General features: G+C 39.9%; 1 protein-coding gene across 1 annotated transcript; it reads right to left on the reverse strand.

Moving 5' to 3' along the window:
* Positions 1 to 26,998: 26,998 nt before the first annotated feature.
* Positions 26,999 to 378,000, reverse strand: nrg3a (neuregulin 3a). The gene is made up of 10 exons (XM_030747487.1): positions 375,688 to 378,000; positions 166,291 to 166,420; positions 94,683 to 94,756; positions 91,623 to 91,625; positions 67,207 to 67,230; positions 58,294 to 58,396; positions 50,594 to 50,720; positions 38,350 to 38,465; positions 35,683 to 35,868; positions 26,999 to 28,860 (listed from the first exon to the last, which is right to left on the reverse strand). Exons 1-10 carry the CDS (start codon positions 376,409 to 376,411, stop codon positions 28,200 to 28,202), a joined length of 2,148 nt encoding a protein of 715 aa, XP_030603347.1. The 5' UTR covers positions 376,412 to 378,000; the 3' UTR covers positions 26,999 to 28,199.
* Between the last annotated feature and the right edge of the window lie 198,716 nt (positions 378,001 to 576,716).

Below are 576,716 nucleotides of genomic sequence, written 5' to 3' on the forward strand. Positions count from 1 at the left end.
CAAACACAACTCATTTCATTATGTATTTTTATACTTTTCTCTCTGTGTTAAAAATCATAAATGATGTGTTAACTTCAGGAATAAGTGCCTTGAGCACTGATTAAAATTCATGCTGCATGCAAGCTGTTTACTCTTGTTAATGAATTGTGTTTCAAACGAAGGATTTAAACACCATCAGTCTGCAAACATGTTCAACTGATCCCGGGGTTTTAAAGTTCATGGTTTTGTCCTGATGCCAAGGCTTAAAGTTTCATTGTGGAGCTTTAAATAAGCAGCAATATCTTTGTGTCACTTCCTCAAAGTACTGTAGTGAAATTTCGGCTACTTCACGGCTGCGTCATTAGCCGACACCGTGAGAGTCAGGTAAGAAGAAATCCAGGTGAGACGCTTCTGTCGCAACTTTCTAAGCTTGAGCTGGAGATTCTTAAAGTGCCATCATTGGGGGATTACCCAGAAAGAGCTGCTAATATGGATTTATTCTAAAGCCTTTTCTGTGAATGATATTGGAATAGCAATTGGTTACTTGATTGTTTGCACAAAAAAACTCTATTATAGGTCCATGTATATGAGAAAACCTTCAGGAAAGTTGATTAAGTCATTTTCTTTGTGGTAGCACACAACAGTGCTGGCTGCCTGAAGGTGTCTGGTAGGTGATGGGATTTACTCGCCCAAGAATATTATTATTGATTTTGATTTTGAGCTACGGCCTACTGAATGCACCGACTTGTTTTTTCAACAGCAAACAGCAGTAGTGGGAGCTATCGTTCAGCTCTAATGACATCATTTGGCAGGGATGCCTTCTCTCCCCTGAACGGGTGGTGTAAATATATTTATTTATCTCTTTCACGGGCAAGTTCGAGAGGGGAGAGGAGATTACCTGTCGAGATTATGCCCGATGATTAATGTTTGTTTGGGCATTGCAAGATAATGCGCATTTGATTTAATGACTAAAATGAATCGCTTCTTTGCAACTTGCAACTTCAAATAGCTGTTTTGGAAGCAAGGGAGTTTATGGAGGAATAAAACATCTTATTTTCTAAACAGCAGAAAGATTAAAAGACAGAAATTCACTAAATGGCCGTATGCTTCATGTATTATTGACAGTAATGCCTTCTTCATGGTCATGAAAAAAATAAATGATTAATGAAAACGAGGGAAATATGTTTGAATAATGTATGTCATTAAGCGTACAATTAGAAGGCTTTTGAAATGTTACGTCCATTTTCATGCAGATGTCTGTGGTGAGCTTAACTTCATGCATTTCTTGGCCAGTGATGACAGCAAAGTTGTCGTGGTTGGGAAAATAAAATTAAATCTCCCTAAAGGCAAAGCGAGGCAAGTTATTGATTGCAGGTTCCAAACACATAAGCAGTTCAAAAAAAATCCTACTGTAAAACAACAGTATCCACTTCATGCTCCAAACAGTCAGCAGTGCACCAGGTATTAAAAGAAAAACCATTAACTGTGCACGATTGTTCCCTTTTTTTTGCCACTTGTGTGAACTAAAAAGTTCATGAAGGAGCCAACAGATTTAAATTTAGCTCAACAAATAGATCTGCACTACAGGGAAGATCTGCTGCTTAAAATGTGCATCACACCTTAAGAAGGGTGCCATAAAATGAAAAGGAAGGTAGGTGGTAAGTTTTCATATAAATATGAAACACATCAGCTCGTGTTAGTTCCTGCAGCAGAGCCTGAAGCTAATTCCCATCAGTGCCCCCATGTTCTTACAACTATTCCCTCTGTGGTGTATTTGTGCCACATTAGTGGCATTTATATTAAGTGAGCCAAGAGGCTCCAGTTAGTGCAGACAACCAGAAGTGATGGCCCACAGCCCTGCATCAGGCCTCCAGTTATCCCCCCTCCTCCTCTCATGAGAGGCAAACTACTAATAAATGAATCACGCCAGCTGTTTTATTTCATGGTGGCTCTGCAGCAGGAAGCTGAAAAGCTTTCACCATAGCAACACAAGCAAATCTGGTGTCATTACTGTGCAATCACTTTCAACAATCAATGACGTGTTCAGCATCTCTGTTTTCAGAAAAACATTTCACCACTCGGGTTAATGTTTTCCCACCAAGATGAGCATTCATAGAATTTTGTGTGCATCTTATTTATAAAAATAAATCATCAAGGTCAGCCACCTCACTGTGTCAGGTAATCTTTGGTTGGGCGCTCTAACCAGCACAGTTACGTACCATTGGAAGCTGTTGCACTGGGCCCTGTTCCAGAAAATAGATTTAGTGAACACCCCTGAGATGAGGGAAACTGAGCTTTCAGTTCCAGAAAGAGCACCGAGCTAAACTCAGGTACCACAATAACAGACTGAACCTCACCTGAGGCTCGCACTGGCAGGACTTTTTCTTATCCATCTTAGTAATGTCCAGTGTTTTTGTGCTTCCATGACGAGCATCAGTATTAAATTTAGATTTGTACACACACACACAAAAAAGATTTGTATACACAATTTATTCTTTGATTTTTTTTTTTTCCCCTATTCAATTCAATTTTATTTATATAGCGCCAAATCACAACAAACAGTCGCCTCAAGGCACTTTGTATTGCAGGTAAAGACCCAACAATAATACAGAGAAATTGGCTGCAGAGAATTTTACAACACTTTTCTTGTTCTATAAGCATTGATATATGATCCTAAAACAGGAGACCTATTTGTCCCGGTCTTACTCGCCAGAACACTTAAAGCACACACCTTTAATACTGTATTAGTATACAGTGCTTTTCAGTTCACACACACACACACACACACACACACACACACACACACACACACACACACACACATATGTACACACACCTCTGCACTGTCTGCAGCAGCTGTGTTGCTTCCATCCTGTGTTATGTGTTTAACCTGTTCTTTTTTTTTCTGATAGTATGGTTTCATTTTTCTTTGAAAACTCAGCCACTGTTGCCAGGACATTTTTCAATAATTGTGATTGGTCAGATGTGAATGTGCAGGGGAAACCAGTTTGACTTAGCAAGCTGACAACCAGCTTTGTGTGACTGCTTATCCTGATTGCTGATGTTAGGGTTAAGTGAATCCAGATAATGGAAAGGTACCCTGGGTATGTTGAACTGACTTTGGACTACAGGGGTGGGGTTGCTGGCAGGTTTTCTTCCTCCCGCAGCAGCTGGAGTAGCTGTCTGACACTCACTTCATTCCTCACTTCCTCAACGCATATATTAGGCAAATTATTCTGCAGAAGATTACATCTTTATGAATGAATCAACATTTATCATGCTGTGATTGTCACATTGATGGAAAAAATGACTATCACAGTTGGCATGGAGATGATGTGAATATCTGAGTAAAGACGAAACTCAAATGACTAAGATTCTAAAACTGGACTACATGAAGTTTAAAGTGAGGTTTTAAATCCAGGCTGCAGATTTATTTCACGTTCACACACTAAATTTCAGTCATTAAATGTTGTTACGCCCCTCTACAACCCCTACTCTCTTTGCCGTGGGAGTGAGAGAGTTTTCAGGTGCTGCCTTGGTTAATTGCTGATTGACTACACCTGATGGTGTGGATAAAGGCATGCCTGAGGTCAGCTTGGAGACTTGCCACTTGCTCTTCTTCTCTCTGGGTTGTAACTGTTTCAGCAGTGCTTATCAAGTAGTTTAAACTAAAAACCATGTTTCTTAAAACTCTGGTGTCAGTCTCCACCTTATCTTGTGGCTTTTGAGCTGGGTTGCAACAATGTCAAAAAATATTTTCATGCTTAGTTTTTTATGACTCTCTTGTATACGTTTCCTAGCCTTCCCCAGTGTTTCCCTTGTATTTCAGCATAAAGTTGCTGTGTGTATAGGTGTCTAACCTCTATTTGTTATTTCCTCTTTTATTTTGGTAGTCATTTTTTCCTGTGTCTTGTATTTAGTTTTACTTCTCTTGTGTCTTTCTTCTTATTGGGTTCACCTGTGTCTTGTTACCACTCTGTGTCCAATCTCCCTAATTACCTTCATGTTTATATATAGTGCCAGCTTACCCTGTCTGTGTGTATCTCCCCTGTGTGCTATTTTACTGTTTGTCACTGAGAAGAAAACAGGAACTACCCTAGCTTCCACTGTAACCAGCCTGACATGGAGTCAGAACTCTACTGAGCCGAGTATTCCTATAACTTTAACCAGTACTGACTTTATAAATTTCTTTACAAATTAAATTTTAACCATTAGAAATGGAATTATTCATACTGTAGCTACCCAAAGATGTGCCATTAAACACAGCAACTATAATAATTTATTACTTAGGCTCTCCCTAATTTCTTCCTCTAAATCATCATGTCTTTCAGACCATTCCTACAAGACTGTTCAAAGACACGCCTTACCATTAATACAACTATTTTAAATGATTTTCATCACTATTAATAGGATACACATCACAGGCTTTCAAGTTGGCTGTAATTAAATCACTACTTAAAAAAAAACAAAAAAAAAACCTTTACTTGATTCAGTTGTCCTAGCTAAGTATAGACCAATTTCTGACCTTCCTTGTATTTAAAGCAATTATTGAAAGAGTTGTGAAACAACTGGGTGGTCATCTGCAGAGGAATGGTTTATTCTAAGAGTTTCAGTCAGGATTGAGAGCGCATCATAGCAAAGAATCAGAACGAGTGAAGGTCTTCTTATGACTCCTGACAATGGACGTATCTCTGTGCTTGTCCTGTTAGACCTCAGTGCAGCATTTGTTACTATTGATCACAATATTTTACTAAGTGATTAGAAGACAACGTTTGTAATAAAGGAAATGCTGCACTGGTATGAATCATATCTGACACGTTTCAATTTATGTAAGCAAATGAGGAGTCACACACACACAAGTCAGCTGTGGAGTTCCACAGGGTTCTGTGCTGGGACCAATACTTTTTGCATTATATATGCCTCCCTTAGGCAATATTGTTAGAAATTAGTGCATCAATTTTCACAATCCCTAACTATTTAGACAGTGTTTTATATATTTATATACTATATATTCATGAAGAAAGATGACACAAATGAAATAAACTACAGTTTCTAAGTCTTTAAGACAAACTACAGTTTGTCTTAAAGACAAACCCTGGGTGATCTGTAATTTTTTTTTTTGCTTAGAATTCAAACAAAACTTATGTGGTTATTTTTGGCCTTGAAAATCACAAAAAAACATTGCCTAACCAGTTACTTACTCTGAATGCTGTTACTTTGGCTTCCAAGGTAACTGTGCTGTGAGAAATCTTGAAGCCATGCGCTTCAGTCCATGTAGGACTGCTTTCTAGCTCTAAAATGATAAATATCCCGTCTCAGAGTGCAGTCTTTACTTCTGGACTACTGTAGTTCATTATTATCAGGTTGTTCTGAAAGTTCCCTGAAAAACCTCCAGTTAACCCAAAATGCTGCAGCAAGAGTGTTAATGAGGAAGAGAGGCCATATTTATCCTATATTAGCTTCTTCATTGGCTCCCTGTTAAATCAAGAATTGAATTTAAAATCCCTGTAATCACATACAAAATCTTAAATAATCAGGACCCATCATATCTTATTAAAGACCTTTTATAATACCATATTATCGCAATAGAGCACTTTGCTCCCAGACTGGAAGCTTACTTGTGGATTGTAGAGTTTCTAGAAGTAGAAAATGAGGCAGAGCCTATCAGGCTGCTCTCCTGTGGAACCAGCTTTACTTTTAAGATTAGACCCCAAACTTTCCTTTTTGGTAAAGCTTATAGTTAGGGCTGGATCAGGTGACCTAAACCCTGCTTTAGTTATGCTGCTATAGGGTCAGACTGCTTCAAGACATCATGTTATACAATGAACACTTCTTCTCCACTCACCGCTTTTCATTCCCCACGTTTATACACTACTCCTTTGTCTCTCCCATTGTTCTCCTTTTCTTTCCCCCCTCACCTACCAACTAGTCTTGTCAGATTGCTGCCCATCTCTGAGCCTGGTTCTAATGTAGGCTTCTTCCTGTTAAAAGAGAGTTTTTCCTTACCACTCACTCAAAGTACTTGCTCCTAGGGAGGCATTTAATCATTGAGGTGTTCTCTTGAATGCTGTAGATTCTTTACCATATAGTATAAATAGGAGTGAGGGGAGTGCTGTGATTTGGCTCTATATACAGTAAATAAACCTGAATTGAACTCCAGCCGTGTTTAGACAGAAGGTAAAAGACACTTCACTTGTGCATCCTAGATCATAGGTCCTTTTCCGTCCTCTCACAAGCCTCCTCCCTGATCCAAAAGCATTTTAGGAGATTGGAATACTGAGATTGATTTCTGGGTCACAGGCAGGCAGATGGGGCACAGAAAGAGATGAGGAGACACAAATTAGTGAAATGAGAAAAGCCTTTGGTCTCAGAGATTCATTGATGCCTTTCTTTCATTACGTGCACACTTGACTAACTCAAGCATTAAACTAACTCGGGTAAGCTTTTCTGGAATAGAAGTCAATCAGCAGAGGGTTAGACAGAGTTTGTTAAACTGCTTTCTGGAATACGGCCCTAGTCCAGCAGCTTGAAATGCTTTGCAAAGCTCTAAGTGGCATCAGTTGAATAAAATATCCCAGACCTTATAATACTTTTTGCGTCATGCACTGTGTGGGGCTTGGAGTTAATCATGTGTGACACATGTGACTCATGACACGTGAAGTGAGTCAGGACCAGAAAAGATACACTATACTGCCAAAAGTATTTGCTCATCTGCCTTCATACGCACAAGAAGAGTTCCTTTCATTGGAACTAAGGGGCCGAGCCCAACTCTTGAAAAACAAGCCCACACTGTAATCCTCCCCTCCACCAAACTTCACACTTGGAACAATGCACTCTACAAGCACCATTCTCCTGGCAGAACCCAGACTCGTCCATTGGATTGTCAGATGTAGAAATGTGATTTGTCACTCCAGAGAAAATGTCTCCACTGCTCTAGAATCCAGTGGCAACATGCTTCATGAGGTTTTTAAGATAAAGTAAGGACTGATTATTCAAGATCTTGTATGTGAGGAGAAGGATTTTAAAATAAATTCTGGATTTAACAGGGAGCCAATGAAGAGAAGCCAATATGGGAGAAATCTGCTCTCTTTTAGGACAGCCTGATAATAATGAATTACAATAGTCCACCCTAGAAGTAATAAATGCACAAACTAGTTTTTCAGCATCAGTCTGAGAGAGGATGTTTCTAATTTTAAAGATATTGCACAAGTGCAAACAGGCAGTCCTACATATTTGCTTAATATGTGTATTGAAGGACATATCCTGGTCAAAAATGACTCCAAGAGTTCTCAGTGTTACTGGAGGCCAAAGTAATGCCATCCAGAGTAAGAATCTTGTTCAACACTATGTTTCTAAGATTTGTGGGACTGAGCACAAGAACTTCAGTTTTATCTGAATTTAGAAGCAGGAAATTAGAGGTCATCCAGGCCTTAATATCTTTAAGACATTCCTGCAGTTTAACTAATTGATGTCATCTGGCTTCATGGATAGATAAAACTGAGTATCATCTGCATAAATATAAATAGAATTGGTCCTAGCACAGAACCCTGTGGAACTCCATAATTAGCCGTAGTGTGTGTGTGTGTGTGTGTGTGTGTGTGTGTGTGTGTGTGTGTGTGTGAAGAAAACTCCCCATTTACATGAACAAATTGGAGTCTATTAGATAAATATAATTCAAACCACTCCAGCACAGTACCTTTTAATACCTATAGTATGCTCTAATCTCTGTAATAAAATGTTATGGTCAACAGTATCAAAGCTGCACGGAGGTCCAACAGGACAAGAACAGAGATGAGTCCACTGTCAGAGGCTGTAAGAAGATCATTTGTGACCTTCACTAATGCTGTTTCTGTACTGTGATGAATTCTGAAACCTGACTGAAACTCTTCAAATAAACCGTTCCTCTGCAGATGATCAGTTAGCTGTTTTACAACTACTCTTTCAAGAATCCTTGAGAGAAAAGGAAGGTTGGAGATTGGCCTATAATTAGCTAAGACAGCTGGGTCAGTGATGGGTTTTTAAGGAGCGGTTTAATTACAACTGAATCTAAGAATAGATTAAATGCAGTGTTGAGGCTGTCATTTTCAGCATCTACATGGATGTTAAAATCACCCACTGTAGTTATTTTATCTGAACGAAGCACTAAATCAGATAAAAACTCTGAGAAATCAGACAGAAACTCTGAGTAAGGACCAGGTGGACGATATATAATAACTAAAACAGGCTTTTATTTTTTCCAGTTAGGGTGGACAAGACTAAGAGTCATGCTTTAAAAAGAATTAAAAATTTATCTGGGTCTTTGATTAATTAATAAGCTGGAATTGAAGATTGCTGCTACTCCTCCTCCTCGACCTGTGCTTCGAGCATTCTGACAGTTACTGTGACTCGGGGGTGTTGATTCATTTAAACCAACATATTCATCCTGCTGTAACCAGGTTTCTGTAAGGTGGAATAAATCAATACGTTGATCAATTATTAAATCATTTACTAACAGGGACTTATAGGAGAGAGAGACCTAATGTTTAATAATCCACATTTAACTGTTATTCTTTGGTGCAGTTGAGAATGCTATTATTTATTTATTTATTTTTGAATTTTTATGCTTAAATAGTTTTTTGCTGATTTTAGCTTTGGTTTTGGTGGTCTGGGAGCAGGCACCGACTCTATGGGGATGGGGTTTTGGGGGGATGGCAGGAGGAGAGAAGCTGCAGAGAGGCGTGTAAGACTGCAACTCTGCTTCCTGGTCTCAACCCTGGGTAGTCAGTTTTTAGGAGGGTTAATAAATTTGGCCAGATTTCTAGAAATGAGAGCTGCTCCATCCAAAGTGGGACGGATGCCGTCTCTCCTAACAAGACCAGGTTTTCCCCAGAAACTTTGCCAATTATCTATGAAGCCCACGTCGTTTTTTGGACACCACTCAGACAGCCAGCGATTCAAGGAAGACATGCGGCTAAACATGTCGCTCCTGGTCTGATTGGAGAGGGGCCCACAGAAAACTACCGACATTGTTTTTGCAAAGTTACACACCGAGTCAATATTAATTTTAGTGACCTCCGATTGGCGTAACCGGGTGTCATTACTGCCGACGTGAATAACAATCTTACCAAATCTACGATTAGCCTTAGCCAGCAGTTTCAAATTTCCATGAATGTCGCCTGCTCTGGCCCCTGGAAGACATTTGACTATGGTCGCCGGTGTCTCTAGCTTCACGTTTCTCAAAACAGAGTCGCCAATAACCAGAGTTTGTTCCTCGGCGGGTGTGTCGCCGAGTGGAGAAAAACGGTTAGAGACGTGAACAGGTTGGTGGTGTACCCGGGGCTTCTGCTTAGGACTACGCTTCCTCCTCACCGTCACCCAGCCGGCCTGTTTTCCCTGCTGCTCGATGGGAATAAATGGCCCCACATTTCCCACAAAACCATTTTCTCACAGGGGGAAGGTTCAGCCAGCGTGCCGCTGTATCCACATGTGCATCACATCTTTTCATATGTTGCACACCATTGTTGTAAAAATTTATTTTTATACAGAAAGTCTTAAGTACAGAATGTTTTGTTACTGCAAATGAATATATAATTAATGAAAAGTGGTGACACTGAGCAAGCAACAGAGATACACAGAAGGCAGAAGTAACTTGAAACACAATAAAACTCCAACATATAACACAACAAATACCTAAAAAAAAAAAAAAAAAAAAAAAAAAAAAAACCCTGGGACCATCACATGAAGATTCACAGACAGAGTGTGAGAGACAGAGGGAAGTAAGCCTTAAAATCACAGGAGAAATGATCTGACACAAGTTACATAAGATGTTTCTGTCATTTCCACTTCTGCGTCGGTTTGAGCAAAATAAGGCCCATGTTTTTATTAGCTTTTGCTTTTTCCCATCAGTAGGGATTTGTGTGTCATCTTCAATCAATACTTGACACCTGCTACACTAATATTTTACCTGAAGAAGTCTGTGAACTTCATTTCCACTACCTCACACTGCACTTCACAAATCCTGAAAGCCACACTGTCTGAAAAAACGCTTTTGTGCAGGTGGAGTGATAGCACACGCTGAGCCTGCACTGTACAAACTTTCCAGTCCTTCCTCTACACTGCATTTGAAAGACACTATCAGCCTAATTACGAAGTTTAATAGCCAATCCTGCCCATGTGAATTAGCAAAATTTGTTAAATGAGATCATTTGCTGCTCTTGGGGAGCCATTGGTCTATTTTATTGTCATACAGAAGTTGGCAGAATTTGGAGAAATCATGAGAATCTGAGTGCACCCAAGAGCACACAAGCTCATTATGTCAGCTGTATTAGGGCTGTTCTTTAAAATGACTTTAAAAATGTATACTTTCTGCCATTTGGAGTTTTATACATCCTCTTAATAACAGAGGATATGAACCTAAGGTGCCAGGTTATCTTTCTAAAATCACCAGATATATATAAACCTAACCCTTTTTTTTTTTTTTTTTTTACATTCCCTGGTTTTTGTTTGTAACCAGGATTTTTGATTTTTATAATTTCAGCATTAAAATCCTAATATCCAGAACATTTGACATATAAACTGAAGAAAAAAGGATGTTGTCATTAAGTCAGTCCCACCACAAACCAACAGCTGTACAGACATTAGTTTTTCAGTACCCCTTATGGAATAATTTTGTGGCATTATTCTGCATTTCTAATCCCTGTGCAGCGACTAATCATATGTATCTGGAGCATGTGAGGCTTTCAACGCTGCATTGTAGACCCAGAGTCCTAACTCCAGTTCTTCTCTCCAACCTCTCCTCATCCACAGAACGGTTTGTTTTTCCAGCAAAGCACAACGCTGCTCGCTGCTCAATACATTTACACGAGATCACCTGGGAACAAAAGAGTACAATCCAAGGTCTTTTACTGCTGGCCTCTAAAAAGCTGCTGAAGGATAAATGCAATTTCCCCTTTGCACTTTCAGATTTTCAAGGTGTTTTGAAGCTCAGCTTGAGTTTTATTTAGTAGCAAAAGTTCAAAACACAAACCTTATCAGAATAATAAAGAATAAGGAGTCCATGGACAAGAAAATTTCCAGGAAAGGCTCATTTATCACCTGTGCCTAAGAAACAATATCAAAGAAAGGAAGATGCATGGACTGTTTTGCTGCACGGTGCTAACTGACATCAAACAAATCTTTATTTTACAACCACAATCTGAAGAAAAATTTAAAAAGATTCACTTTAGATACAGCGACATGCTTCTCTATTCTCTTTGGTTGTCCCTCACTCCAACCTGATGAGACAGATGGCTTCCTTACCTAAACCAGGTTCTCCAAGAGGTTTAAAAGGAAAGTTTCTCCTCTCAGCTTTCACTAAGTTATGTGTTTATAGTGAATCATTGGGTTTCTCTCTATAATATTGTAAGATTTTTGGCAAGTTGCAATTTCTGGAAAGTCCAGATCCTCTAAGGGTCAAAGGTGGCTGGCTCCAAAAATGAGTCAGTCTCCATAGAACCCCATATTAAAATACCTGATGACATGAGAAAAACATCACCATCACCACTGATAGCCTGGTAAAAACAGTTTTGGACTCTGCACCCTTCATAACTGTACAGTGCAGCATCTTTTAAAACTCACCATTTACATGTTATCCAGGCAGCTGTAGCTGCTAGCTGTCTGCGTTGTTGGTTGCTACTGGAGCGTTTCTAATGCAAATAATATGTCGTGTTCTGTGGTTATTAGAACATACAGCCTGAAGCTTTTTTGAAATTCTAGTTTTTGATTTGCATGTTAATTAGTACTAATTGGTAAGCATCTGTTTATGTGATAGAAACATACAGTGTAGGGGTGCAGCTTGCTAAACAAGCTACTTTTAGCTGATAACTTGAAAACTCTCACTCTGAAGATGACCTGTGCCTTCATCCATCTCTTATGTACAGTCTCTGGGCTTGACCTTAAAAACTGTACTGATTTAGGTTAATACAGTAATTCATTCAGAAATGTTCAATTAATGCCTGCAAAACTGGGATGCATAGTTAGCACTTTCACCTTAGAGCAAGAAGGTTCCTGGCTTGGACCCTGACTGGAGCCTTTCTGTGTGGAGTCTGCATGTTCACCCTGTGCCTGCATAGGTTTCCTCTGGCTTCCTCCCAAAGTCCAAAGTGGTACACGTTAGTTTGTTTTAGTGATTCTAAACTGGACGTAAATGAGAGGTAGATAAAGAGCTTAAAGTGTGTAGAATAGTGTATTATTGCAGCATATTTACCTTACAAAAGTGCTTTGAGGCGCCTGTTGTTTGTGATTTAGCAAAACTGAAATTGAACTGAATTAAAACACTGTCTGAATGTATGGTTAAATGAGGCCTGTAGTCTAAAGTGCTTAGAGTGGTCAGTATGACTGCTACTGTATATTAATTTTGTTTGGGCTCGTAGCGCTAATAAATCATAACAAGTAAGTTTGTCATTGATGCAAAATATGTGCAGAAATGAAAAGCAGCTAATGCTTGTCAAGTACAGATTGCAAAATAATTACTTAATCATTATAGGAAAGAAATATTAGAAGGAAAACATAAACTGACTTGTGGCCACACACACACTGATAAGTAATAAAAAAAAGTGGCAACACACTGAGTTCTTTTATATTTGATTAGAAAAGCAGAAAAGAGTAAAGTGGAGTCATAAGTCCAGACTTGTGGTTGTTTAGTTACTGCAGACTTTAATTGGCTTCAATCAAACCTTTCAGTCTTTAGGGTGGATTGGCAAACTCGTGTATCACTGCAGCTCCTCAGCTCTGCGCATATTAAAAATCTAAAGTCTGTCAGCCCCAATTTATTTATTCTGCTGATCTGTAAAAAATGGAAAAAGTCTTTGAATTATTGAACCAAAAAGGTGGTGAATCTCATCATTTACCATATATTTCCGCTACCAGCTGTCATGCTTTGCTGAGCCGTTTTAAAGCATCTACTCTTCTGAAAGAAAAGCGAATCTCCGATGGAAATCTTGCCTTGCCCTCTGGATGTTATTCCAATTAAACACCAAAAACAGCTCACTGGAGCAGATGGTCAAAATGTATGCAATCAATCATTAATCATCACTTGGCTTCTGATTTGTCTCATTTTGAATATGCTGTTCATAAAACTCTCAAAAAGAAAATAAAAAGATTTATTAAAAAAAAGGTTTTGCCCCCAGCAGTCACAAGTCTATCTCCAAATTTCTTATTTATCTCAAGTTTTTCCTGTCAGCAGCTATGTTTTATTAATAAAAAGCACAACTTTCAGAAATGTGAGTCAGGTTTAGGAGCACTGCAGAAGGACTGAGACATTTTTCTCCTCCTTACTGCTGCTCTAATACTTTTAGTCTCAGGGCGCCATTCTACACCATAGACTGTGGAATTCGACTTAATATCCTGAACAGTGATTTGTTACCACAGACTCTGGTCTCAAATGGTCCAGATCACACCTCGCTGTTAGGCAACTTCTTGTTGTTACAGGGACTCAATCATCTTCTGCAGTCGGTGTGTGTGTGGTTTCCCCCCCGTGGGTTCTTTTCCACATTCATCGGAGAAACACAACAAAACGTTACAGTGCTTTACAGTCTGTTACACCTTGGAAGATTAAATAACTGTAGGCAATTTTGCTTTGTAATTATAAATCATGAATTTTTGCAATAAAATATATAGAAAAAGAAAAAGGTACCAGTTCACAGTTGCATGATAACTCTGTGGTTTCTCAGACAGGTATTATGCCAAATCCTAGACTAAAATGGCCATCTAAACCAGATTAACAGAAATCTGCTTTCCCAGTCATGGTTTGACTTAGCCTACTCCTGACTTACACCAGCATATTTCCTAAAGGAAGATTAGCGGTACTCCAAGACTAAACTGAAGCTCAATTCAAACCTCTCAGGGGGCACGTTTAACAACTTTGTCATTTGTCAAAGCAAACACATGGATCAACAAGTCCCACCAGCTAGACAAAGTATTCCTGACAGAAGTGACCCATTTCAGCAATTTGATTAATTTATTTTTCATTCGTTCTAGATGCTACTCACTCAGAGGCATGCAGTGACTTACAGAAAGGCGAGCAGAGATACTTTCCTTCCTGTTCTGAAGATACTTAAACTTACGGCCATGAAAAAAAAATCCATCCTTTCATGGATAGTGAGTACTTTTTTCTGGTGATCAGAACTGACAGACATTGACACTCTTGCTTCTGAGGATGTGGAGCGTAAAATGCAAGTCTTAAGTTCCTTCAATATGACTTTCTCCTTGAAAGAAGAAAAGCTCAAATACAACAAAATGCATCAGATTTATGTCGTTTAAATGAAAAGATGTTTCACATGATGACACAAGATGATACAAAAGCAACAAAAGTTTTAAAATAGGAAAAGGCAAAATTCAATTTTCAGATAAAGTGTGTGTGTGTGTGTGTGTGTGTGTGTGTGTGTGTGTGTGTGTGTGTGTGTGTGAGAGAGAGACCTCATATGAACTGATTTGTAATAATCTGGTATTGTCATGTTTCTAGTGTTGATTTCTGAACCAAAATCCAGACTTGGATTATGGAGTAAATAAACAAAAACAAAAATTTATTTTTGTGAAGCAGAAATCCAGCAGGGGGAAAAAGCCAAGTTCATAAATAGAAGTCCTGAACCACAGTAAAAGGCAACAGCCAAAAAGTCTGAAGCAGTCTATGAAAGGATGCCAGGGTGAAGCATTGGTGAAGGTGACAGGACACCTCAGGACTGCAGTGAAGACCCTCTGGTGGCATGACTGGAGGTCAGCATCTGTGGAAGCGATGGGACCCCTCTGGTAGCTTGGCCATAGTTGGCAGAGGTGACCCTCAGGAGGATGGTTTCGGTGGAGGAGACAGTAGGATACCTCAGATGGCTTGGCTTGATGCTGACAACTGTGATGATGACCCTCAGGAGGCCAGCAAAATTGAGTGAAGTGGGACCCGCTCAGGTCGCTTGGCAGGGGAACGGCATCAATGAGGCAAGGCAGGAGACCAACACCGAAGCCAGAGGGGGCCAAGCTTGCATTGTATCCACTGGGTCAGGAAGATCGCGTGGGACTCACTGAAGATCCTGGTGGCTGGGACTGCTCAGCAGGGCACATGGTCTCCTCGGCTGGGGCTGTGACCCTCAAAAGGATAAGCGGAAGAGAATGGATGGATGGAAAAGAGGACAGGTAGGTGATGAGACACAGCTAAAACGAATCAGCAGGACAAGGACGTAAAAAGAAAAAACTCAATATGGCACAAAAGGCACAAGAGACAGAGGCTACCAAAAAACAAAACAAACCAGGAAGTAACTGAAAGATGAGAACACCTGACAGAGAAGGTGACATAACAAGACATGGGAAAACACACGGGAGGCAGAACAAACTGAAACAGTTTGTTCTTATAGGCATATGTTTTTCCTATAGGCAAACTATAACCATGAAACTATAACCATGAACTACTGTAAGAGATAGCAAAACTGAGAATAGCCTGAGGATGTAAATACAGAAACCAACCATGAATATCTGCTCTATATGAAAATAGAACATTCAAAACTATGACCATCTGGAACTAATAACTCAGAAAACATTTGGATTTATGTCCTTATTTGCAGATGCTTCACCATTTTTAAACCTCTTTGGGTTGCAGCAGCAGCAGTTGTTTTGTTTTTTCTTGCTATGTTCTTCCACAACAATTAGTATTGTAATATTACCTCTGTGATTTCAGACGAGTGTAAGGAATTCAAGACAATGAGTTTTACCTGAAGTTTTTGCAGTGTTCTTGTAGCTGCAAGAATTCCTTACAAATAGAAGTAATCCAAGTAATCCTTTTCTTTGTTTCCACACCTGATGTGTGCTGTTGACCTTTTCATGATCAGGTGTCTTGAAACCTTTTGTTTTAAGAGATTTTTCTCATGCTCTATAAAGTTTTTCTGATCAGTCTTTTGTCTGTTGCCAGACAAGTTTCAAGCAGTTTTAGGCTGTTCTCGGTCCATTCTGTTTATTATAGACAACCTCAGTCCAGCTCAATCAGATTAGTACAGGTGAATTTAAATTAATCTTATTCATATAGTCCAGAACACCATAGTCCAGATGTTAGAAGTCAACAATTCCTCTATATTTCATGAAGCCACTTTTTAGGTCAGAATGAACTATTCTAGGCCTAATTCTGGCTTTATATATATATATATATATATATATATATATATATTCCTCAAAGTTTAAGCCTGCATCAACTGTTCTAAAGCAAACATAATTGAAAACTATGAGAATTGGGTTACAATAAGGATAGAGATAGAAGTATAAATTCCAAGGGAAAAAAGAATTTTAAAGCCTTACTTCACCCCAGATTTTACTGGTGATACAGCAGATTTTACGTTACTTTGACCAATAAAATTTAGGCAGTGCTTTTAAATACGTGCCTGGTATAGTTTATAAATGTCAAATGCCTGAAGCTTGCTTCTAGAATCACAATGATAGAACTCTGTGTTAACAGTCCCATTAAGGTGGACGAATTTGTGGACACAACCCTTTAATGTAGAACAACAAAGAAACCAAACATGTTCCTCGTGGCACTCCTGACCTGTGAGATCTTCCACTTTCAGGTGTTTGATCTCTGGGTTGTTGCTGGAGGCTCTGCTTGACATGGAAATTAGATCAGTTTGACTTGGATGTTTGCCACCTGTACAAGTTTGAGATTCAGAGTGAATCTGCAGATATGCACTTTAAAGGGGTCAGCATAGGACTTCCTGTTGAGGTTAGTTTAAAGTGGGTTCCAAATGCAATTAAAAAAGATTTGGTTTTACACCAGAAGCCCTTCCTGATGGGACCTTAGTGATTTGTGTCCTCCTGGGTCTGAATCAGGGAGCTTTTGCTTGTTAGTCAAATGTGTAAATTATTACACTATGAAGCCACTCTATAAAAAAAAATAAAAACCAGACTATAAAATTGGGAAACAAGACACAGGATACAAGAACTTAAGGTGTGGCGGATGATCAAGAATGGAGAAAAAGGAACAAACAACCAGTACATTTTCAAAATAAAACAGGAACAAGCAAAAGACACACAATTAACACTGAAACATGAAAAAGGCAGGAGGAATCAGAGAAACTAGAAACTCAAAGAGCGACAAACTTCCGTGAAACTTCCAAGGAACAAGTCATCCATAGCTTCTGGACTGATTTGAGCACTCCTGCTAAGGAGAGAAGTTTGAAGGAAGACAGCTCAAATTTAAACTAGGTATGGTTTTTGTTTGTTATAGGCAGAAACACTGAACCTCATGCTTTAATATATTGAGAGCACCCTTTACCAATGGGAACCTTAGCTTCTTGTGTCTGCCAGTCATTACTAATGTGTTAAGATCAAGCTGAATTAAAGTTTTCCAAGCTCATCTGGGAAAACAGAGAATAGAGGGTTCAGTGTCTGTGTGGTTCATTATAATTATTGTACATTTGCAGATGAATTACTGATGAAGCTGTTGCTGCAGAAGGTGGTAATTGGATGTCAGTATCTGTACCAGAGGTAGAAGTAAGCAGGGTAGTGTTGCAGCTAGCTGGACTGATAAATGGTCGGGATTATGAATTTAATCTCATTTGGATGAGGGAGAACTTTTAGAACCACTTGATTGGATGTTGTGAACCAGACAAGGAATGTCTCCTGGATTTTAAATTTAAAGGTTAACAGAGAGAAGCAGGAAAATAAATGAACAGACAGGAGCAAAGGGGTGTGGCATCGAGGGCATAATGAATGAAGAAATAGAGGGCCAATAATAAAGTGGTCCTCCTGATTAAACTCTGGCCAAGCACCATTAATTTGTAAGATTGTAGACACAGAATATATATGATCATAAAAACAGCAGAGCTGGTGGCTGAATTGATTAGAATGTTTTACATCTACAGGAAGACAGATGAAGCTTAAAGCAGAGAAGTGTAACTTATCCTTCTACATTTTCTTCAGACTAACAAAACACAATTACTGCATGAGTGCACAATTACACCGACTTCTTTAAAATTACCACCGGAGTCAGGCTTCTATCCCTACTGCTCGTCCTTGTTGCCCTTGATTTCATCATGAGTCGTGCTGCCATGCGCACTGGGGCTGGCATCAACTGGGCTGATCAGTACTGTCATGGTCACTCCCGACAACATCGTTGCACAAAAGAAGACTCAATTAGCCGGCCACATCCTCCATATCGACAACATCCGGATACCAAAGATGGCGATGTACCGGATGCATCCTGGTGGACTTGAAAGTCCTGAACACTTCACGGGACGGGATTCTTGCACAAAATCATGATTGCTGGAAGGTGCTTGTTGCCCAGTATGCTACACAACATGGGCGGCACTAAGTCTAAGTAAATAATTGTGACCAGTGTTGAGAGCAGACACCATGTCTGCTAGGCACTGACTAGAAAAAGATAAAAATGGTTTTATGGTTTATTTTTTAACTGTTTTTAGTATTCAATAACCGCTGAATGCTGCATGATTTTTATATCCCAGCAGAATTTTTTAAAAATTCTTTTTTGCATTGAAGCCTGGTGTGTTGGTCTGTCACTGACACACACACACATACATTTTGGCCACTACAAACAAGCTGCCCTTCTCATACACACAAATTCACATTACATTTTAAGAGGGCAGTGACAAAATTGGGTTTGTCTAACAAGTTATGTAACCCAGTGATCCAGCAATAACACAGATAGCTAAACAATATCACTTTAATGCAGTGTTACACTGTCATTAGTTTCTGGAACTCTTAATTTTTTTTTGGACATAGAAAACCTTAAATTAAGAGCTGAACTCTGGATTAACTTTGCTGCTTTGAAAATAATGTTTAACGTGCAGCACTAAAAGAAGATGAAACCCATCCATCCTGTTCAGGGTGGCGGGAGCCTATCCCAGCTGACATGGGGCGAGAGGCAAGGTACACACTGTACAGGTCGCCAGCCTGTCGCAGGGCCAACACAGAGAGACAGACAACATCCACACTCACATTCACACCTATGGGCAATTTAGAGTTTCCAATTAACCTAATCCCAGGAACTGCATGTCTTTGGGAGGAAACCGGAGTACCCAGAGACAACCCACACAGACACGGGGAGAACATGCAAACCCCACAGAGAGAGAGAGAGAGGGGCCTGAGCCAAGGTGGAATCAAACCCAGGCCTTCCAGATGGTATTCTAACTGTGAGGCAGCAGTGCTAACCACCGTGCTGCCCAAGATGAAACCTCAACTTCAATATATTCAGAGGGCATCTAGAGGCTTTCTGGATTCCAAATTGCACACTTTAAAAGTGCAAATGATTATCTGGCTAAACATGTACTGCCATAACACATGACAAAGTGCAGTAAAACATACACCTAAATGTGTACTTCTGATGTTTTCTTTCTACTTTATAGTCTAAACTCTTTAAATAGATCCGTGCATAAAAAAGTGCTAAACGGGGCTTAGATTTGACATAATCTGTAAAAAAGATGAATAAATAACATATCACCTTAAAACAATTCTCACAGTAAAAGCTGAGGTTGATTTATAAGTTTGTTGTTGTTCATAAATCTTAAAATGGAATTACACTGTATTTTGTTCTTTTGTTAAAATATGTTTTTCCCTTCTCATCTGCTGAGCAGCATAATTTGTTACTTGAATGAATATTTTGGAGAAGAGTTTGTTTGATCTTGATGTTTGTGTAAATGCTTTTCAAGAACAACTGATCATAATTGATCTTACTCATGTGACGTCAGACTGTATTTTTAATAATATATGGAACTGCGTTCCTGTAATAAAGCAGATCTTTAAGCAGAGTTTACAGCACCGGCATAAGCTTCACAAACTTTCCCGTCTAACCAGGAGGAATTGAGTGCTCACCTCTTGAGAGCTTTATCTGAGATGTGCAGGGCTTTTCTTTTCATTTCAAAAGTTTTTCAAATGATGAATTAAAAAAATATTTTAAAGTAAAAAGAAAAACTTTTAAAAGTTGAAAGTATTTTGCTCAAATAAATGAACTGGCATGATGGCACTGAAAGTGTAATTTATATGAAATGTTGAAAGTGAATACTCTGAAGCACTTAACATGTTGCCTCGCACTACATATGAGATCTCATAATTGCAGTACCACACACACACACACACACACTCATTTAAGCATTATGCAAGCATGTTTTACTGTATCTGCCCTGTAACCACTCATTATAGGCTGCTGTGTTCCTGAAACCATGTGAAGATTAGTTGATCTGCACATGCAAATGGATTTGCTCCTGGCTGGTCCTAACACCAGAAAATGCAGCTGGCAAATGAAAGCAAAATTCAATGCAGTCTGTCTTGAATGACAAGCTAATCTTAGCTCTCTGTGCGCATTTGTGGGTTTTGGAATCTGCTTTTTTTTTTCTTTCTAGATATGCTTTGATGATTTTTTTCTTTTTTGCATATCTTACAACAACATTTCCACCACAGCAACTCAAAATCAGTTTAATTTTTAAAACTGAAAATGGGGAAAAAAGAGCACAGATTATTAGTGGGGTTCACTCACCCATCCAGATCATTGAATTCAGGTGTTCCAATCAATTCCATGGCCACAGGTGTATAAACCAAGCACCTAGGCATGCAGACTGCTTCCACAAACATTAGTGAGAGAATGGGTCGCTTTCAGGAGCTCAATGAATTCCAGTGTGGTACCATGATAGGATGATACCTGTGGAACAAGTCCAGTTGTGTCAACTGTTAGTGGTATTATAAGAAAGAGGAAGCAGCTGGGAAGAACAGCAACTCAGCCATGAAGTGGTAGGCCATGTAAAATGACAACCCAGCAGCACACCTTTGGGATGGATTAGAGTGGAGACTGTGAACCAGGCCTTTTCCAACATCAGTGTCTGACCTCATGAAAGCAGTTCTGGAAGAATGGTCAAAAATTCCCATAAACACTCCTAAGCCTTGTGGAAAGCCTTCCCAGAAAAGTTGAAGCTGTTATAGCTGCAAAGGCTGACATCATATTAAACCCTATGGATTAAGAATGGGATATCACTCAAGTTTTTATATATATATATATATATATATATATATATATAAAGTGTGTGTGTGTGTGTGTGTGTGTGTGTGTGTGTGTGTGTGTGTGTGAAGGTAGATAAGCAAATACTTTTGGCAATATAGTGTATGTTATGAAATGCATATTAGGGATAATGGACTCTGGATTTCAAAGGTAAGAAAAGCAATGAGTACAAAGAACTGCAACAACTGGGGCTGAAAAATTTAGGCAAAGTGCCAGAAACTGCAGTTCCTGGAGGTCGGCTCCAAAAGTGAACAATCCCCACAGACTCTCATATTAAAATATTAAAATCTGAACTTTTAACTCAGTAAAGTGTTTTGGTAATTTCCTCCATTGTGATCATTGCACAGAGGGTCAATTATTTTATAATTCACCAGCTTGTGTTAAAATGTAAGGTTTGCATTATTAGGGGCATGGCTGCTTTGAGGAATAGGTGGGTGCAACGTAGGGTTCCACCTGTCTGCCAGTCCACCACAGCTGATCCGAATCACTGAACCGTTCTGATGTTGGTGTTTGTTGGAGGCAATTATCTGACAGACAGCATGGCTTGCTTGGTGCTTAATTGTACTAATAGATCATCCAAAAAGTCTGTGTTTACTTATGCTACTTAGGACTAATTAGCAGGCACTTGAGTCTCTGCAGTGCATTCTTACAGTGCACAGGTACAGATTACTAACCATCCTTGCTAGCATACTCTCTGGTGCAAACATGGTCACTTGTATCAGTACAACCCCGATTCCCAAAAAGTTGGGCTGCTGTGTAAAATTAAATTTAAAAAAAATAATGCAATGATTTGCAAACCTCAAACTCATTTTATTCACAATTAAACATAGAAAACATCATGTACCATTTTAAGAAAAAAAATTTGCTCATTTTGAATTTGATGCCAGCAACACATCTCCAAAAAAAAGTTGGGGCAGGGCAATTTTTCCCAGTGTGTAGCATTCCCTATTTTTTTTAACAGTCCATAAACATCTGGGACCTGAGGAGAGCAGCTGCTGGAGCTTTAGGAGAAGAATTTTGTCCTCCTCTTGTCAGTACTGGGTCATCTTTGTCGTATTTTTCACTTCATGATGTGCCAAATGTTTTCTTTTGGTGAAATGTCTGGACTGTAGGCAGACCAATTCAGCACCAGGACTCTTCTACTAAGAAGCTCGAAGCTGTTGGAACAGATGCAGCACGCAGTTCAGCATTGTCTTGCTGAATATGCAAGGCCTTCCCTGAAATGGGAGCGCGTGCCGACCTAAAACCTGTAAATACCTTCCAGCACTGATGGTGCCAGATTTGTAAGCTACCAGTTCCATAGGCACTGGTGCACCCCCATACTATCAGAGACACAGGCTTTAGAAGTGAGTGCTGATAACAAGCTGGATGGTCCCTTCTTTAGCCCAGAGGATGTTGCATTTGTGTTTTCCAAGAAAAATTTCAACTTATGATTTGTTTTTCCACAGAACAGCTTTCCCTCTTCGCCTAAGTCCATTTTAAATGAGCTTTCGCTCAGAAAATACGGCAGCATTTCAGGTCCGTGTTCACAAAGGGCTTCTTCTTTGCATGAAAGAGCTTTAATTTGCATTTGTGGATGAAATGGTGAACTTTGTTCACAGACTGTGATTCCTGGAAGTGTTCCTGAGCCCGTGCAGTGATGTCCCCGACAGAATCATGCCCGTCTTTAATCCAGTGCCACCCGAGGGCCTGAAGATCACGGGTATCCATTATAGATTTTTGGCCTTGTCCCATGCACACAGAGGATTCTCCAGATTCTCAGAATCTTTTGATGCAATTATGTGCTGTAGATGAGATATTCAAAGTTGCAATTTTATGTTGAAGAAGATTATACTGCAATTGTTCCACAATCTGTAGATGCAGTTTTTTGTAGACTGGTGAACCCCAGCCCATATTTACTTCTGCTTCTCTAACACACTCTTTACTGATCCGTCTCCAGTTAACATAATTATAATTATAAATACACCGTACTTTTCCAGCTTTTTGTTGAGACATTTTTGAGATGTACTTTTGCCATCAAATTCAAAATACAATATACAGTATTCAAGGTACAATACCCCAGTTCTATTATGGATAGAATATGGGTGTATGAGATTAGCAAATCATTGCATTCTGCTTTTATTTACAGTTTACACAGCAGCCCAACGTCTATGGAATTGGGGTTGTACATACTAGTACGTACACACACACACACACACACACACACACACTCTTTTGCATAATGACTCCCCACATGCTGTCCGATCCAGGATGCTGCTTCTTAAAGAGGGAAACAGCCTGAATTACAGGCATGCTGATGGTATTTCATCGCCCCTATTTCTCCATCTCAGGCGCTCTCTACATATCTCCTGATATGATTTGATCCAGTTCAAACCACCTTGGGGAGCAAAGTCTCATCGTGCTACATTTAAGTTTGCTTGTTATCTAGGTGAGTAGCTGTCCATGCTGCAGGGAGTTGTTGAAGGATAGGAGGGCATATGGCTGGAACAGTAAAGAAAGAGATGTTGACATGCAAGCATTTAAAACACAGACACATGCACAAAAATGCACACAAATGCTTATAGTATCCCGGCTCACTGACACTGAACTGGCATGCAGTTCAGATGAGGTCTGACGGGCTTGACTGGGCTGGCAGTCCAGTGCTTTGGGAGGATCAGACTTTAGCTCTTATCTCTCTGGCCTGATGGTCTAACCTCTGTTCCCTGCCATCAGTTGCCCACACACAAATATACAGGCACTGTACTGATGGTCTTAACTACCTCACTTTTTGCCATCTGACTGACTACAGCTGAAGTAGCTAAACTGCAGCGGAGACCATAAATCTGTGCATCTGTTTAGGGAAAAGAGATGTGCAAGCAGCCATAGGTCCTGTTTGTATTAGAAACAACAGAACTGCATGCTTGCACACACACTCGCTCAGCTCCTGGCATACAGAGAAATTATATTCCAGTAAATCCTACCCTTAAACTCAGACTTTTAATTTTGTATTATTAGGGATTTTTCAAAAGTTTTACTCACACTCAGACTGTATATAAAAGATGAATATAGACATAGTGCATGAGCCATTGGTTTGTGAAGTCTGGTTTTGAAGCCTTAGCATTAGTGACCTACTTGGCCTGGAATGTGGAGAGCTAAAATTGTCAGCTTGCAAGCTTGATTAGCAAGTTGGCTGCTAATTAGTGTCAAGGAACATATTATTTCAAAGTTTGTTTGCACAACTAAACACACAATAACACTATTAATGCTAAATTGTTAGATAATGGCATTAAAAATGACCCAAAAGTCATGCAAAATTTAAGACTTAATAGAATTTAATTAGGGTGAGTTTATACACTCTACAATTACTGTGAAGGGGAGATTTAACTATAGGGACTAAAATCACATTTTGTACCTGGCTGTAAAACTTTATTTTTGCTGTAAAGTTGGGCATTTTAACAAAGGAGTCTATGCAGGTCTGGGTGACACGGTGGTGCTGTGGTTAGCACCGTCACCTAACAGCAGTCAGGTCCTGGGTTTGAATCCACCAGCTGGTTGGGATCATTGTGTGCAGTTTGTATGTGTTGGCCATGTACTCTGGCTTCATCCCACATGTAGACCTGCATGCAGTTAGGTAAGTTGGTGATTCTAAATTGCCTGTGGGTGTGAAGGGTTGTCTGTCTCTATATTAGCCCTGCAGCAGAGTACCATCCTGTCTGTACCCTATAGCAGCTGGAATCAGCTCCAGCCCTGCTGTGACTGAAATTGATAAGTACAAGAAAATAGATGGATGGATGTTGACTCACTCACAGTCTTGGGGTATGACATCATTCTTCCTGCTTGGTTTTACTTTTCTAAATAATTTTTTTTTTTTTTTTTTTTTTTTGTGGAGACAAAAAAATACTGAGATTCATTATGAAAAAGTTTAAGATTTATTTGCACCCAAATTAGTTGCTACCATATAAAAGTAGCATGGTTTTCATTGGTATAGAGTCAACAAGGCCTCACTGCCAGGATGGCAGTTTTAGACAGAGAAAAAAATAAAGAGGCAATTAAGCTGCTGAGTATAAATCCTTAAATAACAGGAAATGGTTAAATGCAGTGTTTGCTCTTTTTTTATGGTCATAATACCTTCATTTGCACACATACACCTCACACATGCACCTAATAAAACCTTTTGACTAATGAAGAGAGGCAGATATGCTCTCTGAATCTTTGAGTAATAAAAAGAGAAGTCAATCAAGTTTTCCTAACCAAATGCACATCCTCATTTCTCTTACTTTGCTGCTTCCTGTGACTGGCACAATGTGAAGTTATGCAGTGAGCAACCTTCAATTGGTGGGAAAACCATTTAAAGATGTTCAGAGAGGAACGCAGAGACGCCTCCATTAAATTAGTTTTCCCCTCTCTTCTGTTGTATAATTGCTTATGCTCAAATGTACATTGTGCTGAAGTACCTGCATGCCAAAAGTAATTACAGTTTTCTCAAGGTGCAGTAATAACTCTTACAGAAGTGTCAGTTAAATGGAAACGCCTGTTTGTCATCAGGACTTGACTTACTGCTCTGTGAGCCTCCAAAGGTTTGACTCTCGGTGACATTTTGTAAATGTCGTAAAAAAGAAAAATGGATTTGATGAAGAGTCCAGTTGCACGTCTCAGATAAGAACTCAAATTCACACAATGCCTTCAGACCTTAACCTGATAACCTAATTCACTTTTCTTCTGCCTCCAGGTTCCAAGCCACCAGCACTTCCTGTGGGTGAAGAAATTATGCTTGGACATTAATGTCAAAAAGCCAAAATTTCAGAGATTCAGCAATTAGAAAAAAAAAGAAGCTATTTTAGGATTTACTTGGAACACGAGCTTTCAAATAAAGACAGAAGCAAAGAAATAAAGGAAGCGAGCAATAAAGCAAGGCTGTTTTTCTTTTTTTTTTTTGTGTGTGTGTGTGAATTAGATTCAGCCATGAGGATGCCCATTGTGAGAAGTCTGAAAAGTGCAGGTTCAGATTTACAGAATCAGCCCTCTCTGAAACATCGGTCACATGCGTGGGGAAAGTGCCACAGAGGGACTCCAACACATGCAGAGTGCTTTAATGTGTGTTATCTGCACCTACTGCAGTGTCATAGTAAAACATATGTCAGCAGCACATATGTTGCCAGGGCAAAGCAGGGATGCATCACCATGGGAACCAAGAAACAGATTCAAAGAATTGATAAATGTTGTATTTTTAACTCCGAACATGTTTTTGTAGACCTAACCCAGTAGTTTTTAATACCTAAACCTAACCAGGTGAAATACTGTGAATTAATAAGATATTTAAAAAAAAAGTATATAAATGATGTGAAAGTCTTTGAACTTCAGTTGGTGTGAACGATAAAATGATTTGCAGCACACCGACTCACCCAATGTGGGAAATATTCCAGTGTGCGCAGACATGAATCAGTACACATGAGACCAGACGGATGGAAATGATGTTAGGAAGTTTGTGTCCAGAAGCCCAAAGCTGTAGATTACAGGCTGTGACTAGTTTTACGGAGAGCAAAACTCTAAAAGCAGCCTCATGATTTCCCCGTTTTAGAGACGATGGCCTTTAAAGCAATGCCGAAGAAAGAGCGTCTCACTTGTTGTCAGGAATGAATGCCAACACCTCAGCATTCACATGCTGCTTTTCTCTGCCTGAAAAACAAATTCCTTGGAATTTGGAAATTACATCACATCTGAAAACATTTCAGTATCGAGTGCACATGAAACCAGGAGCCCAACAGGACAAACATACATAAATGCCTCATCAATGCTGATCCCAGACTTCCTGAAGATGTTGGAGAAGTTGTGTAAAGGCCAAAGTATGAATCCTGTCAGTGCAAACCGTCAGACTGATGTTATCCAGCATGCATGTTTGGATAGTTTGCTGTCTTTCAAGCAATCAATCAAAACAACTGTTATTTTGGAAAACTCTTTACCAGAATTGCAACCATTTTTTTTTTTATACTTTGTGACACCAGAGACATTTGGCTGTAACTTCTTACAGATTCAAAAGCTTCCAATTCATAGGATACAACATAGAGACATTTATTTCTTGTTTCAATACCAAAACCATGTGGTCGTCCCTCCCATCAGCCCCAGAAAGCAGCATTGTTCATTAATAACCAAAAAATGGAAAACAAACTAAACATTCGCTCCTGCGGTGCCCCGTAGCCCACTGTCCTTCTTAGTCCTTCTGTTTATTTATGCAACCAACCAAATAATAATTCACAGGTGAGCATGTGTGCATATGAGTGTGAAAATATAATTTGTAATAAAAACAAAAATAATCTAGACTGGTTTCAAACAAACTGGCCAAACTGGAGTCAGCATCTGCCCTCCCAAATCCGAGCGGCTCCGGGAGAACTCGGTTCTTAGTTTTTCTTTGTCTCTTCCTTCACGATTTCCCAGCACAGACACAGACACACACGCGTGCACACACACACACACACACAGCACGCACACACACACACATAGCTGGGGAGTTTTTGTTTTGCGTCATAAATCCTCAGTGTTTTTGATTACCACAGAGGGCTGTGCTGTAATTCTTGGCTGGGTAACAGTTTATTTTAAAGGCAAAGGGGGGTGAAATTGGCGTGGACGCTCCTTTTTTTTTCTCGTTGGCCATTTTTGATTCCGTGCAGGCTCACAGAATCCGATTCAGGCTCGCGGACGTGCGGCAGAACATTAATGGAGTTCTTCATTGAGCCAGAACCGAAATGTGAGTTAATACAAAACCAAGAAAGTAAAAACAAACAAACAAAAACAAAAAAAAAACAAACAAACAAAAATAGTTACATCATTCCTGTGTTCTTCAACTTTTACTTGGTCACTTTTGAATTCCATATATTTATATCCATATATATTTATATATATATATATATATATTTATATTTTTTTTACAATTAAAAACACCATGGATTTGACAGACTATTTGGTTTCTTTTTGTCTAAGTAGAAGTGTTTCTCTTGTTTCGTAAATAAATGCATGTAAATACTTTTTTTCTTTTTCTATACTGTCAGTCGGTGTAAAGGCGGCCACTCGAGAAGTGTTTGTATGCTCGTATACATACAGTATGCATATCATCAGCACATTTTCAGATTACCCATGATATTACATTTTTTACCCCCCATCCAATTCAGCATTTCCATTCTCATCCCACAGATGCAGAACACCAGAGTCTGTCAAACAGTGTAAAACAGCAGGTGAATGTCCTAAATCTTTCCTCTCATTGGCCGGTTTGGCCCAGGTCTCTGTGTGGTAGGCTGGGGCTGAGTAGCTGGGTCTGCGTGGGTCCGTTACAACTCAGCGCCCCGGCATTTCCTCCGTTAACGTTCAGGAAGCAAACCGTTTCTCTGGCTTCCACCAGCACAACAGCTGAGGTGCTGCAGATGACTCCGCTGCCCTCCTGCTTCCTGTGAGCCAGCGCCAACGCCCTGAGTTGCTCCTGTGCCTCTTCGAGCAGTAGCGCCACCTCATCCCGCTGCTGTCCAATGGTGGACGAGCAGGAAGATGAAAACAACGCGGCGTGCGCTGCCTTCTCTTTCTTCTCCTCCTTGGAAGGCGTAGCTCCGCAGGTGACTGACATCGTTGTGGTTGCTGGGGTGGTTTGCATGCAAGACACCTCACTGTCATGGTGAGACTGCACGGATGGAATTATGGGGATAGAGCAGGAGCGAAATGGGGGAGGCGGGGAGTGGCTTCGACGGTGTCCCGGTCTTCTCAGGCTGCGGGTGGTGTGATTGGGTTCGTTGTGCTCAGATGGAGGACACAGGTGTGCACGCACCTCCACGCAGCCGCTCCAAGGCGATGGCGACAAGGCCTCCATCACAGGCGCTTGCATATGTAGGAAGGCGTCATCACACTGGCTCTCTCCCTGCACTTGGACACTAGAGAAGGAGGAAAAGGGGGAATGAAGAAAAAGACAAAGAGGAAAAGAAGGGAGTGAAGGTTATTCAGCTGGATAAAAACTTCCACACTTCACTTGGAGAAGTCATTGTGTCTCGGGTGTGTTTTCAACTCAATTGCTTTTTCAAACTCCCACGCTGAAGCCCTGACAGAATACACAGAGGCACAGCTCTCCGCCCTCTGCCATCTTACAAGCTAACCACGGATGCGGAGGGGGAAGAAGATGAGTCTGACATTTTTCTTTCATCTCTTTATATCTAAGTCTGCGTGCTCACACACACACACACACACACACACACACACACACACAAACTCGAAAAACCTCAACTCCTTCACATAAGTAAGGAGGTAACAGAGAGTTCATTTTTTAATTATTGATTTTAATGACCGCGTACGTGTTGGAGAGTGTGTGTTTAAGGGGCTGAGCTTTGCTCAAGGACGACTGAGGCAGTCATCGCATCACGTGTGTGTGTTTTATTCTCAAAAAAAAAAAAAAGAAAAGAAAAAGCAGTTTCAGGTCAAGATCATTCACTCTGAAAAGCTTTTGAGTCACGCTTGCACAGAAAGTGTATCACAGCACTCAGATCAGCATCCACATGCTCTGTTATAACAGTGCATTCATCTTCTTCCTCACGCTTCAGATTTTCTCCCACTTCTATTTTAATGTTTTCACAAATCACACTTGAGCTACTTTACCTGTCAACAACATGTGTATAGTAGGTTCAAATGGCGCTTCTGGGAAAATCAATATTTCAATCCATCTCCATTTCTGTACTCCTCCTGTTAGTCCTGTTAGTCTTGGCCTGTTTGTCCTCGTGCTCAGCCTAGCTAAATTATACCTTTCACTGTGTGTCCGTAACTCATTCATGATCAGTGACAGCATTTACATGAACACAAGGAACCAGGTTACAGGGAGAGATCAGCTCCCGGAGTGGAAAACACTGCTATCGTGAGTGTTATTTATTTATTTGCTGTCAGAACGTTTAGACTAAAAAGTGCAACGAGACAGCAAAGTAATAGGAGACGCTGCTTTTAGTTCCCTCACAGTGGGAATATATAACAGTTTTAACTTTCTGGTGAGAGCTGACTGCTCAGAGACACAGAAGTTATCATTATTTGTGCGTCATTTGCATTTTTAGTCTGACTCTGGCTTATGTTTGATGCAAAGATGCACTGCTGTCTGTAATCCTGTTGCATCACTCCCACAGCAGTACTGTGGAACATTTGCTAATACACATGGAGTCTGTAAAAAAAAAAATGTCACAGCCTTTTTACATGCTGCACATTGCATGTTTATATTCATAGGAGGATATCAGTTATGGTTAAATGTGTGAGAAAATTTAGGAAGAGAGGAAAAAGGGACCGATATCCAACAAAGATCCAGAGCCAAACCTAAAACTGTGACAATGAAATTTGGTTGGTGTAAGGACAAAGCTGAGAGGCTACTGAAACTCCTGGGAATGGTCAGGAGAAGAGGTTGTGGTTGCAGATAATAAAATAAAAATAAATTCAGTATCTGGAAGGTCTGGAGCAGAACTCAAAGAGGTCACAGTCCACAAACATGACTTATACACACCCTTATATTTCATACACACCCTTAAATCTATATATTTGTGCCTGAGGGACTGAATGCTGGTACTGGATGGAAATCATGAGCTGTCAAGTGCAAATTGATCACTAAGCTGCTGAGTTACATGGTGAACAAACGGAACTGAAGGAAGGGTTTAGTCAGCAATGAGCTGTAAATAAAAGATGGATGTAAGCGCCACTGAACTGAATTGTGGGCTTTTTTTGAAGGTTTAAGTTTGCCAAGTTTGGCCAGCACCACAGGACACTGCAGGTCCACACAGTAATGCACATACCCTCCATTACTGAGTCTGGTAGTAAACACATCACGAACAAAGTTAGATTTGGGGTCTTTATCTCAGACTTTTGTCTTGCTTGTGCAGAAAGTGGCTGCTAACCTGACTCAGCTCATCTCAAAGGCACTCATCTCAAACCACTGCTGTTACTCCACACTTTTATCTCTCTATTGTGATTTTCTGTGTGTCAATTATGGCACAGATATGCATAAAAAAATGAATATGAGAAGCCTGAAATTTTTGCATGTGTAGGGTTATCGGCGCTTGGGTCTCGTTAAGCAAAAAATTTTCAAGTCTCTGTTCTGCCTGTCTTGATCTGGCTTCACTGAGAACAGACAATCGCTTTCTTCCGCTTTCTAGGACTGACCATTCCCTTCAGCATTATCAGTGTCTAAATCCAGCTCTAATCTAGAGCAGAACTTCATTATCTTTGTGTAATAATTCATAATCCTCTGCAAAGGCTACGTTTTTCTGCCATGTCCAAATCCAACTTGGAGTCCCTCTTCCTTATGATACCCTCATCACATACACTTACGCTCTCCATCAAAGCGTGCAAAAATAGCGGTGGGTGGAGAAGGTGCTTTTTCAGACTCAAAGGAAATCACATCCCCGTTTTATCTCCGCAGTGTTTTTCCGAGACATGAAAACCTCTCTGAAAACCACAGCGGAGGTTTAGCAGGCCCACAGAGAGGATCCTGCAAGCGATAAGACAGGATGATGCGAGGGTGCTAATTCCCAAGATAACATTCACAGACAAATCTCCCTTTTGATGGGTTGAAACACAATCAGATTGCAAAAGTCTATGAAGCACAGTTCAAATATAGAACCCGGAGCGAAGCGGAAGCAGCTACAGGGGAATTACAGAGAGATTGTGTAAGTGAGGTGAGATAAGTGACCGGCCTTTTATCTTTAATGGGAGCTCATTACATGTACAAGTGTTAACAGTCATTTTCATTAATCCATTGCCCTACAGATAATTTCTTAATATGTGCCTTCTTTTTTGTTGATAAATTCAGAGTAAAACCCCTTTTGTATAACGATGCAGTCATCTTGTAGCACTAAGAAATGTACCAAAGAAGCAGCGTGCGTGCGTTTGTATATGCAGGTGTGTGCGCACGCCTGCACGTCGGCAGAGTTGCGTCTAATTGAAGGCTGCGCATGTTCCTATACTGTAAAGAGGGGAAGAGGAGGGAAAGCCCAGCTTGTTCCACAAAAGCAAACAAACACAAAAATAGAAAAATGCATGCAACTTCTCTGTCAGCAATTTTGGGGACAACTTTATCTTAAAGTAGCAGTCATAACGCAGCGCAGTCTGGCTCCATGTCGGCCATTTTGCTGCAGTAACACCAGGTTTGTCAAAGCGATGTGGAGAAGAAATGAGCAACCCTTCTCAGGAGCGTTTTCAAACTGTCGTGTTATCTGTCCTCACGACTTTTTAGTTCTTTGCTGCTTTTTTTTTTTTTTTTTTAAAGGTTACTGCATTTTTTAAAAAACTATTTGTATCATGGTGCTTATGTCTCCGCATCTCACTCAGCCTCTATGCAGCAGTACTCAAATGTCTCCATGGCAACCCAGACAACCGTGTTATAGGAGAGTGATGCTGCTGTCTGTCAGTCCACCTGATCTTATGTGAAATCTTACATTAGCTGGTGAAAAAGTGAGTAGGTGAGTGAGTGTGTGTAGGTCAGTGACTCAGTCTGAATACATGTGTTTGAGCATGTGAGTACCTACGTGTGAGACTGAGTAAGCGTATGCGTGAGTAAGTAAGCAAGCGAGTAAGCATGACCTCCTGTGTATTTTGCACAACCTGTTCACGCGTTCGTACCCAAACTGTGTGTGATTTTCATGCAGCATCCGTGGATGCATGCATGAGTGTGTGTTTTCACGACAGGGAATTTGAATGCTGTGCAGTGGAGCGCATGGATACTCTATGGACAGGGGCAAGAAAAAAAAAAATACTGGCTAAAGCAGAGCCAGAACTGAGCACCAAAGGGAACTTTAGCTGTTTTTCCTCAGATGAACATTGGACTATTTTGAGAGAATCAAGTCAGGATATTTTCCACAGTTGTTCTTTCTCACACGTAGCACACATCACGAAACTGCAGGAACTCCTTTGTGTGACTGAGGTGAGGGGAACAGAGCATGCAGGATTTTGGCTAATGTCAGTGGACATCATGTGGACTTTACATAAGGGAACTGATGGGTTAAAGACAGACTAATGTAGATATGAAAGGAGGAGCTGGGGTGCAGATGGGTCACAAAGCATCCTGCAGATGTGCAGCAACTGTGGGCACTCAGATCCTTCTTCTTTTGGCAGGTTACTTTATGGGTTACCACGGTGGATCACCAGCCTCCATCTCACCCTGTCCCTTGCGTCCTCTTCTGTCACACCAACACCTTGCATGTCTTCCTCCAAACAGAATGTGCCACACGAGAGAGTTAATTGGATGTGCAGATCATCTGATGTGGGCCTGATGTGGCCAGCCTAAATTAATGTTTTGCTCAATTTAAGCAGAATCCACATGTCAACCAAGGGAGAGCCCTTTGATAACCAAGATAAATCTTTGTTGAAGCAGATAACAAAGATTGGACCAAACCAAGTCTGGGTTGGCCAGAATCTGTTTACCACAGGCTACTTGGGCTAATCAGAGGAATTACTTGGTCCAAAAAGAGAGAGCGCTCAAGTTGATCAGAGGATCATTTCAGCTTCCAGAGAAGCTAACGCATGAGCTGACTTGTTTGTGATCAGAGAACACTATTTTGGTTCCTGGGCAGCATTTATTCTGACCAGACAGTTACTTTATCATAAAGCCTGGAAGCCACTGGTTAATCTGCTGACTGAGCATCGGGGGGAGCAAAGGCCAATTTTCCAGTGTAGCCATATCCAGGCTGAGAGCTCCTGCTCTGTTATGTTATTATTGAAGCATATACAGAATTTGAAACCACTTTTCATTAGCTTTTTTAAAGATTCCACTTCAGTGCAATGCCTCTCTAAGCATGCATCCAGTCTGCTTGGTTAATAGGACTTGGACTACAAATCTTATTGTGTATAGACATTGTGTATTCATATGCAAATACGGTACCTGTTTATAGAGATGACTTTTCTGTGAAATCTCTTGTTACAAGTTGTCCTTTACACAATATATCTGCACAATTTGTTCAAAATCATCTTATGAGTTCTGTAAAAGAAATGCAATAAACTTAAATGTCAATTCCACACTGTAATGGGGGATACAAAAATAACAACCGCTTACAAAATGTTCTGAGAAAATGAAGACTTGATAGCTAAAAGAAGGGAGCTGTCCTCCTTCATGTTTGGTTGGGCTATCAGTACAGCAATCCCCAGGCAGAAATGGTGGGGGGGGGGGGAGTTGCATTTTTCCGCTTTAATTTAGTGAGATGACTGGATTGTGTAACTTTATTGACAGAGAATTCACTGATTCTGCTAAATTCACGTGTGAAGTTTGCAGTTCTGGTGGTGGACTTCAGGCTGTGCAGGAAACACTTGAATTGACCCGAGGGCCATTAGAGTGGGACATTTGATTAAGGACACACTTATGGGGCTCAAGAGTCCCTCTTTAGTGATGTTCATGCAAATGATGTGTAAATAAAGCTCATGAGCAGGGGGAGCTCACCTCCAATGCACATCGCTGAATTTTTATACGCTGTTATGCGAGTCAGAGCTTTTTTTTAGTCCAGCTGTGTCCATCTCCTCTGCCTCAATTTTTAGTATGCATGTGGGTCATGTGGAGATTAATCCTGAGCTGGGACTGTTGGGACCTGAATGCCTGAAGTGAAGCTTGCCAGTCCAGGTGGGTAAAGCAGTGACTCACGATCCACCAAAAAATGGGTCAAAGCACAACGCTTTTCATCCTAAATTCATTTCTGCTAATCATTGACCCTGCCTGCTAAAACACATACAGTTTTGTCTGAGACATATAACCCTCGTGTGGTACATTTGAATACTGAGAGTTTAACTGATAATCAGGACAGGAGAAGCAGACAGACGGAGAGTGAGAAAGATGCAGATGTGCTGTGGGAATCTTGTCCTTAAAGCTTGAGCACCAGGCAAAATGTTTCCTTTGAACGTGTGCCAGTGTACTGCAGACCACAACATAATATGACCTCTTTTTTTATCTTTGCTCAGCAGACTGGAAAACAAAATGGATGAAGGGAAGAAAAGGAAGAAAAAAAAAAAAAGAAAAGGGGAAAAAAAATGCTGGCTTTTAAAAATAAATAAGAGAATTGACTTTGAAATATCCACTCTTGAAAACCCAGAGATTTGTCCATGGCAGGCCTGTATTCTTCAGTTAGTGGTTTTTATTGAAATGACTCAGCATTTGGAAGAGAAAGAAAAGAAGAAAATGAAGAATGAGGTGTGAATAAAATCTCCAACCACTCTCAATCTTGAGGTAGTTCAGGTTCATGACAGTACAATTAGAAGACGACTAAACACATTTGGCTTGTTTGGAAGGACTGCTGAGAGGAAGCCTCTTCCCTCTAAAACGAGCACAGCAGCACACATGCAGCTGAACAAACCAGAAGACTTCTGGAACAGTGTTCATTGGACAGAAGAGACCAAAGTGGAGGTCTCTGGCCATAATGCACTGCGCCACATTTGGAGAAACCCAAACACAGCATATCAGCACACACACCTCATACCAGCCGTCAGGCACAGTGGTGGAGGGGTGATGGTTTGGTCATGCTGTAGTCTGAATCTTGTCCTTAAAGCAAAATGTTTCCTTTGAACTTGTGCCGTGTACTGCAGACAGCAACATAATGACCTCTGTCTTTGCTCAACAGTGTGGAAAAAACCCCAAAAGCTTTTTTTTTTTGGTGACGGTGCAGAGGACATACTGTAAGGTCTCAGACAGAGAGAGAAAGCTTGACGGTTGTTAAACATTTAATGTTTGCAACTAACTGCCTTCAGTAAATTCTCACCCTCTTTGTGCTTCGGCCTCTTTCTCAGATGAGTCCACTTCCTGAAGGTGCTGGTAGGCGGGGCCAGAATACTTGGAACCTCCAATTGGGTTTAATCTTCTACTGGGTATGGGTGGAGTCCGGCGAGGAGCTGACCAATGGGCTGCACGCATTCTCTGGTCGGGGCTGTGAGACAGGGAACTGCTTCTGAGAAAGATAAAAGAAGAAAAATAAAAATAAATGAATAACTTCTGTTTTGTTTAGTGTTTGCAGGTACATGTGCTGTTTTAACATCATCAAAAACTGCTTGTGTAGCTGCTCTGTTTGGGTCAGATGATCTATTTCCTTATCTGTTCTCCCACCATTGTTGGAGTGCTCACTCCCTCCCTCTCTGTTTAAAACTGAAGCAGCGTTCACACAGGACACGACTCCCTTGTTGCCTGATGCTTTGTCTGATGGCTTGTTGCTAATGTACATTTCAGGTTCTGGTTGCTCAGCAAATCTTCAAATATATTTACCAGCCTCTCATGTACCAATCAGCAGTACTCTGCTCTCTCATTGGTCACTCGCTTTGAACTTGAGAAAAGGTGAATTTGGGTTACTAACAGTTGTTTCATCCATTGGTGCTTCAGGTGCTAAATGATGTGGCTGCATCATCACTGCTGCGTGCTTCCTGTGTGGATGCTCCTTTACTCAGGTTTACGCAGCTTTTCTGTGTGTGTGTGCTTTTACTATTTTAATCCATCTGATCTGTTTGTCTTTCTTTTTTAAATGACATTTCTGGATTTGCTCAGAACATTTTTTGGTGCATATGAGCGCCATCTTTTTCAACTCATGTTAATTGGATATTTGGCCAAGCAAAACATCTACGGACAGTATCATTTTGCAACAAGCTCTGGCTCTCCTGGTCTCTCTCTCTCCGTCTTTACTCTCGGCTCTGTTCTGGTGACAGAGAGCAGAGATGCACCTCGTAAGTGACAAAACCAAGACACGTTCTCCTGCTTCTGAGCACATTCATTATCTTTAATTTAATGTGTGTGGCGATTATGTCATGTTGTAAAAATCAGACACAAGTGGTTCCACCCCCACTCACTGGCTGAACCTTTTAATATTCACTGTTGAGCACTTCCTAAGCCCAGAACTGGGATACTGATATTTGTGTGAAGTTGGCATGAAAGTGTGAAAAGTGAGAATTAAAAATAGACAAAAGCTCATCTTGCTGAAGATGATTACTTGAGAAGGTCATGCAGAAGAAAAAGCAGAAAAGGGTATATGTTCAGAGTTTCATCAGTAGGACCACTGAAAAAAAAACCGACTTTACTCAAGAAGCAAATTCCCTCTTCATGCTGCTCTTATATTTTGATTTTAGCTTAATTTTTTTTCTGAGCTTTCATTCATAAAACCCTGCAGCTCTAAAAGCTAGATTTTCCTCTAAAAATGGGCTTCTTAGCTGTAACAACTGAAGCTTACAGTCAGACACTTAATAGTGCCGGCAGAGTTTTCTATAAAGGACTTTATATGAGATAAATCCCACAACACTGAATTAGTCTCGGGCAGTTTTTTTTCTGGCTATTTTAGACTGCGGTGTCCCAGAACACTCTGGGATCCTGACAGCAGCGTCTAACTCTCTCCCTGAGCTGATGAGATTGAAAACAAATAAACTCTGATTGGTTGCTAATAAAATCATTTGTGGTAAGAGCAACATAGTGATGTTTCTCTTCACAGAGGCAACTGCATACAGAGAAAACAGGAATAAGGAAAGTCTTGCAGGAGTTTAGCCAAACGGTTAGGTAGGTGGACTTTGTGGTTGGAAGGTTGTCTGATCCTATTTCTGGTTCGTCTTGTCTCATCTACTGCTCGAATCCACTTGAAAAAAGAAGATTAACCTCTAGCTGCTCCAGGAGTTGCTAAGCAGTAACAGGCAGAAAACCAGGGCTGCACTGACAGGCAGACGTGATGGAGGGGAGAAGGCCAAAATAGGCGTTACATGTGAAGTTTGATCATTGCGCTTTGGGTCAGTGTTTTAAAAAGGCTTTCAATTTATTGTTAAATCTAAACTCAAAGTATTTTTCACATATACAGACACTGAATTTGAGATTAAATCCGTGATCATTTTACTGAAATTCCTTTAAAATGATGAACTCAAAAGACGAGGAAATGGTCTAATATATGAGCCGGATCTGCAGGAGCTGAATGTGTTTGCTCATGTGTGCTGGTACAGAAAAACCAGCTTTGGCGAGGAGTCGAATCTGAACTCTCGGGAACAGGCGTGTATGTTTGAGTGTATTTCTGATCGTGCCAAAGCCCAGGCAGCTCTGACACACCACTGAGCAACGTGAGAAAAAAACTGACTGGGATATACACGTCTGCTCATGCTGGCTCATGTTCCTCTGATTTTATCTCTGTCTGATCTCCGTGTTCATGACTGTTATGGATATGCTTATTAATGTGTTTATAGCTTTAATTATAATTACTATCATTCTTCCATAAATCAGCAATTAGCTTTGTCTGCACTGTAATGTGGATAATTCAATTTCTCTCTTCACTGAGTCTATGCTGATTACAAGAAAGGACACTGAAGTTGCCCATTGTTGCTCTATTCTGCATTATTACTGTTTCCTGTGGTGGACAGAGGGGCAGTGTAACACAAAGGCTGCATGTTTCTGCACGTGCAATTAAGCGTCACACCTGTGATGTTTGGCTGTGCCTCTGGAGCTGCTGGGTGGTGTGGTTGTGACGTTGCAGTGTGAAAAGCTGGACTCACAGACGTTTCCCTGGCGAGTCTGGGACGGCCGTTTGCAGTACTGCAGAAACAGTAAAACAACAACAAAAAGCGAATTTTTATTACAGTTAATATGTTAAGAGGAATCCTTCACATCCAGTTTTAAATATGAACTTAAAGTCTGCTCAGACTGAATCTTTTCCTTTCTCAGCAGAATATATTTAGATTTTTGTTTCCTAGCTCGATGTGGGGCGTGTCTGTGATTGTGGGATCTGATTGTGAAATGCACTCAATTTGCAGCTATTTCTGTCTTCTCCCACCTTTCACAACACAATTCTTATCTGACTGAAGTATATTTTCCTGTGTGGAGAAAAGAGGGAGGTTGCTGAAATCATGATGAATTCAAGAGCACAAAGGCAAAGGCACAAATTTGGTTGTGTCACAACTCTTCAAGCAACAGTGAACTATGTCACAAATACCCCTGATGTCTGAATATATTATGTTGCAACTGGGCAAAGAAAAAAAAAAAAGGCAGGACAGATTGCTGCATTGTGATGGTGCTGTAGGCTCAGACTGCTGCAGGACTGATGCGATGCAGTGAACAGTTTGTTCAAATGCCACACTGGCTCCAATCCGAAGAGGACGTTTGATTGTAGGACCTTGTTGAGATGAGACCACAGCGCTAACCGCTGTAGCACCATGTGACAATTTTATGTCTCAAGTCATTCAAAACAAACACAACTCTGACAACAGCCGGCACTTTCAGACAATAATCTGATAGACAATCGGCTGCTCATATATTGCCCATAAACTTAGGATATTATATAAACTATTGCTTTGTGGCGATATATCTTATATAGTTGGAAAGCCTGTTTATTTCCCCTTAAATGGAGCAACATTTGTTAGTAAAATGCATTTGTGGGTTGAGCAGCAGTGTTGAGTGGGCTGCACCAAATCTTCTCTGTTGGCTCTCGTTTTAAGCTTCTGGTACCCCAGAACCTCCAAATAAATAAATAAATAAATGAATGAACGGGCTTGTCATCATTGGAGGTAATCTCAATGCAGAGATATATCAAAATGAGATTCTGCGACCAGTGACAATCCCATATCTCCACAGTCTGGGACCGAACTCTATCCTCCGAGATGACCACACTCGCCCTCATAAATGGGGTTTATTGAGGACTCCCTCCAGAATTCGGGAGCGGGCCGGAGAGGATGGGATGGCCTGCCTGCAGTCCTGACCTCAAACCAACTGAACACTTGTGGGATCAGCTTGCTGTGCTGTTGCAACAAAAGCTGGTTGAAGAATGGGATACCATCCCACAGCAGTGTGTGACCAAGCCGGTGACCAGCATGAGGAGGAGGTGCCAGGCTGTTGTGAATGTGTATGGTTCTTCCACATGCTGCTGTGGCCCCTGTCTGTTAAATGAATACATTGTTACATTTCCAGTGTGTCTTGCTTCTTCAGACTTCAATCCTCTAATTCAATAAATGACACCAAACACGAGTCAATAGCATAATAAGCTGTTTGGCATCGGCAGCAAAGATTTGGCAAGTACTCAACTCTGCTGCTCAACCCACAAAAGCATTTTTCTCACAAATCTGGCACTGTTTAAGGTGAAATAAGCAGGCTTTCCAGTGGTATAAGAATCATTGCCAAGAAGCATTGTTGCAACAAAGAAATAACTGACCAAACACAAATTTCCTTACCTTTTGTGCTAAGTTTATAATCAACATGCACAAGCTACTGTAATTGTCAAGAGGTGTTTTTAGTGAGCTGTACTCTGAGTTACCTTTCTCAGTGGGTAACACTGCAACATTGCTTTTTAAAATAATATTCAAGACTGGCTTCAGTGAACACACTACACATGTATGTAGTTACACTTGTATAGATGGAGAGTGGGCCACACACTGCACAATGTGACCAACATGCTAAAGTACCCTAATATATTATTTTTCTCAGTAACATTGTAGCAAATTATTTTTTAATAGCATTAATCGTTTAATATAAAACGTTTTTTTTTAAAGTAACACTGTTTTTTGCTCTTTTTTGTCATTTTTTGTTGACCTACTGAACACGTTGTCTGGTGGTATCTGACCAGATTTATCAAGTCCTTCATTCTGTCCACTGTTCTTCCTACATTACACCCGTATATCTTTCTTAATTTACTGCCTCATCTTGCTTTCTCACCCACATCGATCCTTTCTTTGTCCCATCTTTCAGTCTTGCAGACATCATGGCAGGATATCTAAATTAGCTCTAGTGTTGTCTCATGTTGGTCTCAGGTTCTTTCTCTTAGTTCTCCTTATGCTCATCCCACCTCCGGAGCGACAGATATGCAATAAAACAAAGCACTTCTTTGATTTTTGCACTTCACGATGCGCTTGACAAGGCAAACTCAGTCAGCTACATAGCAGCTGTGAACTCCTCAAAAGAACACAGGATAACACAAGAAAGTATTTTGAGCTTTAAACTTTAAAAGCCTTAAAGATGTAAGAGGACTGCTGATTTCTCATCTATAACACATACGTATCAGTGGTTTGCATCTATCTGCTGGTGACAGTTTTCTCTCCTCAGCATTATCTTACCATCGTCTGGACAGTAACTTTTGTAACTTAAAGTAAGAGAGACCTACTTTTGTGCAATTCTTTACTCCAACATACTTTTATGCTTTGATGTCTGACTAACAAGACTGTCACAGACACGCTCCCTTTAGTGGACCCCCTTCAGGACAGCAGACTCATTAGCATCACAGATGCTGCCATGGTGATGTGACCGTGCAGACAGTGGCAACCTAATTTGTACCTCGAGAAACATGGCATACTTTCTATAGTTATAGAAATCATATCATACTTTATATGGACCATTCAGAGTTAGAATTTGACAAAAGAAATGTAGTTTTTCAAAACGTTTACCACATATCTGTTGCTCTATATATTAGGGGAACATTTTTAGTAATGGAACACTCACTGTTCATTTTGTATTTTCAAACTAAATTTGTCACCATCAAAACATGGAATTCAATTCAGAGAAAAAGTTATTGTTAAGAGGTAAAACAATTTATAAATTTTACGAAAAAAAAAAAAAAGCTGATATCAATGAATGTTAAAAATTCAATCTTAAAAATTTGTGAAATCTTAAAATCTATTTTGCTGTGAACACTGTATGAATTCATTTAAGAAGAAACAGAAGAAACAGCCTTTATTGTCCCGCAAGGTGAAATTCAGATTTTCAGAAATAATGGTCTTTATGCAAAGTTGCATATTTTGTTTCAGCTCCAGCGTTACTGTAAAGAAACAGACGGCTCTGGCCTAGAAATCTGGGATTCCCCAGTTTCACACCATCAGCTCCTGCCAGCTGTTCAGTTGCTCAATAATGATCAAGTAGGTATAGCCAATCACACCACACAATATGATCACATGATTTGGCTAAGCCAATTAGGCATCAAAAAGAGGCTGCATATCATTAGCATATACTATCATAGCATTAACAGCCTGAAATCCTCCAGTTGTTTACGCTCTGCTTCAGATAAATACAGCCAAAGTACAAACGGTAAAAAACATCTTGGGTCATTTCTTAGTCATTACCTGTACTCCCTCGATCGCTCTGTCCCGCTTTTTCTTTCCTTTTTAAAGGCATTTTTATATTTTATCTGTCTCTAGGAAAATACATGATTAAAATAGAAACAAGAATTATTTGCTTTTTTTAAATAAAAAATTTAGTATTTTTAAAAAAATTAAACATCTTCTTAAAAAATAATTGACATCCACTTTTGTCACTACTACTGTGACCAAACAATCATGGTAGTGACAATAACCTCTGTCACTAAACACTAAAACAATTATTTAGTTGCAGAAATTATGTATTTAGTAGTGACAGCCCTAAAAAATATTTAGATTTGCAGACTTTGCAACAAAATAACTCAGAAATGGTCATAATTCTTTACTCGCTATGTGGCCATTAGAGAGAAGTCTGTCGTTATTGTTGGTGAAAATTTGGGACGTGGCTGATAAAAGGCTCCCCCTATGGACCATAACTTCCTGTTTCGGTAGTGACGTGAAAACATGGCACAGCTTTTTTAACAAAACCACCCGAGACCCTGCGTCCACATATGGGGACATTACATTTCGGCTTTGCTGCACCTTATACTTCATTCTGCTCAATAGTGTTTTATAATTCGTTAAGTCATGCTATAAAATAATGCCATTATCCACATCTGAGGACATTTTTTTTTTTCTCACAAAAGTATGCAACAACCATGTAACAAAATACAACTTCCTGTTCCAAGAGGAAGCTTAGTTTATATACATATCAGGCCCATCTAATCACAAATATCTAGGAGAAATTAAAAATTCATCGCAAACAGGTCTCAGGAGGTTATAATATATCAAAAGATACCGAAAATACAATCAAATTAAAGATGTTAAAATGACAGCTGCCTCCCAACAGAAAGTCACATAAAAAGGAGGATATTATATATTTTTTATTTTAGTACTATCTGAACTATTGCCATAAGCTAATGACAATGTATTCCCCAGATAGCCTCCTGAATCCAGAATCCTGGCTTCTGAGGTTTGGTTTCAAAAAGCTCCACAAAGCAGCAGGTAATGTAATGGGAGCAAAGTCTACCTTTTATATGTGCCAGGGTTTGTCACGCTTCATGAAGTCATGTTTTGGCCTCTGTTACTTTGATTGGTATGCTGTAAATCTGCAATACTAAATGACTTCCCTTATTTTTGCTCACTGGGTTCAACATTAAAGAAAGAAAATTAGATCATTTCTAAGGAATGATGAGATAAATCCAATATCGTCATAACTGACTGACTGACAAAGGTCAGTCATGTGAAACGCTTTACTTTTACAGTAACACACAAAGAAAATTTTGTGTTAAAACTAATTGACCCATTCTACACTCATAAAGAGCACTGCAAAGCAGCTCAAAGGGGGAAAAGTGGCTTCAATCTGTTAATGCCGACATTGTGTGGCTCAGCAGCCATTTTGTTTCAGTCTGAAAATAGATTTAAGCTTAAGAAAGATTGCCTGAGGAAAAACTGGAAACTGTGTGCATGCGTCATCCAGCAATACTGACTGTTTATAGAGGTCATCAATATAAATGTAATATTTTCTTGCACCGCTGCAGGCAAAGAAACTCTTTAGCTCCATAAACGTAAGCAGATACAACCAGCAAAAGTAATCATCGCTTTGACAGTGACTCCATGCCGAGTCTGGATGTTCGCGGCGCGAGGAGTGTGTGTAACAGCTGTGTGTGCGTGTGCGTACATGTACTTTAATAGATGTTTTAATCTCTGAAATGGGAACCATATGCCTCTGGAAATATTTTTTTAAACATTGACAAACTATGTGGATTGAAGCAAAGATGGTTTTATGATTTGTGCAGAGATGGTGGCATCATTAACAGTCTTACAGCTAAACACACTCACTCCAGTCCCAGAAATACGCGCAGGATCGCCGGCTCAGTACAGTGCTGCTCACCAAGTCGGGGCAGTTTTAATTATGTGGAAATGGCAGACGGACTCTGTGGGACACCTCAAGAATTCATGATAGGGTGGTAAAACCTGATTGATAGAGAAAGACTGACTCACTCAGAGCTGCTCTTTAGTTCACTGCTTAATCAAATACTTCCAACAAAGGGCCCTGCGGTGCTAATCAGAAGTGTTCATTTTCTATCACTGGCCACTGCAGGAATGTTCTGCTAACTTTGTCATGACCCACATGATCACAGGGGCATATCTCTATTGTACCTATTCCTAAATGAAATGAAAGGTAGTTATGCTAAAATAAAAACGGGTCTGTATAGTGGAGAAACGCCACTGAAATGTAAAAACACCCGGCCTATTGCAGCCTGCTGAGTATGGTTCTTGTGTGCATGTAAGCTCCTAATACACCATTGACCCCATGCTTGTTGCTCTGCTTTCAGAAATTTTGGTAATTGATTGCCTGCAGACAGAAATCAATGTGATTCTGGGTGCGTAGGCACAAAATAAACAAACGCTGCTCATTTGCATGCAAGTTCCCCAAAGACGGCTGCAGAAATTAAATAAATAAAAGACGATTTCAAAGCAGCATTTATACACTAAAGATCCGCCTTGTTTTTCTACCACAAAACATTTTGTGGAGTCAGTAAACAACAATCTGTAATTCAGGAGACAAAGTTAATAAAGCAGTTAGGAAACTAAAAGCTGACGGACTTATTTTAAATAGTTTTTAGAACAAATTTATGCAGTGGTTTAGTCTACCTTTTTCAATTCTTGGTACAGATAATTAAATATATATAACAGTTAAATATTCTACCTCTCAGAAGTGTGTGTGTGTGTGTGGGGGGCAACAAAGGGTCATTTACTCTTCCAATCAATATTCATTAAATGACAAAGACAACTTTAAAAATTTAGGCCATTGTGAACAACACAAAGCTTTTTGTGTTGTTCACAATGAAAAAGTAAAAAGAGCTTTGCTACTCATCTATTGTGGCCTCTCATTAACAAGATGACAAAGTGTGGTCTCGTTAAGTGGAAGCAGAAAAGTTTTTCTCTCAGTATAACACGAAGTGTATGAAGGTGTCAGAGGCAGCTCAGTGACAATCAATGCTGTCCAGGAACCAGGCTGCAGTCAGACCATCGGCTGATTAAACTCCTGGAAACTTTGGCTGTGAAGAGTCATGTGACACATGAGCCCCAGCCCCCCCACCACCACCACCAAAAAAAGAAACTTTTAATTAGGTGTTTCAATGGCTGGTTTCAGTGTGGGGTTGACTGTTAGTTAATGTGATAATGTGTCATTAATATTTAAAGTATATACGTATTGGACCATTTCTATAATAATGTATCAGAATGTTGGTGACAAAACTAACAACCCCCCCCAAAACAAAACAAACCAGGAATCAGGAAGCATGAAAACGATGCAGCAAAATTGAAATTCTTTGATAAAAAACATCGACCCACTTAAAGTTTGACGGAAGCTTCTAGAAACGAGAAGAAAAGGAACACATCCTCCCATTGACTTCCATAAGAAGAAATGATATAAGATAAGTGAAAAGACACCAAAAAAAGTCCTTTAATAGCTACAAAGCTGAAAATCTGAAAGTCGTAAGTATGCAGACAAAATAGTGACGTTTCCGAGACTGGTTTCTGATCTATATAACCGATGTGTTTCCTGTGCTTTCTCCCTCATCAGGTCGATAAACACAGAAATCTATTTGCATTTGTTTTCAGTCGCTCTGACATTTAGGTTGGAAGTGAAATGAAATGTGATGTACTTCTAATGGCTGCACAATTTCCAACAATGCCTCAGTTATTTGTTTGAAATATAAATGTTGCTCTTTGAGATCAAAATAATATTGACTGTTTTCTGCACATATTCAGTGCAGCGCAGGAATGCTGGAGGCTGGACCTCCGCTATTCCTCCCTTAATTTGGGAAGCCAGTATGTTTGTCCTCGACAGACCCTTTACCTTGAAGGTAATTTGAGGAGACACACCTGACACACCATCTTCACAAACTCCAGATTTTTCAGATTACTTTCAAATCCTGGTTATCTCTGTCTCCAAGCCACATCTTAGACATCTGAATCCTCTGCAAACTGAAACTGAAGGTAGAGGCCTCGGGCAAGAGTGTCACTGTGTTTTAAATCCTTTGAGCCTCGTATTAAAATTGAAATGAGACAATGAAGATGTGATTGATGTGGAGAGTGTTAGCTTTCAAGGTCAAAAAATATTGCATTAACCATTTAGGATTTACAGCCCCCCCTTCCCCTGCCCGCCCCCATCTTCACAGTCTAGGAGATCAAAGGTCCGGAGTTGAAGAGTTGAATCTGAATTTGGTGGACGTTCATGGAAAGTGTAAGTTAAGAAGGCTGAACAAAAGAAACTTAGGAGTGACCAAATCAACAAGTTGCCACAATCTTGAATGCACTGGCAACACCAAAAGATCTGGGAGACCACGGAAGACAAGTGGATGATCAGAAAGCAAAACCCCTCAATGACGTTGAGACAATTTTACAACCAGTTTGAAGAGAAGTCCATAACACTGTCATAGCCTACAATCAAGAGACACTTGCATGATTGTAGAAGTGAAGGGTTTACCCTAAGATGAAAACCAGTGGTGCTTAACCCTCTAACATCGGGCAATCGCCACGATACATCTGTGACCTGCCCGAGCGTATCACCGCTGAGACGTTAGATCAAAGGTATTTTAAATTACCGTAATTACGCGACCATTTGTCCTGTTGGAAAAATTCAAATAGTTTCTGAAAGCTGAGAAATTGTGCTTCCCAACCAACACAGGCTTATTATGGTAATTATTGCTGGAAGTCCGAGAATGGCGAGATATTTGAAGTACGGTCTGTCGCCGATGACAGGTTCGGTATCATCAACAGTAAGGACAAAAATGAAAAAAGATTACTCAGACAGATTAAATCAAAATGAACTCACTAGAATGACTGAAAGAAGAGGATGGAGCATGAGGTACACACTATCCAAAACACACCACAGCATTAAACATGCTGGAGACTGTGTTAAGGTGGTGGAGTGTATGGGTGCCAGCAGAATCTGCTTACTGACGATGTGACTGCTATACTTTCTGTGACCAGTGATGAAAAATGATCATAAGTCTCTTCGGGAAACAGATGGATAATGACCCAACGTAAAAGCAACAAAAAAGCAAATAAAAGAGCTTCTTAAGGCACAGACGTGGAATGTTTTTAATGGTCCAAACACCTGAAATCAACCCAAGTAAGCAGGCATTTAATCTGCTGAAGACAGAACTGAGGGCAGAAACACCTGCATACAATCAGCATTGATTATAAAAGATTTGTAATTATAATTATTATAATGGCTGTTTGTTCAGTTGTCTTTGAGCTAATAAAATAAAATAAACTGAATCTTAATTTCAAATCTTTTGGTACAGAAGTTTGTTTAATGGCTTGATCTCGGAATTTAAATATGCCACAGTAGACAACAAGTCCAAAAATATAAGTATTACTTTAGGTCTGTTTTAAAAGATAGGATCAAATATTGCCTTCTTGGTGTAAGAAACTAGTGCTGACTGGCAACTGCGGCTTCTGGAGTCAAAACCATACCTGTATTTCAGACACAGTCAGTACGCCTAACCATCCAATGTCTGGCATTTTTTTTTTCAACCCACTTCACACAACTTCTTACTTTGGCATTACAGGTAAGGATATTTAATTTAAACTGTTTAATCAAATAGCAACTGCTGATGTATTTTCTTCAGAGGACAGTCTCTGCAATGATGACAAATCAGGATAAATCTGTCAGCTGTATCATGAACTGCCAGCATGAAATGTAATTATCTCCACTGCTTTTCCCACACAGTGATTTTCTTCTGCATATTAATGTGCTGATGATCGAGTCCTTTGCGTATAGACTAACAGTGCATTTAAAAATGTTTCTAATACTTTAACCCTTAGTGTAATAATTTCAGTGAAGTGGACAAAACTTTACTGACATATTAGGAATATTTTAAACTGGACTACTACCAGCACCCACTATAGGCTGGTATGGTTATTATAATAAAGATATAAGAAAATCACCATCTGAAAACATCAACAGGAAAGCAGAACTTACACTATAACTGTTGTATTGGATTGTGTTAGATCTGATAGGTGTACCTGATGAAGTATGAAGTATTAAAGGTACTGCACTGCAGTGGTTTGAATCAAATTTATCTCATAGACTCCAATTTGTTCATGTAAATGGGGAGTCTTCTTCAGACAGTAAGGTTAATTATGGAGTTCCACAGGGTTCTGTGCTAGGACCAATTTTATTTACATTATACATTATACTTAGACAGTATTATTAGAAAGCATTGCATCAATTTTCATTGTTATGCAGATGATACTCAGCTTTACCTATCAATGAAGCCAGATGACACACATCAATTAGTTAAACTGCAGGAATGTCTTAAAGATATTAAGGCCTGGATGACCTCTAATTTCCTGCTTCTAAATTCAGACAAAACTGAAATTCTTGTTCTCGGCCCCACAAATCTTAGAAACATGGTGTCTAACCAGATACTTACTCTGGATGGCATTACTTTGGCCTCCAGTAACACTGTGAGAAATCTTGGAGTCATTTTTGACCAGGATATGTCCTTCAATGCACACCTTAAACAAAGATGCAGGACCGCTTTTTTGCATTTGCGCAATATTTCTAAAATTAGAAACATCCTTTCTCAGAGTGATGCTGAAAAGCTCATTCATGCATTTATTACTTCTAGGGTGGATTATTGTAATTCATTATTATCAGGCTGTCCTAAAAGCTCCCTGAAAAGCCTTCAGCTGATCCAAAATGCTGCAGCTAGAGTACTGACAGGGACTAGAAAGAGAGAGCAGATTTCTCCCATATTGGCTTCTCTTCATTGGCTCCCTGTTAAATCTAGAATAGAATTTAAAATTCTTCTCCTCACATACAAGGTCTTGAATAATCAGGCACCATCTTATCTCAAAGACCTCATAGTACCATATCACCCCAACAGAGCACTTCGCTCTCAGACTGCTGGCTTACTTGTGGTTCCTAGGATACTTAAGAGTAGAATGGGAGGCAGAGCCTTCAGCTTTCAGGCCCCTCTTCTGTGGAACCAGCTCCCAGCTTGGATTCAGGAGACAGACACCCTCTCTATTTTTAAGATTAGGCTTAAAACTTTCCTTTATGATAAAGGTTATAGTTAGGGCTGGATCAGGTGACCCTGAACCATCCCTTAGTTATGCTGCTATAGGCCTAGTCTGCTGGGGGGTTCACATAATGCACTGTTTCTTCTCATTCACCTTATTTACTTTGTTTATACTCCACTCTGCATTTAATCATTAATTGATATTAATCTCTGGCTCTCTTCCACAGCATGTCTTTCTCTCCCCTCAGCCCAACCGGTCGCGGCAGATGACCCCCCCTCCCTGAGCCTGGTTCTGCTGGAGGTTTCTTCCTGTTAAAAGGGAGTTTTTCCTTCTTACTGTCGCCAAGTGCTGCTCATAGGGGGTCGTTTTGACTGTTGGGTTTTCTCTGTATTATTGTAGGGTCTTTACCCACAATACAAAGCGCCTTGAGGCGACAGTTTGTTGTGATTTGGCGCTATATAAATAAATTGAATTGAAGTGAATGATTGATTTGCATGATTAAAATGTAAAAATGCTTGAGTTTAATATATGCAGATTGGTGTACAAATACACACAAGTGCATTCTCCCAGGAGTGACATTCAGGTTAAGGTAATGTTCACGTCCACGGCAGCTACTCCAGGACACACAACTGGGAGCGTGATGACACAGAGCACCGAGGAGATGATGAATGACATTGGCAGCCAGCAGTTTGCTCCCAAACCGCTGAACGATTGCTCTCAAGACCTGTAAGCCTCATGCAAGTGGCCAGGTGGAGACAGCAATACATACTCATTCATATGCATCTAGAAACTGCAGGCAGCCATAAATCTAATGCTAATCCTCTGCGGTGTTGTGCATGAAGTGTGTGTCTGCTCAGTGATAATAACTTTAGGGACCAAACTTCTCATTTTGAATATTTGTTGGTTTTCAGATTAAGATTTATGTTTTAATGCTTGTTGACTTCTGCTAATGCCAACTAATTTACTGAAAAATAAGAACCAACCCCTCAAGCCCTGGGCTATTTTTTTTATTTTCACCCAAAAAAAAAAAAAAAAAAAGATCCAGAAATTCAGCCCGGGACAGCTTCACAACTGCTGTTACTAAAAACGAACAACTCTGGTCTCTATTGGTGAGATTTAAAAAAACCCAAAAAACACCACAATAATCATAAACTAATGATTTATATTAAAAATAGATTCAGATTTTGAATTTCCAGCTGCAGTTTTACCCAATTTGATGGAACAGAAATGGATGTTGATACATTTATTGTAAGCAGTGACGTCTTCATTAAATGTGGAACACAGTCTGGTCCTGCACGCGGCCTTAAGATTTGTTTTATCTTTATGCATTTGTCTTTGACCTGCTGACATTTAAATACTCAGTGTCATCTGCGTCATCGTTTCTTGTAAACATAAGCCTTTGCACATTTATTGCTCCTACAGAAAAGTTCCAGGCTGCAGTGCATATGTGAAAATGGCCTTATAATCTCCAGGAGATAGCAACATGGTGAGCTCCACTGTTTCCCGTGGGTTTACACGCACACAAACAAAGTTAAGATGAATAAAGAAAACATTCGCAGTCACCTCATGAATTTGCAGGTTGGTGTTAGAGGCCCTCATCTTGGCTTCTTGGGCATTGTGGGAACTAGTGGTGTAGTTTTTCAAGCTGCGACTCTCCTTCAGGTGGGCCTGGAGTTTTTCTCTGCGCCTCCTAAACAGAAAGAAAAAAGAAATGATGTCACATAAGTTTGATTACAAGGGAGCATGCACTGCTGTTAGCTAAATTAATGAGAATCACGTGTAGACTTTCAGATTTTCATCCCAACCAATCAGCATCTAATATTAACAATTACTCTTACACAGTTTAACGCATGTAACTATAGATGGTTACATTACACAGATATAAATACATAAGACAACACACTGACACTTCAGCCTGGCTCCAATTCATTCAGGTGGTATTCAGATTTAATTTAGCTTCTATTTGACAATCTGTTATAACATATGCATGTTGACAGGAACTGTTAACAGGTTTTATTTCCAGCAGCAAAAATAAAATGCCCAACAATAAGCGTCTTTAAAACACGAGCACACACGGTGCATTCATGCACAGTATAACCTTTGTCAGTCACCAGGGGAAATGATATATTCCATCATATATTCTATACTGTATATTCAGTGCTGACATTTCCTTATTAAAGGTCAAACAAACAAAAGTGATCGCTAACTGACAGTTTTCAGCTTATTTCTGTTATAGCGTCTGATTTGAATCGGTGGCTCTAAACCGATTCGGCTCCATCTCTGACTCGTGTATTGATTGTTAAAAAAAAAATGTATTGATTAATTTTTACATCAGTTGAGATGAGTGAATCCTGAAATGCTTTTCGGTTAACACTGTTTTGACTGTAGAGAAATAAAATGCATACCTGCTGGCTAAAAAGCCTTTGACCTCCCATAGTTGCTCCCACTTAAAAATCCTCATCGGTTCATCCTTAGCTCTAAAGTTTTGTTCCAGTACAACCTGTACTGAGTTCCTCAGTGTCATAATTATGTTTCGCAGTCATTATCTTGAGATTAGCAAGTCTCACTTGTAACCAGTCTATAATTTTGCTCTAATTAATTCAAAACAGGAGCTTTGGCACAAACAGCTAATTATAACAAGTTTGAAAAATGATGTCTGCTGCCTCGCCTTTGTTTCAGATATGCAGATCTCACAGAGTGGTGTGCTACAGGTCTCTTCTCAGACAACAAACTAAACATGTGTAGCTCCTAATTGCAGCCAGAGATGTGAGAATTTTTTTTAGGTCTCTTTTCCAACAGTGATCTCAAGAGTTTACAGAAACATTATGTGCAGCAGCATTTTCAATATTGTATTTTAGACAGACAGAAAGAAGGACAGATTACAAACCAAAGCATTTATGCACACCAAGTTCATACAGAAGGAAATCCAGGAACTTAATTTGTGGGACTTGCTTTACTTTTCTAAATATTTGTTCTTAAAAGAATCTATTTTCATCCCTTCCAACCAAAATGCTTAGAGAGCAGCTCTCCTGTTATCGTGTCCCTGTGGGAGGAAGAGCAGAGGAAGGTGAGATTCCCTTTTCCAAATTTATCTCTGAGGAATGATTAAAAATGAATATTGAAGTTTATATAATGTAATTATTTATATGATGCAACTGTATTCAATAATTCCTGCCTAGATGTGTTGAGCTGGGCGTATTCATTTCTGAGATGTGTTCTCCTTAAATCAGTCACCAAAAGAAAAAAAAAAAACCTGAATATCACCAATAATCTGAATTCTTTGTAATATTCAGTGCAAATACACTGGAGGACCAAAGCCATTGACAGGGAAACTAATTAATTTGACCCTAATCTTGCACAGACAGAGTTGACTTAATGGCTAAAGGTTTAGAGATAATCAAGTTAGAGAAAGTGGAATAATTAGAACTGGAGGAGCTGAAGGATGTGAGCTGATTTTGTCCATTCATCTGAAAGAAGCTCTTCAGGTTTGCCATTCTGACATTACAGCTACTTGATTTTTTTTTACACCACTTACCCAAGCATGTGCAATTAGACTGACCTGGAGCACAAAAGCTCCGTATCACAACTTCATTGTATTGTGCCAGGGGTATGCTCATTACCAGATGCAGCTGATGAAGCCTTTACTTGTCCTTTTGTCAGAGACTCTCTGCCGAATGACAGCGACGTAATGAAGTGTTTACAAACTGCTGCATGCTAAGCTTCCATCCTCTCCACCTCCGAGGCCCTTTAATTATATTTTCTTAGAAGAAGGCTGTGACATTTGGTACACACTAGTTTTGGGAAAGTGTTTACTTAATAAGAACGGTCCATTATCTCTTCTAAAGCCCTCTCACAAGCTGCTCGATTGGTGTCCATGCTCTCTGTGATAGAAGCTTTGGCTGCAATCAAAAGCAAACATCCAACTCTGTGCGTTTGTTGATGAGATGTGTCATATATCATCCTGCACCCCCCACTGTTTGTATGACACAGAAAGTTCAGCTTTGTTATCATGGGGGGGGGGGGGGGGGGGGTGATTTAAAAAAAAAAAAGACAGCACACGTGTAACAAAATGAAAAATAAAAATCAAAGTTAATGATATCATCCACCAATATCACCACAGTTTTGTAACAAGCCTGCAGCAACAGATCAGGAAACAAGTGATTAGGGGAATTTGTATATTATGGGTTAGCATTACCTGTGACACAGCTAATGCTGATTTGCATTTAGCAGGGAGCGTGATTTCATACTTAATGCTGCTCGAAAACTCAGTCATCAGCTATCGCTTTTACCTTCTTCAGGAAGCTTTAGATGAGCTTTAAATGATTTGATGGATGGGGTGTCTGTTCATGCCTTTATTGCAGAGCACAAGTAGAGAGCAAGAAGGAGAGGCACAGCACAGAGTTAACTCCTAAACAACACGCTAGCCTCGTGTAGTAATTTTCCAAAGAAGGAAAATTATGTCTGCATTAGAGGAATTCTTTGCCATCACACACAGAAGCAGGAGTCTCTTGATGCAAGGCAACTGTGCTGACCACTGATAAATCATGCTGCCTATTTAGTGCCAAAGCAAGCAGTAATTTAGAGAGAGAACTTAAAAACCTAAAGAGATAATCAGTTTGATAAAAGAAGTTGCTTCTGATGGGGTTATTTAAAGAAAAAGTTAGTCACCTTGTTAAAAATTCTTACTCCAACTCCACTGTCAGTGCACAGTATGGATTAGTTCACTCTCAGCATATGTGCACCAGGGAATGACTCAGCGTTGTGTAAGTGGCATACAAGACTACGACTGGGTTCATGACTCGTCGCAATGTAACAAAATCTTGCTCCTATGCAGACACATCAGATTCAAGGTTAGCGCCGAGAAAACGACTTCAGCAGAAATGAGAAAGTCTGCTGGTGTCAGACTGCACGTCATATTCAGTACGTGAATTTTAAGACCAGAGAAGGTCAAACATCCGAGTTCAGCAACGTTGAGCAAAACACATTTTGAATGAGGCACGACTTGAAGGGTAGAAAGCTTAAGGCAATCTATCCCAAAGTTTCTGTGTCCAACTTTCAGCAGCGAGACTGAAGCTCGCCTCCATTTACAGACCACGAGTTCATGTTTTAATGGTTTATTCTATAACTTATTACACGTTTGCCATAAACATGATTTTACTTTAACCATGTTACATGCAATTAAGAAAAGAGAAAAAATCACTGTGTCTAATCTACGGCAGAATGGTTAAATATTGATCTTCTCATATCATTACTGATTGGAAATAAGTTATTTTTTGCCTTCACTCTGTTTTGTCAGAATACCATAAAAAACAAACAAACTCGTGAAGTTAGAGGAACTAAAAAAAACTGTGGACCTTAATTCATGATGAGCTTGTTAAAATTAAAGTACGAATTGTCACTAATTGTTAGAAAAAGTATATTGGAGTAATTATATTATGAGAATATCACAGTCAGTATTTAATGGCATCTGAAGTACAATATATTGATTTTGAGGTTAAACACTGATTATGAAGTTATTTTCATGTTTGTTTATTGTTTAACCCTTCAGAACACTCACTGTACGTGGATGTTACAATATGAAACACATAATGTCTCATTGTCATTGTTTTAGCATTTTTTTGTTTTAAGATTTCATTTTCCAAATACATCCACACTGCAGTGCATGTTCCACTTCAAAAGACATGAAGCAGGGAATCATTTGTCTTTCACTTTTGTCAGGATCTTTTTCTCAGAGTGATAAAACCTTTGACTCTATCTTTATTCAGGTCACTCAGATTCACTCCCCTGCTTCTTCATCCCAATCTGTATGCATCTTCTCCATTGAACAAGCAAGTTCCCTGACTCAATTATGGATTCGCTGAAAGCGCCTGTCCATCATAGCTTGATCCGATTATCTTGTTGTCAGGCTGCTCACTCACTCACATCATTATATTACTGAGGAAAGCCTATGGAATTATAGTGCCATCTATCATAGCCTGCTCCATGGTCCACATACTCTGAAATACTGACATACTGCCATTACAACCAGATGTTTAACCCGTACTGTTGAGATGCTCTCAGCAAGAGCTATACGCAAGACCATTCATACACCAATTACTATGCACACATATTAACTTCTACCCTGCAGAAATATGAAAACCGGGAGAGAGCAGAGAAAGGGCCGGAGCCACATGAGCTGACCTTTGGGTGATAATAGCCTATGAATATGTGTACGTGTATAATGAGCTTTACAAATTGTTGCAAATACCCAGCCTGGGATTTGGCCCAAGATGCAGGATGCCTCAACATGTTGCAAAATGTCTTTGTGGACATGTGGTCTGCCCACACCCAGTAGGGTTTATTACCAAATACAGTAATATTTTACTTCAGGAAGCAGTGGCAGAATTCATCATCAGTTTTACTGGTTAAAAGAAGTTTAAAAGCATTAAAATCACTGTAGAAACTTTCAATTCAAAGGAAAATTAAGAGAATTGCTGGCGTGATGAAACTGCATGATGCTACAGCTAATTTACCTGTCAATATATTAAGGGGAAAATTCTATGCCACACAAGCAGGGAAGGGAAAATGCTGACAATCTAACAGCTGAGTAACAATTCAGCTGCAGTCTTTGTAATCTGAGTCTCTCCAGTGTTGAACTGAAACTGGTTTATACGTTAATTTGTGTATCCTAATAACTTGAGCTGAATTAGCTCTAACCTAAGTTAGACACAAACACCTGAACTCTCTACTCTCTGCAGTCCAGCTTCACGGAGGAGAGCACGTCAAAAGCCGACTTTGGTTCTACGTTGTGTCATTTTGAAGATCATTTATATTGTTTGCAGCAACTTTGTGCACACTCAAGAAATTTGATAATGTATTGAACTAGTAATATTTTTGAGTGGTAGCAGCCAGTATATCTAATCTGCTTAATCAAATGCAAGCTCACTTGAAATGTCAGCAGTCATTGCTTATTATTGCTCAGGAAACCTGAAGGTGCATACAATGTTTCTATTTGGGTATCTGTCAGTGAACATGTTTGAATACTTTAAGTAGCAACTTATTCACAGCTTGCCAAATACTTTGAAAGTTCTGTGCTTAAAGAAAACCAGTGTGATTAATGACATGCACAGTTAATAAAGAGAGCTGCAGCTGCACCCTGGTGCGCGCATGTGCAGCCTGCGCCAGCTAGCATCAGCCAAAATGCTAATGAGTCATTATAGACAGTATAAAAGACGGATGTGGCCTCCAGGTCTGAAAGTGAAACAGAAGTGCAGCAGTGCCTAAAATGTGCATGCTTTAATGGCCAGCAGGGTTGCATTAAGACTTCCAGTTGCCTAGAAGTCTATGGGAAATGGATTCATGAGCTTAATCTCTAATTTCATGTCATACTGAAAGAAAAATGAAGTTACTTTTGAAAGTTATGGTCATCCACGCCGTCCATACTAGAATGTACTCATTGTGTATGTGAGACTCATTCCTCACAAATCATATCTGGCTTCAAGACACTGAACTGGTGGTGGTGAAAACTCACAGCTTAAGGTTTCGTTACAGGACTTCACTGGCAACGTATGATTCAACTTCACTTTTATATTGAGACCAGAAAAAAAAGAAAATGGAGAAAAGGGTAAAATTGTGGGATTTCATGGCAAGTTCTAAAAATATATTATTTTGCTTGATTTCAGCGATTGGTTGCACTCCTCCTCGTGCTGTTGGCAGTTAGGGGTGAAAAGTCACAGCTTTCCAACACGACTGATTTAAAGTGAGTAAAGGCCAGTTATACCCACCACTGTCACCCATGCAAACAGTGGCACACACCAAAACTCACTTCACAACTGCTGGTGCGAGCAGTGTTTTGCGTCATTTCAGCCTGGGGGTTGGGTGCGACCGGAGTCGATGGAAGATGACACGAGTGTACGACCGCCCCGGTTTTTAAATGCCATTTCAATGGTATAGAAGTGCAGTCAGACATGTACAGATTATACAGAGCGAGATGTTGCAACACCTTGAAAAGATGAGACTTTCTGCAGAAAACTCTGAAGGAAAAAAAAAAACTCTTCAACTTCTACTTCTACACCACTGCTGATGTTTTGTGGTGACACCCAACTTTCAAGAGATTACTGTAGTAAGTCTGACACGCCCTCAACACCAGTATAAATGATGATGGCGCTGTGGTGACATCATAGACGACACAAACAGCGCATAACGAGAGGCGAATCTTTGCTTCGTGTTTGAAAGTCTGCATCAATTCATCAGTTCAGCTATTTTTTTAAGCTCTCCTAAACTAAATGAAAATCCCTTCATGAATTGAATGCCCTGCTGATGTTCACCCATATTTTCCTCCTCAATGACTGTCAAGCCAATTTGTCCATTTCGGCCTGGCAGGCTTCAAAAGATAATGGCTCGCTTCCTCGCTAATGTGATTGCTAGAAAAATATTATTTGAATCCAAATCAGATTTTGATTTTACTTCTGTGGAGTTTGTGTTAGAGTCCGTTTGCAATGGAACCAGTCATTTGGTTGGCATTAGAGATAAGTGGACTCCATTTCTAAAGTAGTGTTGGCTAGTCTTGTTGTTGCTGTAAAAAGTCAAAGAGAAGCATTGAGCCAAGGCATCATGGGACCTTGGCTGCATAAATGTCACATTTTTCTTTGGAATTTTTGGGGCAAATTTGACTCAAATCTTTCACAGAAATTTTATCAAGTCTGAGGGCTGTTAGATGCAACAAAAAGAGTTGAGGAAAGTGACATTACAAACCATTCACACATTGGCAATAAAGAGGGCTTGAATATATGAAAAATAAAACCTTAGACACACTAAAATGTAATCTGTTTGTAGTCTGTACAGAAACATAATTCCTATTTGTAGAGACACAGATTCACACATTGGCAAAACTGCCAACTGAATTTCATTTGCACAATTATGAAATAACCCGTGGCCTGTAGTTTGAAGGCAGCAGAGTTTAATGTTGATCGGCTGGAATCGGTTCAGAGTTGACATAGTGGCAGTTCAGCTACAACAAACAGTTTCAGACGAGTGTCTTTCTCACAGAAAGATGAGGTGTGTAAAGTGGTGGGATTATCTGATCTGCACTGTTGTGGAACTGTTGCTGCCTCCTCAGATCTTAGCATTTAACCTGGTGAGTGCAAATGTTAATATTACCTACAGGAAGTAAGTGATAATGTAATAAGTACAGTGAATTTAAAAATGTTGATGCTGAAATTGAGCTGTAGCTTTAATAGATATTTCTAGACTTTATGTATGTGTTTGTGAGTTTATTTCCTCACTTGTTGCGGCAGTAGAGGGCCATGCACAGTGTTCCCAGGAGACTAATTGCCATCGCGATGGATGTGATCGACAGCACCTGTCTCTTGTACACCTCTTTGCTCTCTGTGGAGAAATAAACAGAGGAAGAAGTCACATTAATGTTTGAACAACAGACCCTTGGGAAATAAAGCCATAGATCATGTACATGTTGGCTGGTAAGTGTGTGTGAGAGAGACGGAGGAAAGGAAAGAAAACAGCAGGATGGTGTGAATGTGTGTATGTGCAGATACCCCACAGTCAATATTCACACTCTCCTCACCATAACACAGAATTAAACATGGTTTTGAGATTTGTACTTACCCATTTTTAATTTCTAACGGTGTTGTTTACAGCACCCAAACAGCCATTTTAAATCATCGAACAACCAGTTGTGGTACAACAGCTCTCTCAGGCTCTTTTTTATCTGTCTTGCAGATTCTTACAAGTGTAATTACTTTTGTGTAAACCAAATAAAATTGAAATAAAACGGCAATAAACAAACACCCTTTTACAGCTCCCCAGCAACACTTGCTATTCTTAGTTACCACACAGCCTTTCAGCTCATTTTATCAGCTCTCCCACATAGAGTAATGGTCCGATAGACACAAGACACTGCTTTTGAAATGGATGCCACATGTAATGGAGCCTGAATACATGGAGACAAGAAGAGTTATGGCGCGGAGGAACACCATTAGTGGAGAAAAATGGAAGCTGTCTTGTTTGTTCCGAACAAGTAAATCATAGTTGCCTTCGGATACATTAATAGGCGATCAATCAAGTTTTATTTAGCGAGGCTCAGACCTTGGAAAACAATGACGATGACAGGTGTTGAGGTTTTACATTGAGGTGATTGAGACAAATTTTCACTGCGGATGGGTCTGAATGGCCACTTCAGTACAAAAAAATATAATCACTGCTCATAAAATCACAGCCGGGAGCTGCAGAATAGAACCGCAACCTCTTTAGCGACAGTGCAACAGCGCTGCAGCCGGTATGTTTTTGCTCAAGGGCACCCTGACGGTAGTCGGTGTTGCTAATTCACAACCACATCGATATTTTTAAGCCTGTCGGGGAATTTAAAACAGGGATCTCTCAGTCCTAGCATTCCACAGTAGCCTTTAAGCTACTGCATACCACACGTTGCATAACTGGTTGTTCATGCAATATATCATTTATAATCCCTAAAAATAACAGATGTTGCAGAGCCTATTAGTGTGTTTTCAGTGCATCTTTTCTTCTCCTCTGTGTCATTATTTCTCTCCCTCCATCTATGTCTAAGTTATGTCTGGGGCCACTGTTGTTTAGATGCTGCTAATCAGACTGCAACAGATTTGCTCATCGGCTATAATTATGTCAGCAGAGGGAGCTGGGGCACACTGAAGACGGCTGCAGGGAAGGCAGAGCAATAGTGATAGTGGCAGGAGACTAAAAAAAAAAGAGAGAGGTGAGAAGAGGTGGAACGCAAAGAGGAGGAGAACTCAAACAGCCAGGTGCTCGTAGGGAAGCAGGATGATGCAGTGATGGCGCTTTTGTCCTCATGTGATACAGATTTTTTATTGTATTGGCTGATTTGGCTGCCTCTGTTCAGCCTTTGACGAAATTTTGCAGGTAATTAATGTCTGTGGGTGCACAAATAATTTTATACACGAATACTAGCTGACTAGTGGGCAAAACCTCACTATATCACACACAGTCAGGCATACATTTACATATGTATACAGCATTCCTGGTATTAGGTTAATCATAAATATGCTGCCAAGGTCATGCAATACCTTAGACCCCCCCCCCCCCCCCCCCCCCACACACACACACACACACTTAGACACACATGCTTATTTGGCCACAGTAGCTGTATGCACACCCACTCCTGATGTGAATTAATCATAGGGCTCAAGAGAGGGAAAGCATGTTCATGTTCCATCTGTGGAGCCGTGAGGTCACATCTTCTATTACTTCCCACTTCAAACCTCCACTTTTGCACTGCAGAGGCCTGCTGGTCGCTTATTCACAGCCACATTATAGAGATATATGATCAATAATTTATACTAAAAGTGGCAGCAGCAGTAATATAGAAGGGCTGCCGTGACCTTTTTTGTATGTAGTCATATTCATTCACAGCATGTTTACAGCTGCTACACACTCCACACAGTTGGCTGTGCCCGGAAAGATAAGTCAGTAAGTAATGGAAGAATTGGAGAAATATAATTTAAGTAGGTTTATGTGACATAACTGAAAAAATGTGCGTGTTTACTACTAAAGAAAACTGAGAATATGTCTCAGTTTCTTAAATGTCCCGTCCAATATTCTGCCAGTGTTTTGGAGATGGTTGAGCTGTGCTTTAATGTGAGAAACACAGGAATTACCATCTCTCTGTTATTATGTAAAATGCACACCTATGTCCTGCAGAATACAAATACCCAAAATAAGCACAAACAATTACAGTGCAATCAAATAGCTGGTGACAGCACAGTCACAGATACTCTCACGCAGACATAAACAGAGGAGACTAAAGTCTGGCAGCAGAGAGAGGTGGCATTTTGACAGCATATCTCTGAGGCATGCTGACTCTGAGCCCTGATGAGATGGCTGAAGTCTGCCTGGTGGAGTTCATGACATATAAACAGAAACGGTGGACAGTAAAATGCACTTGGCAGTTCTCCAGCACACACATTTCCATCGCTAGTGGCCCTCTCCTTTGGAGTGCTTTTGAAGCAAGTCCATTAGGCTCGACTCAGTTTTCCCCTTCAAAAAAATAAAAAATCACTGAAGGAAGAAGAAAAAAAACTCTTGTGCATTAAGAAATCTCAAATTATTGTTCATTTACCATCCAGGCAATGTTAGTATATTAAATCTTACCCTTATTTTGCTGACAAGTGCCAGGTTTGTGAGTCATTCAAGGATTCTGATCTAATATTTTGAACATATGGAGAAGTCAGGCAGCTGGCAGGCACTGACTCTGTCAAGGTCTGTTACAGATATTAGGTGAAAGATTATTCCACTGTATTTCATTTGTACAATTATGGAATAAACTGTGGCCTGTAGTTTGAAGGCAGTAGAGTTTAATACTCATTGACAGCACATTGGAATCAGTTCAAAGTTGACACAGTGGCAGAATTTGGATGATTGCTTGGACTCAAACATGGGTGACAGGTTATCACACTAGCATAGAAGCTACTGATGAACCAGGTTTCGAGCCTAACAGACGTAAAGTAAATAGAAAAAAGATGGACTTCATGTGACTCACTGGTTTGTAGACTCTTGTTGTGAAGCCTCAAATTTACCATTATGAGGTTACAGTGTTGTTATTTGGACAGTGCTAAGCTATCAGCTAAGGCTAACAAACTTGACAGAGAAGGTGCATCCAGAGATCGTATGGTGGCATCGCACACGCTGATACCAGCTAATAGCGCTAAGCAAGCCCTGTTTATAATACTAGAATTTCCCCCATCAGAACTGCAGCACTGATGTCTTGGATGAACTGTAAGGACATTTAACTGTGCAAGAAAACATGATGTCTGTCAGATAATGCTCCAAAAAGACACCACAATCCTGCATAATGAAAAAATACAAACTAAAACAATTAAAACCCATAAAGTTTAGATATAGTCATCAAAACTCCTGGACTGTAAACGGGTTTAATTCTGCTGTAAAACTGGTCATTTAAGTCTACGGGGACTGATTGAAGTGTCGATTCAAGCGATCGTTTTTGGCACTCGGTGCTGGCTTCAGTTTTCAGCCCCACAGACTGCTGCTTTGTCTAAACAGGTAAAATGTCACTGACCTTAAGACAAAGCTTGAAAATAAAATCAGGACAAACAAAGAAAAGCCATTTTGCAGGACCTTTATTCCATTTTGATAAACTAGAAAATATACTTTAAATACCCAGAAATTAATATTTTTCTCTCTCAGTTTAAACTTATCTCTTTGGGTGTCATGGGTAGAGATGGTTGAGTAAGCTGCACAATAAGTTGAACATTCTGAAACCAACTATGCTCTGCTTATCATATCCTGCCAATCTAGGCCACGATAAATGTCGCGATCACTGGAGATTGACATGAATGCATGAATGACATAAGTAAAAGATCAAAGGACGCAGACAGAGGGTGGGATTATCTTGGCATTTCTTCGCAGCTCTGAGTATTAGAATTTTCATGTGCTGCAGCACAGACTGCTGATGGTGGATAAAACCTTTATTATGCAGGTCCGCCGTGCTAGAGTAAACATGCTCTCTTGGCTGGTCACGGTTCTTTCCTCTATTACTTGGATAGCTTTATTCACCCATTTACAGACTGAATCTATTTAGGTGACTGGAGATATTGTTATCGCTGGCAATTTTCTTTCTAGCATTCTTACTTTTTTTCCCTCATAATATTCTCTCGTGTCCCACAGCCTAGAAGATGTTCCTGCAGCTCGGTGTGTGCTGGTAGGAGTGATGCTTCTGCGTCCTGCCTGCTGTTTGGCTTCTCACTGGCACTAAAAGAAGAGATCTCATCACCCCACCTTTTCCTGGCTTGTCCTCTCTCAATAGCATAAAATTGATTTTAACAAGCAGTTTGTTTGGATTCAACATCAGGCACCACAGTCTAACCCCTTCATGCCCCAGCACCTACATCTTTTTGATTGTTTGTTGGATTACTCAAAAATTACAGACGGATTTGCATGAGAATTTTAATAAAGTTTGGGTTGGATCCAATTTAAGGATGATTAAACTTTGGAGTCAAAATGGATCCAGATGCAGGAATTTTTGGAAGGATTATTCACCAGTGTCAGATAAATTAGAGGGACTGGATTTTCTACCCGAAATATTAATTTTTTTTTATTACCAAAATTTGTCTATTCCTGGAAAGTAGATATGTTTGTAGGAGCAGCACCAATTTATTCAAAAAGAACAAAGCTGCACCACCAGGAATTTAAAACCCTTCACAGAAAATCTCAGTATAATAAAAACAAATGAAATGGTGACGATGCTTGATTGAAAAGGGATCTGTGGGAAGGCATCAGAGTGATTGCTGCTTCTTTCTTCCCCTGTGTTACTTATCCCCCATCTCTTCTGTCATACTAAACAACTCAGGCCTAATATTTTATATTCTCAATGCATTTTAGTTCTTGAGTTGCCAAAGTTGAGCAAGTGATTTAAAAACTTTCTCCCTCACCTCCACGTTTAAAGACAAAGTGACAAATGCAACAGTGTTATTTACTTCACAATGTGAAGTAAATAACAGGCAGACACAGATGTGTCCTGCTAGCTCTGTTTGTCTTTGCTAACCGGCCTCCCTCCAGCACAATCACATGATGAACCCTCGAGATGGAAATTGAAAACCAACATGACTTAAAATACATTTGCTCCTTTTCTAAACTTGTACTTCTAACACTGATTTACAACCCGGTGCAAAGTCCTCCAGTCAGAGCTCAGTCATCTCTGATAGAATTATTGATGACCACATGAATGACTGACTGGACGCTATGAATTTTTTCCTGTTCTGTCAAGTACTACAGAAAATGTATTAGAGCAAAAGGATCAAATGATTCTTGAATATTTCCTGTGTTTAAACCTCCGGGTTGTGATGAGAGATCTCAGCCTTCAGACGCTTCTAATTTTAACCTCAGAAACCGACTCTCTCAGAGGGGAGCAATTCATTCTCTATAAATTAAGCGAAGAGCTTCAAGTTATCTGTAAAACTAAGCATAACTGGATTATACTAAGCATTTAGTTTAAACCCAGTATGTTAGTGTTTACTTACTTGAACTGCAAAGGATATCAAGTTTGACAAACACATTCTCATCTTAGGGAGTTGAGTGCTGCCGCTCTGTCAGATGCTGCTGGCATCACAGAGACATGCTGGCAAAGGCAATAGTGGACACAAAGAGATAAAGGTCCTCTCTTAAAGGGTGACACAGTCTGCCTGAGGGGTGGCACTTTCAAAGTCATGTAGTTGTGAGCCAGCTCTTGTCATGTTCTGGGTGATTTTCACTCACTGATTAGTTTCATTTGTTTTCAGTCGCTGGTCAGGTTTAAGTACCAAAACTACTTGGTTACATTTATGATAGGTTTGGAATAAATGTGCTGCTTCACCACGAAGTTATGAAATGATGCTTAGGGCTACCCTTTGTGTTTAAATGTGATGCAGATCTGAGCGTGAAAGCCGGGTGGTTAAAACTTAGAACTTAATTTCATGATGGAGTTTTTCACCTAAATAAGCTAAATACGTTTTTTTTTTTTTCTGTTGAGGTGTTTGGTTGCCAGGAAACATGTCCTTTTTCAGTTTATTTTGAATGTGATATTTGCTGTTAATTTGTGGTCGTAAGGCACACTTCAAATGTTCTTCCAGAGGATCACATAATGTTACAAACTTCCATCACAACGTGGCAGCTTTGTGAAGAACAGTAGTTACTCCTTCAAGGTTTTGCCGAGTGCATCTTGGTGTCATGTTTGTTTTACGTTGGGGTTGCGTTTGGTCTGCACCAAGCTGGAGATGCACGGAGGACGGTGATGCAGAACTGCTTTCTGAAGCACTTGTAAATATGTTGTGACCACCACAGAGACTAAAGACTGCCATATCCTCACATCTGTAGCAAGATGAGTTTGCAGTCTCCAGAATGTCCAAATGTGAAAATTCAGACCCACTGTCATATTTTTCTGGTGTATTTTTTCTCTATTTCTTTTTGTATATTACTCTTTGTATATTTGTGTGCCATTAAAGCGCTGCAAGAACCCGTTATTGTTTCCAGTGTAGCAATTAATTTCCTAGGTCGCCAAACAATGTGCAAAAGTTTATGTTCAATTCAATTCAGTTTTATTTATATAGCACCAAATCACAACAAACAGTTTCCTCAAGGAGCTTTATATTGTAAGGTAAAGACCCCACAATAATACAGAGAAAACCCAACAGTCAGAATGACCCCCTATGAGCAGCACTTGGTGACAGTAGGAAGGAAAAACTCCCTTTAACAGGAAGAAACCTCCATCAGAACCAGGCTCAGGGAGGGGGGGTCATCTGCTGGGACTGGTTGATGGTGAGGGGAGAGAGAGAGACAGGACAAAAGACACACAAACCACCATCTTCTGCCTGAGAAATGTACCACTTTAGGACTTTATTACTACATAATACTATTTTACAAGTTTGTCGCTCTTTATTGTGATGTCGCTGGCACTGGTACAGGCTGAGGTCCAATATTATCTCTGTTTGACCTTGGCTACCGGCTCACTAGTAGCATTCAATTCTATTCATACATTAGACTTTGCTTCTTTTTTGAGCTGCCACAGCTCCCTGTGACTCCCTCAAACCTTTTACTTAAATTTTAAATTTACAATATACAAAAATTAAGCATAATCTACATTTATTGACGAGGATGCATTTTCTCAACGGTGTCATTAATGTTTTGCTCCTTTTCTTCAGATTATAACTTTTCTGGTCAAATCTAGTTGCTGTAAATCATCCTGTTAATGTAAAATCTCTCAGATTGAAATAACTCTTATGGCATCACTTACTGTTGAAAGAAATGATACGTGTTTGGAAGAGGCAGTTTCAGGCATTCAAAGTGAAAGTTTGTGGTTTAACCCATATTGTGTAAAGTACATTTGCTCACTTGTATTAATAACAAAAAAAGTTACAGTAGGTCTGTGTGTTTCTTCCATCAAAGAGCCTCCAAAGGCACAGACAGTGACATACCAGGATTGAGTGTGGGAGGTTCTTATCTAGCCACTGCTTAACACAATGCCGGGGGAAGACGTTGGCAGGACTAGAGACGTCAGCTCAGCAATGAAAATGTGGCAGCCTGAACAATGTTGCAGAGGCATAAAACCTCTCGCTGAATTTAAATGGGGAAACCTGCAAGATAGCTCTGTAGAAAATATCATCTGTCACTGCCAAGTTTGCATAGTCTAAGCAGGTTTTCAAAAAAAAAAAAAATGCTTTACTTTGTTTGACTGCTGAGGCAGTGGTTGGGAGGCAGAAAGAAGCAGCAGTGCTTGTTCTTGTGAAATTTTACTTTGAGCACGTAGAAGTTATGTCAGACAAGAGGAAGGGCATTTTCCCTTTTTTGACCTGAAGGGGCCACATTTTGAGAGAGTGACGAGCTCCAGTTAACAAGTTTTCACGTCGTTAACTAGCGCTTCTCAGCTGTGATACCCGACTCGGAGCCCACGAGAGCCAAAACCAGGAGCGAGCAGCTTGGCAAAGAAGAGGTGGAGCCACTGGCATCCAGCCTTCATAGCCTCACAGTGTGTGCATGGGGAACGCACACCAACATTCAACACACAATCGTTGGAAGGATCTCATCTAACTCACATTAGGGCTTCAGACACACACTTTGAACATGTGCCATGCATGTGCACGCATACCCACACATACTAATGAGGAGTGCGACTGGTAACAGTGCCAACATCACAAAAACTCCCTCACTGCACCCTGCCCGCCTCTCTGTTCTCACTGTTTCCAAGGAGACTGCAGCACATTGGTATTCTGGAGGGACACTTCATAAGCAATTGTGAGAGAAAGAGAGATAGTGCAAGAGGGAGAAAGAAAGCATAAAGATAGAAATGGTGCAGAGAGTAAAGATACATAAGTACATATGTGTAGGGAGAATTAAAATGGATAAAAGGCAGTGCATAAAAATATAATGCAACATGCACAGTTGATGGCTGTGAAGATGTTAATGTAAAAATGTAGTATTTTGTATATATTGTATTCACCACAGCTTTCCTGATTACATTTCAAATGATGTAACAATGCAATATGTAATTAGACACGTCCAAGTTATGCTGTTTGCTGACTGTTATGAACAATGGCCGTTCTGTATCAAAGGCCTCGCAGTGTGCTGTTTATCCAGTGTGAAAAGATGTGATGTTTACAGTTATGACTCAGACAGATGCAAGACAAGAAAAGCTTCCTTACCCATAAACTCAATGCCCAAGTGATCTGTTGTTTCACGCAGCAGGACGGAAAGCGGGGAGAGAGAGAGAGAGAGAGACACAGATTTTTTATTCAGAATAGCGAATATTAGCATTGCATCACAGTATACAGCCAGCTAATCTGACTGGCTTATTTATGCACATTGGTGTGTGTGTGTGTGTGTAAGTGTGTGCACATTTGATCTGTTGTCACACGGGGTCAGAAGACACATGTTAGTAAAATGACACATGCGTGAGGACCCTCAGCGATAATGTTGCTAACTTTGTGCTAAAAGGCCCTGAACAATCATCAGTGGAGCTGCTGTTATAAACTCCCATCAAATCAAAAATTACTAACATGTGACCTGAAATCTGATGAAGTATTGGGGGCTTCGCTTGTGTTTTCGGCACACTGTCAATCACATCAGATCAAACCACAGACCAGATGAATCGCAGTAGCTGAGATCCTAAGTGATAAACCCGGCTCAGAGATTTAAGCCTGTCAGGCTTGTTTTATTCTTATTTTTGGGGGAAAGAACAGGTTTCCTCAGTGGAGAAAGAACACTTCAGTAGACTCAGATATAAGTTGTGTCATTTACCGTCGCTTGGTACCAACGAGATCTAACTCAGCCACACATCCTTACAGATCGTAGGACTGCTGCAGTTCTGAGGCTTTCCCTCTGAATATTTTCTTCATCCTTTATTTAAAAACCTTCATCAATGTTCATCCAAAGCTGCATCCTATAACCAAAGTTTGTTTACAATCACAAATCTGGAAACATGTGGCTAATTCTCTTTTTTTTCTTTCTATAATCTACATAATAATGATTAAGAATCATTAATGAGTGAGGCAAAATGCATGACTTCACTCCTTCACTCAAAGAACAACAGTTCTGTCCCCAGTTAACCGGCAATTCAGTTGCACTTTCGCATAAACTGGAGAAAAAAATTAGTTGCATCAGAGTACAATTTAGTGAAAAAAAAAAAATGCACAGTGATGTAAATCTAAAAACAATGCACAAGCAGATGCACAGCAAACACGTGCACACCTGTGAACTCTCTGAACAGGAATTCAGGCTCAAACACGGTCACTGCAGATCAGCTGATCTCACTGCAAACTCCCATCAGCTAATGCTCCTGCTAACAGTTGCTGCACATTTGTAAGCTGCTTTTTAACCCACCTCCACCCGAGCTCCTCCTGCCATGCTGTGCTTGACTTTATCATCAACTCCTTCTTGCATTCACCAAATATATTCAGTGCAGATGGAATTAAATATCTTCTTTTAACTGTAGCAGTCTGGGTGATGATCTGTGAGAATTGGTCTACATTTTGTTGTCTGTCATTTGAATTATAAATGGCTCCAATTTTTCCACATTAAACCCTCAAATTGTATTTTTACAGCAGTTTCGCAGCATGCATAAGGCAGGTTAGCTGGTAGGTTTGTCTCATGATCTTGCCATCTTCTCTCCATCTCTTCGTCCTCCATCATGTTTCCTGTTCTTCCTCAGTTTGTCGCTCACCTCTTTTTACATCCTCAGTTCTTTTCTTCATCTCCTTTCTTTGCATTTTAGTTCCAGAAATCAAAGCAGAGGGATGAGGAGAGAGAATCTGAGGCAACAGGCATTAAATAAATGAGACCCCCTTGTTTCTGAGCTGTCATTTTAAGACAATGTCAATTTAAAATGAGGAGTGGCACAGCGTCCAAATCGGTTCATTGTTTTCTTTCAGACTACTACTGGTATTTATGATCTCCAGCAGATGAGCACGACAGTGTTCATGAACACAAACATTTAATTTAAATTCAAATCCCAACGTGTCACAATGTGACAGGAATGCACAGATATATTTTTCTCTCTTTATTCATCACACACACAAATGTTGAAGGGTAGAAACTGATCGTGGAGATGGTTATCTTTATTAACTAACACAACCGGTGAATAAACACCCCCCTCAAAAACTTATGTGTAAAGGTCTCCTACCTCCATGCTTTAAATATCGGAGCTGTTTGTCACACCTGTTTTGTATGACACGGGTAAAGAGACTTTAAGATGCACCTGTGCATCCTTGATATCCTCCTCTTACATCTCTCCTCTCTCTTCAGTGCTCTCTTCTCCAGATGCATTTTAGAGCCCAATCCTGATATCAACCTACGGCCTAAGTATAAGACCATTACACAGGGTCACTGACGTCCCACAGCTGAAGTGCCTGAGTGTGTGTGCAACAGCGCTTTGGCACATATTGCACAGCATTACACTACCTTTTTTAAAAAAAAAAAAAACATATTTCAGGCTCTTTTCTTACAGAGAGGACTAGAGTTATGGAAGCATTTCTTTAACTTAAACTGCTTTAAGTAAAACATTAAAAATGATGATGCACAAACATGGTTTGTAATAAGACATGCTGCATTCCTGTAATTTTATGTTAATTTTCATCCTGTAAGCCTCAAACAGTCTTCTCTATTCATGCTTCTTTGTATACCGTTTTCTTCTAATACTTGTGTGGAACCCCTGGTAGCCTAACAATGCTATGAACTGTGGGCAAATTCCTCTGGTAAAGTCCGCAGAAATGCAGACTTATGAAAGTGTGCATAAAGGGCTCAAAAAATGTCTGGTGGAGCCCTCATGCACTTTGACAGTGGGACAGCTGTAAGGCTTCACCAACTTAACGGTGACTGAGTGTGGACACTGAGACTGGGCCAAGGATCTAAGACATCCTTCAAGGTTATTCACAGAGTTATGTTTCACAAGACTGAGGGCAAAGGATAGAGGAGACAGGAAAGTACAAATCAGAGAAATGAGAAAGGACTCTCTCCATGCACGTCTGTCTGGGTGATGTTCCTGCAACTCTGAGCATTCAACTGGCACATCTGAAACTCATCCCCTCATTAGGATCCTGCAGTATTTGAACCTTAAATTTGAGCCTGTTCAGTCCTTCTACACGGCACTAATACTGTGGTTGAACTAGCCGTAGGCTGCAGTCACAGTCTGCAGTCACGTTCTCCTCATGATATTCGGTATCCCCAAGTTATGCCTTGTTTCTGTGTCAGAGGTTACTCTCCACTTCTCATCAGTGTGCCAATTGCCTCACACAGCTTTCCACCATCATCTCCTTCTGGATAAAGCCTGCCTGTCTGGCTCTGTGCTCCAATCAACACCCACCAGCCATCCTTACTCTAAGCTCTACCCACTGGTTCTGCTGCCAGCTCTAACCAGCCATGTACCAAGCCTCACCCACTTCCAGTCCCCCAGGGCTCAGCCCCAAACTACGGCTGCTAATGCAGCCTCTCACCAAAGCTGTCCAGCACAGTGTGATTCAATTAGGAGTAAAATAATAACAATAATGAAAATACCTGCTGTTATTTCTAACTTTTTATGTTTCCATGCTTGTTTAACCTTGTGCTAAAATTCAGACTCTGATTAGCTATAACTTGAAACAATTATCGCTACAATGCCATGTATTACAGAAGCTTCTTGGACTGGACACTGACTGGTAAGACATAATCTGAAGGAAGTGCAGACGTCTACGGTGTTACTGATGGCTTTTCCAGCACTGGCAGTGACTTTATCTCCTGAGTGGTCCTGCCCTATATCTCAGAGTGGGTGAGCTGGTCTTTCTAATGCGAAAATCTCTGTCCAATCTGCCCCCAGCCTTATCGGGCAATGTTAGCACAGATGTAAGCGGATCATTTTTCACTTTGCCAGTGACCCAGAGACCTCTCTCCAATGCCTTCTTGATTTCTCCGTTCAAAAATGCCTGTGATGCAGGACATGAGGACGTGAACAAGATAAAGAGTGCAATGAAAGCTTTTGGAATAAGCTACATTTTACCAAATATTTGTCAACTGTTTTTAATTCCTAATTGAATGTCAGTTTTTTGTTTTTTATGAAATGCCCAAAGTTTATCTTCATTTGTCATTTTACTGGAGAGTTTTATTAAAAAAAGGAATAGTGACACAAGTGCATATATATATTGTTAGCACCAGTGACCTCACTGAGATCTGCAGAGCTACAAGTAAATGACAGTGATCTGAAATTCTGCAGTTTTCAGCCCTTTGGGTACAGCTATAAGCACTACTGCTGGGTTGGAAACTCAATTTCCCATGGAGCTCAAGGAAAAGGAGACTAACACTAAAGCTGCCAAGGTTTGGGATTTCATTTTCTGTATAGCTTGGTTGGTAGAGTATATATCAACACCAGCACTGTCAGGATATAAGACTTAGTTCCCACTGAGGCTGGTCATACTCAAGATGTATGCACTTCTGCTGCTGTAAACCATGTTAGCTGGAAGAACCCACAAGGTGTCATATGTTAAATACTATGTTCTCCAGAAACATAATCATTGGATGACTGTCAGGTACCACTGCTGATGCCATATCTGATCTGAATGAGACATCTTTTCATAAAAAAAAAGATCTGTTATCACCAAAAAGCTTTGACACAACGAGAGGAGCTCAAAAAAATATTGAGTATTTTCAGTGGAGACAAGCAGTGAAACCAAGGCTGCATCTGCTGCAGACTCACGTTCAAATATTTCCACTAAAAGAAATTTTTAACTTTCAGCACATGTTTAAGAAGTATTCAGATTTTAGTCTAAAGCACGGTAGACACAATCAATAAATATAAAAAAGTGAAAGAATTGTGAGGCCCCAAAACATCAGCCCCACGTTGCAATGTGAGACAGTCAGCTGTTGTTACAAAATTTCATATAAAGATAATTGTATAAAACTTTATCTTTCAATGTGGTGGCTCCTTCAGCCTGCACCTACTGACCAAACAGCAGAAATGAAGAAGCTGATTTGTGTCTTCCAGCTGGACTTGCTCTTATATAGCACTTTTCTTCTCTAGTTGAGCACTCAAAGCACTTTATAGAACACGTTTGCATTCATCCATTCAAACACACACACACACACACACACACACACACACACACACACACACACACACACACACACACACACACACACACACACACACACACACACACACACACACACACACATTTGGGAGCAATTCAGGATATGCCCGAGGATACTTTGGCACACAGGCTGGAGCAGTCAGGAATCAAACCAGTACTGACCTGCTCTACCTCCTGAGCCACAACATAAATACAAAAAAAAAAAACAGAATAGGGCATCCAGCTGTAGCAGCCCAAGATTAGGTTGGTATTATCATCTTATAGTCCACTCAAGTTTATTAAATGCATGTCACAAAATGTGGATAATGTAGAGGCACACTGAAATACAATCCCTGTGGTTCAGGACAGGAAATGAATATAGAAATAAGATGTTATAGTTTGTAATTTTATCCCTGCTCATAACATTGCAGGCAAGCAGTGTTTAGCTGAAGTTTGAGCAAAGTTGAACTGTTTATGATTTAAAGTAAACAGTTCTTCATAAAGATGCTAAACTGCCATGCTGGTTCAACAGTATTATTTAAACCCAGCTAAAGCTGTTGCCAAACCATAATTGCCCAGCCATAATTAACAGGAGTAATTTTTTTTATTAATAATTGAGAAAACAATGTGTTCATTTAATTCCACTTGAGTGCTGTTGAAAAAAATAAATATTGCAACAATGTCCTTCAAATTTTTAATCCTTTTCAGTTATTGTTTTCTGGTAAAAATAAAACACATGAAACACATACAAAAACTAAACCGAAGAAAGAAAGTGGAAACTCCTCTGTGTGTGTGTGTGTGTGTGTGTGTGTGTGTGTGTGTATTTGCATTTGCAGCCTGAAGAGTAGGCAGGTGTGGGAAGCAGGGAGTCTGCAGCATGTCGTCCTACTTCCCCTCCCTGTGGGCCCTCATATGCTGACAGGGATAAGCTGGATATCTGTTTGTGTGTGTGTGTGTGTGTGTGTGTGTGTGTGTGTGTGTGTGTGTGTGTGTGTGTGTGTGTGTGTGTGTGTGTGTGTGTGTGCGTGCGTGTGTGTGTGTGTGTACTTCCACCTCTGGAGTGAGCTTCACAATGGAAGACAGATTAGCTGACCTCTACACACACACACAGACTCAATCTAGACTCAATCCAACTGAATACACTACCATATGCATCATATTATAACATGAATATGATTTTTAGTATGATGACATACCTCATAACATAAGATTTAAGCTTGCTGATTAATTAAGCACACAACAAGCCGGGGCATGAACTCTACCTACACATAAAGAAAGGCGTCTAATCAAAGCGCATCTTTCATTCCTGACTGAAACATGATGAGCAGAGGTCGGGTGTCTCCTCCTGTAAAGGCCGTGGTCATCGTCGGGCCTTTGCTGTTTGGAAAAAAAAAAATCCAAATGCAGCTTTAATCAAAGTATTGAAAGTAAAAGTGAGTTAAAGGGAAAAAAGATAATAGATTTTTAATCAAAAGAAAAAAAGTCAAAATGAACTCTTCCATAGTTTCTAATCATTTTCTGATGGATGCAGATAAAAGCTGTAATACTGTCTGACTGAACATAGTTCATTAGGAAATTTTAATTGACAGTTTTAGGATGTATCTGTGGGACTACCTTGAATTTTTCACATCTTATCCACTGATGAGGAGAATGTCTATTCCCAGTCATGTTTGCTTATCACGATTCAGCCTCAATAAACTCAATAGAGTGCTTAAGCTCGTGAAAGCTTTTGGCTCACTTTACTTTTATGTGCACAGAGAAAATTCTGGGACTCTGCTGATATGATTTAAATTTGGCTTCTCGCCTCCTTAAGGTCACGTTGAGCAGAGCTGTGCCACTTCCAGAGCAGCTGCTATTTTAAGATCTGACCACTTGCACTTGTGTGTCTGTGATGTCCGCTGGAGCTCTTTCAGTGTGTCAAAGTGGGGACCCCGCAATCTGAAATTCATTCTGTGAAAAAGAACGGAGTCGCAGCGAGCCAAATCTGGTAACGACACAGGACGGTGAGAATTCTGTTGGTGTGAACAGAACAAACAAACCAAAAAAAGCTCTGAGCAGCACGGCACACACCACCAATGTGTGCGCTGCAAATGTTTTGTCTCGGACACTTCAGAAAATAACGGTGGAACATTAACAGTCTGCCACGGGGGGGGTGAATCAAGCATGCCCCTGGTCATGCTCCTCAGCTGAGTGCTACCTTTGGGGTTGGACACCGGAAACTCACTCTCACTGAAAACTGCTGTTTAGTATCTGGGTCATGACTGGAGACCACGCTCTTATCACAAGTGATAATCCTCGGCATGAAAATTGATGTTGACGTCTGCTCTCTGCAAGCGCCAGCTGTCAAGTTAGAAGTCAATGATGAAACTGCAAAAGCAGAAGTGGACAGTTGAGGTTGGTGGTGCACAAGCGCACCAGCTATAAAAGTGAGATCGGCCATATTTACTGTATGTCAGCTTCGTGTCAGACTTTATTTTTTCCCCCTCACCTTTTAGTGTTAGAAGATTCAGCAGTCGAGGTAATACAGCGTTACTCCAAAATAAGTTCTGTGATGATTGCCTTTGCGTAACAGAGACAATGCTTGTGCTGCAGTTGTCCATCTCCGACACACACAGTCACACAGTCTTCATCGTTCTTATTTCCCTCTGTCAGATGAAAAATGAATTGTTCCACAGATGGGCATGAGGGAGCGACTGCATCATATTCATATCTCAGTTGACTGATAGCTTCACTCTCCATGTGTGCAGAACAGAGAATCCGCTACATGCTATTTCCAATTAGGACTCAGCACTCTTTAGAGAGCAGGAAGTAAATTGATATTTGACAGATGGCGGATCTGTAGGAGTGGAGGGAAACTAAATGATGACACTGCCTTGTCCACTATTCAGCTTTGATGAAATTCAGTATGGATAAGTCACACCATCATCTGATGCAACAGAAAGTCTGGAGTCCTCTCTTTCTTGAGCTGCATTACGCAAATTTTTGTTGTTTACAATATTTTGCAGGTGTGTATACTCAGTGGGATCACAGAGAAGTAAATGAAAATGTATTCTTTAATGTATTAATGGAAATGAAAAGTCGGGTGTGGATGCTAGCTTGCGCATTAGCAAGCTGCATCCATGGGCTGTATGGGTGCAGCTCACAGACAGAGATACCTGCTAATTCATGGCATACTAAACATACATATTCTCCCCCATACAGTTGGCATCAAAGGGAAAAAATTAACTATAGACACTGAAGCAGTTTTGGCTGTAAGCATGTTAACTTCACCTCTAAAACTGGACATTTTACCATGAGAGCCGAGTAGCTCTTGCTCTTTAACACAACACTGTCAGCGACTGGGAAAATAATAGCATTCAATCTACAAACAGTTCACTTGCTTTTCAAACAGCTTTCACACGTTATTTCAGATCACAGGTCTGTCCCAGGCTGATGGGAAGTGTCCTGCTGCTCACTGCAGCCTGACAGATTAATGGCCACGAGTGGAGGGCGTTAAAACAAACTATTTGCTGAATTCCACTCTTTCTTGAATTTAAATGCAATCTTTCACTGACCCGTTTTATCATTTCATCATTTGTTCTCTCCCCCTTGCAACCCCCCACCCCCCCTCTTTTATTTTTTTGTTTTTGCCCAAAGCAGTTGCTATAGTGATGAGGTATGTGCATCTTCAGGACTGACAGAAAGTCTTTCATGTGGGCTGTCTGCTCAGCATCCACAAACAAGAACGGTCCAAACAGGCTCAGGGAAGATGATCTGCTCGTGGCTTACTTTACAGCTTAAAAGCCGCTCAGTGTCAACACCACAGAACTGAGCAATAAAACTAAAAGAGTCATTTTCATTCGACCAAAGTGCTTTACCTGAATTATCACAGAAGCTACCGTGACGCTCAACTATTCAACAACATTTAGCTCACTGGTTGATTTAACAATACATTTAGTTCAGACTCAGCACTCGCATGAAGCCCTCTTCCAGCAGTAACCCAACAGCTGTTTCACTCAGCAGGAGCTGAGGTTTAACTAACAGACTGTACATAAAAGATGTAAAACACCGCAAGGCCACCAAAGTCACATCTCTAATGTCACAGATTTAGCATTCTTAGCCCCTGCCATATTAAAATTAATAATAATAACGTTAAGCCTTATTAAAATGTAAACTGTATATATTATGTTTATATACACAAATATAAAATTCACCCCTGCGCACTTATGTGCCGTAGAAAGCAAAGCTTACTTATGCACCAGGCTGTAAACATGCTTATTTCTGCAGTTATGGCCATTTAAAGTCAGTGAGTATTGAGTCACTTTTGGGGACAGTCTTAAGTGGCCACTCGGGGAACTGTAGTTTTTGGAGTTCCTGCACTGGCTTCATTTTTCAGCCCCAGCCTCACTTTGCTTTGCCTTTAAGCCTCACTTCAGTGTATTAAAGAAAAATAATACCTAAAGTTCAAGAATACGGTAGCTTTAGATTGTGTCGTGTCAGCTGCAAATTCTTCACTATTCCAACAGTCACACTCATCCAAACTGCGATTTGTGGTCGTGAACCATCAGAAAAACATAAATAACACAAAATTATAAAGCTTGAAGCTTCCTGCTGAGCTGATTAATCTTTGAATACATACAGTTTATCTTCTGAAAAACTTTAAAAACAAACAAACAGATGAGGTTAAATAACTACCATTAAATGATTTCATTCTCTGTAAGCAGCACGTTGTTACCCAGTCTAAACGCAGTAGTGCAGCGTTCCTTGTATTTCTGTGTTTAGCTCAAGTAATTGCAGCCTTAACTTTTATTTTTACAGTGACCTCCTTCAAATTTGTACTCTGTGCACAGCATTAAAGCAAAGTGGCACAAAACAAGACACAGAGGTCCAACCATAGGAGACAAGTACTTTTAACTGACTTTGTTTTTGTTCAGAGGTTTTGGGTTGAAATCTTTTCCACTCTCAAATTGGTCGTCTGAGCCCTTTTGAGTTGCAGAAGGACAAATTGTACACCGGGGATGCTTTTTGAAAACCCTGAAGTTAAATGGACCTGAAGTGTATTCATAAAGAACTGTTTCTGAAAGCTGGATATGCTTCGCTACAGGCTGAATTCTAAATGTCGAATAATGCTGCTTAATCCAACGTTTTCACATTCGGATTGCGGTGGGACTCTGTACTATTTAGACACACAGTAATTGGTCCAATCTGTTAAGGCCGCTGTGCATCATCTGTGCTGTTCAACTCTTCAAGATGAAGACATAAATAGTCAGTAAAACTTCTGAGTCACCGCGGGAACGCCTACAGGGGGCTGTCAGTCATCATCAGGGTCGCATCACTGAAATCGCATCTTCCTCTCCAGCCCTTAGATTACAATGTACAAATGCAAGCGATTATTATATGTTTGAAAACTTGGTGTTCACCTTTTTAACATTTCATAACACAATATAGCCTTTATATTATTGTTTACTGTGGTTCATCATCAACATCCCCTGTTATTTTGTCATTTTTTTGTGATTTTTCTTTCAAAGCTTTCACTTTTCTTCCACATGCATACTTGTCCATTTTTCTTTAGCTTCTGCTTTTCATCAAAGCAGAAAGGCTCGGAAAATAACCTCCTGCATTCAGCTACAGGGTGAAAGTGTAGGTGGAAGGAGTGACACCCCAGGTTATGGAAGTGGAACATTAAAAGCAAGAGAATTTAAGATTTAGAAAGAGTATGATTTGGGTCTGTTATTCAAAAAAGCATGTTGTAATGTGAATGCGTTGCATTCTCTTTTTTACTGAGGTTTATGATGGTATAAAAAAAAAAAGTTGATCCCTCTGCCTCCTTGAGATTGGATTTCGTTTTGCGTGACTGTGAAAGTGGAATGTATGCTTTCACAGACTTTTCCTTTCCAATTTTATCTGACTCGGGCCGTCTGCCTCAGTGGGTGAAGCATTTCATGAGTGAGGCAAAGAAGCATGAGTAGAGTTGCAATTATAGATTTACATTATTACCACCCAGATTAAAAGCAGTACAATGTAAATAAAAGTGGAGTGCAAGGATTTGCAAATCTCATAAACCCACAGAGACAGAGATTTTAAATATTAGCTCATTTTGAATTTGATGGCATGTGGTTTAGTAGGGTCTTGCTGAAATGTGCAAAGCCTTTCCCCCAACCAACCAACAACCAAGCAACCAACCAAGCAACCAACCAAGCATATAGATACCTGTCAGCACTGATGGTGCCTTTGTACATGTGCAGCTGTCATTCCATAGGCACTAATGCACCTGTGTATCAGAGATGCAGACTTTTGCACTGAGTGCTGATAACAAGCTGGATGGTCCCTCTCCTCTTTATTCCAGAGGATGCAGCATCCATGTTTTCCAAAAGAAATTTCAAATTCAGATGAATCTGACCACAGAACAGTTTTCCACTTTGCATCAGCCCATTTGAAATCAACTTTGAACCAGAGAAGAAGGCAGTGTTTCTTGATCATATATGAGTACGTCTTTGCATGTAAGAGCTTAAACCTGTATTAGTGGATGACACGGTGAACTGTGAGCACAGGCAGTGATTTTCAGGAGAGCATCACGATTGTTTGTAATGCCTGAGGGCCTGAAGAGCACGGACCCTGCACACAGAGATTTCTCAAAATCTTTAAATGATATTATGTACTGCCGATGAGATATTCTTCACAATTCTACAATCGGGAAAAGTATTCTGAAATTGTTTCACAATTTGTAGACATTTATTTTTGGAGATTGGCAAACATCTGTTCATCTTTTCTAAGAATTTCGTAGTTAAAAAAAAATAAAAAAACTCTCTAAGATGCTTTTTTTTTTTTATACCCAAGCATGTTACTGATCTGTTGATAGTTAATCTAATTAACTTCCAGGATTTTGTTGTTCCATGTCCCAACTTTTTTAGATGTGTTGCTGCCATCAATTTCAAGCTGAGCTAATATTTGCCATTAAATGGCAAAATGTCTCAATTTTAACATTTCATTTGTTTATGTTCTATTATGAATAAAATATGGGTTTATGAAATCTGCAAATCATTAATTAATTAATTACAGCATCCCAACTTTTGTATGGAATTGTGTGTTCAAACTAATTCCTTCAAAGATAAATATCTCCAAACGACCTCTCCTCAGACTCTTAACGAGAGGATTTCATAACTCAAAAAAACTCAAAAACTGTAGAGAAACTCAAATTTTGCTCGTATTGCATCATCATCCACAGTAATGAAAACGATCTATCAAAGAGATTAATTTATTTTGATATGATATTTTATGCCCATTAGTTACCATGTAAATTGATGCTTCTTAATTAGTCTGTAATTTATCATTATTACACATCACAAAATTTTACATGACAGAAATGTGAGCCATATTTTTCTCTAAACTGAATTTACAAGCTTATACTGTTGGCTTAAATAAGCTTTTATTCTGGAAGTCTCATGATGATGTATAAGGGTGGTTAAAAAGCATACAATTTTTAAAGGCTCTGTCTGTAGTATAAAATGCAACATATCCAGATATTAAAATAAAATTACCATTGCAGAAATCCAAAGGAGAAAGGGAGTTATCCATGCAGTCTTTAGATGTAGCAATGCAAGGTTGGTAAGTGTTTTTTTTTTTTTTGGAAACTATAATAAGGAAGAAAAAGACAGAAGAGGGTGGCTCACTGGCAGGCTTTATAGGGATGAATGAGTAAGAGAGGAGGAGGTAGGGAAGAGTAAGTGGTTCCCACAAGCAATGAAATAAAGGAGGAGGCGGGGTGAGGAGGATGAGAGAGGCAGGCAGGACATGTCAAAAGTGAGTTTTGGTAGTTCTAGTAAGTGATAAGGAGAGTTTAAGTTTTAAGGGCATAGTGAGAGAGTTCGAGAAAGAGAAGGGAAAGAAGAGGAGAGAGTGGAAAGAGTGGGATGGAGACAGACAGAGGGCAAGCCATGATTCAGCAGAGCAAGGCACATGTCATGTACTTAAGTCACATACAGTTTCGTGACTGTCATCCTCCCTCTCTCTCTCTGTCTATCTTCTCTTTCACTCTCCATTTCATTACCCAGGAATAAGTTGAAATGGCAGATAAATAACCAATTCCACTACTCTCCACTTGGGCATTTTAAGATATGCTGATCCAAACTATATGAGAAGCAGCTTATATGGAGGATAGATGGTGTAGACTTTCAAGGAGCTGGAGACGCCGCTGCCTTCACGAGGCACTTTTGTCCATGGCAAATTTTCCATTTGGGAGTAAATAAAAGTCTTACAGTATTCAGGCTTTCACACAGATGGTAAATCGACTGACCTTTATCTGGTACTTTCTTAGGTCTCACTGACTTCAGCACGAAGCCACATCCAACCATTCATACGCAAAAATGGCTGCAGGGTTCAGTTTTCTGGTAAGCTAAACTTGTACACACAGACTGGAGAAGCCAGGGATTGATCCGGCAATCTTCTGATTAGAGTCACAGCTGCTGCTCAAGGAAACCAGCATGTGAAGGGTCTGAGGATCAAACCTGGAAAACTTCCTTTACCACCTATCAAACTGAGCTGGTTCGTTTGACTCTATCCAGTTATTTAAATTATTGGCAAACCTCACATTTACTGCTCCCAGTAATTAATATCCCAATTAATTTACCAATTAGAAATGACATAGATATGATATATACAGTATGTCATTTTCTTTAGAGGTAATACAACTGCCAAACAGCTATCAAGAATATAAGCTCATGCAAGTTAAACATGAAAAAACTTGAAAGTCAATTCAATAATATTCCAGGTTTATTACTAAATACAAATAAACTGAAACATATGAAATGAAACTGAAACAAGCCAAAAGTCAAAGGACTCCCAAACTAAGTAATTATCACCCATCAATGGTACAATACTGCAAACATGCTCTGTACAGAAAATGACCACAACTTTTACTCCTGAGAAAGTCTGAATCCAACCTCTCGTTTTAACCTTAGGAGCTATGATTTTATGATGGTATGTTTTAAAGTTGTGCGTTCATGGATTAACAGATTTGTATTTTTAAAAAAATGATACAAGGATACATGCATATTATTATTTCCACCTGCCGTACAGCATCGGTGTTCCTTTTTGGTCATATGACCCGTGCACTGATCCCTGATCAGTCCTCGAGTTCTTGGTGATTTAATGACTGCAAGAGCTTCATCCAGGAGAAGCAACCACCAGAAAGCACATCGTAAGGTACTCAGAGGCTAATCTTCATTCATGCTAAGCAGGTGGGATGGAACACACACACACACACACACACACACACACACACACACACACACACACACACACACACACACACACACACACACACACACACACACACACACGGGGAATGGATTCAGTCTAATAATGAGAAACAAAGTAGTGGCAAAGTAGAACTGATAACTTTTGATGAGTAGCCCATTATTCGTCCATAGGAGCGATCCGCATCTCTAATGATACTTCTGCAGGTTTTTATTAGGGTTTATTATTCAGTTCCTCAGTTTCTGTGTTACTGTTCTGATAAAACTGAGCAGTTTTGTCGTAGGGATGCAGAAATGAAGCAAACAAAAGCAACTAAGCATCACACTGGAAAACCAGTCATAAATATTCAGCATATTTAACTGGCTGAATGGATATCGTGGCAAATATCATACATAAAAAAATACATAATTTAAACTGTGTAAAGACATCGTTCTTAAGTCTCATCATTGAAATATTTAATTTAAATTAATTAAATTGAATTAATAAAAAATTTAAGGGAAAACACTCAAACCCGGGCACTACTTAAAATGCCATACTGCCGAACTTACTGCATTCAAAACCAGCTTTGAACAGTTTAGTTATAACTTTAAACATACATTTGAAAAAGTAGAAGCATCATCATTAAACACATATAATAGAAGCTGAACTGCATAAACTTTTGTTTTTAAATTCTTTTAGTTAATGTTTATTTAATTCTTTTATTTTCCTAATAAATAACCAAAGGAAAGTGAAGCAGTTGAGCATGGCCTTAATCATTCTTTGGTGCATTTTGTGCACGTATTATTTAATAAAAATACGAGCTCCTGTTGATGAATCACAGGCAGTGAGAAGCATTAAAGGATTCTGTGTATGCGACGGCAAAAAAAGTGAGATCAAACTGTTGAAACAAACAGAATCCCATTGACAGAAAACGACACCGACCTCGGCTGTCAAGCGGTAAAGCTTTAGAAAAGGAGCATTAAAAAGCCATTTGGAGAGGCCAATTTCAAGTAATTTTGTTCTACTATCTCCCTCATCCAACTGTTCCATCACAGAGGTCTACTGGCCATTAGCACATTCTCCACCTGCATTTGTGGCAAGTTGTCATAATCGTTTAAATCACTGCAGCTGGTAGGAAGGTGGCTTTAGATGAGACAGTTTTTAAAAAAAAATAAAAATCACCAATGCAGTCTAATTACACACGTCTACACCACTATCTGTCTTCACATTCATAGGAAAGCCACTTTTTTTTTTGCCATTATCACATTCATACACATTGTATATGGGGAATATTAACATTATTAGAAATTAGACACTTGTTTTGTTTAAAAACACAAACAATCCCACAGGTCATTTTTTATAAGCAGCTTATCTTACATTTATTGTTCACCTCTGTTGGTTGTGTCAGTCATTTCAATTCACGTTCTAAAAACAAACCCCTCAAATACCTGCAGTAATTATGACAAACACGACAAAGCACTCCATCCAGTCTAACAGCATAGCGCCATTGGTTGTATTACCTGTATGGTTGTTAGGTTAGAGGGCCTGCTGGCATAAATAGAGCCAGTTAATGATAACTCTAGAGTTTGATACAGTATCTTCTTCTAGTTTCTGTAGCCGAGGTGCCAATATAGCCTTAAGCACCTGCCAGAGGATTTGGTCCATACCGCTGGATGGCTTTCCAAAAAGTAAAAATTAAGAGATAGTAATATGAAGATTTGCATATACATTGTGCTGCTCTTGTCTTACCGGCCTCTCGAGCACTTAAAACTGCTGTTTGCCATCAGGAAGAAATGTTTTCAAAGTCATTAAGAATGGATCTCATCACGAATGTGGGTGTCCAAATTAATAATTTCATCTGAGCCAGAGGTCTGACTCATCATCAGTTTTAAGAGCCTTCTCACTCACAAAGACATTACCGACGTGCTGCCACGGCACACTGAAGCGAGGTGATTAAGCCAAGAAACCGTGCCAGCGTGTTTCTTTAATTGTTGTGACAGTCGTATTTCTCTGTAATGATGGCAGACTGAAAATCGGATCTGCTTTGTAAATAGATGGTTCATTAAATGTGAACTCTTTCTGCATATGTTCTACAGTGAAAGAAAGGAAATAACTTGGAGGTTTGTTAAATAGGTTATTATGTGCTGGATTTCCTGGTCGAGGATGCTGGCCTCCATGTGGACAGATTATAATCCACAGAGGTGACTCAGCTGAAATGAATAAATTGGAGCTAAACTATCAGGAACTCGTTTGACTCATAAGGTGACTTGAAAGTTTTGCAGTACAAATACTCAGTCTCCTTTTGACAGCCCAAACAAATTAAGTGAACATTCAAGCATGTGCCTCCCTTATTGCCTTTGCACATAAGAGGCTGAAATGTGAGATGTGGATTATTGGATGATGACTTTATAAACCAGAACACTGAATGCAGTTGCAGTAATTTGAGTGCCTGCCCCCCCCCCCCCCCCCCCTGCATTCATTCACATAAACACTGAGTGGGACAGAGATTCAAGAAGACAATGCACGTGAGAGAAGGCTGGATGTGATTAAACTGCCTTTCACAGAGGCAGGGAATCAACTGGGGGCGCTACTGAGCCAGTTTAGCACAGAACCTCGAGCTCCTACACCCAAGACTATACTTTGGCTGATGCATAGGCAAGCTTAGAGCAGCGCTTTATGAATTAAGAACAGTTTCTAGCAGGAGAAAGGACTGACATAAAGAGAAACCTGAACACAGTTCGCCCTCTCTGCCAGCTGCGCCTGAACATTGATGACCTGTGACTTGGGGACGGATCCAAGAAGCGAAAACAGACTGCTCTGCTCTCCATCCCGCTGCCATCACTAAGCACCAGCTGACAAAACCTATAACTGATTATAAATGGGACCTGCCAGATCAATCAGGAACTGAATGTGCCAAAAGTTTTGATCAGATACTGAGTGGGAAACAAGAAACTTAATAAAAGAAAACAATGCAGATTTTGATTTTAGTATTCAGAGCAATTTGTTATCTTTTCACTGATTTAATATTTTAATAAAGCGTCCTGTTCTTATCTCTCCCTCTCGCTTCCTTCCACTTTTCTGACTGCTTGCATTGCCTGTCCATAGCAATAGACCAGCGGAAGGCAAATTGGCCTCGGCAACAATCAGTATCCATTAAGCTTCACTGCAGTAGTCAATTTTGCATTTGCCACAGAGTTCACCCACAGGGGGAGGAATATAAAGTTAGAGGACAATAAAGCTTCATGTGTTTTCTGTCCATTTAAAAAGAGACGAATGCAGAAAGGATTCTGTCACTGTGAGCAGAGGGAAATAAAAGGAGAGATTCAGCTATTACTGTTGACTCTAATGTTAGATACGAAGTGTAATGCGTGCGATTAACTGATCAGCCCATCACTCACGTGCAAATCAATACTTTCAGGGCAATGCTTCTTTTCTAAATTCATTCCCCGCCGCATATCAGTTAATTGTGTCTAATGATATGGCCCAGGAATGTGAGCTCATATAAACCCAGCAGCATGCTGTGTCTTAGTGTATAATTCATTCATTACCGTCACCAGCTGCAGCCCACAGGAGCGGCAGCCACGTTAATCCTGTTCTGTGACGTTTCCGTGGTTTTTGAAAGCACTTTAACAGGCATGTGTTCCAGTGTCCAGGTGGAGCCCGAGAAATGGATGAGATTCAAGTGAGCCACGATTGGCTAAAGACACACAAGCAGCTGATTAACCTCCACCTACAGTATACGTGCGTGTTTCACTAGAAGCTGACAGTAGCGGGCTATTAGCAGGAAACTGCCAACACCCTGCTGAGCACCTGGACCCAAACAGGCAGACTATGAGTGACGCCTCCACTTTGGGCTCCAAAAAAAATAGAAACTTCATTTCGTCTGTGTGCAGGTGAACTCCTCCAAAAAACATCCGCTGAAAAACTGATTCTAGCAGCCTCAAAATAATGTGCAGGCTGGATTTTCAATGAGGAAGTGAAACTGATAAACTTGGCTATGTCCTACATCACCTTGTCTCTCTGCAAGGAGGTTATTTTGTCATGCAGAAAGCAACACCATCAGACAGTTTGTGAAACTTGGCGAGCTCATGCAGAGGACAGAGCTTTCCTGAGAATTTACTGTCTCCATATATTTTGCCCATTTTGTCTTCTTAGCAGCAGAGAAGCACAGTGTGGACAGAGCAACCAAATTGTGAGGAATGTGATCTTTGATCAGTAAAAGATCATTTGTACGATAACTCACAAATGTTCAACAATTTCTGTGATTAAGGACCACTATTTTTACAGTCAATGACCAACCACTGCTGTCTCTGGTAAAGATGCTTGTAGACTTGCAGCTGAACTATGGGACGTTTGAAAAAAGGTTCAGAAAAGAGTGAGGTGCAGATTTATTTCTCTTAATATGTCATATTTAAGTTTTGGATTTGATTTTAATTTTTGAAAACTGTAAAAGGACTTTATTTTTCACAAAACCCCATCGGAGGCATTGTACAGCAGGCCATACCTCGGAAGGACTGTCTCAGTGATTCATGCTAATTTTTACTGACTTGTTTAAAAATAATACCAAGGTCAGGACCTCGGTGACCTCTTAGCTGATCGTGGCTGCGCTAAATCTCTGCACAAATTATGCCTGTTACATTTCTGTCTGACTTAATGCCATCTTCCTCTGGTGATGTGCAAATGGGAAATAAAATGAGTTCAAAGCATTGCCTCTAATCGTGATGATGCCGGATCCTCCCCTGGCCTAAAAGATGGAGTTATTACAATTTATTGATACATTTCATTTTTTCCAAAATTTAAGAGATTTTGAGTCTATGTCTGACGCATAAGGAATATTCTGATACCAGTATAAATAGTTTGGTTGATGTTGAAGTTTATTCTTAATATTATAGTCTACTCTGTCATAACTGCAACATTTGACCACTGGGTACAAACTGACACATGGGCTCTGATAACATTTTATATAAATAAGAGCGAAGGGAACAGGAGATCGACAGATGGATCAGGGCTGCATCTGCACTGATGCGAACGCTGCTCCGGTCTGTCGTGGTAAAGAGGGAGCTGAGCGTGAAAGCGAAGCTGTCGATTTACCAGTCGATCTGCATCCCTACCCTCATCTGTGGTCACGAGCTTTGAGTAGTGACTGAAAGAATAAGATCGAGAATACAAGCGGCAGAAATTAGCTTTGAAGGGTGGCTGGTCTCTCCCTTAGAGATAGGGTGAGGAGTGCGGCCATTAGGGAGTGGCTCAAAGTAGAGCTGCTGCTCCTCCACACCAAAAGGAGGCAGTTGAGGTGGTTCGAGCATCTGACTAGGATGCCTCCTGGGTTCCTCTTGGGTGAGGTGTTCCGGGCATGTCCTACCGGGCGGAGGCCTCGGGGCAGACCCAGGACACGCTGGAGAGATTATATCTCTCGGCTGGCCTGGGAATGCCTTGGGGTCCCTCCGGATGAGCTGGTGGAGGTGGCTGGGGAGAGGGAGGGCTGTGCTTCTCTGCTTTGGCTGCTGCCCCCGCAACCTGGCCCCGGATAAGCGGAAGAAAATGGATGGATGGATGGATCCTGATGTTAATATTTCAGCCTGTTAGAAACTGTCTGACTCGTCTGCAGGTTTCATGCTCATGCTGCTTCCACCTGCTCTCATTTGCTTTTTAGGCAAAGTTCATTTTGAATGTGCTTAGAATCGCACAAGGACACCTCAGATTCCAGATCAGCCATTTCACTCTTTAAGTGATAAACATTATTTGCTGTATACAGTTTTTCATTTTCTTCCTGATCTCCCTCCTTTTCTCTGCAGTGTACTGCAAGCATGCATCTGCTGCGTTGCTTCCAGCAGGGACTGAGTCTCTGAAGAGAGTGAGGGTGAAGGTGTGGAGCCCTGCTGAGGAGAAACACTATCGCCTCCTGTTCCCTCTTTATGTTTGAGTCATGATATTGTGAACTCCTGCAGACTGGTGACTCATTTAATCAAGAAAAACACAGGTGGAACTAATTATAATAATGACAACATGTCAGTGTGACAGCAAGTTATTCCAGGGAGCTGACACTGTGCGTGGAGCTGTTGGCTGCAGTCAGCTCAGCCGTTTCTGCCACTTTTTAAGAAAGTTTCATTTTTTTGAAACTAACCACATGACTCTCACAATATTTGTCTATTAACATGATAATTACGCCACACAGCAGTTTTCACAAACAATCATTAATTGTGCTATAACACTGACTACAGTAAACTAATTACATTAATAATCAACAAACTTAGTTAGCCCTATATTTACTCTGGTACCTGTTTTTTTTGGTACATGCACTGCACATTTTATTTAATTTTTCACTTTCAATTTGTGTGTAATTGCTGCCTGATTATTGTAGTATAACAGAAGCTCATAGATTATTTCACTAATTGTAATCCCATGCAGCTTCTTGCATGTATGCACAAACAAATACACAGTGAGAGGGGAGATACTGAACTCTACAACTGTGCAAGATGGATTCTTTTCATCTGCTTTCAAAGACACCTGCTGTCACAGAGAGGCTTCTTTTGTTGTTTTAATGGGTAGTCTACATGTGAATGCGGACGTTTCCTTCACCCCAGACAAACGCCAATTAAAAGCTGTCTGTGCCTCAGAAGCAGAGCTCCATACAAAGTACGCAATATCTTTAAATAAATACATTTTCAAGGAAAATATAGAAAATGTTTGGTCCAGGATTCAAAGGGGTTTAATCTGCTCCTGCTCCTCTACACAAATGCATAATTTTCTCATCTTAAGAGGCAGAGTAGATCAGACCCCCTTTGGCTTTGGTATTGTGAAGCTGTCGCTCACACAGACTTGACATTTGTGTCCCTGTTGTGGTAGGTTGGATTTGGCTTGCCAGAATGAGTCAGTGTAAGAAGGAGGGCTGATACCAGAGCTATTGCTAGAATTGTCAAGTACTTTTTGAGCATTATGTCAGCTCTTTTCCTCCTTGTCTTTCACAAGGTGTAAATTCAACCAGATGCTTCCCGGGAATCCGCTCTGCACGTTCCAAAACTGCGTGACGAAGCCAGGGCAGGGACTCCAGCATGCAGAAGCATGAATGCAAAAATGTAGGGCACAGCTCACCCTTTAACAAACACAAACTTTGACGTAAAGAAATGTGCCAGCTTCACTTGAGAATACTAAACCCAGGACACCTGTAGGAGCTTTGGATCTGCTAACTGTTCATCTTTCTTACACATTTAATGCTCTACGTGCAGAGCTACTGATCTATACTGCCTATTGTAACACTGTATCATGTAACCCCTCCACAAATCAAATTTATAAGTGGAATACATATTAATGATGTCTTTACACACTGGTGAAAATACACATCACACTGATTTTTTTACTTTAAGAACTATCGGTGGGTTTGAAGACCGTCCTCATAAACCCACACCGGCCTTTTTGGTTCTTTTTGAATGGTACTGATCTGAGAAGAGCCAAACTAGGAGGGAAGACTTCTTCCTGAATCCCAGCAGGAGCTGAAGATGACAGATTATAATCTTTGTGATTGCTTGTATATAAAAACATGCCTAGTGTTATTTTAAATGAACACAGCACACTGGGATCACACGGGTCAGAACACTGGGTCAGTCACTGTGGGGTATCACGCCTTAGAATGAAGCACTGTTTATGCCCACTTCCTGTATAAAATACTGTAAATCTATGTTTGATATGCAATTTTAGGTTTGGGGTCTTACTGACTTTTTTGTTCTCAGACACTCACAGAATATATTTGAGCCTTCATTTTGTCTTTTCATAAAGAAATATCTAATGCCAGATTTTCTCCAGTTCACGGACAGCTACAAAGCGTCACCTTTGACCCTCGCAGGTGCACCTCATTTCGCCCGAGAACACTGAATTCATTCGGTCTCATATCTTTGTGCTCGCATGAATAATACTCGTTAGCAACCATCCCTACAAAGCTCATGAAGAAATGTGTATGTATTTAAATAAACACCATTCATCACATGCTCAGTAAACCGTTATTGTAACCATAACTATACAAGGTGACTCATATTTTTGTTGGCCAGTGATAAAAGCATGAAGCTCAAAGCAGTCGCACATTTTATGCTTTCTTTATATGTTACAGATTGAAACATGCAGTATGATGTGAAATACAGGGTTGTATTCTTTTGGAAATTGGACTTGCATGATTACTGTAATGTTATTGTCTGTGGTGCACACAAACCTGCAGAGCATGAAATCAGATCTCATAAAGATAGTGTGAAGTAAATTTGTTCTCCGCTTTAAATCTGTAAATCTTTCTCTCTGCGTCTATGGGGTGTGATATGATGCATGTGCTATAGATGAAAAATATGCTGATTCTGAGTCTCCCTTACAGCGCTGTAAAAATAGAGTGTCTTGGCTCCCAGGCCTTCAGTTCAGGAGGTTTGAATATGTTTTCCAATGTGGCCAAGACGACGACTGAAGGGGCGTGTCGATCAGGAAGGCAGTAAAAGAAGAGATTAATGCAAGGAATAAAACTAATCAAAGAAAATATGCTCAGGGTCTCATCTATGCTCGTTCCTGAATACTGCACCATACTGTAAAAGTTCGTCAGGATACGTAGTGCCAAAAAGCAACCCTCCAGTTTGAACAACAAAAGCTTTATTGACAATGAAAGGAATTTGAACTCAATTTCTCGAGCAATGAAAAGATTTGACATAATGCATGTAAGGATGGCAACAAAAAGCCTTTGTTGCTCTTTGACAGATTTGGGGGGAAACCTAAATACATCTCTGATCTCAAAGACATCCCATCAAACACGTTGGGTGACAAGCACAATGTTAAGCCGCGCCAGCATTTACAGAAATAAATGTGCATCAGTGAGTCAGTGAGCTGTGCTCAGCCTCTGTATACTTCAGACGTTTATTTTTTAGACTTTTTAACCCAGACTTTTTCGAGTTCCCCAAATATTTTTAAGAACTCACACCTGCCAGACGTCATTGTGTCTCTGACACCATCTCACATTCCTTTGGGGCCGTTTCCTGTTTTTCCTTCCTGAACTGGGAATGTGTGCGCACAACATCCACCTTCTTTATGATATGTCTTTATGAAAAAGTTATGCTGTTGCTCTTCATTTTATATCTTTTAACTTTTATATCTGTGGCTGCTGTTACAGCTGAATTTCCCCCTTTGTGGGACAATAAAGGCTGTTCCTCCTTCTTCTTCTTCTTCTTCTTTTCATAGGGCCACACTTGTCTGGTGTAGCCAAACAAGTGTTGTGCTTTTCTCTGGAGCTTTAAAAAGGGCGACTGGATTCTTTTTGTTTCTTGAAGATGTTTCACCTCTCATGCAAAAGGCTTCTTCCGTTCTCAAAGCAAACGGTGGAGAGACCCAGGTAATTAAACCCCAGAGATTACTAGATGACTGTTTTGTATTTTGCTTGTTTTGCCATTAAACCCATCCAATCATTTACAGACAATCTTTTACATCATTTGTTTGATTTTTGCCCATCTCCACATTGTCTCCAGAATGACCTGAAAAGCTGATATACTAATAAATATCAGGGCAAGCTGCTGTCCTGTTGGACAGGATGTTTTTACCTCCTCCATCTTCAGTTTATCTGTTAAATACTTCATGCAACCCTGGTCGACACCATTTCTTATCTTCCATTTGATTATTCATCTCATTCTTTTTATTCTTTTTGTGGTTTTTCAACCCAGGTGAGCTTATGATGCAACAAAATTTGTTCTGCTCTGCCTCAGGATTTTGTTTGTGTAGTCACTGGAGTCATGACACTCCCTTCCATCCTCGGAGACCCTGAGACAGTGTGATAGCCCTCCTCCCAAGACTGGCACTTTCTTCCGGCCTCTCTCCTCCTCGTTCGTGCCCGTCTTTCCTTCCCACCGAGACCTCGGCTTGCCAGAGGTCTTTGGCAGCATTTGTTTGCCCTGCTGGTGAACCTTTTTAGCTGGCGCAATTCAAACCTCAGTCCATCTGAGGCCCTGCCACTTAGTGTTAGGAGATGAGTTGGACAGAAAACTGTGGGCAGGGGAGAAGGGATGAGGTCTGATGCTTGGACAAGATGCGTGGTGAGCAAAAGATGGCACGGAGGAGGTTAGCAAGAGACAGATGGGGGCAAGAGGGCTGTCTGGAGGGAAATTTGGAAGAGGGAACAGGGATGTCAACACTGAGGCAAGCTCGAGCACGAGACACAGAGGTAACCTGACAAATTAGGATTTGATTAACTACAAGCAAAGGAGTCAAGGAGAGTGATGCTGTGACAAGATTATCTGAGGGTTGAGGAAAGAAGAGAAAGGCCACAGTCTGCCACTCTTCTTTTCCAACTTTGCACTTACCAACTTTTTGAAGCAGAACGTAGTTGAATAAAACAGGGAAAAGAAAGAAAAAAGAGGTTGTTACTGAAAAAAGAAATCATTGCCTCTACAACACGGTGTTTCCCAGTAGAGAACATAAAACAGGGTTGTGTCTAGCTGAAAAAAAAAGGAATAGAAACCACTGAGAATGACCTGAAAGCAGGACAATAACATTTTTCCTATTAGAAAATGATTTAAGGATACAGAATTGGCACAGAGTTGGAGAAAGTGGTGAGAATAGATGAAAGAGATCAGAAGTGAATGAGGAAGGAGCTCAAGTTAAAGCACACAGAAAGGTGTAGGGGATTTTTTTTTGAAGCCAGAATATACAAAAAACAAACGAGGCAGAAGATTATGCTTTTCTTTTTCACTGTTCTGGATTCCTTTGGTTCACAAGTCCTTCATTGCACAGTAATGTCTTAGTAACTCCTAAACAATTTGTATGGAAATTCACCTCGAAGGATCCAGCTATTAGCAGAGAAAGAAATGTTAAGTTAGATGATAAAGCCAGTTTGAGGCTGTGGTTACCTCGTGGTTCTTGCTTAGGTAAAAGTTTGTTTTTTCACCTAAATGCTAATCCCTCATCTCTGGAGTTACATGTTCTCTGTGTGACACTATGTCCTACAACAGATACAAAAAGGGCATGCACAGAACAGATGCACTTACATATGTGTTTCTATATATATATATATTTTTAACCTTTAGCCCAGTGCCAAGACACAATTACAGCTATATGATGAACTATTTTTGTACAGTACACCGTCCCCTATTTCACTCATGGACAGGTGTAAGTCAATCACCTGATTTCACCCTGATGGAGCATAAATTTCACTAGCAGAAGAAAAAGAAAAAAAGTAAAAAAAAAAAATTCATGAACATACAGCTACAGTAAAAACCTGGCAAAAAAAAAATAACCGTCATTTAACTGACTGATTCATCTATGCTATCAAACTTTATATTTTGTATATGTAAGCTTCTTATTTTTGTACAGCGACTAGTAAAAGGTGTAACATAAATGCAGCAAGGTAGAGAAAAGTTCAATATTTCCCTCTGCGATGTAATGGAATAAAAGTAGAAAGTGACACGAGGAGAAGAGACTTAAGTACAAATACCTCACATTTACTTGCACTGCACCTGAACTCGTATCCTGACACCGTGTCACTTTATTTCACAGCTTGTAATTTGTCAGGATATTTCTAGGAGAAAACTGAGTTCTAAAAGTTCTGGTTGAGTTTCACAGCGGTTGTTAACTTTCCTAAATTGTATGCAGATTTTTGCATGCTCAACTGCAGATTGTTTTTTTGTATATTCATCGTTCACTGTGTACTTAACAGACTTTTTAGGGTACACTAATATTTGTATTTTGTATCAAACTACACTACTTTTCAAGAGCCTTCTATTAAATTTACAGTTACAGATCCAAAAAGTTATAAAGGTAGTAATAAACGTTTAACGTGCCTTCGGGTTGATCCAGGAAGCAGCCTGGCAACCAAGAGCCGTTTCTGTCTGACATTTAACAAATTGCTTAGATAAGTGACGGGGGTGGTAACATTTCTTAGCTACCAATACATTCAGGTCAGTAGGCTGGTGTACAAACAAAGCGACGGGTGTCACTTCAGTGCACACTGCTGTTGTTCTAACAAGGACAATTACCCTAATACTCATTTGGAATTAAAAACCTCATTACAGAGACTTAATTAATGATCTGGAAAGTAAAGGATATTAACAAATAGCGAGCAATAACACTGCATTTGCCACATCTAATCTACATGTCTCATTCTCCTTTGCAATCAAGTATAACATTTCATACCCATAACAGGGAACTTAGATTTTAATAATACTTTTTTTCTCTTTTTTTTGGGGACATTTGCTCATCGGATGTCTATGAGGTAAAAAATTCCCGAGGCACATCTCTGTCCATTTATGGTAAATAGTGCTATTACAGCATGCTGCTTGTTAGGAGAAAAGTCACCGATAAGCTATTGTACTGCCACAGTATTAGTGGGCGCGTGACAAGGTTGCATATATTTTTTTTGGAATGAGCTAAGGGGACCTGGGAAATTAATATGGAATAGATAGTGAGCAGTAAGGACATAAGTTAGGGCAATTTGTGTTTTTCCCTCAACTCTGTGACATTGAGAGCACCGTGTGTTTGGGAGATAAAGAAATGGGAGAAGTGACATTAGTCTGAGTCAGAGAGGATATTTGAGAAGGCACTGAAGAGAGGGGAAAATGAAAAGGTAATAGGAGGACAGATTATGAGTTTGTGTGAAGAAAGGACAGAGAATATTAGAAGTAAGGACGGCCAAGACTTGAATGCTGAAAATTCTGCACATTACTGTTACCTGAACAGTAAAAGCATGAACATTGCTGAAATACTGGGGATTTTTGTCAAGAAGGTGAAATATTGTGATATCTTGCTTTCATGTGTTGTCCTCAGTGTTTTCATCTAGAGACAAGGAATCATCTGTATCATGTTTTAGGCTCACAGCACGGCTGGATTTCTAAGCAGGAAGTAAAACTCACCTGGACACAAGCTAAAAACAATCAGTGTGAGGAGGATGAAGCTTCCAAGTCTGCATTAACCACCACTGATTGATCTATTTTATACTGTGCATGTGCATTTCAGAGTAAATGTAATATCCAGATGTGTGGTGGTGGTGGTGGGGGGGGACTGTCCATCACTGCTTTGCTGTTGCAGTAATTAATAGCACCTCTGAAGGAATATTTTATATGTATGAAAAATGTTAACTATAAACTGTCAAACACACAGAGCAGATTTCTATTTTTACTCTGTGTGAAACCATGATTACACAGTCTGTCTGGGTTGCATAGCAGACCCAGGAGTTGGTAGCAAGGACATAAATGCCAATATAAGCCAGTGAACACTTCGTTTTTCCTTTTGGGTTATTCATGTAGATCAATAGTCTGAAAAATACATTATTTGAGTTTAGGGTTTTATAATAGATTTAGACACACTGAATTCACTGGGAGTATGTGTGTGTGTGTGTGTGTGTGTGTGTGTGTGTGTGGTGCTCTTACTTGGGTCTGACAGGATGGAGTCAGTCTTGGGAAGAAACTGGTCACAGCGGATTCCTTGGTAGCCTTCTCGACACCTGATGGAGAAAGAAAAAAAAATCCAATAGGTTATCTGGGAAACCTTCAGCACTACAAATGACCTTTATACATTCAATTCATTTAAAAGGGTTAATACACTTGTCCTTATTTTTATATATAGTTTCATTTAATAAGGTCAACACATGTAAAAGTAATGCCAGCAGCTTATTCTTTGGATATTCTTAATATGGTTAATTTGGCAGCTCCAGCTCTGGCTGTAAGCACAGACAAACAAAGGCAGCCTATCAGAAAAAAAAGTCAAAGGTAGGAGGAAGGGTGCTCAAATGGTTTGTTTCAGACATGGATGAACTCAGGGGTAGCACCAGCTTTCAGTATAACCCAAAAAAGGATTATTTTAAACCATGAATCCTGAATCGTGAATACTCTCATAGAGTAGAAAGAAATTACTTTGAAATGAGCATAACAGCGTCCCGATGTCACAGGTTCATTCCCTGTTTTATTTATGGTGATGTGGATGTGAGCTTTTCTTGCTGCTCTATTTTTTTTCCATCAGCCACACTGTCAAAGTCTCATTCACAACTTCAGCATCACTACTTTTGCCCAGGGCTTCTTACCCAGAGTCTCCATCTGCTTACTCCGCCCTACCACCACCACCGGTGTCTGGACTACAGGAGGTCTGGTATGCATCTCCTTCCTTCATCTGGGACCAAAAATAATTCTGCAGGCTCGTTTTTTTTCCCCAGTAAATCCTTTTGACTCTCGCAGTTCTCTTCTTATTTAAAACGATGTAAATACCAGAACTGTACGTGTACAGCCTCCTCATCAAAGGAAGGCAAACTGGCAGGAAGAAATGACTGGTGAGGTGATCTTTGAGGAAAAAGAGCCCCTTACCAGGAAAAAAATGTGTCCTAGCCAAAATCACAATGGGTGCTGCAGAGGAAGAGGAGGCTCCAGCGTGCATTAACCTTTCTCACAGCTAATGAGCTTTAGTTTCCCTGTTTGGTCAGAGGAGCATCATTATATGCACTACGCAATGAATAAAATGCAAAATTTCACCTAAAAACATGCTGCAAGAACATTGTTCAAATATGAACTTTCCAATGACACTGAATGTGCTGTGATTTTTCTTTTCCTTCTCATGTGCTAAATTAACTGAAGACACATTCCATGGTTTCTGGATAGCCCTCAGACTTTTAAAGAAATTTAAAATGTTGAATTTGATTGGCACATTAGTGAGAGCACCAGTCTGGCAATGATCATTAAGCAGCTAATGAATTCTGAAATGTGCTTGGGCTGCCCTTCAGAAAATGTCCCAAGAAAAGGCAGGATGTATTTTTAATTAATTTTAGCTCAATAACTATCTCCTTATCAACACATGGAAGTGTAACTTTGTCTTACAGAACAGAGAGAAAGCGCAGAGACTTAAATGAGGGTTTGAGGTCTAACTGGGTGTCACACTTGGTTGGCATATCAATTTTGCCTCTGGCCAAATGTTCTGTTCTTTCCTGTCCTTCCTGAGGAAAATACATGTCTAATGCATGCAAAATATCAACCTAAGCAAGAGAAATAGTGATGCTGCTTTAAATTCAAATACATTATTACTTAAAAAAAATTGTCAGTTTCCCCATTATTCTGTTTCATTAGGTTGAAATTTTCATTTTTACTCAACCTGCATCCTTATGGCTCCCCAGATTACCCCTGTGGCTTTGTTTCACAGAATCAATCTGTATGTGCTCTGACAGGCTGACAGCAGAGCAAAAGTACTGATCCTCGCTGCTGAGAACTCAGAGAACATCTTTGTCCACCCAGACAAAACACTGTAGCCTTCTGAAGAGATCAAGCTTACAAGAACTAGAATTTGGCCTATTAAAGATTTTTGCTGTGTGCAGAATGATGATAGCAGTGCACTTTCCTGATTTTCAGTTCTGAAATCAACTGCAGCAGGAAAAAAAAAAGATGCACGTGACTGTTGGTATATCTTTACTTTTGGAAAAATGTAGAGCTATACCATGTGATGTGGCTGAATACGCTGAATGAAACTATGAAATATATCGAGTAAACTAAAGATGTTTAAGCTTGAACTGGTTTCAAAATGGAGTTAAAGCACTCTGGGTGGAGCTGTGACTCACTGCAATAGAGCTCACTCATGCAGCTTTTGAGTGTGTAGTCAAGTGACAATCTCACCTCTGCAAACTAAAAATGCTTGATTTTTTTTGAGGAGCTTCTCACAGCTGTAAGGCATTATAAGAAATTGTGGTGGTGGTGAGACAGATCCTGACACTTTTTAGCAATCACTTGACATACTGTCAATATGCCTTGTTCAGGTTCACAGTAGGAAAAAGCACAGGTGTGGTGTGAAGGCTCTAAGTACACTACAGGGCTCACAGCAGACACTGTGTGATGAAATGAAACAATGGATTCATTTTGAGGAATTTGATATAATTCTGTTTAGACTGCAGGAAATGAAATGCTTATTTATTCTATAATTTATTAATAATTGGTTGATGTGAATTAGTTACCCAAAGTTCTAGCTTATTATTTACAAGGACGGCAAAATATAGCAAAGTGTTATAGTCCAGTAACAGATGCTCAACTGCCATCTGGTTCAGCCACTTCCTTGTAATAGGGATGATGGAAGGTTTGGGGGAGGGAAGCCTGAAAAAAGCACCTGTCCATGTTGCTATTGCTAGCACGGTAGAAGCATCGCTCGTTCCTGTTCATTTTTGGAAATCTACACAAGTGCAGCTGTACTTGCGGAATGACCATCATCATCATCATCATCAGTTGAAGCTTGGTTAGTGAACTGCTGCCAAACTGCAAACGTTCAGCAGGGAAGTCCATACTTAAACAAAGTTAGCCAAGTGCTAGTTAAAGTGAAGTCCTAAGGAAAACAAACAAAACTCTGGAGATTTTCCCATTGTTAAGATTTATATGCCCTAATATTATGAACTCAATATATAAATGTTGTAAGCTATCCTCTAATGCTATGATTACATTAAGAAAACAGTCTGGAGACTGTGGCATCACCAAAATGATAGCAACCATATGCAATGAAGTTGGGATCACAGTCTGTGACCGCTAACAGGCAGTTGCCATCTTCAAAGCAACTTTGGTGCATTAAGACACTAATAAAATGGCAATAAGACAGAGTCAGCCTGTTTCAGTTTACAGTTGAATGGGGTCAAGTTGGCAATTAAATGCAATCTGTTTGTGATAAATCAGCACAAACTGCAAATCTGTTTACATACACAGAAATTTACATTAGCTATTTTATTGAGAGTGTAGCCAGAACCTCATAGATATGAAACAGAAATGAAAATAATATAGGTGCTTGGTAACCTCTCCTTTACATAGAACATGCATAACATTATAACCACCTGCCTAATACTGTGTTGCTTCCCCTTTTGCTGCCAAAACAGTCCTGGCCTCCACTAGATCCCTGAAGGTGTGCTGTGGCATCTGCACCAAGACATTAGCAACAGATCCTTCAAGTCCTGTAGGTTGAAAGCTGGGGCCTCCATGGATCAGGCTTGTTTGTTCAGCACATCCCACAGGCGCTCAATCAGCTCAAGATCTGGGGAATTTGGAGACCTAGCCAACCTCAAACTCACTGTTGTGCTCCTCAAACCATTTTTGCTTTGTGGCACGGAGCATTATCCTGTTGAAAGAGGCCTCAGCCATCAGAGAATAGGCTTTCCTTGAAAGGGTGTACAAGGTCTGCAACAATGCTTAGGTAGGTGGTACATGTCGCAGTAACAGCCACATGAATGGCAGAACTGAAGGTTTCCCAGGAGAACACTGCCGAAAACATCACACTGCCTCCATTGGCTTGCCTTCTTCCCATAGATGCCAGGTGGTCCCCAGGTCAGTGACACACATGCAGCCCACCAGCCACTTGATGTAATTTGAGCCACAGTAGTTGGATCGGACTGCATGGGCCAGCCTTCGCTCCGCGTGTGCATCAGTGTACTTTGGTCACTCATGCTCCTGTTGCCGGTTCACCACTGCTCCATCCTTGGAGATTTACTGACCACTGCAGCCTGGGAACAACTCACAAGAGCTGCAGTTTGGGAGATGCTCTGACCCAGTCGTCAAGCCATCACAATTTGGCCCTCAATCAAATCTTTATGCTTGCCCATTTTTCCTGCTACTAACACTTTAACTCTGAGGACAAAATGTTCACTTGCTCCCTAATATATCCCACTCAGTAGCAGGTGCCATGATGAAGAGACAATCAGTATTATTCACTTGACCAGTCAGCAATCATAATGTTAGACTTGATTGGTGCATATAAGAACATAACTACAGTAATATAACCAGCTGGCAACCAGCTGAGTTGAGTCTTAATACAAAGAGATGTGTTAGGCTCATTGGTACAGACTGGCTCAGGCTGCAGCGTATTGGCAGTCTGTGTTTATACATTAGACAGTGATTCTTTGGAAAACTTTGCCAATCTGTGTGAGGGTGACTGCAGTCAGTCTGAGATGGACCTCAATTGCTTAGAGACAGGTTGCCTCCCACAGGTGACCTGTGCAATCTTCTGGTTGAAAATGGTCATCCAGCCTCTGGGTGACCAGTTGGTTGCTGCAACTATTTGCAATCGAATGCCAAATGCAAAAAAAAAAAAAAAAAATCAATTTAGTCACAGAGCAAAGATAACTGCTGACATTGTATTCACTACTGTAAAGAGCAAGACTGAGTTTTGTAAGACTGGCAAATACTAGTTGCAGTATTAAGGATACATTTTTTGTCAAGGACGTGTTTAAATAAATGTTTTCATCAGTGTGTTCTCTATAAGGGGCTTCTTCAGTCACATTTAATCACATCACGCCACCTTGCTAGCAGATGGTAATGATATCGTCCATGCTGCTCATGAGGCCTCAAAAATCTCATAATTTGTCAAGGCAACAGTTTTACCACCTCTCCTCCAAGTTTTGTTGTTCTCAGCTTTCAGCATCTCAGTGTGTGATGCCAAATATGTGTTGTGTGGGAGCAGGAGAACCAAACAAACAAACAAATGCATTTGCTTTGTTTTAAAGATGTGATTCAAATCAGATTTCAAAAGTTTTGTCAAAATCTATTTTAAATGGGGACTGTTTCCACAGCCTTTTACATATGAGCTGGATTTCTCTGTCTGTCTCATTCACAGGGGTCAAACGCTGCTGCTTTGTCAAAGATGCTGATATGCTTAAGGTGTCTTTTGGTGGAGCCCTGATGCCCTGGGTAATGGCAATGACAAAAAGGGTCTCCCTCACAAATTGTCACATGTGGATGGTTGTTCAGGACCCCTTTAAGCGCACAGGTCTCTGGTTAAGTGTCAAATACTTAAACACAACCCATGACCTTTTCCTAAACCTAATCAAGTATTCTGGTGCCTAAAGCTCAGCAAGCAGTGAGTGGAAGCAAAACTAATCAGCGAATGAAAGTGCAATAAAAAGAACCATGAGCTCCCAGTGTCCAACAGTGATGCTTTCTGTGCATTGCGGCACAGCCCAACATCTTATTAACTTGCATTTTGAGTGACACCTGCAGCTTGTAACAAATGTCAGCATTTGATGCCCAAAGAGAAAAACGTGTTGGCATATGAGACTCCTGCAAGAAGAAGCCTATCCAGGCTTCACCTTTCAAATCAAATGCTTCAAATTACATCATATCAACAGGTCAATTAAAACACAGATGGACATTTTCTCTTTACCAAAACCATCTCTCCATGACACTGTGACCTAAACTGACTAAACTTTGACAGGAGGCAACCTTTGTCACCCCAACTGAAGGGGAGGAAGATAATTAAAAGAATAGAGGCTTAACATGGTGACAGTGCCTGTGTTTCATGCTCATTAGGTGGAACTAGGAAATTGAGAGCGAACACTAGTCATTGTTCAAAATACTTAAAAGGCAAGAGAGAAGACACTGCACACAATTATGCATAGTTGTGCAGACAAACCTTCCACGTTGAGTGGCCAGGAGCACCATAAAACAGCTGTAATATCCTTCTTTATCATGTTTAGCTCTCTGCAGTCTATGAAGTCCTTGCATCCCACAAACTCTGCTTTTTGTTTGCCCGTGTTGTTCGCTGCTGAGATCAAAACACTTCAAAGTGTTGCCTTATGAAGCTCAGAGGAGTGAATTTGAGAATGGATGAGAGACTGTTGGAGGGTATTGAAGAGTTCCATGGCTTCTAATTAACACCACAGTCATTAATTAAAAGAAAACAGGAAGCAAGTACATGCATGTGTGTGTAAGCACACGTGTGAATCTTTCACAAATGTACAAAGCAGCACAAAGCCTGGGATATATAAATATAAATATGCTGCCTAGAGGATGATGAATTTCTGCAAAGGCAAGTGTGAAATCACATGCATTTGTGCCTAATGACACACACACATACAGTATGCATGTATCCAGTGTGAAAGGGAAATACAGATCTCTTTTAAGCCGCTCAGACATTCAGCATTTGTGGGGAAATATAATTTAAAGATCTCTTTATAAAAGTGTTATTACCAGCATGCCTGTATTGTTTTCACTTTGTGAGTCTGTCTCTGTGTGTGTGTGTAATCATGGCAAAATGTGGTCCTGAAGACAACTATTGTACCAGGAGCTAGCCCAGTTGAAGCTTTGAGTACTTTTGGCAGGTATTATGTTTGACTTTCTGGATGCCTGTGGACAGATTTTGTCAATGCTACAGCAATGAAAGTACGCATGATCCTGTCATAATGCTTCAGTGGTGTGCAGCTGAAATCACAGATAAGATTAGGTTTCAACATGGCTTTAGTCTGACCCTTCAATACTGAGTACAAGGAAGGGAATTAGGGGGCAAGCAGCCACAGAGCTGGGCTTGTCAGTGGTCATGATCTCAGGACTCTTTGGTGTTGTGGGCCAGTCCACAACACCAGCAGTGTTTTTTTTTTCACAGTGACCTCAATGTTAGAGTCAACTGAGCACCGCTCCAAATATAAAAGATGTCATTAAAAAATAAAATGCGCTTCAGACATCTAAAGACAAATTTGAGATCCAAACAAATGCTTCCATTTCCTTGGCAGGTAAGTCATTCACACTGTAGCTCATTTAGACTAATTTAATATAGTCCAGCCACACAGCAGCAGGAGGCTCAACGGCCCTTAAAATAAAATATGCTAGTGAATTTGTCGGACTGTGGCAGGTTGTTTCACTGATCTTCACACTGTGTGGGCCATTTTCTGTGCGCCATTATGCTTCCAGTAACCTGTCCAACAATAATAAAGGAGATAAAGGGTGATGGTCAGAGAATTTCAGAAGGTAAAAATAAAATCAAATATACAGCAACATATTTTAAATTTAAAAGATTCCTGCATCTGCTTCCTAATCTTAGTGGAACTCGTGGACCAGTGATGTATAATTATAAAAATAAAACCACATTACTCACTTTACATGTGGAAACTGAGTATTTATTCTGATGTAATGTGCTGATTAAGGTGAAATGTCTTTTACTTACACAAATCCCTCAGCAGAGGCTCTTAATACATTTAAGAAAGTTAGCTTTTCTTATTTTAAAGTTTTTTTCATAAAAGGGCTGAGAAAATTCAGTAGCACTTCTGTCCTCAGCAATATGATCACGATTTCTTGTAGGTTTTCTGTATTTTTGTTTTGAGCTTGTGTAAGCTACCAAAGCTGCTCACTCAGCACATCGGTCCACACTTTCATGTGGCTGAGCTCATCTTTTACTCTGGAAGAAAGAAAATGTTAATAAAGTGTTTTTTGTTAGAAATGAAGCATGTATAAGTTCAAACAGGCTGAAATTCAATGAGTTAAATCAATATTTCACATCATGTCTGGATTATTTTGTTGTCATTCTGTTTTATTAGTTCATTTTACAGTAAGTTGAATAAATTTCCCAATAGCCCTTCACCAAAGATCATCATCAATAAGTTAATTAAAGCAGTATTGAACACTGAATGATACTATTATTATTAACACTAATTCATTTTCAAATAAATAGTTTTATTAGTAAAAGGTAAGTAAGCTGAACTAAAAATGGTCAGAATTTTAAAGTTTGGTAATTTATTGTTTTTGTTTCTTATGGTGTGATCAGAATGTGTGCATCTTTTATTTGCACATCAGTTATTTGGATTTAGACCATCATTCAGTCTGCATAGCTATATGTAAATTGCATTTTAATAAAAAAAAAAAAAAAGCCGTAACACGTGTGTTTGCATTGTGCTGTGTTGTGTCTCATGGTGATAACGTTTACATTTAGCAGTTTCTCTGGTCATAGGTTTTCAATTGTAGGAAATATTACTATGAAGTTAGTAGAAACGTATAGTTTTGCAGTTATTATTATTATACATAAACTACTACACATTTCCAGGTAACCATCGCAGTTCTTGAAGTTTAATAGATTACTAATATGATATTAGATAGAAATGTGCAGTTTGGCTTTTTGCAGACTTAATTCCTGGTTATTACATAGACACACACGTTTCCAGGCAACACAACATTAAACATATTTACACTGTTGTCTTCAAACAACGAATAATGCAGGAGACATAAGGTAGGATTAATCCCAGCATTATAATATAGTATCCCAATATGTTAAAGCATATTATTTATTATTAACAGTATTATTATTATAATGTTGTGTGATGATGAGGTTGCTACCACAAGCCAGTACATGCAGATATTACCATTTTATTGTTAGCAGGTTATTTTAATATTACCAAAATATTAATATTACTATTATGCCTCGTATGTTTGTTTTCACATTATTAGCCCCAGATTCTGGCCTGGTATTACCCAATCACATATTTTCATTGTAATATTACTCAGTTATAACCACAGTTGATAATTAAAGCAATTAATTAGCTATTTCCATATTATTACTGTCCTGTTTCTGCCTTATTACCGAGTTATTACTGAGCTGTACTAGAACAAAGCAATAACATGTTAATCCACTGCTGGTAATTATGTTTCAACCTTGTATAATGAACTTTTAAGAATTGTTTGTTACTGTGGAAATCAAAGAAGGTGTAACATTTGATTGATCTAATCCTACATCAAATGCAATATGTCTTCTGGGCTTTAATAGCAACTTTCAGCTCGGCTTGTTTAATCAGACCTGCAGACAACCAAATACAATTGACAGCCTACACTTCAAAGGAGGCCTGAGATGATTACTTTTCTACTTTAATGCCATTACGTATCGTTCACTGTATGCATTCCTATTCATTCCTCCCTTTGTTGATGGGACAGAAAATTGAAATGAAGACTGGCTTTGCTTGGTATCAAGGGAAGTCTCTTCTCTCATTTTTCCAGACAGGTTGATTGAAATGCATCTGGGGCAGTATGTCTCAGCCCGGTAGTTTCAGACAAGCAGGCAGGGCACGAAACGGTGTGCATTGTACTTGTTGCTGTGCATGTATATCTACGTACGTATGTGTTGACATGCTTGTATTTTACCCATACCCCAAATGCTGTCTTGGAGGTTTTTCCCAATATGCTTATCCATATGTGTTTTGTATGTATGAGAGTAAAGTCCTATAGGACCTCTAGCATTACTATCTCCATGTAATCTCAGTATTCACCACTACTTCTCTGGAACTGGGTCACAGAGGCAGTGATCTAAGCAATGTAGCCTCGGTGTCCTGATCCTCACGACTGAGGAATTGAGGAATAACCATTCAGTGTAAAATAGGAGACTCGTCTAAGGTCTCCTGTTCAGAGTTGCCTGGAATACCTCCGTCCCTGTTTGAATGGTTTACAAAGTTTTTTTGTTTGTTTACTTTTAGTAAGTTGTATTATTGTGAAGTTCTTCCCAAGCTAAGAACTGCTGTTTTTATTATTTTGTCACCTTCAGACAATATTGCTGCAGAATATGAAAAAAAGGGTTTATTGATGTACACAAAGGCAAAAGAAAGAAAAAAAAAAGACTGAATTATAAATATTATGTGCCAGTTTTGAAATGATTAAAACATTGTTCATTAATGAGACAGGATTTTCAGTAATTAAAGCAGTGTATGGCCTGATTAGATCCTTAAAAGCAGGGAGATAACGTGAAGTCTAGAGAAGGAATGGAGAAAGGCATGCAGCTAAGTCTTCACTGCAGTTACACATCTTCTACATATTCGGTTTAACAATGCTCAGAATAGATGAGAACTGTCTACTGAGCCTGCTGGTTCACAGAGAAACAGCACCTACTGGGACTCATTACAACTAATACCAGACAACTAATGAAATAACATCCAACTCAATTGCTGTGGTTGATGAGGGACAAACAATTACCTTTTATTTCAAAGTATATTTAAAGGCATTTTGAAAAGGCGGCATCATTTAGAGATCAGACTGAGCTCCACTTGATTGACTAAAGTAAGATTGCACACTTAGTACACAATAATGATTTTTAAATATATGTAAACAAGGTCTGTGACAAAAGGTCAGTTATTTGGTCACCATCAACCCAAAATTACATTCCAGAAGTGTGCTGTCTAACAAATATGATACACACAACACATTTTTCTGCTCAAGACACTCCTGTGTGATGGTGTAATTGTGGTCTAATTCAATTTGAGTTTAATTTCTGAAAATTGCCTTTACAGGTATATAATTACTAAATGAGCTTTTTAAGCAAGCCTGGAATTTCTTAGGTGAAGGGGCGCGTGTTCCTATTGCAGGCATTTTAAAAGCTACTGGATGGCTTCTGTTAACAGCTGAGGGAAGCTTGGAAACCCTGAGCATGACGGTTAGGACAACAACAATCCAGTCAGGAAATATAAACCACTCAAACCTTCCAGATGTAATTCTTTCCTAAAAATTTAACCCAACTCCTTATTTCAGTGCAACATTCAACCGTTCAGGTGTAAATTTGCAGCTTCCGGTTGTTCGGTGCTTCCAGTTGCCGAGCTTTTCTGGTATTTAAATAAAACATGTCTCACACTGAATGTTGCATGCAGGACGTGGCACAAACCTTTCCTTCCATCTAACCGTCAGCCCTCTGAAGCCTCACTTGCATCTCGCAACTCATTCACCAGAGACAAGAGGTTACTCAATAATTCAAAGCTCTGACTGATCGCTGACCCTCAAATTAAAACAAAAACTCATCAAGGTCGCTGATGATGAACTCGGTCCCCCTTTGTTTTCTCTGTTCCTGCACATCGTCTTTACACTTTTCTCTAATACACACAAACCAGCACGGACGATTTTTAATCACATAGTAAATAAAAAAATTCTCTTGGGAATTTAATTAACGTCTTATATGAATTAATCACACACACACACACACACACACACACACACACACACACACTATATCCATGCAGTGAATACAATTTGGCATTGAACTTTACATCAAGAGGTTTTGATGTAAACACTGAAGGCATGAAGGCTGCTGCCAAAGAATAAAGTTAATTAAGAGTGTATTTATGTATTTATGTAGAAAACAGCTAAATACATAACACATGTGTTGCTGGCACAGACAGGTTTCTGCCTTTGCTGCAAGAAGCTACATTTTCCTGAACCAAGGAAACCGAGTCAGAAGTAGCCTCTGTGATTCCAAACTGACAGCGGCGGCCATATTCCACAAAGCAAAAATAAAAATACAATTTTTTTTTTTTTTTTGGCTAACTTCATCTAAACGTGATCTTTGAGGTATTTATTTCATCATAAGCATAATCTTTTACTATCCAGACTTGATCATGGTCATCTGCCGTATTGCAAGAACATAAAGACAGAGATAATATGTAGATTTGCTCAAATAATAGCAGGAACACCACACCTTGCTAGGTGAAGTCCTCCCTGTTCACTTCAGCTCTTCTGGAAACAGCATTAACACTGAGATAAGGCTTCAATCCAAACCCTTATCTCTTCTTTCATTCTACTCGCTCTCTTTTACACTCCCTCTCTTTGACTTTCTCCCTTTATAAATATGAACACTTTATCACTTAGACTACTTATCTCTGTGCATAATAATTCCCTCTGAGTCACTTTGATTGGATGTTAGATCACCCCCCACCCCACCCCACCCCCATACAATTGACAGATTCAGGGATTATCTCTTTTACGCATCTTGATATTAGATTCAGCATCAACAACCTATACTCTATGCACAGACATTCATACACCTTACATTTAAAATCTCAGGAAGCTGGTGTATGTGCTGTAGTCTTTCTAAACTTTGATGCGGAAGTACATCGAGCTCAGTCTCATCATCACCATCAGCATGGCGGGAATGAAATGAAATGCTGATTACAAGCTGTTATTTAGGTGGAGCAGAGCTTACTAATGGTTCTGTGGCTCAAAGGGAGAATTTAGACCAAGGACAAGAGAGATGAGCACATACGTTACAGGCGATGTGGTCATCCAGTTCAGAAGTTTATCCTTCCACTGAGAGCTTTCTTTATACTCCAGTCCAGATAAGGGGACTGAGTACACCCTGCACTATCAGCAAGCAGCAAACACAAATCAAAAGTCTCTAATCAGACGACTGTGCTCTAAAAAAGTCCTAGCCTGACTCTTTGACCTCCACCAAAGCAGCAACCTCTGGGGATGAAAAATTAAGCCAACAAGGAATGAACCAACTAAAGCTATTGAGCTGGATTGCTTGTTTCATGTGTTTATGGTGTTGGTGCCTTTCAGAGCATTTTAACTGGAGTGATGAGATAAAATTAAGGTCTACTGGAAGTTTGAACCCATTCAAAAAAAAGTGTTTTCTGGTTTTGGTAAAAAAGAAAAGCTGCCAAATCTAACATTAAAACGTGGAGACCAAAACATGTTTTTAGACAGTCTTTACCTCCTAAAAATCGTGATCTTCCTTAAAACATGGGGGTCAGCTCCAAAAGCCATTTTCTGTATGAAGAAAAGAAACCTTGCCTATTATGTAACCACATTACTTGTTACACACAGGACTCACAGCCCGACATACGTTTACTATGACGTTTTTCTTGCCGTTTCCTCTTTATTCTACATAATCATTTCTCTCTCTCGTCTTCTTTGTCTTCTGCCTGAGATTCTGGAGAGCCCTTTGGAAAATTAACACAAGGGAAACAATGCACTTAGCTAATAAGGTACCACAGGAGTGACAGTTTTATCACATCCTAATTTCAGAAAAAATAGCAAAAACATGCCAGAGGAGGATTTATGCAGGCGAGCATGCAGTTTGTGTTGAAGAACAATGGTGTCATGAAAGCTCTGACCTTTGGACAAAATTAAGCAGCAGAAAAGTCAGTCAGGGTAATCATATAATTAGGCTTACCCCCTTTTGCCTTCTGTTTCCGATTAGTTTTTTTTTTTTTTTGTGTCCCTTTAGAAATATTTGCTCACTAAAGAGTCCCTCCCCTGTGCTGATCCTGCTAGAGGGCACATCTAAGAAGGCATTTGCCAAGGATAATATGACACAAAGGAATTTAAAGTTATAACCTTCTGGAAACTGGCAGCCACTTCATCTCCCAAATGTTGATGGTGGGATTTAAATTCTTATGCATGTAAAATGTAATTTCACTGCTTGAACAATGCATCATTCCTTATTGGAACACACAAAACGGGCTCTGAGGCTGATTAGAAACATCAACACTGTGACTGAAAGCAGGTTCAGAGGCAGCTGGAAATGGTTTCGAAATAACTGCAGTGACAAAACATCTATGCGTATTTAGAGGTTGTTTTTAATATATAGATAAAGTATAAACCCTTTGTAGTTTTTATGTTAAAGTTTTCTTGAACTTTCACTGCAAAGTAAAATTTACAAACTCTCTGAAGCACCGTGTGAGATTCAAACTGAAATGTTCATGATTCAACATGAGAAATTATAAACTAGCAACTGATGAACATTTGAAATTTCTTATTTGTAATTAATTTTTTTATGATTATTGACATTTGGTTGCCACTACTCAAGCTGTTTCAGCTGTACTTATTCCAATATTCCTTTGTTACCATCTTTCCTTCAGTTTTCAAATAATAATACGTGAAAAGCAAAAACAATCTGTGTCATTATTCCTGACCCGACTTCACTCTGGTGCAAGACTAGCTGAATTTAAATGTAAGAAAACGATGGGGCACTTAGAAGCAGCATCACACTTCCTGCAAACCAATTATTTTTGGAGGGAAGCAGTCTGTGTGGAACACGGGAAATGGCAAAACAAATGCTGCCAAGACAAAACAGATGCTGTAATGTTTCACCTAGAAAACAAGGCCTCCTGTCAGAGTGCATTTTGGAAACAGTCCTTAATTCAAACCTGTGCCCGCATGTTCTTAAATGCTGTAAAACTGCATTTCTGAAAAACAACCAACCAACCAAAAAAACAACAAAACCCCCCAAAAAGGATCATCTCTAAAATAGAATTAAAATTTGTCTTCTGATGAATTTCTGCTCTCTAATTTGTGGCTGCATCATTTTCAGTATTATGTAACCCAACCTTAGAAAGCACCACAATGACTGTTGCAAATTAGTAGTCATAAAATCTGAAATGTTTTTATAATTTATAGATATGAAGAGTCCATATAAAGCTCTCTCAGCCCCAGGTTCTGTGAAAGAATTTAATCAAAACACAACCGAAGGCAGGGAGGGATTATCTTACAGGGTATTACCAATTTTTAGAGGATTATTTACCCCCCACTGATGATGAAGGACTTTGAAGTAAACATTTAACTAAGAGAAAAATGTTGAAATCCTATCAAAAGTCCACCTGTTTTCTCAGTTGTCGTGCTTCCTTCCATCCATTTTCTTCCACAAAGTTGCGTTGCACTGGCACCACACTAAGCAGGGCATACCACATGTCCTTTTGCACAGCAAGATATTCCAGCTCCTCCAGCAGAACCCTGGTGCATGAGGAGGCCACATGAAGTTTATAATCTCTCCAGGAAGTTCTGGGTCTCTTCTCTTTTAGGACAAGCCTAGCTGGGGAGGCACCCAGCAGGCATCCTGATGCCCAACAATCACAGCTGGGTTCCTCACCCTATCTCTAATCCTGAGCCCAACCACCCAACCAAGATGCCTTATTTCAGCCAGTGGTATCCATGAAATCATTCTTACAGTCGTTCAGCTACATAACTGAGGGTTCATAAAATAAAAATAATTAATGATAATATATATCTATTGGGCAGCAAGGTGGTGCAGTGGTTAGCACTGCTGCCTCACAGTTAGAATAACATCTGAAAGGTCTGGGTTCGATTCCACCTTGGCATGGAGTTTGCATGCTTGTGTGGGTTTCCTCTGGGTACTCTGGTTTCCTCCCACATTCCAAAGATGTGCACTTACTGGGGTTAGGTTAAGTGGCTATTCTAAATTGCCCATAGGTGTGAGTGTGAAAGGTTGTTTGTCTCTCTATGTTGGCCCTGTAACAGGCTGGTGACGTGTTCAGGGTGTACCACAGGAGTGGTACCACAGGATAATAAATGATTAAGTCCTCAACAGTTTAACCAGTGGAGCGCTCCGGGGCTTAACTACACCCTGACTACACCTGTGTGAGTGACTCGATTTGTTGTGCACCTCTACCAGTTAGAGAAAGAAGTGGCTTCAGCAACAGAAAAGCATACCATTAGGGGTAGTTACTTTCAGCCATAAATCTGCAGGCTGCAGCGCAGTGATAACTGAAGGTCTGCTCCTGAAAGGGAGGACAGCCACAGTAAACTGAAAAATGAGCTTCTAACGATACTGCTGCTGATCCTGGATCATTTATGAGATCATCGTTTGTGTGTTTTTGACATGATTTTAATTTTTAATTCTTTAATATCACAGTTATCTTCAAAAGTGGTATATCAACTCATCCCTACTCGGAGTGTAGACGGGCTTGTGAATCAAAAGCTGTGCCTACGAGCTCGGATATCTCTTCACATCTCCACCAATGCAGCACCAATCTTCCTGTCAATCTCGGGCCCCACCTTCCCATCACTCGTGAACAAGATCCCCAGATACTTAGAGTACTTAGTGTGGGGCAGCAGCCCTCCCAGAGAGCGCGATCCAGTCCTTTTCTAGTGTCACACTTGACAGGTGATTATTTTCAGCTGATTGGTGTGGTTCTGTTGTTTGTGGAAATATACAAGAATATGCATATCTGACGGCTAAAATCGTTGTTTTCTCAAACTAAACAAAAACAAATTAAATGTAAATCGGCATCAGGCAAAAGTTGATAAGGACTGACGCAAAGCAAATGTGCCAGTTTGAAGATAGATTAGGATAATATGAAGAAGAAAGATGCTTATTCTGCCTATTGTGATATCAGATAATGGATGATCACAAAAGGAAAGTTGGCATTCACAGCAGGGGAGAGTGGAATGTGATTTGCATTCATTCAAACCTAAAGTGATGACCTCTGCTGTTCTCTTTTGTTACCCTCTGTGTGAACTCTCAAGCAAAAGCCGGATTGCTTTCATGGACAGAGACATGAAGCGTTGAGTATATCCTCAACAGGAAGAAGAGAATCAAAGGTATTCAACAAAAACGAGCCGCTAAGTTCAGATTTGGGGCACCGTCTGAAATGAATCCTGATGACACAATTGTGCTACAGAAAACTACGGGATACGGGCTGGAAAAATGTAATATTTTAGAGTCGTCCCACCCCACCCCCGACGCCTGACCGAGTCTTTGACCTCATATATTGAAACTGCTGCTAGTTGAGATAAAATGAGTGAAAAAAGAAGCTCCCATGTATTTAAAGGTTATAGCATATATGAGTCTATATCACTGGTGCCCTGAAATGGAGCCTTGCTATGTGTGGTGTCCACAGAAAAGACCGTTTTTCTATCAAATTTTGTATCATCATCATTTTGTGTATGAAATTGACATGTCTAGAAATAGAAACCTGTTGCATTCTGGGATTTTTTTTTTTTAAACTGGTCTATACAACACTTGAAGTCCACTGTAGGTTGTTCATGAATTTAATATTTTGAAATGTGAACGTCAGTTTTTTTCTCATAAGGTTAATATTAATATTGAATATATATATGTATATAAAACATTGGATGCTAAAAACATTGTTTTGGACCAAAGCATACAGCACCGTCTAAAGGGTATCACAGCAATTCATTACTAGATATCCTGAGAAGAAATTAACTTACCTTATACAAAAGCTCTCATGTCAAGAAGCAGCGGCGCTCTTGAGCACAACATAAGAACTGACAGTACAGTGCTCTGAACCAACTCCTTCAGACTGTATATACTGCAATACACATGGATTTCCAGTTATGCTTGTACCATAACAAGGGTTACTTTGTGTAATTGGAAAAAGACTAAGAAAATGATCAGAACCGAACAGATGAACACAAACATGAGGTCAGTTTATGAACTGAGTGAGCTTGGATCCTCTTTCATGTGAAGCATATATCCTCCACTCTCACAATGAATGAAAGAGAACTGACTGGAATAAAAGAAGACATTCTGTGTAATTTGAACAAGCCCTTTTATCCTCATTGTTTTTTATTTCTGAACAGCAATACATTATACTTTACAAAAAGATTGCAGCCAATAATGAAAAGAGTAAGTAAAAGAAAATAGCTGCAACAACAAAAGCAAAAGTGAACCTCGTGAAAATTTGTCGTCAACAGCATTCTTTAATGTAACGAGGACAAGAAAAAGGCAGAAGGAAATAATTACTATATTACTTGAGCAGACGTTTACACAAGACTTCCGCTGTGCCGCAGGACCGGCATCACGTAGTGCCTTTGGTGACCCAAAAAGGCCTGAGAAAAACACTGCCTACATTTTCATCAGGAAAATGCAACTCACAGCAAATGCACTACTGCTTCCACTAAAGATGGTTATAAGTGCTGCCCAGTAGTTGTATTGCTAGTGCTGGGTTTTGATTTTAGGGGTCCCCGTGTGAGCGAAGAAAAGGAAAGGGAAGAGAGAAACAAAGAGACAGAGAAAGATGCAGAGACAGGAAGAGAAGAAGAAGAGCAGAGCAAGAGGACAGGAAGAGGAAGAGCAAAGTAAGAGAGAGACAAAGAGTGAGCGCATCATTTTATAACCTCAAAGATGGTAACTGCCTACGTGCCTTTGACTCCTCTCACTTTACATAAAGTCTCAGTTGATCCCCAACCAATCACCTTTTGGGGCTCTGTTAACTTTCGTCCCACATGTACTAAAGAAACACACCTCACCAGAGTAACCAATGGTTTACAACAGCTCTGGCAGGTGTCGTAATGATGGATCTTCTTCCAACCTCTGCTATGAAAACACCTCTTAGACCTTCCCCACTTAGCTAAATTTTATCCCCTCACTAATTCATGTTACACAAACACAGGTGGGTCTGCAGAACTCAACTTTTGGGGCCCAGTTGTCCTAAAGTTACCTAAAATACAACATGACGTGACAAAGTCATGTGAACCGAAGATGTACCTGAATCTCACTAAGGCCTTAAGCATAAATGAGAAATAGATATAATAGGCCTCAGCTTTATCCTACATTTACATTATAAAAACTCCTCAAAAAAAATTGAAAACAGCAGATCTCAATGGGGAAAAAAAACATACTGGATACCTATACTGATATGGACTGGGTAATGTGTTAGAAACTAAAGGATTCCACATCTTTCGATGGAAATGAAAATGGCCCACAAAACAGAGGGCTGAGACCTCAAACATCAAAGTGATCACTGGGCTCCTGGACAGTCTGAGGTGCAACCTGGTTGCATTCGATGGATTGAAACATGATGTCCCAGAGGTGTTTTATTGGATTTAGGTCAGGCGAGCGTCGGGGTCAATCAATGGTATCAATTCTCCATGGAGTCTCCAGACCCTTTCACGTCTGTCACATGTGCAAGACCTTGTATGTGAGGAGAAGGATTTTAAATTTGTAGATTTAACAGGGAGCCAATGAAGAGAAGCCAATATGGGAGAAATCTGCTCTCTCTTTCTAGTTCCTGTCAGTACTCTAGCTGCAGCATTTTGGATAAGCTGAAGGCTTTTCAGGGAGCTTTTAGGACAGCCTGATAATTATGAATTATTATCAGCCTAGAAGTTACAAATGCATGAATGAGCTTTTCAGCATCACTCTGAGAAAAGGATGTTTCTAATTTTAGAAATATTGCACAAATGCAAAAAAGCGGTCCTACATATTTGTTTAATATGTGCATTGAAGGACATATCCTGGACAAAAGGACTCCAAGACTTCTCACAGTGTTACTGGAGGCCAAAGTAATGCCATCCAAAGTATCTGCTTCGATACCATGTTTCTAAGATCTGTGGGGCCGAGAACAATAACTTCAGTTTTATCTGAATTTAGAAGCAGAAAATTAGAGGTCATCAAGGCCTTAATGTCTTTAAGACATTCCTGCAGTTTAACTAATTGGTGAGTGTGATCTGTGATGAATGGCAAGACGTCCTAGTTTTTATGGCTTTTTAAAGAGCAAAAAAACTTATTTTCTAAGCTAAATAAAGATCTTCTAAATTATGCCACTTCCTTCCCAACTTATAGGGTTTCTGCTTTAAGGTGCAGGTTTGTGAGTTATACCAGGAAGTCAAGCACTGATATGAAGTTTTCTTTTTCAGAGGAGCCTGTCACGGTCCTGGGCCTTATGCCCAGCGTTTTGTGTTTTTACCTATATGGTTCTGTTTCATTGTGTTTCTTAGTTTATTTATTTAGATTCTTAGTTTGTTTAATGTTCTGTATTTGTTAGTTATAGTTATTTATATTGAATCCCTGTTCCCTGTGTGGTACCCTCATATCTGTCCTGTCTCTCTGTCCTGTCCCTAGTCTCATGTGTCTTGTTGTGCTGTTATTTTCCTGTGCGGTGTCTAGTCTGCGTTCCTGTCTCCTGTTTTACTTTGTAAGTTCTTGTCTCTTGTGCTCTGTGTTTAGCTTTACTTCCTTGTCTCATTTTGTGATTGTGTTCAGCTGTGCTCCCCACCTGTTCCCTACTTATCCCTCTGTGTATATTGTCTCAGTCTTCCCCTTGTCTCTTATCGGATTGTTGTTGTCTCTGTGGCTGTGTCCTGCTCCCTGGTTCTGTGTATTCTCAGTGTTTCTAGCTACACCTCCCAGTTTAGGTTATTTTCTAGTTTGTTCTTTTACCTTGATTGTTAACAACCTTTGTGGGAGCAGAGTTTAGGTAGCTGCTCTGCACTGTGGTGGCACTGAAGATAACAGTAGAGAAATTATGTCCTCAAACTTAGTTACAGTACTGTCAAAAGACTACTACTGTTATGAAATTTATCCTCCCTGCAGTGTAATCCAATATTCTAAATGGCATTAAGAAATGATCAGACAAAAGAGGTTTTTCAGTGAATACTGTAAATGTTCAGTTTCTATGCCATATGTCGAAACAAGAGCCAGAGTGTGATTAAAGTGGTGGGTGGGCTCATTTACATTTTGAGAGAAACCAGCTGAGTCTAATAATAGATTAAATGCATCATTGTATGCATCTACTTAGATATTAAAATCATCAACTATAATTATTTTGTCTGACCTGAGAACTAAATCAGATGAAAAGTAAGTAAGGGTCAGGTGAACCATAAATAACAAAAGTTATTTTTTTGAGTTTTCCAATTAGGGTGTCCAAGGCTAACAGCCAGGTTTTCAAATTAATTAAAACTCTGTCTGGGTCTCTTGTTGATTAATAAGCTGGAGTGGAAGATTGCTGCTAATCCTCCTCCTTGGCCTGTGCTTTGAGGATTCTGACAGTAAGTTAATGATAGTTAATGTCATTTAACTAACATATTCATCCTGCTGTAGCCACTTACTCTAGACGGCATTCACTTGGCCTCCAGTAGCACTGTGCAGAGTTTTTAACCAGGATATGTCCTTCAATGCACATATTAAACTAATAGCTAGGACGGCTTTCTTGCATTGCGCAATATATCTAAAGTTAGAAACATCCTGTCTCAGAGTGATGCTTAAAAGCTAGTACATGCATTTATTACTTCTAAGCTGGACTACTGTTTATCAAGCAGTACTGTAAGCTTCATGAAAAGCCTTCAGAAAGCTACAGTGAAAGTTCTGTCAGGCACTAGAAAAAGAGCATATTTCTCCAATATTTGCTTCTCTTCATTGACTCTCTGTTAAATCTAGAATTTAATTTAAAATCCTGCTCCTCATATAAAAGGTCTTAAATAATCAAGGCCCATTCTGAAGACCTCATTGTACCATATTATCCTAACAGAGCACTTTGTTCTCAGAGTTTCTAAAAGTAGAATGGGAGGCAGAGCCTTCAGCGGTCAGGCCTCTCTACCTGATCCATCCCTTAGTTTAGTGGCTTAGGCTGCTCTGGGACTTCCCATGATGCACTCAGAGTTTCTTCTTCACTCAATTCTTTTCGCTCTCCACATGTTTATACACCACCCTTATACATAGCAATTATTAATCTCTGCCTCTCTCTGTCAAATTTACCTTTTGCCCCAACTCTCTTTGCTCTCTTCTCTTTCCCTTCACCCTCAGCCCAGCACAGCAGATGGCCCCCTCTTCCTGATCCTGGTGCTGTTTGAGGGTTCTTCCTATTAAATCTGAGTTTCTTTCCTCGCTGTCACCAAGTGCTTTCTCAAAAGGGGCCTATGAGGAAACACTTTATAATATTTCTAATATTACTCTATAATATGAAACACCTTGAGGTGACTGTTGTGAATTGGTGCTAAATAAATAAAAATGGATTGAACTGAACTGAATGAAGACTTAGCAGAGAGATTCACATTATTATTAAACAAACTTGAGAGAACCAGACAATGTATTAACTGCAGGTATATTATGTGGTGATTACAAATGTACTTCTTTGCCCTCAACAGTCGTAAATCCACATCCTCATGAGGATTTCACTTATTTTGCAGTATTACCTTGAAAAAGAGAAAATATGAAAAAGAGTACCATGAGCCAAATCACATCTTTGGTTGTGCATGAAAAGGTTTTTAGTTATTTTTCCAGTTTCTCCCTTTACAGCTTCTTATTCAGAAATTAAAACATGTTTGTATTATATATTAATTCATCTATAACTAGCTTTCGACAATGGGTGATTTTTCATTAACACAAACTCGGTTGATGGTTGTAGGATTCTTTAGAACTCAAATGAGCTTTGTGTTTTTGCAAGGCCAGTGATAAATGGTTCGGCAGCCCCCGGCACGCGGTTAGGCATGAAGGTACCTGGAGTAACTGCAGTTTTTACTCATAGTTCATCCTTATACTACGTAGTATGGCACACCAACCGTTGTTTTTGTTATTCGTAATTTCTCCATTGTTCATGTATAACCTCCATTAATCTCAGTATAGCATTTAAAATTTTAATTAAACTTATGCGTAATTAATGCCTATTTGGCAATGTATAAAAACATCATAGTTTTTAATTCAGAAAAAAATGTTACACAACTAGCATAGAAATGACAAAATAATTGTACTATGACTCATTGACTGTTTATTTGGACATTAATTTCTTAAACCCTGGATTCCTTTGTGGAATAACCACTGGAAAAATCAACTTATTATTCATGAAGTAATGGCTCCACAACTCCAAGGCATATCAAAGACTAGTGGGAAAATGTTGGATACAATAAGTCTGCTTGTCCTCCTCAGCAGGCCAGATGAGATTTGATTGATTGACGCGTCCACCAAGAATGGACCTCAGTATGACAACATTTTAAATTAGAGTAAGTCGTTGCTGTATAATACTCATATCACTGAAAGTATTTTAAGTATTCTCAGCGGTGTGTCTAACAAATCTGTCACAACAGAAATTAAGGACAACAATAAGAATCCATTCAAGTCATAGCGGGGCTAGATTTTAAAACAGAAGCAGCACAAATGCAGATTAGTCCTGATACAGCAAACGTAACTTATTTACATGCCTAGGCAGTATTTCAAATTCATCAAAATTCTTTAACATGTTACAGTATATACTTGTACTTTGTTTTAAAATTCTTGCATGGTGATAATTTGTTACAGGTTCTGAGACATATTTCTCTCCATAGATACTTGAGCTACTGGAGCAGTAGTCTTACATCTTGATGTTATTTCAGATTGACAGGTCAATGTTTTACAGTGGAAAAGAAAGAATATTCTGAAAAACCATGAGAGAAGACAGAAAAAAGAAGGCTTAGCATATATATGCAGACAATATGTGATCTGAAATCATAAGAAAGTGACACCTGTAATTATTAGTATGTGCAGATTTGTGAGTATGAAAGAGAAAAGAGCGCAGGGGTGGCAGCTGTAGTATTAATTAGGCAGGTGAGATGAGTGGACTGCATCATTACACTGGCAATTAGAGTGCAGTCTATTTTTCTAGCATGCCTCCGGGTCTGAGAAAGAAAGAAGTGGGAATGGAGAAGTAGTTGGGAGACAGAGTGATGTATCAAGGAATAGATTGAGAAAAGCTGCCGGGAGAGAGATTTAAAGGCAGAAGAGGATGTTATGTGCTTGCAAGTCATGAAACAGATTTATCGCTAATCCCTCCAGTGATAGTCAGCTTCCATGATCTCCACCACCTTACCAGTCAGTCACAGAACAATGTGATATGGTAATATAATGCAGCCGATGTGACACATTTCCTAGATATGCCTTTCCTTTCTGTGTATTGATGTCGTCTTACAGTTGGGTGATGGATGACTTAAACTACTATAGAAATGGAAAGATGCATTTGGATGCAACACCCCATTGTAATGTGCACAATACACTGTAAAAGTGTCATATACAAGATGTTGAGAAGTTCCTGATAATTGCTGAAAATAAGCAATGAGACCAAAGATGCTAAATAATAAACAATGCTAATGTTTTACATTGATCAGGTTTGACTTTTCCTTGTTTCAGCCATCTTTGTGCAATAGATGTCATAAAACCACCTCATCGATTTAAAAAAAAAAAAAACATTATTATTCTTTCCTTGTTTGAACTCCATTTTCAGTATCAAAGGATTTAAAGAAAGCAGACATCCGACCACAGCGGGCATTCCTATGGGAAAACTGTTGGACAAGAAATTAGCTTTTTGTCAAGCATTTAGATGCATTTCAATCACTCGGGAATGTGTTGCTAGGGTCTGAACAAGCTCTTCTCCTTGGGGGATCCATGGTTTGGATGAACAGACCTGTGGCGTGATGTCTGTGCTGGTCAGGCACTACCGAGTGGGAAAGAAAGCTGGAGGGAGTTGGCCGCAGTGACTTTGGTTCTGTCACACCAAGGTCTCCACTCTAACTCCACTATAATGAGCCTGTCAGCACGGTGTGAGCCATAGGAGATAGGCTGCCCCCCATCAACCCAGTTTCACAGTCAAGGATGAGTAGCTCTCTCTGTGTGCGTGTGCGTGTGTGTGTGTGTGTGTGTGCGTGTGTGCGAGTGTGTATACACTAGAATTGTTTATGGTCCGATTGTTTTTCTGAGCTTTCCCAGTAAACCTGTTGTCATCTTTGCAGGTGATGAGTGCTTTTATCTTGGAAAAAGGGTGCTCACTTGACCTTTATCAGGCTCCAGACCTGTCACACAAATATTCAGCTCACTGATACCAGAGGCACGCTTTCAAGTGAAGCATTGCTGCTAAAACGATGTTATTACCTGATCAGTTAAACAAAACTAACTGCCAGCTTTAATAAATCTAAACTCAGATCTTTAGTTCTCTAAATCAGTTCATGTCAAAGAGAGCTGTTGGGAACAATAGCCACATTTGTATTATTATAATTCATTGTTCACCTGTTTACCAAAACCTCCCTGGAACATCTGGTTGTTCAGAATGCTGCTGCGAGTCCACTTTAAGATTCTGGTTTTGACTTTTAGAGTTCTGCATGACCAAGCATCAACCTACTTTTAGATCCATACGTCCCCAGCAGGTTCCTGAGGTTGCGATCTGGGCCTGGACTGAGGAGGGGGAGGAGACCGAACTTTTGCAACGAGCTCTGGAACGCTCTCCCTCTGAGCTTCAGATCTGTGGACTCGTTGGTCAAAAAGCAGCTAAAAACTCCTCTTTTTAAACTGGCTTTTAGGGAACTTTTTCTTTTAATGTTTTAGCATTTTTGTTGTGAAGTACTTGGTGATATTTATCTTGAAAGGTGCTATATAAATAAAAGTTTACTTATTTACTTTTTTACTTATGAATTACATGTTGCTGTATCATTAAAAGGTACTTATATACAGATGAGGGACTGCTGTAAGACACAATGTCAATCAGTCATGAAAACACTCCCTTTTCTCAGGGTGCAACAAACTGTTTTGGCTCTGAGTACCTTTGCTTGTTAGCCAGCTAGCAAGCTGGTGAGCATGAAGAAATCTGAGTGTAGGTCCACATCGTTCAGGGACACAACAAACAAACCAGTAAAATCAGTGTGGATTATGTGGCACGTTTTCTCTTCTGTATGGTGAAACTGAACATATTTGTCTTAAATAAACTTTTGTTTATTTTACTGCTGAGTTAAAACACAAACTGGTAACAAAATAGTTTCTATTTTAGCTGGACTCAAAAGTCATTTTGAGTCTGATAATTTCTACAAATTCCTTATGAGAGTGTGGGGCCAAAATCTGGAAAGGACAAACAACTCCCTATATTATGCTTGCTGGTGTTGTGTTGGTGTGTGTGTGTGCGTATGTCTGTATGTGTGTGTGTCTACTGTTTGTCTGAGCTCAAGCCTGTCTGTGTGTGTATGTGTTTTGCTATAAAGCCTCCCTGATCCAGTGTTAACTGCTCTCATAAACAAGCACCTGCCAGATGTGAGCCTCTGCCACAGAGGACTGCTAGTGTCTGGCTGTGAGTGGAATCCATAACTAGAAGTGTCCTCTGCTCACTGCATCCTTTTGTCTCGGACTGAAAAGGCAAAATCTAAAGCTAAATACAGCTGACCTTCTGCTAAAGCTCAAGCTTTACTTTCCTTACTAGAAATATTTCACCGCCTGTGGAAAGACAGATATAAAGATGGACAGATACATCGGCAGACAGGATAAAAAGAAAAAGTCCTCCACCAGCCCTCCACCAGTAGAAATTTAAAAAATGGTGGCAAAGCCTGTTCATGTAAAAAGGCCAGTATATGCTTTCAAGAGTGAAAGTTTGAAAGCTGTAAAAACCACCTTTAAAATGGCTGCACAGCCAGAGTGTGCACTGCCAGGGCATATTTCTAAAAATGGACAAATTCAACAACCACTCCCACCTTCTGCAGCAAAGTGTTCACAGGTGTGAAAATGGACAGATCTTAAATTTCCCTGGCAAATCCTGTTGTCTACATTTATCACATTGTCACCTCTGGCTCTGTCCACATACAGGGCTGACTACATAGGCTTCATCTGTGTTGGCAGTGATGGAAGTGGGCTGAATACATAAGGGGGGGCTGGACCAAACTTTGGATTCCCCTCTGAATAAAAGCCAGGGCAAATCTGCACCAGTAGACATTTCCCCTACCCTTGACATCAAGTTTGTCATTGGCCCACATGCTATTCAAAACATTTGTTTTCCCCTGCAGCCTGTTGCATGTTCTAAAATCTACTTTAACTTGATAGTTTGCTCACTGACCACATCCAAAGGGGGTCATCATTCCAAACGAGCATATACAAACTTGGGTTTTTGTGCTTGTTCTACATTATTTTTGTATATTCGGGTCATGTATCGGAGAGGTTTGCCTGCTGGCTTTTACATTTCAGCAACAATGTGACTTGGATTTTGTTACGATCATGATTTGGATTAAAACACATTTCAGAAAACATTAACCATATTATTCAGAGCTTTTGGCTCTTGTACTATTTTTTTTTTTTGCCACAAATATATCAGATTGTACTCCCCAGGGAACAACCCTATAGGTGATTTGTGCAAGCTGCTAATAATTCTAACTGCTGTAAATATTGTTACATTTTAAAGTGAAGTGACCTGATTGACTAAGTTCAGGGAAGTGTTGGTGTTGTCACCTTTAGAACGGGCAGAACTCTTAACCTAAAAACGAAACCTTCCAGCATTGTTCACCTTTGTAAAAGTGTGGAATCAAACTCTAACCAAGATCCTGCTCTACAAGCTAACCAAATTATTTTGGTGCCTAAATTTGACCAAGCAACTAAAGTAAACTGCAAGTGAAATCCTACCATATCTGACTCTCTGGGAAGTTATTTGCTAGCCTGCTTACTGAGCAGGGCCAATGGTCATTTTTTCTGGCATAACCAGGACGTCTGTATAGTTGTATAGAATCATCTATACACATTTTATTGTTTACAAATGAAAAGAAATGCATTTGAACAAATGTAGAACCTACTTTGTGTTTCTCTGTTACTTATATGTAACCAAAACTTGCTCAAACTTCAGTTTAAGAATGGGATTGGTTCAGAACTGCAAGCAAACTTCACAACCAGAAAGTTTCAGGGACCAAAAATCTTGTCACTTGCACATATGTATATATATGCATATATAAATGCGTATGTTCAAATAACTACATAGAGATGACTAGCTTATAAAGCATATATATATATATATATATAGCAAAAACCACACATATCTGGATTTGATGGCCTATTTTTCTTAAGGACAGAAAAAAAAAAAACAGGGTTTCTGTGGTGTTTTTTTTTTTTTTTTATCTAAAAATACAGATTTGACACAGAGGCTTTCAGAGACACACAGTTTAACAAGACAGCTTAACAAGAAATAACATGAGATTCATTTTGTCTCCTTCAGTAATCTCAAAATGTTGTTTTTATAACCGAGGTACCACTTACAACATTAAAGTCTCTCTCATATCACTTCCTGCACATGTTCCCTCCAACTAATAACCACTCTCTAAACACTATGAGTCTGACTTATATTGTGCAGTGAATTGGCACCTGGGACACATGAAAATTCCTAAATACTCTTCAGTTTCAGTATGCTATGATAATTCTCTCTGAGCTGCATGGGGGAAAAGACTGCCAGTGTTTCTGTGTGACACTGTGTTTCGCTGTTGGAAAGACACATCATTTCAACAGTGAGAGTATGAGGTGCATGGGGAATGACACAACTGTTATTACACTGAATATCTCACCCACATGTGAATACACACCCCTCCACGCATGAATAGCTGTCACACGTGGAGAGTAGAACATACATGCGCACACCTACACTAAAATGATCCAGTATGGTATGTGTCAGAGGATCTACTGGACTGATGCTAGATGCAACCTGACCAAAGTTACCATGACAATGAAGGTGCGTTAGTTTGGTAATTCAGTTTGGTAAAGTCTCCCAAGTGCTACATGCTGTCATGACAACATATCCGGTTAAACAGTATCCTTGTTTTGTTATGCAGCCTCTGTGGGTTGTTTATGAATCATTCACAGCTATTTATGACCCTTTGAAAAGCAAGTCACGGCTAATTTAGGGCAGAACACCCCACACTCATTGGCTGTAAATGTGTTATTGTGGCATGCATGGAGAGATATTCTAATATAATAGGCTGGTTAGTGGAAGTGTGCCAGAGTTGTGCGGTAAAGTATTCTGGCAGTGAAAATGGGCTTCTCTGTCACATAACAGTTAGACAGGTTGCCTTTGAAAAGGCCCAGTGTTAGGGTTTCCTGCTGCGTGAAACACATTTAAACAGATACACTGTACAGTGGAACACATTAGTGCTACAGGGGGGAGCAAGAGAGAGAGCATCCTTGATCACTGCATTCTTGTGAGTTGGATAGAGAAATATAAATGAGAGAAGGAAGTTAGAAAAATGGAACAAGAACAACATTCACGGCTTTCTTAGATGATTAGAATTAAATGGTGCTCCTTGGTGAAGCCAGTAAAATGGTCTTCATCATCCAGGCTACAGGACCTATATGACACAGTGTGCTCCACGTCAATAACCCATTTCCAGCCAGAGTTGCCCCTCACTTCACAGGTTCAACCCACGGGAAAACCAAACAGGAGATGGATGGAGCGAGGATCTAGTTTGGTTTCGTATAATCTTCAGGTTTAATTATCCCTTTGGCATGAGCACTGCAGTCATTATTTCTGTGGATGCAAGCACAGACTCAGGGAAGCTATTCTCTTTTAAATTTAAAAAAGTTTGAGTCAACTTTTGACCCAGTCTCTTGGTAATTGGGCTGCTTATCAACACGACTATCATATTTAGGTGTTTCCCAGTTCAAAAGGATGCTAACAGTCATTAGCCGTGTGGAGAGGGAAAAGGAAAAAGCTATAAAGAGTGTGTGACTGTAGTCATTCATTTTAATTAAAAAATAAACATCCATATTTGCGACTGTGGAAGATTTCAATAGATTTCTCTGTACTGTAAAGAAAAATATTTGATACTCTGATGTTGTGCATGAGAAATTCTCTTTGATTTGACATGCAAACAATATGAGAAGATCCACAAACAGAATATGTGCACAGTATTATCATGCCTGACACAAACATGACGATTAGCATTCAAGTGAGTCCACAGAGACTTTGCAGTGCTAAGTGGCATGTTGACTGCAATCAAAAATGTAATTATAAATTTTCACACCAATCTGTCACATTCTTGAAGGTTAGAACAGCGATGGTTGGCCAGACAATGATGGTTCGAAGCACACCTCCAACCCACTCAAACGCAGCGTCCTTCTCGCTCCGTCTCTTTTTTTTCCTTGACTGTAACCTCAACAGGCACATAATTACACACAACTCCTCCACTCACAACCTTGGTGCTATTTCTGATTCATCTGTCTGTAACACATATCAAGGCCACCGCCAACACAGCTTTTTAATTTCCCACCTGGGCAGTGTCCAAAGTCTGTGGTATCTTTGGAAACAATATCCTAATACACACATTTATGTCATCCCAAATTGTTTTTCTTTTACAGCAGACTGCCTAAATCAGCTAGCAAAGAGCGGTGAATAAGACAGATGGCATGAGCAAATGATTTCATTTTTAATTTCTGCGCTGGCTGCAGATTCTTATTTTAACTTACATATTGTTAACTCAGCCTTCATACACAAGCAACATTATTAGTACAGAGACACAGTGTGTTGGTATGTGCCTTTTAATTAGCCAATTCTGGCTCCAAATGCTGTTTCAGTTCCCAAAGGCAAACATAAACAGAAGTACCATGGAGGTTTAAAAAAATCATTTAAGCTGTTCTCAAGCAAAGCATCCAGGCATCCATGACAGAGAGGATTTATGAGGTTGAGCAGAGTTAGAAGTTAGCGGTGTGCTGGGTAGTTAGTTGACATCTAATGCTTTTGTATATCATATTCTGGCTGAGCTTCAGGAAAAAAAAAATACAATGTTTTGTATAAGTTTAAGGGTCGGGGTCATTGAGGGTCAGTCAGTTGGCAGAGAAAGATGGAAGTACCCATTGTGAAGTCACCCATTGTTACTGAAGACCTAAATGTACTCACCATTAGCATCTTGGTGTTTTGAAACCAGGTGGGACAAGCAAGGGGTTTGGATTTGATTGTTACATGGAGCAAAGCTGCATGCTTATTGGCTAAAAATCTAGAAATGAACTTCAAACTAGTGATTGCCCCCCCCCCCCCCACCAGGAAAGTGTTGAGGTCACGGATCAAGGATGCCACGGTGACATTTCCAAATCAACTTTCTGACAACTGGACTTTCTTTCTTTTTTGCAGCTGCAGGACTTACCCCCTTGCTTGCTTGCTAACAGATGAAGGTGAGTACAAGGCATTTTTGCATTGGGTTAACTTTTGAACCCTCATTTATGTCCATCATTTATTTACATTCTATGCCAATCATATACAGCACCTGCCATTACCAGTTTGACAGAGACAGCTGCCATGATGTAGCGGGAAGAAGACATTGAAAAAGAGCCAGACCTGCAGCCAAGTCAGCCAGGAGAGATGATGCCATCAATAATGAGATTTCTAATTAATATAGCTCTGTAAAACTTAATATCCACACAAAAATCTTGGGTCTCCTTCCTGAAGCGTTAAATCTTGGGAGTTTTTGCAAGTTTGGCTTAAAGGGTTGCAACACATGAACAGTGCAAATATAAAGCTGGACATGGAAAGGCAAATGAAAAGCTATTTAGGACGTGTCTTCAAAAAAACAGCACTGCAGCAGAGACTTGGATTTAAAAACAGTATTATTCATCCTTAATGTGTCACTGCTTAATGAGACTGGCACCTTCTCGTCTCCAGAGTAATTTGGCTGCAACGTTTTTTTGGGTTTTTTTTAATTTTTCTCTCCTGGAATGTCCCATCATGCATTTCTTGGAAAAGGTTCCTTTCATCACCTAGTTTAATTCCAGGATTAAAACATATGAGTTCATTATAACCGCTCTGGTGGTTAAACGTGAACCAAGGAGATGCAGTTATGAGCTGCTACTGATGAGCAGTTTAGAGGTAATACTACAAAATGGAACTATCAGCACTCTGCTTCATCTTAATCTCTTTTTTCACACAAATACTTCTAATAAATGGATATATTTAAAAAATAAAAATACTCATAGATTCTTACCAACAGCAGATTAAAAAGGAATGCTTCTTACCAAAATATCAGAACAGAAAACGAGAGTTTCTAACCCATCTCAAATATAAACCTGGCTCCTCCTGTCAAATGAAATGAATACCCCAGCTTCTATTTAAGGATTTACAGTTATGTCATTTTTATTGAAAAGATATTGCATTTTTAAAAGCATCATTATAACTTGTCACTTCAGGAAGCACAGTTCTTCTTGCCTGAGGGCTTTAAACTCACCAATGGTCTTGTAAGAAATGACAGACATATGTTTCCACAGCTTATTATAGAAGATACTATGAGTGTTTCCACGGCAACTAAAGTGAGACCTCACCCCCTTCCTGTCCATTCAGTAAAGGCACGTCTACAATACACTGTGTGTGTACAGCATTTCTTACTTATCTCTATCCATGCTCAACGTTTGATGGGCCAAAATAGTGTATAAGTCTGTTAAAGTTGTATAAGTTGTTGTTTAAGTTTTTATTGCTGCTGCTATCGAAAAGGCTGTAACTCCAGAAATTCTCCTAATTGCATTGTATGCTGGAGGTGCAGCAAAGAGAATTGTGTGTTTGAGGTGTTAGTGCTGTTGAGCCGAGGTTATTTTTGTCTTGAACAGCTCTTTCCCCTTCGTTCACAGAGCATAGATCACTTAAGCCCGCTTTAGAATTTGCATTGCAGACCCCCCCACCCCCACCCCGATACATTTCCAATATATCTCATCTTCAGTTTAATGAAAAGAAGCCATCAGCAAAGCCAATCCGGATATTTTATCCACAGAGACACAGCAAAATTTATTAAATAGGAAATGTGGTTCCAAATAACCCAGAGAAAATAATGAAACAAAAAAATCAATCAATTAATCAATACTTTTTCTGGCTTTCTAAGTCTTTTGATCTCCGTCTGTTCTTGAGTCTCTACCCTGCTCTGTTTGTCCATTTGTCCCTCGGTTTTATTTGTGTCTCCCTTCTTTGAAATAACCTCCGTGGCTAATGATCTGCCATGACCTCAGCGATCTTTAATTGAATAATAAATGAGCAGATCTTATCCAAGGCTCATCTGCAGCAGACTGAACACACACACACACACACACACACAAACACACACACACACACACCTAAATACTCACACAATGCATATGCCAAGGTCATACATGAACAACAAAATCTGACTTGGAGTCACACAAGTGCACAAGCATAAATCTTTGCAAGTGAATCAGGCTACTCCAGGCTAACTTGGATCCCTGTTCTTAAAACTGTAAATTCTGTGTACAAAGTGCAAAGGGTGGCTGAGCACATGGTGGTCCTTGGTGGGCGAATTTCTGTTGCAACTTGATTACACAAATCTCTCAGTAAGTAAGATGGAAGCTGCACAATTAACTTGAACAACTGAGGAGCAAATAATTCCCACAAAAAGTGATCTCACTTAGCATCAAGGTCAGGAAAAAAGCTGGAAATTGTGTGTAGGTTCTGAATATGGAAAGTTGTTAGAGGGAGAAAGAGAGAAGAAGAAAACCCCACAAGAGCAAGAGAGAGAAACTGTGGCCAGTCCAGCACAACGATCCAAGGACTGGGGGAGGAAGCTGTTTTATCAGAGCTGTTCAGAGTCCAAATTACAGCCCCATAACCATGCTCCCACTCCCTGATCAACTTAATAGGCAGACTGGGGCTCTAGGCCCTCTGCCATCCTCATGCGCATCCACACATGCATGATCACACATGCACACACGGTCTCACACACAGTATGTACACATATAACTGAATCAAGCAACTGGAAGCCAAAGATACACTATCAAGGAGGGATGGTGGTGGTGGTACTGGGGGTAGGATGACAGGGACAGAGAGGAAAAGAGCGTGCGCGTGTGTGTGTGTGTGTGTGTGTGTGTGTGTGTGTGTGTGTGTGTGTGTGTGTGTGTGTGTGTGTGTGTGTGTGATTTGGACGAAGAGGATGAGCTGCCAGCTGCTGGGAGGTTGGCATGGATATGACAGAGCAAGGCTAGCCACAGGGCGTGACAGCATCTACACTAAGTCCCCATACAAACAAGAACACACACACACACACACACACACACACACACACACACACACACACACACACACACACACACACACACACACACACACAGTACATGCTCAGAGACGCACATTAACTCAACACATCAATCCATGACTGCCAAGCAGTAGGGACGCTCCTTCGCTTGTTACCCTGTGAGCGCTAAGTGACCTGCATGTTTAACGTGTATGTGTGAGAGGGCGCTTGTTGGTGTTTGGGCCAGTGTTTACTCCCAGATGGTTTACTTATAAGCGATAACAAAGACAACAAAAAGGTTAAGCTAAGCTAAGCTAGTTAGAATATTTATAATTTAATATTTAGCAGGCTATCAAAACACTGCAAAACATTTATTTTACACAAATTTAGACCAGAATTGGCAACCAAAAGTAACTAAAACCTAGAGTCCATTTAGAACATTTTCATACCTTTTAAATACATTTCCAACTATCAAGTTTAAACAGTCCTGTACTCAAACCCTCCTTTTTTTCTGTCCTTATGAATTTTATCCTGAAATCAAACTAACAGCCTGAAATTTCAAAACACAACAACCAACCCTAGTCTGTACTATGGCCTAATGTTTAAACTTCCTTTGTTAGTTGACCCTAACAACAATGGTAGGGATGTGGCACAACAAAAGCAGTTGGGGCTTAAACTACTGTCATCCTCTTACCAATAAACACTTGTGTGTTAAGAGAATTTCCCAGGTACTGTCAGTGCCTTCTTATCCTGCATGTGACAGGTTGGTACTGGACATTGTGAGGTAATGGTCACACTTTGAGAGAATTGCTTGCGTTAGGAGTTTAGAGGGTTTGTGGTCTGCAGTTCTTGCTTTATTTTAACTTTATTTTTTGCATTACTCCTTTTTCTTTCTTTTTTCACTTTTGTTTTCATTTGCTGGTTCGGGTTCGGCAGTAGAAATACTTGCCTGGACACTCAAAATAGATCGAGGCAGAATTGTTTGGGTTAAATTGTGCTACTGCAACACACTCGTCCTGCATGTTAAAAGAAGACTCTTTATGCTACCTAATGCATTTAAATGCGACTCAAATGTGACAAGAATTGAATGAGACCCATCTTACCGTAATCTGCTGCGGCATTGCACAGATGCCTTCTGAGTATCTCTAAGATGCGAGCGGCTTTAATAAAACAGAAGTATCTGATGGCCTGGCAATGAGAGTGGGCTGGCATCGTAGTATTGCTATAAAGAGCATGAAACATAATGTATCTCTTCAGTGTTGCGTTGAATGCAGATGTGGCAAAGGTTTCAAAGTCTTATGTTTAGTTTTCACTAGAAATATCATACCAGTGCTCGATTGGCATCTGACACAGCACCAGGAATCAAGCAAACTGTATGCTTTCATTGAACTGGATCCAACTAATTATGTATCAAGGTTACAGTATATTAAATGGCGGTGAGTGGTAAACCCCCAAAGTAATTGGTCCATTCAACCTATCCTTGGTGTTTTTTTAAATTTTATTATTTTTTTTTTTCTCTAATGGCTTTTCAATTCACCACTTTCTACCATCAAGCATTGGGCCTTGAAATAAATGGCTTCCCATATAATCACACCCCCACCCCACCCCATCAGCACTGTAGATTGGATTGATTTATTGGTGCCTTTGCTTCATTCGTGCCTTCACTCTGTTGTTTTGCTTTCTCGGTTTCTATGTGGCTGTTTGCAACTCAAGCCAAGAAACACAAGGTCTCTGGGGAACTGTATATATTTTTTTCATACTCTCTCATATTTCTTCCCTCTCTGTCTCTGCCTGTCTCTACAGTGCTGTTAAACTCCCCAGCAACCTTCGCATGGTTGCCATAGCAACCGCATATCCACCCTCATTTTGTGCATGGATGTGTGTTTGTGTATGCAGCGTCTAGATGTGGAATATAAGCATGTGAACGTAAGTGCGTGTGTGCTGAGAGATGTGATATGTGGGAAAAGTAGCACTTGTGTTTGGGAATTACACAAACACACACAGACACACACGCTCGAAAGGCGTATCCACTAAAGGAGAAAGTTTCGACTTATCTGGATTGTTAGTTCATATCTTCCTCTGGTTTTATACATTATGTGACACCCTTACTGCTTCCATAGGAATTAAGAGGTACGTAACACCCAGGTGCTGCTAATCAAATGCAAGCTGGTCTGCAGCATTCAGGTGACCACAGTGCAGGGAGGAAAGACCTCAGCAATGACCCGAGAGGATTACTTCTCTTCTCTTTAATCTGTGATGGTCTATAAGGCTATTTCCCCCCAAAATCTGAAGTCATTCAACAGAGAGAAAGATTTAAATGTTGCAAACACTGAAGACAGTTGCCAGTGTTCCCGGGAGTGGACGTCCCAGCAAATTCACCGCAAGATCAGATCGTGCAATACTCAGAGAAACTGCAAAAACACAAAAACTATATATAAAGATTCTACAGGCCTCAGTTAGCATGTTAACACAAGTCAGCACAAAGAGCTCATACCAACTATAAAGCATGGTGGTGGATGGGTGATGATTTGAGCTCGTTTTGCAGCCACAGGACTCGGGCACCTTGCAGTCACTGAGTTGACCGTGAACTCCTCTGTGTATTCTAAAGTCAGATGTTGAAATTGGGTCACACAGTTGGACAATGATCCCAAGCACAGCAGCAAATCTAAAACACACTGAAAAAGGAAAGAATTGAGGTGCTGCAATGACCCAGCTGAAGTCCAGACCAGAGGGTCCCGAGGTGCTTCCAGGCCAGATGAGAAATATAATGTCTCCATTGTTGAGACATAAAACTTTTATTCAAAGACTGTGTCCTTTTTTTAAAAAAATGGTAATGGCCACAATGTTCAAACTGAAGCTTCAGAACGGGAAATAATTTTTATATATAGACCAGATATATTATATTTTTTCTTGTTTATCCTTTAACACCCAGATCCCTGCCTGAAAAAAGAAAAGAAAAAGGAAAAATAACACAGACTAGGATAAAATGTCCCAACTGCTATCTGAAGTTGTAAATACATTTCAGATACTAGTCTCAGAAACGCCGTAAATCAGAAGCCAAATGATATACAGTGATTTATGTGCTTAGACTGCCGTACTATTTCAAATGTCACAAATATAATTCATCCACTGTTTGTTGCATACTTCTGCTACCTGATGTCTTATAGTGGTATCAATAACATCACTGAACAATAAAGATATGATATGCCAGAGAATAATATTTGCTTTGTGAACTATAGTAAAAATTGAATATTTTCAGGTGCAATACTGACAAAGACAGAAGGAGTCATGAATTATTCAAACACATACACTGTTTACATTTACCTCGACACTATGAGATTCTGATGTAAGAGCTCTTAATACACCGACACTTAATTCAGATGTAGCCTAAAGTGTAATTAAAGAACCATGCCTATAAAAATGAAGGAAGACACAATTTGAACTTAAATATGTCCAAATCATTTATTAAACGGGAAAAATTACCCACTTCTTGTGGCACTGATTAAATCACTGCAGTGTATTTTATATATTTTTAGGACTGCATCATTGACTAAAAGATAAAAGTTTGAGGACGTTTTTTCTTATCTTTCACTGCACGGTAAGGTTTAGGAAATATCCTGTTCCTCGGTTAACAAGCTGAGAAAACTCAAAATATCGAGGCATCAATAGATCAATAGATATTAGTTTATTTTTCAGCTCATGACTATTGTTGACTTTATTTTGCAAAAGTTCTGTCAACTTGAATTTTCTTGTCCACCTAATTACAATATTTCTGTGAGGTTAACAATAAAATTTTTGTTTTGGCACAGATTTTTGCACCAGACCCCCTTCCTGATGTAACCCTACCATTTATCCAGCCTAGTGCTGGCAACGTGAGTATACTACCAAGTTATTCTTATTTTTTTGCTTCATAAATAATGTGTTAAGGAGTTGTGGCCTTAAATCTGGTTGACAGTTTAAGAGCATGTTATTCAGAAACACTGAGCATGAAGTACATTATATTCTCCAAGAAAAAGTTCTGAGGGCTCCCTGCTTGTTTCCCCAAAAGCCTCATATTTCTCAAATCTCCACTTCTCCATTGATGAACTATGCTGATCCCTAAGCTGAATGCCACTGGGCACCCTGGCTCAGAAAGGAGGCGTGCTGTATTATTTATATGGACAAATGTTCAGGCCTCTCTGAGTATTATGCTGAAATTGTGCTCTCTAGCTATCAGGCTAAGGGCTACAAAAATCAAACGGAGGCTTTGACGCCTTTGACTTGCAGATGAAAGCCATTTGCAAAGCAAAAGCCCTCCTTGTTTTAGCAGTTAGTGTAGAGCAACAGTATTCTAAGACAATTTTGCACTTCTTTTTCACTAATGTCTGCTTCATGCAGGTAGGCTGTAGCTCCTATGTTGCTCCATTAGCCTGGAGGAAACAAACTGATAACAATAACTGCCCTTGAGGAAGAGCTAATACTCTTTTTAGTAGATATATATATTCAAAATTGAATCGTTTTGGCTATGCAGATGGAATATTTAGTACTTTAGCTGCATATGTGGAAGTTTAACTGGTAAAATTAAAAGTACACCATAAAGATTTTATATGAATGCAAATTTGGGGATTCATTTCACTATTACACTGAAATCCAGATGCAACAGACAAGCAACCAAAAAAAAAAAGTGTAAAGCAGGCAATTTTTACTAGAAGATGTTTCAGAACTGATCATGTAGCCACTCAATATAAGTTATGTTGCTATATGATATTGTTTTCATGATTTAAAGGCACATCTGGCATTATTTTTATAGTCCTCTCAGGCCTCCCTGCTTACATGTTATTTGTTGAGTGATCCATGTTTGCAGCTACAGAGAGAAATTATATATCATATGTATGTACAGTATTGATGAATGAGAATATTTGACCTGTCTTAGTGAAATAAACCACATCAAAACCAGTCAGTACATATAATGTAAGTACTGCAATCACAGGCCTTATCATATCATGCAGTGATACCTGCACTACCTAAGGCAAATATGATCTGCTTCATCCCATTATCATATCATATACACAGAATGCATTCATACCACGAACATACTGTATCACACATGCTTGCATCACTGGCTCAAACCCATATCACCAACACAGAAGAGCATGATTGCCGGTGGCATCTTCTCTTATCCTGTTGCACAGATGTGGAACATTAAAGGAGTTCGCTGATCAGGCCCCGGGATGCAAAACATGCTGAGCCAATGGGATGATCAGGCGGCATCAAGTGATGGCAGCAGACAGATCTTATTACAGAGATGTAAATCATGAAAATCCATAGTGTGTTTCTGTGTGTGTGTTCCTTGATGTGCACTTGATGTGTGCAGAAGGTTATTAAATCACACAACCGGGGGGCTCGTGCCCGAGTGTCAGATTGTTATTTGCATGCAAATGGCAGCAAGAAAAGCCACAAACTTTTTCCTGTTTTCTTCTCCTATCGTGGGATTCGAGTGGCTTGTCTAAATCTTTTACATTTTTGTGTGTGGACACGAAATGACAAACAAAAATATTATAGTTAAGGTCTAGATTAGGGTGTTTTGGATACATAGATATATGTGTGTGTGTGTGTGTGTGTGTGTGATTGCACTTGTAATCTCCTACTGCATAAATTCGGACAACAGTTGCCCAAGTGGATTCAATTATATTGATATGTGAAGTTTGTGTTTGCGTACAGGCTTCTGTCACAGAATATGTGCCATGTTTACCGCACCGCACATGAGCTCGTACTTTCCCTCCCTTCAGTTAGTGTGTCAATCCTGTATTGCATAACTATCTGGAATGTGCCAGCTCTAATTAAGCAGGTCAAATTCCTGCATCTGCTGTATCCTACTCAGCATATTAAAGGCCCTGTCTTCCTGCCACACAGGGATAAAATCCAGTGCATTTCTCTTTCCCATTAGATTAGTATGCCTCCTGCTGCTAATGTTAATGTTCCATGCTATATTTTTATGTTTTCTGATGTATTTTATAAGTGTGTCCTACAAGACAGGCTTTGAAAGTCGGTTTTGTCTTTGAAAAATGGGTTTCATGGTTTCAGGAACAAAACTGGGCAGCACGACGGTACAGTAGTGAGCATTGTTCCCTCACAGCAAGAAGGTCCCGGGTTCAAATCCAGGCCGGGGCCTTTCATGTTATCTCCATGCTCATGTGGGTTACCTCTCACCTCTTCCCACAATCCAAAAACATGTTTGGGTTTAACTTAACTATTGATTCTAAATTGGTTGTCGGTGTGCCAAAGCAAGACAACAAAATTACTAAATTATATTTAAAAAATGACCGTTTCAAAGGACAGTTATCCACACGTCTGCGGACCTGCCACATCAACGTTGCTGTGTTTCACTTCAACTCATAATCTACTGTATATGTGCCAGAGAATTTGAAGCTTTTTCTATTAGAAAATCTGAAACTTTGTATCTATCTATCTCGATCTATAGATATCTGTATACAAAGAGAGAGAAATATTTAATATAGGTGTGTGATAAACATTTAGATACTCTGCACACTTTGAACACCAGCGATTACTGTGAAATACAAGATTATGTAATCGTTTGATTAAAAATTGTTACATGGTTCTTACTAACCTGATTTCCCAAATTTTACATGATGTGTGTGATAATCTGGTTAGTGTGCAGAAAGATGTGAGGAAGCCCGCAGGAAGCTCATTTAGATCACAAAATAAGAGAAGTGAAATTGGGAGGGGGGGCATTGTTTTTTGTCATTTTATGTAACTGATAAATCTTCTTTAAAGAAGTTACTTCAGGCTCTATTCCAAGTACCACACTCCTATTAATATATGGAGTACTTCCAATACATTTTAGTCAAATACTGTAAGTGTGTCACTGTAATTCAGAACAGTGACGCGTGCTCCAAGTCGACTCCTCAGATTTTATTGCCTCTAATTTCCAGCTTCATATAAGATAACTTGCTCAGTTCAGATTAGGTGCTAATCAAATTATTAGTCTTTCTGTAAGCATACTGAATATTAAGCTAATCAACATGTTGATTACAATCATTTGCACGGTTTCTGTTCAAAAGGTTGGCACCACAAATAGTAACCAGGCAACTGGGGAAGCCAAAAAGAAGGCTAAACAATAAGGAGGTAAAAGCCTGTTGATGACAGATGCCCAGTTTTTCCTTTGTTTTGCTTTTTCTTGCAGTTAAACAGAGAGGACCAAGAGGACTACAAATAGGCGGTAATTACTGTGACTGATTGATAGCATGTCTTATAGCTGGGAATATGCAACTCATCAGAGAATGGTGCTTTGTGCAGCTTAAACAAATTCAGAAATAGTCAACATAAATTGGAAAGAGGTCTGTAAGGAAGCCAGAATTAAGTGCCACTGAATTCACAGCTATATAAACTTTTTTTGCCCCCTGAGTCTTCTGTGAAACAATTAGTTGCCTGTGAAGAAGGATTTTACAGTAAGTAAAAAACTATGAGGTGAAAACCAGATATTCTGTGCATAATTTTATTATAAAGCATTAAAATGTTTCTGGGATGGCTTCTATTGACTGTGTGCACTGACAGTATGTTACTGAATTTTATTAAAAGTTCATGATATGTTAATTAAAGACGCTAGGCTAACTGTGTGGGCTCAGTGCTTTAATTCTTTGTCTTTTAAATAGTGTTTTTATTAGTTTGTCCAGAGTTACAGTAAACTGTTCATTAATGGAGACTTATTTTGTTGGACAACCTGTTTTTTTATGATGAATACTGATATTTTAGCTTTTCTTGGGAACTTACTGTTGAAGATACAAATAGATCAAAAAGCCATCAACACGTTTAATCTTAAGAACCACAGCGACTTCACAAATGAACCAATAAAAGTCACTAGGCAATGCAGGAACATGTGTACACGACGTGCTGGGTAAACTCACACACAAGGAGATATAGAAGAGCTGGAGGTAAAAGGTGCTCGTAGCTCATGATAAAACACCACTTTAGAGCACATACAGTTTTTAATCTGAATGGCTGTGTGGATTTTCTGACACAGGAGAGAAGAATTTGCATACAGACTCCATGAATCATTAATAAGGAGATTAATTGATGTTGCTATTCATTAATGAAGCAGGGACGTCGAACATGGTTTGACACGTCAGAATGTCATGGCATGAAAGTGGATTAGTGTTGTCTAAGAAGCCAGGATACCATTATTTTGTGTACTAAGTCCCATTTAATACTGGGGGAAACACACAGGCTTAACCGTGTGCATATGCACATTTGACTTTGTGGTATTATCAGCTGTATGCGTGTGGCCACGTGTGAGCGTGGGATGGGGGCATAAAGGCGGTTTTCTCTCTGTATCGGCAGCGGCTGGAAGCCAGGCTGAGAAATGAGTCATTTAATGTTCAGTTGATTTTATCTTGTGATTTCAGATAAGTATACGTTCGAATGTGACAGCATTTTGTAAAAATGACTCAGTGTCAACATTTTCTTCTGAGCAGCCATTCTGCCATGCATGCTCGCCTCACCTGCATGGCAGTAGGTAAGGTAGATTTCTACATGCACTGATCCAATATTTAGATCAAAAATTCGATTCGATTGGGCGCACGCACTGATCTGTTCTACCCCAGCAGCAGCAGCACAGCTAGCATAGCATACAGGACCACTACAAAGAAGCAACTTTTCATTGTAGGTTTGCAACTAACTTGACCACAACTGCAAACTGTGTTCAAGGTGCTCTCGCTTTCATTATGTTCAGTTAAACATATGCTAACATAATGTGATGTCATCAGTTCAATTAATATCATCGTCACTTCATGTGTCCATGTGACTAACGATGTCAGAATGAGGTTAAATTCCTTAATCACCAACATTACAGGTAATTATAAATCATGAGCCATTTCTGTTTGTCAAGATACAAAGAAGACAACGGTATTGCTGGTTACCCCAATCACCATTGGCCAGCAGGCCCACAGAAAAAGCACAGGTGCATCCTGCGTTCTCGCATTCTTGCAGTATTTCCAGGTTCCGAGTAGAGGATGGAGAGCAGAGGATATGAACACTGAGGTCATGCTTGTCACGTTTTCCTGGATGACTTCTGCCTCTAACCTCTATCTGCCTTGCCTCTACCCCTCTATTCTTCACCACCTTTTTTCTCCTCATTCTTCTCTCCTTTCAGACTTCCTCAAATGCATAATTCAAGGCAAAGAGCAACCTCTGATCAGACAAAAGAAGAGAAGAATTTTATTTCTGAGACATGATAAATATTTAACGGGGAAAGGACATTTTCTTAAGCTCAAGCTCAGTTTTTTTCTGAGTGACGGTTATCGTTGTTGAAATCTGAGCATGAGTATTTTCAAATATACTGTTAAATGGGTCTCTCTCTCTCTCCTCTCCTCACTTCCCCTGGTCATTGTTTAGAACGTTGTATCAGCAGAAATCTTGTGTATTGGGCTTAATCAACACTCAGTTATGTTTATAAGCTGAATCTCAAGTGCTGAATCAGTTTCATAATTTTGACCTTTGTTAGTGACTGAAAGTGGAATGCAGGCAAAGTGTGATAAACAAAATGGATAATCAATTAAAAAAAAACATTTAACAGTATATTCACAGGTCTCAGCCTCCAACATGTTATTTCCATATGGGTGCTTCATTAATTTGGCATATCTATTACCATTAATACAAATCAATTTCAATCAAAGAGTGTTTTGATGATAATATTTCTTACAGCCAATTTCATATTTGTTGAAAACTCATATTCCACGGTCCAGACAACCTAAAATGTTTTCAGATTATACTTTATGCACAACATCATCATTTTAAGACAAATATAGGAAAAAAATATTATTATTATATTCTATATTAAGAAGAATGTTAGGTTAAAACTTTTTGTTCTACAGCATATACTATCCACAGTGAATTATCACATTTATACATCAAGCTGTATAAACTCTAAGTTGTCTGGTATGTACGGCTGAAAACGCCATCCATAATCCATTTTGATTTATTAACTCTGCCAATCAGGAAGCTCCGTGAAGGATGTCTTGATACCTGGAAGCAGATGGCACAGACGCATGCACACTTAAACTTTGGTAGTGACAGCATAGCAAACGTGAACAAATTTGCACCAGGTTCTTCAGGTTTGAGCACTTTCTAAAGAAGGATAACTCCATAAAACGTATAGAAGCTTCTTGGAGCTTCCTGATTGACTGTATGTATTTATGCTCTGTCACGACATCCTTCAAGACGAACTCTTGTCACATTGCTAAAACTTTGCTGTGAATAAAGTTTTAGAGTAGATTGTATTGTGAGCACCTATTTTCATTAAACCTATTTAAGTGAAGAGGTCACATGTTTTTTTTTTCTCTTCTCCACATGCCCTTGAATTTCAAATTCATCCATTCACTTCCACTCATCCTGTTCAGGGTCGCTGGAGCCTATCCTAGCCGTCATAGGGCGAGAGGCAGGGTACACCCTGAACAGGTCACCAGCCTGTCGCAGGGCCACATAGAGAGACAGACAACCTTTCACACTCACATTCATACCTATGGGCAATTTAGTGTAGCCAATTAACCTAACCCCAGTACGTGCATGTCTTTGGAATGTGGGAGGAAACCGGAGTACCCAAAGGAAACCCACGCAAGCACAGGGAGAACATGCAAACTCCATGCCAAGGTGAAATCGAACCCAGACCTTCCAGATGTTATTCTAACTGTGAGGCAGCAGTGCTAACCACTGTGCCACCGTGCTGCCGTGAATTTCAAACTGTGGCCCCGGTTTCCTGTGCCACTAGACTAAAATGCCCTGACAGTGAGCTGTCGGGGCAGACATGGTCACAGCTCAAATATTTCTGAGATGCTATTTTGCAAACATCAGCTGCAGCCAGAATCTTCATCAATTAACTCATATGAATATTCAGAGGTACTTTGCATATCTTTACATAAATACATAACAACTGCTCTCCTCCCAGAGCATCTTTATGACTGTCGCTCAACTTTGTAACCAATTACGAAGCATTTCCACGCTGAACATTTCCACAGCAGACATCAAGCTCACTGACAGCATCAAACTGTTCTGCTCCTCAGCACAGAGACAGCATCAGCAATCTTTACCCGTGACTTGATGTCAATCTGAATAAAACTGATTTGTGATTGTTGCATTCATTATCTTTAAAAAAAAAAAAAAAAAAAAAAAAGGCACGACGTGTCAGGTGGTGCAGTGTTTTCACGCTGGTGCAAAAATCCTTAGGGAGGTTTGGATGAGAGGCAGCAGAGTAGTTGAGCTAGACCAATCTCCTTCGCAGCAGGAGTCCCATTACATGGCCTTTTGCTTCTTTCTCTTTATGTGTGCGTGTGTGTGTGTGTGTGTGTGTGTGTGAGAGATTGCAAGTGTATAACAGCTTTTACGTATGTGTATAAAAACTGAGACACATCACCCCCATTCCCTTTTGCATAAATTGAGCTCAGTTCACTACACATAGAGAATTATAGATTATTGCATTGCTTGCAGTGAGAAGCTGTAGTGGGGGAAAAAAAAGAGTAAATGCCACCATATAAATAGAATTATTATGTCTGGGTCATGGTTTTATTGGACTTTAGATTTCCAAGTCTGTCTTAGCCAGACCACCTAAACCATCTGACTTTAATACTCCAACTAATATCTCATACAGCATGTAAGTTGTTCCAACTTCCTGTTAAGGACCTTTGGTGGCTTTGACATTATTACTGGTCAACACCAAGGTTGTGTTGCAGAGTGTTCTCATCCCAGGCTCATATACAGTTCCTTTACTCACTGGCTACAACAATGATGGTTGATGGTGAAAGACAAATGTTGCTAAAAATGACTTGTTTGAATTTTATCCCATATTTACCATGTGGTATGGGGCCAGTCTCTTATCAACCCAATTTACAGAATCAGAAGACACATTTTCTTGTTTAGTGTTATCCAGAAATCTATGTAGTGACAGGAAAGAAAACTAATATTGAATGGTTCTGATCTTAGGGGACTTTGCATTAAAAACAAACGAGACTTTATTGGAAATCAGTGGATGGGCTCAGGACTACTTCCAAAACACATTGTTAGTGAACACAGTTTGCTGCTGCAAAGCTAAATCTCTACCATATATAAGCAGGGTCCACAAACGCCACTGTCCTTGAAGCAGAAACCTGTTCTGATCTTGAAATCCTGTTTTTTGGAAATCATAGAATCCTTCAGGTTCCATGATTTCCCTTTCATATTTACTATGAAAATCAATAATCATCAGATGACACATCACTGTAAAAAGCATCTTTTTTAAAATCATGTTGGACCCGTACTGTAGAGATGTGACGGGCGATGGGCTAACAGATTTTCACAGTAATGAATCCTATTGACTGGCAGTACTGGCATGACGCGCATGCTCCCCACCCTCACAAAACCCCTCCAGCATGCTGTCTGTGCTTTTGTATGGCATGTCCACGAACCATTCCCTTCCCATGAAGGGTCTCATTACCGTAGGTCAGTCAGATGAGATTTGATTTATTGACCTCTTGTAAGGTATCAAATTCTGCATCTGCCTCAAAGCTGGGGGTCAACTTAATCAGCTGGCTGGTGGGACTGTGCTTATCAGAGAGGCCAGTCCTACCAGTGGGTTACCTCACAAAACGTTTTCCTATCTTCTATAAAGTGATAGACAGATAGACAAATGGCTTATAAAAAAGTTACAGGCAATCACAATAACAACATGCAAACAAATGATGATCTCATAAAATGCTGCAGTGACAGGCATATGTGGATCAGATTAGGATTTTTCAGAACAGCTAAGATTTATTTTCAAGGAATTTATTGGGGGGGGGGCATTATTTTGACAAGCACCATAAATGGAACAGTGAATCTGTGGTGAGCTGCAGGTCAGCCATAGCAGTTATCATTTCAGGGCTATGATCACCTTGTCTGAATTCTTATAACTGGGATGTAAGTCTCATATTTCATATAGGCTGTTCTGCCACCAGCTTTCAATCTCATAAAAATGGCAGAAATCAAGCTCCATCTCTGCCTCTGCTGCTCCCCTCCTTGCATTATCTTGTATTGAGTTACTTTGTTGTGCTGTATGGCAAAATTAAAGTTTGGTTACATGTTTCAATTCAAAGCCCTGTCTTCTGCAGTCAGAGGGGAATCCGTTTGTCCAGCTGATTCTCGTTTCTGTAACGGTGATCAGCTGGGGGAATAATTAGCGACAACAGCTGATAAACAAAAACATAATCAGTAAGAACCTGAAATATCAAAAGCCTGCCACACACATTGTTTTTCAATTAGATGTCTAATACCTTGCAAAATTATCCTGTCGGATGGATGGATGGATGGAAGGATGGAAGGAAGTTCAGTCCTTGATCTTTTAACTTGACCAGGAAAAGCAAAAATCCAGCACTTAGAATCAGTGAAATAAAATTCCTGACAGAAAAGGTGTTGTGATGGGATCTGTTGGATCCATTGTACTAAAGGCAGCATGATCCTCAGAGGATTTACATCCACTTGTATCATTAGAGGTAAAGGTCACTGCAGACCAATATAAAAGTGCTCTGAATTTTAAACTTCACCCTCAGATGAAACATTCTGGTTGAAGGGCTCCCCCATCCATAAAGCACTGAAAGGCTCGATGAGTATGAAAATGATCTGAATCATATGCGATGGCCTTAACATTCTTAAACCAGCTGAGGTAGAGATTTTGGATGAACTTGTCAGGCTGTACTCTCACACCATCATCAAATCACTACATGAGAGAATATCTTTTTCAGAATAAGAGCTTTTATCCTCTCGCCGGAGACTTTGAGAACTAATGCCAAGCTGCACTAAAGACGGGAGCATGCGGCTACCTAACTCCTTATTCAAACCTCATAAACCAAGTTCAGTATAGTAAAAAATGTGAATATAAAAACAAGCAAAAGGAGCCATTACCAAGAAATACAAGTAACAAAGTGTGGTAGAAAGGTGTACAGCCTCCGTGTACTTGTACATCATCTGTACATCATGCCTCTTTTATAATTCACGGGCAATACAAAATTTCCACTAGGATACTCCTCCTGAAAAGGGCCCTTTCTCTTTCCTCCTTCAGCCACACTGTGGGGATTGAGACATCCTTAAAGATGGCACAGAAAGATTGATTTCCATGTCACAGGCAGGAGGATGGAAGACAGAGGAGGCACAAGAAAGAGAAACGAGAAAAGCCCACAGAGAAGCAAGCAGGCGACAAGGAAACGATGAACACTTAGAACCACAAAAAATATCTTCAAAACAAATAAAAAGAAACCAGAAAAATCTGACCCCATGCAGCACATGGTGACGGTTCACCTAATAGGACACTGGTTTTCCTTTACTTTGTCACAGATCTGTTGGTTTTCTTAGTAATGGAATGAGTCATGGAAATGACGTTCACTCCTCAGAAAGCCTTTCATTGGGCACTATGCTGGAAACAGGCAGAATAATGAAAACTGAAGTGACACAAGATAGGTATGCACACATAAACTGGAACAGGAGCCCATCGGAAAAATAAACTGCAATATTTCTCAGATTTGGTTACAGTGTGGATCTTAAACTAATACAGTGACTTTGGAGTAGACTGGGTGAGAAACATGGAGTATACAAGGAGGGCAAAAGAGATGAAATAGTGCATTGATAAAATGCAGTAAATGTCTTGTTCCCACTGTGGCAATATAAAATATTTGAATTTAAAAGCAGGATAAAAAGGCGCTGGGGGAAGAGAATGGTTTAGGTTTATACCATTCACTATTTTTGTATCCTTGCAAGCTTTAGGGATACAAATAATATGGGCTGGGGGTGGTGCAAGCAATAGGCATAAAGCTATAGGCATGATGCAAAGACACCCATAGCAAGATAGGCATTTGGGGCTCAGTTCATATGACTGAACAAGAAAAGAGTGACAGTGCAGAGACTGTATAATCGTGGACAAAGATAAAGTGTTTCATGAGCAGGGTGATAAAGTGCATATTAAATTAGCCTTAGCTCTATCGATCGCTGCACTGCACCAGAAATGGATGCCTTGCATATTGGAGAGATTCAATTGTACTCATATAATCAGCTTCAATTCCTAACGGAGTGCAAGTCGGACGGGAGCAACGAGTAAAAGGAGGGGAGGAAACGGAGGACATGCATGGAATATTTTACGATGGCAAAATAAATCTTAGGCGTGAAAATGAAAAATCTGTCAGTTTCAAAGTAAATTACCAAACAGTAGAAGAACACTTTCTTCCTGCTTCTCTTTCTTACCTTCATACTTGCTTTTTTGCCAGCTTGCTCCTTTAGCTTCCCCTCCCTTTATTCCTTCTTTCAAAGCTTATTTCCTCTCATTATTAATTCATTAGTCATATTTATTGAAGGGGTTCACACTAAGGGGGGATCAATGTCTTATTTACACATTTAGACAATCTATGGACTGAGCTGCGATTAACTGGCCTATAATACCTTTACCAATCCCTCCATAAATCTGCCATCAGGGACATTTGCCTCCTGATAATATGCATCTCAATGAAAACCAAGAAATAAAATGTCTTATTGGTACGAGAAAAATTGAGTCTTTGCCAGCCATATATATGCAACAAGGGTACTCTATATGAGGCAATTACCATACAAAACCACTGTACCATTTATCACTTTAAAGACATTGTGGTAATATTGTACTTATACTGTACTAGGAAATATTATTGAACTAGATACTGTGTTATATCAGAGGGAAACTAGACCTCATTTTGTGTGACAAAGGGTTAAACGACTAGTAGCTAAGAAATAATTTACTTTGCATTAGATATAAAATGTTTTAAAAGATGATTTTTGGATTGCAACTGTGAAATAACGTTTAGCTGGTGTGTATTTTATATTTGATAAAAAATGTAGTCTTAAATATAATGAACTGAAGTATGAGAGCTGTCATCAATGAAAGGTTTGTGCAAACATCAATTAAGCTGAAAGTTTCAAATGTTTAAAATGCAAATTGGCAAAAAAAAAAAAAATTTTGGACCAAATTCACAATTTGACGTTTTGGTAGTCATAACCCTTTTTTTCAGAATATAAATAGGCCAAGAGTTAATTGGTAGGCTGATGATTCAGCGCAGAGATTTTTCACACTCGGGGAAACTCCAAAGCCTCTCCTGTCCGTGGCTGTGAGCTCATCTATAAAGGTGAGGTCGCCGGATTAAAAGTGGTGGAGCTCGATGTTCGGCCCCACAGAGGTCAAAATATGCTGGATCGGAAACTGAAGCTATGAACGCCTGCTCTTCCCCACCTCAATTTAAAGTGCAAAATTCAAATGCATTTATTTAATGCAGACCTGACTGGATTTTTTTTTTAAAAACATGACGCTGTCTGTTTATTTGCTTGCTCTTAATTTCCCTGATTGAATCTCTGTCATGACAAATTAGTGTTAATATGTTCTGACTCTGTGCCACTCTTATATCATTTTTGCATCCATTAAATGTGTCACACAAAACATATTATCCAAGACAAACTGAGCACGCTCTAGCACACACATCTGTCCACTTATTTGCATGCAGCTCGTATACGGGAGTGAAACAAATCCATAATACTCTCACTGAGTAAAGAGACTGTAAGTGAACAAAATGGTCGGGAATAATTGGCGAGATGTGTCTGTTGGAATTTTGTTGAACACATGGCGGGAAACAATAAAATCACATATGTTCATTTTCTCCTGCTTTGCTATAGGGTTGTGTTTCAAAATAATCAAAAGGCAAGTTTAGTTAAATCATATTCATGCTTTTTTCCTTGCTCGAACTCCAATCCTTTCTTTTGGCTCTGCAACAGAATTCAATTACTCTCATACTCCCATATAATCACTTTTCATCCCTAAGGCTTGACAGTTTCCCTGGTCTAACAGAAAAAGTCCTAATTACTCTCTGACCTTGACACTCGTTCTCATTTTCTCTCTCTCTCTCTCTCTCTCGGTCCTCCTCCGTGACTGGTCTTTCACTCACCTCTGTTCCACAGCAGGCAAACACCTGTTCACAGGTGTGAACTCCGGACATACTGACAGCATGGTCACATTTGTACCTTTGGCTTTCAAGCCTACTTCAGCGGTTGCACATGAACATGGACTGACACGCGTGCACACACACACACACACACACACACACACTGATTTTGCCCCATAGTACAGAAAAGCTATCTTTGCCAACCCAGCCGAACCATATAGGCTTTTAACTTCAGGTCTTAATTTTCTGAAATTTCATACTACAGATATAGATGCTCTTATAGTAATTTAAGCCTTTCATGGTCTCAGGCAGCAAAAAGAGGCTCATCTTTTTCAAGAAAGAGTGAGAGGGGCAGACCAGACACTCTACCTTGTTTCTGTATTTCTTTAGCTTTGCTGTTGAACATGATGGGGGATAATGGGGCAAGTCGAGAAAGAATTCAAACAGTGCTGTAACTGCAGCCGTGCCTCCTGCTCCCTGTAATCTTCTTTTCTGTGTCATATTTAATGCAGAGCAGAAAGCCTGGTAGATGGCTGATTAGTCGTGGAAAGGAAGGCACACCTTTCGTCTCGGTGTTGTTGACTTTGCGATGCTCATTGCAGCATCATACAAACTTTTATGAAAGGAAAGACAACCTGAGTGTTTGCAGTTCAGTTTGGAAATATTTCAAATAAATTTATGTGTCATGAATAGTAATAAGAAAACCAACAAGAACTATAAGAACAAGATATGATTAAAACAATTACGAATGAGTAAGAATTATTACAGTAACTCTTTTTTTCCCCTTTCTGGAAATGTTCACTGGGCACCGAGCGCCTTCGCAATTAATGCTGCGCAACAGTTTGCTTTGCAGAATTTCTCGGACATCAAATGACTCTTTATCTCCCTTCACTTATTGGACATACTATTAAATGACCCTTAATGTTTCAAAATGTCTCTCGACTGTGGATAATTGTCTTCATAGCTGAACTGGATATGAAGCATAACAGTTCTGTTTCAAACCAAAGCCTCACCCTTTTCCTCATTAGGCACGACTCACATTCTTGCAGGCATTTTTATGCAAAGGCATGCATTTATGCAGGCAGAGGAGCAGAAAGGTGCATTATTCTGCAAAGGCAAAGAAGTGACCTCCTCACCGACCAATACGCTGTAAATATCACTGCACAGCCAAACACCGCTTAGGAGGTCTATGCATAATGTATACAACCGCACTTCTTTTTTTTTTGTCAATTGAGAGGACATTGCTCTATTGTTAACGTATTCACTGGAGACTTCACCACAACATATTCTTGTGTTATTATTAAACACTGTCAGTTATGTCATTTGGCCTGTGGTGCGTATAATTTGCCTATAAATATAAGAAATACTGAAGTTATCCTGGTATTATAGTATGCTGATATTTGGAGTAATTTTTTTCTAACTGCTTCCTTTTTCCCCCTCTGACCCCATCATGGCAGATGGCTGCCCCTCCCAGGGACTCTCTGTAATAGCGCGCAGTCTTTACCTTATAATACACAGAACCTTGTGCCAACTAATGATATAGAAATAAAACAGATTTAAAATGAAAGGAAATGAAATGCAATATGTGAAAATTGGCAGTTGGGAAACAGGTAAGTGGAATTTTCCCAGTGTGTGAAAGCACAGCAACATGCATCAGTTGATTAGCAATAGAATCTAAACCTTAAAATCTATTGTTGACTTTTGCAGACCAAGATTTTTTTTTTTGTCATAGTAACTACCCGACTGTCAATCATCACCGTCAGTTTAACAATCAGTTCTTGCTTATGTATTTGTGGAGGTGTGTGTATGCAGTGCGGCACACATAAGCAGGCAGCCCAATAAACCACCAAAATAAAATGACTAGAATCAAGAAAAAGAAAATAACACCTGAGAAGCACAGGGGACAAATGGCAACAGGCAGTTTGTCCAGTTGCCCAAACCTCTTGTCCACATCATCAACTTAAGCCCATAATTTTAACCTTAATCCAAAAATTGACTGCTTACTTTAATATGATTGTGTGAATCACAAGTCTGTCCCCAAAAAGTAGGTGAATCCATCTAAAGCCCATACATATAGCACTAGAGAGTACCACACTTTTATGTGGAACTCAAAAATAAAAGCAAACAACCTGAAAATGTATTTTAAAACATTTGCAAATAAACAAGATCTGCAATAACACAAGTCACTGGTCATGCACCTTCAGACCCTGAGGGGTTGTTATTTGCACTGACTGGATGAAAGCTTTGCTTGCTTCTTAGCATTGATACAAAAAGCAGTTTGAATCCACTCAGACATGTACTGTAAGGAGTCTGCTTCACAGTGATAATTTTATTCACTAAGTTGATTTAAGGGAGGGCAATTATTTTCCAGAGAGACATTTTCATTCCCTAGTTTGACTTTACTCTAAAAATTCAGCGTGTCAGTATGCACACTATTTTCTACAGGCAGAGTAGGATCACAAATATTTCACTGTATCACACTCTCTGGAGAGCATGAATAAAGGCAAAAAATAGCCTTCAGACTCAGAGGAGCCTTACTCTCATACAGGTCTGTGTCAATATTTTCAAAAAAGGGGCAGAGAAGTCAGTTGTGCCTCTGATCTTGCTTCAGGCGTTTTGCTTCGAGTCATGTAAACTTGCTTTGCTGTTTGTTTTGCATAATTTTGGAAACAGCTCCTCAAAGTTAGCAAAGCAGTTACTAAGCATACTAATCACTGATGGTGGTAGCACAGAAAAGGTGCCCTTTACAGGCCGTAGGTGCTTCGTTACTGGACAGACAGTTTTGCTTCATATCATGGTCTGATTAAGACGATATGATGAGAAAAATAAATTAATCTCTGCAATATAAACATCTACTCTTTATACATCAGTGATTTCCACACTGGCAGGGCTCAGCAAACTGGCATTTTCTCACTGGAAACATTTGTGTTCTCCCTCTTGTAAAATAACTTGAAAAGTTATAAAATATGTATCTAAAACTTAGTGCACTTAGTGTAATCTTGGTTACAAGATTAAAAAAATATTTTGTCTACACATTTTGTTCTTTCCACTGAGCTGAACACACACACACACACACACACACACACACACACACACACACACACACACACACACAGGGTCTGCTGCCCATTCCAGATTCTGTGAATATTTACCCACAAAAATAATTATTCCCAGGTCTGATCCTGTGGTCAGATATTGTAAGTTTATATCAAAGAAAACTAAGACCCTCTAGATCTCACTACTCTAGCTACAGTTTTGTTTGTTTTATTTAGAAAACTTATTTTACAATGAAAATACTTGTACAATAAAATGACAATATTGAAAATGTCACATTGAGTTACATTTTCAAGCCCATCCCGGGAAATATCTGTGTGACAGATGATAACAGAAAATCATTTCCAAAGGGCAAAACTGTGAGCAAACAGCTACAAAAGTTACTGTAGAGCTTAATAACAAACTGTTTTGAATCGCCCTGCTTTATGAAACATTGTTTAAAAGGATACAAAACATTTCATTTGCATTTAAAAGCAAGCTGTCATTCTAAAGTAGAATATGGTTATTTATTTAGAAATTATTCAGGGCTGCATTGATGGTAGAAGGAGGATGAATAAATATACAAATAAATTTCTACAAACCTGAGCTAGTTCACTTTAATCCCTGTGAACTTCGACTTGGTTTTTGCTTGGTGTGAACTCGCACACAGTGAATTATTCACAATCTACAGTTTTTGTCTAGAATTAGGCAACTGAAAAATATAAAACAGACTTCATCCATCCATCCATCCATCCATTCATCCATTCATCCATCCATCCATCCATCCATTTTCTTCCAATTCTGTTTGGCAGGTTGTGAGGGCACAGCCTAAGCAGAGAACTCTGCACCTCCTCTCCCCAGCCACCTCCTCCAGCTTATCCAGAAGAACACAGACATTCCCAGGCCAGCCAAGAGATATAATCTCTCCAGCATATCCTGGGTCTATCCCAGGTTCTCCTCCTGGTGGGACATAACCAGAATACCTCATCCAGGAGGTGGCCAAGAGGCATCTTAGTCAGATGCCTGAACCACCTCAACTGGCTCCTTTCAATGTGGAGGAGTAGCAGCTCTACTCTGAGCCCTTCTTGAATGACTGCACTCTTCACCCTATCTCTAAGGGAGAAGCCAGCCACCCTTTGGAGGAAGCCCTTTTCCACTGCTTGTATCTGTGATCTTCTTCATTTCAGTCACACTACCCAAAGCTCGTGACCTTAGGTGAGGGAAGGGACATAGATTGACCAGTAAATCAACAGCTTTGTGGACATTTGTTTAGCAATAAGATAATGCTGTGCCCCCCAGAGATGGGAGAGGCGTCCCCCTTGTCCCCAGACTATGCTTCCTCAACAGAATCATGTCAGTGTGATTTAGGAGGTCTTTCATGTGGTCCTTCCACCGCCTGACCATATCCTCAGTTGAAGCCAGCAGCGCCCCACCTGCACTATACACCGTGTGTGAGTAGAGCACCGCTTTCTCTTCCTGAATCACCAGATGATTTGTCAGAATCCTTCCAAGGAAGTCTGAAAGTCTTTTTCCATGGCCTCACCAAACTCTTCCCACACCTGAGATTTTGCTTCAGTCACCACCCAGGCCTCCTTCCACTTGTCCTCTTGGTACCCGCCAGCTGCCTCTGAAGTCCCACAGGCTACTCAAGCCCGATAGGACTCCTGCTGCTTAATGGCTGCCTTCACCTCCAGTGTCCACCATCTGGTTTGGGGTTTACCATCACAACAGGTGCCAACCACCTTGCAGCCACAGCTCCGTGCAGCAGCCTCAACAATGGAAGTGCGGAACATGAGCCGTTTGGACTCAGTGTCCTCAGCCTTCCTCAGATGGCTGTTGAAGTTCTGCTGGAGGTGGGAATTGAAGATCTGGGGCCTCTGACAGGCGTTCCCAGCGCACTCTCACTGTACATTTAGGTATGCTAGATCTGTCCAACCTCCTCCCCCTCCAGCTGATCCAACTCACCACCAGGACGTGATCAGCTGACAGCTCAGCTCCTTTCCTCACCTGAGTGTCCAAAACATACGGCTGCAGATCTGATGATATGATTAAAATCAGTCGTTGACCTGTGACCTAGGGTGTCCTGGTGCCAAATGCTCTTATTAAAGCTCATGTATATTGTGCTATTTATAGCATAATTAAAAACAGAGGACTATTTCCACCTATTTCTCTGTGAATTTATAAGAAGATGGAATCCTATGATGAAAGATTGCTAATGGGAATTATCCTTTCCTCAATGACAGGGGCCCTATACATAGGTCACAAGTTGTCACCGGATGCTTGATGAGTTTTAAAATGGTTAGAATCATACTCTATATATGAATTATTATGAGATTCAAGGGATGTGGAAAGAGCTTCTAAAAGAAGCTGAAAGATGAGTCAAAAATAACAAACTAGTCTTCAGTAACTCTTAGATCAAACAGTTCTAATGAGGATCAAAACAGTATGCAAAAGAATGATTTTGTATGTCACTGTAATATTATTTTAGCAAACAGATGTTTATATTATCACGCTGGGAGCCATTAGCTGCCATCCATGTGAGCTCCCCTGTCTCCATAAGCTGATTTATAACACATATCAAAGCAAATTCTGCTCAGTGCTGCTCCATCTGCAATGCTCATTGATCTGCCCTTTGTATCTCCATCAGCCAGTGTGCTGTACACTAATAGAGGAAGTATAAAGTTACTTTGCGACCTTAATAAAACCTTCACTTTTTCCTATAGTCTGCTACTGACTCTTGTATCAAGCGGCTCAGCTGCACATTGACATACCATAAAAGCAAACATTCAAACCTGCTCTAGACACTAAATCTGTCCAACACCCACATCTACCCCCTTCTTTCACATTTTGTTCACTCTGCATGATACTGTGACACTAGTTCTCACATGAAAATGGCAGTCCTTTTCTATCTCAGAAGCATGACAGAGAAGGGTTAGGAAGTACACAAGTGAAAGGAGAAAGAATTCATGCAGTGTGTAAAAAAACAAAAAAAAAAGAAAAGAAAAGGCAGGTAAGGTCATGTTGGAGCTTCAGGAAAGGTTTGGTTTGAGGATTTTTCAACTGATCTGTTGAAAATGTCACCAAAAAGTTTCCACTGGAAGGAAAGCTGCCTCCACAAAACGCTGAAGGTCATTTTGTTTTAACAATAGAATTTCTCGGCAAGACATACCACAGGGAAGCCAGGACGGACTTGAAAAAAGCTTAATGAAGTGTTGCGAGGTCTTAATATTTTGTAACTTTATGGAAAATTTGGTAATTAGCAAGTCCCACCACTGGCCCCTTCAACAAAGCAATAACACTAAAACTTATTTCTTTGGCACATTCCTCATTCCCTAAGCATAGCAAAGCCTTTAGCTTGTATTCACAGCTGACTTTTCCGGAGGGCTTTGTTCTTGCTGTTTCACAATGCAAAGGCCGTGCTACTGTTCCACTGGAGAATGAAAGTATGATGAAGCACTCTCTTCTTTTACAAATTCTTCCCCCAACGCAGAAATACAGTAATTTACAACTAGGATGGGGTATGTGAGTGCAACTAACAACATCCGGAGAGTGCCTCCCACGTGTGTTCAGTGGGAGCCAGGTGGACATTTGTTTAGCAAAAAGATAATGCTCTCTAGAGCTGAATTGCTGAAAGATGATTTACCAAAATATTAAATATATAAATTTAACTCGTATTCTTCTCCATGTAGGGCTGCAACGATTCCTCAAATAACTTGAATAATTCAATTTTAAAAACAACACAACACAAATTTGTTGCTTCGATGCTTCGTTTAAACTCTGCAGCTCAGGTGTCTCCGTGTTAGTGGAGCGTTTCATCCACATTAGCAGCATTAAAGTTTTCCGTCAATGTGACGGATTTCCGTCATTTGGAAAAAACGACCTTTTAACACCGAGTGGATCATCGCTGACACGTTTTCCATGCCTCCGCTGCTCTCTGCTCCTGTGTGTGTGTGTGTGTGTGTGTGTTGTGCTCGCTTTGCTGAGAATTGAAAGCTGTAGCTACCGGTACTGATCGCTATCACCACAGTTTGCTAGTGGGCGCTGCCATTAGCACTAGCAATCATTCAGGACCAGCAGGAAACTTCCCCGGTCACCCGTTTGGTACCGAGGGGCTCCGTCAAAATATTTTTTATGCTTTAATCCCTGATTAGTAACTAAAAATAGACCTGCAGTAGAAACGTATTTAGAAGGATGCTGGTGAATACAAAGCATTACAACATTAAACTCATGCAGGCCCCAGTTTTACAACAAAAACATCAATAACACAACAGCAGCAGCTGTTTTACATGCAGTCTGTCTGCACACACGTGGTAAGTGCAAAGAGGCGGAGCCTTTACTGAGACGGTGAGCTCAGGTGGAGTGAAAAGGAAACTTTTTCAAGCGTCCAAAGCAGCAGCGCTTGTTCCTGTAACCACAATTAAAACCTTTACTGGGACACAGCTGGAGGTCCTTCATCAACCACCCGATCAGCAAGTGAAGGAAAGAACTTTGTAGCTGCTCCACACACCGCTGTTTGTTTCACACAGAGAAAAACTGCAACGACGCTACGAAAGTTAAAATATGCAGAACTGTTAATTAGACAAAAGTATTTCTTATCTGATTACTTGATTAATTGATGGAATAATAGATAGAATACTTGATTACTAAAATAATCAATAGGTGCAGCCCTATCTCAGTGTTATGTTTAGTCTAGCAAGAAAAGTAGCAGGAAAAAAATGAAAAATACTCCAATCATGAGCCAACAAAGTTTTTAGAAGCATACTGTGGACGCACAATAATGCCACAGTGTGCACTTTTTGAGAGACAATTAATCTTGTAGCGTGTCAGTATGCGATAATATTTTTAACAAGGGCTAGCCACTGGAGTCACAGCATGAGGAAAGCAGAGAAACACCATGCATGTGAAGAAACACTGTGTGTAGCAAAAACCTAACAGGCCTCTGGTTTTTGGCCCAAAATAGCTTATAAAACACACAGTGAGGCTCATAAGGGAACACAGACTTGTTAAATGTCCCAGCAGGATGTTTTTGGCAACTGTGCCCCAATTTCATACGACATACTAATTTAATATATATATATATATTTTTTTTAAATTAAAGCACATTCAGGCTGAAGAAATAACAGTAACATTAAACAACTCTAAGATAAGACCAGAATTGGCAGGTCCACCACTGGTACCCTGTGCTGTTCACTCTGAGCACATGTGACAGATGTGAAAAGGTCTGAAGAAGCCGTGGAGAACGTTATGCTGCCTGTACTGATGTTCAGCATGACCGCTTAGGTGGCAGGTCAGCGATGGAGTGGGGAGCTACATCCATGGAGTGACGCACAGACCTCTACAGGCTAGGCAATGACACCCTGACTGCCATTAGGTATTGTGTTGAAATCCTTTGTCAGAGCCTATGCTGGTGCAGTGGGTCCTGGGTTCCTCCTGGTGCACGACAATGCAATGAAATTTCATTAAATAGACTAGCCTGCAGCATCATCATATTTACAGTTTGATTTTTGTGGTATCTTTGAATTCAGGCCTTGGTAAGTTGATCATTTTCATCACCATCAAAAGATCCGGCATCCTTTCATTCCTAACATATTACCTAGTCCATTTCAGTGTAGATATCAGCATGTTTTTTCCCCCATTGAGATCTGATGTGTTTTCAGAGTGTTCATTTATTTATTATTTTTTCTGAGCAGTGTTTATATATGAGGTGTGTGTCTGTGGGTGAGAAAGCGACAGGTTGAGCTCCAGTGACATGAGAAGCACTAGACTTAGACACGGAAGATTGTCAGCATCCATTAGGATCACTGCCATTATCTCCTCATAGCCTCTCCTCTCCTCTCGTCTCCTCCCCTATCTCTGCTCTCCTCACCTCTCCTCTGTTATCTGTGGCTTTTGTGCTAAATCTCTTTGGAAATGCTATCTTTTTCCTTCTTCTACTTACACTATGTTGCCAAAATTATTCACTCACCCATCCAAATCACTGAATCACTTCCACAGCCACAGGTGTATAAAATCAAGCACCTAGGCATGCAGACTGCTTCTACAAACAAAGAATGGGTCGCTCTCAGGAGCTCAGTGAACTCAGCGTGGTACCGTGATCGGATGCCGCCTGTGCAACAAGTCCAGCCATGAAATTTCCTCACTACTAAATACTCCACAGTCAGCTGTGGGATTATAACAAAGTGGAAGTGATTGGGAATGACAGCAACTCAGCCATGAAGTCGTAGGCCATGTAAAAATCACAGAGTGAGGTCAGTGGATGCTGAGGGTTATAGTGCAACTTTCTGCAGAGTCAATCACTACAGACCTCCAGACTTCATGTGGCCTTCAGATTAGCTCAAGAACAGTGTGCAGAGAGCTTCATGGAATGGGTTTCCATGGCTGAGCAGCTGCATCCAAGCCTTACATCACCAAGCTCAATGAAAAGCGTTGTAAAGCACACCACCACTGGACTCTAGAGCAGTGGAGACGTGTTCTCTGGAGGGATGAATCACACTTTCAGGAGTTGGGCTCGGCCCCTTAGTTCCGGTGAAAGGAACTCTTAATGCTTCAGCATACCAAGATATTTGGGACAATTTCATGCTCCCAACTTTGTGGGAACAGTTTGGGGATGGCCCCTTCCTGTTCCAACATGACTGCACACCAGTGCACAAAGCAGCTCCATAAAGACATGGATGAGCCAGTTTGGTGTGGAAGAACTTGACTGGCCTGATGGAACACCTTTGGGATGAATTAGAGCAGAGACTGTGAGCCAGGCCTTCTCTCCAACATCAGTGTCTGACCTCACAAATTCCCATAAACACTCCTAAACCAGTGGAAAGCCTTCCCAGAAGAGCTGAAACTATTATAGCTGCAAAAGGTGGGCCAACATCATATTAAACCCTTTGGATTAAGAATGGGATATTACTCAGGTTCATATGCATGTGAAGGCAGACGGTTATTTAGTGTATATACCTCTATCCCGAACAAGCTGACAACAAGCAAACGGATGTCAGGTACAGGACAGCATGCCATGTCCTGACAGATGCTGTGTTCTACCTATGGCCTTCATGGCCACAGCTTGAAAAGAGAAACACTCCTTTCTGCCCCGTCTCAGCCCGAAGCAAAGAATTGTGGGGCTGCAACCCTGAAATAGCTTCTTCACTCTTGGTCAGACACAAACAGCCCTGCAGTAAACCAAAAAAGAAAAATAATGGCTCCACTATTAGCTACGTCTCTGCAGCTCATGATTATCTTTTTATAGCCAAAAGTGTTTATACACACACACACACACACACACACACACACACACACACACACACACACACACACACACACACACACACACACACACACACACACACACTCACTCTCTCACACCTACATTCATATTCATGTGCACATTTTAATAAAATCGAAAACGAATGTGAAACATATTAAATGCAGATTAGGATACACTGATTAGAAATCATATGGAATGACTGTTTAATTTATTGATTAAAACGAATCTAATTATTTCAGCATTTTTCATCATTTTCAGCTGGTGATATTACTCTATGAAGCCCAAGGGTTTCAGTGTTCCCTCAGCTGACTCAGATTTCATGACTCAAATTCAATACAAAACAATTTATGCGTAAGCAGACTGATTCATCTTTCAGATTTATCTGGACTAATTCAGTAATAGCAATAATATAATGTTACATGACTGCTGTTTTTACCTAAAAATGGTGCTGCTGTGATTACTCTGTGTTGGAATCTAAGTAATTTAGTCCAATTTTTACAATGCATTGTGAGTGGGTTAGACGGATTTTCTTCTTGCTGAATCAAAACATCACCCACAGGATGAATTTGTACAATTCTGGAAATGTAGTCAGTTCAAACTATCTAATTAATCCCTGACGCATATTTAAAATTTTATTGTTACACGTCAGAAAGGAAAGTAATGTAAGCATGTTCTGATTTTTGCCTGATTTTTGATACTCTTAATTGGGGGTATAAAGACGTGCTTCTGCTTCATCCCACCTTTAAACATAATGTGGCTCATTCTCCACACGTCACACGCCAAACACAGACACCCAATATGGCGGTCCATTTAAGCCTGTAAGAGTTTCACATCTTCCCCTCTGATATGCCAGTGCCACTGCTGCTGCTTTGCATCACTGTCTGCTGATTCAGCCACTTCACCACCCCAGCACCCACCTCTAGGCTCAAGAGGAATATTTTTTCCCCTTCAGCCTTATTTATTACTCCCCACATGTATATGTAACCATCTGCAGATGACAGATGAGTTTGGGGCACAGATCATTTCAAATGTGAATTGCCTAACTGAACTAAAATAACATTTTACTATTTAAACTTACTGTATCATTGGTGTTAGTAGAGCAGGTCATGCTCTCAGTGCTCCTTTGGCCTTAACATGAATGGGTGTAAATACAGTAAAGACTCAAAGCAAAGTGCTGATCAGAGACCATGAAATCACAAACTTCAATGAAAAATAACTGTCAGAGATGGTACTGTGGAGTGGGAAATACATTAAGGCCTTACTTGCACAAAACCAAAACCTGGAATGCCTCCTTGTGACCAACTGTCAGCTCCACGAAAATCACACTGCCTTATTTAAGCCAAACAACAGACAGGTGCAGCTGGAAGAAGTTCAGCCCCACTCTAACATGAACAAGCTCCACCATTTGGCTCTGCATCGGGCATCACTTCCAAAGAGGGTCTAAACTAAATGCTGCTTGCCATTGCTGCACAGCCATATCTCACACCTGAGTTCTCCCACTCCTACTTCAATCATCCCTCCTTTGAACAGGCGCTATTTATTGAATTTTATATAGAATCCTGAGATACAGTGACTGAATATAGGAAATCTCTTTTATACTATGACTGGACTAAAAACGTGATGCTTTTTTATTTACTGAGACATGAAAATCAGCTAATTAACATTTTAAATGGAATATTTTAAACTTGACTGAAAATTATGTCTGTGAACTTTCCCTTCCATGCGCTGTTTACCCCGCAGAGTTTCATCAGGTCCAAGAACCTATGAGCAGAACCTCTGAGCTGCAGGATTTCAAACATGACAAACATCTGTACTTCACTTTGACTTGTGCCATCCCTGCAAAAAAAAAAAAAAAGCCCTAGACGTGACTTTAAGCAAGCAAATCACACGGTCCAAGTGCCACACTACCCCGCCAGGTCAGAACACAGGTTTACCTGATTGTTGTTCCCATAATTCACTCTCAAGGGGAGACAGGTGCTATTGTGGGCCCCTTGCAGCCACACAAACCTTAAGCAGGTGCTTAGTTAACTTATGCATCGGATCAAGTCTAATAACACTGCTTCACAGGTGACTTCTGACTTTTCAGAAAAAGACTTAATTGCCTGTAATTGGAAAAAAAGGCATCTTTTAAAGACAATTATATTGAGTCTGGTTGAATGTCAAATTGGCCATTAGATCTGTGTCAGTGTGACATTGACCTTGACCAGATTTTGCTCTCAGTAGGATGGGAAAACATAAAATATCCATGAACACATAACGAGGTGCATGAGGGAGCTGCTGTATGCAGGGACTATGTATGAGCCCTCTCCTTGTTAAAGGTTTGTAAAGCATCTGAGTATGGGTGTTTTGCCATAGGGTTCATACATTGCATGTGATTACATGTGTAATCAAGCCTCGCTATTCTGAAAATATCCTGACTGAGGGCTGCTTCTTGTTAGTCAGAGAAGGAGACAGACATGTCTGGGCTTGGGGCGCTGCTGCCATTTCAAAGTGAAGTGCACTACAGCGAAAACACACATCAGCAGGCTGGTATAGCTCCCAGGTAGCACTGGGACTCCAGACCTGCTTAACATTGCAGGCACAGCTTGTCTTCAGTTATTCTCTTTTTTCTATTCTCCCCCTCTGTCGCTTTCAATCTCCGTCTCCATGTTCCATATTCCTCTCTCTCTCCTTTTCTCAGCAATTCTTTATGTAAATATATATTTTACTCTTTTGCTTTATACTTTCATAATAAACGCTCTTCTTCGATGTCACATGTTAATATTTACTGCTATGCCAGAGTTCAGTTATAGGCATGGGAAACTGTTGCCAACTTAAAACCTTACCAATAATAATAATAACAATATTAATAATAATAAAATATCAATAGTTCTATGCCTTTATCTCTTATTTATTGAGAGCTCTCCCATCCTGCATGAAGGGGCAAAGTTAATTCAGAGTTTTTGAGGGAAAAAAACGAGGTTCATTTGCATACATTTACATCCTATTACCACATCAAACCTGCTGACTTGAAAGGGATCCCTTGATTAGGAACACCACCAAATTATTGTATGTCTACATGCTTCTCCGCTCCCCCACCCCCACCTCTTACTATCTCCTTTCACTCTCCTCTGCTTCACTTCTGAGTTTTGTTACTGTACACTACACATCTTGCGAGTTTTTGTGGATCATTAGAGGATAACACCGTGATATTCTTCAAGCCTGGATGTGCCAAACACTTCCTGTAACCCCATCTCTGTCTCTCGCCTTTATTTTTCTGCCTCTTGCGTTTGTCTCTCACCATAAGGTCATGACTCCCCTTCCCTGCTTCCTCAGTGTATTACTGACAGCCCTGACAGAGCTGTCAGACGTGTGATAGCTGGGTGTATGTGTGTGTTGTCTCTCTGAACATACCTTTGAAATGCTTATAAACTTTTCCTGCATATGCATCACAGTATGTTATTAGCCTCTGTGTGGGTGCTGGAACAAAAGTGTGGGCCTATTGCAGCTCACTGATTCTCATAATGAAAAACTTCCTGTCACTCACATCAAAACATGAAGTTACCTGCGCTTCATTTCATACCATTCATGAAGATCCTGTTTAAACCATGAAATACATAAGATGATGAAGACCTCGTGACATTACCACACATGTAATGAGTTCAAATTATATCCAGGGACCACAGAAACAGTGCAAACCACTAGAAGGAAAGTTTGTTAGGCTTCACGCCAACCAACAAATGATCTTTGCCTTCTATTGTTTGCATGACTACTTTAACTATAAAGCTGTGTTTGAGGTTTAGGTACCAAATCTACATGGTTACGGTCATGCCAGTTGTATTCAAGCTTTTTTTTAAGTGGGTTTAAACAGTGGTGATGCAGTACTTTGAAAAAAATGGAAAAGAAAAAAAAAGTAGTGTTATCCAAGAATTAAAATACACCATTTTACTTAACTGCTTTAGGATATTCTTCATCAAACTACCTTTTTAAAAAAAACTGCCAGTGGCACAGGCTTTGAGAGCTATTCACAGGGAAATGTCTTTTTGATTAATGATCATAATTTGTGTAAGTGCCATTACTCACAACAGTGCTGAATTTGACAATTATTTCAAGCTTTCAATTGTTACGGCACTCTCACAGTGCAGATCCCAGCTCCTGATTCCCCATCACTGTCATAACAGATTCATCAGGCCCATAAACAAACAGCATATAGCATCTTTTTTTTTCTAAAGTAGCAAATTTACAACTTTGTTTGTGAGACTGCATATTCTTACACACACACACACACACACACACACACACACACACACACACACACACACACACACACACACAGTGTACAGTACGTTTGCAAAGAACCTTAATTGGACACTCTGTGCTGTTTACTAAAGTGAGAGAGCTAATGCAATTGTGCAATTAAAGTTGGTGAATCTTTCTAATTAAGACAAACAAAGCCATCAATACAAATCAATAGGATGTTCAGAAGCTGCTGAGCCTGAGAAATGGCACTGAGAAGACAGCTTGAGAAAACTCACAACCGCTGAAAATAACACTAATCAGACATAATTCAATAATTTATATCTAAATTTGCAGAGCTGGTGCACAGCGATGGTGTGCTGCTCAGCCGAAGGTTCAAATGGACAATTGCAAAATGAGCATCAGAGTCCCAGTGATCTGGATTTAGATCTATATAAGCTGAACACAGCAAGGTTAATGTGTCTGCATCATATAAATACATATCTGAGTTTCCATCAGCACTTGAATATTATTATTGACTTTGGTTGCTCAGTGAGATGCTGAGCAACCGAAGTAACACAAAGGCTCGCGAAAATCCTCTCCAGGTCATTTCATTCATAGCTAAACACATAAGTAAATAAATACTGATTTGAGGTTTTACAGCAGTGAACACAGGCTAGTTTTTCACTTTTATTCACAATATGAAGCTTGGTGGGAGCTGATTGAGCTGCCAAGTGATAATCAAGCCTTCATTGTACGCTAATTTAATCAGCAAGCAGTGACACACTAACATTTGGCCACCACTGCTCATACTCATCTCCTCCCAGTCACCATGTCACCCAAAACACATTTTTATTGCTTGTTTCCGGGTCCAGAATTTCTTCCCAGCTTCTGCCTTTCATTCCCAGGCACGTCGAGTGCTCCTCTTTGCATCTTGGAGGATTCGTTTACCAAAAGTGGTGCCTTCTAGCCACAATATGCAGTCTCTTATCTGTTTAATTTTCTCCCACCTCGAAAGCATGCCATGGCATCAGCCTTGTTTATTACTGTCAGAAAGACACCAGTCGAACTCCCACTGGTGTGCCATTATTATCGCACAGATGGCGAAGAGGGTTTAGAGAAATCGACAAAGCAAAAGAGAAGGAGAGAGAGAACGGGGGGGGGCTGTCTGGAGAAGGAAAAAGGAAGAAAGATGGGGAATAAATGACTCAGGAAAAAACAGTAGTATTTTCCTTTTTATCAGCATCTTGTGAATTTAGTCAGCAGTACTGATTTTTTTTCCTGTAATGACAGCACACCTCGACATTGCTTTGTTTACAGACATGCACATTCACACACACACACACACACACACACACACACACACACACACACACACACACACACACACAAGCACAAACATGCAGTATTCTCTGTAGTGAGCATCAGACACACCTTTATCCAAGAGGCTGTCTCCAGCGGAGGTAAATCCCTGCTGACAGAGATAATATTTCATAGAATCCACTGACCCCTATATGTACTCCTCGACTCCTGACAGACTCACAGCTGGAATGTGATGTTGGTGGTATCTTGGGATGACTTTCGCATGTGTCTGTTTCTGTGTGAGTGATTGCATTAAATGCTTTTCCAAAAGCTTGGAGCAAAGAGTTCAGGCACGGAGAGAGTGACACTGACTACAGTCTCATCAGTTCTGAGTATGAAATGTATTCTGGAGCTACTGAGCACTTATTGAAAAAAAAAATGCAGAGGATTATAAAGCATTATTTATAACTGTTGCCTCAAAAGCATTTAAATACCACTTGATGCCAAAGCCATGCTCGCTAACACTGGAAATGACACAAACTTTGATTTGAAGTAGCCACACGTGGTTTTACGCTGTGCTGTTGATGATTAAGCAGCATCATATTTGAATGAAAACTTGTTAATGCGCATCTTTTCCGAACATGTTCCCATCCTGAAGCGTCACTGCTGTTCTGTCACATGCTCCCACAGATGTAGAGGCGCACACACGGCGTCCCTGGGGTTGCTGCCATAACACACCAGGCACAGCTACACTGAATGCAGCCAGATAATGATCCCCTTTTAAAGAATAATGCGGTCCACATTTAAAGGCTGCAATTATCAAATAATAACACTCACCTCTTAATTTGGCTTTTACTCGCTGGTTAGTTAGCTGGTTAGGTTGAGGAAAACATCTCGGTTTGGTTTAAAATATTCCCCTTCCCAAAATTATTCCTCAATATGAAAAAAAAAAACGTGTTTGTGTGTGAGCACGTGGTCTTTTACAAGTGATGAGCTGGGAGCAAGAGACCCATTTCACTATGGCTGTAACCCAGTGCACCATGACAGCAACCAAAGCACATCCATGAGATACCAGTGGCTTTCACAAACAGCAATATCTGACACCTTGAAAACAGTTTGTTTCCAATTTATGTTACATTTTAAAATAACATGTCATTACATTCTATGTAGTGATTATTAATGAGTTGTTATTAATGAGTAATATAGTACTGGAATTCTTCAGAGTCTGTCAGAAATGTGTCAGGTGCCTGTTTTTTTTTTTAATATACATTTTAATCATCTTGTTTACTGGCAGCTTAAATGCGTGTTATTGCTGCTATGTTTTCAATTTCACGCATGCTTCTTGTTAATTGGCTTGTAAGTGTGTGTATGTGTGAATGAGGAGGGAAAGTAAAGTCATCTATTCCTCCGAGCAGCCACTCTTTCCACCTGTGAGGCCCAAGTCAATCTGGTGGGGCTGATCCACGGCTGAATGCTTTGGAAAAGCCTGAGGTCACCCACGAAAGGACGAGGCTGGAGTCCACAGAGACAGGAGGGAGGATGAGGAGGATTGTCAGTAAGGGAAGGGGGATTACGCCCCAGAAAGCAGTGGAACCTTACTGAGTGAGGTGAAATGTTGTATTATTCTGATCTGATGTGGTCTCAGCTTGGCTTTTGTGAATATCTCATTTTTACAGCAGTTGTATTCATCTTTTTGATAATATTTGATCAAAATTTAAAAACTGGCCTCCATGTCAGGTTTTTGACTGTAAAACATATCAGCGGAAGGGTCATTTAATTATGAAATGTTACAGGTTCAACTATGCAGAGGTTCTTCTGTGGCCTTTTGCTCTCAATCATGAAGCAAAAAAAAAAATGATTAGCGAACGACAGAAAAATATCAAAAGAATAAAATCCTAAACGTCAATAAAAACTCTGCCCTTTAACTTGAATAATGTTTTTCTATCCACAGTGCTCTCGAGCATACTCTTGAGCAATGCGCTCCACATCAATTCAAAAAAGACGTCTGAGCAAAAAGAAAGTAAATTAAAAACCAGCAACCAGCCTTCCATCATAATTCCTGTTTTATAAAGTGTAGCACGAGTCCGGCGGTAAGATTTTAATGCTTCTTGCTCAAAAAAGACCCTCAGTCGATGAGGTCAACCACGTGACCTGCAGCACGCGCTGAACCAGGACGTACGAGCAGTACGTAAGCAGCACCAGGGTCTGTGTGTGACATATCTGCTTCCACCCTCCAGAGACGATCTGTGTCACTGTCCTGTCTCATTGGCTCGGGCTTTAGAAGGATCTCTTCCAAACCCACACCGTCTCTACTTGCCAGGTGAGATTGCCTTTCTGATGCTTTGGAATAGCCTCTCAACAGAGGGCAATGAGACAGGCTTAGCTAACTAGGCAGAAGGGCACAATTTTTGCCTGGTCACTCTGGCAGATGGAAATAAATACTAAACTGTCCAGAAACCAAATTTACTGCCTGCAGCTCCAAAGACAGAATAAATAAACGGGGGCCAAGCAAGAAGCAAGGAAGCAAAATTTCCTTGATCTCTGGCTCACCGGGGTGAATGCAACAATCAGCATATAGCAGATCTGTTACTCAGGGCCACCAATTTCCTCTGAAATCAGAGGATAACAATAAAAAGATGAAGGACTGTAAAAGTATAAAGGAAAAAAGGGTAGGAATGATATTTTAAAAGACATTGTTTGAAGCAGTAATTACACAAACTATTCCCAAAGAGAACCAAAGGTTCTCTTTGGGAAAATCATACTAAGCTGAAAACGTAATTAATCAAATTCAGTATCGCATATTTTTAAAACTCAATGCTTTGGCCTCTTGCCATGTTCTTAAAATATTATCTTAGCCCTGTGACTAATTTCTTGGTTAGCTGAGCGCTAATGATTGAATGCCTGACTATGTTGCTCGAAGCAGCGAGCACTGGCATGTATGCATGGTGGGTCTCTGTGTGCGCGAGAGGACGAGCAGTCCTCATGACTCACATCTCCTTGTGACTCTGCAGCCACCCCGTAAGGATGGCAAACACAACCGTCGCACACACTGTCAGCGCTGAACAATGCTCTGGGGGGCAATCCTGCGCCTGCTTTACAGCTGGCAAGGAATGCCACTTGATACTTGAAATATGACTCTTTGGAGGAAATCGCAGCAAAAAGGGTCAGGTTTCATCTTACTAATAAAGATGATTAATTCGGTGACAAATAATGCCACAAAACCAGCTCAACTTATCCCCATTTAATGTCTGAATTGATCACACTTTTATAACTGGATTCATCTCAATTTGTTGTAAACACAAATTGAATCAGATTATGCATTGATCTCACGCCTGCAGTGGAATTCATCATTCTTTTGTTGATGACAATGAATTAATGTCTAACAGCGAGTCGACTGTTGCACAATGCAACCTTCCTTTTTATATCAGTGTTTTTAATATCTAAGGGCCTCACTCAATAAGCAGATCAATTTATGAAGCACTCCTATAAAAGGGTTTGGACTGAAGCATTATCTTAGTTTAATCATCAGTTCCAAAATATTAAAGATGATCCCTTCTGAACTCTAAATGTTATCTTTTAAGCAACACACTTTATAGTTTTACTGCTTCATCATACCAGCTGTTATTCAGATTTGGAGCAAATGCCATATTGCTTGATGGTCCATGTTATTCCTTTAGAAAGCTCATTGCCACACGATTAAGCAGTGGAGATCAGCCCTGTGCAGGGTTCTTCTCTCCTCTCACATTAACATTCACAGACAGCCCGATCGAGGCGGTCCCGGCATACATCGCAGCCCTCCACTCTGAGCTTGTCCACAGATTAGGTTGTCACGGCAACAGAAACAACAGTCCTCCCCCATCTCCAACTCCTCGTCCACCTACACTTTGGTCTTTCTCACCCATTTTCTCTGTTCTCTGCTTGTCTTATCCTACCTCATGTTACAACACTGCTCCTGAAATACAAAAAACAACTAAATAAATCTGAGTTTTGTGTGCTTGGTTGACTTTTTTTCTTAACAAAAGCTCGCAGTGCATAATCAATTTAAAGCTGCAGAAGCTTTAAAGTCGTGACCCTCAGTCTGCTTAACCACTATCAGCAACTAAGAGATATTAGTAGACTTCTGATGCCTGAAACATATTTCATGGGGCAAAAAAACCTATTCTCACTCTTCCAGCAGTGCAGTTGCTCCAAAAAAATAACAATAAAAAAACATATTTTATCTGTGAAATTAAAACGTGAAGTCCAAATCCTGCCTTCTAAATCTCCATAGCTCTGTAGATCCCATAAGCATGATGGAAGTCCGAAATCTGAGTCTAAACTGCTGAAGTGCCTGCAGATGTTCAGCTCGGGACTGGGTGCTGATTACTGGCCGGCAGCATGTAAGTGGACTTGTAAACAGAAAATAACAAATTTCCCATGTGACTGGACTTCTCACAGTACTGTTATTTGGTGTTTTTGTGTGAAAGACCGAGTGCATGTGTGGCGTTTAAATGGACAGTGACCACTGCATCTCATATTCATTTTGATCATTTTCTTTTACAGTTTAGTGAGTCTCACACTGCTTTTACTAAAATCCCTCCTCATTTGTGCATGCTCACACACACACACACACACATTCACATGTGTATGGATGTATACTCATAGCTCAGGGGAGGCAAAACACACTCTTTGAAAAAGAGGTCGGGTGGAAGTCCTGAGGTTAGATTTTGGAAGAAGTTGTTCTGGGACTTAATTAGTAAAAGGCGCCACATTTGAAGGGGCTAAGTGCCCATGAGCTCTACTCTCAAATCTGGGACAAATACGGTGCATGTACATATTACAATAATGGTGATACTCATATGTATACACCCACACACACACACACACACACGCAAAGATGCAAAAATCTTTCTATAAAGTAAGTCAAATAAAGAAGCAGTCCCCACAGATGCTGCCAACACAGCTCTCTTTTCAACATAAAATACTCTATTGGTTTGATTTTTTTCTTTTGCAGTGGACGGCAGCTTGGATTCACAACATTTGTAGTCACCGATGTGCATGCTCAGTATCTCACAAACCCTGCTTGACCAGTAAATCATTCAATATGTGACTGCCTGCAGAGCTTTTGGCAGGAAGAGGTGAAATGAGGAAGTGTGCTGCCTTTTTGCCCTTAGCTTTAGGACCCTTTTCTATTCATAAAAGCTTCTGTCTCCCGAGTATGACATAGAAGCATCTCCAACACCTCCAGAGGGTGAGTGTTTGACAGGGAGATTCCTTCATTGATCAGCTGATTATTTCACTATATTTACAGCAGATTTACACCACTTAACACAACCCAACACATCCATGCCCCAGTAAGAAGACAGGTTTGGTATACAATTTGTTCACAAACTTCTAAATTGCATACATTCTTTAACAAATTATCATTTTTTAATGCTCATATATCTGGCATCTAATCCAAAGTGTACAGCTAAATCTCCATTCATATACCAAGCAGACACAACAGCAGGAAAAAGAACACAAGAAAGGAAAGAAGCAGAGGTATTTAAATAATACTATCACTTACTTGCAGTGCTTGTGAGGCCCGCTGAGTGTCTCGATGACAAAGCATTCACCACCATTCAGGCAGTAGGCCAAGTCCTTCTCATGACAGGGTTTGAAATGCTCCGAGTGTAGCGGAGGGACAGTTGGAGATGCTGCAGGACAAACAAAGAAAATCTTGTCAGTCACAAGCAACTCACACACACACACACACGCACACACACAGGCTCACAGTCCTTCCTTCAGCCTGGACGGAGTTCTTCCAAAGCTCTGGTTTCAGAAGCCTAAAATGCCGTTTGCGTGAACATGTGGAGGAAAACTCTTGTCATGGCTGCAAATAAATCGTGCAGTAGAAAAATAAATAAACTACCACAAGTCAGTTTTCTGGCAAGTGTGGCTCCAGCCAAGGATCCATAAGAATGGTTTGTCTGTGCCTCACGACACACCACACGTTGTGGATAATACCAACATGCGATTGTTTGTTTAGACTCTGTAGTGTCACAAGCAAAAGATGGATGGAGGATGGATAATAATCTGTCCTTTTATGATTAATACTCTATGGTCACACTAATGCTGTTAGAGAACTTGAGTTCTCCCAGTGATTTATCACAACTTGCATGGCTGATTGTGGATAGTACACACGTCTAAGGGAATCTGCTCAAAGCACATTAATGGATGATCTTATAATTGAAATTAGTAAGTGAAACACTCGTTGCTCAAGAGAAAGAAAAAAATAAGGCATGATTAATAAATTAATGATGTTATGGGCATGTTATTGCTGGTTGAGGATAAGCTATAGAACAAGAAAATGTATATTTTCATTTATATTTATATTTCATGGCAGTCATCCATCAGCATTGATTAGAAAGTCTGCGATGCAGCTGATCAAGTCATAGCCTTCAGACACAGGGAGAAATCTGATCTGCACCACAGATAATGTTCTTATTAATACCAGACTGGACTGCTGACTGTTTCCTTTGTGCTTCCAAATGAAAAATGAGTCTGCTAAGGGCTCTCATTAGCAGAATCCCAGCTATGTTTGTCTGAAAGTAGCTAGGCGAACAGTGATGAACCAGAACCCTACGCTGTGATTAAAATCAGTTTTACTTAGAGGATGTTGTTACTTCCTCAGGAGTACTGATTACTGTATTCGGTTGTTCTTTAATGATGTGTGGAAGATACATCCAAATGAACTGAAGATTTTTCAATCAAGAAAGGAGGTGAGGGGAAGACTGTGGAGGTGAGTTAGAGGTGAGTTATTTCGGTATGGGCTCAGATCCCTTAATCAGCAGTATGAGGCAGGCACATGATTGAGCGGTGGGTTGAATTATGAGACACGAGGTGCTGATCGATCTTCAGGGATATTCCATAACCGTTTGTAATTAGCAGATGAGGTGCTGGTTTTAAGTTAGAAATGAAATCAGGAACCAAGTAAGGGGTAAGCTGAGGTTTCCAGCAGCTGGACAGCACAACAGTACGCTCAACACGGGACACAAGCATGACGTGGAAAAGCACGTACAGACTCATTAGTTCTGGCTAGAATCCTGAAGATATACTACCTATTGCAGATTTCTCCAATAGATTACATGTATCTCTATAACTGTATACAGCACTCTTAGGCAGTAGGACACTGGCATTAATATTTTGGTTAGTTTAACAATATCTTGTGACATAAATCTTATCAAAACTTAGTTACAATGTTAATTTAAAATACATTTGTGAGCTGAGTTGCTGCGTCTTTTGTAGGACGTGGGACATTTGGGAGTATATGACAGGGTTTGGTCAGATTTGTTTATTCTGCGTTTCGCTAGCAGTTGTGAACAAACTCATTGACTAGTTTGTAGTGCATCCAATTTAACCACCCAACATAAAAACTAACCATCACTGGGTTTTCTCCCGTAAAGTCATCTTAACTCTGGCAACAAAGCCCTCACTTCCCCTAAACCCACAAGACAATGTTTATGCCCAGTGACACGACCACAAGCTTAGCCACTGAACAGCTGCCACGAAAAGACCCAATTCCATTTGAATTAACAGGGCAGCATAATAAATAAATTTACATTCAGATTTCTATGACTTACTCTGCAGGATAACACTACCTGAACACATGCAGAAAAAGAGGCCGCTTTACTTTGCTGTTCACATGCTGTGGATTCACAAGGACACGACGAGAATAAATTCATTTTTGAAGAAGGCATTTCAACTAGACAAGGACAAATGGAGATTAAGAGAAGTCACGATGGTGAAAGAATTCATAATAACTATCTCCTTTGGTATGTCCAGACATAGATCCGCATTCTGCCCACAGAGATATTAAAACAAAGGTCTGAAGCACAAAGCAGCGCTGAATCTTCCCTTCACTCGAGCTCCAGCACTCGATCTTTTTGAAACAAAGGATTTCCTTCCACACATGATTTCATGCTTGGACTGGGCTGCGCCGTTTTGTTAGTCTTTGCAATAAGTGACAGAAGCACCATTTGTCATCCTCTCCCTTTGTTGTTTTGTTGACAGAGTTGTCACAATGCACTGTAGGTTTTTTAGCTTAACACTCGTCACCTGTCATCCCAGACACTGTACGCACTCAAAGAATTGTATCATTCTAAGGAATGCCAGAGTAGACTGAAAACAATAATTTCAGTCTGCTGGAAATATCAATGCAAGTTTAAAAACATAGCCCACAGACAGCAGGCGTCAATCACTACAGAAGAAAACAGTCCAATTTACTCCACTATGATGTGAAAAGAAAGATGGCAGAGGGCCTGCAAGGATCAATAAACCATCGGATGCTGGATAACACAACCCTCCACTTCAACCCCTCTTTTACTTCTTTTGTCTCCTTCTCTCCTTCTCACTGATTACAAGCAAGAAAATGGGGAAAGAATGAGAAATCTGCTGATTTTCACCCTGGCATCAGGGCGCTGCTTAATTGTGGAAGAGAGGAGGCTGGAGCCATTTATGTAATAGTTACAGAATTAATGATTAAAAAAGGAAAAATCAGGGTCCTTTCTGAACTTCTAACAATGACACAGATGTCTTCAGAAGACACTCAAAGAGGTGGATAAGCTAATTAGATTAGCCAGAGATAAATCAAATCATCAGTAAGTGCAGGTGATGCAATATTCATGATTCAATTATTGTTCTACAACTTTGGAAATCCTGATCAACAGGGGGATATGTATATGGAATGAATTTCAATGGTTCAACCTGACAGTGCAACCCGTCTACTTTTAATAAACTATAACGATCTTAACGTATGCATTTATGTTCCCTCTCGCCTCCTCGACCAATCTTGATGAAACTTTGCATAAACATTGCCAGGGGCACTGAGAAAGCCAAAACATACTGCATGCTGTATGGGGTACACAAGTATTTTATATAAATCCGACAATCAATCTGTGTGTGTGTGTGTGTGTGTGTGTGTGTGTGTGTGTGTGTGTGTGTGTGTGTGTGTGTGTGTGTGTGTGTGTGTGTGTGCTTAATCATGATTAATTGCAGATTTTTTGTTGTAAATGTACCTTCACAGGAAGCTGAACTCAACCCTTTTTGTGTCTTTGTTTACTTCCTGTTTTAGTTTGATAGTCTAGGACCCCTGTGTGTCATGTCTAGTTTCGCTTCCCCTGTTTAATTAGTTAGATTCTGTTCACCTGTGCCCAGTGTTCCCCAGCTGTTTCTTGTTACCCACCATTACCTCCTGTATGTATTTAAGTCCCTGGGTTTGCTCTGTTCCTCGTCGTGTCATCAGTGTTCTTTGGTTTTTCTCAGCTGTGTGCTTCATGCCACGTTCATGTCCACGTTTATGCTATGTAATGTTTATGCCACGTTTCGGTGTTGATTAAAGAGTTAAGTTATTGTTAAACTCCTCCTGTGAGTCCTGCATTGGGGTCCTCTGCCACGTTGGCCACAGCTCGAACCCTGACATTTTTACATTTACCATCCACAGCTTTACTGTTCCGTCGCTTCCTGACGTCCCAAACGACAGGGGCGGGCCAGAGGTCACAGGTTAAAAAAGAAAGACGTTAAAGGAAATAGCGTTGCTCGTTATCAGCATGTTAACTTTGGCAGCCATATTTATCTACACACACACACACACACACACTTGACAGCTCTACTGCGCACAGCATGGAATGTCAAATTATAATAAAGTTATGATGATCACAGTGCATGTATGTAGCATATGCTAGTACTACTACTAATACAAATACTAATACTACTACTTTGCATCACCGCATATGTTTTGAGCAAAGCAGGGCACTGCTGCTACAGAGGTCTGGGGTCATGTTCATAAAGATGCTCCCAGTAATGTAACAAAGAAATTTTTTAGAATTATGTAGCCTTAAAAAAATGTCCCCTTATGCCCAGTGCTAGATTTTGTTAACAGTAGGAGGCCAGCGTATGGAAGAAAAGGAAAAAAAAAACTTCTCCATCAATGTCTTTGTGTAACGATGAGTCGCAATCAAATCTCATGGCATCTATTTCAAATGCTGGGGTCTGACATACTTTAATATACGTTTCTAAGACAACCCTGCACATCAAAATTTACACTAAAGGGAAATCCAGCGCATTAAAATGTGATGCAAAGAGCTCGGTCATCAGTGCAGAGTAATCTCTCTCTCTCTCCAAAGTCACACAAGGTTAAAGGTGAAAGGTTCATTTCATTTGTGTGTGTGTGTGTGTGTTTGTTGTGTATTCCATATATGACTGGCACAGGTCGTGCCATTTCTCATACTTTCACCATCATTCCCCTTGTCTTTTTCCAGCAAGTGCTGAAGTAGGCTAAAAATAGGCCCGTGGGTATCTGGTCAGCAGGCCCTTATTAAGCAGTTCAAATATTTCCCTTCAAAATGAGAAATGATGAGAGGGCACTTTCAGGACATAAGCACCACTATTAGCTGCCAAATCCCTTCAATATTGGATGTACTGGCCTCTGATCCAAATTAAATTCCTTCTTTATGTTTATATTCATAATGTAATGGTTACAGGACGGCATGTTTACAGACTTCATTTATAGCACTTTTTACCACCAGTGTTATAGAAAATAACCAAAACAAACAAAAAATTAAATAAAATAAATAAATTAAAAAAAAATCTCTCCCCGTGCTCACAATAAATTTGAATAAATTAATGCATAATATTGGTTAGTGCAGACATTTCAGTTGGTCTGTTAAACTGTCTGCAGGTTTGCAGTCTGGACGAGCAGAGCATCTCCAAAGTGATGATTTCTTTGCTGGTGCTGCAAAACTTTTCTGAATGCATTATCTTAAAAAAAAAGCCAGTTAAACAAAAATATGCCTAAGCTATATTCAAGCACTAATAATATCAACAAAGCACAGTTTAGGCAGTAATCTCTTATCGTTGTAGCACGATGTGGTGAACATACATCGATACTGAAGACGCTGCACTGAGGACAATCTTTCTGGTTCTATATTATAGTTACCAGATTATTCACATCCTTTGTCATTATCTAATCACTTTCTACACTTTCTGCTCTCATCTTCTCACCACTGCATGCATCTATCAATACTTAGATGTGACTGAAGCGCAAAGGTCCCACAAGCAGGCCTGTAATAGCGTCCTTCATGGCTGATATTTCTCCCAAGTGGCAGTCTAACAGCTTGCCAGCAAGGCAGTCATGCTAACTGATAGCAAAGGTCTCTGGCAAGCTGCTTCTACCCTGCCTGATTATCGATTTGCACTGGGAGTGAGAATAAAGACTCAGAAACAGGGACTACACAAAAAAGACTAACAAAAATGGAAACATGGGGTTTTCTGTTGTATAAAGGAGGGTTGTTGGATGTAGTAGCAATACATGCAGGCAGCAGTGCAGGGGTTTACAGACAGAAAACAGTTGTTTCACCCAGTTAAAAGGGATCTTTAGGCAAATTGGTCAGTCAGAACCAAGAGGTGTTCTATTTCTACTGGATGCTCAGTCTGGAGGACTGATACTGTTGTTTGGATTGGAGGAGCCGTCAGTCTAAAGAGTTATTGCTGAAGGCATGACAAGTCAGTGTGTCCTGTAATATATCTTCTCTATAAAACAAACCAAAAACAAAACCCATCAGAATTTCTAAAAAATGAACATATAATTGTGAAGAAGATGAAGTGGGAAAATAAACTAACTTAAATCCTACTTTTAAAACTGGTTCCAGCGTAACTTGGAGTCGGTGCCTGTGGTGTAATAATTGAATCAGTGAAGCTGATATTTAGATTATGTTCACACTCCCCGTTTAAAACAGATGAGATAATTTATTCATTCAATGCCTGGGCGGTGTCTTTAATTGATAACACACAGCGTACGCCATCTGATTGCTCATACAGAGCACAGTTATGAAGAAACGATCTGAAAGGTGTTAGAAAAAGAATCATGCATGAACACTCAGATGGTTCTGTTCCTCGAACAGATGTTGATTTACGAAGGGAGTCATTTACGTCTTTCTCTTGAGAGATCGTACAAATATGACTTTTGTCATACACTATTTTGCCAAAAATATTCACTCGACTGCCGTCTCACGCGTATAAACTTGAGTGACATCCCACTCTTTCATATGGTGTCGGCCCACCCTTTGGTGCTATAACAGCTTCAGCTTTTCTGGGAAGGTTTTCCACAAGGTTTAACACAACTGTTCCCACAAAGTTGGGAGCATGAAATTGTCCCAAATGTGTTGGTATGCTGCAGCATTAATAAGAGCTCCTTTCACTGGAACTAAGGGGCCAAGCCCAACTCCTAAAAAAAACACCATAATCCCCCCTCCACCAAACTTTACACTTGGCACAGTGCAGTCAGGTGAGTACCGTTCCCCTAGCAACCACCAATCCCAGACTCCTCCATCTGATTGGCAGATGGAGAAGTGTGATTCGTCACTCCAGAGAACACATCTCCACTGCCCTGAAGTCCATTGGTGGCGCGCTTCACACCACTCTCATAAGAGAGAGTGATAAGATATCACATATAATTATTTTGTCCCACCCTTAAACATGTCATAAAGAGTAAAAATATTACAGTAACATTTGGGGAAACTGCACAGTTAGATCTAATCTGCTCCCCATGGAAGATGATCCTGTGTTTCCTTCATAAACAGAGAAAGGGATGCGAACTTTCATTTGCATTTACAGATTTGTACAAGCTTTTATCATCGTTGTCAGAAACATTTGGGTCAGTTCAGTCAGTCTGGAGCCTTCCTAATCACAAGACCTTTCAAACCCAGTCCAGGCATGCTCAGCAAACAATCCCCCAAATAAATAATGGTCAAGAGAAGACATATTTCTTCTTTGCTCCCATCTTTTTTTCCCCCATTTCATTCAGCTGTTCTTTTCTTCCTCTGCTTACTGCTCCAGCATATTTTTATGCCTATGTGGCCATCTGTAGCCCATCATTCCATCATTTCAACAGCAGGGACACTAGAAATGCTCTTCTTCTTTTTTTTTTTTTTTGGTGGGAGGGGCACCAACAGCAGGTCTTCACTTCTTTTCTCTTTTTTTCCTTCTTCTATTGAGGAAGAGTAAAAAACTGAGTTACATGTTTGTATTTAAAACCAACATGTAACAACTTTTATTTCTAGTAAGTCTTAAAAGATGTGCACACATCTGGGATAGACACTGATGTTTAAACTGTGTGTAAATACACAATAATGCAGTTTAATTAGGGTTTTTTTTCTTTTGGTTTTGGCTTTGACAATTCATTGATAATCACTGGTTTTGTGTACCAAGTTAATTTGTCTAAATCAAAAACACCCACAATGACAGCATGCTGGGCCTGGCTACATTCTAAAATACCAACAGCGGACCTTCCAGCTGTGTTAGAGTACTCACTGTGTTTGACTTTTCCCTCTTTTGTGTAATTGTTCCAAGCACTTTTAAAATGGTACCATTCCAAAAATGCTTCACATTTACTGATTGTACATTTTCACTCCCTTAGGTTTTGTTTTATTTTGTGTGTGTGTGTGTGTATTTCTCTTATGTGCCTATACTTTGTGCACAAATACACACCCACTGTTTCTAAATTAGCAGTGCGTGTGTGTTTCTGTCAGAAAAGTTAAGCCAAGCAGCTGTAATGAAGGGGATGATGTCTGAGTTAATGTTGCACTTGATTAATGCATTATCCACCCACTGTAATGCTAACTGTATGACAGAGCACACACACTGGTTTAGAGGAAGCAAGGAGACAGAAGGAGAGACATTTCCAGCATGAAGAGAAGGTAATGTAAGCTGGATCACATTAAGATCCTTTGCATGTTGTGATTAATGATTTAGTGCAATTATCTAGTGAACATAAGTAAACAGATCACCGATAGAAGGGGTGGAAATGAGCTTCCTTCAGAGGGTGGCTGCGCTCTCCCTTAGTGAGGAGCTCAGTCATTTGGGAGGGCGTTGGAGTAGAGCTGCTACTCCACATCAAAAGGAGCTGGCTGAGATGGTTTGTGCATCTGACCAGGATGCCTCCTGGGCACCTCCTAGGTGAGGTGTTTTGGGCATGTGAAGGAGGCCCCAGGGCAGACCCGGCTGGTTTGGGAACCCCTCAGTGCCCCCCTGGATAAGCTGGAGGAGGTGGCCCTTGTAGTTGGAGGGAGAGGGAGGTCCCCGTGACCCAGACTCTGATAAACAAGCAGCAGAAACGTACAGATGGATCTCAGCTAAACAGGTAATATAATATGAACTCCTAACATCTGCCTGTTTTTTTGCCCAGGTTTGTAAATCTTTCTACAACAACATGCTAACAAGATATATTGGCTAATTTGACAGTTGGAGTTTGTCTACAAAAATCCCGATGCTCAGGCCCAGCAGGCACCGATGGTAAGGCTTCCAATACATTGGCAGAAACTCTGCTTATTATCAGACTTGCTGTGACATTGACTTTCAACACATTTCTCAAATTCAATTTCTTGATACTGTTCTCATAGCTTCACTATAGCTGTGGTGGTGTTAAGATATCATTATTGCACAGCATGATCCAATAAAGATAACAGCACACCTCACTTCTCTCCCACTCATTCCTGCTCTTATGGAGCAGCTGTCCAAAAAAATATCCACCAAGTCATCTTCACTGATAGCAAAGCTCTTTTGAGATAAGAGCACCAGTCTGTGATGTGATGCGTCTCTTTAAAATTGCTTTGAATAGCTCCATTGCAGATGCTTTGGATTGAATTTAATAGCTTTTGTATGGCAGGTAAACAAATCGGATGAAAATCTCAAGTTAAGATGAAAGTCAAGTTAAGCTTTTCAACACACACACACGCACGCACGCACATGCTCACAAACACACACACACACACACATGCACACACTTTGTGTGTTGACTCATCAGTCATAGGCTGTAGCATATGTAACAGTACTTCCTGCTAGTAATTTGAATAAAATATATAGTACATGCCACTTGGAATTTACAGTCATGATCTCTGATATTAAGCAAATGTGCAGCAGCCGTCTCATTCCATCCAGCATTTGTGCATATCGGCCTGTGCATGTTAATTGGTATATGTGCGTTTGTGCATCAGGATGTGTGTGCACTCCAAGCTGTCTATGTGGAGTCTTGAGTGTTGCACAGAGACAGCAGAGCAAAGCCACAGCACTCACTGCATTGCAGATATTTGGCCCTGTGTGGCATGGCACAGATAGATGTGTGTGAACAGGCCTCCGTGCTCTGACTGTACAGCCAAACAAAAACAAAATGGCAGCGTGTCAAGATAGCTCTGCGGTCAACAACAGGCTAATCATGGAAATCTGATACTACCTGTTCTCTCCTGCTCGCCCTCGGTCTTTCCTCACACACGGGCACGCACATTCACATAAACACACACTCCAGTGGCTCATTTTAAGCACACCTGCTCTGTGCTGATAGGCCCACTACCACTGCTAATCTGCCTGTGTGTCAGTCAGGCCTGCCTGGCCAATAAAGCCCCCCCCCCCCCCCCCCCCCCCCCAATCCTTCATGTTCTCTGTTCAGATCGTATTCACAGGACACCTCCAGGCTTTGCCAAATAAATAGCGCTAAGTATCAGGCCTCATCCCGTCCCCTGGCCATCTGGCTCAATAGCAGAGAAATTCATTACTCTCCAGGTGATAGCTGCAGCACACTCTCTCTGGATTGGCTTTGTATCCCTGCAGGCTTCATTCTGACACTGGAGATTATAATCACAACCTGGCTGCTAATGTGAACGCTGAAGCCACTGCTGCTGCTCATACCATTAGTTCACATCCGTCTGACATTATCATCCCCCCAAAGATTCTGCTAGCACTGCAACAAAAAGTACTGCTATATTTATATAGTGCAGTACAGTGCTGATGAAAGTATCACCTAGTAGGGTTAGAGTGAAGGGATTATATCGCATCTGAATCCTCCCTAATCCCTTATCCAATCAATTCAGCTTTACCTTTCAACAATTTTAGTAAAAATACATAAATTATATACATGTGTATACACACACACACACACACACACACACACACACACACACACACACACACACACAAAATTAAATCCAATTATTTGTCAAAACAGTTCCCTTTAATGACTGCTCCTTACATTCCTCTTTGCAGACAGAGATGAGGAATACTTAGTTTCTTCTTTTTATTTTTATGTATTTTTTGGATTCATAATAACACCAGTAACAAAGAGATTCTTAGATGCAAACAATTTTATTGTTCTCAAAACATGATTCTAAAATGGCATCTATTTGTACTCGCTGACTTTATCTCGAGTTTGCATGTAGACTAAGCTTATGTAATTTCAATTTTATTTCTGTATTTATTCTCGACTTGCTCTCAGATGGTTAATCATCACATCACATGGTCCAAAAACTGCACATTTAAACATTAATGTAAAGAAATACTCAATTATAATCCATCAGTTTCTCCCGTGTTTTAATAACAGAGTGGTGATGTTGATCAATATCAGAATAACTTCCACAGTGGGCATTTTTTGCTAACTTTCTTTCCTTGGCTTCAAATCGACTAAACTTTATTAATGCAGAAGCTCTTCTCTAGTCTCAAAAAATGTTTAAAGTGCACACACACTCACAGAGTGTGTTTCTTGCTAAACTCCAGCGCGCCTCGTCTCTCACAGACTCACACTGGACAAAGCTACCCTGGGTATGCTGAGCTTGCTTCCTGTTATGAGAAACTACATCTGCTTGGGGGGATACCCACATCTATAAAGGGATAAAAGCACTTATAAGTGAATTATGGTATGGGCTCTGCAGGCATAGGCTACTCCTAAAGCTATCCATTTCTAAGTGACCCCTGAGCACTATCATGCAGTTTGCTAATTTGCTAATTTCCTGTGCATCGTTCAGAAGAGTGTTTCCTATGGTGGGGTCCCTCATGAAGACCACGGTCATTACAGCAGTTAGTTTGTTGCTTTACATGTAGGCAAAGAAGTCAGGGTAACTGTTCTAATATGCATCTATAATAATGATAATAATAATAATATGTATCTTTAAATATGAGAATCTTAGAGAATTTTATAGCAAATGCTTTACGTGACTATGCAAAAACCAAAAAGACCAAATGTTCTCGTACTGCATGTACCACCCTGTCTTTAGATGCAAAACTGAAAACATAATTTAATCCTATTATCAGTAGCTGCAACGCATGCTGGCAGAACTATTTTTTATCACCTCAATCACATTTTAGAAATAGCTCTTTATCATGTCACTGGGGAGTATACAGTGGTGTGCAAGTACCCATAATAAGACTATTTATATGCTGGCAAAGCCCACGGCTCTGCTGCATCAGGCATCCCAATAATGTTTACATTTATTTAGTAAAGTCTTCAGATCCAGGATGCAGCCACTTCATGTACCATTGGACCATGGTGCCAGGTGGTGAAATATGGCAGTTAAAAGGAGTATAAATCCCGCCATGTGCCAATTAGCATTAATATTTTAAACCCTATTAATACAAAATATGTTCTGTCGATTCCATCTCACAGGAATTTAAAATTCTCTTTATATGTATATAATTGTGTATTTTATACTGTGCATTTCAGCCTATATATAGCTAATGACAATGGATTTTTTTTTAAATGAAGTCATCAAGAGTTCAAAATGGCGCCGGTGAGGTCAGCAGCCGTCGTACCTGCTCCTACGCTTTGTTTGTATATATTAGGTTTAGCTCTAATTTTGGACTTTATAATTCCGCCTGCTCTGTGTCATATCACGTATGACAGACAGACTCTTTTTAAAATCAGAATACAGCACTCTGGCTGTATTCTGACACCTTTTTCTCCCGACCCGACTTGGCCTCGGGAGATACTGCGTTTCCAGTGGGCCAGCTCAAACAAAGGACGGCGCGGAGCACCCAGGTCACGGACAAGGCCCCGAGGGAAAAGAGCCAGCGTAAGAGAGAGGCTGAGGCGCAGAGCGCACCAAACGCCACTGCCGAGCATCCTGTTGGCTAATGTCCAGTCACTGGATAACAAGCTGGATGAACTCAGGGCCAGGATACAGTTTCAGAGGGACATAAGGGACTGCAACATCATCTGTCTCACGGAGACATGGCTGACCCCCCTCATACCGGACCACGCCGTACAGCCGTCGGAGTTCTTCAGTGTTCATCGCACGGACAGAACGAGTGAGTCTGGAAAATCAAGAGGAGGAGGTGTGTGCCTAATGATTAATAACAACTGGTGTGACAGTAGGAATGTTGTCCCTCTGAAACAATCATGTTCACCTAACCTGGAGCTCCTAACCCTGAAATGCCGTCCCCACTACCTGCCCCGTGAGTTCACTTCGGTCATCTTCAGCGCCGTCTATATTCCACCTCAGGCGGACACAAACACTGCACTATCCGAGCTACATGAGGCTATTTCCACCTATCAGGCTAACCAGCGTGATGCGGCTCTCATCGTAGCCGGGGACTTTAACAGTGCAAACTTGAAAAAGCTGATACCGGAATTGATTCAACACATCGACTGCCCCACCAGAGGAGAGAGGACCCTAGACCACTGCTACTCTGCATTCAAAGAGGGCTACAAAGCAATGCCTCTTCCGCCTTTTGGGAAGTCTGACCACACCTCTGTACTTCTCATGCCGAAATACAAACAACGGCTCAGGCAGGAACCCCCTGCTGTGAGAGAAGTGACACGGTGGTCTGATCAAACAGAGGCCGCTCTGCAGGGTGCGTTGGATTCAACCGACTGGGACATGTTTCGCAGCAGCGCGGGCGGAGACATCGAGGAGTTTACGGAAACTGTTGTGGGATTTATTGGGAAAGTTGTTGATGACACTTCACTTAGGAGGACCATCAGGACTTTTCCCAACCAGAAGCCGTGGGTGGATAAATCTGTCCGCGACGCCCTGAGGTCCCGCACCGTTGCCTACAACTCCGGCCTCGCCTCTGGGAACATGGAGGACTACAAGGTTGCATCATACAACGTCCGCAGAGCGGTGAAAGAGGCAAAACATCGCTATGGCCGCAGACTGGAACAGCAACTACAACAGTCTGACTCCAGGGGACTGTGGCAGGGACTACGCACCATCACGGACTACAAAGCACCACACACACACCCGGTGAGTGCCGACGCTTCTCTGGCTGATGAACTCAACATCTTCTTTGCGCGCTTTGAGTCGGGAAGCCGACAGCCCGCTGCGCTCCCGGCCGGAGGGGCGGAGACACTCACTGTGACGGAGCGCGACGTGAGGAGGGCGTTTAGACGTGTAAACACCAGGAAAGCGGCTGGACCAGACGGTATTAGTGGACGTGTCCTTAAGACCTGCGCTGACCAGCTGGCACCTGTGTTTACACTGATATTCAACCTCTCACTGAAACTGTGTGTGATTCCCACCTGCTTTAAAAAGTCCATCATAGTCCCTGTCCCAAAGAAACCACACCCCAGCAGCCCCAATGACTTCAGGCCCATAGCGCTCACCTCTGTGGTGATGAAGTGTTTTGAGAGACTCATCAAGACATTCATCACCTCCTCACTGCCCACCACCCTCGACCCACTACAGTTTGCATACCGGCCAGACAGATCCACAGATGACGCCATATCCTTCCTCCTCCACAAGACCCTTTCACACATAGACACTGGTAAGGGGAACTATGTGAGAGTGCTGTTTGTAGATTACAGCTCAGCATTCAACACCATAGTTCCCTCCAGGCTGGTCTCTAAGCTGCTGGACCTGGGCCTGGGCCCATCCCTGTGCAGGTGGGTTCACAGCTTCCTGACCAGCAGACCACAGGTGGTACGAGTGGGTCACCTCACCTCATCCTCCCTCACCCTCAACACTGGATCCCCCCAAGGCTGTGTGCTCAGCCCTCTGCTGTACTCACTGTACACCCATGACTGCGAGGCCACGTCAGAGTCCAACGTCATCATCAAGTTTGCTGACGACACTGCTGTTGTGGGACTAATCTCCCACAATGAGGAGACAGCCTACAGGAGAGAGGTCTCCCGCCTGGAGAACTGGTGCCAGGAGAACCACCTCCTGCTCAACATCAGCAAAACGAAGGAACTGATCGTGGACTTCAGCAGGAAGCAGCAGAGGGACTACCATCCACTTGTCATCAGTGGTGCTGAGGTGGAAAGAGTGGACACTTTCAAATACCTGGGAGTGACCATCTCACAGGACCTGTCCTGGACTCATCACATAAACATCACTGTGAAGAAGGCCAGACAGCGTCTCTACCTCCTCAGGCGGCTGAGAGACTTCAAGCTCCCACTCAAGGTGCTCCGGAACTTTTACACCTGCACCATCGAGAGCATCATGCGTGGGAGCATCACCACCTGGATGGGAAACTGCACCAAGCAGGACTTCATGGCCCTAAAAAGGGTGGTTCGTTCAGCTGAACGGACCATCAGAACCACCCTCCTCAACCTGCAGGACATTTACACCAAGCAGTGCAGGCTGAGGGTCATGAAGATCCTAAAACAGCCCAGCCACCCCGGACACTCTCTCTTCTCCCTGCTCCCATCAGGCCGGCGTTACCGCTGCCTGAGGACTAAGACTGAAAGGTTGAAGAAGAGTTTTTACCCACAAGCCATCCGTCTGCTCAACTCTGAGCCCTAACTGGACCATTATTGCACAATGTAAATATTATAATTTATAAAAGTGTGCACAGTGTATAGTATATAGAGTATAGTGTATAGTGTGAATTACTTTTTTTAATTTTTATTCTTCTTATTTATATGTGTCTGTATATATGGTTGCAGGTACAAAATACATTTCACTGTGCATTGTACTGTGTATAACTGTGCATGTGACAAATAAACACTATCTTAATCTTAATCTTAAAATCAATACATAAATGCAACCTGACTTTGGTTTCATGGCAACATCGCACAAAAAATTTGTCCTATTTCTAATTTTCTCCACTAATCAAACTGGAAACTCCTAAAGGATCATTTAGAATCATTTCACTGTATTGCAAAAGCCAACACAATTGTGTGACATCTTAGGAAAAGTGATACAAAGCTGAATAACATTCATCTCGTTAGTGAACTTAGAGTGAGCCAATAGGGCCCTTTATCAAGTTATATTTTAGAACAACATTGTTGGAACTTCTTATTCAGTGGAAGTTCAAATTAAGTTGATAACATGAATAGATTACTGCTCCTTAGAGACTCTTAGTGAGGATTTACAGAAAATTAAATTACTGATCTTCTAATGATATCTGAATATATACCAGTGAGCTGTGGGAATGCATACTTTTAGCAATATGCATATAAAGGAGGAGAGAGTACATGTAGAGAGCTAAATCACTGTAACTTAATGTTTTCCACTGCATTAGCAGATATAATGCCTATAATGTCTCTGAGTAAAGTGATCTGCAAGTGTAGAAGTAGAGCCAACTTTACTGGGCAGCTTGAGGCTGTCAGTATGCCTGATGCTGAATATGAGCAGCTTTGCTATGCAGATGCTCTCAGTTTAGGTTCATCTCTCTCAACAACAAACTTTGTACTGTTAAAAGTTTCTTTCTTCAATTTTTTGTAGCTTCTTGAGTGTTCAATTTATACTTAACTTTACTTATAATTAAGTAATAATATCAGTAATTTTTCTCCCGTCTGACAGAATTCATGTAAGTACACCTGAAATGACATGAGGACGTCTCTACTTTAACGACCTGAGATAACCCACAGGGGGAACTGGTGCAAACATTCCCAACTTTAGACTTGGAAAAACAAGTTCAACTCTGCTCTGGGAGCATTTTTAAGCGTTACTTTCAGTTGCTGTTTGGTGACGTTAAGGCATCAAAAAAAATCATGGTTTGGATTAAACCTGCAAAATGTAATTTAGAATGTTGAATCCAAATTGGAAAGGTCCATTTTCTAAGTGGTGAGTTATTCCTCATCTAAAAAGGGATGACACCATTGTGTGCAGCTATTCACATGCCTGTTGCAGGGCACTTGCTTTAAAATGTAACATTACATCATAAAAAAGGTGGATTAATGAAAGTCTTGGAAAGTCATTCCTCAGCAAATTCAGCTATAGATGTGAGAATTTCATATTCCTTGAATTTTGTTTTCTATATCAGGTTTTTCCTCACTTGCTTCATGGATAATGTAGACAAACTCAGAGAAATCAGAGAAAAACTTTAACTAGTCACACACCATCAAACATCTGCAGTTAACACAGACTAACAATGGTAACAAGGATACGTACACTATAATTGTATTTACTCGTCTGCCTTCACACACATATGAACCTGAGTGACATCCCATTCTTACTCCATACAGTTTAATATAGTGTTGGCCCACCTTTTGCAGCTATAACAGCTTCAACTCTTCCAGGAAGCCTTTCCACAGGTTTAGGAGTGTTTATGGGAATTTCTGACCATTCTTCCAGAAGCACATCTATGAGGTCCGACACTGATGTTAGATGAGAAGGCCTGGCTCACAGTCTCCGCTCTAATTCATCCCAAAGGTGTTCTATCAGGCTGAGGTCAGGAAGTCAGTTCTTCCACAGCAAACTGGCTCATCCATGTCTTTATGGAGCTGCTTTGTGCAGTGGTGTGCAGCCATGTTGGAACAGGAAGGGGCCATCCCCAAACTGTTCCCACAGAGTTGGGAGCATGAAATTGTCCCAAATATCTTGGTATGCTGAAGCATTAAGAGTTCCTTTCACTGGAACTAAGGGGCCGAGCCCAACTCCTGAAAAACACCCCCGCACCATAACCCCCCCTCCACCAAACTTTACACTTGGCACAATGCAGTCAGACGAGTACCGTTCTCTTGGCAACTGCCAAACCTAGACTCATCCATCGGATTACCAGACGAAGAAGTGTGATTCATCCCTCCAGAGATCACGTCTCCACTGCTCTAGAGTCCAGTGGCGGTGTGCTTTACACCACTGCATCTGACACTTTGCATTGAGCTTGGTGATGTAAGGCTTGGATGCAGCTGCTCAGCCATGAAAACCCATCCATGAAGCTCTCTGCACACTGTTCTTGAGCTAATCTGAAGGTCACATGAAGTTTGGAGGTCTGTAGGGATTGATTCTGCAGAAAGCTGGTGACCTCTGTGCTCTATGCACCTCAGCATCCGCTGACCTCACTCTGTGATTTTACGTAGCCTACCACTTCATATTCATATTTACTTTTGGAAATATAGTGGCTCTCAAAGACAAACTGCAAAATTAAAAAAAAAAAAAAAGTTAAAGCAGAAACAGGACATGATTCATGTTGGGAACGTGTACGCACACAAACTGACACACACAGATGGTATGATCAGTTTGTTAGCCCCCACCACTACCCTTACATGGAATGCAGACTGAGTTTCCTTAATTGAGTTGAGAAGAAGCTATTACTTTTGGGACAGACTCAATTGTCCTCGCTCTGTGGCACCAGTGGCTGTGGGCTTCTAATCACATCATACAAAAAAGAGAGAGTGAGATAGAGAGAGAAAGCGTGACTGCTTGTCTGCCAACAATTAACCCTTCATCTAAGACTTCCTACTGCTAATATGGTCTTTGAGGAGCACAATTTTCAGTTTAATTCCGTTTGAAGAGAGTCTTTAAAATGTTCTGTAATCTGTCCATGCAGTTGCTGTAGCATCACATGCTGCACTGGAGACTTGGATTGTTTAAGGCCAATTCACTTTATGGGCTTAAAACTCTGTATATTTTTTGCCTCTTATTCTTGCTATTATGATCTGTCATGGTCCTGGGCCGCCTGCCCAGCGTTTTGTGTTTAGTTTTATTTTCCCTGAGTTTTTATTTTCTTAGTCTGTTTTGATGTTCTTGTCCCCTTCGTCCCTGTCTCCCCTGCATCTATGGTCTTGTGTCTGTTTTGTCATTTTGTCTTGACCCTGACCTCCTGTGTTTTCATATTGAGTTTTATTCCTAGTGTTGTGACTAGTCTGCATTTCTGCCCCGTGTCTGCGTGTACGTTGTTTAGTCACTTCCTGTTTTATTTTGCCAGTCTTGTGTTCCCTGTGCTTTGTGTTTAGTTTTGCTTCCCCTGTGTTATTAGTCTCATTTGCTACACCTGCTGTGCCCTGCAGTTTCCTCTTGCCCTGATTACCTATTGTGTATTTAAGCCCTCAGTTTTCATCTGTTCTTTGTCAAGTTGTTTTCAGTGTTTAAGACTCCCGCTGCTGTGTGTGTTCCTGTGTTTGCGGCCACATATTTAGTTTTGGCACCAGTGTAGCTCTCTTATTTTTGTCATTATTCAATAAACACCCTTTCAGTTCAGTTTTGCTCATGAGTCCTGCATTTTTGGGGTCTACCTGCTCCAGCCACACAGCACAATGACAATTATCATTATAATAAAACTTTTGTGCAGAAAAATCTTGCAAAAATGTATATTTTATATTTTAGTGGCTACTGCAAAATATAAGTATTCCACTGACAAATGTATTTCTGTATGTTGCATGAATCTTAGTGTAGTCTTGACTCCTTTAATGGCTCAGCTTTCATCTCCACCAGCTCCTGAAGATAATCTATATTTGATGTTTAAATTCCTCCAGCAGATGAGTTTAGTTTCTCTGTCGGCTGCCTGTTGCTGCTGCTGGTCTGGGGATCTCATGTAATCCTCAGCATAGCTCATCCAACCTTTACTCTAATCAGCTGGAATAAGTGGAAACACCTGTGTAGGTTGGTAAGCTGGTACAACATTATGATTAATCAGGCCTAGTTAGGCTCTCTGGGATACTGTTGACCTGATAGAAAATATTGGCTTTGCTATCACTCTCATTTTTGCCAGAAGTGTTAACAAACTTGACATTTTCAGTCCGCAGACAAGACCAGAAGGAAATTTTGCACCATGTGATGGAGTGCTGATATAAGGTGTGGGCAAAGCTGAAGAGTAAAAATGAACTGAAATATCAAAGACAAGCCTTAGGAAGGAACCAGAAGCAAACACACTGCTCCTGCTATGGTGCTGTTTTCATATAATCTATGCAATCGAATGCTGTTTGTGGAAATGCACAATTAAAAACATATTTTAATCCACCAGAAACCACATTTTGAAAACAAAAACAAGCGCAACTTGAGTACGGAGCGATTCAGCAAAACCCAATGTGGCAATTATAGCAACTGTATGGAAACAGAGAATAGTAAATTGCCCATGTCTTTGAATAGGTTTTCATTTGTTGCTTAGCAACAACTAGACACATGACCAGCATTTCCCTGTACATTTGGCGAGTGCCGCAAGACTTTTGAACGCTGAGGCTTCCCACAGGACACGGGGGCTCCGCTGTGTGTCGCTTAGTGCAGAATAGGGTCACCGAGAGGCCGCACAGGTTTATTAAGTGTTGGTCTTAAAGCAGAATGTGGCAGTCCCCTGATGACTTTCTGTTCTGTGATTGCAATAATGTATCTGGTGTGGTGACAAAAGCAGCACTACCAGTGGAAGCAGCACACAACTCTGTGGCTGTTTTTTTTTGTTTGTTTGTGCCTGTTTGTTTGTGCCACATCTGCATGGATATTAACTTGATTTGGACTCAATCAACAGTAAATAAGCACTATTCATAACATCTGTTAACCATGACTGTAGTTTGCTCCCAGGTTGGCCTCAGCGCAATGCAAGGCGAGTGGAAAAACCAACATGACAGCGAGTTAATCTGTTTTTCACGGAGTCCAAATTCTACAAAACACACCACAGCGAGTCTCAAACACGGGAGCTTAATATGTGCAGCCTGAGGGCCTGAAAAAGATAGTTAAACCCAGTAAACTAAATATCTACCGCCTGCTCTTCTTTTCTCATCGCGTCCCACCAGCTGGAATCTCAATCGTATCTCAGAAAAGAGAAAAAGAAGATCTCAAATTTTATTTTATTTTTTTAATTTCTTCATTTTTTTTGCATCTCGGTCTCTGTTTCTGTGTCTAATCCTTGATCTTTCTCTCTGGCAGTATATCATATTTTCATGTAATTATTTTTTTCTTCTTTTCATGAATCCCTCTCTCTCTCTCTCTCTCTCTCTCTGAGAACTGAATTAGGATTCAAAAAGAATAGGTGAGCACGTACTATCTCACACACTCTCAAACTAAACACACAACTTCAAAAACTGCTGCATGATACAAAACAAACGGGAACATCTGCTTTCATACTTGGACATGTGAGAATCACCAATCTGGCAGAGGGTGAGTGCTTTCTTTGAGGTGTAATGGATGAAGGGGTTTGGAGGAAGTGAGACGGTGAGCAGATAGAAACCAGATTCACTCTGAATTTTAACACATATGATCGTTTACAAATCAAAGGTGTTTCTATCTCCAAAGAGAAGTTAATTAACCTGAAGCAGTTACCATATACAATGTTTTCTCTGGGATTTCATGGATGTCAAATCATGTATCAGTTTGTCAAAGAAACATCACAGCCCACATTTTAGAGCCCACAGCAGACTTATTTGCATCAGACACGATCCAGAAGTCACGAGCTGGGCTTCACATCAGCTATTGCAAGTGTTGAGCGAGCCAGATGTGGCCCAGATGTCTCAACACACTTGACATCTGGCTCAGGTAAGGGCGACCTGATAATGCTGTCAGTCAAGGCCGGCTGTGGCCCATAGAAAGCTGCAGATGTGGGCCACCTTGTTTACTAAACAGGAAACATTCAGCTCTGGACTCCACATAGTGCTTTATAGTCTGCATCAGGAAACACCCCATAATGAATTCATCTTTTTATTTTGATTATATTTGATTACATTTTTATTTACTTGCATTTTACTGAATTAAAATTTGAATCCCATTACATGTTTTTGTTGTGTTGAATAGTGTACAGCAAATGCAAACTGACTGTTTGACAATTAAAACAAACAAATAAAAACCTGCGTGGCCCAGAAAAAACACGTCTTTCTGTCTATAATCTTGGGCAGCTCAGTGTACATCAGCTCAGCCAAAACCCATTTTAGTTTCCGGATGTATTTTCCATTTACTAAATTCGCTACCAGCTTTCAGAGTGGGGAACAGATGCATTATCTTAATATGGCCTATAAAATTCAATGAAGCAATGACTTGGTACACCAATCACTCAGTGTGGTCAGACAACAGGCAGATGTCATTTTAAGTGCCCTGTACAGGAAGTAGGTCACACTGTGGTGGACTAATGCTTTGTTTTATGCAGCTTTTTAAAATTGTTGTTAATGAGGTATGCCAGTTTGGAGAATTGCTGAGTCCTGTTATCATCCACGCTGTTACTCGGTGGTTATGCATGGTAAAGCTGCGTAATAAAGGCAATGCAGAGTATTGAAAATCTGGTAATTAATTAATCTTGATTTTGTGACGGCTCTTAACCACAAATTTTCTGATTCCTGCTGCGAAACAAAGCGCAGTGACCGAGTCTCATTTTTTCCGACAGCCTCCTGATTTCTCAGTGTTTGTCACACTCGCCCATTCTCATTCCAGGAGCATCAAGAGCTGCCAGTCTGTCAGAGCTGCTGGCATCTCTGAGACACCAAAGGACACAAGGTGTCCTGGACAGAGTCGTGAAACACTGGCCATGACGAGAGACACCTATAGACAGTTTCTGCTTTAAAATAACGATAAAGTCCATCAGGAGTCAGTTCTGGTGGCGCTGAATCAGAGTTGTTTTCACTACCAGTCTAGTTCAGTTTATATTTCCTGTTTAGATTAGAATTTAGCTCGAATGAAGCTACTTGGTTGTGATTAGAGCATTGATTATGGATTAAAATACCCCGTTTCTCAATATTAATGCTGCAGAAATTAAAAAGAAAAAAAAAAATGATGCCCAAGGGCACCCAGAGGGCTGTGATGGCTCGACTCCCCTGACCGCTGTATCCTTCCACCTCCTGTCCCTCTGTGCAGCCGTTCAGGTTCCTGGTAGGCAGAGTTCATCAGTGCAGCTGGGAGCACCTGGCCAGGCTGCCTGCAGCTTTTAGTTGGTTTTATCTGTTTTTATTCTTTCTGCATTCACCTACTATCATCCTGGCTGTTTGGTTGGCTTCTGGCTTATTTTAAGTTTTACACCACACCACACCACACCACACCATACACTTACATTGAAGGGCTCATCCAGTTGCTGGCAGACTGGTAACACTAACACACCTCATAACGTTAACAGTTTTTCTGTTTTGGCTAATATATTTATTTTGGGTTAAATTGTGACTCACATTATTTGCTGTGGCTCCTGAGCTGGACAGGCTTAACATCTGATCCAAAAGGAGTTTGTCAGTTTTTCTCCTTTCACCTGCCATCCTGAGAAAATTGTTCTCTGTACTCCTGTTTTCCTTCCCTTCTCCTTTCCGTGTCATTTCCCAGGCTGCAAATACTGTGAATGAAACGTCCACACAATCCACAACTTCCTCTTTTTATCACCGAAATTGTCACACACAAAATAACTAAATAATGATGTATGCAGAAGTACAAGTGTACACAAATAGCTGTCCCAAACTCCCTCTCTTGCACCTCTTTCATGCCTTTATTGCTGTCCTTATACTCCCACACACACACTAAGAAACACACAGCTTATCTTTGCTCCTAGCCAGGAAAGGGAGGCACCGAGTGGAGGAGATCCATCACGGTGACAGAGGCGGAGGGCTGAAGCAGTAGCAGAACAGTCATGTGTGGCTCTGTCTTTGCCTTTTGAAGCAACCTTGTCAATCATTTGTACGGGAGGCACGCAAGACCTGTGAAGCACTGTGTGATTTTTATTCACGTGCATTTTTTTTTTTTCCTTTTTATCTTTTGTTAAAACACATCAGTGTTTCAGAAAACGGACCAAAGGAAATGTATTCCTTTGGCAGCCTTGTATAACAGCAACGCATTCATGCTTTGCTAATATAAACCCTACTGACCCACAAGAGGTCCCTTATTTTTGAATGGTGCAATGATAATTAGTTTTTCTTTAACCTTAAGCTGTGACCATAACCAGAGCTCATGCTGACAATTCCAGTATTTCACCTTCATTCTCCTGCTCTCACACCACCCAAACAAATCCTCCTATGTTAAAGCTTCAAAGCCCCCCCCATTATCACCAAACCGGTTATGTTAAGCAGCTTCTTTTTTTTTTTTTTTTTCTCCAAGCAGGCCAAAGTCTGAACTTCAGGCCTTTTTCACATTTAAAGGCTGAGACCATAAACATCATGGATGTATGCTTGCTTACATGCTTGGGTTGCCAGAGGTGCACACAGACCTGGCTGTTTAAGAAGTTATTAAGAGGCTTATCAGTGAATGTAGACCAATATTGGTTTGATGAAAACCTTAGCAGGAGCTGAAGTTGTCTGTTGCTTCCAGCTGTTTGAGGTTATTAAATGTCTGCACAGACACTCACTCTTAAGTGAGTGAACTGTGTGCTTTCATGCAGGTGGCAAAATAGTAACTTCATTAATTATTCATAACTATCAGTTTTTCCTGACACACAGAGAGAAGATCAGTCAAGGACCTAGTGCTACTAAGAAAAGCAGGTACATTTTTTACACAGCAGCCATCCCGACTTAATACTGAATCAAAAGCCCCACAGCTGCTGGGACATTATTAAAATGAAGATTTTTCTGCTTAAATTCAGTCAGTTTTTGTATTGGGGGTTATTGTGTCATTAATATGTTCATGAATATATCCCATAACTGTTTTGACCTCTCTAATCATAAGTATTTATATTCAACAATCCTTATTGGCACAATAACAACCCTGATCCTACCGACATATTCAGAATACATGGACTGCCACCCGGGGTCCCTGGGGACCCCACGTATCAGATTTGGCTACACACGGTGTGGTGGAAGATTGAGGACCCAAATGCAGGATGTGGTAGATGAAAGGTTGAACATAGATTTGAGCATTAATTGCTTGAAATGAGCAAGTAATCAAGATGAAGAAACAGGAAACAAAATCCAAAGGCACGAAGAGACACAGGGAAAAACACAAGGAAGAGTCCGGCTAAGTGGGACGAGTCGACAAAGGGCAAGAGGAGACAACGACAATAAATACAAGAGGTAATAATTAGGGAACAGGAAAGTAATAAAATACCAAACACACAAGACCCAGGTTACCAAAATAAAAGAGGAAGTAACCAAAAAGAAATCACTGATGGAGGCCTGACACAAAAGCACATGAACACAAACTCAAAGAAAACCCACAGATTTAAATAAGGAGAACTAAAAGCTCACAAAATCAGCAGGTAAACAGACCAAGGACCATAACACCAATAATAATAATGGATGTATGGATAATAATAATAATCATCATCATCATAGCCAACCTTATATCTATTTAAAACATTGATAGTTACATAAATAACATCTGAAAAAATAGATTCTTATTTTTGCAAGGTTACAATTACTCAACTTTTCCATGCAACTTGCAGCAAACCCAGAGACATAATCTCTCCAGCGTGTCCTCCTTCTGCCTGGGGCCTCTTTCACATGCCCAAAACACCTCACCTAGGAGATGCCCGAACCACGTCAGTTTGGCTCCTTTTGATGTGGAGGAGTAGCAGCTCTACTCTGAGCCCCTCCCAAATGACTGAGCTCCCCACCCTAGCTCTAAAGCTGAACACGGACACCCTTCAGGGGAAACACATTTCTGCCACTTGCATCCATGAGCTTATTCTTTCAGTCCTTACACAGAACTCCTGGCCACGGGGGAGGGTAAGAACTCCGATCAGCTGTAAAATCGACAAATTCTCTTTCATGCTGAGATCTCTCATTACCACAACAGGGTGGTGCTGCATCCACATCACTGCCAAGACTGCACCAATCTCTCTGTCAATGTCCTGCTCCACTCCTCGTTCACTCATGAACACATACCAAGATACTTAGACTCCTCCACTTGGGGTAGGAACTCATTCTGAACCCAGAATGGGCACTCCACCCTTTTCCGGCTGAGAACCATAGCCTCAGCCTTGGAGGTGCTAATTCTCATCCCAACCAATTTGCACTAAGCTGTAAACCACCCCAGTGCAAGCTGGAGGTCATGGCTCAATGGAGCCAAGAGAACCACTGAGAAGAAAAAAAAAAGAATCTAGAAATTCCACTGGAATAAGTCTGACTTATTGCAGGCAACATGAACCAACTCTAGCACATAATTTGCCCATGCTTTGCTCAGAGCATGCTGGCATGTGACAGGAGCAGACAATTGTTCCCTTCCTGTCTGTGTTTCAGTAGAAACCTTTCGGCAGAGGTGGCAAAAGTACTGACATTCTGTACTTAAGTAGAAGTACAAGTACTTATGTTAAAAAATACTTTAGTAAAAGTCGAAGTACTGGTTCAACTTCTCTACTTAAGTAAAAGTAAAAAAGTACAGGCTCTGAAATGTACTCAAAGTAAGAAAGTAAAAGTAGTTCTTTGGAGGATGTTTCTACCTGCTATTTTTGTGTAAAATTAACCGAACCTCGTTATATATTATTGTAATAATATAAAATAATATTACATGAGAATAGAAACATTATTCCAATCTAAATTTTAATCCTAATGAATGCACTCAGCTTGAATCTGTTACGTAGGACACAAACTGTTAAAGGGAATTTAAACCCAGCTCTATTCTCTGTGTCCTCCATAGTAGAGGGTGGTTGTGTCTCCACCTAAACACCAACATGAGGATACTCAGGGGTTACAGTGGGATTCAGAAGGTGGAGGAACCCTAAGATCAGCTGTAGTGGCTCTGCATGGGGAGAAGAATCACAACTTTCTATTGTAGCTGCAGTAAATGATGTTGGTGTGCAGGCTGTGATCAGCTGACCTGCTGCTGCTGCTGCTCTGAGGTTTACTGCTCTGTGTGGATCAGGGTTATAATAGTTTTGGATTTTACATTATAGTTTAGTTTTAGTTAGTTTTTACTTTTTTTTTCTTTAATTCAGTTAGTTTTAATTAGTTTTCAGTGTGGATTTTCTCGTTTTTATTAGTTTTTATTTTTGGTTTCATGCTTAGTTTTAGTTAGTTTCAGTATTAGTTTTAGTATTTTCATACCTAATCAGGTGCAAGATTCAAGGCGCAAAAGTGACTATTGTGTAATGAAAACTTGACAAACGATACAGTTTAAAGAAATATATTCAACAACCAACTGTTCACAAGACATGCTAAATTTGTGTAATATTAAGGACACACATGAACATCAACAGGGAGAAACAAAGAAAAACATGAACTCCCAAACTCAATAAATTCTACAATAAACTCCACAATAAAGTTCAGCATCAGTGCAGTAGATTAAGAACACCTACATGTGGTGTTAAACAAAAACAAACTCTTTGAAGGAGTCAAAGCTCAAATCCATCTGCATCCTGATGTTCTCACCACCTGAAGCTGCTTCTGTTTTGGAGCTAGCTTGGTTAGATGCTCGCTAATTAAACCTGCAGGGTCTTTGCGGCCTCTGTACACAACCTACGGAAGTGTCCGACCTCATGTCCACATTTATGCTTGTGTAGCTGGATTGTGAGTGTTAATTACCTTGTGGTCGTGTGCAGGTGTTTGTACTCAAAGAACCTCCATACGGGACTCTGCCGCTTTCTCTGCAGACCGCAGCCATTACTTTGCGGACCAGCGCGGTGAGCGCACGCACATGCGCACTCACACAGTTGTCCTGTGGCGCTCCCAGCTTAAACTCGGAGAGCGGAAACAATGATTTCATATCAATCCACAAGGCTTAAAAAAAAAACAAGTAAATGAAAGTCAGCTTATCGATAATTTCAGTTAGTTTTAGTTAGTTTTGTAAACTCACAATTCAGTTTTATTAGTTATCGTTTTTTCCTTTTAATTATAGTTTTTATTTATTTCAGTTAACGACAATGTTTTTTCAATTTCAGTTTTCGTTATTTCGTTCGTTTTCGTTAACTATAATAACCCTGGTGTGGATGTACTGAACTCACAAAGATGTAACCCAGTATTTCACAGCTATCTGAGCTGATCTCCATCCCCTACACTGACAGCATACAGGCTGTAGAAATGTTGGATTCAGTGAATGAATCTCAGCATCAGCAGCTTTGATTCAAACTCATCTCTGCTGCACTGATGTAACTCTGACCATGAACACAAACACTGTGCTCCAGTCCAACACAGAGCTTTACTGTAAATACAGTACAACAAGCTAACCTGTTTGTTACACACTAAACTGCAGTATTTCCATACAATCTTTGAATCAACGTCAGCATACTTCAGTTTATTTTCCAGTCCTTACCTTTAATTCTAACCTCTTCTTCCTCTCCTGTCCTCTTTCTCCATCTCTGAGTGAACTTCTCTCTCTTTGCTCTCCCTGAAATGCAGCAGCTCTTCTTTTAGCTAGCAGACACACTGTGTGACAAACTGCACACACTTTGTGTGTTTGCTGATATTTGTTGAGCATTTAGAAACGTTGCATTACCTGCCACACGTTACTCCCTTCATGCTCGCTCCTCTTCAGTAGCGCTAGCTAAGCTGTTTATGTGCCGCAGCGCAACTTACGGACTCGGTCCGGCCCGATTATAGCGCTATAAATGATACATTAATTATACGGGTTTGTGTATTTAATCCCTTTGTATGAGATAAGCCCCGATGATGAAGGATACGCCAGTACGATTGTCTCTTATGTTATTATTCCTCCGTTTAGGCTCAGATCGTTTGATGACTGACGGCGCACTGACCGGAAATGCAAACTTCTTCTGACGTGTTAAAAAGTAACGAGTCTGTTTGAAAATGTAAGAAGTAGAAAGTACCGATACTTGTGTAAAAATGTAGGGAGTAAAAGTAAAAAGTACTCAGAAAAATAAATACTTAAGTAAAGTACAGATACCTGAAAAATCTACTTAAGTACAGTAACGAAGTATTTGTACTTCGTTACTTCCCACCTCTGCCTTTCGGTAACACCTTTTTCAAGTAGAGTTTCCAGCCAAGCATTGGACAGTCACACCAGCAGATGGAGTTTTCACTCACTCCCAGGAGGGTCATTGCTACTTGGATTGAAGCTTGCAATGGCGCAGCATCAGTTCTCATTTTTATGCCTGGCACAACCGGGGCATCTATCTGTAGATCCAGCAACATCTCTAATCTTCTGATAACTCTCGGTCTAGAAGGATCCCCATACAGATGATTAATACAGTTTTTCTTCTTTCGAATAACCCCTACTGTCCTTAATAGTGTGTGAAACTTTAATTTAGGACTCATGGCAAACAATAACTGACTGAAATGCCTTCATTTGTTAAACATGCTTATTCTATTCTATTCAGCACGGTGGCACAGTGGTTAGCCTCTCTGTGTGGAGTTTGCATGTTCTCCCTGTGTCTGTGTGGGTTTCCTCCCACAGTCCAAAGACATGCAGTTACTGGGGTTAGGTTAACTGGTCACTCTTAAATGCCCATGAGTGTGAATGGTTGTCTGTGTCTCTGTGTTAGCCCTGAAACAGGCTGGCGACCTGTACAGGGTGCACCCTGCCTCTCGCCCCATGTCAGCTGGGATAGGCTCACGACCACCATGATATTAATGTAGTCAGTTTTGCTAATTTATGGTTTTCTCTTGAGCATTCATACACATGCACTTTTCATACTTGCATGAGGGAAAACGTGACATGGACACAGTATCCTACAGTGGACCAGCGGGCCTATTACACCATTTAATCCAGGATGACGAGGCATTACGTGGAGCCAGTGGAGCGTTTTAAATTATAACACCTGTAAATAATTCACATGCCCCGGCTCTGAAAAGGTTAATGAGGTGATTCAACATGCACACGGACAGAACTGAAGCACATCAACACTGTGCAGATCGAGGGACCTCCTTATCCTAAGGCAGTGGATGTCCGACAGATCTGTCATTCCCACAGATGGAAAGAAGAATACACTTATCTGCTTGGTGACGGGGAACGTGGAAGATGGATTTGATTCATGTTACATTTGATTCAGCCACAGAGCATTTCCAGCCGTCCGCTGGGCATTTCCTGCTATTGGCTGATTGCACCTGTTCCTCTTTTTTCATTCCATGCCAGTGGAGGTGGCTAAAGTGACATTAGCTTTTCCCTCTTCCACCCACACATGCTAAGAACACAAACAAAATCATTATGAAGTCCTAGCTGAAAAACCACACGGAGCTCTTGACATAATACGTTGACACAGGGACAGTCCAAGGACCATGAAGCAGAGAAGACAGAGCACAGAGAAAAAACCCTGGAGTTATTTTCTTTACACTGGCTGAAGTCCTATGATTCAATCTACGTTCTGTATAATTTGTAATCTCCAAATTTTGTTCAATCTATTCTTTATCCCTTATTGATTATTCTTAGCTGACATAAGTAGAGGTTGCAGAGTAAATACATTTATTATGGTGGAAGTTTACTCAAGGGGGCAAAGAGTTAAGGATTTAAAGGACATGCAGTTTATGGATTGCTCAAGAAATCTAATCACACATGAAAAATTTAGCCTATGTGAATGTCAAGTCTCTTCATATCAAAATCCCTAGATATAAGATTGTCCAGATTTGATGAGAGCTTCTGCAGCAGCTATCCATAATAATATCCATTCAGGTGTGTTTAATTTGCATTCCATGAAAGAAGCTTCACTGTCTGAAGATTATGTATTTGCTGACTGTGAGGAGGAGATCATTGCAGAGGCCACTGCTTGCTGGTGTGGAAAATCACTGTTAAAAATTCCGCATCGAGAAGCAAAATAAACACGCAGACATCAATCCATTACCTTTTCTTTGGGGACCCCCCCCCCCCCCCCCCCCCCCCCCCTTTCCCGCTCAGTGGTGAAATGGAGGTATCATTTTTCATAGCATGAGCGAATGCCTCATATTTTTTTATTTTTTTTCGTATTCCGTGGCTTTGGAACGCATCTGATTTCTGAGGAGCATTTGTGATCATCCGTTTCCATCTGTGTCTCACAATCGCTCTCTCTCCTATCTTTCCAAATAAATAAAAGATGAAGACGATGATTGATATATTTTTTTTGAGAAGAAGACACACTGATGGATGGATCACAGATAAATGAAATGGTAACTTGACAGTGGCACGACAAGCCTAACAAGAAAAGTATCAGCTTCAAGTGCAAAAAAGAAACACTTAAAATCAAATTAATGAGTTTGCTGTTACTTTTCTGAGGAAATCACAACATTTAATTTAGTTGCCAGAATATCGAAATGCATTTGCCTTAAATCATATCGTTTCAGACTTGTCTATATTCATTCATATGTTAGTGTTAAGAGTGATAAAAATTCTGCAAATATAGAGTTTTCTCACTTATTTTATTATTTATTACTTATTTTCTTACTTAATGTACTTTCACAACTTTCACTGGAGGCCAAGCAGCAAAGCTGCAGGCACACATGATTTAGGTTTTTTTCTTATCTTCTTCTTCTTTCTTATCATCATCAAGTTTTTCTTCTCCAATGGGGGAGTCTACAGCAGCCCCTAGAACTGTTTGGTCAAAAGTTGTGAAATTTGGCACACTTCCTCAGTACAGTCTCATTTACATTTTCACCAAGTCATGTGCCACTACCTCGAGCACTCTAGCGCCCCCATTGGGATAAACTTGGACTTGCATTTGCAACCATAGCTTTTGACCCGTGAGTCCGATTTTGGAAATCGAGGTACGGCTGGAATCCTGGGATCAGACTGAGTTCAGTGCACCCTGTGATATAATTTTAGACTTGTGACCCCTTCAAAATGAAGTGCAAGAATTTTGGTGACATGTGAGCTTTAGGGGGCGCTATAATTAGTTAAAATGTGTTTTGCCCAATAACGACTCATATTCAGATTTGCAATGAAATCTGAGCACCCTTTTATCCTGTCAGAGGACCCGAGTCTGATGTCTTTTGATGTGGTCTGAACCGACCCACCATACTGGATTTTGCACAAAGTGAAACATTTTTTTCAATTTTATCAGATTTTCATGAAACTTGGTATATATGATCTTCAGTGCAAACCTCATAAAAGTTATATTTCATTTTGCAGAAGCATTTGTCCACAATTTATCAAATTTAATGTCAAAGCAGTGAGCTTATATCTCGGCAGTGCTTTGGCCTATCAAGACCAAATTTCCCAGTTTTCTTTTGGATGCCTCCCTGAGGACGCACAGGAAATTTGGTGTCATTACACCTTAGGGGGGGCGCTGTAATCAAAAGTGTTTTTCGCTGTATAAGTTGTTGACAGATCATAACACCTCGTCCTTGCTGTTCTCGCAACTTGTTTCCTAGCAACTGTCGCATCTCACTGCTTGTCTCTTATCAGAGGTTTTTAAACTTTTTTCCATAATATATGTTTTCCAGTTATATTGCATCACACCAGTGCACACTTTTCCCCACATCTACTTTTTGTATGGGGCCTGGACACCCTAAAGCTGACTCTGATCCAAAATACATTCAGTCAAGGCAGCTGTATAAACTAAGTACACAAAAATGGGTGGAACAGCGATGCAGTGTTTAGCAGATCACCTCACAACAAAAAGGTCCTGGGTTCAAATCCACCAGCTGGCTGCAGCCTTTCTGTGCAGAGTTCTCATGTATATAAGGTTAATTGGTTAGTGATGATTCAGTACGCTGCCACTTGTCCCATTACAGCTGGGACAGCCCCCCCCCACCACCATGACCCAGATTTGGATAAGCAGTTAAAGAAATGGATGGTATCTAAAAATACATAGAATATAAAGTTCAAACATGGATTAGGTTGTTCGTATGAGTGCAGCAGATTACATCAGCCAGCGACCTACCTGTAAACTTACCTTCACATTTTAAAGTAAACTAAAAACAAAGATAATATATATATATATATATATATATATATATATATATATATATATATATATATATATAAAATGTTTATTATGTAACATGGAAAATCTCTGCACGCACAGGCTGCTGTCATAATTATGTGCTATCAAGGTTCCCAAATTACGTGGCATAACTGGAGAGCTCCAGTTTGATTATGCAACATAATCTGTTTTATTGCATCTAATCTTTTCTTTACATCCATACTACAAACAAACCTCATTAGAATTTGCTTGGCTCTTAATAGGATTCATATGACAACAGCCTTACAGTGTGAAGGCTTGTGTACATTATTATTGTTAAGCTATCCATGAATAAGATAAGAAAGAAGAACAGTCATATATACAGAACTCACTTGTTCACTCTAGGGAACTGAGGATAGTGTGATACAATGAAACCACAGCTTTAGCATGTGGTGCTTCTATAGGTGCAGCTCCTGCAGGCTGAAGATAATAGCTTTTTTTTTGCAGGCATCTGAAAGGGCAATTATGCTGAGATGTTATCAGTCAAAGTCTCTTACAGAACAATGGCTTGTGTCAGATATTCACGTGTGTGCAATAAACCCTGACACATATAAACTCATGTATGGAGGTATGTGGCCACACACACACAAACTACACACACAAGGATACATATCTGATAGGATTTAATTGAATATTCCCCACCATTCTGTCTCATGCTGAACATGAGAAGCTCTGTATCTATGCCTACTATCTCCCAGTTCCCATCTTTCTCACCAGTGGTGCCACAGCACACACACACACACACACACACACACACACACACACACACACACACACACACACACACACACACACACACACACACACACACACACACAGCTTTGTGCGTCTGCACTTGTGAGCATTTCTACAGATGTAACACATTCCCCTTTTCCCAAACCAAAACTTTAATTTAAGATTGCAATGAAACAGCTGCTGTGATTGACATGTCTTTCACCTGAAGAGCTTAGTTAATAAAATATTTGAATTTCCAAGAGCACAAGACACTATTTAAAATGACCTGTTCAACCAACCAATAACTACACTCCATGAAGCATTAGTGAGGCATTAGTACATACTTAATTCATCACTATGTCTACAGTAAACCACTTTAGTCTGTAATTCATATACATGTTTTTTTATTCCTGATTAATATCTTCATATATCTTCATTTCTAAATAAACTACAGCAAGTGCAAACACATACCATCAGTTCATACCATCAGTATTTTAAAACTCTAGATAATAATGTGTCCTAATGTAGCAGTAATGCTTCATAAAGCAAGCATGAAACACTTTGAGTGCTCAAGTAGAAAGGTGCTATACAGTATAAGAACCGGTCCAAATAGTCCAAATATTCAATACTAAACCCTCAAACAGGCTTTTAAAGAAGTGGTGCCCGACTTTCTTTATTAACAAGCTGTTCTTTACAAAACAGGTAGTCCATAAACACACACCCGCAGTGATGCCTCTGTCTCATTTGCAGCATGAAAGCTGCCTCCAACATGCATGCAACATAATACAGACATCTGCAAGCTTACACACAGAATAATGGTCACCTTTCACGTGCAAAGCTGTTCAAAAAACTGCTACATTTGGAAGTGCCTCTGTTGTATTTAGAGTTGAAGAGCTCGTTTGATGTTTTGTTTATTCTGTTTAATTTGTCATAATGAAAGGTTACCAGCTGATTCAACAGAGAACAGAGCTTTTTTTTTTCCTAAACAGCCATGATTGATTTCCTCTATCTGTCGTCCTCTCGCTGTGACAAAAATTACTTTTCACTTGGATAGAAGAACGGATACTAGAGCAGAAAAGAGCAACAGAAGACATTATAAAGAGATAAGAGAAGCGTTCATCCATGGATAATATATAACCAAAAAAAAAAAAAAAAATCAGCTCCTCTGACAGACCCTGAAAGTCACATACGTGTGTGATGAAGCTGACATGTGCAGGCTTGCGGAAGAAAGGATTGAGGGGGGAAAATAGAGGTGTGGGAGTGAATCATGCTGTGCTTTTCTCAGTAGTCACAGGCCCCTGGACAGGCAGGAATGGGCAGTCAGTGGTCACTAGCAGCATGTTGATGTGGATCTAAAATAAAACGTGTCTTTCTGCAGTTTCTCCAACTATCTGGGCTGACTGTGGAAAGCAGTGCATGCAAGCGTGTCGCTTTCCTGAGTCTGTATCAGAACCCTGAATGTTGTTGCCGTATTTTGGTGTTCAGTTTGCCACTCGGCCATTTGAGAAACCTGTCAGTCGCTAAAAATGCAGATATATAGGAGCACTAAATCTTTGTCCGATAAAATGTATTTGTGACACACCATTAGCCCAATTGTAGCAGGAGGAGGGGTTTATGGATGTTTCAGAGAAAAAAAAAAAAAAAAACAACTCTTTGTTGCAACTGAGTTGACAGGCACAAGATTTTTAGCTTGCTGGAGTCGGCGCCATTCCACTCTAACTGACTTCCTTCTCAGCCAATAATGGCATTCATTTCTTCCGAGCTAGCTTAAAGCTAATAGGACATTTTGCTGAAGAGAAGAGAAGAAAATGGATCATGCCAGAAAAAAATAGAACAGAGTCAGAGAAACTAGAGCAGGAAATAAAAGTTCCTCTGCACAAAGAGAAAAACTCAAGAACTCTGTTTACCTTTGCAAATTCATACTGATGATGACATGAGAAAAAAGGATTCCTATATATTATTTACCTGTACACAACCATTTGTAGAGCATGATTTGTTGTACACCTCCAGGTGAACATGAAGTTTATATGTCTTTAGGCTGAGGCATGTAGGCATGGCTTTTACCACACAGGGAGGGACAACAAAGACCTTCTTGGGTTGCATTATGGAAAACATCTGAATGTGTGAATAGCATAACTTTTTATATCGACTGTTCTTTGTTTCAATTTTTTTTCTCCCAGAATCCTGTGTGGGCACAAAAAGCAATGCCTGCCATCTTTTTAAATCATTTTCTCCCCCCGCCGCCGCCCCCTTTCTTCTTTTTCAGCGGGTGGCATAAATGCTTTTAGGTTTCAAATTATCTTCATGTGCACGTCAGGCCTTTTTTTTTTAATGATCAGAGAATCTCACTCTGTTGGCAAAAGAAGTGCTGTCACAGAACTTTTCTGTTTCCTAATGACAAACTTTCCACTGAGGAAGACAGAAAAATGCAACAGTTCGACATGACATATGACCTGAAATCAAATTTAAATAAACAGTGAAAAAATGGCTATTTTCACGCTCCGGTATAGGTTTCCTTTTCCTCACTCTGGTGGAATTGCACATGAAAACAAAGATTTCGCTCCACTGATAAAAAAAAAACCAACCAAAAAGAAACAAAGAAAATAAAGAACACACCTTTGGTAGATTCATGAACTGCTCATAGGATAGAAGCTTTGGGCATCTGCTGCTGACTCAGGTCTGTATATTGAAAAAGGGATCTTTAAAGCTCCAAATCCCCGGAGGTAGAACAGATACATTATTTATCCGCCGTGTTCTCCTACAAAGGATGGATTTTAAGAACACAAAACATGTTGTGTCTTGCTTTGTTTAAAAGAATATTTTGTATAGGATGCAATTTAATATTCTGTGTTTGAGGTAGGAATCCTGATCCTGCTGTTCCAGTAAATATTTACAGTTTTCTTGGCTGGCTGGGCCCCTGTGGCAGGTCTGTGTGCTGTTTCACATCATTGTCGCATCATTGTGAGTCTTCCCAGTGGCTGTTCTGATGGACACGAGGAGAATTAATTTGTTAGAAAGTGCAATATTGCTTTGATTAGTATTTGTGAGTTTAGGGATAATGACTTACTGCTGATCTATTTTACTGCGTGACATCAGCCCAGGTTCCTGTTTGAAAATGCAGTTACTTGCCAGTTAATAAACTGACATGTTAAATCAGTGTAAGTGACAAACAATGATGGACAACAGCAAACGCAACCAGAGTTTGTATTTCAGTGGTTGGTTTCTGCCATTCATCATGTGGGTTTAATGCGCTCTCAGCCTTTTCATCTACTATAAAAACTAAACTTCTTCCCAGGTTACTGTAAATACTCAATTCTTGGATCAAAAAATATTCTTCATGAAAACACTGCTTTTTCAAAAAGAGAGAGCAGGCTGTCCAACACTTGTACAAATATTTGATGGGGCAGAGTACTAAAGTGTGCTGAGCAGAGAGAAAAGCCAAACACACACACACACACACATCACAGCGGGAGGCAGGATTTGAACCCGCACAAATGATGATGCAGCGCTGCAAACTTAGTCCAGTGACAGCTGAGCCCACAGGGGGAAGACCATGAAAGCAGCTGCAGATGCTTGTGATGCTTGGTTTGAACATGAAAAGCTTTGATACCCCAAATCCTTACAAAATAACATTTCTGTTATAAACAGGCATTTATGTTTACTGTAACCCTGAAAAAAATTAATGATACAATATTCCCAGAGAGAAAAAGGCTGTGTTTACTTTGTTATTAAATCTACAAAGAAGTGCTAAAGATGCCCAAACACAGCAACCACTCTTCCTCAATTACATTATTGTGGTGAAATCTTGCTCACTTTCTTGATTCAGAGGCGCATGGGGCAGTCATTATTTTTGAAACAATTGTTTCCAATAGTAGCACACAGCTCTTCATTAAAAATAATAAATCAATAAATAAAGTTCAGACAAACCCATTATAACACTTTGTTCACAGGTGGTCAGGGGACTCTGTGGTGGCGTGGGAAGCCAAGAGGGTAAGAAGTAACCAGGTTAATCAAATGCACTTGATTCATCATCAGCAAGTGTGATCACCTCTATAAAAGCAGAGGTTTTGGCAGTTTTCCAGTTTAGAGCATTCAGGTGTGAGTTAATGCAATGCAGCTATCATCCCTGCAGTGGACTTCTCAGAAATTTCACCCCAAGGTTGCAAAAAGCCAAAAGCTGCATCTAAGACTCTCTAAGCCTCAGTTAGCAAGTTCTTGACAGTACAATTAGAAAAAGACTGAACAAGTATTGTTTGTTTGGAAAGGTTGCCAGGAGAAAATGTCTTCTCTCTAAAAAGAACATGGCAGCACAGTTTAGGAGCTTAGGTTTCCAGACTTACATCTGAATAAAGCATAAGAGTTTTGGAACAATGCCCTCTGGACAGATGAAAACAAAGTGGAGATGTGTGGCTGTAAAGCTCACGGCGCCGTGCTCGGTGAAAAGCAACGACAGCATGTCAGCATCAACACGTCACACCACAGAACCAGAGCACCTAGCAGTCAATTAGCCATGAACTTCTCTGCATACCAAAGTACTGTAGTGTGTGTGTGTGTGTTAAAACAGTCTGTAATCAAAGTTTTACTATATTCTACTCTACTCCACTCATGGATAAGTAAAAGTTATGAATATATTTGTCCAACCAGTGACTCGGAAAGCCCTTTTTGTGTCAGTGTGTGACATGTAAAACAAACTCCATCAGGAATCAGCTGACTGATGACTTCTTTTCTGTTTGGCTCATAGTTTATGGTTTAGGGTTTGATGTTCATGTTTCCTGAGTATTGTGAGTTTGAGGTTCTGGTTGTTCAGTCCTCTCCCTCTGTGGCTTCCTCCTCGGTTTTTCCTCCACGTTAAATTTATTCATGCGTCTGTTTCTCAGTTTCCAGTTGTTGTTACTGACTTCCTGTTTCATTTTTGTAGTCATTTGTTTCTTGTGTCTTGCCTCACTTCCACTTCTGTCTCATTGTCATTATATTCACCTGTGTGATTACCCTCACCTGTGTCTCATTCCTCCAGTTTCCATTTCCTGATTAATTTGTGTATAAATAGCCCTGTCTCCCTTTCTCTTAGTGACTGTTGTGCTCTCATGTTTACCTCACTGTGTGCTTCCTGCTAGCGTTAGTTTCAGTTTCCCTTTTGGCCCCTGTTGGCTTTTCTGTTTGTTTTTGCTGGACTTTCCATCATCCATAATAAACAGCTTGTTTTTTCTTCCCCTGTCTGTCTTGGACTCTGCATGTGGTCCTCATTCTACAGCTCGTGATAGCTTTAAGCAGCTTACCTAAGTAAAAGTTAATATTATCATCAGCAAAATTTAATTGTAAAGCATTTATGAAACACTGAATCAGCTTTCTGTATGTTAAAGGAAAAAAAACAATAGGCTAGAAAAATCATTCCTAATGTGGAAAATGAAATCCACATTTATCAATGCAGCATAGCAGTGAGGCACTCCCGACTGGACAGGCTGAGCAGAAGTTAGTTATTCTATGAAAGATAGATCAACTCTGACAACACAAAAGTTGTGACCTAAGTTGAAATAGTTGTTGGACTTTAGAAACTAGCACATCACACTGAAGAAGTTGTCCTGCAAAACTGGCAAGAAAGCCGATTTCTCCTTTGTCGTGCTGCACGAGTTTTACTGTGTGTGTCGGCCACAAGGTGGTTCATCTGAAACCAATTCATTCATTTGGTTTTGTGAATGTTTGAGTCTAAAGAGTGACATAATTCATACTTTCATCTGCTGTTTGAGAATAAAAAAATATTCTACTGTGGATTTGTTGCACATCTAGAGGCGTGTTTAGCAGTATTTTAATGAGAAATTCAATTTACAGGCTTATGTTTACTTATGTTTTAAAGTTTGGTCTTTGAAAGTGTAATATGTAATATTGCCCATTTTTACACATTAAAATTTAACTAAAGACGATAAAATCATGTTAAGAAAAAAAGGTAACTATGTCAAAGAATGAAATGTCTAGCTGTTATCGGCAGCTTACTATAGTTACCCACCATAGTTATCAGCAGCTTACAACCACTTGTTAGTGGATGATGCAGCCTGTAATATGCTCACAGTGCAGAATGAGATGAATAAGCAGAGTGTATACTAATGCACATTTGACATGGACAAACAAACAGAAAATGAAGGCAGTATCAGCACTCACAGATAAGTGTTCTTCTACATATTTAATGCTGCTATTTGTCGAGGCCGAGCAATCAAAACAGGATGCAGGATTTTTAAAATCACACCAACACTTTGTATCATATTGTTGAACAACAGCGATAATTTATGTGGGGATACTATGCATTCTCAACGTGATGCATTCAATATTAAGACACATACAAACATCATAGCGTTAGCACATCAATATAAAAGACACATCAGTACCTCAGAGCTAATTAGCGCGCACACAACAACTTCACATTGCACTTTTAACACATTCAATATTTAGCTTCACGATCTGGTGAAGCTAAATTTTTGGTATCTGCAGTGTTTCTTTTTTTGTTAATTCCTCCTCGTGTAATTCTTCCTCTTGCCTCAAACATTTTGTGCGCGTTGTTTGAGTCTTAATGTCTTCTAGGTTTTATGTGGTCAAATTAATGTTATTATCTCAGTAATGACGATAATTTTTTCTCCTAAGTATACAAGTATGAAGCAATGTGCTACAGTGATGCACAGCACACAACAATGAAAATAATGCCACTATCTCCACACTCAAAGCAGGGTGAGATCAAGAAAACATTTTAGACAGAAAATTATGCAAATATGAAGACTATTAATTATATAAAACAGAACCTTTTTTATTTATAAATTAAATGGTATTTTTTCTGTTATCCTCTGAACCTAGTTATCTTCATTTATTTTTATTTGTGTCTTTCATTTCTATAAATCTCATCTGCTGCTCGTTTCAGGCTCTGTGCAAATTAGAATTTATTTGTGTGCTCTGTTCTCTTTATCTATTCCTGCCTCTACAAATCTCTATTTATGTTTGCTCATGTGTCTTTCTCTGCTTAAAATATATATCATTCTTTTATTTGGTAACTATCAAGTCATCCATAAAGTTATCTATGCACATCCTTTGTCTCATATCATGAGCATCTTTTCTTCTTGTTTTGTTTTTATAAGTCTATATCACTGTGGGGCACCGCGTTTATGTCCTCTCTTCTCTTTACTGCACATCCATCCAAACTTTCCTTCTTGTCCTGAGATCTGATACATATCTGTATTTTTTTCTTTGGCTGTTTTTGTATCATTTTTCTTGTTCCTGTCCCTTCCAGTATAATTTAAATGCACTGAAAACCATTCACATATAACTGAAGTGTCATGTTTTTCTTTTCTCATATTAAATGCTTGATTTTTTTTAAATTTTTTTTCAGATAATTGTAACTAATATAGTTTTAGGTTAAAAACATGCAAACAATGCCTCTATGTAAAAAAATAACCAGACGTGCTGTTGCACGGAAGCATAAGTCATGTATGAGTCTCCGAGATTCTTACTATCGATGGAATTCCAGTGGAGTTGAGTGGGATTTAATTTCTAGCTTATTAGCTGGATGAATGAAGGGATCAATGCATTTGTGGCTTCACTCTCCACGGTGTTGGTAAATGAAAGCTAACCTTTAGCTGGGAGACAATAAAGGAAATGATTTTCAAAACTCCTCTGTCATGGCCATCAAAGCAAATGTAATTTCACAATGCTTCATTTGTGTACATGAAGCTATGCTTGACTCCAGTGTGGATGCATGTAATGCTGTTTGCTGCTACAGCTGCTACTTGCCGCTTCCAGTCAATATGAATTTGAACTAGCGCGCATGTATCAATACACAAGTGACCAAAACATTTGTTGATATTGATTTGTAATTGAAAAAATGTCGAAAAGCTCTCAGGGAGCTGCACACTCCTCCTGCGCAGCTTTTACCATCAGCTCAGTGTCTTCTGAATATCGCCTCTAAAACAGTAAAAGCCTCAAAAAAAAAAAAGTCCAACATTTTCTTGTCATGTGACCCTCAATTTACTTTGCATTTTCCTTTTCCTCTAGAAATGAAGAGCTGTGTGGATTAAGCAGTCTGTCAAAGCTTTTTTTTGGCGTATCATTGATCAAATTAAAAAAAAGTCAGATATCTGGTGTTTACATTTACTTTACATTCTAAAGAATAACTGGCATTATAGTTCATGTATCAGACGTACCATTAAGGCTGTGATGGCATGTAATTATGGAAGAAAACAATGCCCTCATTCTTTTTTCCCCCAAATTAGCTCCCTGCATACAGTTCTTCAGTAGTCATATGCTTGTATTTCCATCCATGCAGTCACACATATATTCATAGCATTTTGTGTCATATGTGTTAGTTTTATTTTTGTCTCATATTCCCTCAGCTGTAGGTCAGCTTAAGTAAAACCTGGATCATCTCCACTAAGGCAAACTATCACCGTCTCTGCTCATGTTCTCATCTCATCTTATTCCAGTTTCCAATTACAGCCTGGATGTTGACATGAAAGCGGCTAATGAGGTGGACACAGAATTAGTCATTCACTACCTTATTCACCAGTCACTCCCTCCCTCGACCCCTCATTAAGCATTGTATTTGCTAAATCCCTCACTCATTCAATCACAGATTCATTTTCCCTCTTGTTCATCAACTTCCCAGCCCTGTTTCTCTTCACCAGTTGTGCTGCAGTCCTACGATCTAAAATCTCATGAGTAATAGTCAGTTCAGCCATTCAGCTCCTCTTTTCATTCCTTCCATTCAGTGCCTAAATGTGTCATCCTTCCTTTTTCTCCCTATTACATTGTCTTTGTCTCTTTTTCAAGTGTGACATTTCATTCCTATCCTTGTAATTCAGTCTATGTCTCCATTTACCTGTGCTTTGGATCATCTCCATCTGCTCCTCTGATTTCCCCTCGTGATACTTTTTCTCTGTTTAACTCTTCTCCACATTTATTTGAGTCATTATTTTTTAACCACACAAAATTTTCAGTCCAATTTATTTCGTAATCGATGTACTTCACATTGCATCCTTTGGTCTCTCCGCAGTTACTCAATATTTAAACATTAGAATATGAATTCTGGTCTCAGTCAGAACAATACAGGGAAAAATGGAGTTGAAGCAAATTGAGGACAATTGGCAAAGTACACCGTGTAATATTTTGAGAACAGCGATGGCGCTGAATTGTTTATTTGTTCATGTAGGTGAGCAGATCTGTTTGCATATTTGTGCCAAATTAATCGCCTGTCAGAAGCATTAATTTAAAGACAGGCAAAGCTGTAAAGGAGGGAAATGAATGGGTTGTTGTTGCTACTGGAAAAACCTCAAAGCAATTTAAACAGGGTGCTCTCTGTGGTTATTTTACAGTCTTCAGGAAGTACATGTTTTAATTGGTTAAACTTGAATAATCCTGGAGGTTTAAGTCGGCCCTAAGTTTCCTCTCCTCTCTGCCTTTTCCTGTTTTTTTTCTGTCTTTTGCCATCTTCTCCTGTGGTCCGTTTCCCTTGTTGAGTACCTTCTTTCCTCTCAGACTGTATCCCGGTATAAGCAGGGTGATGCCTACTGCCCTACAGCCTCTCTCAGCTCCCCCTCACTGTGTGTGTGTGTGTGTGTCTGTATGTGTGTACATGTGGGGGTGTATTTTTGTCAATTTGTATGCATGACACAGACTATTATCTGGCTTCTGCTATCAAGCTTGGTTAGCTCCAATCTCCCACCATCACAACAGGACCTACACACATACATTTGCACACTGAATAGGTCAACAACTACCTGTAACAATTTCATTGCTGGTAGGAAAGATGGCCTGCTTGGCCCACAGGTAAAAGTGATAATTTATCATTCATTCCAAATTACACTATTATACTAATTTCCTAACCCCGACCAACCAGTGCTTTTGTTATCACAGTGAAGTACTATGCACAGTATGTCCACCATCGCTCTCAACCACCTACTGACTCCAGAACAATTCAGATATGTGGCTTCATGTATTTAAAATAAAATGTTACCTCTAAATGTAATCTAGTCAGTAGGCTTAGGCTTAAAAACTTCCTTTTATAGTTCGGGCTGGATCGGGTGACCCTGAACCCTCCCTTTGTTATGCTGCAATAGGCCTAGGCTGCTGGGGGGTTTCCCATGATGCACTGTTTCTTTTACATTCTCCACTTTTCACTATGTGTGTTTATACCCCCACTCTATTATTAATCTCTGTCTCTCTTCCACAGCGTGTCTTTTGTCCTGTCTCTCTCCCCTCAGCCCCAACCGGTCTCAGCAGATGACTGCCCCTCCCTGAGCCTAGTTGCTCATAGGGGTCATTTTGACTGTTGGGTTTCCTCTGTAATTATTGTAGGGTCTTTACCTAAAATATAAAGCACCTTGAGATGACTGTTTGTTGTGATTTGGTGTTATATAAATAAAATAAAATTGAACTGATTACTGTGCACCTACAGTACCAGTGAAAAGTCTGGACACTCACTGGGTGAGTATCCAAACATCTAACTGAGAAAACAAGAGAGTTGCATTGAATTAAATTTACACTAATGGCAATTTTATTTATATAGCATATTTCTTCAATGTGCTTAACACAGAGGATAAAAACATAAACACCTCTGTAGGTTTGCATTCTCTTAAGTGATAAAATACAATAAAACTTTACAAAGTAAAACACGTGCGCGCGCACACACACACACACACACACACACACACACACACACACACACACACACACACACACACACACACACACACACACACACACACACACACACACCTATTGAGCATAGGCCTGTGAGAGCAAAAATGTTTTGAGTCTGTTTTTGAATTTATGCACAAATGTAACTGACCTTGGGTCAAGCAGGCAGCGTGTTCCAAAGAACAACAGTAACTGAAAGCACCCTCAGTCCACTTGGATCTAACTCTGCGAACAGTTAAAACATCTGCATCTGATGATGTGAGAGGTGTAGGTGAGTTATAGGCAGTCAGAGATGTACTGGAGGGCCAAAGCACTGAAAGCGTTATGAACTAATGGAGGGATTCTGAAGATTATTCTGCACTGAGAGCCAATGAAGTGAATTCAGTACTGGGGTAATATGGGCAAATTTCTGTGTAAGGATTCTGGCTGCTGCATACTGAATGAGTTGATGTCAACTTACTGATGATTTGGATAATCCTGCAAATAGAGCATTACAGTAGTCTAATCTGCTCAATATGAATGCATAGACCTATTGCAGAAACTCAATTTGTATTGATAATCCCAGCGCAAAGTCTAAAGCACTTATTTTTTCAGCAAGCAGCAAACTGTATATGGCATCATTTGAAAAGCTGCTGCAGCTCTGATTACAGCTACAAACTTTAATTTTTTGGCAGACACAGGTCTTTCTGTATTCTTTTCAACCTTGTGAAGTCTCGCAATCAGATTTTTTTTTTTTTTTTTTAATTTTGTCTGGCAATTAATTTCCATGTGGCACAATAATCCAGATATGCAGTCGCACAGCTCATCGGTCCAAAGCTGCGAACATTCTGGTGATCACAAGTCATTTTGTAACCACGTTCATGCAATCAGGCTATTACCAGGATATTTGGAAAGAACAGGTGTACTCGATTTTGGAGGAATGATCACAGATTTACTAGTGTGTGTTTTGGTGATTACGAGCTTGTTCGCTTCTGTTGCACTGATGTCCTGTTTTCAGGCCTGTGTTTTCATGGACGTCCCATTTGTCTTTGATTGTTCATCAGAGCAGATGTGGTCCACTTAGAAATAATGCCACAGCTGAGATGTCACAGAACTTTGAATATTTATGTATTTAAGCAATAAAGACATAAATCACTGATTTACTCTGATGTATAATGTACATGTTTTCTTCTTTTCCCACTATATTTTATTCATTTCCATTTAGATACCAATACTCATCTTTCTGCAGAGGACAGTGGGCCCGGGGGGAGTGCAAAAGAGTACAGATGAGAGAAGGTGAGATTACAGGTCGGACACTGCCCACCAAGACTGTTAATCGCATTTTTCACACTGCTGCAAGACAGCAGGGAGCGTACATCATGGCCATTGAAAAAAGTGAGGAATTTAGTCTTTGGCCCCAGCGACCAAAGCATATTTATCTTCATGTATCTTGTGCAGACCGACCACAACAGTTTCCATACAAATACTAAATTTCCCAGTGCCAAATTATTTTTGAATAACAAGCTCATCAATCAAGGTCAATCTATAAGCTCAAAAGAAAGTGAAAAGGTATGGGAGGAAAAAAGAGTAAAATTAAAGAAATGTAATGAGTTTAGAATTAATGGTACTGTTAAAATCTAATGGAGCTGATTATTTTTCTGCACTACAGTCTTTGCCTTCTGATTTGGATACCTGTCATGTATATGAGGTTAAAAATAAATAAACTATATATATATATAATATGTGTGTGTAAACACTTGTTTGGACATTTATATAATTTGTTGACTATTGCATTAGAATGATAAGAGTACAGGTACTGTTGATTTATTATATCTATGTCTCAAAATCTGGTTATTTTCAGCCATCCTTGATTTTTATTTAGGTTCTTTAAATCTTTGTATCACTTGCATTCATCAGTAGAAAAACCAACAAATTCTCACTCCTTAAGTATTGTGGCTATTTCCAACTAAGAGAAAACCCTGAGTCAGACCCACAATGAGCCAGAAGGACTGCACACCCCACCTGCCCTGTGAATGCCTCAGGATCCCCCAGGAAGAGCTGCAGGAAATGAATGTCAGGTTTGCTTAATCTGGTGCAAAATGACCCAGATACGCAGTGGGAAAAAGGGTGGATGGGATGGGGAATGTACCACTTACAGGTAAATGTGGAAAAATAAAGTTTAAAATATGAATATTGTTGCTTGTCTGCTAAAATGAATAAATAAAATAACATCACAAATGAATCTGAATGCTATTCTTGCACTCCCCAGTTTACTTATAGCTCCACACTACCTGAAACGACTCCTGCAGAGGATGAACTGTCTGCCTGGGTTACTCATAAAACTCAGTTAATTTGTAATCTAAAGCACAAGCTAAGAGGCTGAAATGCTTTTCATAATGTACTGTTTCATCCGGTGAAGCAGAGCCAGAGACGCTCTGTTCTGCTTTACAACTGTAGCTCAGTGTGATGTTGTAACTCTCTTGTTTCCTGAATCTTCTTTGTTATGCTATGTTGCTATGTAATTAAGATCAATGTTTAATGGATGTCATGTTGCTTTGTAATTAGAGTCCCTGTATTATAAATGTCCATATGAGCAGGTGGAAGTAAAATTTGATGCAAGCTATGCACTTCTGTTTTAGGGACAAAATGGAGGACATGCCTGAACAGTAGTGGGAGCCTGGGCTTGCTCTAGTTAGGCCTGCAGCTATGCATTATTGAGTGTGGTCCTCTGCAGGTGGTACAGTACAACACACACATCCTTCCACACAAAGCCTAAGAGTTTGGGAGTGAGACCTTGCCAGCCAGCGATGCGTCTCGTCTGATGTACTGCTGCCGCTTCATAAATTAGTCTGACATCAGTGGAAGGAGTGAAGAGAGAAGAAATGAAGTAGAAACAGAGAGACAAGGATGTCTCTTGTGCTGTCACACATCTGCAAATCAGCAGCGGAAAAACAGCTTTGAAATTTTGTTATACAGATTTCAACCACATTATATTTCAAATGGAAATGTCTCATATATATCTGCTTCTTTTTTTTCACAATCTGCTGCTTGCCACACATCCCTCATCATCTCCTCCTTTTTTCAATTATTTTCCACTTGTGTGTGTTCCCTCCTCCCTCCATTTATTCTGTCTCTCATCCTCAGCCTTATTTCCCACCATCACTTCTCCAATTAATCTTCCTCCAATCGGAACAGATGAAGTTACAGTATGAAGATGAAGACGTGCCAAACCCCTGTCCAGACTAAACTCACTGTCATGAATGAAGTAAGTAGCACCCAACAGCCTCTGTTCTTCTGCCTCTGCAGTGCTCTTTGTCATGCCTCTGGCAGACTGTGGTGCTGCACAGACACAAACATGCTGTACACAGACAGTCCCAATCATTCTGACCCAATTAGACCTAAGCATGTATTAAATGCACTTGCTCAAGGAATCAAAGGGCAAAAGAGAAAAAGATGAGCTTCCTTTGGAAATAGATATGATTGCAGCCATTAGGAAAGATGAGACGGTGGGCAAATAGCCCTCACCACATGTGGCTGCTGTCTGACATTATGGCCAATATGGAGTGGCTTTTTGTCTTAGTAACACTGATCGATATTACTGTGTCTTAAATGCAACAATTACACCTTAACTTTTAAAAAGCTCGGTTGGCTATTCTACAGTGAGGGGGGAAAAAATCAGTGTGTGACGAGGGGGCAAGAGTTTCTAGTTTGCTGTGAAGCCTTGTTTCATTTATTAATACAGGCTTTCCCTTCAGTCCTTGCCATGCATAGACCTGTGTGTTAAACAAGGGCCCCAGCTGCTCAATGACACTCTATTCAAACAACTTTTCCCATCATTTGTACCGCTGGCCTAATTTAAACAGTTGACTATGCTACACTGCAACATTACAAATTCCTGCTGATCACTGCAGGCTGGTAACATAAATCTGGGTTTCTTTGGCTATGCCTGTAATATGTTTTTACTTTATTCTTCTATGAACTGAAAAAAGTCAGCACATGAGTCCTCAACATCCCCATTACATATCGTCATGTGAAGCCTTGTAGAGAGTAGGGAAATTAAAGGGCTCATAGATTAAAGTGGTTTATATTTTACTGGATGGAGGCACCTTAACTTACCTGTAATGATTACCAACTGACATCCCATTTGATTTCTCTCCAAACTTTATTGTATGATTGTATTTTGGTTATTAAACTGTCTACTAGAACCCCCCCCCCCCCCAGTGGAAAATGAATAAATAAATTACTTCCCAGCTTTACCAACAATGTTCAGTGCTCAGTGTTAGTTTCACTAAATACACAGTTTATGTAAATGTCATGAAGTTTGCTTTTTGTCAGTAGTGGTTACAGCTTCAACAAAAACAATGACAATATTTTTCTGGTATGGTATGACAGACATAATGTATACTGAGTGAGCATGAATGAGAGCTTAAAAAAGAGCAAATACGAGAGACACTGGGCTGTGAGCCTGTTACACAACATAGAGTTAAATAAAAGTCTAATGGGACATCACTAAACTTTGGCTAGAAGAGTGAGCAGATCTGACAGCATGTGGACCCCCACCCCACACACACACATGCATTACTCTATATATGCACATGTACATGTGTAGATACGTAGCTCAGTCATGTGACTTAAGTCCTCCTACACAGCAGGTTCAAACCCGGCTCAGAAGATCTGAATTGATTTGCTGAAATCAATTTTCTTCTTGCTGATGTACTGGACACATGCAGCCATTAATCCATATAATGGTCAGGAAAGGTCAGGACGGGGTTAATAGATATAAGATGTAGCCAGCAGCCAGAAATAGACAAGTAAAATGAGCAAAGTCATTCACAATAATGTGAATAATAAATGCTATGCACTAAATTCTTCACTTCTTCTTATTTAAATTGAGAAATGTCTACTTTGAAAAACTGGTGTAGCCCCACAAGGAGGCTGCTACAGCTCATTAGCCACAATATCCTAATCATTAACAATGTTAGTGTTGTGATAACCTTTGTTGGCAAAGGAGTTTGGTGTGTGTGTGTGTGTGTGTGTGTGTGTGTGTGTGTGTGTGTGTGTGTGTGTGTGTGTGTGTGTGTGTGTGTGTGTGTGTGTGTGTGTACATGTTTGTGGATGTGTGTCTTTAATTGTGTCCACTGGGAGTTCCAGTTTGGCTCCATGACAGAATTCCTCAATAATGGAGCTCCGAGAAGCAACAGTATCTCAGACTAATGGGCCACAGGCCATGTCTGACACATGCCTGCCTTCCCTCACTTTCCCTGTTGCATGCACACACATGCACCCTAACATATTCACATTTCTTTAGAGCTTGCCTTCCCCAAAACTGCATTTCTTTGTTTATCCAGCCCGGCCCTCCATATTCTGTAAACTCTTTTCAGCACCACCCTTTGTACAGATGGTTTCATGGTTTTTCACATTCCCACCCAAAGTGCACTTGAGCCCCATTTCAAGCTGATTAATTCAAAAAATATTTTTAAAAAGGCGTGCTTTTTTCTTTTCTTTCTTTCTTTTTTTTTTTTTGAAAGCAACATGGGACGTCAAAATGAAACAGCAAAGTTTGTGTTCAGTTCTGCAACAAGCTTGAAGGGATGCTGAACATTTTTGCACCAAGGACGCTGCTACTGCAATGAGTTATTAAAATGCATTTCTTGTTTTTTTGGTGTTTGGAAAATAGTAATAGAAGTAGCCGTTGTATGGCACAACTCTTATTTTCTCTCTTTCTTTTTAAAAAAAAAAAAAAAATGAATAACTACAATATGTACTGTGGGTGTAAGAAAGTTTGAAAAGTGCTGGAGATGATAACAGTTAAAAAAAAAACCATTATAAAACAAACAAACAACAATAAACAAGTATTTTCTCACTGACCTGCAGTGATATTTAGCTGCACTGATGGCTTAATGTACCCTGGCTTTAAAATATTTACCTTTGGCTCTTTTTTGGGAACTTCTATGACAATAACACTCTTGTGCTGAAGTGTTCATACAACTGGAAACATTACATAAAAACATCAGGAAACACTGTGTGCATCACTAAATCCAAAGTCCCCATTTTCAGCACCGAAAATGGGGACTTTGGATTTAACCCTAACCCCCTAACCCTAACCCTAACCTTCAGCAGCAGTTATTATTAATATAGTCCTCGTGTATGAGAGGTATGTGAGATAAATTTGCAACAATCTTTATGCCAAATTTACTTGTGTCAACAAGTGCAAGTGTCACAAACAGAGTTAAAACGGCAACAACTCTCAGTTACCTTTAGAAATACAGAATAAAGAAAATAGGAACATGTATTCAATTTGGTCTTTCAAACCAGCAGTACAGTCATAAAAACACATTCTTCTCTTCACTTGTGAGATTCCAAAAAGGTAGCGCTGACCTCTCTTCTCCCTGATTTCTCAGTTCTAAACCCCTTCATCTTCTCTCCCCCTCAGACTATTGCTTTTTCTCACCCTTCATCTACCTCTTGCTCCTTCCCTTTCAATAATTTTCCTCCCCTCAACCCTTCCGCCTCGCTCTAGGTTGGATGGAATTTCAAACAGGAGCTGTGATCTTCGTCAGTGATTGTTTGCTGCATTTTCTCAAACAGAGGAGCTTTTATGTCAAGCACTTACCCAGAAGAGGAATTTCACAGGGCCACACTGTACATCCCAGGGCTTTGGCTGCCTTTGTCCCTTGCTGTAATTACTGCATACTTTTGGACCACGATGTAGTTAACCCCATGCAACTCCCTAGAGATTCTGTCAATCTCATTAGTTACAGTCAACCGTTGGAAGTGCAGCCATAAATCGTAAGTGGCTTCAGCTGGTTCGCCCACAACTAAATGCAGCACAACCACAAACAGAAAGCCTCTCTGTGCTTTTCTGCAAGTTTCCCGTTACACTATATTAATGCATATATAAATAATTTGCTTTACAATAACATCACATTCTAAATGATCATCCTCTTGGTTTATTTTGCACCTCTTTTGAAAAATAGACCTTATAATACAAGTTCCTGTATGAGTAATTATTTGTGTGGGAATAAAGAATAAACTATTTTTTATATTTCACACTTGTCATGTGGTTCCCAGTGGGATACAGAGAAGACAGATGTTCATTCTCATTAAAAAAGTCTTAGCCTCTTGGGTAGAACAAATTTAGCCATGAGTCTATCATTTGGAACACTTGTTTATTAATACAGCCCAAGTTCTTAAAGTTTAGTTGTCTTTGTTCCCTTGTAGTTGACATTTCTGCCTGCAAAGTTTGGTAAAATCTTTCCTTGTGCTCTGTGCATGTGTGGGTAGTGTGAAGCATTAAAAATTAATGGCTGTATTTTACTTTCATTTGCTTGAATCTTGTGAATCAGCCATCACACTGAATCAAACTGTAAAAGGGTGTGTGCATGCTTAGAAAAGTGTCCGTGTGTGCGCTGTGAAAGTTGTCTGTTATGAACAAGCGAAAGCACAACTTTCATATAGTAGAAGTTGGAGAGCCAAGTTGGAGAATTTAAGAACTGACCTTGCCAAACAATTTAAATCACAAAAATATACAAATGTAAAGTATTGACATTTCAACTATAAATTCGTCTCTTAAGCCAAATAATTTGGCTTGAATATTTATTTAAGTATTAAATATTAATTTATTTAAAACATGACCAGGTTTACAAGGACTCAGTGGGACTAGCTTCGACATTTTTCAATACTGATAGCAGCAAAAAATAATCAAAGGAGTTTCAAAATAGCTAAAAAATTAATTTGCCCATTTTCAAAAGCCGCATTAGGTGTCATATGCAAAATGTGGCTCCCAAAATGAACAAAACCTCCAATATGCAAGTTCAGTATGTAACAATGATTTACTTAAAACCTTTCAACATGCCAGAGAATCAAGTTCAGTGGTTAAGACTTTAACAATATGTCCAAACTTCACTTCTAGCCCCTTGTTTTTGTATTCGATGAATTTCTTCCATCCCCATTTTTAGGTTCAACAAGTCACTGCAAGTTTTTAATGGTTCACGAGTCCTGCTTCAACCAGTTCTCTGGAAGGCTAAACATGTATGTGTATACATAGCGGATGTAACATTACAGTCTTTGGAACAATAGGTTAGGGGTTCGAATCCTGGCCAGGGCACCCAGCAAGGGTCCTCAGGCTAGCCCCCCCCCCCCCCCCCCAATGCTACCCAAGCCTACCCCAGACTATGAGCGAGAGATATAATTGAAGCCATACAGGCTCGGACATTGCCCAGATTAACGAGGTGTTAATCAGGTGTTGAGGAACCAGGGCATAGTGATGATAAATGGGCTATTGGAACAAAGATACGGCATAAATGGACATGAGATAATTATCTGGAACTGTTGGAATGCTACTACACATGCAATCCCAGTGAAAGGAGTTACATGAAGAGGACACCCAACATCTAGACTGACATCGAAACAACTAGTAGCTCAGTGTTCCAGCATCCACAAGAAGCAACTGCTATGGCAGCTAGAGATTGACGAGGTACAACACAAATGCAAAGGGGAGCCAGGACGACAGGTCAGGGGGAATATTATCATCCCCAAACTCCGAGGTTGGGTATCACGCCCCGAGAACAACCTGTGCGCTGAATGGCAGAGCAGCTGACCCGAAAGATAAGATCGTGGCTAAGCTGGAAACTCGGACCCAGCAATGTTCTTAAAGCTAAAAAAAAAAAAAAGAGAGGAAGGGCAAATGACAAAGATGAAGGTTGCACGAGTAATATAACTGCACGTTATATCATATGGTGTAATTAATTTTGCTAAAGCCCTTTTATGTGGCACTACTTATTTTAATTGCCAGGCTGTTATTAATGCTGACATTTGCATAAACGCTGGAACTGTTGGTTATATATCTTTGCGGATGAAAGCTTTCATGTCCACGCGGATACAAGGACCGAAGCAGATTATTTTGTTTTCCTGATTTTGTACGTATACAGTAGTTGTGCCATAACAATCTGCCTACAGCTGGTTTCATAAGGTCGAACTCTCTGGCATCTACAGAAGTAAGTATTACAGAAGCAGGAGAAGCTATCGTAGCTCTAGCCCTAAAACATATTCTGGAGCAATGAAACTTTATAGATAACTTTGCTAGTACAAGACTTTGATTTGGTGCAAAGCCAGTCGTCCAGAGACGTAATTACTGACAGAGAGGAAGTAGGAGTAAAAGATGGAGAGAAGAAAAATCCCGTACTGGTTATTATGGTGCATGTAACCAGTAGGGGAGTGCCCATCCATGCACCCATCCAGTGTGATGATGAAATGATTGGCTGGTGTTACACTTTAAGGGTTGAATGGAGGACAAATGCACTGAGCTGTTATTTACTGCCAGCCACCATCATGATGCATTTTAACAGTTTCAGCAATAACACATCACACAGAGCACTTAGTTTCACATTTATATTGACTACACCCACTTACTATACTTTTAAAAATTATATATAGTTCTATTTTCTATACATCTGTATCTCTTTTTTCCTATAATCTAGCTATCCTGCATGTTGTCCCATACTTGAGCTGCTGTAACACCTGAATTTCCCCCTGGGGCTCAATAAAGCAATATCTTATTTTATCTTATAGGCAACTGCTATAAAAACACAAGAGGTTTTGCACAGTTATTTGAATACTGTACAGTCATTGTTGATGCCTTTGAGGGGAAAAAAAATTCAGCAGTTCTTTACAAACATCGCTAATGTTCATCCTCAAGGTAGTTGTTAAAATTGTTAAATACAACCTGTGAACTGAGAATTGGGAGAGTTGCAACAATATTGATGCCCTGTTATAGTTAGAGAAAGACAGGGAAATGATTTCAAACTATGATGAGAACATGTCATTATATTTTACTCTCTTCCCCTCACCCCCAGCTGGTTGGAGCAGATGGCTGCCCCTCCCTGAGCCTTGAGGTGACTGTTGTGATTTGGCGCTCTATAAATAAATAAATACATAAATAAATAGTTCTGCTGGAGGTTTCTTCCTGTTAAACGGGTGTTTTTTCTTTCCACTGTCGTCAAGTGCTTGTTCATAGGAGGGTCGAATGATTGTTGAGGTTTCTTTGGTACACTGTAGGTTCTTCACAATATAAAATAAAGCACAGTGAGGTGACGGCTATTGTGAATTGGCAATTGAATTGAATTAAAAAAAAAATGGAGATCTGTGTAATACCAAAGTCTTGGCAATATTATACTATAAATCATATTTTCTATAAAGCACAGCCCTGGAAAACCTTTTACATTAATAAATTATTTTTGTAAATTACAGTAGATGCACCAGAAAAGAAAAAAAAAAGAAAATAAATCTAGGTATCAGTGCTTTACTATAATTTAACAGATTTTCTTATAACACAGTTTAATTCCATTAAAGTTTATGAATAAAAAGTATTCCCTTCAAATCACCAATTTCTAGCTTAGCTAAACCTGCTGCAGGATATTAATTTATATTTAAAAAAAGTAAAATTCAAATAATACTGCAGGTTTATACCAACTGTGTTTGGTTCCATGCATTTGAGCCATAATTCTTCACTTCATTTCCTAAATGTCACTCTGACCTTCTCGATTCATTTATATCTTTCTGCTTTTTGTCATGTTTGAATGATATGGCACCATAAAATACAAATTTATATTCAAAATACCATCTTCTCTTCCTGTACACCGTATTTTTTAAAATACTGCCTGCAAAAGAATATGGGTAATGTGTGACCACACTACTTATTAAATTCCCATGTGTATTTCAAGTTGTGATACTCTGGGGAAAACATGGGAGCAGACACCACAGAAAGGGATGAAAACAATCTCAGCCACCCAGTTCTTTATTACAAGTGCAGTTTCAAGTTTCTTAGCATCAAGCAATGTTATATAGTTTTTGTTATATAGTGTTTGTTACATTGTGTGATCTGAGCTGGTGAAATGGTCCAAGCACCTCACACACACACACCAGGATTTATTAGAGACCTTCGCACTTTGTTCAGAGAGCAGCTGACAGTGGAGAAAATCTGCTTAATTTACTTTATGTCTGAATCATCCAAATGGAGATGGTATAAAACACCACAAGTGTGACAGATTATCCTGTGTATTGAGGTGTGTGCACGCATGGATTATTTGTGAAGCACTGTCTTCAAGACACAGTGCGTCCATATGCGGCTTAAATGACACTTTAATGCAGGTCTTCAGCGAGTGCTGCGTTCTTCAACTGAGAGAATGTTGAGCCATCTTGGATAAAGTACCTTGAAGCTGGCTTTAAAAAAAAAAAAAAGGATGATTCACAAAGTATTTTTAGCACTAAAAAGTGGATCCTGACTGAGAAATTACTAAAATGTGGTTATAGTCAGTCTAATCCTGCAGGTAATTTGCCTGTTCATGTAAGTAGCTGAGAAAGATGGAGCAATCATTAACTTCCACAGATCTTAAAAGAAGCTTTTTCCCACTCCATTTAGGAACACTCATTGCAGTATGATGGGATCATCTTAGAACATGGGGCCCAATTACGCTACTGTACACTATCCATCCATCCATCCATCCATTTTCTACCACTTATTCATATTTGGAAAGTGGGGGCAGCAGTCTAAGCAGAGAACCCCAGACTTCCCTCACCCTCACTACTTCTTCCAGCTCATCCAGGGAGACACAGAGTTGTTCCCAAGCCAACTGAGAGATATAATCTCTCCATTCTGCCCCAAGCCCTCCTCCCCGTGGAACATGCCCAAAAAACCTCACCCAGGAGAGTCCCTCTCGAATGGCCAAGTTCCTCACCCTATCTGAACTCAGCTCTTACTCTTCACCACAACCAATTAGTACAGCGTCTGCATCACTGCAGATGGCGCCTCAATCCACCTGTCAGTCTCACACTTCACTCTCCCCTCACTAGTGAACAAGACCCTGAGATACAGAAATTCCTCCTCTTGGAGTAGTATCTTGTCCTGGACTGGAAGTGGGCACTCCAACCTTTTCTGGCTGAGAACCATGGTCTCGGACTTGGAGGTGCAGATTCTCATTCCTGCTGCTTTACACTCAGCTGCAAACTGCTCCAGTGCAAGCTGGAAGTCACCACCTAATGAAGGCCACCAAAATGGAGACCTTCCAGCACCTGGCTACACCTCGATACTCTGCCAGGTCTGCCCTTTGTCACTGATTCTGTTCATAGTTTTTACTGACAGAGTCCAACACTCACGAAATGAGTCCAACTTACTGCCAGTAATATGAACCAAGCTTTTGCTACAGTTGCACAGGGACCAAATGGCTCGTAACAATGTGTCAGACACCCCAAATTCCCGAAACATCCCCACAGGATGCCCAGAGGAACGTAGACGAATGCCTTCTCCAAGTCCATGAAACACATGTAGACTGGTCAGGAAAACTCCCATTTACCCTTGAATAACCTTGAGAGGATAAAGAGCTGTTCCAGTGTTCTGTGACCTCGTCCAGAGGCCCTGCCGCCGAGCAGTAGTTTAACTACATCCGTGACCTCATCGCCAGTATTAGGTGAGCAGTCCCACTCATTCCCAGATTCTGCTTCATTACAGAAGCCGTTACAGTGGGATTGAGGAGATCCTCAAAGTGTTCCTTCCACCGCCTCACAATAACCTCAGTTGAGGACAGCAGTGTCCCACCACCACTGTATACAGTGTAAGTAGAGCACTGCTTTCTCCTCCTGAGTCGTCTGACAGCTTGCCAGAATTGCTTTGAGCCTGACTGAAAGTCTTGTTCCATGGTCTCACCAAACTCCGCACACACTCGAGTTTTTGCATCAGCACTCCGCTTGGCCTGTCAGTACTTGTCAGATCACTGTCCCCAGCCTCCCTCAGAGTACAGTCAAAGCTCTGTCAGAGGTGGGAATTGAAGATCTCATGGACCGGGGTCTCAGCCTCCCGGCACACCCTCACAATACGTTTGAGTACACCAGGTCTGTCCAGAATCTCCCCACCACCACCTGATCAGCTGACAGCTCAGCACCTCTCTTTACCTTAGTGCCCAAGACATTTGGCTTCAAATCTGATGATACGATTACAAAATTAATCATTGACCTGCGACCTTGGGTGTCCTCCTGCCATATGCATTTATGAACACCTATATGCTTGAACATGGTGTTCCCCCAGGCGAACAACGGAGTCCCTAGATGGAGTACATTCCAGCACCCCACCCCACCCCATGACTCCAAGACGGCTGGGTACTCTGAACAGTCACAGTACACTTAAAACCTAAAGTTTATCTTTATTCACACAGACTTTTGCTATAAGGCTTTGTGGCTCTACATGAGTGGTCTTATCTTTTTTGGTTTGACATAGTCTGCAAACTCTATTAATGTTTCTGTGTGACTGTAATGCTTTTATTTATTGTCAGTGATCTGTAAAGTCCATTTAACTTTACTGACCAGTTGTGGAAGTTGCTGTTTCAGCAATAAATAAGGAAAGTGCACTGTAGTTGTGCCCGTCTGTTTGTTGATTACTTTTCTAGACAATTGTTTATCCAATATCCTTGACACACTTGATAAGGGTATTGGTTGTTGCTCTCAAATTTTGGTTAAAAACTGTTTCCTGTTAGTCACAAACACCTGTTCCCTTTCAGCTGCCTGCCTGTGAGGCGCTCCGTGTTTTTTAAGTTGTAGGATTAGAAAATAACTTGGGTTTGACTCCCTCTCTGAATTTCATGACTCTCTGCATGCACATCTGTCACAGGTTGTGCTACCCATCATTACAGACATTTCAAATGAGCTGCACTTGTAGAAATACAATTCATTTAATACAATTTTACATATAAAAGATTTCCAAAAAGCTCATTATGAAAGTGTTTAAATTATAAGCAATCTAATACAAATCTAATACAAAATCTTGGTATATATTTTTTCATTTATAGCACACACAGCTTATCAATAATGTAAATATGATCATTTACTATTGAAGAGAACGAGCAATTCTAATATCCCACATGGGTAAGACACGTAGATACACACAGTATGTAAATACTGACTCATGAAAGTAGAGGTTTTTATGCTTCATAGAGGCATATCAATATTGCAGTCTTCACACACTCCTGACTATAAAACCTAACAATTATAACTGTCAGTGGACGTGAACCAGAAAATGTCTTATCTCCAGAAAACCTCATTCATTCTGGATGCAGTCACAGTTCTTCCATCAGTTCTCCATGACTGCACAGCTAAATTTGCTGCACCATGTTTAGCATGTGGACCACACATCAACACCAATTTCTCAAAGCTGCCTGCTCAATAATGCTAACAATAACAATGACAGCAACAACTATACTACTACTGCTACTGCTACTAGTACTGCTACTACTACTACTGCTACTACTACTGCTACTACTACTACTAATAATAATAATAATAATAATGTTCAACAGTGAGCTTCAGTTTAATTCACTAGCTCTCTAAATTGTCTCTATGATTAATTTTAAACATGTATTTATTTTTCATATTGCATATAGGTAAATACATTTTTTCTAGATTGAGCAGGTCCATCCCTGTGCCCTTGCTGGTTTAAGTATTTCAAGTCACTACACGGGTTTGCTTCTTGAAGAAGAAGCTAAACAAACGGGGAAAAGCTTGTGACTGACTGCTCTCCCTGTCTGAACTGAAGAAAAAATAAAAGGACAAAGAAGAGGCACCATCATTAACAGTGAATAATAAGTGTCATATTGAACAATTTTATTTTAAAAAGGCGGAAAGTCTAAGGGGAGACTATCTTTGTCTGTAGCTGGAATTATTATCTTTCCTTTAACTGTACTCAAAAAGCAACAAAGCCATCTGCTTAAAGCAGACAATAAAGCATTTTTATTTCCAGTTAGTTTCAGGCTTTTGGAGGGCACATCAGACTTTCAAGTCCAAGAGTCTCAATGTCTTCATTTGTAAGAAGAAACCTGTCTTTTCACAGTAATAGTTATATTAAATCAGCTGGTTGAAAGCAGTAAAGTCAAACTATTAAAATAACGAAAAAGTCACCTTTACTTCACACTCATCTCTTCAGAGATCAGGACCAGGACAAGTTAGTCCTCACATTGAAAATACCATCTTTCCCATCAATGACAGCATTTATATGAATTTCCTGCTAGTGTGTGAAAAGTAATAATTAATCATTTTCTTAGAGCATTCAAATTAATGGCTGAAAAAATGATGACTAGAAGTAATGAAGCTAATTAGAGACGTATTTTGGAATTCAAGCATGGCTGTCGGTGTTTTTCCACAAGCCTGTTAGTCCGCCCAAGCCTACAGGGCATCATCTGTATCAGTTTAAAAAAAACTGTGCTTTTAGCTATTCTGCATGGAGTCGATTACAGCAGATCTTCATGTGTGAGCTCATTATCGCCGCTAATAATTTCAGTTTTACATTTAGTAATAGTCATGTTTTTGAAATAGACACCGATGCTTTGGAGTAATACTTGTGTTAGCTTGTATTGGTCATTTGGTCCGACTGGTTAAAAAAAAAAGAGTTGGTATTGCTCAATATTCAGTATTCTAAGTACAAGTTGAATGACAGGGTGAATTTATTGTTCTTACAGCAGGGGAATAATTATTTGATCCCCTGTTGAATTTTTATGGTAGTTTAATTTTAATGGAGAACGAATATCAACCAAAAATCCATCTGTCCCTCCGGGAACACAGACGGACTGAGAGAGGAGTTAAGGAGGAGTTAATGAACTCCACTGCGAATGACCATCACTGAACTGAGGTGGTGGATTATGACACCAACTGCCCCCCCCCATTTACAGTGCCGCCCTGAGCTCCCTTCCAGGTGCCTCAATCCCCACTGAGACCTTTCTTCAGGTGACCTCAATAGGCCAGTTGATACAGTGGGGCCAAGTCTCACAGTGGTGAACTGACTGCAATACCTACCTTTTTTCACACCTGTGATTATGCTCATGAACAATAGTGGGTCCGCAAACACCTCCGGGGACAACGCCCACTGGGCTTTAAATATGTGGGTCTCTCCATCGGGAGCCTTTCAGATGAGCGGTGAAATTTAAAGAAGTTCAGTCGCCTTTTTTCAAGCTCCGGAGACTCAATGACATTCAAATCAGTTTACAACTTTTATGTAATGTGTTTTTGTTTTGTTTTGTCTGGATTTCTTGGTTCATATTCTGTCTCTCTTCATTAAAATGAAGCTAACATAAAAATTAGAGACTGTTTCATGTCTTTGGAAGAGAGCAAACTTACAAATTCAGCAGAGCATCAGATAATTATTTCCTCAAATATATTAGCTCATCAATCCAGTTTAATAGGATCAATGAACATGCTACCAACTTATTTATTTTTATAGGAAGTTGGTCAGTGTCGAGTCCGACAAATTAGTTTGGGACACGTCATAATTAAGGTGGATGGATGGACGGAATTAGGAATTCTTTACCTGGAAAAACAAGTAAAATTAATTAAAATCTGAGTGTTTGTTTTTCTTGTCGCAGCCTTTGTTGTGTTAAATCAATCAGGAACGAGCAAAATATTCAGTCCATTACAATGTGCAGAAAACAATAGTCGGTAACTGTACTTGAAGCTGTGGCCAGCATGCACAGCCAAATGGCTTTTACTGTGTACATACATACAGCACTGGTGGTACCAACATTATTTTAGCTTTCTACACATTCCTATGTCGGACCACAGAGGCAGCAGTTTTCTACAACGAAAGGAATTTTCCAGATGAATACAATGTTTGCAAACTGCTGCACACACTTCAACTCAAACCTCATAACAAAGGCAATACAAGAGCATCCCTATCCATCGGCACCCTAATAGAAAAGCATCAATAACAACATGGCAGGAGGGAAGCCTTTTATGAACTGATCGATTGCAGAGCCTTTTACTGCCACAAAGAGGAAACACAACTGAAAACACTGGAGAAAAGAAATGGAAATCTGCTTACTCCTTGGACAAATGAAAGAACAAGACGGTATGGACAGGTGAATGAAAAAATAAATAGGCTGACAAACATGATAAAACAGGAAGCCACCTAAGAAGGTTTTGTCTAATGTAGGATTCAGAGAGGTTGCCGGTTTGTAATCAGCAGATTCCCGATGAGGTCGTCTGACAGCTGAGAACTTGGCAGAGACAGCGTGTGCTGTGTTGGATGACCTTAACCAAGTCCAAAAAAGGACACCTACAGTGCTGCCTTTTTGCATCTTCTAGCCATTCCCATGCTGTTCCAGTTGTCCAGCACAGCGAGTTACAGCATATTTGAACCTATAACTTATAAGTCATAGCATCTGACTGAGCCTTCTAACAGCTGCAGCAGCGCTAATGCACTTGCAGACTTTCTGCTGGTGTTAACTGGACTTTTTAAACCTGCAACTATGTCACAAAATGAAAAAGCTATGAAGACACAGTCTGCACTGGGTGAAGAATTATTAAAAATAATAGGCTGTTTTTCTTGATATTAACAGGAATGATTTCTTTTTTAATTTCTACTGTTAGTACGTGCATGGTTAAAGCAACCTTTGTGTTATATATGCTTGCATCCTGGGGCTTACCAATGAGTTCTGATTCCTTTTTAATTCTTTTAAATTGACTATCCATTGTGTCAAAGCTTTGTGCCTCTCGGTGGTCACTCTTTCCCTGAAGCAAGATACTGGCTTAATTTGTTGGCACAGTAATATATTTTTTCCTGATTTATGTGTCTTGGTCTTGGCATGTTGCAACTATTCAAACAGAATAATACGAGTTTCAGTTATTATAATGAATTAGTAAAAACACTTTGGTCATTACTTGGATAATTAAAGAGACAAACTCAATTTTATAATTGTTCTGTAAAGATTACACAAAGCTCATTAGTTCTTTAAGTACCACAGTGTACGTATATTTTTCCTTTGTTTCGCTCCACACTGTCCTCCATTCCCACTGTGATGTCAAGCATGCCATTCAGAGATGGGTTCAGACATGATCCATCTCTGAAGGGGACTCAGATTTTGGGCGTTTGGAGGGAGGAGCGGATTAGAGAGCCAAAGCATTGCGATTTAAACTAAAGGGCCAAATAGCCAAGCACATTGGCACTTTTCAACCATGAGCAAAGGACTCAGCCTGAGATTTTAAAAGTTTCATTTGTTTCTTTATCCCCCACAGTGATTGTTCTCCATCTCTGGAAAAGATCTTCTATTCCCCCGATGCTGACAGTCCCAAAAAGAAATATGTGTTTTCCTCTTGAATGGAGCTCTGAGGGTTTCTCACCATCACCACACCGTCAGAACAAAGACCCCATCCGAGACATAAATAAATGCACGCATAGCCCATATGCAGCATAAAATACTGTGTTCAAATGTGTACTGTATACCACGCATGCACTAAAGAGCTCACGTGGAAACACACACACACACACACTGTATGCTGCCAAAGAGCCACAGAGCTGTTCTATTATTCACAACCAGATGTGCTGGAGGCAGAGATGGAAGGAAGTGAAGAGAAAATGACAATGGGTGAGAGATATGCGCAAAATAACATCGCTGTCAGAATATATACGGTTAAAACCAATATTTGAAAGGATAGGGGGATCTCATTCTGTAACAGTAATGGTGAGAACTTGTCAGTCAAATCCAAAGTCTTTCAGAGACAGCACACATTTTCACTTCCTTTCTTTGGTCTGGAGATATGGGAACACTGTGGGTTTAAAAGATCTCATTTCAAGTGGCTTTAACAAGCGCTCTCCTAAACTGAATTTCTTCTGCTTCCTTCCAGTTTTTGAAATGGACAAAAATAATTTCAGGTCAGTTGCAGTATAAAGAAAAAAAGTGTAAACTAGGCCACATGGTTGCCTTCAATACTTTATTTGTTTCTGCAGAGTTTAGCTGGATGTAAAGCTACTTTTGGCTGCTCTCTTGCCACAAGGGGTCACTTCACATGTTTGATTTGGCAGAGTTTCATACCGGACGCCCTTCCTGATGCTGCTGCAAAGGGGATTTGTGTCTCTGGCTCGGCTTTAACCAGCGACGCTTTGCTCGCCAAACAAACGAGTTAACCACTTTACCGTTGGAGGTGTTTTCATTGAGTACAGTTCTTGCAGTTTGTCCGCTGAAGGTGTAAACTCAGATAAAGAAAATGTAAACGCAGAAGAGTTTAATGCTGATGCTCTTCCCCCCTAGATGCTTCCTGCCTGTTGAATGTCCACTTCTTTCTAAAATTGACTTTTCGTGTAATTAAAGTCAATTTAATCAGTGTGAAAACTTTGCACTTCTGACTGAAACACAGTAGACGATATTCAGCTGCACAGGCTGTGCAGTATCTCTTATACTGAACTGAATCTGGGTAAAAAAAAAAAATGTAAAATTTGTGCAACAAACCTGGATTATCCCTGCTTTCACAGGCAGTGCAATATCCCATAGCTTCATGTGTAAAATCTGCTGCTTTAAAGTTTCATCCCTGTTACAGTGATGTAGTGAATTCATTCACAATCTATTTTAATTTTCATTTGGTGAAACTATCCTCCGCAGAAAGAGCGAGAGGGGGCGAGAGATGAAAAGAGGAAGAGGTGGTGCTGGCAAGGGACTTTGATCATGGTTGAAGAGTGAAAATTAATCTTGTTGTCAGGGAAGGGTGGCAATGTGAGGCACAGTGTGATTTCATCTAGCTCTGCTCCAACTGCTGTGGTCCTGATCCCCTCTGTACCGGGGGGTGGGGTGGGGGTGGGGGGTGGGGGGGGGGGGGGGGGGGGGGGGGGTAGCTCTCCAGTCTCTGATGCCCACCTGCAGAATTTCATCTGAATGAGACATTTTTAGCAAAGGAGGTAAATGGACATTACAACAGGAAAAAAAATAAGAGGGATTTCATGAATTGCAAACAGTGAACTCCACCACCTTTCTTCCCATTTACCCAGTGTGTGTGTGTGTGTGTGTGTGTGTGTGTGTGTGTGTGTGTGTTTGTCTTTCCTTCTTCTCTCCTCAAATTTCATCCTATTTGAGATTTTTACAGCTTATAAAGATTCTCTTGCTCTGTCTCCCATCTCTACCTCTCTCTGCTGTTATATCTATTCAAAGAGTGTGCTGTATGAAGAGAGTCATTGGAAGGAAATAAGTGCTAAGAGCAGTAAACAACAGCTGTTTACAAATTACAATTATGGCACAGAGAGAGGAGGATAATAAACTCTATAAAGTGGAAAATCATGCAGTATACATTAGATTCAATGGCCACGGGATTACCACTTTTATGCATTTAAGTTGCATTGCTTAAGAATAAGAAAAAGTCAGCAGTGTGCTACTTTAATGCGCCATAGCTGCTTTACTGTTACAAAATTCATATTAAAATCTCTAATTTGCTGAATTCATAAGCTCAGCAAATAGCATCCAGCCCACACACACACGCATGCAGGAACGCACGCACACACACATGCACACACACTCCCACCCACCCTTCATTCTCCCCTTGTGGCCATCTTCACAAATCCTCAGTGGATCTCCTACAGTAAGGAAATGGAAAATGCCATTAGGCTGCTCCTCTGACCGCAGTGGAGGTTTAGGCTTGGGCTGCACACAACGCATGCTCACAGCACTACATACAGGAGCTTGCAGCCATTACACACACACACACACTTGCAGCATGCCACTAGTAGAATCTCTGGACTCAGACAGTACTATGCATTCGCAGGTACTCCAGAATCAATTTAAGCTGAATATGGAGATGAAAGTTAGTGCTTGAGACCCAGAAGTTCTTCAGGGATTTGGAAATGTACAGAAATATGGTCTGCAGCCGTTATACCTTCAAATCCATTTATCACAGACGATGTCTGGCTCTTAATTTAATCGTTAAATGTGTGTTTGCCTATTTGCATTCTGGCTGGTGTCAGTGTCATGCTCACATGTAATTTGGTTAGTTGACAGAAACGCATCATATAAACACTGTGCTGCAATGTCAGGGTGCAGTTTAGAGCTCATCAAAGCTCAGTGATGCTTTGCTCTGAGATTCTGTATTTTTACTTGTCTATATGCAAACAAGTGTTTTATAAATGTGGAAATGATTAAAAAGAAAAGCACAAAAAGCAGTCGTGGTCAGAGATCACATGTGTAGATGTTATTTCAGTTCTGGGGCCGTTGGTACCGTGCCTCATCTGAGACTGAGAGGGCGTCACTGCATTCTTTTTGGGGAACTGCTGTGATCTCGACTTTTGAAACAGATTGCAGAGAACTCTGCTGCCACTGTCCATCTGGCTTGCAGCTTACAGCTCACTGGACTATATTTTTACCAGCAACGTATTTATTTATTTGCAAGTATTCAGTTAACTTAAGCCATCACAGCAATGTAACAAAAATAAACTAAAACAGGCTTGCTGCTCAAGCTCTAAAAGAGTAAAATCATAAGTACATAAAATCAACTCCTAGAAACTGGAAGCACCTGCATGTCTTTGTGTGGTAGACACTAGCATCTTACCAGACTGTCCATCTTACATTATTCTAGTATTATTTATTATCATTGTGCTTGTTTTATTGTTTTTTGTGGGTTTTTTTGTTTGCATGATTTTATGATTTTGCATGGATTTTATCCATTTTAAATTCCTTATTTATATTCATTTTGTAATGAATGTCATGCACGATAGGGAGACAGCAACACTCATATCCACATCATACTGCATACTGTACAGTGTGTAGCCATCACAGCAATGTAACAAAAATAATTTACACGAGAACGGCGTGAAAAGGATTTCTGTTTCTGTGTAAACGGGCGAAAACGCTACTTTTTGAAAATGGGGCACTCGCACATGCGCACTATGGTTGCGGCTCCTGTATCCACACCAACCTGTGGCCCGTTAACAGGAACTGCAGCGCTCTGAACGTCTTGCATTTCCGTGTAAACGGAGCTCGTTTTTGAAACGTTACTTTTTGAAAACGGTAAAACGACACAGTTTCCACTGAAAATGTTCTCATGTAAACGGACCTCAGTAACAGAATTGATGGTTTGTCATTGCCTAGTTTCTCATTAACCCATATTGTTGTCCAAAGATGATTTTCTCTGCCCGTCACCTTTATGACTAAGGCCTTAACACCTTTTCTGGATGCGTGACAGCGCTGCTACTCACAGCACATACAATAACTGTGAAACTGAATTGAATGCACTGTAGGAGTGTAGCTCAGTATGTTTTTTGGACCCAAAATATTTTGCATTGTTCTGTTGCTTTCAGTGTGCCGTATTGTTGTTCTCAAACAATGTGGTTTGAGCCGCCGCCAGTGACACACGCTCACGTTGAGTGTTACTCATCCTGACTCTGCAAAAAGTCAAGTAGTACTTCATATCAATCCAAATTGTATTTGAGTGTTCATTGTCCTGCAGCTCATGCTGTGCCTTCAGTGAACAACAACAACAAAAAAAAACATTCAGAATCTTAAACTTAAGTCTTCTGTTTCCATTCATCCCTTCAGAAATGTGATACTACACTGCTGTCACAGAAAATGTTACACCGTTCAAAAGTCTTCTCTTGATATGTCTGTATACCCTGGAAACTTCTTTTGTGCTCTGTCATCATTTCTGTGCTCTCTGACACAGTTTGATTTCCTACAGCGATAAGTGTGAGACATCATTCTTCATCCAGACAAATGCACTGATCCTCTCTCGTTTCTGTGGTTTGATCTTTTCTCTGTTTGTCACAAATTTTTTTTCGTTTTTCATCCTCAGTCGAGCGTGTTTGTGACAGCATGTTTTAGGCCTATATATTAAGATCCTGTTATGTACATGGAAAAAAAAAAAAAGACTTTTGAATGTCACATCACTCAGGATAAAAGTGTGCTTCCCTTCAAAGATTCCAGGCTTGATTTCACTGTCACACATGGTTTAGTCTGAGTTTCAAATGGCCCCACTTTATCAAATAACCCCAGGAACTAAGGAGCCCCATAAACTAAATCATCAACCATATTTGTGCTTCATTCACATCAAATGAGCCATGAGGATTAGGGCAGTTCAGCGCCATAAGGCATCAGCTTCATATAATGTGAGAAGAATATGAGAATTGTAGTATGTCAGGTGGTTGGTGGAACTGCAACTCTCCTTTCCATATAATACATCAGGACTGTTTGTGTCAGTTCAGTGATGATAATTACTATATTACATGTATTTTGTCCTTGTATTCTTAAACTCTACAGGCAGATATAAAAAGAATGAGTGAGTAATTTAAGCTTTATCTTTTTTACCTGAGACCTCATGAATCTGTTTTCTAATACCTCTTAATGTGACATTAGGAACACCCCTAAAAATTTGACATCAGCTTATGACTCATGTGATTTCTCATTAGTCATGCATTTTTTACTCTTGAGATCCCTCTGACATCATATCTGTCATTTAAGGCAACAGCATTCTTTGCAAAACCAACACCATGCTTCAGATTTAGGTGTAAAAAAAAGGGGGGGGGGTCTCTTTCTGCTTCATTTAAAGCTTAGTGTAAAGGATTAGGCGTTTAAATCTGTAACCACAACTGTGCTGAAATATTTTGGATGCGTCTCTCCTCACAGATCCGACTCTCATCAGCCAAATAAGGTCACAACATCCCTAAAGCCACCTTAGCAAAGCTGTGAAAATAAATGCCATTAAACCACAGATTTTCTGTTCCACATCAGTGACCACAGTCACTGTTCAGCAGGAAGTACAAGAGATACATGACCCGTCCCACTGTCGGGTAACAACAGGTGGCACAGCACTAAATAATACAGTGCGAGGTGAGCCTATTGCATGACTCTATGAATACGATGTGATCAAACATACTTACCTGTTGGATGGCCGGGAGAAACGGGGAGCGGGGAGAAAGAGAGACCGTTCGACCGAGGCCCAGTGGAGCAGAAAGGAGACGGATTGGAAAAAAGAAAAACAGGAAAAAAAATAGTCAGACAGAGCAAAAACCTTTGGAAATAAATAATTAAAGACATTCTTTTCACATTTGAGCTCAACACGATGGCTCTTAAAATGCCATTTGGTCAGGAATATTGAAATGAAAGAAACACCTCTCAGTGTGAATTATTGAAGGGGTGGGTGATTGTCTTGTCAGTGGAGAGGCCAAGAGATGAGGCGAGGCTATCCCACCTCACCCAAGCAGAATCTCTAAGCAGGGACTGTCAACCGTAGTATTGGAAATTGAGGTGTGGATTTCAGACACTTTATAGCTTGAACACATGCAAAATCTGTCAGAAGTATTGCTTCATTATGACCTGCACAAAACCAAAGAGGGACCACCAGCATGCAAAGCAGCTTGCTACAGTGGCACACATCAAGTTAAACAACCATTCATTATGTATGCTGGTTCCTGGAGAGCTGGAATTACCTTTCTGTGCAAGGCTCTCTCCTGTGCAAATGAGAAACAGGCCAGTTGTATAAAAGTGATGACTTGGTTTGATGTTATTATTCTTTCATGAGCTAAACTTAATCACATTTTTTCTCATCCCACCAGTTTTCATTTCCAGTGCAAACACCAACATGCACCCTCGCCAATTGTGGAAAAGCTTTGGAGGGTAAGATGAGATAAAGTGGCTGAACTGGATCACACGCAATTATCAGATGCAGTCCTGCAGCTCAGGCCACCGGGAATGTGGGCGTGTCTGGGTGTCCATCAAGAGGAAACACTGATGTTACTAATCAGTTTACTTATCAGCTGTTTAGTGTTTTACACACCTGATATTTTAAAAGTTTTCAGAAAGTTAACTTCTCTATAAACATATGAGATGTAAATAAATTGATACAGTAGAAAACACATTTTAGCAGCCTGGAAAATGCAGTTTTTGTCACATATTCATGAATCTAGTTTCATTTCTTGCTGGTGAGGTTTAGGAAAGAAACTTTGCTTTGGGTTATAATATGCCATCTCACCAATATGATTACCCAGTGCTTACCAGCACTGCTGTCAAAGTTCTCCTCAATAACAACGGACTGGAAGGAAACAGCTGTGCTCAAAAGAGTCAGACATAAACAGAAGAAATAGGAACAAAAAAAAAACCATGTGTAATAGTTTCATGGTTTCCTGTAGAGACTGAAATTAACTGTCTCAGGTGTTAAACTTATACTTGACCAGAAATGCAGTGCAGTGAGAATGAATGATGAAAATCTGAGATCGAACGTGTCGCTTGTTCAAAGCTAAACGGGACCAAGGCTCACTGTACCATCTGACAAACTCCCACATGCAAGACACACGACGCAACTAAACAGCACAGCCACAGAACAGGCCGTGCAAAGACACACCATACAAGTTTAACACAACACACCCAGCACGACCTCATGAGGTCTGACACATCTGAAGAAAAAAAAAATCCCACTTCTGACGGAGCACCTTGTTGAACAGCGCTCCGGGCCCCTGATCAATGAAAGCATGTTCAGGGATGCCTTTTAGGAAAGTTAAAGCACAGTTGGTGATAGAAATCTAGGCCTCATTCTCTCTCAACGACTATAATTTATAAAGCCCTGGAGCCCATGGCCAGTCAAATAATCTGAAGAGACAGAATGTATATCTCTGTAAGTTATCTGATTTTCTGTCTGCATCAGCGTGCCAAAAGGTTTGTTTTTGGCAGGACAAAAAAATAGATTTGACAGCGGAGCAACGGACACATTTTCTCTAACGTTACAAAGTTACCATCTCCCTGATGGCAGAGTAAAATGTAAAACCCAATCCTCGCCACCGAGTTGTGAGTTTTCAAAAGATCTGCCATATATGCTTTGGAAAATTCATAAATTCATAAACTGCCTGTGAGTGGATGTCTTGTGACTGTTGGTAGTTTACTGTGCTTGGGAGTAATAATAGTTGGTTCTGTGTGCTTGTGTGTGTGTGGGTGGGTGTGTGTGCGTGTGTGTTATGTGTCTGTGTATGAAAAGACAAAGGGACTTGTTTACACCATTTCATTACCGCCGTCCCGCCCACACTGATGGCCTCTCTGAATCGCTCATCAGCACTTCCAGCTCCTTTGCCATTAGGGCAAACTTTGAGAGACCATCACGTAAGGCGCGATTGGAATGGACAATGTCCAGTTATGATACTCGTGTGGGTGTATACATATCAAACACATTTTTACTGCTGCGATGGCCCATGTTATTTTTTTAGCTTCTCAGGTATTCAGTCAGTCCGTCACTCAGCCATTCAATCAAGCAAACATCCAGCCAGTTAGAAAGAGTCTCCACCAATCAGTCAGTCAGTCAGTCTGTCTGCTGGATGCTGTTTCTGCCAGTCAGCCACCAAATTGTACACTTAAACTGTCTTGTTTCTCCTTGCCTGGTGAGATATACACACTTCAAGATGTGTCCCTAATGCCTGTCACAATACATCTAAATCTTGAAGAAGATTGGATGAAACCAAAAATTTTGATTTCTTTCGAAAGAAATCAAAATTATTTCTCACATACTTCCTTTCCCAAAGATTTTGGACAGTTTGAACACCACATTATAAAATTCTATTTTTGCTTTCAAAGGTCTGCCAGGATACATATAAATAATGAAAACACATCAGCATCAGGGCCAGTGGGGACAGTACTCTGATGTGTTTTGCCCAGCTCACTCACGCCTGCACTGTGTGGACTTAAAACTGAAAAACAATGTGTGAATGTGAAGATTATCTGAGTGCAGCTGTGAAAGGTTCTAACTTATTAATATTATTATTTTTAATTACTGCTACACCGGGAAAGCTGGGAATATTTTTCTTTGGAAAGGTACACAAACATAACCCCCAAAACAGGCGCTGCTTGCAGCTTTAAGGTGATTAAAAAAGTTTGTGCTTGTGTCTTTTCTTTTTTTTCTTTATAGCTGATTGTTTGGTGTAAGGTGCAGGGCTCTGGATGTGAAGCTTTAATATTTGTTTGTATTTGTCCTGTGTACCCCTTACCCCCAACCCCATCCACAATGGCATTTTTGCAATTTTTATGCACATGCTTTACAAAATATTAATAAAACCAGCCAAAACTAGCACATAGAAGCTAGAAGTAGGAGTCGTTATATCAACATTTTTTAAAATCCTTGCTGCAGCCTTTCTCTCAGCTGCTGAAGAAAAACAAAAAAAAAAAAAGCACACTAAAAATGACATGGCTGGTTTTTTTTTTCTTCTCCATCTGGCCAGACTTCCTGTTCCTCTCATCTCTTCTCTTCTTTCTCATCCATCTTGTCATGGCCCAGTAATGGCCTATAAAACATTAATTTCATTATTCCAGCAATATGGCTGTTAGCTAGACACTGAGTGCGCGGTGAGCAGGGAGGGACGGTGTAACAGATTAGTTGGACAGACAAATCAAACAGGCAGAAAAGACTTGCACATCATCAGCTTTTCCACACAAGGGTTTCTTCTAAGCAAACTAAAACAAATCCAGCTTTGCAGAGCTAGCTGCTGTTCTCAGATCAGAATAATTGAACTCAAATAACTGTATCTTTCCATTTTTCTGGATACGCTCAGAAAAACAAAGAACCCTCATCCCACTGAGACGTATGAGCTTCTGGAGGCTTAATGGAAAACTGAAATGATGACATAGCAATGAAAGTGAATATTAAATGTAATTCTTGTGATTTTTTTTTCCCTTTAAGCCTTTTTTGATGAAACTTGATAAGAAACAAAAGTGCTTATGTTATAGTTTCAATGAGGGCACACGAGTTGTTTTTGGATTTTTAGGCTTTGCTCTGAAAGTAGACTTCAAAGCTTTATGTTTAGTGTAGCACAGAACAGAAAGATTGTGCCTCGGAGAGAAGAAAAGGCAGAGAGGTTTCTCACATGTAGAGTACAAACAGTGACTGCTAATTAGAGCTTACCTTACTATATAGGGTCGCCTGCTATCGCACACTCACGTGCACATATGGAGAGGAATGCAGAAATGCAAACACTGATCCACCAGTATTTCTTTTTGAAGGATTTAGGGTCTTATTAATGCATTAATGGCTGCTATGAGCAAACTTCACATGTGTTATTACATAATTATGCAACCCTCATGACAAGGTATACATATCAAAGCAAAGTGTGTCACCGTAATGCTTCAGATTTTCTTTTTTGTATATCTTGTGTAGCTGTCTTGTGGTTAATTAGGTCTGTTTGTTGTGACACCGTGTTAAAGTGTTAATTAGGTTTCAGATATGAAAAGTGATGCTAAATTCAGAACTCTTTGATGAAAAATACACATGTGATAAACCCACTGGCCTACCTGACATAACCTAGCTCCTTCTTTTTATCCTTTACTCTCAACACTGGCACAAGATAAAGCAGCGTCGTTGTTCGTGATTATAGGTTTAACTGGGTTTCTAATTGGTTTTCTCTGTAGCTACGCTTTACCACCTTAAATGGAGAGATCCATTCCCTTCTTCGAGAGCCGGTGAATTAGCACGTCAGTCTCTGACAGCCTCTACAGCTCATCACCGCCATGCAAAACAATCGGCATTACGTGAAACATCAACATTGCGCGTGCCAAGTCACTGGTGCTAACAACAAATCACACAAATCAATGACAGGCCCCACACACGCATTCGGTGACCTCAACATGCACAATAAAAGACACTATGCAAGAAAAGAAGGAAAAGCACCAGTGCTATTGCAAAATAAATAAAACAAGAATATTTGGAAGCATGTTAAAATAGCCTTTAGGGATGCAGTGTTGATTATGGCATTAAGAAGATGCCTGACTGGCTGCAGATAAAATAGGCTGGACAGCCCAGGGCCAAAAACATGTACTTACCCACACTGAAAGTATATTTTTAGCACATGGTGTACACTGTACCCTTTTCATTGTTAAATTATATTTAACTTTTTTAGTACTTCATGTATAAAGTAAAAGGACTCAGTATGTTACCGATAGCCTCAAGTGACACAAAGAAAGTATAGATTTAAATGTTTAACTGACCTGGCATTTAAGTATATACACTGTATTTACATTAAAGGAACACTTTTAATCAGAGTTTAGCATCTAGTCAGCTAAACTTCTGGGATATTGATCTGGTCAGGTAAATATCAGAGGGGGTTGTTGATCAGTTTCAGCTGCTTTGGTGTTAATGAAATTAACAACAGGTGCACTAGAGGGCCAACAATGAGACAACCCCCTAAAACAGGAGTGGTTTTACAGCTGGACGTTACTGACATTTTTCCCTCTTCATTGTTTCTGACTGCTGATTCACTAGTTTTGGATTTGGCTAGGGTCAGAGTCACTACTAGTAACATGAGGTCATATCTGGACCCTACAGAGGTTGCACAGTTAGTCCAACTCCTCCAGGATGGGACATCAATATGTAGTTTGCTGTGTCTCCCAGCACAGTCTCAGAGCATGGAGGAGGTTCCAGGAGACAGGCAGTTACTCTAGGAGAGCTGGACAGGAGAAGGTCCTTAACCCATCAGCAGGACCGGTATCTGCTCCTTTGTTCAGGAGAAAGCACTGCCAGAGCTACAAAATGACCTCCAGCAGCCACTGGTGTGAATGTCTCTGACCAAACAATCAGAAACTGACTTAATGAGGGTGGCCCGAGGGCACTGTGCTCACTGTTTGGCACTGTGGAAGCTGATTGGCATTTGCCATAGAATACCAGAACTGGCAGGTCCACTGGAGCCCTGTGCTTTTCACAGATGAGAGCAGGTGCACCCTGAGCACATGTGAATGACGTGAAATGGTCTGGAGAAGCCGTGGAGAACGTTTTGCTGCCTGTAACATCATTTGGCGTGACCGGGTTGGTGGTGGGTCAGTGACGGTCTGGGGAGGTAAATGCATGGCATATCCATGGAGGGACACACAGACCTCTACAGGCTAGGCAACAGCCCCCGTGACCTCCATCAGGTATCAGGATGAAATCCTTGGACTGTCAGATCCTACACTGGTGCAGTGGGTCCTGGGTTCCTGCTGATGCATCACAATGCCTGTCTTCATGTGATGAGAGTATGCAGGCAGTTCCTGGAGGATGAAGGAATTGATAGCACTGATTGCCCCCCATGCTTGTCTGACCTAAATCCAACAGAACACCTCTGGGAAATTATGCTTCCATCCATCCGACAGGTTGCACCTCAGACTGTCCTGGACCTCAGTGATGCCCTGGTCCAGATCTGGGAGAAGATCCCCCAGGACACCATCCGTCGTCTCAGTAGCAGCCCTGATGTTGTCAGGCATGCATTCAAGCATTTGGGGACAATACAAACTGCTGAGTACCATTTTGAGTTACTGCAATGAAATTTTGGCAAAATGGACGAGCCTGCTGCATCATTTTTTCCCTTTAACTTTTAGGATGTCTTTGAATTCAGCCTCTGTAGGCTGATGATTTTCGTTTCCATTAAACGATGTGGCATGCTTTTGTTCCATTACCCAGTCCATAACAGTATAGATATCCAGCATCATTTTTGGTTTTCCCATTGAGATCTGATGCATTTTCAAAGTGTTCCTTAAATTTTTATGAGCAGTGAATATTACAGCCATTCTCTTCCACTGCAATATAAATACAATATTTATATGAAAAGGTCCAAAATGAAACTGGAAGGTGAGCAAATTTTTTGTATTCTTACTGTATTTTTAATGAATTTTTTAAATAATTAATCACATCTAGTTTTTGTCTGCACTCTTTACAAATATTAATACCAATGGAGAAAGAGCATAAGACTAAGAAGAAGGAGATTTTCTAAAATTTGAAATTCAAATTCTTAATAGAACTAAAATTAAATTTAAAAAACCTAAAAATAATTTTTTTCAAAAAAATGAGATGTCCAATAAGGGCATTTCACCTATTTTTAGTCTTTCACTGATTGCCAAGAATACAGTGCAGAGGGTAGGAGACATTATTCATGATGCAGAGCAGTTTTGACAACATCATCTTCCTCAGCACTGCATTTAGATTGTCCAGCTCAGCCCTCAGGACCGAGCATGCCTTCTTAACAAGCTCATTGAGTCTTTTGGTGCTATCCATTCTCAGGTTTTTGTTTTTCTCTAGCAGACCGCAGATTTGAAAACTGCCAAAACACAATTTCATAACAGTCTCTGCATGCTGCCACTTACTTTACACATCATTGCACTTGCATACTATCCCTAATATAAAAAGCTAAGGTATATTTGTTGTGCTCGATTGCTTTTAGATCTAGTGACTAGCAAATGACCAAAACAAAGTGACTGTGTGTGCAGTTTGTAGCTCTTTTGAAAGAACTCCAACTGTGTGTCTGTTATAATTGCAGGAGAAAATGTTTCAGATCACTTGGATTAGTTGTGTGACCGTGGTGAGCCACGTGGTCAAACAGGCAGCAAGGCTCACGCAACTTGGTAACACTAGACAAGGTCTACAATGAAACGCAACAGACCGCACAGGATTACAGCACACCAGAGTCAACATGAGTCCGTTTAAGATTACACCACATTATATTTACCTTTCGATTAATCTGCAGCTCTAACATGAGAAGCCTCTCGTTCATGTTACTTACCAAGGTTTCCATCCCTTCTGTCTTTATTTAGCTTGTTATATTTTTCCCTTCCCATTTTGTTGTATTACTATGTGCATAACATTCCAATAACACACCGGTGAACGCACTGTGGCCTTGGTTGTGGCTCTGGATGCCCTTTCGCTCGTTTCTCTGATCATATATCACAGTCAGCCAGGCCATGCAACAAGCCAGAACCCTGCATTTGAAAACACATTACTTTTTAAGACCCCCTGAGAAATTGTGAGAGGAGGAAGAGTAATAGAGCTTTCCCACTCTCTCTTGTAAAGCACCCGCTGTGCACATATGAGATGGTGTGTCACTGTGTGTTTGCGTGTGTGTCTAAATGCATTTATGTGCCCATCTACGTTTGTGTGTTAGAGGATATTTGGATTTCAGGCTGGGGCGGACAACAAGAAGGAACGGAGTCAGAAAGATGTGTTTTGTTTTCCTTTCCTTTTTCTTGACATGTGAATTTAATACTACATAATCCTAGTTTTGTGAATTTAGCTCGTTAAGTATGTAATTCTAAACAGAAAGCCGTTCAGTTGTGGATTGACTGGCAGAGTTATTTTCAATTTGATCAGCTCTAGATCATTAAATTAAAAGATCTTCCATAAGTAGACTTAAGACTTAAAGCTTAAAGTGATGAACTGAAGTCAATGTACTACTGAGTATTGACATAACTAATCACATTAGGCCAATCTGCATGATTAAATCACGTGCAGGATTCGGTTCAAAAATTCTTTGTTATAACATTTGTGTATTGTAGTGTAAATTTTACATGCTTTGAAGTGGGCTGCACAGTAGTTGCCTCACATCAAGAAGGTCCCAGGTTCAAATCCACTAACTGACTGGGGCCTTTCAGTGTGAAGTTTGCATGTTCCCCCTGTGCCTGTGTGGGTTCTCTATGGGTACTCCAGGTTCCTTCCACGGTGCAAAAACACGCGTGGGCCACACCCACTGGTGACGAATGTTTGTCTGGGTACGGAGACCCGTCCAGGATGTACTTTGCCTCTTGCTCTCTGACAGCTGGGATGAGCTCCCACTCCATCATTGTTCACTAAAATATGAGGTTCAGTCAGTTTAGGAAAGTTTCAGAACTTTAGAAAGTTTCCTCAAGAGTAGTTACAACCCCCACCCCACCCTGACCACCATCACCACCACCACCAAATCCCATGAAACTACTCAGCTTCCATCTGGACCATGCTGAGAGAGCAACACTAAGAGTTACCTCTACTGTAGAGGATAAGTTCAGCCTCAGAGAATGACAATTAGTGGCACGCCAGATTACGGTCCACACGAGTGGTTCCAGGAGTTTCAGCAGCAGGTACCTCTGACAACATCTACTGCTCAGGTGAGACTTTCATGGCCAAGTTGCTGCAAGGGAACTATTACTGAGTGAGACCAATCCGAGTGGGAATATGGTCTTATGAGTGTCCAAAGATGTTATTGAAGGTCAAGGTGACCACTCTGAAGAGACTCAAATTATGATAAATACATAATATTAAATAGAACAGCAAATCAATGGAGCATGTGTTCCTTCGTGTGTTATTCCACAGCATTTTTGTTTGTTTGTTTGTTTTTGAAATCAAATTACTTCTATTATCAAATCTTCGTTTAATCAAGCAGACTTGTTGAGATTAAAATGTATTTTTTACAGGTGAGACCTGAGAAAAAGCAACGTTAATACTAACACAGTCATGAGATGGGAACAATGCCACAAACAAGGACTGATTAAAAATAATTACAAGGATAATAAGAATAACTACAATTTATGTAAAGAAAAAGAAATCTAAGCTCACCAGGGTGGAAAAAAGAAAACACATATTACCCCAAAACTGCTTCTGTTGAGTTTAGTACACACAGAGGGGACAAGTAAATATTGGATTTGAATTTTAGCCACAAAATTTAAAAGAGAAGATATGTTAGGTAGTTTGGAGGCTTAAGCAAAATAACTTTGTCAGGGGACATTTTTTGGGTTCTATTAAGCATTTGGAAAACGTGACTTTACAGGCCACTAAACTTTTAATTACTCACTGGAAAGGGAGTAACTCTTAAGAAGAATATTGCTTCCCCAATGATCTATGAAATACACGTTAACACTTGTAAAAAGTTGCAGGTCTACACCACATACCCTAGCTCAGTAGGGGATCTCTTCACTTCAGGTTTAATATGTACGACTGAGCTAATATTCTGCAAATATAAAACTACATGCACACTTTTGACCTCACCATACAGGCCAAAAGATAATCCCCGGATCCCCCAGTGGAAAGGCTGTTATGATAAAACTGAATGTATTTGACAGACAAAGGTGATTTTTATTCTCCCTGAGTTTTACACTCAGAAGGAAAAGCACTGATCTTCAAATGAAGCACCTCTGCTGCACCAGCAGTTCTTTCTACCACAGATCTAAGACACTCTACAGGGTATAGCTGTCTCTGGAGTACATTCTTACACACACACACACACACACACACACACACACACACACACACACACACACACACACACACACACACACACACACACACATAAAATATTCCCCCTACTCCCTGTATCCCTCGCTTCTTCCCTTACATTATTTCTGGAGAGGACATTAGATAAAAATCCTTTCTGTGGCTGGAGGAAACACAGAGGGTCTGAAGAGACAGGCTACAGCAGAGAAATTAAGATGTCTGGAGGGATGATTTGATGAATTGAAAGGCAGAGAGGGAAGACAGACAGCAGATACATTGTTGTCCATTGATCATATCTTAGCTTTAAATGCTTTCTTTCATCTGCTGGAGAAATGCAACACATCCAGCTGTGTCTGCAAACAGTAAAAACAACAAAGAACGATCCACAGTAAATAAATATTTCAGTCACTGTTTTTTAAACATTAAACATGAATAATTTTGAGGATTGAAAAACGTTATTTTATTCAACCAAATATTTGTCAGGGCCTTTAAAGTTAAGTGGATCAATTTTTGAAAAAAAGTCACACAGACCGATGGAGGAACTCAAACAGACAATAACAGGGCCGAGAAGAGAGGAAGCAGTAATGCAGCAAGCCACCCCAGGAAATGACCTTCAAAATAAAACCGAGACAGAGAATAAGCTCAGACATACAAACAGGAAGGTGCAGAAGGAGTAGACAGGGAAATACTTATTGCAGCACATCAAGCAAACAGGAAACTAACAATTTAAAAAAATCAGATCACCATACTGCTGCTTTTGTTTAGGTGAAGCTACACTATTTCCCCAAACCCTGTCTCCCCGGGTTTTCCAGTGGACTGTTCCACTATATTCCACCAAATCTCAGCCTCAACTGTCATCACAAAAACAGTTGAGAGAAAAAGCCAATCTGTGGCAGCACACAGTCTGGAAAGGGTGAGGTTTCCAGGCAACACATCTTTTCAAGTCTTATTGCAATGAAGAGCAAGGCAGCGACTGAGTGATTAAGCAGAGCATCAGGTAAAGAAAAGAAGCATGCCTGCACTAGCATGCAGGATTTTTCATTAATCACTTGAACTTTTATAGCCAAACAGTTATATTTTTTTCAGAAATTAAACTAGTATTAAATATCAACTGAAATAAAAAGCCTGTACTAATTATCTGACATGAGCCCTTTGTGCGGTCCTGTTGAATAAAAATGGGACATGGGGCCAGCAGAAGTAAGTAAATTCCAATGTGGGTCATTATAACAAAGCAAAGAGCTAATGGCTTGTAACTTATTAATACTCATGCAGTGTTAATAAGTTAATATACTCACCTACAGCGAGGCTTAAGTAAATAGATCCATCAGCTATGGTTATGTACATAATGAGTTTTCTGAAGGCTGCTTTAGACTTAAGAGACAGCAGAGCAGACACTGCTGCTGGAGGACTTTAAGAAAGGACAGTGGAAGGCAAAGGGGATGGAAGTCCAGAGGAAATGTCAGCAGCCCCTGTGGAGGCGTACGTATGGTGCCAGTATGATCCCTCACACATGCACAGACTCGCACTCACTTTAGTACGGCAGTGATGATGGGGACCTGAAAGGTTAATTAGTCACCATGGGGAGAAACTCAAAGGATGTCAGCTCAGCTCCTCTCCCTCATCAGTCTCTTGCTGTCTGCAGGTCTCAGCGCCCTGCTGGGTTTTTTGATTTCAGGCTGAAGGAAAAGACCACTTGAAATCTAAATTAAGAAGATGAATTAAAATAATGGGTTTAGCTCATTATTGGAGACAGAAGCAAAACTGATAGAATCCTGAAATTATTTATAGAGAGGTTGAAATCTGTCCTTGATATGATAATTCCATCAAGTGTTGGACGCGCTCACAGGATGGGAGCAGGACTGATGCTTACGTATTTATCTGCATTTCAGATTGTGAATTATTTCACATTTTATTAATGATGTATATTTGTAGTCACTGAGCCCGATCCATTAGTCACTACTGAAGTAGAACAAAAGTGTCTCATTAATCTCTGAGGTTGTTTTCTCTGGTTTGATTGAACATGTATGGGCTGTTCTCCAGAAAGGACTTAAAGCCAGGACCAGGCTTAAAGAACTTGTCTAGCTTGTGGTAATTAATGCGTCCACCACATAATTCATGTGTTCACTGACAAACAGCATTCACCTGAAGTTAAAGCTGCCTCCTTATAGGTTTAATTTAATCTTAAATTTATTCCTGGAGTAGTTGCGATCATCAGAAAATCAATTTTTTTAATTCAGGACTAAGTTTAGTCCAGGAAGATTTCAAACCATAATTGAGAAAGCTGGCTTATATTAATCTGGTTTATATGCTCATTTTAGTCTAGAGTTATACACCTAATCAAGACTTTGAAATAAATGCACCTTTGGATGACTATTCAGTGTGAAGCAAACTGTGATTACTGACCACGTTAGAGCTACAAATAATTTTCCTTCAAAAGTTTTTTTTTTTGTTTTTTCCAGAAAGAACTGGACTTGCTAAATTGTTCATCTTGACACTATCTTACCATTTAAAATTGAACTGATCAGCTTCATAGGAACAGTATGATTAAAGGTCAAATGTAAAGAGAAACTTCTAAGGTATGAACCTGGAGTTTCAATGAAACCTGAAGACATTTTGGACCTACATTGTTTATGGAGCGATGGCTTTGTCCCAGAGACAAAGGGTACAAAGTATCAGTGATGCAGTTGTTTCCAAAATAAGAGATGAAAAGCATCATAATATTGTAAATTCCTACAAGACAAAAAAAGAACCAAGTTGAAGAATTCATAGAGAAATTGAACATGACTGTGAAAAATGTCAGATCAGGATGAAGACCAACCTTTGAGTTTTCGAGCTGATTGATGCAAACATTCACGAGATGGTGAGGCATGCATCAAATAGATGGATGTTATAATTTTCCCGGACACACACCGCTGGATATTTCCACAGTTCTTAAAACCAACACAGACGGTAACATAGCAAAGATCTGCATAGGCACACATATTTAAGTTTTTGTTAATATTGATCCATGACCAGTAAAGGCTTCTGGGTGTTTGAACATTTGAAAATTGTTGTTTGTATGCTAATATGGTGAAAAATAATTTGAAAGGCAACCAACCTCATAATGCAAACTCATGCAAGAAAAGCATGTGTCTTAAATATTTTAAGGCAACATAATGGAAAATAACAGTATTAACAGAATGAAATAGTGAAATAATATTTCATTAATAGTCACTGTTAACTTTACAACAGCCATTCAAATACTCATTGTGAATACATCATCATCATCATTATTAATAGTATTTTGACTATGACCCTTCCACTCACATTGAATTCTATGTCTATTAAAGTAAAGCTGTAGCTTCAGTTGTGACTTGCACTGGAAACTAAATGACTGACAGAGTTCTGGGATCCAATGTTAATGAAAATGTGGGATCTTTTGACTCTTTTGCACATTGGCTGAAGGAAACTTAATATGAATCATTATTTTTTTGACTAAAACATGGAAAATGCCACCAACTGTCCCAATGATTCATCCCGGCAGCTAAAGAAGTATTAGTCAACATTACAAGAGTTCCCAGAAATCCCTTCAAAACCAAAATCAGCCGTGATTCCAAACAGCCTGCCCTCAGCGAGCCACGTGCCAGGAGCTATCCCAGGTCATCTGTCGGTTTGTCGCGGTCACGTTGGGCTAAACTGTGTCGAGCTCTGACCCCGTTTTGTGTCTCATTAAACACTGACGTGTGAAAAGTTGAACTTGTGTGGTGATGACGAACAAAACGTGCCTGATGCACTGCGACATTTGTGCTCACGTTCATGATGTCACTTAGTTAAGGCTGCTGCTGCAGTGCCAACACATGGTGACGCTGACGTGATGTGTCTACCACGACAATTAGATACTTATTGATTATCTGTTGGCAATGTTTGCACAATATCGTCATGCAATTTTAGCACATTACAATAGTCTTAGAATTTGTAGTCATTTCACAGATCATTTTTTTTTTTTTTTTTCCGTTCATATTGTCTCTTTCTTCTAAAAGAAAAAACAGTGGCTCCTACTCAAGTGCATTGCCCCTAAGGATTAGTACAGGGATGCAGGGCCTCCCATTTGTCTTAGCTTGCACTTCTCAGGGCTGGTTTCAGTGAAATGAAACGCTGAGACAAATCACCCAAACTGAATCAGGAAACCTTTACTCATACTGTGTATGCAGAGAAGCTTCAGTGAGAGCTTTTTCTTTACTCCGACGCTAGCCTAAGCCAACAGTGGCGCTCTCACTGTGTGGTGCTGAAAATAGCACCACAGTAATGGAATACATTTCTCAGTCTCACTCTCAGTCTCTCACCCTTCTGGAGAATCGCTGCACTGTCAGAACGAGGATCACATGTTCCTCAGTGGACACGCGGGCAGATAAACAGGACAGGGCCCAGGCTGCAACAATTTAATTTTTTTAATGAATCAGAGCAGTTTATTTTGGGATTAAGCCCAAGGAAACTAAACAACATCACACTTCTGTCACACATCTTAAAATGTTCCGTGAATGCTGTTACTGGTTTACAAATGCAAACATCCCTCCTCTCTGCTCTGCTTTTCTTTACTTTTTTCTCCTTTATGTTTAAACAAACTCAGCTAATAGTGCTCAGCTCTGCCTGTGATTATCACAGAAGACAGAGCATCTGAATTCAGCCACAAGGCCGTTAATCTGTGACTGAGTCTGAGAGATGAAGGAGTCTTCAGCAGCAACCCACAGGGAATTATCTGCCACAGAGACCCACTGCTGGGCTCAGACTAATGCATGAGATACGCTCTCATCACTGACCACGCAGGGCAGTAACTGTGGACACTGGAGAGAAACTCAGCTAATGCAACACACAACAGTGTTGAACTCCTTTTACTCTGGGTTCTAAAACAATAATGAAAAGAACATGATATTAATAATTTAATAATAAGTCTCATCCCTTTTTTTTTTTTTACTGAAGCAAGAATCATTTTGCTGTATGAATTTAAAATTGAGTTGATCTCAGAGCCAATGCTGTCGAGACCACAGTTCTTTGAGATTATAGGTTTGACTTTCTACTTTTCTTGAAGCCACCTAGTGGTGCTCAGAGAAACTGAACTGGAGGAAAATCATTTGCTGTACAGGTTAAATAAGCATGTGTTCCTTAACCCTTCTCTTTTTTTAACCTTTATTTTCTCAGTGGCAACCCAATGAATTACACTGTTTGACTGTGGTAAAATGCAAAACACAAAGTTTTCTTGACTTTCTTTACAATATTCCCAACATTTATTACTTTAATAGTGTCTGATTTGAGGATTAATAAACAGAAAACTCTAGTTTAACATTTGATGTTTAAACTGTCGGGTGAGGTGGTTTAATTTGGTCGAGAGTTTTTGGATAAGAAGAAAGATGAAATACGTGACCCATTAAACTTTAATGATAAATGTGTTTGTCCTTTTATGCCGGGGCTGAGTGAGGTATCTCCCCTGCTTAGCTGTTCCTACTGAACCATTAGACATCTCTCATTTGAAGGCACACATCATTTTTCTTGATGATGATCTTTTTTTTTCTGTTTTCTCGTCCTCCAAACTGAGCTGACATTGTTTAAGGAATGTTCACGTTTGATGGATGCAGTCATCACTGTCTCTGCAAGCACACACAAAGCTGGGTTATTGGGAATTATCAAGTCAAGGCAGAAAATATTGGCATAATATATTAATTCACTGAAACCAAACCGTTTACATGCAGCCTGCTCTGTAATCAGATTGCTCGACTACCTCTTTCATATTTTGGAAGCAGACTTGGCATGTATTTTAAGGAAATTACTGCAGGACAGTACAGCTTGAGCACAGTTCTTCCATACTGTGCAAGCATGTGTCAGAATTTATAAACAGCCTACGGTTCAGCTGTTGTAACTGACTTACGAAGACTTATTTATTTCAGTTTTAGTCAGACACTGGGCTGGATTGAATTGGGCACAGCTGGGAGTGCTGCTTTTTTTTTTTCTCTGATTCATCTGCACTGCTGCTGTGATGAAACTTTAAATGGTGCTTATTATGCACAAGTGCCAGGATGTTAAATAGTGTCGTTCTGTCATGCGTGACATCTGAATTATCCACAAAGTGTCCTTTCACGTTTGTGCCTGTGCTGTTGCAGTGATGCACTCCTCAAGATATTAGTCATATTTTGAAGAGCGTCAAAGTCTAGATGAGGAATTTATCGATGTTTACCATCAAAGAAACTGCGGTTTGTGTACCGTTCAGGAGTTTAGTGTTTTGAACTCTGTTTCAGTTTGTTTTCAGTTGCTGATTTGTTTCATTTTCACCATTTCTTCTTCTTCTTCCTCTTCTTCACTCACTGTTTAGGTTTAGGCACCAAAAGCTATTTGGTCAGGTTTAGAAGAAGACTAGTTTGTGTTAAAATATGCCCATTCAAAGCATTTATCCTGCAACTAAAAATATGCTAACATTGTGCTTACCCACTGTGTTTAACTGTGATATCAAGGGCTCCTTGACAAACACAACATGTGACCAGTTGGAAGTGAGAGCCCATTCTTACTATCACTCCACATGTATATAAGCAAACCCCATGTGGTTAAAATGCAAACAAAGCAGCCCTCAAAACCCAGTCCTGCAGTCTGAATTTTGGCCTTCTAGAGAAGAGAAGCTTTTGCTTTCATTACACTGAAATGGTTTTTAAACTAAAGCTATTAAAGAGCGATACTAAAGAGCTACGAGATCTTCTCAAACAGCAGCTAATTTGCCATCAACCAAGACAGGCTCAAAGGGCAGAACAGCACAAGTATGAAGTATAGACTGGTCGTCTCTTTCTCTGTTTTACACAGGATTGTCTGCTGGCTTTGCTCCCCATCTCCCTTCTATATTTCACCCAGTCTGCTTCTATCTGGGTCTTCGTTCTCCTGGAGAGTCAGCCAGTGTTTGCTGAGCCTTTGTTCACGACTGTTTTAGCACTGTGTGTTTTCGATGACTAACCACAGCATCCGCTAAGATCACCTCTGGTCTCTCTCTTCCGTCTCTGTCTGAATGATAGGCGAGAGTTTCTGTGTGGCTGTGCATTTGCAGTTGTATCTTATTTTCACTGGACAGAGTTTGGCTTCTGGTCACAGCTCCAAAAACTCTGGAAGAGCAAATCTGGAAACTGCTTCACATCTTCTTTATTGTTTCTTTATTATTACACTTGCAGCTTTTGAGTTTAATACACTTAGCATAACAATTTTTATCACATTTTTATTCCTTTAATAAGAATTAAAATAATATATTATTATAATTTTGTAGTTTCTGGCTGTGTATTTTATGCACTCGTATCTATTTTTTGTAGACTGTGACTTTTCTGTCTTTGTTTTCAGAGTTTGTTGCAGTCAAAATCAAATGTCATTGATTAGATATGCTGTAAATTTGGTGCAGAAATGCAATTTAAACCTAACTCTGCTAATAACAACAAAGCATTGCAGGAGTAGTTGTGTCACCTGTAGCTCATATTAGTAATACCAAACTATAACATCCCACAACTTATCAATATGTGCATGCACCACATTAGCATGTACAATGCCTCAAACTGTGTATAAAACACAGGAAAACTGTCAAATCCTTCAAATAATCTTAATGTTGCATATTAAGTGGATTTGGTTTCTGTCTATAACTTCCACTCCAGTCCTTCAGAACGCTGTCAGAGGCTCATATGAGGACTCTTCTTTTGGGATATGATGGATGAAGCTGAGTTAAAAAAAAAAATAAAAAAAAATGAGGCATGATAAAACATCACCAACACCGAGGCCATTCTTTTACTTCAATTTTGCATTTCAATGATTTGAAATTGTTTCCCTTCCCAGTGTGTCGATCTCTGGTACCTATCCACCCAACGAGTGAACACTATCTAAGGAGAGAATTTCTGTCTGCATCATTTGGCCGTTTGTCTTTGTGATGGCAAAAATATGAAAAATGTGTTGCTATGAGGAAGCAATTTATAATTGTTTTTCCAGTAGGGTTCACAGAGAAATACTCTGATGGAGGAGACGAGAAAATGACAATTGGAGCAACAGAAAGCAGCGACACACTCAACACTCCCCATCTTTTTACTGCAGGAACACACACAATGCTCCGGGTCTGTGCTGCTTGCACAGATTTTGTTAGGAATCCAGTGCATTGTGGTCTCATGCACAATTCACCTGTATTTTTGACAGCCTTAATGAGCCATGCCAACCTCATGGTCAGCATACCTTCCTACGTGTTTTTCTTTTCTCTGCTGCACCTCTCTACATCGCACTCAGCTTAATTAGAGGTTTTTCTCTTCGTGTGACTGGCACGTAAACATCTGCTTTTTGTCACTGAGGTCGATGTGCAGAAATGATCTTTTTTTTTTAAGCCATGTGAGAGTTCAAAATCAAGCAGAAGGACACATAACAATGAAGGAGTGGCTTGTGCAATTTAAAGTATTGTAAACTCCATTATTTCTTTCCTAGTGGTGGTGCTGATTGTCCCTCTCCTTGGCCTTGCATGCAGCCCTTCATGGCAGGAGTGAGACCCCGCTGTCCATGTAATATATCCCGTCCTCTCTGTCAGCAGTCACCAAGCAGAATGTTATAGAAAGAGAAGAACTGGAATTAATACAATCCAATATGAATAGTGACCTGTGCTGAATTTAGAAACATATTTTGGGTACCAGTGGTGTGCATGTGTGTGTCAAATTTAAACTATTGCTGTAAACACTGACTCTGTTTTATAGGTAAATATAATACATATCGTTAGCCTCATAGCATAATGGCCTAAGTCATATTTTGGCCAATTTGATATATCTATCTAAATGAATCTACAGTGTTAGCAAAGTAGAATTAGGCAGGTATCTCAATTTGGCCAAACTATGACTTAGGCAATTATGCTGTGAGGCTAACGATATGATAAAAAATAAATCATGAAATGAGCATTATGTGTCAGATTGCATGCTCTGTTGAGCTGCATCAATGAATTGCAATGAAGTTGCTGAAAGCATTTATGCAGATTATTAAATTTTTAGTCTACTTGGCATGCCAAACTCATGTTTTATGAAACGCAGCCATGAAAACAAAACCATGTTTAGCTGCTCAAATATTTTAACCCATATTCAAAATCTATTTTATTTGCAGATTTACTTAAGAAGTAATAAATGAATTAGTCATAAAGTAGGTTGACTTTGAAAACTGAACTATAATTTTTCTTATTTACTGCCTTTTACTAGATTCATGTTTGTCACCTGTGTTGAGTACTATAATGGGTGAGACAAAAAAAAATATCACTATTTCTAATTAGCATTTGTTGCCTCTAACGTGTTCTGTCACTGTCAGAACTTTGAACATAACATGAATGCAGAATAAGGCCTCAGTTGGAGAGAATGATACTTTGTAGCATTTGATATATTTTTATATTTGGTGATTGTGCGTGGTCATTCTTTGTGAGTAAGAACTGTTATTTATTTATTTTTTTTAAATCTGAATTTCATGGCGACACTGTGGCATACAGAGGTCCTTGTCTGGAATATAAAACAACCTTCCACCTTGACTTGCCTGACTCTGGCCTCTGGACTCTCCACAGCTAATTAGGCTAAATATTTGAATATGTTGCAGCTGTGGAAAAGCATTAGCTAGATACCCCATAGTAAATGAAGTTAGTGCATTTGTGTGGAATTTTTTGTTGGCATGTTGGGTGGATGTACCAAACTCAGCCTCACTGCCTGAGTCCTGTTCACTTTATATCTGGGCTGAACACAAAAGGCAGACAGTAACCCAACAGGCAGCATGAGCATTAGCACACTGATCCCCATCCCACGCGCTCACACGCACACATATAATCACACACATGCTAGCATTGGAGCCACGGTGTCGCGATTGTGCCTGAGATAAGGAGAGATGGAAGGAGGAAAAGAGGGAGAAAAAACTGAAAGAGAAGTGAGGATGGCAGCTGGTGATTTCCACCAAATGTCAGCTTTCTGTCTCCTCTTTATCTCAGTCTCTTACAGCATTATTACCCTTCCACACTTACTTTCTTTATTCAGCTAATTTCAGTATCTGTTTGTCCATCCATTCATTCATCCATGTACGTATTGGCAAAATGAAAGTGAAGCTGTCATATTTATGTCAAACCCAACACTAAATTTAGCTCCCAAGTGACAACACACACACACACACACACACACACACTAGTCACCAGCAGAGTGAAAAGAAAGCATTCTAGTTCTATGTAGCAAAATAAAAAAGGCACTTTAATCTGCCTGCCTCCTCCACTCTGCTGGCTATCTCACCTCTTTTCTCTCCTCTTCTCTGAAAAAGGTTACAGATGCCACAGAACTTGAGAGGAGCCATCAAGCTTAATTTATTTTCAGACTTATCTCTCTTACTGCTTGCTCCATGTTGTTTTCCCTGAATGCCTTTATCTTTAATAAATATCTCTAATATTGGGTCCCATCAAATATTTGGAAAAATTGCATTTGATGCTTTGGAAACATCGTTTTGTGAAACTTTGTTGCCAGCTATGCCCCGTTTAATTGAGCATTTTTGCATAACTCACTGCAGGAATACTTTGGAAACACTCATTTCTCTTCCTCTCTGTCTCTGCATCGCTCCCTATTGCTTTTTGAGTCTGTCACTGTGCCAGATTAGTGACTGAAAAAGTACAAATTTCTGTGTGCCCACAAAAAGGAGGAGGTAAGAGGATCTGATTAATGCACATTTCCTCTTTATATATTCATGACTATTTCCTGGAGTCTATTAGATAGACATGACTTATTCAAGTGGAGGTTTTGATTGAAGTTCTCTCTGTCTGTGCAGTTGACTTTCCATCTTTCATTTTCTAATAGTCCCCCACTTCTCTGCCTTTTCTGTGGGTCTGATCTCTGTCTTCCTTATTTTCCTCACTCTGTTCTTTAACCCCACCTCACTCTCCTATCATTCTTGAGGGCTTCCGCCGATTGGATGTGACAGATTATATCCCTTCAATGCCACTTAGCTCTGCCTAGTTGCATCAGACTGAGGGTTTTGACCCTCTATGAACTAGTCGATGAGACATGGTTTGGTTGTGCATGTCATCTATTATGGATCCAAAGGGAAATGGTGTTGTGATGATTTTCGTCCAGTGGCTGCTCGCCTGCGAGTGAGGTTCTGATTATATATTCACAGCAATGCAGAAATATTTGAGGGAGCCGAAAAGTTCTGCATAGTTTGACAAATTATGATTCTGTGGAGCTAAATAAGTTTCTAATGTTATATATCATTCAAGTTCCAGCTCTTCTCCTTTCTTCAATGCACTGCTCCAAGCAGGAGATTAGACTGCAAATGCTGAGATGCAAAAAGCATCTTCGAATGGACTCCGTGATTTCTGATTCTTTTGATTTCTTAAGCAGACTTTTTTTTCAGGTTACATGAAAAGAAAATCATTTAACACGTGTAAAGATGTCACATCCAACTCAAGACTCGGCCTGTCGTCGTAAGGAAAGTGTAAGAACGGGTCCCTCCTGTACGCTGAGCAGCTAACTGCAGGATTGGTCACTTCGCTGATCGTGGACTTGAGGGAACTATTAGCATACCAAGATGAAAAATTCTGTTGTCTGAGCTGCTAATGGTGAATGAAATGTAGCAGTTACACATGCTGTCACACAGCAGACGGCTGACTGACCTGGGCAGGGTGCACTTTCATGGCCCTACTTGCTGCATTTAGTAGAACTGCTGTGTGTGTAAGAGTGTGCAAGACATGTTTAAAAAGAAAACTCATATCTTTGCATTGTTTTCTCTATAAGGCCTCGTGGTGGATCCATAAACAGTGAAACATTTTCAACTCTATATATAGTTTGTGATACAGAGGATGTCAGCTTTACATTAAATCAGAAGTCCTCTTAAAAACTAAGAGTTCATAAATGGGCTTCATACCTGAAAATGAAACAGCAAATTAATTGTTAATTTGATTTTATATCAGGAGCTGGCTTAAATAATTTAAATTAAATAAGTTTGTAGATGTTGTCAATAAATCTGAGAACGACTGTTTTGTACCCATGTGTGCTGTGAATATTACACGTATAAACACGTAAATGTTTATATGCAATCAATTATACCCCCCCCCCCCCCAGTTATTTTAAGAAGGTAATGCGATCACCGGCTGAGAAATGATCAGAGGCAATATTCTAATCATTTTACAGAATGTAAACTAGACAAGAAAGACTTCCTAAGCTCGTTTCCTCAGCTTCAGACAGATGACCCTGCCACCTTTGTTAAGGAATTTCTGGGAAATGTATTACCCACAATACCCAGGGCCAGGAAAATGATGACACTTGTTTTTTTTTTTGTTTTTTTTTTTTTTGTTAGACTGAAATAATCTCTCTTTTTTTTAAATATCAGATACGTTTAATTTGCATGTATCTTGGCAACAGAGGCTCTGTTCTCTGTACGTACGATGATTCTCACTCATTCATGAATCCACAGCATTCCTCTGGAAATAATTTTTCACAAACTGACAGCAGTGGGTCACTTCTAGGTCTCATGACAGTAATTTCCACATGCGTGTTCTCACCAACTGATCTATATGATCCTCCATGACCAAAATGCTTCGTCTGAATTCAACACTTTTTCTTGAGACATGAAAGTATACTGTACAGCAAAATATAGTTACATTTAAATGAAATGACTAAGTACCTACTTTCAGTCAGCTTTTTCTAAGAACCCAAAGTTAGCGCTATCGTTTCCTGGCTGTCAGTGTTGCTGGGAGCCTTCGGGGACAGAAGACAGTTTGTGGGCAGCACAGGGAGGCAGATGGCCCCAAATCCTACATAGCTCCTTACCCAAGCTTTTTATTACACGCGTTCTCACTTGCATGTGTATATTATATATATATTATAGTGTTTACCAAATTTATTAGATCACCATCCAATGTAAGGTTTATTCCACAGCAGCCCTAAATTAATTACCAAAATTTGGTTTTTGTTTTTGTAGTCATTAATCCACCAGTATGTGGAAGCCCTTTAATCAAAATGATAATGCTAAAATATAATTATTGTTGATGTCTATGAATTTTCAAATTTACTGCTTTTGAAACAAGCAGAAAAAATGGTTAACAGAACAGAAAACATTGTTTTAGTGGTTGAATGTTATGCTTTCTCAATTTCTGACTCATAGAAGTCCGTACTATTATTGGGGATTTATGGTTTATGATTTATGGTTCAGCAGGAAATCTATGCTGTAACCCACGATGTGATTGGCCTGTTCAGCATTGTCGATTCCTCCTGTTTATTTCTACTACTACTAATTTTTCACCGCAGTTCTTGAGTTTATCAGAGAGAGAATAAAAACCTTCATTTCAGTATGAGGATTAATAATCATAGAATCAATGTAAGGATTCACAAATGTCAGTAAATTCCTGGAGGGAGACTGCTGAAACTATCAGAATGACATGAGGGAATGAAGAAAGAAGTAGAAAAACCAGAGGGACAAATATGTTTACACCTGTAAAAGCTGACCACAGCAAAGAGCGAAGATCCAGGAGGGAAAACAATCCCAGCAAACACCGGGACATGACCACACAGTTTAACACATAATGCACCAGCACAAGCATAAATGCAGGCATTTATGTAGGTTACATCGCAGCTGTCCAAAGATTCAGAGCAGATGTAGTAGTAATTTTGAACCATCATCCTGGGTGATAATATAATATCAAACACTCTTAATGTGAGAACTGATGACCACCAGTCTTACTTTTATACCAGTTGAGTATAGATGAGTGTAGGCTCAGCACAATAACACCAATAATGAGTCCTGTAGAGAGGGACTCTGGTTCTCACTAATTGAGGAGGCACATGCAGTTTATTCAATGCAAAACTGTTTGACTCTGAAACAAGTGTTGCCCATCAATTTGAGAAGAGGTGATGTGTGTACACAGCTGTGCTCATATGATAGCCTCTTATGTCTCTGAGCCTAGAAGCAAGAGGACTTAAACACCCCCTCAACATATATCATTCCCAGGGAAGTAAACATGAAAATGCTTTTAAATGCAGCCAAAATGCTGTTATTGAATAAATGACATCTGAAAAAATAGTGGTTATACTTGCAGAAGCTGTTACTTCAATTTTTTTTTTTCTCGATTGGAATGAATGATACAAGTTCACATCAAAACCACAGGAAGCGCCTGCTCTGTGCATCACTCAGCTCTTAACACCGTTACCTCTAAGAACAGGAAACAGCGCATGCCTGTCTGTCACTGTCCTCAGTGTGAACAGAAGAAACACTGCTTACAGGTAAATGGACATATCCATGTTTTTCTTGCCCTCACTGAGGAAGAAGCTGGTACTAAATGGGAATTATTAGGAATTGCTGTTAATCCATACCATTCCAACTACACCACAAGGCTTAACTGTTGGACATGGTGTTCAGAACAGCATTTATTAGTAAGCAAATGGGAGGTGACTCGACTGCAGTCACGGAAGTTCTAACGGCTCGATTCCGGTGAAGCACAGAGGCTGTAAGGCTTTATTTTCCATTAAAATCCATCAATGTTGCTTCAAACCTTGTAAAGGTATAGAATTTTCCCGTCATGACAAGGAAACTGATAAATGATTCATACTCTACTTAGAAAGGTTAACTTCCTTCCAATATAGGCACTGGGAAGTGTTATCCCTCCTGGATCTGTGCCACCACTGATCCGGAGAGCACCGCTGCTGATTAGTAAAAAAAAGACACACTGTTTTGTGGCATTAATGCAAACCACAGAGAGATAGTAAATCAGCTGTAACATGATTGATGCAAACCTCACAAGAATGAAAAGGTTGCATTAATAATTGTCCTAATGATGGAACTGTCTGTTTCACTGCCTTGGGTATTCATGATTTCATCCAGGGCAAAGGCGTGTGGCGCAGCATCCACAGGACACGCAATGCACACTTTCACCTACATTATGAACCAGCAGCTAATCACATGCAGGTATCCACACAAAAAAGCCGGCACACCTGTCAAACTCATGATTCTCACCAGTTTCTCACATTTACATGCATCTAACAACACTCACAACCTTGAGGGAATCTATGAAAATCTATCAGAAAGCAGTTAAAAATGCAAGGCGAGTATACTTATACACATCATATTCAGAAATAGTCACAATCCCAGGAAAATATTCAGTGTCATACATTCTGCTCTCAACGATCCTCCACGTACAGATCTCACACGTGAATCTGACTGTCCTGAGAAGTTTGCAGCCCACTTTTTTGGGCAAATTAAATCCATTTGTTCACAAATTGCACCCGATTCATGTAATCTGCTGACTTTTAGCACTCTCACAGTTTCAAACCACTGACCACTCATCTCTAAACAAAATCATTTCTCAAATGAAGCCCTCCACCTGTAGTTTAGACATCATTCCCACAGCTCTTTAACATTTCTCATTTCATTCTTTTAATTACAAACAGCTCTTTGATTTTTGCCAATTTGTTTGACTTGTTTTAAACACAATATCATTCAGGACTTACTCAAAAAGTCTAATCTGGATCCACAATTACCGAATAATTATAGACATATTTCTAAACTGTCATTTTAAATTAGTTGTTTAGTTATTTTAGAGATGGCAATTTCAACCAGTTAATATCTGTTATGAATAGTAGTAATTTTTAAAACAATTTTCAGTCAGGTTTTAGAGCTTACCATAGCAGAGAACTGTCCTTGTGAAGGTTACTGATAGAGGTAAGTGCGCAGTATTATTTACGTGCAACCTTTGACCCCGCCGATCACTCTGTTGTCCTGCACCATCGGTAAACCTGGGATCAAAAAATCTGCTTTACAGCTTTTACAATCTCATACAGAGAACCGTCTCTGTGGCTATAGCAAGTGCTTCCTACTCTGTTGCCCATTTAATTGTGGTGTTCCCCAAGAATGTATCCTTGGCCCACTTTCGTTCTCGTATACATGTTTCCTCTCAGTCAAACCATTCATAGCCATAATATCTCTCACCACAGCTATGCAGATGACACATAGCTCCTTCTTTCAAACAACCCCAAAAGCCTTGACAGTCTATTCACTTAGCCAAGTGATGTTTTAGTGACTGGTTAAAAAATAAAGAAAGAAATATCTCCACTATTCTGGCCTACAAGAAAGATTAGGTCTTTGTCCAAAAATGTCAAGCAGTCTACTCATAACCTGGAAGTGATTTTTCAGCCCTGTGCTCTTGCAAACCTTTTTATACCAGCACCAGTCAAAGCTCACTTCACTGACTCCAGCTAACGTCGAACACTGCTGCCCAGAAGAAATATGAACATATTACTCCAGTATTAGCAAATCTACACTGGCTCCTTGCTATATTTTGCAGTGATAACTTTTAAAGCATTCAGTGGCTTTGCTCTGACTTATAACAAACATTTGTTAGTCCCCTATGTGCCTGGGTGGTTATTTGGACCACTGAGGGCTCTGCTGGTTACTGAGAGGTCTCAGCTAGTAAACTAGGGCTAAACAAAGACTATTAGAGGTCCCAAACTGTGGAACAGCAGAATGTCAGCTTCCCGTGCCTTTTAAATTTCTTCTTTAAACATTTTTATATCAAAAAACCTTAATAAATTTTTGATACAGTACGTAGGTGGCAATGTTGATTTTATTGCTCTTGGATAGTCTTATTATATTTGTCTTTTTTGGGGGGGTTATTTTATTTTTGTGTTTTTAACCATGCCTTTTTTTTCTTTCAGTGAAACAAAAGTGCTATATAAATAAAGTTTATTATTATTATTATTATTAGTAGTAGTAGTAGTAGTAGTATATCTCCAGGTTTACAAGATATACATTTAGAAGCAAAAGCCTGTATACTTAGCTGCAGGTTACACTACAATTTAAAATCAATACTATTCAGCGTTGGAATTTTAAGCTGAATTATATATAATATATTCCTGGGCAGCAGGGTGCAGAGGGGAGGCAGGGGTCATGCCTCTCTTAAAGATGCAGCAACCCTGCTGGCAAAGGTTCAGAGCCAGGTCACGAGGACAGCCAACGAGTCTAGCAGCCTGCGTGTCTCAATGCTAGTCCTCTCTGACCTCCATGCAAACAAATTATCAATATATGTTTTATAAATTATGTTTTACACCTGTGTTTTAGCAACAAATGTTTGTCCTTTGGAGGACTGCAGAACAGCACGTGCTACAGCCACATGTTGATTAAGATGTCCTGATCAACATGTAATAGCAACCAGTTTCATTCATTTAAGAGGTTATGAATAATATTGGACTGCTTAATTGGAGGAATCATTAAAAAAATTATACAGAAGAGATTTGGGTTCACTGATGAAGACAGATCAAAGCCTGATAAATCAATATCCCCAAAATCACACCTGAACAATATCAGACAGCTAGAGGGATGAAGCATCACCTCTAGACAGAGCTGCTGCTGCACCACCCAGAGCAGTTCATCTCAGACTGAAAATGCCAGCAGCGTTTTAAAATCCTGTACAGAATCCATTCATGTTGGTCACTTGCAGTTAAAATAATAATTTGTGCTGGGCACAGAGTTAAACCAAAAGCAGTGAAAATAATAAGCTTGACAACATGTAACAGAGCTGAATCAGTAACAAAATGTCTACAGCTGGCTCAACCCTTAGATTTCACTGTATCAAAATATCATGTTTGCATCCTATAGAGCAATTCTCCAAGCTACTGTAGGTAGCTAAAGCACAAATGCATGTTCCTCATAGCTTTCTGAATTATCCACATTCCACTGAGTTAGAAGTTGCACACTCTAAAAACACTTTAGCTCAGTTTACAGAAATAAAGTGGCCTAAAGCTGACATTTAAATATGACTTTTTTTTTTTTTATTTACCACATTTCAGTAAAAGTCGTCTTCTCTCTCCCACATTCTATGTTTTTGTTCTTGTCTCTTTATATTTTCCTTTATTCATTCCTCTTTCACCCCCAGTTATGGCAGATCCGACTCTCCCGGCGCCCGGTGCTGTCGCAGGACTCTTCCTCTTAAAAGCGAGTTCTTCCTTCCTACTGTCACCGTGTGTTTTGCTCATAGGGGATCGTTGGGGTTTTGTCTTTATTGTTGTTTCTATATAAATAAAACTGAACTGCTATTTATTCCTAAACACAAAACAAAATTTGACTGTTTTTTTTTTTTTTGCTGTTACATTTTTGAAACTGAATCATAAACAGAGGACAGAAAATGTAAGAAATGAATGAATGAAAGGAAATTTAGGATGACAAGTGAGCTCTATTGATATTCAAGCAAAAAAAAAAAAAGACTAAGAAGTGTTTGATTTGCTAGGCAGATATTTGAGTGGGGCAAGGTAGCCATGGTTACTGTCTGTCACCTCAGCATGGGGTGTAAGGCGCTTTACTTATTCTCAGCGGTTTGTAGTCAGCTTCTCATTTTTTTTTTACCCTGTACTCCCTCTCTTTCACACAACAAACACAAAGCTCAGAAAGACACACGTACGTGCAATAAAGAACATATGTGTGAGAGAAGGACAGAAATAAATTGTGTGATAAAATAGAGGAAGGGATACATTCTCGGTGAGTTCTGGGAAGAATGCCTCATTCTTCTCTGTATGGAACGCAATGTTAATGTGCTTTGGGGCTCCCGGTAATCTTGGGAACCACATATACGCTGCTCACATCGCTAAAACAATTTCCAATTTTAAAGGTTTAATCCGAAAGATAAGACAACACTAAAAAAAATAAGGCTGAGCATCACAGTTGAGAGAAAACAATATGTATTTTTTCCTCATCCACAGACACCACTTACTGTACAGCCACCCTGATACTACGTATGCTACCCTGGCCGGTGGCGCTCACACACAAACTCCTTAGCAGCTGTCTCCACCCAGTTCCCCCCTCTCTGAGCATTTTTCCTCCCTTTATTCACAAACTCCTCTTCCAGTTTCCTCTCTTGTGGGAACTGAAGAACAAACGATGATGAATGAACCATGCACGCTACTGTATATGAACAGCTCTGTATTTATAGTGGCAGCCCACGCCTCCTGTCATCAGGTAGTCCACATTGGTCAGTATGGTGAACCACCTTTAGCCAGAGTGCTATTACACTGCCTCAAACACATGCAGTCAATACTTTCAGTGTGCATATGATTAAAAACAGAGTGGACGGCTGCTATTGGACAACTGTTATCCTGGCAGGTGTAAAACAAGAGGATGGGGACGTTTTTACCTCATGTAGTGACTGATAGAGTTTAGGTCATCAAAAAGAAGAGGGCATGAACATATTTCTTGGTTTATTGTTGATGCTGATAAAAGCTGCGTTCAGCGGTCACATAGAAGTCAAAGCTAGATCCTTTTTTTTCTTTTAATATGAAACTTAAGTTGTTTCCCTGTTGGCAATTCCAAATCAACAACACAGCATTGTCTTGTTTTCACCTGACACTGTTAATTATTAAAGATGGTCTAGATATGTCTATGGTCTGCTTAAATTTTGTCCCAAAAATAGCATCATTAATAAAGGTTAGGGAACATTTATTGTTAACGTGATTTGGATGGAAGGATAGATGCACTCTCTCTTTCCCTCTCTCACTCTCACCCTCAATGTCACACACACACACACACACACACACACACACACACACACACACACACACACACACACACACACACACACACACACACACACACACACGCACAAACAAATGGAATGGGAACCTTGGGAAAATCAATTTCCCAGCTGAAAGTGTGACTGAGTGTTTCAGTTGGGCTGAGAAGGCCCATTACTGCCGGACGGGGGGAGCAGGCAAGGCTCTTCACTCTGTTTTGTGTGTGTATGTGTGTGTGTGTGTGTGTGTGTGTGTGTGTGTGTGTGTGTGTGTGTGTGTGTGTGTGTGTGTGTGTGTGTGTTTAGTGCCATTGCAGCTGTGGTTCAAAAGCATTGTCATGCTCTTTCTGTCTGTCAGACAGAAAGAAAGTGGCACAGACATCGGGGCCCAGGACCTGAGCCCTGTCGCCGGATAAATTGGTTCCGTTAGGTTGCAGCTGAGTTCCATCACCCTTCAGACCATCAGGTTTAATAGGCTCCGACTTCATGATCGGGTACAGTACTCCTTGATGCGTGAGGTTAAGTTATAGTTTGATCTGTCTTAGTTATACATGACAGACAAAATTCTTATATGGATTAAATACTTAAAGATAGGCTTTCATCTAAAATGTGACTTTTAATCACTTAAGTGTTTTAAAGTTTTACAATCTGAGACTTGTGCACAGCATCATCTCTTGGCTTGGTGTTGCTAAAATTCTACAAAATAAATATCTGGTATTTATGAAAACACTCAGTGTTTTTCCAGTGTTTTTATTTAAATTTTGGATACCCACCCAGACCAGAAATGGTTGTAAAATTTTGAGATTAAAAATACTGGCATATTTTAGATCTGCCACTCATCTTCTTATATGCATTGCCACAGAAACAAAAGGGCCAAAAAAACTAAAAATTAAAAAAAAAAAAAAGAATTAATCCTTTAAAATGTATGATTTTGTATTATATATCTATTTATATCTGATGATCAGTTAAGTTTAAAAAACAGTCTGAACAGCTTTTTGATGGGGAAATTTACAACAGTTTTCCAGCATAAACTTTTAGTTTGTTTACGTTGCTTTAGGCACGTGATGTTTACCTGTGCAAGGACACATCTAGAAACACAAACAAATTACATATTTAATGTTTGTGATCTTTCCAAAATGCTTTAAATCTGCTGTTTATGGGAAGTCAGTGGAATCTGAACCTTTAACCACTTCATCTACAACCACAGTTATTACAACTTCAACTAAAGGTTGTCTCACCTGTCTTTGACATTGTAACTCTATATGTTGTGTCTTTGCATATCTGTTACCCTTCATACTGTCATTTCAAAAAATAATAAATAAAGAAGCTACCATTATTTGCAACTTCTATCATTTACAAAGCACTGACTCTCACTCATGTAAGTGGTGCTAGTGAATCATCCTCAGAGTAGCTCGAAGGTAAATATAGAAACTTCGGTAATGTAAATATGTCCAAATATTCTTTCCAGATACACACCTCAGGGTTGCGACCGTCCTCTGCTGCTCTAAATCCATGACCACTAGCTTCGTGTAAAATGTTGCTTTGCTGCAGTTCTCTGCTGATTTGGGGATTTTATACCACTCTTCACTTTGGAAAGAGCCGACAATAACTCCCGCAGCGACGGCTGTCAATCTTATTTCATGACATGCTCTACCTGAGTATTAAATCTTATTTTACTGAGCCAAGCTCAGTCATGCTAGCTTTCCCCCTAAGCACCACAAAACACATACATTACACTTTAATGTTAACTCTAGCACTGGCTTGTCTGTTGGAGATAACGGGGGTCTGAATCATCTAATTTCAGTACTCACTTAGAAGCTGGTCAAGTGTTGAAATCTTTTAAAATGTAATAATGAAATATCTATGCACTTGTGTGGCAGAGATTTTCTGCACAATGATTACAGCAGCACGAAGACAGAACTTCATTAAAAGTATATTGTAGATTGGTACTTGGTGTTTTTCCAAGTGTCTATTCTTCGATCCATTTCTATAACCTATGAAAGTTAAATTCTCCCAAAGGAGCTCCGGCCCCTGAGACAGAGCATGCCAGCAGCACTCCAGAGACACAATCCATTTTTATCAGCCTGCCCAGACCCAGGGTTCATGAAAAAATAATAAATAGGGCTGTTAAATCCTTATGGCTTTTCTCCTAAACTACAACAAATAGACAGAGCAATAAAAGGAAAACTAGAGAGAAATAGTGAAATTGCTCGAAAGCTTTGTGGCTACCTCTTTACCATTACGACTTTCTACTGATTGATAAAACACCACCTTGTTTTCTGCTTGTTAAATGGACTCTTCATATCACTTACAAGTCTCTGTGTTTGTGCAGCTCTCTTGGCTTCAGGCCTTGTTTCCTTCCTTGTGCCAAGTCCTGCTGCTGTCGCCTTTCAAAATGTGTGTAAGTTTTTGTCTGTCTGTGCACATGTGTCTACTTAACAGTGTTCACATGAGCAGCCATAAGTCTTTTGTGAATGGGACAGATCGATAATACATCTTTGCTGCTGACCTCTTATTGCTGATGGACTCTCCTTTGAGCCTCCAGCTTTTCCTCTCTGTCTTACATTCAGCAGTTGCAGGACAACAGTTGCCCTGGGTCTGTTAGGAGTTGCATTGTGGCTGTTGTGTGGTGAGTGTTGTGCAATAAAGAACATGACTCACTTCGAACAATCCTACACTTCCAGAAATCTTTTTAGACAACTGTTTTTTGAGGCTAAGACAAAAAAAAAAAAAAAGAGCAGATAAAAAAAGTCAGGAGTTGATTACAAGGGTTGAGCTTGCAGCTGTTCACTGAACTATTCAATATGAGGTCCAAAGAGGTATTAATGCAAGTGAAGAAGGCCATCAGTGGGCTCAAAAACCAAAGTAAACCTATCAGAGAGAGCAAAACCTTTAGAAGTGAACAAATCAATAAACTGGTGCATTCTTATAAAATAAGTCCTAAAGGCCTGACAGAAGACAGTTATAGCGGATGACTGAAGAATTCTCTCTTTAACACTCTTGAGGATGTATGTGTATCGTTGTCAAAGTCTGTAATCACAAAACATGCATGAATGGAACATGTTCACAACAAAGTGCAAGCCACTGCTTGCACTCAAGAACAGAAGGGCCAAATTAGGCTTTGCCAGAAAACGTCTGAAAGAGTCCATACAGTTTTATAAAATGTCTTTTTGTACAGATGAAACCAAGATGAATTTGTACCAGCATGATGGAAAGAGAAAAGCAGAGTGAAGGAGCGAAAAAGCTCATCTGATAAACACGATATCATCTGGTGAAGACAATGTTCCAGTGGCGTGTTTGGCTGCCGGTGGAACTGGGCACTAATTTACTGATGATGTAACGGCTGACAGAAGTAGCAGGATTAATTTTGAAGTGTACAGGGCTACACTCTCTGCTCAGATTCAGCCAAATACTACAAAAGTGACTGCAGTGCCTAGCAATGAAAATTAATAATGACCCAAAGGATTAATGCAAAAGCAAGCCAAACATTTCTCACGGCACATAAATGGAATATTCTTCAATAGCCAAGTCAGTCTCCTGATCTCAAACCAACAGAGCATGCTTTTCATTCAATTCAATTCAATTCTATTTTATATAGCACCAAATCACAACAAACATTCACCTCAAGGTGCTTTATATTGTAATGTAAAGACCCTACAATAATTACAGAGAAAACCCAACAGCCCCCTGTGAGCAGCACTTGGTGACAGTGGGAAGGAAAAACTCCCTTTAACAGGAAGAAACCTCCAGCAGAACCAGGCTCAGGGAGGGTCATCTGCTGTGACTGGTTGGGGCTGAAGGGAGAGAGACAGGACCAAAGACACGCTGTGTAAGAGGGCCAGAGATTAATAATAACTAATGATTAAATGCAGAGTGGGGTATAATATCTTTGTTTAATATGTGCATTGAAGGACCCATCCTGGTCAAAAATGACTCCAAGATTCTTCACAGGCCCTTTTTCCACTGACCGGGTGCCGGTGCCACTATTTGAACCATTCAGCATTTTTTCCACCGCGAACGCACTCAGTGCTCGGACGAAAAACAGGTTCCACTCCAGCACCGCAAGCTAGCTGGTCTGGAACCAAGAACATGTGATGAAAGCGGCAGAAGTGCGTGACTATGCCATCTCACCATAAAGTTTTCTACTGCTATTTCACTGCATGGTGTGAATTACACGAGAAAAACGATGTGATTTTCACGGTTGTGAATTAGGTTGGGCCCTAAGGCTGAACTTGCTGCTCTGTATCAGTTCATATCACAAAGGATGCTAAATGCATACTTGTCATCTTACTGTGCTGTCTGTGTTTACCTTGTGCCACACACAGATGCTGCAGTAGTTTAGTCTGGACCGTAAAATATGTTTGCAGCACAAGAAAGGGGAACGTGTTCTCCCACGTTTGTGCCCTTCGGCTTCCATGTCCAGACGAGGATCCTCCCACACTCAAACGTAAAGGATCAGTTCGCAAAGCACAGTGGAAAAGCAGGCCTGTTCTTAAGCGTTTCACCGGTTCACCGACACCAGCACTGGCACGAGCACCGGCACTTCGGCGGTGGAAACATAGTAACAGTGTTACTGGAGGCCAAGGTAATGCCATCCAGAGTAAGAATCTGGTTAGACACTGTGTTTCTAAGACTTGTAGGGTCGAGTACAAGAGCTTCAATTTTATCTGAATTTAGAAGCAGGAAATTAGAGGCCATCCAGGCCTTTATGTCTTTAAGACATTCCTGTGGTTACTAATCGACTAACTAATTGATGTGTTTCATCTGGCTTCATGGATAGATAAAGCTGGGTATAATCAGCATAGCAATGAAAATGGAAGCAATGCTTTCTAATAATACTGTCTAAGCGAAGCATGTATAGTGTAAATAGAATCGGTCCTACCATGGAACCCTGTGGAACTCCATAATCAACCTTAGTGTGTGAAGAAGACTCCCCATTTACATTAACAAATTGGAGACTATTGAATGGATATGATTCGAACCACTGCAGTGCAGTACCTTTAATACCTATGGCATGCTCTAATCTCTGTAATAAAATGTTATGGTCAACAGTATCAAAAGCTGCACTGAGTTGTAACAGGACAAGCACAGAGATGAGTCCACTGTCAGAGGTCATGAGAAGATCATTTGTAACCTTCACTAAAGTCGCTTGCAAATGTCGTTAGTCGCGGGTTGTGGTTTTTTGGGCTTTTTTTGAACGTCAAGTTGCTTATTTATTATTGCTTATTGCTTGACTTTCTTTCCGAGTGAAACTCCTTGATTATTTCCCGGCGCCCCATAATAAAGCAAAAGACGAGTGGTAGGTAGTTTGTCCCCTCCAAGTCCCCGTTTCCCATTGATTGGTCCTGCCCAAGTTGACCGGGCGTACACCCAAACAAACACTCATAACTGCCCAAATTGAGGAGGCAGCGTAAGAATGAGCTCCAGTAAGTGGGATAAATATAGGGAAAAAAATATATAATAAAGAGTGGGAGAAAGAGAGCGCGCTTAAAGAATGGATCCAAGCTCAGATGGGAGACAGTGGCACTAAAAGTGGGTATGCATTATATGCAATGCATAGGGGCGCCGCACAAGAGGGGGGCGGCAAAATGATGCAACGAAATTATTTCTCTAGTCGCATTTTCTGTATTTAACAGCTGTGCATATGAAGTGATCAGTAACAGAGGAATGGCGCTGATTAGATACCCCTGTGCTCCTTCACCTCCTCTCCTCCTGCCCCCCCCCCAAAAAAAAAAAAAAAAATTGTGTCCGCATACACCTCTGAAAGTAGCTGTGGTCCTATTGGGAGACAAAGGCATTCCCCAGATTTTGCAAGTGTGAAATATGTGCTCACCATGCTGATTTAGTTCAACATGCTAATACAGAGAAGCACCCACAAAAAAAACCCCCAAAAAACTGTGCACCTTTCTCTTCTATGAGGCTAAGAACCATGGGTTTTACTGCTCCAAAACACAATGAGACCACACAAAGCAGTGAGCTATACTACTATAGAGCTATATGTACGGTTTAAAAGCAGCCTCAGTTTTACACAGTGTTGTGGGTTGCCAGTTGGGCTTCTTTTGGGCTTGTTTTCATAGAGCTGGTTGCTTGTTTCTGTCGAGATCTGGCAACACTGCCCAGAGGGTTTATTCAATGGCTTAACTGCTGCCACCTTAAAGGCTTGTGGTAAGTAGCCAATTAATAAAGATAGATTGTTCATATTTAGGATTGAAGCATTGATTATTGGCAAGACTTCTTTGAGCAGGCTTGTAGGAGTGGGGTCTAATACATATGTTGATGCTTTGAAGGAAGTAACTATTTAAGTTAAACTCAGAAAGATCAATTGAAGGGAAAGAGTCAATGTAAATATCAGCAGTACTGAAAGTAGCTGTACATAATGATCCATCAATGAGATGGTTATGCATATTTTTTTTATTTTTATTTTTTTTATCTCTAATGGTTAAAATTTTATTTGTGAAGAAGTTCATGAAGTCATTACTAGTTAAAGGAATACTCAACAAAACTCTGACTCTTTGTCAGCCTGACTACAGTGCTGAAAAGAAACCCTGGGGTTCTTATTTTCTTTAATCAGTTATGAATAGTCCGACGGAGGGCTTTTTCCAGGCTAAATGAAGCTCTTCTAAATTAGTAAGACAACATTTCCACTCCAGACTACTAAAGACAAAACTGAAGGCAGAGAGACACACAAACAAGTAACAACTATTTTGGCTGCAATAAACCTCACAAAGCATCTCAAGAGAGGAAACTCAGCATTTGGTGATGTTCGAGAGTTGATGGCTTCAGGCAGTCATTGATTACAAAGGATTTTCATCCAAGTATTAAAAACAATCCTTATATCCAGTGATGTGACACGTTACTCTAATCTGACTACTTTTTTCAGTAACGAGTAATCTAACGCGTTACTATTTGCAATCCAGTAATCCCCCAGCACCCAAACAACAAAACTTCGGTACAAAACCAGTAAGTGGGGGAGAGTTGAAGAAGTTGGTCGGACAGTATGTAGCAGAGGAAATGCTGCCCTCAAACACGGTTGACTCGCCCTTTTTTATGTTGAGGCGGCGGGTGTGCTGCTGGTGTGGTGCCAGAAAGTGATTCCAATGTTTCTGTGTGCTTTTATGTTAATGTCTTTGCTTATATTGGAAAATAGAGTGCAGTCAACATGACTTATGAAGGGCTTATATATAAAATGAAGAAATAACCTGTTTTTCAAGAATCTTTACGAGTCTGTGTTATTGTACCTACATTATATTCAGTCCAGTGCTTTAGACCACTTAAAATGTCTTCATAGATCTGTGATGTTATATTCGTTGCAATTTCTGCAGCCTTCTTTGCCAGATTTCTGTTTAAAAAGACATTTTTAATGTCAATGACAGTTTTTACCTTAATCAAAAACAAATATATAAAAGTCCCTTTGCTAAAAACTGATTGCAGCTTCTACCTTGTGATAGAAATGCTGTTTCTCGGTCAAAAGGAGCTGATATCTTTTATGAGAGATATGTTTGACACGTTTTACAGATTATAGGTCAACAAGTCATTTACAGCCGTTTAAATACAGGCAGTCATTTTTTGGCACAACACCGGCAGCTGTTGAATGTAACTAATAAAGTAACTTGTAATCTAACTTAGTTACTTCTAAAATTAAGTAATCAGTAAAGTAAGTTACTTTTAAAAGAAGTAATCAGTACTCAGATTACCTTTTCAAGGTAACTGTGCCATCACTGCTTATATCTAAAGTTATGCACATGTGTCCAATTACTTTTTGAGCTTTTTGGCTGTAATCCTAAACAGTTCTTTTGTTGAACCCCTTGAAGTAAAACTGTAAAGTGCTGTATTTATAACCCACTGTGGTAGTGTACAAAATGACAAAAGCTGTGACAATGTCCAAACATTATAGACCAAATTATATATGTGACTGAAAAAGGATTTAAGTCTCAAATAAGTCTTGTCAACTGGCTGATTGTTTTTCACAATCCACTTTGTTTTTTTTTTTTTTAAATCTGTCATTTCTCCTGTGTTTGTAAATCCTGAACGAGAATAAATAAATACAAATTACTTTCATTTGAGACAACTTCATTCACTACATTTGCTGTGAAAATTTGGTAGAACGAACTGTGATGTTTAAAATTTTATCATATTCATTCTTGTAAGCATTGATCTTTTAAAAGCAGTTTTCTTTGGTTTACTTCTAAAACTAAAAGATTCTGTTCATTAAAGAAAAAGAAAATATTCTAACCTAGCTATTTGGTTTCATGTCCAAGACTACTGTAAATAAATGATGGATGCAACCATCATGATGTCACCAATTAATTCTTACAACACAAGATGGCCATCTCAATCTTGTGTTTTGTGAAGCTTAAAGTGACAATACTTGGATGAGCTTTTAATACTGCAAGGGCTAGATATAAACACTATGGTATTTACTATCAAACACATACACACAACACAAGCACCCCGGGCCCTCCGCCCCGTCACTGATACCAGACTGATTTTTTTTTTTCCCTCTGGCTAGATCGCTGCACTATAGTTTTGTTCACGCTTGATTTCACGGGGCTACAGAAAGAAATGGCGACCACTGTGAACGCGAGGGGGAAGAAGAGGAAAAAGGGAGCTCCAAGGACAATTTCGGGCTTCTTATTAAACATAAAATCCTGGGAGCTCTGAAAGGCCTTGGAGCAAAAAAAACTATAGTTCCCAGCAAAATTATGTTACTTACCGTTGTTGTAGTTAGAGGCTTGCATTAAAAACATGATAGTTCTTGCTAACAGCGTGGTGACAGATATTTGAACATAGGAAGTGCTGTTAGCAGCTGATCAGATCGATAAAACACCTGGATTATAATGTCTTTTAAATGCAAATTAAATGCAGTTTTTTTTTAATGACCTGAGGAGGAGTGATCTTTCACCTACAACATTTTTTCCCCTAACTTTATGGATGGACTGGTTCTTTTATAGCACTTTTTTACACTACAACAATCCTCATTTACACAAGGACTTTTTTTCTACACTTAAGTGCTTTCTATCTAACATTCAGACTTAGTCACACACATCGGAGAGCAGCCTGGGCTTCAGTATCTTGCCCAAGGATACTTTGGCACGCAGAATGGAAAAGCAAGGGATCGAACCACCAACCTTCTGATTAGTAGGTGATGTGCGCTACCTCCTGAGCTACAGGCACCCAGTTGTACTGTAAGGGCAGCACATCACACAATAAAAGGCAACTGTGGTAATGAGAGCATGAGCTTTAGTGTGACATTGATGAAGTTCTGTTTAAGTGCGTGTGTCTCTACCGAGGTGTACTATGCCTGTGAAAAAGCAACGCTGTCATCACATTTTGTCGCAAGGTGGGATGGGAAAAGCTGCTTAGACAAAGAAATGAAAAAAAAACTGAGGAAGTGAAAGCAAAAAAAAAAAATACGTGAAGTACAAGGGGGAAGGTGTGAGAGTTATTGTTGCATTGTGATGTGTGGAGGCCACGCCTGCCCTGACTTTACTGTGCAGATATGCATGTGTCGGTGTGTGTTTACTTGCTGGAGAACATGAAGGTGTGATGCTGCAAATAAGAGGGTTCAGCTGAGTCTGTCAGCAGGTGTTTTCATTGTGAAGTTTTGCAGACACATTCACAGTGATCACCGTCTGTGAATAAATGAATGATAAATGCAAACTGAGCTCTGGACATGCATAATCAACAGGATTCTGTAGTAAGTGCTATCACTACATTTTTCAAATTTTATTTATTCAACCCCAAAGAGATAATCTACTATATATATATGAGTGTTTTCCTTGGAGTCACATGACTTGTGTTGTTAGTGGAAATAAAATTATTGAGACATCCTTTGTTTTGTTGCCAAATCAAATGGATTCAGTGTCGGAGGGTGAGTCTGGGCTGAATGAAGAAGCTGTGTGATTGTTGTTTTCTAACAGGATTGGTCTATGTTCATATTCGTATTTAAAAACTGACACTGGCACAATATGCTTTGAGTCAGTGTTTAACATGCCAACACATCCTCCTACCTAAGCTACAAATGTTTCTTTGTCGCTACATTTGTGGTGTTTTCTGACCTGCCACATACCTACAGTAACTGCTTCAGGTGATAATGTAGGTTAGATTAGATTAGATTAGATTAGATTAGATTAGATTAGATTAGATTAGATTGGATAAAACTTTATTAATCCCTTTAGGAAGATTTTGTCAGGGAAATTAAAGTTCCAGTAGCAACTTTTACAGGTAACAAAAACAACAACAACAAAAAGCTGCTGTAAGAATGTAAGAATACTTTTTGCCAGTTTCAGCATGATTAATGTTCATGCACATTTGTACCAGTTTGTAATTTCAGGTGTTTACCGCTGGGTTAACAGGTGTTCTGTGTTGTAATAAAATTCGCATATCACTGGTCGCTACAACTTCCAAAGGAAAATCTACTTCCTGCTTTTCGTTTTAATATAATTATATTTAATATAATTTAATATATGATTTGTGAATCATCTCTTTCATTTCCAGAACACTAGCACGGAACTTAATCATTTAATTACACGGTGAAAGTATACAAGTAGGTTTTCACTACTTTCATCGATGTGGAAGTCTAAAGGGCTGATCCAGCATAATGCAAGTGTAAAAGCCACTGTGTGTGAAATCAGATTAATAAACTGCACGACAAGGCTGTCCTAAGAATTTCAGACAAAGCCAAATCTGCTATCCAGAGATGGGACACCTGAATCCATATGCATGAGAGCAATTCTTGTCCTCAAAATGCATTATTTGTGCGCACATGTAAAAAAGTGTTAGCAACGTTAATTTATGTTACTTGTGACACAAGGATGAATGTAAACCGGCCTAATCAGTGCTTTCAATATTACCCCACAGTCGTAGCTCAATATGTTTCCATCTCAAGGGTAAAAAAGCATCATATATTATGCAGAGCCTCTGCTGCTGCAAACGAAGTTAAGTAAACTGAGACAAGATTTAAGATCTCCATGCATTTGAGCAGAGCTAACCTTGATCTTTAAATCCACGCACAGCCTTGTAATAACACACAAATTGAGGTCACAACATCCGGAGTTATTTTCCAGTGAGACTGGCAGTAGTGCTGCTAATGCTGTTTGTTATATAACATGTAGGTGAAGTTGCCTCTCCTAAGTGCTGGTAATGCTGCTGCAGATGTAGGAGCACCGCACATGTCAGGAACACGGCCACAGGCACAGAGCCGAATTGGAAATAAAGAAGCCAACATGGATTCATCCGCGGCTGCATTGGATTTTACACTTAGGTTTTTTGTTTTGTTTTGTTTTTTATAAACAAAGCAGTGGCAAAATAGCAGAGCTGCTGCTGTGGGCTGCAAAATGATGCTTGTGCAGGGATATTTGTGTTTGTCTGTTTGTGTGTCACAGTGAAATGGAGGAAAATGTGTGCTGTAACCAGCCAGAGCTCATTAACCTCTCAACTATGCACAAAAACAAAAGTTACCAAAACAACCCCCCCCCCCCCCCCCCCCCCAAAAAAAAAAAAAAGATATGGATTTATGAACAGAAATGTTGTAATCACTCACTCACTCCTACAATTCCCCTCTCACTCTATCTGCCTCTCTCTCATCTCTTATAAATAAAGCAGGTTAAGACTGCAGCGCCTGCAGCGATACGGGACGCTGGCTGGAAAAGGACCTAGCCTGCCACACGGGGAGAGGGCAGAGACCGACTGTGAGTTCATGTGTGTTTCTGTTTGTACATATTTGTACATTTTCTGGACTGAAATGAAGTGATGTAGGCACAGCTTACCTGTTTTGAGACAGGTTTTTACTCCAATCATGCATGTCTACTGTACAGGCAAATATTCAGTAGTCCTATCAACATGGGTCAGCTGTAACCACTTAAAACCACCTGCTATGTCATGTAGTTTGTGCGTGAGTGACAAGTGGAAAGGGATGATAAAGGAGAAATAGTTGACATAACCACATTTTGCTTTTCTGTCAGAATCTGGCTGCTTGTGCACTACATCTAACATGTGGTATAGCTGTCAGAAAGTTGCATGTAAATTACTCATTTGTCATGTTTAGAAGGGGACAGACACTAACCCATTTTTAAGGCAGGATGAGGATGGTAAGTACGGCCCAAAGCAACGCTGATGCTAGCTGGCTAGCCAGTAGTGTGTGTTGTAGTGTTTCTTGTCATTTTTATTTTGGATTATGAGGTTAGAGGGTTAATATGAGGTTAGAGGTTTAAGAAGTTGTATGCTGCAACTAGAATGACAATAATCATCAAGGGCATGTTGTGAATAAGCCATTATCTTATAATCTAATTTTTAATCTGCATTTTAAATGTAAAGCTTTTACTTGCAACACGATTATGGTATTGCAGTTGAAATGGCAATCTTAATTAAGCAGTTAATATCCACACAGAACATTTCAGGTCCAGTGTTTATAATCTTCATTTTGGCTCATTTTCTGTATTGATAATAATGGCATAATCAGAGTATCAATCAGACCACCTGGATATGGTTCTTCTAGATTTAGACACAGTGACAGACCCCTGAGCTCCAGTTCAGCCCAGTCCCACATCAGGTTTATAGTTTTTTGTGGGGTGTAACCTTCACATTATTAAACTGAATATTGTCTGACCAGTTTTGATTAGGAAGCACTAATTACAGGAAGTAGTACATGCATCGTACATGGCGGTGAACAAATGGAAAACAAAAAAGGATGAAGACTGAGGGAAAAGCTAAAAATCTGGTAGGACTCAGCCAGCCCAAAGTTGCATGAAAAAAATTATTGCTGCCTTTTATAAAGGAAAACCAACAAATAAATAATGCATTTATAGACCACCACCAATGTTCCTATGTCAGCAAGACAAATCTCTCTCTGTGATGCAATCTCATTGAATATTCATGCATGCCCTCCACCTGCTTTCTATCTCTGCTTTATCTGCTATTATCTGACAGGGATTTTTGCAGCTGTGAGCTGAGTCAGAACTTTTTATGGTGAGTTAACCTATCAGCTGAAATTCCTTCCTCAAGGAACAAAAACCTCATGTTTTGTTTTTTCTTTCCTTTTTCTATCATCTCGGCTTCTTCTGTACTTCATCTGTCACTGTCAAAGTTTAACCAGGAAGCTGCTGGAATGTTATGTCTCTATAATGAGCTTCAGGTATACATTCACAAATATACAGATCACTGTAGGAAAACACATACAAGGGGGTGCCAGCCGACTCAACCATAGCTTTGTTTCCATAAGTAAAGTCGTCATGAAATGACATTATATTTCCATTACAACTTTTTTTTTCAAAAATATATTTCTTTCTTTTTTTTCTTTCCCAACTTCCTGAAAACTGAGCTGAGTGGTTGAAAATTGTCAAAAAAAAAATCAGCGCTTTATTTATCCCATTGATTTATCTATTTAAAAATGCAGCCTGCTTCAGATTGATTCTTCCCCCCAAAACCCCAAACAAACCAAAAAGATTTTCCCATTACCAATTTTCAATGATGTGATGATGTTTCACCTTCGCTTCACACAGTAAATTAATTTCTGCTGCTGTTCGTAGTGCTCAGAGTTGAAGGAGGAGCCTACCTTCAAGGTACCCTTTTTTTTTTTTAATGTGCTTGGAAGGATGATTTGTCTGGATCACATTTATTTATGCTATTTATTTTTGAGAAAATTTTTAAAAATTCCCCCCGACGGGACTGGTCTTTTTCAAGCCATTTCCTAACACCCCTATGTATAACGTCTGCTTCTCTAAATCTCACGTCTCGCCCCTGCTCCCTCTACAAATCCAGTGAGTGATCCTCTGGGACAAGATCCGTTAGAAATTTACCCTGGTAGCTATTTTGAAACCATATCAGACTGGCTGGCTTGGCTAGTGACTCATTTCTGCCTTTTGGGTCCCTCATTATGTGACACAAATCAATTATGGATGGAAAAATAAACTGCAAAGATGCACAGAGACCTTTTCATGTTGCAGACCCCACAGTCAGAGGAGCACAAAGAAGAGAGGAGCAAGTTGGGGGGAGAGGGGTTATGGGAGGTAAGAGGCAGGATTACTGAATTTGGTGTGTTTTTTTACTTCATTCATTGATGTTTTTGTCATTAAAAGGAATAACCATTACACTGATATTTTTTTTTTTTTTTTATGAAGGCAAGCTAATAACAGTCTTGTGTCTTAACATGATGGACACTGAGAAGCTGGTGGGGGTTTTCAGACCTTTGCCTCTGGCTGTTATGAAGGATGCTGGATGCGGTGACTAAGGCATGGTGGACTACACCTGGCAATTTTACTCACCTGGCAACATGTCAGAAAGCTGAACACAACTGTCCCCTAAAACCAAATATTTTTTAAGCTTTTCTGCACAAAAATTAACTCATTTATATCTTAATGAGTGTACTTGGGAGGTCCTGGTACCCAGGTTGGTTTTGCCTCCAGTCTTCATGTTAAGTTATGCTGAACAAGTCAGACACCGGCTCTGAGCTCTGCTGCATATACAAAACTGATTTCAGTGCTCCCGTGTAATTCTGAAAATTAGCAGTACATCATATACTTATAGGAATCATGTATTCTGGACTACTTCTTTAAGGCCTCAAATCTTCTAACACCCCCTTTTTTGGATCAAGCCTCCTTTCTCATTCTCTCCACTTTTACATCTGTTCCTTCCATGCTGAACTATTTTTGTCCTTTCTCCTTCTGGCTCTGTTTCTCACTTTTACTCTCCTCTGTTACTTACTGTTCCCTTTCTCCATCCTGCCCCTCGATTTTCACACATCTGCCCCACCTGCTGGGCTCTGTCTGTCTCTGTCTCCTTGCTATCCTTCACTCTTTGCACTCATTCACTCCATTTTTATCAAGTCACCGAGGCTAGGAATACTAAATTACAGACAACTCAAATCTCCTTGAGGATGACTCCTAACCTGTGCCACATGGCTCTGACTGTGATGATCTCATGCTCTAACCTCCGCTGTGACATTTTTGCAAGTTGGGATGTTTATGTGTGTCTCAGAGCGGATATGCAAAATAATTAATTTCCGGTGCAGTGTGTGATGGCCTGCTGCTCTCTCTATCTCTCCAAAGGAAGAAAAAAAAAAATCACTTTCCCTTCATCTACACTCTGCATCTCTCCATCAGTCCCTCTGTCCCTTTAGCTTTAGAAGTTGTGATTGTATTCATGGTAAAGTAGAGCAAGGGCAAGGAAAGGCCTCCTCCTCTGGGGGGGGTGGCTGCTGGCCATTTAGACAGCATGAGCATAAAACACACAGGCCTTGGCACATCCCTGCTTCCCTGCACACTAGAGTAGCAACACCATCCATGGATTATTATACTGACTGAACACAGCACTGTGCATAGATTTATGCTCAGTCACATTAGGTGAGTGTGTCCATGGGCAATGACCATGTAAAGATGTACTGGATGGATGGATGGATGGATGGATGGATGAATAGGGAGGTAGTGAATAGAAAACATGACTTACCTGCTTGGATGAACACAAGATGATTGCAGGAACAGAAAGCAAAGGGGAAAAAAGAAAATACAACTTCAGTTTGTATATCCAGTAGAATATTTCATGCAGCAAGGTGGAAAATGCTTTGCACCCATTATTGAACTATTACTAGTATATGTGAAGAGCACTTTGCTTGGATTCATGAGCGAAAACAACGTCTATAATAGTAATTTCATAATATGATCACTGCAAGATTCCTAGAAATGCCCTAAAGTTTATACTGTTGCATTTATACTCACAGTCCACCCTGCTCTCATTCCCAGAGTGTCAAATGCTGCCATTCTGTAAAGCCACTCTCTTCTCACAGTTTCACACAAGATACCCTTTGGCATTAGTACAGTGACACAGCGGGATGTGAAAATAGTGACTCCTACGGGGATTTATTTCTTTACTGTAAGTATTAACATTGTGAAGGGTCACATTTTTAACCCAAACCACATTGTTGTCCTAAAACCTAAACACTTCTTCTGGTCTGTAGTGCTGCGCACCCATCAGCTGATGAGCGCCGTGATGTTAGCTAGCTGCTAACAATATTGCTTACTCTCATGGTAGGTAGATGCAGTAAGAAATTAGTTACCACATGAAAAATCATTAAGATGTATTTACAGTATTTTATTTATTTGGAGTAATCAGGCACTGGATGCCAAAGGACACTTTGTGCACATTTTTGAGAAATCAGCATGTGGCAGAATTTGACACCCTGGGATGAGAACATCTTACATGGTTACTGGAAAACAATAAACACAAAGTTTTTGTGTATTTATTTTTTCCTGCTTGTGTTACAACTAACACAACTTTTTGAAATCATATGGAGTTCAACAACATCAAATTATGACCAAAAATGATCAAAATACATTTGCAAGCATGTGAAAGAAAAGACATTATTGAAGCATTCTAAACATTAAATAATCACTTTCCTTTCAAAATAGTATATCAGAATGTGCAGCTCTCTGTCTCTGTGACACTTTGCTGACATTTAATGAGTCAACATAACTATGTGAATAAATTATAAAGACAGATTGTGGAATGGGGAGTGATTAAAATCATTGCATATGGGGGCCAAACCTTTCAAGTACACCTATCAGGGATCTATCTGGATGACTTCTTTGCGTGGGAAAGCTTGGCCACAATCCTGTTCTCCTTCCTCAGACTTTTAATAAACCTTCCAAAACAGGGACATGACAGCATGTCTCCGGTGATTTAAGAAAGCCTGTGAAACTTGATTGAAGGAGGGAATGCCTGTGCTGTTTGAGCACACAACCAGTGTGCACTGACATCGAAACAAACAATCTCATAGTTATTTTCACAACACAATGCGGTGGTCTGGACCTTATCTAAGCTAACCTATATAGTAGCATTAGTGTTTCTTATCATATTACTTGGTTACTGGACGAGATTTATGCGTGCATGTTCATAGACTCTCCAACTTCCCGGTGTAGATGCCCAGCACCAACAACAACATCAGGAATTAGGGCGGTGGAAGGATTAAACAAGGATTGTGGATGTTTTTTTCTTTGTGTTCATGCGGACGTGTGAGCATGTGTATGTGCAAATGAAGACCACAAGAGTCCATTAATGCAACTTTCAGTATTACTGGTTTAAACACTGTAGTGGTGTGTATATCATGCATAACCATACGCTTTACACAAAGCCGGAGAGGCCTAACTCCATAGACCCAGATATAGCAAAACGATGGAGGGGAAAAAAAGGGAAAAAGAACCAGGCACTGAGAAACTTTAGAAAGTGTGTATTTGCATAATCTCTTCTTTGCAAAGAGTCTAGGGGAGGAATAATAAGCTAGAGAAAGCTATCATCTGCCAACACTGTGTTAAGCCAAACACCAATGTGTGTAAATGAAGCTTGCAAGCAACACACAGTCCTCTGCACTGCATTACTTAGTTCTTGTTTAGTCTTTTTCACATTGTGTGGCTGTCAAATACTCTACAGTTGTTTTGCCAAAAGCAGTAAATTAAAGAAAATACACATGGTTCAAATTGTCAATTATCCATTGTAAGTGGTCACCCACTCTTGGATTTGCCTTCTAAAATGGACTTTCTTATAGTTCCTTTTTGTTCTTATCTATGTTGGATCTGAATTTCTACCCAGATTTATTTTACAATGACGTTTCCCAGGATGAATATGAAGTCAGTAGAGGGCTGTGCTAGAATTCATTGGCAGCATGACTTGTCACTTCTGGGTGCCTTGACTGATTACCAGAGATTTACAAAATACAGGAGATTCGTGTAGGTCCGAAAATCCATGTAAAACATTACACTTTAGACTTTATTACAGTGGTGAAAATGACCATACTGAAAAGCACGTTCAAACATGGCTAGACTAGGGATACGTAATGAAAGCAGGTATTGAATGAGCCCCAGGCCTCATTTAATACAGGCCCCATTATTTGCGATCAGGGTATCAGTCAGCTCCAAAGTCATCGGTACTGCTTTCAGTAGTGGAAAAATTAAGAAAATCGATTTCTTAATGGTACATAAACGCTATCTTTCATATTTTATCTGACCACCTCCCTTACTGAATAAGACATTCATCTATGACATTCATCTGTGATGACTACATGATGGATGCCTTCCTGTAAGGGGTGGGGCACAGGACAGCTCTGTGTCACACAGGCCCTGATCTTTGTGAAGACAATGGAACGAATTAAATGCTGACAAGGCAACCGATCTTTGGCTTGTAAACGGGGAAACACGATCAATCTGTCGGAACATTTATGGAAAATCCATCACATTCAGACAGAGAAATGCAGCGTTCTTGACTGCCTAGCTTGTTGCAGTATGCGCACAATTATCCGAATATCAGTTATATTATCTAAAATAAAAACACAGGTTAATGAGAAAAGTAACTTTTAGCAAGCTGACTGTCATGGCTGCATGCATTCAGTTTGAAATGGTCATCAGAACTGTTGCTCCCGATTCTCAGTCCCAAATTTATAAATTCAGTTTTTGATCACCAGCAGTCAAAACTAATGTTATAGCACGGTGGAGGATTTAATTCATTACTTCTGTTTCCACTAAAGGCATAGGCGTAGACTTATCTCTTTGTCAGAGCGATGAACGTAGTTACGGGGTGTTAGAGAAATACTTATATACCGCAAAATTCCACAATATAGTGAAAACTCCAGAAAACAGAATTAGTAATATTTGGAAAAAAAATCTGCGATAGAGTGAAGCGGCAATAAATGAACCGTGATATAGCGAGGTACCACTGTATTTTCGTCTTTAAAAAGTATCAGTAAGAATACCATTAAGGTACTAGACCAATAAGCAGTACTAAAATTAAAATTTTAACAATACGCATCCTGAGGATGGACTATTTTTGGACACTGGAAAACAGCTCCAGGGCCCCCAAATAACCCAGATTCTCTAACTTCATTCATTACTAGGAGGTCAGTGGGAGATGCAAAAGCAAAATAATCCTGCATTTGTTCAGCAAATCTGGCTTTTAGCAAATTTGGGAATTTTTGGTTTGTTTGTTTGTTTGTTTGTTTGTTTGTTTGTTTGTTTGTTTGTTTGTTTGTTTGTTTGTTTGTTTGTTTGTTTGTTTGTTTGTTGAGCATTTAAATTCAGGATGAAAAAAGAACATTCCCAAAAGGCTGCTGTTACTACAAACAGGCTTATGTGACCATCCGCATGGGTCTGGATAAACATAAAGGGACATGACGTACAGCATTTGATAGATTTTGCTATAGAGTTCCACTGACCATCTGACATCAGCTCAACAGCAAGCAAGGACAAGTTAAAAGAGAAAAAATAACTGGAAAGAACATGATGGACAAGGACAATTAAAGCAAGCACAGTGTGTCACTAATTTGTTGCTACATTAATCATGATTGACTTCAGATGGACTGCATGAAAGCAAGAAAATCAAATTGAGTGATATTTAAAATTAACTCGAGCTGTTGCAGTGTTTAACAGATAGCTTGTGATGATGTCTTGGCCTTGTTTCTAGAGTTCAGCTCTCTTGCCGCTTTATAATGTGGATGTCTGATTCTGCACCCTGAGGGCCCTGAAGTTGAGTGGATGCTGCAATCCTTTGAAATCAGCCGAAAAAATGGGAAGGGAATGATATCATTGGTCTCGTTGGTGTGCACGGAGTGTATCCTACTTCCCATTTAGCATGCAACAATCTGCTCTGCCTGTTCATCTGACACACATCACAGACAAAAATCACTTAACATAGAATATCCATAAATCCATAAGTGTATTACTCAGAAGACTTACCGCACCACGATCGTAGCCCCTGAAGTGGCATACAGTATTGGTATTTATGAAATGGATTGGAAGTTTGTTTGTTTTTTTTCTCCAATTAATAAATCTTAACCTTAACCCAAATGTAATACTCCTTTTATTTTTTTTAATTTAATAGTAGACATATACCCAAAATTCATCACTGACTGCAACTCTTGTCCTATGAGATGGAGTTTATGTGGTGGTTGACATAATATGATATTCTGGTTGAGTGGGTGTATCCAGGTGGCCCACTTGCAGAGTAGGTCAGATACTCTCTAACTTTCAGCACACCAGCCATCCATCCCAGTCTTTGTTTATGACTAATGGTGGTGTTTTCCTAAATTGTTTTACCAATTTTGAGATGATGTGTGTAAAGTTTAGAACATTTTTGCCAAAAAATTTTGTAGCATTTAGTCATTTTTCAGTGTCTTAGCTAAGTCAAAGTATGTCTTTCTTGCATCGAATTTCCAATATTATTTTTTCTTATGTACTTACATAAGAAAAAATAATATTTGGTTTGGTTTGGGGAACCATTTACTTCTTCTTAGGCTGATCTCACCCTCATGATTCAGGCTTCCAAGTGATTAATACCATACTGACAATGCAACTAGGATGCATTTCCTAGTGTTTGTAGTGCTTTTGACCAATCACATTTGAGTAGACTTTGGTTGCATGCAGATAAACGGTCTGTTTGGAGACCAAAGGAGGGATTGCATGTTTACTGGCTAAAATTGGTAGTTGCACCTCATTGTACATTCTGTTTAATGACCATAAAGGCATTCTATTCTATTCTATTCTATTCTATTCTATTCTATAAGATTAACTCAGCAGGCTAGCCAATGGTTTCCACTGATTTTTAACAGCACGCCTGTCCCAAGTGGTATAACTTCTATGTACGACTAACCCTTGTTAATAGTTCTATGTTCTCTCACTGAGACACACTGTTGGAAAAAGAGACAGATGTATGCATTCTCAGAGGGTACACACAACATCAAGTGCACACATAACTACACACCTGCACGCAAGCACATAAGCAGATTATATATGCATACTACAGTGTATATGAAGCTACATGTACACATGCAAATACCCACCTAACACAAATACAACATCTAAATCCCAAACCACAGTGAGGTTAGTGCATTCATCTGTAACAGCAGAGTAAATAACCTTACTCTCATTTGATCCCAGTTTCTTAGCTGTGTTTTTCAAGATCTCTGAACTTTAAGGCCAGCCTTCAAAGCCACTGTACTGCTTTCAGCCATTAAGTCAAGGTAGCTGTTCACCAGAGTCTACAACATAATTCAACACTTTGTTGCACCTCAAAGAGCAGCAATAGTCATAATGTAACAGAACACTTTTTTTTTTTCCCACATATTTACTTGGCAGTATTTGGAGTAATATTTCTAGTGTCTTGGTCACATTTATAACACATAATGTAGCACAACAACAAATCTGTCAAGATCTGCACCTTAATACAAACAGCAGAGGGGCCATGATTCACGCGACAGTGCACCACTGTGCTGTAAATTTGTTTTTATTGCAGCTTCATTATGCACAAAAAAGCACAAAATTTGCCAAGTCGTTAAGCAGTGCATAGGAAGTAAGGTAATAACTAGGAATTATCTTTACATTCGAATATGCACGAATGTCACTGCAGCCCAAGAGAAGTAAGGTATAAGTATCCTAGTTCAAACATGCACATCTTTATCCAGTTTAGAGGCTTCAGTGAAACATGAAACATACTGAAGCATTTTTTTTCGTTGTCATTCTGTAGTGAAGCAATAATTTCATTAAAGTTGGCACAAACTACATTATTAATGACACTTTTCACTAGTCTGAGTTTTCTAGAGATCAGTTCAACTGAAAAACAAGCATTTTTTATTACATAAGAGCAATACAGCAAAGGTTTCAGTAGACAAATATGATCTTAGACAAGTTTTTCAATGTGACATTTGAGTCTATTTTCCTTTCTAAACTTTTACTGCTCCTGCAAAGCATGCTGAATATTTCCTGTGTTAATTTTCACCCAAGTATCCACGAGAGCATGAAAACTTAATATCAAATAAATGGGTTCAGCCACCATAACATCCACAACTGCTTAGTGGACCTGAATTCAGAAGCACAAAAATGGAGCAAAAAACAGAGCGTAGATGTCTTTGATGGACTGTTCAGTTAACCATACAACAAGCTATATTATCTGACAGATACTTTAAAAATGCTTCAGAAATCCACCAACACCATAAACACAGTCATAAGGTCCAGTTAAGTGATTCAGTGATTTGCTTCAGTTGGCATCTAGCAAACAGGAAGTGGCCGGGTTTATACCTACCTGTCACTCAAACTGGCCCTACTCCCGGTGATGCATAAAGTTTAAGCCCCAATCAAATTAAAAATAAATACACATGCTGTACAGTACATTGTAGTTATTATGAAGGGAAAATTAGCATCTGACATCAGGACAGTGTGTGTATCGAGTTGTAAACATGTTTATATCTACTCTAAAAGTGGGAATTTTAACATTGAGTTCATGCAGGTCATGTTTTTTAGAGACAGCCTCAAGTGGTGGAAGTGCAGCTTGGGTACATGAGCGTTGGCTTCACTTTTTCATCCCTTTAGTTTTACCTTTAGCAGAACATAGTTTCATCTCATTTCATCTAATTCTACATGTCATTGTGTGTGTGTGTGTGTGACTGGGAGAGTCTTACACAAAAACATATAAACATACAATCAGACACATCTATATGTGCTAGATATTCAAACGGATTGCATGCAGTGATAAATGTCTCCTGCTGCAGCTGTGAGGCTGAGACCCTAAATGCATCCACTACTACTTTGTTGTGTTTTTCTGAGCATGTGTAAGCACTGCAGCCAGTGAACCATATACAGATACAAACAAGGGAACATGTCTCTAGACAGTCCTCACACGAGACCACACCACGGCATGGGGTGATACCACAGAGCCCATACTTGATGCAAACAATATGAACATACAAAATAGTGCGCAAAGCAAACACGTACTGACAAAACGCACACCCAGACTCATACACACATACACAAAAGACACTAACACACAGACCTAGCTTGGTCTATTTGGCTGCTCATCCTAGTTGAGAGGCCCTTTGATCACACATCAAACAGATAACAACCTGGGAGACAACACACATGCATGAATTCACACACATATGCAGAGAAACACTCTCACGCACAGCAGAGTGTGAGGATTTGTGTGGAGTACAGGTCGTTCCTGAGAATGAGTGAGAAAAGGGGTAAGAGCAGATGAGTGCCACAGAGAGCGATGGAAGAGCAGATGGATTCAAAATGCGAGGAGGGACAGAGAGAAAGAGAGAGTGAGAGAATCAGCCTTCCAGCCACACACCACGTTCGCTTTTGCTATTGATCTTATTTGGGCTCGTGTTTTACTCTTTTAAGACAGAAAATAATGTGAATTTGCACTGTGGGGTATACTCTTAATGCAACATGTTTTCGAAAAGTAGCTACAGTGATAAACACAGGAAACTTGCAAGGATTTCCAGCTGGGATCATTGCTTTGAGATTTGGCACTTTGGTTCCATTTATGTTTTCACGGATGAAAACAGAAAGTGTAATTTTGCCAACAGGTGAGTTAGCTGAAAGCTTAAAAGGATGGCTTTATTTTTGGCCTGAGTGCGTCAGATATCAATTTTGCATCAGTAAATTGACTGAACTGAATTTTTTTCAGGTAAAGTTTATGTTTTAACTTGTGGTTAATTGTGATTTGTGATCAGGACAGAAGTGAGTAGGGCATACAGATGAGCTTTGTAGCTTTTATTTGTGGAGTATTTCAGATTCAGAGTGGATAATGACTTGAGGCGACTGGATAACTGTGTAGAATCAATTTGACTGTGGCAACAGCCAGTGTACAAGGAGGCACATGTTTCTTAAATGGAAGGGGAAACTTTTCCTCCGGGAGGAGTTGTCACCTTAAACAATGCACAGATCTGTTAGAGTAATTCTGACTATTGGTGTCATTAATCACTGACAATTAATGATGCAAGGAAGAGAAAAAAAAAATGATACCAGCAATCAGCTGTATATAAAAACAACAACAACAGCAGCAGAACAAAAAAACCCACACATATCAATGTGATACTTGAATTGAGTTGGAAATCAGCACTGGTTCGTCTGCACGGGGCATCTGGCATATGCTGTGGTGCATTTAATTGGCATAGCAGTGTGCAAAACCATGTCCAGTGCTACACCCTGAATATCATAAATGAAGACTCGTTTAAAGTTAGAGAGAAAAACAAAAATGAGCACACACCAGCTGAGTACCTCATCTATGCGAGCGCCCACATCGTATCAGAAAGACAGATTCAACATGTCCTCCAATCTGAACGACATCATTCATTTGTTCCAAAACGACCTATATGAGTGCTTCCAAAATCAGCCCTCCTTTGCATGTCATGTAGGTCACAGCAGTGCGTAATGTTGCTGTAGCTCAGAAGGTAGAGCAGGGCACCTGTTAATCACGAAGGTTGGTGGTTCAATCCCAGCTGCCATGCCAAATTATCGGTGGGCAAAATACTGAAGTGCTTATATGAATGAGGAATGTTGCATAAAGCACTTTGAGTGCTCGAGTAGGGTAGAAGAGCACTATATAAGAACCAGTCTGTTTATTTAATGGTTTTAACTTTTCCAGTTGCATCTAATGCCAAGAAAATCCATATTTACTTTTTTTTTTTTTCACGATTTGCCAGAGAAATCATAATGATGAAGATTAAATATATACATATTCCATACAAGTATTCTTAGGAAGGCTATTTTTCATCTAGTGGCACCAAACTCCTGCTGTATTCCTGCCAAGTTCTCCCCCACACAGATTCAAGCAGAGGAACTTGCTGTAACTACAATGTGCCCATATTCAAAGGATTTTATTCATATCTGATTTGCATAAGCAAACACTTTTCTGAATATCAACAAACAACCATGGACAAAGACATACTGTACATGCACATGCACATTATGAATACAGAATTATGCACACATACACTCACGCAAATAGGCATGAATGCACCCACATATTATGCACACAGACACACACTAATACTCCAGAAACAGCTCTCTAATACCAAAGCATCTGAGTCTTTAATGAGCAGGATAATGTAGGCGTCTGTTTTGAAATTCCGCTTCTCTTCAGTATCTCCAGTTCCTCACCTCCTTCTCTACCTTCCTCTCTCCTTCTAAATCCCTTTCTTCTACCTCGCCACTCTCCTCCTCTTCCTCCTCTTCTGTCTAGCAGTAGCAATTCAGTGTAATTGCTTTCTGAGTCACCTAATTCCTCTGAGGGACAGAGATAGTGTATGTGAAGAAGAGCGATGGAGAAAGACAGGAAGAGATGGCATATTTAAACATTTAAAGACTCAAGCACACACACTTTGCATCTACCCCCCCCCCCCCCCCCCCCGTTCTTCCTCTTCAGCCTTCTAAAGGTCTGACTGAAACTTGCTTACTCAAAGCTAATCCTCTCTTATCCTTAAAAGACTAGAAACCATCTTCCATAATGGAAAACATCCTCTTTTACCTTGACTGTATTCAGGGCTTGACGTTTACATCCATCTCTGACAAATGCACCCAGAAGTTGGGAGTAAATGCCACCTTCCACTGCAGCAGATGGAGGGGTTTTTTTTTCTCCATTGGCTTCAAAGCATTTGCACTATTTGCACTATTTTAAGGAAAAAATGAGAACCATAACCTTATTTCACAAAACTTCTTTTCCCTGTGGATTAGAAAGAAGACAAACAACAATTTCTTTTATTCCTTAACCAGCTTCTTACCTTTTTATAGACCAACCGGAAAGTGCCTTAGATAGTCATCGCAGAGGAAACTGCAGCAGCAGCATTTACGTGGTTGTAAATTACATTATATAGTACCAGCACAGTAGCTAATTAGCCAGTCACACCCTGATTATGTCACTGATTGGCTTGTCTGCCCTGTGCTCAACTCAGGGTGGAAGGCTTATTATGGCTGACAGTTTGGATAAAGCTCGGAGAGCCACTGAATCTTTTTGTCACCTTCACTGCCTATTGCACTGTAAAAAATGCATTTTATTGACAAGGTAATAATTGTTTTCTCACAGGATTAATTTAGCATTTTGGGAAATATACTTATTGGCTTTTGAGAGCTTGACAAGTAGATCAATACCACTGAAATGACTGTCCATTAAGTATAAAGCTAGAGGTCATTAACTTAGTTTAGCGTAGAATTTAAAAGGAAAGCTGCTAGCTCTGAAAATAGGTGGGGCAGCAAACTGCCTGTCAGGTCAAGTGGAATCTGAGTATTTATAATGCCCGATATGACATTGCACACAAAAAGTCTTTATTAAGCTTCAGATGGTATCTGTTAGACTAAAGGTGCACAAATAAAGCAAAATAGCCTCTCTCCATATATAAAACCCTTAAGTGAGCAGCAAAATAAACTTAGTTTACATGCTGTCAATATGATAAATCTGAACCCCCTGAAACCTGGAAACACACACACACACACACACACACACACACACACACACACACACACACACACACACACACACACACACACACAAAAGCCAGCAATGAATAAAGCAGCCTCTAGAGAATAAAGTAGCTGATGAGCTGTCTGATAAAAGAGGTCCTAATGTAAAAAAGCAGGTAAATGTGGAAGAGTAAGAAAAGTGCTCGATAAAGACTGAGCAGTGCTTTCAGCTCTCCTTGACTTTTTCAGCTTCTCCTGGTTCCCCATTCAGGCTTTGAAGTTGAGGTCCTCTGTTTATTCAGCAGTGACCAGACAGAATTGATTCGATGTTAGTGCCAGCAGGCCTCGGATGTGCCTGCGCAGGTATGCGGTCCTTTATAGTTTGTAGTGTGTTATCAGTCAATATGTAAAAATGCACTTTGGTTCTAAAGGTTTTTGTTTTGGAGGGGGAAAAAAACAGAAAGTCCCCGTCACTCTGTATCATGCATGGGAGGCAGCCAGTGTAAATTTATTCTCAAGAATAAGAAAGATGGCATCTCCAGTTGCCATAGTGATTGCAATTAAGCACAGGCAAATCAAAGTGTGCACTGCAGCCTTAATAAAATAAGAAAAATAAAACTACTCTTCTTTCATTTGAAATGTGACATAAACAGCTCCACTGACTTTGCTCTTTAAATATTAATGAGATTATATCACCAGTGCTCTATCCTTCTTCATTTGCCATTTCTGCTTCATTTTTATTCTCCACACTTCCTCTCTCTCTCTCTCTCTCTTTGTTTCATAATGTCTTTGAATTCTGTCCATCTTTAGTTTCCTGTGGTATTTCTGCCAATGAGGCATCGACGCTTTAGTCTCTTTACACTTCACTGTAAGGTTAGTTGGAAAGCACCTTCTCTATGTAGCAGCTTCATGGCACATTGGTAAGAAGATGGTTCAGCTAATATATCTGTTCATAAATAACTGTCTAAAAATTACTAAAAAAAAAGAAAAAACAAACAACTTCAGTTTAGCCTTAAAACTTTGCTCTCCAGAGGACATGAAGGCAGCGAACAGTGCTGCCCTAAATTCCTGACAGTCTTGGTGTGTTTTGCTGAGTCAGCCTGATTTTGTGCGTGCGCATGTGTGTGTGTGTGTGTTTGTTGTGTGTGTGTGTGTTTATGCCCATGCTGGTGTGTCTGCTGGCACCTGTTTAGTAGCCAAGTGTGCATGAGAGTGGGACCATGAATAAAAAATGAACTGTGCACACATGCATGCCTGAGTGTGTGTTCGACATGCTCATTAATTAAACATTTTCTCTCTGATCGACCAGACACTCACCTCGAGAACCAATTAAGTAGCTGTTGAGTCAAAATTTAGAAAATGTCTGTTTCATCACTGCAAAATAACAGAGTCAAACTTCTACATTTTTTATCAGAAAGCCCTGCATCAACAGACAGGCGGACTTCTGTCCATTTAAATATTAAGCTGGTTATGTCATCAGTACTCTCTCCAGTTTTTCCTCTCTTTTTTTATCTGTACTGTATTTGATGTTTTGTTTGATTTTCATAAAGTTTATGTGTCTTCTCATGTTTCTGTTGGGGACAGCCAGTATACTTTTGGCAGCCAGAGTGACTCAGACTGTTGGTGTTTCAAGCACAATCACAGATCTATTTTTACAGACGCATCTTTTTTTTTTCTTTACGTCTGTCTCGTCTGCTCTCATATGGATTATTTCCTTCAATGTTCTTTAGCTGTTTTGTGCTCAAACACCAGTAATATTTCTTTTTCTATTCAGAATACAGTTGCAGTATTATCCTGAAAATAAAATGGACAGGCTTGGGACGCATCTTTGCCTCGTATTTGTGTAATTCAGATGTTCTCTGTGGTTTTCTACCCAGTTGTTGTCATGGGCAGTGATTTGCTTTTGGATAAAATCCAGTTCCTTGTAATAAATTGTTACCTTTACCTGAAATCACAAATGTTTTTACTTGGGAGCAAAATTCAGAACAAGTTCTGTTCAGTTTTTCACCTCTGAAATGATTAATTATCGCCACAAATGTCATTTGGACCGCATGCTCTTTGTCATGCTGATTAACTTCACACAAAGACCTGCTTAAGCAGCCACAGGTGGGCTCATCAACAAAGAATGATGGATCGGTACCATCTGCCTTGACTGATCATTACACACACCTTTGGCTAAATGACTAAATTAAAGCTATTAAAATTATATTGTCCTATTCCCATCATGTGGAATGTGTGGTTATCAGCATATACTAGTTATTTGGGTATATCAACAAAACACGATACATTTGATTCCAAAACTATGCTGCTTTGACATGATGTTCAATCAGATTTGGAGAGGTGGGCATGTGTTTACTATCTGTCTGAATAACAGGCGTGAGGATGTGGATTTTTCTGTTGTCTTGAAACTCATCTTATTCACCTCTTGCCTTCATCTGTTTGTTATTGTACTGCATTTCCTTTGTCTTTTCCGTTTTTCCACCTCTGCTATATTGCTAGCCCATTTATATGTATTTTTCAGCAGATATTTTAGGGGCATATATAAAGATATCCCCGGTTGCTTGAACTTTGCCATAGGAAGCTCTTCTGTAGATGGTTTTCTGCAGAAGAGCTTCTGTAAGTCTCGTTTCAACACATTATTTTGTAGTTATGCTCCATTTTTTTGGTGCAGCTAAAATTTTAAGTCTCCGTACATTCCAATTTTCAAAGGTCCAACTTTACAGCAGAAATAAATATCTTTACAGCCTACTACACGACATGGCTTTAGCCTTTAAAGCCATTTTCCTACTTCAGTGCAACTGTACGGGTGGCATTTTATAGCTCACCCATTTAAACTGTATCAACGCCTAAAGACATGCATCATTAAGGACGTGGCTGTTTTGCGTGACAAGTGGATATCAATGCAGCCAGCTATAGCTTCTAGCTACCTGCTGCGTTTACCTAGCTGATTGGAGTCACTGACCTCTCAGCGGTATTTGTTGTGTCGGAGCATTTCAGTGGAATTATTCGACAAATAAAATGGCTTTCCTTGTTATCAGAGAGCCCGAAAAGACTGCCATCATATTCTCGTGAAATTCTAGTATTTTATTTATATCTAAACACTAAATAGCAGGTATCTATGGCTATAGTCAATGGTCTACAGTGCACGGTACTTTACCATTTAGTGTGCATGTTCATATTATACATCATTACACTTGAATACTAGTGGCTGCTTCCTTTTACTTTACTGAGCAAAATGTGCCTTTAGGGGTGAGAGAGGGAGGATGACGATACATGTTTGGCTGTGCAGTTGACCCTGCATTTGATTATACATGTAAATTTTGATACCTGTGACTCTTTCCAACATCCTCAGAAAGAGTGGAGGACAAAGAGAGAGACAGGGAAGAAAGAGGGAGACAAAAAAAGAACTGCACCTACACCTGTCAGGTGACTCTTGAACAGATGGCCAAATCTAAATACAGCACCACAGGCACCAAAGACAGTGGGCTGACACTGTGAGTGTGTGTTCCCACGCCTGTGTACTTTCATGCTTCTGTGTAAACGGGAACTCGGATGAGGTTAGCGATGAGCTCAGAGGTGGAGCACGGCCAGCAGCCCAGCGGCAGACAGCTGGCCGCACATTCGAGTCCTGAGGTCTAGCCCCCGTGGGTCTGTGCATATGTCCACGTATTGTTAGCAGCAGACCTTATTGTATGTAAAACACTTTGAGCCCACGGGCTGCAAATGCAAATATTCTGCTCTACACATAGCTTTTAAAAAGATCGTATTTGCATATATTAAAAACATTTTTTTATTCTCAAAGGCTATAGAAAACAAACAACAGATTATTTTAAAATTGACTGCTCAGTGTTCGAAGTGTTCAGAGTGGGATGACGCTGTGATTCTGTTCTTGTGAGACTTAGTGTGAATCAACATGCTGGCGTCCTGCTGCTGGAAAAAAACAACTGTGAAACAGCTCAGGACTTCTTACCTTTTACACTTTACCAAGGTTGACAAACTAGACAACCTGGAACAGAGCATCAGTAAGTGTTATAACCATCTTTTTGTGGTGGGTAAGAAGAAGGAGCACCATGGAGCTGCAGCCAACTCCACTGCTTCCTCCAAATGCCCCCAGTCACTGGATTCATTTACTGATTCAACCACCCTGACCAAACCATCTGTTTCCCTGAGGTCTGCGAAACTTGATTATCCAGAGACCAAAAACTATCTGCTTTGGATGCATGGATTAATCTTGTTGCGATACTACATAAAGAATTTCAGGAGATGAAACACATCCTGGAAATTAGCCATAGCTAGATCTTCACATCAATTAAAGTGATCAGTTTAAAACGTCTGTCAAGAGGAAGTAGCAACCATAAAAAAAGACAATTAACAGTTGAAACCATCAAGATAAATTCATGCAAGATAATCAGGTGTTCACTGATCCCAGAATCCACCCCGACCACACCTCACCCGATCCAGAAAAGTCTTTAAAGGACTTTATGGCAACCCATCTCAAGATCCTACCCAACACTGTCCACCAGATTTCATTCCACCGTGTCCATTGGCTAGAGCAGGGGTGGGCAATTCCAGGCCTCGAGGGCCGGTGTCCTGCAGGTTTTAGATGTGTCCCTGATCCAACACACCTGAATCAAATGTCTGAATTACCTCCTCAGTATGCAGTCAAGTTCTCCAGAGTCCTGCTAATGACTTCTATATGTGATTCAGCTGTGTTGGCTCAGGAACACATCTAAAACCTGCAGGACACCGGCCCTCGAGGCCTGGAGTTGCCCACCCCTGGGCTAGAGCCATCAAACAAAGATTACAAACATCTAAGACCAGTAATCACAAAATTTGTACACAAACAAAAAGAAGTGGTGAAAAAACATGGGAAGGAACTGAAAATGACAGACTTTGGGTTAAATGGCTAATTCCCTCAGGAAATTCCAGAACAATGCAGACTCCTCTTCCCTGCATGTCCTCTTTATCCTTGTGTCAACCACCAGCCATCCCTATTCATGCATGCTAACTTTCATTCATGCAGCACTGCCTCACATCACGGCATACACACACAATTATCATTAGCCACCTCTTGCACCCATCTTTATCACATGTTTATAGATTTACTCCTATTAATCACACTGCCAATTAAATTTGTCAGCTGGAAAATGTGTGGAATTGGGAATCGGGCAAAAAAATATTTAACTTTAATGTATATCTGTTGCAAGGAACCCATTTAACACAAAAAGCACAATATTAAAGTCACCTCAGTTTCCTTGTGTATTTGTAGCCAATTATAACTGCAGACAAAGAGAATTTGCGAATCTGATTGACAGCAAAACTAAATTCACTCAGTAAAGGAGGACCAGAAGATTTGTTATAAAAACATCACGACCCCCTTTTTTTTCATTTATTTATTTTCCTTTTCAACAGCTCACTGCACTCAGATATTTCAGAAACACAAATTCTTAAGGACCAATAATTTACTGGGAGTGGACATCCTTCATGGAAATAAATGATTCCAACATTTCTGATTTATCAACTCAAAGTCAAATTAGAAGCAAATATTAAAGAATTAGAAAACTCATTCACCACCAGTCAGTCTGAAAAAGAAGACTTTGTGAATTAAGGAAATATAAACAGGTGCTAGATGACCTCATTAACCAAAGGAGGGGGAAAAAAGTTCCTTGGATTCAACAAATTTTACACTGTAAACCCGGATAAGTTGAATCTACTTAAAAAAAACCAAGGTAACTCGTTGCCTTAAATTTTTTAAGTAACAGTTCATTTAACTCAGCCTGTTAAGTAAGCACTACTCTATTTCCAGTTGAAATAAATTATATGTTCTCACTGACCAAACTTATTTTTTATAGTTCATGAAAAAATAAAATGTCTTTTGATCAATCAATTCCCCCTATCCTTTTCATGGTTGTGTGGGGGCTGAAGCCTATCCAGCTGACAAGGCAGTAAGATGCAGGGTACACCCCATACAGGTCACCAGCCTGTTGCAGGGCTGACACAGATAACCATTCACACCTGTGGGCAATTTAGAGAGACCAATTAACCTAACCCCACTAACTGCATGTCTTCAGATTGTGGGAGGAAACCCACACAGACACAGGGAGAACATACAAACTCCACACAGCAAGAGTCCCAGGCTAAGGTGGAATTGAACCCAGACTACCAGATAGCTATTCTAGCTGTGAGGCAGCAGTGCTAACCACCACACCACCATGCTGCCCAGTAACACAAATATTTTTACAGTGTTGAACTGTGTCTGTTTAAATTTGGTAAATAAACATGATAAAACTCAGCCCTGCTGAATACTGGTACATTAACAAATAACATTTGTCCATGGAACAATAAAAAAACTATACGAGAGAGCGTTGTGAACAAAAACATCAAATGTCTACTATTCCAAACAGTGAGAGGCCTGGGCCAAGCTGGAATTGAACCCAGACCTTCTAGATGGCATGCTACCTGTGAGGTAGCACTGCTAACCATCATGCCACCATACAGCTGCGCATTAATCCACTCTGTTAAAATTGATATAAACTTGATTTTTAGCAGGTGCAAAACTTGATGATATTAAGTTGTTTGAACTCAAACATATAATTACAATAAGATAGACCATCAAAAAGTACAGTCTACTCAGTATCTACAAGTAATGTTCACATTCTAGGTAATTTTAAGTAATATGAACTCAATATTTTTAAGTGGAATCAAAATCTGGGTTTACAGTGTAGTGTAATGACAAAAACAAGTAAATGCCTGCCAAATCTTATCAAACAGAACAAAGAAAAACATTCAGGACTCAGCATATGAGCCTTTTTATAATTCTACAGTATTGATGGTATTCAAACAACCACTACAACACACAAAACCATCCTTTATGCAGATGATGTTTTATTACTTCTTCAAGACCCACTGGTATCCTTATTAAAACTTTTCTCAGTTATTATTTCCTTCCAGTTAAATTTCTATCTACTTAGTTAATTGGTCCAAATCCACAGATTTACTGCTCTCCATAGACAAACAGGATGTGGCAGCTCTGGTATCGCCCTTTCACCTTCAACCAGATTGTATTAAGTATCTCAGGATTAACATTTCCCCCAAGCTGTCAGAATAAGTCAACATCAATTTCACTCCATTACTCAAAGTATTTATAAACCAAGTATTTATTTCAGTGATTTCAGTTTGTTCAAACAGTATCTTAATTCTGTTCTGTCAAAATTGTATCCAAAAAAGAAGATGCCAGCTATTTTCTAAAAAATTAGGATTAGGGTATTTAGTTATGGATGGCAGTTTTGGTTTTTCAGTGGCAGAAACAGGCTTCCATACTCATCCTTATATATTCATTGCTTATTGATGCTGATAAGGCTATGATGCATATGTTTTTTGGCAAAAGATTAAGAATTAATAAAGAACAATAATCATGCTTATACAAACACACGCACTGAATACATGAAGTTCTCTCCCAGAAAAATCTGTGCCTGTGTTTCCAACTGTGTCACTGGGTTCATCAGGATTTTAAGATTCAGGTCAACTCACAGCTTGCTTTGTGCTGCCTGAAAGTTTGCACTTTATAGCATCAGTCTCACCGCTCGCTGATGAGTTTCACTCGAGCTAAGAGGAAGAAGAAGAAGAAGAAAAAAGGATAGCCTAAATCACATGGCAGCCATTCTGTATCAAAGCCTCGTCAGGACAAGTACCTGGCAATGTTCAGTAATTTGTAAGGGTTGTTGAAGTTGTCAGTGCTTTAAATCCTTTACAAATCTGCCATGGCTGCTGCGGTAGGCCAGTCACACTGTGACAGCAGTGGGTGCAGTGATACTCATGATCAGAGGCTAATCCTACACTGAATTTGCTCAAGACAGTTTTATAGTGCAGTATGAGAAGTAGATCCTCAAGCCTGAATAGCTCTATGAAGGAGCATTTCTTTAAAAAGCAAGAGAGATTTGAAAAAGACTGAGATTGTGTGACTGTAAGTTTCTAAAGCACCAAAAAAATCACCAGCATATGGCGGCATATTAGAGTCATTCCAGGTAAATAAACAAACAAACAAAAAAACCCACAATTTCAAAGTGGGAAATATACAAGAACAAACTCGATGCAGCCACTTGCAGTGTATTATCAATATTGCAATCATATTTAGCACTAAGGAATACTTGTGGTTTTAACCAATAAGCATTATCATATTATTAGAATCATCTGGGCTTTCAGGAGACACTGCAGTGAATTTGGCTATGAGGAAGAAACCATTACACTGATGAGGTGAATCAGAATCTACAAAGGATGGACAGATATAAGGATATTCCTACTTATATCAGTCATGCTTTTGAAGCTCGTTAGTGATGTATGCATCTGGCTTTGTTTACCAGTGGAGTCTGAGGTTTGAGGAAGCTGATGCAAGCTTGCAAAGTGAAGTGATACGATTTCTGAAACTCGAGATTAGAGACTGATCAGATGATCTCTCGTCGCACCAGATGTGGTGATCATCTCGAACATTTGGCTTCTTGCTCCCAGGTTTTAATTCATGTTTTGATTTGTCACCGTGGGCTTTTAAAACTGGTGATAGTGATTTTTTTTTAAGTATTTTAAAAATTGAGCTAAAAATTATTAAAATCGATAGATTATTAATTAAAATAATTTGTTGAAATTCTTCTACCTCAGTTTTTTTCCAGCATTAAATGAACCATCAAAATGACAACATGAACACAGCCAGTCCTGCTGGGGCTTCTGTTCCTACGTCTGTGACTCCTGACCCTCATTTTTTCATCTTCTTTGGGAATCTGACAGCAATTTGGCTTTGAAACATCTTCTCGATGCTTTAGCTGCCTCCATCTTTGTCAAAATATATCTAAGAATAAACTCATAGTAGGAAAAAAATACCACTTTTTTCCTGATAAATCTTTAAGCTGTGCTTCTCAATAATTAATGTCTATTACTTATTACTTTCTTATAGAAAAAAAATATCAACGCATCCATATGATCACGTATACAAAATGCTGTCAACAAATCCCAGATAAATTAGTCAACAGAATTTGCTTTTGTCCATTGTGAATTCCCAATTTAATACAGAACCAGATGCATAAAGGATGTAGTGCCTTGGATATGTATTTGTATTTTATATTTACAATTGTATCTCCCTGCCCAGGGACTACAGATGCAAATTAGCTGCTAAATCTAGTACAAAGCATTTCTTTTTCCTATGAGATTAATGTTTTATGCATCATCTCTGACAAATAAATAAAATAAACCAAAAATGCATTTTCTGCTGTTTATTATTGGACTAGGAATCGTTATAATACCTACTGAAGAGATCTCGTACATTCATGACGCAGCATGAACTAGGGGGTCACGTGATTCTGCAGATTATCATATTATATATCGGTCTGTAAGTTTATGCTATTTATCTCAGCCTTTAATTTTAACACCGTTGAGTGGAAATTATGATGAGCTCAGATTTGATGCGGTGCAAAAGGGGTATGAACTTGATGTTACAGTACAAGGAGAAACGGGTTATAGCAGGTGTGATCTTCCAGCTCTGAAGCTCTAATCTCACAGGTTTATGTACCCCCCCCTCTTAAATGAACTCATGTAAGATAACACAGGATGTTTCCACAGTTGGGCTGTGCTTGTAAAACTAAACCCCAGCGTCCTCAGTAGACGGTCCAGTCATTGCGCTCCTAAAGCCTTTTTTTCCCAAGGTCTCACTAAATGGAGGTTAACCTCAAAAGGTCGACGCTGACACACGGTCTGTCCTTCAAAGCTGAGTTTGGAATGTGCCGTACAATCACTGCAGCGGCAGATAGACGTGACACAAGTGTAAAATAATCTCAGCTAGGAATTATCCCCACCCACCACCACCACCACCCACCACCATCACTATAGCAGACTTTGTTTTGGTCCTGTCCTCATTTCCCCCCCACCAACTAATAACATGTTATTGTTTTGGAACCAAACTCTGCTTTCAATCTCAAATCTCCTTCTTAGTTGGCTTTCCATAATACACACAGACACACACACACACACACACACACACACACATACATGTACATGCAGCTTACAAAGAAACGATTTGAGCACACGAGCGAGCGGTCAGTGAAAACTTTAGTTTTTAGCTCAGTGGGGGTTATTTTGTTCACTCTCACACTTTGACAGCCTGCTAACATCACAATAGCGCGCAAAAAAATAATAATGAAATACAGAGAAATACTGAGTGCTAGCAGGAGGGCAACTAGTTTATCAACAAAACTTTGCCATCCATTCTGGTTTTGTCAGTTTGTGCGTGTGTGCACATGTGTGTTTTTTCTTTTCCTCCAGCCATTTTTTCTCAGAAAAAAAAAAAAAACAACTGTCAGCGTGACGAGCAAACAGGCAGAGCTTATTTTTATTGTCACTTCTTATAACTGCTCCATCCTCCTCCTGCTTTTCACCTCTGCCTCTCAGTCTTATATCTGTGGAAAGGAGTCTCCCAGCTTCTGCAGACAACAGCAGGTGGAACCCAGCGGAGTGCACAAGTTTCTGATAAATGAGTTCAAACATGAGCTGTTTACCTAGTTTTTGTGTATATACTTTATCCTTGCTTCCTGTGCATTCACTTCCCAGCAGTGTACATAGTTTGTTATTGCCCCCTTTATCTGATATGCACTGTTCAGCTCAAGGGATTTTCTAAATTCTGCTCACAATACAGGAAATTGACATAATCTGAAATGCTCTTACACAGTTAATCCCAGTCTCCAGTGACATGGAACTCACTTCTATAGTAATCCACACTAACAGCATTTTCTGCAGATATATGGAAACATTTATTACTTGGTGGTAATTTGCCAAAATATCTTAACTTTAATTAGAACCATTAACCCCCAGTAGCTCCTACCTTAAGTACAAGAGACGATATCCTTTAATATCCACTTAATACTTTTTAACAAATGTTATGTGTTGAGTTGTTTTAATTAGTTTAATTAAAGCCAGTGATAATGAGATAATTTTAGATTTGATAAATTAAAATAATTGATAAAATGAGTAAATAACTACAGTATTTTTTTTGGCTCACAAGGTAATAGTGATCCCTGAGATAACACTAGGAAATCTATACCATTAATCTCTTGTTGTGTGTAGGAAGTGCAGCATTATTCTGCGTTTCGAGACTCCAGTGTCAGATCTTCCCAAGTTGCACAGAGAGAGAAAAAGAGCGAGAAAAGCAGGATTCCTGGAAGCTTTAGAAAGACGAAGTGAAAGTATATGGCAGATGGGATGCACAAGAAAGAAGTGATAGTTGGACCAATTTGTCTTTATTTCCCTGCAGTGTCGGCAAATAGACCACTCTGAAAGACTTGTGCTCTCTGCACTGTCATTATCATCACTGAAAGCCAGGACAGAAGCTCTTAGTTTGGCTTGCTCACTATAGTGTACTCTCTCTCTCTCTCTCTCTCTCTCTCTCTCTCTCTCCACTTCCACTCCTTATCCCTGTGGATGCATACGCAGATGCACAGATGGCCTTTTTTATCTGCATGTTTAAGGAAGAGAATGTCTTTGACATACAGTAGATAGAAACATTTACTCTTTAGCTGTTTGCTGGTACAACTAAGCAGGGAATATAAAAACTGTCAGAATAGGTTCGGTTTGAGTTCGATGTGAGCGTTTAACAAGCCTGGCAAAAAACTGTTCAATCTGTTCAGATGGAAAAAAAATGCTATGACACAGCTTGAAATATATATATATATATATATATATATATATATATATATATATATATATATATATATATATATATAATATGCAAACAAACAAATGCAGTAGGACATTACCTGTTTGAACCTTTTAAGCAACCGTGCACACAGTAATGAGATATGAATTATGTACAGTAGATATGCATTTTTCATGTTTGGCTTTGACAGAAAATGGTGGAGCATAATGTGTGGAACAGCAAAGATGTGACATCTCTGTCAGATCAGTCATGAAATTGGGAAATTTAGATCCATAGGACATAAACTGCTTATGTGTTTTTAGTACTGATGCCACTGGTAAAACTATCCGGCATGACTGAGGCACAAAATCACGATCATAGACGAGCTAATGAATAAAGTTTTATACACGTTGCAGTTTAGTCCCAACAATAGATAACCCATAAATTATTCCAAACTTGTGTAAAATGTTTTGAAAGACTGTAACATTGTTGATGAGGTACAAGAGACTGATGATGGTGATGACGATGATGATGCTCTGGCATTGCTGCACTTGTGACTGCTAGCAAGCTAGTGACTAGCCAACTACTGTCGACTACTATCTACTGCAAAGGTTATGAGGCAAATCCAGTTTAGGGGTTGCCCAGCACTGTTTTCTGTGGTAAAAACAATCATGCTAAAGATAATTACAGTGATTTGAACATTGTAATTTAAATGCTACATATTATACCTCTAAATAACACATGCACTTATATCAGTTTCCTTGGAGCTGGGAATCAAGCCCACCAATTACCAAACCGCTGATATCACTGCAGCTGCTGTATCACAATGTGGCAGTTACACTTTTCTGCCACTAAATGTGTCCCCTAATTCCCCCCTCTTATAGTGATGAGAAAATAAAATGACTACTTCATTAACCTGTGCTAGCCTGAAAACTATTTCCCTAAAATCAAATTAAGTTTTAAATTATCAGACTGTTTCCCTCAGACTATGAATGATAATCTCAGAGTACATGTAGTATGCTTTTGACATGCACAGGCACTTTAGTTTAGCCACTTTTATCATTAGATCATTCAGATAATTTTTTTAATTTTTTTTTTTTTTTTGGGGGGGGGGGGGTATATTATCTATGCAGGTGGACAAGTGCTCATGCTGACATTTCTGTGCGTGCATGTGTGTGTGTGTGTGCGTGTGTGTGTATGTGTGCATTCCTAAGGAGGCTCGCTGTCACCTTCCAGAGCCCAGGTGGCCAGGGTCACATGAGTGCCGTGTGCAGGCGAGCTGGTGTAGCGCGTCCATCTGGTCTCTTCATCCACAGTGTGCATGTGAATGTGTTAAAAATGACCTTGCTTGCTTTCCTGGCCGGGGCTTAGAAGAGATGGCAGTATAATACTTATGGAAACAGTCTGTTCAAATAGGGTCAAATTCTAATAATTGTATATATAGCTGAATATCTGAGCCTGGGGAATGTCATTTTGTAACATCCCAGATTTTAATTTTATCTAGGTTGCTGTGAGAAGCTATAATTATGCAAGAACAGACTGAACCAAGCCAAAACACTGTCAAGCTAACAGGCAGGTTGTCAGGCTTTTTCTGTTCCATCTGCCTTTCTGTTGACTTAAAGATTCAAATCAGCTCTCTGATCTGAGACATGTGGGAGAAATGCTCCACATAGGTGAAAAAAAAAAAAAAAAAATATATATATATATATATATATATATATATATATATATATATATATCTTTTTGTGTGTGTGTGTTATGATGTGGCAGAATTATTACTGGACATAATTTACCATTAGTTAATTTGGTGGGGAAGATATTCATCAACATCTGAAGTGTACTTTAACATATTTGTTATATCTGATGCAACGTGGTTCATAGCAGGGACAAGGAAAGATCATTCCACAGTTGCTTTGTAAACCAGTGATTTATGTGGATTGGTTACTGTGAAAATTTTAATATTTTTGTTAACGTCAATGGTGGCATGGTCGCATGGCAGATGGAGAGTGGCAGGAGTTTGTGTGTGTGTGTGTGTGTGTGTGGGGGGGGGGGGGGGGTCGTTTGGCATTTGGCTGACAGGAATCGTATAGATTAAGGGTGGCCCTGGCTGCCCAGAAGTGCTGATGTAAGGAACAAAGCCCAATAACATGCTGAGAGATACATGAACATGAAAATATGTTTCAGTGTGTTACAAACATAAACATAGTACATGCATCTTGCATAGTATCAGTGGATTTACTTAAATTTGCACATGAAAACAGGTTCCAAAAATGAACAATATGAGTTTTTTGTCTTTGTAATATATACAGTACATGTATATACATATGAAGTCTAATGCTAACCTGAATCTTTATGGTCATGATCACAGGAGCCCTATCCACTTGCAGCCAATCAGAAAAAAAAATAAATAAATGTTTGTGAACAGCTTGAACTATGAATCATGCAAAGTTACTCTTGTAGAGCCCATTTGAATCAGCATCCACTTCAATTTCTTAATGGCATTTTTCAGCATTCATAATACCGACACAAAAGTGGCTTTTTAAATGTTGTTTAAGGAGCTGTTTATGACTCCTCAAATTCTATCATGGCACTTTTTAGCTTTAAGTACAGTCAATAAGGAATAGGAGTGCAAGAACCATGAAAAACCTTACTGTGCATCTCCGCTGGGTTTTTACCAGAGCAAGATACAAAACACGAGTTTAGGGAAACATTAAAGTTTGTGCGGTTTCAACAAAAAAAAAATTACTCATGGTCAGTGAATTTTTAAACACAAACCGTGGTCTCTAGCATCGGTAAGATGTCCAAATCTTTTCTTTATACAGCTGTATAGTGACATCAGACCATCAGACAGGTAATTTGTGTAAACTAAGGTTCCTTTGTGTGGAACATTCCAGATGTCTAAAGTTGTATCTTGTCTGTTGTGTATGGAAGACATGTTCCCACTCTCTCTTATACTCTTGTTTTTATGTATCTTTCTCGGATTGCACATCTCTGCAAATCCACTCTGGCCAATTGCTGCCAGTGCTTCGTTCCTGGCTGGCCTGTCTCTGGCAGCATGGCCAAAGGTCCTCGTGGCAGCACCACTGGTAATTACACCTCGGGAGAGGGAAGCACACATGCTCATACAATGACAGCCTTTCAGCACACATGAACACACAGTGACTTCAGGCTTCACTGGCAGGTTGTCTAATCCATCTGAAAAATTGACCATTAAAATCTGTGTAAAGAATTTTTCTGAATTTGTAACAATATATTAAAATGTGTTAATTACTACCCAGACAAGTTAAAAAGACAGAGGCAGCTAACACTGTATTTTTACAACAAAATTTCTTATTTCATTTTGTCACAATTAAATTCATGTGTTTTTCAGTGTGACCTAATAAATAGAACAAGATGTTTAATTCCAGCACCAAATTTCAGGTAACAAAAACAGCTTTGATGAATAAGTCGACTAATTACTGATACAAGCATCAGTTTTTTTCCTTGGCTTTTGTGGTAAACTACACATGTAATCATGATTTCTTCACACAATATTAAGCTCTGACCTTAATATTAAAAAGATATTGAAATATTAAAAAATATTTTTTTAAAATCGGTGCATTTTTTCTGTAATTTTCCCCCATTTTATTAGCATAACTGTATATATGGAAAGGAAGACTAAAGGTTAAGATCAAGGCAGCACAAAGGGAAGTTGCAGAAAGGTGTCATGAAAGAGAGGGGTGCCTGTACAACAAGCAAAGACTCACAGCCTTGACTACTTTAAGAGGTATACCAAAGTAAGAGATGGAAGCCACTGACATCAAGACAACAAAGCTCCTTACCATGCATGCAGGGTTTCACCCCAAATCCAGCACCCAGAGACTGTACGCTAAGCAGAAGGAAGGAGGCCAAGGACTAGTGAGTGTTAGAACCACTATCGTAGATATAACAACAAAGATCCATGAGTATATCAGAAGATGGCCACAACTGATCATGTGCTTAGTGAGTACCTCAGGCAGCAGAAACCTGAGAAAGAAAAAAGCAAGAACAGGAACCATCATGGAAGGACAGGCCTCTGCATGGCATGTACCGCTGGCAGATAGAATAAGTGGCTGACAGAAAAAACCTATCAATGGCTGGACAAAGCTGGACCAACAGACAGCACAGAGGCACTAATCATGGCAGCACAGGAACAAGCTCTAAGCACATGATCGATAGAGGCTGGGGTCTACGACACAAGGCGAGACCCCAGGTGCAGGCTGTGCAGAGATGCCCCTGAGACAATCCAGCACAGAACAGCAGGGTGCAAGATGCTAGCCGAAAGGGCATACATGGAACGCCATAACCAAGTTACCGGCATAGTATACAGGAACATCTGTGCCGAGTATGACTTGGAAGCCCTGAGGTCAAAATGGGACATGCCTCCACAGGTGGCAGAGAATAACAGAGCTAAGATCCTGTGGGAATTCCAGATACAGACAAACTTGTGTTGGCTATCCAAGCGGACATAGTACTGGTGGACAAACAGAGGAAGAAAGCTGTAGTGATAGACATTTCAATACTAAATGACGGCAACATCAAGAGGAAGGAACATGAGAAGCTTGAGAAATACCAAGAGTTTAGAGAGGAGCTAGAGAGGATGTGGAAGATGAAGGTAACAGTGGTTCATGTGGTAATCAGAACTTTTGGGGCAGTGACCCCCAAACTGAGAGAGTGGCTCCAGCAGATTCCAGGAATGACATCCAAGATCTCTGTCCAGAAGAGCGCAGACCTGGGAACAGCTAAGATACTGCACAGGACCCTCAAACCCCCAGGCCTCTGGTAGAAGACCCGAGCTTGGAGGACAAAGACCGCCCACACAGTGAGTGGGGACTCGTTGGCAAGGACCAAGATGCTTTAAATATAGATTGACTGATGATTTATGGAAAGCTGGTGCTTCTTTAGTGCATTGGGTTACACATTTGTTTGGCAAGTGCATGGTCACTGGATCAGTTCCAGCTGAAAACACAAATCCCCTTTGGGGTCATATCTGGTACAAAACTCTCGCAAATCAAGCATGTGGCGCTCTCTGCTGTGGTCACCCCAATGACAAGGGAGCAGCCAAAAGTCACTTCTGCTGATTGATAGAAAGATAAGTGAAATGTGTTTTCACATTTTTGTTTTTGCCTTCTTGTTTTAGGGGAGTGTAAATGAGCTTATTATGTGCTTAATATGGTTCCCTGAAGAAAAAGCTTGAAACAACCTAATTGTATGAGATGATTTTTGTGCATGTGCCCTGTCTAGTAACCAGAGCTTCTGAGCTTTAAGCTGCCTGCTTTGTGTTACAGTATGTTATAACTTTTGATCTAATATTGTAAATGTGTTATACCAGTCTCACTGACAATGTCTTATGTCTTATCACAAATTCAGACCCCAAATTTTGGCACTACCAGAATGATGCTCATAAACAGACATGCTTGTGTGTGCATGCACACACACATATCAAATGTCTTAAATGTCCCTAGAACACATCTTCAAGCCACAGCTGAAATGTCACAGAGAGCCAGTCCGTTGGGGATGTTGTTGGCTGTACTTTTTCAGTCTCTTTGCTCCTGCCCATTTCAGCTCCAACCAAGCAGCCAAGCTACCGCTCTAGGGAAAGAGCAGCAGAGCTTGTTGTGAGTGTTGCTGCTGTCTTTGTCATCCTTTAAAAACAAAAATATGTGTATTTTTCCCCCTTTTGCCTTTCCTTTTTGTTGGTTTCTCACTGAACCAAAGTGAATTCCGATTTGTTCAACCAGAATTTGCTCATTGACATCAAAGACATTTAGCTTTCACTGCCAGTAAACAATGTTTTCATCCATGGATGGTTTGAGTCAGAAACAAGCATGTAAACCACCATCCTTGTAAAATTCTGCTGGCTGACTGACTAAATTTGTAATTCATTTCACAGAAACTGAAATGGTGCTCAAGTGGTTTAAACAGGAAGTAGCGCACATAGACACTACCCGACTTTCTCTCTCAGATCTTTACTTTTTTGTTACTGTTGCATTAAACGTCAAGTGGAAGAGGCTGAAACCTCGGGCTCTAAAAGCCTAAGCTAAACTGTTGCAAAATTTTACAATTATCCATTGGTTCATTCTTTTACTCTGCAAGCAGACCACCATCATTCATAATAAACATCATATATTATACATTCAGGCAGTCTGGTCCCTTAGTGAACTCCATCTTGAAGTTAATTTGTCAAAAGCCATGTTAATTGGTACACTCCATCTTGTCTTCTCTGATGGCAAAAACTAATCTATCACTGAGGGCAGCACTCCCTCTATAACTGCCAAATGAATAAAGTGCAGATACAGAGAATCAACAAGAAGAATGGAGGGAAAATGTTACAAAAATGTATTTTGGGGTAAGTGTCTGAATTTTACCAGCCTTTTCATAGTATTTCTCTTTTCACAATGCCAGTGTGGCGTGACCCTGTGTGTGTTTTTGTGAGTAGTTGTGCGTAGACTTTGAGGGTGAAAATTGAGATATACTGTAGATGTCAAATGACACTTGTAGCCAGCTCTTGCTCTCTTGTTCCCTCCCTCACAAAGTCATCTGTCAGCAGTAAGTCCCATCAGTTGTCACAGTGAACCCCTGACAGCATCCAAGCTCCAGGGGACCTCCTTCATGCCAGGAATATTCATGCAGACCCAGACAAGCCAGCACCAGACTCTGACAAATCACTCAATCAGCCAGTCAAACAGAACATGAATGAGAGTGCCAAGACCAAGAAGAAGAGACAGAAAAAGTAATTCTTCTCCTACATTGCAGCTTGCATAAAAATGTACACGAAGCCAAGCGCTCTGAAAAGAAAATAAAATAGAAAAAAATTCTGAAATGTTCTAATATCAAAATTAAGTCAGCCTTGTGTTAGCAAGAGGTATTACAGAAAGAAAAACACTAGCAAAAGTGTCCTTGCCCCTTACCAAAACCTGTTCTGTTAGGTGAGAGAATGATTCTCATCTAACAGTTGGAAGATACTTCTTGTCCACTTTCTCCAGCCCGACTTCCATTTTGCCTCCTGCCAGCCTTTTTTCCACAGACATGCCTCAGTCGATACAAGAGCAAGCTGCAATTTTTTTCTTTTTGTCTTTTCCCAAATCTGCTCAACCAACATCTGCCTTACAAATAGATTTCCATCAAGTTTCTTTGTGTGGCATTTTGCCATTACCTCCAACACTTGTTTGTTAAAGGTCACTTCCCTAAAAGCTTTCAGCACGCTGCCCCTGATTCCCACTCACTGGTCTCTGTTGCTGTCACATCTCTGACCATCTCGGTCTTGTTTCCTATGCATCTTTCCTTCTGTACCATGATGTGATAAGACAATAAGGTTTAGGGGTATGCTTCTAAAATCTGGCTTCTTTAACTTTTATGATTCTCTGTGTTTATTATGCCACACCTCCATCTCCAAGCCAGCCTGAAAGCTTCTGCAAGCCCTTCCTAACATATTTCACTCATTCTCGCCCTCAGTCCTTCCCCTCACTGTGTGACCATAAAGGATTTGATGAATACATTTCCTCTTTATATATTCATGGTTATTTCCTGAAGCCTATTAGAAAGACATGACTTATTCAGGTGGAAGTTTTAATTGAAGTTTCCTCCATCTCAGCCGCACACTGTCTCCCTTGTCCGAGGATTTCCAGCACTCAAATCCTGGAATAGACGCTGCACTTTGTGCTTGACAGTATGATCACCCTGTGTGCTTTCTCACATAATTGGAGCATGATTCAGGAAATCACTGCTAGGGTGTGTAATGGCAAGAAATTGGACAAGGTGAACCCTGGTGGGAAATGGTGAGGAGAGCAAGCAGTGCTTGGTTAGTAAGTAAGAGTGTTCAAGAAGTACAGAAAAGACCACTGTGGTGGAATACAGTTTTATAGAGTGGGCCTGGAGTAATTTTCTTTTAAATAAGCAACGGAAAAAATATGCTGCAAGTAATGTGTTTAACTATTTTTAACTGAATGCTATCCTGTTCACGTTTAACAATATGAAGTGTAAAATGAAGGGCTGCATCAGTTTCAGTGTATGTGCTACAACCACAGAAGGCTGCATCACGTAGGCTGACTGAGGTTTGCCCAAAAATGTAGGAACATCTCCACAGAACACAGCCTGCTGGAGCAGATCACATCACAGGAAACCTGTTCACTTCAAAATAACGCTGCAGAGCAAAGAGTCCCGTCTGCCATTTATGGCGCTGCTATCTGCGAGGCCATCCCCTCCTGTAAGGACCACATTCATCTGCACTGCTGATATCCTGCCTTTTGTTTGTCGGATTTGACAACATTAAGATGGTATCAGTCGACTCACCCAGCTCCGTGAAGGCTCTCTTCATTATTCAGCAGTGAAAGCCAGACATCCTTTCAGTAATAGGCCCAAACAGACTAAGGGATTTAGTTTATCATACTGTACACAGAAACCCTTCAATGTTTTAGGACTGACTAGACTGCCTGATTCATACTTAAGTCTGTGAAAGGAGTCATACATATTCTAATTGAGAGGGATGTTAATCTTTTTATCTGCTGTTTATTTTGCATATTTGGCAGACAAACTGGGTCAATGATTGCACTGTTAATCTGTGCTGTGAGATATATACTGCACCTACAGTTTATGAAATGGTAGCCACTGATTATGAGCCAAAGTTTAAATTATAGCTGAAACAGTGAGAGAACGTTAAAATGGAAACTTGAGTGTTATCGGAGAGAAAATAGTCAAACAAGCAGAGGTAGCAAAGAGGGGGAAGTGAAGCATTAAATACAAAAATGAGAGAATGAGCATGCTGGAGATCAGTCAAGCTGTTTTTAAGCCAGAATTGACAACCACATACTGACACACACACATGTAAATAACTACTTATGAACACACACACACACACACACACACATACAACCCTCAGTGGTGGCCTGAAGGTCTGGCTTCAGAAAATGCCATCACAAATTGAGATCGCTAACAGTTTACGTGGCACTGACATTTTCCAGCTGGCTGCTCACAAAGGTCAGGTTCCCCACCTGAAGGCAAAGGCTGAGGGAGATGGTAGCAAAGCTGTGGTCACTACTGAGATTTGGCAGCGTCAACAGTCGGCTACCAGTGCATTATTAACTCTGTGTGTGTGGTCCTCAGGAAGTGGTATTATAAGCTAAAAGTGAGGCCATTTGCAGCTTTGTGCTTGCTTAGTGCCAAAGGAAATAGGTGGTGTTTGGCAGTGGGATTGTCACTGGAGCTAATATTTGTTTTGTAATTGTTGCAGCTCTTTCCTGATTTCAACAAGGATTTTTTTGGACGACTTTGACAGATGCCCAACAATTAGAAGAGAATAGTGCGATTATCATGAAAAACACATACACGTGCAAACACACGCACCTGGCAAGATGCTTATTTGGAAACTTTATCAGCTATTTTTTTTTGCAGTTCTTCAGCTTTTTTTTTTTTCCATCAAAAGTAAACCTTGCATGTATATTTAGTTGAGCGGAGAGCAGCTTTTAGAACACGCCGAATCAGAAGCGTTGTCTTCAGTGGCACTAATCAGCTCACCGCACACATTACCGTGCTTATATAGTGGACATTTTCTGGTGCTTGAACTGAAAAGTGTGAAATGGATACATGTTTAGATAAAATTGCTTTCCTTGTCCAGAAAGCGATTGGGTTGGACCAAATAATTAACTACCCTTCAGCTTAAAAGTATTTCTGAAAATGAAACCAAAATATTTATCCAAAACATCTATATCTGTTTTTATGCTTGCTCTGTGTGGTAATATAGCCGTTTCAGCATAAATACTTATCACTGAAGTGTGGTTACAGAGACCTATTCCAGAACTTTAAGTGGCTGTGCCTCAGTTGAGTTTCATGCATAATTTCCTTGTAACATACTGTAAATGTTACCCGGTTAAAGTGGGTAAACTGGATCAACTGGGCGCATATGTGCAAGAGTACACATACAGTGTTTGCAGATTGCATGCTCCCATGTCGTGACATGTGCACACATACACCTGCAACCACATATGCACACAGCCTGCCCTCCTAACAATAAACAGACAGAGAGAGGGTTGATGGTGTTCAGCGTTTGAAGGGCATCACCGGTGTCTCTGTCTCTCAGGTATCAAGCTAATAGCAGTGCAGCTAGAATGTCATTTATCTTGCTGACAGGGACAAGCCTCAGTGACAGCCGAGCGGCGCGGTAGCAAAGCATTCTCTCTCTCTAATACCGCTATCCCACCAACTGCACACAAGAGCAATCCATTACAACAAGCATGCTATAGCATGGTATATTATATCACAGCAAAAAATGTCATTTCAGTCCAATATTTCCTTCACATCCTTTCAAGGCATATATTTTCTTTCTCCTCAGCTTCCTCTTGCTCTGCCTTCTGTACCGACGTTCCTCCCTTTCTCCAGGCATGCCTGATTTGTTACATCCATAAACATGGGGCGTGTTTATGACATAAATATAAACATAGAATGTTGAGCCTACATTGCTGCATTGTAGAAACGTGTCTCCATGTTGGGTCACAGTCAGCAAAAGTGTTTTTGAGAAAGGCTACGTGTTTCATTTTGGAAACACCGAGCAAACAAAGAGGCTGACAAAGGCTAAAACACACAGAGACAAAAGTACATGACAACTTACACAAACAATACAGCACAATACAAACAGCATATGTTGTAAGTCAAATTCATACTTGTTTGTTCTAGTGCCAAAACCTGTCATGTTTAAATTTATATGAATTTAAGCAATATGGCTATAAGTGCCTGTGAAACTGCAGAACGCTGCCGGGTATTTTCCTGTTCCTGTCTTTATTGTTAGGGATCCTCTGAGATCGCATCAATAACAGGCATTGATGTATTTCATTTAGTTTCTTGATTATGGATATTTTGGGAATTAGAAGCACTCAGTGAAGTACTCAGCTCGTACCCTACAGAAAAGGAGTTTGGGTAACTCCCAAATTATACCTGCGGGATATTCACCTGAATGACAATGTTTTATGTTTTATGGTGAGAGGGAGTGCCATTATACCAGGAATACTTTTATAAAGCTTCTGCTCTGTCAGCGATCGGGCTGAAATAAATTCTAAAAGCTATACTTATGCAGCGGCCTTTTAAATAAATGTATTTAAATTCCTTTATTTTCAAAGGGAGGATTTTGAGACTTTGTTCTACATTTTAGCAGAAAATAGGAACAAAAGTACATTTCAGTGTTTCACCAAAAGTTGTAGTTTATTCCCTTGACAGTATATGCTGAATATTAATGTCCTTTGGGAAAGCAGGGTGACACTTTCATGTCTCATTATCAGCTTTCTGTCTCAGGTTAAAGATGGCGCTCACTATGCTGGGCTGACACTGATGGAGCTGCTCCTAAACCAGCTCACCTAAGGGCTCAAAATTGTTAAAGTTTGTGCACAGCGTGCATAAGCAAATGTAACAAAATGATGTGTGTAAACATATTTTTGTAATTTGATTCCTGCAGATGGTTGCAGATACAAAGAAGTCAGCAAACTGACTTTTTACTCAAGACAAAAATATGTTTTAAATCAATTGCTTCTTCATCTTTGAAAGGAATGCAGGATAGACGACATGATCTCAGTTATTATGTGTATTTATTTCACATGTGTGTTTGTATGACAGCCTGTGTGTAAGAGAATGGGAAACAGCTAGGATTTAGATTTTGGATCAAAATCAAGGCAACCCCCACCTATCCATCTGGCATCTACATCTGTGCTCAGATTCAGTAACTGCCCTGCGAGGCCTTACGTAAGGGGAAAATGATGGTGGAAAGACAGAGGGAAAGAAAACACAGAGATGGAGAGAAGCAGAAATGAGGAGGGAGAAATATTAAAGGTGAAAAAAGGGGATGCAAAACCACTGGAGTCAGAAGGTTAAGAAGCAAGTTATCTTCTGGTAAGTTCTAACAAATCAGTTGTATTAGGCACTAATGGCTGAGCCAGCTCTAAGAGCATTTGCCATTTCATTGTCTTCATACAAAGTAAAAATATGAGTAACAAACAGCTCCATCCTTTGTAACATTAATTTCCATATGCATTTGCATTACTGGCACTTTGTACTAAATGTTCAGATATTTCTACAGGTATAAGCAGACATTGCCAGTACTATAGAGCCATGATTGTCAATACTGGCCAGCATATCAATTTCTGTTATTTCATTTTTATGGGCTTGTGTCTGGAGAGAAGGGCACGAGAGTGGCACATTGTAAAAAAGTAAATAAATTAAAGTTGCCTGAGTGGCTGCAATAACAACCTATGGGACAGCCACTCTCAAGACGTGTTTCATCATCATCATACAAGAAGGAAACAGCATTTGTTTTGCTTTTTATTGTAATCTATTTTCTTTTTTCATGAGAATTAACAAAAAAAGTGAATGGTTGGGGGGGAATACAGTGTCTGTGCTGCTCAACAAAAGAACGAGGAGGGGAGGAGGGGATTTCCTAAGCACAGTAAGCAGAGGCCACAGCCAGTCACACATTAGGTCGCTGTACGAGCCATTCAGGACTCTGCTTAGACGCTCGTTTCTATCGTGAATCATTCAATCTAGGATTTAAAGGAAACATAGAAGCTCCACTGTGGTACTGAGATAGTGCCTAGACTGCTGCTGTGCACGGTCAGGAACTGTGTATTTGGATGTTTAAAAAACAACCACATACACACACACACACACACACACACACACACACACACACACACACACACACAGATAAATAAATAAATATACTCTAAAGGCAAACATTAGTTTGTTAAATGTCCGCTGAAGCGGTTTTTATAATGTGGAAGTAATTTTCAACACTAAACCTGTGATAGCTACATGGGCTGAGAATGCTCCTGTACAGGTAATTAATTACTAATTGGATTAGCAGTACATCATAACAATGGCCTTTATAGCATATCTAAACTGCAGCATTCTGCTGGCTAAATCCACAAGGAATTCACTTCCACCTCAACAGTGCAGTTCAGTTGATCACAGCCTGTGCACAAAGGCAACCAGAGCTAAAAGTACAAATCTATTTTGTCATTTTGAAGGGAGTCATTTGTCCTCTCTGCACTGCTACAGCAGATCTTTGGGTACAGCCACCTGCCACATCTCACGTTAACCTCGTTAACTCTATTATTAAAGATTCCTCAGCTCAAGCATCATCAACAGCAAGTCTGGCAAAATAAATTTAAATTATCGTCTTTGCCCCAGAACATCAGGCTTATGTGCAGTAGCCAACATCACGCAAGATCACAGAAAAAGAGCAATAGCATGTGAGTTGTGAGTCCAACCCCCACAGCTAAGAAAGGAGAAGAATAAACAAGAGAATTGCACCACATTATATTAACACAGCGCATGTTTACCACTTCTTCGGTGTAGATCCTCGGTCCCAAATGTGTGTGAAATTGAATTATAATAAATTGTAGAGATTATGAAAGAGCTTACGAAGAGTAAGCCCACTTGGTCAGGCCAACCCGGAAAAGAAATTAAAGGAAAAGAAACTAAAAATAACTGGAACAGCAACAAATGTGCAGAGGGGTTTGCAGTTCTTGTTGACGTGCATCATATGATTGCATGTGGCCACAGTGGGTTTAGAAAACGTCTGCAGTTGCCACAGAAGGAAATCCAACAAAATGAAAATATAACTGATTTATGCAGGGAAAATGGCATCTTTGCACAGCCTTCACCTCTGGGATGGGTCCTTAAAAAAATCACAATAAATTGTACACAGTGAAGAGCTTGATGAATGTTGTGATGCACCTACAACAAAGTCAAGACATATGTCGTATAGAACGTTAGAGATATTAGATGGTATTATGCAAAGAGAAAGCTAAATATAGCCTAATATTTAGGAAGGTGTTTTAATGTCTATTTTGTTGTTTTCAACATGTTAAAATCAGTACATTAAACTAGACATGAAAGCATGAAAATCAATACGTTCTTCCTTATTCAAACGGTCAATAAACCCTTCAGCAGACTGCAAAATCGATCCTGATACAACTTAGAGCAGCACTGACAAGGAAGTTGTGAGTGAACATATACACTCTGCACGCGTAAACACGTCTCAGTCTGACGGTGATTTGGGTTTAATATCGTTACTTACCAGCAAACTTACTTGTATTTGAAAGTGAGACACATTTCCACTCAGCATGGCATAAACCATAAACCAACAGAAAATTGGGTTATGGTTGAAGTCAGCAAATGGAGGGTTTGTGGAGGAGTGGCACAGTACTGTATATACAGGGTTAGAACAGTTACTGTTCATATTCATGAAAGGGGAAAACTAATGAAGATGGCATATCTAAAAAATATAAATGATAACCACACATCAGTTGAGATTAGGTGTCAATAAATTCTTTACCAGATGTTGAAATGCCTGGATTCCCGAGGTCAAAATGGGGCACACCCCCACGGGTGGTAGAGAATGACTGAGCTAAGATCCTGTGGCACTTCCAGATACAGACAAACTGGTGATGGCAAACCAACCGGACATCATAGTGACAAACAGAGGAAGAAAGCCGTAGTGATACCAAGTGATGGCAACATCAGGATTAAGGAACACAAGAAGCTTGACAAATACCAAGGCCCCAGAGAAAAGCTAGAGAGGATGTGGAAGAGGAAGCTAACAGTGGTCCCCGTGGCAATCAGAACACTCGGGATAGTGACCCCCAAAACTGAGAGAAGATTCCAGGAACGATATCCGAAAACTCTGTCCAGAAGAGCGCAGTCCTGGGAACAGATAAGATACTGCGCAGGACCCTCAAACTTCCAGGACCCGAGCTTTGAGGACAAACACCACCCACAGGGTGAGTGGGTATACACACACACACACACACACACACACACACACATATATATATATATATATGGTATTTAAGGGTAAAATATTCACAAACTGATAATTTTTTTATTCTATTAACTAATATGTAATCCAATCACAAATCCAAACAGACACTTATCTCACTTCATCCAAACATCTGTGCTGTGGGTTATATGGTCTCTAATGCACAGTGTATACACCATTGTAAAACCTTGATGATGTGCTCAAGTTCAACCGTCAGTTATACAAAGACTTAAGTGATGGCTGCAGTGTAATAAAGGCACATTTAGAGCAATCTCATGGTGCATAATGAGCTTCTTAGTTGGCTGTTTCCACCGTTTAACTGGTTGGTGGATAAAACAGGCAGCCATCCTAGAGGGTCTGTTTACCTCCCAACTTGGGAACTCCACACATCACTAGAATCAGTATCCATGAAATGCATAAACATCTTTAGAAATGGAACTGCTTAATGAGGAAAACAGAAAGCAAGAGAAGAAGAGGGTGCTAGAGAGCATATGAAATGAAAGCACTAGCACTTGCTTGCGTGTTCATCTGGTTGTGAATGCTGTCTATGATAGGCCTCAGGAGACTGCAAGCTGAAATTTGCATTGCAAATGGGGCACATGTTTCGCACACTTTTCTCCCAGTGTGCAGTTTAATTCATCCACAGTGTGTCTTTGAGTGGTTTTGCAAAGGAGGTGGCACATGTCCGTGGAGAGCAACATGAGGACTTTAATCTTGCTACTGCAGCCAGAGCTCTGCATGCAGACTTTTGTTCACATAGGTGTGTATTTATCCACACCCATCAGCCATCAGTACCAATGGAAACCAAAGAGGGATAGCTCTGAGACACAAGAACGTTACACAGGTCACATTTTACTTCTCTTGTTTTCTGGGTTTTGCTGCAAAATTACTTGGCTTAAAGCAAGTATTCATCTGATTTTTGTCTAACTGTAAAAAATCAGCAGCAACTTACTTTGCAGAGCCTACAGTATGTTTATAATGAAACATTGTGCTTTTTGGGAATAACTGCCCTGCTGCTGTCTGAGTAAGTGTGGCAAAAATGATGGGCCTGTGGAGGCACAGATAGGTCAGAGAGGAAACAGAGGGAGTTTCCTCTTATAATTTTCCTCCAGAAACGCTCTTCAGCATAAAGGCCCAGTCAGTCCTACACAATGTACTGTGACCACTAACCTTTGTACTACTTTCACAGACAGAAATATACTTCAAACTGATCTTTAAATTATAAAAAATACAACATAAAATCAGTTTGAATGAAGACAAAATTAGAAGATACAGATCATTCTGCAATGTACATTTATGGTCATTATTTTTTTATCTATGGTTGCCTGCCAGTCTTTTAGTGTTTGTGAGAAATTAAAAATAAGGCTTCTGTGTGCAGTGTACACAATCTAATTTACATATGTTCAACACATTCTTAAAACAGTGTAAATTTAATATCGCTCCCACCAAAACACCATCCCTATAGGTTGGTACAGTATATATTGACACTGCTGGACGCGACCTTGTGTTGGAAATGCTGGAAGCAGAAAGACTTGGTGTAAATTATTTCTTGACAAAGTGCTTTGGCAAACAATGGAGGAGTAATGGGGTGTTTCACAGAGACAAGACTAGTGCTTCTTTTATTTGCAGGGGTGAATGCACTGGACAGCATTTAGTGCTCATAAAAATGGCTTTTGGCTGCTTGCACAGGTCTGGACTCCTTCACTGAGCGGGACCAAAAATAGATACGTGTACTGTAGGGAATGTTTCATAGAACTTGCAACCAATTAAAATTACTCCTGCCAATGATTTCTCCCTTCAAAGGTGTCTACCTTTGCTTAAAGTCAGCCATAGTGTGTATGTGTATGTGTGTGTGTGGATATATATATATATATATATATATAAACCTGGCATCAAACCACTACTTTACTTCACAGAGCACATGCTCAGTTTAACTCGACTGCACAATGCTTGGGGTTCCAGCTGGAAAACTGATATTGTTATTCTTACCAAATCTATGACATAATTGTGATAATTTTTCATATGCTAAGTGGTAGAAAAAAAAAGATGTCCTGGGAATATTGGTGCAATGGGAATTTGGAAACAAGAGAAACCGTGAAAGTGAGAGAAAGTGAGAGAGAAGAAGGAGGAAAGGGAGCGGCACAGATGCCAAGGTTTTCCAGTTCAGTGCACTGAAACATGAGCCAACACCACAATTAGGATGTCCAGGGAAATTGTTAAATAAGACATTTATCAAAGAAAACACAGTTGCCTGTGTTCTTTCTAGAATCTGTAAACTTTAATTACTTTATTATTATTATTATTATTATTATTGTTTTTATTGCATTTATGTGCTGGGAACAAGCCCTTGGAAATATTGAGAGTTTTCCACTAACAGTCAAATATCATGAGCGTTTATTCATGCAAATGTTGTGCATGTGACCAGGTAGCCCTGTGCACAGGCTGACCCTGTGGGAATCAGTTCCACATCCGTGCACTAACTTGAACTGACAAAGTACTTCCAGAGCTCATAAAATATTTGAAGTCCACACAATGAGATAACAAAGCATACAGTCATGTATTGTTAATAGATATCACATACTGTAGCAAACAACGTCAGCTAGTGTGTAAACTTATCACAGTATCTCATTCTCTTTACATACAGGAAATATTTACTGTGTGCCAATAAACCTTCCCATGTTATCTTTGGGCCAGTATGAACATTGATATGATACAACACACCACATTAATGTGTTGTAGAAAGATACACATTGGAAGACTATCGGTCGTGGACTGGCCTCCACAGAGCCTGGACCTCAGCATTACTGAAACAGCATGGGGTCATATTCATAAAGACTAGAAAGAAAAGGCCGCCAGCATCCAAAGAAGAGCTTTAAATGCCCTTCAAGAAACCCGGTGAAATGTTCCTGAAGTCTGAAAAACATGTAAAGACTTTACAAGAAAGTTCGCCTAAGAGGGTTCAAGCTCAAATACTGACTATATATAAATACATGAACTGTCTGAAGCACTGTAGCACAGAATGACATGTCATATTTGTTAATCTACTCCATCTAACTCCTTTTTGTGATGTATCAAATTTCATAGAATGTGGTCTTTGAAATGTGCAGGAGGATGAAGGAAATTTCTGACCTATTAGAGAGTGATAGTGTTGTATTTCTAATAAGAGCTCAGGCTGAGAGCTGGGGGCAAGTATACGGGAGGCAGAAAGCAACATACTGTACATTTAATTGATTTCTTATCTAGTGGTGAAACACTGGCGCTCCTTGGCTGTAATGGTCCTATCTGCTAGCGTCAAGCTGTCTTTTGCCTCTGTGCGAGTAATAGCCTGCGGTTACACATATCTCTTAAACTAGATTTGCCGCTGTGTGTTTTTCTATTTAGGTGTATTGGCTAACTGTGTGTGCATTCAAGTGTGAGCATTAATCTGTGTATCATGTGGGTTTTTCCCCAAATTTGTCAAATCGTAGATGCTTGATTCCTCCACAGTTTTACATTTGATTTTCTTTTAGATTTACATAATCCCAACAAAACTTGGCCATTTTTTTAAATAAATTGCGTAAAGTTTTCAAGTCAAGACTGTCTGTGGTTTACACTCATTCATATAAAAATCTTTAAGTATCTCGAAACTTGTTGTTTTTTCATCAGTCCCATTGATAACCATACCATGTAGGCAGCAAACCAATATTTCTGAAAGTGCGTGTGCTGCAAAACATCGTTTGAGAGCTAAACTCATCCAAGCATGGGCTGAATACAAAATGATAGTTTCTGCATAACACACACGGTGTGGGCCTAAATTAAATGAATGAAAAGTAAATCTGTTTTGAGAGTGGTGCTCTGAAGCGAATCTTCCACCCTCCCTTTTTTTTTTTTTTTTTTTTTTTTAAGAAGCATAGGTATGCAATATTAATACGGGGACATAGACACACACATCTGACCATTGGGACACAAACGTTTCGCACACAACAGACATGTGTACACATGCTCTGTGCACTGGAAAGGAACATGATTCAGTGAGCCGTGTTGCTGCACACTTTGTGGTGGTTTTGCTGACACACGGCTTGCTTAGCCAAGCATCGGGCCACAGATGCAAAAGTCACCAAAAGATGGTGTCAGAGTTTTTCCGATTAGTTGATCGAGTGAAAATGAAAAGAGTGAGGCGGGAAAATGAAGCTGAGTGCAAAACCAAAGTGCCCAAATGGGGGCATGAGCTGAGTTCTCTTGTGACACTGTTGTGATTACTGCACAATAACCCTTCCTGCCTTCTTATGCTGACTTTATCACTATTTAAAACAAGACTATTTGCTGTTGGTGCTGAGTACAGCCGGCGCAGTCCAGTTTAGAAGAGCTCCACCACCAAAAGGCACAAATTAAGCGTGTTTGGCAGTATCTTGTGATTTTACTATACCTCTACCTGACTAGCACTCTTTTTCCTCAAAGAATAAGTGTTTTACTTTAATAAAAGGTCTGAATGATTCTTCAGCCACTTACAGTACTGCATGGCCCCACACAAAGACTCAGACAAAACCCAAATGTACATGCTCACATGACACAACTGCACACTAGTACACCACCGGGACAGCATTTCTCCTCAGATCCACCTCTGCTCTCCAGTCAGTTTTACTTCAGAATGATCTACTTAAGAGGAAAACTGAGCTGAAGAGTCACCTGCAGGGGGAGCATCTGGCTGCCCACCTCAGGCTGTCAATCAGTGTCTCCCCAGCTGAGGAGTTCCCCCACCAGAGAACTGCAGAACTCAGAGCAGAAGTAGAGTCTCGGATACCCAACACCTGCTGCACAATATTCAACCAAGCATGCAGCCTCCATGGCTAATTTGTCACTTGTCATTTGCTTCTGTTTATTTCTCACAGACACAGTAAAGTTGACATAACATCTAATAAATCCTCATCTGGAATCATATTTTATCATTTGGTAATATCCTTCTGTCTTAATTAAACTATTTGAAAGAAATCTACTTTTTCATAATATTGTCATTTTCCAGACCACAAGAGCCACGCCAAGAAAAGTATTTCCTGACACTGCAGTACATGCAGTACTTTATAGGAACAAGAGCAATTCTTTACCTGCAATATGATTTAACTTTTTTCACATCCAGTAATTAGAGAATTTGCATACTAAAGATCAAGCTTTTCACCTTTGTTCTGGATCACAACACACTCTTAAGTTGGGATGTCACAGTGCATTTTTCATTGTTTTGTAATTGACTGTGAATGCCTTCTCTGAGTATTAGTGTTATGTGGAGCTGGTGGGGTACTACTGAATAAAACAGCGCGCCTGCCTCTTGTGCCTTAAAAAAATAGAAGTGCATACAAATTATTTGACATATTCAGATGTATTAGTCTAATAAACTGCCATTAACATCATGTCTTTAAAATTTTACAAAGACACTTTCCTTTTTGCAAGTGTGCAAGTAATTAATCTGCAAGCTAAGTTAAGACCAGGGTGGAAAGAAACCAAAAACCTCAGGCAGCTTCATGGTAACGTCCTGAAATCAACTTTCTGCTGAATTAAGATACAAACTCGATACTCCCCTCATTACGGGGTGTGGTCAAAACATAATTTATAGCCACATCTGTTGTTCCAAAAACGCCATCATGACAGTATTGACCTTTGATGGAACAGTGAGCCCCAAAGTCCAAAATAGGAAAGCAAAGATATTGCATAATCAAAATTTGGACACTTGAACTTTTTCCTGCATATCTAACACTATGAAATCGGACCAGCAAAACATTAATGGGATTCCCAGACACATATTGAACTCCTCTCCCTGTGTCCTCTCTCATGTGTTAGTGTGAGTCATCCCACTGTTCCTCTGTGCTTTCCTCTTCTCTCTTTGCATTATTGGGACACATCACTACTGTCTCTTTTGCCCACCCCTTAGTTAGTCTTCTCTGCTTGTGTTCTGCGTCCTTCCACTCTCTCCCTGTCTTAATGTCTCAGTAAAGCACCCTCCTCTCATTTTCTTCCTCTGTCTCCTGCAGTGTGCTCTGTTGTGCTCCTCGGCCTCTTTATTCTCACTGTGGGAGGGGTGCAGAGAGCAGATATACGTGGGAAGCACATCTGGGTTACTCATGTGCAGCAGCGATAGGAGTGTATACGTGGGTGGATGGGTGTCAGCGTGTGTTTTCACATGCGTATCTTTGTGTGTCTGTGTGTGGGGGTGTGTTTATGTAGAACAGCGATATGGGGCATCAGAAGTCATTTGGGTTTCAGTTAAAGCTCCCCCTCCACAAAGCTGCTTTGTGCTGCATCTGTCTGTTTTTGTCTTTCTCACTCACTGCTCTTCATCTGATTCTTTCGCTCTGTGTTGGTGTCTTTCACTGGCTCATTGTTGCATGACCATTTCTCACCACCACAGTCCACAGAGAGCTGCGAGCATTCCTACAAATGGAGGAGTCAGGCCTATATGTGAATTTGTTTGAAGGAGTTCCTCCATTTTACAAGCTTGTGTGTGTGTGTGTGTGTGTGTGTGTGTGTGTGTGTGTGTGTGTGTGTGTGTGGTGAGGGGACAATTGTAACCTGTGTTTTGCAATTGCTTAGAACCTAAAACATGAGAGATATTGGTTTTAGAAGGAACTGCTCCAAGCTATACTACCTCATTGTGTCAGGTCATACATATTTAAAACTTTAGGATAATCTGATTTTTAGCTTAGCAAGAAGACAAATTCATAGGCAAGTCAAATGAAAAACTATAGGCAGGTAAGGTAAAGTAACAATACTCAGGTGTTCTTGAATAGTTCAAAGCGAAACATAATATATTTTTTTAAATGGCAGTCAACTGTGACCTTTGGTTCAAACCAAACCAACATTTCAGTGAGGGCCGGTATACTCCTAAGGAATCTATATTTGGCATAGATAGCAGTAAAAAGCCCCCTGCAGAAGAGCAGATATCAGTTACAATAGACATCAAGGACTGCTTAAACAGGAGGAACTAGGATGGAGGTGGTTTGTAAAGTTGCTTGGAGATGAAGCAATAGACAGGCTAAAGAATCTTACAGAGTGCACCCTATATGAGATTTGCCAAGTGGTTACGTAGAAGGGTTATGTTGGCTGGCATCATCTGATTTACTGGGATTACAGGCTGAACTTGATGAGCTGGCAATCTGATGGTTGAGTCTGGGTTTGGCCATTGCCAGGAGAACGGTACCTGTCTGACTGCATTGTGCCAAGTGTAAAGTTTGGTGGAGGGGGGGTTATGGTGTGGGAGTTGGGCTCGGCCCCTTAGTTCCAGTGAAAGGAACTCTTAATGCTTCAGCATACCAAGACATTTGGGACATTTTGATGCTCCCAACTTTGTGGGAACAGTTTGGGGATGGCCCCTTCCTGTTCCAACATGACTGCACACGAGTGCACAAAGCAGCTCCATAAAGACATGGATGAGCCCGTTTGCTGTGGAAGAACTTGACTGGCCTGCACAGAGTCCTGACCTCAGCCTGATAGAACACCTTTGGGATGAATTAGAGCGGAGACTGTGAGCCAGGCCTTCTCATCAACATCAGTGTCTGGGTGACTTTTACTGTGTACAGTGCCAAATCACAACAAACAGTCACCTCAAGGCGCTTTATAATGAAGGTAAAGACCCTACACTAATTGCAGAGAACAGAGATATGGATTAAGAAGGGGATGTCACTCAAGTTCATATACATGTGAAGGCAGATGAGCGGATACTTTTAGCAATATTCTGTATGAATATTTGCTTTCTAGGTTGCTACAGCAGTTATCCCGTGTTTAAAGCTGTACGGTTTACATCTCATATTCTCTAAGCTAAGGCTTGCAAACTTTTTTGCTGTCTTTGGTGACTGCCAGCACATCCGCTTCTCAGCAACTCTGGGTCTAGTGCTTTGAAGAGTGAAGGAGCTTCGATGCAGGCTGTGAGTAACAGCAGAGATGTTTTTTTTTTTTTTTCAGTAGAGAGGCTTGTTACTGCAATGTCTGCCATCAACCCAAGCAGCATTACTCAAGCAGGCAAGCAAACTGACAGTGTGGGTAATTGAAATGTTTGTTTTTTCTCTCACAGTATTTGCGTACGTCCATGTGATTGGCTGTGTGTGTGATTGCATGTTTGAAATCTAGAGCAAACCTGTATGTGTGAGCAGAAACCACAGAGTAGCTGATGTGCCGGACAGACTGGTCAGGCATTGTTTGTGGCTAAAGTGGGGTCTACTGTCTGGTCAGCTGACGGGATTTGATGTAAGCGGTGAGCATGTATTTATGGACTGAAGACAAGCACAAGGTCAGGTGATGTTAACAAGTGACTGGTTTGGTTTTCTTATAACAGCATCCATCTACAGTGGCTGTGTTCAGCTTATTACATGAGCCAGGATAAGAGGCTACAATGCAGCCATATAACCTGCCTGCTGAGCTGCAGTCACACTGTCAGAATAACCCGTGATAAAATATAATTATATTTTTGTTTTGTTGTTTCCTTTTTCCACTTTGATTCAAGGAATTAACATTACAATCAAAATGAGATACAGATGACTGTTCTTGTACCTTTTGTAAGCCATATTGAAATCACAAGGTCGTGTAAACTCTGTGAACACAGAAGTTTTTGTGTTTATGACATTTCACTCAGAAATGGATCATTTAATTTAATGTGTCTCAATTCAAGCTGCCTTCTCTGTTTGGCAGTTTTCAGACTGTAAAAGCTAAAAAATCAAAATCATCCAGCTAGTACTCTGTTACTCTTTAACAAGAAAAGTCTTGGTATTTTGTCAGAGCTTAATTGGGGATGTTGCCGAATTCTGATAAAATAACCATGCTTATGTGATTATGCAGTAGATATTAATAGAGCTTTTTAACGAATACAAACTTTGACTCTTGTGTTTTATCTTTTTTTACAAAGACTGATGAAAGCAATGCTGCAAAAGCGAAACCACTGAGTTAGCAGTGGCTTACTGGGAAAGAACATACACTTTGTAGTTTATGCAGTCATTTAACTGTTTTTCACTGGCCAATATTTTGTTCCTTTGATTAAATCATGTGAATTTTTTGCAATAACAAGCACAAATTGTTACATATGTATTTAAGATAATATGCAACTGTGGTATTCTCTGAGTAATATTTATTGTGCAACTTTCTTCATAAGTGAAGCAAGACTAACAGATGAGCTTGCAGAGTCCATCTTTTAAACAAACACATAGTTACACAAACTCAAGGATGCAAGAACACAGAGTGTGTTATAGGCACACAGGCAGTGGGAAGGTTGAAGAAGAGTTTTTACCCACAAGCCATCCGTCTGCTCAACTCTGAGCCCTAACTGGACTATTATTGCACAATGTAAATATTATAATCTATAATTCCATGTAAAAGTGTGTATAGTGTATAGTATATAGAGTATAGTGTATAGTGTGAATTACCTATTTTTATTTTTATTCTTCTTGTATATATGTGTGTGTGTATATATGGTTGCAGGTACAAAATACATTTCACTGTGCATTGTACTGTGTATAACTGTGCATGTGACAAATAAACTATCTTAATCTTAATCTTAATCTTGTCCTGGCCTTCAACCTCTGGCATGGTGCATCACACCCAGGTGGCCATCCCTGCTGACTAATGGCAGTGGAGAAGCACATAAGTCCATCCATCACATCTGTGCCTCTGTGAGCATTACACAATCCTGTACAATCACACACAAGTTCACATTTGACTTTCAATTGTGATCTCACCAAAAGGTCACTGTACAAAGCTTTGGAGAGCAAATTAATGCAGCATTTTTTAGTTACGGCACATAAAAGTGGACCACATTAGAGGAGACCACACAAACTGCCTGTCATGTCAGTGTTTATCTGCAGTGATTGGTTCTATTCCTAGCCCTGTGTGTTCATTCGTCAGCGGGCATGAGAGTCATTTATTACCATTTGCCTTGTCAGTCAAGCCCCTGATACCCTCCATCCATCTCCCATAGCTTGCAGCACTGTCCCCTCAAACATAACCCCCACCCACTTCTTCTCACAGAGCCCTCTCTGCCTGCATAACGCCATGTTCAGCATTCACACCCACAGCCGAGAGGCGACACACTCTGATAACTATTCAATAGACAGCATGCCACACCACAATCCAGACTAGCATGATATGAGATGGGTGACGATAGAAGGACTGAGAGGGAGAAGAGAGGGAGCACTGGAAGTCAGAGCAGTGAGGAAAGAGAAAAGGGTTATCAGAAAGTAAGGCAGATAAGGAGAAGAGAGGCGAGAGACTGGGGAAAAAAAATCCAGCAGATGAGCAAAATGGAGGGGGAAGAGGAAAATACAGACTTTAAAAAAAGGCAGTGGAGTGCTAAATATACTGAGATGGATAGAGCTGAAGTCCCACTAATTGGACAGGAGTTTGAGTTGAGGGAAAGGTTTAAAATCTCGCACATCTGCAGTTTTGCATTGTGTTGAGACAACACAAGACAGACAGGGAGAGAAGAAGGAGGGGTCAAACATGAAAGTGCAAGCAAAGCAGACACCAGAGTAAAAATGTGTCCAGACAAAATTCTTCAGCATAACTGGAGCAAATTTCAAGTTTTAGCTTTCGGTTATCCCACAAAATCCTCTCAGCAGCATTAATGAGGTGACTTCTTTTTCTTCATCTGACTTTGACATTTATCTATTTTATTATGCATCTAAAATCGAATGAAAGGACATTCATCTGACAAGTCACAATAATAAATATAGTTTTGTTAGAGAAATTAAATGATAAAAAAATAAATATGGCTAGATGGAAATATGCTAATAACAGAAACGATAGGCTATGTAAAAAAAAATAAAAAGGGTAGCAATGCTCCCACTGTTTATTAGGAGACCTTTGTATACATCCAAAAAAATGTAATCTGTCAGGATTAAAAGGGCAAAACACATTAGTGTCACATTAACATCTGTGCCCTTTTTTTCTCTCTTTGAGGCTCAATATCTTCATCTCGACTGCCTGACGTGCATCACAGTGTCACAATTGTCACTGTTCAATTCCCTACGAGCGACATCAATGCTTCAGAAATTGTTTATTTATTTGTTAACTTTGTTACCCTGCTTGAATGTTCTGATTATCAAGTCTAGATGACTGTGGACCATTGGAATTATTCTAATTTTTTTTTTAAATAAGGGCCCCATGCATTAGAAACGATCAGTTTGGATTATTGATAGGATGAAAGGACATGGGTCAAACAGAAGTTTATTACCAGCTTAGGCATAATAAAATATATGCAATTACAGGGAAGCAACAGAAGAAGATGATATTACTAATATAAATGCAAGCACAAAAGTCAAATATCCTCTCTCTTGTCTGTCAAAAAGCAGATATTCATGTATCGCTGGGCTAATAAGAGGAAATTATCTGAGAACCACAGGGTACATTATATGGTCTGCAGAGGCTTAATTAAGGTATGTGTTCTACCATGTGCCACACTGTCTTTGGTGTTATTGTTTGTGTTGCTGACGCGGCCCCCTAGCTGCAATAGGCTGTGGGAATATTGGTGCTGAAGCAAGCAGACTCACATCAGGCAGCCCAGGAGAGCTTTACCACCTGACAACCATAGGTGTCAGGTGGTAAAGCTACAACACACACACACACACACACACACACACACACACACACACACACACACACACACACACACACACACACACACACACACACACACACACACACATATGTGAGCCACACACAAGCACTTTATTTGAGGACCGGTAGCCACTGATGCTGCACCATCGACTGAGAAATGATCCCAGAGTGAGCTATGCCGAGAGGTAAGGCCAGGTGTCCAGGCTCTGCATTTCTCATCAGTAATTAAGACTGGAACCCTCTGGCCTTCACACCCCTCAGAGCAAATGATGGAAAGGGAAAAAAGAGTGAGGGAATGCAAAAGCGGGAATACTCTCACACAAAAATTTATGAGGCATGACTCACAACATCCCATTGCTCTTTGATTATCTCTGAAATGCATAGCCAGTTACATGCTCCACTCTCAGCTCCCCTTTTCCTGAAGCCTAATGCTACAGATTCTTTGATGACACATCCACTGCGGTTTGGGCGATGTTTTAGTACCTATTTTATCAGAGACTCAACTGTCACTGCTCCATTACCACCAATTTCTGTTGAATGCTAGTGTAACAATGGGAGTTTTCAGTCACTTTTAAAACCATTAGTTGTGGCATATACTGTAATTTCCTTGGTTGTCTTTGAGAATGACACACCAGTGTGTCAGCGCTGGAAGCAACTTCGGTGTTTGAGGTATATTCTTAGACATCGCAATGAACATGTAAGCCTTTTCAGCTTTTCACCCAAAACCCTGTTATTTGAGGCAGATTTTGAATAAAATCAGCCTCTTTTTTTGTTGTTGTTGCTTTTCTTCCTTCTTGCCTGCCCAGTTATGCTTGCTTTGTTACTTAGGTCCCCAGGTGAAACAAAAATATAAGTGTATGTGATTAAAAAATGCAGCTAACAGAGGGGAGTGGAGCTATAAAGCACAGAGCATTTCAGTAGCATATAATTCTCTCTGTATTTACAGCTGCTATGGGGACTATATTAAAGTTATAATATACCCACTTATTTAAGGTGAATAAAGTACATTTTTCTTGAATGTGTATAAGTACTGTACTCCATGCTCAAGTCAAAACTGGAGAGAGAGCATTCTAGACAGTATGATTTGTGTGAAAAAAATGGGGGAAACTGATCTACCTAACTTAACCTGGATTACCTCAGGGATCCACAGTTTAAGTATTTCATATCATGCTTAAATTTGTATTTTTAATAAACTCAGCATCTTTCCAACTTGGTAATGTCTTTTCCTCTCAGTAAGTGAAAGCAAAGAGGCTGGGAAGAGGAGACTCTAACTGTCCATCTGCTGAGTGATAATTATTAAATTAGTGAGCCGTTCAGGGTATTTAAACTTTCATGGCAAGCCATTAGCATCCAAGCTAGCAGAAGTAGATGGCAAAAGGCAACGTGCTACACAGGGCAGTGGATGAACAATACGGGGAATTGAGGGAGAGAAAAGGAGAGGGAGGCAGCAGGAGAAGGAGGCCAGTGAAGATGAAGACTTTGATGACCTAGATAAACAGGCCTTACAGGATATTTTTTCACTTCCTCTGCATTCTGTTTCTTTAACATCCCTCTCTTTTTCTTCACATTGCCTCTTCTGTTACTGCTCCTCATCATTATCATTGCTATACCTTTTCTCCTCACTTCCCTCTGGCTTCTCAGGATGAGTAAAAGTGAACACAGTGTGATCTCAGAACAGAACATAGCATTAATTTGACTTCATATGGTGATATTTCTAACTCTGAGGTGGATGGAAGACATAAAAGATTTTTTTTTTGTAAATGACTTGTGATTCATGATGAAATGCTGGTGTTTACATGAATCCAGAACAGAGAGTGGACAAAACCGCAGAGCCTGCAGTGAAGGAACCCCAGGTCTCTGTTATGGTCAGATTTATCCTATGATTAAACATTTCTCTCTCGGTGGAAGTGGTTTCTTCAAGGATAAGACTTGGGGCAGAAGGAGTCATTGAATGCCAAAACATTAAGACACTTTTTGTTGGTATTTGTCATCTGTATGCACACTATATGTGTGTGCATTTTCTGTGGATTTGAATCATGCCCACTTTGAGTATGTGCACCTTGCTTGACATTCAATTTCAGCATGAATTTTGGTACTGATGCAATATTAGAACTCTCCTTGCATTGCATAAGAGGACTCAACACACACACACACACACACACACACACACACACACACACACACACACACACACACACACACACACACACACACACACACACACACACACACCACACTTCAAACTGAATTATCATTACAGTTCTATCTAAGGCCCCGGCTCCCTCATTGGCTTCTTTCTTCATGTAATAATAATGTATGGTGTCAGAATTTTAAATATAAGCTTGGTTTAGCTTTCTTTCCTTTTTTCACCCTCGGAGCCTCTGCTTTTCTGACTTTCTCTGACACTCATTTTACAGGCCATCAGCTTACCAACCAACTTGTGACCACAGTTTGATTCCCTTTACATTAACTTTTTCAATTCAGTTCCATTCAAAATATTGACCTTTGCAGTTTAAGCTTGGTGATGTACCATGTTGAAACCACTTTCTTTCTCCAAAACTCTGAAGTTCACTGAAAGTTCTGCTGGATAATCAGAATTAACCACCAGCTGGACCCTTTTACAGTATCAATCAGCACAGATGTGGCTTAACTCCAGCACAGGCTCAAGCATTTGCTTTTCAGATTAATATTTGTTATAATACATTAGCTGTTAGCCCAACACCGTGTTCTCACGTAGCGGTCGCATGCCTTTGCTTGTGTGTAAGCATGTGATAAATCACTGTATTGACTTACTATAGTTGAAGATTATAAACAATAGAGCAGAGTGCTTTCAGACAGCTTCAGTGCCTTTTAACTCAGATGTGAACTAGTGAGGCAATTAGCTGAGTCAGTTTGGGAATCTCACAGGAAGAACTCAACTGACTGTGCAGGGTAGTCATCCAATCACCATGACTCTAGTCATAACGAATCTCTGAAAATGCATCTATGTGCATGTATCGACTGGTTTCAGGGAACAATATTTCCACTTTCCAACTTTTCAGAACAGATCACAAAACAGAAATTATAGTGAAAAACACAGGCCAGCAGAACAAATCTTTAGCCTCCAGTGGCAGACCCTCATCAGCTTAGATTCAAGCAGTAAATCTTTGGTAGCTTGGAAATTACAGGTCGGGGCCTGTTAATGGCACCTGCCTGCTCTCTGTGGCACATAGCAGGTTTCTAGATGGTTGTTAGATAGTTGCCTATCGTAGTGCACATAGAACTTGTTTGCCATTAAGGGGGAAGCCTATCCCAGCTGTCAAAGGATGAGAGTTGAGGTGCATCCTCAACAGGCTGCTAGTCTGTCACATGGCTGCTAGCCCTTGCTAGAGAAATGTGTTGCTTGACTGGTGACAGACGGCCTTTTGGCATTCTAGTGGAAGTGATGACTGGCTAGCCAGATGCCCTAGGGGCACAATAATGGCAGTGTATGTTGGCTGTAGATTTGTGTTCCAATCACCCAAAGAAACATTTTAATACCAAGAGGAATTGTCACAGGAACACACCACCATTCAAGCAAGGTGCATGGAAATGAACCTGATCAGCACGTTTTTGGGCACAGACTGTACAGCACTGACCTCAGGACTGTTGTTATCCATTATGTGAACCAGTGCTTTTCACATTTAAATCTCTTAGGTTTGACAGTGCCAATGCACCAAGTTCATCTATCAATAAATGATTTGTTAACCAAAGGGAAAATATTTGGGGAAAAAAAATGAATGGCCAGTTGTGTTCTGGCTTATTGTCAGGCATACATAAGAGAAGCAGAACAAAGAGGAATTAAAGAAGGATGCCTTGAGAAAGGCAACGTGCTCCAGCATGATTTTGTTTTTAACCAACTGTGACACAGAGTGAGGCACTGGGGAACAGCATGCTCTGATTATTTTCCGCTGAAGAACGAATGCAACGAAACAGTCAAAACAATCTGCTACAAAGAGTAATTCAGCGTACATACTTATAATAGCAGGTTAGATTCCTTATCTCTGCTTAATGTTCTCTTTGGCAACACACCATCATTCTGTTTGAGGTTCAATATGAAAAGATGAGATGTGGAAGACTCCGAATAGCAGATCAAACAGTTCTGATTATTTTCTGTTGGCGCAGCATTGTTAAAACCGCTAACCTTTGATAGATTATGCCTCACATAATCCATGGCCTGTTCCTGGGATTACTTGCAAAACACTGACCTAAATTGTACAACTAGGACTTGTTTTTGTTGTTTATATGGCGAGCATACATAATAAACTCGTTTGACATGATAAACCACACGGCAGGAGTTTGCTTGTTGCCATGACTGACAGTGGTACAATATAAAATACAAGTCATCTATCGTCTTCATTATCCAAAGCAGGGAAATTCTTGATTGTGTAGAAGAAATATTTCAGTAAATAATTACATAAGAACATATAAAGTGAGCATAATAATTCCCACAAGTCTGTAGATACAATTTAATCTAAAAGGGGAAATATCAGATACAGAATGCTAACCAGAAACAAAGAAACTGATATGCAGTTACTTCCCTGAATGTGTGTACACTCACACAGTACTATCCCGATAGTTCAGACACGTGCACACATATCATTTTCAAATGATACTTGAGATAGAAACACAGAGATTAAACCGCTTGCATGCCTTTGGTGTTTATGCATCAGACAGACAGATAATTTTTCATGCCGCTAAATGTTTGTGTGCATGTAGCTTGATGTTACTAGTATCTGTTTCTAGGAGGTCTTTGCTTCCACTGCAGACAGCTTTTCAGCCGAGCTGCCATTGTAATTATTATTTACTGATTTGTAATTGCTTGTTGAGTCTCTCAGGGCAGCATGTAATCACACTCATTCCCCTATAAAGTAATTGTTTCTGTTCAAACTAGGACTGACTGCACTGGCTACACTGGTAAGGCATTGTACTCTTGTCAAGTCTAGTGCTGTTGTTTAGTTGTGCTTTAGTAATACTTAAGTGCTCCATTAAACTGATTTCAGCTTTATATGTGAGTATATTTTACCGTTTGCCTGTACAACACCCACCAACCCAATCCCCTGAATAGTGACGTGTTTTGTAGGATGTGTCCTGCTGTCTGGATTAGAAGCCATTTTTATCAAATGTGTTTTCAAAGAAAAATAACTATTGACCATTTTGGTCCTCAGACATGATTAAGGCATGAAGAATTCATACTTTGATAATAATCACTGCTAAATTTGGAACTTAACAGAAGTTGATTTTTTTTAGCCCCTCCCACAAAATGTAGACTTGACTATGAAGAAGACATGGACATGATTAATGATGAATGAAACTCCTCAGTTGTTGAACAATGTTAGATTATTGTTCTTAAGACATATATTAAATATGTTATTAAATGCTTCATGCTTATAGTAGGGCTCTACATTAATTGTTGTGTTTTTTTTAATGAATGGAGCCTGAATATGTTGTTCTTCATGTACTCTTACTGTAACCATGCAAAATACATTAATCTCATAGGAGAATTAAGAGATTAAGCGTATCATCTTTAGCTACTAGCTAATTCTCTTCTGCAGCTGATGGGCTGGTAGGCACAGCGGTGAACATGTAGGCAGCTGTAGCTCGACACTGAGCTGACCCTTTCGGGACGCAGTGTGCGATCCTCCTTGTGACTTCTGATAACTCCGATTCCTGGACTGGAAAATGACGTTGCCAGTAAACACGATCCAGCCAGAAATTACATTACATCTAAAATGTATCTGGCAAATCAAATTAGCTTATAAATGTGTCTTGTAAGAGACAGGGTTAGAGGCACCACAGTTCATATTTCACAGCTTTAAAAAAAAAAAAACAGAAAAAACTATTTACACTTTCACTTAACTCATTATATTACTGCTGATTTATTTCTCATCTGAAAATGCCCGGTCTTCAGAAAAGAGCATTACAGCTGTATATTACAGATAATTACTGTACTGTAGCTGTTAAGTAAGAGAGCGAAGGGGCATTGACTAGGGAGAGGGAAAAAGAGAAAACAGCCAATGAGAAAAAGAAAAAAAAATACCTTATAATGGCCTGTCAGCAAATGCTAAAGGATGGCTATTAGTGAAACACCACTTTGCAACTTCATCAATATTTCAGGAGCATGTCAAAGGCTCAGTGCTAACCTCTTTTTCTCCCACAACCTCTCTTTCTGCCTCTCTTCCTTCTTTGCTTCATAGGAGAAGAGGAGAGTAAAATCTGACCATGAACGTGAACAGCTAAACACTTTTAGGAGTCGGGTGCTTGGCTGAATCTGTCCTTTTATGTGTGGGCAAAGCTTTTGTGAGCACACAAACACAGACTAAAACAAGAAAAACCTACAGTCAGACCCTTTGCTAAATGTTCACTCAGCTGTGCTTAGCCTTAGGACAATCTTCCATGATTCATAGGTCCCATCCCAACTGGTCTGATTGCATGTTGGGAAAAAAAAAAAAAAACTGTAACCTCTGTGTTCTCCTCTCTTATTGTCTTCCTCTAAGTATTCAGTTCCACCTTCATACCATCAATCTCCAGACTACATACACACAACATAATCTCACCCTAACGTGTTTTAGGTTCTTCTTCATTTCTAAGATCTATCGATTTGCCTTCAGCCACTTTGGTTCAGGGCTACCTCGAGTGAATGAAAGAAATTACCTGCAACACTGAACAAATTAAACAGTCATTTGCTCTAAGCTGAAGCCTGGCTCAGTACAGCAACCAAGCAGCAAATCCAAATTTTCTGGATACAACTCCCCTCTCCTGCCTTCCTCGCTCCCCCTCTGAGGACAGATAAACACCCCCACTGGTAGGCCTTAGCTGTATTTACAACACTTTGTCTCGTAGGGATTGGGGATAAAAGCGTCAATCCTCTCTAATTGGTCACACCTATGCCGGGAAGGACGTGGCAGGTATTATTGAATACGCGAGGGGGCCTTTCATCAAGTCAAATTATTGAATGGACTGAGCTCATTCAGTGTGGCAGTAAAGAGAATAATCATAGTTATAATGGGGATGAAACTCATGCACATGCACTTGGGTGAATGGGATGAGCCTGCACACACATAAAGCTGCTGACTTTCAGAGACAAGCACATACATTAAATAAATAAAATAAAATAACACATGCCTATCACAAGAGGTTCAATTCAGACACAGATACATATTTGGACAGTTATACATGTCCAGTCTCTGTGCTTCAAGAAACTGAAATGAAATTATAAAGAACCACATTTTATTTACCTCAGAAGTTTCTTTGTTACTTTTTTGTATATTTTCATGGATTCCAATTTGGCCTTTTTGTCTTTAAGGTTTGTATCCTGTGGTGAACATTGTATCATTGTAGGCTTGATGCCAAAGAAGATGGAGGTTAAATTATTCATTACATCTTCCAGGGTGGTTGATTAAATGGATACCTTTAAAATGGGTCATTGTTAACTCAGCTGACTTTAATTAATCATAAATTACCTTCTTTAGCTTTTTTTAGATTTTCACATAAATTATGCTGAACAAACAGCAGCCCTCGGGGGATAGCAGTAAAATAAACAATAGAACAACAGCGTTTGCACGTGTTTAAAAAAGCTGCTGCTCCAACTTTTGTTATGAAAAAAAAAAAAAAAAAAAAAAAAAAACAGCCTGTAAAAATTGTTACTACTAATCCAATCAGGCATTAAACACAGTGTTTATTATGAGTTTCTTATTGTATTTTATCCCTGGTGAATACTTTATTTCTTTTGATTTTTTTTCTACAGATATGGTTTGAAAGGAAGTAGACACATTAAAAAAAAGAAAAGAAATGATCACATTATTAATTTGGTGGCCCATGGATAGAAAAAATATTCTGAAATAACAGAAACAAAGGAATGCTGTAAATGCCATCAGTAAGAACATTAATTTCTATATATTTAAACCGTATAACATACTCTTTTCAAACTCTCTTCAGTATAGGTTCTAATTATTACTGTAATACAGTCTAATTTTAATCATGTAGCTGATGACATTTCAAGAGTTGCTTGCCCTATCTTAAAGGTCAGTGAGTTCTATAATCATGCCTGATATGGCATTGCAGTAACATTATACACCAAAAGTGACTTTTGTGAGGATAACAGATACCCCTAACCATATCCCATGGTAGTCTTAAACATCTAAAATACATTTGGTTGATGTGCGTGTCATTTAAAAATTGTCTTCGGTGTTGTAAAGATATAAAAAATACTTGAAGAAATTTGAAATAAATACATTGTAAACATTTCAATATTAGCTGCAAATGAGAGATTCTCAGATTAAAGATTTATTAAACATCAGCTCAATTCTATGATGAAATGAAAGCCTTTTCTTTCATTGCTCCTGCGTGTCCTGTTTTTGTACAGGCCTAACAACTAAAGTTCAGCACCACACTGTGTGGACAGCTCCCTCACATCATTACTCTTATTTCAACTGAAACATGCAGTAAGACAGCACACAGCAATAAGCAGAGCTGCCCCGGTTTGAAAGAATCACTGCAGCACCACATGAAGTGGACAGCTACAGTGGAGTTTAAGAACTCTGGACAGCTCCCTAAATGTTACAGAACACCACAGCTGCCCCTTCACTAATTACAAGGGACTCAAACAGGGACCTGTACTGATCAAACACTCAACCCGATGTGGCGCGACCCCGAGTTAAAAGCAACATCAGCGTGGCATGGTTCCATGACACAAGCAAACACTGTCAACTGAGCATGGATGGATGGATGGATATTATATGGTTTATCCTTTTTGGAGCATAAGAATAATAAGTAAATTGGTCATTTCCACTTACAGTGAAATAGACAATAAGGAAGCTGAATTGAAAGCTCAATAAATTTCTGAAACGTCTCAAATGTGATAGACAAAAACAGAAAGAGAATTTCAGTAGGCAGAGAAGTGGAGACGCTTCTGGTCAGTGAGAAAGTGAAAGAGAAGGAGTGTTAGCCAGAGGGGATTTGGGTGGCAGTGAAGAAGTGAAACAACTCGACCTTGAGGAACTGTTGGGTGGAGCGGAAGACTGGAGAGGTGCAGAGGACAAGCAGGTAGAGCTGTTTAATCGTCCATTGAAACAAAGCCTGCTCACCTTCTTGACAATTCTTGACAATATGCCTCCCTCAGCTCACTAAGCACCTCCAAGACAGCTTATGTGCACATAGCCAGCAACTCGGGGGGGGGGGGGGGGGGGGGGGGGGGGGGTCCCAGTCTGAGTATTTAGAAGGTTTTTATCTTCCTCCTCATCTCTCTTTATCTGGCCTGAGTAATGCTGGAAGAGTTCCAGTGAAAGTATCAATTCTGGAAGCAGAGATGGAGTGATAGTGTGAGTACACACTGAAACATTATAATTATAATTGAAATTTCTTTTTTAATTTATTTATTTTGTTTTTTTTTTAGCCAAACCAGGAATTAACCATGTGCCAAGATTTAAGTTATAATATATACAATAACAAGTCAAGTGTTTATGAAGTGTGTGAATTAAAGGGAAACTCCAAAATCAAATTTACATATTTCTGACCTGCAGTGTTTGGTATCCATTTAGATTGTGTGTGTGTGTGTGTGTGTGTGTGTGTGTGTGTGTGTGTGTGTGTGTGTGTGTGTGAGTGTGTGTGTGTGTGTGTGTGTGTGTGTGTGTGTGTGTGTGTGTGTTTCGGGGGGGGGGGGGGGGGGTGCATGAGTTTAACAGCAGGAGAAAGGTGGGCTTTGCACAATGACAAGCACAGGGCTGACCAAGCATTTTGTAGCCTTCAGATTAGCCATCTTATATTTGAATGCTATATTTCACATAAAGACAGTCAGACTGATAACAGCAGGATACAAGCACATACACATATGCACATAGACAGTATTGCATAATTATGCCCCACTGAGTAAACGATTTGAGAATTACATAAGCATTGGATTAACCTCCCTGTGCCACACTTGGCTCTTGCATGGGAACTCTGCTCTGTGTGTGCTGAGCTGAGTGAATGCAAAAATATGATACTTTTTACTGTATTTTGATGGCATACTCAAGCATTCCATTTTGTAGGTCAGTTTAATAAAATACATTAAAAGACACACACAAACCTGACGAGGTGGTTTGTCACACAAACCCCCTTCAGTACAGCAACAACTGAAACTGACAAATTATCAAAATCTGCTTATAAGTATTGAAATATATCCACAGTTAAGAATCATTTGGCTGACAGACGGTGCAATGTTCCAACACAGTAACAAGGTAAGAAAGTTTGAAATATTTCACCTCCAAGTTCAGTGTGTGATGAGCAGAGAATGAGACTTGCACCTCCTCTTCATCACTCTCCCTCTATCTCTACCTCCTCCACTTCCCTCTGCTCTCTCTGCTGCCAACGACATGACATTTACCACTTCGTGCCACTGTTCTCACACTGCAGACATTCTTTGAAGACTGACCAGCTCTGCTCTCTAAGTCCCACTAAGTGCTTGCATTCCCATTTTTTTTTTCAGTTAGAAAGTGATAAAAATATATTTTGAGAGCATGCTGTGAAAATGGCTTATGTTTTTAAAAACTCTCACAATTACACACGAATGGACAAAAGGTTTGCATTTTGTAATGGACTAAATGTGTTGATTTACTTTGGTTTGGTTTGGTTTCACAAGTGGTCAGTTAAGAAATGCAGAAGCATGACCTACCCACCAAACCTGATGGGTTCCATTAAATATTATGGGGGATAAGAGGGACCAAATGAATTAGATAACCAGAAGAGGATGGATGCATGGATGGATGCACTTCTAAATCTCAGGATGGTTCTTGTTTGGAGGAACATTTCCTGTAGTTGTGTCATATGACATATATCTGACACAGCTTGTTGCTGTCTCTTTGACTTCATTTAAGCACCAGTGAAGCTCTCATTAAGCATAAATGGAATTTATAGTGCGGTTATTTAAAAATGCAGAAGGAAAACATATAAATTGTTAAGCAGTTATGATTCCCCCTAAGAAATATAAAAAGAGTACTTATAAATTATAAGTACAGTGCAACCAATAATGAAGAAATAGCAAAGAAAATGGTAAGAAAAAAGTAATTATCACTCTCAGACACCTACTTTTTTTTTATTCAAAGCAGTAATCAAGACTGAAATAAAGCAAACTAAATAATTTTCTCAGTGGTAGCTTCAACTGAATAAACAACTCCAACATATCAACAGATTTCCCTTGTTTCCCTCATTATAGTGGTGATAATGCCAGACTGCACCAGTGGGAGTAAGTGGCCATCTTGTTATCAACATAGACAAAAAGAAAAGAAAGATATACATCTGAAAAGAGAAACCAGTGCAAAAGTGCCCTGTGCCTGCCTTCTTCCCAGTGACCTGCTGGGCGTACCTCTTCTTATTGGAAACAGAAGCCAACTCATGCACATTGATGGGAAACCCTTAATGCCTGTCTAAAGTGTTTGAGTGCAAAATTGTATTTTAAACCACTCGCCTCATTTTGTATTTCTGTTTCCATCCCACCAAATCCTCCAGATAACCTGAAACGGCTCAGACTGAGAAAAATAGTATTTTACTGGCATGCTCGAGTATGTCTGCACTGTTCACTTCTTCTCAGCTGTGTTCCACCTCGAGGCCAGTCAGTCAGTGAAATCTTCCAGCTCCTTTGAAGGTTTGCTTTAGCCTGCCAAGAGCAGGAGATGAGAACAGGGTTTGGCATTTTGGGAAAAACCATCATGCCAGACAAAGTCTATAAACATCAAATAGCAATTTAGACTCTAATACACTGTCATAACATGCCTTGCGATGGAAACACGCAACGCGTCCTTATTTGCACTCCTTATATCTGAGCCAGCCGGCTCTGCAGAGGAAGTCAACGAAAGAAACATCTCTAAGATCCCAAACACTTAGAACTGAGGCAAAACTGTGTCAAAGTTTATTGAGTTGAGTTTATTCAGAGTTACAAAGAGATTACTGTGACGTCATTGGTGCAGCTACTGTTTTTCTTACAGTTAAAAGGTTTGTTTTTCATCTTATTGTATCATCTGTATTTTTGCACTTTAACTTCCATTTTTAAAAATTAAATTATTAATATTATTAAAATGTAAAACTTCCTTTAAAATAACTAATATAAAGCAGACCAGAATAAATGTTGCTATAGTCCCTTTTGCCCACCTCCAGTAAACTGAAGCCTTCTTCCTGGCAAACATTGACTATTTACTGTACCTCTTACCTCTTGGCGGTGTCTCACACCCTCAGAAGGAGCTGCGGTACGGTTGGGAGCATGAAGAGTTCTTTTTAAGTCTTTCTCTGAAATCTCTGTGGGTTGCTGTGCTATTGAAGAGGCCTTGCCAAGGATGAGGATGTATTAGTCACACACATGTTGCACTCAAACACTTTTGAATTGATGCCAGTGAGCAAAAGAATAGCACACAAAATACTGAGTGCAAGTTAAAGGGTTGCAAGTCTTTTGGCATTGGAAGGAATGTAGGGTTGTGTATCTGCTCGGATTTTTTTTCCTTTTCATTGTTTTAAAAGCATGTGTTCACTTACTTGTGCAAGGTTCTGTCTCAGCCAGAAGGCTGTGTGCTTAATGATGTTGTTCTCTAAATAAAATCTATGGTATCTATGCACTAAACTCTGATGCACTGCAGTAAAGGTTCATAGATTTACAAATATAATAGAAAACTGTGAGGGAATGAGGACAACTGATAGCCGTGTATATGATTATAAGGTATGATTCAGTATGTGAGCTTAGCCAGTGAAAGAGATAGAAATGTTAGAATTTATTGCAGGTCAGGCAAACACAAAATGGACAGAAGAAAGGGAAATTAGTAATAAATACATAGATGGATAAATAAAGATCATAAGAAAAGACATAAAGTGAACAGCTAAAATAATACTATATTTTTATAATCTGCTTTTATAAGCTGCCAATCCGCTGCCTGCATTGTCTCATAAAGGAGCCGACCCACAGTGCACACTGGTACTCAGGTGATCCAGATTTTTACCACTAGCACTGTTGACATTGCCTGAAGCACTCACTATGACTGGAGTTTGATGTTAATGCGGCTGTGTCCTGTGGCTGCTGCTTTGGCTAATTTAGTCTGGACAACCTCGCTCCTCCACTTTCTCAAAAGTGAAAGTGGAGGAGCGAGGCAGCTCTGTGGTTTGCCCTGTCACATCACTGTTAGGACGCCAGAGGGAGATTACCTTAGTTACACAAAGTTTTGATACCGCTTCTTTATATAAGCTTATGAAATCCAGTGTGAATGCAAGTTTAAATACAAGGGTACATATTTCTTTGCTGACTACAAAGTTGAACATTTTACCTTTCAATCCATGTGGTGTGGCAAGATAACACAGAAAGACAGAACATGGACAGCGTTCCCAGGCCAGCTGAGAGATATAATCTCCCCAGCGTGTCCTGGGTCTACCACGGGGCCTCCTCTGGGCCTCCTAACTTAACAAATGTAAAGAAAAATGTTGCTGCATTTTCCATTTTGAAAGGGTCAGTTTACTCTTATTGATGGTAATTACCATAATAACAGGGTGTTATTGTCACTGCAGAAGCAGAAGCATGTGCATGCTCTCCCAGGGTGAGCTACACCCCTACAGTATGTATTCATTCATATACAGATTGGAGGGTTGTCTCTTCATTGTGCCCAGCTCAACGATGTCTTTATAATCTGAATCTGTGAAATATGGGTCAGAGGCTTGTGTCAGCCTAGACTGGCATGCTAAGCTATTATAAAGATACCCCCATTATAAAAACAAAACAAAACAAAACAAAAACAAATAAAAACAATAACTAGGACTTGAGAAAACCTGCATTTACCATTGTTCTCCTTGGTTTTGAGATCCCGGGTAAAATGTTCTCTGCTAGAAAGAACCTTGATAGTATTCTTATGATGCTATGCCAAGATATGTAAATGTGTAAAATATGCCTTTGCTAACCTGTGTGGTTCATGATGCTGTTTGACAGCATGAAAAAATGTTTACTTCCTGCAATAATTCTGTAGTATATGCAACATGTGTTGTTTTAAAATATAGAAGAAATACACTCACAGTTAGAGCATCATCTGACCTTTGGACTGCACCCATTCAAGATTCCCGTTATTGTCATTATAAAAGTAATACAGTGAAATTCAGGTGCACTCAAGAATTGAACTTAGTGAATTCAGTATGACAAAAATAAGTTTTAGCATGAACAGAAATGCTAAAATAAATAATGAAGCAGGTCATTTCAGTGTATCATACACACACTGCCACCTTATGTATTAAAAGACGTTCATTATTACACATTAAAAGTCCATATCAAAGTGCACATTGTGATTTATTTCTATAGTTGCTGCATGTGTGTGTTTCTTCTTTCAGTTCACTGTCCAGGATGGTAATGGCTTTGGGATAAAAACTATTGATGAATCATGTGATGTGTGTTTTAATGGAGCGGTAAGGTTTTCCTGACGGTAACCATTCAGACAGATGATGGGTGATGAGTTTTCCTGGATGCTCTGTTTTTTTGGGGGTTTTTTTTCCCAGCAACAGGAGGTGAAGATCTCTTCCAGGGCGGGTAGGCAGTACTGGTTTGCGTGGTTTTTTACAGTTCTCTGCACATCATTTTTGAGCTGCTCCCATACCACACTAGAATGCCATGAGTAAAGACACTCTCAATGGAACGCCGGTAAGACACCAAGAGGTGTTGCGAGAGGTTTACCGTCCTGAGCACTCTCAGGAAGTACAGCCACTTCTGTGCCCTCCTAACTAGTACCACTGTGTTTACTGTCCATGAGAGGTCTTCTGAAATGTGCATCCAGGAATTTAAATGTGGATACTTTCTACACCACAGTATAGTGGTATGTGGACATTCTGCTTCCTCCTAAAGTCAATAATAATTTTGTGATGAGTGATGAGTCCCACCCTCCTCATGTCATCCGCAAATTAAAAAAAAAAAAAAGTGCTGGTGTTGGTTTTATGGGATGGTAAACAGTAAAGAGTGTACGGAGAGTAAAGGAAGGGGCTCGACACAGCCCTGTGGCACGCCTGTGCTGAGTGTTAGAGTGGAACCATCCTCACTGACTGTGGCCTGTTTCTTAAGAAGTCCCAAACCCACAGGCAGATGTTGTGTTGCATACCCTGTTTGATCCTGGAGAACAGTGTGCTGGATAGGATGGTATTAAATGCAGAGCTGTGCATACGCCCCATGTTGTTCCAGGTAACAGTGTGGAGGGTTTTAGAGATGGTGTCATCCATTGAGCTGTTGGTCCTGTATATCCCTCTGTACCCGATAGCAGCCACAGCTGGCTGCAGCCGGCCGGTGTGTTTCTACTACTGTTTGTATAAAAAAATATTTTTGTAAACTCTATATTTAAACATATTTAATCAATATCAACACTTAGCAATAAATCAAAACTATAAAATGGTTATGTAACAACTAAATATTTTGCAATATTTTATGTATTACTCCTCATATGATGTGAGAATGTAATCACACTTTTATTAAAGGGAAAGTGTGATTTTTTTTTTAGAACACTTGAGCCTAACATTAATGTTAGCTGTTGTTTAGCCGGCTCTTGTCAGCTGTGCGGTGACGAGAGGATCTGTGTGTCTAATCTGCTGACAATAATCGGGAATAAATAAGCATGTTTATGGGCATTTTAATGTGTTAGAGCTCTGAGTTAAGTTTAGTAGATGAGGCTTGAGGTGAGGAGGAAGAGGATGAGGTGGAGATGTGTGAGGAGGCGGATGAAGAAAAGAAGGAGAAAGATAATAAGAAAGAGATCATGAAAAATAGATGATAAAATGTACAAAGGTACAAATCTTAAATGGTCATATATAGTTTAAAAGAGATACTTGTGATCTTCAAATTAAAACTAACTTAGAATTGACACGTTACAGCAGTTCTTTAGCTATATTTAAGTATTTAGAAAGATTTCCCCTTTCTTTCAGAATTCTCAGGAATCTGAAAAACTCCAATCAAATCCTATTGGGCTATAAGAGGGTTATGCATACTGATAGGGGTCCAGGATGGGTGACAGAGCAGCCTTAAGATGTTGCAGGACCATTCTACCCATGCACTTCATGATCACAGGTATCTGTGCCACAGGCATGTGATCATTAGGTGATGTCATGACAGCCTCCAGGCAGGTGGGGACGGTGCACGGCAGCAGAGATAGGTTAAAGATATTTGTAAATACCTCACCCAACTCTGCAGCGACGTCTCAGAGGATTCATCCTGGGACGCCATCTGGTCCAGTTGCCTTCTGTGTATTGATTTTTCAGAGTGTGTGTATCACATCAGCAGACCTGAGAACAAGTGGCTCTTTGCCACTCACTGGAGCTGGTTGATGGTTTTTGTTCCTTCCACCTCAAAATGGCTGAAGAACTGATTGAGCTGCTCTGCCACTGACACAATACTGTTGAATACCTACTGTTATTTTGTTATGCTTATTGTTATAGAAATGGTCTTTGTTTATAGATGATAAATAGCAGGTTTTTAACAGCATTTTGTAGATTAAAAACCTTATCCTCAGCAAACTCCAAGCATTTTCTGACCAACTTCAACCTGAAAAGAGGTTCAATTAATAATTGCAAACACCTGTGTGGGGAATCCACTTAAGACAGTAATGTACTTGCAGCTTATTAATTGTTTCACACCCTTAAATCCAGGCCGCTAAACGCAAACATATAAAAAATGCCACTGTTTCAATTTCTGCAACTTTTCTGCCCAAATCTGGCACAAGAGGTGTGCTGAAGAGTGCACACGATGCTTTACACCCCATAAATCCTTGAAATTTGGACAGTGAGCCCACGAATGACTCCTGCGAAGAGCTCAGGAGATTTGTGTGCGGTGTTTCCTCAACCTGGAAGCCAGAAGACATGATAAATTGTCCTGTAAAGACAGGCTGAGTCCAAATGCATCAAAAGCCTTTCATGACACACACACTGAGATGCAGCTATGTAGGATATACACTATGGAAGCAATGACAGCAGACGGCCATGCTCTGAGGCTCTAAATGTTAGTGCTCAGGCTGACATGCTCCGGTGTGACTGACTGAAGTTTTTAACGCTCTTTTGGCATCATTAGCAAAACCAGCCATTTGGTTCATGATACATGTCTTTTAACACTCTTGTATTTGATTGATGACCCGACACCTCACTGCTGCTCAGTCGTCCATATTACTATTAATCTCAATACCACCGAATTGTTGGGATGGTCATTGTCAGCTGCTGTCTGTGGCTTCACTAATATTAACTGAAGAAAAAAGTGTGTGTGTGTGTGTGTGTGTAAATGTGTATATATATATATATATATATATATATATATATATATATATATATATATATATATATATATATATATATATATACTGTATGTTTTTTTCCATATATATATATATGGAAAAAAAAAAAAAAAAAATATATATATATATATATATATATATATATATATATATATATATATATATTATGTTATTTTTTTCCATATATATTTTTTTTTCCAGTGAGATATATATATATATATATATATATATATATATATATATATATATATATATTGAAGTAAAACAGTGACGTGGCAGGCTAGTTCATTTTGCCAAAATTTCATTGCAGCAACTCAAAATGGTTTGTATGGTGCTCATGTGCTCATTTGCATGCCTGACAATGCTGGAGCATGCTCCTCCAGGAATTGCCTGCATACGCCAGAGGCCAGGCATTGTCGTGCACCAGGAGGAACCCGAGACCCACTGCACCAGCGTAGGGTCTGACAAGGAGTCCAAGGATTTCGTCCTGACACCTGATGGAGGTCATAGGGGCTGTTGCCTAGCAGAGGTCTGTGCATCCCTCCATGGATATGCCTCCCCATACCATCACTGACCAATCAGCAAACATTCTGCTTGGCTTCTCCAGACCCTTTCATGTCTGTCACATGTGCTCAGGGTGGACCTGCTCTTACTGTATCTGTTAAAAGCACAGGGAGCCAGTGGTGGTCCTGCCAATTCTGGTATTCTATGGCAAATGCCAATGGTGCTGGGCAGTGAGCACAGGACCCACTAGAGGACATCAGGCCCACAGGCCACCCTCAGGAACTCTGTTTCTGATTGTTTGGTCAGAGATATTCACACACCACCGGCCTGCTGTGGGTTATTTTGTAGCTCTGGCAGTGCTCATCCTGTTCCTCCTTGCACAGAGGAGCAGATACTGGTCCTACTGATGGGTTAAGGACCTTCTACGGCCCTGTCCAGCTCTCCTAGAGTAACTGCCTGTCTCCTGGAATCTCCTCGATGTTCTTGAGACTGTGCTGGGAGACACAGCAAACCTTCTGGCAATGGCATGTATTGATGTGCCATCCTGGAGGAGTTGGACTACCTGTGCAGCCTCTGTAGAGTCCAGATATGGCCTCATGCTACGTACCAGCAGTAACGCTGACCCTAGCCAAATGCAGAACTAGAGAAAAACAATCAGAAAAGATGAGGAGAGAAAAATGTGAGTGTTCTCCACCTGTAAAAGCATTCCTGTTTTGGGGGGTTGTCTCATTGTTGCACCACTAGTGCACCTGTTGTTAATTGTTAACTGTGATTAAAAAGTGTTCCTTTAAGTTTTCTGACCAAATAAATAAAAACACAAATGTTTTATAAATCTGTCAAAAACTTATTAAAAAGTATTGTTCTTTATTGGTCAAATAACAAACTGACACATTTTTTTTTACCAAACTTTGACCTGACACACTGGAGAAGTCAGAAATTAATTAAGCATGACATTCAGGAACTGAAACTACATTTTCTGTTTGTGAATGCAAGCAAATAACTATAATTTGGCATCTTAATCAAAAACTATTTAATTTAATTTTTGTGTATTTGTTTGGATAACAACAATAATTCAACATTTCAACATTCAATATTTCAACATTTAACAAAGAACTTGCACATACTGGTGGATTAACCATTACAGAGACAGAAAAAAGATTTTTGGCAATTACCAATACTGTTAATTTGGGACAGCTGTAAACATGCATGTATGTATGGAAGCGATTGAGTCTGAGGTGGTCAAAGGCAGAAGGATATTGCTGGGTTAGATGTATGATTGGAGTGATCGTGACATGCCATCTGTTAACACAAGTCTTATTGCACTGCATTGCTGTTATACAAGTAAGAGTCACTGAGTAAAATGTTTAGCAGGACACAAAAAATGCATCAAAAAACATCACAAACTTCTCTGTAAGATTATATATTGGTGGACTAATTTATCATCTGGTCCTCCATCATGTTAGACCGTGACAATGTCATTTTGTGTTTTGTTCTTGATGGGCTGTTGTTTTGTTTTCCCTTCTGAATTGTATTTGTGTGATTTGAGCATTAAATATTAGTGGTTTTGATTAACATAATTAAAAAAAAACTGCCACAATATTAAAGTATTTGAGTTAAAATTTAAAAAGAAGAAAAAATATGTAGATTGCTTCATTTTGTGTGTTTCCAAAGTTCCGTGTTACTTTGTTTATATTGAAACATATCATGTCTTCTCATGATTAGTTTACTTTCTGTTATTTTCATACACGAGGCTCTGAGGGGGTAGTGTGTGTCCTAAAGTTGTCATTATTATTTTATTCCCATGCTGTGTGTCTCAAATGAATAAATCAAATGTCAGCACTAACTAGTGGACAAAAAAAAAAAAAAAAAAAACACAAGATGAGACTGCAAATTCTCTCTTTCCATGCAAACTGAAACCCTGAAAATCTGGCCTACTTGCCCAAATGAAGGCTGTAGACTTTCAGCTCTACAGGATGTGATAAGCTGATATAACATGGAGAATGCAAATGATACAACCTGGCACGCCCAGGACACAACCAGAATGCCAAAATGATCTTGAAGTGTAAAATAGTCGCATGGTGGTTTAGAGGAAGGACAGAAGGAGTGGGAAGAGACAAAAGGTGAGCTGTACATGTGTCCATTAGAGTGTATCATGTTGGATTGTGTATTCTATTCTCCTGATGTCTATATACAGTAAATTCAACACAGTTCTGTCCTGTGGTCCATGCAGTGACAACATGCTATCTGTATCTATGCTCTGTGAGTTTACTGTAGTGTTTGTTTCATAGCAGCTTTGTGTTACCAGCTGGGAAAAGTTCAGCACCTCCGGGGCAAACATGATACTGATTTTAATATAGGTCAGCACAATGTAAACATAATCTAAGGGTCTGTGTGCTTCTGGATAATACTGCATAAAATTGAGGTTACTAGACTGAAACATAAAAGTTCCCGTTCTACATTACTGTTTACATGTTTCCACATCTAATTAACACTGAAGTTCATCCAAAGAAGACCAGGAAAAGATGCAACATTAAGCAGGTCATGATCACACTGGAAAAGGCAAAGATGGTGAATATTGGTTAGCATTAATGTGCCCTCTGCAGTTCAGTAAAATGAAGCTTTCTTAAATCTGATGTGCAGCTATAAAAATCCATCCAACCATCCATCCTTTCTCTTCCGCTTATCTGGGGCCGGGTCGCGGGGGCAGGAGCCTAAGCAGAGAAGCTCAGGTTTCCCTCTCCCCAGCCACCTCCTCCAGCTCATCCGGAGGGACCCCAAGGGGTTCCCAGGCCAGCCGAGAGATATAATCTCCCCAGCGTGTCCTGGGTCTACCACGGGGCCTCCTCCCGGCTCCCAGCTATAAACATCATGGTGATATAAAAATCTGTCAAGTCTACAATCAGTGGTTTTCTTTCTCATTTTAATAGCTGCTGTTGATCTCAAATCTGGGACATCTCTACCCCTCTCAGCTCTTACCTGGGAATGCTCATATGAATGTGCTGAAACTGCACAAATTTTCAACAGGAAACACTACGGTCTGAAAAATGCTATAGGAACATACAAATGTAAATCGAAGCAACTTTAGACAAGGTGAAACGTTATTTGTTGCGTTTTGCTTCAGTTGTTAAAGTGTTTACCTCAAACTACTTGAGGAAAGGTTGTGCAAAAGCTTGTGGGTGGAGTTTTGTTAGTAATGGAGTTCACTGCCATCCACCACGACAATTTCAGTGTCAAATCATGTCAAGTTTTTATTCTGTTTATGCAAAGGGTGTGTGTGTGTTTCTCTGTGTGAGCGTGCCCCCAAAGGAGCACAATGCAGATGTGTGGCGGAGGGGGGTAAAAGAGAAAAGGGGGACACGAACAGATGTGCTCCACTGGGGGCCTCCACTCAGTCTGATCACACTCGGCTGTGCAGAGGCAAGTGGCCGCTCATGTTAAGCCTCTTAGTGCCGATTCAGATGTCACTGGGCAAGAGCTTCTGGCCTGCGTCACACAAACATGTGTCTGTGTACATGCGTGTGTGTGTGTGTGTGTGTGTGTGTGTGTATCTACATCTGTTTAACTGCACACGCATGCCTACAAAAACAATTATGATTAAAAAAGTGAAGACTAGAACATGTTCATGTGAAGTGTATTTACATTTCAACCCATTCAAAGGCATTAGAAGTGCAGCATAGAACATTATCAGGTGTGACCGGACATCCTGTCATGTCAGTGGGATGATGTAGGAAACAAACCCTTCTGATCAGGAAGGATGGACCAAATAAATATAAGCTCTGACAACAGCCATTGATGGTTTGCTAATATGGATATTCAGGAGATGCCGCTTACAGTATGTGGTTTTAGATGGAAAGGGATGATATAATATTATAAGTCATGTATAATTCAAATGAAGAGTGCAAAGCCTTAGAAACTACTCCAGGAATCAATATGAAGCAGCGTGAGTGATCTGTAATCTATTAGAATAAAACATTAACTCCCAAAGCTGTGAAGAAATAGGCATCCATAGTCCAGTGAGCAGTTATTTCCATTCTCTGTTTCGTCTATTTTAAAGAAAGAAATTTGACTGAGCCAAAAATTAAAAAGTAAATGCAAATCAATAGGTTTCATTCTCTGACATCAGCAAAGAGAATTACCAAACACGGTTTATTATTTGTAGACGCTCGTCCCACCGTGACATCACACATTGATATTAAACACTCCCATTGTGTACATACTGTGTACACTGAGTTATGCAGTGACATCAGCACAGTGACACACATCTGAGTGCGCGCGCATACTCAGATAAGTAAACGCGGTCACAGACTGACCATCTGTGTGACAGAGACGTCAGTGTATTTGTTTGAAGCTGTTCACTTGCCAATTTGCTTCTCTTTGTCAGCTTTCTATTGTTCAAACAGGCACTCTCCAGCTGAGCCCCCTTTAGCTCCACTTGTCTGCCCACTCTCCTCGCCCTCCTTAACAAACCTTTCACTCGTTTATTTATTCCTTTTGCTTCCGCCGGCTGTCGCTGCCAGCAGCAAACTGCTGTTGAGCCCCTCTAACCTGACAGAACAAGAGGACAAATAACAAGGAGGAAACAACACGTAGCGCAGTGAAGGAAACACAGAGAATTTATTTTCACTGTTCTGTGTCAGTGTTTCACACGTCGCTTCTTTATCCACTAATATAAAAACATTGTTTGAATCACCGTAACCTACAACATGAGATTTTATCTCTAATTATTAGTATAATTATTAAGTATTTGGAAGTTGAGCTTATTAGCGAAAGTAAAATCATCAATAGCAAACATTTCAAATTGACATCATAGACAGTAAAAAAAGACAGATCATTGACAGTAGCCTCCGTCGCCATGACATCAACATGAGTCTTTCCTAGACTTAATGGACAGGTACGCCACTCGCTGAGGCGTCATCATCGTTTCCCTCTGATTTTCAAACTGGACAAATGTAGCAGCTTTTCTTGAAAGAATGAAAGACATTTTCTGCCAGTTGAAAACCAAAATCAGGTTTCAGATCAGATCTGTTGTCACTAGCTGTTACTGACCCTGGGTCCTGTGTAAATGCTGAGACCAAACATTTTAAATGTTTTTTTTTTTTTTTTTTTTTTATCTTTGTGGTTGTGCAAATTGCTCTGAAGAGTAACTTGTAATTGATTAATTGAAACTAATGTGTCTTCTATGTATCTGCTGTACTATATACCTGTAAAACAGGTAACTGATGATGGGAAAGAGTCACTGTGCAACTGAACACATTTCATATATGTTTTATTAATTTTCCTCCTGCATCAGATCAGACTAAATCTTGCACTCTCTCCCCTTGCTTCTTCTGGGATTTCACATTGTAAATCAGCTTGTTATGCACCACAGAAGCCCTCTCTGCTTTAGCCTGTCAAATTGAAGCTTTACTCTGGCTGGCTAGGGGACTCCTTTCCTCTCCCTTGGCAAACACCGGGTTAGACTCATATCATGTTTCAAGCCATTACCAGCAAAGCTGAGCCCCGGGAAGGCAATGAATGGAGAGCGGTCAGGGAATGGAAAGGAGAAGGCCTGAGAACCGGCCATCCATCACTCCTTGCCCCCTCGGTCTTCTTGCTGTGTATTCAGTGAAACACTCACCAACAGGGACGGGATCAAGCAAGAAGCCTGCCACACCCAAGTGGGGGTCAGAGCAAGCAGACAAGAATGGAGAGATGAAAAAAGCAAGAGGGGGAGAGCAAGTATGCTGGACTAGTGGGTTTTTGTGTCATTAGAGCTTGGTGCATCAGCTTAATTTCCCCAAGCAACAAGCAAGAAGACAAATGAGTGGAGGATGTGGAGTGTTGTCATGAAAGGAGGCAGAGGGGAGATGAGCAGAGAGCAAAGAGAGGAAAGAAGAAGAAAAACAGATAACTGAAGATAACTGATGAGCCAGAACACGGACACCAGTGGCTGGTTGTCACATTTAGTTTCAAGACACTTTTTTTTCCCCACCGTGTCATAAACTCACACCCCAAATTTCCATAAATCAATTTGGAAATCTTGTTAAAATATAACTTCCTGATACTACCGGCAGATAAATATGTTCTTCAGTTACAGTCCAATTGATCATTGCTGTCTGTGCTTCCTGTGCTTACAGCACAATCAGGAAGTGAGAGCATCTAATGCAGCATGACATGATAACATGATTTAGCAAAAATTTCATTTTAGCCATAAAATCTGAGATATTGTGAAGTATGTTGCTCACTCGCTCACTTGAGGGCAAAAATCTCTTTAGTGCCAAAAGTTACACTCTGCAACAAACTGTTCTGCTCATTAGATGTTTCGATCTTTATCGTGTTTCATTCTGCAGTGTGTGACAAAGACACCGCTGATACAAACAAGAAAAGGAGAAGATTTATGTTTTAAATGCATTGTTTTTCTTATTAGACTTATGAGTCATACAAAGTAACCACTTTTGCACAGTTATAGGAATTAAATATAAATCAAGTGCACATTATGACAATGACATAATAGACACTTTCAAGAGTAGCTTTATTATATAAGACTCAAACCAAGGAGTTCCAACTCAGGTTTTTTTAAGAGCCACACTGGGAAATGAGAATCATATCAAAATCCAGACGTATATCTTTATTTCATTTAGTGTTTCTGCGTCTGTTCCTTGCTCTGTCTCATTTCTATATCATGTTTTAACCTTCTTCTTTCAGTTCTAGTTGCTGTTCATGTTTTCTTAAATTATGTTAACTATCTTCCTCTAGTGTCTGGTTTAATGTTTTACTTCCTGTCTGCTGATTGTCCTGATTATGCTCAGCTGTGCCTCTTTTCCCACTTGTCCACACTTCCCCCAATCAGCCCTCTATAAAATAATCCTGCCTTCCTCTTTCTTTTTCTTGGAGTGCCTGTGAGATTTCTGTGTTCATTAAGTCATTCTAGTTTTGAGTTAATCTGACTTTTGTGGACTTACATGTTTCAGCTTTTGACTGAAGCTTTTTTTGTTGTTTTTGGTCCGGTCTGCATTAGGAGCTAACACTGCAAGGTTGTGTTGAGGGAGTCAAAACAATTTCCTGCTCAAACTCTGTACAATTAAAAAAAAAAATGACCAAAATTTCTATTATAAGCCATTATTATCAGGTGTTACCAGGTTGTTTTAGAAGTGCCCTGAAAAGCTTTCAGTTAATCAAAATGCTGCAGCAAGAGTCCAAACTAAACAGAGAGATCTCAGTTCCCTTATATTGTGCTTCGCTTCATTGATTCTCTGTTAAATGTAGAATTTAAAAATCTATCCGTTCATGGCAGATGGTCTCTCCTCCTTGAACCTGGTTCTGCTGGAGGTTTCTTCCTGTTAAAATGGAGGTTATTCTTCCCACTGTCACTGAGTGCTTGCTCATAGGGGGTCATGTTAGAGGTTTCTCTCTAATATTGTAAGCTCGTGCCTTCAGGTGACTGTTGTTGTGATTTGGCGCTATATCCTCCTAAGACCCCTTTGCTGCACCTTATACTTCATTCTGCTCAATAATGTTTTCTATTTTGCTAAGCCATGTTAACTCTGTTGTGTTATGCTGTAAAATAAACCCACTGTCCCCATGTGAGCAACCATGTAACAAGTTAAACTTCCTGTTGAAAGATGAAGCTTCTGAAGCTCCGTCTGATCACAAATATCTAGGAGAATTAAAAATGTATCACAAACACTCTTGGCTCTTTTGAGGTAGCACAGTGGTTACCACTATTGCCTCACAGCAAGAAGGTGCTGGGTTCAAATCCAGTCTAGGGCCTTTCTGTGTGGAGTTTGCATGTTCTACCTGTGGCCGCATGGGTTCTCGTCAGGCACTCTGGCTTCCTCCCAAAGACATGCACAGGGTTACGGAGGTGATTCTAAATTGGCTGTAGGTGTGACAGTGAGCATGAATGTCTGTCTATATTTGTTAGCCCTGTGCTGACCACCCTGGGACAGCTGGGGCCGTCTGAGGTGAAATACGCTGCAAAGGCTGAGAATGATGCTAGTTGAAATATGTGCCAAAACATCCAGAAGTGACAAACAGAACTGCTTGTGGTGATAAGAACACATTAACAAGCTATATTGAGGAAAAATCACTGAAAAAAATATACCCCACCAGCACCCTTCACTCTCATATTTAAAGCCAGCTAGCATGCCTGTTTTTGTAATTAAATCCTAATTCCTTGAGGCAAGTTGACAATTTCATCTTGCAAATAGCTTGTACATACTGTAGTGTTTTAGACAGTGCAAGTCCTTTACTAAATTGTTTCTGACATAACTTGAAGGGATTTGTCGAGGTTGTTAATTGGTCCTGTTCAATCAGAGTCTCAAAGAAATGCAACCAGTATAGACAATAACTTTGGAAATGAAAAGCATTTATTTCCTCCAGGTGTGAAGCTAAGCTTTCATTATAACTGGCACCTTGTTGTTTTGTTTTTTCTTCATAGAAATCTTGGCAATCAATTCCAGTAGATTGTAATAGAGCAACAGAAACCATTTTCCTGAGTTCATCACTATCAACAAGGTGCATTAATTTTTTTCTTCTTCTGAGCATTGAGGTTTAATGTAGCATGTTTGTAAAGCCCGTGTGTAAGACACTGTGAGACTTCCTTATAAAAAAGACATCCAGCCAAGTATATATTTAATTCATCTTGCAGCCTTATAAATTTCAGAGATTCAGCTTCAATGAACCTTTCTGCCTGGCTGTCATAACCATGACTTTACCAGCACTCATTGTTGTAATCCGTCTAAGGCTTAAAGAATGAGCGCTCTCACGAAGGGCCGCTCCTTTCCTCAGGTGGAACATTAAACTAAGAACCCCTATAGCAACGTCTATTTTACAATTTTTATGCTTTGAAAGCATGGTATTTAGTACTATGTGGCAAATATAAAGGAGAGAAACTTTTTTCGGCCCAATTAAAATTCCAGAATAAAAAATCCACAACCAATGGGGTGCCAGCACATCCTGCAGGAATCAAAGACAAATATTAGCTGCCTTAGATAAGACACTTCCAAATGCCCTGCAATCTGTACCACAAAACTCAACGAGCGAGATGGAGAGCAAATGTTCGCTAAGTTAGATCCTGCTAATAGGATGCACCACACAGAAGGACACCTGTCTTCTTATCTTTCTCATTAAACTTTCATACACAAACCTACATAAATCAAAGTAACCTCATTGCTTATTAATGCAGAACCACAGGGGTTTAAATTTGTCATATTTCTTTTTTGCCGCACTGCCACAAAGGAAGCAATCGCTGCCACAACTGGACCAGAAGTAGCATGCAAGTCATAGATCAACACAGCTGTTGCCCCAAATCTTCAGAGCGATTCACTCTGGTGCCAAATAGGATCTAGTGAAATGTTTGAGGAGGGGTGGGGGGTGGGGGGCAGCAAATTAAAGTCTCAGCAAGAAAGAGAAAGAATGAGTGTATTGGAGGAAAAAAAAATTGTAAAGGTTAATGTGTGTTTGGATGTTGGCTGCTGGAGGGTATTTGGTACTCTAATGAGTGTGAGAGTAGGTCCAGAACAGCAGGATGGCATTTGCCCTTTTTTGCTAATGGCAAAGGAGAGAAGGAGGCAAGTTAAAAAAAGAAAAAAAAATCTTGTGTTTTTTACACTGCAAGTTGTTTTTTTTTTTAACTTTAACAGATCTTTATATATATATATATATATATATATATATATATATATATATATATATATATATATATATATATATATATATATATATATATATATATATATATATATATATATTTATTTATTTTTTTTAACTGGAAGATAAATTGAATCAAAATCGACCAATTTTATATATTTGGTTTGGTGGGAGGGGCTTCTTTGAAGCCAAGCAGCTGATTAATGTCCCAGTGACTGTGAAGTATGGAAGGGCTAATGCTAGTCAGCTAATGCTAATTCTCACTTCTCTAATTTAGTGTTTAATTGAAAATGGTTGAAAAAATGATTAAGATAACACATCATTACATGTGAATGTGGCTGCACAATTTTATAATAGGAATAAATCTGCATTCAATTTGCCTGTTTGCATTAGGATGGAAGGCGATTAAAGGCATTACTGCAAACAGGAACCATCAGGTTTACTGTATGTGATCCTGAGAGTCATGTCCATGCCAGTAAGCCTGCTGTTTCAAATTGCATGCATAGCTATGATGAAATGCTAACTACCCATCAAAGGAAATAAAAAGGTAAGAACTTACACTGTGCATTTGACATTTTAATAGAATTTGTAGAATTGACAGCAGTTATTGTAAATAAATTAGTTGCATGTGTAGATATTGCATTGAGGATAATAGTTATACCCTCAATGCAATATCTGTTTTCCAGCCCCAGCTCCTAAAAAGTTCACACTGCCTAAAGTGTCAATGGAAAAAAGTAATCATTTGCAAATATTTAAATTGTGTTCTTTAAGAGAAAAAGCACAAAAACAACAGCTGACACAAAAGCATGTTTAGCACTGTGTTGCATCACCGCTTCTTTTAACAACAGTTGCTGCAGTTTTGAAACTAAAATGTTTTCTCATTCTAGCCTGTTATAGGATTTCAGCCTTTCCACTGGATGGATGGATGGATGGAGGGGCTTAGTGCTCTGAAAACAAGGAAAACAAAACAAAAGTCCAGTAGTGCAATATAAATATACAGATGTGCAGAGGCACCACATGCTACAGCATAGACATTATCCTGGTTAGCATGCTAAACTTGGCTCACATCTCTGCAGCACAATTAACACATTTTTATAACATCATGCTGATCATTTTTAAGTTTTTGTAATCTTTTAATCTGCTTTTAAATATTACTTTACTCTTTTAATTTATTTGAAAATTATTGTATTTTTTTCATATTCACACAATATCCCAAATGCGTGTAATAGCAAATAATTTTGCTGGACTCCATCCTAGCAACACACTTTCTTTTTTTTTCCCCACCAATCCAATAAACAAGCTGTGAGTATGTGATCAGTGATGTTTGTTTGCCTGTGATTTTTTCTTTTCCAAGATTAGCAAGATTACATACAACTATGAAGCCAAATTCCATGAAACGTGATGGATTTGTGGAATCTGGCAGTAAGGAATAACTGCAGTGGATAAAGATTTAGGGGCGATTGAAGACGATTGGGCTAAAAACTGCAAAATAAGGCATTGGTGTTAGTGGAGAATGTACTGTCTAAGTTATCTTTGAGTTAGATTGTGTTGTGAAGATGCCATATTCTCAAGTCACTATGTGCATAGTACTGGCATGTTATTTTAAATAGGAAAAAAAAAATCTACGCCTAAATTCCCAAAGGAGAAAATGTACTATGAGGCAGATTAAGGTCAAGACAAGGGAGAGTCTTTTATGACAGAAAGCAGACATCTGTAACATTTTGTAACTTCTCATGATGAAACAGAGTACTAAGAGCAAGAAATAGAAATGCAATAGAGAGAGAGAGAGACAGAGCGAGGCAGAGAGAGCATGGTCAGTAGTGAAATCACATTAATCCCATTGAGGCCCTGTTAATAGTCTGTGCAGTCAGTGTGACAGAGAGTTGATTTGAAGTTTAGACAACAGTATTGGACCAAACCTAACCAATCTCATGATCAAATGATATTCAAATTATTTATACACAGGATGACAGCTAATATGGGCTCACATATAAACATAGTCCAAGCCACACTGAATTGTGATTATTATGAGATCAAGAGAAAAGTCATTCTTAGGGCTTAAGTTTCTATGCAAATGCCATCCATCCAGTTTCTGCCCTTATCCGAGTCCGGTTCTCTGGGACAGCAAGACCTCGATATTCCCAGCCCCTTCCTCCAACTCTTTGGGGGACACCAAGGCGGTATCAAGTCTGCCCTGGGGCCTCCTCCTGCTGGGACATGCCCAGAACACCTCACCTAGGAGGCACCCAGGAGGCATCCTGGTCAGTTGCCAGAACCACCTCAACTGGCTTCTTTTGATGTGGAGGAGCAGCAGCTCTACTCCTCACACCTCCCAAATGGCCAAGCTCCTTATCCTTATCCTATCTGTAAGGCTGAGCCCAGCTACCCTTCTCATTTCTGCCACTTGTATCCATGATTTCATTCTTTTATCCGACTTATCAAAGTGAAAAAAATGGTGTGGCAGTCTAGTCCATTTTGCCAAAATTTCATTGTAGCAACTCAAAATGTTACTCAGTAGTTTCTATGACCCTCATGTGCTTGTCTGCATGCCTGACAATGTCGGGGCATGCTCCTAATGAGATGACAGATGGTGTCCTGGGGGATCATAGTGCCAGGCAGTGAGCACAGGGCTCACTAGAGGACATCATGCCTCAAGCCCCCCTCATGAACTCTGTTTCTGATTGTTTGGTCAGAGACATTCACACAGCAGTGCCCTGCCGGAGGTAATTGTGTAGGGCTCTGGAAGTGCCCATCCTGTTCATCCTTGTACAAAGGAGGAGAAACTGGTCCTGCTGATGGGTTAAGGACTTTCTGTGGCCCCTTTCCAGCTCTCCTAGAGTAACTGCCGGATTCCTGGAATCTCCTCCAGCTCTCGAGACTGTGCTGGGAGACACAGCAAACCTTCTGGCGAAAACACGTATTGACATGCAATTCATGAGGAGTTGGATGACCTGTGCATCCTCTGTAGGGTCCAGGTATTGCCTCATGCTACCAGTAGTGACACTGACCCTAGCCGAAACTAGTGAAAAACAATCAGAAACCATTCCTATTGCCTCATATGGAAAAAGTATGCAGACATACCATTGACCGGCCACCACTCTCACCTGACTGCAATCCAGCAGAATAGAATTGGCAGGTCTTCTACTGCTGCCTCTGGGATATTATGTTTCGATCCATCTAAAGCCACCAGGTTGCACCTGAGACTCTCCAGGAGCTCAGTGATGCCCTGGTCCAGATCTGGGAGGAGATCCCCCAGGACACCATCCATCATCTCATTAGGAACACACCCCGACGTTGTCCGGCACGCATACATGCATACATTTTGTGTTGTTGCAATAACATTTGGGCAAAAATAAACTAGCCTGCCGCATATTTTTTTCACTTTGATTTTCAGGGTGTCTTTGAATTCAGCTGTCTGTAGGTTGGTAATTTTCATTTCCATTAAACAATGTGGTGTCCTTTCATTCCTAACACATTACCCAGTCCATGTTATTATTATTATTATTATTATTATTATTATTATTATTATTATTATTATTATTATGAGGAATACAGGATATTTACAGTATTTGCTAAATTTCAACATCAGTTGTGATAAAGCAAAGAGTTTTTTGCAATATTTCACAATTTTGAAGGACTTGAAGCGTCCACACTTACGCTCGTTTATGTGTAAATAGAAAAAGAAGTGGACTAAAATGATATAACAGGAAAAAGCAAGCGTACATACTGCCACAGGAAACACAGCAGTAATTGACCTCCCAGGATGAAAAAGCAACAAAAAAAGTATAAGAAAATTATACAAAATGTCACAGTGCTTTCTTTTTAAGCTGCTGGGGTGGTTGCATGATAACCCTCCCAGTGTCTTGAAGGTAGTTCGTCAGTTAATGCAGCTCACTTGGGTCTCCCAGGCTGTCAAAGCTGGCCCCGATAAACTATTCGTCTCTCTATTCCAGCATACCCAGGATATCTTTCCATTATCTCGATTCACTTACCCTAACGTCGGCAATCAGGATAAGCAGTCACACAACGCTGGTTATCTGCTTGCTAAGTTAACCCAGAGTACGCGCTGCACATTCACATGAAAAGGGTGGTGTTGGCAGCGTCTGACCAATCATAAACATGGGTACGTGTACTGGCAGCAGAGCAGCGGATTTTACAAAGATGAAACTGTACTTTGGGGAAAATATAAAGAGTTAAAATTATGTGTAAATTTGTATTAAAAGCATATATGAATGTGTGCGTGCTTCAGACTGTAAAAGAGCTACTACTGTACATTGATAAAGTTTAGTCTGAAACCAGGGAAGGAAGCCAGAAAAACAGCTAGCTGTGTAAATGAAAACACTCACCAGTATCAAAACTCTATCATTAAGATGTGGGAAGATCTAATGGATTGTAATTGAGTTTTCATTAATGTTTAATAGTTTTTTTTGTGTGGTTTTTTTTTTGAGCAGCTCTGGTGGTGTTTAACAGTCTGAGAGTCAGGAATATATAGACTAAGCCTATGTTTATATAGTTTTATACAGTAAGTGCAAATTTTATGATCATATATTTGGAACAACAATATTGCTGTAAAATTTTATGCAACCAACAGAAAAAAAAAATCAAGGAATAAAGCTGGATCTAAGAATCTATATGTATTACCAATGCTAATCAGAGCAATGCAAATACATTTGATTTTCTTTTCTTTTTCTTTTTTTTTTCCAGGACTGGAGATGCTAGTTTTCCTGGGATTTGATTGGTTGTTTTCTGTAGATTTCTTATCTCATCCTCAGCATCAGTTAACATACGTTTGTAGTATAGAAAAGCTGAGGTCAACCCTGTAATTACCTGGAAAAGCCCAAATCCTGCTTCATAGCACAGGTCTCCAGGGCCTGGCTTCCTTGTTGTTTGTGTTTTCCTAGTTTATGAATTTATTTGTATCTAAGTAAACCTACTGTGTGGAGTCCCTACTTGTCAGATACTCTGACATAGTCATCACAGACTCTCTGCTCAAGCATAATCACACAGAATATTTTCAGTGAGGAGATTCTGTGGACAAATCTATTGTGTCAGACTGTAAGAAGGTGAGATATTTATTATTCATACTGTGTTGAATTTAAAAGGTATATTTATGGGTCTACTCTGTTTATGTTCACACTGATTATAAATCTAATACAGGAAAGCAGAATGGTGCTGTACTGAGGTGAGCTGCCAAATGTCAAAGGGAACGCTAATGGGAATGAGGCAGACACAAGGTAACGCTGTCGTTGATGTAGGTCATTCGTGGTTCAGTTGACCCACCTTCTCTTACATGTTCCAGAGACTGGGGGGGGGGTTAACTGAGGACAAAGAGAAAATAATAACTCTGTGTCCTCAGTTACAAACAGTGAAAACACACAATCCTTTTCCAGATGTAAAAACAGAAAGTGAGTGAGTGAAAAACTAGGAAAAAAACTGCTAGAATTCAGTGTCTCCTCGATACAGCCAAATAAAATGGTGCAGATTTTAGAGTTGCCGCCCTTTATTTGCATTTCCATTATAGTTTATATTCAATCTCCTCTTACACATTTCAAACTACTACTTCTGAGTACTCAGTGAGTTATGGTAATTAAAGAAAACTGCAAAAAAAAAAAAAAGAAGATGGATGCAGTTTTTAGTACTCAGATTAATAGCTCACATTGTATCGTTTGTAACTGCATTTTTTGGAGTAATGCAAGTCATGATGTTGATCAGGATATACAACAAATGCTTTTCATGATTCACTAATGTAAACACAGCCACGTTTTTCCAAGAAAGACCTTGCAGGTGTTGGACATTTTCACTGCTGAAATGCACGGAAAAAAGGTAACTCACTTCTGAGGGTCAACAACTGGAAACACAACAGCAAATCAGAAATGTAAATGAAATTTTATACAACAGCACAAATAATAATGTCACAGGTGTTGTCTGGCATTGTTACCAAGGAAAGATCAAGCACTTTCAATCAGTCATAAACAATTTCTTTACAAAGAAAAAGATGACAAAAGCTCCGAGGCAGCTTCAAATAAGCAATCTGCTCCTGTTGCTTTACTTAACATCCTCTCTAACCCAACAAGCAGTTCACACCCTGATTAAGATGAGTGACTTGTGCTGAGATAATTATCATCCGATCTAATTGGAACCGAGCTGATGCTTCACGTGTGGTTTATTATCTGAAGTGAGATGCTGACTCCATGTCCCTGCTTCCTCACTGACAGCTACTGCCTGTCCATCTTTCTCTGTGCTCCTTTCAGGGCACGGAGCCAGGAGTGTGACGCTCTAGCTGTCTTCATGTGGGAGGTGGTGTGTATGTGCATGCGTGCACAAGTGGTTTGCATGAGCTGCAGTAAGTGTGTGTGTTTGTGAGTTGTAAAACAGAGAGAACAAAGAGCGAGAGGGAGCGAGAGTGCTGCCGCTGGACATCAGTCACCGCTGACATGTAGCGGATGGCGTGTTGACAGCTCATGACTCTGATGTGTTCATCTCTGCAGGAATGAAGCAAATCTAAACTGGAAGCCACGTTTGACTTACTGCATATTGGAAAACTTATAATAATTTCTATAAAGCAAAAGATCCAAAACATAAACAGCAATAACTGGAACAAATGCAAAGCAACGGTGCAGCTAATCATTTAAAAAAAAAAAGTCATCACTTTCACCAAAGCTGTTTTATTCATATTTCATTATCATAACATAATTTTTATATATGTCTTATTCACTGAAGAACACAAACCATTTGTGTTGTGTCCACTGCGCCATAACTAGATGCCCAATAAAAACACAGGAAACAGTGAAGGCAGAGGAGCCAGGATGTGGTGTCATTTCTATTTGTTTCAGTTTGTGTTGTCCAGCATCATCCTGTGATGGCATGAATCTTAGCACCACCACTGCGTGATTATTCAGTGCACAGTTTACGTCAATCTTATAATTATTGCCAGTATCAGTGCACCATAGACTGGCAGAATGAAATGGGTGAAGATGAGCATGTCTGACTGATCAGAGAATATTCCTGATCACGGATAATTAATATTGTTTTCATAGACACAATTATTCCTGATATCTAACCGTGACACATCATTATTGTGGCTGTCATACAAATATTTTGTCAAAATCAATGTTATCAGTATCAAGAGGAATTATTATTGATTAATCAACCCTTTTCTTGGTTCTCATGATTCATGGCTAAAAACACTGATGCTTAACTTTACCAAATAAATGAATTTTGTCATGTTTTTGACAAAACTGTCCATCCTGTTTCCTTGATATTAGCGTGTCTAACTCTACTGCTCTTAGCACTGTTTATGTGAGACAAGAAGATCTCATGTTGTTGCCCTATCAGTATAGGTTTTGCAAGTTTCCTTAACTTGATTTGGGAGCCCAAAATTGCCTCCAGTATCAGTTTAAGTGTGAATGGGGTTTTTTTTTGTGTGCATTAGCTTTACGATGGCCTGGAAGGCTGCCTGGGATCTGCTCCGTCTCTCAGGGACTGCATGCTGGGATGTTCATCAGCTCCCTCCAAACTGTACGGATGGACTGTTTTTGGTCTACTTCTCACTCTGCTCCTAATGTTTCCTTTTGTTAACACATTCTTGCACTCTTTCAAACTGCCTCTCCCTCAGTACTTCATCTTCATTTAGCTGACATATTAAGAAATGTACCTACGTTAGCAGCACCCTGCGCATGAATGTGTGTGTGTGCGCGCATGTGTGTGTGAGTGTAGTACCTATTTATCAGCTGTGAAGACTTTGCTTACTTTACCTGGACAGTCATATCTAACCACTTTAAAAAACCGAGTCTCCAATAATGGGTGAATGTGCAGCACAGGCGTGTTCAGCCTCGGCCTCGTGTGTGTTTTAGCTGCAGTTCAGTTTGTGACGATCTTCCCAAATTATAAAAAAAAGAACTTAAAGCTAAATTAACCACAACTCTGTATATGAACTTGGATTCCCAATAAAAAGAAACAAACATTTAAGTGTGGTGAGAGTAACTCTGCTATCCGGTAGTAATGTGTTACATTTTGGTGGCGGGGGAATTTTCTGGTCTCTGAGCGGTGATTTAACTGAGTTTTTTTCTAGCATAAATGACCATCTGGTATGACACACAGTGCCGTGTTCTGACAGCATCAGTGGGGCAGATCGGGTCATTTTTGTATCAGTGATATCAGTCGGGGTAAGCCATGTCTGGCTTTCACACAGCAACTATGCGCAAGTTAGAATGATTTATTATCCTTTTATGACTTTTATTACATAATCAATAATTTTATTAATTACTGCAGTGATGGTATTTTATTACAGGTTGTAATCATTTCTATAAGAGGTGTCAAAGCTCAGATGTAGTTCAAGAAACTAATGCTGTCAGTCACTGGTCATAAAATGACATCCCACCGAAACTAACTGATATAAAAAAGCTTCACTAAAAAATATGGATCAGGTCCAAAAATGGTTTCCCTGCAGAAGTAAACACCTGCAGGCTGTTCAGCAGGTGTTTAGACTTACTCTGTTAGAGGTCCCAACTAGCTAGTTACTGTGACAAGCAGCAGACATTAAACTCTCATATCTCATAATGTGCTAACCCTGCAGCAAGCTACTTAGTTGCTAACTAGCGAAGCATATTGTACCAGACTGCATTTGCCACCTTGCAAACAGCTGACATTGCTAGCCCCCTGAGCCCATTACTATAAACAACATCAGAACCTCGCCATCTATCACTCGCCACCAAATCAAGTCCAGCTGGGTGTAATGTAAATGTAAATGAACTGAGTGGGCAGAGAGGAGAAAATAGAGGGAGAATGAAGGGAGAGCGCACTGTTGCAATGGACGAAAGGCTCTTTTCCTTTTCTTTTCATCTTGTCAGTACGAAAAGGTTTCCTTCAGCAAGTTCTGTTTCTGAACCGTCACAGGATGTCTTCCAGCCGATGATATTTTGTTTGTTTGTTTGTTTGTTTGTGTTTGTTTTTGCCAGCCTTTGGCTTTTAAACCGAGCTCAATCACATCAGCCTTCCTCTGTCTGTTTCTTCTCTGGTCCCAAACTCTGAGTCACACAGCCCAAAGAGAGAGAAAGCACCGGAGTCGATCTGTCATAAATAGGCCCGTGTCATCAAAATCATACAGACAGCCCACCAGTTCACCTGGCTCGTCACAGAAAGTTGGTCTGACCTCACGAGTGTCCTGAGGTCAAAGAGAAAAACGTGAGACATGAGAACAGAAGACACTAGGCAGAGAAATACACATACACACGCATGTATATATATACACATGTGTGTCTGTGTGTGTTTATACAAATTTGCTCTATTTTATTGCTATTTCTGTAAAGTACTGCAGATAGTGTATGACAGAAATGTAGACCAAAAAAACGAGACCCAAAGAGACAACCACAGCAGCAGAATACAGAATATTCTGTCTAGACTTACACACAAACACATGTTCTTTGTCAGGCTACAAAACAGAAAGGATGTAACCATCTGCTCGAAGAGCTGAGAGGACCAGTGTCTCTCATTTGATGACAGTTCCACTCCCAATTTGTCCCATACAGACATGTTTCAAGATCCCTCAGCATCACATTTAAGTACATCGGGTACCTCTGTAGCATATTTTTCACATAGTGAGGGAACTTAAATTGCAGTCCCTCGAGACCTGATATAGATGTGCAGAAGAGAGTAAAATGAACAAGACTGCTGAAATTGGGAAAAGCTTGCCAAGTAGTTTTGTTGCCTATAGCTAACAAACTGTGACTGAAAACAAAACAACGCAAATGAATTTAACACAAAAGTGTAAAAATTATGGTCCTACATGGGATTCAAATACCTGAGTACTGAGGAAACATCCTGTGATTTATGCGGTCATCACCCCTGCAGCCTCCCATGTTGTTTTTATACTTTCACATTTCAGCAATTATATTTCCAGCAGCACTCTGCACATCCAAACTGTAGCTGAAGTGGTAGCCAGTGTGTTAAAGTGTGCTGACGTAGGGTCGGAACCACAGACTAGCTTACAATATGATACGATCATATTTTGCCCTGAATCCAGTGATACTGTGATGCGTACACTGCCAGACGTTTATCTACAGTGTGTTACAACATGATATCCATTTAAATGAAGAAGAAAAAATACCACATAAAAGACAAAAAGAAGGCATTCATTTATCCACTGCTTCGCTGAGTGTGTGTATAATAATCAATATTCAATAATGTGTCAGTTTCCCACTGTTAGCCATTTTCCCCATGTGAGTTTCTTCATTCTTGGTGCAACTTTATCCTCACTGGATAAGGATGTAAAACCAGGAGTCATAAAGAAGTAAATCTAGTAACTCACACTGTGGGTAGAATCTCCAGAGCACTTGCAATAAAAAGAAATTTATTCATATTTGATGCCAGTGTTTCGATGGTTGTATCATAAGAGGAAGCGATATATATATCACCTTATTGTGTCCCACCCATAGTCCTGACCGAGTCTGAGTATGTGACAAGCTGTCAGTGAAAATGAGTTGTACCAGTTTCTGTGTTTGTGTGTGCATGCTTGTGTGTGTGTGTGTGACTGAAGTGTGTTTTCCACAAAGGTGAAAGTGACCTTCTGGATAGCCTCCCGTTGCCTTCAGCATGGTAACACAATGACTAATGTCTGCTTAACAGTTCTGATATCCTGAAAAATAGCCTCCTACATCTTCAGACTCTTATTATTGAGGACAATTGCTGTTACTCTGCATAATAAGCAGAACGGCAGCAGCCCCAAAATAAACAAACACAAGACCGAAATCATTTTTCACCGAGCTTAACATGCTAAATCCTCCTTGACTGTTTTCAAAATAAAAACATTTTCTACTTGACACTAAAGTCACTGTCTCAACTGTCTGCCTCTGTGCTCCTTTGTTCTACTTCCTCCAGCGCTGTCAAATCCAAGGCCTCCACCAGAAAAACCAGTCCACGCAGCCTCGCAGAGAGAAGCTGGCAACGATCTTTGAAGCTAAAAATAACCACAGCAAAATGCAGCGATAATCAGAACCAACACCCATACGCAGGCCCGTTTGCTCACAGGCTGCTGCTGCTGCTGCCCTGTAAACTGCTGAGTGGCAAAAGACCAGGATACAATCATGAAGAGATCAATAGCCTGCATAGGGATGGCTATGGCTAAGGTTACTCATATAATGGAGACACCTACATAAAGAAATCACTATCTATAACTAAACAACTAGGTGGTACCAATTAGGTGGTACTAATGTGTAAAATAATTGGCAGTAAAACAGGCTTATCAGATTACACTGAGGCCATCTTTATTTGGGTCTTAATTGAAAGATAATGTATGCAAGCAGCAGTGTTAAAAGTCAGCAGAAAAGGAGCGCGATCCTTTACCCGAGGAATCTGATTGCTTTTTTAGAAAATTTGTTAAATATGTGCTGAAAAACAGCTTTAATTTGTTGCAACATTGCATATTTTAACAACCTGTGAAATATGTAATGAAATGTTGATGATTTCAACGATGTTCTTTAACTATATTGCTCGTTTTCACATTCATCTTTTTTGCTAGATCCTTTGTATTTCTGGCAAAGCAGCTAGTCAAGTTGTTTTGTGCCACAAGTGGTAATTTAATAAATAAATCATAAAAACATTTCCTCTGGAATCTAGTGGGATCTCTCTCTGTCTGCCTCTCTGAATAAGGGATGCTCTTTTTTCATTCATCATTTCTTTTTCAGTTCTTTGTCATACCTGCATTCAGTCTTTGTTGGAAATGCTAACTCTGAGAGTTACCTTGTATATAACCACTCTTAATACCACTCCACTGAGTCCAGTCAACATCAGCTGCAGGAGTGGCGGTAATATGATTCAGTCAAGCTGACCTTGAGAGTCGGGCAGTGAGAGACATGAGGAGAAAGAGGAGGGGTGGGGGTGGGGGTGTGGAGAGGGATAGCAGTGTGAAAGAGGGAAAAAAATTAAATCATGCAGCTTAGGCCATGAAAGAAATCATATCAGAATAAAACTAGTTCTGAGCTGAACTATCATGCTCCCTGCTAGCTCTGTGTATGCCAAGGTTAAATACTCTCTATCTCAGCATTTTATCTTCACTAATGACATTGTTTACTGCCAAGTGCAAGAGCGTAATGAGCAGAATGTAGGGAGAGAGGATGTTTCTTTAGACCAGTGCTCAATATTTTATACTCACATATAAAACTGGGAAAAGTCAAAAGATTTCAGCTGATTTTTCATTTCATATTTTGTTCTGCTTTTTTGAGAGACTGCTAGATAGCCATATAATAACGAACACATAAATATGAGAGTTAAATAAGACAAAAATTATGCAAATTTGTGAAAAATGTTGCTTTTATAGATGGACATTTATGCTGTTCTTGTCCATATAAAGTATTCACCAGCCTCAAACACTTCTAATGCACAGCATCTACAATTTTTACCATCCAGTTTTTAGTGTCCTTCAAAGCAGCACTGGATCAACAAATGAAATTTTTTTTATGTCGAGACATCAAATTTGATACTGTACAACCAATCCTGTGTTGCCTTGGCAACCAGAGGTCAAAAGTAGCTTGCAGTTCATTTGGTCCTCCACCAAGCTGAGGCCGATTTGCATGAAACTTGATTAAGTGGTGGAACATGGGCAGAGGAAGGAAGAACCCATTCAGTTTAAGTCTGGATACAAACCACAAAACCGGGCATTGGTCTAGGCTGTGGATGCAGTGACCCTGCTCGGTTACATATTCATTTGCTGTCTTTTTTTCAGGCTCCTAAATGAGTAGTAGCAACAGCTCATTTATGCAAAATGCAATAATTTTACTGTTGATATTTTTTTCTATGTGTTTAAAACTACTTGTTTAAAACTGGTCATTGTTTACATTTTTCCAGCCAAGTTACTTCTTGGTGCTACTCAATTATTTAAATTGTTTTATTAAGTCCAGTGATTAATCTGGTGCATCAGGTCTGCTGGGTAGTTAGAATTACCTGCTCCTGTATGTCAAAGTCTACAGTCCCTCTCTGAAATGAATACAGAGCTCTTGCCTATGGTTGAGCTCAATAGTTTAATATTTATTTGCTTACTTGTGTTAAACGGTTTGTTGCTGTAGGCCAGCTGACAGATTTAATGAGAAGGAGAGGTGAAGGTGCACCTTGGGAGGGTAAGGAAAATTGAAGGGGTGGGGTTGATTATTTATCTCTATGGAAAGCTAAGAAAACTCAATACAGGTTGTTTCAAGTTTTTCTGTATAGATAATTTGGTAACAAAATATTCATTATGTTTCATTAAGCAAAAACAAAACATTAGTTGTTGCTCTGACAATGACTGGTATAACACTGATATTAAGTTTGCATAACTCACATTATTCAAAATGTCCTGTTAAATTAAAAGCAGCAAAAAGTTTAAGCCACAGGATTTGTCAGAATATTGGGACCACAAGAATGAGTGCTGTGATGGATCCAGTAAAGATAGTCCAGTGTGTGATGTCAGTGCCTGTGTTTTCCACCAGCAGTCACAATGACCACCAAAACCTTAGAAAACACTTTGGAAAATGGGAACACTAGAGCAGTTAGCTAGGAGGTGGCAGCTTCCTCTGGAAAACCAGGCCAGCATGAGTGAACCACAGCAAAGGAATGAACTTCTCTTACAATACATCTCGTCTGCTGTTACCTTCACTGCCAAAGGCTCCAATAAAATAGTGTAAGCATCATCTGATCAAGGCGGGTTAAACCTGAATTAATTATTAAAAGCTCCTCGGATGTTAGTGGCACCATTTAACCACTTTGTACTTTATCATCATCTGGGCCCTGGTGATAGCTGTACTCGAGAGGCGATGGTGAGCAGGACAGAGGAAGTGAGACAAGAGAGGCAGATAGAGACTTTCAACCCTGGCAAATATTTCTGAGGAAGAACAAAAAAACCAAACCTTTAAGTCTTATTTTCCTCACCACCAAAAACTATTTCACCCATGGCGAGGAATGAAAGAACCCTAAACACCTGCATTCACTGAAGTGGGGAACTGCTCAGTATGGGATAATTCGTGAAAGGGCCATTTTCAATTATTTACACTTTCCACTACATATTGAACATGTTTCTCTTTCGTGTCATTAAAATTTCATCATTCTTCTCCCTGCAAGATATTTCATCACAATGAATCAAAGGGATGCTAAGCTTCATTTGCGCAGCATCTTGAGCAAATTAAAACTCCAACCAAGATGAGATGAAAGGTTCTCAGGTGATCAGTTAGTAGACAAGCACAGCAGCCTGCATCAGCAAAAAACTTGCTTTGATCTATCTTTGGTTATATTCTTATATTCAAAGTGGATCACAAGGAAAACATTGACCTCTATCATTTAGATGGATGAAAATAGAAACTTTCTATATGCATGCACACCATCCATCCATCCATCTTCTTCTGCTTATCCAATTCAGGGTCACGGGGGAGGGGGGCAACTTGAGTCTATCTCAGCTGCCATAGGGAAAGAAGGAGGGTAGAGGACAGGTTGCCAGTCTGTCTCAGGCCTATCACAGAGAGACAGACTCCATTCTCATTAACCTAACCCCACTGACTGCATGTCTTTGGACCGTGGGAGGAAGCTGAAGCACCCAGAGAGAACACATGCAGACACGGGGAGAACATGCTGTACCAGTCAAAAGTTTGGACACATTGGTGGTACTGTATATTTATAAGAATAGGAATAAGAATAACAATACCTTTACTGTTATATTTATATATATTTTTTATATTTTGCTATATTTAAGATAAGATAAGATAAGATAAGATAAAACTTTAATGATCCCACGACGGGGAAATTTGTGCATTACAGCAGCTCAATACAGAGAAAAAATGAAAAGGATGAGTAAGAACAAATAACTAAACTAAAAACTAAAAACTAAAATTCAATAGAATAAAATAAAATAGCAAAAAACTATACACATATACATAAGCACTATATACATAAATATATATATCAGTGTCAATACCCACATTTACATATACACACATATACATTTATCTTTGTCCACTCCACAGACTTTCACAGGTTGGAGAGGGGTCCTTAAAACCAAGTGGCTGGCATAGTATACACAAACAAGCCCCAAAGTCCCGAGGTCAAAATGGGATACGCCCCCAAGTTGAGGTTGAGAATGACCGAACTAAGATCCCGTTTGACAGACTGGTGATAGCTAACCAACTGGACATAGTAGTGGAAGACAAGCAAAGGAGGAAGACTGTGGTGATAGATGTGGCAATACCAAATGATAGCAACATTAGAAAGCAGGAACATGACAAATACCAAGCTCTGAGAGAAGAGCTAGAGAGGATGTGAAAGGTGAAGGTAACAGTGGTCCCTGTAATAACTGGAACACTCGGGGCAGTGACCCCCAATCTGGGAGAGTGACTCCAGCAGACTCCAGGAACAACATCTGAGATCTCTGTCCAGAAAATCAGTCCTAGGAACAGCTAAGATACTGAACGAGACACCCGCAGGGCAAGTGGGGATTATTATTTTTAACATAACAGTAATTCAGCTCAGGGCAGGTTATTTTACGTCCAGGGCATATGAATATTTATGTTGCGGATTACTACAGTATATGAAAGTTATGGAATCATAGACGGATTAAATTCAACATTAGATGACAAATTCCAAAACAAAATTTGCAGCTTATCAACTTAACAACAGATGGCTCAGACTTTCTGGGCCCATGGGAGTCTGGGGCTCAGTGCAGTTGCCCGCCCACTGATTACAAATAGTACGGGATCTTCTTTCTCTCGCTTGCTTAGACATCAGACGACCCACTAAAGTAACAACCTCACCCCAGTCGCAGAATTCTTGAGAAAATATGACATATTTCTTACAGGGCACAAGAGAATATTCAAAAGCATATTTCATCAACCATAAGCTGTAATTTTGTCCAGAAAAGTTCTTTGGAAAGGAGGCAATCAGACCCCTAGAATGGTGCTTATTTCCATTCTGATTCACACAAGTGGTCACAGCTGGTTCAAATGCATTGAATATATATAGCTATATTTAATCACAGGATGGTGTGACACAGCCATGCATGTGCGCACACAGAGTACACAGAAAACCCCATTGGGAACTCACTCCTAAGCAGCTTCCAGAGAGCTAATCCAAATGTAAAGATCGCGGACTTGTGAAAATCTGGTTTAAAACTGAAAATCTCTCCCTTTGAGATGATTAGTCTAACACAGACGTGTGCAGTGATGCCAGTGGAGTTGGCCAGAGGTGATGAAAGCTGGAGTTAATTTTCTGATTAATTTGTCAGTAGATTAAATGGTAGATGAAATGAGCGACTGAACAGACTGACAATACATTTACAAAGAAATACATGAATGGAATACTTTCAATTATCATTTTATCAATATTTTTGTTCCTTCAAGAAAACAAAAAGCTGTTCTCTTCTAGCCTTTATTTTTATGTCTTCATCAGACACAGCGTTGTATTTTGTACCTGCTGGAGACTTTGGGACATCGTGTGGTTGAAATGACATGAGCACACATTAGAAGCTGAAAACAGTTTCAGTGGTATGGTGCAGGCTTGATATTGTGCTAAAGATGTAGGTGTGTGTACTTCCTGTATCAAGAACAAAAGCATGGCATTAGTTCAAGAGCTCTGGTGGGTTGAGTCAGACGCAATCATGATCAGCATAACTCTGTATTAAATGAAGCTATAATATCCTGAATCTTTGCACAGTAAAAGTATAACTCGATTTTTGATTATGATTGTTGTCCTGAGACTTTGAAACCCAAACAATAATCTGTCTGTGTAGGTTCTCAGTCATCCAGGTCATAGTGGTCTCTGGAGCTTGAGAAAAAGGCGACTGGACTTCTTTACGTTTCTTGAAGATGTTTCACCTCTCATCAAAAAGGCTTCTTCAGTTCTCAAACCAAATGGTGAAGAGATCCAGGTAATTAAAGCTCAGTGGGCGGAGTCCCCTGGAGGTGATTGTGACCCACTGTTGATCATGTGCATAATCACATGTGCCAAGGTGCGAAAGAAGGCGTGGGTCATTCGTTTCAGGTGAAACCAATTTGGGACTTCACCCCATTCTAAGAAGTGACCTAATGAGGTCACCTCCCCAGGCACCTCAACCCCCATTCACACCTTTCTTCAGATGACCTCAGGTGGCCCCCCGACCTCTTTTCACACCTTGGCGCATGTGATTATGCACATGATCAATAGTGGGTCACAACCACCTCCAGCGGACTACGCCCACTGGACTTTAAATACCTGCGTCGCTCCACCATTTGGTTTGAGAACTGAAGAAGCCTTTTTGATGAGAGGTGAAACATCTTCAAGAAACGCAAAGAAGCCCAGTCGCCTTTTTTTCAAGCTCCAGAGACCAAACAATAGCAGCACTTTGTCACATATCCTGATAGTAATAACTAGACTAGAGAGGCTAGAGATAGACTGGGATTAGGAATGCCACCACTGTGGGATACATAGCTTATTAAACCACAGCAGGTGAGAGAAGGCCTAATAAATAAATACAAAATACTGCCTTTAAGGAAACTTAGATTACTAAGCCACAGAAAATCTCTTTTAATCAGTGATCAGCCCAGAAATTATTCTTGCTTTCAAACATATTTAATTTTATATGCTAATCATAAACAATTATAAAAACCTCTGTCAGAAATCTGCACAAAGAACCATTTTCTGTCAAATGTGCATCTTTAAAATAAGTATGTTTACATTATACTGTTGTCACAGAAAGCAGCTATAAACACAATTTTACTCTGTGTAGTTGTCATGTCTGTGTTGTTATTATAAGCATAAACAACTTACCCAGACTGCTTCACGGTACCCCTGAGGGATCCTAAAACATGGCTAAGACAAAATGCTGCCTTAAACATGTCACCTCAGCATCATTTAATGAAAAACATCCCGCCACAGATCATATATCAAAACAATCCTTCAGGAGTTTGGCTGCTGCTTGTAAGCCTATGCAGAATGTGTGTGACTGATAGGTGGGCTGATGTAATTCTGTTGCTTCCACGGTCATGCTGATGGGCTGTTGTTCTGGATTTAGGTTTCAGGGCCAGTGTTTGACTGTTACCTAATCCTGCTAAGTGGCTCAGCATGGAGACAAGGACCTCAGACTGCACGAGAACATTTTCTTAAGAACTGACAGTTATTTAGTAAAGAACTATCAAAAATATGAATCTACTGAACGCGTCAATTTCTCTCTATATTTTTTTGTAATTTGTGTTAATGGGCATATCATAGAAAAAAAAAAGCTCTGGTCTATTCTGGTATTATTTACTAACATTCTTTGTTAATCATATCTGTGGATGACCAGCTTTGTAATCTCTCTTTTTTAGCTTATTATCAGCAGTGACATAAAGCTGACAAATCATCCATTTTATTCATATTCACTGGCAGGTATTAAATGGCACGCAGCTCCTTCCAGATGTTCACTCTTCATTCCATTACAACATTATAATTATTTTTAGTTTGTGATTTATGTTTCGTTTTATTCAAAGCATTAGTGATAGCTGTAATCCTAAAATAGGACATATCTGGTTTGCAGTTCATTTCACTGCAGTGGGATTATTGCTGAGGTATCGCCTGACATTTTGCCCTGTATTAAAGAGGTCACTCGGTGCCTTATAATGGTATCTTTTCTCCTAGCTCTCTGCTTTTTTCTGCAACTTATAGCTGAGGGATAACTTAAGACTTTGCTGGGTCCAGCAGATTTAGATATGTCAATCATTCTTGGAAAGTGACATTCGCTAACCATGATATCGTCCCGACTTCAGACTCTGAATTTTTGACTGACAAGCTAGAATGTCACCAAATAACCCCAAAGCTAAACGGCAGCAGGATTTCTGTGGATTCTTTTCTTTTATTCTTCACTTTAATAAAAAGTTAAAGATTTGCGAATATCAAGTTGCTTCTAATGTGCATTTTATTATCAAGCCTAAAATTGAGCTATACATGCTGGTAGTTTTTTTTTTTTTTGAATTCTAGGCTCTTAAATGGACTTGACTCAGTGTGAGTTGGCAACATATTGTTTTGCTCACTTAGCAGATCAGTTTCAGCACCACAGCCCAGTGTGAGATAAAAATCTGTGTCACTCTTAATTTTGTGACCTACAAAGACAGGGAGAGCATTGATAAGAACACACAGATGGCCTGCTATACTTTAATTCTGCAGTTTCTGAGCACAAGCCAACACGGGCAATTCAGTAATACCATATAACACATTTACACATAATGGATAGTTAATGTGAAAATGATGGCCTTTTCAAATCAAAGCAGCATGTGGGTGGTGGAATAGAAGAGCTGGGAGGGTGAAGGGTGTTTAGGATTATCGAACGAGGTGGCTATTCTGTAGCAGCAGAACTTTCTTGGGCGAGCTGGTGAAGGAATGACATTTTCCCTAGGATATCTATCAACGAAGCTTAATGGTTTTCACTTGGTGGAGAAATGGCATTCTTTTTTAATGGTTAATTAATAAATGAACTGATGATGATGAATGGCTCCCATTTTTCTTCCTGGTAATGAAATGATACACAATTTTTCCTCTATGTTTCTAATTATCAGAGGGAACATTCCCGGGTCTCTCGTGTATCTGGGGACTTTTTCATTATTATGGACAGAAAAGAAGCAGCTGTACATTTGCAGTCAAGACACAAGGTGGAATGGAGTGATTTTATTTATCAGTGACTTAAAAATTATTATGGTGACCATCATGTGCGTCACACATCCCAAAATACTGTATGAGAAATGCTGTTTTTGTTCATGATCCATTAGTTCATAACTAATTGGCCATAGTGTTGACATTAACTGGGATATTATGTCAATACAAATGCAAATGTGATATTAAACTGCAGCAAGTAATAAACAGCATATGAAATGTATGAGCCTTTATCACCTGAAATTCATGAAGTGCACGCTGGCTTGTAAGCCCTTTCTTTCAACTGCACAGATGTGGGAGACTTGCTACATGCAGCGCATGAGATCACACGGTTAAAAATAAAGCAACTGCTGTGACTGTGAAACTGTCAGTGTAGGCCAAAGCCCAGATCACAAGCATGAACATCAGAAGCGGATGAAGGTCCAGCACATAATGTGACACCATTTTGAGAGCTGAGAAATTTGTCATGGAGGAAGACATGTGTGTGTGTGTGTGTGTGTGTGTGTGTGTGTGTGTGTGTGTGTGTGTGTGTGTGTGTGTGTGTGTGTGTGTGTGTGTGTGTGTGTGTGTGTGTGTGTGTGTGTTTCATTGATTGCTGCAAGAAAATTCCTCATAGCAAAAATCAATAACATGAGCAGTTGTATGACAGAGGTAAAAACAGAAGGAAAAGATTCACCATCTAATGGATTTTAATAAATTCAAGTTACTATAAGAGAAATAAATATATATATATATATATATATATATATATATATATATATATATATATATATATATATATATATATATATATATATATATATATATATATATATAAATCTTTGCTCAGTCAAACTGATACGTAAACTATAACTTTCTTAAACAAATACATCAGGAATCTCAGAGCAATGAAGGATTTCCCAATTTTCTCATTCACTCAGAAATCACAGAACAATCATCGTCATAACCTTAACCATCAAATGGATTAATATTGCACAGCGGACCTGCAAAAAATTACATCTTTTATGGGATGACCTTGCTTCATATTTCTATGCATACATCTCTAGTTGTCTGAAAACCATGACTGAAGGCTATAACCCACTGCATGTTTTTTTTTTTTTTTGTTACTACTTAGCATATCACAGCACTGCTTACTATGTGTCTGCCACATGATAGAACAAAGAAAGAGAATGTAACCATCTACAGTGGAAACATTGATTATTGAGTACTGCATAGATACCCTTACTATACCAGTCAATACCGCTGATCACCCTTCTACATTGTTCTGACTACAAAAGTGTCAGATATTCAATTACCCAAACGGGGTGGCTGTGCACATAAACTGAAAACCAAAATTTCTGGAAGAAACCATAAAATCACATTTTTGATAATGAAACAACGTTTAGACATCATGACTGATGATAATGAAACAATCAGTGGCCCTTTGAGACAAAGTGGATTTCCAAACACTTAAATATATGAAAGACTTACGTGTTTTCCGGTGACTATGCGTACGTGTGGTGAGTGTAGTGGAGACCGTCTCTGTAGTAGTATGTTCTGTGGTCCACATCTGCGTAGAGTCATGAAGTACCGTTGGATTGGGTGGTGAGGAGCTAGATGTTGCAGCTCCAATTATGAAAGTTGTACGTGGCGCTGCAGTGGTCGTAGTAAAACCTGAAGGTCCACGTCCATTCCGATTTACAGGATTCCGAGGAGTTACCTGACTACCTGAAGCTCCGCCCCCTCTAGCGTTTGTAATTGTGGTGGTAGCAGTAGTGCGAGTTCTACCCTTTGCCACAGTAACAGTTCTAGCAGTGGGGTTCCTGCTATCGATCGTAGGAGTAGTTGTAGTAGTGGTAGTATCAGGACTTTTGGGAATCCCGCTTGGCTTGGAGAGGAAGATGGGATCTTGGCCTATTCGATTTGCATCCACCAGATCTGTTGGGACGTAATCCCGCACTGTGCCAACAACAATCCATTTTAGCAGCATCAGGCTCAATCCAAGGCCAATAAAACCAATAAGTAAAGGAACCACGCACAGCCATGTCTGCTGGCGAGGCCAAACTGCACAACGAAGGGGACCTTGTTCCTGGGCCTGGCCCTCTCCACGGCCCGCAGATGCCCCTGAACCTTCAGGTTCCTCCAGGATTACTGCCCCAGATGCAGCTGCACCAGAACACTCACTCATCCTTCCCTGCCGTCCTTTATGGCTCATTAAGGGTTAACCCAGTGATAGGCATCGGTTGCACATGGCAGAAAGGTTTTCCAACGAGGCCAGATGAAAAGACGAATGCAAAGGTGAAGAAACGGACCTCACAGATTCTGACTCTCATTAACACATACACAAATATGTATTCTAAGGATGGAGAGAGAGGGGAGGGGTGCAGGAGATACATGCATACACACAATCACAAACACTCAAGCACACACACTCACACTCAGAGACAGAAACTGGAGAACTGGGATAGACGTATAATCGTTTAGTCTGTATTTAGTCCTGCCCAACTCTTAATGTCCAGCTGAAGCAACAGTGAACTCCAAGAATCTTCACAGCAGGGTTTAGCAAGAAGAAAAATAGAAGAAGCGACGCTTCTAATAGGTAGAAGGCGAGATAAGGAGAGAGATGGAAGGGCGAGATGGGTGGGAAGAAACAGATTTACATCTGTACACGTAGGAAATCCATGGCATCAGTGTTTGGATGCCATTGCAGCAAAAAAACAAAAAGACAAAGAGAATCCACAACAATTTTTCCTTAACATGCTTAATATGTCCTCCATGTACAATCCACGACGGGACAGTAATATCTAATCAGGGAGTTAAACTTGCAGGGTGGGTCTAGTTGCTTCCCCACCCTGGGCGGACCAAAAAAAAGAGAAAAGAATGTTTCCTGATGCAGTCTGTTCCGACTGCTTTAGCCGAGTCAGCGTCCTTCACATCCCAAAATCTGTCTCTTTCATAACTGAAAAAGGTTGATCAGTAAGGTGTGTATTGCTTATGCGTCTTTTCAGCACTCTCCTATGATAATCTGCTAATCTTTGTCACCCATTGCTTTTCAAGCAGCCTCCTCCTTTTCTCCTTTTTTTTTTTAAAAATAAAAAATATCCAAACCTCCTTTGCTTTGTTTGTATGTACAATATTCCAGTAAGGCTAAAAAGGAAGCAGTAGAATCCAATTAATTGTCCTGATCCAGTCAAAAAGAAACAATCAAGATGAGGACAGAAAGAGGGATAAAGGGGGAAAAAAGAATGAGGGGTGTTGTTGCACAGTATCACAGGGCGGATAAAGCTGCAACTGCGACGCGTGATCCTGCTCCTTCACCAGCCGGCTGTGGATCAGATTTCCCCAAGCTGTCCGCTCAGCTCTCTACTGACTCAGTGTACTGTTTGTTAACACTGCAGCAAGCTCACAGAAAGCCTCTTCCTATCTATTTGCAGGGAGCATTCCACCACAGAGGGATAAATTATGAGAGGAAGAGGATGAGAAACATGGACAAGACAAAAAGAATTGAAAGCACAAGAACGGAAAGCATGAGGAAAGAGGAAAAACATAAAAAGGACACCACAACGTTGAAAATATATCCCACTGATTCTCTGTTGTGTCTTTCTGAGTAGTGTTCTTTCCTCAGTCTCTGAAAGCCTCTGCTCTTTCCAGTCACTGTGTGATTTGTTGGTCTGTTTGCTGGGGTCCTCTGCTCGTCGTTCCCTCTAGGATGCGTTCTTGGAGATGATTAGAAATGTGCGCCCCGCGCCGGGATCAGAACTTGCAGCCGCAGCGGCAAACACTCCTCCAACCCCCCCTTGGGGTTAGCAACATCAGACGATACAGCTGTCTTTACCTGTGACAATTGGGATGCAGACAAACATGCAGCTGCTTCCCTGAGCTGCCGCCACTGAGAGACCGAGAACGAAAGAGAAGGGGGAAAAATGCAGGCACAGACAGAGCAGAGTGCACACTGGTTGAGCGAGGGAAGAGAGAGAGAAGGAGAGAGAGACAGACAGAGAGAGGCAGCGAGTGAGGGTGGGAGGAGTGAAAGAGGCTGCACCTGCTAGATGCACCAGCACTGGGAAGCTTGCCCACCTCCGTTAGCAGGGAGGGGAGTGAGTAAAGATGCAGAATGCATACAGAAAACTAGAAAGGGGGAAAGGGGGGGGTGGAGGTGTGTACAGATAAAGATAATGACAGTGTCTGTGTGTGTTGGGAAGGCTGGGAAAAGACAGCTCTGCAGCAGCACAGGCAGTTACCGGTGAGAAGCCCGAGTCCCAGACGGATCAGAGCGGAGGCACAACGCATGAGCTGTCACTCATTTGTTCAGACCCCACCCACTGCACAGCATTAGAGGAGAGGCTGAGGAAAAAAAGCAGAGGTGGATTTTCAACACTTGATCACATACAGATTCAGCCATCAGAATTTGATGGTTGATTCTGTATGTGAAGAATTGTGTCCAGTCAGGTTTCTCCAAGGGTAACTTTGAAATAAATGTTAAACATTTAGTTTCTTTCATGTAGTATAGTCCCAGTTTTTACATATGATTTAATGATTCCTGTGTTAGTGAGACAAGAGGAAGTGGATGTGCTTTTTGCACTATTATCTACAATTTATTTTAATGAGCCATTAAACAATTTAAAAATTATCTTTTCAAAAAAAAAAAAAAACATCCGCTGCGCTCTCTGTTTCATTGTGTCTTTATCTTCGTGTGTACAAATGTACTTGCCAGTGTGTCTACTTGGATATGATAGCATCACAAGACAGACAGTAGTATAAAGTGAGGCAGATAGCCATCTGCCTGTAGGAGAATCCTTCAATTGGTCCCACAGGGAAACTCAAGGGATGTTCAGGGTCTCATTCTGTCTTCTGACAAACAAATATTTAAGAGCCAAAGTCTGTTAAAACAGCCACAACTGTAGGTCTTTGAAATAACCATCTGTCAATAGTCACAATGGCAAACAGCCAAAAGGACACAAATCACATGCTAACCCATTTGCACTTCCATTCGATGAAGAAGGCAGTTTGCTAACATAGAAATATATGGCTGAAGTCTACAAAGAGTGGCTACAATTATGGAACCAGAGGATGTGAGTCTCTTAAAAGTTTTAAATCAGGTACATGATATTCAGTAGTGAAAATCTGAATTGTAGATGAGTCTACAGTACTTATTTAAGTAAATGTGAGTAAACAGTGAATGAAACTATGTAAAAAGGCTCTCCTAGATATGTTGTTTTAAAATACACTACGGTACTTTACTCCTGAGGTGGAAGAATTTGTAATTACTACAAAAGAATCCACCAACAAATTACAGCCAAGTAAAGCCATAACTGTACCTAATTATAAAAAGGGACCTTTGAGGGAAGGGCAGTCCATTTGCTTAAACTTTTGCACAACAGTTTCTTGGTGTTTGATGTAATGATATTAGTTTACTGAGCCACAGCTTTGCGTGTGAGGATGTCAACTTGATAAATGTGACATCACAACCAAACAGTGCAACAGATGCATAAATCCCTGCGGTGATTACTCGTGCAGGAGTGATTTTATTTTGGTCTTTTTGAATCAGTCTCATTAAATACTGGGATAAGTCTTGACTTTCAGCAAAACTGCACAGAAAAATAAATTATAATGGCTGCATTCTATGATAATAATATCTTATTGTAATCACAGTCATTAGTCATTAATTAAATTGGAACTGCAACTCATTTGTAATTAATTATGTAAAAGACAGCACAAAAAAAAGTGAAGTACGTGCATGAATATTTATTTTTACTTCACATGGCCTCTACTCCACATGACATGTACCAGAACTGAAAGTATTCAGTTAGGTAATATTACTTATAATAATGACAATCTGAAGATCCAGTAATTAAAGCCTTTTTCTCCTGTAGTTGTGTCATTACTCAGTATGTTTCTGTTTGTATGGTAATCCTGCTCTTAGCTTGAACTGTCTTTAATCATATATAGAATATATATTTTGACTGAATTAGTTTTTATGCGTTTGCCTGTGACTCATCTGTAGTTGTAAATATCATATTCAGTACTGTTGTTCTAATGCCATCTGTTGTTTACCCCTCACAGTGGAATTCCATCATACATTATAACATACCCCAGGTCTATTATTAGATCATACTGACGAGTTTGTTTAGCACGGTGTACGGCCATCACTATCACATGGCTTCAAACCTGGCTGAGATAAATGTATTTCTTATTATATAAAGATGACCATCTTCTATGCAAAAGTGACACACTAGACTAGCTGAGCCCTGTGTTTATCCACTTTCTCAACCTGCCAGAAAACTGAACAGAGAGCCCCAAACTGTAATCACAATTCCAAAATCTTTGAAATCGATTCACCTCCAAAGACTTTTGCAACTTTCCGTCCCCATTTTACCACATTTTTTAGTCATAATATTAATTATTTGGGGTAGATATAAGGTAAAAACTTGAAACAAGGTATATTAAAAGTATTTCTGCAGATACAAAGATCTCCGAAGAGCAGAATGGAGGGAAGTATGGAATGAAATAAACATGCCAGCCCTCACCAACTGCAGAGTTTTCAATGACCTTTGTTTTAATGATATTGCTTGTCTACAAAACCACACTTTCCATTATGCAATTTATTTTTTAGTTAATGAGAAAACAAATGCATTTTCTACATTCACAAGACGATAACAAGTGGAAAATCTGCCCTATTCCAAAGGTCAAAGTGTTAGTGCTTTGTTCAGAGCAATAATGTGTACCTGAGAATGGATCTCAGCTTAATCAGCCCTTCCACAAATATCTGACTCAAGTAGTTCAATCAGAAGTCATCAGTCACTGTGCTGTTCTCTTTCTTTGCAAATAAGAAGCTCAGTGACATACTGTTTTGAATTATATTCAATAAACTCACCAAAATTGCAAATTGTATACTTTATACTTATTAATAATATCTCTGTGAGAAAGCATACAGTGCTACCAATTTGGTTTAAATATAGCGCAAATTAAAGAAGTCTAATGTAAATATTGAATGCTGCAATCACTGTTTTATATCAATGATTGATATAAAAGAGTGCTGGGTTAGACTGGTACCCGCCTATCCCAGCACCCCTTCTTCTCCCAGGGTGGAGGTGGCCAGGCCCCAAGTTGAGCATCAGCCCCCGGAGGATAGGGCTGTAAGCCCCAAGCAGACCCAGTTATCAGAGATGGATGCATGCCCTGCAAAGCAGCCCCACTCAGAGCCATCGGAGCAACCAGTATGTCCTGCATCAGCAGAGTCAGGTGACACAGGATATGCTGTCCCAGCCAAGGACTATTGCATCACCCTCGTCTGCTGACGCCAGGTCTCTGTAGCTTGTTTAAGCTACAGCCAGCTTGGAGAATTTTTATGGGTCCTCCACCTGAACCAGAGAGTCCCGAGTATCCTGTGAGTTCCGAGTATCCAGCGAGTCCTGTGTATCCTATATTAGAGCAGTTGCAGCAACCCAAGGGTCCTGAGTCTAAGGGCACATGCTCCTGAGCTTGAGGATCCTGAGCTGCCTGAGCCTGAACCTGACCCCAGTCCCGGCCCTCCAGCTAAACCACCAGAGGGGTCCCGCCACCTAAGTGCAGCTATCTGCTGTGACCAGTTGGGGGTGAGGGGAAAAGAAGAGAACAGAGGGAGACCGGACAAATAACACACTGTGGAAGAGAGCCAGAGTTTAATAATAACTAGTGATTAAATGCAAAGTGTTGTGTAAACACATAACAAATGAAAAGAGGTGAGAAAGAAGAAATGCTCAGTGCATCATGAGAAGCCCCCAGCAGCCTAGACCTATTGCAGAGTAACTAAGGGAGGGTTCAGGGTCACCTGATCCAGCCCTAACTATAGGCTTGATCAAAAAGAAAAGTTTTAAGCCTAATCTTAAAAATAGAGAGGGTGTCTGTCTCCTGAATCCAAGCTGGGAGCTGGTTCCACAGAAGAGGCGCCTGAAAGCTGAAGGCTCTGCCTCCCATTCTACTCTTAAGTATCCTAGGAACCACAAGTAAGCCAGCAGTCTGAGAGCGAAGTGCTCTGTTGGGGTGATACGGGACTATAAGGTCTTTAAAATAAGATGGGGCCTGATTATTCAAGACCTTGTAGGTGAGGAGAAGGATTTTAAATTCAACAGGCAGCCAATGAAGAGAGCCCAGTGTGGGAGACACATGCTCTCTCTTTCTAGTCCCTGTCAGTAGTCTTGCTGCAGCACTGTAGATCAACTGAAGGCTTTTCAAGGAGCTTTTAGAACAAACCTGATAATAATGAATTACCATTTTCCAGCCGAGAAGTAATAAATACATGAACTACTTTTTCCACATCACTCTGAGAGAGGATGTTTCTAATTTAAGAGATAGTGTACAGATGCAAGAAAGCAGTCCTAAACATTTGTTTAATATGCATTGAAGGACATATCCTGGTCAAAAATGACTCCAACATTCCTCACAGTGTTACTGGAGGCCAAAGTAATGCCATCCAGAATAAACATATGGTTAGACACCATGTTTCTAAGATTTGTCAGGCCTAGGACGATAATCTCAGTTTTATCTGAATTTAGAAGCAGGAAATTAGAGGTCGTCCAGGCCTTTATGTCTTTAAGACATTCCTGCAGGTTAACTAATTCATGCGTCTCATCTGGCTTCATGGATAGATAAGACTGGGTATCATCTGCATAGCAATGCAAATTTAAGCTATGCCTTGTAATAATACTGCCTAAGGTAAGCATTTATATTGTAAATAGAATTTATTTGGAACCGCATGTAAATTCTACTTATATGCTATTGCATATTAGTGCTGATACATTAATTATGGAGTTCAGCACAGAAGCCTGTGGAACTTTATAATGAAGAACATATGATAGTTCAAGCAGGCCAGTTTAAACATGTTATATGTGTTTGTGCCTTAGGATTAGGCAGCCATGTAATGCTTTATCTCAATCTGACTGTCATCCCTATTCCATTAAAATGGCAGAAGTGTCTGCTCGGTCATACGGGGTCAGGCCCAAGGGGTTTGGAGAGGAGGCTGATTAGTCACATACCTGGACATGTGCACAGAGATTTTTCATTTAAGCCATGCATGCTGTGAGTCTGCATAAAAATTATGTTTAAGATTTATGGAGGCAAAAAAAAAATGACTTTATGTACTAACCCTCTAGCACTATAGTCTGTGTCTGTCTCATTATGCAGAAAACCATTGTTAATTGTTAATATGCTAAACAATAACTCTAGATTATATTTTTCAAACAAACAAATAAATAAATAAAGGAGGCTACTTGTTCTCACTTTTTTAGTGAGCTTCAATCAGCTATGATACTACTGTACAAAATAAGAGAGAATGCATATTTTTTTGTATTAAACCACTGTAGTATATCTTATAAATGATGTCTCCAATTACCAGTATTACCAGAGGTATGGCAGTTTCATAATTGTAAAACTCAGTGACTATGATCCTATTTCTTCGCCCCCTTTTCTTTCAGCTTTTGCTTTTGGATGCAGCAGTTTCCTCATTTGCCACTCAACTGTTGAACTGAATATTTATGCTGAATTAACACAGCCAGGTGAAAGCATCTGAGAGCGCACCCTGGAGGCCTAATGTCAAACTCCAGAGCATAGATGGACAATAGTAGAAATAGTAGGAAAATGGGGACCTTCAGGTTTTGTGCTTCATCTAAATAAAAGAAAAAATGGGTTACTGTCCACTCATATGTTGCTTGCAGATTAACCATAGGAGATACTACAAGAGTTAGCCATTTGTGCTGTGCCAAATTAGATGATTTTTTTTTTTATTGTTGTTTTTTTAATTTTATAAGTTAAAAAATACATATTGTCTGTGATATGCTGTATGACAGGGGTCTCAAACTCCAGGCCTCTAAGGGCCGGTGTCCTGCAGGTTTTAGATGTGTTCCTGATCCAACACGTCTGAGTCAAATGGCTGAATTATCTCCTTAGTATGCAGTCAAGTTCTCCAGAGTCCTGCTAATGACTTCTATATTTGACTCAAGTGTGTTGAAGCAGAGACACATCTAAAACCTGCAGGACAGGGGCCCTTAGAGGCCTGGAGTTTGAGACCCCTGCTGTATGACTTCGTACTTTGTCATATAGTACCATACTATAGAAAACTTTCTTAAGGAGGGGAAACAGGGAGAAATCCTTAAAATGAGAAACAACTTCATTGGACAATAGTTTTGTTAGTTTTTCCTAAAATAAACACAAAGTGAAATGGAATTTCAGCCATTTGTTGTAAACAAACAGAAATTTGATGTAGCTTCAAATTACGTTTACTTCTCTTGTTGGAAAAGTTCAATTCTGCTTAATTTGTTATGTTATTTTATTTATGTTATTATTTTAGATTAGACACGTTAATTCACTGTCTGTTTTTGTTATTTTTATGGATATTTCACATATTATAACGGGAAAATTCTGTAAACGTTGTTTTTAACCACTTTTCAGGGCAGCACGTACTGTAACTAACCTTATATTTGTGTATCCTTTCCATTTTTTTTTCCTTTGTAAAATTTGCTGTTATGTTTTGAATGAATTCACAATGATTTGCGTTAGAGATTCAGATCAAAATAAACAAACCATGAAAATTCTGATGGTAATCTGCTGAGTCCGCTCCTCATCCGAGGAAGAGGCCACACTCCACAATGACAGACGTGTTGGCCGTCAAAGTTTTGTTAGGTCAGCTATAAACCAATGTTATGTCCCGTTGGCTTGTTTGTGTAATTTTGCTATTAAACTATTGGAATAATTTTATTTAAATCTCTTCGTAAATCTGTTGGGCCGAGCTTTGAGGTTCTAAATTTGTTTGTCTCTATCAGATCTGTTCATAAAGTGGAACTTTGCTCTGCTGTGAGCTAAGAGATTTCTCTATCTGATTAGCTGAGCCAGGTCAGTTTTCATGATCTGGACATCAGCAGGGCCATAATTGTCTTGTCCTCTGTGTTGTAATAAGGTCAACACACCTTTGTTTAATCCAGTGCTCTCAGCCTCTTCTGTCAAGGTCTGATCACTATCAAGAATGTTCAGTAGTTTCAGCAGTAATCTTGTGTGAACAATCGAAGAAGCCAGAGGACATGTGTTCAGATGATTCGCTTAGCTGAAAGACAGTCTGCAATAGCCATCTAGCCTTCCATCTATTTCTTAACCGCTTGTCCAATTCAGGGTTGCTCAGGAGCTGGAGCCCATCCCAGGTAGAGGCAGGGGACACCCTGACATCGAAACAAAATAGGTCTTTCTTAGTCACTTACATTCAGTGCAGCTCTTAGAATAAAACTAAACTGAATTAATTGATTAAAAACTTTACCAAAACTTAACACAAAATTAAAAACCAGAGCAGCGCTTTGCACTTAATTGTGCTAAGTTCTTGTTAATTAATCTCTATAAATGAATCTTTGTAGACAAATAAGGTGTTTATTCATTCACACATAAGTGCATCTCCTTGAAGCAAAATTTCACTCCATTCATTTTACCAGCGTGACGGATGTGAATAAAACTCACAGAGAAGTATCTGACAGTTTTGTATCCCTCTATATTTCGCCCACAACATTTTGCATAAAATGCAGGCATTGTCCTTTTAGTAAAATGACTGAGTGAGGGGATAACATATCTTTTGTCCATTTTCCTGAAGTCTTCATTACTCACTGTGTTCATTAGACACATATCTTTGGACAAATGTAATGACACTGCGCCGGTGATCTCAGGGCATCTTTGTGAGCTGGATGGATATGCAGACACATTGTGCAGGTTCTTTTTGACGAATGTCTGAGTTGATGTTGTATGAGTCATGTTAGCAGCAACTGTTTTTCTTGGCCTTCATGTATTAATTATACTGCAATTTGTGGTGTTCTTTCAGGCAGTTGAATAAGTTGGACGTGTTGCTTTGAGTTATAGACACACAGCACTCTTTTCATATGATTCCTTCTTGGTTAACATCACTTGCCCTAAATCTGAAGTACTAACAGCAGATAATGATCCACTTTGAGGAACAAGATCTCCACCTTCTGCTGTGCCAGACATTTTATTTTTGTTGCATATCTGTCTTTTAACATAGGGTTACTTGTACAGAAAACTTCGACCTGCAAAATGCAGGGAACAGGTGTGATTGGCTCATGCAGATACACGGTCAGATTTAGGAGTGCATCATTTGTTTTTTCTTTGCATTTTATGTATTTTCAGTATTGCTTGATCAAGAGCATATGTTGATATACTTCAGCATTGATGGAGCCTCTCCAGATGTGCAAGCTGCCAGTTCCATAGACACTAACACATCCCCATTCCATCAGCAGGCTTTTGAACTGAGTGCTGATAACAAGCCAGATGGTCCCTCCCCTCTTTAGTGCGAAAGACACAGTATCTGTGTTTTCCATAAGAAATTTCAATTTGTCTGACCACAGTACAATTTTCCAATTTGCCTCATTCTCTTTTAAACGAGCTTTGGCCCAGAGGAGATGGTGGCATTTCTGGATCATGTTCACATATGGCTTCTTTTTTTGCATGATAGAGTTTTAAGCTGCATCTGTGGATGACATGGCAAACTGTTGTCGAACAATGATTTCTGGAAGGGTTCCTGAGCCCATACGGTGATTTCCATGACAGAATCGTCCCTGTTTTTAAGTCTTATAATTATTATTCTGAAATACTTTCACAATTAGTAGACTTTTTTTTTTTTTGCAGATGGGTGAAGCTTTGCCAGCTTTAATTCTAAGAAACTCCACCTCTAAAATGTTCTTGTAATGCCCAATCATGTTACTGGCCTGTTGCCAGTTAACCTAATTACTTGAAAAATGTTCCCCCAGCTGTTTCATTTTAGTACCAATTATTTTTCCAGGCTTTTGTTGCCCCATCCCAACTTTTAAAGACGTGTTGCTGCCATGAAGTTCAAAATGAGCTAATGTTTTTCATGAAATAGTAAAATGTATCAGTTTAAGCTTTTGATGTTTTCTGTGTTCTATTATAAATAAAATGACTTTAGAAATTTTTCAGATCATTGCATTGTGTTATTTACATTTTAAACAGCATCCCAACTATTTTGGAAGTACTAAGACCTTTTATTTTTCAAAGAGTATTGGGTAAGCTTCAAGTAGCTAACATCCTCTTCCCTGTGGGTAAGATCTGTATTCACTCATCTGTGTGTATTTCTGGGTGGGCTGCTCACTTCAGCTTTCTGAGGCTGTCAAATGTCATTTTGTCATTATCAGTTATCATCTGGCATGCTCTTCTGATGCTCATTTGCGAGACCCACCTCCTCCCCATCTCTACCTCATCCTGGCCTGAGAAAGATCCTCATCCAAGGTTCCACCTGCTTCACCTCTACCACCACCAGTGTCTTGAGTCCAGGGGGTGCTGTCCTACTTCCTACCATTGCTGGACTCCATTCTGCTATGTTTCTAACAGTTGTAGGGCTGAGTGTCCAATTATCAACAGTTTATTAAGTCAAACTCTGTATTTCAATCATGTTCAGTTCCTGTTTTCGAGGAAGGTGAAGCACTATTGCCTTAACTTAACTAATGATGACTTCATGAATTTCTTCACAAATAAAGTTTAACCGTTACAAAAAAACCTTATTCATAGCCATCTCACAGATTTACCTCTTTGTACAGCTACTTTAAATACTACCGATATTTATTTAGACTCTGTGGTGGCGGGGTGTGGTTCGGGGCACAGCTGCAGGGGAGAGGTGGGGCAGTGGGTTCTGAGAGGGGCACCAGGGGGGACGGGCAGCGCGCACTGCCTGGTATGAGATGATTGTGTGTGTTTTTGTCTTTTTACGGAGTAGCTGGCAGGAGGAGAGAGGACAGAGCTGAGCTGAGGTGGATACCTGCCACGCATGTAAAAGTTATAAAAAAAAAAACACAATAAAAGAGTATTGCAACATACAACCCAGTGTTGCTGTTGTTTGTGTGTTTTGGGACTGACTGTAGGCTTTATTGCTACAGGCTTTTTCTCTCTGACTGATCTTTCTGAGATAACTTCAATGGTCACTTCCTCCAAGCCATCAACGTGTCTATTAGACCCCATTCCTTCAAGACTGCTGAACGAAATCCTACCATTAATTGATGCTTAAATCTTAAATATGATCAGTCTATCTTTATTAATGGGCTACGTATCACAGGCCTTTAAGGTGGCAATAATTAAACCATTACTTAAAAAGATGTCACTTAGCCCAGCAGTCTTACCTAATTATAGGCCAATCTCCAACCTTCCTTTTCGCTCAAAAATTCTTGAAAGAGTAGTTGTAAAACAGCTAACTGATCATCTGCAGAGGAACGGTTTATTTGAAGAGTTTCAGTCAGGCTTCAGAAGTCACCGCAGAATAGAAACAGCCAGTCTTGATAGCCGGGGATCAGTCCGCCAGGACCTCCACCCCTGGCCACCGCCCGACACACACTGCGCCCGACCCATACAACGCCTCCTGGGGGTGGTGGGCCTACAGGAGGGCGGGCCTATGTCATCTCTTTGGGCTGTGCCCAGCCAGGCATTACGGGCTAATGCTAGGCCACCAGACGCTCTCCCTTGAGCTCCCTCCCCAGGGTGGGGCCCTGGTAACCCTGTCCCGGGCAGGGTAAACAGTTCCCTTGATGACTTTTTCATAGGGGTCTTCTGAACCCTCACCCAGGACCAATTGGCCATGGGAGACCCTACCACATGGGGGCAAATCCCCGAACAACATAGCACCTGGGATCACTGGGACACACAAACCCCTCCACCATGATAAGGTGGCGATTTGCAGAAGACACAGATCGCAAATACAAGCTGCAGAAATTAGCTTTCTCCGAAAGGTGGCTGGCCTCTCCCTCAGAGGGTGAGATATGGCTGGACCTGGGTCTGGACTTTGTTGTGCCTTGCCTCTGCTGCTCCTCGTTGGTCACTCCTGTGACCCCTGCCCCTTCGCCCCACTAGGTTGTGGGTGCCTTGGGGTTCCGGAGTGGGGACGGATGTTCTGGCGTGGGTGGTGGCCTGCTTCCCTGGGGGTTGTTGTTCGGGGTGGCGTTGGTCTCTGGGGTCCTGCCACAGGTCTGCACAGGGGACTGGCCTCTTGGGGGGGGGGGGGGGGGGGGGGGGGTCTTCAGTGCTTTTGATGGGTTTCGGGTGTCCTGCATCTTTCCCTTTACGCCTCGGGCTTCTGGTGGGCAGGGCTGCGGCTTTACACCCTCGTTAGTAAGTACATTTCATGACAGGGACACAGACACTCATGTTCACTCATGCAGGCACGGCATAGTAGGGTTGTTGGTTTGTGTAGCCATGCTTGTTTTTTTCTTTTCTCTTTTCCTTAAAAATTTATTTTTTTCAGGTATTGTTTGTTTTGGGGTTTTTTTTGTGTGTTGTTTTATCTTCTGCAGCAGTTGATGAACCATTGTGGTTTTATTTGCTATCCCCTTTTCCTATTTCTCCCCTTTCTCTTTTTTTTCTCTTCTTTCTTAGCCTGTTAACTCTGGCATTACAAGGACACATGTATATGTATGGGGAAAATAACACAAATAAATAAATAAAATAAAAGGACAAACATTAACAAGAGGAGCCTATAGCGAATCTATAGAGCTCATCTTGGAAGAATAAATATGTCTGGCACAACAGTGCATTCAGATCACAATTCTGGTTGCAAAATCTGCCAGACATGAGAGGCTTTAAAAAAAAAAACAAAATGAGATAGGGTGAGAAGCACAGCCATTCAGGATGGGCTCAAAGTAGAGCCGCTGCTTTTCTATATCAAAAGGAGACAGTTGAGGTGGTTCGGGCATCTGACTAGGATGCCTCCTGGGCACCCCTTGAGTGAGGTGTTCCGGGCATGTCCTACCAGGAGGAGGCCCTGAGGCAGACCCAGGATACGCTGGAGAGATTATATCTTTCGGCTGGCCTGGGAACGCCTTGGGGTCCCCCCAGATGAGCTGGTGATGGTGGCTGGGGAGAGGGAAGCCTGGGCTTCTCTCTTCAGGCTGCTGCTGCTGCGACCTGGCCCCGGATAAGCAGAAGAGGATGCATGGATGGATGGATGGATGGATACAGAAGCACCATTAGTGAAGGTTACAAATGATCGTCTTATGGCCTCTGACAGTGGACTCATCCTGCTAGACCTCAGTGCAGAGTTTGATACTGTTGACCTCCAATCTCATTGTACATCCTGTATAATGACAATAAAGGCATTCTATTCTATTCTATAATATTTTATTACAGAGATTAGAATTCGGTATTAAAGGTACTGCAGTGATTTGAACCATACCTATCTCATAGGCTCAAATTTGTTCATGTCAACATGGAGTCTTCTTCACACATTAACATTAATTATGGCATTCCATAGGGTTCTGTGCTGGGACAAATTCTATTTACATTATACATGCTTCCCTTAGGCAGTATTATTAGAAGGCATCGCTTACATTTTCATTGCTATGCAGATGACACCCAGCTTTATCTAAAAATGAATCCAGATGTTTTAAAGGTCTGGATGACCTCTAATTTCCTGCTTCTAAATTCAGGTAAAACTGAAGTTATTGTACTCAGCCCCACAAATCTTAGAAACATGGGGTCTAACAGATACTTAATCTGGATAGCATTACTTTGGCCTCCAGTAACACTGTGAGAAATATCTGAGTCATTTTTGACCAGAATATGTCCTTCAATACACACATTAAACAGAAATGTAGGGCTAATTTCTTGCATTTGTGCAATATCTCTAAAATTAGAAACATTCTGTCCCAGCGTGATACTGAAAAACATGCATTTATTACTTCTAGGCTGGACTGTTGTAATTCATTTGTAGTGGCCATGGCTCAGGATGAAGAGCAGATCCTTGGCTCCTCCAGTCTAAATGCTAAAGTATCCTTAGCCAAGAAATACAAGATGCTGTCTGATGCGTTCATCGGAGTGTGAATAGAAAGCACTTAGACATAGAAGAAAGCGCTCGTGTGAATAGGTGAATGAGGCATGCTGTATAAAGTGTTTTGAATGCTCAAGTAGAGTAGAAAAGTGCTATATAAGAACCAGACCATTTACCATTGTTATCAGGTTGTCCTAAAAGACCCTGAAAAGCCTTCAGCTGATCCACAGTGCTGCAGCAGGAGTACTGGCAGGGACTACTCTCATACTGGCTCCCTGTTAAATCCAGAATAGAATTGAATTTAATCAAATTTAAAATCCTTCTCCTAATATACAAGGTCTTGAATAATCATATCTTAAAGACTTCATAGTACCACCTTAATAGAGCACTTCACTCTCAGACTGCTGGCTTACTTGTGGTTCCTAGGATATTTCAAAGTAGAATGGGAGGCAGAGCCTTCAGCTTTCAGGCCCCTCTTCTGTGGAACCAGCTCCCAGTTTGGATTCAGGAGACAGACACCCTCTCTATTTTTAAGATTAGGCTGGTTTTCTCATTTTCATTGTGGTAATTTGCATGAAATGTACCAGTGTAGGCATTTAAAAAAAATTTTATGTATGGCAAATGTTGAGAAAACAAGCACAGCTGCTTTGCTCCTCTGATGTAGTTGAGTATTTTTTGAAGTCTTATATCTTCTGTCTATGTAACATGGTCCTGGGTGTTCAGCGAATGAGTATCAACTTTCAAGTTCTGTATTATTGTACATTTTCTGTATGACTCTTAGTTTGTTAATTCTGTTCCCTCAGTGTTCCCTATGTTTATTTCATGCATGAATCTGCATTCCCCATTTAGTTACAGTTTTCCCTTCCTGTTTTTTTTTAATAGTCTTGTCTTTGGTGCTTTGTTACCCCACCTGTTACCTCTCCTGTTATTATCTTTTTCATACAAGCAAGTTACTGCATACAGTACATTGTGAATGTGTGTGAATGTTAAAAAGAAATCACTTAGATTTTTACTCGTGTCTCAAAAGTCCTGCATCTGGGTCCATAAAAAACCTTGTCCTCCACACAGTGTTCCATGAAATGTTCTTTAAAGACTTTATAAGTGACTGGGTTTAGTTTGGCATCTCTTCTGCCTGGAGTGAATGTGACTCATAAAATGTTTCTGGATTCCAAATCAGTCAGTGGCAACACATATCCTGAACCCTGGCTTATTGTTGATTATGCACACAAATCAACCCCAGAATGAATTTCCGTTGCCCTCATTTTATTTGTTTGTCTTCGCCCCCCCCCATCTCAGCCCTCTCCTCAGCACTGAAAATTGGTGTTGTTTGTGCATAGATCCTCTGTTATCTCATTAAGCCCTCCAAACACTCAAGCAGCCTGAAGCCCCCATTATTCTTTTTATCTCTGATTAGGGATTCTATTAAAAAAGTAAATGAGGTCTGTAGGGTCCTCGTTTTCACCATCTCCCCCCCTAAACAAAATTTGTTGTAGCCACATGTTTAGGCTTGGAAACTGTACATCGATTTAGAAAGACTCATTTGAATGAAAATGTCACCAACTAAAAGCTATTCACATTGTTTTTCATCTGCGGACTGGACTTGTGATTCACTGCAAATACTGATGGAATCAAACAATTTCAGACTCATTTTCACAGCTCTTTGACATCCATTGAGCAGCTATATCCACGGTTACGATACAAAATTGGAAAGTGAATATTTTTTGAGACAATAACACCTATGTTATTCACTAGCTTGAAAGCAACATAGGAAAAAAAAATCCATTAAAAGAGCGTGGCTGCATGAAGACAATAACAAAAGAGCTGCAGTATAGAGTGGTGCAGGGCCTAAGCTGAAATGAAACAGGACATGTAGCGTTTGTGACAGATGTAGCACTTAGAAGGAAATGACAAGACCTGAAATTGTCATAGAGTTGTACTAAGGATGTTACATCACGCCTTTGCAATGGAATCGCACTTGCAACACACAGTGTGGCTAATGAAATGTTTTAGACTGATAACTATTTCTTTAAAAGAAAAGAACATCATTAATATTATTCTATTACTATTTTTTACTTTCTATTCCTATTCCTATTTTATTACTCAGCATGGACTCTTAAATACCATACAATTTCATCTGCATAAATTCCAACGGGCATGAACACAATTTTATGAGACAATTTTAGAAAAAAAAAAATTGATGGCAATCGTTTATAAAATGAAAACATAATGTTGTTACCCAGGTGCATTAGTTTTTTCTGCAGTAATAGGCAATAAAAGTTAAAATGATGAAAGAATGCAGGCAGATGTGTATATACTTTAAATTGGAGAAAGGAGTTCAAGTGAATTCTCTGTCTCAGTATTGCATTATTTTAATAAAAACGCAAACCTTCCCATTTAGTGTAGGCTATAATAAACTGATGCACTGGGACACTGGCGAGGCATTCAAAAGAAGAGGACCGTCGCTTATTACATTTCAGTCAGTTGAAGTTCATGATATTGCTTTTTTTCTAAACTTTTACTCAAATTAATATCAGTAAATATTTGCCAACACATCTGTCCTTCCTTGTCAATTAACTTGGAAAAATAAACTTCTGTTACTCTTCACTCACTGCAAACAGGCATCAAAGCTATTGATCAGTAAGACTAGAGAAGAAGTGTAGGCTAATTAACAAGTGATAGCTGCCCCACATATAACACATTCGGTTGCATAAACATAGACACAATGTTACAATGGGGATCCTTATCTTTCTCATGTGAGTGTTCTGTGGTGGTTGCCATGGTTCCTTCTCATGTCATGGTTTTACTAATGAAGGGAAGAAACAGTTGAGGTCTGTTCATTGACATGGGTCGCCTACCCACTTAATTACCCTTAGAGAAGGCCCAACAGGCTTTCTTACCAGGTTATTCAAGGAGATCTTGGTTAGTGGACGGAGTGGAAGTGGAGTTGCATCAGCAGCACGAGGATAACAAGGGACAGGAAGAAGATGTGATTGAGCATTTGGGACCACCCAGAAATGGAAATGAAGACAAAAGCAAGACTTGGAGAGGAGCAAATGTAATGGAGACATAATGAGAGACAGACTACGTATCACGAAGAGGGTGAGCCGAACAGAGTGAAAATGCAAAAGCGAACGAATGCTGACATTTTACATGAACCCTCATTCATATTACGATGTGATTCTGTGCCCTTCTGTGTACTGAAAGCTGAGCCCCAAAATTATAATAGAAGGGAGCGAGGAGCAGCCCTGGCATACACACAAATCACACTCACACAGCTATCTGCTATACCCCTCCAAATATCCCCTCTTGTTTCAAATGCACTCCAGTATCAAGTTCATTTCAATGAAAACTCTTTCAAGTCAAAGCCAGTCTATGTGGTAAATGAAGAAAGTGGAGTATTCCATCAAACACATTTACCCACTTTGATCTTCCTGACAGCTTTTGGCAGCAGAGAGGGGGACTGTGTGTGTGTGTGTGTGTGTGTGTGTGTGTGTGTGTGTGTGTGTGTGTGTGTGTGTGTGTGTGTGTCTATCTGTTAATAAAAAAAAAAAATTTAAAAGATGGTGGGGAGTATTCAGAGAAAATCAACAGCAGACCAATTCCCAGCTCAACATTTCCTTGTACTAGCAGATGCATTTAAATATTTTTTGTGAACATCTGAACATAATGGACAAATTGAAAAACATTTCTGTGTATTCCTGCAAAGGATTCTTCTTTTGTTGCTTTTTTCCTGTTGATACCTTGAAACTCAGAAAAGCCTTTTCCGTGTCTTTCATAGTTCATGTTCGCACCTCCCACTGGCCTTCCTTCTTCCTCTTCTTTCATCCATAACTGTTCATCTTCATCTTCTTTTCACCATCTCCCTTTAGTTCACAGAGTGGTGAGCTTTGTGAATCTTTAATGTGCCACTTTGTCTAAAAAAGTGTTGGCTGCAGCATGAAGGAACAGTTTAGATAGGCTGGAAAGTTTTGTATGCTTTTTAGAGAATTGTACTGACACCTGTTATAAAAGGAGTCCTCACAGGTGTGAACTTATTTCCCTATTTCTTCATGCACTTTTTGGTAGTCACAGTAATCAATCACCCTGCACTTGAAAAAGGTTTACAGCATGTATTTCTGGATTTCTGAAAACATACTGTATCTATGTGAGATCTGTACAGCATTTAAGCTACACTGTCTTTACATATTTTTCCTTCTAAAAAAAAGAACCAAAAAATAAATAAAACTGTGGCACTGAAAGATGCAAATAAACAGCCAGGCTGCCAGTCAACACAACACTTCTTATCTTGATTCTGGGCTTTAATGAAATAGCCAACAGCAGTAAAAGTCGGGCTTTCTTCTGAAGGAGAAAGTGACAGCCAAAGACACTCTGAGACCAGCTGAAGGAATAATGAGACTTTATCTGGAGCTATAGAAGTCTGTTTAGCAAGTCATTAGCCATTTTTATGATGACCCACAATTCAGATGATGTATGTTACACTCTAAAAATATAAGTCATTAAAAACCTGCACAGTTATACAACTGTTTAGTTTTTGTCATCTGTAACTTGCAGTGTCCCAACTCTGTCACACTGAAAAAATGTAGCCACACCAAGCTGCACTAGAATCCGTCTTGTAACAGACTCATATCAGGCATTCCTTTCATTTGGACACATAAGTATTCTGCATTTATTACACGCTTAATACATGAAATATTACTGTCATAAGTCAGACTTCACCCAGCATCGGCCACAGTGCTAGCTTCTCATAATTTAAACATATTCTAAATAAAAACAAAAGATAAATCTAACAAAAAAGTTGAAGAGGAAAACGTAACTAAAGCTAAAACAGATCAAATGATTTTAAAAAAACAGTCAAAACTCAAACATTCAGGAAGAGTGGAGCCAGGTAAAAGGAAGTCACCAGAATATGAGCAAGAAAGGATTGTACTGTATATTCCAGAATTACAGGCCAGCTGTTTCAAATTCCTTTATTATGTCCAACTAAGGAAATCTGTCACTTAAGAGAATATGCTCATAGCACAGCAGCATATACAGCACCAACAACTGTACCCACAGACTGTCAAAAGAGACAGATGTGTTCAAAACTGTATGCTAATTCCTGCTACAGTAGGTAGTACTACTGTACCACATTTGGCCGTGACAACAAAACAAACATACCCAGACTCACAAAAATGAATGAAATAACAGCTTCATTGCTGATCCAGGTAAAAACATCTGAATTTGTGAGTTCAGGTGTTTAAGATAAATACAGTAAATGTGTTTTGCAAATTGGACTTGTAAACTTTGCTGGTCATCTGTGTTGTCGATGAAAGCAATAACCACATGGTGCCATTAATATCACATGCCTCAGGTCTGCTGGAAGTCTCATTAGTCTCTGCAAAGGAGCAGATGAACTCCAACACCTGCAGACAGCAAGAGAGGCAGGAAATAATGTATTCACAAATAAATCAGGATTCATTTTTTTAGAGATAAATGCTTTTGTGCCCAGATAAAATCCTAGAATTCCATCGATATTACAAAATGACTAATGCTGGAATGATCTAAATCCAAATATAAAAGACAGTTATGGTATGATGGCATTTATTTAATCATTTTTTTAAAAAGGCTTAACTTAAAAAATTCAGGTATTTTGTACCATTCATATCTCAGTAAAATAACTCCAGGGTCAGGAGTTTGCATGTTCTTTTCGTTTGTCCAGTTTATCTTCCTATCAAAAAAGCATCCTCAGTTAGCAGCGTACGTCTGTCACTGATCTCAGCAGCCACAGAATTTGTTTAAACTCTGAATAAGTTTTAAACTAGGGAAATATTTAACCTAAATCAAGCTAAATTTGTCCTACAGTGAGGGTGCAACTTTAAGCAAGTCACACTTTTGTGGTTGGCCTTTGTTACATAAAAAAAAAAAAAAGTTTATTTTCCACTTCCTTTAATAATTTTAGTTTAGGGGGCTAGAAGACTTGGTCGGAAGGAAGGAAAAGAGGTGGCTTGGTTAAAATATGCCACCCTCACAACATAAACACTTGTAAAAATTATGCTTACCCACTGCACCTGCATTTAAATGTGATGCCTGTAGGGCCCTTTACCACCATCCACATGTGAAGAGCTGGGATTAAGAGGACTACCTCATTATTGCCAAACTCAGTGCATCATTACACCAACATCTTCAGGATATTTTGTGTGACATACCAATGACTTTGACAAACCAGCAGAATTTCACAATACTGCATTTGAGTTTGGAAACAGGTTCAAATACCAGTTGAAACAACCCAGTTATGCATTATGGATAACGCTATCTGCTGCTGGTTTTTAAAAACCTTTCAACAGAGAGAGGCCTCCAAACCATCTCCCCAGTTTTACCCATTGCTTTTCTTACTCACACCAAATGCAGCGATAGAAATCTGTACACATGTCACATAGTAACTCTCTCTCACACATCCTTACATGATGCTTAACAACAGCAGTCAGTCCGGCTGTGATTGGCACATCATCCAGAGGCAACATAAAGTCTTTCTTCTAGCCTCAAACTGAGTTGTCAGTCAAATTGGAACAGGGCAGCACTGCAATATGGGTGCTGAAAATAGCCTGCTGTCACCTCGGGCCTGTCAAGGGATACACAGAACATAATGTACAGGCAGCCACAAAACTGAGAAGCCACATTCACCAGTGCAGTCTGTGGTATTGTGGAATAAAGCCAATGGCTTGTCGCTCCTCAGGTGTGAAGTTTGAAAGCCTCCACTCATTGCACTTTTAGCCAGAACTCAGTCCCTTTGTGCTCCACATTGTAGAGTAGATGTCCTGCAAAAATTGAGCCTTGCGGTAGTTTAAGAAGGCACAAAAGTAATATTAAACTCATACCCCCCAGCCATGTATGCGTACAACCTATCTCTTATAATACATGGCCCATATAAACACAGTCCGTAAGCAGCTGAGCTCCGCTTTCAGACATTTAACTGCCTCGCTCTCCTCCTCACTTCTGAATTTTGAATGTTTTCTTAATGTGTTCATGATGCTCTACCATAAGGATTTGTCAGTCTGAGAATAGTCATGACAGTATGAAAAAATGAAGATGTGAACACTGGCACACAATTGCAGCGAACGTGTTCTTTATAAAAACTGTCAATTCACATTCAGTTCCAGGGTTTCAGCCAAAGTATTTCAATCCCAGTGGGCCGAATCCTCAGGGAATTGTCAGGAGTTGCCAGGAGAACAGTACTTGTCTGACTGCATTGCGCCAAGTGTAAAGTTAGGTGGTGTGAGGTTGTTTTTCAAGAGTTGGGCTCGGCCCCTTAGTTCCACTGAAAGGAACTCTTAATGCTTCAGCATACCAAGACATTTGGGACAATTTTATGCTCCCAACTTTGTGGGAACAGTTTGGGGATGGCCCCTTCCTGTTCCAACATGGCCGCACACCAGTGCACAAAGCAGCTCCATAAAGACATGGATGAGCCAGTTTGGTGTGGAAGAACTTGAGTCCTAATCTCAACCTGATAGAACACTTTAGGGATGAATTAGAGTGGAGACTGTGAGCCAGGCCTTCTGTCCAACATCAGTGTCTGACCTCACAAATGAGCTTCTGGAACAATGGTCCAAAGTTCCCATAAACCTTGTGGAAAGACTTCTCAGGATAGTTGAAGCTGTTACAGCTGCAAAAGGTGGGCCGACATCTTATCAAACCTTATGGATTAATTTAATTCAACTCAATTTCATTTATATAGCGCCAAATCACAAAAAAACAGTCGTCTCAATGTGCTTATGGAATGGGATGTCACTCAAGTTCATATGTGTGCGAAGGCAGATGAGTGAACACATTTTGGCAATGTAGAGTATAAAAAAACATGATTAGGCAGAACGGCGATGTCCATCTGCCTAATCACACAGGAGTATACTCCTGTGTAGGAGAATACACTGGAGTGGTGCCCACTCCTGTGTATTCTTAATGGGTTAATTCCAGGTTTATGAGAATACATCAATTTCTTTAAAGACGTAATTACATAATAATTATATTTATGTAATTATATTTATGAGTATAATATTCTTTTTTCTATTGCCTCAAAAACAACTGAGTATACCTTTAAGTATTCTGCAGTTCGTAGAGGAGAAGAACCATATTAGCAAAAGTGCTAATGCTACTTGTATACACACTGGCAGGGCCAGTGCCAACTAAATAATCACAACCTGAAAAAATACACCATGTTACACATTTTGTGTTGTCATGATTAAAAACCTTTATCTTAAATAGGTTAATATTGATTAGCTTTATACACTCTATGTCATAAATAAACCAGACCGAGGTCATTGGTCTGCTATTTAGCTTATTTCCAGCTCCGGTAAAGTCAGCGTGAACAGAACAGGACTGAGAATGTGCTTTGCTAACGACTTTGTTTGACATACTTACTGTTCAAATTAACAGTGAATTATGAGCACATGCAATTGTAGCTCAGTACTATCTGTGCTGAATGTCAAGTAAAGCCCGTCTGCTCTTTCTGCGTTTCGTTACGAGTTTGCTTTCATATATTACTGCCTGGTTAAATGCTTGCACCTTTAGCCTGCATTCCAAATGTTTTATAAGCTGTTCTTTTACCTTCAATATTGGAAAGGAAACCCAAGAAACTGTTTATTTGTGTATTTACTTAATAAAAGCAACACATGAAATAATATACACTGCATACTGCACTAAAGACTATGCATGTGCAAGTACATACTGCAATGAACATACCCAAAACAAAATGTAGGGGCATATGAATATTAAAGCCATCATGCAATACACATAGATGGGAGAAATGTATCAACTGGTAGAGACTGGGTTGAGCGTCACTGTAGCATTTGGTGGAAACAGTTGTGGATGCTTGCTCAGGGACAGTTTGATAACAGAAAGGCAGGCCTTTCTTCTCTTTGCCATTCATATTTATTCACCAGGTCAGGGGCCAGTGTTAAACCAGGAAAGCAAACCACACCTATACTTGGGACTACAATATTAGATTTACAGAATTTTATCAGGTAAACAATCACAGAAGCATACTGAATTCACCAAAGAAATTAGCTCCCCCGTACCATTTTAGACCATTGTAGCTATATAAAGTCATTCTGAGCTATTGCAAAAACTTCATTACCATATTGACTATATATATTTATTAGCCATAGTTTAAAGTCTATGAGAATATTCACTGGTGTGTTGTTACATCAGTTATGACTGTCTACAGAGACTTTTCCCATTATCATTCTGACTTCATCCCCACTCTTCCTCTGTGTTTTTGAGTAATTATTTGTCATGAATTCTGACTAGAACACGTTTTTATTAGCATTACCGACCAGTGTGAGTGAACAAAATACCTGATCAGTGGCAGATGGCAGACAGATGGATCCATTCCCCAGAAATCGGTTGACAGCATCACTGCATCATGTTTGTACTTTGTGATAACAGGACAATGGCAGTCGTTTTGGACACCTAAAGTGAAGTGATCTAATCAACAATCTATTTAGTAGAAGCATTCATATTAAGTGATGAATGGAAATAACTTCACCGGGGCAATCTTTTGAATGTCAGTTCAATGTACAAGCTCGGTTTGGAGCAATCCCATTTCCCGATATTGTTTACATGACTCAGAAGAAACTAATGAGCCAAATTTGTAGTTAATTGAACAAGTCGGGTCACATGTTAGGGGTGCCTTTGAATTTGCGCCAATAGTCCATGAATCCTTATTTAATTCTGATTACAGTTTTTCTGTGAAAAATGGCATGGAATGAGTCCATTTTCCCCTTACAGGAAACAGCCATTACTATTCAGAATTCTTCTGTGTGATTATCTTTTATTTTATCATGAAAAATAGGATACTAGTCCATCCATAGGGCATGAGGGGTCAGGAGACTAACTGATGGATGTCCTGCAAGTAATAAGTAACCAGCAATTTTGCAGCATGACTATGTAGTGCACAGCTGTGCTTGCAGTGATCTCTGCAATACTTGCATGCTTGAGTTCCATAAAATTATCTTAGTCATGTTTGTAATCTTGTCAACATGTCTGGCATAGCTTTAATAGTGTGTTGGCTGTCTATGTCAACACAGGATGTGGTGAGGAACAATGTTTGTCACCTACCGCTCACGAGCCACTCTATACAAAAAAAAGGAATAAATGTATGCTTCAGGTTGTGTTTAAGAGAATATACTGCAAATAAAACATGTGCAGTACACCACTGATGTATACAACTACTGTATTATTAAAAGGTTTTTCTCTCTTAAATATGTCTGTATTTGTAAGGTGTCTGCCATCCAAACTGGAGTCTTGCAACAATAAAGTGCCTGCAGAGACCCCAAAGGCAGAGTAACCTCTGCCTTCTAATTTTAGGAGGAAAGACAAAACATTGCATGCATAACATTCCTTCTGCATCTTTAGAGTGAAGGGAAGCAGTCTCTGTTAGCCCCAGTGGGATGATATGGAGACAGTTCAGTTGTAGAAGTAAAGAATGACAACTTATATGCTGTGTTAGGAAAAAGTCTTTAGAACTGAGTGCACATTTTGACTGATACATGTTCTTTAGTAAGACATCTGAGTCTCCTGAATATCCTTCCTACACAACTGAAGGTGGTTCTACATGACTTCAACAACATGTTTAGTCATAAAAGCAAAAATTCTTTCAAAACTACCAATGTCAGCTTCACAGCCATACACGAGGAAACATCGGGGGTTGATAAAGTCAGTACAATTCCTTCTCTGGAGGCGATGAAGGCTCTAATGCAAAACTAACGTTGCCAGGCCTCAAGCCAAACTCTTTGTTGCATTATTGTATGTACATATTGTGTTTGAACATGAGCGTGGATGCATACACAATGCCATGATCCATAGTGTGGAGTAGATAGGCCAGAGCAGTGCAACACAGTTTGCTTAGCCAACTGTTTCGCAAAAAAAGGAAGAAAAAAACAGACTGAGAGTTTCAATTAAAAAAAAAACATGGCATTTTTTCACCTCCACCTACCATAAATTTGATAAGGTTAATGCATTTATGGTAGAAAGTTGAGTCTATGTGATGCGAAGATCAGTCGAGGATTTTCTTTGTAGGAAGATGAATCACTTCACTGTCACGCAGTGGGAGGAAGGCCTTTCAAACTCATTCTTCCAAGTAGATTTTTCCAAAGCTGTGGCAAATTTTAATCGTGTTATGTGTCCACCTAATTAGGGGGACACATTATGACACACTTCTACCACTCAATGGTCTACTAAATGCATAACTAACAGCCCTGCTATTGCCATGTAAGTCATGGCAAGTCATTCTTGTTTTTTTTTTTTCTTGTTTAGTTTTCATCTTTCGTTGTGTGTATGTTTTTTCCTTGTTTTCAGGGACTCTGTTGTATGTGTGTCTGTGTCGTCGTGGCTGATTCAGAAGCTGACATCATGAGTTGAGAGACAGAACCAAAACTTTATTTGAAACTGACAAAAACCACTAAATTTATCAAAAAGAAAATTCTCTGTGTATCAGTCACTAAATCAGGAGTGTTGTATGTACTGTATGAGTGTTAGCATAGTGAATGAAGTGATGTTTAGTAAAAAGAAAGGAAGAACTCATCTGGAGCTCAGGGTTTTGATCCAGAATGCAGGTTTAGGTTGAGTTTGGTAACCCTGACATGGGGAAAATTCTGGGTTTTCTGTTCCAGAAAGAGAGCTAAACTGAGTCTGTGAACCTAACCTGTTTGCTGGCAGGCTTTCTTCAACAAGCTGAGTTGATGTGCTGTCAAAAGCCTTTAACCCGCTACTTCCCATTGCCAGCAAAAGCCTCTAATCAGAATGCCAGATCGGATCATGTGACTTCAAGCATTTTCAACATTGGATCCCACTGAGGAACTGGCTTTAATTTGTGGTGCTGTCTTGTGTTGTTTTGTGTGTAGAAAAAATGTTCAGTAATCAAACGTGACTGTCCAGAGGAGGGGTGTCCAAACTCTGGCCTGCGGGCCAAACATGGCCCGAGCTTGGCTTTTATATGGCCCGTGTGTCTCGTCCATACATGTGTTATTTTTGCCAAGCAATGAATACAACTCAATGCAATTCCTCTTTTTAACTCATGGAGGCAGTGTTGTGTAACAGATGTCTGCCAACTGCTTTAAAACCTCAAAATGAAGAAGATTGACTGCTTAACCAATCACAGCCAATCCTGTGTGATTCCGCGCGCCTTGGGCGAGGGTCATAGGTCACAAAAAGCGACTAATGAGAAATTTTGCGACCTTTTCCGGTGACCTCGGCAACTTTTGGAGACTTTTTGAGATAGCCCGGAAAGCTGAAATCCTCCACCGACGCCCTGTTCTGTGTACATACAAGCTCCCTTCGCATTTCACTTCGGCACTAAGGGGACCCCCCCCCTCCCCGGACCTCGCTGCAAACAAAGCTGCAACTTTTCCAGAGACACTTTTCACAGACGGAGCCCTGCACCACACAATTTTCAGCTCTGTACGGGTGTGCAAATGAGGCGGTGTGCAGCAGTTAGCGCTGGTGAGTTCAATGACCTTTTTTGTGATGTTGTCGCTATTGAAAAGTACATGTTGCTGTTTGACGCTCCACCTCACCTGCAGCTACACCTGACTGAGCTTCAGTGTGACAGCTGACAGCAGCATCTCTGGCTTGCCTGCTGTGCCAAAGAGTGATTTTTGGTATTTGCCATAAAAAAAAAAAAAAAAAAAAAGATTCAACTTTTTGTCCTATAATCTGTCAAACATATCTCTTATGAATATTAATTTGTTTTGAGTGAGAAAGAACTCTCCTGTCACAAGTAGAAGCTACAATCACATTTTGGCAAAGTTACTTTTGTATACTCTTTATCAGGAAAAAAAAAAATTTCAGGGAGATCTGCCAAGGGGGCCGCAGAAATTGCAACAAATATAACATCAGTCATAAAGATACTTGGAAAACAGGTCATTTCTTCATTTTATTTATAAGGCCTTCATAAATCCTGTTGACTACAGTCTACTTACCAATAGCAGAGACATACATCAAAAACACATAAAAACTTCAGAAATCTTTCTTTTTTTCTGCAATCTCTTTTTGGCAAATGATCGTTTTTGGCACGACACTGGCAGCTGGATAAGGACAAGTTTCCAGATCCGAACATTTGCAAAGAAAATGTTAAGCTTGTTTAGCTCCACATGTTTGTGTGTGCAGATTTTCTCTGTTCTCAACTTAAACAAGAACCGTTTGAGATCCAGACTAAGGCTACGTTCACACTGCAGCCTGAAGTGACCCAATTCTGATTTTTTGTGAAATCCGATTTTTTTTTTTGCGTGGTCGTTCACATTTCCAAATACATGTGACTTGTATGTGATCTCTGTGTGAACTGCCGATGAACCTAAAAGTGTTCCGCGAGTAGAGGACGTGATAACGTCACTCATACCGAGCGTGCTCCATGTTTGCAGAAGTTTATTTTCCTTCCCACGTCCGCATAACGGGACGCAGAATAGTGACGTTTGTCGAGTATCAATGACATGCAGGTCGGATAAATGTGACCTGGCCGTACAGACACAGGTTGCATTTGAAAAGATCGGATACATATCGGATTTAAGACCACATATCCAAGTGGCCTGGGTCGCATTTGAAAAAAATCGGATCTGTGTTGTTCAGACTGTCATGAAAAGATCAGATACAGGTCTCATGAGGGCGAAAAAATCAGATTTGGGTCGCTTCAGGCTGCAGTGTGAACGTAGCCTAAGTGACTCCACCTACATGACATTTTACACATGTCTACCCCTGCTCTGGAGCCACACCTGCCCTGTGCACCTGTGTGCCCTTTACATTAGTGTCAGTAGCTCGCCTGTTGCTCTGTTATCAGAATTACACAGCAGTATTTTTTACAGTTTCTGTTTGTTATAAATTTCAGTTGGAAATTTAGAGGTTTATGCTCTACATTTCATTATTTCATGTTTGTTTGCTGCATGGAAATTAAAGCATTAAATAGCAATGTTTATATGCATCTTTTATTCTTTAAAATAATGTCATCAGGTTGGACTGTTGGCCCTCGGGCACTTTCATGTTGTCAAATCTGGGCCTCCTTGAAATAGTTTGCTCTAATGGAATGGGACGGATATAAAAAAGAAAAAAAATCTCTAAATGTTGCTTTTTTTCCTGGATGATAACCTCTATGTTTCTTTGGTTTAAGTGTTCACAGCTCATGACCACTAATTTAGATTCACTGAATGAGAAAAAATTTCTGCCATCAAACAATTCAGTGTTCTGTGGTCAAAATGCTCACAGCTCATGACCACAATGACCCACAAGGAGGGCTTATTAATAGTGATGGTTCAGTCGTGAACGATCGGGCTGATTGTGAGCCACTTTTTTTTTTTTTTTTTTTTTTTGCATGTGATTGATTAAGATGAGTGGCAGCATCTGTGCATCTACACTGAGCAGGAGGGGAGGGGCCATGGACACACTCCACGGTGAGTACAGAAACACCAGAGAGGGAGCGGTTCCTGCAAAGTTTGCTCAGAGATAGGAAAGAGCTAGAGGAAGTTGCGCTTGCTACACGTGGGAACGGTGAGGAAAATGAGTGACAGAAAACATAGTAAAGTTTGGACACATTTTAATGTGAAAGACAGGCAGAGTGTAGACTGCAAAGTTAAAATTTCATATCGAGCAGGCTCCACAAACAACCTGCACAGACATACGAACTGTTCATCCATCAGTGCAATTACAGTAGAAGAGCAAAACAGGGCAGGTTGGAGAAACAACATTCTGTGTTGAGTATATAAAGAAACATTTGATATAATGTATGTTTTTACATTAGTAATTTGTTTTACACATTTTTTAAGTAAAATCTGAGGAGCCACTTGGGAGCTGAAAGAGCCAGCTCTCTCAAAGAGCTGGAATTCCCATCACTACTTATTAATAGTTACTGCTTCATTTTTTTTTTTTTTGAGTAACAAGTTCAAAATAAATGACAATTGTTCCCCTCACACATTCACAAAGTGCTTTTTATTGATTCCTATATTCAACTTTTTTCAAATATAGTACATCAGCTTTAGTAAGCCTTGGTAATTTTTTATCATGGTCACAGTTTCAATTCTGGTTGTGATTTCTTCCACTTGTCATTCTTTAATCTTGGCAGTCACCAGCTGGTACAAATGGCATGGGGAGGGAACGTGGTATTTTGAACAGTTCACACAGTATCATGGGATTAAAGAAGCTTAAGACTGGTAACTGGGGGGGAGGGGTGTGTGGCTTAGCTTGATGGTAGTGTCACAGGTCATGAAAGCATCAAAGTGGTTTCAGTTGCAGCTGTTCTTTTACTGAACCAGTCTGAGTAATAAACTAGTTTAGGTTGGCATGGAGACACCGGTGCTGTTCTTCAGTAGTCCCACTGGTAACCTTGTCATTTGTACTGGTTCTAAAACAGACGAGGTTTATGAATTGCCACACCACAACTGGCTGTGACACAAAATGATTTTCAGTGATAAAGGAAGGGACCCTCCTGTCTCGTGCTATGACGGGAAGAAAGCCACTGAATGTGGATCAGAACTTCCAGCATTGATGATTGTACATGATGGGATTAAAGGGAAAATTATATCTTCACTGTGGGAAGTGAGGACAACTGAGGCAAGCTGCACTGTGCCTCGTTAAACTCTGAGTGCACAGTGATAGTGAAAGTCAAGAAATAACCACTGTAAGGCATAACAGAGAAACAGAGTGATGTGTTTTGTTTGTATTTTATATTTGTTTACCTGTTTCTGACACAATTGTTGTGGTATTTGGCTCACTGTGTTAAAACTCCACACAGAAGGCAAAAATGCTCAACCTTAATGATCTTTCTTCAAAGGCAGTGTACTGTGTTTTTGGAACAAAACAGTATTTCATGCATAATTTGAATTTCTTTCACTAGCGTCCAGGTTCTAGTCTGCCTATCACCCAATGTCATCTGGTCACCCAGTACACCCGCCACAGTTGTCACTCGGCCCGGTGACACCATCACACAGTCACATCCATTTGTGTTCACCGTTATGGCGCAGGGAGCGGCTGCAGTATTCACCTGAATGATAGCGTCAGCGCTCAGACAATACCTCCACATCAGTGCTGATATAGGAAGAGAAGAAGTCAAAACCAGACGCAAAGAAATTGCTTCCACAAAGTCTCATGATGTGTGGATAATGTGGACCCAAAACGCAGACTCGAAGACAAACTTAATAAACAAAAAACAAACCTTTATTCAGGCGAGGCAGAAAATCTAACAAACAGAAGAAACACAAAGTTCACTGATCCAGATGGGAGAACACATGAGAAGGCAAACAGGAAACAAACTGTATGTTGCTGAGACAAAATGGGGCCTTGAATACACACAAGAGAAAATCAAGGTAAGTGGACACAGGAGGGCAATGAGATACAGCTGAACTAATCAAACAAGACAAGGGAGTAAAACTAAGTATAATGCACAAGAGACAAATGACAAAGCAAAAGAGGATGTAACTGAACAGGGAATCATTAACAGAGACGAAAACTTACCAAGAAGGGACGAGGAACAAAGGGAAGGCAGGAATAAATAAGGAATATAAACACTAAACTCACACAGAAAAGCAAACAACAGAGATATCAAGAAGAAAATACTGAACACTCAAACATTACAGCTGTAAGGAGAAAGCAGAAACTATAAAAAAAAATAAACAATGAAACTCAAACTGGAACCAAAAACTCGAACTAATAAGTCAGACTCCAAACACAAATTCTAGCCCAAAGACTCAGGACAATGACATGTTTTCAAACTGCTGCTCTACATAATCTGTAACTCTCTGAGCTTTTGTATTGATATATCATTAAAGGCTGTAAAAACTGATATGATTGTACACTTTAGCTCACTATTACTGTTTCTCTTGCTTCTACTTCTTGAGTGTTTACAAAGGTAAGCTTACAGCAGGTATTCTTCAGTCCATTCTTCCAGACATATTTAAAGAAAGGATTAAAAGCCAGCCTGTCTCATCTGTAACATAATGGTAATACTGGTTCAGGGTATTGAGGTATAAACATACAACATATATAGGTTAAAACCGTTATACTACAATTACAGTTCCCTCCAGCTGCTGATTAATTTTATATACAGCATTTCAAATAAGGTGAGGATGTCACTCAAATTAAATGCACAGGCTTACACCCACATGGGGACATGGGCAAGTGAATGAAAATTAAAAACAGTGAATTAGAGCAAAGCAAGAGAAAAACTATACAAAATAAAAGTTTCATTTCTGAAGGCTCTGTGACTTCTGCCACTACATCCAGCCTCCCGAGGCACACTTTTAAAGCAGAAGCATCAATTAAGCATTATTTAGTGTCCATTAATATGAATGAATAAGAAAAAAAAAATGCTGTCAGACTGTGTTGCAATTTTTACATATTAATTGCCATCTCCATTTGATTTCAGTTCTGCTTTTCATTTCAAGTAAGGTGGATAAAACAGCACCTTACAGGGAAATGTCATCACTGTGTCAGGCGCTGTCATGCAGCCTTGTTTTAACCATGCTACAGTTACGTGATTTAATGGTGCCATCATTAAATTTAAATAGTGCCAGTTATCAGAGGAAAAAAAAATCCTTTTGCATCCTTCAGTACAAAAGATAAGGAGGATCTGGGGACCTGTTCTAATGAATCTAATGCAGTAGATTGGCAGAGGGAGTGGGAGGGCGCTGCAATGGAAAGCCAAAATAGATTTGCGGCTGCCAGCTTTCCTATTTTTTGTTACCTCAGACATAAAAATTGTTGATTCTGAGCATGTAAAACCTAAGAATTACATGGACACCACTTGCAGTGTTGTCACCGTTACACGGATTACATCTGCACCTCACTGCAGCGAATTAAGGTTAAAAAAACAGTTTCATTCCTACAACAGCAACAGAGCACATAAAAAAGAGTGACTTTAGGGAGAGCTGAATACAAGGTTAACGCAGATGAGACGGATTTGATGCAGTGTTGGGAATGTAGATTTATTTTTTTATTGGATTAAAATTAGAATTAGAATTTTAGCTTTATTGAAGTACATATACACATACAAGGAGCTGAGCTGTGGTTATTTCTTTGCTCTCAATGTACATAACAGAAGAAACCAACAAAACTGACAATAGTAACAACACATATAGCATTTTTATATTTATATGTGCAACGGTATAGTGGTGCAGACTGTGAAGATGTTGGAATCAATTATGGAATAAATAAGGGATGGATAACTTGTTAAGGTGGATAGATAGATAGATAGATAGATAGATAGATAGATAGATAGATAGATAGATAGATAGATAGATAGATAGATAGATAGATAGATAGATAGATAGATAGATAGATAGATTAAAACAATATATATATATATATAGCCCTGCAACAGGCTGGTGACCTGTACAGGTTGTACCCTGCCTCGTGCCCTCTGACAGCTGGGATATGGTCCAGCCACCCTGAACAGGATAAGCGGAAGAGGATGGATGGATGGATCGATATATAAAACAATATTAACAGTATTTTGGCGTACAGTGCTCTGTAGCGCCTACCAGAGGGGAGGAGTTGGTTGTGGGTGTGTCCACAGTGTGCGATGTTGACTGCCTGTTTCCTGAATCTTCAGCAAATTGGTGCCAATGATTTTTTTCTGCAAACCTCACTGTTGTAGTCCGTTCTTGTCCTGCTTGGTGGCCGATCTAAACCATACAATGATGTGCAGAGAACAGACTGGATTATTGCAGTGTACAAATGGATCAACAGCCCCTGAGGCAGGTCGAACTTCCTGAGCTGGTGCAGGAAGTGCATCCTCTGCTAGGCCTTTTTGATGATTGTGTCCATATTGGATGACCACCTCAGATCTTCAGGAGATTGTGGAACCCAGAAACTTAAAGGTTTCCACGGCAGACACGGTGCTGCTGAGTAAGGTGACAGTGAAGAGGGGCTCCTTCCGAAGTCCACTGTCATCGCCATAGTTTTCAAGTACATTCCACTCAAAGTTGTTCTGACTGCACCACAGGGCCAGCTGTACATCCACACATCTGTATGCAGACTCGTTACCATCCTTGTTGAGTCACATGATGGTTCTCCACGGTGTGGGGGGATGGTTTCCTGAAATTGGTGAAGATGTGATCGTTCACAGTGCTGCTTGTCACTATTCAGTTGATACGATATGTGCAATGGAACAAAAACATCACAATGCCAATATTGAGTCATGTATATCCCAATTTTTTCTCTCTTTGTTTTTCTCCTGTGGGACACCTGATGGCATGAGTAAGAAAGATGGGGAAGGAGAATGGAAGGGGGGGGGGGGGGTCAGTGCCTGCTCTCCTGAGGGGAAAGAGGACATTCAGTACAGCAAACATTCAGGCAGATCAATTTGATGAGGAGACGGGAAAGCAGTAGAGAGGCACCTAGTCACAGTCTGAAAATCACAAACAGCATCCTTCCCATACAGTGCATCACACTTTTACAAAAGCACACAGATATACAAGCCTTCTTCTGCCCACTCATTCTCCTTTTGCAGACTAACAAGCATACCAAAAAATAAACAAATTTGAACTCAAACTGATGTTAGAACAAGAATGTTTTTTACCAGTATAATGAGAGCAAAAATCATGTATGTGACTGTGCACATGCAGATCTTTCATACAAGATGTGGGTATCTAATAGGAAAAGATAAGAGGTGACATCGTTATAGGTTAAACATCCAGGTACAGAACTAAACACGAGAGCAAGGTACTGAGTTCCAACCAATTAACAGCTCCCTTTTTTAATACCAGTTCTCGCTAACACCCTCTATGTCTCCTATATATCCAGCACCTGTCTTGTATTGAATGTTGCTCACAGACTTTCACATTCACCTCATGTTCTACCTTAGGCTGACAGCTGACTGACAGTCGACAACCCCTTTTCCCGGGAGTTACCAATTTAGCGGAATTTTGTAACACTGAGATGCAAAAATATCAAACCTAATTCACAAAAGCATACACACACAAACACACACTCACACATTGGTGCACAGTCATATCCTGATGTAATGACAGCACTGTTATTGTAAATCCTCATATCAGATTTGTATACAAAGTATGCAGATGAAAGTAGACATACAAATAAATCAAATGATGTTGGCTTGCGTGCAAATGTGTGTGTGTGTGTGTGTGTGTGTGTGTGTGTGTGTGTGTGTGTGTGTGTGTGTGTGTGTGTGTGTGTGTGTGTGAATACCCACACCCATTATTGTAGTGGTGAGGGTACATAAGGGCAAATATAATAAAACCTTTTCTGAGTATTTATCTATGGCTGTGAATCATCTCAGTAAACAAACAAACCTTTGAAAGTCTGCCAGGTTTAAGGTGGAGTTTAAAGAGATCACTGAGACAAGGGGTGATTTCATAATCAGATCATCACTGGGCTGTATTTTCACAGGTCGATAGGGTGTCACAGCTCCCATTTAGTGGTATTGGATCGTGTCCTTGCATTCCTGCTTTCATGTTTGGATTTCAATGCTATTTAATGAATATACTGAAAACTGAAATTTTCGTGTCTCAGGGTGTAGTTCCTGGATTTATTAAAGAGAAGAAGTAGAAATCGAAGGGTTGACAGAGCAAAAGAGTGTTAGAGATAGCAACAAGGACTTGGCCTTTTATAGTCAGTCATAATGTCACGTGTCACTAGACGCCTGTAGATTTATGACCTTTGACTGCTCTGCCATCCACCATGACAGGATTCTACAGGGAGGAGATTGGCCTCAGGTCTTTGGGGCTGACATGTCAAGAAGCTCTATAAGTAATGAAGGCTTCTGTGTGTGTGTGTGTGTGTGTGTGTGTGTGTGTGTGTGTGTGTGTGTGTGTGTGTGTGTGTGTGTGTGTGTGTGTAGTGCAAGTAGTTGCCTGTCATCATGTCCCAGCTTGCTTAGCAAACCAGCGTGAGTAGTGACTTCCTCTTAGGTCAAATGGGATCTATTATTCATACTTCCAGCTCCATAGTGGCAATTTTTGGACTGTGCTTTTGCATGATTCCAAATTCAGAAAAGCTAATGACATCTTACTTGGCCTTTGTTCAGCCCTTCAGTTTATCTTCTGTCTCTGCAATGCTGTTTTAGCTCCTCTCTTTTTAAGCGTATCTTTTGTTGATACATAAGAAAGTGAAGGTTAAGTTGGATATACTTTGTTTATTTGTGCAGTCATAGTGGGTGACTGTTGGAGACACAAATACCTTGGGGGTTGTGTCAGCAAGAGCATCCGGCGTAAAAATCTGCCAAATCAAACATGCAGAGCTACCCATGGTGGCAACCCTGTGTGAATAAGGGACTGGCCGAAAGCAGCTTTTAGTGAGTGACTGTTGATGTAGTGGATTGTATTTTATTAATAAGCATTTTGCTCCCCTCATCTATACTAATAGGTTGGTAGGTGTGGATGCTAAATGAGGTCATGTATGCACAATATACATGCCAATCACTCCAAGGTCAGGCCCCTCACTGACTGCTTTGCTGTGTAAATTTTACATTATTTCTGTGTTTGCACTCAACCAGCTATAAGTTATAAATGTCTTAAGATACAAGGTTTAGATGTGAAATGTAAAAAACTAGGAAAGGTAATATACACTTCTGTTTGTTTGATAATATTATTTTGGGAGGAATAAATTAGAGCTGTAATAACCTCATAAATAAAGATGGAAGAATTGTTTGGCATCCTTTAATAGAGATGCAGTGTTTTCCTGGCTTTCATTAAACATTTTGGTTCTCTCTGAACTCGATTGATTTTTTTTTTCTTTCCCTGACCTTCCTTTCTTTCTGCCATATAAAAAAGTGCAATTATTTTGAGTAGCAGACAATTTTAGGTCACAGAATGACACACTTGGTGTCAAGTAGTTCCTCCATCATCTGGAAGTACACACAACCTGATGGCTTAGAAAATACGTCTTACATTTAGAAACATATCACAAGTCCAATATGACACCCCCCCCCCTTGCTGTTGTTCACATTAGAAATTTTACAAATTGCCAAATACAGTATATAGACAAATTAGCTGCTGATCATTATTCCAATGCTCCTTTGTTTTTCAGTGAAAATAATATATCTTCATATACACCCACTGCTAAACTCTCTTTTAAAAGGAATATGGGATATCATCAGGTATTAGCAATTTTTAAAGGACAGATAGACTCCCATCTTTCTGTGCTGAGGGAGGATTTGTTGATAACCTTTATCCTCAATACTTCTAAATGCACTTATATCACTGTTGGAGAAATAGGGACTTGCTTTATCTGGCCAGAAGCTACTCTCACTCCTCAGACGTTTCATTTCATTTCAATCACAGCTTATGTGATTCAAAGCCTGCCCCTGACCCAAAAGACTAGGTCTCAGTGTTGACGTCAGTGTGAGCATGAGAGAGACAAAGAGAGAGCAAGCCTTTTGAAATGCTCCTCTGGCATTTTACATGGATATACTGTAAAACCCTAGCTGAAGTATAGTTAAAATGCTATACTTCATACACTGTATGACTCTGTGACAGAAATCACCTGTTTGGGGGAAAGTATGACCCAGTTAAGTCAGTATCTAAGGTTGAAAGAAAACAGTGTCACTTACACATAACATAATATTTTGCACTGAAGAAAAGTTGAGTTTTGCTTTTATATGCTGTCAGTTATTGATATCGGCAGGTCACATTTAGAAAAAAAAAAATCTGAAATTGGAATCAGCCAAAATGATTGCAATTGGTATATCTCTTTACTGCAGCTCTCTTCTTTTAAAAACTTCCTCAGCTTCTATAACATGCCTTATGGCTGACAAAGGTAAGGTGACTAGCTTTGCAACATTCACTTTTCTAGTCCTGCATCTACTTCTCTCACACACTGGAAGAGACTCGCTTCCCGCTCTGCATGGAATGCAGAGTCCAGGACACAAGCTTGTTACATTTTTGAGTGAAACAGTCTAAACCAGGAGTATTCAATTCAAGTTTGAGGAGGTGCAGTTAGAGAAAATTCCCTCAAAGGTCCATCATAAAGTTCCACATGAGGTATAAGTCAGTGTAATATATTTTGAAGCATCCTGACAGTTGTATCAGTGTCTGTACATAGACAACAAGTGGCTGTCAAATGAAGCAAAGTACAATTCAACAGTTTTTCAACAATGTTTATAATTCATTTTCACACTGACCTGGGGGGCGGGGGTGGGGGGGTACTCTGATAATAAAATACTCATAAATGTGATTTTCTCATTTCAGGTAAAATAAGGTTTACATTAAAAAAGAAAAGAAAAAAGAATGAAAAAAAGAAAATAATAATAAAAAGGCGTTGTTTGAGTTTCCCCCTTTTCTTCTTTTTCTTTGTAATTATATTAACATGTAAAAAAAATCTCATCTTCAAACCCTCTTTTCACCCTGTCTGTTTCATTTTAAATTCATATTTATATATCTTAAATTTGTGCCTCAGTGAGTGTTTTAATAGAGTCACCATGAATTATATTCTTTGAGTGAAACTTATCAAAATAATTACTGAGCACTTGGCCCATGGGTGCTAAATGCTGGATATAGAAATTTAGTTCAATTCAATTCAGTTGTATTTTTATAGCACCAAATGTCAACAACAGTCGCCTCAGGGTGCTTTAAATTGTAAGGTAAAGATCCTACAATAATACAGACAAAACCCCAACAATCACTAATAATTAAATGCAGAGTGGTGTATAAACAGAGAGTGAAAAGAGATGCGTGAAGAAGAAATGTTCAGTGCATCATGGGAACCCCCCAGCAGCCTAGGCCTATTACAGCGTAACTAAGGGAGGGTTCAGGGACACCTGATCCAGCCCTAACTATAAGCTTTATCAAAAAGGAAAGTTTTAAGCCTAATCTTAAAAATAGAGAGGGTGTCTGTCTCCTGAGTCCAAGCTGGAAGCTGGTTCCACAGAAGAGGGGCCTGAAAGCTGAAGGCTCTGCCTCCCATTCTACTCTTAAGTATCCTAGGAACCACAAGTAAGCCAGCAGTCTGAGAGCGAAGTGCTCTATTTGGGTGATATGGTACTATGAGGTCTTTGAGATAAGACGGGGCCTGATTATTCAAGACCTTGTATGTGAGAAGAAGTATTTTAAATTCAATATTAGATTTAACAGGGAGCCAATTAAGAGAAGCCAATATGGGAGAAATCTGCTCTCTCTTTCTAGTCCCTGTCAGTACTCTAGCTGCAGCATTTTGGATCAGCTGAAGGCTTTTCAGGGAGCTTTTAGGACAGCCTGATAATAATGAATTACAATAGTCCACCCTAGAAGTAATAAATGCATGAACTCAGAGAAAGGATGTTTGTAATTTTAGAAATACTGCGCAAATGCAAAAAAAGCAGTCCTAAATATTTGTTTAATATGTGAACTGAAGGACATATCCTGGTCAAAAATGACTCCAAGACTCCTCACAGTGTTACTGGAGGCCAAAGTAATGCCATCCAGAGTAGGTATATGGTTAGACACCATGTTTCTAAGATTTGCAGGGCAAAGTACAACAACTTAAGTTTTATCTGAATTAAGAAGCAGGAAATTAGAGGTCATCCAGGCCTTTATGTCTTTAAGACATTCCTGCAGTATCATCTGCATAGCAATGAAAATATATAATATGTCTTCTAATAATACTGCCTAAGGGAAACATGTATGATGTAAATTGAACTGGTTCTTGCACAGAACCCTGTGTTATCAAGCTTAGTGTGTGAAGACGACTCTCCATCTACATGAGCAAATTGGAGTCTGTTAGATAAATATGATTCAAACCACTGCAGTGCAGTACCTTTAATACCTGTAGTATGCTCTAATCTCTGTAATAAAATGTTATGGTCAACAGTATCAAAAGCTGCACTGAGGTCCAACAGGACAACAACAGAGATGAGTCCACTGTCAGAGGCTCTAAGAAGATCATTGGTAACCTTCACTAATGCTGTTTCTGTACTGTGATGAATTCTGAAACCTGACTGAAACTCTTCAAATAAACCGTTACACTTGTTGTACAATAAGAGAAATACATGTGGGCAATTGATGCCTGCTGTTTGATCCCACTGTAATCTCACCATTTACCTGTTATTCTCCCTTGTAGACTCATTCGTGCAACCCACCTCCTCCCCATCTCCACCTTACCCAAGTCACTCAATGCTCGATCCAAACCTCCATCTTTATATTCACCACTGCCAGCATCTAGACTCTGGGGGGTTCTGCCCTAATTCTTATCACTGCTGGGCTTCCATTCTGCCATGATGGGCTATTGGAGTCTAATCACCAGATAGGTTAACTGAATTCTGTATATCAATAAATCATGTTCAATTCTTCCCAATGACCTCTCCATATTATTGATCTGCATATTGAATATTTATTCAGGTATGTGGACAGGGGAAAAGCATGGAGCCCAATCAGATAACAGCACAAATAATAAAAGTTAATTTGTATAAATCACTTAGTGAATCACTAAAACTAATCATTAGAGCTGAAACAGAATAACTACCCTTAATTTTGGAGAGAATAGTGAAACCTAGTTGAGAGTAGAGTAGTTTCTTTGTACAGACAAGTAGTTTTTACTTGTCTATAGATGGTGACCCATGATGATTTTCTCTTCATAATATCATTGCATTTCTCTCAGTCAGCATGATCGCAGAATCATTACTTTTACTCTTTTAATTACAACAGTCAATTCTAAATACTGCATTTAAACAAAATCACCATTAGCACAATCACATGTATATATATTTCTAAAGTCTTTCCCATGTCAAGTATCTTAGGGGTAGATTTTAATACCTTAATGAGTTTGAACATAAATTAGAAAGCTTGTGCACTTAATTCACTTTCACATGAGAACTTACCAATTGTTTAGTCCTCAAGATCAACGTTTGAAGCTTCTGAGCAATCACAGAGACAGGTAAGAGCCAGCTTTTGACAGACAAAAGGCAAGCTGTTATTACTCTGAGGCATGAAAAACTGAGAAAACTTAACCCGTTGAGTTCTCTGGGTTACACTATCAAAAGGCATCTAAATACTAGAAAGCATACCTAGACTGACAAAAATCAGACAAGGTTGTCATGTGGAAAGACAGCTGACTGCATTAGGATTCAGAAAAAGAATGTGTCCCCTCATGAGTATTGTAAATGTATGAGAAAATGGAGCTATGGTAAGCTGTAGCAGCTCACAAGACTTTATTTAAACAATGTCAAAAAGCCATTCAAATCCAAGAGCCAAGAAATTAACCATCTTTCTGACAGTGAAATCAATAACTAATGAATTGCACAACTTCTTATTAGTAATCTTGAAAACCTTAAACAGTATTTCCTTATATGAGCTTGCTCATAAGTAACTATGGTTAGTACCTGATGTAAAATGTTACAGGATAAAATTGGGTTCATCCTGATTGCACTACATTTCAAACGCACTACAGCTGTAGTTTGGTCAAATCTTAGGTACACTTACCACATGCAACTCACTCACAAAGAGTTCAGCAGCCAACAGTGAGTGCAGTTTCCGCTCACAGAGAATGTATTTTAGAAAAAGTGACTACATCTTTTATCATTCACAAGCCAATTTTCCTCTTGAAAGCCATTTCTATTTAATCTTTAGTAATAACTAAACTGCGTGTCTCTCCCACAGTGTGTTTTTTCAGTTCAGTTCAATTTTATTTATACAGTATAGTGCCAAATCACAACAAACAGTTGCCTCAAGGCGCTTTATATTGTAAGGTAGAGACCCTACAGTACAATAATTAGAGAAAAAATCCAATAGTCTAAACGACCCCCGATGAGCAGCACTTGGTGACGGTGAGAAGGATAAACTCCCTTTTAACAGGAAGAAACCTCCAGCAGAACCAGGCTCCGGGAGGGGCAGTCATCTGCAACGAATCGTTGGGTGAGGGGAGAAAGACAGGACAAAAGACACACTATGGAAGAGAGCCAGAGATCCAGCCCTAACTATAAGCTTGATCATAAAGGAAAGTTTTAAGCCTAATCTTAAAAATAGAGAGGGTTTCTGTCTCCTGAATCCAAGCTGGAAGCTGGTTCCACAGAAGAGGGGCCTGAAAGCTGAAGGCTCTGCCTCCCATTCTACTCTTAAGTATCATAGTCTCATCATTTTACTCTCTTTTCTTCTCCTCACCTCCACCTGGTTGCGGCAGATCGCTGCTCCTCCCTGATCCTGGATCTGCTGGAGGTTTCTTCCTGTTCAAAGGGATTTTCTTCCTTCCCACCATCGCCAATTGCTTGCTCATAGGGAGTTGTCTGATTGTTGGGAGATTATTTTGTTTGTTTGTTTGTTTTTTTGGTCGTTGTGGGTTTTTTTTTTTTTTGGGGGGGGGGGGGGGGGGGGCTTAATAAAGCAGGGTATGTAGCCTACAGTATAAAGCACACTGAGTTGACAGTTGTTGTGAATTGATGCTATATAAATTGAATTGAATTGTGTAAAAATAATGGAATTACTAAAGTGAACATCCTCATCTATCTGTAACCTTACCACAACCATTTTAAACAGAAGAGCAAAAATATGCAGCTTGTTGTGATGTGAGCAAACACAGCAGGAGACAAGATGGTACAAAAGTAGTTAGATGTGTGGGGTAATAAAGATGTAGAAATGACAATAAGGAAAACATATGTGATAAAAGTACTATAACAGTCCCTCTGGATTCCTTTGTCAGCTTGTTTGTTTGCCTGCCAGCAGAGAATATGGCTTCACATATCCAAGTACAAGTACACCTGCAAAGAAAGCAGATTTAAAATACTTTTGTAGGAGGAGGAAGATCAAATGAAGAAGAAAAGAGAGACTTTCTTTAGAACCTCATGCTACTGTTAAAGAGCATTCCAAAAAATTAAGCTGTACTGAGAAATAGATTTGCCAAAAATACTATGATGCACACCTTTAGTCATTGTGATTTAGTCATTCTGGTTAGCAGCAGTGTGTGCTAAAAGAAAAAAGGATGCTAATTTCAAAATCGGGAATATTTCTTAAAGATACACAGTCAAGTCTGCGAGAAACTTTAAATGAAATCCACGGCATGCAATGACACACAAACAAGGAAAAATTAAAGACTGTTTAAAAGTGACTGCCTGTCAGTCCAGCTTTGTCCAGCCATTGGTAGGATTTTTCAATATCAGCCGGTTCTTCTATCTGCCGGTGGTACATGCCATGCAGAGGCCTGTCCTTCCATGATGGTTCCTGTTCTTGCTCCTCTTCTTCCTCAGGTTTCTGTTTCCTGAGGTACTCACTGAGCACATGATCATTTGTGACCATCTTCCTGATGTATTCATGGATCTTTGTTGTTTCTTCTAGGATAGTGGTTCTGACACTCACTAGTCCTCGACCACCTTCCTTTCACTTAGCGTGCAGTCTCAGGCTGCTGGATTTAGGGTGAAGCCCTCCATGCATGGTGAGGAGCTTTTATGCACAGTACATTTTAAGGGCAATATAGATTGTCTGATGGGCGAATATGTTTTATATACACAGGTTGTTAAACCTTACCTTATTAACATCATGAAAGAAGCCCGGCTGTAAGGTTACAGCAGCAGAAACTGTGTTGCATTGTCAGTAGAATGTGCACGTATTTAGTTGATACAGAAAATATATAAATTCTTTTATACTCGATTCTAATCTGCTGAAAAGTCTCTTACACTGCTACTAGAGTGCAGCTACTAGAACACAGAACAGACACCAAGAATTACTTGATCAATAAAATGAAATTCACTTTGATCTGGTGACACACTAAACTGACTTCGATGTCTCCTTTATTAGGCTATGAGATCGTATCCTTTAATTTTTAAATGTATCCAGTTTAAAGTTTCAGAGCTGTAATGTGCAGCTCTGAAACTTATTTTAGTAATTATTTTAGCACACAGAGTTAAAATAATGAACTGGAATTAAGATGTTAATTATATTGCTCCCTGCTCTAAATCCAAAGGTTAACAGTTTTCTGCAGCATTAATCTTATTTTTAACAGTGTTTAATTTCAGTATTATATTTTTGTGTTCTTTATAGACTTCATCATCATCATCACCATCTGATAATGTCTTTGATTGGAGTAGGCGACACCCACAGGGATCATTTTATGCAGAAACATCCCATTTCATGTCAGCACGTTTAGAGCCTGAAGCAGAAAACCTGAATTAACAGAGGAAATCCATAACTCCGATTGGTTTACCTGTTATCGCTGAGTGGGGTTTGAGATTTTGTCAAAAGCCCGGCTGTGTTTAACTTCTTTGATAGAAATATGAACCGTAGGCGTTTAGGGGAGTGGTAAGAATTTGTCTGGACAATGACTATAAAATTGATATTCACAAAAGATTAAATCATAAATTATGACATGAAAAGCATTTTTTTTCCTTTTTTTATTAACCTGCATTCGTTCTCAGGTTATCAAACTCAGAAGCACAGGAAATTCAAGGACAAATTTTCACACATTGTATCACAGCAACACTAACAAACATTTAATAGTAATGCAAATGTTGACATAATAACTGGCTGTGTTTAAATGCAGTTACTGACAAAGTTTGCTTTTGAAAATCCATCTGTAACTACTAAAAGCCTTTACATATAGGACCCAAAAATTTCGTGCGAATGTTTCGTGCGTTAAAAATGTTTTTCAGACTCGCCTGTTCTTAATACCATTCACACTAACCGCCTCATTTCACAGGACGAATTTGCTGCATTTATTTTTTTGGATCAAGTTCGATTTTTCCGACGTTTTTCCTGTAAACAAACAGATCTGACCAATCAGACCGCTGCGTTTGGAGGTCATATCTCAAAACATGCGCCGATGTACTGAATATAGGGGGTCGTTTTGACTGTTGGGTTTTCTCTGTATTATTGTAGAGTCTTTACCCACAATGCAAAGCGCTTTGAGGCAACTGTTTGTTGTGATTTGGTGCTATATAAATAAAATTGAATTGAACTGAATTGAATTGAATTGAATTGAATTGAATTGAACTGAATTGAATTGAATTGAATATACAGTAATGTGGGAACAGTAAAATAATACTATTTTCCCTCAGACACACTGAAGCCACTGAAATTATTTCTCTGCCTCCTCAGATGTGATCCCAACTCTGCCAACAAGAGCTCAAACTGCCCACTGACATCCTGAAATGTGTACAAAAGCGGCCATGATGCAGCTTCAGCTCCAGGATCAAACCATGAAATTCTCCCTGCTGCTGCTTTCTCATGAGAGTTGGATGTGTGCAAGGGAGACTCTGCTTTGTGTTTCAGTACATGGAAGGTCTCCTCCCCGTTAATCAAGCACCTGAGTTCCTGCACCTAATTACCTGATCTATTTGCTCTTGAGCTGATTGGATCCTGACTATAAGAGATTGTTGCGCCACAAGCGGTAATGCACGCTCGACTCTTCAAAACATTCACATGCAAGGATTATTGTGTTTTTTGGTTACTCGCCTATTCTCTTCCCTCTTCAGCATGCCAGCAGCAGACACTTTGTGGGAGACTGGGGCTCAATTGGGAGATCACAGGAAAGGAGAGAGAGCACTTCTCCATGCCCTTAAAGACTGCTGCTTTCACAGTGAAATCCTTTTAACCTTACTACTGTGCTCTGCGTTTGTGTCCAGGTTTTACAGAGCTTTACAGAATGATCTGGCCAGCAAGCAGTTAAACACTGTGGGTTCATGAGTTTTTTCATTCATGATGCTCCTTATATGCCATTGGTCTTGGGGTTCCCTCAGTTAACGGTCCATAATCACTCTACCGACTGGGCCCACCAGATGATAACTGATTGGAGCCCTCACTGTCATGAGGTGTGCCTATGGTCTGCTTCTCTCCCTGGTGAGTCCTCTCCACAGGCCAAGACTGAACCCCCTGATCTCTCTTCAGTCTTTCCTGAGTATCATGACTTGGGAGAAGTTTTCTGCACAGATCTTGCTCTCTCCTTGACCCCCTCATCGGGCATACAACTGTCCTGTGGACCTCCTGCCTGGGACCTATTTCGCCAACAGTCATCTATATAGCCTCTCCAAACCTGAGAGGGAGGCAATGGAGAGGTACATCTGAGACTCATTGGGAGCAGGGCTCATTGGCCCATCCTCATCACTTCTGGCAGGATATTCCTTTGTGGAGAAGAAAGACAAGTCATTTCACCCCAACATCGTTTACAGAGGTTTGAATGAAATTCCAGTTCTGCTGTTACTCTCGTCTGCCTTCAAACTGTTACAGGGAGCCGTCATGTTCACCAAACTAGATCTCCAAAATGCACATTAAGGAGGGAGATGAATGGAAGACTGCCTTTAACACCCACCTCCATCATTTTGAATATTTTCTGATGCCTTCTGGCCTCACCAATGACCAGGCAGTTTTCCAAGCTTTGAAGGATGTGCTCTGTGATTTTCTCAACCACTTCATCTTTGTCTACCTGGACGACATCCTCATCTTCTCCAGATCCCATACTGAACGGGTCCATGTTTGTCAGGTACTGCAGAGGCTGCTGGAAAATCAACTGTTTCTGAAAGGTGATAAATGTGAATTTCATGTGGAAACTCTCTACTTCTTGGGATGCATCATAGAGAAGGGACAGGCTGATTCTGTTAAGGGTCAAGCAGTTCTGGAGTGGCTGGAGCCAAGCACTTGCAAGCAGCTGCAGAGCTTCTTAGGATTTGCTAACTTCTATTGCAGTTTATCAGAAACTTCAGTAAAATTACCTTGCCTCTCACAAGTCTCACCTCTCCCAAGGTCCCTTTCCATGGGAACCCTGAATCTCAACATGCCTTCAAGTCTCTCAAACAGTCATTCGCATCAGCACCCATGCTCATCCAGCCCGACACCGCCAAGGAATTCATCATGAAGGTTGTTGCTTCTGAGACAGATGTAGGATTCATTCTATATCAACAGTCCGATAGTAAAATGCATCCCTGTGCCTTTTTATCTTCTCCTTCTTCTTATCTCTCCCTAGCTGATCAGAATTATAACGTGGGCAATCAGGAGCTTCTGGCTGCATTGCTGGAGTGGTAACCTGGGAAACCAAATCACAACAGATGGAGCCCAACCCCAGGGTGCACCACCAAACAGATTCTATGTTCCCTCCGCTGTTCATTCTCAGGTAATTCACTGGGTCCACACTGTTAAGTTTAACCTTTCATCCTGGTTCAGAACTGAACCATCATCTACCTTCAGAGGACATTTTGGTGGCCACCCCCTGCCTGGTCTGTGCTTGGAGGAAGTCTGCAATCTCACCACCTGCGAGGCTCTTACGTTCTTTGCCTATTCCAGGTGGTTCCATATCACTGAGGACTTCATCACTGGCCTTCCTCCATCTGCACTACCATACTCACCATTGTGGACCATTTTCCAAGGCTGTGCATTTTGCAGCTCTCCCTAAACTCCCTTTCATTATTGGAGACTTCTCAGCTTCTCACTGACCAAGTGTTGTGTCTCCATGGTTAAAAAAATGTTTCTTGAAATTTTTTTTGACCAATATAGATTAAAATACATGCTGCAAATACACATTTCATTTCCACCCACTGTTAACAGTTATATATATATCCTGTTGCTTTAGAAAGAAATCTTTCTGAGATAATGTTCCTCCTACTACTTCTCCTCCTCGTCCTCCTCCTCCATGTGACCAAACAATGTTTGCACACTCACTGTTTAGTAGTCAACGTTTTCTTGAGACAGATATCATTGATGTTTACTGTATCTGCTTGTCCTTCTCTTTTCCTTAATCATTCAATCACTGGCTTATATGGTTAATTCTACATCTGCATTTAAATTTCAGTAATGCTGCAATTTGTTGTTTTAATCTTGCAATATCTATTCTGTGCCTCTCACTTCAATATCCATCCAATCTCTCTATCTATAGTACGCTCACACACAAACACAATGGTGCAGCAGTGTACTAGCAGGAGTGAGGTGGTTGAATGGAAATGACTTCAGAAGGCCCTGCTGCTACCCAGGGTCCTCTGGGTTGCACCAGCATGGCCTGCAGCAGCAGAGTTAATGGGATAGCAGCAGGACTGCTGATCAAGCACACCGGTGGCACACACTGTGCTACACACTCGTTCACATACACGGCAGCAGCAGCAGGAGTGCCAGCAGCACATTCACACCCACACACACACACACACACACACACTATATATATATATATATATATATATATATATATATATATATATATATATATACAGTAATTATCATTAAAGGGAGACAATCACAAAAAAGGCATGGCGACTCCTACAAAAAATCAAGTCTCCCTGCAGGACCTTTCAGGACAGGTGTGTACACTTGCATCAATTCACTCCAGCAAATGCACATGAGCCATGACAGTCAAAGACTGGCAGCAACATCAGCACCCACAGAGTGCAGAATCCCTATGATAGATATGCCCTCAGTTTTTAACCCATGATTCAACGATGACCTCAGCAAGCCTGTCAAACTGAGAATTAAAAACAGCTGCTTAGAAGAAGCTTGGGAAGATTTTTTTTTTCTTTTCTGTTTTTATCTTTTATCTCTGCATGAGTGAGTAAAACCGTCTATAAATCTGAAAGTCATTCTTTGACTCAAGGAAAAATGTAATCCAGGGATTTGATTGACAGAATTGGAACAACACACTGTTGGCACAATTAACAGATTAATAACAATTTCTTGCTTTTTTGTATACTATTCTTACTATTTACCATATATACCACAAGTTGTACTACATATCAATGTTTCTTCAGGGTTCTAACATTTACAGACCTTACTCGCTGCTTAAATTTATTTATTTTATTTTATTTTTTTAAGCCTGTCATGTCTGGCAGATTTTGCAACTAGAATTGTGATCTGAATGCACTGTTGTGCCAGACATATTTACTCTTCCAAGATGAGCTCTATAGATTCTCTATAGGCTCCTCTTGTTAATGTTTGTCCTTTTATTTTATTTATTTATTTGTATTATTTGTCCCATACATATATATGTATCCTTGTAATGCCAGAGTTGACAGGCTGAGAGAGAAGAGAAAAAAAAAAGCGAGAGGGGAGAAAATAGGAAAGGGGGATAGAGAGAACAGAGCACAAGCAAATAAACCACAATGGTTCATCAACTGCTGCACCTGTAAAAGAAGATAAAACAACATACAAAAAAACAAATACCTGGAAAAATAAATTTATAAGGAAAAAACAAAACAGAAACAAAGCATGGCTACACAAACCAACAATCCTGCTATGCCGTGCCTGCATGAGTACGCGTGAGTGTCTGTGTCCATGTCATGAAATGTACTTACTAATGAGGGTGGAAAGCTGCAGCTCCACCCACCAGAAGCCCGAGACGTAAAGGGAAAGATGCAGGACACCCAGGCTGTCTGCAACCCATCAAGAGCACTGAAGACCCACGGCCACACATTCCAATGACAACCGCATGCCCAACCCAGCAGACGGAGAGTGCAGTCCCAGATGAAGCCCCTCCAGCCAAGGGGCAAGGACCCCCCCCCCCCCCCACACACACACACACACATCGAAGAGGCCAATGCCGCCCTGAACCACAACCCCCAGGGGAGCAGACCAGGTGAAGTAGGACCTGGAAGAAAAAGGATGACAGGGTGAGGCGGACCCGGGCCCCACAGAGATAGCACCCGAGATCGATGCTACCGCCCCACTGCAGAGGGTAGCCTCCTCATCAACAGACACCCATTCATTTGACAATAGATACAAACAAGAGACAAGACAAACTGGCCTGAGCTAGAAACACGGTGCTCCATCCACCCTAACTACCCCACAACAGCCACCCCAGCCCCCACACCACAGGCATCCCAGATCCCCCCTAAGCACAAACCGGACATCCCGACGTGGGCCGGGCCAAACCAGCCCCCACTAAATAATGGAGCTGATGAGTGGGAACCAAAGAGAGTCAAATTCCTCCAATTGGTCTGCTTAGATTTCGAAGAAATTTGTTGTAGATTGTTAGATGAGGTCTGTTGTGTAGTCCTTTCTACAGCGATTACTGCATACTACTACTTTTTAATAAAGTCTTTAAGGAAATGTGTCATGATTTTGCAACAGCATGTGTACAGGCTGGTCTTTTGTTTCAAGGACTTTTTTTAAACTTCTTCTTGAATATACTGTAACAGTGCTTTGTCACAGGTGGCTTAAGCATTTGATTATTTTTGTGTAGTAGAATATATAACCAGAGCTTTTGTGAAATAGAAGCTTTGGTGCTTTCTCTCTCTCCTGAGTTGGAGAAACTCTGCGTTAATATACTCAGACAAATTCTTTTTGACACACTTTTTTCTGTCTGACACTTTCCCACTCTCTTTATCTCACCCCTTCTCTATTTCTTTTTGCCTGCAGACAGATTTTTTTTTCTGTATGTGGATATTTGAAGAAATGCAGTATGTAAATATTCTCTCTTTCAGAGTAGATGGGTTTGGGAAGTGCTGGGGGATTACACAATGGCTGAAGTTTCGATAATGAATAGTGTTAATATTCAGTGTTAATACTGTTTTTATTTATTCCCTCTTTGTTATGTACTAGGGACAGTCTGGCTGACAGTGAAACTTTTTTAAGCAATGAGATTTTTTTGAAGTCTGTTTGGAAACTTCAGTTTTCTCCTTCTCACAATTCCCCATCCAAATAGCTGAAATCAGTCTAATCTCATAACTCATACCATTACGTGTATTTTTTACAAGATTTGACTGATTTCTTGCAATATACAGTATACCATACAATGCTCCATTTCTGCTTTCCCTATTTTACGTACTACCTTTTCTATCAGTACAAATCTGCCCCACTTAACTACCAACTTCTAATGAAATAAGTTTTATTTGTATGTATTGGTTTTTCTCTTTAGTCATCATCCACCATTCCCATCCTAATTGCTGGATCAATTCCAGTGTCTTGTTGTCTCAGCAGTCCAACTATTGTCTTATTTTATCGTCAAGTCGTTTTTATTGATTAACTTTACAAGGATTGCCCTTCATTTTCGAGGGCACTAATGCACAGTCGGTTTCAGGTTTCCAAACATGCGTTATTCATGTTCAGAAACCTGAAATTTTGCTCAGTTTTATGTGGGCAAACTAGGAGAGTAAAGTGGTTTTCTCCCTATGATTGTTTGGTTTGTGTACCCTACAGCATTCTCCCCAATTTTATTATTAAGATGCTAACAGATAAGTGCATTTATTTTGGGTTTCAGAAATTGCTAATTCCCACCTATAGACAGCTAAAGCTCAAATAACTCTGTGTGTGTGTGTGTGTGTGTGTGTGTGTGTGTGTGTGTGTGTGTGTGTGTGTGTGTGTGTGTGTGTGTGTGTGTGTGTGTGTGTGTGAGATTTTTAAATTTTGTGAGGAATAACTCAGTGCTTTGCAAAGTCAGTGCAGATGAACTTGGAACAGGCACACAGAGGAAATATATTCTCATACATGTTGGTCTTAAACAGCAGCGTCCGATTCATTGCCCACCCTGTGCAGTGCTAATTACTAATCTAGCCCCACAGAGATATTTATAATGTTCAATGTGGAAAATGTTTTTCTTAGATTTCTTTCATTGACAGGATCTCTGCATTTGTTCTTTTTTTTTATTCAGAGCTCTCTAAAATAGAATATAGTGTAATGTTTAAGTCTGAACAATAAAAAGCCTCATGACCACTGACACATCTGCAATATTACAGCAGTTTACATAATTGGTCTGGTGGAGAATTGCTCTTTTTTTAGTGCAAACATGACAATCTGATGCTGATTTAACTTGTCCTGACATTTGGGACCAAACTACGCTGGGTGAAAGACAGATCAATTTGACATAAAACAACAAATGTCTAAACCAAAGTGATAGAAATATAACACTTGGCAGCTTCTATTGACATAAAATTGCTTTTTCTAATGTTCTGAATTGCTGCTGTGCACCTGCAGTGTCTGTATATCCACTGAACAGCAGAACTCCACTTGCATCTCACATGCACTGCTGCCATTAGCCAAAAACAAACAGTATGAAAGCTTCTGTCATGCAGGTTGAAGAGGCAAAGAATTACATCCTTTGTGTTCTCCTCTTCTCACCTGCTGTCATTGCTTCCTGAGTCACTTCACACGTCCGTGTCTTTCTCTTCGTGTCCAGCATTGCTTCAATACCCAATGTCCCACTGGAAGAGTTAGTGGGATCACATACTGGATTTACAACTGAGGTTAAAAAAAAAGACAGACATGGTTCTTTTTGATAAAGCTGATTTAACAAAGGAACTAATGCAAATGTAGCCATTTTCCTTTCTCCTTGTATCCTTGTGTTAGTGATTTTTAATAGCTTTGAAACTGACTAGTCAACTTGTTATATGCAGCAGACATGACAGTCCTTCTTAGATAATTATCTAAATGTCTTGACAGTATCATGGTCCCCGGGTCCTCCCTCGCTGTCCTGCCTTTTCTGTTTCTCACCCCTGCCTGTGTGTATGTGTCTGTAGGCGTGTCATTCCCTCCCGGTCTCCCCGCCCTCCCGTCAAGTTCTCACCTGTAAGAGGTTTGCTGATTAACTTACCTGTTTTTCATATTGTCAGTGGTGGCTATTTTAGGCTGACGAGATGCCTCAGTCGTCGCAGGTTGTTGTGTCAGTATTGTGTTCTGGCTCTAAGTTCTGTTCTTAGTGACTTTTTGTCTGTTCCAGGCTCCGACCTGTGTTTTCTGTACTTACTGCATAAGTAACTCCAAACTCCTCTCAAGCTATTGAAAGTGTACGTGTGCCCGAGGACCTACCTGTGATCTCTCGGTCATCCCTTGTCCCAGTCGTTCTCTGCCGGTCTTTTGTCTCTTCAGTACTGTGAATAAACCTGTTCAAACTTATTTCCTCCTGTACAGCAAGTGGGTCCACATTCTACCTGGTTTCATGGCACGCAAAGTTTTGAAATGAATGTTTGAGGTGTAAAATATGTGCTTAAAACGTTAAGATTTCTTGATCTCTACAGTTTGAAGTATGTGGCCTGGCTGATCTTCATGCTTTTGCATGAAGGACTAAGTGAATTCTCTTGACTAAGTTCCAAAGGTACCTCTATACTGTGATTCTGTGTGCACTGAGTGATGATTTGAATTTGAACACTGTCTTGAGGCAGAAAGTTCCACAGTGGACGATACAAATCAAGCATGAAATCAGGAATACTGATCAAAGCAACATCTCATTAAGGTTTACAAAATCACTCTTTGACGACATTGGTCTAAAAGCCAAAAACAAGCCAGCTGCAGCCACAGACGTATCTGGTGACTGATTTGGTTTGTTGAAACATGGCAGACACACAAAGCTTTCTGTGAGCTAGGCTCTCCCACAGCAAAATACTTCATGGCAAATCAGGGAAACGGCTTGGAAATTACTAATTGCCTCTTGATCAGTGGGTATTTTCATTCAACATCTTAATTTGGCTTTACAAGTCCTATTTTTCTGTGAGTCTGCCAGATCCAATGTACCCTCACCTCTCTAACAGTTTGATATGCAGGATATGATACTGGCATAACTTAGTATGCAGTGACACTAGTGGATGGCACAGGATGCACATCAGTGGTACGGTTCGCATATATAAATGAATGTATGGTTGAAATAGAGATATGTTGATATGAAGATGTGGAAGTTGATTTGCTCCATATTTGGCACGTGTTACACCTTTAACACTCTCAGAAGCCATCCTTTAAGCCATGTAGGTTTGAATATGACATGCCATTCATCCATTCCTCCACGCATTCATCCATTTTCTTAAGCGCTTACCCAGTTCAGGGTCCCGGGGACCCTGGAGATCCCGGCTGTCATATCCCGGCTGTCTTTTTATTTATTGAATTTCACTTTTTTACGTCTAGAGTTACTCAGGTAGAATCTTTTACAGAAGTGCAGCTTTTCACCCCTGATAAAATTAACTTTTCTTTTGTCTTTTGATGGATGTCAGCTCTGTCAAACCAGCTCTGTTGAAAACTCTGGTGAAAGTTTCCGACTCATTTGTCATTTTCTTGTTCAGACGTTCTGTTTAACAAAGATACAAAATATTTGTCTTACAAGCTTGTTGAGAGATAACTGTGACAGACTTGGACATTTTTGTTGGAAATACTGGCTCTCATTTACAAACAGTGCATACACACATCTGTGCGTAAATCATGAATATGAATATTTCATACATAAATCACTGATTTATCAATACTTCTGTACCTGAATTTGTTCATACTCAAATTTAGAAGTTCCTCTGAACACATGTATGAACAAATGAAGGCCTGGCTGTCTTTAAGCACAAATCTTTAAGATGAATACTACTGCTGCTGCTAATACCACTTATTGTTTTCATTATTATTGCATTTTGCTAATTATATAAAATTTTGCAAAACACTGTAAGCCACAAAGTGTTCAGAATTATAATTAAATAATAATAATTAATTGCACGTAAATATAACAATACTAAACATTTTTAACCATTTTAATTTAAACATATTCCAGCATTCTTTATCTCATTTAATTTTAAATTATCTTTTTATTAAAAATGATTTACATCATTGCTGGAAGTCATCACTTAGAGTCTAATTTCTTGGCAGACTTCACGCTTGCAACATTGTCACCAGTTTCTCCATGTTTCCTTATATATAGGGGGTGTGGCAGTATGCAGATTACACAACCTGTTGGTTCAGAAAGACTCTGATTTACTAACACATACATGGTGATAAGATGTCGACTGTTGATGCTAATGTTAGAGCAGGGTAGACCAGTGTTCATAAATCCAAAGGTACGTTTGTGTAGCCACTTGATTTTTTTTTTTATTATTATTTTCTTTGTTTTTAGCACAGGGCAAAAAAAATGGCCAGCAATTACTGTCATGGTCCTGGGTCCTTTGACCTGGCGTTTTTGGTTGGACTTAGTTGTGTGTCCCTTTTCAGTGCTTCTTTTGTTGTGTTATAGGTTATCTTTTGATGTCTAGTTCCCCAATGTTTCCCGGTGTTTAGTGTCCATGTATTTGTTTCTTTGTCTTACTTCCTGTTTTATATTGACGATCTTCAGTTCCCCGTGTGTTGTGTTCTACTTTGCTTCCTTTTGGTCATTAGTATTATTGTGTTCACCTGTGTTTTCAGCTGTGCCCACTGCCCTCATCAGCTCTCCTGTATTTAAAACCTGAGTTTCCTCTACTTGTCGTGTCCTTGTCATCAGTTCCCTGCTGGGTGCTTCCTGTTCTGGATTTATGGTTTCCTTTTGTTCATGTCTAGCGAGTCATGCCAAGTCTAGTCTAGTTAAATTAGTAACTTAGAGGATTGTACTGCTGGCTCCTAAGCAGCTCTTTCTGTGTTCAGCATCTACTAATAAAGCTTAAATTTTAAATTAAGCTTTCTGCTTTGGCTGTCTTGCATTGGGGTCCTCTACCCTGCCTGCCACAGCGCTACATGACATTTACTAATACTGGAAACATTCTTACCCTGTATATATACATGTGTGTACACAAATTACCTTTGGATTTATAAAAAGTGTGCACCACATTATTTTGTGCACATGTTCATAAATCAGAATCATTCTGAAACAACAATTTTGTGCATTCTGCATGACATCAGCAAGGTTTAGAGACTGGTGACATTGCAAGAGATAATCCTGCATCTCTAAGGCAAGAAAACAGGAGGAAGTCCAAATTAGGAAACTGAAACAATTGTGTACAAAGAGGAAGCCAGAAAAGGCGTAGCTTTCCAAAGAGCTTCCTCAGGAATTTTTTTTTTTTAAAAAGGTCAACTTGTTAAATGCAATAAACATGGCAGACTGTCTTAGCTAATTATCTAAATGTCTTGACAGGAATGATGAAACAGTATCATGGTCCCTGGGTCCTCTGTAGCTGACTTTCCTTTTCTCTTTTTCTCCCCCTTGCGCTCTCTTTTCTCCTGTGCCACTGTATATTGCCGCATTTCCACTAGTACCTACTTGGCGTGACTTGACTTGGCACGGTTTGTAGGGTTTTCCATTAGGACCTGGTACCAGACACCAGGTACTTTTCAGTACCCACTCACCCGGGGTTGCAAGCAATCCGAAATGATCTAAAAACGTGACGTTGAAGAACAGCATGCCGCTGATTGGCGAGGGAGTGTCTGTAAGTGATGACAACCAGCAATGGCAGAAGTTGTACTGCTAATGAAAGCTGAGATAATTTAAGATAAAATGATGTATGGAATACTGCAATATATAACAATTCCAATAATTTCTTTTTTTAAATTCATTTGTACAAACAAATTCAGCTATGAAAACTTTGAGAAGTTACTGATTTGTGTGTGAAACATTTGTACACGTGATTTAAATGAGGGCCGTTCAGCACAGAGAATTTGTTTCTATGAAGTTTCGTGTGGATGGTTCAAAGACTTTTTTTTCAGCATGGTTTTATTCAGATCTCCTAATAAGTAACAGTTTTTATTTTTGTATACAAAACCACTGTTTTCATTTTTGAATATCTCATTTGGTACTTATGTAATTCTTTTACATTATACTGTATTCATGCAAATAAAGTAGCTTTGAATTTGACTGAGGGACGAGAGCTATAAAGATCTTTTAGTCCCACCTGTGTTAGGTAGGTGTGTGTGTGTGTGTGTGTGTGTATCCATGGTCAATTACTTACATAGAGACCTACCGTGAGTTGACTTGTTCAGGGACAAACTTAGCCGAACTGCCATATCACCAATTAAGTCTACACTGAGTCTCTGTCCCTGAACATACAGGCAGTAATAAAATACATTAAGCATATCCTGTCTGGGATGAGAGTATTAGTGTCCCCACCCAGCTCGGTGACATTTACATTAGCATAGTTACGAGGGCTTGGTTCCATAGAGCAGACCCTGCACTGAGCAGATAAGGATTGTGCAGAAAGCACACAGCAAAGGTCTGCTCAGTCCTCTTGCCACACGTTTCCACCTTCTGCCATATTTCCACCTTCTTCTATCCCGCTGACTCTGAAACATCCAGCTGGCCCAGAGAGAGAAGGCATTAAAAATATCTCTGCAATTACAAGCAGTAAATAACATGCACAGAGGAGTACTTGCGCAAGCACAAACACATTTTTTTAAGTGTGTCTTCATACACACACTCTTTCCCAAAATCATTTCTCCCCATAATGACTGTGAATCAACTCAAGGAAAGGGGCTGGAGGAATCATGGTCTTTGAAGGGCTTATTGCTGTGTTTGATAGCCTGTGAGGGGAGCATATTTTTATAGCTGTGGCATCATATCTTCATTAGGTTACCTGTTATTACAAGAAGATGCCCAGAGAATTTTCTTAATTGTTTTGCTAATCACAGGTCTTTTTTCCCCCTCTCTTGCCTTCCATTTTTAATTTATTTATCTTTTTAATTTTAGGCTTATTTCTAAAATTGGTATCCCTAAAAACTACAGTTATTTTGCATTAAAATGCAAAGAATACTCTCTCTCATTTATTAGCTACCACTATTAGCTATCCTACCTCCTAACTCAAGAGTCAAAGCATGAAAGTGTATGAGTAATGAATATATGACACCTATGGGGCACCCCCCCCCCAGGGTATGCCGTCAGTCTACCACTTCCTATTCCACTTTGCTTATTGTTATACGTAACACATATTTTATTTAAGTTATTGCAGAAATTTCAAACAAAGTTCTAAATTGAGAAAGCTGTCATTTTATTCAGTGTAATTGTCTGTTTTGTTTTATGAGTAGTGTCATATCTTCATTACTCATTCCACGCACCAGGCTAATCTATTCGATCATTAAAACACCGTTCAGCATGGTGGTAACAGTGCTGGGCTACTCCACAATCAGTCACCACATACTGTTAGCCAGAGCTGTTGTGTAGGCAGTTGGCACCTCTAATGTTAAGTCAGTAATAAACATTCCACTAAGAAACCTGTTTCATTAGAATGAAATAAAATAATCTGAGTATGTAAGTATCATTCTTTCATTTTGTTTAAGTACAATTTGTGGCAGAGCTGCTGGATTGGATTGGACTACATTTCAGAGGTGTACTTAAAAAGTGACTGAGTGCATATTTTTATTGTGTGCATTAAATGACAACTGCACCAGAACAGAAAGTGTAAAGCTTTCATTGCTTCGCTGCTGGTGTTGTGTCTTTTCTTTGTGGTCACCAGTACAGGGTGACCGTTGAAAATCCTCTAATGCAGACATTGTGTTTACACTAATTTTCATGCCTTCAGTATATGAAGTTGTATGCACCGCTTTACACTTAGGAGACTAAAGTATATTCGAAGAGCCAAATTCAAACTAAATGTATAGTTCACCACAACTTTAGAGACATTTTTTCACTGATCAGAAACCCATTTCTCCGTTCTCCCCCTGCTGCCTGTTTTGGTTTTATCGTGAGGTCTGTGTAGTTTATTTGGCTTCCATCCAGTATTTGTGTTTATTCTGAATGCAGACAAATCCTGCTGTGGTCAGATAGGGGTGTTAAGGGATTGTCTGTGCCCTGAAGTGTGCTTAATCTGTGTGTGTTGCATTGTAAATTGTGCTCCTGTCAAACGTGCGAACGTCTCTCTCTCTCTCTCTCCTTCAACGTAAATCTCCCCGATGAGTTCCATCTTTTCCCTGTTACGACATCCAATAACAATGTTAAAACAAGCTGCAGCAAATTAAATACTTTGTACTCGAGGTCTAACAATGGTAAGCATGTTACCGGCATGGAGTTCAAACCCTGTCAGAATATAGATTCTCCCGTAACTAAACCAAAGGAGAAATCGACCAACAACAAACAATTTTCACTCGAAGACAAAAATGACTTAAGTTTTAAATTAAGCTGAAATGTTGACCAGAGAAAACTTTGGTAAAATATAAACTCAGCAGGAAGTTTGAAAAGTTTAAAAGTGAGCATATGAGATATTTATTTTTACAATAAAATATGAATAATTTAGATTCTAAAGTATTAATCCCATTTCTCCTGCTCACACCTGTAATGTTAACCATTTTAATTGAATTATATCAGTGCAAACTTTATGGAAACATAAAGGGCTGAACAACAAATATATAATTATTTCAATTTTCAAAGTATTTAAAATATGTTGCATATAGTGATGAAGTGCAAGCACAATATGACATGAACTACCGCTTCATTATACTTTTCAGTTTTTATGATATTACAGTTTTATTGCAGTTACTAGGACTGAGACACTCACAGCTGAACAATGGCAGTGTTGAGAAGAGGCACACTGAGGTTGGTAGAAGCAGGTTCCAGGTATGCTAAACTGGGGGTAAAGCGTGCTAATGGTGCTAGTACAAGAGAGGTTGTGGACCTGAATGACAAAGAGAAAGAATTATGAATAGTCGCAGCAATTATACTGAACGCTCTCCCGGAGAGTTTACTGCAGAGTTGGTGTATGTATGCTGCAGAAGCTTCATGAGTGACGTTAGGCCAAAATTTCAGTCCATTCAATGACTGAGATTTATAAAGATTTCCAAATTATCTGAAATTAATCACTCCACAGGAAACGGCAATTTCAAATCACTGACATTCTTCCCTGGACTGTAGGTTTTCATGAACTCCATAATGTTATGATGAAATCTGCAGGTGACTATTGTGGGTGTTGGTGTCTACAGTCAAACTGCACAAATTTTCCTCACATCAGAGGAGTGACAAGAAAATGCCTTTCCTGTGTGAACTGAACATTAGAGCTAAACTACAGAATGTCAATAATCATATGGGACTAAAAAAACGGTGCGTTTGGAATAGCGAATTCTAGACTGATTATTTAGAGAGTTTGGCCACAATAAGTGTCGACATGTTTAGCACAGACTTAAGGTATGACAGCAGAAAAGATATTGGTTGGGTTTTTTAAAATTATGCATCATATCCAAAGGTACTTAAACATAATGTAGGGAAGTCTGGAAGTTGAAAATTAACCATAAGTGGAATTGCCAAAAGATCGTCAGCACACAATCAAATCTGCCAAACAACATATGAATAAAAAAGGGGGAGTGGGATGTGAGTGGAAGGTGGAAGGTTACGGAATGGTAAAATAAAGACCCAGATTTGAATCCCATTCCAAATGCTTTGCACCTCTTGGCTTAATACTACTACACAAGATCCTGTGCCATGGGATGTAACCAGAGCTACTCTGGGGGAGCTTGTGAAAGTGAATGTTTGGACACCCATTTCTCCATACTTTTCAAACATCATCTTAGAAAAAAAATCATCTGCTTGATTTGTATTAAATTTTAGCATTATTTGGCTTAACACGTTCTCCGCACCCATAGATCAATACATCTGTAACACCTACCAGCTTGAAATGAGAAAATCTAATTGAAAGTGATTGATCTTAATTATGCAGGGGGTCAGTTAACACCCTCAGTCATGCACATGTACACCCACATAATACACAGACTCCATAGCTCTATGTTATTCTGATACTGAAATCTGAAGCTGAATCTGAATCTGAGAAAAAAAAAATGTTATGTGGCTTTCAGACTGATGGCATTGAAAGTGTATCACAGCATGCCACAACTCTGAAGGTTAATCAGATGTCAAAACCCTTTTTTTGCTGGCGCTCTGAGGCTTTTCGGCACTATGACAGCACATCTGCCCCTGCTAGAGCGTTGTCACAGCATTGTCAGGAAAACACTGGAGGTTCTTTTTGGCATATGATCAAATAAACTATTGCTGTCTTCTTTCTGGTTGCATGCTGCTTTATTTTTTTGTTTTCAGTCTAGTCGTCACCTATCAACAACTCTTTGGATTACATATCCAACCAACAGCAAATTGAATACCTGAAATCAACTCACGTTTGATTTATTTAATTACAGCTGTAGTCAGAAGTTTGCTTACACTCATCATGGGCATGAATGTCATGGTAATTTGAGGCTTTTAATGATTTCTTTTAAATGCTCTTTATGCAGGATGAAATGATTGTACAGTGCACATCTTTAATGACTTTACAAACAAGAACTGGGTGCACAAGTTTGAATTTATTTATTTATTTTGGATTCTCTCTAATCCACACAGGCTCAAATATATTGATACACATACTTTGTGGTGCTGAAGGTTCTACTGTGTCTTTTAATTTGACCAGGCCATGCCTATTAATTTCTCGTTAGTGGTCACGATTGACTACAACTGACTGCTTCTCTTTTACAGCATACTATTCATTGGATTGACCAATACTCAGAACAATGGGAAAGTTCAAGGAACTCAGTGAAGATATAAGAAAGAGAATCATACAAAAGTTCAGAAGATGTCTTGGTGATGTTTCTAAACAACAGCAAATTTAAAGATCATCATTTCAAACAATTGTACAAGTCATTCAGATGTGTCACCACTTTGCCAAAGTTTAGAAAAAGCTCAGGCTAAAATAACGAAAGTTGTTTCTACCGAGACGCTCACTGTGGCTCAAGTCTTTGGGCATCAAAGTTATGAAAAAAGAGACAGACTGCAAGAAAAAGAAGAAAACAGGTGAAGGACGAGGAGCAGATGATCTGTCAGCCTGAGATGAGAAACACGCTGCAATGGAAAAAAAAAAGAGATACAGATTCTCCAGCATCCATGTGATAGTGCCAAAAAAAATCAGCTTGTACATGATGGCATGTAGCAATGATTGAAATCATTTTAATTAGATATTAATATTAATTATGATGAGGCAGAATGAGATAAGGAATACTGGGATATGTTTGAATTTAGTATTTTGTATTCTTTAGAATTACAATTAAAAAATACTTTGTACATAAACATTTTATGTCTTGTATCTAAAACTATAAATAATTATCAAAAGATAACATGATAATAATACATATTATTATAATAATTATTATTATTATTAGTAGTAGTAGTAGTAGTAGTATTCATTTTAAATTTCCTAAGATAGCAGGCCTTCATTTGTTTGTACACATGGTCAGATGCACTTCAAAATTTGTTCACAAAGTACAAACAAATCCAGGTATGAAAATGAAGTAGTGTACTATTATTATTGTGCCCACACACAGCTGAATGAAAGGTAAAGTTGTTCAAGACTTGTGACAAGAAAAATATATGTATATATCCTGAATGACAGTTAAGACTTCAAACACACGAACAGTTAAGAGCCTGACTCCTGACAGGAAGAGGACAGTAAACAAAGTGAAAATCTGCTGTGTGGTCACATGTGGACATGTGTTTTATGGACATCGGTTTGCATGAGTGGACAGATCAGTGTATTATTGCTGATTAACAGAACAGAAACACACCTCTTATTTATCATGTTAATAAGAGGTGTATTTATACATATGCTCCCTCTGCATACATTCACAGAACTACACAGATTTGTGATGTGTTTTCTCCAGAAGCGCATTTATTGGTCCCAAAAATAATGAGTCAGCATACATGTATGGTGGATATCCCCCCAGAGTCAGAACAGGAAGCTTTTGGAGGGGTACCTGTTGTCTCTGTTGACCCTTTGGTTTTGTCTGTGTCTATTTATTACCCTCACTCTTTAGCTTTCTATTTTTTTTTCTGGGTTTTTGGGGGTTTTTTTTGCCATACTATCATTCTAGAAATGTGATTTTAATGCTGATATGTTGAGCTGATTAATCTGTGCTAGCATCTGATATGTGTTAATCTATAATAACTTTTTAAAAATTGTTTTCAATGGGGAAAAGGTGAAGTGTGATGAATCATAATGAATTGTGAGCTCACAACAGACACTTGATGGAACAGCTCCCTCCACAATTCAATGCCTCGCACACAAATGTTTGCCACAGCGCCATCATGTGGTAATAAATCCTCTAACAAATATTTTTGGCAAGTATCTCAGCTACTGTGAGATCAACATTTGTAGATTTGGTGAATAATGCATGAAGAGGACATGGAACCCTGTTCAGTTTACTATAACTCTGACATCATCAAATGCTCATTTTTTTAAATTTACAAACTTCAATTTTGTAAGAATTATTAGACTATATAATGGTTTGTTTGCTAATAATAGGACCGTGCATAGTTCACAAAGACCTTTTCACATTTCAAACAAAACAAGCATCCACAGAATAGTAATATTTGCCACTAATTTTTGATGTCCCAGCAAAACAACACTGCTTGTGGTTCATTTAGTGACTAATAGAAAAAAAGTATGCATCCTTGTGTCTAATTCAAAAATCAAATTATCTATTCCATATTTATATTCAGGAATGAGCAGGAATCCAACAAATGCAGGGTTTTGATAGCAAAGGTTGGCATCCACCATGTATTTGATATAAGGTATCTCATGAGACATGACCCACATTACTTTGCTTTCCAGTTTACCTTTGAAATGTCACGGAGCTGAAAATAGCAAAGCAAGTAGTCTGAAATCAAGATCAGCTTAAATTTCACACTATAATCTCACACACGGCCCAACTTCTGATGAGCATGCATCAGATGTTAGGTCAAAACTGTCCTTTGTTTTAACAACCAATCCGCTTAGAGACACTGCCCCATCCTGTCGCAACAGTCCTGTTCAGATATTGCTCACACATTAATCAGCCTGCCTGAGAACTGTACCAGTTGCTGAGTGAAATAGTATTTGACACTGGCAAAGAGTCCACCCCAACTCACCCCCTTTCTTCCCTTTGTGATACAAAATACAGTCTTTGCATCGATTAACTCGGGGAAAGGAGTGGCATCAGATGACCCATGAGCAGGAGCAGCTCTGGAACAAACCAGGAACAGACATGAGGCTAATTGATTGAGTGAAAGAAACTGGCTAGGGCCTGGCTGTCTGAAGGCAATACAAGTGAAGATTGCCATGTTTAGTGCTAGCAGACCAGAGGACAGCTAACACACAGGAGTGGCAATCAAGAGCACTTTGACTCAGGAGCATAAACATGCTGGAGACTAGCAGGCCAGCCAACTTGAGTGCTGATGCTGACAGTGGGCTGGCAGAGTTAATAGCAGTCTGGTGGCTAGCTGACTCAGATAATAGAACAGACCACTGAGGGGGCTTATGCCTAAGCAGGCCCACTCTAACCACCTGGGATGCTGGCTTGGGGGGTGGTTGGCTCAGAGACCTGACCAGCCTGGAAACCAAGAGGCCAAAAACTAGCAGACTCCATGCCCAGCCCATCATGGGAGCCTTTGTGGGATCACAGTTCCTCCTAACACCAGCAAGGATAGATAAAAACTTCAGGCATGGTTGAAAGTACCGTAAGCCTGGCCTTAGTTGCAGTGTACTTGTTCACGCTGGCAGTCTTTATGTCTGTAACTCTATGGAGTTGTAGCGGCTGAGTTCACAACAGTAAGCTCATCCAATGAAATACCCTACCTGATGGAGGTTTGAGGCCTCCCATTCTACTCTTAAGTATCCTAGGAACCACAAGTAAGCCAGCAGTCTAAGAGCAAAGTGCTCTATTGGGGTGATACGGTACTATGAGGTCTATAAGATAATATGGAGCCGGATTATTCAAGACCATGTATGTACGAAGAAGGATTTTAAATTGGATTCTGGATTTAACAGAGAGCCAACAAAGAGAAACCAATATGGGAGAAATCTGCTCTCTCTTTCTAGTCCCTGTCAGTACTCAATCTGCAGCATTTTGGATCAGCTGAAGGCTTTTCAGGAGCTTTAAGGACAACCTGATAGGTCAGTGTACAATAACTTCAGTTTTATGTGACTTTAGGTTAAGAATTTAAATTGAGATTTCCCAGGACTTTAAATAACTGGTGTGCATCATCTGATTTCATGAATACATAAAGCTGGGTATAATCTGCATAGCAATGAAAATGTTTGCTATACCTTCTAATAATACTGCTTAAGGGAAGCATACATAATATAAATAGAACTGGTCCAAGCACGGAACCTTGTGGAACTCCATAATTAACTTTAGTGTGTGAAGACATCTTTCCATTTACATCAACAAACTGGAGTCTATTGGATAGCGATGATACAAACCACTGCAGCACAATAACTTTAATATCTATAGCATGCTCTAATTTCTGTAATAAAATGTTATGGTATTGAAGTATTGAACCTTGCACTGAGGTCTAGCAGGACAAGCACAGAGATGAGTCCACTGTCAGAGGCTGTAAGGAGATCATTGGTAACCTTCACTAATGCTGTTTCTGTACTGTGATGAATTCTGAAACCTGACTGAAACTCTTCAAATAAACCGTTCCTCTGCAGATGATCAGTTAGCTGTTTTACAACTACTCTTTCAAGGATCTTTGAGAGAAAAGGAAGGTTGGACATTGGCCTATAATTAGCTAAGACAGCTGGGTCAGTGATGGCTTTTTAAGTAATGGTTTAATTACTGCCACCTTAAAGGCCTGTGGTGCGTAGCACATTAATAAAAATAAACAGATCATATTTAAGACTGAAGCATTAATTAATGGTAGGACTTGGTAGGAGTTATTAGGTATAGTAATAATTCTACGTGATGGCAAACAGGTTGGCAAGCAAATAAATGTCATCATTCCCTTTCTGTCATTCCTGAACTGCACGTCCTCAGTTTCCCGTGTTAACACCTCTCCTCTGAGCAAAAGAGGAGATGAGGAGAGAGAGGTTGATGCAACAGGCATTTAAAAAAATTAGATATTCTTACCTTGTACCTTTATTTTCAAGTGATGTCAATTGACAATGACATTTTTACATAACTGCATCATAATTATAACATTTGTTATTGCCCAACTACAGCTGTATATTAGGATCTCATATGACAAGATTACACACTCAGAAATAGTGGAGGACAGATAATTATCTCAATTAATAAGGAGGATCAGTCGTGCAATGAGTCCTCCCACAACGGCTTGTATCTTCCACCTGCATGCCTTGCTTCTTCACATTTGAAAGTAAAAACATTTCCACAAAGGGTATACCTGTGCATCACTGATTATAGTTCCTCTTGCAAGGCTCTTCAGTCCTCTCCTGCCCTTCAGACTCATTTTAGAAATTAAGACATGCTTCAGCATGGCGTGCAGAGACTGATTTCCATGTCAAAGGCAGGAGAATGGAGGACAGAGGAGACGAGGAGCGATACATTAGTGAAATGAGAAAAGTCGATTTAACATACTGAAATTATTGAATATGATTTATGAAAAAAAACCCACAAGAAAATGGTGCCGGGCACAACAAACCCCTCCCCCAGCAGATATTTAGCTGATTTGAACATTGTCCATCTCACAAACACGTCACTCTCCCAACACTGAATCACAGAGATAACATATAAGTCCTTTTGTCCATGCCCATAATTTTCCAAGGTTTAAAAAGTTGAAGTAAAATAACTTTCATTTTATGGTCATTTTCATTTTTTCTAAAAGGGTCATCTCTTATAATGAGAGAATATACTATTTGTCAGGTGGGGGACAATAGGGGGATTGAGTGATCGGATAGATAGAGTCAAAAGTTGTGTCATATATCCGGGGATCCGATTTCGCCCCATCATGCTCACCTCAACCCAATTATGGCAGAAATTTTGCCAGGTGATCTGGGGGCTCATTGGCCATCTTGCGTGAAAATTCGGTATGAAGCGGATAGGTAGTTTTGTTAACAAGTGAACAAACATACCACAGACAAAATCCTGTGCCCCCTGCAGGGGCGAGGTAATAAAAATATGGCTCAGAAAGTTAATCCACCAAATGACTAAATAAAGGTAACTGAATGGAAGAATATGGAACCAAGGACCAAGGATAAGAGGCAGGAAGATAAACAGGAGAGCAGCCAGGAAACACTGATGTACTAATGAAGAACAGAGAGACAACACACACACACACACACACAGATGGGGTGACGAGATGCATGTGGAAACAATTAGAGCGGAGCAGATAATCACAGGGGCAGAAACACAAAGGAAACAAACCAACCAAAGACACATAACAGAAGTGATATTTTCAAAATAATGAAAGAAACAGGAAAAAGAAATCCAAAACTCAGTAACCTCCCCACATGCAGAGTAACAGACACACACGCTTACACAACTTTTCTCAGTAAATCTGTCATAACACTCCAGCTATAACCTTCGGATGCTCAAAAACACTGACTCAATCTGTATACATGAATTGCTTATTGCTCCCCAGAAATCAAATCATTCTGCTGGTTGCTGACAAGAAAATTGTCACCTTGAATGCTTCTGACACACACACACACACACACGCACACACACACACACACACACACACAGAGTATTTTCATCTGCACCAGCATCCTTTACTTTTCTTTTGTCCTTCTCCTCTTCATATTTGCTTCTCACTGGCTATTCAAGTAGGCTTTTTAATAGAGGCTTACTAAGGAACACACAGTGCTGCTGATGTGTAGCCCACTCACCTGATTTTTCAAGGTCAAATGACTCAAGCAGCTGACAAGCTGACAAATACACCAGTATACTGAAAGGCAACCATGGCAACCCATACCTACAATTATGTTTCACAATCTCTAAACAGAATCTCTTATTTTTCACACTTTGTCTCTTGCTCAATCGAATATATAAATGCCATTGTGCTTTTGCTTTTAATGTAAATTCACTGTAGAAAAATAGGTTGTATGCACTGTTCATACACAATTTGTGCTGACAGTGTAAGATGTTGCTCTCCTATTAAAATAGTGTCTGACTCACTTTCCTGTTAAAGTCTAGATAGAACGTGCCTCTGCAGAACTAGTGACATTTAAGTAGGTCTTTGTAGATGGATGCTATTAGATGGTTATCCCTTCTTGTCAAGGCATACATTTGTCAACTACTCAAGTTTTACAGACAGTAGTTCCATGGGAAAAGAGTAAGTAGCAGCCTGGTGTTGTTAATCAGAGGCACTTGAATAACTTATGAATGAACACCTCTGTAAAAGCATAAACTTTGGCAGTTTGCTGGTCAGGAACATTCAGGTGTGTGCTAATACAATACCATAATCTTCCCAGAAATAAACATTCCTGCAAATTCATCCCAAGTTCAATCCATGCAGTTCTCAGAGAAGCTGCAAAAAATCCAAGAGTTACATCTCTCAGTGACCTCTAAAAATGTTAAATTAGTTAAACAAGTATGGCTTGTTTGGAAGGAATGCGAGAAGAAAGCCTCTGAGTGGCAGCAGATCTAAAGTTTGCAAAGTTGCATCTGAACAAATCACAAAACTTCTGGGACGATTTCCTTTGGACATATGTGGAGAAAGTGGAGACGTTTGGCCATAATGCACAGTACCATATATGACAACAACCAAACACAGCTTGTCAGCACAATCACCTCATGCCAACTGTCAAGCACAGTAGTGGAGGGTGATGATTACCTAGATGGAGGTAATCATCTGTATGTCTGTGTGTTCTGTTTGTCTGTTAGCAGGATAATTTGGAAAGTTATTAATGGACTTCAACACAACTTCTGAAGTTGTTGGGGGCGGTACAAGGAGCAACTGATTTAATTTTGGTGGTGATTGGGATCACAATCTGGATCCAGGAATATTTTAAAAGGATTCTTTACCATTGTGAGAGAGGGATGATAGTCACATATTTGTGTCTGACCTTATGAGGATAAGTCAGACTCCTCTAAAAAAGAATTAGGGTGAAACATGACCATACAGTCTGTACATTTCAGAATGGTCGCCCAGGAGGCATCCTAGTCAGATGCCTGAACCACCTCAGCTACTGTCACATTACTACATGCTAAGGTGTGTTATTAAAGAAAAAAATTGATTTCTATTTTTCTGGTTTGATGATATCCCAAGCTTTTGTTTCAAAACGATTATTTTCCAGTGGACAAAATAATTACTGTTACACATTTATTTCTCATAGGGATTTTTTTTTTCTTTCCATATTTCAGTCTCTGGTTCTTGAGAGTCATGGCTCTGTCTGGTCTCTGACAGAGATCCTTAAAAATATTATTGGAAAGTACCTATAAATTTTACTTTCAAACAGCTTTATGTGAATGTTATCTTTTCATTTATAATTTTTAATATATTGATCACAGTGTAGTGTACCGTAGAGGCATCCAAAAATGATGAGACTGGGCTGCTTGTGTGTGATTTGGAAGGTTTGTGTCTGTCTGTGACTCTGCAGAGGTTAAAGCTGTGATCCAGTCTCAGTCTCTGACTGAAGGTTGCTGAGACTCTGATTAGATACACAATGTGAAGTTCACAATTCTCTAAACAAATAAAATGGTAATGACAAACATGAACAGCTGTACTTATTTCAGAGACACGAATGTTTACAAACATAATATTTATTTTAAGGATTGGACTTCATAAAGCGCACTGATGTTAGAGTGTGTGTTCATATTTAAATCATTTTGTAGGCTGAAATTGTAACGGTGGACCTGAGATGGTCCAGAGAAAGTAAACACATGTTAATTGGAGTAATATCAACAACAGACTGAGACAGACAGCTGTGAAATGCGCACACAATGACGTCACCTCATTCACTGCTAGCTACACTGCTAGCTACATCGTATCACTCACGATCATCTACGTAAACAACGTTTAAAGATGCCGCCACAGCTCTGCAGCTGTAATTGTTTCAAATCATATATTTTTGCTCGTTTGAACTCTGAGGATGTTTTTAAAACGGTCTTAAAAGGCTGTTTCTATGGTGGTTGTCATGGACGCCTCAGTAGCTTCTTAGGCTAACCTGGCGCGTCCGGTTCCTGCTGCTAGCTGTCTGCCGCAGGAAGGCTGCGTCCCATTTCAAAGAGCCGCCGCTCCGCCGTAACTGTGGTTCAAACACCACTTTATCCTTTAAGAAAAGGCCTTTTATAGCCACTGGTGACACACACACACTAATGCACGTCACTGTCACAGTGTGACTTCACTAAAACCTCTAAAGTATTGTTTGTAAAATGGAAAATGAACCGGGCATTGATCTGATGATGGAGACTGGGGCTCTGCAGCTGACGTTTCACAATCCTGATTGACTCACTGTACATTCATATAATTAATCAGAGCAGAGTTTAGACTGCACAGTGCGCTGCGCTCACTGTTACTGTGTCAGCTGCTGCCTTCATATATGTTTACTGCTGAGGTTTGATGAAGCAGGTGGAGGAGAGTCAAAGAATGCTTTGTTAGATTCAGCAAAGGTAATATGGATGACATTTAGTCTGAATTACTAACCCTAACCCTAGCTCAGCATACAATGACGACTGCCAGTATTATTAGTTTGAGAAGGAGTCATTTTGGTCGCAGTTTTGATTATAAAATAAAAGCGAAAATATAAACAAACAAAAAGCTTAACATTGTGAAGACTTGGAAGAACAATGTGACACTGATGAGAGGATTAGGCTTCCCAGGTCATTCCCAGGCCAAACCAGCTGGTGATCAGAATTATTTTATTTATTTTTTTACCCAGTTTCGCTGGCGGTGCAGCGCTCACAGCCTGTCCGAGATCCCGGGCTGAACTTCAAGCACAGCCCGTCCCTCCAGACAATACTCACTGCTCCACTATAATGACCGCTTTAATCTCATCTTTCTATTGTTTTTAATGGACAGTTCCGCTTACAATTACAGTTCAATGATGTGAGGATCCTTGGTACAGTATACAGCGGACTGTAAATGAATGCGCTTCCACTATTACTGCTCCTCCTGGTGGATAAACAAGACATTACCACCATTTTCCCCAAATGCTGCTTAGGGGCGTTCCCACCAGTGGCCGGAATTCCTACGTCATTAGCGGGGGATCACGTTTAGGCCAAGGTTCGGCCACGAATCGGCCAAGGACCGGCCAAGGTCGCGTCACGGATCGGCCGGAAATTTTCGGTGGCTGCATCTGTAGCTCCTTTCAAAGTGAAGGAATAAATGGTAAATGGACTGGTTGTTATATAGTACTTTTCTACTCTACTTGAGCACTTCCTAAAGACCAGAGGTGAGGGTAGGAACCAGTAAATCGACATCTTCACTATGATGGAGTGGTGTAGCATCCACATCACTGCAGCTGTGCCCCCAATTCATCTGTCATCCCCCCCCCCCCTCACTCGTGAGCAAGACCCCAAGATACTTAAACTCCTTCACCTGGGGTCATCCCTGACCCAAAGGGGAGGTCCACCCTTTTTCAGCTGAGGACCATGGCCTCAGACTTGGAGGTGCTAATTCCCATACCTGCTACTTCACACTCAAATGTGAATGAACTGGCCAGACAACCCATACTCCTGCAGATCATTAACCTGTGAACTCGAGTGCCCTGGTGCCGCATGTATTTATGGACAAACTGTCGCTTGCACAGAATTCCAATAACAGAACTCCACTCGGGTTCATATCAGGCAGGCTCCTCCCAATCACGCCCCTCCTGTTGTTGTCACCCACATGAGCATTGTAGTCTCTCAGTAGGATGAGGGAATTACCAGATGGAGCCCCTTGAGCACCTCAGCTAATGACTCCAAGAAGACTGGGTACTCTGAACTGTCAAATAACAGTCAGGACCCATTTCCTGGCCTGAAGCTGCAGGGAAGCAACCTCCTCATCCACAGCTAAAAACTCCAATGTACAGGCAGCAAGCTGAGGGGATACAAGAATACCCACCCCAGCCTGTCGCTTCTCACTGAGGAGAGTCTATCCCCTCTCCAGGAGACTGGTTCCAGAGCCCATGCATTGAGGTGAGCCTGACCATATCCAGCCAATATCTCTCAACCTCCCGCCCCAGCTCAGGCTTCTTTCCCACCAGAGAGGTGACATTCCATGTCCCAGTAGCAAGCCTTGATAGTCAGTGATTGGTCTACCAGGGCTTCCGCCCTTGGCTGCCACCCAGCACACACTGCACCCGACCCCTACAATGCCTACTGCAAGTGCTGGGCCGACATGGAGTATGTATGGGCCCATGTCTCCTCATTGGACTGTACCTGGCCGGGCCCACAGGCTAAGGCTTGGCCACCAGGCATTCTCCCTCAAGTCCCCTCCCCAGGCCTTGGCTCCAGGGACCCTACCAGGGGGCAGAAGCCCCTGGACAACATAGCCCCTGGGATCACTGGCACACACAATCCGCTTCACTATGATGAGGTGGTGATTCAATTGTAAAATCTTTCACAAATCCATCTGGTAATTATACATATTATTATCTCATAAACATCGAGTGAATGTCTGAATTTAAAAAAGAATACAGGAAAAATAAATAAGACTTAATGCATTTGGGGTGCTAGATTCAACAAATAACACATCAACATAATAATGTCTATTGCTGAGCTTCAGTTAAATTAGTATACATTTTAACACAAACATTTAGTGAACTAACAAATTAGCTGAAAGTAGAACTGTGTAGCGGGAGATAAGTGGGAAATAATGAAAAGATAAAAATAAGGAAAGAATGGAGGAAACTCGGTAAAGGCAGTTGTGAAGTGACTTGCAGTGTAGAGGCTGCACATCTATCTAATGGCTGGGACTGTGACTCTGTATAAACCTCTGGAGGTGTCTGACAGCTGATTTAGAGGCTTGGCTGCAGCAAATGAACCGCAACACTAATGGTCCTTCCTGCCACAGCTAACTTTAATGGACATACCCACAGAGCTCTGGACAAAGAACAAGAGTATTGCCAACATGCTGGGTATGGGAAGTTGAAGGGAGTGATTGGAGGTAGCAATGGAGGGGATAGAATAAACAAGTAAAACAATAGAGGTGTCTAAGATGACATGATTTGAAGAACAGAAAAGTGTGGTGAGTCCCATGGCTTCAGCTCATTGTCACTGGGCAGAAGAGGCCAACACATGGGGGCAAGTCAATCACGTCTGCTACAGTAAATAGGACATTCATGTCAAAGATTAGTTTTACCTGCCTCAGCAGTTGTCTAGTTATCTCAGTCTTATAACCCCCACCCCCACCCCTGCCATCTATCTTTCCTCCTGATCACCGATGACCTCTAAGAAAACATTTTCAGCACCCAGGAGTATTTTCCCTTTGACAGAAATCATTAATCCACTCTCAAAATTAATTCAAGTCAGCTTTCAGAGTCTTTACCTTCAGTGTTAGGTGGCTTTCAAAAATGCATTCAATTAGTTAAGACTAATTAAGCTAAATTAAATTTGGTCGTATCTGATGCCATGCAGTGGTGAGGATTACATGCAAACACTGACAGCTTCTCTTTAAACAACAATTTTTAACTTTACTTAGAAATGCACATCCATTATTCAGTACTGCTTCCTAATGAACAAATGAAGGTCCATTATGGCCCTTACATATGAGTTTGAAATTAGTATGACTGTGATGTCCACTAACTTATAGGTAGAAACTGAACATGACTAAATCAAGCCTGGATTTGTCTTTTTAATTGTGTCTAATTGTTGTACAAATTCAGCCATTACATGACATGACTCTACTGTCATTACATATACTGTACAATTCAATAATGTGGCTTGAAAAAGTTAACATGCCAATACTGTAATGCTTAGTGCAATGTGAGAGGGGAAAGGAAACAAAGACATTTTGGTCACTTTTGCATGGATCTAAGCTGCAGGGGGAGCTGTCTATGGTTCCATTTCCATCCTTGTTAACATGTGACAAAGTTACCAGTGAGACCCAATGTTTGTTTGTCTCTGGCGTTGTTTTGTAGCCCTAAGTCCAAGGGATTCTGTGGAAATCCCACTTCCACTTTCATGCCTCTGAGGCTTTCCTAACTGTTTGGGTGGCCTGTCCTAATTACAATTCAAATGCTGTCTCCCTGTCTTTCTGCTTGTGTTGTGCTCAGCTGGGTTCATGCAAGAATTGTTTGTGTGCATGTGCCCTCAAAAGACCCCGACCGTCCCCAGATGCGCTTTCCTCCAGATGTATCTTTCATGTCCGTTTTGCAGGCAGCAGCCAGTGACTTTCCTGATGGGAGTTTGTAAATTTATGAGATATGAGACGACGTGGATTGCCATCACCCCACTCTTCCTGCAATGAAATACTTTCTGACAAATTCACCCTAAAAGTAATTTATTCCAATAATGTCAGCTTCAAAGTTAATGAAATTAACTTCAAACGGTAGCAGCAGCCCCACGTTCCTTTCCTGGTTCTCTACTAGTTTTAACAATACAATAGAAAAGACATGGCAGGAATGAAAGTCAGGTCAGTTGGTAATGTTTGTGTGTGTGCATAACTTCTGTCTGGGAACACGATAGCTTGATAACATAGTTCAGGGGCGTAGAGGGGGTCATGTTAACAGTCCATTAACATTTGCCTTGTATCCACCAAGGTCTTCAGGGTCAGCTTAATGATTTATTGGTCAAAAATTGACAAAAGCCTTTAGAAACTATGATTTGCTAATATATCGAAATTACCGTATAAAGATTTTAAATATCTTGTCACATTTGACCTCTGACCTTTCTTACAAGGTCAATAGATTGAGCTGAAGGTCAAAGTGATAATGGTGCATAGAACTATTTAATACTGCATTTATTACTTTCATTGTTTGTATTAACAACATGTAGGCACATAGGGTAATGATATCTGGGGATTGTAAATATCACATTTCTTTGGACCTCTGACTTCTTCATTTTCCTTTTTTTTTCTTGCAAAGGAACTTTGTGATTGTCATGAGTTTTTTTTTAAAAATTTAAATGTGTTTATTGTGTTTTGGTCCCTGTTATATTGGTTTTGTTGTGTTTCTAGTTTTTGCTGCCCTCTTCCCTTTTCCTTGTCATCATGCTCAGTCATTATTTATAATTATAATATTTATTATTGTTATTTGTCTTTTGATTACTTCCTGTTTTGTGTTTGTTTAAATTCCAGCTTTTGTTTCATTCTTCTCTTTGACGATGTCTGCCCTGTAATCATCAGTTTCACCTGCACTGGACTGTTTCCACTCTTGCCGTGTTCCTGCCGTGTTTTATTATGCAGTTAGCCCACAGTTTTTGCAGCCCACGGCGTCTTTGTCTTTGCATGATTGTTGCTTCTCCAACTTTCAGCCTGGCATTCGTTATTTTTTCATGCCTCTTGTGTTTGTTTCTTCGTGTGTGTGTGTGTGTGTGTGTGTGTGTGTGTGTGTGTGTGTGTGTGTGTGTGTGTGTGTGTGTGTGTGTGTGTGTGTGTGTCCAAATAAAGGCTCACCTTTTGTTGTTTGTTATCAAACTGCCTCTGGCTTTGTGTGTTTGGGTCCTCGCTACACTTTCTGAATCCACATTCAGAATCTAATATCTCAAATAAATGTCAAAAACATCAGGCATCAATATACCACAGCACCTTGTAGTTTTCACCTTACAAAGAGGAATACTTTTAACAGCACCACTGAATGATGAAAGTGAATTTAAATAATGTGCTGCAAAATGGTCCAACCTGCACATAATTCACTGAAAGACTGGCTGTATTGGCTTTTTACTGACACCCATGCTGTTAGGCATTCAGTATAATACAGAGAGACAGCTTTGGAACAGCAGATTTAATTATACCTATTTGCACCAGCTAAGCACAATAGGAATGATTATTTACCTTATTTGCTATTAAATGGACTATTATTTCTTTCTGGTCTTTATTTACAGTTTTTCCCCAAACACCATAAGCCAAAAATGTTCAGAACTCAAATTTAATACATAAGATATTTAACTTTCAGAACAAAATACTCACTGAAAGGATGAAGGCTTTATTTTTTTAGATATATATATATTCAGTCTAATTTGTTGGCATTCTGAAGAATATGGATGTTTTTCAGTGAGTGTCAGGAGTTTTCTTATCTCCTTGTTCTCCACCTGTTTTTTGTTTGTTTATTTGTTTGTTTGCTTGCTTGTTTTCTATGGTCTGGTGGCCTTTTTTCTTTCAAATTAACTTTTGATGTCAGAAGTTTTCTTCCGACATCCTGAGCTACAGTAAGCGTTTAGCCCGAGCTCTGCAAAAACATTTTGGATAGATCCACCTTCCTATGGTTTCATTTTCTTCAGCTGGATTTTTCTTCATCCTCACTGTTTTCTCCATGAGCACCTCAAGGTAAATGTTTTTCCTTATGAAGAGAAACGAGACCACTGAGATCCATCAAAGTATGGTTTTATTCTTTTTTTTTTCAGATGTTCCCACAGAAGCTATCCAAGGCTGGATTAGACATATTAGACATATCTGGCATATATGCCTGGACAAGGATTACATTTGTGGGATGTTTATCAAATTTTGTGGCTGTGTCCAGACCAGAAAAGATCATTTAATGCAGAGTAGTTGTCATGGACTGCCAGTTCTCTGTACCTGAGTTTGTGTCCTTTCTTTTCTCCTTCTTTTGCTCTCTCTCCTCTCCGTTGTTTTGTGTGTAAGTGTGTTGCTGTGTGCAGTAACCCCACCCTGGTGTTTCAGTAGGTGGGGTTTCCCATGATCCCTGATTACACACCTTGAGGTGGTAGTCACACCTGTGGGTCATCATCCCATTTGTGCTGCGGCTTCTTAAGCAGAAGTTGGACGTTCAGTTGTCTTTGGATTGTTAGACTAGTCATAGTTATTTATATAGCGCCAAATCACAACAAACAGTCGCCTCAAGGTGCTTATACGTGAGTGCATCGACTCCTGAGTTTCTGCACTACTCAAACATCAAGGATTTTCCTCTTCGTGCACAGAAATGCGCATTGTTTAAGACCACTGTTTAGTGCTCTTTAGAAAGTTTTGTGGTTGTACAAAGCAGAATAATTTTTAAAAATATAGGTGCAGTTTTAAGAAAGTGGTTTCAGAAAGTGTGCCTTAGCAGCTGGACAAAACTGTAAATTCTATGTATAAAGATAATATTTAAGTCAACAGAAAGTTGTCCAAAACTAGAAATTTTGTATTCTGTGGAAACAAAGATTTATTTTTCTCCACAAAAAAAACAGTACAGCATATGCACAGCGCATGGAAAAAATACATGCTCTGTTCAATATGGGAAACAGAAAAACAAACTTTGAAAAAAAAAATACACAGAATGTCGTTTTATAAAAACAAAACAAAAACAATAAGTACACTTGGGCTGCCTTTCACCACCTAACTGGGTTCTGCCACAGCACCTCATCAGCATCACAGGGAATGTCTTTTTATATATATATATATATATATATATATATATATATATATATATATATATATATATATATATATATATATAATCTCCTGATTCTGCTAATTACATTCAAATAAAAATAACAAAAGCAGCTTCCCATGACTGGCCAGTAGGTATGAATAAAACAAAAATAAAGGGTTAGGCCTCACTGTTCCAATACCTTTTGGAGGGGAGTGTCTATAGCGCGAAATTACAACAACTGTCGCCTCAAGGCACTTTATATTGTAAGCTTAAGACCCTAACTCAAAATTTCAAGTTAATAAGATATCTAATTCTTTTTTTTTTTTTTTTTACTTATTTTCTTCAAATTTAAGAAAATAATTTGAAATTTTGATATATTAACTTAAAAATTCAAGATGCTTAACTCTTCAAGTTATAGGTGGCATTTTTTTTTTAGTGGTGGAAACAAGCTTCTATAGAAACCTCGAGCAGAACCAGGCTCAGCGAGTGGCAACCATCTGCCGTGATAGGTTGGGGGGGTGAGGGGAGGGAGTCAGAACAAATGACACACTGTGGAAGAGAGCAAGAGATTAATATTAACTAATGTTTAAATGCAATGTGGTGAATAAACACATAAAGAATGAAAAGTGATGTGTAAAGAACAAGTGCTTGGTGCACCATGGGAAGCCCCCAGCAGCCTAGGCCTATTGATGCATAACTAAATGAGGTTATAGGGTCACCTGATCCAGCCCTTAAAAATAGAGAGGGTGTCTGTCTCCTGAATCCAAGCTGGGAGCTGGTTCCACAGAAGAGGGGCCTGAAAGCTGAAGGCTCTGCCTCCCATTCTACTCTTAAGTATCCGAGGAACCACAAGTAAGCCAGCAGTCTGAGAGTGAAGTGCTGTACTGGGGTGATATGGTACTATGAGGTCTTTGAGATAAGATGGGGCCTGATTATTCAAGACCTTGTATGTGACATCACTGGGTAGATATTGGGCCTTATAAAGATGCATGTTTATCAAGTCAAGTCTCGTGTGTCACTCACTTCGAAAAGGTAACTATTTGGTGACATAATAGTGGTTTGAGTCTGTGGGTATGATTCATTTATTACAGCTCCAGAGAGGGGAAAACACCTGCAGTCTTGAATATTCCCACCACCATCAGGGTTCACTTTATGTTTTACACTCTGGTATTATAATCTTGCGTGTATGTCTTTGTACAAATACCTTTCTATTTCTGCCTGAAATCTCAAACTCTGTTGGGTTTAATTTTTTTGGCTTATTTCATATTTATCTGTGACTTACTTTCTGTTAAAAAAAAAAATAAAGCTTGATATATTGATCTTGTGATGGTGCAGTCACTTTTGGTCTGTCCAGGTATGCCTCAGATACAAATGTTTCAATTTACGGTAGTGCTATGCACTGCTCCTTATAAACCTTCAGTCTAGTCACGATTTGATGCTGAGAAAGCTGCTTTTTGCTTGGAATAATAATCTGAGGGCTGATACTTCTGATACGTGCACTTAGTTGTGTTACTCTAGTTTTCCACTATCACAGTGCTACTTGTGGCAAAATCATACTCTCCGTGGCTGAAGAGACATTATTTGAACTAACCAATACCCAAATGGTTAACAGTTGTTTTATAATATGCTAAGAACAAGCTGAAAGCCACAAATGTGACTCTAAATGTTATGTTTCTGTGAATTGTGAAAGGCTTCAGTTTTGTTATCAGTTTGCAGTATTATTAGTAATAAACTAAAGGTAATTATGTGAGCTTGTTAGCATTATCATCTTACATTTGCACACACTGTCAAGTACCAACCAAACCGAGACTAAAAATACTTGCTAATTAAACTGCTAATAATATTTCAAAGCAATGTTATGGTGTCTAATTTTGTTGTATCTTTTGTTTCCTGTTATTTTATCAGATACACAATGTTCTGAGTACAAACAGAGTGGGGAGAAACTACATCATTCTTCCAGTCCTCTACTTTTTGCAGTGGGTTTAATGAAATTATATCACTTTATCAATGTAGCAATAAGATTTGTATTGACAGGACCTCTCTGCCCAGTGTAGCAGTGCTTTGCCTACTAGTCAAAAAAAATCAATTTCTGGCAGTGGGATAATCACCAAGCTACAGACTGCAGCTGGGGGGAAGAGAAGTATTGGCTTTCCTCAGTCTAACCTACTGTTTGTGGACAGGAGCTGTCTGAATATCTGCTTGCTATGAACCTTAATTACCTTTATTTGTCGAAACTGATCAAAATGTCATCATGGAGGTTACATGACAAATGAGTTAGATGAGTCTTTTTTTTAAATTTCACAAAGAATCTATATATCTGTGCTCTTACAGTCTTACAGTAAATTACTGTAGCACTGTGACGCATGCTCTCTACTGGAAACAATCCTTGGGGCCTGGGTGAGTGAAGTGTGCACGAGGAAGGATAAATGACACCCACTGACTCACCTTGAATTTTCCAGTAAATTACCTGCTGCCTTTCCTTGTATGTAATGAAATTGGAATTTGCACAGACTTGGTGCTCTGGAGCTGGGAAAGTCCATTTGGAGTCCATTTCAGCCACTTGCAAAATTTGGGTTGTCTTCTTCCTGCCAGATAATGTCTCTAAAAGTTCATGACTTCACGCATCTCTGCTTCTGAACATAACTTTTTTTTTTATTGTGCCCACCAGAAAATTAATTATAGTATAAGTTTTTCCTGATTGGACTGTGGCGTGTTGCACCCAGTGGATTAGAATACGCAATACAGAGATGTCAGATGGAGCAAAACCTTAATCACATTCTGGTGAAAAAAATTAATAAATAAATAAAAAAGTTAACATTTCACTCCTATTTGAAAAAGTTACCATAAGGGATTAAAACATCCCATTCAGTAATTAAAGCTTTATGCAATCTGAAAACCTCTGTTATTTCTTAATTATTTAGTATATTGTTCAGAGGAATAATAGACTGTTGCATTGTGTGTGTGTGTGTGTGTGTGTGTGTGTGTGTGTGTGTGTGTGTGTGTGTGTGTGTGTGTGTGTGTGTGTGTGTGTGTGTCTGTGGAGGGTGTCCTCACTGTAACCTTTTTAAACAGCCATCCAGACGCCTGATGTCTAAGTAACACTTGTACAAATACAGCTGACAAATACAGCTGTTGGGCTACAGAATAACTCAAGGCAAACCACTGAATGGCCTGTCCAGCCTTTAAATTCAGCTCACCCAAACATTTCATTAGATGAATGATTCCTGCGCACCACTGTGGTGGAGCACTTTGTAGCACCTGGACAAGGTGAGAGCAGGCTCTGGATTTATAGTGGAATACGCATAACCTCAAGGTGAACTAGCTAGTAATGATACTATCTCTACGCTCAGAGTCCCTCTCCCTCATCTTCACACCTCCTATAAAGCAAAATGTGTCCAGAATCAAGGATCCTGCCAGCACCTGCCACTATTTCTTGAGCGACATTTTCCATCAGAATAAGGGTCATTCTTTTACAGAGATGTCCCCCATTCACACTGAAGAGTCGTTAACGTTGTTGAGTCATTCTAGAAGTCTTTCAGATGTCGCTTACAGATACCTTCGAATCTCAAAAGAGAGAAGTGAGCCCTGAGCCACTGGGATGGAGTGAGAGTGAGTTATTGTTAAGACACAATCACATAAAGTCGACAGATGAGTGGTTATCAGAAAGTGCTGGAAGATAAAATGGGACATAAAACTGATTTTGTGGATTACAGGACAAAAGCTTCAAACCTGTTTGTGAGGTTGTGTGTTTTTTGTATATGTGTATAGAGGCATTTTGTGATTTACTGCAGATTTTAAACATAAAGAGGGTAATCTTGTTTTTTGTTTTTTTAAGTTATCAAAGACAACTTTAGTTTGGAGCTGTCATAATTCTGTGTAATTGCATATAAAATAGACCTGACTTTTTTAGTTAGTTTATTTGCCTTCATGAGCACTGCTTCATTTTGTTATATTGTTTTATGTGTTCCCCTTATGTATTCTTAGTTTAGTGTTTCTCCCTATTGTGTCGAGTCTTTTGTGTCTGTTTTCCTCTGCGAGTCTGTCTCTTGTCTGTGTCTTCTCACTTCCTGTTTTATTTTGCCATCCCATGTGATGTTTTACTTCCTTTAGTCTCGTTAGTGTCATTCTGCTCACCTGTTCCGCCCCAGCTGTCTCCACTTCCCTAATCACCCTCCTGTGTATTTACTGTCTCAGTCTTCACATTGTCACAGTCTTGTTGTCTTTCAGTCGATGTTCTCTGTGTCTCCAGTGCTCCCTACTTTTCTTTCCCCAGTGTAGGTTTCCTTTAGTTTACTTTCCTGCCTTGGTTCGTTTTGTTAGCTCATGTTTTCAGCCTGAATTAAGGCTCGTCTTTTGTTAGTTCCTGTCTGCCTGCCTTTGGGTCTTCACCTTTTTCACCCGCCACGTGGTCTGATTTCATCAACTGTGACATAAAGCCTTTTTAAAGTTTTCAGGATTTACCATTTATCTTTTGTTTGCTTAAGTTTTCCGTTTTTGTTTAAGTTTGATGGGAGAAGCTGTCGTGGGCTGTGGGTTTTGTGCTCGAGTTTTGTATTCTTGTTTAATATTTGGATTCTGGGATGGGTTTCATTATTTATTTTTACTAGTTGGGTTTTGATTCACTGTTTAAGATCATTTGAGGTTTTAGAATTCCTTATAACTATTCTATCCTCATTTTGCATTTTCTGGTTGGATTCTTGGATTTTCACTTTAACCTTTAGGATTCTCATTCTTTAGTTGTGGCTACATGTTGGTAGTAGACTGATTGTTTATATCTAATTTCTTGTATCTTGAGTCATTTTCATGTCCTTCTCCAGTATTTCTTAGCATTCACTGCTTCTTTTGTCTTGCGTTTAGTTTTACTTCCTTTGTCTTATTGTCCTTATTAGTTTCAGCTGTGACTTGTATTCCTCTTGTGCCCAATTCCCTTGATTACTGTGTGTATATTTGAAAAGTCTGTTCCCCCCTTCAGTCTCTGCCAGTGTGTCTGCTCATCATCCTTTGTTTGTGTGTGTGTGTGTGTGTGTGTGTGTTCCCCTTTTTTTTTTTTTTTTTTATTTTTTTTTTTTTAAAGGGGGGAAAAAAAACACTACTTTATGCCCTGGTGAATTATATCTTGGACTTGCTTTCAACCTTAATTAAAAGTTACTTTTCTTCATCCCTGCCTGTATTGGGAGTCCTCTATTTGTGTCTATACCAAATACCAAAAACTCCCAGCATTAACTTACATATCATGATTTGTATCATAAGCATATTTGTTAAAATAAAATCCAAAATTGAAAAAAATGGGGGGGCAGTTGTTTTTTTTTTTTTTTTTTTTTTTAAGATCTTTTCATTTTGCTGGGTTGAATTTGCACATTCACAAACTCTTTCAGACTCCTCCATTCCCATCTGTACAGTCTCCTCATCATCACTCCCCCACTGTATATAATAATCTCACACCCCTATACCTTTGCTAAATAGTCTTTGACTTCATTCTGCATTCTCCATTTGGATGGTGTTTGTCTCTTGTAAATGCCTTTCTGAGTCTGCCATTCTTGCTCAAGCTGTAATAGTATAGCAGTTGTTTTAAGTGGGAAATTTTAGGACCTACAGCCTCACCCAGCAACACAATGTAACCCCCCCCCCTAAAAAAAAGAAAAAGCTTACAAAAAGAATAGAAATCATGAAACAGAGCCTCGTACAAATCCCTGGATCCTGATTTGACCAACCATGATGCTCAAGAAAAGCGAGATTTAATGGTTACGTTCCATAATCCAACCGGACCCATGGATCAACATGGATGAACATCAATAATGGTTCTTTGTATATGCTCCAATATTTCAGAGCTTGCAGCACGAGCTAAATCTAAAAGTAGTTTTAATGTTGCAACTAATCGGTTTATAAGCTATGACTGTAAATGACCAAAATAAAGGTTGGAAAATCGTTCTTACTGCTGAAACTTTGGTTAGCCTCCTAAACCCTGAACATTACCGAAACTGAGTTTCATACTAAAGTGTAAAGTTGCCAAATCCAACAAAATATTCCATTTATATTTTGTGGCTCTCTGTGCACTACAAAATGGGAATAGAAAATAACAGAGAGAGCACTTTTGCTTCAAGCTTGGGAAAAGCTGAGGCACTCAGTCAAACCCATGCACTATAATGATAAACTGAAGCTGAGTAACTTCAGGGAAAAGATTAGGAGTTGTAGATAAGAGTTCCTAATTCATTAGTCCCTTTCTGTCTTATTAAGCGAGTACTCCTAATTGATTCTGCTTCTCTGCCCGTCAGTGGTCTTTACTCTTTTGCTTCATCTGTGAAGTCACAGCACAGGAAGCAGCCAGAATCTGAGTAGTAAACTCCAACATTTGATATGATCAGTGACTTTTATTTATCAGGGAGTCCATCACTGTGATGAGACGACACAGAAACATTTAACATTACCTGAAAGATCTGTGCTGGCCATCTGTCTAGATTGAGAATGAGACCAGGCGACTCCCGAGTTGTCATGGTGTCCAAATATGCTGTTAATTGGACTGACAAGCGAATAAACCAACCCATAATGCATAAGCATGCGTCTGTGCCAGGACACCGGTTTTTGTAAGAGTCTGTTCTGTGCGTGTCTGGATGTGTACAGCTCATTCATATTCTACACCTGACACAGCCATTTTGGGTGGCAACACAACCACAGCAGAATTGCAAGAGGCAGCTAAAAAGATTACTCAATGTGTTTTGCGGTATGAAAACTAATCACGTTCAGGAGAGCACTTATTGGAGCATTGAAAACAAATCAAAGTGAAAAATTGAGCTATTCAAGTCCAGGAACAAAGCATTTACTCTCCAGGAGGGGACAAAAGAAGACGTTAAAGACGAGTCTCTGCGATGGCAGACACACCCTCTCCCTACCCGCTGTCTTTTGTTTAATTATCAGCTGGGCCCAAACATGCTGTTGCTCGCTGGTATAAATTGCTTTATGACGATTTAAAATCACTGTAGAAATGAAACAGTGGCTTTTACTATCTGGAAACAAAGATAACTAAAACTATATGGAGCATAATGTAAAGAATAACCACTCAAATCTGAGACTTGACCTCAGACATTTATTTTGTCAAATAAATGTTAAACAGCTTGGTATCACATACAGTGTGACAGTTTCCCACAGGAGCGGCTTGAGTTTCCAACTCAAGCCAAACTCTGAGAAAACCATAGTAACCCCAGGACTCGAGATAAAGTGATGGAGACGGCGTTCTAAAGGAGGCGTCAAAATCTGAGTGCTTTCTACTTCTGCAGTTAGAAATGTGGAACGGCCTTTATGACAAATGGGGAAATCAGTAACTGGAATTAAGAATTATTTTTAAAAATTACTTTCAAGTATGGAAATATGCTATTTTAATTAGATTATACGCTTGGCCTCCATATCATACTAAAGATGACATGACTGCTCGGTTCAGAATTTAACTGTAAAATGATGGCAGTCTAATTACGACTGTAAATATGTGCTGTAGTCGATCGAGTGGTAGAAGTAAAGACCAATGCATGACACAGTCACTGTGTTTTTTAGTTAACCCTGCAGAACTACATGCTGGAAGGCACTGACACAAAGTCAGACACATTAATATGGGTGGTTTAGTGATGAATAGGGCCAAACTACTTTTAAAACATCTATAATGCATCTGTAATTAACCCAAGGGCTTTCAGTGTGTGTTATTATACATTTTATATTCATATTTACATAGACCCATTGAGAATCACATCTTCTTTAATATATATTTTATGTGCTAGAACCAGGGTAACGAGCGCTCCTGCATAATTTTGCTTACTTTCACTTTATCAGTGATCAGGACAGTTAATACATGATAACTAGCATGCATACGTTGGCACCTACACATTTATTAGAGTGATCACAGTTGGTAATGGCCTTTCAATGAGCTGACAGCTCTCAAAGTGAGTGGACAGACACAATGTTCTGTCTATAAGACTAAAAATGGTCCAAAATAAATTATTCACCTTCCTTGTGGGAAGCTAACATTGTACCATCACAGAACTTTATAGTAATTGTTTGTAACTGCATATCTAAATCACGAGTTCAAAGCTAAATCTATCCTCAACACTGTGATATTAAAATCACACAACTTTCAATCTGAGGCTTGGTACAAAACAAACTGTGCCTCGCACAAAACACAACACTAAAAATACCAGCAAGACATTATTTTTTTTTTATCCTTGCTTTCATACAACAGAATCATATTATGAATAAAAGCAACTGTGGCATCCACCTCAGAATGAACCAAAAAGGTCCTCAGCTTCTATAATCTATTTTTTTTTTTTCTGAACAGCTGGCTGTGGATTGTTCCTGACTGTTGCTTGAGATGTCCAGTGACAGCACAAAGAAATGGTCTTTTTGTATGCCGGATCTTTAATGCGCTTAAAGCCCCACGCCTCTGCCCCAGATTTGTGTGCAATTCTATCTGTGAGTGGAAGTATCGGCCACGGCTGTCAGCAGGGCAAACATAAAAATTTCTGAGTGACTAGATAAGTGGCAAGATAGCAGAAGGTAATGAAAGGAGAATTTCATTACATCGGACACATTTTTCACCCAAATGGAGAAGGAAAACAACAGTTCCATTCTTATCATCAAACGGCATCAAAATAGAGAGAGCCTTTTGTGCTTTAGTGACTGATTAGCTGCGTGCATTTCTCCACCATTTCTAAACACTGTAAACACTTTGCACAACTCCAAGAACGGCGATAAGAGGAATCCTAATCAGTTACAATTCCTGTACTTTTCCCAAATGCACATACGTACAGCAATTTCCGTAGTTTCGATATGCCAGCTTTCAGCTCAGCTGGAGATGTATGAGTTATGAGATGGCTGTATGGAATAAAACTGTTAGATTTGGGATTCAGGGATTTCTTGCACTCTGATAAGACAGGGATCAGAAATGAGGGAGGAAAGCGTGAGTGGCGAGAGTGAAAGGTGCGTGTGTGTATGTGTGTGTGTGCGTGCGTGTGTGAGACACCGTGTGGTTGTGAACTTAGTTCAGTAAGATTAAAAAGATGATCTTGGTCAGCTTGTGCACGTGTGCGTTTGGTTTGACTGCACTGAGCAAAGGCAAAGATTCCTTGTGGTAAGATTACAAAAGCATGTTGTATTAACAGGTAATTTATTAAGTTATTAAGTTAAGAGATTTTCTGTCTGGACTTAAGCAGTGCACCCGCTTAAGTTCCTGCCAGCATCAGGTGACACTATAAACCTTGACACAGTTTCTTGAGTAATCACTGATCTATAAAGCTTGTGTAAAATATTTTTTAAGGCCCCATTTTGGCTAAGTAACTAATGAGGCAGTAATTCAACATCACGTCTTGTTGTGGTCTTTTATTTTGTTGTAATCCTGTGTCAGCTTCTTCATTTTCTTTTGTTTACAGTCAAACATGAAAAGTTGCTGATTTTTCACATTTGTCCACTCAGTGCACAATCACACTACACCCAAGTCAGTTATTTTGTTAAAAAAGCAACTGTGTCATAATAATTTTATGGTCTATTCAGTTTCTGTGAACTGTGGTGGTCCACAGTTCCTCCAGTACACACACAGAAAAAAGGAAGTGCCACATCCAACAGTTACTCATTTTTACAGTGCCACTTTCACCCATTCACACACACACACACACTTGCAGTGTTTCTTATTGTACAGATATTTCAAAACTGCTACCACAGTAACAATGATTTGAGGTCATTAAGAGGAATGTGCTAGATGCTTTACATAGCATGGGCTTGATCGCAGATCACAGGATTACAAATTTATGGTTACTGCAGTGACTTATCGCAATTGGATGTCGTCATAACGATAGAAATACACTGGTGTGTGTGTGTGTGTGTGTGTGTGTGTGTGTGTGTGTGTGTGTGTGTGTGTGTGTGTGTGTGTGTGTGTGTGTTAGTTTGTAATGGTGGCTTTCAGAGACAAGTGGACATGAACCAGTGGCTAATTTAATAGTGTTTGTGGGAGACAAAGCCGATTTTTCTTCTAAATTGTGCCACTTAGACACCAGAATCAAAAGGATTATAGTATGAAAGGGATTAAAGTCCTTTTGTGACAACAAATAAACATGCATGAATGTTGGAACACAGTTCTTCATGTTCATGCAAATGCACTAACACACACACATACACAAATGTGAAAAGCCTCAGGAGTGAACTATATAGCTCCAGTACAGAGTCTGAAACAGACTAGTTTTGTTTTCAAGGACAGATGGCTGACAAGCACACACTCTTATACTGTGTCGAGCGTTGCCCTGATTTTTTTTTTTCTTAAATTAATCTCTCTACTATAACCCAGTCCTCAGGATGCAGTACTGTATTTTAGTTTATTCACAGGTAACTCCTCAAATGCTGCATTTCCATTAGTACCTACTCAACGCAGGTCAACTCGACTCGGCACAACTCACGGTCTTATTTTGTTTCCATTACAATTGAGTACCACCTCAATTATAGCAATGCAGGCAGTAGTCTCTTGACATAATTTGTATGCAACTCAAAACACAACACAACAATCGATGAGAAAGAGGCAGGCTAACATAACTAATGCCAGTTTACTATTGGCGTCATGCATAAGTCCCCTCGTACAGTGTTTTAATGGATGAAGGTTATCATCGTTAAGTATTAAAATATGTATGCTGTGTACACGTTTCAGATGGCTATTCTGTTGCAAAACTACTGCTGCAAAGCGTCGGTCTAGTCATTCAGCCGAGCCTCCCAGTGGTTTGTGTGCCTCCATTTTCTTGCAGTCGGGTTTTAAAAATGGCGCGGTGATTCTGGTGAAGGAGTCGCTCTCATGACTCAGCTAGTGACGACACTCCCTGGCCAATCAGTGGCATGTTGTTCTCCAACGTCACATTTTCGGATTGCCACAGATCACTTGGAACCCCGGCTGAGTGGGTACTAAAAAAAGTACCTGGTACCAGGACCTAATGGAAAAGCCTACAAACCCTGTCGAGTCTAGTCGCACTGTGTAGGTACTAATGGAAATGTGGCAAACGTGTGGCTCCATAGTGTAGTGGTTTATATATTCACCTGACATATCAGATATGTGGTACTACCAGCTGTGGTGACTCCTTGTGAGTCTCGAGGTCAAAATAGGATACGCCCCCAAAGGTGGCTGAGAATGACAGAGCTAAGATCCTGTGGGACTTCCAGATACAGACAGACAAACTTCTGATGGCTAACCACCTGGATATAGTAGTGGTGGACAAGCAGAGGAAGGCCGTAGTGATAGATGTAGTAATACCAAGTGACAGTAACATGAGGAAAGAGGGACAGAAGAAGCCCAAGAAATACCAAGGGCTGAGAGAAGAGAGGATTTGGAAGGTGAAGGTAACAGTGGTCCCCATGGAACACTCAGGGCGGTGACCTCCCCAAAATGAGGGAGTGGCTCCAGCAATGACATTTAGCATTTATCTGTATTCATGTTTATACTCACCTGAACAATTTCATATTTAATCATTTAATACAAGTTTTTGTTACCTAAGAATGTGAATATTACATCAGTAGGTTATTCAAATATACCACAGCTGACTACAACTCCATTAAGCTGCAGTACAGTACTTCAATAGGTAGTAATTTTCTTTGGATTTTTCATTTGACAGCATCAACCAAAGAAGCTCATGTTAAATGCTGACGTGAATCTTAAAAATGACTAAAAATAATATATATTTTACAAAGTGTAATTTTGCAGAATTGTCCTTTTCTGCAAACGCATCCAAAGATATAACTTGCTTGAACAGGAGAGCTTGGAGCCATTCACTGAATGTGCTGAAATCCAGCTAGACAAGCGTATGTAGTCTTGTTTCCTCACCTCAATCCCTTATTCTCTTCATCCCTGAGCATCTGTTTGCATCCCCTCTCCCAAGCTTCCTGGCTCTGCTTGTGTGTGTATATATATATAAATATATATATATATATATATATATATATATATTTTTTTTTTTTTTCTTTTCATTTTCGTTCTGTTCCCTGGTTACCATGTGGGCACAGTGTGAGATGAGTTTGTTTGTCCCCTTTGGCAATATGTTTCCCAGACAAAGAAGAAAACTGAAGTAGCATGCAAACCACATTTATGCACACATCAACAATCTTTTTTTTTTTTTTTCATAAACACACTCACGCACTCGTGAGGTTGTGCTGGTGTTAAAGACGGCCAGCGATTCTGAGAGGAGACTGATATGAAAATCTCAGGTTTGAAAGAGGATTAAAAAGTGAGCTGTAAAAGAGCAAATGGTGACATCCTTTCATGTTGTATGCACACACAGTTAGCTTTCTGTTAAGGACACATTTTATTCCATTTATATTTTGATAAAAGGTGGAATGACACCACTGTTACAAAATAGAGACCTGATGATTGTTATAATTTATATGATATAAATATGAACTGCCTTCAGTTAAATTCTAGTAAGACTGAAACCCTGATCATTATTCCAGAAAGTTTCTTGGATTAAACAACGCCTCGGTTCTCCGGGCTCCTCCTCCCAGCCCAGCCTCAGAGACCTGTGTGATCTGTCAGTGTCTCAGGCACCCAAGAAGTTGCTTTTACCATTTCAGGAATATTTCCAAATTGAGTGCAATGTTATCCAAATCTGACCTTGAGATTATTATTCATGCTTTTATTTCCTCTCATTTAGATTATTGTAGCTCTCTTTTTACTTGTTTTAGTAAATTTGCTGTCACTCGTCTCCAGTTGGTCCAGAACGCTGCAGCAAGTCTTTTCACAGGAACTAACAGAAGGGCACACATCACATCGGTTTTATCCTCCTCACATTTGCTACCTGTTAAATTTAGAATTGATTTTAAAATTTTAATCTTGACTTTTAGGGGCTTTTAATGGGCAGGCCTCCCAAAACAGCACTGAAATGTTTTTTCTTCAGGTCGCACTCTTCCGTCCTCAGCCCAGAACCTCCTGAAGGTCCCTGAGACCCGGTTTAAAACCCGGGGTGACCTGTCCTTTCAGGTAGTAGCCCCCAGGCTGTGGAATGCCCTACACCCATCCCCCTGTGGCCGACTCTGCTGATTCCATTAAAAAGCAGCTTAAGAAACTTTTATTCAGACAAGCTTTTAGTTAAATGTTCTGCTTACTGTTTTTATCATCTGTTTGTATCTATTTTACTAACACTCTGTAAAACACTTTGTGATTTTATCTGTGAAAGGTGCTATATAAATAAAGTTTACTTACTTATAATAAATATTAAATATATTGAGTAAAGAGAAGCTGTTGAAAAGTATACAGTATAGGGTGAAGTTCATTAAAAACAGTTTACCCAACCCTAGAATTAGAATTAAACCAAAATTATTGTAATATTTGAAATTATTATTTTTTTTTTTAAATGCTATATATAGTAAATTTATATTAAGTTTTACTCATTTTACTCAAGAGGCCCCGTGGTAGACCCAGGACACGCTGGAGAGATTATGTATCTCGGCTGGCCTGGGAACGCCTTGGGGTCCCTCCGGATGAGCTGGAGGAGGTGGCTGGGGAGAGGGAAGCTTGGGCTTCTCTGCTTAGGCTTCTGCCCCCGCGACCCGGCCCCGGATAAGCGGAAGAAAATGGATGGATGGATGGATATTAAGTTTTATATTTTGGAGCTTTTTTTGATCTTGGTCTTTTGAAACTGCAAAAGGCAACAAGCACAAAACTATTAAAACATGTTTGGGATGTTTGATGAAGATACAAAGTATATTGTTAATCTTACATCACTGCCCTGAGTGTGTCAGCTGTGTAGGTTTGTGTGTCCAACCAAAGATATGTTGAGGTTGAAGGAGCTGACATGATTTATCTTTATTGTTTTTTTGGACAAATTCAACCTGTCAAACTAAAAAAAAAAATACTCTCAACAAAACAACTCATCAGCCTGTCAGGTATACACAAGCATTACCAATACTACACAAACACATTAACACATGTTTGTTTTGAAAGTGTGTGCGTTGCAGATCAGAGCAACCTAAACCTTTTGTCCATTTCAGTTATTTGAAATAAAAACAACGCTTTGTGATTTTCGAGGATGTGACTGAACGACCGTTAAAACAATTTTTAATGCATGATGAAGCATGTTTTGTACCTCCGGATAGAATGAAAATCTTTTCAATATGCTTATAATCACGGCAGGACAGCGTCTATGTAATAAGAAAAACTTTTGAGTTTGTGGCTGTCAGGTTGGACTTGAGCACCACCTCCTTTTGTGTTTGATAACACACACACATCACACACACACACAAAATAAAACGTGAGCTGCCATAAAAATAAATAAATAAAATACTAATTGTGGCATTTTTTGATCAACTGAAGTCTGGGTTTGATAAGTAGGTTTTGCATGTTGAGATGTATGCACTGCTGTGAGAGCAGATGGGAGAGATGCTGTGAAGATCCTTGTACCAATCATATATCTACATTAGGATTTCTATAGATATGACTTGCAGTGGGTACTCTCCATCCTGGGAGTAGTTGCAGTAGTTTGAAATTATTGCACTAATTCAAATAGATCTGATTTTATTTTCAAAACGAGAGTCTGATGAGCTTTATTGCAAAGCTAGCTAGTTACGTGGCTACATTCGTAATATAATGTAAACGTGATCATTTAATGTAATTCATGCTTGTTAAGTTGCAGTAAGTCAATTAACACATAACTTCCAATTTGTGATAAAAATTACTTAAAAGAACTTGCATTTCATTCAACATTTAAATGTATCCTCATACATCATTATGAGATCATTTAAATAGCATGCCAATTAAAACAATTAATTGTGTATCAGTTCCGTTAACTATTAGTATAAGCTAGCATATGACCCAATCCAGAACCTTCCCTATATGCAATCTTGTTACCATTAATCATCATTATTAAATGTATGTGTTTGTTTCTTTTGACATGAGCAAATGGTCAGTTTGATCTCTTGGTTGTACAGAAAACTGTAAGCACTGCATGTCTATATTTTACTTAAAAATCATGACGCTATTAGGCCTCTGTTAAGATTATGTTGTCATCACTTTGATTTTAGATTGATTGCAATTATCTCACAGTTGCTTTACCAGCCAGCCCAGTAAAGATCACAGCTCCAGAAGGCTTCTAAATTTAGCCTAAACTTGAATTGACTGAATTTTCTTATTAATTATTGCTCCAGATGCACATATGTATCCATGGGTTACATACGCACACACTGTGATGAGTGATTGATTACAGCTCTAATCAGCAGATGAGCTGCAGCTGCTTCCCTGATTTTAGGAGCAAGCAGACAGATGTTCAAAGAGCGTTGGGGTATTAGGTTTTGACACTTTCTCCATCCATCTCTTCTAACCTGTTCTCTTATCCTCACTGTCATCTGCTTTCCCTCCTACAGTTGCTTCACCTCTATCTTACCCTTCTTAATAAGATTCCCCCTATTCAGAAGCAAGGTGATTCTCTTATTTCAACATTTTCCTGTAGGGTGCTGTGTTCGTGCTGTGCATGAAGCATTGCCTCTCTATTCAGGCTGTCTATTCTGCTTTGTTTCATTATGTCATCTCACCAAAGCAAAGTCTTGTTGAGTCTACAGTCCAAGAAAGTGGTGGTTTCCGTTTTCCTCAAAATACATCTTAAATCATTAGTTACTGGACTGTGCAAAAGAACAAGCAGTGAGAAAAGATTAATTAAGAAACTAACATTTTATAGTTGTAAATTGTTTGTCTCAGTTGTCTACTAAGATGACATACTTGTTCTAACCCCTATAATTGATTAAAAAAAAAAAAAAAGGGACCCAAGTTGAACTTTAGAAATAAAGCTCACTATAACATCATGAAATTGTCAATCGATGACCTCAAGCATGCGCTGCAGTGGTATGAAGTATGAAGCAGCTGTGATGAGAATTAGTAAGTCTATGGGTGTGGTTCTCAGCTGGGAAATTGTAGATTCCCTCAGGTGGCCTTAGTAGTTGCCTCAAGTGCAGGAGTTGAACCACCTTGGGGATTTGTTCGACAGTGGGGCAACGGAAGAATAAAGCAGAAGATAAATGGGTGCAGCAGCAGCAGTGATGTTTATTTTCCCTACACAACACATAAATCATATTCATCTTAATTCACTGTATATTGTTCCCTCGGGTCCCAACCCCACAGAACTTCTGTGCCCCCCCCAGGAGGGTCAGTCCTCCCACTGCTGTTTAAAGAAGGGGGGGGGGGGGGGTGTCACAATCACATTCAAGATAGAGCTTAACAAACTGTTTCTACAAAACAATGGTGAATTTGCTGTTTCAGGTTGGTACAGTTTTCTATTGTGACTATATCAGCATATATATTGCAGTTTCTCCTCTCTGTGAAAAATGACAACTTCCTAAAGCCTTCACATTACATAATATCATTTCAAGTTACATTACAAGTCTTCAAATAGTGCTTTTTTTTTTTTGCTCTTGGTTTAATACATTTCAGTAAATACAAGCTGTGCCAACAGGAATTCCACAAATTTGGTATAGATTTAAAGTTTTTGGATTTCTGTTGAACCATCTGTTGGCTTGGCTGTTTTACATGATTATTTATTGCTTTTTTTTTCTGTTGATTTTTTTTACTTCTGTTGGAGCTGAAGTAGTTTTTGGGTGAACCATCTGCTCTGGCAGGGTGGCCTATATAGTAACTTTTAACTTGTAACTTGTCATTAATTAAGTAAAAAAAAAAAATCCTAAATGTCAAAGCCATAAGGATCCAAACTGACTCATTTGTAGGCTGTAATTGCACATTACATGGAAAGCTCCACATGGAGGCTCTTTATGTTCAGTTGCCAGGACAGCAAAAGTAATAGTAAGCAACTTAAGTGATTGCCCCTCCTTTGAACCATGAAATTGGTTCAATCAATGGGAAACCTCTCAAGGGTTCATCTGATACCTGCTTATATGTTACAAGCCTGCATCCTCAGTGTTTTAAATTTTGAGCACATTTGAGCATGGGAGGGTGTGAATCAACCCTGTGGGGCCAACAGGGCATCTCTGCTCTTTGTCATCAACAATCCAACACACACAGACACACACGTACACGTATGTATGGAGAGTTCAGATGCAAATGCCGCTAAATGCCTCCCCCTCAAAAACGAGATAACAATATTTACAAAATCCATTCCACACGTACCATACGCCAATCAAATCATATCACGTCATAACCCGTTAAATACCCGTCTCTGATGAGTCTGAATTATCCCTGGCCGTTTCGTAATGCTCAAATAGATACTGAGAAACGGCCCCTGTGTTGTCAAAAGCCTCTAAACGCCATTTCCCATTGCCGCAAAAGCCTGAACATCCATAGAACCAATCAGAATGCAAGATTGGATCATGTGACTTTCAGCACTTCGCTGCACTGAGGAGCCGGATTTTGCTGCTGGTGATCACATTGGAAACACAGCTGCTGGTGAGATCAGCGTTGTTATTATGTAGACAAACTGTTCAGCGATCAAACTTGACTATTTAAAGGAAATAAAAGTCGTAAGGAGAACCTGCAGAAGAATCGTTACTGGCTGCTAAGCATACTGGCCACTCCGTCTCCTTTGCTGCTGGGGTCCCTTTCACAACCAGCATGCTGGTTTTGCCAGAAAACAAAAGATTTGTTAAAAAGTACAATATTTACATTTTTGAAAAAAAAGCAGTTTGTTCTCTCAGTAAAACCTCACCATTACCTGTAAAATGATTACTGAACTTTACCATAAGAGCCAGATAAAAAATGCTCTTTTAAAAGAAAAGTGTCCAGGCAGATTTAGAGGGTTTTGCATCTGAACTCTTCATATAGATAGATAGATAGATAGATAGACTGAACTCTTCTGGACAGAGATCTTGGATGTCATTCCTGGAATATGAGTGTTCCGATTACCACAGGGTCCACTGTTCCACACCAAACGATCACTTGACTGCTGTGGTTTAGGATTCAGAGGAATTTAACAGCATGTAACTTTTACTGATCCTAATTTAAATAACAGTCAGCTAACCCTATTCATTCACATGACCTAATGCTAACAGAAAAAAATGGAAAGCTCTAAAAAAGAAAAAAAAAATCTTACACAAAGGTGAAGATTATTTTATAGACTGTTTTTTATGAGTATGACCCAACAGTGTGGTGCTTATTTACATGAAACAAATCCATGTTTGTCTCTAGTTTAATACAACAATGCCACAAGATGACCTTTTCTTTGTATTCTTGTGGGGTAAAGAAAAGATGATTTTTCATTAAGATCACTTCAGTTTAGTGAGTGGTTCAGGAGGTAGAGCGGGTTGTTCCCTGTTGTCCACATGTTTGTGTGTCCTTGGGCAACACCTCCAGTGAACCTGAAATTGCCCTAAGGCACCCACTGGCTTGCATGTTTGTGCAACAGATGAAAGTGCTTAAAGTATAGTGAATAAGGGGCTGTGTGAATGGAAGACTGCATAAATGCCAGTCCATTTCCATTTAATTTAAAAATAATAAAAATCGTTAAATGATTGAGGAAGAAAGTAATTTAATCGGTATTTGATCCTGATCTACACCAAGGGCTTTTGAGAGAATTTTTATTTTCTATTAAGATGATACAGAATGAGCAGCACAAAACTCAGATGATATAGCTCAAATAAATTAGGGGATATTTAGGTTCAGTGATCTAAAATAAGTTTTTACACATCTTATACTGGTGTGTTGATTATCTGAGAAACCGTCAGTCATGGAAAAAAATCCTTGAAGCTATTTTGTAGGTACATAAACTTTGTGGATTTCTACATGTGCATAATGTAGAAATGCACTTTTTTTTTTTACAAGATGTAAGTCAAGCTGCCATTATTAGAAAGTGTAAGCTAACAGCAGACTAACATGCAATACATTAATGACATTACATTTCAATTTCCAGTCTCCCCATGACCTTGAGTTAAATGAGTGAAAAAAAATTGATGGATGGATATTTTCTGGCAGCTATTTTGCGTCACTGGTAGGTGGATGGCAACTAGCAGAATGATTGCATCATTACAGCAGCGGAAGCTAGCAATTATACACTATGCTTTTACTTGGATTAAAAAGAGAAGTAAACCTATGACATTAACCGTGTAAAGAATCCCTTTGTATTAATATATGTCATTTCAATTTTATTTATATGGCGCCAAATCACAACAAACAGTCGCCTCAAGGTGCTTTATAGTGTAGGTAAAGACCCTACAGGGATTACAGAGAAAACCCAACAATACGACCCCCTATGAGCAGCACTTGGTGACTGTGAGAAGGAAAAACTCCCTTTAAACAGGAAGAAACCTCCAGCAGAACCAGGCTCAGGGAGGGGGGGTGATCTGCTGTGACCGGTTGGGGCAGAGGGGAGAGAGACAGAGATTAATAATAACATAAATGCAGAGTGGGGTATGAACAGAGTAAAAAGAGGTGAATGAAAAGAAACAGTCAGCATCAGCTTTTCAGCATCACTCTGAGACAGGATGTGTCTAATTTTTAAGATAGTGCACAAAGGGAAAAAAAAAGCAGTCCTATATATTTGTTTAATATGTGCATTGAAGGACATATCCTGCTCAATAATGATTCCAAGATTTCTCAGTGTTACTGGAGGCCAAGGTAATGCCATCCAGAGTAAGTATCTGGTTAGACACCATGTTTCTAAGGTTTGTGGGGCCGAGTACAAGAACTTCAATTATATCTGAATTTAGAAGCAGGAAATTAGAGGTCATCCAGGCCTTTATGTCTTTAAGACATTCCTGCAGTTTAACTAACTGATGTGTGTCATCTGGCTTCTGGGCGTTCTCTGCATAACACTGAAAATGTATGCAACGCTTTCTAATAATACTGCCTAGGAGAAGCATTTATAATGTAAATAGAATTGGTCCTAGAACAGAACCCTGTTGAACTCCATAATTAACCTTAGTGTGTGAAGAAGACTCCCCATTTACATCAACAAACTGGAGTCTATTGAATAAATATGATTCAAACCACTGCAGCGCAGTACCTTTAATGCCTACAGCATGCTCTAATCTCTGTAATAAAATATTTTTGTCAACAGGATCTAATGCTGCACTGAGTGTCCTGAAAGGCACCCACAAAAAAATGTATTATTATTATTATTATTAGATACTCACAAATAAGACCACTGTTTTATTTTGTCCAGTTAAAATTTCCTAAATATCTTAAAATGTTCAAATCTATTTGTTGTTCCTCCTTTTTTTTCTTCAGGAATGTGTGATTATTTATGAAATGTAGTCTTACTTGGTTGGACTGTGTAACATGCCTTGTTTTGATATTTAGGAGTACTCACTTGGGAAATTCAGTCAGCTGAAACATGAACCGTGACTTGCCCTTCTGCAGTACTGAGGTGCTCTATGAATGCTGTTGGCAAAACTGATGGAAGACTAACCCAGCTGGTTACCATCTCAAATCAACATGGACCTTCTGCTTGACCATCTCCAATTTGCCTAAAAAATTTATTGTCTGAGGATTAGCTAGTTAAAATTTTAAACAAATATATAAAGCCATGCTATAAATCAGCTAGTCTTTTTTTTTACTACATATTACATTAATACACAGCCAGACATGCAAACTACTTCTGAATATCAAATTCACCAGTTCTAATACTTTTAAATTCATTAAATTTCCATGCATGATTCCATAAATGATGATTTGTATCACAAAAAAATCACAAATATTAGTAGATAGCCTATCTCAAATAGAACAAAGATGTGGAGTTTCAAGACAGTACTTTAATTATAACTGATAATAGTTGTTTAATAATTTAAATAATTGTTTAATATTATATGCATACTTTTAATTATCAAGACTCATGTTGTAGGCATGCACATTGCCTTGAGGAGTCTCACAGTTCAGGTTAAGTTTAAAATATTCTAAGAAACATTAAAAACACAACAGTGTAGCATCTTCATAAATATTCCAATTCTTTTTTTTTTCCAAGAATTGGAATATTTATTATAATAAATATTCCAATTCCTGCAGAATTTATTTGGGTACTCAGCATGCTGATCGCCTGATCGCGGTCTTGTGTCGGACTACCAACTGTGCCATGTGGACATGGCATATTGACATTGCAAGGCTACTCATGTGAAGTGAGCTACTAATCCATTTTTCATTACTCTTAATTATTTTTGCTCTAGTTTTGATATGCACAAAAATGTTGCATTGGTAGTTGGTGAGCTTTTACTTAATCTCAATTATAACACTCTTTCAGTGAAATCCACATGCACTGTTCTAATTAGAGTGCCATCTGGAAGCTGAGAAATAGAATTTTGTTGTCAGATATTTTTGTTGTCATACAACTTGTCATATTTGCAGGGTTTTCTTTTGTTTGATTCTTTTGTGTTTCAGCTACATCATAGTAAGAGATTTTTCAGGATATTTGTTCCAAACTGCAGATGCAGTTTGATTCAATTTTATAGTGAAAGATAAGTAAAAAATTCAGGCTTTTATGTTTAAAAGTTTTTGAGATATTCATGTTCAAACATTCAAACAAAGTAGATAGATAGATAGATAGATAGATAGATAGATAGATAGATAGATAGATAGATAGATAGATAGATAGATAGATAGATAGATAGATAGATAGATAGATAGATAGATAGCTGGTGGTTGAGCACAAAATGTTCTAAAAATTGGATGATTTGAGGTGGAGCGACCCACCTGAAAGTCCAGTACTACCTGCGTTTTTAGTTGATGCACAGCATAAAGCATGGTGTCCACATTAGCTAGATTTGCATCACTTTATCTGTATGAATTCATGTTTAGTAACTGATGCAGCAGCTTTGTAATTGTCAATTTCCGGGGGAGGGAGGGTGGGGGGGAATTCAGTGAAAAATGAATTCAGTTCCAGTGACAGTCCATGGCCATCTGCTGTTATCTCAGGGGCACAACCATATAAGTGCTGCTTCCACACACTGCCTACTCATACAGTTGCACTTGACATGAAAAATTAGGTGCAACGTGTGAGAAGGAGAAACTGATTCAAATTTTCAACATAGGATATGGAGCTCAGATTAGATTAGTCTGTCTCTGATGCCTCTTGCTTCCTTCTATTTGCTATTTGGACATTAGATTTGTTCACATATTATTTAAGAACTCAAAATTTCTGGTTTGACTTTGAGCCTGTTGAGGAACTGATTTCACAATACCTGTTTACAATTAACTGGTTAATTGATTTGATTAAGATCAAATTATCATGGTTACATTGCTGGAAGTGGGCACATTTCTTTTCTATTTAATATATCTGTCAAGATTTTTTTTTCATTGCACATCAACAGCAGATGGACAATTAACACTGCTTGTTGTGACAGTGAACTAAACACAGTACCCACTGAGTGTCTGCATGCTTCTGTGGATGTGTAGGTGGATGTTGTTTATGTCACTATTTTTGGGGTCTCATTATTACCGCGTAGCTCAGATCCATGAACCACTATACATGGGTACCATAGCAACTTCTGAAAGCCTAAGAAAGAGAAATATTTTATTTAAAGACATGAATGTGATGTTTGCGCTTATATTTCAAATCATATTTATCAAATGAGACAAGCAAATCTGTCAATATCTTACAAGATTTTGATGTGCATTTAGATTCTCAAGTCTATCCTAGGTAAAACAAAACGGTTTCTGTTATTATGAATTAACTAAATGAGAAAGCCCACTAAAAATGAGTTTTCCTAAACCTCTCAAAAAGCAAAGAAGAGGTGAATTTTTAAAATGTTGAAGTCCAATACTTTGTCCTTTTTTTTTTGGTTTGTCATAGAAATTGAAAAGTGCTCATTTTAAATACTGATCACAACACTGACGAGAAAAACAAGACAGGAAACATCAGGACAAAATGAGAGGCATTAAAAACCACAGGCCAGAGGCAGTCTCCCTCACTGAAATCTACATTATTAATTCTTCCACCCCTCTTTCTCTCTTTTAACTTTCTCCTCCCTTTTAGAACAAAAAGTGTCAGAAGCAGGAGAGCCAGTTTCTTCACTAACCCTGAGCATATTTTTTTTTCTGTAAGACACCACAAATGTACACATACGATGTAAATATTACAGTAGCTCGTTTTGCTAGGACTCATAATTGAGCCCTTTAAGTATTGCCAATAATATTAAATAACTTATTCGTGGATGCAGTGAGCTGGTGTGAGGATGCAGGAATAGATTCAAGCCACTTTCTTCTGGCCAGGATACAAAGTGTGACATATGCCGTGTGCCACCTTAAAGGGCTCAGGTACTTCACATCATGAAATAAGACTGATTTAAGGTGGAGATGTGATGATGAGATCTTTTAATGCACACATCCCACAGTATGCACTCTGAGTCTGTACTAGATTTTTGAGTGAGAATAATGTCTTCATACTGCTGAGCTTTTTGACTCAAACGAACTCCAGTTTCTCCTGACAGACGGTTCCTGCTGTTTGTCAGCCGGTGAGGAGAAGAAAGGTCAGCTAACCTGGAGAGTATTATCACTCAATTTCACTGTCCTCTCCTCTTTCTCAACCTCCACACTGCTGGTCTTGGACAGAGAGATACACCCTAAGTGAGGAAGCATGTATAATAAAAAAAAAACATTAGCCAGTATTGTCCAATATGGTCCATTAGCATTTTTGATAACTCAAGGCTAGACCCTTTGCATCACCTAGTTTGTGTATGTATGTGATGGATTGGGTGTTGTAGTCGTAGCCTCATTCTGTCTCTGTCTTCCTTTCTTTTCTACTTCTAAACAGCTTGATAGCTGAAACTGACAAAGTTTCTGTTTTCCTCTTTGTGTTAATCAGACTTTGCCTAAAGAGGTTTTCAGAGACATTATGTTGAAATCCTCTTTTGTTTTATACTTCATAAGGTTTGTCTGGGGCGAACAAGCAGAATTCCAACTGAAATGATAGTTTATGCCAGGGATCCTCAAATCCAGGCCTCGAGGTCCGGTGTCCTGTAGGTTTTAGATGTGTCCCTGATCCAACACGCCCGATTCAAATGGCTGAATTACCTCCTCAGTATGCAGTCAAGTTCTCCAGAGTCCTGCTAATGACTTCTATATTTGACTCAGGTGTGTTGGATCAGGGATACATCTAAAACCTGCAGGACACCGGACCTTGAGGCCTGGATTTGAGGATCCCTGGTTTATGCTGTCATTGTTGCTAGTAGCTGGGCCAGAGTCTGAAAGCATCAGTCCAGGTTCTTGGATTCGACCAAAATTCAGCGAGTTTTTTATCTGCATGTGCTTTCTCATGGTTAACTGTGGAAGGCTTCATGTCAAACAATAAATATAAATTAAAAACACTGCAGTGTGGGGTAAAAGTCCCAGTTAGTTGTGCTGATATGTAGAGACAGAGCTCACGGTCAGAGAGTAGCCTGCTAAGCCAAATTGAATAGTTGCAAACTGCAAAAATATTTTGAACCACAAATATCTCCAGTTTCTTAAGACATGTTTTTATCAATTTTTCAGTGAGCTCCGAAAAACATTTTACAGTTTTTGTCTTCATTTGAATGACAGCAGTGACCAATGTGTAGGCTAGAAGTTTTTAAAGACGTTTAATTTTTGACATTTAACTCATTCTTCTAGACACAGTGTGTGTGTGTGTGTGTGTGTGTGTGGCCGAGACTCTTGGGGTGGACATGGTGTTAATTGTTCTGAATGACTGGACTGGCAGTCTTGTCACAACACGTTCTGCAATCGCATTTTCTGGGATTTTCAAAGAAACTGCTAACACCAAATGCCAAGGAATATTTAAAAGTGTTAAACTGCCGTGCAGCTTGTGGCTGCAGTTTCCACATGGCTAGAGGTGTTGATAGGGATCACTGAACTGTGTCATTTCTGATCAGCATTCATGCTGCCTGAATATACATGCTTGCAGTAGTAGAATAATCAGCAGTGTGTGTCCTCTCTCTCCTGGTGACAGGTGTTGCCTCAGTGTGACAGCGGATTTGAGGATGTTGTGAGAAAGTCAGCCATTCATCTCCTATTGCTTTATGAATGAATGCAGTAAGGAATTCATAATATATTTGTGGATGCATTGCGTATCGTGGCTTATCGCACACTTTGAATGATTATTAATAAGCCCTTAACTAGTTCTTTCCTATTGCGGGTCCAGGCCAAATTTGGTATTAAAAAGGATTTAATCCTGTGGGCAGCTGAACTGAAAATCTCCTGGTATCCAGTGCAATTGTTGTTGAGATGTTATAGTTCAAAATAAAGTGTAGAGTCATCCAAATTCAGCCAGAAAGACCGCCTCCAGCTCACCTCATTTCCACATTTTGTGGACTTAGCAGGACAGAGTATGCCAGCCTAACATATGTGTAGCTTTTATTCTGTACAAGGAAAGGAAGAAAGTATGCCAGAACTTGCCTGGGGACAAGTAAAAGCTACTCTTGATGAATGCCTACCCATTGCTCATAACAGGCCACAAAACCAATTTGAACCTTCAGCATGGCGCCATGATACATCAGATTAATTTGACGTAACCAATTTAAAATGTCATTGTGGTGGAGTGATGTATGGCACCCAACTTGAAATGGTGGGTGAAAACAGTGAAATACACATGTCATTTATCTCACCTTCCCGCTGTGTCCAGATCTGCCCTTTATGGAGCAGGAAACTTCCCCTGAGAAAAGTGAGGATAATGTGTGTTAAAGAGACACCGTTTAGAAAAGCTCCACATATTTGGCAGAACTGTTTGCTTGAAATATTTACTGTTGAAGTGTAATTGAATTTAGGAAGGTTTTTCTTGTGGTTAATTTGTCTCAAAATGTTATGTGTGTTCAGTTGTGGATGAAGTCCAAAAGTGTAGATAGATAGATTTTTGTCTTTGACAGTAAAGTTAAAGACAAAGAGATGCAGAATAATATCGCTGTATGTTTATGCCATGGATGCAGCTGGAAATGGTCCAGTAAATAAAACTCATTTCATGGCTGTTAACTGTGGCACAACAGCATAATCAACTGGGACCCAAGTGACCTTCTACACCTGAGATACAGTGCTGTGCAAAAGTCATCTGAAAGTCATGTCCTTAAGAAATGCAAAATAATCCAAGCAAAGACCTGACACAGGACATGAGATGTGCATCTGGCTCTTCAGTTGACCCAGTGTTCGCTGAAGCCTCATCAGAAATGGTCTTAATGGAAGGATTCTTAAGAAGGGAAATGAGGAGAAAAGACAGGTATGTTAAATTGGAGAACTGGGCTGAAAATCAGTGGCAACAGGTCTTATGGAGTGATAAATCCAAATGTGAAATTTCTGCTTCAAATCCTCATCAATATGTATGGAGGAGGTCAGTAGAGTAGAGATGTAAAATAGTGTCAACCCGTTGTGGAGAATTATGGTGTGGGGCTGCATTTCAGCCAGTGGTGTTGGGGAGATGGGATTTTGATCCACCATGCTACGCCATCCGGAAAGAATCTGACAGTGGTTTCATTTTTCAGGATGACAGTGATTCCAAACATACTGCCAATGCGGTAAAAGCAAACACTATCAGTCATAGAGCACAGACCTCAACTTTATTAAAGTTTGAGATCATGTTGACAGAATGGAACAAAATGGAACTGAAGAAGAGCTTTGGAAAGTCCTTTGGAAGCTTCGGAAGCCTGGAGAATTATTCCTGAATACTACAGAAAGAAATTACAAGAAAGCTTGCTGAAGAGGGTCGAGGCTGTGCCGAAGAATAAAGGTGGTCATAACAAATATTGACTTCAAAGCTCATTAGAATTGTACAAACGCAGTACTACAGTAGATAGTGTTTTAGTCATTATTAAAAACAATTTGATGTTTATCATAATCACAATGGGCATAAATAAGACAAGAAGATCAATTAATTAGACCCTAATGGGGATGAATATGTTTCTTTTTAAAGGGATTTTTCCAGAGTATAAAACCTTTAAAACTGCAAAGTCTGTCTCCTCCACCCTAATCCTTAATGCAGTATTTTCCAAGTGTCAAAAGAATTATTCAGTGTAAAGAGTCACAGAAATCTTCTTAATCATGAGCAAATTGCTTGTGATTTTATTTCAAAAGTTTTATTACAGGACTAAATTACACCAATCGTTTGGCTGACTGTGTGCAGCATTTATCAGTCTCATTGTCGCTTAAAGTCAGTTTGATACCGTCTATGATGTTTTGAGTGCTTTCGGGCAAATGTACATTTCCATTACATCATCTTTGATTTCAGTCTAATGGTCCGTCTTATCACTGCCACTCACATTTGGCCTTAATTCAAAGGCAGCTGGACAGTTTAAAGTCTGCAGAAACAACACAGTAACTAAGATGTGGTTAAGATGCTCATAGAGCCCAAGTTTAGGACAGCTCTCATTCTAAATCTCACTGGCCTTGAAGAAATATTCAATAGTTAACCAATGTGATGATCTGATTTCTCTCACCAAACAAGAAGAGACTGGTCTCCTCGTTCTTCAGTCTTTCTGTCTTTAGAACTGCTGGAACCACAGAGCCTGCACAAAAGGCCAGGTGACACTGAAAATGACAGTGATTTAATGGACAGTCTGACTCGTGGAGGATGAGAGAGAGAGAAAGTGGGAAGCCAAGGCAGGAAGAAAAAAGAAACTCCAAATGGATAACTTGAAGGCAATCCTTTTATTCATTTACACGCTTGGCTAAGCGAAATAATAACAGCTTCTTATATTTTAATCCAAAAATAAATAAATAAATAAAATAATCATTGTGCTCTCACTTCACAACATTGATGCACTCACTTCCACATGAGAGTAGCCCATCCCATGCTTGTTTAGCCTCCTGCAGTACCAACTTCAGCTCAGCAAGTCTAAGCTGCTGTTGCTAATGTCTCAGATTGTTGTTTATCTGTTTTTCACGCATAATGATGTAAACACACCTATAAATGTATGGTGCTGACTCATGCCTTCCATTTATATTTGCATGTGGTCCACTTTTAGTCAGGCTTGTGTTGCATGCAGGCAAACAGTCCACATAGCGAGCCAGTTTGCATTTAATAAACTGTATTCTTTAGTTCATTTTGAATTTGATGTTAGCGACAGGTCTTAAAAAGTTGGAAAAGGGGTAACAAAACGCTGAGATACTAAAAAAGAAACTGAATTTCCAGAACTCATCGTCTGTGAGCACAGTTGATCCATAGTTAAAGTTCCATCCTGCACAGAAGAAACCATCTGAACATGGTCCAGAAATCTTCTCTGGGCCATTTAAAATGAATTTAAGCAAAGTGGGAAAATGTTCTGTGGTTAGACGAAATGAAATTTGAAATTCTTTTTGGGAAACATAGTTGCTGCATCCTCTGGGCTAAAGAGGAGAAGGACCGTCTGGGTTGTTATCAGTGCTCAGTTCAAAAGCCTGCATCTCTGATGGTATGGAGGTGCATAAGTGCCCATGGAACTGCCACCATGCACATCTGGAAAGGCTCCATCAGTGCTGAAAGATATATGTATATGCTCCAATCCAGATGATGTCTTTTTCAGGGAAGGCTTTGCATATTTCAGCAAGACTGAGCTAATCTGCATGCTGCTTCTATTACAACAGCAAGGCTTCATAACAGAAGACCGAACCAGCCAGCCTGCAATCCAGACCTTTCACCAACTAAAAATATTTGGCCCATTATGTAACACGTGTTTGCAATTTAGACAGTATCCCAACATTTTTGGAATAAGGGTTGTAATATATTCAGGTTTTCCAGATCATCATCTGATCATGGTAGAAGCTAATTTAAAGCTATTCGCCATGTTAGTTATTTCCTTTTTTCTCAGCTGAGCCTTGAGACTTTCCTTAAAACAGACTTTTTTTCTGCTTCATGGAGATCTGAGCATCCTCGACAAGGAAGGACAGCAGCAAAAAAAAAATAGTAAGAGACATCAAACCAGAGGAATCAATTCAGAGATTCAAAGGTGTTCCTACAAAAGAGAAAAGAGGGCACTGCTATTAACTGCAAGGCTACACGGGCTGTCGAGGTCAATCTAACACTAATCATATTCGATATGTATGCATTCATATATTCTCCCTGAGCTACCAGAGAACAAAAAAAAAAAATGATTTCAAGTTGCCCTTTTCTTCATGGGGAGACATCGCCCTTGTTATTATGCATTATAATCCACAGAGCTTACTGTCAATACTTTTGAAAACAGATGTTTTTGTTTTGTTTTGTTTTAGGGGAAAGTAGCTTGAATAAAAACAGCTCAATGTGATGTTTCTTAGACAGATCAATACTCAATGGGTGTCAGGCTGTCTGTAAGGGATCACATGCATGAGCTAAATCCGCTACAGAGAGCAGACAAAAAGGCAGGGAATTAATAAAGGAAAACAACTTTGAAATAACCAAACTGTAAAGAGGTGCAGTAATATATGATAACCCTTCTATGAAGGCAAAGTCTTACATATTGTCTGTTGAATAGTTTCAAATTCAAACTGGCACTGATCATTGATGATGACTTTGTCTTTGCTGTGTCCTTTCTTTCTTACCTTATCTGTTTGGGTACCTCTGGAGCTGTGTTTGAAGACTCCTTACCTGGGAAACTCATACCAAAATCTAAATATCCTGAAACCTTTATCCAATTTGAAAATGTTTGTTACACTTCGGGGAGTTAAATTCACACACTTCGACTAACAATTTCTTTCCTCTCATTCTTGAAAGCACTCTTCTTTCAGCACTTTCAGTTCATGCTAAAATTTAATTAAGTACCTTAATGAAAATGTAAAGTCATTTCTCACTTTTCTCGCTCTCTCTTTCTAGTCCCTGTCAGTACTCTAGCTGCAGCATTTTGGATCAGCTGAAGGCTTTTCAGGGAGCTTTTAGGACAGCCTGATAATAACGAATTACAATAATTCAGCCTAAAAATAATAAATGCATGAATTAGCTTTTCAGCATCACTCTGAGACAAAAGGTTCTAAATTTTAGAAATATTGCGAAAATGCAAAAAAGCGATCCTACATATTTGTTTAATAGGTGCGTTGAAGGACATATCCTGGTCAAAAATGACTACAAGATTTCTCACGGTGTTACTGGAGACCAAAGTAATGCCATCCACAGTACATATCTTAACCATGTTTGTAGGACTGAGTATAATAACTTCAGTTTTATCTGACTTTCGAACCAGGCCTTTATGTCTTTAAGACATTCCTGCAGTTTAAAAAAGAAAAAAAACTAATTAATGTATCATATGGATAGATAATGATGTATGAATTTTAGTCTTTTTTGAGTTTATTTCCTGTTTTGACATCATTGTTATTCCTGCTTGTGTTTGTAACACCCTCTGGGTTTCCCTCTTGTTGTTGGTCTCAAACCTTGTTTCTTTTAGTACTTGCTTCCTGTTTTATTTTGAAGGTTAGTATTTTATAATTCATTTGTTAGTTTTTACTTCCTGTCTTTGTCTTCCCCTGATTTTCTGAGTGTTCTCAGCCATATTGATTATGGGTGATTAGTGGGCATCCAGTGTTCTGGTCCCTCCTACTCAGTGAAAAGTGTCTGTTATGTCTCCCTGTGCTTTTTTCTTCCTATCTCATGTTCTCTGGATTATGGTTTTGGTTGGATTATCTTTCAATTTTAGGAATTTTTTCAAGCCACAATTAAACCTCACCTTTTATTAATCAGTCTGCCATGTTGTGCATTTGGGCCCTCTGGTCTACACACCATGACAACCCTAAAATGTAATTTCTCACTGTTTGTCAAGTATGTTATGATTTATAAATCATCTCTCTTTTCATCTGTTCTTGTCATCTGCCTCTTCCTTGGTTATGCCAAACATCAGCATGTCATCTCTCACCACATCCATAAATCTCTTCTTTGGCCTCCATTCCCTCTTCAATGGTAGCACCCTCTTCATCATCATTCTTCCACTATGCCCAGTATTTCTGTGTCCACTCCCCCTTACCTGCACTCCTCTCTTCATTTCTGTTCTGTATTCCCCATTGATTGACTGGATTTCCTTTTCCTTCAGTTTTATGTTAAAATAAGTTAATATCTCAAAAACAACTCAATAACTGTCAAAGAGCAACTCTTAGGCTCCACTTTAACATTTGTTTAAATTTTCCTATGAATTTCTAAGTTAGAATAAAATTTTATTTAATCGTTACTCTGAGCTGTTGTTAAAGTTCAGAAAAAAGACTCCCAGTGTCACAATCTGCTGTGTGGAATGAGGAAAGTTTTAATGTGGACCCAGAATGCAGGAGGCAGAAGTAAACATAAGGGGAGCATTTAATGCCGAATAATCGAAAGACAAACATGGTCCAAAGCCAGGGAATGCAAATATCCAGGAAACAATAGGAAGCGCAGAGAAATCAGAGCTAGGAAACACACAGCTAAGTGGGATGACTCGAAAAATGACACGGAGAGACTGAGACAATAAATACAAAAGGTAATGAGGCAAGCGAAACAAGTGGGGAGCAACGGGAACAAATTAGAGATGACGAGACAAGGGAAGTAGAACTAAGCACAAAGCACAAGTGACAAAAGACTACCAAAGTAAAACAGGAAGTAATTAAACAGAGATGACAGACTAACAGAAGAAGGGGAGAGCTAAGAAAATAACAAAAAATAAACTAAAGCAGAATACTGAGGAGAATAATCAGAAACTGAAACTTAGAAATGTGATGGTCAAAAATAATTTATATTGATCAAACTAGGAACCAAAAAGAATGTTAAATAATAACAAGAATTCAAAGTCTATAACTGAAAATCTTGGGTCCAAAATCCAGGACCATGAAACTCAGAGGCTGACAAAAGAAAACTTGACATTGCAAAATTAAATTACAGCATCCAGCTCTCCAAACAGAGAGATTTTTGTGAGCAACGAAATGTGTTTACAACACACTCTGCAAGGACAAGTCACAGCTGTGTTTCAGGAATCTAAATCAGTGGAGTCAAACAGATCGTTGTGCATAAATATTCCCAACTAAAACTGTTTTTGATGAGGAATATTAGAATTTCAGATGGGGAACATTTGCTCCGAGTCCTTTAGCCACTCTGTCCGGCCTTCTCTGCTCTTGATAAAAGTAAAGATATTTATTGTCTGACTCTTCTGTCACTCTCAGCAAAGAGGCAATGTTAGCACCTATTACAAATTCCCACAAAGGCTTTACCACAGGAAAGGTGATTAATTAAAGCAATTAAGGCAATGACGGTTTCAATTAGGGGAGTTATGAGCTCCGAGTTGAGTAGTGTAGGAAGGGCCTTTGGGCTGGAAAGGTGGCAGAGAGAATATGACCAGCTGAAAGTAATCAAATGAGTGAGGAGAGCCACCGGAGGAAAGATGAGGTGATAGAGAGGGAGGGGAATAGAGACAGAGCGAGAAAAAACAAGAAATTAATTAGTGCTCAGTTCATCTGTTATCTTCTCCCTGCAGCTGAGATTGTGATCATTTTATCAAGCAACATATTTATTTCAACCATAGATTATACATATGTCTGTGTGTCCACACAGGTGAGTGTGATGATCTGCATGTGTTGATGTTTTACATAATTGTCTTTCCTGAGTTGTGAACATGTGCCTTTGAAAGTGTAGCTTCTAATGAACATGCATTAATGCAGCCGGTTAATATTTTGATTGTAGGGATTACATCATTGTGCAAAATGACGAGTGGTCACTTTACAAGTTATTGATGTAAGAAAAACTGATTTAGAGATTAATGCATGCTAAAAACTATAGTAGTTACAATAATAAAAGAATTACTTTGCAGATATGCTCACATTATATTTACAGCATTCATTTAAAATCAAGTGATAAACAATATATCACAGATCTAAAAGAAATAAATCAGATCACTGCATCGCTACAACATAATCACCAACCTGAGAAGTGCGCTCTCTGTACTATGACCCTCTATAAAACCTGACTGGAATTTATCACAATGACCATTATCATTTATGAAAGCAATTATAATGCCTGCTTCCACTTTTTTTTCTTTTTTTTAACCAGAACAGGTTCAGATATCTGTTAAGGAAGCAGCATAGGGGACAGTGCTGTGGCACCGTGGTTAGCACTGTTCCCTCCTAGCAAAAAGATCCTGGTTCAAATCCGCCAACTGACCGGAACCTTTGTGCACCTCCTTCCCATGCTTGTGGGATTTCTCTCTGGGTACTCAGGCTTCCTCTCACAGTCCAGAGACATACAAGGTTTGGGCTAATTGTGAATAATAAATTGGCTAAATTGACCACAGATGTGAGTGTGAATGGTTGTCTAGGATGTACCTTTCACAGCCAGAATGGACTGCAGCCCTGCTGGGATCCTGAATTTGATAAGTGGAAGAAAAAGAATGAATAGATCAAGACAAAGAGTCTCTTATAGTAGTTTAAGGTGTGATTCTCTAAAATCAGGGTAAGCTTGATGATTTTACCATAACATAAGGCATATCTTTATAGATAGATAGATGAAATTTGAGGCTTTAGAAGCAACTTTTTAAAACTTGGGACTGCTATGAATACCTAACCAGCGTGAGCAGAGGAGAACTTTGGATTTAAGCTGTGGAAACTGAGTCCAAAACACCTCCATAATGTCAGTCTCTGCGCTGTTGTACTCCTGATGAATTACCATGGGTATATTTAGAAGCCATGAGATGACCAATTAGTTTGCTGTGCCCCAAAAGCAGTTTATATATTCATCTTACAAGAGCTTGGTACTGTTTCACAAATTTTATCAAGGTTCCCACTTTGTATAAGGTGCACGTAATTACCCTCAGAAAACCCCTGACATGCACTGAATTAAAACCTGAAAAGGCTGTTTTTATTTCATGCTGTCATTTTCACCCTGCACATAGATACAAGACTCTGCAAATATGTTTTAAATGTGGAATGTCAGCTCTTGGTGAGAATAACTACACCAGCTTTTTACCTGTCTGCATGACCTTGACTGTTCACTGTTTCTATATGACTGTAATTTAAAATCACAATAAATTGACCTCAGTATTGTGTAAAAATAATGCAGCAGCTCACTGCTTGATGTTTCATCAAATTCATTTTATAGATTTTATTTATATTTTTCAATGAAGCATTTTGCCTGGAATTTTGTCCCATTTTTGCTGCAAAAAATAATTCAGATGTTAAGGCGTGGAATATTTTGCATTTCAAAATACGTTCTCGGTTCAGGGATGCATACGGTTTCCTTCAGCACACTCATCCTCCTCTTTCACATCCGTGCCTTCCTAATGTATGCAGAAAGCAGAATGTGTTTTTGCATTGTCTTGTTGAAATATGCATGGCTGTCCCTGAGAGTGATTGCATCTTGAGGGCAACAGAATGTCCTGAGTTGGCTTTTGAGCATTAATGGTGCCTTCACACATTTACTGATACAACAGCAAACGTGACTTTTGGACTTTAGATGTCATGGTTGTGGCCCGGTGGCCCAGTGTGTTGAGTTCTTTTTTGTGTAGTTCTGTTCTGTTGTATTTTTCAGGTTGTGTTTCTTATAGTTTAGGTTCTCAGTTTGTTGTTTGGGTGTTCAGTTTATTTAGTTATTTGTATGTTATTCAGGTTTCTCTTCATTTATTTTCCTGTCTCTTTTGTTCCCGTGTCTTGGCCCTTCTGTGTTTAGTTTCCCTTCCCATTGTTTCCTTATGTGATGTTTAGATTCCCTCTGTCAGGTTTTCTTGTGTTAGGTCTGCATGTGTGTTATGATTGGTCACTTCCTGTTTTATTTTGATAGTCTCGTGTTCCTTGTGTTTTGTGTTTAGTTTTGCTTCCCCTTGTCAGCTGTCATCCCACCTGTTGTCACTCTCCGCTTTAGCCCTTGTGTATTTATTGTCTACTTTTGTCTTTGTCCTTTGTCAGGTCCCAAGTTATTGTTTACGTCTAGGTTGACGTTCCTGCTGTGTGTTTCGAGTTTTTGAGTTTCAAGTTCCAGTGTTTAGTTTTTGTGTAGCTGGCCCCTGACCAGCCTTGACTCTCTGAGTTGTTCTATGAAGGTGAAGTAGCTGATTGACATCAACCGCTCTGGACTTGCATCCTGCATTGAGGTCCTTCCTGCCTTGCCTGCCGCAGCAAACCGTGACATTAGATGGCCTTTTTGATTTTCGTCCACAGCACATGATGTCCGTTTCTTCCAACCAGACCAGAAATATTGATGTGAGACTGTGTTTGATTGTCCTGATCTTACAGGCTGCCTTTTGGCATATTCAAGCTTAGGGTTTTAGTATGTCTATGTACTTATTTGTTTAATCGTCTTTGACTTTAGTCCTGACGTGAAAATTCAAATCCAAATATAGTTGAGGATCATTTTCCATTTTGGAAAGTTAAAGTTACTAGAACTGTTGGTGTGTAAATACACAGATTATAGGGTCATATCCAGCTCATGCATAAGTGGGACTAACAGACAGGGTATAAACATCTATGCTGCAAGTTCACACATAAATTTCAATAAATGCTCACATGAATCTTTTATCCGGATACAGTGTGACAGCAAGAAGATCCTGGAACAGAATCTAAGGCAGCTAAAGCTTTTTCTTTTTTTTTTTTAAAGTGAGAGGATCTTCGGCAGCAGTCAGCTGCTCTGGTTTCCTCCTGCAGTTTAAAGACGTAGGTTAGGTGAAGTGAAGACTACATTATCTGTTTTTCTCTGTGTGTATCAGCCCTAAAGAATGATGTCCTGCCTCGGGTGTAGCTATGTAGCTGGTAAATGCTTCAAAAATGAAATACAATGGATAATATACTACCATTTTTATTTTATTTTATTTTCATCTTTTACTAGCATATCCAAAAAAAAAAAAAAAGAAAGAAATCACACTACTGTGTTTGGAAATGTTCCCCATAAAACATGGCTGGTAGTTTCTTATTGTTTCCCGAGTTGTACATGGGATGGTAAGTTCATTCCAAAAAACTGAACAAAAAATTCACCATTAGCAGAAAATCAGTGTAAAGTTAGATCTGTCTGAAAAGGCAGTGGGGGGGGGGGGGGGGGGGGTAGTTAGCTGTAACCAGAGGGAGGGAGCTACCGTAGCAGACTGAGACTACTAAGTAGGAGAGTAATAACACAGCATCATATAGCTGTAGCACTATATGAAAGTGATAGATGGGAATAAGTGATTTGGTAGCTGTACGGCTGATGACTGAGCCAGTAATTATAAAGTATAATTCAGAAAGTGGTTGATGTCAATCAGCTATTGTCAGTGCAACTTCAGTGCTCTGAAAGCCCGAGCACTATCGCCTGGCTCAAGACTGCCAGAGAAAGTAAGACTACAAGTGAAATTAAATATATTAACTCACTGAAAGCTCATCATTTGATGTGCTATGAATGTGTATATGTAAAAGAGTAATGCAGAGCATCAGTAGAAGAAAAGAAATAAAGAGTTTTAAAATCTAGATGATGATAAAACAACTTGATATGAAAAGTGTCATATATCAAGTTAAAGAATAATACTTATACTATTTTCATTTTATTTTTATTTATCAGCAAACCCTATAATCAACAATTAAACTGTCAAGTATTGCCTGCCAGTCAATATCTTTGCAAAATGGATTTATTTTTTTTTTACTTGTGGAGAAACAGACAGTTAAATTAATGTACACTACAAAAGGAAAAAGGAAAACTACATTTAACAGTAACTCAAAGGAGACTTTTCTGTATGGTATTCCCATCAGAGGATGTCAAATAATGCCTTGATGGGAATACTGGATGCACAGAGATAACCATCCTCATTTGAAGAGTGATCTCTATATTAAGTGATCACAAGTCTTGCAGCAAGGAAACAGTGGTTTGTGTGTTGAGAGCTTTGTGTTTTGCAACGTTGCTCTACTTGTTTTTCCATCCATTTTCTTCCGCTTATCTGGGGCCGGGTCGTGGGGGCAGCAGCCTAAGCAGAGAAGCCCAGACCTCCTTCTCCCCAGCCACCTCTACCAGCTCATCCAGGGGGACCCCAAGGTGTTCCCAAGCCAGCTGAGAGATATAATCTCTCCAGCGTGTCCTGGGTCTACCCTGGGGTCTCCTCCTGGTGGACATGCCCGGAACATCTCACCCAAGAGGCGCCCAGGAGGCATCCTAGTCAGATGACCGAGCCACCTCAACTGGCTCCTTTCGATGTGTAGGAGCAGTGGCTCTACTCTGAGCCCCTCCCGAATGGCAGCACTCCTCACCCTATCTCTAAAGGAGAGGCCACCCTTTAGAGAAAGCTCATTTCTGCTGCTTGTATTTGTTCTTTTGGTCACTACCCAAAGCTCATGACCATAGGTGAGGGTAGGGACATAGATGATACTTTTTGTTTTTTTTTCCAATTTGCAGATTTGTTTCCTTTTCACTTGATATTTAACTTTGTTTATTGGTATCCAAACCTAACCAACAGCTAGTGAAAGCGACTTGGTTAGGTTTAGGAAAAGAGTCACAGCATTAACTATGCATTGAAAAATAGTTATTAATCAGTGTACTTAAATGTCATGCCATGGAGTCCTTCACAAGCATCGGTTTGTGGTAAGTTTAGAGTGACAGACCCATCTGACTTTTCCCATAACCCAGTGCATCACAGCACTGATGCCAAATAACCTTGTGTGATACACCGTAGGCTTTGACAAAACCTGGGAACTGCTAAAGACTCTAAGATGAAGATTTCTGCACCATCTGTTTTTACAATAATGGATGTACTGCTCAGTGTCTTAAAATACCTTTGGCTGGGTCAGTTGTCAGAGCTGGTTTTGACTGGCCCGAGAAACGCAAGTTATAAGTCTCTCACAGCAGCTGGCTAGCTGGCTCCCCAGTGTGTCCTGCTCATCGTCACAAACGCAAAGTCATGAGGGGATGTGACCAATTTCTGTCACACATGCACACATTCATTGACACATTTCCATAAATACACACACACACACAAATCTTGTGCGAATGTATACAAGCCCACTCATCATCCATCTGTGGAGGTTTAACATTTTCTAGAATGATCAGCTCGAATGACACCCTGACAGATTTTGTCCTAGATTACCCAGATTCCCCCCCTGCCCCCACCTCTCTTCTGTTCTATAAGTGGGGAAGTGACATCACATGCAAATGGGGGAATGAGAAATGGCCTCATTACTGTTTTAACTTAGAGGGGAAGCTATAACACCAATTAAAGGTGGATGTTCTGCAATTAATGAGAGAGAGAGAGAGAGAGTGTGTGTGTGTGGGGGGCTGCAGGAGGAGTGGAGCAGCATAAAGAAAAAATATGAGTTTGTCCTTGAATAAAAACAAAAATGCGGAGCCGCGATACATGGCAGGACGGACAAGGACATGAATGTTGTTTGAAATTTGTGGCTCTATAAGTTGAGTTTGAGTAAGGTTTGAAACAGCCTCTTAATTAGAGCAAACACCTGGCGCATGGTGCAAAGCAAAGGCAGCAGAGTTATAAAGCATAGCCGTCACGTGTCCTCTAAGCATGTGACATCTATAAAGCCTTGCAACTTGTGTAACTAATTTGGTATGGGGTGTAACATGCCATTATGTACTCCAGTTTAACACAAATTTGAGACAGAAGCTGCCAGGTGGAATGTGTTGAACACCAGCAATGTTGCTTTATGTAGGTAGTATGTAATCTGTAATTAAAGAGGTGTTTTACATGAGTGATCCACAATAATGGCATGCTGTGAACAGCTTGCCTGACTGCAGCTCAGCTCTCTCTTTGTGAGCAAAATGAGCCAGTAGTGCTGTTTTTACTTTTCTTTTTCTTTTCATTGCAGGCATGTCAGCTGCTAAATATGACTGAATATCAAGCAAATATTTTGGTGTATACAGGTCCTGTGAACATTTGGATGCACTGTCATATGCCTGAGTGACTTTGTATTAGTTCATTAGATGAGATGACTTCTGGCTCCTCCAGCCTCATTTGGTGACTGAAAAGCCCAGCTTGTCTAGAGGTTCATATTTCATAGTTTTTATGTGTTTATTAAATTTGCTTGAATAGACTGATTGATTAAATAACTACAGCCATAGTTAAATGAGGAGAAAAGATCATTAAAAATACATATTCATTTGTCTTTTAGTAACACTAACACCACTTCTAAGTTAAATTGATTTATATACTACTCAGTAGCTTTTGGGGGGAAACAGGCAGAAGGAAACTATTTAAACGCAACTAACAAAATTTGTTTTGGCAAGTAAGCAATTATCACTGACGCCCGCATTGTGTTCACTGGCAATCTTTTTCCTGCAGTTTAGTATTTCTTTATTTGTTTAAGAAGGACAACACATATTGACAAACATCTGTAACAATGTAAAATATGCCAGATTATAGCCTTAAGGCTAATTTCCATCCGTAGTCCTCCTAACAAAACTAATATCACCTCATTTAAAATATACGTACATGCTTAAAAAAAATGACATCACTACATCATCATCATTAAAAAGGACATATTTCAACATCATTACATACCAAAAAACAAAGCAAACAAAATTTCATCCACATTTCATCATAGGTAAATAAATAAATATAAATATTTCATTTCCCTAATTTCAATCAATAAAATGATTAAAAAAAAAAAAAAAAAAAACAGTTTGTACAAGACTTGTGGTGGTGTTGAGTTTATGCAACAAAAGCTGCATTTGGCTTCTTCTGAGAAAGCAAACATGTTCCAGCTTGTGTTAACATTTTTATTTTGTTCACTAAAATTAGTGTTTTCCAAACCTTTACCGAGAAAATGATAAAGAAATCATGATATTGCTTCAGTATATAAAAACTAAATACAAGCTTCCTCGTCCCACTGCCATGAACGTATTATGGGGTTTAAAATTTACTCCATTCATTTCATCATCATCATCATCATCATCATCATCATCATCATCATCATCATCATCATCATCTTTTTCCTCTGTTTCTGTTATTTTTTTCCCATTATCTCTTGTGTTGTTTCTTGTCTGTCATCATGTAGTTGTGTGTTTGTGTTGCAGACCGTATCTAAATGATGGAGGTAGCTTCTAGGTGTGAAAAGTGAACCCAGTGTGGAAGCACCTTTAATCCTGCATTCTTTCTAACGGCCGGCAGCATGCAACTACTCTGATTACACAAAGTCCTGTTGTGTGTCCTCAGCTCTTCATGTAAACACTAAAGGTGTGTGTGTGGTTTCAGTCACTGGTTTCATTTGATATTGAATATAATACAGTGTGTATTTTCTAAACGATGGTCCCCATAAGTGCTTTAAGGTGGGAATACGTTGTGAATGAAACTCATACATCTGGTAACAAAATGTCAGTCAGATCAGCTTCGTGCTCTTGATGTCTGGTTTCCAAAAGCTAAGATGGCGATGGGGGAAAAACTGAGGAAGAGGCTTGAAAACAGCACCTTGCAAACATATTGGTAACATCATTGTGGCTGTATCCATCTATTGTGCTTGCTCGAGAGCTTCAGTTCAAACATTGGCTCACTGCTATCTCAACAGCATCTGCAGTATTTCATCATGGCCTTCCTTTCAGGTGCTCCTAGATTATTGTTTCACACATAGTGGAAATTTGAAGCTCTGCGGGCACTTCTGTCTGGCCTCTGTCTGCAATTGTATCCATCCGATGACTGTTGTGCTAAGTATAAGTCAGAATGAAGACATTAAAATTATCTTAATGCAAGCCTTTAACTGAGAAAATCTGACAAAGTGTTGCTGTGACAGTCATAATCTTTTATAACCACAGCCTTGAGACATTTACGTAAAGTTTGAACTCCGAGAAATACAAAAAGTCATTTGTTGGCTTGTCAGCTGTGACAGTTGAGTAGACAGAACCGAGAGCTGTGAAGTGCTGGGATTTTGAAAATAACCACATTACTGATGCTTAAATGCTACTGCATTATTTTGTTCACTCTCTTCAAAGGCTTAGTGCGCACATTGGCACGCATATAGGCACGTGTATACACATGCACGCAGACGGTTCTGCAGCGACCAACTGCGAAGTGATGTTCATTGAGCTATTTCCCTTTAGATAACTTAATTCCATCCTTAAATTCAGAAAGCAGCCAGGAACCATTAAAAGCAAAGCACTGGTGCTGAAAACACACATTAAGGCTTACAGCGCAGAGAAAATTGACTCACAATCAAGACGCGTCTAATCCATTTTGAACCGTCAAGGGTTAGCATCCTTATCTCCTATGTAGACTAGAGCAACCCTTTTGGGATTGGATGACTGTATGAATGTGCTTGTGCCACAGTGCGTGCACAAGTTTTTACAGGCCTAGTTTCTACTTGCATGTGTGTGACTGAATTTCTTAAGGTATCAAGCAATGCACCAAATATGAGAAACACCGCAGTGTCAGACACTGCATCTATGTTGTCATCCATTTTATTCTGTTTCCTTAACCCCATGCTGCATATCCTCTCCCTATTGATCTCCTTTTGCAAATCAGTCCCTCTCTTCCTCTTCTTCCCTTCATTTGTCTCACACTTCCCCATCCTCCATTCAGTCCTTTCAACCTCCCCATCATATCATGATTATTTCCACTCTTTCTTTCTTCCTCCTTCTGTCTTAGCTCGCTGACTGACAGTGCAGACATGCCGAGGTAAATTGCGATGTATCCACAATGACAGGCCCTTTGTATTGATTTGCTTATCTTCATCATCCATCAAAGTGTCCACGCAAGCCTCAAACACACACATACGCACACACATACGCACAAACACTTACAGTGCTCGAAGCTAGAGGAAACCTGTGCAGGTCCCAAGCCTAGTAAACTAATCACATTAGCTTGATGGAATGGACCAGCGAACCTCACAAGGCCACAGTGCTGGAGATAAACAGAGAGAACACCTTATGTTTCTTTCAGTCCCTACTTGGGATAACTTTAAGACAATAAAGAAGATGAACAGGAATAAAGCACAGTTGGCTGCATTGGTTTTTTGAGTTGCATGTTTGGCATGAACCTGGCCAAGAACACCACAGTGAGGCACAGAGATGGAACTGTTAGAGTTGAAATTAGGCTGTGGCTCATTGTTTACCTCTCTGTGCTTGGAAGGGCCATTCTTTTCTTTTGAAAATGTTTATCTTACAACTTACTGATTGAGGAGGTTCAAATCTGTGAATAACTTTCTAACTTCACTGATGTCTTTGTGCTTGTTGTGCTCATGAGAACCACCTGACCAAAGCATGGGAGAAAATTGTATATTGTGCCCATAACAATGGGACAAACTATATCTGGTGTGCATGCAACAGCATTCTAAGCACTCGGTGTAGTCCACCCCCCACCCCCCCCACCCCCAGTGCATTGAAAATATTGTTTCCCCTTTATTTTCTTAGCATGAACATTTGTCAACCTTTAAAATATTTTCACTAATGGAAATTTCCTGAAGATCTGCAGGTTTTTCTGATATTTTGTGGGCAACAATGACCAATATGGTCTAGACCCATTTTAAAAAAAACCCACACACATTTTCTGATGTAAATCTGGCTAAACTCCATTTTACAGTCATCTTCTCAGGATGGAAAGTATTAGCGAGAGGGCTCACTCTGTGGAAGTCCCGTTCTGTCCTCTTACCACTTGTATCCTCGTATTGCATATTTGACCTCTTGGGGAAGTGGATGAAGTTGCAGGGTGACAAATCAGGTTAGTAGGGCTAGCGGTGGGCCAAAACACTCTGCACACTGGTGCTTGATGGCTCCCTGGCATATAGTACAGTTCAGGTCATTTATATTATCCTTGAATCCCCTCAGCACTTTACAGTAGAACTCTGCATGAACAGTGCAACCCGGAGGGTGAAATTCATAGTTCACAACCACCTGAATGTCAAAAATATTCTGATTGCACCCATAAGCTTATGTAAAGCTCTTATGTAACTTCAAAACCAAAAAAATGTTTTCAGTGTTTGCTCTTTGCACACAACTGTGTGTGGTATCTATTGCACATTAAGCTCACTCATGTCCCTTTTGCTTCATTCAAATTGAACCTGAACAGCGATTACAAGTGATCGAGTAACTGCAGTGTAATTGTGGAAATCCAGAAGTTTCAGCACGGCCCCATGTTCACGCCACACATGACAGATTCAGTCAGTAAAGTCTGCTGGTAGAGACCACAGAAAAGCTCAACTGTCTGGCTCCATGCCTGATAATAGTGCCAGTGTGCCTACAGTATATTTACTGTCACTCTCATCCTCTATAAATGATTGCCATCTATAACGACTCAGAGGAAATGGGACCTTTGGCAGCTCTTCAATTACTCTGAGTATTTTAAGAGTCTTTCTCTGTGACAAAGGCGCCAAAACATGTCCCAGAAGTATACAGGACATCTTCACCTTCTTACCTAACAGATGGGATAAGTGTCATCTAAGAGCTGAAATTATGCCATTTGGTGAAATCATTCTGAACTTTACTGTTGACCTCAAAAGGAGTTTCCACGTGTCATTAGATGTTTGTGGTCCTGCTAAACTCTATTTAAGTGATGTGCCATGATGTAAAGGCTGAAGAAAAAAGTGTTCTTTGAGGTTACAGAACATGTGACACAGGGCCAGTCTGTGGAGAAAGCCGTGAGGAGTAAATAATGGAACAATGATGATAAGATTGTCTGAACCAGATAGAAGCCATGAAGGACAGAGACAGATTTGGGAACATAAAAAAATCTGATTCATTGCCACCCAAAATGTCATTTATGTAAGTCTAAAAAGAAGAAAACAAAACACTTTTATCAGGAAAATCTGATGGACAAGAGCTGAGCTTGAAATGTTACAGTATATATATATATATCATATATCATATATATCATATATATCATATATATATATGAGTTTTTTTGGTTACCAATTTACTGTTTACTTTTTATGTTGGTAAACATCCTTTTTCAGTTTCTTCTTGAGATGAAGATGAGAATGAAGGTTAAATGCCACCTAATGGCAATTAACATGATTTATCTTTCATTCTTACTCTAATTATACAAAATTTTTCTTAAGTGCTCCAGATTTTTTTTTTTTCCCCAGCATAATTTGTCAGTTCTCCTCAGGCCAGATGACATCCACAGTTCTGGGTCTATCATTGTGTCTTCTCCCAGCTGGGCATGCCTGTAAAATTTCCAAGAGGAGACATGAAGCATCCTGATTAGAAGCCTGAACCACTCCACTCCTTTTTCCTCTCGATGTTTGAGCTCATCACCCTATTTCTTTCTTCTTTTTTTCCCCCCTTCACCCTATTTCTAAGGCTGAGCACAGCCACTGTATGGAGGAACTCATTTCAACAGCTTGTACCCGCGACCTCATTCTTTCAGTCACTTCCCAGAGCTCATGACCACAGGTGAGGGCTGGAACGTAGATTGACTGGTAAATCTGAAACTTTCCCTTCTGGCTCAGCTCCTGAATCACAATGGCTCTGTTCTGACAGCGAATGCTTCACTAGAGTCAGGTGTAAGTTGTGGATTAGTTTACTGTGTTTAGCTGGTACAACAGACGAGGTAACAGATAAGATAAGATAAGATAAGATAGTGTTTATTTGTCACATGCACAGTTATACACAGTACAATGCACAGTGAAATGTATTTTGTACCTGCAACCATATATACACACACATATAAATAAGAAGAATAAAAATAAAAAAAAGTAATTCACACTATACACTATACTCTATATACTATACACTATACACACTTTTATAAATTATAATATTTACATTGTGCAATAATGGTCCAGTTAGGGCTCAGAGTTGAGCAGACGGATGGCTTGTGGGTAAAAACTCTTCTTCAACCTTTCAGTCTTAGCCCTCAGGCAGCGGTAACGCCGGCCTGATGGGAGCAGGGAGAAGAGAGAGTGTCCGGGGTGGCTGGGCTGTTTTAGGATCTTCATGGCCCTCAGCCTGCACTGCTTGGTCTAAATGTCCTGCAGGTTGGGGAGGGTGGTTCTGATGGTCCGTTCAGCTGAACGAACCACCCTTTTTAGGGCCATGAAGTCCTGCTTGGTGCAGTTTCCCATCCAGGTGGTGATGCTCCCACGCATGATGCTCTCGATGGTGCAGGTGTAAAAGTTCCTGAGCACCTTGAGTGGGAGCTTGAAGTCTCTCAGCCGCCTGAGGAGGTAGAGACGCTGTCTGGCCTTCTTCACAGTGATGTTTATGTGATGAGTCCAGGACAGGTCCTGTGAGATGGTCACTCCCAGGTATTTGAAAGTGTCCACTCTTTCCACCTCAGCACCACTGATGACAAGTGGATGGTAGTCCCTCTGCTGCTTCCTGCTGAAGTCCACGATCAGTTCCTTTGTTTTGCTGACGTTGAGCAGGAGGTGGTTCTCCTGGCACCAGTTCTCCAGGCGGGAGACCTCTCTCCTGTAGGCTGTCTCCTCATTGTGAGAGATTAGTCCCACAACAGCAGTGTCGTCAGCAAACTTGATGATGACGTTGGACTCTGACGTGGCCTCGCAGTCATGGGTGTACAGTGAGTACAGCAGAGGGCTGAGCACACAGCCTTGGGGGGATCCAGTGTTGAGGGTGAGGGAGGATGAGGTGAGGTGACCCACTCGTACCACCTGTGGTCTGCTGGTCAGGAAGCTGTGAACCCACCTGCACAGGGATGGGCCCAGGCCCAGGTCCAGCAGCTTAGAGACCAGCCTGGAGGGAACTATGGTGTTGAATGCTGAGCTGTAATCTACAAACAGCACTCTCACATAGTTCCCCTTACACATCTTTATAGGGTTTACTAACAACCCAGTTCTGAGGATGTCCTCACATCGGGACCTTTTTATTCATCAGGCAAATATTCTGTTCATCGCTTCATTCAGATAAGGCACTTTCTAATCCTTGGCCTACAGCTGAGCTTCCACCTTTTCACACAGTTGCAGACGCAAGTAAGTGTAAGACAGACAGATGCCAGAGGAATGCTTTAAGGCCACCGGCAGAATCCACTCATGAAGTCCTTAGGCCTGAGCCTTTGGGACCTTTTCAATAGAAAAACCAAAACATTATCTAAAATTTTCTATTAGTTTCAGCACCTGCATAACTGCTGACACTGCACAAATGCACAGGACTCTCTTCCTGTCACTTGTTAACAAGATCCCAAGATACCTGAACTCCTTCCCTTGGTGCAGAAACTTTCCCGGCCCAGAGGGAGTAATCAGCCGTTTTCTAGCAGAGATCCTTGTTGTTTTATTTGAACAAAGTTTAAAATACCCACAGCTTGAATGTGTGACAGTTTGCTGGCCTCATTTTTGACTAATTTTGTTTTAAACAATTAAATAAATGAGGTATAATTAAACATGTGAGTGTTGGAGGTACTGATGCACAGATTTTGCCTGCTTCCGATGAAAGGTTTGTTCCAGCGCTGAAGGACACGTACTGTCCCGGCTGTCCTGCTGACAAACACGCACACAATTTCACTCACACGCACACACGTAAAATTTGTAGCAAAATTACTGCTGCTTTGTGGCTTTCTGTTTGAGTTATATAAGACTGACAGAACATTCATCTCTGTTCTGTATTGTCTTCTCACACCATCACACTCACCCTCTGATAGATACACTCACATGCAGGGACACACACACACACACACACACAGCGAACAGGCACAAACATTCACTCTAAGTGCATCTGTCATGTCTCCCCACCAGACCTGTAATAGTGGCTTTTGATCCAACACGTGTGAAAAGAAAAAGGTACTGAATGTAGATGTAATGTCAAACAGCCATTCAAAGACAGGAAAACATGAAGGCTCTAAAAAAGTATGTTCATGTCATGAAACCCCCCCCATCCCCCAGACCATCTGGCAAAACAACAGCAAGCCGAAATAAAAAAGGGCCGGTTAGCCACCAAAAGTAGAGCACTGGGACTACAAGGCAGCTGTTAAACGGCGTCTTGTGAGTGTACGTAAAAATAGGCTTACTGCTCGTAGGTTGGAACAGTAGGTGTTTGAAATTTGGCCCAAATCTGTTTGGATTAACAGTAACAAAGCAGTTTCCACACTAAAGGCCATGTGTGTGTGTGTGTGTGTGTGTGTGTGTGTGTGTGTGTGTGTGTGTGTGTGTGTGTGTTGCAGAAGTCAGAGTATTTAAATAAAGTTGTTTTTTAACTGGAGATTGCACATTCCCTGTGGGTTTCCTCCTGGAGCGTTGGTTCCCTTCACTTCCTTTTCATGTTTCTGTGTTTGTAATGACAGAACACATTTTGTATAAAATGATTTTTTTTTTTTTGTGCAATTTCACATATTTATGATAAACAGGAAGCTGTTTCATTGCAATGGCTGGTATCTGTTACTGAAGGTACAATAGTGTCATTACAATGGTTCTAACACACACAACACAAACCATTATGATAAGCATCCTTGCAGCTGAAAGGTATCATCTTATGGTTCCCTTCAGTAAACATATCAACATAAATGTTCTGCTACCTTAGAGGCATATTTGATGCTATCATACATTCACACATACCCTGAGTATGTTATTTATCACTGTATCTAATCCCTCTGGGTGGCTTTCTTCTGCTATCATGTCAAAAAGGCTGTGTGAGCAGCCTTCAGCATTTTTTATGTATTTTCACTCATGCACCTATAGCACACACTCATTACATTGCATTTTGCTTCACTGAATATGAATATGAAAGAATACTTGAATACGGCCCTATATCATCATCATATAGAAAATCACACAATCTTGGGCTGATATCCAGAGGTTGGAACTAAATACAAATATTTTGTTACTGTACTTTAGAGTTTTCAGGTATCTGTACTTTACTTGAGTGTTTATTTCTATGACAATTTTTTACTTTTGCTGCCCACATTTGTACACAGATATCTGTACTTCCTACTCCTTAGATTTAAAAACAGGCTCATTACTTTAGGTTTAAGACATTTGAGGGGACTTATTATTTCACATTATTGCATGCCTTCAAAAAACAAACCAATCTGAGCCTAAATGGAGGGAACACTAACACATAAAAGCTGATCTTATTGGTATATCCTCCATCACTGAGGGTTAAGGGGGAATGACAAGACATACAGCAGAACATCTGTTTAAAAAGACGGCACATTTTGATGAGATAGAGGGAACTAAAATTTACTTTGTATATGGGACACGTAGGGGAGACACTGGACACCTAATAATTTTCCTTATGAAATATAAAAATTTTTTTCCTGCCATATTATATTTATTGAAGGCTGTTGCTCTTCCCAGGGATGTTGCTTCAGGGCTTCTGATGGCTAGCTGTGGGTGCCTTTTGAGAAAAGTGGACATCCAATCAGGACCAGTGATCTGATTTTGATCCCCTGATTGGGGAACTGCATTTGGTGGCCAACTCATATGCCAACGTTCTTCATTGCTTGGGCGTTAGCACATGAAATATTTTTGAGGATGTTGATAATATTGCATGAGGGTTTCCTCTTTTTCTTTGTTGAATACCTGACTTTTGGTGAAATTGGAGCATAATCCCATATTTTCATTTGATTTATAACGCTCAACTTTTGTTTTCTGTTTTATTTTGCTTGATTTGTTTCATTCATTCACTTCTTTCACTGCAGCCATCATGGCTGATGAAGCCACACTCTGCTGTTCTTGTGTACTTTGTCATCATCTGAAATAAACACTGAAGGATCATTTTAAGAAGGTGAAATAGAAATGAGAATAAAAATCCATATGGGGAGAGATGAGAGGTGTGGGGATACATGGGACAGATAGATGGGGATGTCCCAAATCTTCTTGAATGTTTTTTTTTTCTTTGTAAAAGTGCTGTTTGGATATTCTGTGTAGTTTCCATTCCTGTTGTTTCTTTGTGAATGTCTGATCCCCTTTGTCAAGTTTTGTGCTAGGTCTGCGTGTGTCTTGTTCACTTCCTGTTTTATTTTGTTAGTCTCGTGTGCCTTGTGTTTTGTGTTGTGTTTTACTTCCTGTGTTATTAGTCTCATTCATTTCACCTGTTGTGCCCAGTTGTTTCCACTCACCCCTCGTTCCCTCTGTGTATTAAAGTCTCAGTGTTGTTTAGCTCTGTGTTCGGGTCCTTGTCTTTTCTTTGTCTATGTGGACGGCTGCTGTGTGTTTTGTTTTTGAGTTTTCTAGTTTCGGGTTTGATATTTTGAGTTCTTTGTGTTAAAGCCTTAACAATTAAATCTACGCACAAAATCTGCTCTCGCCATGTCCTGCACTGGGGTCCTCCCTGCTTTGCCTGCACCAGCTCTGACATTATTAAAAATTCCCATCGGTCTATGCAGTTGCCATCACAGCAATAGGTACTATGTACATAGCGATGGCATTGAATTGACAGCTTAAAAAATCAAGTTCAGAAGATGTAAAAATAAAAATTCCACCTACCTTGTTTATGGGGGCATTAAAAAGGCCTCCAGAGGAAGTTCCTTTTTGACCTACTTAAAACCAAACATAGGATGTAACCTTTAATCTCATTGGTTGCTCAGAAACAACCCCGTAACAAATCTCTCCTGTCCCAAGTCTCCCCAATTACACATAAAGAGATGAAAGAGGCAAAACCATAAAATTTATGCATCATTTACAGCACTATGCACACGGGGTTAAAGTGGATTGGAACAAGTACAGACATCCATAAGTTGTGGCCATAGTACTTCAGTGGTTGCTGTAACTCAGGAGGTAGAGCAGGTTATCTACTAATCAGAAGGTTGGTAGTTCAATGCCAGCATATCCTTGGGCAAGATACCAAAGCCCAAGTTGCTCTCCAATGCATCCATTGGAGTGTGAATGTTAAGTAGAAAGAAATGAATGTGTGTGTGTGTGTGTGTGTGAATGGGTGAATGAGGCAGTGTAAAGTGTTCAGAGTAGAAGAGCACTAAATGAGAACCAGTCCATTTGCTTCCGCATCTAGCTAGCACTACAGAAGAGGAGTGAGCATAAAAGGGGGAACTTTTTTTTTTTTAAGTGACATTTAACTCCTGAAAACAGAGGGGAAAAAATCTTTCAATTAAACCTTTTTTGTGACCATTACAGACATTAGAGTTCAGGAGAGTATTTTAAGGTGAGGACTGCTCAGTGACATTTGATAAACTGGAATTTTAAAGCTTCCATGTAATGTACTAATTTTTTAAAAAATCAGATATTAGATCTATATATGATTTTTAAGTTATTTTCTTCATATTGTGAAACATCCTGCAAAACAAACTGAGGTACACTAACTTTACACCATTCAAAGGTTGCATGAAAATATTTGGTTGTTTAATGCAGGATAAACAGGTTAACCTGCTGTACTGTGGTGAATTTACAGTGTCAGTGTTTGGTTACATCAAGTGTAGCAGAGATGAATATGGTTTTGAGCTGATGATGCTTCAGTTCATTCACTGAGTTCAATTTTATACCAACTCCAGCATACTGTCAGTGCAGAGGATGAAAATCAACCACGATAGCGTGTGAAACATCGGGTTGCATCTTGTTGAATTCAGTTCTGTAAATCCACAGAGAGCAGTAAACCTTCACAACTTACCAAAACAGTTTACACTGTTGTTAGTGAAAACTCTAGAGCTCTCACTTTCCTGAATATTGTCCAGCATCGCATTTGTGTTTTCAGTCAAATTACTTCAAACTTTTTTTCGAGTATGTATGAAAGAGCAAGGCCAGTAACACACAGTCAGTGGCAGCAGTGAAACTGTCCTTCAGCTGAAAGCACGTTCCCAGAAGAGGTTTAATTGCAACAAAAAGAAATACATACTATTGTGCACATCATGGCACTGTTAATTACACACAAGCATATACTATGTATATGTACTCATCAACAACTTGATTAGGTACACCTTGCTAGTACTGGGTTGGACCCCATTTTGCCTTAATTCTTTGTGATATAAACTCAACCAGGTTCTGAAAACATTCCTCAGAGATTTGGATCCATATTGACATGATACCATCACACGGGTGCTGCAGATTGGTCAGCTGCTCACGTGATAACATCACCACTAAAATTAAACCCACAATCTTCACTGGTTCCCATGCCTGTCTATCAAAATAGGTAGACCTACATAATGCTCAAATAAATATTTGAGCGCTCAACAAGAATAGAAAAGCACCATATAAGAACTAATCCATTTACCATTTATATTTAGCAACACCGGGGATAGCAGTGAGGCGGACCCAGCCAAGTCAAGCTGACACTCCAGCGCTGGACACCGCAGCTCTGCAGCCACTCTCCATGTGAACTCAAAGCTTGTATTGGTGTGTGCCAGCCTATACTTTGTGAGGCCAAACTCAGCCAACCCACAAGCTAGCAAAAATTAGTTGCAGAGAAACAAGTGTAACACCTTAGTCGTTACAGGGTTTGGACCAGATGACAGGTTCGGCTATGGAGAGTAGAGTTAGTGTCACCACAATTAAGGACCACAGACCAAGAGAATAAATTTAAATTAGCCGGCAAGATTTATTTACACACAACAAAAACCATAAAAGACTTTGACAACAGAAAACACAACAGCATACACCTTCCTGGTGTATAATCCCTCTTTTTGTTATCTTAACCAAAAGAAATAACTTAAATTTAGGGTTATTTGTTCAGTTCCCTTTGGTTTGTCTGTTTGAGTTAACTCAGTAGTCACTAAACCTAGTTTAGTTCTCTAGCTTCAAAATCTATTTATCTATTTTATTATTATTTTTTCCCAAGATTAATACAAAAATTAGGCTCTGTATTCAGATTCGGCAGACTCAATGTTATGTTAGGTTTAACCAACAAAATAGTTTGCAATCTCAATAATATCACAGCAGTACCACACAGGGTCATTCAATATTAAAATAAAAATATTGAACCAAAAGACACAACTCAAAATAATCCAGCAAAAGGCTGAACAAGGTGTGATGCACATGAGAGTCTCTTTTCTTTTGTCCTGCTGTTGATCCCTCTATTGTCTGTGTTCTGCGCTAGTCTTGAATCCACTGCTGTTAGCAGTCAAGGATAAATCCTACCAGTTCGGATGAAAACGGTCAACACTCCGCAGACAGCATGTTGCTCCACATGCACAGATCAGCAATTTCACAGTTCATCAGGTCCGGTGGCTCGCCATCTCGTTTCACCGCGTATGAAGTCCCACTTCAGTACTAGCTCAACTTTTCTCCACTCCAACTTAAATGGCCAAGTCCCATTCAGCAATGTACACACGTCTGAAGGGCAGGATAAAGTGGAAAAACAAAACAATTTCTCAAAAAAATTAAAGATATTCTTTTAGATAAGTTTCCTTTGTTTAATAACGGCAGCTCGACGTCTGTGTGTCTGCAGCGATCTTGGTCAGAACCGAAAAGAATCCGGTTGGCTACTACCAGTCACATGGGCCACGCTGGGACACTTTCAGAATAAAAGCTTGCCTATTTAAAATTTCAAATATACATATTTTTAACCAACCAATAATCATCCATGGATTGAATGCTTGGTTTTAATATTTTTAAACCAGTTTTTTCCAAATGAAATAATAAACAAAAATAAATTTTAATCAGGTTTTTACCTCATGCACACTGTCACCTGGGTTACACCCTCCCCTCTAAAATCTATGCAAGTCCCTTTGCATAGTGCATATGTTCAGACTATTTAAGGTGCTTCAATGGAATTAGTTATCGCTTCACTTAAGCTTTGAAATAAAGACTCAACTATGCTAATAAGAGGGTTTCCCAACTCAGGGTAAGTTAAGAGTTTTGGCTTTGTTCTTTCTCGAGAAGACCTTCTGACAGTTGGTTGTGTATCAGGGTCATGCTCTTCTGTGTTATTATCCACGGGTTCGTTCTCCTTCATTTGGTTATGAGTTGCTTCCTCTGCTTCAGGTGCAGTTTCCACTTCACCAGTGTCTGTTTCCATTTCTTTTTCCATTCCAGGTACAGGTAAGTTTTTGAGGTTCAGTGGCATATCCGGTTCGGAATCAGGTCCAATAATCTGCTCATTACATCCATCTGGAGCAATTTCAGGAACTGTCACAGGTTCTGAGACTGTTGCATTATCAAAGGTTGGTTGCTCAACAGTAGAATCTGAATGATTACTGGGAGAAAGGACCACTTCGTATTCCTTTATGGACTTTGAAACTTCCAGAGGAGCAACTGGAGGATAATACAATAGGTAGTTATCCTCATCGTCCAGGTTGTAATCCAGGTCTTGTTCGTCAGGATCAGTTATAGGGTGCTGACGTGTACTTGGCCGGCTTGGCTTTTCTTGCTCTGAGGAGACATTCACAGGAACGGTGGGTAAAAACCCACATGGCAACAAAAGGTCTCTGTGAAGAGTTCTTGTGGGACCAGCCTGATGCTCAGGCTTGACAGTGTATACAGGTAAGTTGCCCTTTTGACTCAAGACAACATGTACCACAGGTTCCCACTTATCAGCCAACTTGTGTTTGCCTCTAAGCCGGACATTCCTCACAAGTACACGATCACCAATATCAAGGACAGATTCAGTGACATATTTGTCATAACGGGCCTTGTTCCTTTCAGCAACTTTCGCAGCATTTTTGGTAGCTATTTGGTAGCTCTCCTGAAGATGGGATCTGAGTGCTTTGACATACTGCGAGTGGGATTGTTGCTGACGACGATTTAAAGGAACATTGAAGACAAGGTCAATTGGCAGCCTAGGTTGTCTTCCAAACATTAACTCATAGGGTGTAAACCCAGTGCTTTCATGTTTGGTGCAGTTATAGGCGTGCACAAGTGGCTTAACAAAGTCACGCCAGTGTCTCTTGTCTTCGTCTTTGAGTGTTCCAAGCATGTTGAGTAATGTTCTATTAAACCGTTCAACCGGGTTTCCTCTAGGATGATAAGGTGTCGTTCTGACCTTTTGGATACCAGCAAGGTCACAAAGGTCTTGAATAAGCTTTGACTGAAAGTCTGCTCCTTGATCACTGTGCAACTTTTCGGGAAATCCATAGTGAACAATGAAGTTTTCCCACAAAGCTTTGGCTACAGTTTTAGCCTTCTGGTTGGGAGTAGGAGTTGCTACAGCGTATTTAGTGAAGAAATCAGTAATGACGAGAACATCTTTGGTGTTGCTCCGGTCTGGTTCAATAGTCAGAAAGTCAATACAGACTAGTTCAAGAGGTCTGGTGACTTGAATGTTTACCAGAGGCGCTGCCTTCTCTGGCAGTGCCTTTCTGAAAACACATCGACTACAGGTTTTGATCTTTTGCTCAACATCTGCGGCCATTCTTGGCCAGAAAAATCTGGATCGCACTAGGTCGAGAGTGCGGTCTATACCAAGATGACCCATGTCATCATGGAGACTTTTTAAAACCATGAGTCTGAGGCTCTCAGGTAAGACCAGTTGACACTGAGACTCTTCACCAACTTGCCTCTTTCTGTAGAGAATCCCATTCTGCAACTTAAGCTTTTTTAGCTCTCGCAGAAGGATGGAAAGTTGTGGGATCTCCTTTCGCACAGCAGGGGGTGATGTTTCACCTGTTTCAAGCTGGCGAATGATTTGATTGATCGCAGGGTCATCCATTTGATGTTTTTTTAACTCTTCTACTGAAATGCATGGAATGACTGGATTACTGTCACACTGATCAAAACCATCAGGAATGGCATTAGCTGACATGGACAGGGAAGTTACAAGTGGACACGTAAATGCATGGTCATTTGTGTCCGAGGAATGGAGAATTAGGTGTTTTTCACAAATTGCATTGACAGCATTTTGAGAAACATGAGTGAACAGATCAGTACCAGGTAAGTGGTGCTGAAGGAACTGACTGATTCGCTCTTGTTCTTTCTGGTAAACAATGTCATTTACTGGTTCTGGGTGGGGACGGCGGGATAGCCCGTCCGCATCTATGTTTTGTTTCCCTGCTCTGTACTTGAGCTGGAAATCAAAAGAGGACAGAGCAGACAACCAACGATAACTGGTTGCATCCAGCTTAGCTGTGGTCAAGATATAAGTTAAAGGGTTGCTGTCAGTAACCACAGTGAAAGCATTTCCATACAGGTAGTCACAAAACTTTTCAGTTACAGCCCACTTTAGGGCTAAAAACTCGAGCTTGTGAGCTGGATAATGGCTTTCACTCTTTGACAGTCCCCGGCTTGCATATGCGATTACACGCACCTCTCCTCCCTGCTCTTGATAAAGAGCAGCCCCTAACCCTGTTGTGCTTGCATCTGTGTGTAGCAGATAAGGCAACTTGGGGTTGGCAAACCCTAACACAGGAGCTGTAGTGAGTTTGTCAATTATGGTCTCAAATGCCTGTTGGCAACTTTCTGTCCATCTTTCTCCAAAAGGGGCCTTTGGCTGAAAGTACTGGACATCTGGTGTTTTAGGACTATTACCCTTCCTCAGTGGTGGGTATCCGGCAGTGAGATTGGTCAGGGGTTTCACAATTTTGGAATAGTCTTTGATAAATCGTCTGTAATACCCAGCGAAACCTAAGAAGGAACGGAGCTCTTTGAGGTTTCTGGGACTTGGCCATGTTTTCAGGGCTGCGACTTTTTCAGGGTCTGTTTCAACACCCTGTTGGGAGACAATGTGTCCCAAGTACCGTACTGATGTCTGGAAGAACTTGCACTTTTCCAGAGACAGTTTCAGCCCATATTCTTTAAGGCGATTGAGGACATGAAGAAGGCGTGTTTCATGCTCCTCAAGGGTTTCAGAGAAAACTATAAGGTCGTCCAGAAATACTAGGACTTCCTTAAGGTTTATGTCCCCCATACATTTCTCCATCAGCCTTTGAAAAGTGCTGGGAGCGTTCGTTATGCCTTGGGGCATCCTATTGAACTCCCAAAACCCCATGGGGCATACAAAGGCTGTCTTGTGCTTGTCTGCCTCGTCCACCTCAATTTGGTAGTACCCACTTTTGAGGTCAAGGACCGAGAACCACTTCGATCCAGTGAGGGCTGAGAATGCCTCTTCCAAGTTGGGAATGGCATAGGCATCTTTGATGGTGTGCAGATTTAGCTTTCGATAATCGACGCAGAGTCTTACATCTCCATTCTTCTTCCTCACCACCACTATTGGCGAAGAAAATGGTGAATCAGACTCGCGGATTATTCCTGCCTCACTCAGTTCTTGCAAATGTTTTCGAACAGCATCAAGGTCCTGAGGTCGTACTGGACGGGGCCTGTGTTTGAAAGGCGTTTCATCACTCAGTTTTATTTGATGTTTTACCTTGTTTGTACAACCAAAGTCTGTATCATGTTGTGCAAAAACTTCAGGCATAGTACTGAGTTTTTGTACAATCCGCTCTTTCCATTCAGCTGGAACTGGAGAATCAGCGAAGTTGAGATTTAGCACTGTGGATTCTTTTGATTTGGGTGGCTGCGTGGATTTTAGTATTTGGCTGGTTGTCACTATCTCCTGCATAGCATGGATTTCAGCAATGACACTCTTTGCAGGAATAATAATGTCATGTTTGCTCTCATTTCGCACAACAACTGGAAGCTTTTGTGAGGGCCTTTCAGGAAAGGTGAGTAAACAATTGGTGACTAGAATGCCACCAGGCAAAGAGGATGTGGAGGGTGGCTCAACAACAACCCACTTGTCTGGGGTTTTAGTGTTAACATGGACTGACCCCTCCAACACTCGGCTCTGGCCTGCAGGTATAACTTCTGGCTCTTTTCCAGATAGTCTAACAAGTCCGAGACTACTGTTTTCCTTCTGCTTGTGTCTCTGTTGCAACACGCTTAACACCACTCTGTAGCCGTAAGGTAGTGCATGGAGATCTGCACCGGTCAAGAAGAAATGCTCATAGAGAAGGTCAAGAGTGTTGGTACCAATCAAAAGAGAGGACTGGGCATTAGAACGTGTGTCTGGGACAACTAATGCAAAGGTGGACACGGTCATTTCAGAACCAAAACAGCTCTGTGGGAAGGTAATCTCGACCTCAATGAAACCTGAGTAAGGAACATTTTGACCGTTTGCAGCTTCAACTTCCAGCAGCTCATTTATTGGATGAATTTCCAGGTGAGAGAGATTGTTTTCATAGAATGAGTGTGACACGGTAGTCACCTGAGATCCTGTATCAAGAAGACAACTGCTAACCTGACCATCAATTTGGACTTGAGCAGTATACTTAGCTCCAACTAAGCCTTTAGGTAGTTTAACAGTGGTTGATTTGTTGTGCAGTCTCTTTTTTCTGAATGACTGTTTCAGAGAGGGACTGGTCTCATTAACAGCACCCATCTGTCCCGCAATGAGGGCTGTTTTTAGTTTAAAGAATGGGATGAGTTTTGATTGTTCTGTTTATCCCAAAGTAACTGTTTGTCTTTTAATTGTTTCCTTTTATCAGCAACCAAGGATGGGTTTGGGTCATTTGAGCATGCAGAGGCAATATGCCCATCTTCACCACAGTGGAAACAATACCACGGCTTTGGTCTGTTCCTTGTGGCTTGAAGTGTAGTGGAGATTTGCTCAGGCATTTTGGGTCTAGGCTTTGTCTTAGCATTAGCTTGTGGTGTGCTAGGCTTCTTTTTGGGAGAACCTGGTGGCTTAAGTCTAGCAAGATGGCTCTGAAGCTCAGTGATCTGTGCCTTCAAATCTGCGACCACATTGCTTGGAGGAGCTGTGGGTTGGTCCGCTTTCTGTGCTCTTAATCTTGTCAATTGAGTTTGCAGCTCAGTTATTTGTGTTCGCATTTCAGTGATTTGATGTTGCAAAATGGGCTCCGATGTATCAGTGGCTGCTGCAAGGGCGTGGGAAGACACTTTTGGTCTTGTAGCAGCAAAGTGTTTTTTCATTCGGCTTTCTTTTGCAACATGTTTATCTTCCTCCACTCTCAACTGTAGCAACAACTCTGCAAATGGAGGAGGGTTATCTTTTTGTCGCTCGAGCTGAAGGTCTGCCAACAATGCGTTATCCCAACACCCACGACAAAACTGCCGTAGTAGGTGTCGGTCTGCCTCGCTAGCTGAAACACCACCTCTGTTCAAAGCTTTGGAGAGAGCTGTATGTAATCGATGGAGGTAATGTGATGGCTTTTCACCTGCATCCTGCAGTGTGTTAAGAAATTTAGCAAAAAGCTCATCGCCATCTTCCACTGTGCCAAATGCTGAATTGAGCAGCTCAAGGTAAGCTGAAGGCAAAGCTTGAGGGCCTAAATGTTTAACTATATTGGCTGCAGGAGGTACAAGACTGTCTGAAATTTTCCGTGAGCACTGCAAGTCAGACAGATCAGGATCTTGCTGCATAAGCTCAACACTGTGGCGCCATGTGTCAAAGTCAACCTCGTGACTAGGGCAAGGTAACCTGCCTGAAAAGGGTCTCAGGCGAAAGGATGCACTCGCCTGTGAGACTGGAGATTCACTCCGAACTATGTGCTCCACAATAACCTTTTGAACCTCTGGGTGGGTTATAAGGGTTTTTGGAACATTGCATGGCAGATCAGGTTGTGTTGGCTTGCCTGAATCAGATTCAGTTACATTTAAGTTGGTTTCATTCACCTTAACTGGGTCACTTGGAAGAGCTTGTGATTGTTGGGTGACTGTGGCTGTAGGTCTACTTTGTGTTTCTTGCATAGGAAATGCAGTTTCAGCTGGTTCTGGATCACCAGCAACTGACTGACTGCATTCAGACAGATGCTCATGCAAAACATCCTCAAAAGGCTTGCCACTTAATTTGGCGATTTTCTGTAGTTCACTAATCAAGCTGTGGGTGGCGCTGGTTGTAACAGCTGACACATATTCCGTTGACAGGGCTCTGATGTAAGGGACTCCAGTAGGTCTCTCAAATTTGTAGGGCAGCAAGGGTTCAAGCGCTATCAAGGCAGTTCCACTCTCATACTCCACAATGGCATTTTTGGGGTAGGGAGAGTGGAGATCATCAACTTTAATGGTTCTCGAGATGCGCCCATACTTGTTCAGGAAGTCAGATAACTCTTCATCAAAGTCTGCATCAGTGAAGCCCCCAATGATAACTGAGTTTGGGATTTTAATGTTTTCTTTATCAACAATGTCCATTTTTGCCGGTCTTGGCCTATTTTGAGGTCTGGGTCAAAAATAAGGTTTTATGGTTCTATTTACAGTGTGGTTAAGGTTTTATTACTACTCTCCTGGCTGGCTCGCCACTTTTGTACTGTAACACCTTAGTCGTTACAGGGTTTGGACCAGATGACAGGTTCGGCTATGGAGAGTAGAGTTAGTGTCACCACAATTAAGGACCACAGACCAAGAGAATAAATTTAAATTAGCCGGCAAGATTTATTTACACACAACAAAAACCATAAAAGACTTTGACAACAGAAAACACAACAGCATACACCTTCCTGGTGTATAATCCCTCTTTTTGTTATCTTAACCAAAAGAAATAACTTAAATTTAGGGTTATTTGTTCAGTTCCCTTTGGTTTGTCTGTTTGAGTTAACTCAGTAGTCACTAAACCTAGTTTAGTTCTCTAGCTTCAAAATCTATTTATCTATTTTATTATTATTTTTTCCCAAGATTAATACAAAAATTAGGCTCTGTATTCAGATTCGGCAGACTCAATGTTATGTTAGGTTTAACCAACAAAATAGTTTGCAATCTCAATAATATCACAGCAGTACCACACAGGGTCATTCAATATTAAAATAAAAATATTGAACCAAAAGACACAACTCAAAATAATCCAGCAAAAGGCTGAACAAGGTGTGATGCACATGAGAGTCTCTTTTCTTTTGTCCTGCTGTTGATCCCTCTATTGTCTGTGTTCTGCGCTAGTCTTGAATCCACTGCTGTTAGCAGTCAAGGATAAATCCTACCAGTTCGGATGAAAACGGTCAACACTCCGCAGACAGCATGTTGCTCCACATGCACAGATCAGCAATTTCACAGTTCATCAGGTCCGGTGGCTCGCCATCTCGTTTCACCGCGTATGAAGTCCCACTTCAGTACTAGCTCAACTTTTCTCCACTCCAACTTAAATGGCCAAGTCCCATTCAGCAATGTACACACGTCTGAAGGGCAGGATAAAGTGGAAAAACAAAACAATTTCTCAAAAAAATTAAAGATATTCTTTTAGATAAGTTTCCTTTGTTTAATAACGGCAGCTCGACGTCTGTGTGTCTGCAGCGATCTTGGTCAGAACCGAAAAGAATCCGGTTGGCTACTACCAGTCACATGGGCCACGCTGGGACACTTTCAGAATAAAAGCTTGCCTATTTAAAATTTCAAATATACATATTTTTAACCAACCAATAATCATCCATGGATTGAATGCTTGGTTTTAATATTTTTAAACCAGTTTTTTCCAAATGAAATAATAAACAAAAATAAATTTTAATCAGGTTTTTACCTCATGCACACTGTCACCTGGGTTACACAAGCTCAGGACTGATTCAGCGTTATGGTGAGTTGTATTTTCCATCCACTTTATACAGTAAAAATCATCTAAGTCGAAGAGGCACAAATCAGATTTTCGTTCTAGTCGGATGGCTTCTGCGGGTCCTGATTTTTCCTAATGTTAATTCCAATAAAATCTCATCCCATTGTAACACATTTCCAGTTAATGTGATCACATAAACTGGATGAGTTTAGTGCTAAAGCCCTCCTCAGCTCACTTCCATGCATCGGCTCATCCATTCTCAACTACATCAGTTCATTTCACCTGAGACGATCATGGCAAGCGCAGGAGTCAAGCATAAGCTACAAACTCACACTTACGAGCAAAAAGACGAGATTCTAAAATTTGCTGAATCCAGAGATGAAGCAGAAACAATTGCAGCAAAATTTGATATTAGACCCCAAACTGTCTGATATTTTGAAGAACCGGATTTTATCCGACTTACACTTATGATGGATTTTTTTACAAATCGGATGAAATTCCATGGGCCATTTGAATCCAACTTACAGTAGGAGATTTCTACTGTATTTATTTTTGTGGTGTATCTTATTTTGAAGGCACTAAACATTGCCATGGCGACCAGAGAGCATTGTGGTGTATTTATTCTCCACACCTTAAAGGCCGGTCTGTGGAAATATTGTCTAACACTAAACCGGTCCGTGGCTCAAAAAAGGTTGGGGACCACTGCTCTAGTGGACTGAGATCTGGTGACTGTGGAAAACACTGGACCACAGCACTTTTTCCAATCTTCTGTTGTCCAATTTTGGTGAATCTGTGCAGCTCGTAGCCTCAGTTTCCTCTTCCTAGCTGATGGGATTGGCGCTGTGTGTAGTCTTCTGTGGCTGGACCCCATCTGACTCAGTTAGCTTTGCACAAAATTAGCCGGTAGCATGTCTGTTAAAAAGCTGCTTTTTACTTTCTTACTCTGAGTACTTTTCAGAGCCTGCATACTTTTTCACTTTGGTCGATTATTTCTTTGTTGTAAAAATGCTTCTTGGCAATGAATCTTATACCTTTGAAAAGCCTGTTTATTACTCTTTAAATGGAGCCACTTTTGTAAAAAAAAATTCATTTGTGGGTTGAACAGCAGAGTTGAGTATGTGGGTTGAGCCCATGAAAAGCTTAAGAGTTTATGGGCCATTTATGGGCCTGATAAGACTTAAGAAATAATTGACCAGTTTATTATTCAGATAATATTTTCTTCACCAGCAATTACACTGACTCTAAACACACTTGGTCCAGCAGTTAGCACTCAATCCTGTTTCAGTTTGAGGTGTGTGTGTGTGTGTGTAACTAATATTCTAAATTTTATTACATAAGGTATATATAAAATAGAATAGAATAGAATGCCTTTATTGTCATTATACAGTACAGGATGTACAATGAGATTGGAGAGTGTGATGGAGATGGAGAGTTCACAAATGAGCTTAGCTAAAGAGAGAGCGATTAACATTGTGAGTCTAGTTTGACAATACTTAGATTTCTGGTCAGTAGACAGCAGAATTTTAGAAATTTAACTCTACTGAATCAATATTGACTAAGAAATTAAGAAATGGTGGGAAAAGCTTCACACATGACATGATGGCTTGATTATTTCCTAAATGGAGATGAGGACACACACAGTCCAAATATGTAAAAAACTGGGTGCCGGGCTAACACACAAGTAAAAAGAAAAATAGAGTCTGCACGCCAGCAAAAGCTCCTGAATTATTTTTAATACAGTACCATGATATATGTAACATTTCCTCAGGAAGGAAGAAGGAGGAAGAAATCTGAGGATTATTTCTTGTTTCATGTTTAGGGTACTGGATAGTCAATTTGTATAACTCTGTTATTTTGCTTACGTAAAGTTTGTAATATGTGATAAATGTACCCAGAGAAGTAGCGTTGCCTTTTGTTGCATCCCTTCGCCCCATTGTGGATGTGATGTGATATTGGAATGGTTCAATTCTGTGTGGGTTCTTTCAGATGACAGTAAAAATATGGAGTCAGTTGCTCTGCATATTGATTTGTTTTTCAACACAGGTAAGCAGTGTCCTGTTGCATTTTGTGTGATTTTTTTTTTTTTTTTTAAATCTCTGCCTTACTTTTTTCTTTTTTTAAAATGTCACAAAAGCTCTAAACCCTTACACGTGTCTCAGTCTCTCTCACTCAGATACACACAATACCAAAAATCTAAAGAAGTGAATTTGCTCACACCTCTGACACATAATCAATCACTCTGCTGGAAGTGTGCGTGTCTTGGGGTCTGCAGATGTTCACTGTACTGCAAGGAAGCCTTGGTTAAAGCAGTCAGCAGGCAGTTATTGCCCCATTAAGTATACAGGCACACACGCAGCCACATACACGCACAAAATAGCTACACACACTGGAAGCCGATGATAAAAAAAAAGGCTCTTGAAGAGGAAGCATAAGGGTGAAAGGCCGTTATAATCTTTGACTAAGTCTCTTTATCCACGCATGCCTCAAGAAAAGCAGAACATAGCTCCAATAGCCGTTCCTTTGTGTACTGGAATAGTTTCCACTGCTCTACAAGCAGCAAATGTAAAAAAAAAAAAAAAAAAAAAAGGGAAAATACAAGATTAGATGCATATAATATGAGCGCAAACACAAAGTGGTACTAAGAGCTGAGTTATACTCTTCCACAAACGAAATGACTGCTGACAGAAAATGTTCTCCTGCGAGTTCTAAACATCTCCTAATCGAAACTTTCTCGTGGATTTTAAGTATTTTCTTTTCTTTTTTTTATTTTTCTTTTTATGCCAGTTCAGATTTAATAGATAGCATACAGTGAGGCGTAACAGTGCATGAGAGAGAGTTCAAGGATGACACGCAAGAGGGGTCCTGAGCCAGATTCATCCCATCATCTTTTGATGAGTACCTGCTATTTACTTTAACCTACTGAGCTGCCGTAACACTCCTGAGAAATGTGTGTGTGTGTGTGTGTGTGTGTGTGCATGTGTGTGTGTGTTCACTGAGGTGTGATGATGAGTTGTATGTTTGAGTGGGCCTGGGGCTCATTGCACAGTGTGACTCAGACTTTGCATCCTGTTAACAGTGTGCTTCTCAGACACGTGAGTCTGTCAGGAGTTAAAAAGTGTGTGTGTGTGTGTGAGAGAGAGAGACACACACACCTTTCTGCCACCACCTCTTCTAACTAAAGGACGATTCATCCTGGTGGTTCACCTTGTCGTCATCAGTTTTCTTTCTGCTAAACAGTAAAAGCAGTTGTGCTGTTCACATCATGGGATTTGGATCAATTTCTTTTATGTATGAAACAGCAAATGAAATTTGAGTAGTCTACATGGGAACTGTAGTTAAAACATTTCTGAAAAAGCAATGTGATTGTCAGAGTCCAAGCAGAGCTTTGACTGCTTAAATACATACACTGTATGCAAACAGTGTATGTAACACCACAGTGACATCACTGATTGCTTTGTGAAGTCTGAAGACTCCATGTTAGCTTTATTTTTAGGATAATTACAAAAAAAAAAAAAAGATTTTTTTTTTTAAATGCTCCAAAAGCAACACAAAAGCAAACATGGCTGAAAGCTCAAAAAAAAAAATACATAAAAGATCACAATTATCTGGAGGGCTTCATTTACTTCTGCTGTAAGGTTAGGCAATGCTCGATCTCTGGGGATGTACTTGCTTTTAGAATCAGCCTCAAGTGGCCATTAGAGGAACTGCAGTTTTTGACACTCCTGGACTAGCTTCATTCATGCGCATGGGTTTAACAACCATGTCAGGTGCTGTTGTTAAACAGGGTGCCACAGGAAACTGTGCTTCTGATGGCCAAAGACAAAGAAGGAGGAAAGGACAAAGGTGTGTTAGGAGGCCACGAGAGAGAAGGAAAGGTAGGAGTGAGGAGGTACTGTAAGAGTAGAGACCCTATGTGTAGGGGCTGTGACTGGTAAAGGGAGTACTGGCTGATGTGATGGAGAGAAGGAAAGTAGATAGATTATATGTGAAGGAGACCAAAAGGAAGGGAAACAAGGCCGGGAGCATTGGAGGTGGATTCTACCATGGTGTAGATAGGAAGAGAAAGAAGGTTGGTGTGACAGAGAAGGATGCCAGGGATGGGGTGAGATGGCAGAAGCTCTTCTGCTGTGGCGACCCCTAAAGGGAGAAGCCGAAAGAAGAAGAAGACATATTTCACATACTGTACATTCCCAGAAGTGCATTTACTCTTCCAAAAGTATATTTTTATTATGGTAGAAATAGGAAATAGCTTTTCAGATCAGAATCAGAATCAGAAGGTTTTATTGCCATATGGGTGAACAGGTTCACAGCATTAGGAAATTGCTGCGGTACTTCATGCTTACATAAAAAAACAAATAAGTATAAAAACTATAAGACAATGTTACAAATATACAAATTACAAATATACAGAGATATTAGAACTATAACTATAACACAATATTACAAAATATACAGTGCAGAGAATAATTAAAAGATAAAAGAATGTAAACTATAGTCCAGTAATATGTACATCAGTGCAAACAGACAGGTGCATAGACATAGGGTTATCAGCGTTTGTGGAGGGTGGTGGTAACAGTCTTAGGGTTATTGTTCATGAGTCCAACAGCAGAGGAGAAGAAACTGTTCTAATAGCGGGAGGTTCAGGTCCGAATGGACCGTAGCCTCCTGCCTGAGGGGAGAGGGTCAAAAAGTCTGTGCCCGGGGTGAGAGTGGTCGGCTGTGATCCGACCTGCACGCCCCAGTGTCCTGGAGGTGTACAGGTCCTGGAGAGATGGGAGGTTACAGCCAATCACCTTCTCAGCAGAGTGCACAACGCGCTGGGGCACGCACTTTGTAAACAAGATGGATAATTACTTGGGCATTTTTATTTTGCCAAGAATAACTATAGCTTACTTACAACAAGTGATTAGGAGAAAAAAAAATCACACATTTTATTTTATTAAAAAAAGAAAAGCAAGCAACAAAACTCATTATCCTGAGTGTTTATTTCAGCAGCAACAGCCAGCTCTACTTCAGAAACCAAATCCCAGAGTAGCAACTGAGTATATTTAAAAAAAAATTGTCAGTTTCATTCAGGATGTACTTGACTTTGACTTTGAGTAATTCTCAACATTACTGATGATAAAGTGTCATTCCCATTGCTGCAGCAGTTTCAATAAAAGTCCCAGATGAAGGTTCACCAGGGATGGTCTCAATGTCAAGAAATGAAAATGAGAATAATTCATGCCAAGGCTCTTCAGCTCACCAGTGGGACGGATGAATAAACCAGCACACTAAGCCTAACTCACCTACAATCAAGGACAAGTCCTCAAACTCTTGGAGGTACTAAAGTTATCACACCACAGCTGTATCAGGATCAGAGCTAAAAACTTCAACAATAATCTTTCCTCCATCATATTGCTCTCTATGTTTTATCCTTCTGTGAGTGTAACCGTCACATCTGAGTCCATCGTCACCACCAGATAACACATTTAAACTTTTTGGATTGTCGAACTTGCTTCCCAAATCATAAGATCAGGGATTACAGATACTGTGTGAATAGCTACAATAATGTTCAGCTGATCCTTTAAAGTTTGGGGTCATTTTTGTAGGTGCGTTGTTTTTAAACAATCTCAAAATGCAAACATTTCATATTTGTTACATTTTGTAGTTTTCAGAGTGGCACCAATAAATAAGTTCACAAGTGAAAATCTGACATGCTTATAAAAACATGCCTTTAAGAGATATTTAAGAGATGATGGTGAATTTTCCAAAGAATGGGCACCCTTACAGAAAAGGCCTGATCAGAACAGCCCTGGTTCTCAGCTGAGACTGTGGGATGGCCAGCAGAGCTTAGGCTGAGGATCACAGGTTATGACCAAAATCAATACAAAAATTAACAGTTAACCAATGAAGAGAAGCTAAAATAAGAGTGACGTGTCTCATTTTTTTGGTTTTAACCAGGAATCTGGTTGCTGCATTTTGGACCAGCTGTAGATTATAAACATTGTTGGCCCAAAAAAAAAAAAAATCTCTGTGAGGAATTTTACTTCAAAGCTAAAATTCCTCACTGAAGCTCTTAAAATGTCAATGTGCACTGTTACAACATTTCTATTTCAGTGCACGTAAGCTGTCAGTAAACCAAGGCAGAGAAGGTTTAGGGGACATTTTCTATTTGAAATTTGATCTTAAATCTTGGTCCAAGTATTGATAAAATGATTCAAGATTGTGTCAGCATAATAACTAGAGACCTTTCAGTGAAGAAGAGGAAAAGACTTTTTTTAGCGCTGATATTAAAGGTTTGTGTGCATGTAGTGTTTGGCTTATTCCTAGGCAGGTTGTTTGGGATCACAGATGAAAACATTTGTGGTCACAGAGATGCTGATGGCTTTGCATGAGATATTATCTGAGGCAAAGCCAAATGAAATTGAACTTAGTTAGGTTTGTTGTGAGTACACCCTGTGACAGTCCTACCTAAATTAAAAGATTCAACAATGCTTGAAGACTGTCGCAAAAAAAATTATCAGAATAACAACCATGTATTTTAAAATTGCAATTAAAACTCTGACATAAGTTTGGCATTGGAGCTCAGAGAACCGTCCCAAGTAGCCTGATACAGATTTAGAAAGTCTGCAGATTAAAATGCACAGATTTATTTTTAGGTACCCTCTAATAGAAAAGCTTGATAACTCAAAAGATAAAACATTTGGCCAAGGAGATGAGTGAGCAATTATAGTTTATACTATAAAGCTTTCCCTACAAGATTATCTATGACAACTAAAGGAGGAAAAATCAGGGCGACCATTCATTCAAGGTGACCAAGTCACCAGAATGAAACCGGGTCTCTGTCTACACAGATGTTTTTTTTAAAGAAGATAAGATAAAACTTTAATGACCCCACGATGGGGAAATTTGCATATTACAGCAGCTCAAGTACAGAGAAGAAGGATTAAATAAAATAAACTGAAATACAATAGAAAACACTATATACATTTGTAGCAGGTAAAGTTGTATACAGCATACACAGTATGCATTATGGGTGGGAGTGTAAATAAATAAAATGTATATGTACTATATGTAAAGGTGCACTGTATGCACCTTTACATATGTATAAGTGATGGCAGTGGAGGAAAAGTGTCCAAGTGATTCATGACATTATGAAGTGTTGTACAGTCTAACTGCTGTTGGGATGAATGACCTGTGAAAGCGCTCCTTCCTGCAGCGAGGATGTTTCAGTCTCTGACTGAAGGAGCTGCTCAGCTCACCCACGCTCTCATGCAGAGGGTGATGGGGGTTGTCCATGATGGATGTCCAGAGGGCATCCCAGCACAGAGCTCGACCTCCACACCAGTTTGTCAATCCTGCTCCCATCCCTTTCGGTGCATCCACCCCCCCACCCCCCAGCAGACCACTGCATAGAAAAGGGCAGATGCTACCACCAAGTCATAAAAAGCCTTTAACAGAGTCCTGCAGACACTGAAGGACCTCAGTCTCCTCAGTCTCGTGCCCTTCTTATACAGGACGTCTGTGTTTGTAGTCCAGTCCAGCTTGTTGTTGAGGTGAACACCCAGGTACTTGTAAGAGACCACTGTCTCCATGTCCTTTCCCTGGATGTTCACCGGTGCTGCGGGAGGTGACTTCGTCCTGAAGTTTATGACCATCTCCTTCTTCTTGCTGGTGTTGATTTGAAAGGCGTTGGTCTCACACCAGCCGACAAAGTCTCTGATGCCCCCCCCTGTATTCCTTGTCATATGAAAGTGATCATCGAATCAAAAAAGGTAATCTGATATATAAAGGCCGCATTCGTGCAGTTAAGTTGTGTTTATCCGACCCACAGTCCACTTACAAAGCTGTTATTCATTAGCTGTGCGTGGTCATAAAAGGGCCACACCACACACCCACCTGTGCAGAGCCTCCTGTTTTACCTTGTTAACAGGTTAAAATAGCCTCATACAGTAGCTTCTTTGACACGGACCCTGCTGATCTTTTTACGTGAGAAACATTCTCAGCAAATCGATTTTTCTGAGATGTTGCTAATCACATTCATATAACATGCATGTTCAATAACTGACACATATGCATTCAGTTCAAGTGTGATACGGTGAAATCAAACATTCCGCTTTTGTTGTCCTGCATGATGTAGAAACTTAACCCTTATATGCGTGCACTTTTTTGCTTACGTTTTTAGTGACCTGGGGTTAATCTGTACCCCATGGATTTAATCAAAGAAAGCATAGATATAACCATAAAATGAACTTTATTTCAACCAATAAATGAACACTGCATACATCTAACCACCAAAGAAACACTGAATGCACTTAAACTGAATTGGAATATTCTGCAAAACATTTATCATTAGCAACCTCATTCTGGATGAACATACCTAAAATGAAGTTACACAATACCAGGTAGCTGATAAGACTTGAGAGCAAAAATATCCAGATATATGTATAGAAAGACTAGCTAATTTCATCTAAATTTGTCTGATATGAAACCTTTTCAAAATATTTTTTATTACGACAAATCACTTTTTTCTGTGTTCACTGTACAATAACCTCCTCAATTCCAAGGTCAATGTTCTGTATTTCTAGCCATGCCAGATGTGCTGACACGTTTTGTATGTCTTACCCCTACTTATTCTCCCAGATCTTTTACAGTTGCAGCTGGATGTATATAGGATTTGATTCAAGTATTCTAGTCCTATCTATGTATATATATCTATATATATATATATATAGATATATATATATATATATATATATATATAGAGAGATACCACAAGGTAGCAGTGCTGCATCAAAAAGAGACACCTTTTGGCAATGATGGAAACCCTGGGGTACAGAATTACCCCAGGTCCATAAAACTGTAACTTTCGCAATTGAAATGAAAAAGTTAATAAGTGGCTATTGATTGATGAGGGCAATGCATAAAAAAAGGACCAGTAAGGACCAAGGAACAAACTCCTAAAAGGATTGCTCGATAGCATTTACTCCAGTAATATTATTTTTAAAAATTTGGACTTGGGGTACAGAATTACACCCAAGAGGACTGGCACAGGCCTGTGAGCTGAGCTGAGCTGTGAGGTAGCCGTCATGCAAACGTGAGTTGAGGTGAGGGTTAGATTGTGCTTGACTGACAATCCTGTGACTCTTATGATGGATATTTTTATCATAGCAGATACCTGTAGATTTAAGAATTTCAGCTGTAATTCGACTCTAGTTTCTGCTCTTCTTTATTTGTGACGCACTGAACACACCAAACCAAAACTTGTTTGGTCCTTGTGTGAATATTTTGTGCTTGTCTATAACACAGTGGTGTGTGTGTGTGTTTGTGTGTGTGTGTGTGTGTGTGTGTGTGCTAAAGGGCAAATGAAACATCAGGAGAGGTTCGTTGGGAAAGTATGCATCAGTCAACTGATAACATGTTGAGTAAAACTATCCAATTTAAATAGCACAATGTAACCAACTGAGCACCAAAGTGTTATCTGTAATGGAAGGTGCAAGGTCAGAGAGACTACCGTATCCTTATTACCATTAATCCTCCCCCCCTCCCTCCACTTGCTGCACCACACAGCTCACAGCACAAAGCAGAACAGCTGCCTCTTAAAGCATGTAAACAAAACAAAAACTGGGGAGAAACCTTGCAGCATCATAAGCAGGACACCCCTAGATTTTCTTCTGAAAGTAAGTAGCCATTCGCCCTTCGGTGTCACATTTTAAGCATGTAATCAACTCCAGAGTAATTGAATACGTGGCAGGCATACCAAGGTGTGAGGAGAGGAGAAGGAACAGGTGAAAGAAACGGGAAGGAGCGGAAACACCAAAAGAAAAGTCGGAAGAGATGAAAAGTAGGAGAGAAGGAAAGAACTTGAAGGGAGGACATGGAGAGAGAAGAGAAGAAACAGAAAGGATGAAACGGAAAGGAGTGGAAGCACAAAGACGGAACATCAAAAGAAACGAGGAGATGGCAAGAAGAAAAGTGGAAAAGTAGATCAAGACAAGAAAGAAGAGAGGAAACTAAAGAGTGGAAGGAAAGAGGAAAAGCATGAGGAGATGAAAGAAAATGTATTTAAAAAATATAACCAGAGAGAAAATGAAATAAGACATAAAAGGAAGAGAGGAGGCAAAAAGAAGGCAAGAGGAGAGAGACGGGAAGCCCAGAGGAGTGGAAAGAAGAGGAAGCAAACAGAACAGGGGGGAAAGTAGAGAGAGGAAATGCTGAATGAGAACAGAGAGTGAAAACACTGTGATTGACAGAAAAACAGAGGAAAGGAAGGGGGGGCAGAAAAAGAAGAGAACAACAAAACAACCGAGTGAATATGCACTGAATAAAGTAAAAAAAATGGTAGTTACAAATGGGAAGGAAAGGGCATAGGAAGGGAAACAGATGGAGATGTAACAAAAGGGAGAGGAGGAACAAAGAGAAGGGAATGAAAGGAAGTGAGAGAGGAGAGAGACAGGAGAGGAATGTAACCGGCCAGATATCCCGCTCTACATCTATAGCTCTGCATTTTGGATAATGAAGAGGAGCAGGTGGGCGAATATTTTCTGTCACAGTCTACAAGACACGAGGACACTGGCAGTGTGTGTGTGTGTGTGTGTGTGTGTGTGTGTGTGTGTGTGTGTGTGTGTGTGTGTGTGTGTGTGTAAAACTGCTTGAACACACACAGAAGCTCACAAACACACAACAGCATGCATGCCAACAGATCTGCCATAGTTACGACATCACAAATTCTGAGGATTGATCTTCTGTGTGTGTGTGTGTGTGTGTGTGTGTGTGTGTGTGTGTGTGTGTGTGTGTGTGTGTGTGTGTGTGTGTGTGTGTGTGTGTGTGTATATATCTTCTTTAGACAGCCTCAGTGAGCAGACTACAGAGGTCTAGGTAATTATCTCCCAAACAAAGTGCCAAGAACAAATCTGTTTTCTTCACTCCATCGTGAGTCAGAGAGAGAATATGCTGACAAAAAAGGCCGAGCATGATGATAATCTGACACAGACTGAGGACGTGCAGGTTTGTCGTCTGATTTTCAAGCTTGGTAACATTTTTGTTAAACCGTTATTGTGTTATCAAACATATGTGTGACAGGCTTTCTGTAATGCATGCTGCTCAGGCCAGCACATTCTGTGTATTCAGGGATGACAGAAGAAGCCAAATATGACCAAAATATAACAAACTCATTTCTCATTGTCTACCTTACATTTATCTCTGGGGCATCATGGGAGCAAGAAAATATCAGTCCAGCTTTTGCTAAAATGTAGCCTCATGGACCAGAAGTGTCAGTTACATGTTGGTGGGTCACAAGAGAAAATTTTACTTTTTCTTTTCTTTTTCTTTTTCTTTTTTTTTGAAGATGTCGTGTATCTTGTGGCTTATAGACAAAATAAACAAGAACAAGTGGGAGCAATTTACTCTCTCACTTTTTTCCCCCTCTGAGAACAAAATTATAGGTTTATTGATGCGTACAGTACATTACAAGAAAAGCTGCAGTTACCTCAGAGCAGGACTAACTGTTGAAAAGAAGAAATGACCTTTTTAGTGCAGAAATGAGAGCCTTGTCTCACTGTCACCACAAAACCAACGGATTGCAGTATTTGACACCTGGAAATGTTTGGGAGTTTCAACTTTAAAACGTTCAGTAACTTTGCCTCAATGGAGTTTCTTCCAGAAGAAAACGAATGGAGACATCAGTGTAAGCACCTGATTGCAGAAGAATTGGCCAGTTTAAGACTACAGTTCTCAGGGCAGCCGTGGACTTCACAGGATTGCTTTTGAAATATCCCTTAAAAGGTTGGCTCCCATATTTAAACAGTCGTGTTTATATATTCACATATAATCACTTTCACTTATCCAAAGCCATTATCACTACACTATATTACCACATTGCCAGATGCTGGGATACTTGTCCACACCAAGCTAGGCAAAAAGACTGTATCTGGCTAAAGGATGATTTATGCTTGCCTCAATATCTGTGCAATAAAAAATATATCAAGTCAAGAGAGGGTTCATATCTCCTGGATGTGCCTTGCTCTTCTTTCGCCACCATTTCCAGTCTTTTTCAGGTGCCCATCTCCTTTCTCCTCATACCACCATCAACACCACCATGTGTTTATGCCTGCCCACAGAGGCAGCAGATAAAGAGCTGGCCCCTGTGGATGGAAAGGAAACACACTGCAGAAAATATCTCTTCGCTGCTCAGCCAAACAGCAGCTTGGCCTTACATTCTCTTTCCCTCAATCAACCTCTTTTTCTCACTTACACTGTCTGTCTCTCTCAAGTGTTCCCAGTGCATGCTCTCCAACAAAAATCACACGCACTCAGCAAACCAACCAGGAGCAATGTTTTTGATTATTCACAAACTCCAAAAGCGCACTAAAAGCTCCTCTGAGACAACGAATGGGGGAACGTGTGAAGGACAAACTGCTTCTACTTGCAAAAACAAAAAAATAATGTATTTCATTATTTCAAACTAAAATAAAGCATCCAAAGCTGCTCAGTCTTTACAGATAGTGAGTGTTCGAAGTAATCAAATTATTGCCCTTTCTTGATCATGAAAATAATTTTATTAAAATTACTAAACGCAGTAGGGTTCTTTTAATAATTCTGTTCCTATGCAGTCTTGGCTGGGAACATGTGCCACCTCCCACACAGGCAGCAGTGCAAGCCAATCAGCAATGTCAGTCACTTCTTATCTGTCAAGAAAATCTTATTTGTAAAGTCTAATACAGATTTAAGATTCCCCAAGTTTTCTAAATTTCACCTGCAACCAACATGGACTAAAAACACTGGTCTTAAAATTCCTGCGAAGATGCAGCTGTCACAGCCCTCTGCCCAGATTGCATAACCATAGTATAAAATTAAATGCATTTTGTGCCTAGCAGCTTAATAAATGATCAGCGATAGAGATATCAAGAGCCACAGCTGCAGTGTCTCAACAGCCCAGAAAGATCATGTCAGAAAGCAGCACAAAGGGAAACCATCAAGAGACCAAAGCAGTGATGCAGAAAGTATGACAGTAAGTGGAGGATGTACATGATTCACTGAGAACTAAGTGAGGACAGACTCACTCTGGGCCATTTACAACACCAAGGTCATATACTGAAAATTACAATCTTACCATTACAATCTTACTTTATTTATTTATTTTTATTATTAGCGGAAAAATTCTGCAGCCCACTGAAGGAACTGGAAGTCGTAAGAGTCGAGCTGTGCTGACATGGCGATCACAAGGCAAGAAGAGCTGAAACACCCATCACTGTCAAAAGATTGTGACAGCAGCAGTGTGTAGAGCTCAGCATATGAGGTCACTGCTCCCACAGAAGCTCTTCACACAGGTACCAGGATTAATACATTCATATCAAGCTGTCAAGTAGGTGGACCGAAAGTAGTGCACAGGGGAAGTAATGAAAGACCACTTCTAGAACCGTACGTGTTGCAGTTTGTGACTTCTTGTGTATTATTTGAAATGTCACGCCTACTTATCTAAAGAATCCTCTAAAGCCTTGTTCTCAGGAGGCAGGTATTACCTGGGGATCTCTGTTGGTTTAAGAATTCAACCTTTAAAAACAGTCTTTAGCTTAAAGCTACTGACCAAATCCCGGCGGGTATCTGCAGGTTTGACTGAAATGTAATGCAACATAAAATGTCCTCATGAAGTCTGTTAGCGGCCTGATGAAAGATAAATTGTTGCCTAACAAATGCTGCCGTGCATGCTTTCCATTCCATTATCTTTTCAGATATTGCAATTATGTATAACTTACAGCTTTTCACTCTGTGTTTCTTCCATCTGTTTACCCAGTGTGGACACGCAAACACAATAAAACTTTCCCTCCTCCCCTCGATCTTCCTCTGTCTCCACAGGGGTGACTGATAAAGAGCTGGCCTTCATGCATGAATAGGGAATAAGGGATCTTTGTTTCCATCCTGGTAAAGACAAAGAAGTAAACAGAGAGAAAAAGAAAAAGTATATGCATACTGGACAGGAGACAAGAAGAAAAACTGCAGGACAGCAGTACTCTGAAAGACCAGTGAGGATGCCAAAGTGGAGTCCTTAACAGAAAAAAAACACAAAGAAAAATACTTAGATGTACTCTTACTCCTTTGAGCTTACTCTCCAACTCTACGTGAGTTCAGCTGAGCCTTAATAGGATTGTGTTGCACCTTTAATGATTACAATAAATCACTGAATGTCTAGCATCAATCAGAGGAACTCCTTGTAAACAATGAAATATAAATATGTCACAAGCTGAATTTTAACAGATTCCATTATAAAGCAAATCACACAGCTGAAAAAAAAAAAAACGTACTGTGTGTTATTACAACCCCTGGAGCCTTTTTGTAATGAGAGAAAACCAGCATCCTTTTGTTCCGAATTATCAGCATCGCTTTGCACAGAGCTCGGTCAAGTCCTCAAACAACAAGCTAATCAGATGGTTCCTTCACCTACGCTAAAAATGGCTGCTTTGTTCATAAAATGATGAATACTGGAACAGGTTGTAGTGAATAAAAGAAAAAAATCACCACGTCAGGGTAGAGTGTTAGTGTTTTGGGGGCTGATATTATAAGTGTCATTATTAGGCATCAATAAGAATAGTGGGTACACTTTTTTTTACATTGGAGGTTATGATGGTAAAACAGTAACTGTACATCACAGAGTCAGATTGTATATAATGTCCATCCATTCGCTTCCAATTATCCTGTTCAGGGTTGGTTCAGGGTCCAGCTGACATAGGGCGAATTTAGAGTGACCAATTAACAGATTAAACGTTGCACTTTGATTTTAAAACCACACATTCAGACACTCCATCAGTCCAATCGCTTCAGTTTATATTAATTTGAGTATCATTTAGAATCAGTTACAGGTACATATAGTACAAGTGCATTGTACCTGTTGGGATGTATCACAAAGTGTAACCAAAAAGTGTTTACATTGGGTCATTATATGTTTTACTTTTTATGTATTTACTTTTGGTTATGAAATGGTAACATTTATTATTGATTATGTGGCAGAGAAGCAGTCAAGTCTTTAACTTTTTTTTTTTTTCATTTCATTGGCTGACTTTAGCTGGATTTATGCTTCCACACTGAAAGGAGGTTTTTCCATATAAGTCCATTCAATAGAAATTGATTAGTGGTTCAGAAACAATCTATGATAATCATTTTTAAATTTTGTAATTAGGATATAGAGCCACCAGCCACCAAAAACAAAGATATCTGCTTTATATATCACCCTCGTTGTGCCATGACTGTGATATGAATACACAGACTGCTGTAGGATGGAGTCATATACAGCTTCCATATAAATGCATGTCATCAGACATGTTTAGGATCTCAGTTTTTTGAGAGAGCAGGCTGACTGGAAAACACACAGTTCTACTCTATTCATATACATTTTTTATTCATAAGGACTTGCATGCGTTACATGGAGCTGCATGTTACAAGCTTTTTACATAAGTGTACAGTAGAGAGAACGTCATGCTTTGAGTATCACAAACAGAGGCAGGAGGTATAATAAGATCTAAGAAGAGCAATATCTTCCCTTCTTCACGCCTGAGGATTGCTGCTGCTCCTGAGGTTAGCTCATTGCAAGGATGAGAATTCATTGTCACTTGCATTTGGATTGGAGAGATAGACAAGAACAAGGAGGAAAGAGTGGCGCTGATAAAAAAAAAAAATGGGGGCACACAGACTGGAGCACTAGATAGAATACAAAAAGGAACTGAAGGGAAAGATAAGAGGGGGGAAATGGGAGAAAGGAACCAGAGAGGAAATGTTATAGAGAACTGTAAAGAGAGAGAGAGAGTGAAACTGCAGATGGTGCTTCAAGAGTAGAGAGAAGTATAAGAGCTTAACAGAATACCTACTCATCTGCATTTCAATTTTCTCTAGCTTACCAACGCTTTGTTGTCAGTCATTCTCTCTCCTATTCACGGTTCCATTACGTTGTTTTCATCCCAATTTGCTTCTGCAGCTGTATTTATTTTCTTCCTGTTATGGGATAAAAAAAAAATGAACTACAATAATAATTTGTTTTCCTTTTGAGGTACAGTAAAGCTCTTAGATCAGCGATGGAAGACTTTTTTTTTTTCACAGCACTATATACATGATGCAGACATAAAGCTCTTTTTATTTTGACTTTTATGGATATTAATTGCATATTTCTTGTGGCCAGAATAGGTAAATATCAATGCAGCATTGTGAAAAATACAGTGAGCAGCTATAACATTAAAACTGCAATGCGTCTCACCACATGGCAGCCTGGGGCAGTAACTTTAATTTAGGTGGTCAGTGGGAGGTGCACGTGTAAAAAATAAATAAATAAAAACATGGAGCACTCTGACAGGTACATTCACTCGGTGAACATACCTGTCAGAGTGCTGACACAAGCAACTTCTGGCTAATCCAGGTTGTGAGTAGAAGACTTCATTACAATATTAAATACTTGGTTACATTGTCCATCCGTCGATTTCAATCTCCTGTGTGGGTGTATAAAAAAGAAGCATGAATGAAGACCTTTGTAATAGACAAACATCACATATCATCAGCAAAAGTTATTTTTGTTTGTGAATTTTTATATTTCTTGGATCTTTCATATCACAGGACATCTGTTACTTACACCCCACACTGTCACACTATACTGAGAATTTAAAGAATTAATATTTCAACCCATCTATATAGTGTATAAGCAATAAAAATCACTTTTATTTCTTCACTGTCAGATACTGCTGATGTTACTGTAAAAGGTTCAAGGTTCATTTAATTTCTGCAACAGATAATGTCATATAACACTAACTATGAAAAACTACAATGACTCAGGGGCCACACTAGTCTGCATTATTGTCTAATACGTGACACATTCAGATAACATTAAACATTATATAGTAACATTAAAGCAAGAAAATAATATACTGATGTTACACCCAAAGAAGGAATATGTGCCTACATTTTACTCAGATTTACTCATACTTGGCCTGTAGATCCATTTAATCTCTTATTGAAACAGCGACCTCCAGTGGCCGCAGCTATCACTGCAGAGCCAGAACATCCAACTGGTAAGAGATGTCTACATTTACTCAGCCTGTGGAATCATTTAGAGGTGGCTGAAGGGCAGGACAGGGCTGCAACTGACTGCAGTAATATCTTTTTTCTTTTTTCATTCTCCCCATCACACTATATATTACTCTGCTGACTGAGAGGATATCTCTGCTTTCACTCACTAAAACAATACCTTGCATGTTCTGCAGCGATGCATTTATTCTAATCTCCACCCAGTTAAATGGAACTGGTATGAATGTGCACTGCTGCATATTATATGTATTGGTTGTTTATGCTCTTCTCTCTTCTTCTGATTTTTCTCTTCTGAAAAAAAAAAATAGACTGAAAAGAGACAAAATCTGTGGAGTTGAAAGAGATAAAGGACAGTGGGAGAAACCTTTGGACAGCTATGAGACAGCATCTCTTCATTTCCAGTGTAAACTAAATGAAGAGTGCAGCTGCAGTTTTTCAGCCTGCAGCAGCACCTAATGTACTGCATTACCTGCTGAAGAGTATCAAAAGCAGCTCCAGAATGGTGACTTTATGTTGTGTCCAAAAAAAAACGGGGGGTCGGTGGCCTTTAATGCTGTGAGTCTAGGCTCAGGGGCCCATTGTCTCATAATCTGTCCACAAGTGTGGAGTACAGAATCTGATAACATTATTCCTCATTAAATGTGGAACAAAAATATGACTTTTCAATTAGCTACACAAAAGAGAATAGCCACAAGCGTCAGCCAATGTATGAAGACAATTCTCGCAGGAAGATGGTTTTTGGGGCACTAATTCGAGATCTGTGTAAGTGTGAAGTGTCAGCGTGTAACTGTTGTCATAGAGCCATGTGGCTACAGCAAGAGCCACGATGAGTACCAGTAATTGGTTCCATTTATCCTCTTCAGACCTTTTGGGCATACATATAAAAGAAAGTGTTATTGTAGAGGTCCCCATGCATACACACACAAAGACACACAAGCTTCTTGTTTGGCTTGCTAGTTTGAGCCAAGGGAGCCTCTTTTGGACTTTTCTGGGTTTATGGGATTCCAGGCTGGAAAGAAGCGTTGAGCCGAGAGCTCCCGGACAGAGATTTGAGCTTTTGTGCCAAGAGTACATTTCTGTCTGACTCCTCGTCTTCTCCTAAAGACAATTATTGAATCAATGTCTGACAGTCGATTGCCTCGGCATGATTTCCTTTTATGCTCTAAGAAAGGTGAGAGTCGTGGCCATTTAGAGAAACAATAAACCTGTTTTTGTTCTCTTATTTAAAGCTGTTTGTTGACATTAACCTAAAGCTATCTGGCATATGCTATTAGCCAGAATGACTCACTGCACAAGGAAAGCAATAGATTCAGAGCTGGGGTTGGCCCGGCGGAAATGAATTTGAGCGCCGTGGCAGCTGAAGGTGTTAGCGTAACGCTACATCCAATGAGCTGAACATCTGATAATGAGATGTCACTGGTCATGATAATGGATTGTATTCTGGCTTTCCCAAGTGCTGCTGTTATACATCACTTTGGCATGATGGAGCTGTGGAGCCTAATCTACAAAGAATATAATAAATATAATACACCTTACTGAGCCGGACTTCTGTATCTATCACTTGGAAAAGCTATAAAAATTGATTCCTTGAGTTTTGTGTTTAAATTTTCATTACTAATGCAGTGAGGAGGAATCCTGCAATTTATAAGGCTGAATGAGTTAGACAAAGTTAGAGATAAATTACAAAGTGAAAAATACCTCTTAACTCTGCACTATTTTTTTTAAGATTAAGCCAGTTTAGAAAGCAGCGAGTGACTGAAATCTGTGGTTTTGAATTCAAGTCAATCCACAGTTAAACTGCACTGCCACATAACAATATTTTATCACTGACCCAATTTGAATTTAAATTTCTTTAAGTCTGGTAATTGATTTTCATACTGTATAAAAATGTGGTTGTAAGGCCTTCGAGTCATTTATTTAAATAGAATCTGCTGAATCTTTGTCATTCAAATAAAATCAAAACACTGATATTAAACTGTGATCAGCATGCATAAGAATTGCATTACTGAAATGCAGAGACTAAGGACGAGCATATAATCTATAGACATAAAAGCATGTCTCACCAAAAGAAGCTTTGTAATTTGGTGTTTAATTTGTAGGCACATGAGCCTAAATGGCATGATTGTTCTTTATTTAAATGTATGTCCCTGACCACCCTAGCTCACAGGCTTTTTAGCCAATGTCCATTAAGTCTGTGAAGAATTAAGGCTGTCCAAGTCCAAAATGTGCAAGAACTTGAGGATTCTCCTGAGAAACATTTGAATCCTTAATGTTCACTTTCTGAAATTTTGCAGTCCAGCAGCCATGAAATAAGGCCCACGTGTGCATTAGCGTGATGTATTAAAAGATGGATGCCACAGAAAAAAAACACAACCTGTCTGGCATGACCGGGTATGTTGACCAGCTATCCTGGGACTATAAACTGGGACTGAAGCATTTTTACAGCATTCTCTGCGACTTTTCAACAGCCGTTGAATAATCAGATTTTTATTTGTTTGTTTATTTTTAAAACAGGTCTGGGACCTAAACATAATCATTGCATTTGCAAAAATATTCTCCCCTCATTATTTTAAATTAAAGCAATTTATTTTTTGCAATATTCTTAGTCTCGTGTTTTCCTCTTAAAGACACAAGTGATGAAATCAAACATAGCCATAGAAATGTAACATGCCAGAAATAAATCCCCCTTTCTGTCATAGTGCCATAATGCAAGGCATGCCAATTTCAATAATTTACATGAAATAGTATGAAAATGCATAGATACAGTTTTGATCCTTATGAGTGAAAGATCAAGGCAACAGTTTACTCTTCCCAGGATAGCATTATTGAGGCAACACTCTGGAGCCAGGTCTGGGGAGTGTGTTCCAGGGAAAATAACATGTGGCTGGGCCTTAGCCCGAGGGGTCCAGCCATGAGCAGCCTGAAGAGAGGACATGGGCCTGCCCTCCTGTAGGCCCATCACCCGTAGGAAGCACATTAGGGGTCGGGTCAGTGTGTGTCGGGCAGCGGCCAAGGGCGGAGGCCCTGGCAGACCAATCCCTGGCTATCAAGGCTGGCTACTGGGACATGGAATGTCACCTTTCCAGTAGGGAAGGAGCCTGAGTTGGTGTGTGAGATTGAGAGGTACCGGCTACATATAGTCAGGGTCACCTCAATGCATGGCCTGGGCTCTGGAACCAGTCTCCTGGAGTGGGGCTAGACTGTATTGCAGTCTGGCGTTGCCCTCTAGAAGAGGCAGGCTGGGGTGTGTATCTTTGTATCCTTGGTTGCTGTTTATATGTTGGAGTTTGGCACCTTTCCATTTATGCACCAAATGACAGTTCAGAGCACCCAGTCTTGTTGAAATCACTGGGTGCTCGAGGGTGTTCCATCTGGTGATTTCATTGGCCTACTGGAAGACTTCAGCGCTCATGTGGGCAACGACCGTGAGGTCTGGAGGGGCGTGACTGGGAGGAACGGCCTACCTGATCTGAACCCAAGTGGAGTTCTGTTATTGGACTTCTGTGTAAACCACAGTTTGTCCATAACAAACACAATGTTTGAACATAAGGATGCCCATAAAAGCATGTGGCACCAGGACACCCTAAGTTACAGGTTGATGATCGATTTTGTGATCGTATCATCAGATCTGCGGCCACATGTTCTGGACACTTGGGTGAAGAGAGGAGCTGAGCTGTCAACTGATCACCACCTGGTGGTGAGTTGGATCAGATGGCTGTAGAGGATGCTGGACAGACCTGGTGAACCTAAACATATCGTGAAGGTGTGCTGGGAACACCTGGCAGAGGCCCCAGTCCACTAGATATTCAATTCCCACCTCTGGCAGAACTTCAACAGCATTCCAAGGGAGGTTGAGGATATTGAGTTCGAATGAACCATGTGCTGCACCTCCACTGTTGAAGCTGCTGCACAGAGCTGCAGCTGCAAGATGGTTGGTGCCTGTCGTGGTGGTAATGCCTGAACCAGATGGTGGACACTGGAGGTGAAGGAAGTCATTAAGCTGAAGAAGGAATGGTTCGCAGCCAAGTGTGAAACAGTGGTTATGAGAATTGGCCAAGTGTGAGGCCATGGTCCTCAGCTGGAAAAAGGTGGAGTGCCCACTCTCATCGTCTTGCTTGTGATAGGCAGTGTAACAGATCGCCTTGACATGGGGCAACTTTGCTACAGCCAAGGAGCTTGAAGACATTCCTGACTCAAAGTTTAAGAAAAAGCAAGACGGAAGTCCCAAGATTGACAAATGGATTGGGGCTGTAGTAATGTTGACACTGCACTGGTCCGAGAGCTGAGCGTAAAAGTGAAGCTGTTGATTTACCAGTCAATCTATGTTCTTACCCTCACCTATGGTCACAAGCTTTGGGTAGTGACTGAAAGAACAAGATCACGGACACAAGCAGCAGAAATGAATTTCCTCTGAAGGGCGGCTGACCTCTCCCTTAGAGAATGCAGAGAAATGTAGGGTGAAGAGTACATTCATTCAAGAGGGGCTCAAAGTAGAGCCTCGATGCCCCGCGCTGAAAGGTGTTTCAGGTATCTCACTAGGATGCCTCCCGGGTGGGGTGTTCCAGGCATGTCCACGTCCAGAACATGCTAGACAGACCTCGGTGTTCCCCTGGATAAACTGGAGGAGGTGGCTAGGGAAAGGGAGATCTGAATTTATCTGGTTAAGCTGCTGCCCCATGACCTGGCCCTGGATAAGCAAAAACAGGATGGACCAACAAACGGACAGACGTAGCATGCTGTTAAGGTGGGTCAACAGTGGCATGTTGCTCCTCCTTTTCCCACATCTCTGGATATCTGTGCTTACAGGAAAGGAGGGAACTCTTGGTCTGTTAAGTGAGATCAAGAACAGGGTTTTGGACTTCAACAGAAAAAAAAAATGAGTCCAGAGAGTCAATAAGTAACTGAAAATGACTTGTTGACACTGTAATGTGTTCTGATCTTTCCATGGAGGAGTGTGTCTGCTCCTCTCTTTCAGCCCATCATAGCAGCTGCGCCATCAGCTGCAAAGCAAACAAGCCACAAGATTAACATTTCTTCAGCTGTGCCCTGGATATCACTGCTTTAGCAGGATGTCACAGATAGTAACCCCAGTCCATGACTGTAATACAAAAGTTGAAAGAAGGCACTGCAGCTCTCACCTTCATTGGAAATTCAAATTTAGATGATCAAGTATGTGTTTGACACTAATTCTTACTAATAATATTTCTGAGAACAAGGTAGATTTGGAACAAGGAGTCCCCTGATGACAGTGAAAACTCCAAAAGTTCATTTTGAAACATGCATGCTTACATACCTTTGGTTGTACACACTCAAGCTGACTCATGGTTTAACCTTTGCCTTTTAGGCTTCCAGCAGCTGTGAATGAAGCATAAGTAATTAATACTAATCCTAAAAGTTATTAATACAGCAACATTCAAAGTAAGGACATCACAAATGCAGCTGTTACATTCCAAATATCACTTAAAATTGTAATAGGCAACAACATGACAACAACATCAACTTCATATTACCATTCGTAGTTTTTGGTTTTAACATGCTGTTGAAAGTTCAAAACATACAGTATCATAAAAGCTGGTCTTCTGTGCTTTCATCTTTCAGAATTTCACTCAGATGGAAACCTGTCCAAGTAAACGAGACTGACTGCAACCAGGAGCTCCCTCATGCATCCATATCAAACTTGCAGGTGTTGCCAATTAATGTTTGTGAGGTTAGGGCAGAGGTTGGACACTGCAGATGAGCAAGGGTCAGTGGACTACATTGTGGACTGGAGCCTTTCCCAGAATGCATTAGGGAAACAACAAAGAAACATGATAATCCATACCTGAAAGGGTTATTTTTGTACTATAAACTGAATCACTGTTAGGCTTACTTTGGATTTTAAATTATTTAGTGATAATTATTCAAGACTAGTGGGTTCTTTGATATAAGCAATATGGACACATTGCAAGTACAACACATCTTTAACACATTTACAGTATATTAATATTGAACCCTCCAGGTGATTTGGTTTACAGAAAATCTAAATCTGCGTGTTTTTGGGAGAAAAAAATAACTAAAAGGTTAAAAGATAATTGTGATGGAACATGGACTATGCAAAAATAATCAACACTCAAAAAAGGAGGAGGGTGTGCATTTACAGTATATGGGATGGAGCTACCTGACAGTATCCAGAAAAAAAAGCAGCATGGGTTCCTCAGTCGTGACACTGGTTGCACTCTGCAGCTGTACTGGAAGTGTAAGACAAACAACTAATAAAATACATTGTGTGGAGACAAGATGTTAATCTGCCTATTCTTTGGTTAGAGTGAACCTGACTGAGACAGGAAATAAAAGACCAAACTGTTGTATGATAATTACTGTTTGCATATATGGTAGCAACAGTAATTTTCTCTCTCCTTTAGTGTGGATTGGTACTCTGTTTATATTGAAAACAAAAGGAAGCAGTAACCACTCACAGTGTGAACCCATCAAAAGTACAGCTGGTCATAATAAATTACCTACTCTGTCAATTAACTCTTTAGTAATGGCTTACCATGAGTAAGTAAACAGCAGCTATACTGGTTTTAGTTTTATTTACAGAGTAACTAACTTATTTATCGAGCGGAGTCCCTTGATAGGGCAGGATGGCGCCTGTGTTTGGCTTTGCCTCTGCTGTTACCCGTTTACCTGTCATATTTGTTTTGTTGCTGGCTTTCCTGCTGGTGTGTGATGGTCTTTCTGCTCGCTGGGTGTATGATCGTCAAGCTCTATTACACATGCGAGCTGCTGTGGAAAATCACAATGTTGCCTTTCCACGCTTTGATGAATCGCAGCCTCAGTAAGTCCCACTGGCCGACACCAGTGGTTCTGTCTGGTGTCATCGGACCTCACACCAGTGGCGTGCGGTGAGGTTTGTGACGGGTGAGGCACTGACTCGCCTGGAGTCGGATGTTCACATATATGAACCCATAATAGAAGCTTGTATTTCAATTTTAATTATTCTAATGATTAATTATGCTTTAATTTAGTTCAACAATGATGCCAAGAAAACCAGAATATTTAATGTAAGGTCAAACTATTTTTTTTATTTTTTTTATTTTTATTTTTTTAATCTTACCTTTTTTTATCTTACCTTTATTTGAAGATGTGCCTATCCTGCTGCTGGGACAGCACTGCCCCCTATCAGTGCGGCACGGTACTTTCTGCCTCATCCTGTGTATTTTCACCGTGCATTTATGACAGATCACAAAGAATAAACATGTCACACACATTCAAAAATGAAACTATCTTCCTGGCCACTTGATATTTTACTAGCCTCAGTGTTCAAGGAGGTGTTTCATACCACTGAACCATGTATTCTCAAGGTCATTAAGATTCTTTAACTTCTGGCTGTGTCCCTTCATATTTTAAATAGGATGTTTTTCAGCCACTTTTTAAAAATCCCAACGCTGACCCTTCCCTCCAGAATTTTAGGCCAATTTTAAAACTGCCTTTTATCTCCAAACTTTTAGAAAAGTTGCAGCCAACCAGCTAACAGAAGTTTTAACTGCTCACAAGATTTTAGATAAATTTCAGTCTGGGTTTCGTCAGATGAACGCTACTGAAAAAGCTCTTCTTAAAGTTTCAAATGATATTTTAATGCGTGGAGATGTAGGTGAATATTCAGTTCTTGTACTTTTAGATCTCTCAGCTGCCTTTGACAATACTGATCACGGTATCCTGATTGAGAGACTTAGAACTTGGGTGGGCATCTCTGGTTTTCTTCCTATCTCACAGGAGCTTTTCAGTTGCTTCTGCAAATTTTGTGTCCTCCTCTGCTACCCTATCCTGTGGTGTGCCTCAAGGTTCAGTTCTGGGACCTATCCTGTTTGCTCTATGTGTGCTCCCACTTGGACACATCCTGAATAACTTTGAAGGCATCTCATACCATTGTTATGCAGATGATTTTCAGTTGCACGTGTCTTTCAAGCCCCAGAATGTAGCCAAATTATCTGTTCTTCAAGACTGTATTCATGTTATAAAGAACTGGATGGCAGCGAATTATGTCTCTGAATAAACAAAAAAACTGAAGTTCGGATCTGTGCTCCTGACAACTTTGTTCCTACACTTAATAAAAATCTTGGACTCTTTCATCTTTAGTTTTCCCCACTGTGAGAAATCTGGGTGTTACTTTTGATCAGGCGCTCAGCTCAGAAAAGCACGTTGGCTGTCTTGTACAAACTTGTCTTTATCGTCTGCGGAGCATTTCATTATTCCTCTGCCTGAGCAATTCTTCCCGGGATCGCTCACAAATGGTCCAGAATGCTACTGCAAGGCTTCTCACCAGGTGCCCTTAAAGGTTCCATGTGACACCAGTTCCGGCTTCCTTACACTGGGTCCCCATAAAGTTTAGGATTCATTTTAAAATTTTGGTGATCACTTTCAGAGACCTCCACGGTCAGATGCCTCCATATATCAGCGAGCTACTACAACCATCTAGCATCTAGATCTCTGAGGGCTGCTGATCAGTGCTTGTTGGCTGTAAATAGATCTGACAAAAGGTGACTGTGGTTTTGAGGTTGTGGCCCCCAAGTTGTGGAACTCACTTCCACTGGATTTAACGTCTGTGAACACTGTTGATCCATTTAAAAAGAGACTGAAGATCCATGTGTGCAGGCTTGCTTTTATTTAGTTTTATCTACTTATACCTTTTTAATTGTTGCTTTTTATTCTGTATTGTAAAGCACTGTATAAATAAACCTTACTTACTTAGACTCTTGTTTTCTGCTTAGACAACAAGCCTTTGTGAGTCACAGAGAAGAACCAACACACTTGGTGGTGCGTGTCTCTGTGTGACACTCCAGTCATGTTCATGTTTATCAGAAATATTTCATCAATACTCAAACAGTGCTGTTCATTTGCGCATCGTTAGTGGGCTAACAAAGGTCACACATTTAGGTTCACATAGACACGCGCTTTCTGCCAGTTCCACTCACACATGAATATCATTCAAAAATATAATGTTATATTATTTTTATTCTTTGTCTCACACCTCTCCCCTGCTACATGCTCACGGAGAAAGTCTCTGGGTCCTCTGCTTGGCTCCCTGTTCACCTCAGTGTTCCTCCTCCATGTGTAATCATTAAGCAGCTCCCCACACACCACGCGTGCTTCAGCTAACAAGGGAAGCGTGTACATGCTGGCTATTAGAGGCAATTAAAAACATGTCTGTGTGTTGTTTTCTGTGAATTTGTGTGTTTTTAACCTTTGTGCATGCAAGTGGGTGGGAAGGAAAAGAGAAAGTCATGCGTAGAAACATTGCACAACGACCCAAATGTGTGCATGTTGCACACATGATTTCAGTTATTTCGCTCCCTCTTGATCATACACACAGGAAGGCAGCGAACATGTTGTTTCGTTCAGTGTCACCATGGAAATGAACAGTACCAACATTCCCACTGGTGGAGAACGTGTCAAACAGCTGACAGGGAGCAAGCTTGCCTTGGAGTGTGTTTGTGTGCAACCAAGTGACAAATATGGATAATGAGCTGAAACACTTAGAGAGATAACGACTTGTTGAAGTAGTTTGGTTATTCTGACTGTTTTTTTTTTTAAGCTTTATCCATCTTGGGAGGATCATTTATTTATCACATAAATTGTCTAAATCAGTCATTCCCAAAGTCAAGAGTGCTGCGGCCACTTAAAAGCCAGAAAATCCAACGGGGAGTCATAAACATAGCCAACACAGGCTGTTGGCCATAAATTGCTAACACTACCCAGGCATATGTGAAGTGCTAATGCCAACATGTGACCCACCTGCCACTGAGATACAAACTTCAATAGAAGTAGTAGAAGAAGAAGCAGTAAATTTAGGTCAGAGTATTCAGTAATATCAGAAACTAACCACCTCCTATAACAAGTTTTAATTCCCCTTTTATATAAATAAATACATTTATATAATAATGTAACTATGAATGCTTGTAATGTCAAACTGAATTTCTGTTATTACTGCGGCCCACCTGCAGTACATTCGGAGCCCACCAGGGGGCCGCGGCCCACACTTTTGGAATCACTGGTCTAAATTGATCACAAATCACAAAAACCAAGTACCATACGGGTTGATGTCTAGAAACGGAAGAAGAAAAAGAAAAGGGCTGTAAAAAAAAAAAATGCCCTAAACTTCTTTTTTTTTTAAATAACATGTTACAATAACCCAGGTAGGCCTGACTGCAGCCAGCCATGTTAAATGTAAACATATTTTGTATCAGTCCTTTCCATCATCACAGTGTGTCTGTCTATATATATAGATATGGTCAAGAAAACTAGCTGAAGATTAAAGTGAAGACTTGAAAAACATTGCCTGATCTAATAAGTCTCAGTTACTGAGTAGGGTCAGAATTTGGTGCAAACAACATGAAAGCATGAGTCTGTCCTGCTTTGTATCAATGATTCAGACTGGTGGGGGGGGGGGGGTAATCTTGTGATAGCTGCTTCATCTCAAAGTGGCTTCTTGAACATGATGATGAATGTACTCAAATGGCCTCAACAGTCACTGGAGCAGCCAAGGAATGTCATGGAATGGGAGATTCATCATGGATCTGCATTTGATAAATTTGCAGCATCTGTATGATGCTATTAAGTCAGTATGGACCAAAATCTCTGGGGAATGTTTCCAGCAACTTTTTTTTTTTTGGAAAAGACACATTGAAATAACAGCGCTGAACCTGTAAAAACACTGCAGGGGGCTGTATTTGTGTCATTTTCAAGCAAAGTGTAGAAGTGTGCAGACTGCTGATCAGAGAGAAAACAAAACTTTATTATTATTATTTTATTTGCACCTAACAGAGCAGCCATGGCAAGACTCTAAAATACACCCGCAATGATGCATAAGCCTGATTGAATGCTAAAAAAATTGAAAACTTTAAGTGAAATAAGAATTACTTTGGTACTTAAATAATATGAAGGTTTCTTTATAGCCTTTAGACTTACCGCAGCAAATTTAATGAAGGTTGATCATTTAAAAGAACTGAAAACAATCATTTCAGGCAGATGAATGAATACATTGACATCACTCGTATCCAATAATAAGAATATCTTGTGTCTGCATGGGTTCTCTCTGGGAGGCTTCCTCCCGCAGTCCAAAGACATGCATGGGGTTAGGTTAATTGGTGAGTCTAAACTGACCACAGGTGTAAATGTGAGTGTGAATGGTTCTTTGTGTTAGCCCTGAAAGAGATTGGCAACCTGCCCAGGGTGTACCCTGCCTCTCGCCCTACGGTGGTTGGGATAGGATCCAGCCCCTCCACATAGCCCTGAATTGGATAATAGATGGCTGGAAATCTAAAATAAATATACACTCCAAAAGTGTTGCATCTCCATAAAGTTTCAACATTTTGGGGGTGCTGAGAGACTAATTCACAGATAACAGAAAATCTGAGACAGCAAGAAACCACCGATCAGAAGATTTAAGGTGTCTCTTGGTGATCTCACAGTGCAGTAATCTTAGCATACAGCATAATGTGAGGAATCCTAAGGTCAGCCTGTGTTTAATGGAAACCTGGTGCAGAGAGGCCGTTAATAGGAGATGTATAAGAACCATGTGCTGTTTTAATGGATACTGTCAAAGATGCAACTTCCAGCTCCCTAAGTGAGCAATATTCCTTAACTGAAATTAGATTCTGCAAACCACTGAAATTTTGTGGAAAAGTATTGACTAAGCAGACAACTATATAAGGCTCTGTTGGAACGTCTTGGCACAGCTTTGGTACTTAAGCTGAGCTGTTACTTAACACAGTGATATGATCTCTTGGAAACGCTGCGTTTTAAATAGCTGGTAACTGTAAATGATGGTAAATTGTCAAATTCAAAACATTTACAGAAACTGTTGTGCCGCTGCTGTGTTGTGTTACAACCGTGTTGTAATATGCCTTACAAAATTTGATCTGTTGCTTTAATAGTGGATTTTGATTTGATCTTTAAGATGACTAACAGCCACCTTGAACTGGAACAGATGAAAAATCACTATGATCGCATGTGTGGGGGAAACTGGTACAAAGACTCTTCTTAAAGAGACAATGTCTGGCTACATGCAGTATGATAGTAAGCTGATGTAAGCAAAGAGCTAAACCCTACAATCCTGACTGAAATTGCATGTGTTGAACTCACAAGTAAAATTATAATATTAATTTCATATGAACAGAAAATCTGAAATTTTAAGGGATGCAATTTGTGATCCACACAATTAACAGTAAAACAGAGGGTTCTTAAGTTAAAGTAGCTATATAACACTATAATTACACCTCATGCATCTATAAATGAATAATTAACAGTCCACAGTAGCTCTGCTGTAGTAGATGGCAGGAAAAAAAGCTATTCATCGTCATACATTCTGGGCTGAAAAAGTGAACATCTTCATTCATCAAGCTAGTGATGAGAGAGTTTTAATTTTGAAAAGGGCAGAAGAATCCAACGTTAATAATCATTTCTTATTTGAAAACTTGGCCAAATAAACTTTGGATGGATTACAACCCAAGTTGTTATTTGGAGAGTTTGGGAAATAGAGATATATAAATGGGAGAGAGCAGACACTCACCAGTCTCACTAGTGCCTCACACGTGGATCCTGGAATGCCTAGAACTGTACAGGATCAACAGGAACCTAAGAACCTTCATCAAGAACTCAATGTGGAAAACAGTAGAGGCTAACTTCAAGCAAATGGCGCAGGTCACCACAAAGTGTGGGATTCACCAAGGAGATGCTTGTCCCCACTACTGTTCTACATAGGCCTGAACCCCCTCAGCCAAATCATTAGCAAGCCTGGCTACGGATGCCTGCTATGGAATGGAGCAACCATCAGCCACCTTCTCTACATGGACGACATCGAGCTGTGTGCCAGGAGTGAACGAGACATTGATTCAGAAATTTTTATTACAGAGATTAGAGCTAGGTATTAAAGGTACTGTGCTGCAGTGGTTTCAATCATATCTATCTAACAGACTCCAGTTTGTTCATGTCATTGGGGACCAATGCTATTCACATTATGCACACTTTTCTTAGGCAGTACTATGGAAGGCATTCCATACATATTCATTGCTATGCAGATGATACTCAGCTTTATTTATGAATTCAGATGACACACATCAATTAGTAAAACTGGAGGAATGTCTTAAAGACATAAAGGCCTGGATGACCTCTGATTTCCTGCTTATAAATTCAGATAAATCTGAATTATTGTACTCGGCCCTACAAATCTTAGAAACATGGTGTCTAACCAGATACGCTGGATTGCATTACCTTTGCCTCCAGTAACACTGTGAGCAATCTCAGAGTCATTTTTGACCAGCATGTGTCCTTCAGTGAACATATTAAACAAATATGTAGGACCACTTTCTTGCATTTGCACAATATCTTTAAAATGAAAAACATCTCAGAGTGTAGCTGAAAAGCTAGTTGAGGAGGTTTCTTCCTGTTGAAAGGGAGTTTTCCCTTCCCACTGTCACCAAGTGCTTCTCATAGGGGGTTTTGATTGCTGTGGTTTTCAATATAAAGTATCTTGAAGCAACTGTTTGTTGTGATTTGGCGTTAGATAAATAAAGTTGAATTAAAAATTTAATTGAATTCAGCATCCCACTTCCTTTTTATACGTAATGTAGTGTTTACTCTTCTGTTCTTAACTGTTCAAATGATTTGATTCTTTCCTTGTTATGAATTTGGTATAATTAGACAAGAACATGTGCAGCTAATTGTTTTTTGGTTTTTTGGTTTTTTTTAACCCAGCATCAACATATGAGGGGAAGAAGTCCTGCAAAATCCAGAGTCTGAAAGAGCAGAAATTGCTTTGGGCAATCCAAGTTTTATTTTCCTCCAGAGTCGAATGTAGTCCTTGTTCACTCACTCAAGGAAGTCTTGATAAATGGTGAAATATGGAGATGTTTTGTACATAGGCTCTTTTCCACATCATAGCAGCATGTACTTGAAACACCCTTCAACTACACTATCACAGGTTTCATTTGTGCTGCCCAAAAATAGTATCTAAAATTTGGAAATTTAAGTCCTCTGTGTGGTCTGCAAACCTGCAATGTTTTCAGTCTGATTCTTGGGCGTCTTTAAGATTTATTCTATAAATTTTACAATATAACAATAAAATCATACAGACCATGAATTAACATGTTTAAATGACCTGTGAATAAACGTGATTTTTTTTCATGTTTACACAGGAAATCCATTATTTTTCTACACAAAAGGACTATAAAAATACAGTCACAAATCTGAGTGCATAATGACACAAAAAATGTCTGTAATTTCACATGGATTTGTTCATTAAATAACAGATATGTTGTGTCATCATGGAAGTTTTCACCAGATAAATCGAGGGGAAAAAATTTCTTATTATCTTCCATTTATCTATGGCCCGGTGCGGGGGCACCACCCTAAACAGAGAAGCCCAAACCATTCTCGCCTCAGCTACCTCCACCAACTCATCTGGGGGTACACAGAGGCATTCCCAGGCCAGCCAAAAGTGGCTTTTTTGGGGGGGTGGGGGTGGGGTGGAGGGCTGCAGATCATGAGCTATTCCAAATCTTCATAATTTTATGTTGAGGAACATTACTTTTAAATTGTTCCACAACTTGTAGATGCAGCTTTTTGCAGATTGGTGAGCCTCTGCCCATTTTTACTTCTGTCTCTCTACGATGCTTTTTTTTTTTTATACCTACCATGTTCTGACCTGTTGCCAAATAACCTAATTTGTTGCAAATTCTTCCTCCAGCTATTTCTTTAGGCTGCAAATACATCTTATTTTTTTCTTGATTGTGTTTCTTACAGTAGTACTTTGCAGTTTCTGGTAATTGGGTAACTGGTTTTAGACAGCAGAAATTATGCAAGGCTTTAAAATAAAAACTCACTCAGATGTAATTACTTGTAAGAGGAAAATGATCTGTTTGTGAGATTAAAGCATATTGTTGGACAGAGTCTCTTGAAAACCCTGAAACTAAACACTTTTTAATGACTGTTGAGAAAATGGCCATTTGTTCTTGTCCAGTTGTTGGTTACAAAAATCCCTCACTGCAGTGACAGTATTTACTGTGTAATTATATAGCAATGACTGATTGAGAAATAATTTGAATATAAAACTGGCACATAATTAATTCTGAATGAGATATTAAAAAGAGTAGATGCAGTACTAACTGATGGTAGATTTATTCTGCTTAGCTTTTTCCATTCATTCATTCATTCATTCATTCATTCATTCATTCATTCATCCACTTCCTGTTACTTTTCTATCTCCTGTAGTTTCAGAGCCAGCCACTCCCACCTGCCCTGCAGTTAACTGTGTTTCTTCCATCTGACACCCACCTCGTCATTTGTTGACCCCCCCGATTCTCACCTGCATCTGAGCTTTGCCTTTCTTACTTCTTATACTGCACTGGTTGTTGACTGCTTGTTAATGAAGCCTACTAAATAAGGAGCATTTTTAACTGGTCTAGTGACTATGTTCAATTCATCCTACAGCATCTGGACTCCCAGGGAACCTACGCCAGGATCCTGTTTGTGGACTTCAGCTCTGCCTTCAACACCATCATCCCTGATCTCCTCCAAGAAAAGCTGTCCCAGATGAACGTGCCAGATCCCATCTGCAGGTGGATCATTGACTTCCTGATGAACAGGAAGCAGCACGTGAGGCTGGGGAAGAATGTCTCGGACTCCCGGACCATCAGCACTGGCACTCCTCAGGGCTGTGTCCTCTCTCCTCTGCTCTTCTCCCTGTATACCAACTGCTGCACCTCTGACCACCAGTCTGTCAAGCTTATTAAGTTTGCAGACGACATGAGGGGCGCTGTGGAGCCGCGAACTAAGATGGCAGCTTAAAGTGGATGCTCCGTGAGACCTGCACCAAAACTTTGAAAAACCCAGGATTAGAAACGTAATCTGGACCCGAAAATGTCAAAATCGACCACTCTTAAGGACTGTGATATTTTCACACGAAAACGCGGTTCCCAAAAACCAGCTAAAACTGATACTTCGGTAGCAGATCAAGACAAAGAGGGAGCCGCTAGCATTGATAGCATGTGTGACCTTAGCACGGTGCTAGCTGAACTTCGGTCGTTGCATTCAGAGTTCGGTGGATTTGGAAACAAATTGGACAGCATAGATAACCGTATGGGTGAAATGACGAAGTCCATCGCCTCTTTGGAGAAAAACATAGCAGAGGTGAAGCAAAATGTGGCTGCTAATGCTACTAGACTGGAGGAAGCTGAAAACAGAATTGTTACGGCGGAGGAACTCTTAGAAACTAGTACGGCTAATCTTGCCAAAGCTCTGAAGCGAATATCCTACTTGGAAGCTAAGACCGACGACCTGGAGAACCGAGGCCGAAGGAAGAACCTGCGTCTTTTGGGCTCCGGGAGAACGCTGAGGGTCAGCGGCCTTTGCTGGAGTTTATACGGGAGATGCTGCCGCGCTGGCTGGAGACCGATAGATCCTTCATCATTGAGAGGGCCCACCGCACCCTAGCACCTCCAAAACCGAACCAGCACAGAGCCGTCCTCATCCGTTTCCTGAATTTCCAAGATCGGGAATTTGTTTTCCGCTCTACAAAACAACGCAACATTGAATGCGATGGGAATAAAATTTTTTTCGTTCAGGATCTTTCAGCAGAAACCATCCGACAGCGAGCTGAGTTCGATAACATCAGGAAAGCTTTTGCTGAAAAAGGACTGTTCCGCGGGTTTCAATATAACCCATGCAAAATGAGGATCCTCCACAAAGGGAAGATACAGTTGTTTTCATCTCCTAAGGAAGCTGGGGATTTCCTCCGCACACACTCTGGACAGGACTGACTGTACTGGTGAGCGGTTCAATTCCTGAACCACCGAATTAGCTGCTTATAACTGATAGCTGTTTTTCTCTACCTCAGCTGACATAATATCAAGTTAATCTTTGATGTATGTATAAGTCATAAGCAGCTACGGAGTGACTTTTATGTATACTGTTTTCTTATGCAGGATAGTTTAACATGTTCATATAACGCTTCTAACAGTTTGTACTTGCTGGCTATGTAGGTCATATTAATACGAAATATTTTTGGTTGAGCGCCTCTCAGAAGAGGGAATCTATGGCTACTTATGGGTTTGCTGTATTAATGTTTTATTATGGTGTATGGTTCACGGACACCGCTGTTGCTTTTGAAGTGGGTTTCATAGTTCAGCTACTCCTCTTATTTGTGGATTAGCATAAGCCCCAATTTATTAATCTGAGTAAGGGAGGGGGGAATTTAAGGGTTATGTGTCATTTTCAGGGTTTTCTTTTCTTATTTAATTACTTATTTTATTTTACTCAAATCTTTGTGCATTTTACGTTAACTCAGCATCATCTATTGTCATTAATATTCCAGGAAAAAACAAAGTATGGAACAAGTTAATACTCATAATATCTCTTACATAAAAATTACAAGCTGGAATGTGAGGGGACTCAGGAAACGAACTAAACTGAAACAGGTTATAAACAGGATTAAGCAACTTAAATCAAAGATAATTTTTCTTCAAGAAACGCATTTAACAGATTGTGAGATAAAGTTTGTAAAAAATAGATGGCCAGGCCATGTGATACATGCATCATATAATAATTATGCAAGAGGCGTAATTATTTTGATCCACAAAAGCATACCATTCCAAATAGTAAAAACAATAAAAGATCCAGCTGGTAGGTACGTAATTGTGCAGGGTAATATTTTCTCATTTACTTTAAATTTAGTGAGTTTATATGGCCCAAATGAAAATAAGCCAAAATTTTTTGAAGATCTGTTTCTTACTATATCTACTCTTCAAGGATTTTACGTAATTGGAGGAGATTTTAATTGCACTCTAAAACCAAATATTGACCGATCAATTGGCTCAGATGTTTATAAAACTCAAACTAGAAAATTAATAAATCAATATATATTGGATATCAACTTGGTGGAAGTGTGGAGAGAACAAAATCCTGATAAAATAGAATTCTCTTGTCACTCGAGTATGCATAAATCCCGCTCACGTATAGATTATTTTCTTGTTTCAAGAGAACTTTTATCAAGGGTCAAACAATGTCAGTATGACAGCATAGTGATCAGTGATCATGCAGCTATCTCACTGAATATTTACATGGAAAATTTTGTGCATAATTCACCCCGTTGGCGGTTTCAAGCAAAATGGCTACAGGATCAAAACTTTGTCAAATTGATAGGGGAGAAGATAGATACTTATTTTGCATTAAATACGGATCAGACTTGCGCCTCAGTGAGATGGGAAGGATTTAAAGCATATATCCGAGGTGAAATTCTTAGCTATACAAGTACAAAAAACAAACAACATAAGAAACAAATGGAAATTTTGGATAAACAAATCAAATTTTTGGAATTAGACTTAAATGCCGACGACGACCAAGTAAAGCAGAGTGAATTGTTACGTTTGAGAACTGAATATAATAAATTATCTTATGAGGCAGCAGCAAAAAGTTTAATGTGGTTAAAACAATCTTACTATGACCAAGGAGAGAAAGCTGGGAAACTATTGGCATGGAGAATTAAGAAAATACAAAGTGAAAGAGCAATTAATAGTATAAAGACCCCCTCTGGCAGTGTAACAGTAGATCCATCTGAGATTAACGATAGCTTTAGGCAATTCTATGTGAAACTATATAAATCAGAGTGCTACCACACCTTGGAAGAACAAGATATATTCTTAGACCAACTTCAGTTTCAGACACTCACAGAAGAAACAAAAAAGGAATTGGATACAAATTTAACGATTGAAGAAATTTCACAGGCCATACAAAGTATCAATAGTGGTAAAGCTCCTGGGCCAGACGGCTTCCCCATCGAATTCTACAAAACTTTCAAAGAAAAACTTATAGTCCCGCTCTTCAATATGTATGAAGAAGCATTTAGAAATGAAGTTCTCCCACCTACTCTAAGACAAGCAATGATCGTACTGATGTTAAAGCCTGGTAAGCCTTCCGAGGAGTGCTCTTCATTTAGACCAATCAGTCTGATGGGGGTGGACACTAAAATACTTTGCAAAGCCTTAGCAAAAAGACTAGACCCCTTTATCCCACATTTAATTCATAACGATCAAAATGGCTTTGTACCAAAATGTCAAGGGTTTCACAACATAAGAAGAGTCCTAAATATAATTCATGAGAAATTTGACGCTAAAGATACGGCTTTATTATCACTTGATGCCCGTCAGGCCTTTGACAGAATTGAATGGTCATATTTATTTAACGTTCTTCCGAGATATGGATTTGGCTGCAATTTCCTTAGATGGGTTAAGCTTTGGTATACAATTCCCGAAGCTAGTGTTTGGACAAGCAACTTAGCCTCCAAACCCTTCACATTAGAACGTTCCACTCGCCAGGGTTGCCCGTTATCCCCAATGTTATTTGTCTTAGCCATAGAACCCTTGGCAATGATGATAAGAATGCGAACTGATCTATTTGGCATTCAGTTGGGAGACCAAGAGCATAGATTGGCATTATATGCTGACGATCTGATAGTTTTTTTGACAAGTTTGTCCATTAGCATCCCAAATTTAATGCAACAGGTGGAGTTGTTTGGTCAGTTTTCTGGCTACAAAATAAATGATTCAAAGTCCTTTATTCTATTTTTGAACAGGGATGAAAGATTAAACCCGGTTATACAAACCCCATTTATCAATGCAGGAGAAGGATTTGTGTACCTTGGTGTTAAAATAACCCCAGACATTAAAACAATTGTATCAACAAACTATGATCCTCTGGTCAGTGAAGTAAACGAGTCACTAAATAAATGGATGATAATGCCCATATCATTGATTGGCAGAATAAACATGATCAAAATGAATATATTACCAAAATTTTTGTATCTTTTTCAGTCAATACCTTTGCCTCTTCCAAAACAATTTTTTAATGGATTAAACAGTATTTTTAGTAGATTTATTTGGAATAATAAAAAACCTAGATTAAGACTTCGCTTGTTATACCTGCCATATGAGAGAGGGGGGTTACAACTTCCTAATCTTAAATTGTATTATTGGTCCGCCCAGCTGCGTTCAGCCATGTTCTACTTTTCAACCGAAACGCCCCCAGCATGGATAAGAATTGAACAATTAGTAACAAACCTTAGATTAAATTTGTATTTATATTCCACAAGGCCAAAACAATTGATAAAAATGACAAAAAATCCCTTTTTAAAAAACACAATTGATGTTTGGTATAAAACCCATCAATATATTGGAGATATCCCTTCCATTTCTTCTTTCTCACCTATCTGGGGGAACAGATATTTTAAGGCAGGAAGAGCTGATGGAGGTTTCAAAATCTGGTCAAATAAAGGTGTACAGAAACTGGCAGATCTTTATAAGGATGACAGGCTTCTTACATTTGAGCAGTTATGTCAAATATATAACATTTCAAAGAAACACTTTTATAAGTACTTACAAATTAAACATTTTATTATGTCAAAACACAAACAGATTGAATCTAAACCACCACTGTCATACCTAGAGAACATTATACTAGAAAATTTAGAGAGGAGAGGTCACATTTCCTTATTTTATGCAGCTTTACTAGTGCATGATAAGGAATCCACTGCAGATAGATTGGATGCATGGAGATCTGACATCCGAGAAGAGATACAGGTAGCGGACTGGGAATCTGCATGCGTAAAAGCCCAAAAGCAGTCAATTAATACAAGGATGAAACTCCTTCAGTACAAGTGGTTGATGAGAACTTATATAACTCCTGTCAAACTGAACCGCTGGGCACCTAACATCCCAGATATCTGCTGTAAATGTTTGGTTGGAAAGGGTACTCTTTTTCACTGTGTATGGGAGTGTCCAAAATTACAACAATATTGGAACTTGGTTACGCAAACTTTGTCAAAGATCGTTGGAGTCAATGTATCTGCTGAGGCCAAAATGTGTATTTTAGGTATTTATCCAGAGAACTGTGTTTTTAATTCCAGACAGTTAAAATTGATTGACTTTGGACTCCTGCAGGCCAGGAGACTAATATCTTTACACTGGAAAAAAATGGATATACCATCAAACCACATGTGGGTGAAGGATATAGCATCATGTATGACTCTGGAGCGACTCACTTATATTGTCAGAGGAAAGGGGGCGGAATTTGAAGAAACATGGTCACCATTGATCAAGTTTCTGAAACATTACAAAGGACATTAAGAGAACTGTGCAGAGATTGCTGAGTTTAATTTTTTTTTTTTTTTTTTTTTTTTTTTTTTTTTTTGGGTTTTTTTTGCGCTTCGGGGACTGAGTTATTTAATGTGAATCTGTATTAAGTGTATCACTATCACTTGTTTTTCTTCTATGTCATAAAAATTCAATAAATATAATGTAAAAAAAAAAAAAAAAAAAAAAAAAAGTTTGCAGACGACATGACTCTCATCGGACTCATCTCAGACGGGGACGAGTCGGCCTACAGGATGGAGGTCAAACGTCTGGTGTCCTGGTGCAGCCACAATAACCTGGTACTGAACGCCCAGAAGACAGATTGGAGATTATAGTGGACTTTAGGAAGCACACAGCCCCTCTACCCTCCATCATCCTGACTGACACCCCCATCACCACAGTGGACTCTTTTCGCTTCCTGGGAACTACCATCACCCAGGACCTCAAGTGGGAGCCCACCATCACCTCTGTCATCAAAAAGGCCCAGCAGAGGATGTACTTCCTGCGGCAGTTGAAGAAATTCAACTTGCCAGCAAGGACCATGGTGCAGTTCTATACTGCCATCATTGAGTCCATCCTCACCTCCTCCATCACTGTGTGGTACGCTGGAGCCACCACTAGGGACAAACAGAGACTACAGCGCGTTGTGCACTCTGCTGAGAAGGTGATTGGCTGTAACCTCCCATCTCTCCAGGACCTGTACACCTCCAGGACACTGGGGCGTGCAGGTCGGATCACAGCCGACCACTCTCACCCTGGGCACAGACTTTTTGACCCTCTCCCCTCAGGCAGGAGGCTACGGTCCATACGGACCAGAACCTCCCGCCATAAGAACAGTTTCTTCCCCTCTGCTGTTGGACTCATGAACAATTACCCTAAGACTGTTACCACCACCCTCCACAAACGCTGATGACCCTATGTCTATGCACCTGTCTGATTGCACTGATGTACATATTAGTGGAATATAGTCTACATTCTTTTATCTTTTAATTAGTCTCTGCACTGTATATTTTGTAATTTTGTAATATTGTGTTATAGTTATAGCTCTAATATCTCTGTATATTTGCAATTTGTATACTTGTATATTGTCTTATAGTTTTTATACTTATTTGTTTTTTGTTTTTTTTTTGTTTTTTTTGTTTTTTTTGTTTTTTTTTCTGTAAGCACGAAGTACCGCAGCAATTTCCTAATGCTGTGAACCTGTTCACCCATATGGCAATAAAAACCTTCTGATTCTGATTCTGATTCAATTCAATTCAATTTTATTTATAGCGCCAAATCACAACAAACAGTTGCCTCAAGGCGCTTTGTATTGCAGGTAAAGACCCTACAATAATACACATATATACACCATATATTCTCCAACCATATATGTTATGGTTTGCATAGCACTATGGGATGGATGTAGTTTGTCTGAAAAGCCACACAAATGCTTAAGTGCCTTAAGACTGCACATTTTCTAATGACCAGCAGGGAGTGATTCTTCTGCAAAAATAAGTCTGATTGAGATCATTTGGCTTCCCTTTGGCACATAGACAAAAGTGGAGATGTTGCCTATTTTCAATGACTTCAGACAAAAATTAAAAGAATAAAATGCAGCGCTAACTTCTCTGAGGAATTCAGTTAGAGTTTGCTTTGGAAATCGAAGCAAAATTGCCGCTTATTTGTCTCGTCTCTCCATCTCATGTCACGTACACCCCTCATTGCCTTCTAAACTGTGAAGCTGTCTCAGATTAAAGGCTGACACGAGGCCTCACTGGTGGTTTTTATCAGATGTTTTAGCAGAACACCTCTATATTTAGCTCCTATTTACATGTTCCACCACCGACTCCTACATCATCAGTGGTAGTCTGTGTGATATAGTTACATTTGATGTGTGGATCATATCTTCCACGCCGGTTAAAAGACGCCAGCAAGTCAGGACCCTATGGGACTTGGTATTACTCTTTAGCAGCTGAAAAACACAGATGCTGTCAGTGTATTCACTATTAATAGCTAGCAGAATTGTCTCAAGACATGCAGCAATACAGCAATCAAGGCAGAAAAAGAAGAGTGAAAGCTAGAAAAGGTGGATGTAAATAATGCTGGATTAAAAACTTTTGTAGATTTGAGACAAAGTCTGCCACTTCTGTTCTAATAGCAGACATTTGCAGCTTTAATTGCTGTTGCAGCTATGCTCAGAAGTGGTCGGCTTCTGCTTCAACTGCCTAACTCTTCCACAAGTGACTAAACTGGACTTTGTGCAGATAAACTATGAAGACAGAAATGTAATGAGTGTTGACCTTTTAAGCTGAGTTCAAAGAATTGAATTCTTTGAGCCCTTTCTCAGTTTATGTGCAGCATACAACATCCTAAGCTAGTATTATAAAAAAAAATTAATCATGTTCATGACACCATGAAACTGGCTTGTGTGCGTGTGTCTACAGAAGTAGTTCCCAAAATCAAGAGTTGCGGCCCCCTTAAAAAACAGAAAATGCCATGGGGCCCCCCCTCTAAAACCACCCTACAAGCCTGTCCTCACTCATCAAAATACAAGAGAAAGTGATGTATTTCCTTGAAATTTAGATTAAAATGATATAAACAACACAGGTTGTTGGCTATAAATTGCTAAAGCTAACCAGTCATATGTAAAGTGCTAATGCCAATATGAGACCCACCTACCACTGGGACACAAACTTCAATACAAGCACAGTAAATTGAGGTCAGAGTAATGAGTAATATCAGAAACTGAATACCTCCTATCACCATTTTTCATTCACTTTTTATATAAATAAATACATTTATATAAATATGTAACTATGCGTATTTGTGAGTAATGTCAAATTGATTTTGTGTTATTACTGCAGCCCACCTGCAGTACCTTCATGGACCACTTTGGGAACCACTGGTCTACAGTACCAGTCAAAGTTTAGACACAGTGTGTCCAAACTCCTTTAATTCCTAACACATCATGCAGTCCATATCAGTACAGATATCCAGCACAATTTTTCCCACTTACATCTCAGTGTTTTAAGTGTTCCTTTAATTTTTTAACAGAGTGAGTGTATATATATATATATATATATATATCAACAATATGTATATATCAACAATATGTATCAACATATGTATCAACAAGACTGGCTACAGATACTGACTACAGAATGAAGTGAACATCAGCCACCTCCTGTACATGAATGACATCAAGGTGTCATTGAACGAGATATCGATTCACTGATCCAGACCACCAGGATCTACAGCAATGATATCTTAATGTCATCTGGACTGGAGAAGTGTAGTCGGATGGTAACTAAGAGAGGGAAAGTAGTCAGAACTGAGGGGATTACACTACCAGAAGGCGACATTGCAAATATTGAGGACAGCTACAAGTACCTTGGAATCCCACAGGCAAATGGCAATCATGGAGAGGTCACTAGGAAAGCTGCAGCCTCCAAGTACCTGCAGAGAGTAAGGCAAGTCTTGAATAGTGGCTCCAGCAGATTCCTGGAACAACAGATCTCTGTCCAGAAGAGCGCAATACTGGGAACAGCTAAGATACTGCGCAGGACCCTTAAGCTCCCAGGCCTCTGGTAGAGGACCCGAGCTTGGAGGGCGAAATAAACTGGCCATAGGGCAGGCGAGCTGGGATTTTTATATGTGTGTATATATATATATATATATATATATATATATATATATATATATATATATATATATATATATATATATATATAAAATACTACCTCTGCTGGAGTACTTGATTGGATTGGCATAATATCATTAATAACAAAATGTTTGTTTGACTGCAGCCTCCTCTTTGTCTGTGATTGTTTACTGCATCTGCTGTGCTTTTGTTGGCTTTGGTTTCCAATCTTTGTGTGAGAGTCTGTGTGCGCAGGAGAGATGCTCATCTGTCTTCTGGTGTGTGTTTTTTTTCTGTCTCTTTCTCTCATTATTCACTCTCTGTAAATGAATAAACAATTATTTAAGAAGCTACTCACAGTGATAATCATTCTCTGCAGTTTCTTAACACCCCCACCAAACTAAATACCATTTGACTGAGCACATTATAAATCAACATGGTGAAGCAGTCAACTGATATAAAATAGAAAACATTATTAGACTTCACCCTTTCTTCTTATGTCTTTATTCTGTCTCTCTTATTGCTTGTTACAACAGTCCATCCAGATAAACAAATACTGACATTTGTAGCGTTCAGCCAGCACAAATGAAATGGATTTACTGTAGAAAGAACTCTACAATCAATTACTCTAAAGGTTCTGGAATTATTGACACATCAACTCAAATAAAATTTGATTTTAGATTTTGTAGAAACCCATACACATCATCAGATACTTTGATTCGTTCCTAGTAAGCTGCCTTTATCTCCTGCTCATTCCAGAGTCACTGCTTCTAATTTAGTCTTCAGTCAGATGAGTGCAGCTCATCTATGTTAGAGTGATGTTCTAATCCACATTATGGCAGGAACTACTCACCTAAATAAAGAAATGAAGGTCAGTCAATCCGAAACATTTCAAGAACTTTGAACGTTTCCTCAAGTGCAGTCACAAAGACCATCAAACGTTATGATGAAACTGGCTCTCATCAGGACCGTCCAGAAAAAGGAAGACCAAGAGTTTCCTCTGTGACAGGATCAGTTCAGAGCTACCAGCCTCAGAAACCACAAGCTAACAGCACCCCAGATAAGAGCCCACCTAAATGCTTCACAGAGTTCAAGTAGCACACACATCTCAACATCAACTGTTCAGAGAAGATGGCGTGAATCTGGACTTTATGGTTGAGTTGCTGCAAAGAAGCCACTTCTAAGGGAAAACAACAAGAGGAAGAGAATGGCTGGGGCCAAGGAACACAAGGCGCGGACATCAGACCAGTGGAAATCTGTCCTGTGGCCTGATGAGTCCAAATTTGAGATTTTTGGTTCCAAATGACAAGAAAAAAATGTGCACTTTCACTCCTCTATTATTGTTTAATATTCTTGGAGAGATGGTTCTAGATTAATTCAAAGCTATAATTGCACTTTCAGAATCAGAATCAGAATCAGAAGGTTTTTATTGCCATATGGGTGAACAGGTTCACAGCCTTAGGAAATTGCTGCGGTACTTCGTGCGTACAGAAAAAAAACAAATAAGTATAAAAACTATAAGACAATATACAAGTATACAAGTGAGAATCTGAATGTTTAAAGATGGGACTCTCAAAAGTTGAGTTTTCGTTATTATGTGTAAGCCATTTTCATCCCCCTTGTTCACGATGGGTCACAGCAGTGGGTAACTCTGCATGGTTTTTTTTTTTTCTTCCTTTTTTGGTTGTTTGTTTTGTCACATCAGAAAAACACTCTTCCTGACACATCCGCAAAGGGAATTTTGTCTCCTCAAGGGGAATGAACCGGGGATCTTTTGCTTGTTAGATGAATGTGTAAACCGCTACATTATGGACGCACTATGTACGACAGCAAAAAAAAAGAAAAGAAAAGAAAATGATGTAGCACTTCCCAAAAATACACAAAGTCATTTACAAACATGTACAAAATTGTTTAACGTTGCTACTTTGTTAATTAGTTTACTGACGCAGTCGTGGGTTACACAGAGGTGAGTACAATCTCCTCCACACTGGACACAAAACAGGTGTTGTGCTTTCATGTGGTGTGGTCAGTAAAGGGGTGTCCACACAAGAAGCTATTTGCATGAGCGTGGCAACCCAAGATCACAGCTACAATGGGTGAAATAACTGCTGGTAATGTGAAGTCAGTGGGTCCTGAGTTACACTTTTCCCAGCTTCAAGGTGATTGACTGAAGCAACTACAACTGAGAGCAAGGGATACCATCGATCGATGTATGACAGTGGTGCATGCTTTAGAAGTCTACCTACTGTAGGCAACCGGAGTCTGAAATGTCAGCTAGTGACAGAGACACAGATGCGCAATGAGCGAATCGCTTTCTGTGTGGATGCCTGGCTGGTTGCTTTGAAACATCACTTAATGCTGCAAACCCTCCGCACAAATGTGCAAATGCAGAGAAATGTGTAGGGAGATTGTGCCAGGGCCAGATTTCGAATGGGCTGCTGTTTCAAGTTTTGCATGTGACACATTGCTTTGTGGGAAGGGATTCCTGGCCAGAATGGGGGAAATGGATCTTGTCCCGGCTGTCATTTGGTGAGAGTTGGGAACACTTTGGATGAGGCTCATATACTGAGAAAAAAAAAGTTTTTATATGACTCCATGCAGTCCATTTTGCAGGCATTTGTTCATGTACGGCTGTCTTGAGGTCTCACCACAGTTTTTCAGTCTAGCTGAGGTCTGGTCAGCCACTCCTTTGTAGATTTGCTGCTGTACTTCAGATCATTTCCATCATCATACCTCTACTATCATATTTGACAGTTGACTTAAGACGTTTGCGCTGATATCTTGTGTTTGGTTTTTTACAAACCTGCTGCTGTGAATTATGGAGAAACATCTCCACTTTGGTCTCATCTGTCCAAAGAACATTGTTCCAGAAGTCTTGTGGTTTGTTCACATGCAACTTTGGAAATCTAAGTCATGCTGCCATGTTGAGAGAAGAGACTTTCTCCTGGCTTCCCTTTCAAACAAGCCATAGTTGTTCAGTCTTTCAATTCAATTCAATTTTATTTATATAGCGCCAAATCACAACAGTCGCCTCAAGGCGCTTTGTATTGTGGGTAAAGACCCTACAATAATACAGAGAAAACCCAACAGTCAAAACAACCCCCTATGAGGTGTTATCTCTTTGTGATTTTTTTGGGGGGGGGGATATATTTATCAATATGTGTTTGTATGGTGTATTTCTTATTTTATTGTGTAACCTTTTTGTAGCACTTTGTAGTACAATTTTGTGTGTGTGTGTCAAATTAGGAATTAACTGTGATTAACCACATTTTTTTGAAAGCTGATTCAATCTCACTAGAAACCAGACCTGTTGAATCAAGAAATCACGTAAATATTAACTGTCTGACAAAGTAAAATAGACTCAAAGAAACTCACCAAATCATGCCACAATCTAAATAACAGATACAAAACAAAGCTGTTGACATCTATCAGTCTGGAAACAGTTACAAAGCCATTTCTAAGGTTTCAGGACTCCAGCGAACCACGGTCAGAGCCGTTATCCACAAATGGAGAAAACTTGGAACAGTGGGGGAAGCTTCCCAAGAGTGGCCGGCTTACCAAAAATGCAACAAGAGTGCTTCAATCACTCATCCAGGAGGTCGCCAAAAGAACCCAGAAAAAACAAAGAGCTGCAGGCTTCACTTGCCTCAGTTAAGGTCATTAAGTAAAGATATTATTATTATTATTAAGGCAATATTTTCAGTTAAGGTAAGCATTCCCACTGCCCACCCAGCTGCAGTGCGCCTCACACTGAAGCAAGCGCTCCTGCTGTTCCATTCCCTGTCTCACTCTCAGCAGCTCTCTACAGGTAATCCCATTCACCTGTGCACCTCACTGCTCTCACAGCTCCCACCAAAGACACCACCGGTATGGTTAAATGTTTATTTAAATAGACAATATTCTGTGGATGAAAGTAGGACAAAGTTAATGTTAAAGTTTATTGTTTAGAAACTAATATTTTTTGAGAAATATTTGGTGATGTGTTCTCTGCTTGCATTCAATATAAGTTTAAAATTGGCTTAAAATGATAGCATTCTATTTAAAACCAGTTTATTAATTGATTGACATTGGACATTAATTCATGGATAACAGATAAAATTCAACTTGAACATTTGATTAAAATGCTATAAATATTTAAACGTGTAATCTAAGTTAAAATTGTTCAAAAGTAATGAACTACGTGATTTGAGAAAAATGTTTATTTATGCTGCTGCCTCACAGTTACAATGACATCTAGAAGGTCTGGGTTTGATTCCCCCTTGGCCCGGGCCTTTCTGTGTGGAGTTTGCATGTTCTCCCCATGTCTGAATGGATTTCCTCCCACAGTCCAAAGACATGCAGTTACTGGGGTTAGGTTAATTGGTCACTCTAAATTGCCTGAGAGTGTGAATGTGAGTGTGGATGGTTGTCTGTCTCTCTGTGTTGGCCCTGCGACAGGCTGGCGACCTGTACAGGGTGTACCCTGCCTCTCACCCTATGTCAGTTGGGATAGACTCCAGCCGCCCCACAACCCTGAACAGGATAAGCAGAAGAGGATGGATGGATGGTAACTTTATCAGTTATATAGTTTAAAACAGGCAATCTTGGATTATTACATTTTGTGGTGTTTAATGTACACTTCAAAGGTTATTAACCAACTCAATCCTAATCTACTCTACTAATCCACTCACCTGCTTTCTACGCTCCTAATATTCAACAACAACACATGCATAAGACTCTGGAAATGGCAGTCTGTGTGTGTGTTTTTTAGTGGATTCGATTTAATTTATTGTCATTGTGTACGTCACAAGTACAGTGCAATAAAATCCAGATAAGACCTGCTGCCACTGATTTCCAGCCCAGTTTTGGCATACTGTACCTCAGCCTTTTCTCTCTCTGTATCCCTTCCTTAAGGATGGATTCTTGACTGCCACCCTTCCACTGAGACCATTTCTGATGAGGCTACAGCAAACAATAGGTGGATTAACTGAAGGGCCAGATGCATCTTTCAGGTCCTGTGTCAGGTTTTTGCTGGATATTTTCTTATTTCTTAAGGACATGACTTAAATAACTTTTTCTTTTGTCTTCCACTTGTCCAGTTTCCTCAGATTTTTATGGACACACAGCTCTTTGGCAATCACCTTGTTGGGATGGCTCAAGACTTTTGCAAAGTCATGTTTAATATAAATATTAGTACAAAATTGTTTAAAAAATAAATTCGGCAGGACCATTTCAATTGCATTCTGTTTTGAGATTTTCATTGTTTCAATCCCTTAAATTGATTATCATAGTTACCCAATCCATGAAAATGGCTCATATGTGGTGTCAGTAAAACAGGTCTATCTCACAATTTTTTTTGTTTTGTTTAATTAAGACTTCATTAGAGTTACACAAAGGTTTCATAATGTGTCCTTGAGGAACCTCAAGAGGGTTACCACTTGAAAAGTTGATATTCTGTGCCTGATGTAACTCAAGTGAACTCTTACAACACAGAGCTGAGCAGCAGAGCCCGTGTGCAGTTCAGAGTTTGTGTAATCATATGCAGAAATTAAAACTTATACGTGTGGATAAGGAGCAGATAATTGCAGATATTCCAGTGACCAAATGAGAGAAGTAATAAAACAAAAGGCAGGTGAGTGGCTGACAACAGAAACAGGTGGATTTCCCTAAGAAAATAAAATTGCATGAGCTGGGAAATGTGCTCATTTGAACCAAAATGAGCTGTCAGAGGTGCTCACCAGGCTCCCTAAAGGCACCGACAGACTAAGAAGCAATCATCACCCCCCCAAGGGGTTGCTGCGTGCATAGTGTATGGTAGAGTCACCATGGATACAGTTCTCACACCAGCCGTGTAGTTCTCACTCTTTCAGTGGGTAATTTACACTTCAGACTTCTGGCCTAGTTGGAAACAGAGGAGTTTGAGGTGATATCAAAGGCAAACTTTTAAGCATGCAAGCTACTTTTTCACCTGCCAGATGAAAGGCCGTTACATCCTTCCACCAGCTTCCTGTGACGATTGGTTGTTGTAGCTACGCTGGTCAAATGTTAAGCTGGGAAAAAGGCTTATTAAGACTGCAAGTGACTTTCACTTTTAGGGGACTGTATAAATACCAGTGCATGAATTCTTTCTTTCAACCAGCATCTCTGCCTTCAGACGCACTTTGTCAGTTACATTTTTTATACAGAGCCAATTCAACAGTCTTAAGGTGCTTTTTATTATAAGGTAAAGCTGATATCTGCCCTTCCCTGAGCCAGGATCTGCTCAGTTGAGAAAGATAAGCAGATCCTGCCCAGTTAAGTTGAGATACCCAGGCACTGTGGTAGTTAAAATGCTGGCAAATTGTTCAGCATTTCTGCTTATTATTTATTATTATTATATTATGTATTACATAGGGGCCATACAAGGGTGACAGATCATAATGGCTGAGTTCAGAATTGCTATCAACATGACAGAACAAATATTGGACACTTACATGCATCAGTACTCCTGATTATCATGAAAGCAGAATATGAATTACACAGCAACTGATTTTGTGTCTTACCACTGTGCATTTAGCAACATGCTATTAATATGACTCTGATATCACATAGAAAAAAAAAAAAACACTGTTAAACACAAATGTAGAAAAACACTTCAGCAGCCTTGGGCATAATTTGGTACTTCATAGATTTTCAAGTTTTCAGCATTTACTTTATAGCGTGTATAACCTGTTCAGAAACAAATATCTGAATTTACTTTAAACAGCTTTTAAACAGCACAAGGTCTCTGCATAAGAAGGCCGATTGCATCACGGTTCAGGTTTTTCTCTGACTTTCAATGAATACATACACAGAGGCGCCGACATCTTCAGAGGCTTTGAATGATATGAAAGAATGACTGAAAGTTAGTAAGAGGTGTTTTTGTCTATTTAGATGAATAAAATGGAAAATTGACTATGACACTCATTTATCAAAGCACCTAGCTCCCCATCATACTGTCTGAGTCTGAATGTAGTGTCAGTGCTATGTCCTTTACCCCCCCCCCCCCCCCCCCCCCCCCCCCCCCACACACACACACACACACACACACACACACACACACATGCACACACAGAGGTTGTATAAGGGTACAGACTGGAGGTTGTATTCGTTGGTTTGAAAGATGTACCTGGATCCATCCTTTACTTATACTGACCATGACAGCATCATTTCAAAACCCTGCAGACGAGATGGCAGGTTTTACTTTGTACTGACACTTGCAAAAGAAAATAAAAATCTAACCAACAAGCTGCAGAAATGAGAAGGATCTGCTGAGGGTTTTCTAGAGATCCAGGAGTGCAAAGACTTATGTTTGATTTAATCTAATTTAGTCGCCTGCTGACGCCATTGATCACAGTTGTTCATGTGAAGATATGGAAAACATTAGTAATCCAGATAATGGTGGAAAAAATGAAAGTTTAAAAACAGCGGTTAAGACACAAAGACCAGTTTTCTAGTTACCTGCAATTTGGGGAGACTTTTGTTGGTTGTTATTCTCTACAATAACAATCAAAGGCTGTGTGACATTGAGGGGTCCTGCATGCATCACTATTAACATGTTGGGAGGGTCCTATAAGCTGTAAGAATTAACATGATTTCACATGTGAAAGAGTCAACATGTTTGCTGATGTTAATCTGAAAAATTCCACCTTCAATACCCAATTCATCTTTTCAAAATTTATTATTTATTTTAACTACAATGCCTTCCATACATCGTTGTAAAATATAGTAGATAAAATCACCAGTAAGCAGACTGGCACATAGCATGTGCTAATGGTAGCGAGAACAATAAGTAATACAGTAATACAAATTAAGAGTAGCCTGCACTGTTTCTGTTTTTCATGGAGGACAGTCACTGTTTGATCACAGTGAGGGAAATTAATTCAAGGACAATAATTCAATTCAATTTTATTTATATAGCACCAAATCACAACAAACTGTTGCCTCAAGCTGCTTTATATTGTAAGGTAAAGACCCTACAATAATACAGAGAAAACCCAACAGTCAGAACGACCCCCTATGAGCAGCACTTGGTGACAGCGGAAAGGAAAAACTCCCTTTTAACAGGAAGAAACCTCCAGCAGAACCAGGCTCAGGGAGGGGGGGTCATCTGCTGGGGCTGAGGGGAGAGAGAGACAGACATGCTGTGGAAGAAAGGCAGAGATTAATAATAACTAATGATTACATGCAGAGTGGAGTAAAAACAGAGTGAAAAGAGGTGCATAAGAAAAAACACTGTGTATCATGGTAACCCCCCAGCAGCCTAGGCCTCTATCAGCATAACTAGGGGTGGTTCAGGGTCACCTGATCCAGCCCTAACTATAAGATTTATCATAAAGGAAAGTTTTAAGCCTAATCTTAAAAATAGAGAGGGTGTCTGTCTCCCGAATCCAAGCTGGGAGCTGGTTCCACAGAAGAGGGTCTGAAAGCTGAAGGCTCTGCCTCCCATTCTACTCTTAAGTATCCTAGGAACCACAAGTAAGCCAGCAGTCTGAGAGAGAAGTGCTCTGTTGGGGGTGATATGGTACTATGAGGTCTTTGAGATAAGATGGGACCTGATTATTCAAGACCTTGTATGTGAGGAGAAGAATTTTAAATTCTATTCTAGATTTAACAGGGAGCCAATGAAGAGAAGCCAATATGGGAGAAACCTGCTCTCTCTTTCTAGTCCCTGTCAGTACTCTAGCTGCAGCATTTTGGATCAGCTGAAGGCTTTTCAGGGAGCTTTTAGGACTGCCTGATAATAATAAATTAGAATAATCCAGCATACAGGACTGATGTATTCAAAATGGCTTCATACATCATGTTCTATTTAAATAATAATTAGACATTTTCTTGTAAATAATTGTCACTTCTGTCAGTGTCACATACTTATATGGAACATATAGGGACAATGTTCTGTTCATTTACTGCTTTTAAAAGCCAGTACAAAGGCTGTTAATAAGGAAAATGCAGCTGCAGAGAAAACATTGAGTTAAACTTTTTAAGTGGCAACGTGGGTCGTTTTCTCTGAATAGTCCTTAAATGTTTCAAATCGTAGGCAAATTCAAATCCAAAGTTATATCTGACACCAATGAACGCTTATCAAATAATAAAATAAATAACTGAAAATGAAACAGACACCCATGAATCACAGTTAGCTGCATCTCTTCCTTCAGGTCATCCAAAATGCTGCAGTGAGAGTACGAAAGTGACTACCTGATCAGCAGCCTGGTCTCAAGGCAGTTCGTGAAAGTCCCCAAAAAATGTTTTTCCATGTCACTGAATTTTTCTTAAGTAATGCATTTCAGTAGGAAATATATTTCATGTTAGGAGGATGTATATTTTTGCAGAGAAAGTGGGGAGTTTAAAGTTTTATGACATGACAGCTGTTTTATTTCAAACAAAGTGTGATATTTTTATGAAGCTAAAAAAGTAGTTTTTAATAACTAGGCCTAACCAAGTGGCATATTTGTAATTAATAATGTATTTAAAAATGATATGTGAAAAAAATGTGTGTGAGTCAAACTTGGGTCTCTGGCTTGAAGGTCAAGCTGATGTTCTCCAAATCCAGATGTTTTCTTGCCTTTTAATCAGTACATATGAGAGCGGACTGATTTAAAAAAAAAAAAAAGAAAAAAAAGGACAGAATAATTTGTTATTATGGCCCTTTGTGAAAACCCCTCGTTAAATCACGATTAACTGTGATTAACCACATTTTTTGCAAAGCTGAATTCAGTCTCACTGCCACACTCAGAACCGCCAGACCTGTTGAATCATGAAATCTCTTAAACAGACCCTGTCTGACAAAGTGAAGCAGGCTAAAAGACCTCAGAAAGCAACACAATCACAATCTAAGCAAACTCAGGAACAGATGAGAAACAAAGTCAGTGACGTCTGTCAGTCTGGAAAGAGTTACAGAGCCATTTTTACTGCTTTGGGACTCCAGAGAACCACGGTGAGAGCCATTAACCACAAATGGAGAGGACTTGGAACAGGAGTGAACATTACCATTAAGGAGTTCACAAAAGAACCCAGAACAACATCTAAAGGACTGCAGGCCTCAGTTGCCTCAGTTAAGGTCAGCGTTCATGATTCAACAATGAGAAAGAGATGGGACAAAAATGGCACCCATGGGAGAGCTCCGGTGTGAAAAGCACAGCCGACAAACAAGAACACAAAGGCTCGTCTCACAATTGCCAAAAAACCATCATGATGATCCCAGAGACTTCTTGGAAAATATTTCGTGGACTGACGAGACAAAGGTTGGCTTTTTTTGAAGGTTTGCATGCAGCTGCATCTGGTGTAAAACTAACACAACATTTCAGAAAAAGAACATCTTACAGTGGTGGTAGTGTGATGGTCTGGGGCTGCTTTGCTGTTTCGGGACCTGGATGACTTGCCGTGATTGATGGAACCATGAATTCTGCTCTCTGCCAGAAAATCCTGAAGGAGGATGTCCGACCATCAGTTCGTGACCTGAACCACAAGTGCACTGGGCTTATGGAGCAAGACAATGATACAGAACACACCAGCAAATCCATCTTTGAATGGCTCAAAACAAATAAGTTAAAACAGTTATGAGGTTTAAGGGGTAATGCTTTTTCACATTAAATCATCATTTAAAAACTCAAAAACAGAAAGGGGGGGGGGGGGGGGGGGGCACTGTACTAGACCCATCTTACTTAAACCTCTGTGCAGAGGCCTGATTTGCCTAAATCGGCCTAATGGCCGTTGCTTCCTGCAGACCCCTGCAGGAATAAATATTCCAGGTACAACAGAAAGGGAAAGGGCTACAACCACTTATGCCTCTCTCCCAGTTTTGTCCATCCTTGATTCCATTTCTCACATCTTAGTCTGAGAGGAAAAAGCATGAGGAGATAGAAATGAAAGCAACTGATATTAACAAAATGAAACATCTGTCCTTAGAGGCATCATTTTAAAGTTGTTTAACATATATCGAATAGCTGCATTGCATACTTTCATTTACAGTTACAATGTGGCACAAAGTGAAAAAGATGTACTTTTTTTTTTTAATCACACAAACATAAAAGAAGAACTCATCACTTAGTCACTCAAAGAAGATGCACTTGTGCATCCTCAATAATAGCTGGAAACCTGATTTTTCCTCGTTCCTTTCCCTGGAACACATCAAATAATCAGCAGGGAGTAAATCTACCCCGGCTCTTCCACCAGTATTCAACCACATTATTGCATCAGCTGTATGGTACCCACAACCAAGCCAACTCCCTGAGTACCTCCCTGGTGTTTATTTTTATTTGGGTTAAACCAGTTTTCTCTCTGCTTCCAATTCCCACCGTGTGCCAGTCAACACATGAATTATCGATAGTCTACCAGGCCTTTGCTGCAAGCTCCACTCTGCCAGCAGAAGCTCATCTACTAACACCTGGAATCTCTGAAAAACTGGCATAGCCAACACATCATTTCTTTGTTCAACCTTTGATGGTTTCTGGTCTTCTGCATGTGGGCAACCTAGTTTAAATATAATAGTTAAAACATTTTAAAGAGAATTGTTTAATATGTCCACCTTTGACTCCCCAAGGTGGATCAGGGAGAGTGAAAGAAGTGAATACAATGAAATGAATCAAGGCTCTTATTAACTACAGAGTTGTCTACGTGGGCCACTGACCAGTGTGTAACGAGACCCCCCAAAAAACGAAAAAACTGTTCCATGCTCCAAGTCTGGTTCTTTTTGAGGGGCCTCTCATTTGCAGCACCTTCAATTTAAATCAGCCCATGAGAGATGAGCGCATTCAATCTCCCAGGTGGAAACCTGTTACCTGGGAGATACATAAGAAAGGGAAAACAGAGAAGGTGGGTGGGACGATTGAAACTGATTAGCTTGTAACATTAAACCTGGATCCACCGTTTGTGTTTAGCAACTCAGATTCAAGAGACAAACTTCTCTAATGGGAGTGTTTCATTTCTTTTTCCTGTCAGACCACATGCGGTGTATATTATAGAAAGATGAAATGCACCAGTGGGAGTTCATTAAGAAAATAACTGCACAAATTTCACCATCAGTGAAGTGTTTGTTTTTCTTTCATAGACTGAAATTAGGAAATACAGAGGAAAAAAGGTTTTATTTCACCTCGCCATCAATCTCCTTTGAGATCTTCATAAAATTAAAGTATTTGTGTGCAGCTATATGAAATTTCTCATTGTCCATGTCATCCAGGCTTTTCATAAAACTACCTTCTGTGACAGTAGTATTCAAGCACAATTTTGTGCTTTTACTAGGCTTTTAGTCATGCTGATATATCAGGGTTTTAGTCAAAGACATGATTTTTTTTTAAAAAAGCAAAACAGAGGAAGTCTAACACCAAGTTTTTGCTTGAATAAAACCAAACAAACAGCCACACTACCAGTGAACAGCAGCCTACTTTCACTTTACTGTATAAGCAGCGTTTTTGTTTTTTTCCTTTTTCTTTTTTTAAAGAGAAGAAAGAAAAACAACTGCCCCAATCCATCTTTTCTTTCACTGCATCTGTCACACACCCGGTTGCTTATTCTCTCTTAGTTGCCTTGAAGAAAGCAATGACAGCACTGTGTGTGTGTGTGTGTGTGTGTTTGTGTGTGTGTGTGTGTGTGTGTGTGTGTGTGTGTGTGTGTGTGTGTGTGTGTGTGTGTGTGTGTGTGTGTGTGTGTGTGTGTGCGCGCGCGCGCGCGCTTTCCTCCCCCACAATATTCCTTGAAGAATAGTGAGGTGGAGCTTGGTGGTGGGGTTTGCATTGCTTTTGTTTTTAGCAGCTTCAAGTCAGAGTTGGTGTCAGATGCAACTATGTGACTGTGCCAAGTTTGACTCTGTGTGTGTGTGTGTGTGTGTGTGTGTGTGTGTGTGTGTGTGTGTGTTCTGGAGGATCAGATTCCCTCAGAACATCATTATAATAAAAGAAATTTCCAATGTAAAATATTCTCGTGCTCTTTGCTACTTTAGTGTTATAACTAGCATTATACATTACCTATTAGATGTTTTGTCTATCTTCTGCGTCTTTATGAATGTTTGGATGCCAGATATCCACAAAGAAGATGAAATCTCAACATCAGTGAGAACACCTGACCAAAAAGTCAATTGATGGTTAAAAAGGAAATGTCAGATTGAAGAAAGAAGGAGGAAGAGGAGAGGAAAGAAATGGAGTCATGTCGTGGACACACAGAGCCAGCTGGTGAAACACAGTTGTGGCTCTGGCCTAATCTTAATTAAGATCTCCCTTCAGTTGCTCTTTCTCTCTCCCCTCCTTTTCCTCTGCTTCTGTTTCTCTACACCTTATTTGTTCTGTCTTTGTGTGTATGTGTGTGGTTTAGTGCATGAGGGTAGGACAAAGGCAGAGATGCAGAGCAACAGATATCTTCAGAAAACCTACAGAGAACATAGACAATTGCTAAAGAAGCTTGGTCTCAAAATTAAAGTTAATTAATGCATTTTTACTTGCGGCAGAGACCCACGCTGGTCCAATATGCATAACCCTGTCTCAAGCTGAGCGTTAGACAGAAGCCAAGTTGAGAACTTTCAGCACTGAACTCATGGTATTTTTTACAAACTCTGTAGTTAGCTGCCATAGAAATGGAAATGTATTAGCTAAAATTTGGCAAATGCAGTTCATGACCCATTTTACAATTTAAAAATTGGATCACAGGGTCAGCCTTGTCAGCCTGGCTACAGTGCTGAAAACAAACCTGGGGTTGTTCTTATTAATGTTTTATAGTAAGATGTCCTAGCTTTATGGAGGGCTTTTTTATAGAGCAAAAAACCCTTTTTCCAGGATAAATGAGCATCTTCTAAGTTAGTGAGACGCCATTCCCTCTCTAGCTTACGGGTTATCTGCTTTAAGCTGTGCGTTTGTGAATTACACCACGGAGTCAGGCACTTCTGATTTGAAGCTTTCCTTTTCAGAGGAGCCACAGTATCCAAAGTCGTACGCAGTGAGGATGTAAAACTATTGACGAGATAATCTACCTCACTGGGAGCAGAGTTTAGGTAGCTGCTCTGCACTGCTCTGTCTTCAGTTTCTATGCCATATGTCAGGACAAGATCCAGAGTATGATTAAAGTGGTGGGTGGGCTCCTTTACATTTTGAGAGAATTGAATCTAATAATAGATTGAATGTAGTATTGAGGCTGTCATTTTCAGCATCTACATGGATGTTAAAATCACCCACTATAATTATTTATCTGAACTGTGCACTAAATCAGATAAAAGGTCTGAGAAATCAGACAGAAACTCTGAGTAAGGACCAGGTGGACCATAGACAATAAAAAATAAAACAGGTTTTTGAATTTTCCAATTAGGATGGACAAGACTAAGAGTCGGGCTTTCGAAATAATTCAAACTCTGTCTGGGTCTTTGATTAATAAATAAGCTGGAATGGAAGATTGCTGCTAATCCTCCTCCTCGACCTGTGCTTCAAGCATTCTGACAGTTACTGTGACTCGGGGGTGTTGATTCATTTAAACTAACATATTCATCCTGCTGTAACCAGATTTCTGTAAGGCAGAATAAATCAATATGTTGATCAATTATTAAATAATTTACTAACAGGGACTTGGAAGAGAGAGACCTAATGTTTAATAATCCACATTTAACTGTTTTATTCTTTGGTGCAGTTGATGATGCTACATTATTTTTTTCTTTTTGAATTTTTATGCTTAAATATTTTTTTGCTGATTTTTGGTTTATTTTGGCAAACGGTTGTCTTGGCATAGAATGATATCCAGATAAAGCTGAGTTCCACACCTGCTTGGTAGTGGACATTAATTCAATACATGTTGGCAGACGCACACATAGGCAGAGACAAAGTATCTTTATGGCATAAAATCCCTTGCGTTGAATGGGCAACAAAGTGGTTTTCATAACACTCCTGACACCACAGACCAATGTCATATAGCTCATGGTAGACTCCTTTCTGGGAAAGAATGCATCATAAGTGATCAACTCCCCCTCCAGGACAATTGGGCCTATCTTCTGGAAACATAGCAGAACTGGCAACATAGCCCAACCCAAACCCCTGAGAGTTATAGCTCTGATCTTGCACAGCCAGTGCTCTCTTCCTCTTCCTTACAATCCCAAGGCAAGAGTGAGCAGATATGAATGAATGAATGAAGTTTATTGCCATGTGGGTGAACAAGTTCACACATTGGAAATTGCAGTTACAGAACACCATCCAAGAATACACAAAACACAACACACATAGGGGGATATGTGTCCTCGGGTCATGCAGCCGACTTGCAGCGCTACCTTTGGCAGGAGGAGAAAACAACACATCATGGGGAAGTTATGTTAAAAAAAAATGTCATCTGGTACAGTGCTCAAAAGAGCACTATACCAGGGTCCAAAAAAACCACCTTAGCAAAGCATTTGCACATGTAAAGCTAGGACAGCGGCGGTAGGTGAGGTCAGGTCAGGAGGGAATGCAGACGGAGACGAGAGGTGGGGGCATTGTGGAGCCAGATGCCAGGTTCCAGCCAAAACAGTTCGCTGATAGTGGTGGAATTTCATCAGCGGCCGTGGTACACCAGACCCAGCTTCACAAATCACAACGCGGAGTGGGGGGAAGAGCAGCCGCACACAGAGCCCTGGAGAGAGATATGGTTGCCAACCCAAGGCCGGCAGGGGAGCCGAATTCCTGATAACAAATGTTGTTTTGGAACAGGCTGCTTGTTTTTCCAACAGCCTTCAGTCTTACTGGGAAACCATTCAAAAATCCAATATTCCAAATTCGTTGATTGCCGTCCTCACTGTGCAGAACCGAACTATATCTCCTGATCTAACCCCTCTCGCCTGCGAGCCCGCTAATCTTGCGGCTCAGGTCCACCAGGCTTTGAGTCTGAGTTTGTACGGCTCTGCTCAGCCCTTCCACCTGGGTCGGCAGCCTCTGCAGATGTCGAACCGCCGTCCAGATTTTCTTAATTTGCCAGTAAAGCAGGTATCCACCGAGCCCAAACAGAGAAGATACCGCTACCAAAAAGCCGAATATATATGCGTCTTCCACGTCTTCCACTCCAAGGGCTGAGAAGCACACAGGTCTCCACGAGCTCCAAGAGTCGATGACGTATCCAACCGGGTCTGTTCCACTCGGACACGCAGGCTCCCCTGTCCCGGATCTCATAGTGGAAAAAATTCGATCAATGATGGAGAATGCCCAGTTTGCCAGATCCATGTTTCAATCTTGTTCTTATTCGGACAGTGTGTAAAAGACGCTCTCACAGCAAGCAGCAAGCGGAGAGATGGGGAGGGCAGGGAGAGAGAGATAGTGCGACCGTCTCCGACAAGAGCAGGAAGAGAAGAGATAGGACATCAGGCCTATGGCTATCAATGTTTCATAGACCACAAAGCATTGATAGCCATATCAGTGCTTCATGAGGGGTTGTAAAGCAACAAAGCCAAATTAAGAATCATCCATACTACAATTACTGCACCCTGGAAGAGGCCTTGACAGCTGACGTTCAGCACACTGTGCCCCAACATGTACATCACAAACAGGGATGGGGTCAAGTCATGCCTGTTTCAGAACACATTAGTCAGGACCAGTCTAGCACTTGCTTGCAATAGTCAACAATCTCAGAGGTTGCTTGCAGGACCATTCTCCTGTGCAGCAATAAAAAAGCCATACAGCAAGCAGAAGCCAAAGTTGTGACAATTTTCAGAGGCCTTAAAATAGGGTAATCAAAAAAATGCAAACTTTCAAAGATCCTTCCCCTGAATTGGACCATTTTTTCCCCCAACTGTCCTTTCTTTTGACTTCCTCAGTTTTACTCCAGATTTTCTCCTCTCTACCCTCAGTCCCCTTTCTCACCCCACTAACATCACAAGTGACTTTTTTCCCCCTTCTTTCCACCCCTGCCTGTCACCATGCACATGCAAGACATTCACAATAACTCCCCAGACTTCTCAGCCCACAACCTGACAGTAAATAGAAAATGACTCACATGGATATCAATCCTCCTCTATGAGCACAGAGCCCGAGCTACTTTTGTCTGCGCAATTATACTGTTGAAAGCTTTTACGCTGACAAATTGCTTAAGGAGCAAAGAGGAAAAGAAGATGGAAATCCAATTAAGTGAAATGTGAGACAGGAAAAAAAAAAGGTGTTCTGTGAATGTGAATTAACAGGCAGCATGCATTTGTTTAAACATCAGAGCACTTCAAATGACTGTCAGTTTGTTTGAACTTTGAAACCACAGAACAGACCACTTTCAAAGCTAAGATGTGACAGACAAGCTTCTATAAATACACTGCCTATGGCCCTGCTGGCCCATTGATTGCTGATTGACTGCTGGCTGGTGTCATACCTTCAACAAGTGGCTTAGACATGGCAGCAGTGGACTCAGTGCAATGGCACAACAACCACAACACGCTACTTATTGGTATCCAGTCAGCATAAGCTCAGTGAGCTGAGAGCTGATGAGAGATAACAGTCAAAAAAACACCAGAAGATTTCAACCTAAAATGAAAGTTTCTCCATGAAGTTTTCACCTATGCTAGAGGTAAGTTTGACTTGTGTGCACAGGTGGGTGAAATCATTCACAATCCCGTCACAGGTGTCACATCGTCTGAGCCAAGAGATGCAACAATGCACTGGCAGGAAGGAGAAAGGCTGCTAAAAAAAGAGAAGATGTTAAATGTTTAAGAAAATTTTACATGTGCGTGAAAGGAAATACATTCATCATGTGTGTTAGATCTTAAGGATTCATACACTGTGGCTCACTGGGAAACAATAAATGTAACACAAAATTTGTTGCTTTAAAAGAAAAATCCAAGCCTTCTTTATGAGGTTTCTCTTCAGGATGATATTACACACAAGTAAACTGACTCCTTAGTTCATCCATCAGGTGTTGCTGATAAGAAAGACAAGTGGTCACCTTAGTAATGACCAAAACATGTTAAAGTTCTTTCTTCCAGGACCCTCTTTTTCTTCTTATCCCTCCATTGTGCGTTTACATTGGTGTGTTTTTTACAAAAAAAACTTAAACCCACAAAACCTACAGCTTCACAATCAGCAGCTTGCAGAAGTCGACCACCAGCCGCTTCACAGTGTGACATCTCCGTGTTTCTTTCATCCCACTCCATTAATCTTTCCCTGTTGCTCAGTGGCCTGGTTCCAGTGTCCACGCATACGGTGGCACGAATTCCTGGTGTGTCCATGAGGGCCACAGGCCACATTTTTATCAGCTCATCAGTGTTCTTCTATGAATATGCACTGTTGAGGGCTCTGTTACTTGCCTCTGTGTTAATTCTGCAGCCTTAAATGACGTCAGAGTTTTTTGACCTCAGCTGTCATGCCCGCTTCATGCGCTTGTGGGTCATATTTCAACATTCAGCAACAACCCAGCGGTCTGCACTTGCCTACTGAGGGTGATTCTGTTTATCATTGCTGTTGGGCTAAAACTCGCCTGCCATGAACACCGCAAACAGACTTGTTTTTAGCTGAACAACATGTATTTTTTGTGTCTGTCTGTTGGGGTTTGAAAGCCTGACTATTGCCTGAGGACAACCGAATTTAGAACAAGATTATCCTTTAGTTGAAGTTACATGACAAAAAAACAAACAAAAAAAAGGGAAAATGAGAGACCAACTGTAGTCTGGTCCACTAAGTCATTTCATTGTGCCTGCCAAGGCGTGCGCCTGTGTTTCATTTAAATTTTTCTTGTCACCTACTTAAATAATAATTAGGCATATATTATCATTCTCACATCTCACACGGCTGCCCAGAACTCTTCTAGAGATTACTGCATAGAAGAATGTAGATGTTCAGTTCAGTCAGATCGGCGATAAACGATCTTTAACTTGCCAGCTCTCTAGAACAAAGGAGTTAGAACAGAAGATCTAAATTGAGCTTGGACCGGCTCTGCCTGCTTAGAGAGCCTGCTCGCAGAATCAACTGAGGTATGAAAGATTGGCAAGAACTTGTGAACCGGTGCTCATTTATTATTACCATGTTATGCAAAGTGGCAATACAATAACACTGTTTTTAACCCCATGGCACTGTCCTTAAAAAAAAAAACAAAAAAAAAAAAAACAGCATTACTGCACGGTGTGCATAGCACACAATTCTTGGACTCTCTTCCTTGGACTGGTATATCTGCCCAGACTGCCGGTGACATTGCCAAGTGTTGTTAATTCATCTCTCATTATTCATAGACATAGATAAATGTCCTCATTAAATGACTTGCAAAATGGGATGGTCTGTAGCTTTGCTGAACTCAAATTTAGATTTTTATGAAGTAACATTTTATCCCAAGGTAACAGCTATTGTCATAATCTTTTTGGCAAAAGTAACCTTGAGCTGTCTGTTTTTTTTTTTTCTATCTATCACAGAGCGAGCAGTTGGCGGGGATAAACAATGTATGTATTGTCAGGGGCCTTAAATGTCACAGCAAACAAACAAATGGTGTTATGGGGACCAACTCAGCCTGGCCGGTGCCATATTGTGCTGACTAAATCGACGCTGCTTTCATATACTTGTTTATGATCGGAGATATTCAATGCAGACACTGTCTATTCATCAACTCATGATCCTGACCTAAACCCTGACACTTCCTCTGAAGCAGTTTGCAGTGAAAAGCATAACGTGTTCTTTTAAATATGGAGTACTAAGCTCTTAAGAAGGATCACCTTTTGTGTGATAGGGACCTCTTGTGAAGCTGAACAGCACTCTGACGACTGACACTCAGGACTACAGCGTGTACTTAAGTGTGTACATACATACGCCCACACACACAAGGACATTTACAGTATTTCTGTCTCCCATCTTCTAATCTCTCAGTCAAATATGTTTTACTTCTGAACAAATTTTAGCTAGTTTTTCAAAACATGTGGCCAAAAATAAAAACTATTATTTTCCAACTTCTAAAAAAAAAAAAAAAGAAAAGGATGAGCTTTTTGTAAATCAGTCAACATATTGTTAGTTCTCTCCTTTTTCCTTTATTTCAGTGCATCTTTGATGGAGATGTTACCGTACTGTGTTACAGCTGTTTGTGATCCAGCTGTTTAAATAGTTTGTTTCCTGGGTTCAGCTGTTTTTAGCTCCAAAAGCTGTCCAGTTCCTAAAGAGTCCCACATTAAAATACCCAACTTGAGTGGAAATGAACATGTTTACAGCCTGGCCTGCTCGAATTTGAGTAATTATATAAAATTTTATATGTAAAATCAAGCACCTAATCAATGCACTCTCCCTTTGCATGCATTTGTAAATGAATGGTACTGTCCGGTGGTGCACCGTCACCTCACAGCACGAAGGTCTTGGGTTCAAATCCACCAGCCAACGAGCCTCTTTGTGTTCTAAAGAGCTCACTATAATGAAATTTCTTCCCTTCTGGATAAAGGGAATCTAAGAGGAAATGATCAAAAATCAGTTTCAGTTTAGCAACCACAGCTGCTCACTACAATGGACTAGCAGGGCCACACAAAGTTATAGAGCCGGGCTAAGTGCCGAGGTGCCATAGCACGAGGATGTAAAAACACTCTGCTGACTCGGTCACGGCTCAGCTCCAAATCTCCTCTCACTGATTAACAGAATGCCACAAATGGGTGACGTCCAACTGTTAAATACAGCCCGTAGTTTTACATTGTTCACAAAACTTTGTGTTTTGTTTATTGTGAAACAAATGAATATGATAGGAGTTTATTGGTAGAATGCTCTGCAGACAAGCACGCCAAAACATTAGGACTTAAAATCTGTCAATCACTTGCTCGCCCTCTCTTTACCTTTTTAATTCTCTTTCTCCCTCTCTCTCTCTCTCTCTCACACACACACTCATGCACACACGCACACACACACCTGCAGACACTCATAAATGTCTCCTCTCTTCTGGAGCTGTAGATAAGACAGCAAAGTGTGATCACCGAAACACTTGCTGTCGGACACTATTAAGGCAAGGTCTTATCGCATGACCAAAATCCTTGTGGTTGACATCCTGTGGCTTCCCTCTCCCTCTCTCTTTCTGCCCTTTTTTTTTCTCTTCTCATAAGTTGTCTTATCTCTTCCTTTCTGTTCTTTTTGAATTCGGATGTTTTGATGTCTCTCTGCAGTCAGCAGATGACTACAGTGTCAACAACTGTGACAAGGCAAACATGTTGAGGCTACCTGTGTTTATGACTATATTGTAGCTTCAGAGATAAATGGAATATTTCAACACAAACTGTTACGCCTCGACATAAACTAGGTGGAGGAATATCTATCTGAGTACCTGCGGTCTTCCATTTAAAACTCAAACAGTCCTTTAAAAGTCTTGATCCCATAGATTGGCTTTCACAGCTTTCTACATTCTGTTCTGCAGCTAAAATTTTACAAGCAGCACTTCACTGGACCCAGCATTGCCTTGTATTTTGCAAGATTGTTTCCTTCTAAGTAAAAATGTGAACACAAATCAAAATGAAGTGAAACTGAAAATCCTTTAAAACATTTAACACCCAACTTATGACAGTTCCTTCTGGTATATATTTAGGGATATTGTATCCGGATGTCGGAGAACGCTGACAAACTAATGGCACGGATGCTTTCTGAAGGAAAAGAGTTCATTTGCTACATGTAGCGATAAAATCTGGGACCAAATCACACTATTCCCACTGATTGTTGCTATTTTTATGTTATTTCATACAGAGCTTAAACAAATGGGCAGTCAAGTGGGCAAAACAATTCAACAAAAGCGGTCAAAATGATTGCACAGCTATCCATTCTCAAGCCCAGGGGATTCAATAATACTGCTTTGTTAAAGTCACATCTCAGAGACCTGCACAAGTTGCTTTTGGCATCAGTGTTGTGACATGTGGGGCAATAGTGAAGTAGCTGTCACTCCCCACTTCTCCATGAAGACAAGTGCAAAGAGCCCCTTGACATCACATTTATTTTTCTATGTGCAGGGTTGAGTTTGGGAAGTAGCTTATTTTAGGTTTAAACTGAACAACTTTTGTTATGTAAAACTGTCAAATAACTTTTAAATGCAGCAGATAAGGGTCCATTTCCATGTGCGTGGCTGATGCAGTTGTACAAAACTGTGATTGTTTCCTAAATCTCATAGAATAGGTGCCTAAATCCAACCTTACAGCAAGTATAAAACGTGCATGAAAAAAGTAAAGTGCAGAGGTCAAAGCCCCCAAATGTCTGAGAGTGATAAAGACTACAAAAGGTGACAGGAGCAGAAGACTGAAGTACCCAACAGGAATATTAGTGCTTTCCATACAATATTGCCTCAGACAATATGTCCACCAACACCAGTACCATTGCTATCACTGCTTCACTCCATTATTAAACACACACACACACACACACACACACACACACGCACACACACACAGTTCCCAGCAAATATTTGCTGGGAACGCTATGAATGTTTTTACACATTCAATTTGTTGGATCCTTTAAAAAGCTACAAATATTTT

Source organism: Archocentrus centrarchus, chromosome 15, assembly GCF_007364275.1.
Source record: "Archocentrus centrarchus isolate MPI-CPG fArcCen1 chromosome 15, fArcCen1, whole genome shotgun sequence".
NCBI classification, from domain to species: domain Eukaryota; kingdom Metazoa; phylum Chordata; class Actinopteri; order Cichliformes; family Cichlidae; genus Archocentrus; species Archocentrus centrarchus.

Coding starts and splice junctions, on each gene's coding strand:
- nrg3a (XM_030747487.1), bottom strand. CDS start 376,411: ATGAGCCATAAAGGACGGCAGGGAAGGATGAGTGAGTGTTCTGGTGCA. Junction 94,757..166,290: donor GGGCCTCACAAGCACTGCAA/GTAAGTGATAGT, acceptor TTTCTCCATCAG/GTGTCGAGAAGGCTACCAAG. Junction 58,397..67,206: donor CTTGGGCATTGAGTTTATGG/GTAAGGAAGCTT, acceptor ATTTCTCCACAG/AGAGCAAAGAGGTGTACAAG.